Below are 457,210 nucleotides of genomic sequence, written 5' to 3' on the forward strand. Positions count from 1 at the left end.
CATACTTGACACACTCTACTATGCCTGCATGTCAGTTAGCCTTTAAGCGCTCACATATTGCCTCTCCTGACAGTTTATTATTTTAACCATTACAAAGAAAAGCAGCTCAGTTTGTTCTGGGTGATTCCCGACAAAAGAGTAGTGTTACAAAAATGTTGCAAAGTTTGGGCTGGGAAGATTTGGCTGCTTGACTAAGTGGTATGTTACAAATTATTCTCATAATTGTTCCGTATTGAAAGTGACGTTATATCAAGATTATTACATGAATATTTATTGAACCACCTATTCAATACATTCCACAATTTATGTAGTCAGATTTTTACATAGTACTACAGAGTTCTAAGGTACATGTTTTGCCCTTTGTTTAATGGGCATCATCAATCTTACTCGGTCTTAAAACAATTAGTTGTGGAGTCTTATCTATTCTTACAGCGTGATATTAGACTACTAGTGTTGTAACACTGTGGGGTCTTAAAACTAGCAATACATAACATCTAAAAATATAGATAGATACTGAATTTGTTTAAAAGTATTGATAAATAATAATTTAAAATGATCACTTAGTAAGTTTTAAAAACATGTGTGTCTGAAACTAAAAAGGATCTTCATTTTGATAGACTATTAAACTTGTGTGGCCTTCAGTAGCTAGCAGGTCGAATGTTCCCTCAGATATTTCAAACTCCGAGCAACTCGACCAACAGCCTGAGCATGAGGAAAAGCCAGCCCTTCTTATGTTGATGTCAAGAGGGCTACATTTTAAACTCATTTTAACTAATTTTGACGACACAACACATGTGCAATTAAATTTAAATTCAAACACTGATGATGGACCTTGGTGTCTGAAAACCAGTTATGTTTTTAAAAAATGTGTGCTGATACGACTGTATATAATTAATAATAATAAAATCCACAACTAATTGTTTTAAGATTGAGTTAGGCTGATGATGCCCATTAAACAAAGGGCGAAACATGTACCTTAGAACTCTGTAGTACTATGTAAAAATCTGACCACATAAATTGTGGAATGTATTGAATAGGTGGTTCAATAAATATTCCTGTAATAAACTTGATATAAGTGGTATGTTCCGAGCTGTCAGCGAAGAGATGGTGTGGCAGCAGACGAGTAAGTTTGAGTGGTGTCTATAGAAAGATCACAATATGAAGATAAAGCTGGAATTCAAGAGGGCAAATTGGAGCAAATATTTGTTTATAGGTAGAGGAGTTAGGGATTGGAATAACTTACCTTGGGAGATGTTTAATAAATTTCCAATTTCTTTGCAATCATTTAAGAAAAGGCCAGGAAAACAACAGATAGGGAATCTGCCACCTGGACGACTGCCCTAAATGCAGGTCAGTAGTGATTGATTGATCAATAAATTGCAGTACATGTTTCAAGAACCTGTCTTGTTCTCTTCCTCAGCAGTCCAACATTTCACCAAATAATTTTTGGATTTAATATCTAACTTCCTCACAGTACACTTTGAGTTATGATGGAAAAACAAGAAATGTCATCTACATGAAATATTTAAAATTATCTTACTCTAAATGATTTATAATTAAAATACCAGACTTGTCAACTAAATAAAATACTAAAAATGACATAAAAACCAAAATTTTTGTTTCAGCTCCTTCTGTTCAAAAACTTCTTCCAAATGATTAATCTCTTTCTGGTCAGATGTGATTTAGCTTTCTGTGCACTATAAACCAAAAAGAAATTCAAGTCTTATATGCAAGAACCAACAAAGAGATCTATATTTGAATTAAATATTAAAGTTGAATTAATAAAAGACTTAATGAAGTAGGCTGCTTGTGTACTTATTATTTTGTGAATACATGTGTTTGGGCTTTACTCATGGTTTTAGTTACCTTTTTAGAAACATGCAAGCCAGTTTTTAACTTATTCTTGTGTCCTATAAATCCAAAAAACGAAATCAGATCCACAATATGATAAGATGGAAAGAAGTCTTTATTCTAGAACAATGTCAGACTTGTGTGGCTATACCAGACAATGTATCAATATCAGTTGACTCATAATTAGAAACAGGTATGATTTTGTCTCGCTGTAATGGTGGGGAAGGAGAAGAAGGACGAGAAGAGGAAATGTAAACACTTTAATTTAATTTCGTGTGGCTATTTCTAGCTGAGTGCAGCCCTTGTACGGCAGACCCTCCGATGAGGGTGGGCGGCATCTGCCATGTGTAGGTAACTGCGTGTTATTGTGGTGGAGGATAGTGTTATGTGTGGTGTGTGAGTTGCAGGGATGTTGGGGACATCACAAACACCCAGCCCCCGGGCCATTGGAATTAACCAATGAAGGTTAAAATCCCCAACCCAGCCGGGAATCGAACCCAGGACCCTCTGAACCAAAGGACAGTATGCTGACCATTCAGCCAACGAGTCAGACAATGTGAACACTAATGGATGCCGATGACCTGACAATGGGAAGGGAAAAAAGTGGGAAAGGGCTAGAAGACAGGGAGTGGATTAAGACATTGTAACTTTAATTTTCTTCTTTTATTTTATATGTTCTTGCCAATTTAAAAAAAATATTCTCATAATTCAATGGTTCATTTAAATTTAATTATTTTGTTCCTGGCCAAATAAAGCCACAACCCTTCTAAAATATCCATTAATTTAGGACCCTTGTATCTTTTCCTACATCCTGGCAATGTTAATGAAGCAAACAGGCTACCTTTAAACACAGCGTGCTTAGAAGTACAGCAACTAAGTATTCCAACTTTCTACCTTTAGTTGTAATTTACTGAACATACCTACCTTTCTTTCTTAATCCGTTTACTCTCCAGGGTTGGTTTTTCCCTCGGACTTGGTGGGGGATCCCACCTCTACCGCCTCAAAAGCACTATCCTGGAGCATGAGACATTGGGTTGGGAAATACAACTGGGGAGGAGGACCAAAACCTTGCCCAGGTGGCCTCGCCTGCTGTGCTGAACATGGGCCTTGTGGGGGGGATGGGAAGATTGGAAGGGATATAGAAGGCAGAGGGAAGGAAGGAGCCGTGGCCTTAAGTTAGGTATTTGCCTAGAGGAGAAGTGGGAAACCACGGAAAACCACTTCGAGGATGGCTGAGGTGGGAATCGAAGCCCTACCCCCCCCTCCACCCCACCCCCCCTCTATTCAGTTGAACTCGAGGTAGAGTGGACCCCGTTCCAGCTGTCATACCACTTTTCAAAATTTCATGGCAGAGCCGGGATTCGAACCTGGGCCCCCAGGGGTGGCAGTTAATCACACTAACCACTACACCACAGAGGTGGACCTGAGCATACCTAAAAGCAAAAATATACAAAAGCTGAGATAATTAATTAAAAATTTTCCCAATATAAATCTTAGATGAACAAAAATAATTGCTTCATTGCATATTACTCATCATCTCCCTTGTCTTCTAGATTTATTCTGGCTGCTTTACTTCTCTTTCTTGCATTAGCATCCAACATAAATGCCCTGTTACCTTTCATGGTCCCTTTGTGGATCAATGGTATAGTGTTTGCCTCTGGATCCCAAGATAGCGGGTTCAAATCCAGCAGAGGTAGTCGGAATTTTGAAGGGCGAAAAAAACGACCATTCGACACTCCATGTCATATAATGTCTGCATGTAATAGGCGCATGGTTCCAAATTACACCGTTAAAAGTTTCAGTATTAATTTGAGTTTTCCCATGCAAGCACATTTTCAGCCAATCAGGGTGAGCAGGATCTCACTGAATTGACTTCATAAGAAGCATCGCTCCTTCAGGAAGTTCATAGTATTTATTGGTTTCCCTTATTTCTGTTATAGTTACACCATGAACCACACAGATGATTGTGGGATCCGCACATTTGGCATTTGGTAATTTTTGTCCACGATTTCATTCTTGATATGAGCATAGCACTTCTCATATTCATATACTCATCACCTCAATACCTAGCGTTTGCCTGTACAGGAATTATGACTTGAATGTGTAGACAGATTTATTTTGCTGCATAAACCACGCTTAATTGTAGTGATAGGCAACGCTCTCGCTCGAGACTCTCGCGAGAATCTCGAGACCGATCTTCCTGAAGTGCAAGCTGTGCGACGTACCAGTAACTATGACTGTAAACTTGACAGTATATCATGGGCAGTTATAGCGCGAAATAACGTTCTCATTATGAAAACGTGTGAGCCAATACATTTTTCAAAAGCCTGGAAAAGTACTGCATGTTCAACTATGAACCCTTTAATACATTACCGAAAGTGAAAACAAAATGTCATTATCTTAAACTGTTCACGACTTATTTGGAGTGGACGTCTTAGCTCAATAACAATGCATAATTTGTGAATAACTGTAGATAGGATATTCACCTACTTGGCTACTGGAGGCGTGCATTATTTGAACCTGAGACGGGGAAGATGTGTTTTGCTACATATGCAACCCCTATTACACATGAGTGGAACGTGTAATCTAATATGCCCGACTTTGCTCCAATTCTTTCAGCAGATGTGATGGGTAACGCTCTCGAGACCGATTCTCGTGTGCTGCGAGCTGTGCGACGTCCCAGTTACTACAAGTGTAAGCTTGATAGTTATCAGCAGTTCTCATATAGAAACCTGTGTGATGACGAATTTTGTCAAAAGCCTAGGAAAGCACTGCATGTTGAACTATGAGCTCCTTAATAGCATTGACGAAAGTGAAAACAGAATGCCAGTATCTTAAACTGTTCACGAGTTATTTCAGGTGGACTTCTTAGCTGAATAAACTGTATAATTTGTTAATAACTATTATTAGGATGTAAACCTACCTGGATGCCTCGCAATCTTTGGCGGCAGGGTAGCTTCCTGTGATGCAGGCCGGGCCGGAGGTGTTCTGTGACTATTCCTCTTCATTTATAGTATGAGTTTTTAAGTGTCAGATCATCCCAGAAGTATTTCTGCCGACGTATTTGACTTCTTTTGAATAAACAACATAGCGGGCTGTGCTATGTGGCATCTCTTCAAAATAACCGACATCCACGACTTACGTTGCATTTCGGACATCGTCTTCAAGTTGTCGCGTACAACTAGACACAATTACATATTGCACTGTCATATACCGAAGCACCTAATTATTATTAACAAATACATCGCAAATGGGAAATATCCCGGTGGCAATGGTCACTTACAGTAGTGTAATAATAACCAGCATACTGGTGTGGGCAAGTTTTCCTTCGTAAACAGGACCATAAGGGATTGAAATAAATTACCTGCAGCAGTATTTGATAGATTCTCTTCCGGTATCATATCGTTTAAGAAGATGATTAGCACTAGTGTAAAGTGGAAAGTAAAAGCTGTAAACGACGGACACTGAATTGGTGATTTTCAGCTGGACTTAGAGTGTTAGGGTACGGCAGTGGCGGTGCGTTCTATAAGTTCAGTGAACCCCCTAGAAATAGATTAGTCTATGTAAAATGGTGTATTACAGCCTATTCCTTTAATAAGCTCTGTATATCCACGCGCGTAGCGGTATTTTTGACATCAACACTCTGTTGCTCTTCGGAACCAGCCAAGAGGTTCAATTTCAGGACTGTTGGCGCGGGGCCGTGAGACGTAAGGAGGGTGCACGGCTGTGAGGAGCAGGGAAAACATAGCCCAAGAATCGCTGGCGACTGGACCAGCGATAGACACGAGTTACATCAAGCAGTTCCGAACTTAGCCGAAACACTGTCAGCGTGCGGTTAAAGTTTGCCGTACCGGGCGAGTTGGCCGTGCGCGTAGAGGCGCGCGGCTGTGAGCTTGCATCCGGGAGATCGTGGGTTCGATCCCCACTGTCGGCAGCCCTGAAGATGGTTTTCCGTGGTTTCCGATTTTCACACCAGGCAAATGCTGGGGCTGTACCTTAATTAAGGCCACGGCCGCTTCCTTCCAACTCCTAGGCCTTCCCTATCCCATCGTCGCCATAAGACCTATCTGTGTCGGTGCGACGTAAAGCAACTAGCAAAAAAAAAAAAAAAAAAAAAAAAAATAGTTTGCCGTATATGGTAGGTTTTGGAGGGGTTTTAATTTGACGATTTTGCAATTCTGATGTAATTAACCGCAAAGGGCCAGAATATTTTGATAACTACGTTTTGTATAGCATATAACACTAATCATACAGAAAAATGGAAGGGATCCTACACTTCGAAAATGAAGGTATCGGCCAAAGAAAAACAAAGGCCACGAAGGGCGTGAAAATAAAACACTCTCTGGGCCTCGAGTGCTCTAATATCGTCGGGGTCGGAAAAGAACGAGACTTGATCAAGGGAGGTCAGATAGGATAGATTAAAGTGAGGAGGCTGGTGCAAGTAAGTGGAAGCAATGTCAGGACTCAGCTAAGGGCCCCGTGGTCGCCAACTCACACTCCCCCCCAAGTTGAGAGCCCCTGGAGCTTTTCATTAGTAATACGTGTTTTATGAAAAGTAAGCAGCAAAATACGTCAATACATAAACAACAGTAGTCTGCCTAACACGTTCTTGAAGAAGTTATTTGTACGCAAGCAACGTCTCCAAAATCAGAGGAAATTGGATCAGCTTTAAGTAATTGCACCTCATATTCTCTGCCTTTCATCTTCATTGCTTTGGTAACTTCTTCGAGCTGTAGCCGTGACCCTTCAAAGGAAAGTCGCGTTTCTAATCAAGCAATGCCACTATTTTACATCTATGTAAACATCAAGTAACAATAAATCTCAACACGTTATTTTCGACAGCAGTGAACCCCCAGACGCTTTAACCACGCGCCGCCACTGGGGTACGGCCACACTTGCGTGTTTTCCCGCAGCGTGACTGCGGGAAATAACGCGCTAAAAATGCTCAACACTAACTTTAATGGGACTGGCCACACTTGCGGGAAGAAGACGCTGCGGGACAACGGAAAAGGCGCGTCTTCAAGGTCGCTCGCTCGAGAATGGGCCGGGGTCCATTTTCTTTGCGTGCTTCCCGCTCTCCCGCTCAGCAGTGCCTGGCCACACTTGCGGGAAGAAGACGCTGCGGTTTTATTGTGTTCTTGTTCGCGTTTAAAACTTAGGAGAATGTTAGACAGTGAACTGATAATTTTGGAGGTATAAAGGTACACATGCCTTTACGACACCTTAATGTCAATGCGAGTTTTTCTTCCTCAGGAATACATTCCCGCAGCCTTGTGTTTCTTTTGCTGATAGCATTTTTCAACATACAAAAAAGCAGTTCAAATGAGGTCACGGATATTCTGTAATACTCAAAACATTTATCTTGATTGTCTTTAAGTTTATTGTGTAGGAGCACAAATTGTCCATTTGATGACCTATCACTTAATACAGGATGGATCCAATGTTTTCTTTGACGCTGACGACGACGAAGAAGAACAACCAAGCACATAACACAACAACGGAATTATTATTAAAAAATGGAATGCCTTCCATATGAAGAGCAATGGCGATGTTTTGCTACTCACAATATACAACCAAAACCAAACCCCATGGCACTACAGCTCTTGAAGTGCCTTGGCCTACCAAGCGACCGCTGCTCAGCCCAAAGGCCTGCAAATTACGAGGTGTCGTGTGGTCAGTACAACGACTCCTCTCGGCCGTTATTCTGGGCTTTCTAGACCGGGGCCGCTATCTCACCGTCAGATAGCTCCTCAATTCTAATCGCGTAGGCTGACTGGACCTCGAACCAGCCCTCAGGTCCAGGTAAAAATCTCTGACCTGGCCGGGAATCGAACCCGGGGCCTCCAGGTAAGAGGCAGGCACGCTACTCCTACACCACGGGGCCGGCATCAGTAATATAATCACGCCATACAAACACGCAAAAATCCAGCGTGAACAAACCGCAAGTGTGGCCACACCCCTCGCAGGTCGTCCAGCTGCTTAAAAAACACTCAGTAGTAGTAATACTAGTAGTATTTCTTCTAGTATTTTCTCTCCATGGAATTGCTTGTTGTACTCTTGTTGTAGTTGTTGTGTAGTTATGTTTTAACTTTGATACCACCTGTAGTGTTAAGCTAGTAGTAAGTTCAAACTATAGTATTGTAAGCCATATTGTTAAGTAATGGGAATGCGTAAGTTGTGTGTGAATTTGTGTATAATGATGCTGAATTTCTGCAGTCAAACTTCTTGTCATATTTCCTTTCGTTGTTGTTGTCGTCGTTATAGTTGTAGGGTAATGGTGGTTTAAGTTCACTTTATTATCACTTGTAATGTTAAGCTAGTAGAAAGCTCAACCTATAGTATTGTAAGCGGTAGTGTTAAACACTGGAAATACTGAATTTGTGTATGATGATGCTGGATTTAGAATGTTAAATTAGTAGTACTTCTTGTAATATTTCCTTTCCATGGAATTGCTTGTTGTACTCTTGTTGTTGTTGGGTAATTATGCTAACTTTACATATGACGCGAATACTCCATAACATTTTACGGAATTATTTCCTTCGTCACCAAAATATCGGTAAATACAAGCAGTGGTCATATGATATTGAATGTGGGATCTGATAACGATAACCCGTCGAAAGAATTGGAGTAAACTCAAGCCGTCAGTTTCTGTACTTAGCCTATTCATTCGTGTACTTATAAGTAATCGCCACGTAACGAAATACCCCAGAAAGTAAATATCGCCGCCCGATGCTCTTCTTTTCTCTTTTTTGTAATGGCTGATCACTGCTGCCAACCTGCCTAGTTACATATTAAAATCACCAGACATAACCACAACAAACGAACCTCAATGTAAACACCGATAATAAATGTTTCCCTACCCTAGTAAATGATAAAAGTTAAGATGAAATAAATCAAGATATTCATAATTAAGTCGGTTTCCACGCTCAATGAGAAATTAAGGAAATAAACACCCTTTATCACTCAAATTAATGTTACATATATCTGTCTTTATTTTGATATACAGTAGGCGTACTATAACCATATTCTTGAAAAGAGGGGCGTGTTAAACGATGCAATTTATTTAATAAATCTTTGCAGTGTGATTTTAGAAAGTTCCAGACATCCAGTGACTTCCCTTTCTTTTGCGCGAACATTTCCTTCTCTTTTCAATACCGGTAATCAGTAAGGAGTGAGATTGGGCATATTTTCAGCCTGCAGGCTGGTTATATCTTCACGGTTTTCAGGAAACATATAGGAATACTGATGTGCCAAGCTACGTGATCGGAAATTAGGTCAGCTTTCAAGCTCACTGCAGAATTGAATATTAGTTCTACTATCTACTTCTATCGTTTTCACATACACCGAGGTGCCAGTATTTCGTCCCGCAAGAGTTCTTTATGTACCAGTAGATCTAGACATGAGGCTGGCGTATTTGAGCACTTTCAAATACCGCCGAACTCGAATCCGCCAACCTGAGCTAGTCATACATTCTCTCCTTCACTCGCTTAAATTATAAACATTTCCTGCCTTTATTCTGATGTATGCATTACTATGACTGCATTCTTAAAGGAAGGGGGGAGGTAATATAGATTGTATAATCCGTTGCGATTTCTGCAAGTTCAAGGACTCGCCACATAAGACATATGTCCTTCCTTTTAATAATAATGCTAACAGCTTTACATCCCACTAAGAACTTTTACGGTTTTCGGCATTTGGCATTTTAAACATATTTTCAGCTTACAAGTTGGTGTATCTCAAGCTTTCAACATTACAGAAACCAATGTACAGGAGCACTATGAGTCAAACAACATTACCAGATTTTTACATATATATTGGCTTAAATCACATGAAGACAGGTTGTGTGGCAAGAATTGGATAGGAAAGAGGGCTAAGATTTAAAATGTAAATAAGCGTACAGACACAGCACTAGCCTGAAATGAAAATGACGGGCAAAAAAAAAACTTCAGACCTGCCGACTGTGGGGTTTGAATCCATCACCATCTCCTGAAACCAAGCTCACAGCAATGTGATCAAACTGCACAGCCAGTTCACTCAGTTTCCTGTGACGCGTAATAGGCCTACCACATGGGCGACCCACTTACCTGTATATGGATCTTCAATTCAATTATACATGTATGCAAAAACATTATGCACCTTAGTAAGAGGTACTTCCCGAGTTGGTTCTCTGATTGGTGCACGTATAACAAATATGTTTGGGAAGAAATACTTTTATTTTATATTTATTTATATCATAAAGGAGTCATGTTGTCATAGCAAAACGAATATGCAACGAAGAAATGAATCCGAAGAGATAAGCATTATTTACTGCATTAAATATTAGTTTATTTACATGTTAAGCGATATGTAGTAGTAATAATAATAACAACAACAAGCGTGTGCAATAAGGAAAAAGGAAATAAATACAAGTAAATATAAATATAATTTACAACATTTAGAGCCATTCCATGGTCATTGAATTACAAAGCAGGGGTATGAATAAACAAACATAATAAACACGAATACTAATATCTAAAAAGCAAACAGCAAAGTCATCTCCGTACAAACCATGAAAGCCATTGGAAGGGTGGAGGGTGAAGGCTTCCACTATCCATAACGTTGGCACTTGGTGGGGTGGAGTGGTTAGCTCTACGCATGACCGCCTTTGCCCCAATAGTTAACCTGGTACTCATTTATCATACGCAAAACATTCCTTCCAAATTACGTTAAACCCCTGTCACTCATTATTATTATTATTATTATTATTATTATTATTATTATTATTATTATTATTATTATTATTATTATTATTATTATTATTATTATTATTAATAAAGTATTAATAAATTGCAAATGGGAAATATCCCGATGGCAACGGTCACTTACAGTAATGTGATAATAAAGTTAACATAATTACCCAACTACAACAAACAAAAAAAACAAACAAACAAACAAACAACAAGAGTACAAGAAGCAGATATATGGAAGGAAAATATAACAAGAATTACTGCTAGTTTAATATTCTAAATCGAGCAACATCATATACAAATTCACACACAACTTAAGCATTTACAGTGCTTAACAATATGGCTTACAATATTATAGGTTGACCTTACTACTAGCTTAACATTATAAGTGATAATAAAGTGAAGTTAAACCGTAATTACCCTACAACAACAACATTACAACAAGCAAGAAATACTACTAATTTAACTTTCTAAATCCAGTGTCATTATATACATATTCACACACAACTTAAGTATTTCCAGTACTTAACACTACAAATTACAATACTATAGATTGAACTTACTACTACTAGCTTAACACTACAAGTGATAATAAAGTTAAAACATACTACCCAACAACTACAACTCGAGTACAAAAAGGAATTCCATGGAAAAAAATATTACAAGAAATACTACTAGTCATCTAAATCCAGCATCATGTACAGTTTCATACACAATTTAATTATTTCCAATACTTGCCACTATGGCTTACAAAACTATAGATTGAGCTTACTACTAGCTTAATGTTACAAGTGATAATAAAATAAAGTTAAAAACATTGTTAATTAACCAAGAACAACAACAATTACAAAAACATGAGTACAGCAAGCACTTCCCTGGAAAGAGAATACCACAAGAAAAAGCCTCCCAGTTTCACAATCGAAACCAAGCAGAAAATCACAAATTCAGTGCCCGTAATTTACAACTTATACTTTTCATTTTACACAAATGGTCTTCTTAAATGACTTGATACCAGAAGGGAATCTATCAAAGACTCCCGCAGGTAATTTATTCCAATCCCTTATGATCCTGTTGACGAAGGAAAACTTGCCCACATCCGTATGCTGGTTTCTGGCCCTAATTTTTCGCTTATGATAATTTCTCGATAAGTATGAGGGAGGTTCTAACCTATTCCTAATACAACTCCAAGCAGCCATTCCCGTATAGCTCTTATAAAGACCACACAGGCGAGCTCTAGTTCTTCTAGATTCAAGACTTTCCCAATTAATGGTATTCCTTCTATTCCCAGTTACGAAACGCATCGCTCTTCTTTGAACGTTCTCTAGAGAATTTATTAAACCCATCCTGTACGCATCCCAACATGCAGATCCATGTTCGAGAATGGGTCTTACAAAGTATTTATAAGGTATATTTAAACCTACTAGGGTGGTGAACACACGAATAAGAATTCCAATGAAAGTATTTTCCTTCTGGACCTTCATGCCAGACAGATGTTGTTTTTTTAAACAATTTTTTTTTCACTATAATATGATTTATCTATAGAGCAAAACCGCTATGCAGTGTGCGTCTCATAGCAATCGAGATGTAATTGGTAATGTACTATGTATCTGTAGAGCCTATATATGACTTTTTACAATTACCTCTAAAGTGAATTTCAGCTGTGCGACAACGCTAAAAAGACTATGGACTTTGAGATTGGCATTCCTGAAGAGGGTTTTATTCTTCCTATATAAAGGAGACCATGTAGCTAATCCACCTTCATTTCAGCCACATAAATGTTCAGCAAAAATTGAAAAATCACATTAGAGGACAAATACAATTTTTTAAGTAGAAATAGTCTGGAACATAGATTAGTGAGGTTGGACATCCTGCCCGTCATCATTCAGGAGTCGCTGTTGAACATACTGTACTTGTCAAAACTAGTAAGTTTCTATTTTACACAATAATAGTGAAATGTTGATGAAGACGACATACACCCAGCCCCCGTGCCAGAGAAATTAACCAACGGTGGTTCAAATTCCCCACCCTCTCGGGAATCAAACCCACACCCTGTGACCAAAGGCCAGCACGCTAACCATTTAGCAATGGGGCCAGACAATAATAGTGAAAAAGCATGTTCACTGCAGCTATTGTTGACTGGATATTTCTTCCCTTTAAAGAACAGTGAGTACCACGAATTAATATCCTGTTTTGTTGATTCCTGTAAACTTTGTATGTACGGTTTTGGTTCGCCAGTTCCTAGTGTATCTACTGAATGAAAACTTTGTAGACCAATGGATTCAGTTTTATGTTTATTGCCTTCAGTCGTCACGACATTGCTTTCAATGACAACAGTCGCTCAATTACAAATCCTGTCGAACCTAACCTAACCCTGCGACAATCAGTGGTTTTCGATGGATCACTACCTAACCGGTCATTATAATTTGTTTTCGGTGGATCACAACCAAACCTGTCCCTATCAGTGGTTTTCGGAAGAATACAGTGGTTTTGTCACAAGCCAATACAGACTCTTGATTGGGTATCGTGGAAATTAAACTCAATTTTGGTTTCATATACATTACAGTTTCTCTAAGATATATTGATAGTAATTCAGTCATGTACGACGACGATGTATTTCATGGTAAAGACAGCTGCCTCTGTGGATCAGTGGTAGAGTGACGGCCTCCGAATCCTAAGATAGCGGGTTCAAACCCGGCAGAGGTAGTCAGATTTTTGAAGGGTAGAAAAAAGTCCATTCGACACTTCATGTCGTACGATGTCGGCATGTAAAAGATCTCTGGTGACACATTTGGGGTTTACCCGACAAAATTAATTAAATCTCAGCCACAGACGCCCAAGAGAGTTTCGGTTTACTCGGTCTGCCATCTAGTGGGCCTAGAGTATAACGGAACGTCAAAATTGACGAGCAGACAACCAGATGGCGTCAACTTGAAATGTCTGCATACGGTAGCTGAGGCCATACGATTATTATTATTATTATTATTATGGTAAAGACGAATTACTCTGCAATGCTATCTACCTTAATGGTAATGTACTATGTACCTGTACTAGTGTAGGCTACTGAGTGCATGATTCGAAGCAGTGTATCGATTCATTCAAGTGTCCGAGTGAATCGATTCACAGGAACGGCAAGCTCACGGCACACAAATCATGCACAATCACGGCTCAGTGAGCCACGCGACACACACGGCTCCTTATCGGCACACTGGACACTGGCGGGGAGCCGAGCTTTCGCTGCAGCGAGACACAGTGAATCATGGCACACTGAAAGAATCGTACGCAGTCACGGATCAGTGAGACACAACACACACACGGTTCATTATCGGTACACTGGACTTCGGCGGGGAGCCAAACTTCCTCTGAAGCAATACATAGAGAGTCATGGTACACTGAAAAAATCGTATGCTATAATGGACTCTCGAACTCAGCTCATTCGAAAATAATACATACTCGCATTCACTGTCCTCTTCTTACAGGGAGTTTATACAATACATGGATTTATTTGCAGTGTTAAAATGATAGAACACAATTCCAAAGTACCTAGGTTGTAAGTAGGTAGGCAATTAGGTTATTCTAATTACTGTATTAGTTTAACCAATCAGTATCTTTATAACTAGTTGACGTTCGACAATTACTTAAACTCAGCTCTCTAGCCTCCACGCCTGGCTGAGTGGCTCAGACGGTCGAGGCGCTGGCCTTCTGAACCCAACTTGGCAGGGCCGAGCTCAGTGCGGTGGTATTTGAAGGTGCTCAGCCTCGTGTCAGTAGATTTACTGACACATAAAAGAGCTCCTGCAGGACTAAATTCCAGCACCTCGACGTCTCAAAAAAACCCTAAAAGTTGATAGTGGGACATAAAGCCAATAACATTATTATTTAGCCTACCCTATGACTATGAGTCATGCTCATGACCACTCGAAATTGTCTGTTTTATATTTGGAAGAACCACTCGGTATTCTCTTAGTTTGTATGTCGCATCATTGCACAATTCTTCAATAATCGAATTACGAGGTTACCGATGTACGTGGACAGTGAGTATGTAAGTAGACTGATGCAATAGCTTAAATAAACAGCCAACTAACTCGGTCATCTTTGAAAATGTGTTTTTCTATCAGCAGAGGCTTTTTTAAAATCGTCATATTTTGTATAGGCTACAGGAGATGTACAGTAGCCCACTGGTTTTCTGATTAAACATTTTTTTTTGCTAGTTGTTTAACGTCGCACCGACACGGATAGGTCTTATGGCGACGATGGGACAGGAAATAGCTAGGAGTGGGAAGGAAGCGGCCGTGGCCTTAATTAAGGTACAGCACCAGCATTTGCCTGGTGTGAAAATGGGAAACCACGGAAAACCATTTTCACACCAGGCAAATGCTGGTGCTGTACCTTAATTAAGGCCACGGCCGCTTCCTTCCCACTCCTAGCTATTTCCTGTCCCATCGTCGCCATAAGACCTATCTGTGTCGGTGCGACGTTAAGCAACTAGCAAAAAAAAAAGATGTTTAATCAGAAAACCAGTGGGCTACTGTACATCTCCTGTAGCCTATACAAAATATGACGATTTTAAAAAAGCCTCTGCTGATAGAAAAAGACATTTTCAAAGATGACCGAGTTAGTTGGCCGTGCGTTTAGGGTCGCGTAGCTATGAGCTTGCATTCGGGGAATGGTGGGTTCAAATCCTACCGTCGGCAGCCGTTAAAATGGTTTTCGGTGGTTTCCCATTTTCACACCAAACACATGCGTGTGCTGTACCTTAATTAAGACCACGGCCGCTTCCTTCCCACTTCTAGCCCTTTCCTATCTCTTCTATCCTCTTTGTCGCCCATAAGACCTATCTGTGTTGGTGCGACGTAAAGCAAATTTATTTATATTTAATATGTGGGCTACTTATTGTGGACACAGGTATTTTTATATGTAATTCTCTCTATATATATACAGTATGTATGTGAGTTGTGACTTTCAGAGAACTGTGGAAAACCATTAGATAGTGTATAAAATTTGAGTTATGTCAGTATTTTAACAGGCGTACAATGTTTACATCGTGTATTGGTGACAGAGTGCTGTCTCCCTCTCTCTCCCCCCCCCCCCCTCGCCCGCTCCTCCTCACATTGCGCCACAGCAGTTCTAGATAATTTCACTCCGATTGGACACTGATCCCCACCTGCACATCTATACCGCCCTGTAACTTGTAGATACACAATTCCCACAATTTTGAAATGTAACTTCGTTATATCTGAAAGGACGGGGCAATCAGAAATGTATTATTTCCGAGCAAAGTTATAACATTCTTAATCTCATGGAATGGCTCTTACAATGGTACAGCTAACTCCTCGGCTTCTCTTCTTTCTTCTTCTTTATCTTTTTCATCTTCCTCCTCTGATTCACTGCTTCCATGATGAATGACTAGTTCCTCCACTTCAGGAAGACCTCTCACCTCATTATTGTATAACTCGACAATCTTCTTCTCAGTGTGTTTCACTTCATTTCTCCACATCTCTGCTGTCACCTATAATATATATTGAAGTATCACAACCTGACAAGTATATTATAAACTCCACTTGCCTATATCCAGTAAATAACATTTCCACTTGGCCTACCTGATCAAGAGATTCTTTCCACACATCTGTAGCTCTGTCCAATCCGTGACCAGGTCTTGAAGCCACTGTTTTGTTATAATACTGTTTTGCCACAGACTATACAAATTCGATGGCATTGAAAAATGAGTGGTATGGAGGAAGTCGTAAGACAGTATGGTCTTCACTGTGCAGCATCTCATCAACAATGTACCTGGTTTTAAAGAAACAGAGAAATATTGTTATGCATTCATGAAGTCAAATACACGAGTGTAAACAACATTATCTAAACTTATGTTTACGTGCTTCTGTACCTCTTTAAGTGACTTCGATTCATATTACACAACCTTTGCAGCTCATCTTTTGTAGCATTTTCTGGTGGAGAAACTCCATTCTGCCTTAACCATGACTGTAAATTAAAGGAAAAATAAAAATTAATTTCTGTAACATCATTAAACATCATTCAGTAGAAGGAAATATTCAATGAAGTATAATTATCACTAATTGATCCTTCCTCCATTTCGTTGTTGGTTGATGCTCAACAAGCTTACAGTGATATGGTGCATTATCCATTACAATAACACAGGGTCCTATATTTCTTAATCCTATGATTAATTGCATTTTCACCCACATCTGAAATTTCTCGCTGTTCATAGCACCATGGTAATCCTGATTTCTTTTCAAGTTTGTAGCAAATATCAAATCAGCACCTGTAAGAATTTTAAGTTTTAGTATGAAGTTATTTCTTCTAAAAAAAAGTATCCCTAAAAATATGAGATCACCCCTGTTCAAGGATAGGCCTATTAATTGATAAAAAATGTGATTTCTGTTGAACGATACAAAAAGCTGTCTGATTTTAAATTAAACCAACTACTATGTAGCAAAGTCACCTGATGATGAAGTCAATGAATTACTACTTACACTACTTTATCGTAACATCTCTCATGAATGTATCTCCATTAGTAGGCCTATTAGAAGTCCACGATCACTTCCATTAAAGATATAAGTATAAACACCCATTTCAATACCTTAGAACAAATGCAATTGCTGCGAACACTGAACCTATATCAGGCAGTAAGAAATAAGAAGCTTGGAAGGTGTTTAACAGTCAGGTATCAAGCACTGATTCAGGTGGAGATTGTCGAATGCAGAATAAACATAATAAATAGGCCTACAATACAAGTAATTTACTGATACAAATATCCAGTAATATTATATGAAAATACACTGGGTAAGTTTTGATTGAAGTACCTCTCTAAGGTTAATCATTGGCCTAAAGTGAATACCTGCAAGTCTTTAATAACCAAGAGATCCCTTAACAGTGGAGAAGTCAAAATCAAAAACCACATACAGAGCTCAATGAGCGGTAAGTTATAATGGCACTTCCGATCTAGTACCAGTCAATTTCAATCAATCAGTAACCATTGATCTTCACTTAGGACAGTCGCCCAGGTGGAAGATGTAGTTTCAGGGATAGGCCTAGTATTTTCTTCAATAACTGCAAAGAATTTGGAAATTTATTGAACATCTCCCTTGGTAAATTACTCCAATCCCTAACTCCCTTCTTAAAAAAAACAAATATTTGCCCCACTTTTCATCAACTTTATCACTGTACAGTGATCTTACCTACTTTTAAAATACCACTGAAACGTATTCGTCTACCAATGTCATTCCACACCACCTATCCACCGACAGCTCGGAACATACCACTTAGTCCAGCAACTCGTCTCCTTTCACCCAAGTCTTCCCAGCCCTAACCCGACAAAATTGTTGTAACGCTACTCTTTTGTCAGAAATCACCCACAACAAATCGTGCTTCTGTCTTTTGAACTTTTCCAGTTCTCAAATCAAGTAATCCTAGTGAGGGTCTCATACACAGAAACTGTACTTAAGTTGGGGTCTTATCAGAGACTTATGTGCCCCCCCCCCCACTACATCTGTACTACAAACCCTAAATACCCTCATAACTATGTAAAGAGAGATCACCTCACTATAATAAAATGAAGTAAAATAAAGTAAGAACATACCAGGTACAAAGCCATCTTTCGTTCCAGCATGAACAATAACCAGTCTTCCTCCCTCACACAGGTCGACGAATTACTCCTTGAACATCATGTCCAGATTTGTGTGGTTTATTCCAGGAGTATGTGGGTGACCCTGAAAGAGAAATGCACAACTGAAACCAAAGACACTTGATGAAGATAAATTATTCCAAGATTTTTTTATATAAAATGTAATATATACCATATATATTCACCATTCATAAAAATCCAAGTCTCATCAAAGAAAACAACAGGTTTTGGTTCCTCACTGTCCTTATTACGCATGTATTCCCTCAGAAAACAGGATCTCTTAAAACAAATGTCTTCATTTTCTCTAACATACGCATAGGGATCACCTTTACTCCACACAAACCCCATGGCCTTCAAAATTCTTCTTAATGATGTTTCGGAGCCCTTGTACAAATAAGTGTCATAATTTGCTTTCATGTGGTCGAAAACCTTTCTTACAGTTACGACTTCTCCTGTGGGAAGAAAAAAGAGAGTTACAAGGGACTCAAAAGAGCTGTATGACAATACATGCACAAAACATTTCTGGGAGCTTATCTGACCTGCGTGCCAATTTCTATAAATAATGTTGCAATAGATTCCTTATGAAATCACCTTACCTTTATGTAATTTATCATAAATAAACCTTGCTATCGCTTCCTTAGAAAAACTGTCTATGCCGGTCACTGGATGTTCACACTTCCGGCGTTTACCTGGTGTAGAAAACTCAACTCCCTTCTTGAAATTTCCTATTACTTTTCGGACTAAACCGAAACTACACTGTAAGAATACACACACAGAAATATATTACATACACGTCAACAGGAGTACACAAAGGTTAAGTCTACAAACCGTATCGAAGTCGACACAAGGCATGGTATAGGCCTAGGCCTACATGATCAGGTTAGGTTAGGTTCAGAATGAAATACTGCTCCATTTCAACTGATTGTCATTATGCCAGAAACTTATCATAGAAACAAGATAAAAACGAACACTTACCCCAGTTAATAATACAACTCTTGCCATTAGCTTCGTATCACTACAACTGATACCTTCTTCGTCGTCTTCGTGTTTCAATTGCTCGTAGCAATGTACAAGCATTTCTTGATCTGATGCTTGTAAAGGACGTAACCTTGGTTTCCTTTTCGGAGGAGTTCTTGCAGATTTTTCTTCCTTCTTAGACATCCCAATCGAATTCTGTTCGTATAAGTATGGGACGAAATAGGAACGTAATTAGGCTAATAAAATGATGTGCTCATCATTTCACACAAACTATGTTATTAAATGCATTATCCGAACATGCCACAATTCTACTTACCTGGTATTAGCCAGATAGATTTACAATCCCACAGAAAAAGAAAATATACTTTAAATATTCTCGCAAATGTATCGCTAGTGACTTTAAAGGCAATGCGGTGGCAACACGCAATTCACGCTAGAACAGATACTGAACGTTGCCAACGTGCCAGATTAACGGTAACAGTAAGACGTCGTATCGGCAAGTAGGGTCCCTAAACTGTATGGTTACCGACACTGAAAAAGACCCAACAGCAAGAAAAGTCACTATAAATCAATACCTTAATATTACAGGGGAGAAAGGGTAAGGTTGCACCCTTAGGGTACGTCCTTACACAATGCCACTGCATACAATGTCAGAATGTGTAACCTTTATACTTAAGTTATACTGCGTCAAAATAGACTTGGATAGAAATGAGAGAAATGAACACCCTAGTCGCTTGTTGACACGTATTTACGAAATGGATTAGGTCCGTGGTTGGCTATTCGCATACTCGGCACAAACGACATTCAGCTCCGACTATCTGTAGGCCGACGACACGCTGCTCGCCGCACAACGCTCTCGAGATCTCTCGAAATTTCTCGCGAGAAATAGTGCCTGCATTAGTCTCGAGATATCCCGAGAAATCTTGTCTTAGACTGCCCATCACTACTTAATTGAATCATGGCCCTCTTAAACCCAAATAGTAACTACCATTCAGAATGAGAAGAGCATGTAGGCCTACCTATTACTTAGTTGAATGAGTCCAGTATAATGCTGACAATGGTGTACGCTATGCATTTGTCCACAGTCAATGTTTACGTGGCGATATTCATTATGTTTACAATATTTATTATAATTCTGTTAAAAGGATAGCCTATCTGAGACTTCACAAAAGTCGAATATTCATACAGGATGCCTACTCGAGTTCACAATGCAAATTTTAAAAATGCATGATTGAAGGAGGGTTTTGAGAAGTCAGCTTCTACCTTACATAACTCCACGTCATAGGTTATGAATTTCATTATGGTCCGTATTGACAACTGATCACTATGAAAGGGTAGAGAAGGGTCCACCTATTCAATACCATTAGCTTGTATAGTGTCATATAATTCGGACTAGTTTCGACCCCATATACACTGGGTCATCTTCAGCTATGATCCAATTGGAAAAACATATGCTCACATACAATGCATAATAAATTAAACAATCTGGTATGTCTCAATTTACAATCCAAATTTTAAAACATCGATGAAGTCCGAACACATCCAAAATTGAAATCAAATGACACTCAAAACTGTTGCTGAACTATGTATTTAATAGTCACTCCTACAGCGACCAAATGTTCTTGAGTTGATCTGGGCATTGATCTGCAGATGGGGAATGCCAACTTCCAGACCAACTCAGGAACATTTGGTCGCTGTAGGAGTGACTACATAGTTCAGCACCAACTGCAGCCGTTTTAGACGTTGTTTTGAAAGCATATGATCATAGGTTTGATGTCGTAATTTTAACAGAAAGTTGGTCACTGAGTAATGTTAATATAAGTAAACATGCCTTGTATAAATCCTATTACAATGAGGGTTCAGTTAACAAATGTGATGGTGTTGTATTAATGGTAAAAATGGTTTGGAGCACGAAATGGAAATTATTGAGTATGATGACTTTAAATTTCTCAGAGTAGTAATTAACTATAACAACAAGAAAGTAGCTATTACAGGAGTATATCGGTCACATGAATATCACAAACAGCGGTTTCTCAGTGCGTTAGATCAATATATCCAAGATAGATGCCATGTTGGAACCGAACTGATAATAGGGGACACAAATATAGACCTTTTAAATGAACACGACTGTGACGAATATCTCAACATGGTACAAGAAAGTAATTTTCAGTCCTTAATAAACAATCCTACTAGAGTATCTGGTACAAGTAAATCCTGTATTGATCATGCTTTGATTAAAAGTAGGTTGAGAAATGACGACATTCTGTCTATCATCTCTCAAAGTAAAATTTCAGATCATTATCCTATAATAGTAAGTCTCAACATTCAAAATGCCTCGGTCCCTAATAATATACCAAATTTTCGACGTAACTGTTTTAAAATAGATCATTTTGAGCTCAAAAATCATTTAAGTAAAATAAACTGGGGAGACATCTTAAACAGCAGTGATTTAGATATCAAACTTGATAAATTCGTGAATACAATTAAAAGCTGCATGAGCCTGTCCACTGTTAAATTGAAATCAAAGGAAGTCAAAAGAACAGAATGGATTTCTTACGGTTTGGTAAAATCTATTCACACAAGAGACCGACTTTATCAACAATATTTAAAAAATAAGGATAACTTGGAAATTAAAGAACAGTACAGGAAATATAGGAACAAACTAAATGATCTAATTATGAAAACGAAAACTGAGTACTATAGGAATCTGATCAATCGCAATTCAAATAACCGGGGTAAGGTCTGGGGCATAGTCAATGAAATAACACAAAGGTCAGTTAAAAAAGAAGAGATCAAGGAAATCAGATATAAAGGCGAAATCTGGAAAGATGACATTAATATTTCTAATAAATTTAACAATTATTTCATTAACGAAACCACTAAGAAAGCAAAGCATCACAGACAGATTTCCGACTCCACATTAAATATCGCTCGCAACCCTCATACTTGCTTCCTTGCACCGGTAACAGAATACGATCTGAAGAGATCTTTGAGTGAAGTACATGAAAACAAAGCTGTAGGAATAGACAATATTTCGGCTCGAATTATTAAAGAAAATATAGAGTCATTAAAGGAACCGTTGCTGAATATTATCAATGATTCCTTCACCTTAGGTTACTTTCCAAAACAGCTTAAAACAACAGTAGTAAAACCTCTTCATAAGTCTGGAAATATTTATGATATTAGAAATTACAGACCCATTTCGATAACTACAACAATATCAAAAATATTCGAGAAATGCTTAAAGAACAATATTTACCAATTTTTAGAAAAACACCAAATACTTTCACCCAGACAGTTTGGATTCATTAAAAATATCGCAACGACTGATGCTATATCCGCCTTAACAAAGAGAATATACGGAAATCTTAATTCTTCTCTGCTCTCCACAGGGATATTTCTCGACCTTGAAAAGGCATTCGATAGTGTGTCACACGGCTTGCTCCTCCAGAAATTGGAAAAATACGGTTTTAGGGGTAATGTGCTGGATTTGCTTGAGAGTTACTTGACAGATCGAGTACAGTATGTCAAAATTAATCAACATCTAAGCACACCGATGAGGATAATAAAGGGTATCCCACAAGGCACAGTATTAGGTCCTTTATTGTTTATTATATTTATTGATGATCTAGAGAAAACAATAGCAATTGCCGAACATACGCACATCGTAACATATGCAGATGATACAGTCATTTATGTTGAGGGTGATAGCTGGAATCTCGTCAGACAGAGAGCAACTCGAGCACTGCTTAAAGTTAGAATAGATGAGAGATGTTACATGTATTCTTCGTACAAGTCATGTTATACATTTAAATTATACCTTCAATCATTCATCATCTTCACTTGGAAAGTGAGTTTTAAATGTTACATCAAGTATTTTTTTTCTGTTAGCGTAATATGAGAAGTATAAAAATCGTGACTTAAAACAAGCTCTCCAGAAGTGAACACTGTGGAATCGTCTTGAAGTTGAAGCAACTCGTACATGAGTTTATTAAAATTAGTTCTTATGCCAATATTGACGCTATTGTTGTGCAACTCTTCACACAAACTTTTAGTTACAGATTCAGACTCTGTTTTCAGCTCTGCTCTATAATCATTTCAGTCCAAAGCAAATTATCTGTATCTGTTTTCCCTTGTTCATCGATGGTAATAACAGCACCCTTGTCAGTTCTCGCCCTCTTCTTGGGAAACAGATCTTCAGCCTTCTTCCCTTTCACATATTTTACGGACTCTAGAAGATATAAAATTTACACTGTATATATTATATTATGAGCACTTAAATTTATAACATAATTAACAGTGATAATATTATATACCAGCTGTTTTCAAATTTGGCTTCCCCCATTCTTGCGGCAAATTGTCTTACTAAATCCTGAATCAGAATTGCAGCATTGTATAATGGCACATACGTGTTTACAGCGCCCTCCGGCACCAGCCACACAGTCACAGTGTAATTCAACACAGTTTCGCCGATTGTCAAGCTGTAACAGAAAATAAAAGTATTGCAGACTTCACTGAATCACATAAAATTTTAAATATAATACTGTATGTTTAACAATAATGAACTAACATAATTACCTCAATTGGGAACATGCATCATTTTCAAAAATATTTTTTTTGAAAAGTACACCAATGAAATAGTACGTAAACGTATTACATTGTGGTATGTTGCCTTGTTTTCTACCATTAAAAAAATATTTAATAGTGCCTTTCCGCAAGGCGAGTGAAACGGCCTCTGACGTAAGCGGCGCGCTGTGACGTCACGATCCAGTACCGCATGGAGCTCTACCAGCCGTTGTGCATCAGTCGTTGTTAAAAGCCGATTGTTTATTATTCATGATCGCGAATAACTTCAAAATGACAGAAGAAAGGTTCAAAACAGCACAATCAGACAATCTATCATGTGTAAATGCCATCATTCTTGAAAAATAGTGACTTTTGTGGCCGCAGAAATTCGCGGATAACAAGCAAGTTTGTAAGTGGCGTCTTTTATATACGTGCAATGTACTGTAACCCATAGTATTAGGATAACAACGAACCTGGATAGATATCACATCACTTTCAACATTTCCTTCTAGACTGATTCCCCTATTAAAGAATAACATTACATTTTCGGGCTTTCAGCATTAGTAAAGTAAGAAATCGGATTTCAGCACTAACATAAACATATAGGTAGCATTATAGTACTCGTCCGCTTCTGTGGTATAGTGGTTAATGTGTGCCACTCCCGGAGGCCCGGTTTCGATTCCCAGCTCTGCCATGAAAGTTGAAAACAAATAGTACGAGGGCTAGAACGGGGTCTACTCAGCCTCGGGAGGTCAACTGTGTAGAAGGGTTTCGAATCTCACCTCAGCCATCCTCGAAGTGGTTTTTCGTATTTTCCTACTTCTCCTCCAGGCACCTAAGTCTACGGCCGTTTCCTTCCCTCTTCCTAGTCTATCCCTTCCGATCCTCCCATCCTCCAACAAGGCCCCTGTTGAGCATAACAGGTGAGGCCGCCTGGGCGAGGTAATGGCCCTCCTCACCAGTTTCATCACCATACTCAAAGTCTCACGTTCCAGGACACTGCCCTTGAAGTGGTAGAGGTGAAATCCCTCGCTGAGTCCGAGAGAAAACCAACCCTGAAGGATAAACTGATTAAGAAAGAAAGAAGGAAAGAAAGAAAGATCATAGTACTATAGGGCTATAATCTATCATTCCCAAAAAAATATATATTTATGGTTGGGACAACTGGCCTACCCACTTCCGGGCCCCATGAAAGAGAATTAAATATCTTTGTGGAGTGAAAAAGTTAAACATGATGAAGATAAATATGACTTCATCTAGTTTTCACAAGTCGGGCTGAGTGGTTCAGACTGTTGAGGTGCTGGCCTTCTGACCCCAACTTGGCAGGTTCGATCCTGGTTCAGTCCGGTGGTAGTTGAAGGTGCTCAAATACGTCAGCCTCGTGTCGGTAGATTTACTGGCACGTAAAATAACTCCTGCAGGACTAAATTCCTGCACATCGGGGTCTCCGAAAATCGTAGAAGTAGTTAGCGGGGCGTGAAGCCAGTAACATTAATTACATTTGGCTTTTAACAAGCTGAGCATATCAGGAAAGAAAAGTGTCCTGGTGACATTTTAGTCGCTCAATACAGGAATGTCTTTGGGTGCTGTGACTTTTACTTTTTTTTTTTTTTTGCTGTTTGCTTTACGTCACACCGTCACATATAGGTCTTATGGCGACGATGGAACAGGAAAGGCCTAGGAATGGGAACAAAGCGGCCGTGGCCTTAGGTACAGCCTAAGCATTTGCCTGGTGTGAAAATGGGAAACCACGGAAAATCATCTTCAAGGCTGCCGGCAGTGGGGTTCAAAACCCACTATCTCCCGGGTGCGAGCACACAGCTGCGCGCTCCTAACCGCACAGCCAACTCGCGCGGTATTTTCACCCTTCGGTTTATTGACTTGGCTTGTATAACCTAAAACTTAGGCTAAGTTGGATAATATTTTAAACACCTACATCACTATTTTCACCTGTGTGCAATTATGTTATTTATTTCATTAATATTATGATAATTATTATAATTGAGCATTGTTAACTTATAAGACCCCAACAGACAAGCATTGGTTTTGTGTAGAGGTATACATTTGTTAAATTCACGTTGTTTCCTTTCATGATGTACACGCCTATTCTTTGTTACATTATAGAGTATTTAGATATAGCCTAAATTTCTTTACCAATTAAGCTCTTCAATAAAGACATACATAACTGTCCCATGCCAAGATATATTGGTAGAATTAGAGCTGTCAAAATGGTTCATAACCCCTTTGATTTATTATCTTGACATGGATCACCCAAAACATAGGTTAGGTTTGGAGAATACTTTAATAATCAGCATTATTTAATGCACTGTTTATTACTTTCATATTCCAAGATGTAATTGAAGCATTTAAATAAAGCATCATACATTAAAATTTAAAGTTTTACCACTAGAACAGCTGACATGGAAAAGTGATTTGAAAATTCAAACAAATTCATCTTACGTTAAAATCTTCAAAAAAATAAACTGTAGACTTTTCCGATATATCACCAGCATTTCTCCAGCTCGCCAAAATCCATTTTCCCTAGTTTTAGCGTCTTTGGAACGTTTATAAACAATTTGTTTGGTATGGTATGCGATGTACTATTGCACATCGGAACTCTATACCATTTATAAGTTTTCTGCCTCACTGCGCAGGATTCATTTTAAGTCTAAAATATACCACTCAGATTATTATCCAATGTATAGACCACGAATTTAACCATACTAGACACTAACGTAAAGTAGAAATACGCGAAGTGTATCCTGCTTCTCACAGCACACTATGTGTTATTTCGTCTGCTAATTCAGTCAACCGGTACGATGACGTCAGGCCAATGAGATCGCGTACTTGCGTGACGTAACATTTTCGTAGATTTTTATCATGTTTGGAGTTATTATTTGTACATTCTGATCACATTTTTGAATTCTGCATGCAATTTTGAATCAGATTAGCATATTTTTAATTAAAACCCCGGATCATGCATGTTCCCTATTGTAACCTTGTACGGACTTTTGCTAACACTTGTGTGTCTTATGACGAAGCTGGTAAGTGTACAACTGGAAACAGTTCGTCTATCTTCAATTTATAACATATGGCCACTGTCAACCAGTTTCTGCGCTTTATTCACTGTTGACTTGCGACAATTTTGGAAGTGTATGTACTCAAACCCATATTGTATTACAACTTCCATACCACTACTTCATATCTTGACGATAAGATGCAACGATATTTTCTGCCGTAACTATGATGCAAGTCTTCACTTCAGCGGAACACACTCTCACCGTATTAATTCTCGGAACTCTGCCAAAGCGCTCTGTTACTAGTACCGTGCACACTCCCCAAACAACAAAGTTTAGTATTGTTGTTGATTGTTTTAAAGGCAATATTGACATTACGTTTCTTAAGAATATTAGTGATTTCGTAAATGTTTTTATTGGTGTAAGTGAACGTGGCGTAGTTATCCGTTTCCTTTTTTGTCTCTCTGAGCAGAGTTGAGGTGGATTTGTTGACAATTTTACTGACTATCTGTCTATGAAATGTCTGCTAAAACTTTTTTTTAGTCGCAATAAAGTAGACGGTCATTTTTTTATATATATATATTTTTTTATTCACGTCAGATTAAGGGACGTTAAAAGCTCTATAAATTAAGCTGTAAAAGGTTGCTCTTTTTTGAGAATCCGGGTGCATAGAATCATGATGAATGGTTTTTATGATTTGGGTGGGCTTTCTAAAGATAATATAAGAAAATTTGTTCAAGCTGCTGTTAAGAGTGAGATCTTCAAAGTTTAAAGAATTATCGATTTCAACTTCGGAAGTAAACTTGATCCATGGATCAACCGCATTTAGCTGTTCAAGGATGATATTGCCGTTGGTGATTCTATGATCTATTAGGGCAAATGTATCGTCCATAAAACAGATACTTCCATAAGACCCATGATTAACTATAGGAAGAGCCCGACTTACAAGACTTCCAAATTTATTCACAACTTTGAAAGAAAATTACAAGTTTGAGAACCCCAGCTTTATTAGAAATTAAATAGAATTTTGTAATTTGACAAAAACCTAGTGTTACAACCACAACAAAGAATGTACTCTTTTGACATAAATAACATGTATTCTACTATACCGGTCAAGAAAACTTTAAAGATAATCAAGGACAATTTTTGAAAATATAGTAAATATACAACATATTGTGGAGAATGATAGTAAAGACACTTTTGATATTCCTGATTATGTATAGTAGGTCTACTGTGTAATCTTGCAAAAAACATACTGAAAAAGTATACAGAACTGAAAGCTCTTGGTTGTAATGATAAGTTTATAATCTTAATATTTTACTGACAGAACCACTTTGTGTACTGTATAGTCACTTTAAATTCATATTAAAACTTGTAAAAGAACTATTAGGATGAAAATACGATTCATTACATTATATTTATTCAAATAACTTTTTTCTTTTGCATGTACAAATACAAAATAGCAGTGCAACAGTGGTCCAACCAAGAAAAAGAGTTGCAGGTTCCTCATAAAAAATGCAATATTTCTAAAACTACTTAACAAAAGACTTTATAACATTGTGGTTAAATTAACAAGACATCATGGAATACACCACTACCAAAAAAGTGGGTTTTCTAAATTCCAAGAAAACCACAATTGTATAATTTTGACTCGCTGTTTCTCTAGTTTTTTTTAAGTGGCTTAGACCACTGTTGCACTGACCCCCTCAATTGCTTTAAACCCATCCCAGTGACTGTTTACATTTTTATTTACTGCTTCCACCAATCAGTTACTTTTTTAAAACTCTCTCATGCCTGTTTTATCAGCCATATGGTACTGCCTAATAGTCCTAATTTTAATACCTTCCTTTATCACACTTATTTTTAACTAAGACAAAAACAGCTTTGTGATCATTAATATCATCTATAACTTCAGTTTCTCTATAGAGCTCATCTGATTTTATCAGCACCACATCCAGAATATTCTTCCCTTTATTTGGTTCCATCACTTTCTGAATTGGCTGCCCTTCCTATATTAACTTATTTGCCATTTGTTGGTCACGCTTCCTGTCATTCACATTATCTTCCCAATTGATATTCGGTTCATTGAGATTACCCGCTACAATCACTTTCCTTTCCATATCATTTCCCACATAGCTGATTATCTTATCAAATAATTCTGAATCAATGTCAGCACTACCCTTTCCTGGTCTGTACAAACCAAAGACATCAAGTTGTCTACTATCTTTAGAGATGAGCCTTAAACCCGGAATTTCATGTTTGTCATCTTTAACATTTTCGTACCTTACAAATTCTTCTTTCACCAGAATGAATACTCCCCCTCCTACCATTCCTATCCTATCTCTACGATACACACTCCAGTTCCATGAAAATATTTCTGCATCCATTATATCATTTTTCAGCCATGATTCAACTGTTACAATATCTGGTAAGTGTATAATTTATTAAATTCTATTCCTTTCTTTACAATACTTGTACAGTTCAGCACTAACATTTTTATGTCATCCCTACTTTACTTCCAGATCCCTGTACCCTTATCACTGTTCCCTAGACCACCCCATTTCCATGAATGTACTTACTTTTTTGGGAGAATTTGTTATACCATGAATTTACTGAGAGGTGTATAATTAATTACTGGATTAAATACCCTGTTTGCAATTATGTAAGTATTTTTATATTCTGTAGTCAGTTGCATTATCTCTTGAGCTTATTAATCTTCTCTCTCATAGTCCGTGAAAGAACATTTTCATTCCTTTGTTTTTTAAATATAGTGTTCTTGCCTGCACTTTACTCCCTCCCCCACTTTTTGCACTCGTAGGTGTTGACGGCTTTTCCACCTTTCTTTGGTTTCTTCTCTCGTAAACATTTGTATATGGATTTCCTATTCTTCTCTAGTGGTTTATAAGAACCAATCCATTTTTGTGATATTTATGATATTTTGCTAACGTTCTAGTCTTCTCTACAATTTTGTATCATACTGGTCATTGTAAATAGGTCAAAGAATCATTTTCCAGAATCCTAATCCTGTTGAGTTAACCTTTTTTTAAAGGAGTGTATTCAATGTACTAAAAAAATAAAAATAAAATGGCAAATTAAAGAACAATTTGTTATTTATTCATGGTTTGGTAGCATAAAATATTTGAATGATAATGTAAACTTTTATATGCAAATTATTTTGGTATATGTATATTGGGTCCTTGAATATTATATTTTTTTCCCATTTGAAGGAGGTGTAACTGGAACCTTCTTATTCCATTTTTTTAAATGCCATTTATTCGGGGCGTCGACCTAAGATCTCTACTTTGCACCATATGTTGTGAACCTGCGTGTACTTGGAAATGGCGGAAGTGTAAAGTGGAAGTGTATGAGGAAAGGAACATTAAGGATGATACAAACACCCAGACCCCAGGCCAGGGGTGTTAATCATTTACAATTAAAAACCCCTGACCTGGCCGGGAATCGACCCGGGGCCGCCGGATGATAGGCGATTAGAAATATAAATGTTTACTGTGTAGTACACAATAAGCTCGCATATCAAACACAGCTGAGCCACACCAATAACAATAATATAACATCACTGCACAGCTACAAATGGGAAAGGAGCCACTACTTTGAACCCAATGTCACCCAAATTTTATGGACGTCACAGGACAACATATTCGATTTTAACATAAAGCAACAAGATTCAACACACAGCAGAGCTGAACATATTTTAGCCCAATTCTATCCATATGTCTGACACCTTTTTTAAAAATTGGAAAGTGTTTTATTCTTTGTATATACATAAAGACAAAATCTTTTATTCATACAACATGACAATTTTACAAGCAAATCATATCATTTAAACTCCAGGAATAGCAACCAAGTGTACAACTATGTAAATAAGACTTGAACACAGAAGTCAACCGATGTGCATGAAGTGTTCCTATATATATACTGTATTCATCTTTTATATGTATATATATAAAAGTTATGTGTTTTATTAACAAATTTTAAGTCCTAAAACATATCATTTTAGACATTCAATTGCATTGTTGCACATAGTGACATACACGCCAGATCCCGTTTCGACATGCCCCATTTGGATGTGACCAAATGTTTGTCATATGGCATTCCTTAGACAATGTAATCTTAATCATAGCTTCATGACATAGATATGAATGTATGGTTCCGCTGAAGATGATCCTATGTAAGGGGTCAAAACTGGTCCTGTAGCATAATAAGTGCAATAAATAAGTATTGATAAGTGGAAATCCTTTCCTATTTCTAATTGTGTAATTCGTCAATACGGAAATGAAGATTATAGATTAGGATGACAGGCGGACGTGCTGCCCCCTACACTGCGGGGCCGGACTTATTCCAATTATTCTTTCCCCCGTTTTTCTTGTCATGTACCATCCACTAGCCTCTACATGGCCCAAGCAATTGATTGCAATTGTTCCCACTACATTTCCAACTAGATGTCATCAATATTGTATAATACCTGTTTGATGTCGTCATGGCTAGAAACGGGAATTTGCTTATTTCCCCATTTTATTCCTGTGTTCAGAAACGTAGGCTTTTGAGATATAAATCCGTTTTAGGTTCCCTTAAGCTAGATTTAGTCGGTTTTATTATGCCTATAAATGCCTATTTCAGGGGTTTGTGCCTATTTGGAATATAATTGCCTATTTGATGACTTTTTAATCTATTTTAAAGAAGCCGATTTTCTTCCAGTGCATTATATTGTACCTGATGTACTCGACAGTATTATCTTCATTTCTCAAGATCTGTTTACCCCACGAACAAAAATGGGAATTCTTGGAAGTCACCAGAAATAGTTCTTGGGAAATTTCCGTCAGGAGAAACCAGGAACAATTTGACCTCGAAGCCGTCAACCCCTCCAACCTTTTAATCAATCAACGTCGAACCCTTATACCTCATTCTCAATGTGAATTGTTGTACACGTACGCTTTGTCTTCAGAACGTGTTGTGATTTATTGTGAAGAAGGGTGTCTGTGGCGATGCCCGAAGAAAAATCATCAGGCAAGTTGGATGTGTGCTTAGGGGTGCGTAGCTGTGAGCTTGCATCCGGGAGATAGTGGGTTCGTGCCCCACTGTCGGCAGCCCTGAAGACAGTTTTCTGTGGGTTCCCATTTTCAAACCAGGCAAATGCTGGGGCTGTACCTTAATTAAGGCCACTGTCGCTTCCTTCCCACTCCTAGGCCTTTCCCATCCCATTGTCCCCATAAGACCTATCTGTATTGGCGTGACGAAAAAAATTTAATTGCAAAGAAAAATCGTCGAAGTCCTACTGGCTGAAGCGGTGGATCAAAGGGGACCCCAGTTTCACTACGGATCGAAAGGTAGTCTTCTGCCAAGCTTGGCAAATTCGTTTGTTCCTTTTATCTTTTTTTGTGACTGAACTACGATCGCATTTCATTGTAGAAACATATAGGCCTATAATTAACATATTGTGGAAAGTTATTTTGTCGCAATGCTGTATTAGTCGCGAACCTTCAATAATTTATATTGCTAAAATGTAAATAATCATTTTATTACTGAACGAGGAGTTAGAACGCCGATGGTCTCTTGTCACAGAATGGAGGAAAATTAAAAATCGGTAACTTGAACTCTGATCCAATTCCCGCGAAAATAGTGATTTACAACTGAAATATTTTCTTTCTGTCTTTCTTTCTTAAGCTGTTTACCCTCCAGGGTAGGTTTTCTCTCGGACTCAGCGAAGGATCCCACCTCTAACGTGTCAAGGGCAGTGTCCTGGAGCGTGAGACTTTGAGTCGGGGAATACAACCGGGAGGAGGACTAGTACCTGTCCCAGATAGCCTCACCTTTTATGCTGAACAAGAGCCTTGTGAAGGCATGGGAAGATTGGAAGGGGCAGGTAAAGAAGAGGGAAGGAAGTGGCCGCGTCTTTAAGTTAGGTAGCATCCCGGCATTTTTCTGAGGAGAAGTGGGAAACCACAGAAAACCACTTCGAGGATGGATGAGGTGGGAATTTTTTTGCTAGCGGCTTTACGTCGCACCGACACAGATAGGTCTTATGGCGGCGATGGGAAAGGAAAGGTCTAGGATTTGGAAGGAAGCAGCCGGGGCCTTAATTAAGGTACAGCCCCAGCATTTGCCTGGTGTGAAAATGGGAAACCACGAAAAACCATCTTCAGGGCTGCCGACAGTGGGATTCGAACCCACTATCTCCCGGATGCAATCTTACAGCTACGTGCCCCTAACCGCACGGCCAACTCGACCGGTGATGTGGGAATCGAACCCGCCTCTACTCAGTTGACCTCCCAAGGCTTAGTGGACCCCGTTCCAGCCCTCGTGCCACTTTTCAAATTTCATGGCAGAGCCGAGAATCGAACCCGGGCCTACGTTGGTGGCGGATAATCACGCTAACTACTACACCACAGAAGCGGACTACAATTGAATTGTAATTTTTAAAAATCTTGAGTAACTTTCACCAGCGCTATGTGTAGGCTCTAATGAACTCTATTACGCTTCTGCTATGCCTTCGCGAAACATACAGTAGTTTGAAGATCGAATGTGGTGCAGCTAGGACGATGTCACAGAGGCTAGACGTACAAGATGGCATGGCTTGAACGATGTCACAGCGTGTTTAACAAGGCTACAAAGACTATCTTTACAAGACCAGGCCAGTGGAAAGACCGTTCGTCTGGATTGGTGAGGTCCGGTTAGTTGGTACCCGTTGTGCTGGGGGGGTGGGGGGGCAAGCCAAGATAATCTGGGGTGCGTAAGCTCTAGCATTCCATCTAGAGTTTTGCTAAATTGTGACAAAAAGTAAGTTTATGGGTGCATGCCACGACAATTTCAAATCGCGCGGTTTTCTAATTTTTAACGAGGGTGACAGCCTTGTGGGCACACATGATGCAGTATCTAGTTGTAGGCAACAGAAAATAGTCTTCATGACACCTGACCTGGCTGACCAAAGCCGGTGAATAGCACCATAAAAAATGTTCAAAAATCTGAGATTTATAGTGTTTCCGTTTTAAATCTATATAAGTAAGAATACTGCTAGAGGCAACTTGGTGAGTTTCTGGCAAGCATATAGGAAGGTTCTCTCCTCTACGCTACTCAGGTATCGTTTCGCGTCATTTTCATGATTTTTTTTCACCCGGCGAACTCTACAGGAAACTGCCAGATTATAACTGAACATTTTTGAGGACATATTTTCATGTAAATTACGAATGCGTACTTCTAGAAACATCACCTCTAATAGTCGTTCTCTTTTTTAATGAAACAAATGCATGTTTATACTGTCCGACTCGTTTGCTGAATGGTCAGCGTACTGGCCTTCGGTTCACAGGGTCCCAGGTTCGATTCCCGGTCGGGTAGGGGATTTTAACCTTAATTGGTTAATTCCAATGGCTCAGGGGCTGGGTGTGTGTGGCGTTTTCCGCATTAGAAATCATCCTAGGTAAGGCCCTCATTTTCACAGACATGCAGGTCGCCTAACAGGCCTTCTACGAGAAAAAGACCTGCACCAGGCCTCTCCGGAGGCCATACGCCATTATTATGTTTATATAAGCATTATTGCCAACTAGCCCAGCTGTAGGAATGTAAGAACATTGTAATTTAAGTAAATTTTATTATTTTTCAGATCAAATGTGAAAAAATACGATATGGATCAACACAGAAATACTGCGATACATTTGAGACGAGTACAGGAAGCGTTGTCATCGCAGCTTTTCTACCAGTCCACTTTGAACAGCGGCCAACAACAATTTTCTATAGACCTGTGCACTGCAATGATGGGAGCTAATATCCCTCCCTGCAGAGTTCTGCAGCAGAATCCAGGATGGAATACGACGGTAAAAGTAGCCAGGGTACTATGAGGTGAGGTAGATGAAGCAGTTGAACTAAAACCAGATGAAGTGGCTTCATTGTTTTATCCAATCACTTCCTGTAATGTTGAAAGATTTCTCTCAGTACAAAACATTCTGCCCGACTGGAGAACAAGATTGTTACCGCAAAACATTGAAACGTTGCTTGTTGTAAATTCCTTTTATAGTAATTGAGCATGTTATTGATTTATAAGTATTTTTCATGCCTATTCTTGCCTATTTTACACGTTAGTGCCTATTTACATGCCTATTTTGGCTAATTTAAGAGCCTATATGCCTGCCTATTTTAACTGTTTTTAGTGCCTATAATTCTCGTCTCTAGTAATGGCAGTTGGGGCTTACAATACTAAAGCCTTAACTCCGCTGAACTCTATGGATGTAGAGAAAAGAAGCAAAATCATCAGAACTTGATCATCACATAAGTTTCGCTAGCAGATTTGCGTAATTTTTGGGACGCCTTGAAATTTGCCTGTTGTTCAAATGATGACATTCTCAAGTTCCACCAATAACATTCAACTACCCTTCACGACAGAGACCATCGTTCTATTTATACTGTATGCACGCAACTGCCTCTTGCTGAAACTAGTGAAGAACTGTCACGGCAACATCCTGCAGTGCAAACTCTCCACTGTAGTGCACCACAGCGACACTAGAGGGCCAGTCCACGAACTTTATAACTCTGCTACATAGTGATGGATACCAATGGAAGCATTCTCTATGAAAATAACTAAAATATAGAATGGAAAGATTTCTTCTTGGAGTTCTTTAACAAGGAAAATAAGAGAGATAACCATCAAGAAATGGCTAAAGTGACAGGACTTGAACTTATTATTATTATTATTAATTATTATTATTATTATTATTATTATTATTATTATTATTATTATTATTATTATTATTATTAGCATATGATGTGTACATGATAATAAAAGTATATAAAAATAATACAAAACATACAAATATACAAGTTGGTGACAGCATCAGGACTTCACTTTTATATTTTAATGTCTAAATTTTTTATCCACATGATCACTTCTGGTGTTACTTCATAGAATTCCTCCATGGAACCAGGAAATGCAAGCAGGGGACACTCTAGAACTATTTGCTTCATTGTCTGCACTTGAGCACCACAGTCACAGCAGGGAGAATCTACCCATCCCCATAGATGTAAGGCTGCGCCAGTCCTACCAACACAACATCGGATCCTGTACAGGGTTGACCAGACAGCATGGGGCATTCGCGGATGATCTTGCGATACTGGCAAATGGTTTCAAAGAGGCTAAAGTTCAATTGGAAGAACTTGCAAATGTAGCGAAAAATTTGGATTGCAAATTTCGTATGATAAAACAAAAATAATGCCTACTTTCAGAACTTTAAATTCAGAGCTATTATTAAATAATAAAAAACGAATTGAAATTGTAAGTACATTTAAATAATTGGGTGAAAATCTCACTTGGAATTGCAATGAAAAACCATCAATAGAGAGCAGAATATATAAACTGAAGCAGGCACAACGGATAACTTGGCCTACATACAAAAAGAAATGTCTTTCGATTAATGCTAAATTTAGGCATTATAACTGTTATTAAACCAGAAGCAACTTATGCTTGTGAAACATTATTTTAACTCAATACTAGATCAACAACAGAACGCTTACGAGTTGATCGAAGGGTACTCAGGACGATCATAAACAAGAAACATCAGGTGGATGGACAGTGGAGATTGTTGCCGAATGAGGTTATCTATCGGGAAAGTGAATCCATCACAGACACGATGAGAAAAAGAAGAATTGCCTTTTTTTGTCATATATTTCGACTAAGTGATAACAGAGTTTTAAAACAATTATTTAATTACTTTTGGAATAGTAAATCAAAAAACAATTGGTTTAAAGAAGTCCAAAGTGATTTGGAGGAGTTGAATATTACCATGCAAACCATAGAAAACAGAGGCGAGAAAAGTATTTTGAAAAATAAATGCATCGGGCTTTCTCTGACCACTGTACAGAGGAAACAATATGTTATAACGGATGCGAAGAGGGCAGCCAGGTCAACCAGACTCAAGACTTTTTAGGAGAAAAAAGGAAGACAAATTTGTTGTAGTCTGATTTAAGTGCTCCAATGTGGGCGTAAACTCAGTAAATAAATAAATAAAAATTATTATTAGCATATGATGTGTACATGATAATAAAAATATATAAAAATAATACAAATATACAAGTTGGTGACAGCATCAGGACTTCACTTTTATATTTTAATGTCCAAATTTTTTATCCACATAATCACTTCTGGTGTTACTTCATAGAACTCCTCCATGGAACCAGGAAGTGCAAGCAGGGGACACTCTAGAACTATTTGCTTCATTGTCTGCACTTGAGCACCAGAGTCACAACAGGGAGAATCTACCCATCCCCATAGATGTAAGGCTGTGCCAGTCCTACCAATACAACATCGGATCCTGTACAGGGTTGACCAGACAGCATGGGGCAAACTGAAGCCAGCCAGTTTTATCCTGGGGTCGGAGATGTCATATTAGCCATGGGGAGAAGACATCCTCCACTCTCTTCTCCAGGCATTGAACCAAAGACAAGACAGCTCCAAAGCTGTCTTCTGTGCTGGTTTTCTTGATTTCTGCCTAGTTGTAGTGTGCTGCTTTATATCTTGATGTATATGAAGGGCCTCATACTTTACTATTCTGTACCTGCTTGTTGTCTCCTTACATGAGGAGGAGAGATATTATAAAGGACACTGGAGTTGAGTACAACGTGCCAGATACTGTATGCATTGCATGGCGAAGTTGGATATCAATTAGGTTGCAGTGAGAGCTATTTAACCATATTCCGGCACAGTACTCAGCTGCAGAGTACACCATGGCCAAGGCAGTAGCTCGCAAAGTATTAACATCAGCTCCCCATGAAGTTTCAGCCCAACTTGCTCAGCGGGTTATTCTGGGTCTTAAGTTTGGGAGCTGTTTTTCTATGTGGCTACGATATGTCAGTGATCTGTCTGATGTTACACCTAGGTATTTTGGAGTACTATTGTATTTCATAAGTTGATTCCTGAACCATATCCTAGTTGGTAATAAGCCTCTGACTTGTTGAGATGTAATGCGACAACTTCTGTATTCGAAGGACTTTGTTGAAGTCTCCATTTCCTAAAGTATTCATCCATCACCTGTAGATATTCAGACAGTATATCCTCTGCTTCCTTGAAAGTAAATCTCTGTACTGTTAGGTTTATATCATCAACATAAATGAATTTCCGTGCTGTAGTTTCTGGAATATCATGGATGTAGAAATTGAACAGTATAGGGGCTAAGACTGAACCCTGCAGCAAGCTGTTATTCAGTTCGTGAAATCTACTCCTGGAATTTTCAGAGAATATCTGGAATAATCGGTTACTCAATACATTAATACCAATATAGTTGGTCCGTTATTGGACATTATAAATTTTCCGGCTAACTCGTTCCTGGTTGCCAGCGTTTCACCCCAGTGTGCTAAATTGGGCTCATCAGTTGGTAAATAGTACACCTACCAAGATGCATGACTAGTGCATATTTCAGGTTCCCTGTGAGAATCTACATCTATATCATACTCAATACATTATTGATGAGAGTAACCACCTTAAGACAAGGTACAATATTGATGAGCTTCAGGAGGAGCCCTTCTCTCCAGACAATGTCACAGGCTGTTGACAGATCAAGGTAGACAGAAACATTTTAAAATTTCTTCTCAAAACCAATCTCCAGATATGATGTTAGGGCAAGGATATGGTCACTACAGTCTTGCTTGGGGCAGAACCCAGCTTGCTCTGTTGGGATAACGTGTTCAATTGCAAGAGCTATCCTGTTCAGAATTAGCCTTTCCATTAGTTTATATGTAACACACAGTAGTGAAATTGGCCTGTAGCTCTGGGGTAGAGAAGGATACTTTCCTGGCTTCAGTATCGAGATGATTTTGGTTCTCTTGAATACTGGGAGTACACGACCAGACTGCAGTATACTGCTAAAGAAGAATGCCAGCCAGCGTACAGTTGCGGGGCCACAGTTCTTCAGTAGCTCTGGATATACACCATCAAACCCAGCTGCTTTACCATTCTGGAGGGACTGTACTTCCTCTGGGGGAAATGGTCAAGAGGAGATGGTATGAGGTTCAGCTTCTTGTTTTAACTGCTTGAGCTCAGATCAGGTTTTTTCTGCTGTATTTCTTATCTTACATGAGCCTGGATGAGGAAATAAGGTAGTTGGCAATGTTCTCTAAATTTATAGATGATTGTTTTCATGCTGGCTTGTTTGATGAGTTCAATTTTCAGATAATTGACCAAGCTTTCCAGCTTGAGTGAGTAAAGCTGAGCCTTTCAACAGTTCTGTTGCTTTCTCATGACTTGTCTTGTTCGTACTCTTCGCATGTACAGCTAGTTTCCTCACTCCACCCAGGTACAGATTAGTCCCACAAAATGATCGTAGTTCTGGAGATGGTTTTACCCATCTTATATTAGCATCAGTGTACATGGAGTACAGTTTCCAGTCACCTTTCTGAAAATTCCATCAAACTTTAGGTGTTTATCTAATTATTGGGATTTGTAGACCAATATTGTAGATTATGGGCATGTGTTGGCTTGCCTTTGGATTTGTGAAGATTGAGTCATTAGACCATGTGAGATAAAACACAAGTCTGGACAATAATCATGATCCCATCGTGCTGAGTGGAATGTACCTTTGTCCTTGGTGTCATACACCAGTGTCTATCCAGTGAAATAGTCTACCACCATTCTCATCACTTTTCTTATAACCCCATAATGTATGATGGATGTTAAAGTCACCTAGGATAACACTATTTTTGGTGGGTTTTAGCATGATAGGGTCTGGCCAATTTGCCATTGATGGTTTGTAAACGTTCATGATAGTAATATTTTGAACCTTGGCAGATGTGAAGATATTATGGCTGGAGTCTGGTGGCAAAACTTCACAGTTGTCAGTATTGTTCTCCATATAGATGGTGATGCCATATTTAGGGTGGTTAAGTCAGGTAGTTAGTTTGTACCCAGGTATTTTTGCCATGGTAACCAGTTATCATCTTCACAATGAATTTCCTCTAGCGCCAGAATATCAACAGAATGATCCAAAGTATCTTGGATAAGTATTCACTTTTGGCTCTACTAATACCCTCAATGTTTAGTTGACAGATGATTGAGGACCTAGTGTCCATTTGTAGGATGCTACATCCTGAAAAGAGCTAACTCTTCGATTGTCATTGCCAAGAGGTCAGTGAGGACAGAACGGCAGCATCTAGTCTGAAATAACTCGTAATTATGGAGTAGATTGGGTCCATGATATTCTGCAGGCAATATAGTTATAAAGATGCCCAATAAATGGAAATCCAGGATATTGATACCTATATTGCGCCGTTCCCGCGTCCAGGCATGGACGCAAGAGATCCAGACTAGCTCTAAGTACAACTTTGATTCGATGGCTAAGATCTATGGGTTATGAGTTCCGTAAGAGAAAAACGCTCTGGTCAGTTAATGGCAGATTCTAACCAACGTTGGAAGACGTCTCTTACCCGTTACCAGTCAGATACCATATCCATATTAGTCATTAGAGAAATCGTTGTAGACTTAAGATAGTACGGTCTTACATCTAACACTTATTCTAGGAAGACATAGAAAGAGTAATGAGGTTCTAATACCCCACATTTATTAAATTATTAAGTCAGACAATAAAGGAAAATTCATCTTAAATTAAATCGAATGAACATTTCTTGAAGTAAATAATTCTGTATTATTCTTAAAGTCTGTGTTCATCACCAATGTTCCAGAAAGTCATGTCATCTGACCTCTACTGAATCATTAATTCACAGTACAGTGTCGTGTCCTCGTTATATCAAAGGTAAGAATGGTTGAACCTACGAAGTTACCGTAATATAAACGCATTCTAGGGCTCCATCACTCCATTTTATAAGTCCTTTGGTCCCTCAAAACCGTAGAATATTAGAAGCAAAGTATTGTACAACATTAGGGAATTATTTATAAAATTAATGGTTTCATTCATATGCAATTCACCTAATAAGTTTGGTAATATTGAATTAAATTAATATAAATGAAATTAAAACATTCGAGTGAATGGTATTGACAAGAAATGAACATTAAAATCAATAACTTTAAAAGTGTTGCATGCATCCAATAAAATAAGGAATAAAGAATTATATCAGTTACTATTTACAATGTCTCCGATTAAACTTTCTTGAGAAAAATAAAGAACGCATTTGGAATCGTCAAGTACCGTAAGTATTCAGATAAGGATTGGAGTCTATGTTGCCTAGTGATGGGCAACGCTCGATCTCGAGACTCTCGTGAGAATCTCTAAACCGATCCTCCTGTAGCGCAAGCTGTGCGACGTACCAGTAACTACGACTGTAAACTTGATAGTATATCATTGGCAGTTATTGCGTAAAATAACGTTATCATATGAAAACGTGTGAGCCAATACATTTTGTCAAAAGCCTGGAAAAGTACTGATGGGCAACGCTCTCGCTCGAGACTCTCGAGACTGACGTCACAAATCTCGAGGCCGATTCTCCTGTATTGCGAGCTGTGCGTCGTCGCAGTAACTACGAGTGTAAGCTTGATATTATATCATCAGCAGTTCTCATATGGAAATACGTGTGCCAATAATTGTTACTAAAAGCCTGGGAGAGTACTGCGTTTTGAACTGTGAGTCCCTTAATACCATTAACAAAAGTGAAAATTGACTGTCAGTACTATATCTTAAATTGTTCACAACTTATTTGAGGTGGACATCCTAGCTGAATAACCCTGTATAATTTGTGAATAACTGTAGATAGGATGTACACCTACTTGGATACTAAAGGCTTGCATTATTCGAATTGGAGACGAGGAAAGATATGCTTTGCTACATATACAACCACCATTACACATGAGTGGAACGTGTAATCTAAAATGCCTGAGTATGCTTCAATTCTTTCGAGAGGGGTGATGGGCATCGCTCTCGAGACCGATTCCCCTATGCTGCAAGTTTTGTGACGTCACAGTAACTACGAGTGTAAGCTTGATAGTATATCACCAGTTTGCATATGGAAACGTGTGTGCCAATACATTTTGTCAATAGCCTAGGGAAGCACTGCATGTTTAACTATGAGCTCCTTAATACCATTAACGAAAGTGAAAACAGAATGTCAGTTGTTCACGACCGATTTCAGGTGGACTTCTTAGCTGAATAACCCGTGTAATTTGTTAATAGCTGTATATAGGATGTACACCTACCTGGATACCTCGCAGTTGTTGTCGTCGACTGGGTAGCTTCTTGTGATGCAGACCGGCCCGGGGGTGTTTTGTGACGATTCCTCTTCAGCGATAGTATGAGGGCTGTGTTATGTGACATCTCTTCAAAATAACCGACATTCACGACTTACGTTGCGTTTCGGACATAGGTTTCAAGCTGTCGCGTACAACTGGATACAATTACACATTGCACCGCCATATACCGAAATACCTAATTATGACGCGAATACTATATAACATTGTAAGGAATTATTTCTTTCGTCACCAAAATATCGGTAAACACAAGCATCGGTCATATGATATTGAATGTAGGGTCTGATAACGATGCACACCTACCTGTCGAAAGAATTGGAGCATACTCAAGCATTTTAGATTACACTCGTGCGTAATGGTGGTTGCATGTGCAGCAAGGCCCATATTGCCTCGTCTCGTGTTCGAATATGCACGCCTCTAGTATCCAGGTAAGTGTACCTACAGTACCCGTCAGTTTCTGTTCTTAGCCTATTCATTCGCGTACTTGCGCTGCATGTAATGAGATAATTAGTGACGGGCAACGCTCTCGCTCGAGACTCTCGAGAATGACGTCACGGATCTCGAGACCGACCCTCCTGTAGTGCAAGCTGTGCGACGTACCAGTAACTACGGCTGTAAACTTGATAGTATATCATTGGCAGTTATTGCGTGAAATAACGTTCTCATATGAAAACGTGTGAGTCAATACATTTTTTCAGAAGCTTAGAAAAGTACTGCATGTTCAACTCTGAACCTCTTAATACTATTAACGAAAGTGAAAAACGAATGCCAGTATCTTAAACTGTTCACGACATATTTGGAGTGGCCATCTTAGCTGAATAACCCTGCACAATTTGTGAATAACTGTAGATAGGATACTAGAGGCGTGCAATGTTCGAACTTGAGATGGGGAAGATGTGCTTTGCTACATATGAGTGGGACGTGTAATCTAAGATGCCCGATTTTGCTCCAATTCTTTCAGCAGGGGTGATGGACAACGCTCTCGAGACCGATTCTCGTGTGCTGCGAGCTGTGCAACGTCCAGTAACTACGAGTGTAAGCTAGATAGTTATCATTAGCAGTTCTCATATGGAAACGTGTGTGACGATAAATTTTGTCAAAAGCCTAGGAAAGCACTGCATGTTGAACTATGAGCTACTTAATACCATTTACGAAAGTGAAGACAGAATGCCAGTATCTTAAACTGTTCACGTGTTATGTCAGGTGGACTTTTTAGCTGGATTTGTTAATAACTGTTATTAGGATGTAAACCTACCTGGATGCCTCACAATCGTCGGCAGGGTACCGGTACCTTCTTGTGATTCAGACCAGGCCAGAGGTGTTCTGTGACTATTCCTCCTCGTGTGTTTTTAAGTGTCGGACCATCCCAGAAGTTTTTCTGCAGACGTATTTAACTTCTTTTGAATAAAGAATACAGCGGACTGTGCTATGTGGCATCTCTTCAAAATAACCGACATCCACGACTTACGTTGCATTTGGGACATCGTCTTCAATTTGTCGCGTACAACTAGACACAATTAAACATTGCACTGTCATATACCGAAGTACCTAATTATTATTATTATTAATAACAAATGCATCGCAAATGGGCCATATCCCGGTGGCAATTGTAACGAACAGTAGTAGTAGTAGTAGTAGTAGTAGTAGTAGTAGTATTTAATTCATTCATCATGTCGTTTACATATTTACAGGACTCTGTTTTATATATACATAACTCTTCTAATAACATTCTTACTTGAGAAATATTAATCTTGTAACTAAACCACATATATTACAAAAGTAGTAGTATTATTATTAACATATTAATACTTAAAATAATTTGAAATTGTAACTATCTCTTGCACACATTAAATTATTATTATTATTATTATTATTATTATACAAAATTACACCAACCTCAACAGAGTCGAGTACATAGCAGTAAAATACCACGTAAGGTGAAACCTTGTGTGTGGTAATTTAGAATATTAATTACATAGAGAGAAATATATTTTAAAATGATGCCTGAAGTACGAGTATGGGTATGAGTGAATTACAGATATGATCAACAGCACATGGTGGAGCACTGAATAGAAATTGGATATGGTGACGTGATATTCTCATTTAGTTATTTCTTCCATAACAGTTTTATTATCCCTGACAAAGGATTTAAGACACTTCAGAGTCATTTTCTGACCTAATGAAGTAGTTTGTAAAGAACCGGGAAGGACATTAAAGAATTGTGGAATGAAGCACAAGAAATTGCGCTTTGTTATGCTAAGTTTGGGTTTGTATAACATACAACGGTGGTTCATCTTACTGCGTGTTGAATATTCATCTTTAATGTTCTCAATTATACTTTTGTTTTTGTTAATATATTTGTATATTTCAAGGGCATAGAGCTGTTTTACATTAAATATATTTGCTTCAGCATATAATTGACTACTTGGGTATAATCTTCCTTTCTGGTACATTATTCGTAATATAAGGTTTTGAACAACCTGTATTTTATTGATTACATTTTTGTAGGCTCCTCCCCATGCCAAAATTCCGTAGCTAAGAATAAACTGAACTAAGGCGCAATAAAACTCTCTTAATAATTTAATACTGGATATGTATTTTAAATTATGAAATATATAAACAGTTCTTCTGATTTTCTTTCTTAAATCGGTGATGTGACTTTTCCATTTCATGTTCGAATCAATTAATAATCCCAAATACTTAACATTACTTACTTTATAAATTTTGTAGCAGTTACAATTAAATTTACAGTGATGTTGTGTACAATTAATTCATTAAAATCGTTTCGTGTATCTGTTACAGAAAAATTCCATACATACATCGGGCATTCCTTCATACGCACACTTTACACTTATATTAGCTTCTCTTTACAGATAACAACCACAACACAAACATAGACGAGAGAGGTGTCGCCACCAACAGCTCCTAATTAAAATTTAAACTCAAGTCTTGCAGTTTATCACAAAAAAACTTTCTGAAGTACATCAACAATTGGATTACATAGTACAAAAAAAAAACTTTTCATGACAAGGTTTCTTACCACGTATCAATATGACACATATCAACCATAGAAGAATCTCGAAGATTGCCTCATATAACTAAAACAGCATGATACAGAAGCACAGGAACCACAAGGAAGATTGAAGAATAAAATCCACGCAACACAAACTGAAATTTTAATAAGCGTTTTAAACACACACACACACACACACACACACACACACACACACACACACACACCATATTTTAGTGTGTTCAACTTCTTAAGTGTTTTATACTGTGGCCTATGTATTTTAATATGTTTAATGTACTCATGTCTAATGTACACTCAATAGGTTTTAGTTTAATGTAACCTTTACCACCACCTTTGATCATAGTTATTTTAATTTCACACTACTGCAATATATTTCATTTCCATACCCATTAGACATCCGGATAATGTAACATAACGTCTTTGTGATTTTGTCTAATGGCTATAATATAATTATATATTAGCTGATGATGGCCATGAAAGGCCGAAACCAGTACTAATGTAAATCCATTTACAATAAGTATTGATCGGTGGAACACTTTTTTTTAATCTATACACAGATAACCACAGCGGCCGAGTGCTTTCGACTTGCCACCACTGGCAGGATGTCCCATGAACCATGCTAGTTAGACACCGACGAGCAATGAACCGACAGCGTGGGCCACAAATCCAACTACGAGCTTCTTAACCGCAACAACTTTAATATATGCTATTGGAGCTGGAATTACTACAGCTCCTGGCACCAGACTTGCCCTCCAATGGATAAACACTATAAATTTGAGGATAATTATGTCCACCTTTTCAATACAAATACAATGTGACGTCATTAACACATCACGAATTTATTACCTTTCAAAAAATTGGGACCGGTTTTGGCATTATTTGTATGCCATCATCAGCCATAGGAAACTTTGTGACAAGGCTGCTTTTTTTTTGCGTCGCACCGACACAGATAGGTCTTATGGCGACGATGGGACAGGAAAAGGCTAGGAGTGGAAAGGAAGTGGCCGTGGCCTTAATTAAGGTACAACCCCAGCATTTTCCTGGTGTGAAAATGGGAAACCACGGAAAACCATTTTCAGGGCTGCCGACAGTGGGATTCGAACCTACTATCTCCCAAATACTGGATACTGGCCGCACTTAAGCGACTGCAGCTATCGAGCTCGGTGAGACAAGGCTTAAGTACAATATTAACAAAACATACAACATAAATATTATATAAAAATTGACCATATTCTTACATAACTAATAAAAATTTTGGTGTAGTCCTTAAAAACACTTAAGATTAAAATTGGTAGCATATTATATGCAACATATGACTTATTACTTCTATACAATTTTTGACTAAAGTTAAAGCTTTGTCAGGTTCTTTAAATATTACAAAATGCTGATTTAGCATCCAGTTAAAAAAAATGTCAATCTTTTGAAAATTTTTATAACTACTAGGCGTTTAAAGGTAATTGTGCATTTTGGTCAAAAATACCTAAAAATGACATGTAATAAAATGGGTTCACCTATTAACAAATTAGAACCAGTAACCTATTTGTACTAGGTGTAGAGATATGTTACAGTATAAGTCTTTGGTAACTCAATATCTTGCGTTAATACAGTTTGGTTATTTAACAGCAAATCGAGTAAAATGGTAAGTTCGGCTGATATTATTTTAGACTTTAAAACATTATTTGTCCATTATAGAGGTCCCTTGAGTAAAGATTTTTTAATGGGCAAAACAGTTCCTTATTAGAATTGATTACAGGTTCACTCTGTTTTGCAGTTTGAATAGAATGAAATTCTTATTTCATTATATAATGTTGTGCAATATTCATATACATAATGTTCCGTCTTTGCTAGTGTTCTTAAAATATAGACCGACTTAATAGGAGTGGACTAGTGAACCAGAATTTCTTGGAGCATTACATTCAAGGTCTTTGAGGTTCTAGAAATATCTCGATCCAAGACGGACCTAGGAGAAAGATATATATACTGCGATTAGCATAAGAATAACAAAGTTTGAGAAGGCACTATTTTTATTTAAATAGAAACTCACCCCAAGCACTACGTTGTCGAGAATAAAGCTAGAGAGGAACTGTCTACTGGAAAGGCAGATAACAGACTACGAGTACTAGAAGAGGGACGGAGCATATGATGTAGGGGAAGGGGGATTGCGGTAATGCAATTACTTCACATTCGACAAAGAGATATACAAACAAAATGGGTTGGCTTTGGGGTCACCAGCATCTGGCATTTTGGCTAATATATATATGGATATCCTTGAACATACTAGAATAGAGAATGATAAAAAATTTAATAACATTCTCCTGTGGGCCAGATTTGTTGATGATACGTTTATAGTTATGGACCAGCACATTTCAGACGCACCCACCACCCTGGTACACCTTAATAATATTGATCCAGATATTAAGTTTACAATAGAATCCGAGGATAACAGAGTCCTTAACTTCTTAGATTTAACCATCACTCGGCTCCCGCATTCCTTTAAATACAGGATCTATAGAAAACAAACACATACCGCCACAACCATTCATAATGACTCCATACACCCCCCCAGCCAAAAGCGGGCAACCTATAATAGTACGATACGATATGTAGCATTGCAGTCCATAACGGCTATAATCGTAGTTTCATAGAACGAATAATTTATAAGTTCAACCACAGACTGAAATCAAACCTACAAAAACAAAAAGAAATAACTAGACCAAAAGTCTATTCAACATTCATATATAATCCTAACATATATAGAATTACAAAAATATTCAAGAAAAATATCAACATTTCTTTTAAAACCAACAACAGAAATCTTGACATATTTCATAACGCTAAACTAGTCAACGCACCAAACCCATATGATAAATCGGGCGTATACAGATTTCACTGTAACAGCTGCGATAGTACATACATTGGACAAACAGGGAGATCCTTTAAGGTTAGATATAATGAGCACGTCAACGCCATTAAATATAGGAGATTTTCAGCTATAGGACAACACATAAATGACTATAAACATAGTTTTCATGACATCAATCATGACATTGACGTCGTAGAAATATTGGGAAAAGGGCCCTTACTTGATATAACTGAACAATGTTTCATATCATTGGACCAGTATTTTAACCCTAATTATAATCTGAATGAGGTATCCGAAAAACCCACGATATTGTTTGACACGCTCATTTCAGTGATCAACAATCTAAAAAGACCAATAAATCAACCAGTACACAAAATGGTGCGCAATATGCTCATCTACCATTCCCTCCGTAATCCACGCCCTCCCGACCAATAACCTCGCATTACCGCGATCCCCCTTACCCTACATCATATGCTCAGCCCCTCTTCTAGTACTCGTAGTCTGTTATCTGCCTTTCCAGTAGACAGTTCCTCTCTGGCTTTATTCTCGACAACGTAGTGCTTGGGGTGAGTTTCTATTTAAATAGAAATAGTGCCTTCTCAAACTTTGTTATTCTTATGCTAATCGCAGTATATATATCTTTCTCCTAGGTCCGTCTTGGATCGAGATATTTCTAGAACCTCAAAGACCTTGAATGTAATGCTCCAAGAAATTCCGGTTCACCAGTCCACTCCTATTAAGTTGATCTATATTTTAAGAACACTAGCAAAGACGGAACATTATGTATATGAATATTGCACAACATTATATAATGAAATAAGAATTTCATTCTATTCAAACCGCAAAACAGAGTGAACCTGTAATCAATTCTAATAAGGAACTGTTTTGCCCATTAAAAAATCTTTACTCAAGGGACCTCTATAATGGACAAATAATGTTTTAAAGTCTAAAATAATATCAGCCGAACTTATCATTTTACTCGATTTGCTGTTAAATAACCAAACTGTATTAACGCAAGATATTGAGTTACCAAAGACTTATACTGTAACATATCTCTACACCTAGTACAAATAGGTTACTGGTTCCAATTTGTTAATAGGTGAACCCATTTTAATACATGTCATTTTTAGGTATTTTTGACCAAAATGCACAATTACCTTTAAACGCCTAATAGTTATAAAAATTTTCAAAGACTGAAATTTTTTTAACTGGATGCTAAATCAGCATTTTGTAATATTTAAAGAACCTGACAAAGCTTTAACTTTAGTCAAAAATTGTATAGAAGTAATAAGTCATAATATGTTGCATATAATATGCTACCAATTTTAATCTTAAGATTTTTAAGGACTACACCAAAATTTTTATTAGTTATGTAAGAATATGGTCAATTTTTATATAATATTTATGTTGTATGTTATGTTAATATTGTACTTAAGCCTTGTCACAAAGTTTCCTATGGCTGATGATGGCATACAAATAATGCCGAAACCGGTCCCAATTTTTTGAAAGGTAATAAATTCGTGATGTGTTAATGACGTCACATTGTATTTGTATTGAAAAGGTGGACATAATTATCCTCAAATTTATAGTGTAAATCTAGATTCAATACGGACCAAAATGAAGTTCTTAACTTGAAAAAAAAAGAAAGAAAAAAAAGAAACACCTCCAATGGATACTCGTTAAAGGATTTAAAGTGTACTCATTCCATTTACGGGGCCTCGGATGAGTCCTGTATCGTTATTTTTCGTCACTACCTCCCCGTGCCGGGAGTGGGTAATTTGCACACCTGCTGCTTTCCTTGGATGTGGTAGCCATTCCTCAGGCTCCCTCTCCGGAATCGAACCCTGATTCCCCATTACAACCATGATAGGCGCAGAACCTACCATCAACAGTTGATAAGGCATATAGACCAAAAATGCAATCCTGCTTACAATTTAAATGAAATTTCAGAAACTGTGAATGTACTTTCTGAAGCATTACTCAAAAGTTCCTATTTGAACAAGCCTTGCAAAGAAACTCTACGCACTCGCTCTCCGCCTATTGGTTCCAGCCTTCCCGTACTCTCGCTTCAAACTAGCTTCCATCACATACGGCCTCCAAAGTCCATCTCCAGTCAGCCATAAACATCAGAACACGCTTGAGCTAACCATTCTTGAACAGGCAGGGATGTAAGTAATCAGATGTGTTGCATTTTAATAATAATAATAATAATAATAATGTTATTTGCTTTACGTACCACCAACTACTTTTACGGTCTTCGGAGACGCCAAAGTGCCGGAATTTAGTCCCATAGGAGTTCTTTTATGTGCCTGTAAATCTACCGACACAAGGCTGTCGTATTTGAGCACCTTCAAATACCACCGGACTGAGCCAGGATCAAACCTGCCAAGTTGGGGTCAGAAGGCCAGCACCTCAACCGGCTGAGCCACTCAGCCTGGCATGTCGCATTTTATTTCATTCTTTTGTGTTATAAGATGCTTCCTAACTTGCCTACTTTTAACATTAATAATAGCCTTCATTCTCGTTCTAGGGCATTCTACTGCACCTTCTTCCACCTATGAAATTAGATATCCCGCCTACTTTATTACCAAGAATTCTTAACATCATCCCGCCAACAAGATGAAATCAGTATTATTTTACTGGAACCATCACTTACGTTTAACGTACGTTCAATATTTTTATCTTCATTCTACTAGAACTAAACATTGTGCTCCCTATCACCAAGTTTCAATTGACGCATTCGGCAAACTGTATTTCAACACATCATCACGTCAAGAAGGACTCCAGTTCTTCTGAACTATCTCATGTGTTCAATATCTTTTTTAACAGTATTATTAAACATTGTGCTCAGAACATTTCAGCATAACTTTTCAACATTTTAACTGACGCATTTGGTACTCCGAATTAGTTTAATGTATTTTTCTCCTTGTTCTTAATCTTAAAACTCTTCAGCTGATGATGTCTACAGGATAGATGAAACATATTCTGCTATTTTTAAATGTCATTTAAATAAATTTAAAAAAAATTAGTATTGTGAAGTTGGAATATTTGACCATACGTTTTAGATTAAGTATCCAAATTTTATATTCCCCTCTTATTATTATTCCAGTTGTTTATTTGTGATTTCTTGTATTATTTTGTTCGATGCTCAAGTTATTACTATTATTTTTCTTGTGTTTTCTGTGGATATGGTATTCAACGCCCTCATTCTTTTGGGTTTTTATTTTGGTCCTTCCGTTGTGGTTTGTTAATTATTTTGTTATCTTTTGATTCCGTAAAATTGCCTCATGTTGACCTCGTGCACTGAGAAAATCACCATTTGCTTCCTTTCTCTTCTTTAAGTTTAAAATTTATTATCATTATTACACTTGGTAAATTTTTATTTCTCTTGGATGTTTTAAAACCCTTCATTTGTTTTAGAAGTATTATCGCTTACTAATTATTAGCATTCTTATACATACGCCATTTAAAAGAAAATTTCTCATTATTTTTTAATTCTTGGGATGTCTTAAATATTAAAACATTGTAAAAATTTGAAACCTATACTTGAACTGTAACATTCAAAGGGTGATACTTTCCTTAAAGCTTACAATTACGTGGGAATTTATGGTGTTTCTAGTGGAGTGTTTCAAGCGTTTAAATGCTTTCTTTAATATTGCATTGTTGTGTTGTCTCTCCCTCCATTTTGCTTAGTGACATAATTATGTCATTGTTACCAGACCTTATCTTCTTTTAATTCTCGCGTGGGGACGCTGATTTGTTTGTGTTTACCTTGGGATTGGTTGATGTTGATATTAAGTGTATGGATGAATATGTAACCGAGTCTGGGATTATTAAAAATTATTTCTTTGTCCGTGTGATTTGATTTAGCTTGTTTAGTGATCCTTCTGATTTTATTCTGGATTTTGGTTTGTTTGACCTGTGAATGAATTTTTTAAAGTTTGGGGCTCTGTTTTCGTGTGGTAAAATATTCTTCTGGGTGGTCCTTACGCTCTTATTATATTGGTCTGGTTAATTTGATCTCTTTGCGTTTAGGCCATCTGTGGACCACGGTGCTTGTGTTCTAGCTGTGCTTTTGTCTTCGTCTGCCCCTTTTAGCATACTGGATTGTGTACTTAGTGGCCTCTTGAGCCTTCCTGTTGGCCCAGTATTCCTTCATTTTCTCGCTGAATTCTTTCCTGCGCTCCTCTGACCAATTCCCGGCTCCTTTGTGGCTAGCTGATGTAAGGGATGTTAGGAAAGGTTTAGTTTTGACCATTAAACGGTATGCATTTCTGTCAGTAATGGCGGCTTGATTAATATTAAGCTCTGCAAGATCTTTGTCCACTTGTTTGGTCCAGGGGAATCCAGTAGCTTTGCCTTTGTTAGCAACCTTGAAGATCTTATGGGATAATCTATTAGGATCCATTCTGTATAGGTGTCCATAGAAAGTCAGACGTTTTCTCCTGATGGCATCTATGAGGTTTTCTTGATGCTGGTAGAGCTCATTGTTGGGTTTGTACCATCGCCTTCCATCTGGTAGGATCCTTGGCCCTATTATTCTTCTCAGGAATTTCCGTTCTTGCACTTCCAGGGCTCTCAGTGGGTTTTTTTTAAGTTAGGGATAGGCATTCTGCTGCATAGAGGACTGATGGTCTGACTACTGCATTATAGTGTCTCAGTTTTACATTCTTTGATAAATGCTTTGAGGCATACAGTTTTCTGCAGGCACGGTAGGCCTTGTCTAATTTGATTCTCCTTTGTTCAAGAGCTATCATTTCACTTAGGTCCTCCGATACCCACTCTCCAAGGTACTTCACATTTTTAGCTCTCTTGATGTGTTTTGTATCACTGACTCCCATTGTTGTAGGGGCATCTTTGATGTTGGTCATAAACTCGGTCTTTCCAATGTTGATCATGAGGCCCGCTTTAGCTGCAATAGAGTGCAGTGTTTGAAGCTGCATAGTGGCCTCATGCATGTCATTTGCTAATAAAGTAAGGTCATCAGCAAAGGCCAGGCATGGAATCCTCAGGTTGTCTGATTTAAACCCCATTCTTAATCCGGTGTTCTCAGGTAATGACCTGGTCCATTCTCTTATGATCTTTTCCAGGACACAGTTAAATAATATGCATGAGATACCATCTCCTTGCCTCACCCCTGTTTTGATTGTGAAGCTCTCTGATAATTGACCTCTAAACTTAACTTTGGAAGTGGTGTTGTGCAGGGTGGCTTGCACCAACCTATTAATTTTTTCGTTTAGTCCCAGTTCTCTTAAGGTGTTGAAGACTGTGATCCTATCCACGGAGTCGTATGCCTTCTGGAAGTCGACAAAGATAGCTACTCACTGTCGGCATCTTTTCTTGCTATATTGAAGGATGGTCTTCAGATTTTGTATCTGTTCAGCACAAGACCTTGCAGTTCTGAACCCTGCTTGATATTCTCCTAATTCTTTATCCAGCTGTCTTGTTATGTGCTGTTCCAGAATCTTGGAAAAGACTTTATACGATACTGAAAGGAGTGATATTCCTCTATAGTTGCTGGGATCTGTTTTGCTTCCCTTCTTGTGGACTGGATGGATAACAGCTGATGTCCAATCATCTGGGAGCCTTTCCTTAGCCCATATGTCCAGGATTACTTTGTGTATGTGCCTGAATGTTTGCTCACCAGCTTGTTTCAACATTTCTGCCACTATTCCGTCTTCTCCAGGAGCTTTGTTGTTCTTGAGAAGTTGAATGGTCTCTCTTACTTCTTCATAGGTGGGAGGAGGGATGTCTTTGGTGTCCGGGTTAGCTGGTTATGTTTTTGTTTCTTGTGTGTTATCCCTCCACTGGAATTTGCATAAATCTTCACAATAATTCACTCTACATTTTTGAGACTTCAAACTTATAAAATTTACAGAGATTCATGTATTCCAAAATTTATGGAATTAATTAAAGTTAGTTGGTGCACCAATTTATTTCTTGTTAATTTAGTAATTTATTTTAAAATTACTATATTTTATTTGTTCAAAGATCTTATTTTACAAAGGTATTCTTATATTTTCTCAAATTGATTGATTTTTTGGTGGGTAATCTGTTCCTTAGATTAATTACAATTTTAATTTAAAGTAGATAGATAGATAGATAAAGCCTTTATTTTCTGTGGCGAAGTTAGGGCTCTTGGCCCTTTCTTACACTTAACCACACACATATTATTATTATTATTCCATACAATGACACTGATTAACTTAAAATACTAAGAACTACAAATAACACTAATTTTTAAGACAAAAATATGAATATATACATGCAAAGAAGAATGAAAGAAAAAGTAACTGCCTACATAATACAGGTTTGAGGAAAAAAAAAATCAATACACAACAAAAGAAATAAGAATGTAAAAATACTAGTAAGCTTAATAAAAATACTAAATTAAAATTTAACTAATTGTATCCTTGCAAGACTAGATCTAAGTTAAATACTGTACTTACTACTAGCTATTTTTAGACTACTTCTACTTCGTAAATACAATATGGATGTTTTTAATTTAATTTAAATTATTATATTAAACCAATATTTAATTTATTGTGCAATAATCTCATATCATTTTCACACACAATCACTCGTTTCACTCATGCAGGTACTGTACCTTGCTGGAAGCACTTAACGAGGAACTGCTGGTAGGAGGTTTTAAATATACTTTTTGATGCAGCATCCTTGATGTCTTTGGGAAGAGCATTCCACCATCCCGAAGCGGTGATAGTAAATGATCGATGGTATGTGGTTGTTTGGTGGACAGGTATTTCTAGGAGGGACACTGAGCGAGTATCATGGAGATGTAAAGAACCAAGGTGACGAAAATTGCTGGAGAGATAAGCAGGGATGTCTTCCGAAATTACCTGGTACATAAGAGTATTTGCATGTAGTTTACGCCTGTCGTCTAGTCGTAACCAAGATAATTCTTTATAGTAGGGAGAAACTCGAGCGTCATACCGTAAATCGATAGCATATCTAAGACAAGCATTTTGAGTGCGTTGTAGTTTCAAGCTTAATTCTTTTGTTATATCCGTAAGAATTACATCACAGTAGTCAAAAATGGGAAATAATAATGACCGAACAAGTTGAATTTTTAGTGATCGAGGGAATACATTTCTGAAACGTTTTAAGGGGTGCAAGCCACAATAAACCTTTTTGCAGATATTCTTAACTTGCGCTGACCAGTTTAGAGTTTCCGTTATAATACCACCAAGGTTAGAAACTGATTCACAATAAGGTATAACAGTATTATTTAAAGTTATGGGAGGATTGCAATTTTGTTTTAAAATGTGAAGATTCTTTGATGTACCGATGATAATGGCTTGCGTTTTATGGGGATTTAATTTAAGGTTGTTTTTAATTGCATAGCTATTAATTTGCTCAAGGTCAGCGTTTACATTACATATTGCTTGTTGTATATTATTAGTTCTAGTGTGGTAATAAATTTGCAGATCATCAGCATAAAGATGGTACTTGCAGTGCTTAATTGATCTGGTGATATCATTTATATATAAAGTGAATAGGAGAAAGCGTAGGACTGACTCTTGTGGAACACCAATATTTTTTGTTCGCCACGTTGATTTATTATTATTTGCAACCACACACTCCCGGCGGTTTGTGAGGTAAGAATAAAAAAATTCCAGCACTTTCTGGCTAAAGTTTAAGGACTGTAATTTGGAAAGAAGCAACCTAGGATCGACAGTATCAAATGCGCTACTGAAATCTAAAAGAGTAAGTATTGTCACTTGTTTGTTGTCCATTGCATATCTAATGTCATCTGTCACTTTCAGCAGAGCTGTCATGGTACTATGTTTTTTCTTAAAGCCTGATTGGTAAGAGTCGAGTAAAGCATATTTATGTAAGTACGTAAGGATTTGCTCATGTACCAGGCGTTTCAGCACTTTGGACAGGGGTGTTAGGATAGAAACTGGTCGGTAATCTGAAGGAATACTGGGTCCATCCTTTTTTGGGATTGGGATGACGAGGGCATCCTTCCACGCCGTAGGGAAAATTCCTTGGGTTAAACAGTAGTTAATAATGTGTGTTACGATCGGCAGGATGGCACCAATGATATATTTGTAGAAAGACAGAGGTATGCCATCGTGTCCAGCAGCATCTGATCTGAGAGAATACATAACTCGTTTTACGTCATTTATACCAACCTCTTTAAACACAAATGTATCTTGAATTGGCATAAAATGATTATTATTATTATTATTACTGTTATAAAAATTATTATTATTACTTGTACAGTTATGAAAATTATTATTATTATTATTATTATTATTATTATTATTATTTGCTCTTACAGTGGATTCGGCCGATGTGAAGTGTAAATTTAAGTCATCAAGGGATACATTCGGCGCCTGCTTTGATAACGTTCGACCTATACCCATCGTTCGTAATTGTTTCCATATTTCTGTCGAGTTCTTGCATTTCGATACTTGACATATGTGTTTATATTTACTGTTTCTGATTAACTGTTTAACCCTGTTGCGGAGAACGCGGTAATTATCAAAGTCATTAGCATTACCCGTTCGTTTAAACCTTCTGTACCATGAGTCACGCTTTGCCATTTCTGATTTAATCGCACTAGTCAGCCACGGAGAAGGTGGTCGATTCACCCGGATCTCTTTCTTGGGAGCAAATCTGTCATACAGTTCTAACACCAGATCAGATAGTTTATTTATTTTTACGTCAATATCATCCATGTGTAAAACATCGTTCCACGGCAGATATGCTTCGTGTCGTATTCTTTCCTTGTCCAGATTTTTTATATCCCTGCGTGTTATATATTTAGTTTCATATTTTGGCATCTTTAATGAATAGCAGACATATATTAGATCATGGGTAGAAATACCTGGCACTGCAAGCTGTCCGTGATTTAAAACTTTCTGTATTGTTAGTTATGATCAAGTCAATCAAAGTATGAGTCGTCCAGTTTACTGTATATAGATGGTATGAGTCCGTATCAATGCTCACTCGTGTTTTACATTAAACGAACAAGTTGTACCATTGTTGTAATTAACACCTTTCGTCCATTGTCACATAGCACAACAATGCGACAGTCCTGGCTCCAGACACGATTTAGGCCAAAGTGATCTCGTGCACGATTTAAAATGTTTTTCCTGGTACCCGTGAGCGATTCCGTCAGGAGAAGGTGCGTGCCTTTTAGCCGACGTTTCAGGTATTATTATTTAGTAGTTTAGGCACAGCATTATCCTGGGGGTCCAGTTACTTTTTTTAACGGGGTGTGTTTTCAGCTTGCTTCCCTAAATGTCTGCTTGTTTCTGGGCAAGTATTTTTCTGAATGTGATACTGGTTTGAATATTTTGGTTCTTCTCCTTCCCCTTCCCCCCCCCCCCCCTTTCTTGTAACCCTATAGCGTTTTTTGAGCATAACATCATTGCCCGTTATGTGGGATTATGTTGCATTGGAATGGTTTGGATATTACACTGACCAACTAAGTGGTGGGTGAAATCAAAAGAACAAGCCTGAAGATCCATCTTGCACCAATGGAAATACAAATTTCTTTAACTGAGAAAAATTAACCTCTTGGTCTTCAAATGGATCAGAAACAGATGGTAATAATGTATTAATTGGAGTATAAATTGCAATGATTCTAAATGGGGCTACCCAATGAGAACAAAGTTGGCTGAAAGTTTGTTTTCAGCCAAACTTTGTGGATGGTGATGCAAAAAAAACCTGTTTCCAATGTTGCTTATCCTAATTTCGTACAGATTCAAGTAATTGAGGTAGATCCCAATTCAAAGATCATGAAGTCTGACAATCTTTTCCCAAGAATAGTTCAGCTGGGGAGGAGGCAGTAGAGCAATTGATAGTAGTATTAAATGCTAACGCAAAGGATGTTAACTCTGAATCTCAAGATTTCTGATTATCTGATTAAAATATAGGAAGAACTACCTTCATATTTCTATGGTATCGTTCAATGATATTGTCTGAGGATGGTAGGGGGATGTAAATATTTTCTTCACACTGTGACGAAAAACACATATCATGAAAGGTATCATGAAAGGCTTTGGGAGGAAAGATACTAGTATTGTTTGAGATTATATGAGGGAAAATTTGGTAACGTAGTAAGTTGATAAATATTTGAAGACAACTTGCGCAAAGGATGAAGGATTAAAAATTTAGAAAAACCATCTAATAATGTAAAAGTGGGTACATGAAAGGAGCCTCCCTGAAGATGATGATGATTCATAACCAATGAAATATGTTAAGTTTAAAGGTTCCACCTTTTCACTACAATACAATTCTGTTGCACAAAACTATGTCACAACATATTTATTATGGTACTGGCTTTGACACATTCTTAGTGTTATCATCAGCCAAGCTGATAAAGTGAGCAAGAAAACAAAATAAATACGACAAAAAACACACACACAGTACAAGAACATATATCAAGTATTCCACTTAAAAAATTTCTACATTAAAAAAAAAAAAAAAAATACAAAGTTTTAAAACATGAAACTTCTAGTTGTATTGGGTTAACAACGTAATAGTCCGCCTCTGTAGCATAACGGTTAGTACTATTAGCTGCCATCCTCGGGGACCCGGGTTCGATTCCTGGTATGTCAGAAATTTAAGATTGGCAGGAGGGCTGGTAAGTGGTTAAAATGGTACATGCAGTTCACCTCCCTTGGGGGTGTGCCTGAAAAGAGCTGCACCACCTCAGGATGAAGACACGAACAACATAATATTCTTGATTAATCTTTATGTGAAGATAAAAGTCACTCATTCTAATGCAGAGTTTTTGATTAAGTGTAAGTTAAAAAATAGAATAACATGTTAAAATCTTAATTACCTTGTTATAAAATACATTTCAAAGGAGAGAAGGAACTGTATAGTGTTTGTTGTTTAGCAGAGCCTTCTGAACTTTTGTTGTTCCGGCACATCAAGAGGTGGAAAGATATATACATGAAGGTCCTTTTGATACTGTATAGGACCAAGGTTCCTCAGTTCGAAGCGGAGTGTGAAGCCTAAAGAAAGAAGAAAGACCAACTACGCAAAATGCGTAAAGAGGCAAGAAAAAGAGGAAAAGAAAGACAGAAGGACTTAATATGATATGAGGCTTACCTTGTTCTGTGTGCCGTGAAGCTTGACGTATGGAGAGAAACTGAGAGTTGGAGCGTGTGGGTAAGCAAGGATGGGGCTAAGGCAGGAGTAGGGGGAAGAGGAGAGGGAACTAGGGAATAGGGATGAGGGGAAGGTGTTCAAGGTGGATCGGGGAGGGGGCGCTGCGGTGGGGGCAAATAGCATGAGAAGGTATTGTGTATGGATGAAAGATCAGAAGCAAGTTATTATTATTATTATTATTATTGGATTGTTCACTACCATTGCCAACAATATTCAAATCCAAATTCTGACTTCAAGGCGAGTGGAGCTATGGTTACTGCTAGTAAGATATAGTCATTTTATTGAAGAGGTTGCTTGGAATTTACTTCATATTCCTAAAACTGTATCACTTTATATCCAAGAAAATTTCTTAAAAGTCTTAATTTTTGCACTAGAGGTCACTGTAGTACCTTTTTCAAAACCATAATGTTGCTTCATTCGTCAATTAATCATCTGCATTTAGGGCTGTCACCCAGATGGCAGTTTCTCCATCAGTTGCTTACCTAGCCTTTTCTTAAAGATCCTCAAAGAACTTGGAAATTTATCGAACATTTCAATTCAAATTATTCTAATCCGTTACTCCTCGTTCTATAAATGAATATTTGCCCCAATTTGTCCTCTTGAATTTCAACTTTTTCTTCATATTATGATTTTTCTTACTTTTGAAAGTTCTGCTCAAGTTTATTCGTCTACTAATTTCTCTCCATGCCATCTTGGAACATACCACTTAGTCGAATACCTTGTCTCCTTTCTCTAAAATTTTTCCAGCCCAGAGTTTGCAACATCTTCGTAACACAACTCTTTCGTCGGAAATCATCCAGAACAAATCGTGCAGCTTCCTTTGGATCTCTTCCATTTCTTGTATTGGGTAGTCCTAGTGTGGCTCCCATCACTGGAATTACACTAATTCATGTCCTACCAAAGACTTAGGCCCTGTACGCCTTCTCCTTTACATCCTTACTACAACCCCCAAATAACATCGACGACTTTTATGGTTTTTGGAGACACCGAGGTGCCGGAATTTAGTCCCACAGTTCTTTTATGTGACTAAATCTACCAACACGAGGCTTACACATTTGAGCTCCTTCAAATACTACCGGACTGAGCTAGGATCGAACCTGCCAAGTTGGGGTCAGAAGGCCAGCGTTGTCTGAACCATTCAGCCCGGCTGTAAACTTTCTCAACAACCACGTTACTATAATTACCCCAATGAAGATCATTTCTCATATTAACACTGAGGCACGTACAGTGATCACCATGAGGTACTATCACCCCATCAAGACTCATTAAAACTGAGAGGCTTTTTGGGTAAACTTACAACCTGATTTTCCATCCCGTTTACCATCATATCACTGTCTAATTCCCCTTGCAATCGTTCACAATCCTGGAAATCATTTACTACTCTATACAGATCATCATCCGCAAATAGCCTTATCTGTGATTACAGTTCTTTACTCAAAAGAAAACAAAGGTCCAATAATACTGCCCTGTGAGACCCTAGCCTAAATCATTACAGGATCAGAAACTTTATCTACTCTAATTCTCAGAGTTGTATTTTCAGAAATTTAGCCACCCTTTTGTCTGGTACAACAGCCCTCATGTTCATCAGTAATCCTCCATGATTTACCCTGGCAAAAGCCTTGGACAGATCAATAGCAATACAGTCCATTTGCCATACTGAATCTAATATATCTTGCTGAAATCCTAGAAGTTGGGTCTCACTGGAATAACCTTCCCTAAACCTGAACTGCCTTCTATCAAACCAGTTAGTAATATTGCAAACATGTCTAATATAATCAGAAAGAATGCTTACACAGAGCTTATAGACAACACTGGTATGTAATTATCCGCTTTATGTTTATTGCCTTTTCACTTGTACACTGGGCTTATTATTGCAAATTTTCATTCATTTCGGGTCACTCATTCATGCAAACAGTAATCAAATATGTACTTGAGATATGGCACTATATCCCAACCCATAGCCTTTAATATATCCCCTAGAAATTGTATCAATCCCAGCTGCTTTTCTAGCTTTCAACTTTTGTATGTTTGTAAATGTATATTATCATATGCATTTCCAGTAATTTGCCAGTATTTGTTGCTTCCTCTGCCTGCACATTATTCTTATTTCCAACTACCTTTACATACTGCTGACTGAATACTTCTGCCTTACGAAGTCCTCACATATAAACTCCCATGGTTCATTAATGATCCCTGGAATGCCCTTCAAGGAACCAGTTTTTGCCTTGAAGTGTCTATACATATCCTTCCAATGCTCCCTAAAATTCATATGGCTATATTATGTTTGCCATCACGTTATCCTTAGCTGACTTTTTTGCTAGATTCAATTTCCTAGAAAGCTCCTTCAATCTCTCCTTATTCCTGCAATCATTCCTAACTCTATTTCTTTATAATCCGCACCTCCTTCTTAATCTATTTCCCTGTTATAATATAATGGGTTCTTACCATTCCTTAGCACTCTTTAAGGTACATACCTGCTTTCACACTCTTCAACAATTGCTTTAAACCCATACGATAAGCTGTTTACATTTTTTACCCTTTTTCATTGATCATAATATTTTAAGGCTTTCTTTGCCTTCTGAGCTATGTATTGTAACTACAGTAGTTAATAGGATTCAGGATTGAATTGATAAGTTTATTAAAACATGAACAATGAATGATATAAAAACCCTTTTATTGAAGTTTTCTTAAGTGATGGGTAAAAAGCTAGTAGTAACAAAATTAGATAACTTTACTGTGCAGAACTGAAACACTCATAGGTGAACTTGAACTTACTCAACATGGTCTGTTTTGTTATCAGTACACTTCTTCCTTCTACAGACAGGAGATAATCTGATCCACTCATCTTCACATACCGATAGCTATATGATGCCACAGCTTTCTTGTGCATATACTGGTACAAGAACATGTAAAATTCATTTTCGCCCATATTTTATGATCTCATTATTTCTATAAGCTGATATTCAAAGAATTCATTTCCCTGCCTGTTCTCATCTATTCTTGCATCCGTAAGAACACTGTATGATTACATAAAAATATCATGTATGCTATCAGCTTCATGGTACCAAAGAGTACATGATGCATGCCTATCATTCTCACAACAAAAATACCTAAAATGAAACATCACCACAAGAAAACTGAGTTGGCTGCCCAGCATGTCACAGTAAATGGACAGTTACATCACCTTTTAAATAGCAAACTCTGGAAGACTGATCTTATCGAGATGTTTAATCAGCCAGTTTCTTTCTTCCTCCCCCTGATTTCATATTATCACTGGCTTGAAATATTTTTATGGAAAGAGCCTTTTATCTCTTTCAGTGACCATTTCTGATCACATTATTGAAATCCCTGGAAGGGGCTCATCAAAAGCTGAGCTTTACCAACACTGCTTGAAACAGTGTGAGTCACAGTTCACTCAATAAGTGATACAGTACGGAGAGCATCCGAGTCATGGATTTCTAGGATGGCTACACTGCCATCATTGAAGTGAAAAGATATACCGCCATCTATAACTAGACCAGCATCAATACAACGGGATTTCACCTGTATGTAAGAGGCATAGCCACGAGGTTCAATACCTTTGGGGTTGGGCCATACATCAGTTGAGATGAGGTCACGGATAGTGTAGTACATCCGTTTGTCTTCTGAAACAATAGCACAAAGAAAAAATTAATAATACAAACTGTGGAAACTAAGCTATCTGAAGCTAACAGGGGAGGCAGAGGATGATGATGATGATGATGATGGTGAATAAGTAGGCTGAGTGAAAGGTGGAGTGGAGAAGAAGTACCTACCACAGAAAAGGGGCAATTTTATCACTCGATGTACGTTATTATGTCACAACATGTACATTACTCTGAATCTCTTAAACCAGACATGGTGCAACAAGAAGATGGGAATAATATATTTTTTTTCTCAGTAGACCTGAGATCACATGTTAACAAGAGGACTATATCATTAAAAATATTTGTTATCACAAGTGTTTTAGGCAATAAGTTTATAATCTAAGACTAATTATAGTTAATTTAGTTTACCTCCCCCCTCTCCTTCAAGGCATAAAAAGCGAAGCTTTTATGGTGTTGTGAATGTTTTAAGACTAATATGAGACGAATATGTTTTTATACTCTTTACTTATGTCACCTAAACATGCTATAGCTGATGATGTTTGGATACTAAACGAAATGGGAAAGAACCCCAGCGCTTCGAAGTGTATAGATCTTGGGTTCACTCCGGACCCAGTTTGAAACTGTCGCCAACCATAATGATTGAACACCGAAGGAGAGGGCCGTATAAGCCCGGCTGAATGCACAAACAACAGAGGCGTTACAAAGCGGCGCCTGGCACTGTGAGGGCGCTCACCAGCAGGCAGCCATCTATTGAATCCAGCTGAAGAAGAGGACACAGTGCGCAGGTGAATTGCTGAAGGAATCTCCCATGGAAGTAGAACAGTTGGCCCACAAGTCACAAGGTGGTTTTCCACCAGAATGACAGGTGGCTACCTACACCTCATCATTTTCATTCACCATTGGTCTGTATTTAAGACTGTCTCCCAGGTGGCAGATTCCCTATCAATTATTTACCTTGTCTTTGCTTAACACATTGGAGACAGACATACAGTATTTAAATGTGCTACCCTCCAGAAATCGCAGGATTTTTAATGGGTTTTGAAATTTCTTCACTGTTACGGTAAGCCATGATTATAACAACTGTTGGAATATTTAGAAAGATCACACTTTCTTCTACACAAATATGAGTTTTAATCATCATAATAATGCAGCAATTTTTAAATATAAATTTATGAAAATAAGTTTTACAAACAACAACAGCAAAAAATCTGATGCAGCTATGGATGCCAGTTTGGCTAATATTTTGAAACCTGTCTAATATTGTGGACACATCTACTGAAACACACTAATACAAATTCTAACCTAATTGGTCAATTGGCACCGGTATCCTTGTTTACAACCAGACATTTGCTTTGCCACTGTTCGTTGTTTGACGACAGGGTTGCATCGAGTTGCTGCAGGTTGTCATCTGTACATGGGAAACACCTACATTTTTAGGAAGCGGTATAAAAAAATATTATAGAACTCACTTCAGGAAGCGGTATAAAACTATGTTACACTTCATACCAATTTGAAATTAGCTCATTATCTACATTTACTTGTCTGAAGCGCCAGAGTCATCATGTTTACTTAGTGTGTAATTGTTATCCTCATTTCCAGAACTTGTGTCTTCCATAAGAACATCCATTATGGATTCGTTGTCGAAATTTCATTCACTTGAATTAGACATGCTACATATTCACAAGAATTACACAAACAAGCCTGCTTCTTGAACACACACACTTCCTGTCCGCACGTACCTTATGTACTTTCCCGCCCATTTCACAGCTGAGTCAACGATGACACAGCCCCAAGTTATGTAAGAACATGGCTGTGTTATAAATGCCTTGAAAGAAGAGCTCCCGACTTATGCTCATTTTATGCTTATAGAAGCATTCAACAGTATCCTAGTGAAGTCACAGCTCGCTGAAACGGCAGCTACTACTTTTTTAGGTATAGTGAAAACGTGCCCGTAGATTCTCCAAGCTCTGCCAGCAGCAATGAAATAGCACACCCATAGTTTCTACGAGCGGCACTTCAAATATGTTAAATGATTTCAAAGAAGTTGAAACAATATTTAACATCCCCTTTGGTAAATTATTCCAATCGATAATCCCCGTTCCTACAAAATATTTGCCTCAATTTGTCCTCTTGAAATCCAACTTTATCTACATCTTTCATAGTTAAAAAACAACTTCATTCAAGATTATTCGCTACTAATGTTATTTTAAGTCATCTCTCCACTGACAATTTACAACAGAGCACTTAGTCCAGCTGCTTGTCTCCTTACTCCTACGTCTTCCCAGCCCATCGACAGGCTTCGCAATGCCAAGGTCTACCACACCTGGTGCTCGTTGGTGAGCATTGCCTTAAGGATGCCATCATCATCGCCCTGAGGATGGAAACGTCAAAGACATGGTCATTGGAGAGGGCATGAGCTGTCCGAGGTGAAGAGAACCTGGAGGTCTGTTTGTCACCACTGGAGAGACGCTTGCTGACACTTGGACACCAAGGCTCCAGAGGAATCATCTGCTGGCAATGTGACGAACAAGGCCATTTGAGGAAAGACTGCTGGTAGGAGGCAACCCCAGGAGCCAACAAGAAGAGGTGATTGTTGGTGCAGTCATTACCATCCCTTCGTTTCCACTAAATGTAATAACTGAGGGGAGCGACGACAGCCTCATCGTGGATGGGTGGGTTGGAGACAAGCCATGCCGCGTCACATTAGACACAGGGAGGCATTTACTGTTGCCAGGCAGGGCATTGCCAAGGGAAGCTAGAGAGGGAGCCGAACCACCTTTATGTGCTCCAGATGGCTTCAGGAGACAACATTCCGGCCCTGAAAGAGGTGCTACTGTTCGCTAAAATTGAGAAGATGTGTGGTTTTTCATTTGATCGAGTATTTCATGTGAAATCATTGCTTTTACTCGCGCCATTCCTACCGACGTCATTGTAGTGACCTATGTTCATTTCAGTTGGGAAAGCCACTAAGACAGTCTTTCTGAGGATGTAAAAAGGCAGGTGGAGAGTGAATGTCTGCCGTTATAATGCAATTCCCCAACCTGATTGTGACTGATGGTAGGCAAATGTGCCTACCATTACAATGAAAATTCCCTAACGCAGTCTTCATATGAGAAAAGAAGTTTGGTGAAAATTTATAATGTCCAATAATTTATAATGTCCAATAACGGACCATTTATACTGGTGATTTCTCCGTCGCGTTTCTATGGTAACGTTAAGAGCTATGCAATTTAATACTGTCTTGCTCACAACGTGTATTCTACCTAACCTACAATTCTGTATACAATGTAGAATACCGGAGCGAAGCACGGGTACATCAGCTAGTACCAAATACTGTTGTACGCAGAACATTTTTTTTGAAATTATCGAGCTCCCGCACTGGCTTCTTCCTCTTAGGGTTTTTCCCTGGCAACCTGCAGCACTGCATTCTTTTTATTTCCGTAGCTAGTTTTATTCTCTGCACTGTTTGCAGGCTGATAGCACACGCGAGTGCTGTCTTCTTTTGACGCGTGGCAACATGGCGTTCCTCACCTTCCCCGCCTCTGAACGCCTGCTGCTGCAAGCTTACAAAATACAAATACACTCTAAATACTATTTCCCTCACCTTTCGATACAATACTTGTCTTTGTGCTCTTCCTGGATCCATCATACACATGCAAATAATTCCCTAAATTCGTTGATTATGATATATACAAATAAAACTCTAAACATTCACTCGTGACCTGCACAAACAGGCACTTCTTACTGAAATTATTCTATTGGCTCTGCGGAAAACACGTCATACTACAAAGCGCGCAAATGTTACTGCGAACCCTCTTCAAACCGCCTTCCCGGCTGCGTTCTACTCTAGAATCCTCTCCTAAATTACTTACAAGTTTGTCACACTCCACGTCTAAAACACTTCTCACAAGGGGTCTCTTTTTACTGGACAGTAACACGACCGGTGGTAGATAATTCTTTTCGTGCAATGTAAACACTTGAAATAGACACACCGGCGAAATCTGATGCTGTTTTGCGATACAGTAAAACTTTGTTAAGTCCTTGTAATACAGAAATTGGACTTCAATTTACGTGATTTCGAATTAACAGCCATCTTGTAATTCAGAAATGCCAACCCACGCCAATTTTTGTGTATTCTGCTTTTCCGCATACTGCCTGCTACGTGATATTGTGGTGCTGCTTAAACCGCTGAATAGAAAAGGATTACGATTTCACTATTTTCAACTACGAAACACACTACAGACACACCGAAGTGAGTGAAAGTGTGGAAAGCTACCCTTGTACGTTCCGGAAGATGCGTTCTATCATGACGCGGAGAAATTTTGAGTTTAAATTACTCTGCAAAATACGGTTCTATTAAAAAAAAAATGTAAAATCAGTTTCGTATAAAAATCTGAATTATTTTCTGTTTAAATATGACATACGGGGACAGTTTTCTTCCACCTATGGTTGCACAAAGCATAACTGTACACTCAGCATCGAAAGCTAGGTGAGCCAGGAGTGTGTTGGCAACCTGGACGCAAATAAAACCCGCATCCCAATTTCGTGCCTCAATTTTTTTAAAAATATGCAGGGATTATTCGCGTAAATACGGTAGTTGGTATTATAAATTTACTCATTCAGAACAAATGTTTCAGGTTCCCTATGGGAATCAACATCTTTATCATCAGTTAATTCAGAAACGAAGGGCAGAATGAATTTTGTGTTTGGCATTCAACATGTACTCAAATCAGGAGCTGACCGAAGTGCACTTCATGTATGGTACGGCTAACGGCAATGCATAAAATTCTTTCAAAAATAAAATTTACTATGTCCACCTATTCTTGAAAGAATTTTACTTATTGTTATCTTCAATACGGAACAGATATAAGTTACTTGTAACGGCAATGCTTCCTTGGCTAGGAGAGGTACCCATAGTGAAGATGTCCAGATCAGAAGACATCTGAAGTCTCCATTGCTGTCTGTGCGCTCTTGGGATGTTTACATCTCCTGGTTTGGATAGGGGGTGACCAAAATCTACAACTGCAGATGTAGAGGAGGAGATTCTGGATTAAGCGCATGTAACTCTGGCTATCAGCACACGAAGGTTAGCGTTGCAAGTGAATGTTCCTCATATGATTATCTGGAGACTGATGCAAGAGCAACAGTTGTATCCTTAACATTTGCAATGTGTACAGGGCCCGTCACCAGCAGATTACCTTGCACAAGTTATGCTCTTCTAGTGGTTCTTGTAACAGTGTGCTACAAATCAGAATTTTTCTGCCTTAGTATTAATTACAGATACAGCACAGTTCACACGAGATCGCATTACAAACTTCCACAATCAGCATGGAATTATTCCATCTTATCACCAAGTGCAGTTCTCCCTCAACATGTGGACCGGTATCATTGGTGATCAGTTAGTTGGATCCCACGTACTTGTAAACAGAATTACAGGGCAGGCGTACACAAACTTCCTGGAAAACACCATATCTAGTACGCCTTTTCAGTGACGCCTAGGCCATTTATGACAGCTGTTGGCAGAGCTGGAGAGGATCAAACCAGCCTTCGGGCTGAATACCCAACATACATAATGTTTATGAAGACACTCCACTGATCATTCATCAACAAGCTCACCTCTTGCATGATGGTGCTCCTGTACACTTCAGTCGTATGGCTTGCCGGTACTTGGATTGAATGTTTTCTGATCAATGGATAAGTGGAGGTGGCCCAAATGCTTGATCTCCCCACTCACCTGATTTTAAACCCTCAAGATTTCTACTTTTGGGGCCATGTAAAATCATTGGTGTATTTATCTACAGAGCCTGACATAAAATCTAATTGTGGCAGGTTGTGAGGAAATAGGCAATACCCCTGGCATTTGGGATTGTGTTTGCAGGGCCATGAGACATCGATGCGAGGCCGGCATTCAAGGAGGAGGTGGACATTTTGAACATCCATCTGAAAATCTACGGCAGGAAATTTTTTTCCAGTGAATATCACTGTTTTGAAGCCTATAACTCAGAAACCAAGCATTTTCCGGACACATGTTGTAATGAACTTATCTTACTGTCTACATATGGGGAATAAATACCTGATATTATGCCCTCTATTTTTGAAGCACCCTGTATACAATTTTGTAGTATTTTCTTACTCTGCCAAATATGGTAACGAAAATAATTACTAACCTGGACTGAAGACCAAACAGTCATTAAAACACTTGGTAATGCGATGTGCTTCAGAGGCATCTAATGTTTTCCCCAACAAGTTTGCTATTTCAGCCACAGTCTGATGTGTGATCTGATTGATGCTTGTATGCCAGGAAGTGGAGCCAGTTCCAGTACAGATACATAATCCTGAACTCTTCACTTTAGAGCGTATCTTACCATCAACATTCAATTCAAAATACGACACACGTGCTGACAAATTCTCACCAATGAACACCTGCAACAACATAGATCAACAAATAAGGAAAATTCTATATGGGTTTAAAGAAATTATGCACTAGTTTTTACAATCTAGAAATGAAACTATATTTGAGGAGTAGTTTAATCCTTTAAGTGTTATCAGTATATACCGTATATACACAAATAATTCCCGCACCATGGTTTTTGGAAAGGAAATTTTGAAAAAAGAAAATAATTGTATAGCTGTGAGCTGTGGATGTGACACCTGGGCTCTAGGCTGCTGTGATATGAAGAAACTAGATTGTTTCCATCATCAGAAGCCCAGATCCGTTACGAACATCAAATAGGACAGAACATAACAGTTCTTGAGAGAGCAAATGTGAACAGTATAGACGCTAGTATCATAGGTCACCAACTCAGGTGGATTGGGCATGTGCACTGTATGAAGAACGAGAAGCTTCCTTGATGAACCCTGTATAGAGAACTTAGTCTGAAGTGCTATAAAAATCAACTCAAGAAGACCTTCAGGAGCACAGACATTAATCCATGTACTTGGTGTGCCATTGCAGAAAATAGTACTCGCTGGCGCACAACCACTTCAGCTGCTGTTGCACATTAGAATGTGAACAACTAAGACAAAAGAGAAACAGATGATGTTAACACTAGCAAGAGTTACAAACAGTGCAAATCTAGAAGGCAGTGGCAGAATCAAGTGATTTTTGTGTCCTGTCTCCTTCACGTACTAAATAATACTGACTTAAAAAGACACTTGATATTATGGAGTGACAATTGCACAGCACAGAATAAAAACAGGATGATGATCTTCCTTTTTGTTTATCTTGTGTCTCTTGCAGTCTTCGACATCACTAAACAGAAGTCTTAGTATCTGGCCACAGCTACTTGCTGTACGATAGGCACTTCACCTTGATTGAAAAGAGGAAGAGGTTGTGCAAGGCATTTGTACCTAAAGACCTACATGATATCATAAGATCTGCTAACAAATTTGAAGTTGTTGACTTAACTGAACAAAATATGTTCATCAATATTCAGTTCACTGCTGATTCCTTGACAACAACAAAACATTTGCAGATCTCAAAGGTAACAATGTTACGCTTCTCAGCATGGAATCCCAGAGTCATAGGAGTGAAATATACCTTTAGTGAATTGGAAACTTGGAAAAATGTTAATGTTCTAAAAAAGGGAGTGAAGGTTTCCGACATCAGAAATGTAATATTCAACGGAACTGAAGGGCAAAGAGTACTTAGCAAAGAAAGAAAAGAAGACTTGTTATCAATGATACCATATTTGGATGAAAACTACAGACCATTCTATGAGAACTTATGTCATACTTATGTGGACTGATTTGTTTCTGAGTTTCTTTCAAGTAACCTTTTGGTACTAAGACTGAAACTACCTTTGGCACTTTGCTGATGTCTTAGTAAAAGAGTAGCTATCTTTAGTATTTCTGATTTTAACAATTTGTACTACTTATGTGACATGCAATATCATTAATTCAACATCAAAATCTAGCTCAAATTGTCCTTGTATTTAGTGTACACTATATTAAATATTAAAATTTGAAAAGAAAACTCCTGGGATATATTTTTTTAAATATAACTCCTAAACAAAGTTTTGGCACTTAGCAGGTTTTTGGGTTACACTCTTCAATGAGAGTATGACCTGGAATAACATACAGTCTACTTACTATAGTACTGTTTCTCGGTGGGCCATGTAGCAAACAAAGTGAAGCAAGTCAGAGAAAAATGTATCTTTGGGAACCTTAAAAGTGGATTTGCTGCTTAAATGGTTAGTTCTATTTTAAAATGAAGCCTACTAGGTGTATTTAAAATTCAATTTCCTATGGAAAAAAGGTCATAATGCATTTTCTTCCTAACAATTTGCCAAAAACACATGCTTGTGTGTTTTGGTGCATGTTTTACTCAATGAAAACCAAAATAATGAGAAAACTGTTAGTCTTGGTAGGAAAGAAGAATAGGTACAGGATTTATAATTATAGTACAATTCCTATAAAAATGTTAATATGAATTTTTTTTGTAACTTTAATTAGGAGGGGGCTGAATGGATAATGAGCCTACCATGCCATACGTTCATAGCGTTATGTATTTTTAGAGTTAATGTAATTCTGCTACAGGATACAAGATTGTATGATGCCTGTTCTGTTTTGTGCGCCAGTACTGTGTTGAACAGATGAATTGTTATTTTCCATTTTTTCACAACACTTATATTTACTTCCTTGTGTAATTGTAATTTAATGGTTTTAATCCGCAATGATTTAACTGTGCTTGAAAAATTGGTATTTAGTACGTCATGAATAGGGACAACTCGATTACCAACAAATGTAAATGTTATAGTTTTCATAGTTCAGAAAAATACATGAACCACACATATACACTACTGAAAATGTTATTAATCTTTCCGAAGTACTGTCCACAAACTCTCCACATAGTGGATTTCATACATTTGTATCCTATCCAGTATGCTCAAATTTCCTTTTTTTGAAAGCTGGAAAAGCTATGACTGCACAAGCAAATTCTTGGGTAGATCTCGGTTATGATATACTAACAATTTGTTGGTTGTTTTGATCCACCTTTTCAATACAAATTAGTTTGTGTTGCTAGGTCGTAATGTTACAACACTAATTTACCGGGACATGTTTCGCTTTATTCACAAGCGTCATCAGCCTATACAATTGTCTCAAGGTTTGTCATATTTGGATTGTTGTTACAAATTTCATTACATTGAATGTAAATCTAATTACAGTGATAACAATATTTAAAACATAGGAATAATATACACATTAAAAATTATGACAATATGATTTGCTATGTTAAAATGGAGTAACTCTTAATTCTAAAACACATTGACGTCCAAAACACAGTTTTTACAATTTGAAAATTTGGCTAAAAATTGTTTGCAATGTTAAAATAAAATTGATTCAACTATAATTTGGCATTAAAATTTGAGTCATAAATATAAGTACTGGATGTTAATATATAGGAGCCATAGTTTCAAAAGTGCATTGGGGTTTCTAGAATACAGTAACATGTCAGTATTGAGAATTTTAGTTAAGAATTGTGCTCTCTAAATAATGTTATTTAAAAAGACTAATTTTGCATCATGCGTGATTACAGTCATGATGATAATCTAGAATTGAAGTCTTGGGTTCATTGGAGAATGGCTTCTAGATTTGATGAGGCTTGCTGCTGCAGTTTGGCAATTTGATCAGAGGAAGTATTGACATATTTAATTCTTGTTTGTAGCGACCAGACTCTCCGTTGGAAGTTGTTTCAATGTAAGTTATGGTTAAAAGGGGCTTCAATCCAAATTTTGAGTATCTGATTTTGTTTTTTTTGAGATATAGAATGGAAGAATCTGGAACAAATGGAAATTAAGTAATATTGTGTGTGTGTGTTGTGCTTGTAATGTGAGTGTTGATGTTGCATTATCACTTACCCCTTTGTCTGCTGCAACAGAATCTTGTAGACCTTACTGTGTTACTGTGACTATTGTCTGTTGTGGTTCTACTCCTTGTGTTGTACGTATGAGAGAGCTGTTGTGAAGGCCGGGTAGGGGGTTGAGTGGAAGAGATGTTGGGCGGGGCGTTAGCTATTGACGTGCTATGTGGTAGGGAATTCTTATCTGTTGTCGAGGTGGGGGTAGAGGACGATCCTGCAGGCGGGGCGTTAAGCTTTGGCGTGTTATGTGGGAGGGATTTTTTTGCGTTGCCGAAATGGTTTCAGTTGTGAGTGTATTTAGATTGAATATTTTAAAGAATTTGCTTTTATCTGATTTGAGGTTTCGTAATAATGTTGGCAACTGCTCTATTAACGGACTTTTTATTTCGACCGCGTCATTCAAGTTTTTTCCTTAATTAAAGTATTGATCCAAATAAATATATATGTTTTCAAACTCTGTCATTAGCTTCCCCTTTTCGATTCTTTTGAATATTGTAACGTCTTTGTCTATTGAGGTGTAATGATGGCCGGTTTCTTTCATACGTTTACTTATTGCGGAGTATTTATTGTGTTTTAAGGCGTTAAAATGTTCCATGTATCTGGTTAGGAAACTGCGTCCAGTTTGGCCAACATATGAAGATTTACACTGTGCGCACGTTAGTCTGTATATTCCGGAGCCTTGAAATTTGTTATTATAGGCATTTACTGTGTTATGGTTAAAAAATAAATTTTTGTTAGTGTTATATGTTTTAAAGGCTATTTGTATATCCTGTTTTTTGAGTGGGTTTGCTATTTGGTGAATCTTTGAACTGGTGTAAGTGAAGGTTGCGTATTTTGATTTTTTAGTCTTTTCCGGTGTGAGGTTTGTGGCTATTTTGAGCTTTACTTTGTTGATGATTCGATTTACTATGTCTGCTTTATATCCATTGGCTAGTGCTAGTTCTTTTATAAAGTTTATTTCTTTTGTAAAATTCGCGGGTGATAAGGGTATTTTGTAGGCTCTGTAGACCATACTGAAAAAGGTTGCTTGTTTGTGGGATTTGGGGTGGAGTGAGTCATTTCTTATTGTTATTGGCGTGTGTGTTGGTTTTCTGTATATATATTAGATTTACATTCAATGTAATGAAATTTGTAACAACAATCCAAATATGACAAACCTTGAGACAATTGTATAGGCTGATGATGCTTGTGAATAAAGCGAAACATGTCCCGGTAAATTAGTGTTGTAACATTACGACCTAGCAACACAAACTAATTTGTATTGAAAAGGTGGATCAGAACAACCAACAAATTGTTAGTATATCATAGCATAGTTCAATACGGGTCTAAACATGAGATTAGTTACATGTAATAAATAGATCTCGGTTGTCGTAACTACCAATCATATTACCATTGGATCGGAAGAAAAATTTATTGGTTGGGATAGTGCACAAATGTATGATAGATATTTTTGCTTGGATGTACACATTCATTATATATGATTATATCTATGTAAAATGAAACAATATCATAAACTGTCATGAAGACAGATTACTCTATTAGCTTTATCAGATATCTACGAGTATATTTTTATCAAGTTTCACAGCTTCAAGTGTCATAAATAACATGATGAATCTGCATGTAGGAAAAATTTACCTCATTCAAGGCAAGAACAGGGAGTACTCTAACATTTGCTTGGGAAACTGAATGGGCTGCCTCAATCTTTTGCTGTTCAGTGATGCAGTCAAAGTACCTATGAGAAAGTATCAGAAGCACTTCATTAGAGGTGTGGGCATAAGTCAGTAACTAAGAAGAGACTCAAATTACATGCAATATACCTGTGTTGTGGCTCCAACAGCTCCTGCTCATGCAGCTCAACAGGTGGGTAAAAAATATCATTACCACAAAGAGTGATCCGGATACGACTTCGGAATTTCCAGTTGAACTCTCCCTGTAACATCACAAGTCTATCTGAAGAGTAACTCAATGAATAATGAACCTACCATTCTACAGATGCAAAATCAAAGTGATTTTATTTATTAATGATTAAAGTCAGGAAGTATACACAAAAAGACAAACATATCTCAGGCCAACAATAATAAAAACAGTGCGTATATGCTTTAATGAAATACATATATTTAGCTATGGAAGAGCAAAAATAATGTAGGCCTCATTTTGGTAATACTGGAAGTAATGCTATGAAGTCCTGTCCCATGGTTGTCTTTGCACACTCCCACTTAACTAATCTGGTGAAAGCCAGCTCACTTTCATTTTATTCATTCATAAACACGGCTGAAATGGATATACATTTAGAGCATGTAATGGATATGCTGAATGGGGGGAAAAAAAACAGGCCCAATGAGGACCCCCAGATGTATGGATTCCTAACAACGGTCAGAATACTAACCTCGCTCTCATGAATGCTCTGCTGATCAAAACTCACGAGTAGGCTACCTTATTTCATGCATAGCAAGCATCACTTCAGAAATCCCCAAGGCTTATGTACTTGTGACTTTTGACAAAGCTGAAAAGCACTGTGTCATTACTGGTGTTAATGACCTCACCAATATCAGCAGTTAGTATTTTATCCTAGAGCAGTAACAGTACAGGCAAACCACACATCTGCCACTCAACCAAGAGCATAAAATAAAGAGTTTGTCCAAATATTTGTTCTTTGGTTTGAAAGTCCATGACCATGTGACATAACATTGTGACGATCATTAGGTGACTAACAGTTTTAAATGGCATTTCTTCTCACTTTGGGTTCAATGTAATTGTAATCAAAAGGTCATGACAGGAATATTTATGCACGTAACATATTGATTTCATTCATATTTTCAAAAAAAATGGCAAGCCAGATTGATCACACAGTTGACAAAATAAGTGCCAGCAGTTAATCTTGCCGTGCCTTATCATAATTCGATAAGAATATAAAAGGCAACGTTTTTACAGCAGTTTTTTGTTCTCTGGAAAGCCTTGCATGTCACATTCCCTCCCCACCAGCAATAGGACTAACTTATGCGTTGTTGGTTGGTTATTGTGGCCTCAACGATAAGGAAATGGGCAGAATCAGCGTGTTCCTTTTGATGGAAAAAAAATTATATTCTGATGAACTGGAAGAATAGCAAATTTCTTCTAATTTGTGCTTCCATTTGAGATCCATTTTGGGCTGCTGAATGTAATTGATGAGACGATTACAGTATATACAAATACTTCAATGGTTTTCACTTCGTGGAATCATAGTACATCTAGCTTTAGTTGAGGTTAAGATTCAATTATTGTAAGTCTTGCTGCGTTTGCTACCAAGTGCCTATGATCTACTGTACTACCTCTCTTTTACACTTTTCAAGGAACCAAAGAAATACTGGTGTAGGGGGAGAAACTGTAAATTGTGGGAAACAACTTTTATGTATATATACGCTCTGGAAAAGAACGTAAACTTTACACAAGTGCATATTATTAACTTATAGAGTATTTTAATCTTGAATGAAATGGCGTATGGCTTTTAGTGCCGGGATTGTCCGAGGATATGTTCGGCTCGTCAGGTGCAGGTCTTTTGATTTGACGCCCATAGGCAATCTGTGCGTCGTGATGAAGATGAAATGATGATGAAGGCAAAACATACACCCAGCCAGGAATCAAACCCGGGATCCCTGCGACCAAAGGCCAGAATGCTAACCATTTAGCCATGGAGCCGGACAATCCTATTACAGTACTTGCCTCAAATAAAGGTCCAGTGTAAATTACCTGGTAGTTAAAATATTGTGTAATACAATATATTATTTTAATCTGGTTATCTTTCTTAGAATGGCTACAGAATTATCTAACACAAAATAAATTTCCTTCCTCTGGCATAATATACGCCTTTTGGGCTTATGCCGTGTTCATAAAATAAGGTGAAATCCTTTATGTTTCGCAGAGAACTTTGCTCCGTGTCTTCAGAAGAAAATCTCAACTGTTCATGAGGAACACTTCTCCAAGAAGTCTTCTGGACAAAGCATAAGCCCAAAAAACTGATTTCATGTCTATAATTACAGGCCGTGAAAGCATCAATGGTAACATTTCTTTCTCCGGATGGAACATTTTAATTACTGCTAATGTATCTATTAACAACATTAACACACACTTATTCTAAATGGAAAACTACACAATCACTGCTTCCTTCCGACATAGTCCAGAATAGATCTCTGTTTACACTTCTTATTTCTAATGTTCTCTATTTGTTTTTCAAGTTCATAAAGGTTAAGAAAATTATTCCCCCCCCCCCCCCTCTCTCAAGATGACAGATATCTACGTAAAGTGTCCACTGCTGCATTTGTCTCAGCACTGGTAGGCATCACTTCACTGTGCTCATCATCTTCCTCATAGTAACTGGTGGGAGACTCAGCTACTGTTTATCCCGCAATCAGCTCTTCCACATTTCTTTCCTTTGTAGTTATCATCCATAGAATCATCCACTCGAAGAAATTTCTCAGTAGTGCAGTTTGACTGCAACATTCTCCATACATCAGGAAGCAGGCATTCGCCTTCTTCTTGTTCTTCTTCTTCTTCTTCTTCCACTGGTAGCCATGAGTCGTGATGATTCTCAGAGAATCCTGCTTTCAAGAAACAATTTGAAATCATAGTCTGCTTCATTCATAGCTTTCCAAAACTTCGCAATAAAGTGAAGTGCATCCAAGATTGAAACTTTAAATGCTGATGGATCCTTTCCAACATCCATAAGGAATAAAATATGCTGCACCAGGGCCTTCCTGTAAAATTACTTAAAGAAGTGTAAAGACAAAGACACCTCCGTACAGGCCATGAAGGCCCTTGGAGGAGTGGAAGGTAAAGTCTTCCACCATTGTTAACCATGTCACACGATGGGGTAGTGTGGTTAGCTCTACGCCCGGCCGCCTTTGTCCCCAGGAATTAACCTGGTACTCATTTTTGGTGTAGGCTGAGTGAACCTCAGGGTCATATGCACCTCCAGAAGTGGAAATCTTGTTTCTTAAATTTTACGATTCCCTGACGGGGATTCGAACCCACATCCTTCCGGGCGAACCGAGCACGCCTTTACCGCCATGGCCAGGCATGTATATAACCTAAATCCAAAGGCTGCAGCTTGCTTGTGCAGTTAGCAGGCAGAAATTCTGACTGCATGTTCCTCATATTAACATTCACAGGATGTGCAGGTCAACGAACGATGAAAAGAAGGATCTTCCTATTTTACGCACCCATTTTTGAATCAAGGGCAGCTAACTCCAGTCGAGAAAGATCTGAGGTCATCCAAGCTTTATGGCTGACATGATAGGCAGTTGGTAATAGTCGCACATTCTTGAAGCAAAGAGGCTTTTTAGATTTCTCTATCACAAAGGGGTGAGCTTCCCAGAGTCATCAGTATTGGCTCCCAAAATCACTGACAGCCTAATTTTGCTGTATTTCTCACCATGGTATTTATTCCCTTCGAATGTCACACAGTAAAAAAAAAGGTAGAGTTTCGTCTAGGTTAAAAATGCTCTCTAGTCCGTACTTGTTGGCCAGCACCTGCAATCTTCCATTGATCCAGTCTCCCACAGTTTCATCACTAACTGCGTTTGATTCCCCACAAACAGTTTCATAGATAATGTTATGTTCTTACCTAAATTAGTCGATACAGCCATTGGATGGGCCGAAATTTTCAATGTCAAGAATATTCGCTACTTTATGAGCATTTTCCAAAAACATGACTTTCCGTCCACCAAAGTGGCATCGATCTTCCATGCATATGACATACACTGGTTGCCTGGTTATGGTGTCGGCTTTTTGTCCAAGCAAAACTGTCTGTGCTAATTTCAGATAGACCCACAGCCCAAAAACATATCCATGTTTATATATATATATATATATTTTTTTTAATTGTTGGGTAGACAACACACTTGTCAGAAATTTCATGCGTTTTGCGTAAATATCCTGAGTAGGCAACCCACTCATGAGTTGTAATGCAGTTTGCGTAGCTTCCCCGGATATTTGTTTTTTTTTTTTGCTAGGGGCTTTACGTCGCACCGACACAGATAGGTCTTATGGCGACGATGGGATAGGAAAGGCCTAGGAGTTAGAAAGAAGCGGCCGTGGCCTTAATTAAGGTACAGCCCCAGCATTTGCCTGGTGTGAAAATGGGAAACCACGGAAAACCATCTTCAGGGCTGCCGATAGTGGGATTCGAACCTACCATCTCCCGGATGCAAGCTCACAGCCGCGCGCCCTGATATTTGTGATTGGCTAGTTTCGCCCATGTGTTGTTGTAAAGTGTGTGCTGTCCAGTGTCGTCATTTTGCCGCGATTACTTGAAACATTATAGGTTAGTTGCGACACCAGTTTACTTTGATTTTTTTCCTGTCCTGGACAGCCCGATGTGGCGTAAATGGCAGGAAGCTTAAAATGTTGCAAATGTAAATTTGAGGATTTTAATACATTGTGAGCATACAGAATCTGAGGGGCAAGAAAAAATGTTGTAAACAACGGGAAAATGTGAAACGCAGGAACGTAAAAGCAGGGTAATACTGTATGTTACTCGGCTAGTCATTATTCCTATTCCTGTTGAGAATTCTGCATTTTGTTCAAAGATGTATAGATATTTTTTCATCCTGCTAATACCAGCAAATATTATTCAGTGGTTTGGTTTTCATATTTAAGTGAAAGGAGATTAGAACTTGACCTCATGATTAGCATCAAACTCGGAATCTCAAGCAGCGCTCTTCTAAAGTCAGTCAGCAGAGAGCCTGGTCTTGCCCTCTAAAGCAGTCTTGATGTATTGAGAGTGCTGGGTAACAGTAACCTAAGTGGTGGGCTTGATCCCGCTCAAGTTTGATGGTATTTGAAGAGGCTTGTATGCGCCAACCTTATACTTTTGTGGCACAGAACTTCAAACTCTTTGGTACCTTTGGAAATCCTCACGTACTTAGTGGGATGTAAAAACAACATATTACACGTAGTCTCAGACACCTTAGATCCAGAATGGCATTCTCTCTGCCAGCTAAACCTGGTCTAGCTATCAGCGTCACTCTCCAAATTTCTCCCCAAGTCTGTCTGCATTCAGTCTGGCCTTATGTACAGAAGCATTCTCAGACCTCCTTTACTTGGACTGGTGCTCTCTGAAAACCAAACCTGACCTTGTGCTGAGAAGTAGTCTCAGGCGTGATGCATAATCTCAAAGCTTTGAACGATAATTTCCCATGACTAGTCTTAGTAAAAAGATACCAACTCTCATAAGTGCCAAAATCTGACTTTAAACTGACTTTCAACTTTAAACCTGACTGACTTTAAACAAATTCCAGTTGACAATATGTTATGCGACTTAATCAGCAAAATCATAGACTGTGAAGGAAATAATGTTCGAAAGAAACAATGCATAATATCACTCAAAGAAAAAGAGTCCAGGTGTTGGGATTTTCACTCTCATACATGTGCGAAAATTTAGGCAGGTAACTGGAAGTTTGAAAATAATTGCAGGCTAGATAAAGCGCATTAGAAATGACTCTCTGCTGCAAACAGTGCACAGTTTGGGTGGTAGCAGTGTCTGCTAAGGGCCAGATGCGAGTGGACAGCTTGAGAGATTGCGCAACACAGTGAATTGAGGGAATAAATGTACAATGGTAGTGTAATAACGTCTTGCACACAGACTGTCGACAATGTCAACAACAAAGAAACGTGAAAAGGAGTGAATTGTAAGCCTAATGATTGCTGCATACCAGGTTCACAGCAGATGTTGAAAAAGTTAACTACGAAGTTCTATGCACAGAGCAACAAGTTTACACGTATTATAACCAATGTTACAATATTGCATGTTGAACTACATGGTAGCAGGGAAGCGAGTACTTAACTTTTTCTCAAATCTCTTAAAAGCAACAACAACTGTAATAATCTCCTTATTTTTTTTACAGTAATTTAAAATAGTAAAAAGTGTATTTCTTCTACAAGATAATATAATATTATAGTATTGAAAAGGAGGATGGACTCTTCTCAATTTGATCTAAATGTTTCAATATGCATGGAGTTCATGAAATTTGTTTTGGGTACTCTTAGTTCTTGAATTACTCTGGAAGTATGCTGGTAAACTGAAGATTTGGTAGCACTTAAAAAAAAAAAAAAGCCAGGACATGACAAATTGGGACTGCACAGTGGCCAGAGACCTTGTGAAATTACCCGCTCCGAATATATAATTAAAAAATTGCATGGAGCGACTAAGTATGATCTGTTGGAAGAATGAGCCCATAATTTCCGTTTCATTTTGTTCCACAATGAACGGTTGTAAGATTACATTTCAGTAAACTTCTTAATCTACCACGCTGTTAAAACATATCAGCCCACTAATTCATGAATGTGAGATTGCCGATCTCTTAAGAATGAAATTGTGTTTCACAAATTCCATGCAGATTTTCAGGTGTTCACAGTCGAGTATTTCGACTATTTATGTAGCCAGTTAACCCTAGAATAGTAGACTACGTAAAAATGACGTGTCTGTCATGAGCAGGCGCATCCCTCCTTTCTCCCACTCAACGTTATCGCTTGTCCGGCCGGAAGTGCATCCGCTAATCAGTTGTGAAACAGAAGTGGCCACGAATGGCACCTGTGCTCCTGCCAGTTTGTCTATAGCTTTTGCCCATTGAAACACTACACATAAGTATGACGTACTCTACCAATGCACGTAAATTTCTGCATGTCTGTTTGACCCAAGGCCCCACACCGCTGGCTGCGCAGAAGCGTGTGACTGGGGAAGATATGTCCATGCGCGTACCGCCATGTTGCGGGCACTCCACAGCTCGCTGTGGAGACCATAGTATGGAATTCATGCATAAACTTACATTTCGCACATATGAAAACACCTGCCCTAGTAAATTAATGACAGCCTACACAGACTATCATGTACATACGCAATAAATATACATAATATCAAGACTGCGGTAAAATTAAAAAATACTTATGTATAAAAACTGAACACATTTTGCATTGTACTGAACAATCTAGACAAATCCTTTGGATAGCGTATAAGTGGCCCACATAAAAGAAAATTTAAAAATAAGAAAACCTTTAGCAGACTAAATATGAAGACTGAAAAATACACCACAAAAAAAAATATGCATAACTCCTATTTGAAATTCAGTCCCCGAAAACAGAAAAAAAGCAGTATATAGGCCTAGCGGTACTTAAACATAATCATGTCGCTCATTTTAATATAAGGGTCATGTTTGTAACTGATATGTTTGAACATTCGGAACAGATACATGTAATTGAAACCTAGGCTCTACACTTTAGCTTTATTGAGAATACGAAGGCATGTTCAAATGACAGCGGTCTACAACTTAAGTACGATTACATATCGCGAGAGAAAAATTGCCCGTCTCTCAGCAGACTGGAGAACACATTAGTTAAATATTTACAAACTCCTGTACCGATAACAATAATTTTCAGTATCAACAAAAAGAAACCTGTGAAATAAAATATTTCTATGAACGGTAGGCCTACATAGATTATAATTCCTCTCTGATAAGTCATTACAGCAAATTTTACTCAAGTCTCTGCACACTTTGTTTAAAAAGCACATAACTGCGAAAATCTTTATAAAATATTAGATACATTTATCATTTTCTGAATATGAAATCCCGGCTCCGCGGTGTAGGGGTAGCGTGCCTACCACTTACCTGGAGGACCCGGGTTCAGTCTCCACCCAGGTTAGAGAATTTTACCTGGATCTTAGGGCTAGTTCGAGGTCCACTCAGCCTACGTGATTGCAATTGTGGAGCTATCTGCGGGTGAGATAGCGTCCCCGGTCTAGAAAGCCAAGAATAAGTCCGAGATGATTCGTCGTGCTGACCACATGACACCTCGTAATGTGCAGGCCTTCAGGCTGAGCAGCTCTCGCTTGGTAGGCCATGGCCTTTAGGTTTGGTTTGGTTTATATATGATATAACGCAATGGTATGAGTAGAACTTAAATGATCATTTCTGTGTGATTTGGATTTAGGAGAACTTAAGATATGTTACGACACCAATAAATCATTTTTCAGATAACTGATGATAATTTGAAGCAATACCTTACCCTAATATTAAAAGGGTTTTATCAAGCTTTATCAGTCATATCTTACGGATTCTAGGCCCAAGTTTATCAAATTTGTAAAACCGGTACACCGTGTGTACGAAAAATATGTGTGCTTTTTCAGAAAAGCTGTTTAGTTCTAAAAGGTTATCCCCGATGAATTGGAAAGAGGCGAAGAGGGAAAAGAAGAAGCCTAAAAATTCTAAATTTAATGTCCATACGTTGTCTGAATCAACCACCTTGTAACCTGTTTAGTTTTCTAATATGGTCATTGAAAGTCATTTTATAACAGTTCAATTTTTACTCACATGTGAAAAGAAATACCAGATCCCTTCTGATAGCGATCTGTTCAAATAAAGGTTGCACACGAATTCACCCTGGTGAATACGGTACCTTTCCATTCCACGCGTAAGGCCTAACTTACTTCCATTTAATATTCCCGAAAAATTTAACTAGCGTGTCGTACAAGTTCTCACATTCCTTGACAATATTAGACAATATAGTATCACTCCGTCACATATAATACTACAACAGATCCACTAACAGACACGATTCAAAACGAAAACATGCAAGGGACAGTAAACATTACCACGTGCTAACCATGCATTCGAAGCTGAAGCGCCCGCAACATGGCGATGCGCGAATGTGTTCAATATTCCGCATAGCATCAGCGCGCTCTGTGAGTCTAGATAAGTAATATTAAAGTCTTTGGTTTGACCTATGTCTACCAATAATGGATCTTCTCTTCGCCTACACTACGTATATGATATATATATATAATTAACACATATATAACAGTACACACACATTTATGTACAATAAGTATTTAATTAATAATAACTATTTCTAATTGCAGAATGGCGAAGTATCTGGATAATAGCAAGACGATAGCTGCGCTTTTAGGAGAGCTGTCAGATGAGTTGGAAGGTGAAGAAGACAATGTGGAGGTGTGCTCTGATTCTGAGGAATATAATTCTGACATTGATGAAGACTATGTGCCAATTGAAGATGATATCATATATGAAGAATTGAGTGAAGTAATACGTGACGTAGACGTGGAAGAACATAGCAACTCCGGAAAGAAGGATCCGGTCTCAAGTGGAGGTAAAAGGAAGAAAATATTACAGAATAGAGGAAAGAGCAGCAAGAAATGGCAAAAGGAGACCTCAAGAATATCTACTCAACGTGGAGCTCCCAGTGGAAGTGCTTCTAATCCTCTAGTTCGGAGTGATAAACTCTGAATGACTGGACGAAATGGATTTCAGTGGAAAACAAAGAAAAGGAAAAATGAAGGGAAAACTCCACAAAGGAATGTTGTACATATTCGTGAACGGGTAAACCTGAATGTTTCGAGCTATTCTGAACCTAGTGCTTGCTTCCGTTCCTTCTTTACTAGGGATATACTCGAAACAATTCTCAAATATACAAATGAGGAAATGGACTGCCAAAGAAGCAACTATAATGAAAAACAAAGGAAGGACCATACTATAAATAGCATAACTATAGACGAACTTTTCGTTTATCTTTGTTTGGTTATACTAGCTGCAGCTCTAAAGAATAATCATCTGGCGGCATCTAAATTGTTTGATGCTACTTTATGTGGTGAGCGTTATCGGGCTACTATGTCAGAAAGAAGATTCAACTTCATCACAAATTGCCTGAGATTTGACGACAAAAGTACTCGTGAGGAGGGGAGAAATGCGAATAGACTTGCTCCTATTTCTGACATTTGGGAAATGTTATTGAAGAATTGCCGAGGAAATTACACTCCAGGTTCTTACATGACAATTGATGAGAGGTTGGTTGGGTTTCGTGGAAAATGCATATTTCGTGTGTACATGCCCGCAAAGCCTGACAAATATGGTCTAAAAATAATCATGATGTGTGATGCAGGAACATATTACATGCAGGATGCCATCCCTTACCTTGGAAAAGGTACCACACCTGCAAACGTGCCGGCAGGTCAGTATTTTGTAGAAAAACTCTCTGATAACATACAAGGAACTAACCGGAATATTACAATGGACAGATAGTTCACAAGTGTACCCCAAATTGAATCCCTGTTGGCACAAGGTATTACAGCTCTTTGAACTATTTGAAAGGACAGACCAGAACTACCATCCGAGTTCAAGGACCCCAAGTTTATGCAAAGGAAAGTTGGATCCAGTTTGTTCATTTTTCACGAAAATGTGACAGCAGTGTCCTACATGCCGAAGAAAAACAAACTTGTGACAGTCATCTCAACAATGCACGATGATGCATCAATCAGTGTGAATGACAACACGCCAGAAATGATCCCTTGTTATAACCAAATGAAATGTTGAGTTGATGTATTTGACCAGGTGTGTTCAAACATGGACTGTGGATGAAAAACTAATGGTGGCCTCTGTGCTTTTTCTTTAATATGATAAATATAGCTTGCATAAATTCATTCATTATATATTCTCACAATTTGTGCAGGCTCCATCGTGGAGAAAAAAAGGCACTTTCAAGGTTGGACTATATGATAGAACTCCACAAGCAACTACCAGCTCAATGGCAATCATAAAGGCTATCCATCCCCACCATGCAAACGAAGGTGAAGACGTTCATAAAGAACTCGCTCGGACAAGATGATGGGCCAAATCCAACGTCAGCTTCAGATTACAAGGGACAGAGGAAGTACTGTGCTTCCTGCCCGTCGAGCATCAAAAGAATGACGACTACATACTGCTCCTGCAAAAGGCCCATATGCGGCGAACATCAAAAGAAGAAATGTCCTGAATGTTCCACTTGATGACAACCTAAGTATCTGATACTCTTCAGGCCGTGCCCTATCGTTTGGCATATTGTACGTCTTAAGTGTGTTCATGCTACCCCATTGTTGAGACAAAACCAGAACTTTGTAATTCACTTCTTATGTGTTATTCGTTTTCAACAGAACATTTAACAGTTTCTGTAGGTTTTGTGCACCGTTCTGTAAAACTAGCTTCTTTTTGTATTGTGACAAGTGAAATTATTTGTTTTTGTAAATATAGATAAATTACACATGGATTTACTTGCTCATTTACCAAAAATTTCTTTGATACGTCATTTTTACGTATGTCTACTAATAACAGGTGGGTGATTATGTCTACCATTCTAGGGTTAAATGAAATCAAGCTTCATTGGTAAAAATTGTTCTGTCTAACACTTCTTTTCCATGATGATTAACAAACCGCTGAAACCACTCACAATAAAACATATTCTTCTCTGCGGGTTCCAACTTCAACTCCTGAACAACAGAAATTTTATACACATAAAGATTTTGCTTCTTTCCTGCTGCTCTATGCGCTGTACGAATTTCTGCATGGATTTAGATGGACTTTTAAGAAACCTGTCGGAAATATCCAAAAGTTTCTCTTCTGTTAAAACTGGTGGTCTACCACTCTCTGGAGCACCATTTGCAAAATATTTTTACTGTGCCCATGCGTTTTTTCACCTTCCTGGTAAACCAACTCCATTAAAAAGATTTGCTCCTCTGTAGTAAGCATCTTAAGTCTCGCAAGCTGCTGAACACCTGCCCTGATCTTTACTTTGACAGCACTGCATCCTGTTCGGATCAGCTGGAGCATTATTAACATATGCAGCAATACCGCCACCCAAACTCACTACAGAGACTCATTTCTAGTGTACTGTATTTGAGGATAGGACAATATGTAAATACCCTGTAGGTGTATTGGAAGTCCCTCACTCAATTCTGATCATATCCGTTACGGATTTTTAAATATTAGTAATGGGAGAAATTTTGGCTCATGGCTGGTTAAGTATTTGGATAAGAAGATGACTGATATTATCACTTCAGCCTAAAGAGGCAAGGCAGAGTCAAAAGAGGCAACCAAGAAATGAAAGCAGAAAACAGAAATAGAGAAGAAAACAAGCAACAATTATAGTAAATGCCAGAAAACAACTTACACTGTGAAATAATGGACTACACTCCATAGTACCATTCAAATATTAACAACTCGAATAGATCAGTTAGCACCAACCATATTCTGCAAGTATCCCACAGAATGACAGCTTTGAAGCTGTTCTTTCCTACTACCCAATGAACAACCACGACTTTAAACGAATGACTATGAACGTGGCATTAACCCACTAACGCCGTGCGTGATCATATGATCACGCATCGCAATGCCTTATATAATAGTGTATATTTTCAAATCCTTCGGGTTTAATCTACTAATTATTGTTTTATTGTCTTTGACGTACATCTGGCAACTCAGCCTGATCGATATATTATGTTATAGTTCTCAATTGGCGGCATTATTGCATTGTGAGTTGGAGTGTGCCTCTGTGAGGATCAACAATGGATGCGTGCTTCAAGTAAGTAATTGTTTTCTAGTCCTGTTCACACATATTAGCCCATGAAACCTGCACCGATATATTTTATATAAATCGTATTGAATGCTGGATAATTTCCAAGAGGAAAAATGTTCTTACTACTATATTATATGCCAAGAATTTTTAGCGTGATCGTACGAACACGCTAGGCTCTAGCGGTGGCTTTCGATTTCATAAAATATCACACATGTAATGAGCTAAGATTTTACGAGAATATTATCAGGGGTCTCTGTTTTAACATTTTAAAAGTTATTTCTCCTACTCCCACTGCTATTATATGTTGTTTTACGGCATATCTGTGCCCTTACCTTCGCTTCTACATCTCAATAACGGTGCTCGAAAACATACCTACGGTAGTTGCGAATGTATCAGACATTTCTATTAGTCCATAATATAGGTAAAAGTACGTTTAGACTGTAAATAGCCTGCTTTCTTTACACATGTCCTGATCTTTTGCAGGGACATAACTCTAAAGGAAGTCCTCAATATTTTGGAGGCTGATGACAGTGAAGAGGAAACGGCGAAGGGAATATTCATCGAACCGCCTGAAGTGAACGTACTATCTGATGAAGATTCAGGTGATGAAGATGGTGGTGGTTTAGTTGACAATCTCACTGGCCGTCAACTATCCAGCAAGGCGGAAATTGTGTATACAAATAATGTACATTTGGGAGGATGTGCAACAGATGATACTGAACAAGCGGACACTTCTGCCAAGAAGAAGAAAACAAACATTTACTCGTGGAATAAGTGTAACGTACTAAATCAAGAGAGTGTTTTACCAGAACCCGACTACACGTTGTTGTTTCATGTTAAATCACCTGTGCAGTGTTTTGAAACTTTCCTTGATGGTATCGTCTCGATACCTTATCAATTTTGATTTTTATCAAGGAAAGAATCAAAAAGGAAACTGAATACAAAACGGCCTACGGTAAATGTGCAGCTCCCATGATGCTAATGTTAGATGAACTGCCAGAGGACATCAAAGTACTGCCATGATGGTGAACTGCTGTTGCAAGAATAAAAAAAAGTACGCACTTTTTAAAAATTCCCCTGATCCTAATTTCTCGCCAGAGGAAATGAAAGTATTTATTGCTATTCTGTTGCTGTCTGGTTACAACCCTGTTCCCAGTAAACGTTCGTACTGGGAAGCAAGTGAGGACTTGCGCAATGAACTAGTTGTCAATGCTATGCGCAGAGACAGGTTCTTAGATATGTGTAAATTTATTCATTGTGCAGATAGCACCCAGCCAGTTCCCAATGACAAGATGTGGAAATTACGCCCCCTTATGGATCTTCTGAAAAAGCGATTCTTTCCATGTTCAGGCCTGAGCACAACCTCGATTTCGACGAGTGCATGGTAAAATACTTTGGCAGGCATGGCTGCAAGCAATTCATAAGGTGGAAACCGATACGTTTCGGTTACAAAGTCTGGTGTTTGAATACATCCTCTAGATACCTTATCAATTTTGATTTTTATCAAGGAAAGAATCCAAAAGGAAACTGAATACGAAACGGCCTACGGTAAATGTGCAGCTCCCATGATGCTGATGTTAGATGAACTGCCAGAGGACATCAAAGTACTGCCGTTCCGCCTTTACTTTGATAACCTGTTCACAAACATGACACTTCTTCAAGAGCTGAAGCGCCGTGGCTACGGAGGGAATGGGACTATCAGAGGGAATCGTGTTCCCAAAGAATGTCCTCTTCCCACAGTAATGGAAATGAAGAAGAAGCCCCGTGGAACATTTGAGATTGCCATGCGTGTGGAAGATGGGATTGGAATTGCAAGATGGGTTGACAATTCCGTCGTAACCATTACACCCACGTGCTACGGCGCAGATCCTGCATCTTCCGTTTCACGTTACTCTCAAACAGAGAAGAAGAGTATGTGTGAGACGTCCCGCTGTTTTTGGGGCATACAATAAGCACATGGGAGGAACGGACAAAATGGATGAGAACGTCTCCTACTACCGCATAGGCATACGGGGGAAGAAGTGGTGGTGGTCCCTATTTACATGGATGCTCGATGTTACAGCACATAATGCCTGGCAGTTTATGAGAAGATCAGGGGCTGACATCCCTCAGCTTGACTTTCGCCGCCACATCGTACAGACACATCTCAAGGCGTACAGGAATCCACCATCTGGGGCAGGACGTCCTATTGGAACGGTTCATCAAGGTCGCACCCCCAATGATATTCGCTTAGATGGCAGAAATCGTCTAGTAGCATCTGGTAATCGTCGCAGATGTGTGGAATTAACTGTTTCAGCACTGTACGTACCCAGTGCTTGAAATGCAACGTTGGACTCTGCATTCCTTGCTTTGTTCCTTACCATACAGTTGAATAACGCTAAGAAAAGACAACCAAATCGGTAAACGGTGATAGAGTGATGAACAAATGCTTTTTCTTATGACTCTCACGTTTTTCATTTCATGGTTTGTTATACCCATATATTTTACACAAGTGTTTTTGTACATTATATGTTGAATTTGTAGAATGTGCTTGTCGCCTATGAAAATAATAATACATTTACAAAGATATTAATGATAAAATGAAATACTCCCACTCCGATTTAAAATACAGTACTAGCTAAAGAGACATTTCAGATATAGTTTACAGATTTTACAGAAAATCAATAGCATATGAGATGACATCATATAATTCTAATACCAATATAAATGGTCCGTTATTGGATATTACAAATTTTCCAGCTAACTCATTCCTGGTTGCCAGCGTTTCGCCCCCGTGTGCTAGGCTGGGCTCATCAGTTGGTACCTAGCACACCTACCAAGATGCTGGATAGTGCATACCGTGGAGGCCACTGCGCAGGCTAATTGTAGCTACCGGCAATGGCAATGCACTATGAGAGACATTGTCTCATTATCAAAAATTGGTGCCTGCTTGGCCTTCAGATGATGTAGATGTTGATTCCCTAGGGAATCAGAAATAATTGTTCCGAAACGCTGGCAACCAGGAATGAGTTAGCTGGAAAATTTGTAATGTCCAATAACGGACCATTTATATTGGTATTATAAATTTACTCATTCGGAACAATTATTTCTGATTCCCTATGGGAATCAACATCTACATCATCATATAATTCTCTCGGTCTTGCTCTAAAACCTCAGCCCATTAAGTAATTTTTAAATTGTTAACATACCAAAACCTGCTCCTCGATGAACAGACTACAAATGATAACTTTGGTAGAAATGCATTCGACAGTTTCTCCGCGATTGTGGGACAGATAGATACAAAAGCTAAAAACCAATGATATGGTCTTGGGATGACGTAAAATGGATAGTTATTTCAAAAAAATTGCAAGATAAATTTAAAGAGAGCAGAATCCCTGCAACTTTATTTAGGGGATAAACACAGTTTTACCTCTTCCAGTAACTGTTAAAATAGGATAAATTTTGTTGTTTGTGTCATCCGTCCATAGACTGGTTTGATGCAGCCCTCCATGCCACCCTATGCTGTGCGAACCTTTTCATTTCTATGAAGTGCTGCATCCTATGTCTGCTCTAATCTACTTGTCATATACATACCTTGGTCTACCCTTACTGTTCTTACTGCCTATACTTCCTTTAAAAACTAACTGCACAATTCCTGTGTGTATTACAATGTGTCCTATCATTCCATCTCTTCTTTTGGTCAAATTTAACCAAATTGACCTCCTCTCACCAATTCGATTCAGTATCTCTTCAATCGTGATTCAATCTATCCATCACACCTTCAGCATTCTTCTGTAACACCACATTTCAAAAGCTTCTATTATTTCTGAGCTAGTTATCATCCATGTCTCACTTCCATAAAACGCCATGCTCCATAGAAAAGTCTTCAGAAACATTTTTATAATTCCGATATTGGTGCTCAAAGTGAGCCAACTTTTGTTCTTAAGAAAGGCCTTCTTTGCTTGTGCTAGTCTGCATTTTATATCCTCCTTACTTCTTCCATCATTAGTTAATTTACTACCCAAGTTTTTTTTTTGCTAGTTGCTTTACGTCGCACTGACACAGATAGGTCTTATGGCGATGAAGGGACAGGGAAGGGCTAGGAGTGGGAAGGAAGCGGCCGTGGCCTTAATTAAGGTACAGCCCCAGCATTTGCCTGGTGTGAAAATGGGAAACCACAGAAAACCATTTTCAGGGCTGCCGACAGTGGGGTTCGAACCTACTATCTCCCGAATACTGGATACTGGCCCCACTTAAGCGACTGCAGCTATCGAGCTCGGTACCACTATATAAGTAACAATATTCATCTACTTTTAAACATTCCCTAATCTAATATTTCCTGCATCAACTGACTTCGTTCGTTTGTTTTGGACTTATTTCCATCTTGTACTCCTTATCCAAGACTGTGTCCATACCATTTAGCAATTCCTCCAGATCTTCTGCAGTCTCAGATAAAACAACAATATCACCAGCAAACCACAGGGTTTTGATTTACTCTACTTGGATTGCGATTCCCTTCTCAAATTCCTCTTTGATTTCTTTTACTGCCTGTTCTATATAAACAATGAAAAGAAGGGGGGACAAACTGCAACCTTGACTCACTCCTTTCTGGATTGCTGTTTCTTTTTCAAAGCCATCAATTCTTATCACAACAGACCGATTTTTATACAGATTATAGATAATTCTTCGTTCTCGGTATCTGATCCCAATCACCTTCAGAATCTCAAACAGTTTGATCCAATAAACATTATCAAATGCCTTTTCAAGATCTATGAACATCATGAATGTGGGCTTGTCCTCCTTAATTCGATCCTTTAAGATCAGAAGTAAATTCAGGATTGCTTCATGTGCTCCTACATTTCTTCTGAAGCCAAATTGGTCTTCTCCCAACTCAGTTTCAACTTGTCTTTCCATTCTTCTGTAAATAATAAGTGTTAAAATTTTGCACGCATGAGATACTAAACTAATGATGCGATAGTTTTCACACTTGTCAGCACTAGCTCTCTTGGGAATAGGTTTGACATCCTGACGAAAATCGGATGGCACTTCTCCTCTCTTGTACATCTTACATACTAAATGTCATGCTGGTATCTTAAGTTATGAATTTCATTACGATACGTATTGACAATTGATCACTATCAAAGTGTAGAGAAGGGTCCACCTATTCAATACCAATTATTATAATGGTATTGAATAGGTGCACCATTCTCTACCCTTTGATAATGCTGGTATCTCCTAAGGTAGTCAGTAAGTTAGAGGGAATGTCATCAATTCCAGGTGTCTTGTTCCTATTTAGGACTCACCAAGCTCTGTCAAATTCTGACCTCAAAATTGGGTCTCCCATTTCATCTGCACCAACACCCTCTTCTTGTTCCAGAACCATATTATCTACGTCTACCTTGATACAACTGTGGGATATGTTCCTGCCATCTTTCTGCCTTGTCTACTTTCTCCAGAAGTGATTTTCCATCTGAGCTCTTAATATTCATACACCTAGTTTTCCTTTCTCCAAAGGTTTCCTTGATTTTCCTGTATGCAATATCTACCTTTCCTAGGACCATACAACCTTCAACATGTTTGCACTTCTCCTTCAGTCATTCTACCTTAGCTGTCCTGCACTTTCTATCCATTCCATTCTTTAATCACCTGTATTCCTTTCTGACCTCTTCATTTTTTGCATTCTTGTAATTTTGTTACTCATTAATCAGATCTAGTATCTCCTGAGTTATCCACTGATACTTAGTTGATCTTACCTTTCATCCTAACATTTCTTCAGCAGCCCTGAACTCCTCATTCTTCATGACTGCCCATTGTTCTCCTATTGTGTTTCCTTCAGCCTTTTCATTTAGTGCTTGTGCACCATGTTTCATGAAATAGTCTCTCACACTCTTTTCTTTCAACTTGTCTAGATTCCATCTCCTTGCATTCCTTCCTTCCTTCCATCAATTTCTTCAACTTCAGATGAGATTTCATGACCAACAAGTTGTGATCAGAATCCATATCTGCTCCTGGAAAAGTTTTGTAATACAACACTTGGTTTCTGAAGTTCTGCCTAATCATAATGAAGTCTGTTTGATACCTTCCACGTCTTCAGGTCTCGTCCATGTATACAGCCGTTGTTTGTGGTGTTTGAACCAAGTATTAGCAAGGACTAAATTATCATCGGTGCAGAATTCAACTAGCCGACTTCCTCTTTTATTTCCTTGTCCCAATTGGAATTCTCCGTGTAGTACCTTTTTTTCTTGGCCTACCACTGCATTCCAATCTCCCATCACAATTAGATCCTCGTTACCTTTTACACATTGTATTAAATCTCTCTCTTCGTATATTCTTTTGATTTCTTCATCATCTGCTGAACTAGTGGGCAAATAGACTTGCACTATTGTGGTGGGCATAGGTTTGGTGTCCATCTTAACAATATAACCCTTTCACTATGCTGGTCATAGTAGCTTACCTGTTGCTCTATTTTCTTATTCGTTATTTTTTTTTTTTTGCTAGGGGCTTTACGTCGCACCGACACAGATAGGTCTTATGGCAATGATGGGATCGGAAAGGCCTAGGAGTTGGAAAGAAGCGGCCATGGCCTCAATTAAGGTACAGCCCCAGCATTTGCCTGGTGTGAAAATGGGAAACCATGTATACAGCTGTTGTTTGTGGTGTTTGAACCAAGTATTAGCAAGGACTAAATTATCATCGGTGCAGAATTCAACTAGCCAACTTCCTCTTCATTGATGAACAGACTTCCCACTTTATCGATGTGGGATTCGAACCCACTATCTCCCGGATGCAAGCTCACAGCCGCACGCCTCTAACTGCATGACAAACTCATCCGGTTTATTCATTATTAACCTGCGAGTGGTCGCTATATGAGATTTTCTCTCACATTATTTTTTATTGTACCACTTCACAGTGATAAAAGGGAGGTGACTGTTCACTCTTCTAGCTGAGTTTATAACTGTTGTGAGTAGAGCGATTCACATTTGAAGGGTAAGCACCTCCTCCCCTAGTCAGAACAAAGGTTCCTATATGTCCGTGCGCGCTGCGTGAGAGTTTCTCTCATCATGCGACTAATGCCGCTGGTGTTATGTTGAAGAGGAGCGGGAATCTTACTCCTTTTGTACGCGTTAGTATTTGTATTATGAGCACTTTTTGTTTTTAAAAATGTTATTGTGTTCAGACACCTTGCTTTGTACGTAAATATTACTAGATATAATGCATGTGTGAGATTTTATTTTTTTCAACTTCCGGATGGAAGTTATTTTTATATGTACACTGCATATGTTATATTAAGTAGTAATTCGTGTCTTTAATAAACAGCTAATCATTTCATTTTTATCTAAAATATAAGGTAGAACATTTATCTTAATGTGAGAGAAAGTCTCACGCGTGACCACTCACGTTACAATTCAGCTACATCTAACTTTATCGATCTCCCTTTTCAGATTCTCTAACCAACCACAATGATTCAAACTTCTAAAATTCCACACTCCGACTCACAGAATGTCAGTATCCATCATCCTGACGACTACCCCTCTCATGTAGTCCCCACCTGGAGATCTGAATGGGGGACTATTTTACCTACAGAATATTTTACCCAGGAGGAAGCCAACATCAGTACATCATTCATACATAGTGAGCTGCATGTCATCAAGAGTTTCTTACGGCTGTAGTTCCCGTTGCTTTCAGCCGTGTAGCAGTATCAACACACCTAAGTCATGTTGAGTATTATCACAAGGCCATATCACTCAATCATCCAGACTGCTGGCCTTGCAACATCTGAAAGACTGCTACTCCCCTTTTGATGAACCATTCGTTAGTCTGGTCTGAATCTATTAAGGAAACTATTTAAAATGGTTTATGTTGGGTCCACCTTGTCAATACATTTCAAATGATTGAAATTATTTATTTTATCATACGTTTCAGGAAAAATATCCATTCCCTTCATCAGTAATGTCAACTGACATGACAACATCGCACCTGCAGCTCGGCTATCTACTTCATTGGGACATGCAAGCCTCCTCACTGCTGCAAGGTCACATGTCAATTGACATCACTGATGCACACACAGCTCGGCTACCTGCTTCAATGGGACACGCAAGCCTCCTCACTGCGGCAAGGTCACATGTCAATTCACATCACTTGCAGACCAAAAACAGAAAATATCTTGAGGGAAACTAAGGCTCACTTCCAGTAAAGGTTCCTGGCTAGGGTTAGAGGTGAAACCTGGTCAATGATCTCAAAGGCAGAGGAGGAATTTCAATTCCCAATAGCAAAGAGATCTGAAGAAACTGACTAGAGTGGTCCAATGTAGGCCATAAATGTAAAATAAAAATAAAATTATTATATGGTAAATATTTTCTTTATTATTTGACATAGCTGATTTCCTATAACTTTTCTTATGCAACACTTAATGACCTACGATTTTGGGGGAATCCTGCCATCTGCACTACAGACGAGTTGGAGCATCTTGAAACACCTTCGTAACTTAAAACGAAATACTTCACTGGTACATAAATGTCAACTCACTCCTCAGAGTCAGAAAACAGGAAGAATTTGAAAGGCTTGGACAAACACCAAACACTAGAGGATATTCAAAGGAAAGCCAGCAGTAAAAATAATGGCTAACAGGTCCCTACCTTGGGATCACTTCTACATAAAAAAGAAGAAACAATGTCACAGAGTTCAGGTAAAGTAAATTTGTATCCTTGTCCCAATGCGGTGCAGCTCTTTTCAAGCACACTCCCGATTGGAATTGAGCTCCATGAACCATTTTAAGCATACATCAGCCCTACTGCCATTCTTATATTTCTGGTGGTACCAGGAATTGAATCCAGGCTCCTGAGGACAGTGTCAGCGCTAACCATTACGATATGGAGCTGGACAGACTTCATGTCATAATCTGAAAGACTTGTCCCTACTGACGATTAAGTGCAAGAATAAGATGTACATTTTCATCAGCTGCCACGCCCCCATCAATAAAGCCGCTAAGACAAAGCAATACAATATAAAACATATTTGAGTTTTGCAGAACATATTTATAATAGTAACCACAACTTTCAGGGCATTGAAAAAGATATTGAGCTAATCTATAACAGTAATTATGGTTTAGAATCAAATATTCATGAGAACATGAAAAAGGACCACAGAGAAAGGATTCAGATACAATTTTAAATGAAACTACTACAGACAATGTACTATTCACTACCCTGAGGTGATGTAGTGTCACGTGCAACTCACTCGCCAGGAATACACGTGGTGGATGTGGCTCAGTACTCTTGTAACTACTGATGCAACATGTTCGGTCATTCTTGTTAAATAGGTATGTTTTAATTGTAACACTCATTCGGATTTATGTCTGGTCATGTTTGTCCTGCTACAGAATGGAGTAGACTGTACAGCCAGCAACTCCACGTCAAGTGTCAGGCGACAGAAATTAACCTGACCCACTACAAGGGCCAGCGGCTTTGGGCGGTGAGACTTTATAGGAGGGAATACAGCCAACAACTACCCGCTGAGTGTTGGGTGGCAGAAAATAGCCTGACCCCTTACAAGCTTCGGATGGATGAGACCTTGTACGAGGGCAATGGGCCCTCTGTAGAGGTAATGCTATTGAAATACCATTACTCAACGATTTAATCGGTGGAGAAGATGGGCTTTGGCACGGCGAAGAAGCGGAAAAGAAATTGTCAGGTGGACTGGTTATGAAGGTGCCACTCAATTTTTATCAAGTCAGCAGCAGTCCATTGCAGTTTTGGTATTTGACACCACGTGTCTCATATATATGTGCCATGGTGAACAATTCCCGTCAAGACAAAAAATGTAGAGCAAGAAAGGGCAACATTAGAGAAAGTAAATCACAGAATTAGCCGAGAAACCACTGGTTTGAGAAAAAGGTAAGACAAAAGTGGTTTGATGACAACAAAGAGATACTCAACAACTATTTCTCTTGTTTCGGGCAGCACTATGAGCCAAGATGCGTAAAATATAGTGCTGTTGTGAGTAGAACCTGGCCATCTTGTTACTATATCTCTTATCATAAGGTTCAAATCACTCAGGGTGCATATCAAAGAGAAGAAACCTTTCCAGTTTCAAATACCTCCCTATTTTCACATCCGGGATAATATTCTCAAATGAGTGCAGTCCAGGGCACCCAATACACCAAGGAACCCAGCTATTCTGTGAAAGTGTTCCATAACCTCTCTTTGTTCCTGTTCTTTAAGAGAAAGTTTGATGAACTGTGGGAATAAGGTTGATTCTCCATGGGCAGGTAAAACGCCGCTGTTCGCCCGCTACAAACCCGCTTGTGGAACAGAACCATGAGGTATCTGTAGAGTTGTCTATACGGGTGGTTTGCACGCCGCGGGTGGACGCGTCCTTGAGCGGGCAGGCGGGTCTAACGCCAACAGAGGCGTCATTCCCGCTAGCGGTAGAACAGCAAATCATACTCCACGTGGCGGCAGTGAGCAGTTCACCCGCCTCTGTCGCACGATAGGAACTGCCAGAAGTGTAGTATATTCTTTACTAACTGATGTACCCGTGCTTCGCTCCGGAATTCTACATTGTGTACAGAATTCTAGGTTAGGTAGTGTACACGTTGTAAGCAAGATTGTATTAAATTCCATAGCTCCTAACGTTACCCTAGAAACGCGACGGGGAAGTCACCAGACGTCCTTTCTCATATGAAGACTAGGTTAGGGAATATTCATTGTAACGATAGGCCCACTTGCCTACCATCGGTCACAATCAGGTTGGGGAGTTTAGATTATAATGGCAGACAATCTCCACCTGCCTTTTTACATCCTCAGAAAGACTGTTTTAGTCACTTTTCCAACTGAAATGAACATAGGTCATTACAATGATGTCAGTAGGAATGACATGATTAAAAGCAATGTTTTCATATGAAATACTCGATCAAATGAAAAACCACGCATTTTAACGGACAGTACTACACTTCCGATCAAACAATCCAAATTTTCAGAGCTGGAATGACCAACCCGCAGACAGCCGTGATCAGTGAACACTCTTCGTCTTTTTTCGGTGGGGAGGAGGGGTTGAATAGTGGAGAGTCCCACGGCAAAAACTATGCCCTTTTACTAATCTGTTTCCTAGGAATACACAATGAATCGGAAAATCTCAATTCACTACACTGGCAGGAGAAGAAACCATCTGACTTGGAGGCAAATTCTTCCTCAAAGCCACAGGAGAAAGCCCCTTTTCACTGCTAATTTGGAATAAAATAAATATAGATATAATAAAAGTGAAGCGGAAGAAGCTTTTCTTACGAAACGGCTCTTTTCAGGGTTGAATTTTGAATTATTTAGTGAATTGTGGTGCTATAATTTGGAGTAGCCCTAAATTGTAATTCTAGACCAGGTCATACTACTACTACACTGCTCATTCAAAACAGCCTGTCAGAGTTGGGATCCAACAGCTGGAATACTATGATGAACCAGTGTGTTACATACCAGCAGTATCAGGAAATGTGTCCGGCTCCATGCCAAGTTGTTAGCGTGCTGGCCTTTGGTCACAGGGATCCCGGGTTCGATTCCCGGCAGGGTCAGGAATTTAACCATAATTGGTTAATTTTACTGACACGGGGACTGGGTGTATGTGTCGCCTTCATCATCATTTCATCCTCATCATGATGCGCAGGTGGCATACGGCCGTCAAATCAAAAGACCTGCATCTGGCGAGCCGAACTTGTCCTCGGACACTCCCGGCACTAAAAGTCATACGCCATTTCATTTCATTTTGTTTCATCAGGAAATGTATGAACCAGAGGAATGGAATGCTAAAGAAGAAAATTTTCTAACTTCCAAGCTATTTCCCGCCAATATTCAGTCAGGCTGTTATACTCGGTACGCAGCAGTAATCCCATCTATCGGAGTAGAGTGGCAGCATAAGAGACAAAGAACATCACAACAAGCAATGGTCAATATAATGTTATTGTTGATGAATGTTATGCGCTTTTGATATTGTAGACCTTCACATTTAGTTTTCCTCCGACTCTGAAATACCACTCGTCATAGTCGGTACGGTAAAACTGAATAAAACATAAAGGTAAGGGTGTATTTTCCCAAAGGCAGGTCCGAACCTCCACAGAGGTGCGCCTGAGCCGGAGTTTATCTGCGGTAGGGTGGCCAGTTCCTTTCCACTCCTCCATTCCCTTATAATAATAATAATAATAATAATAATAATAATAATAATAATAATAATAATAATAATAATAATAATGGCGTATGGCCTCTGAAGAGGAGTGGTGCAGATCTTTTTCTGGTAGACGGCCTATTAGGCGACCTGCATGTCTGTGAAAATGAGGGTCCTACCTAGGATGATTTCTAATGTTGAATACACCACACACACCCAGCCCCCGAGCTATTGGAATTAAGGTTAAAATCCCCTACCCGGCCGGGAATCGAACCCGTAACCCTCTGGACCGAAGGCCAGTACGCCGACCATTCAGCCATCGAGTCGGACTCTATTCCCTTACCCCTCACCAACAGCATGTAGCAACCCATAAAAATCTTGACCACACCCAATGTTGCTTAACTTCGGAGATCTCAAGGGATCCGGTGTTTCAACATGGCTACGGCCGTTGGCAATAAAACATAAATGATCGAAAATTGTATTCTCTCTAACTTTTGTTAAGTAGTATGTTTCGATAGGACCAATAACTTATTGTAGGTATTTACAAAATAAATTTTAGGTGTCTTCCCCTAAACTGCAATTTCATCCAGGGTGAATAACATTGTTAAAGCTTAGACTGTCGTTTCTTATTCCCCGAATCTATATACTGATTTTCATTATATTCTGTTAACCCATTTTCTCCTGCTTCGGCGTTGATATGGACTTAGCAACAAAAATACAAATTCATGAATGTCTCTGTTATCATAGCCGGTATGGTAAACATGTATGAGACATAAATGATTGGAAATTTAATTCTATATAACTTTAGTTATGTAATATTTATCGATAAGACCACTAATAATATTAATATTTGAGAATTAAATTTCAGGCATTCCCCTAAACTACCATTTCACTCGTTTAGTAATATGCACCTTAATAAAGAATGAAGCAACTGACATTCTATAATATTGGAAAAACATTTCCGGATAGCTCCTTTGTTCGCAAAACGTTAAATGAAACTGTCCAGTGGTGAGCCAATTCGATAATGCAGGGCGAGTTCACCAACATCTTTTCTTACCAGGTTTCTTTTTCAATATTGCTAATAACTGTAGTTGAACAGCTCCGACAACAAGACCTATTTGTACGACATCCATCATTATAGTGTGGCAGGTTTATCGCTGGTGGAGAATAGCTGCGCGTGTCGCCGGCGTTTTTGGCGCTGTTTACAGGCATCAATTCAACCGCTCGTGTAGAATAGGCAAAAAGGTTTGAGCGGTCAGGCGGGTGAACAGCAGCGTTCTACCTGCTCGTGGAGAATCAGTCTAACAAAGGACCTACATCTGAAACCTTAGTATGATGTGGCATGCTGTTGTTATTAACATGGACATCACCGATCACTCCTTGAAATATTCCAGTTCCAAAGAACAGCAGTGCTATTAGAAGGCAATTTCTAGGTGATTTTGGATAGTTTCTCCCAGTAGGGAATTCTAGTTGTTCACCAATTATATCTAAAATATAACTTACTGTGTTTCCTTTTGTAATAAAAAATTTTCTCTGGAATATAGCATCACTTAGTTCTTCAAATAAATCCCGCCTCTCTTCTACAACTCACCATTTATTGCGTTACTATTTATTAAGATACTGGAGATATAATCTCTAATTGTTAAGCTCCAGTTTGGAATTTTTACTGCAGTTTTTTCCAGATAATCGCTCCATCATGGGTACTTAACATTATACGGTGGTAAAAAGTTGGTAAACTTGAAACTGAATTTGCTACAACAGGAACATGATCTTACCCTGGTAACTTATAAAATTTACCGTGGTATTCTCTTTATTGAGGTTAATGCACTCTGGTATTAGTGTCGACTTTTGTTCTCTCTTCTTTCGGCTTCCTCTGGAATGCAATTCAGGAATGGATAGCTGCACGGTTAAGATGTTACGAAAGCATCCATACGTCTTAAGATCCATTGGTATCAGCTCTCCTGTTTAAAGTGCCATGGTGGTTGTGTTGAGTCACTTAAAAATGTCCATCTTCAATCATGAACATCCACTGCCAAAACATGGTGAGAAGTTCCAAGTCTCGTTCCAATGTAACGATGGTTAATGTAGATTTCCAATTAGTCAAGAAACCTGAAATCTATGAAGTAGAAATCAGACAAGCGCTTCACTACCCTCCAGCATGTGTAGCAATTATATATAATTCAACTTAAGTTGAAGATGATCCAGCAGGTAGTAAGACGAAGTATCTCTCAAGATGATCTAGTAATAAGTAAGGCCTGAGCACTATGAACACCACACTTTTATTCAATTACCAAAGTCATAGCTGGAATATAACTCAACTGAAGTTTTTAAATTCACTTGTATTATTTTAGATATAAAAAAAGTTGGCCTTTTGGAATTCCATTTCTTTTAAATTTAAAGAAATATTACTGATTACACTTTATCCACCAATGAACAATTCACAACGTAACAAAAATTGTTTATTTCTTCGTGTTTATTATATGAAAGCAACGTGATGAAAGCGAATGTGCCATTTGTTTCTTCTTTCAGATATCAATACTTTGATATTTTAACAGTTTTTGAATAATTATACATATACTGCTTTCTCAAAGCAATCACCAGTAGATGGCTCTAATGTGATGTTCCAACTTTTATATATCTTATATATACAAAGCCACAAGGCTAATTGACTGACTCACTGACTGACTGACTGACATTAATGTTTGCCCACTTCGAAGTGAGCTAGGAACTTGAAATTCGGCAATCTGATAACTATTAGGCTGCAACCCAAGGAAAAATTCAAAAAAGTTGAAATTTTTCATATTTAGCCCCCCTTCCGCCCAATCAAAATATCGGGCTGAAATTTCGTGTTAGACCCTGGCAGATGAGCTAGGAACTTGAAATGTGGCAATCTGATAGCTATTAGGGTGTGTCCCAGGGGAAAATTCCAAAAAGTTCAAATTTTTTGTATTTAGCCTCCCCTTCGCCGAAACACTGAAATTTCGTGTTACACCCTTGCAGATGCGCTAGGAACTTGAAATTCAGAGGACAAATAGCTATTAGGCTGCAAACCAAGGAAAAATTCCGAAAAGTTGAAATTTTTCATATTTAGCCCCCTTCCGCCCAATCAAAATATCGGACTGAAATTTCGTGTTAGACCCTTCCATATGATCTAGGAACTTGAAATTCGGCTGCCTGATAGCTATTTGGCTGTAACCCAAGGAAGAATTCCAAAAAGTTCAAAATTTTCATATTTAGCCTCCACCGAATCGAAATATCGGACTCAAATTTCGGGTAAGACCCTTCAGTTCCAGATGAGCTAGAAACTTGGAATTCGGTAATCTGATAGCTATTAAGCTGCAACCGTGGGAAAAATTCTAAAAAGTTGAAATGTTTCATATTTAGCCGCTTTTCCGTCCAATCAAATTATCGGACTAAAATTTCGCGTTAGACCCTTCCAGATGAGCTAGGAACTTGAAATTTGGCAATGTGATATAAATTAGGCTGCAACTCAAAGGAAAATTCCAAAAAGCTCAAATTTTTCATATTTATCCCCCCACCGAATCAAAATATGGGACTCAAATTTCGGTTTAGAACCTTCCGTTCCAGATGCGCTAGAATATTGGAATTCAGCAATCTGATAGCTATTAGGCTGAAACCCAAGGAAAATGCCAAAAAGTTAAAATTTTTCATATTTAATTCCCCCCGCCCAATCAATATATCGGGCTCAAATTTCGTGTTAGAGCCTTCCAGATGATCTACGATCTTGAGATTCGGCGATGTGATGGCTATTAGGTTGCAACCCAAGGAAAAATTCAAATTTAGTTCAATTTTTTCATACTTAGCCCCCTTCCCGCCCAATCAAATTATTAGACTCAAATTTTGTGTTAGGCCCATCCAGACGAACCAGGAATTGAAATTAATCAATATGATAGAAATTGGGCTGTAAGCCAAGAAAAAATTCCAAAACATTCCATTTTCTCATATTTACCCCTCCACCACCCAATCAAAATCCACTGCACCCCTCCCCCCAAACAAAATGGCGGACGCCATGATGCAGTGCCCTACAAAATTAATATTTGGCAATGCTCTAGATCAAGCCTGTAACCGACGAAGAAATCGCAACAAGTTCAAATTTTGAATAATTAACCCACTGAAAAATCGAAATATGAAGCAAAATTTAATGACGATGCGGACTTTCGTTTAGAGCTATTTTGTGGCTGAACGGTAATTGCTATCAATGAACCGATTGCACTTTCGTGTCCTAAAATTAAGATGTCTACAATTTTGGTCGTATGACTTTTTTTCGTATCTCGACCCCTTCTACCTTAGACTGACCTTCATTTCCCCGGTTTTTATCAATTTTGTTAAATTCCCATACATTTTTTACTGATTAATACACTCATAAGACAGATAGACACTAAATTCAGCACGCTCCCTGACACGACCATTGGCCATATGTAGACCGACTTTGATTATTCTACTGCTATGAATGTATGGGAAACTGAAGGAATAACTTACCAAGAAACACTACCTTAATTTCAGCATAATGTATGTACCGTAATCAATTTATGGTGAAGACCATGGAGATACGGCAAAACCTCAAACAACCAAAATTGTAGGTCGTTATATTGTCGTCCAGCGTGCTAAGTTTCAAGAGTGTAGGCGTCTGCTAAGTTGGCAAAATAGTTTTTCAACTTGTTTAAAGCGGTCGTAATTTGACATGGATCGATATGTTCACCTCCTTCCTTGGTATAAATACGCAAGATACTAGAAAAGGCCTAAGACAGTAATGTAGAAGACTAAAGGGGTCGTCTGATGGCGCAATCCATACTTTGATACGACGTACCGTTTTTCCGCAATAAATTTCCTAACCAAAGTCTGCACTATTTAGCGTGCACATTGCCTGGCTCTATATTATATATATAAAACTGTTTGGCTCACTGGCTGGCATAAATGTTTACCCCACTTCGGCATGAGCTAGAAACTTAAAATTTGACAATATGATAGCAAATAGGCTGTATTGTGGAAAAGTTCCATATGTTGATTTTGTGTTATTTTTACTTCCCTTGCCTTAAACTAAATTTTGGACGATATGTTGCAGTGCGCCAAAGAATTAAAATTTGCCGCAGTTACATCTTTGGCCTGCAACCGACGGAGAACTTCGAAGGAGTTGAAATGTTTAACGTTTTCATCTCCAGAAGTTATCAAAATCTGGAAGCAAATTTCATTATGGTGCTAAGTAAGGTTTCGAGAATTTTGGTGGCTAAACTGTAACTCGTACCGCCAAATGGACAAGACGTTCGGATCCCATCATGAAGGGTTCTACAACTTCGGTCCCGGGAATTTTAGTCGTATCATGATCCCTTATGCCTTGGATAGAACTCCATTTTTCAGATTTAACGTCAATTTTTTACATTTTCCGTAATTAATTTACTGTTTTACACACTTATAAGACTGATAGAATCATGAAATTTGGCAGGCTCATTGGAACGTTTGTGGGCCACAAGTGACCAAATGCATGATTCTAGCACCCTGTAAACATGGAAAAACGAAAGTAATACGTAAACCCTGTACTCCTAATCCAAGGTTCTAAACCAATCTACGGTCAACTCGAACAGATACGACAAAACATCAAATAACGGAAATATAGAGCGTTTCAACCACAATAAACCTGCCAAGTTTCAAGATTATAGCTCCCCGTTACGTTAGGAAAATAATTTCTTATGTGAGAATCGTACGTAATTTTCACCACGTCGGAACGTTTAACGCTACCTCGTCTATAAATCGTGAATATACGGTACGAGAAAATATTAGAGGACCAAATATGTACGCGAATATATGTGCCGTCTGGTGGCGAATCCGTTCTTCGTAACGAAGTACCTTTTCGTCACAGTAGTTTTCCATGTGAGCATTTGAAATATAGAGGAATTGGGGGTTACATACTTCTTTAACAAGCCAATAGTACGGAGGAAGTCCTGCAGATTACGAGGTGTCATGTAGTTGGCACGACAAATCGTCTTGGTAGTTTCTTGGCTTTCTAGACCGGGGTATTACATGAAATGAACATCAATATATATCAATGTTTTTCACAAAATGTCTTCCTGTCGTTTGTGAATGTAGATGCAGTTCAATGGTTACAAGTAAAGTTGATTCTTGTCATTTAGAATAAAATGTCAACATTCAGAAGTTTTAAATTGCCAGCAGAAGTGTTTTGTTATGCTTGTGAACTTTACATTAGATTTAACAAAAGAAAACATAAAATTGTGCTCGGGACAAAGTTCTGTGAGGTGTACTGTACTTGTCTTGGTGTGCATGTTCACGACCAAAATGTCATATGGGGTCTGCATGCGACTTGTAGCAACTCACAGTCTACTTTAGAGGGCTGGCTGTGTGAAACAAGAAAATGTACACCATTTGCAAATTCCCCAGATATGGTGATAAACCTACAAATCATCAAGACAATATATATACATTTTTATGATGGGTATTACACATTACAAAAGTATCTAAGAGCAGAAAAAATAATGCATATCCTAGCATAAAGACATCTACTGCTCCAGCACCACATAGTGAGTACTGCAAATTCCATCGCTGCCAAAACACACTGCTGTACTTGTGAAAAGGAAATAAGAGATTAATTCATATGGCCAGAGTGATTTCAGGTTTAGCCAGGAGAGCAGTTTGGATCCACAGCTCTGTACTCAACAGAAATTGGATGCCCATGTGAGGAAGTTGCAGCTAAGCAAATAAAAGGCTCAATTCCTTGCAACCTGTCTTACAGAATATAACTTCTCAATAAATCCCACAAACTAACAAAACCTGGGGCCAGACATGAGGATTTTGTTTGCTTCTACCAAATGTGGAAAATGTTTTTTAAGTGATATTAATTGTGTCTCTGAACACATTAAGATTTCTCATGAACCAGACCAATTGCATCTGTTTACATATAGCTCAAGCAGAAGTCTCAAAGATGTAATGCATAATGGGAACAAGTTTCCTTCCATACCAGAAGCTCATTCTGCAGAACTTAAAGGGACATGAAAATAACAAGCTGCTCTTGGAAAAACTAAAATATGTATGTTACAAATGGGATGTTTGTGGTATTTTAAGATCTCCAACAGGGATTGCTGATGCTTCACTACACTAGACTTATAAGAGGTCCTCAATAAGTTCCAAGTTCCAAATTTCAAGTATTTAAGGATTACACAGAATTTAAACATAAATGTTTATACATTTTCCAATGCGATTTGATAGAACCTGATGATGTTCATTCAAGAACGAAACATGTCATTCTATTTTTAGCTGTTCCTATTTCAGGTATAATACTGTTGTGTGTTCTTTACTGAGTAGTTTACACATTTATTCATTCACAGATTAGTTTTCACAAAGTGAAGAGCCTAACAGTTATAAGCTGACTGAGTCGAGACCAAAAGGAGACTGCTTTCAATATCACAATATACACATCTTCCTTGTTTTCCTTTTACCATACCTTCTGTTGCCCCTCGTGATAAGGAAACATGTTGTAGATTAAGCCCTATCCAATTTTGCATTCTTTTTGGAATCGCAGCTAAAGGCTTATACCACTCCATACAGCATTTCCATGTTCATTACCCTATCTTCCCAGCTTACTCCTCCAAATCCACATCTTGAATGCCTCTAATCTTCTCTGCTCTTCTTTTCTCATGATCTATGTTCCTGCACCACATAGAGCTATCCTCTACACAACACCGTACTAGTATCTTCCTCAGATCTTTCTCTAGCTGGCAACAATACAGGTTTTCCTTCTTGTTGAAGCTTCCCTTAAGTATGGCAATTCAGTCTCTTATAACGGTTACTAGCTGTAGTACCCGTAGTGGACGGGACAATTATATAGCACATGCAAAGTTATTTAACTCCCAAGCTACTTTCTGCCAATATTCGACGATGATGCTTGTTGTTTAAAGGGGCCTAACATCTAGGTCATTGGCCCCTAAATGGCACGAAATGAGATGAAATGTATAGACAATTAAAAATCCACAATTCTCCAATGACCAAAATTCAAAACGTGAGAACGAAGAATGAATGGATGGATATGAAGTTAAAACAATCAGTGGATCCGACCCGCATTGGCCTACATTTCCAGAAACCGGCAGTAAACAATAGTATTACTGACTGAGGGACTGCTTCTAAAGAACAATACTGAATCAATGATGCTTGTAGTCTAAAAAGGTCCAAAATCCAGATCATCAGCCCCTCATTATGGTACTTATCACTAGGAAAGTAGAACCATGGTATTTTTCATGTTGCGGTACTAATCAAAAGTAGCATACACTCGCGGTATTCCACACACAGGTAATGCAATGTGCACATGTAACACATACATATGGTGTTTCACACATTGTGTCACTATTTACAGGCAATGCAAACCTATGGTGTTCTTCACATAAGTGGACTAACCACAGGGACTCGCACTATCTTGTGGTGTTCCTCACGTAGTGGATACTAATCATAGGAAAGGCGGAATCTTGGTGTCGCTCATATAGTGGTACGAATCACAGGTACTGTAAAATCCATCCTGAGCACACACTGTCGCTACTAATCACAAAATTATTTTGTAGCCAACGTAGTGGGACTATGCGAAAGTAAAAGCGACTCATGGTGTTCCCTGCATGATGGTACTAATTACAAGTAGTATCATGGTTATAATTTGATCATCCCTTGGTCGCCTCTTATGACAGGCAGGGGATACTGTGGGTGTATTCTTCGCCTGTGTCCCCCACGATAGGGGGTTGTGTGTTTGTTCCGCGAGAGATATTTTATTTCCCTCAAGTCCTCCAGCAAGCTGGTCAGGACCCCCCACCTGCCACCTAGGACGCGCCACGTGGGAGTATCACCTCTCCCCCTGCCAATATTCAGGCAGACTGTTTTACTCGGGACGCAGCAGTAATCCCATCTATCAGAAATGAGTGGCCGCAGAAGGGACAAATCACATGACAACAATGGTCAATGTAATGTTATTGATTACACTGTCCTGCGATGGTTTCATTGTCGCCATCCTGTATTGCTTTTCAGAATGACTTTGGACTCCTGAATCAGCATCAGATTTTAATTTTTTCCCATCACATCATATTTTCTCAAAAATCCTATATTTCATTTATATCACGTGCACTAATGCACTTCTTATGCTGTTAGGAAGAATGTTGCTTTAATTTAGATCTCCATATTCTTTTATTACTTAATTTTATTATTTTATTAATTCAACATCCTCTAGCCATCTCGTAGTCCTGTACTATCACGCTCAGAGTGTAGAGCTGGCAACTATATACACAATAGCCGGCAACGCGCGGTTTTGGCTGAGCGGCGTCATTCTCTCGTGCCTCATCCATGACAGTCTGAGTTGTGTTTCGCTTGCTAGTGAAAAGAGATTTTTGTCTTCATAAGCGTTCTATATGTAAGTGACGTACTGTGTTAATATTTATATTGAACTTACATATATCAACCTGCCATGACATGGCTGCAAGAACAATCCAGATACATTCTGTTATGTACACTGATTGACAGAGCAAATGCAACACCAAGAAGGAGTGGTCAGAACTTTATGCCAATTGCAGGGTAGACTGACGTCACTGAGGTATGCTCATGATGTGAAATGCGCCGCTGTGCTGCGCACGTAGCGAACGATAAATGGGACACGGCGTTGGCGAATGGCCCACTTCGTACCGTGATTTCTCAGCTGACAGTCATTGTAGAACGTGTTGTCGTGTGCCACAGGACACGTGTATAGCTAAGAATGCCAGGCCGCCGTCAACGAGGCATTTCCAGCAGACGGACGACTTTACGAGGGGTATGGTGATCGGGCTGAGAAGGGCAGGTTGGTCGCTTCGTCAAATCGCAGCCGATACCCATAGGGATGTGTCCACGGTGCAGCGCCTGTGGCGAAGATGGTTGGCGCAGGGACATGTGGCACGTGCGAGGGGTCCAGGCGCAGCCCGAGCGACGTCAGCATGCGAGGATCGTCGCATCCGCCGTCAAGCGGTGGCAGCCCCGCACGCCACGTCAACCGCCATTCTTCAGCATGTGCAAGACACCCTGGCTGTTCCAATATCGACCAGAACAATTTCCCGTCGATTGGTTGAAGGAGGCCTGCACTCCCGGCGTCCGCTCAGAAGACTACCATTGACTCCACAGCATAGACGTGCACGCCTGGCATGGTGCCGGGCTAGAGCGACTTGGATGAGGGAATGGCGGAACGTCGTGTTCTCCGATGAGTCATGCTTCTGTTCTGTCAGTGATAGTCACCGCAGACGAGTGTGGCGTCGGCGTGGAGAAAGGTCAAATCCGGCAGTAACTGTGGAGCGCCCTACCGCTAGACAACGCGGCATCATGGTTTGGGGCGCTATTGCGTATGATTCCACGTCACCTCTAGTGCGTATTCAAGGCACGTTAAATGCCCACCGCTACGTGCAGCATGTGCTGCGGCCGGTGGCACTCCCGTACCTTCAGGGGCTGCCCAATGCTCTGTTTCAGCAGGATAATGCCCGCCCACACACTGCTCGCATCTCCCAACAGGCTCTACGAGGTGTACAGATGCTTCCGTGGCCAGCGTACTCTCCGGATCTCTCACCAATCGAACACGTGTGGGATCTCATTGGACGCTGTTTGCAAACTCTGCCCCAGCCTCGTACGGACGACCAACTGTGGCAAATGGTTGACAGAGAATGGAGAACCATCCCTCAGGACACCATCCGCACTCTTATTGACTCTGTACCTCGACGTGTTTCTGCGTGCATCGCCGCTCGCGGTGGTCCTACATCCTACTGAGTCGATGCCGTGCGCATTGTGTAACCTGCATATCGGTTTGAAATAAACATCAATTATTCTTCCGTGCCGACTCTGTTTTTTCCCCAACTTTCATCCCTTTCGAACCACTCCTCCTTGGTGTTGCATTGTCACTGTCAGTCAGTGTATGTGGAAGTGTTGTGCCGATGAGACAGCGGCGCAATATAACCGAGTTCATGAGAAAGGCCTACTATGCATTTTTGGCTTGAAACTTGGAGACCATCATTGCCATAAGACCTATTTGTGTCGATGCGACGTAAAGCAAATAGCGAAAAAGAACTTGGAGACCAAGACAAGCCGTGGGCACCACATAAGGCTTGTAGAACCTGTATAGAGCAGTTACGGCAATGGGTGAATGGTAAGCCAACTGTATTGCCATTCAGTATTCCAATGGTTTGGCGAGAACCCCCAGACCCACTACTCACTGTTACTCCTGTTCTGTGAATGTGAAGGGATTTAATAGTAGCAACAAAGGTAACATTGTGTATCCAAGCAATATTCGATCTGCAATTTTACCCGTTCTTCATGGCCCTGATAAACCAGTACCACAGCGTCCAGAACATTTACAGGATTGTCCCTCTTCTGAATCTGACGCAGAAATGGCGGGCACTAACTCTGACTGTGATTTCTCCCCTGAATGTGTTGAAAAAGAACCAAGACTGTTTGAGTAAAGTGCAGTAAATGACTGAGATCTTGGCCTTACAAAGGAATCTGCCAAGTTACTCGAGTCTAGATTGCATGAGAGGAACATATTGGTACCAGGGACAATGTACTATTGGTACAAACATCGCGAACAAGAATTGACACCCTTCTTTTCTGAAGAGGGAGCCTTGGTTTACTGCAACAACATTCCGGAGGTTATCTTAAACCTAGGAGTACCACAGTATGACCCTATTGACTGGAGACTTTATATCGACGCCTTCAAGCGTAGTTTGAAGTGTCTCCTTCTTCACAATGAAAACAAACTTGCATCCATTCCCAATGCTCATTCAGTTATTATGCGAGAAACATATGGAAATCTCGAAATGCTGTTGTGTAAACTGAAGTACCAGGAACACCAGTGGCAAGTGTGTGGTGATTTCAGTGTGATAGGTATTCTGTTATGTTTACAAGGAGGTTCAACAAAGCAGCCCTACTTTCTGTGTGAGTGGGACAGTCGAGCAAGGTTACATTACTGATCGAAACAGACTTTCAACGTATTAGGTCGTGTTACGTACATGTAGTACGTGTTGAAGAGATGTTAAGTACAGAACAAAAATGGCCAGCCGGACACCAGTGGGATCCGAACCCACAACATCCCGATTTCGCGTCGGTTGCTCTACCAATTGAGCTATGGTGGCCTAGGCCATCTTTGTTCTGTTTGAAAGGATCTGAGCTACAGGTCTGGCACTGCTGCTAGCATACTGTAGAGTGCGTTTAAGTCGCCCGTTTTGTTCTGTACTTAACATCTCTTCAACACGTAGTATATGTACGTAACACGACCTAATACGTTGAAAGTCTGCTTTGATTACAATGCGGTCGTGAAAATTCAATATTCACCGACATGCCCCACAACGGGCGACTTAAACGCACTCTACAGTGTGCTAGCAGCAGTGCCAGACCTGTAGCTCAGATCCTTTCAAACAGAACAAAGATGGCCTAGGCCACCATAGCTCAATTGGTAGAGCAACCGACGCAAAATCGGGAGGTTGTGGATTCGGATCCCACTGGTGTTTGGCTGGCCATTTTTGTTCTGTACGTAACATCTCTTCAACATGTACTACATGTACGTAACACGACCTAATACGTTGAAAGTCTGTTTAGATTACAATGCGGTCGTGAAAATTCAATATTCATTTACATTAATGAATTAAAAAAGAATGGCCACGTAGACAATGGATTATAGGGTCGAAAAACAAAACAAGAAACTCTTGTTCACAAGAACAAAATACTGTTACCTCCGCTTCCAAGGCCTTAAACAATGAAGGTGAATGAATACTGAATTTTTACGACTGCTTTGTAATCAAAACCGACTTTCAACCTAGTAGGTCATGTTACGCACATTTAGTACGAGTGGAAGAGATGTTAAGTACAGAACAAAAAAGGCCAACCGGACACCAGTGGGATCCGAACCCACAACCTCCCTATTTCGCGTTGGTTGCTCTACCAACTGAGCTATGGTGGCCTAGCCATCTTTGTTCTGTTAGAAAGGATCTAAGCTACAGGTCTGGCACTACTGCCATCACACTGTAGAGTGCGTTTAAGTCGCCCGTTGAGGGTCAAGTCAATGAATATTGAATTTTCACGACTGCATTGTAATCAAAACAGACTTTCAACCTATTAGATCGTGTTACGTACATTCAGTACGTGTTGGAATAGATGTTAAGTACAGGACAAAAATGGCCAACCAGACACCAGTGGACCCCAGCATTTTTGATACAGATTTTCATTGAATTCTCTTCAGTTATTTTCTTGTGATGCGCGTACATACAGACAGAGATGACGAAGTAAAAAGTGCATTTCCTTGTTACTGTGGACATGACTGATACAGAAATACTATTCTTTTTAAATTCTGAGCAATGTACAGACAAAACTCTTCACCTGTTCGATACTTTATCTTGATTGTCGCTTTTTCACTTTTACCTCCAAGTACTTTTCTAGGTAGTACCTTTCTCCTACACCTCTCAGTAAACCTATGGCGCCCCTTGTGCCTATACCATGTTGAAATCTATGTTCCTCTTGTGCAGTGTAATTCTCCATTCGTCCATAAAGCCTTCTGTTAATTCTCTTTATAGTATTTTGGCCACATGAGATACTAAGGTTAGTGGTCTTATGTTAATGTTTTTCCCCTTTTCCATTGGTATTATTATAGTTTCAAGAAAGGCTTTCAGTCATTTTCCTTTTAAGTAAATTTCTTGAAAAAGTTTTACAAATACTTCCTTTCTCTTATTGTGCAGGACCTTGAGTAGTTCAACTGGGATTTCATCAACACCAACTGCCTTTCCATTCCTCATTTTCTTGAAGGTAGCCTTTATTTTCTCTTCTAGTATACTGAAATGAATCTGATCTCCATTAATTTCATTTCCTTTCTTCAGATTTATACTACTCTCAATCTAGTCTGCTACTCCATTCGTATAACCGTTCTATGTACTCTTTCAATCTAACTTCTTCAGGTTCACTTACTATCCGCCCGTCTGACCTCTCAAACTCAGTCATTCTGCTTCCTTTCCTTCTTTCCTTGAATGTCAGCTCCATAGTTTCTTTGCACATCAGGTCAATTTTACTTTCTCTTCCCAGCTGTTCTATTTTGCTACAGGTTTCTCTGATCCATTTTTCTTTGGCAGTTCAGTCTCTCTCTTCTTAGTTCATTATTTAATTTTCTATACATTTTTCTTCCTTCCTTCCTTCCTTCCTTCCTCAATGTTAGCCTTTTTTGCCATTTCCTCCTTTCTCCCACTTTGTTCCGCTAAAACCAAAGTTGCTATAACAAAGTTCTATTGTACTGGGAAAACTTGCATTCTTTAATGTGCTATAGTAGTAGGAGCTCTAACAGATAGATGTAACAAAAGCAATATATTTCAATGTCAGGATAATTTTCGCCGACCGTTCTTTCCAATTCATCCCATAAATGCTCAATGGGATTTAGATCCGGACTACAAGCAGACCACACCATAACATGAATCCCAAGTATTGTTACAATGGGTAACATGTGAACGAACAGTCATGCATTAGCATGAAACCATCACAGTTGAATGGAGCAAAATGCAAAACATTCTTCTGAAGGATTTCATCCACATATTGATGTGCTGTAATGGTCACATGCTCCACAAAGATCAGATCCATCCTCAGCTCTCAAACTTATTCCCTACCCACACCATCACATCTAACCGAAAAGCTTTCCTGGGTAAAAACATGTAGAGGGAATATCTTTCCCGATTCCATCTCCTCAATTCTTTTTTTCGTCCACAAAATCAAAACTTCTCAGTGAGCAACACTTACCCACACTCTTGCATTATTCAGTCACAGTGTTGTCGCATAACATAGTCAATGATATAGATGTTGATTCCTATAGGGAATCTGAAATATTTGTCCTGAATGAGTAAATTTATAATACCAATATAAATGGTCCATTATTGGACATTATAAATTTTCCAGCTAACTCATTCCTGGTTGCCAGCGTTTCGCCCCCATGTGCTAGGTTGGGCTCATCAGTTGGTACCTAGCATACCTACCAAGACGTTGGCTAGTGCATACTGTGGAGGCCACTGCGTAGGCTACTTAGAGCCACCGGCAGTGCCAATGCACTATGAGAAACTTTGTCTCATTACCAAAAATTGATGCCTACTTGGCCATCAGATGACATAGATGTTCATTTCCATAGGGGGCAAAATGCTGGCAACCAGGAAGGAGTTCGCTGGAAAATGTATAATGTCCAATAACGGACCATTTATATTGGAATTAACATAGTCAAGCTCCATGTGATGCTCTCGGGCGAGTTCGGGAATGGATACAGGGGTCTTGATATCTTCTTTGGACAGTTCCCTTGCTGATGTTCACCCTTCGGACTTGCAGAATCTATTTCAGATTTCAATGGCAGTAGTATGACGGTCATGGAGAACTTGTAAGCATAGGAAATTATCATCCCTAACTGATGAGGCTCTTTTCGGCCCTGATCCTTGTCTCCTAGAATGACGATGATGATGCTTGTTGTTAAAAGGGGCCTAACATCGAGGTCATCGGCCCCTAATGGTACCAAATGAAATGACAATTTAAAAGTTCAAAATCATCCACTGACCAAAATAAAAAATGTCATGAAGAATGAATGGATGGATAAGAATTTAAAACAATCAGTGGATTTGACTAAAAAATGATCATAAATAATAGTATTACTGACCAAGGGACCATTTCTAAAGCACAATCCTGAATCGAGGATGCTTGATGTCTAAAGGGGTCCAAAATCCAGGTCAAAGGCCCCTCATAATGGTACTTATCACTAGTAAAGTAGAACCATGGTATTTGTCATGTTCGGGTACTAATCAAAAGTAACGGAGACTCACGGCGTTCCACATATGATGGTACTACTCACAAGTATTGTACGTTGTACAGGTAATGCAGACCTATGGTGTTTCCCACACAATGGCGCCACTCATAGCCAACGCAAACTGATGGGGTTCCTTACCTACGTGTACTAATCACGGGCACCGGTATTCCTGTGGTGTTCCTCACATAGTGGGTACTAATCACAGACAACGCAGACCCACAGTGTCACTCATATAGTGGTACTAATCACAGGCAACATCCAGACCTGTGGTGTTGCTCACAAGGATACGACTCATGGGTACTTGGAACTCACAGTGACCCACTCTCTGCTGCTACTAAGCACAAACCTATTGTGTACCTAATATAGTGGTACTACGCGAAAGTTAAAGCAACCCAGGTGTTCCCCGCGTGATGGTACTAATCAAAAGTAGTTTCATGGTTCTAAGACAATCATCCCTTGGTCGCCCCTTTTAGTCACCTCTCACAACAGGCAGGGGATACCGTTGGTGTATTCGTCTCTGCGTCCCTCACCCACAGCAGGCAGAGAGAGAAAAAAAAGAAAAGGAAGAGATCCGTCGCCTCAAAAGATGAAGTAACGGATGAAGAAAGGCAAGGGCCACGAAGAGCGTGAAAATGAAAGACTCCCTAGGCCTCGAATGCTCCAGTAACGTCGGGGTCGGAAAAGAACAAGCCTTGACCAAGGGAGGTTGGATAGGATAGATGAAAGTGAAGAGCCTGGCACAAGTAAGTGGAAGCAATGCCAGGAGACTCAGCTAAGGGCTCCGTGGTCGCCAATCCACACTCCCAATTTGGGAGCCCATTGGGCCCCTTTTAGTTGCCTCTTACGACAGGCAGAGGATACCGCGGGTGTATTCTACATGTGCGTTCCCCACCTGTATGGGGTTGTGTGTTTGGTCCGCGAGAGGTATTTTATTTCCCTCAAGTCCACCGGTAAGCTGGTTAGGACCCCCCTATCCACCTGGGACGCGCCACGTAAGAGTATCACCTCTCGCCCTGCTACGCCAGCATAGTAGGTTTGTGGTCTCCTAGAATGTAATGTTCTGTTTCCCCATTTCTTCATACTGCTGTGGAAATTACTGAAGCTATAGTACACAGCATTCGTACTACATAATGCCTGTTACAACATAGTCTACCCTGCATACAGTAGCTGAGGCCATGCAATATTTGTTTTTTATTATAGTAGTGTTAGAAGTATTTATATAATAAAATACAATGACTGGCAAAATTGATAGATCACTTCACTTGAATTTTCAAAGGAAAAAGCATGTTAAATTGTGAAACATTCATTTTAATGTTTACATCAATTATTTTCATGAAAAGTTATCTAAGTAAGGCACACCTGCCAACATCAAAAAGAGAAATCCAGAATATCCTTACGCAGAAAATTTTTAACACCACGCGCATGCGTAACAGTCTTGAGACAGAATGAAAAAGGACAGGGGTGGTGGTGGTGGATTATATACAATACTGATACAAGTCAAATACAGTCGTTTTCCCGTATTCATCACTGAATTTATTTGGTCTCAAAAATGTTCCATATAAACCAATGTTAAATTTTCCTGCATCTATAATTTCTCGAACTATCGTTTTATCGCATCGATCGTTGAAAAATTATTTGCGATTCGGAGTTGTTGGTCGTGAACAAGGATCTTGTAGGCTGGAGTGCTGTGTGCAGGTTATTCACGCGCAACCTCACTACGAGCCTCCTGGTGCCAACGCTTCTCGGCCCACTCACCGACACCTAGAAGTGTTCTTATTTACAAGAATTTAGAGACTGATAAAAATAACTTCAAGGTATATGTTAGTTTTAGATTCAATTAAAAAACATGCGAGCTCATATTAACTTCTTATATAATTTGATATCTCAGGATGGTAAAATTTCAGCTATCAACTAATCTCTTCAAGCGTAACAGAGTTCTTGGGAAGGATGCCAATTATCCTTCTGCCTAACAGATCAACTGGTCACAAGAACTTTCAACAAAGAAAGTCTAATGAGGGAGAAGGAAAATATGAGAGAGCACAAAAAGGATATGAAATCATAATAGAAATGTTCCTCTGAAAAAGAAACTTTGAACACACAACTGAACAAACCATCACACTACAAAAGGAGCATTAAGGCAGAACTTCACGGCTGAGATGTTTATATGAATATACAGTGGGTGCATCCTGGGTTTACTTTACCTATGAGTTACACAATAGTATGGAAAGAATGTCAGCTACTTGAAACAAAATGAGCACAATAAAGATCAAGACTGAAAGTAAAATAGATCTAGATGGTGTCATTTAAGTAAATGGGCAACTAAGAACCAGAGGAAAATAACAATTAAAATAAACAAATACCTTTTTGAGTTTCTCAATAGCTTCCAAGTAGTTTTCAGAATATTTTTTAGGCAAGCATAAATGTCCTTCTGATCGGCTTGGGTCTGAGTTGAAACCAATAACGGGTTTGGCATTTCCTGCAATACGACTAGCAGCCAGAAGGAAGGTTCCATCACCTCCAGCAACAATTATAACATCAGCCCACTCAATACTCTCTTCTGTATATGTGAACCTGAAATGTAAATACACAGTTACTTCTTGCGACAGAAACCTGTAAAATATCTAAAATCTAGAATAAAGAAAGAGGGGAAACCCTTGAAGACGCACACAGAAATTGGCTTCTAAATTTAAAAAAACGAATAGACTACAGAAATCTTAGGGCTGCCACTCAGTATAGACTACAAAATTTGAAAAAGTAACTTTTTTAAAGTACAGCCTAACAAAAAAAACGTAACACATTGCATACCTATATGTCCAAGATGGCGCGCGCTGTACAACGCGAGTAAACGTGCTCCGAAATTCACCTGCCATATCAGCCAGATAATTATTTTAATATTCGTGGGTATGCTAGTGCTTTATTTAAGTGTGAACTACAATAGCCGTGAAGTACTATGACGCTGAAGGCCGTAAATGAACCTCTCTCGAAGTTCGAGAAGCGAATGGCAGAATTCCAAGCGCGCTTGGAGGAAGCCATGGCTGCTGGCGCGGCCAGTGCTGCCAACCCAGGCGACACACTAACCGGCCTCGCTTTAGAGATCGGAAAATAATTTCAGAGGAATTAAGTGAAATGAAGAAGGAGGTAAGCCATCTACAGGAACGTCTCGACCAGCGGGACATCCTGATTGACGAGGCAGAGCAATATAGCAGAAGGAACTGCCTACTCCTTCATGGTGTCTGTGAGACCCCCAACGAGGACACGTACGCTGTGTCACTGGGTATGTTAAAACGCAGTCTGAACATCGAATTGTCTATAGACAGCATAGATCGATGTCATAGACTCGGCCGTATGAAGAGGAAAGCAGATGAGGCGGTGTCCGCAGGTAATAAGCCGATCATCATTAAATTCCTCAGGTACCATGAAAGAGACCGCATCTGGCGCGCCAAGCGAGCTCTTAAAGGTACCAAATTATTAATAACCGAATCTCTGACATCCACAAGGAAAGAAGTACTGCGTAAAGCTCGGGACTTCTGGGGTATGCGGCGAGTTTCGACGCAGGGCGGTCGCATTATCGTTCATTTGGAAGACGGGAAAAAGCTCCACATTAGCTCACCTAATGAACTGTACTTACATATGAGGCGGTTAGGAGGATTATCGGAGTGATATGACAATTGTGATGTGCCTAGTAAATGTTGTTGTTGTTGTTGTTATTATTATTATTATTATTATTTAGATTTACGTGTGTGACTGTGTGTGTGTGGTTCCTTAACCAGTCAGCAGTCCATTTCTTCAGGAAATCCAGGTAAGATTTTTTTGTCTCAGTTAAAGTATGCCCATTAGTCAGGTAGCTACGGTATTTCCTCATGATAATGACCTCTAAGAATAGCACACCCCTCACTCCTTCACAGAACATAGATGCCGGTAACCTTTTGAAACAAGAACTTTCACTATATCTGCATACTCTCCAGTGTTGTCACTTGAACAGCCTAAGCTTGCCCACACACATTGAAGAAATTCAGGCTATATTTAACAAAAATAGCATCCATTTGATAGGTATTAGTGAAAGCTGGTTATCGCCATCAGTTCCAAACAACATGGTTCGTCTTGACAGCTATAACTTCTACCGCCATGATCGAACAAATAAGAGGGGCGGAGGTATTGTTCTCTACTGTAGAGATGACCTGAAAAGCCATGTCATTTGTACCTCATCGACAGGTGAATTGCCGAGGACGGAGTTTATGTTCGTTGAAGTAGTTGCTAGTGGACAGAAAATACTTGTTGGAGTGGTTTACCGACCACCTAAAGTATCTTACTTGACCGAGTTTGAAACGCACCTACTTAACTTGCTACCAGCCTATCAACATATTATATTAGGCGACTTCAATACAAATCTACTTACAAAGAAATACGATACTAAGAAACTAGAAGACTTGTTTTCCTCATGTGACTTGACTATCCTTCCCTCTGACCCTACAAACCATGTACGTACTGCCACCAACATTTCCCACACCTTAATAGATCTCAAAGTAACAAACAACCCTCAGAAAGTGGTAACTCACGGACAAATTTCAGTACCGGCAGTGTCCACCCACGATCTTATATATCTTGCGTACTCACCTCGCGTTCCAAAATATAAACCTAGGTATATAACGTGCAGGAATATGAAAGATATTGACATCTATGAATTAAGACACGATGCCTACAATCTTCCATGGAATAGCATTTTAAATCTGACAGACATTGATGAAAAAATAAATACATTTAATTCGTTAATACACAATCTATACAACAAACATGCACTGAAAAGACAGATCAGAATATCCCGCAAACCTAATCCATGGGTAACCACCGCAGTTAAAAATATGATGTCTCAACGTGATGCTCTTTACCGATTACAAACGTACTCAGGACCCAAATGACTATGAACAGTATAGAATATTTAGGAATAAAACTAAACAAATCATCCGTAATCTTAAATTTAAATATGTTTGCGAATCAGTAAGTAACCTAATACGGCTAGTGCCTGGAGGCATCTCTGAGCCATGGGCATAGGAAAAACACATGAACAGCTTCAGGTACCTGACATTCCACTCGACGATTTAAATGAGTATTTCATGGAAGAGAGAGCTCAGTCTAATCCGCTTAACAGACCACACGTAAATAACGTCCCAGCACCTGTTCCACAAATTTGCCCCTGCTTTGCCTTTCGTATCGTTAGCACAAATGAAGTTAAGAAAGTCTTGTATTATATTACATCCAAAGCAAGCGGTGTCGATGAAATTCCTATTACTTTCATACATAATATTATTGGCGCCATTCTACCCATTCTCATCCATATTTTTAATTACTGTCTCAAAAACGGCACATTACCGACAATTTGGAAGTACGCCAATGTAATTCCACTTCCTAAAAATCCAGGTTCGAAACTCCTATCTGATTACCGCCCCATTTCGATTCTCCTTGCTCTCTCCAAAGCATTAGAACGGTTGGTACATGCGCAAATATTGGAATACCATCAGGCTCACTCTCTTCTTGACCCCCTGCAATCTGGCTTCAAGAGGAGTCATAGCACAGCCACTGCCTTACTCAAAGTGACTGAGGACATCAGACAAGCAGTGGACGAAAGACAAGTGACAAAACTCACACTCCTTGACTTCAGCAGTGCTTTTGACATGATAAACATCCAGACATTGCTGATGAAGCTCAAATCGTTTTTCGGTAATGTTGCTTTAAAACTTTTCACCACATATCTTACAGATCGTATGCAACGTGTTACAGTACAAGATACTGCTTCTCAGTGGCGTCTCTGGAAATCAGGAACGCTCCAAGGTTCTGTTCATGGTCACCTTTTGTTTGTCCTCTATACAAATGATATCTCCTCTAAAATAAAGTATAACAGATATCACCTCTTTGCCGACGACCTCCAAATTTACTGCCCCGTTAATATAAACGATATATCGAATGCAATAAGAGATATTAACTCTGACCTTCAACAACTCAGAATGTACGCCAGTGAAAACTCTCTCCACCTCAATCCCAAAAAACTCAAACAATTATTATCGGTTCTCAGAAATTATTAAACATCATGTATAAAAATTATGCTATTCCTCCGGTGACATTAAATGCCACCATAATCCCGTTCAACAAGGAAGTGAAGAACCTAGGTATGACCCTAACAAACTCTTGACTGGTCTGCACACGTAAGAAATACGTGTAGAAAGATGTACGCGACGCTACACCCTCTGAAACGACATAAGGACATTTTACCAAAAGACGTAAAGATAAAACTACTCCAAACTTTGATACTACCAATACTTGACTACTGTGACATTGTCCTCACTGATGCAACCCGTGAACAAACTATGAAACTTCAACGAGCATTGAACTCTGGTCTTAGATTTGTTTTTAACTTAAGTTAGGATGCTTACATAACCCCTAGCTACACATTTCTTTCCTGGCTGAAACCCGAGAGGCGACGGAAATTCCACGTACTTACATTGATATATCGAACTCAGAAGAAAAATCTACCCAAATACATCTCTTCAAAATTCCATTTATTATCCTCATTCCATAATTGTAACACTAGATCTGGCACTTCCCTCGCTATTCCCGTCAACCACTCTTCAATATATAACAGATCCTTCGTTGTGGCTGGGTCACGACTTTGGAATTCACTCCCAGCTGCTGTCAGGAACTCAAACTCAATATCGAAATTTAAAATTGCATGTAGAGATTACCTGTTGAATACCGCTGATTGTATCGTGTGTATGACGACGTATGATAGGTTGTGTGATTGTGATTATTATTATTATTATATATACATAATTCGCTGGGGCCATCAAGGACCACGTTAAGTCTTGTTGCATTTGACACTGAACTTGGCCTTCTTTAGAGCCCAAATTTCCCTCATTCTTTGTGAGTGGGCCTGCTTACGCTCCTCTGTCCAAGGGGCACCGTATCTTCTCTTCGGTTACTCGTCTCGGTTTAGCCCATTCGTCAATATTTTCTCGTGGAAGAGATCTCTGTTAATGGCGTCTTCAGCTGAGATATGTAGCATTTGCAGGTCTTCTTTGGTATTTCTAAACCAGGGAATTGTGGTTTTGGGGTTTGAATCAAAAAAGTGAAAAATTTCTTTAGTTAACTTTCTTCCGTCCATTCTTTTCAGATGACCGTAAAATCGTGCCCGTCTTTTTCTGATTGTGTCGGTAATTTTCTCTATTTTGCTGTAGACTTCCTTGTTGGATCTCTTTTGATGGATTCCATTTCTGTACTTTGATCCCAAGATTCCTCTCACAATTTTGCGTTCTCTTTTCTCCAGTTCTTCAAGGAGTCCTTTGTTGGCATTTAGAGACAGGGTTTCGGCTGCATATAGAACTACTGGCTTCAGAACTGTTTCATAGTGACGTATCATGGTGTTTTGGGAAAGGCATTTTTTGTTGTAGATTGTGCGGGATGTTTGGTAGGCTATTTCCAGTTTGAGTACTCGCTCCTGCAGTGCTTCTTTGTCCAGTCCATTTTTCATGGTGATCTCACCCAGGTATTTGAATTTGTCTACTCGGGTAATGTCCCCGTATTTTGTATGGAGTTTTGGTGGAGCCTCTTTGATGTTAGTTATTACTTCAGTTTTCTCAAACGATATCTGCAGACCAGTTTGTTTGGCAATTTCCTTTAAAATTTCAACTTGAGCTCTAGCGGTTTCTATGTCGTTTGAGAGAACAGCAATATCATCGGCAAATGCTAAGCAGTCTGTTGCGATCCCCTTGGATTTGGTTCCTATTCTCAATGGACTGTAGTTGGTTTCCTTTAATCTCACCCGCCAGGTTCTGATGATCTTTACAAGAACACAGTTGAAGAGTATCGGGGCTAGCCCATCACCTTGTCGGACTCCTGTTTTGATGTCAAAGGAATGCGTGAGACATCTGTGGAACTTCACCTTGGATTTTGTATCGGTCAGGGTGGCTCTAATTAATGCCAGCAGTTTCAAATCAACTTCAAATTCATTTAAGATGTTTAGCAAGACTTCCCGGTCAATGGAGTCGTACGCTTTCTTAAAGTCCACAAAAACAGACACATACTGCTTGGACCTTAGTGTACAATATCTGACGATTGTTTTGAGATTTCGGATCTGTTCGGCTGTTGAGCGGCCTTTTCTGAACTCTCCTTGGTATTCACCTATTTGATGTTCGACTTGTGCTTCCAAACGCTCCAGGATGGCAAGTGATAGAATTTTGTAAGTCAAGGGTAGCAAAGATATTCCTCTGTAGTTGTTGATGTTCTTCATGCTGCCTTTTTTGTGTAATGGATGGATCAAAGCTATTTTCCAATTCTTTGGGTAGGGTCTCCTTGTTCCAAATTTCTTCTATTTGCTTTTGCAAGATATCAAGTGATTGCTCTGGGGCATATTTCCATAGTTCTGCTACTACTGAGTCTTCCCCCGGTGCTTTGTTATTTTTGAGACGGGCAATGTGGCGCTTGATTTCATTTCTGTCGGGTGGTCTGGAATCTGGGTACCTGAGTAAGGGTTCCTTGGTCTCAATGGCGCTTTGCGGTTTAGAGCAATTAAGTAAATTCTTGAAGTAATCTGCCAGAACGCTGCAATTTTCTTCATTTGACGTCGCCAGTGTGCCGTCCTTTCGCTCAAAGCATAGAGATGGTGGTTTATAGCCAGTGAGTTTGCGTTTGAAGGCTCTGTAGTACTCTCTGCTTTCATTCTTCCTAAAGTTTTGTTCTATCTTTTCAATGAGAGATTTTTCGTATTTACGTTTCTCAGTTCTGAACACCCTAGCTGCTTGGGCACGTTGGGTTTTGTAGGTTTCCCAATAATTTTCTGATTTCGTAGAGTAGTACTGTTTCCACGCATTGAGTCTTTCTTGGAGGACTGATTCGCAGGTACCATTCCACCCGGCATGCTTTTTGCTTCTCTTGATTTCTGCAACGTCTTTGGCGGCCTCAACAAGGAGACTTTTGGCGTTGTTAAAGTCACAGTCATTTGGTCTAGCCTTCTCCTGGAACTCCTCGACCCTTTGCCGAAGTTTATCATTGCCCAAGCGTGTGATCTGTTTGGCTGTCTTCCTTGTGTTTGCGGGAATTGGTTTGAATTTGATAAGAGATATATAATGATCTGAGGCCACATTGATGCCTTTCTTTACCTTGACATTCATAATCTCAGGGCTGTTTCTCCTGGAGAGACGGGAGAACGCCAAGTCATTTGCTTTCTGGGTAGATGGCGAAAGTGGGTCGACATGACCTGCAGGTTGTGATTTTCGCAAATGGACACCAGTCTTTTGCCGTTGGGATTGGTTCTTTGGTGAACAGGGTAATTTCCTATAGCTTTCTTGTACTTCTGTTTACGACCTAGTTGGGCATTGAAGTCACCCAAAGGAAGCTTGACATGGTGTTTGGGGATTTTGTTTAATTTTTCATCCAGTAGTTCCCAGAAATTATCAACTTCGTCTGGACCAGACTTGTTCTTATCGTTTGTAGGAGCATGTGCGTTAACTAGGGTGTAGGTTTTGTTTGCGCATTTAATTGTGAGTATAGACAATCTGTCATTCACAGGTTCGAAATTTGCAACTGATTTAAGGATCTTGGTTCTAACAGCAAACGCGGTTCCAAGCATCACAGCTCCATTGAGGATTCCTCTTTGCGCTTTGCTCTTGAAAAATCGGTAGCCTTCGGATTCAAAAATCTCTTTATCTGGGTACCTTGTTTCCTGTAGGGCCATTATGGATATCTGATTTTCGTGAAGACCTTTGGTGAGGGTTTTCAGCTTGCCAGTTGTATAAGGTTTTAGATTTTGGCCTGAGTTTTTGACTCTTCGGGGTACACCGAGACGCTCCGACTCGTCTCTTGCATGAAGTCGAGTCTCCCCCAGAATTCGAACGAGACTCGTGCGCCGTGGCGTTCACACGAGGGATTTATCCGAAGATTTACCCCCTGGGGTATGTTTCTTGAAATGTTGTGCCATCATGCTTTTTGACTTGAATTTGCTTTGCACGGGTACCCATCCTTTTACAACTAGGGTTGTTAGCCTTAGAGGTTGCCTCAAGATGTTTTCTGGCTTCTGGTCCTTTACCAGTCTTCGCCGTAACCCTGGCAACGGACCAGTTTTTTTTTCACGGTGGTATTTTATTTCCCTACTACCCTCTGACTCTGCTGGTTGCAGAGCCAGCGAGCTTCCCCAATTCCAATGGGACCCGCCCGATGGAGGTAACCGGTAAATCCCCCACACGGGTTGTTATTATTATTATTATTATTATTATTATTATTATTATAATAGTGTAATGTACATAATATTTAGCTTCTTACTCATGTACATGGATCACTTCTATGGCCATACTTATACTTCCATTTACTTTATTACTTATAGTGTTCTCTTTATGCATTGCTTATTTTTTGGAGTTTGTATCTTACTTTTTCATTACGACTGTCTCTTTCTCATTATCTATATGCTCCGAATTTTATTCTATTTTATTTGTTGAACTCTGCTTTCTTTCTTCATTATATGTTGTCCGAATCTGTAATTTTTAGCTTTGATTTTATGATAGAATAGTACATTTCTTTTATATATGTATTGTACCCGTCTAAATGGTGCCTCAGTTAATTTAGGAAAGATGGACAAAATTTTATTACGGAATATTGGTTTACGAGACCGCGTGTATCAGCTGTTACCGTGCCGTGCCGATGGGAGCCAGCCGAAAGTTGGTCAACAGCTGTTGAAGGCTGCCAGCGCACGCAGTTACGTCACCTGACACTGACAGACGAGAGGGGAGATTATTCTCGAAAATCCACTCACAGCTGTGAAAGATGAATCACGGCGCATGATGGCCAACAGCCAATGGAAATAAGGGAAGGTGCTAGAAAATCTTAGGATTTTTCTAGAACAAAGTCGTGGAAGAGTCCCTTGTGAAACACCGAACGGTACAGAAGAGTACCTTACGAAACGACGAAGAGAACAAGTTTGAAGAAAGTCGTACAGTCGTATTCTTACGGAGAAGACGAACAGTGCATTCTCTACGGAAAAGAAGAGTATTTGCAGACAACGTTAATACCTGTATAATTCTCGTAAGGCACAACCATTGCTTTGAGTGCCCGTGCAACTTGTTAGCTCCATGCAGTATCTAGTGAGTTTATTACAGCCGCACATTTTCCCGTGTGGAACTTGCTGAACCGCAGACAGTTCGTGTGTTTATTGAAGTCGAGTTTTATAGTAGAAACTCATGGAATGTTCCGTTGGACATTATAAAGGAAAGGCACGACCTTAAGGGAATATTCGAGAAGTAATCTGGCCTTTAAACATCGTAATAACCAATAATATTATTTGTCAGCTTTAAGACGTATCGTAACTAGGTGACTGGGTTTGGAAGTCGAAGCTGGTAGTAAACCTGGAGCTGAAAATACATCGTTGTACCAGTTAAGTGTTGTGAATAATTTAGTGAGTTACAACTAGTGTGGATTCTATTGTTAATACAGAATTTTAGTTTCAGCTATCTCCGTGAAACTTAGCAGCCAAGATGCAACGAACACGAGGAAAAGCTTGGAATTTTCCAGAACTTTGCTGGAGTAATACGACAATGCTGGACGTACCCATAGTCATGATGGATTAGACTCCAGTGTGCACGCCAACACGATGACCTTGTGCACCTGTAAACCATCATAGCTGAGGAAGAGGACATCGACGCCCATAGCAGCATCCCGACGCCACGTATTTTCATCGGAACTATAAGTACCGCTGTAAAATTTCTTCTCTTTTAGTAGATGCCTAGTAGATTGTATTCTTGCTTAGAGGAATGTAGTTTTTTTTTTAGTAATGTACTTAATGGTGATGGTATAGTATTCATTCCTTCGTTGACTTGTGATTTCAATATTGTTCTATCTTTGCATTTTCTTGGAATAATGGTTTCCTTTTTTAGAATTTGGTGATGAGTAATCCCTGTTGCCAGTGAGTTTACAAGGTCAGAAGTAATCACGATCTTCAAAAGGACATTATAAGGGATTAAGACCTAATAATAACGAGAATAATAATAATAAAAATAAAATAAGGTTATAATAATCATGACAAAGAGGATGTGATTAAATAGGAGTAAATTATGATTAAATCGTAATCTTAAAAAGCTGTTAGACATGTATGATGATTGATACTAGAAGGGAAGGTAATCGACGAGTAATAGGAACAACTCATCGAGAGAACGTTCTAGGAGCCATTGTAGGAAATAAAAATAATTTTAATAATAATAATGAAGGTCGGAAAATTTTAACGAGTTGTTGAGAAAATTGAGCGATCATTGTGACAGTAAATTTTGATGAATCGACGATATGGGACTACTAGGGTGCATATCAGTCATAATAATTATAATGGATCACAGTGTTTATATTGAGTGATGATGGTGATAGTGATTTATGATAGTATGAAGAGATTTAGGGACTAATAATAGTTCTTGCTCTTCGCTCAACAACTGATATGAATAATGCACGACTTAATCATTATTGGACTTTCTCGAGGCTCTTAAACGCATATTTCTAATGATGGTGATAATTTTTCATCGAGAAAAATTTTGGTCATCCTATTTCATCTTATAACTACAGTCATGAGGAGTTCTCATTATGATCAGGTAATGTTGTAAGGGTCTTCAACCGAATTCAAGAGGAAGAGAAAGTTATAAAAAATAATAATAATAATAAAAATATTATAGTTCTATTGTGTGATAAATCTACTTTTAAACAGTTGTTAGAATTATGTTATTTTGTGACATTTACCCACATCATTCCAGGAATGCTTATCTTTTGTGTATTTGATGTGATTGATGATGCATTGATATTGTTGTTGTTGATTCCACATAGTGTTGCGTGATACTCTATCCATCTATAGAATACTAGTTAGTTAGGAAACGTTATTAAGAATTCTAAAGGAATACAGTCGAGCGAAGTCTACGAGAGAGGGGAAGTTTGCCAAAGGATTTATCAAAATTTTCAAACATTGTAAGAAATTTCTCGAAGTGGTAAAGAGTTTTCCAAAATTTATAACGACGATCTCAAACATTGTAAGGAGTTTTCCAAAAGTGATTTATACAGAACTTATTAAGAATAAGCTAAAGAATTTCATGATAGTGATAAATGATTTAGAAAGGATTTTTCACAAGTGTGGTAAAGTAAATCTTTAACAATTTTTTTTTTTTATAAATGCAAATTTCGATAGTGAAGTTTCTCAAAGTGGTATTAAAGTAATTTACCTGGGAATTTTCTAAACCTGTGTTGCAATTGAAAATGATAGCATTGCTAATCGCATGATTAATTCAATGTTTCAGAGAAAAATGTTGGAGGGAGTTTCATTGAAGAAGTAATGGAATTAAATGAAACCGAGAAGTATGCAAGAACTCAGTCATTTTATTGGTTCACAAGCAATAATGAATTGAATCACTTTGATGAAATATTGTGTTATGTTTTTTTTTTAATTGTGCATTTGTCCAGGCTGATTTTCATTTATATTTTAATAAACATTGTTGTTATTTTGTCCTGATTTTCATTCAACATTATGTCTCCTATCCAGTCACCAATGGCCCTGTAAAAATAAATGTTCTGTCGGTCGGTCCCGTAACAGCAAGTTGGCCCTGCGAACAGTCCACCCTTTGGGACTCTCGTTCCGCCGACTGAGCGACCCCGGAGAAGGGGACAGTATTATCTGTAGATTAATTATGTGGTTAAGTGTAAGAGAGGGCCACGAGCCCTAACTTCGTCACTGCTAAAGGAAATAAATAAATAAATAAATAAATAAATAAATAAATAAATTTACTAACTGGCCTCATCACCACTTTTAGCCATCTAATCCATCAACTTGCCTTTTATCCTTATCAGGACTAATTATTACTGCTGTAATACAATAACAAAAAAATTACATGAAGATGTTTAAAAGAAGTTTATAACCTACTATTAAATTGTTAATTTTTCTGGAAATTTTTAAAATAAAACATTGAATTACTTCTTTTTTCTTTCTTTCACTTACAAAACAGCCTCCACATAAACCCTGTAAGTCATCTGATTCACCCACATGATCTTAATTTTAAATTTTATATCAGAACTACTTACTACTACCGTACTACAATTATGAAAATATTAAATATTGTAAGAATTGCATGTAATGTTTGTAATAAGTCAAAACTACTAGGCTAATTATCTAAGTTAGTAAATGTAAGACCAGATAGTTTATGTAAGAGCTTTTCTTCTTAATTTAAAAACTACTATTCCTTGAAGCATTACCTGAACAACCTTTTGCAACCCCAAGATCATTTCTTTCCAAGCTTTTTTTAACTTCAACCTTGCTTCTTTAAAAAGCTCGTCACTGGTTGCTCCTTCTTCCTTGATCTTATTTAAGATTCTTCAAATTTTCATGTTCAACATTTAACTTGCATTTTCTATTTTATAATTCACTTTCTTTTTACATGTTGGCACATTTTTCTTCTTCCTCTCTCTTATTTAAGTTCATTTGATGCTCTGTTTCTTTTCTTTTCTAGATGAGTAATGTAGCCAAAACTAAGGAGATTATGCCACTGTCAGTGGTTTTCTTGTGATTGACATAATTTCAGGTTTGTGTTCATAGTTTTTTAAAGCATCTCGAATATTCATTCTTGTATCTAACATTTGTAGCGACATGGATGCCTTGTCATCGGTCAAAATTTGGCCTGACTGACAGCTGGCTCTGTGGGTTCGAATCTTGAATTATAATCTCTCCTAGAGTTTGCCTCCCCAGACCTTATAATGTCATTGTTATGATCTGCTACTTTTCTGGCAAGCAGCTGCATTTAATTAACAAAAGAAGTGAGTGGTACAGCTGTTTTCAGTTCACAGATTCCTCCAGATGACAAGGCTTGTTTAAAAGCATGTAAATACTTTGCAATAAATGAAAATGTAGGAAATCAATTAGAGAAGGATGGTGATCATATGTGAAAGACCGCAAAATTCCAAAGCAGTGTTCTAAAGGATTTTGGTTAAATTTAGATGTTATAATACGAAAGTTGGGGCATAAGTCGTAGCAACTATTCTTTTCCTGACATTTGCATAGTGCTACCATACTATGGTCATAAGTCCTGGAAAACATGACACTCATAGTACATGGACAAAGCATTAGATGGGAGTGTATTGGAGAGGTACCATGCACAGGGTGATGGGACTACAGCAGTGAGTCAGACTCCGTGCAAAATTGAAGTAACGAAGCAAGAACAGCGTGCATACATCAAACTGGCTGTTTGCCAAGGTCACAATGCTAAAGGATGCCATAGAAAGCTTGTGGAAACAGTGGGGAATAATGCTCTTCTGTACCGAACCACTGCGAGTGGGCAGCAGCATTTCAACACGGACATGAGACTCAGGCAGAGATATGGAAGACCTGCTAGCATACCTGCCAACTTTTAGAAACCAAAAATAGGAAGATTTTTTTAATTCTTGGATTTCATCACATACATTCCACCACAGTCTATGTGAAAAAAGGTCAGGATAAAAGGCATACATATCTACAGTTACAATGCGAATTGACCATTAAATTTAAAAACTTCAACTAAGAAAACATAAAAATGGTCAAAAAAATTTACCTAATAACTCTCATTTTTGACACTTACATACGGATAATAATATTTGTCACACTGACACACGCAACAAAATGCATAATACCGTATTTTCTCGCGTAATTAACGCACATTTTTGAAGAAAAATACAGGCGAAAACTTCGGATGCATAAATTATTCAGGGACTTCAGATCTTTACAAATTATTTACAATTCATTTACATTTAAAAGATACATCAAATATAATATAAACACAATTGGTTCAACTCATTTGCGGTTATCGTCATTTGGCGTAAAATTCCGACGTGAGATTTTTTCTGAAAAGTCAAATAGGGTACATCAGGAAAGTTAGACAGGTGGGTATGAAGTACCAATACTAGAAAATATTCTTCTCATCACGAGCTGATAATACGACCTGAATGACATACCGGCAAAAAAAGAAAACTGTCCAACACGAGAAGGGCCGGGCATCGAAGGAGGGACCCTGCTACATTACCCCAAACCGTTCGTATCCAATCTTGTACGAGTTACGTGTCCATCCATCCTTTTTCTTGAATACAGTACAAACGTGGATCACTCGCGGAAATTTAACTTTAAGCATTGTTTTTCATTTTAGAACAATGTAAGGTGCAAGCTTTCTGCCATCAGCTGTTACAGCAAGCATTGCAGTACCAGTACATCGTTGTTTCTTGCTTCCGGAGCGCGCACGATAACACTGCATATTCCTTTCTTTTCGATTGTTCGATTTTGTGGCATATGGAAACTGATTGGAGTCTGACCTGCGGTTCCTATAAGGGAGATCAAATATTCCTTCACTTTACGCTTCTCAATCACAAAGCGATGAAAATGGTTGAAATCATTCGTCATTTTTTGGCATAATGTTGTTCTTCGTCGACGAGAAAGTCCATTTCTCTTCATAAAATTAATCAAGCCTCGACTAACCTTCAAATCCGAGACACTGATTCCATGTGCCGCTGCTATTTCTCATTCTTTAAAAGACAGAATTTCGTGAGAAACGGCTTACCCAATATTGCGTAACAAAATCATATGTTTGAGCAGATACTCTACTTGTGGAAACTTGCCGCTTTTTGGTCCGCGAAATGCTTTGCGAGACTTGTTGGCCGCTTTAAGTGCACTTCTGTTACCGCGGTAGTGCATGTTTGATTTGGACACTGAATACTTGCTGCCCACTGCTCTATTCCCGTATGTTTCGGCGTAACTGACCACCGCGAGTTTGTATGATGCAGTATTACTCCAATACTGTGGACTGACAATTACGAGATCACAGAATGTCCCGTACCCGAAACACTCGTAAAACTAGTGCAGTGGGATTTCCTGACGGCTAATAACAGCACGTTGCCCTGTGTTTGGAATGCCCGCTTTCGCAATAGGAAGCCTGCTACTTGAGTACTGACATCTCTATTTCAAAACGCATCCGGAGCTGAGTGATGGATGTTCGAAGTTGTGGGTGCGTCAAATACGTGGACATTTCTTTTTCTCCACTTTGGACCCAAAAATATTGGGATGCGTAAATTATGCAAGGGCGTTAATTACGCGAGAAAATACGGTAGTTTCCTTATACAGACGGCAAAATAAACGGAAATTTATAGGTATCTCTGAACATTTGGAGATGACGTTTGTTATATTTTTTGGCTATAACGAGAAAAAAATGCCAGAAACTGTCACCGACACAACACCCTTAAAAACATTCAACTCATTAAAATTATGCACTTAAATACGCGAAACTACCACATACAAAACAATTCAGTATGTCCCATACATTATTAACATGCGACTTTGACAGAGGGGGAAAGCACAGAAATGCAAGGGAAAAAAAGTGGCCTACAACTCCAACGAAACTACGCACAGAAACGATGTTAACAGCGCGCGAACAACACAATAACAAACTCATTCTTTCGTCCCGATTAACTGAGTCGTTAGCGCGCGCTAGCATCTTGCTTGCAGGACGATCGCCGCCCCGAATCCCCAGCTGTATCAAGCGCACACGCTGCTGTGGTGAGCGGGAAACACGATACACGAAGGCGCCGGACGAAACACTCACGAAATAAAGTATCAAATAAATAGCTTGAAAATGAGGTTTCGTAAATTACATAAGCGCATAAGAATTTATCCTTTATCCTAGGGGAAGAGTATTGGCCGTACTAGAGGTTATTTTAGTCAAAAATCGGAAGAAGTAAAAATAAATCGGAAAATCGGAAGACAAGTTAAAAACCGGAAAGTTTCCGGGTAAATCGGAAGGGTTGGCAGGTATGTGCTAGTATCCAGACTGACGTGTCACTTGCAGTAATTATACAATGCATGAATGTGGACAGAAATATATACTATTTGAGTTACTGGTACAAGCCAAAACAGGCATTGGAACATGAAGCATTTATAGAATTTTATAGGAAGATCTTCAACTGTGTAAAACTGCATCAGGGTGGGTGCCATGTGCACTCACCAATGTACAAAAATGGATACACTATGCCATATGCTTTGACCACTTATATACTATCAGCAGGAAATGCTAGAGAGAACAGTGACTGTGGATGAATTTTGGGCCAGGGCATCTGAATCAGAGCTCAAATGTTAGACTTTACAATGACTACATGCATAATCACCACAAAGACAGAAGTTATGGCGAAACCCTTCCTCCGTGAAGCCAATGGTGATTGTAGCTCAAGATGTCACTTCGTTCCACATGGCACAATGGTGACAGAAACACCCGAGTACTACAAAATCTTCCTGCATTATTCATACATTCCGCAGCACCTTACGTTCCCCACTCCCACCTGCATATTTCTATTTGTATTGTATGGTAGAACCCACATTTGTGCGAAAAAATAAGCTGCCATGACTTATGTCCCAATTCTTGTATATTTGTACCCTTTGTCAGAGCAATTCACTTAACTCCAAGGTGCTCCGAATAGACTTTGTTAGTGACTCCATGATTCTAGATGATGCTAAACTATTGCTAGTAGTATTCAAAACATGGAGAAAATTACATCGATTTTCATACGAGTTAATCTTCATACACAGCTTAAGACTTCATTTAAACCACTTGCAAATTTTTCTGTTTGCTGTGATCCTAATGTTTATTTCATCAGCAAAATTAAATTTTGCATTCATTCTTTGGGATGAAGGATCTAAACAAGTTTTCATTAGACTGGGACAGACTCTGATGATTCACAAGTATCAATTTCATAAAGCATCCTATAAAAGATAAAATTTATATTTTCATCTTCGTGCTGAAATTCAAACTTAGAGATTTAATTCCTTATACAATTTAAAAACATGCAGAATATCTGAAAATGCCCACATTTCCCTTCTGTCACCTGCTGGATTTAGTGCTAAGTGAACAACAGTGACATAAGGTGATACAATTGAATGACATAATGTATCAAACTTTTGGAAATAATGGTTCTTTCCAGAACCACTCAACAATAGAAATTAAGACCACCAGTCCGTATTTTCCAACTAAATATTGAAGGCTTAAGTCATCCCAAATGTGAATATCTTAGAAAACAGCTGAACAACCTGGTGACCTCAGTATCTTTACCCAGGTGGAATTTTAATCGTGCAAACTGGGATAAATTCTCTAAAGATCTTGATCAGAATCTGTCTGATATAATTCTAGAACCATCTGCTACTAACTATGATGACTTAGTCAGCTTAGTCATTTCAGCTGCCAAATCAAATATTCCGAGAGGTTTCAGAAAATATTATGTGCCCGGTTGGAATCCAGAAAGTGAGGCTCTGTATGAAGAATATCAAACAACAGGTAGCCATGAAGTATGTTCACAGCTTCTACGGGCATTAGACAAGAATAGGAGAGAAAAGTGCGAAGCAACAGTGAAAGACATGGACTTTGCAAAATCAAGCAGAAAAGCCTGGAGAGTCTTAAAATGACTTACTGGAAAACATTATTCTAAACAGCAGTGCACTCACTAACTTGAGCCCAGATGCCACTGCAAATAGAATGGTTGAAGTCACCTGAAACACCATACGAAAAATGTGAAATGTAAGCTCACCGAGCTCAAACATGGAACGCAGAAGAATGAGGAACTGTCTAGGCCAGGGGGGTCAGCGTTTTTTTTGAACAGGGTTGCTTTTATCTTCCTTCCATCTAACATGGATTTTTTCTATTTGACGACGGTTTTATTCACCTTGCTCTTTTCCAATGCTTCGATCATAGAGTCATAGGTTGTCCGAAGGCTCCTACACCTAGAAATGCCGCCAGTGCAATTTTTTTATATTATAGGCTTTCCTCTAGTTTACAAACCAACTGCTGGAGTGCTACTTCAGTGGATCAGCCAGGTCTATATGCAAACTGATTTTCATGTAATGTTGAGTTCAGTTGCACCATTCCTCTGATATGTTTATCCAGAATTTTCTCCATTGCTTTCAGCATGAAGGAGGTTAAACACGATGGTCTATATGCTTTGGCATAATTTGCCCTTCCAGGCTTAAGTATGAATACTGCTTTAGTTTCAGACCATTATTTCGGTACGTACCCTAAAGCTAGATTAGCTCTAAAAAGGTCCGTCAGGGCACTGACAAGTATCTCCCATCCTTCCTGTAGGAGTATCAGAAGTATCTCATCTGACCCGGAGCCTTTACAGGATGAAACCCGTTGATTGCCCATTTTACATGATTATGATTTATTATTTTCTTGGCACAGTTCCAGTCTGCTCTTCGAGCTGCGGTCTCTGTTCCACCTGTTTCTTCTTCTGTCATATCCTCAGCCTCAGGAAAGTAACACACCATTAGCATTTCCAGCGTGTCCCTTCGCGCCTGAGTAAATGACCCATCCGGTTCTCCAGTGTCCCCACTTGATTTTGTATGGGCTGCTTTCAGAACATTCTGGCGCCTTGCGGTTTCAGTGTGTGATTCCACTTTCTCACAGAACAGTCTCCAAGATACTGTATAGGCTTTTGGGCTTATGCCGTGTCAAGAAAATAAGGTGAAATTCTTTACGTTTCGCAGAGAACTGTGCTCTGTGTCATCAAAAGAATATCTCGACAGTCCACGAGAAAGGCTTCTTAACAATGACATTTTTGAAATTTAGACGTTATAATAGAAGTAGAAAGGATACGTTCATTCATCACCAGATAGCTCTCCGGACATGGTACAGAGCTAGCGTTCGAAGTGGAAGCTGACTGAACCATCACAATCAGTCTAAGAGGGTCACATAACATGTGTACGTAACATATGACACTGACAGGTGTATGACATTGACACAAGCCTGGAATGAAACATCTGGTGATGAGGAGCGTACAAATTTGGAAAACACCAAGATGAAATAACAATAGTGAAGGAACAGGGAAGGGAACTACCTACGTAAATCCTTAATGGCTGGCAACCAGGTTACTTAATTGATAGCCAGTGTCCCTGTTGAAATTGTTAGGATTTCTATGTATATCCACAGCTTCCCGTATAATCCTGGACTTTTAGTGTCTAGTGTGGGTAGGAGCTCGAGCATATTGGAACATGACACCATGACCCGACGATAGAGCGTGCTCAGCTATTGCCGATTTGTCAGGCTGGTAGACACGAATATTACGTTCATTATCCTTGAAACGGGTACCAATGGACTGGCATATTTGGCCGTTGTATACCTTACTACAAGTACAGTGAATTTCGTATACCCCAGGATGTAAAAGTGGGGACAATTTGTCCTTGGTTTTACTCAGACTGTGAGCAATTTTAGTGGCAGTGCCGAACATGGTTTTTATATTGTACTTGCGGAGGACCATGGCAATGCGATCTGTGGTGTTGTGAATGTAAGGCATTTCTTCCTTCTGTGAGTTTTGCTTGGTCGTTTCTCTAGGATGCAGGGCTTAGTGAATCTGCAAATTGCTGCAACCATTACCCTTGAACGTGACTGAGCGTGTCCATCTCCACCTGGATATTTGATGGCTCACAAATTTGTCTCGCCCTCTTGGCGAGTGTCGTGAGAATGCCTTGTTTTCGTGCTGGATGGTGGTGAGAATCTGCACGAAGATCACGATTTGTGTGGGTAGGCTTACGATAGACAGTATGTCCTTAAGGAGCCATCCGGTTTCCATCTTACTAGAACATACAAGAAAGGAAGGCATCTGCCCAACTCCATCTCCATAGTGAATTTAATTGAAGGATGTTGCTGATTCAGGTGGTTTAGAAACAGATGAAGTTTCTCAGGACCTTTTGTCCAGACCACAAATGCATCATCAACATACCTCCACCATATCACAGGTTTGACGGGCACCGAAGCAACAGCCTCCTCAAAAAGTAGACTTCCCATAGCCACTCCATGCTATTTATTACCTCAGAACTTCTGAAAAAAGTTGAGCAAACAGATACGCCTGGCTGAAAAACTCAAAGCAGACCCTGAAGATAAGCTCTGTATGGCATTCATGGACAGATGTAATTGAACCAGAAATGTGGGCTTTTCTAGAAGTTATTAATATGGGACATACAGAAATGCCAGACATAAAAGATTAATGGTTGCAAGACTTTACTTGTAAAATTCCACTATTTCAAGATGTTTTCAAACGGTCTAGGTTTTTCCAAATATTTTGGATACTGCACTTGCAGAAACCACCCTCAGACTCTTAGAACAAGAACGCAAAGAGTCTGCTCCTATCTAAGTTTTCTAGACACAAAATTTAGAGAATATTATGTTCTTGAACAGAAACATTTCTACTGATGAATCTGTGAAGTTCTTCAAAGGAAGAATACGTTTTATTACTTACAACCTCAAGAAGCCTAGTAAGTGGGGAATCCGATTGTATGTCCTTGCTGGTTCTAAGACTAACTATGTCTATACATTTTTTCGATAATTTGGCCACCTATCTACTCAATTTTTAGTGAAGCCAGGTTTGTCCTTCACTGCAAGAATAGTCCTTCATATGTATGAAAAACTGCACCAGTCAGTCCAAGGTGCTGAACGGTATCACATTTATAGCGATCAATTTTACACAAGTCCAGTCCTTGCAAAAGAACTTCTTCATGTGAAATGCCATCTAACAGGCACAATAATGTCTAACAGACAGAATTTGCCACCCTGCATAAAGAGGCCAAAACTCGAGCAGGGAGAGCATATTGCATTCCACAACAATGAGATGTTAGTGCTCGCCTGGCGAGACAGGCGTGTTATCACAATGCTTGCCACCAATAATTCGGCAGGCTTAGTACCAATTAACAGGAAAGTGAGGGGTGGGGGTGACGAAACAATTGAAAACCTTGAGTCGCTGACAACTATACCTAACTTATGGGAGGAGTGGACAAAGTAGACCCTTATCTGCATCCTACTGTTTTCTTAGAAAAACTCTGAAATGGATGCAGAAACTTTTCTTCAGGGGCATGGAGGTCAGCATTATAAATAGCTACCACTTTACAATGAGACTGCATCCAGAAAGAGCGAGAAAGTGATGAAACAATCAGTTTCGCCGGAGCCTTGTGATAGACTTGGTTGGAAATCATCGGAATAGGAAGGAGTCCAAGAGAGGCAGACCATCATCTGCAGACAAGGAAAAACGCTTGGACAGCAAACTTCACATCTTCATTCCACATCCTGAGGGAAAGCATAAGGACTGTGAAGTGTGCTCTAACAGAAATATACAGGGCGGGAGGCATGAAAGTAGGTATACTTGTGAAACGTGACCGAAGCCAGCATTTCATGCGGGTGAATGCTTCAAGAAATACCATACCCTACTCAACTATAAGTCATAAAAGACAAAAACATGCACTCATCGACTAAATTTTACACTCTTTTCAGCATATTACATTCACTTTTATTTGGAATAAATCCATTATGCTGTAATAGAGAAAATTATCTGACGAAAGCGTTGAAATAAATCTGAGTAGGCTAGAAGCAATACTGAAAATAAATCAGAGTGCAAAAGGTTACATATGAGTGTAGCAATTTTTTTTGAACTAACAGGTGTAGTTTCTGGTTTGGTTTCAATTTTATTAACAAAACTCTTATTATATCCATTATCATAGGATATGGTGTATATAGCGTTCCGTTCTCCTTTATAATTTCTTTTTGACAGCAGAATATTAATTGATCTATAGGCTTTCTCATATGATAGGAAGGTTCAATAAATTTCAAAGTTCTTTGAAATCATTTAAGAATGGACCAGGTAAACAACTGATAGAAATCTATTACAAGATATTACTATTATTACTCCATCTAATGATGGAGATGTGTGTGTACTGAATAGCAGGACATATTAAATTTCTTTTGTAAAGTGATAGAAATCTGCCACCTGGACGACAGCCCTAAATTCAGATCAATGATGACTGAGTCAAACTGCATATGCGACAGCTCTGTGTATTCACTACACCTTTCAGAGTAAAACGTGCCTAGTCATTCCACAGAATATTCCCCGACCATGTTTTCCACTTCCAGGCTTTCTAAAAACTGAAGGGTTAACTTACAGCGTAGGGATACCTGTGTAAAATGCTCCCCAGAATCTTGTGAATTGTTAAACAGCGGAGAAACAATTCATGCGACACAGCTTGAGCACTACTTGCAGAATATGAGGCATGTGCTGCACGATCGGCTACAGCCACAGCAGTACCATGAATGTATTCTATGACTCGACACACAGGGGAGACTATTTACAGGTCACCAATGGATTGGGTAGTCCAAGCTGACCATAAAGAGGGTAACCACTCAAAATTTACCCATGATGCTCACTTCTATTCCATAGTCACTGGTTTTTAGACTTTCAGGACCATTTACCAGGTTACTCAACTGATGTCTACAGTTGGCAAACTCCGGCATACCTGCAAGAATCCACAAATCATTTAATATAATAGTGTATTCAAGTGGAAGAAAAATTACCAATTGCAGATCTTTTCATGGAATTGCAGGGTCCTTCATAGTAAACATGTGAAATACCTTATTAAAAAGTAATTAAAAAAAAAAAACACCACCGCTATGACTGTACGAGTTAAGAGGGAACTGAAATTCTTAAAAAGTTATGATCAAACTAAAAATACAAAACAACTGTTGGATACACTGCAATGACAGATCAGTACTTTCTGCCAGATGACTTCACAAATGAAATCCAGGTGGAGGGGTATGTTTTTAGCACAGTGACTTAGCTGCTGGCTTTCCACCCGGACAGCCAAAGTCAGAATCCCAGGTTGGAATTTTCACTTGGAAAATCAAGTGGTGTCAGGAAACGCAGCCTTAAAACCCTGGTCAAAACCAAAATTGAGCCAAGATGGCACCAGCGACTCCACGAACTTGCGACAAGCTGAAGAAAGTAGTTGATTTCACAGTGTTTTTTAACCCATTAACCACCAAATTTTTTAAATCAATATTTTAGTATATTCTGGGTACTATGATCAATTCTAGGATTGAAAAATGATTTAAAAAAAGTAAAACCTTTAGAGTAATCAATATATTTATATTTATGTTGATCCCCAATTGGGGATCATGGTTGATAACACTTAAGTTTACACTTCATGATACTTTGTTTCATACAGTCCTTCAATTACACACGCAACATTGATTATATAAATTTATCTTGCCGACTACATGCTTTTTGTCTCTTCATGTTCGTATGTTCAATCGTATAGCCATTCCCGGAGATCTATGTTTTGATTGGCAGATGTCACTGCGTGTTTCACATCTTCAGTTCTTGTGCCAAGTAGCAAAGCATACAACGTGCAGTCCCACATTGCACACACAACAGTGCTTCCTTACATTCTTCTTGCACACACCACATTTTCTTTGCTTGCCCATGTGCATACGTTCGATCATGTGCCCCCTCCCGGAGCTTCTGATGTCTATTGGAACACGTGACGTAGATGGCTTAGAGCAGGGATGGTGAACCTATGACACGAGTGCTACTAGGTGACACGCGAACACGACTTCAGTGGCACATAAGGTAACATACTAACATATTTTAATGTTTCTAACGTGTATAAAATAGGTCGAAAATCGAGCAACATAGCATATTTTAATATTACGCTCTAATGAAAAAGTACGTCCCAGTTCTATGGCCACACTTTTTAAATTTTTTATTAGGTTAAAGCAACATTCAGTCGAATGGATTTATATGTAACTAGCTGATGTACCCGTGCTTCGCTACGGGATCCTCAGAAAGACCGACTTTGTGGTTTTCCTAACTGAAGTCAATATAGGTAATTACAAAAACGTCAGTAGGAATGTAGCGATTAAAAGCAATGTTATCGTATAAAATACTTGATCAAATGAAATGCACATTTTCTCACTTTTAACGAACAGTACTACGGTGTCGATCTATCAGTTCGAAGTGCCAGAGCTGGAATGATCAGGCCGCAGACAGCCGTGAACACTTCTCTGCCATTATTCCATTAAATATGCACACTTCTCATTCCAATCAGTGCCTCAGAGTAGGGATTGAATAGCTCGAATGCTATGATGAACCAGTGCGTAACGTACCAGTAGTATCGGAAAATTTATGGAACAGAGGAATGGCGTGGTAAAGAAGAAAGTTGCCTAACTCCCCAGCTACTTCCCGTCAATATTTAGGCAGACTGTTTACACTCGTACAACTGGGAGAGTTGGCCGTGTGGTTAGGGGCGCGCAGCTGTGAGCTTGAATCCGGGAGATAGTGGATTCGAAGCCCACTGTTGGCAGCCTTGAAGATGTTATTCCACGGATTCCCATTTTCACACCAGACAAATGCTGGGGCTATACTTAAGGTCAAGGCCACTTCCTTCACACTCATAGCCCTTTCCTATCCCATCGTCGCCATAAGACCTAACTGTGTCAGTGCGACGTAAGGCAAATTTAAAAATAATACTCGGTACGCAACAGTAATCCTATCTATCGGAGATGAGTGGCAACAGAAGACAAAGCAGATCACAACAAACAATGGTCAATGTAATGTTATTGTTGATCATTTTTATGAGCTTTTTATATTGTAGGCCTTCACATTTTTTTCTTTCGACTCTGTGATCTTAGGGCGTCTTTTAAAATTATTTATAGTGTAGACTGTAGTTCCTAATTCTCTGACTTCACATACCAATTTGCATTAAATCCTGTCTACCCATTTTCTCGTGAGTCGACACTGATAAGGACTTAGTAACAAAAATCCAAATTCATGAATATCTCTGATCATAGCCGGTATGGTAACAATGTATAAGATATACATGATCGGAAATATAATACTATGTATCTTTAGATATGTAGTATTTATCGATACGAGCACTAATTACAATTATTTGGGAATTAAATTTTAGGACTACCCCTAAACTACCATATCATTCAGCGTGAATAAAATTAGTTATGTCCTAGATTATAGCGACTTATTCCCCGACTTTGCATACCAATTTTCATTAAGATAGGACCACTAATAACATAAATATTTGAGAATTCCATTGTAGGCCTTCCCCTGAACTACCATTTTACTCAACGTTAGTAAAATTAATTATGGCCTAGATTATAGCGACTTATTCCCCGACTTTGTATACCTATTTTAATTAAGATATGACCGCTAACATTATAAATATTTGAGAATTAAATTTTAGGCCTTCCCCTAAACTACCATTTTACTCAACGTGAGTAAAATTATTTATAGCCTAAATAATAGCGACTTATTCCCCGACTTTGTATACCTATTTTCAGTAAGATTTGACCGCTAACAACATAAATATTTGAGAATTAAATTTTAGGCCTTCCCTGAAACTACCATTTCAGTCAGCATGAATAATATTATTTATGGCCTAGATTGTAGAGACTTTTTACCCGACTTTGTATACCGATATTCATTAAATTCTCCTCAGCTGTTTTCTCGTGATGCGTGTACATGCATACAGACAGGCAGACAGACAGAAATTACGGCAAAGTAAAAATGGCATTTCCTTGTTACTGTGGGCATGACTGATACAGAAATACCATCCTTTTTAAATTCTGAGCAATGTACAGACAAAACTCTAATTTTATATATATAGATGAAGTCAAATGAGGTCTGCCTCTGTGGTGTAGTGGTTAGTGTGATTAGCTGCCACCCCCGGAGGCCCAGGTTCGATTCCTGGCTCTGCCACGAAATTTGAAAAGTAGTATGAGGGCTGGAACGTGGTTCACTCAGCCTCGAGAGGTCAAATGAGTAGAAGTGGGTTCGATTCCCACCTCAGCCATTCTGGAAGTGGTTTTCTGTGGTTTCCCCACTTCTCCTCCAGGCAAATGCTGGGATGGTACCTAACATAAGGCCACGGATGCTTTCTTTCCTCTTCCTTGCCTATCCCTTCCAATATTCCCATCCCCCCACACGGCCCCTCTTCAGCATAGCAGGTGAGGCCGCCTCGGTGAGGTACAGGTCATTCTCCCCAGTTGTATCCCCCGACCCAGAGTCTGAAGCTCCAGGACACTGCCCTTGAGGCAGTAGAGGTTGGATCCCTCGCTGAGTCCGAGAGAAAAACCGACCCTGGAGGGTAAACAAATAAAGAAGAGGAAGAAGTCAAATGAGAGGTTTCACGACGATTTTAAAGAAAATTAACCGGTGCACACTAGACAACGTGCAGTCCCACATTGCACACACACAACAGTGCTTCCTTACATTCTTCTTGCAGACACATTTTCTTTGCTTGCCCATGTCCGTACGTTCGATCATGTGTCCCCTCCCAGAGCTTCTGATGTCTATTGGAACACGTGACCCAGATGGCTTAGGGCAGGGATGGCGAACCTATGACACGAGTGCCACTAGGTGACACGCGAAGTAATAAATAAGACCTTAATTGACACACTTGTCGGTAAAGGTTTGCCATCCCTGGCTTAGGGTATGACGGACGACCAGCCCACTTCGAATCTGAAATGGCCGATGACTAAGCTAGATATGATCTTGCCACCATCCTTCTGAACTGAAGCAATGAGATATGCCCATTTGTAAGACAGTAAATTACGTGGGCATTGACTAATGCCACATCAAGTGCATTAGTTAGTAATGGAAAATACCATTTCTTCCCACGTATTTCTGTACATTCCAATCCAGTTTAACGACGCCCCCCATTGTTTGTTGTACTTTCCACCCAGGTTGGGTTGAGCGACTTATTTTTTTCTTCTGGCCCTTGCTCCATCTTTTGACAAAGTTTATTATTTGTATTTTCTCATGGTTTTAAATAAGTTATCAAAATAGACTTTGTGAACCTTTAGAGATTGTAGTATGGAAATCATTTTCAGTATCACTGAAGCATTAAGTCCTAGAAGTGATACATCATTTGTATCATTAGTTTCTCCTTCGTACACAGACATCTGATAACAGTATCCTATTTGGGAACAGCACATGGCCCATTGATTGAAACCGAATCGCACTGGCTTCCCACGGATAAATTACCCATAGTATCGTATCATTTGCTTATCGATACTCAGGCTTTCAGAGAAAACGCCAAATTTCATGAAATTCTTATTTTGCAAATACAATAAGGGACGAATTTTGAAAAGTTTGTCTCTCTCAGATCCCGGGATGCTATCCAGAAGTGAATATTGTCGTTGAAGTGAAGGTGGCGTTTGATTTCAAGATATCGGTTGCGACTCATACATTTCTGCACAATTAATACGTCAAAAGCCTCATCTTCATTCCAATACAGCTGCTCGAGGGAGGGCGTGATATCCAGTGAATAGCAGAATTCCTATGAACGTTTTGATACATTCTGGCGATAGCTGGAAGCTGTGATTACTGTTCTGGGAGGCACAACAAATGCTTTCACTAACAATCAATCTCTGTACTGTTTCATCAAAGAATTCTTCGAAACATCCAACAGGGGCCTTTTCTTTTAGAGCTGGTGTCAGAATGACCTTCCGCTGCTCAATTTCTCGAGTCAGGATATGATTTATTGTATGTTGCATCTTCCCTTATCCACTTAGAAGTGATATTAGACCTAAATTTTTTTCTTGTGGAGTTTGCATCTTCCACTTCAGGTTGCACAGTTCCTTCAGTCCTGTTCTTGGCAAGTATGCACTTCCAATCTTCCCGTAACATCAGTTGGGACCGTATCTTCTAGTTCAGTTTCGTCAATGTCCTCACAGTCAGAAATATTGTCTACGTGATCCACTGGCTAAACAATATCAATAGTATCATTCACATCACAGTCATTTTCATGGACATCACGAACCATTAAGTTTGGATCATTGACTATTTCCTTGATTTCTCTACGACAAACTGCAGTATAGCGACTCATTACGATCTGAAGAAAATATAAAAACTTACATGGTATCTGCCAATGAGCCCCAAATGAGGATCAAACATTCAGAAGCCTCTAATGCTATATGAAAATAACCATGAAGGTGAAAGGGTGTTCTATATCTTCTGAAAGCATTAGACATTAAATTCAGTTGATTGGAATTTGGAAATAACATTATAACATGACTTACTGTTATTTGAAAATTCGCAAGGGTTGAAACTTCTGAATACCATGCCTCTTAACAGAAATCACGCACTACAACTTACAGCCTTGGCAACAATGAACAAACACTTCAACCACAAGCTTGACCTGGTAAATGCAGCACGGATGAAGTTTAAGGAAGCGGAGATTGTTATCAGTGGAATACTCTGTAGGAGGGATACAGACTGCAAGGTGATTGGGAATTTAAATGAGGCTATGGACTGGGTATGTGGGAAACTGGGAGTGAGATTTCTAGATCCTAATGGTTGGGTAGGAGACAGGGATCTGCGCCGAGATGGCCTTCACTTAAACCGCAGTGGTACATATAAGTTAGGAAACTTGTTTAGAAGGCTTATAGGCAGGTACATTTAGGGAAACGGGGTGGCCTAGGGAGCAGTGTTAAGCGAACAGGGAACTGGAAATCAAGTAGGGATGACATAAAAATGTTAGTGGTCAACAGTAGAAGCATTGTAAACAAAGGAATCAAATTAATTTAATAGATATATACTTAGGCCTACCAGATATTGTAATAGGAGTTGAATCATGGCTGAGAAATGATATAATGGATGCAGAGATATTCTCACGGAACTGGTGTATTGTAGATATTAGGATAGGAATGGTAGGAGGGGGAGTATTCATTCTAGTGAAAGAAGAATTTGTAAGCTATGAAAAAGTTCAGGATTAAAAACATGAAATTCTGGGTGTAAGCCTCTTCTCTAAAGATAATAGGCAACTTGATGTCTTTGGAGTGTACAGACCAGGAAAGGTAGCACTGACGCTGATTCAGAATTATTTGATAAGATAATCAGCTATGTTGGAAATGATATGGAAAGGAATGTGATAGTAGCAGGTAATCATTTACCAAATGTCAATTGGGAAGGTAATGCGGACGACAGGAAGCATGACCAACAAATGGCAAATAAGTTAGTATGGGAAGGGCACCTGATTCAGAAAGTGATGGAGCCAACTAGAGGGAAGACTATTTTGGATGTGGTGCTGATAAAACCAGATGAGCTCTATAGAGAAACCGAAGTAATAGATGGTATTAGTGATCATGAAGCTGTTTTTGTCATAGTTAAAAATAAATGTGAAAGAAAGGAAGGTATTAAAATTAGGACTATTATGCAGTACCATATGGCTGATAAAACAGGCATGACGGAGTTCAAAAAGAATAATTATGATCGCTGGAAAATGGTAAATAAAAATGTAAACAGACACTGGGATGGGTTTAAAGCAATTGTTGAGGAATGTGAAAATAGGTTTGTTCCTTTAAAGGTGGTAAGAATTCACTATATTATAACAGAGAAGTAAAGAGACTAAGAAGGAGGTGCAGACTGGAAAGAAATAGAGTTAGAAATGGTTATGGAACTAAGAAGAAATTGAAGGAACTTACTAGGAAATTGAATCTAGCAAAGAAGTCAGCTAAGGATAACATGATGGCAAGCATAATTGGTGGTCATACAAATTTTAGTGAAAAATTGAAGAGTATGTACAGGTATTTTAAGACAGAAACAGGTTCAAAGAAGGACATTCCAGGAATCATTAATGAAAAAGGGGAGAGTGTATGCGAGGATCTTCAAAAGGCAGAAGTATTCAGTCAGCAGTATGTAGAGATTGCTGGTAACAAGGATAATGTCCAGATAGGGGATGTGAGTAATACTAAAGAAGTATTAAAATTTACATATGATAACAATGACATTTACAGTAAGATACAAAAGTTGAAAACTAGAAAAGCAGCTGGAATTGATAAGATTTCTGGGGATACACTAAAGGCAATGGGATGGGATATAGTATCATATCTGAAATACTTATTTGATTAGTGTTTGGTTGAAGGAGCTATACCAAATGAATGGAGAGTTGCTATAGTAGCTCCTGTGTATAAAGGAAAGGGTGATAGACATAAAGCAGAAAATTACAGGCCAGTCGGTTTGACATGCATTGTTTGTAAGCTTTGGGAAAGCATTCTTTCTGATTATATTAGACATTTTGCAAAATTAATAACTGGTTTGATAGAAGGCAGTTTGGGTTTAGGAAAGTTTATTCGACTGAAGCTCAGCTTGTAGGATGCTAAAAGGTTTGTTTTGTCACCTATAAATTTTACAATTTAGGAATTTATTATTGATTCCACTTGAGACATGTTTCGCCCTTCATTGAGGGCATCATCAGTCAAATTACCTCCTCAAGGCAAAAATCAGGTACCATATTAGTAATTAAATTGTAAACATTAAAGTACATTACAATAGGAAAAAATTAAGCAATCTAGAAAAACCTATTCACTGGTGATACAGTTATACAATATAAGTTTATAGACATAGTAGTCGGCACCAATGCATAAAATCACTGGGTATTTTAGCAGAGTCCAGCAGTGGTGTTCCGAAGAAGAATTGACGCACTCATTAGAAAATCATAGGAAATTACAAAGTTTATACAAATATTTACATTGAAACAGTCAGGGGAGAAAGGGTATAAAGTATCTGGCGTCAATGTTCGTAACATTAATTACTGCTGTTGGTTGAACGATTACAGGATGACAGGGTAACTATACAGTAAATTTACAATATCCAATTGAACAGTTGAGAAATTACAGTTTATATACATATGTACAAGAGAGCAGCTTGGTGAGAAAGGATATAAAGATGTCTAGCATCAAGCGCGTCCCGTTGTTTTATTCGTTGGATGACGATTGCAGCATTAACACATCAGTAATATGGAGAGCGGTCCAACCTTAGTTTATAATCACAGGGGGCAGGGAAAAATATTCCATAGTTTTATTTTTTTATTTTTAGAATGTCAAATGAGGTTCTATAAGCGTAGTCAAACTGAAAGATGTCTGGTTGAAGTCCCAGGTTCAGTACGGTGAATTTGGTCGGCGTGGACAGAGACTCATTGGGTGTCACTGAGCACACGGTGCATTTGAATGGCAACAATGATGGCAGTTATTTGTTGATAATTGTATTTATTGGGAATATGTTGCGGGTTGGAATCCTTCGCTTTTTAGTTTAGTTAACTTCATATAGCTTTGAATATTATGTGAAAAACATCAGTGTGAGATCCTAGCGAGACTTTAAATTGATATTATTCCGTAAATGAAAACATGAAGGACCTCGGGACGAAGTTATTGTTTTGTGTTGCTGGCCTGGTGAAACGGAATGGAGTTGCTTAAGGTATAAACCGCAGTGGAGAGATTAGAATGTATTACTACAGAGTCAGAGCATCGTAGCTGGGACGAGGCATCTTCATTTTCTGTTTGTGGAGAGGAGCCGTAGTGGCGCGCCATGTTCGTGCTGCATTGTTGTTAACCCTTGAGGACTGGCGCGAAAAAATGTAACGCGAAGACTGGCGTATGAGTGTATTTGACTCGGAATTTTAAGTTTTATTTTTAGCCACTGTTCACTATGTATGAAATGAATTGTGCCTAGACTGTTCTAATAAACTATTCTAAATCGTTTAATGTGATTAAAAAAAAAAATTATTCTATATAACATGCAAAATAAATACAATTATTTCATGAAGAGTAAACCTTAATAACGGCAGGGAAGTATTTATCTAAATTTCAGTCACTTAGGATGAACAATTTAAGAAATATTCACATTAATATATAGCACAAGTCTCAATAAGCGTTCCCAGTTACTCACAAATCGTTACCAGTATATCTCAAGAATTCATGGCTGTCCAAAATGTGTCCTTTTATTCACGCTGGCTGGTAACGATACTCGCACACTGGAGACACATGGGAGCGGTGTGTTGACCACAGATCATTATTTTACAATTGCTGCACTCAGTTTTCGTCTTCCTGTCAGCACTGGAAGGGCAATACCCACATCTTGTTCGGCCTTTTTTTAGCTGGAGGTCCTGTCATCGGAGTTTCAATGCTTACATATCCAGCTATCTTCGACCTCAGGGAACGAGGAAGGTTCTCCATTACGGCTCTGCTTTTCATGTGTTCGTGGACCATTTCCTGAGACAGTTGCTTGAGGAAAGCTCGTCTATCTTATCAGGTTTCTTTTATTGGTAGATAGAGTATTTATGCCGGCTACATTCAGCATGGCATAAAATACAGCTAGTGGCCAGCGGTTATTCACACGTCCAACGTTGTATGTTGCACAAAGCTCGTCAACAACATCAACGCCAGACTTTGTGCAGTTGTAAAGTGTGTTCATCTCCGGCTTCTGTTTGTCACAGGTTTCTCCATTAATGGCTGCGTCATGGTGCACTGTTGCTAGGAGCAGCACGGTCTTTCCTTTCCTCGGAACGTGTGATACCAGAGTCACTTGATTATCAAATGCAAATTTACTTGAATACTGTGGTCTGTTTTTGTGTTGTACAAAACTAGGAGGAATTTCTTTTTTATTCTTACATATCGTTCCGACTAAAGTAAGCCGATGATTGTTCAGCAGATCTTTTGCTAAAGGCACGCTCGTGAACCAACTGTCGCACGTTATATTGCGACCGGTGCCACTAATTGGAACAATTAACCTTTTCACTACAGCCATGGCGCAGTTATCGACTTGTTAACCCTCAAATGGTTAAACGACGATGCATCGCCCTTTTTGTACACGTTGTTGTGGTCGACGATACATCGACTGTTTTGCAGCCGTTCATTAGACACGCTCTCGTTATGCGTAGTAACACACAAGTGTGTTCTATGTAGTATCATTTTAAACAGAAGATTACAGTATCTCTTTTTACTCTAGTTGCTAGGTTGTAGACTGCCGTTTAAATGTACTGCACAGTCTTAAAATTCAGTCATCAGGCTCGTTACCTTAACTGTGCAGTACAATATGGCGCCTTGCAGCATCACGGTGTCGTTCTGTTGTACGCGCTGTTTTTATCAGTGTTTTGCGGAAATGGCGAGTAATTTAGTTTCACATCCCAAGAAATTTAGGTTCAAGTCCCATTCGGAAGATGTTGGATGAAATAATGACAGACGCGAGTGATATGAGTGATAATGACAGTGACATTTACAGACTTCCTGGAAAGCTGGAACGTTTATGCGTAATCTTTGGACCAACAAAAATAGGGGAAGGACCCAGTATTTGTGCCCTAGTTGTAACTGTGCAGTTCACAGGGGGTGTTACCACAATTTACAGCACTTTTGGAGGCCTGAAAGGAGAGGAAGAAAAAGGAGAGAGCAGTCTAGTTCTGGTAGCTCCTCTGAGTAACTTTGCGGGGGCCTTGTAGTGCTTGTGTATATTTGTATATACATCTTTATTTGTGTATATAACATCTAAAGTGTTTATATTTTTTTGAAGTGCATAAAATTGTGCACAACATTGTGATTTGACTTTCTCGGGTAAGTCGAGTATTTTAGTGTCTGGTATGGGCGCAAACATTTTGATAATATAATTATGAAACACTTTTTTGGAAACTCAGGATGGCTGTAAAGATATAATGAAAGGTACAAAACAAAAATATATTTATTTCAATGGCCTATGTTATTACAATTTAATAAAATGTATTACACTGCATGATTTCCTTTTAAAACCTATTTTTAGGAATTTTTAGTGAAAGTATACAAAAATCTTGAAAATTGTGTGACCGTAACAGTCGTATACATAGACCATTTGAGGGATAAGGGCCTTCTGGTTGCTTTCCGGCATAAATTTCAAGATTTGACGTGTAAAAAGTTTTTGCATCAACAAGTGCGAAAATCTTGATTCCGTATTTGGCAGGTTTTGATGGCAAGAATTGCTTAAATTTGCACTTTCCACAGAGAGGTTCAAGTTTCTCATCCATCGTTACATATTCACCAACACAATAATTCGTCCTACAGTTCACAACAAATTCTTCAAATAAATCTCGAATTGGTGCAAGGTTATCTATACGTTTCCTTTCGCTCCTAGTTTCAGTGTCATCAAACTGGAGACATCTCAAGAAGAACTGGAATCTGTACATGGACATTGTTGCGGGGAATCTATCCATTCCTGTACTGTCAGTATTCCACAGATCCCTGCAGTTCAAGTGAGACGATCGCAACACTCCGGCAAGAAACAATAATCCGAGCAAAGCGTTCATTTCGATAGGGTTTGTGAGAGAAGCATTCCTTTGTCTTTCAAAATTAGGCTGTATTTTAGTTATATATAAATTTGTATATTTCGTTATAGATCTAATCATGTCCTCAGTGAAGAAACAGTAAAATATATCAGAGAATTGACATGTTTTCCCTTACCTTTCACTCCAGGCAAGTGAATCACAATATTCACCACCCTTGTACGTACATTTGGTGGTTGACATGGTGTATCTTTCCATTTTGTAGTTTTATCCTTGCCTAAAATTACGTTACCACTCAATTCATCAGTAATTTCACTTTCACTATCACACGACTCAGCACTTGCCTCACTATCAGTGTTATGCCCACTTTCTGACACACAGTCTTCTTCACTTTCACTTGCCTGTCCTCCGATTTCTTCCTCCTCTTCCTCTTCTTGAAATACTTCATCAATTAGTAGTTTTAAACGTTCTTGTTCCTTATTCCACTCCATCGCCACAGCTATCAAGATAAGCACTGACTTGACCGAGCACGAGGCGGAGGGAACGAAGAATGCTTGCTCAACAAAGAACAGTCACGTGAGGACTGGTGCCTTGGGTAAATCCAAAGCCTACTAGATACTAGAAGGCCTGGACAGAAAGCCAATTTCTTGCATTAAAAGCGGGGTAATAGTTTTTCTCTTTTCCACCGCTAGGTTCGGGTTTATGTTCTGTTGTTTGGCGTGAATTCTATGATGATGTGTGTTACTGCAGCATGATTTATGAGAAGAAATAATATATTCAACTTTATTTTATACGGTAATGCCTTATTTAATGTGAAATATGAAGAGTTTTGTCGTTTTTTTAATTTATTTGGTCTCATGATTTGCAATATATGGATGGTTGCTGAGATGCATTTACAGTAACATTTGTTTAGTTATGTGCTTCCAAATTATCGTCAAGGTGGTGGTGGTGATTATTGTTTTAAGAGGAAGTACAACTAGGCAACCATTCTCTATATAACACTAATCAGAGAGAAAAATGGAAGAAGTCCGACACTTTGAAAAATGAAAGTATCGGCCAAAGGAAGACAAGGGCCACGAAGGGCGTGAAAATAAAAGACTCCCTAGCCCTCAGAAACCTAACAGCGTAGGGGTCGGCAAAGAACTAGAGTTGACCAAGGAAGGTCGGATAGGGTAGATGAAAGTAAGGAGCGTGGCACAAGTAAATGGAAGAAATGCCAGGACTCAGTTAAGGGCCCCGTGGTTGCCAATACACGATCAAAATTTCAGAGCCCCTGGGGCCAATTACCGTCAAGTTTCTCTTTCCATTCTGTAGGTTAAGATGGTTTATTGCCGGACTGAGTGAGTCAGATGGTTGACGCGCTGGCCTTCCGACCCCAACTTGGCAGGTTCGATCCTGGCTCAATCCGGTGGTATTTGAAGGTGCTCAAATACGTCAGCCTCCTGCTGGTAGATTCACTGGCACGTAAAAGAACTCCTGCGGGACAAAATTCCGGCACCTCGGCGTCTCCGAAAACCGAAAAAGTAGTTAGTGGGACGTAAAGCCAATAACATCATTATTACGGTTAATTTTGCGTGCCTAACTGCACATCTGACACAGCGAAGAAATATACACAAATATAAATTTTCATCTTTTTCCTAAAGATCCGAGTTTACGGGAGAAATGGAGGTCTGCTATTTCTGGACAGGGCAGCAGAAAAGTATCTCTTCCGGCTCCTAATGATAACTGCAGAATATGTAGCTTGCACTTTGTTGAATCAGATTACGGTGTAAGTACTGTGAGGGGAATTCTGCCTCCCCGACAAAGTGCCGATGCAAATTCTTCTTATTAAAAATGTATTAATATTTACAATGCAGGCGTTAGGATATCTCGGAAAATGTAAACTTGTCCGAAAGCTGAAATTCCTTACCGCTCCAAAGTTTAAAGAGACGTTTCAGTGCCGCGACTGTGATCAAGCACACATCACATACGTTATACTTACAACATTTTTCAGGCCTGTTCTTGATAATAATGCAAAGAAAGTGACTAATGACTGTGATTTATTAAACAAATTCAACAGCAAGCCTCTGAGCAGAAAAGTGTTGAAATTATAGAATTAGGGAAAAATCGGGTCAGTACTTCTATTTAGGCCCATTTCCCTATTCTTTACTCCTTTGTGATAAACAAGTGCAAAATGAAAGAACTCTATGAAGTGTAGTGTGTTCTAAGTTGTTTTGTATATTTATATCTCATTCACACCGGACATAATGATAATTAAAATGTATTATTTTGCATTATAATATGAATCTTAAATATAAGGATATAGACAGAACATAAGAACAACAGAACATAAACGCGATCCAAGCGGCCATTGCCTGAACTACTTTGTTCGCTCAGAAATGTGTCGGCTTGTCCAGGCCTTCTATTATAGCGTAGGCAACGGTAAATCTGACCCGCCGGAGAGTAACACACTAATAACTCGGGTGATGACAAAGCTATAACATGTCAACTTTCTCAGGATTTACTTCAAGGTCAGGAAGGAAGGTACTGAAGGCGGCAGGAAACGAGGGCTGACCAAATCAGAATTATAGGCTAATATTTAAGCCTCGGGTCAAAAACACCCACGCGCCAGTCCTCGCGGGTTAAAAGTTGTGTTGTATGAAGTGGAAGTTATCTGTAATCGAGATGTTAATATTATTAATTGGTGTGTAAAGAAAAGGTCATGGTAAGCAATGAAGAGTAAATGTTGTGTTACATACCTGATTTGTCCTGAGAAGCTATTTGTTGGTGAGTGTTGGTTGACTATAAAGGAGGCTCAGTCGGTAATACGCACCAACAAATAGCTTCTCAGGAAACATCAGGTACGTAACACAAAATTTACTCTTCATTACTTATCATGATCTTTTCTTTGCACACCAATTAATAATATTAACATCTCGATTACAGATAAATTCCACTTCATACAACACAACTTTTAACAACACGCTAGAATGCAGCGCACACCGGCACGAATATGGTGCGCCACTACAGCTTCTCTCCACAAACAGAAAATGAAGATGCCTCGTCCCAGCTACGATGCTCTGACTCTGTAGTAATACATTCTAATCTCTCCACTGCGGTTTATACCTTAAGCAACTCCATTCTGTTTCACCAGGCCAGCAGCACAAAACAATAACTTCATCCCGAGGTCCTTTGCCCCCTGTGATTATAAACTACGGTGGGACCGCTCTCCATATTACTGATGTGTTAATGCTGCAATCGTCATCCAACGACTAAAACAACGGGACGCACTTGATGCTAGACATCTTTATATCCTTTCTCACCAAACTGCTCTCTTGTAAATATGTATATAAACTGTAATTTCTCAACTGTTCAATTGGATATTGTAAATTTACTGTATAGTTACCCTGTTAACTTGTAATTGTTCAACCAACAGCAGTAATTAATGTTACGAACAATGACACCAGATACTTTATACCCTTTCTCCCCTGACTGTTTCAATGTAAATATTTGTATAAACTTTATAATTTCCTATGATTTTCTAATGAGTGCGTCAAATATTCTTTGGAACACCAATGCTGGACTCTGCTAAAATACCCAGTGTTTTTACGCATTGGTGCCGACTACCATGTCTATACAGAGCTCGATAGCTGCAGTCGCTTAAGTGCGGCCAGTATCCAGTAATCGGGAGATAGTGGGTTCGAGCCCCACTGTCGGCAGCCCTGAAGATGGTTTTCCAGGGTTTCCCATTTTCACACCAGGCAAATGCCGGGGCTGTACCTTAATTAAGGCCACGGCCGCTTCCTTCCACTTCCTAGGCCGTTCCTATCCCATCGTCGCCATAAGACTTATCTGTGTCGGTGCGACGTAAAGCAAGTAGCAAAAAAAACTATGTCTATAAACTTATATTGTATAACTGTATCACCAGTGAACAAGTTTTTCTTGATTGCTTAATTTTTTCCCATTGTAATGTATTTTAATGTTTACAATTTAATTACTAATCTGGTACCTGATTTTTGGCTTCAGGAGGTAATTTGATGATGCCCTCAATGAAGGGTGAAACAAGTCTCAAATGGAATTAATAATAAATTCCTAAAGGTTTAAAAATTTATATGTATTGAATAGGTGACACAATAAACCCTTTAGCATCCAACATTCAGTATCTTCAATAGGATAACAATGATTTTTATCACTTTAAATGGTATGTTCCGAGCTGTCAGAGGAGAGATGGCGTGGGAGGACATCAGTAGACGAATGTTTGAGTGGTGTCTTTAAGAGGAGGAAAGATCACAATATGAAGATAAAGTTGGAATTCAAGAGGACAAATTGGGGCAAATATTTGTTTACAGGAAGGGGAGTTAGGGATTGGAATAACTTACCAAGGGAAATGTTCAATAATTTTCCAATTTTTTTGCGATCATTTAAGAAAAGGCTAGGAAAACAACAGATAGGGAATCTGACACCTGGGTGACTGCCATAAATGCAGATCAGTAGTGACTGATTGATATCCCCAATTGGGGATCATGGCAGTTAATGGCTTCTGAGATGAAGGCGAGCCAGTTATGTACATTGTATCATCCATTTTAGGAGTAAAAAGTTTTATTTATTAGGAGTAACTGGCAATGTAGACCAAACTCCAGTGATCTGCAATACGACTTTTAATTTTACAAGGCTTAAAGAACAATCCTGGTATGTTGCCATTGTTGATAACGAGCACATAAAAAGATACGACTTACTTGCTTTGTGAAGACTTTAATCCACCTCACGTTCCTACAAACTCTTCGGGAGATTCAGTGAATACAGAAGTACGTAAAAAGTCCACAGTACCTAAAAAACGATTATTTGATTTTGCACTTTCAGCTAATGTTATACCACTTGCATTGAAGGAGTCAAAACGTTACTGAGCCATCTTTAAACAAATGTGATTTGAAAATTATGTTGTACCAATATATTATTTTTTTGCTAGCTGTTTTACGTCGCACCGACACAGATAGGTCTTACGGCGACGATGGGACAGGAAAGGGCTAGGAGTGGGAAGGAAGCAGCCGTGGCCTTAATTAAGGTACAGCCCCAGCATTTGCCTGGTGTGAAAATGGGAAACCACGGAAAACCAATTTCAGGGCTGCCGACAGTGGGGTTCGAACCTACTATCTCCCGAATACTGGATACTGGCCGCACTTAAGCGACTGCAGCTATCGAGCTCGGTACCAATATATTAAATCATCATCATCTGCAGTTTCCAGCTGCTGGCCAGGTCTGCTTGGAACATAAGCCTCTCCATCTCCTCTTCCCACCACTTCTCCCTAGTCACTCTTGCCCAGTTCTCTCCTCTTCTCTGTACACACACTTCCACTCCGTTTATCCACCTGTCTCTTGGTCTTCCTCTAGATTGTTTACCTGTTATCTCCATTTCGTGAATTAAATTTCTTCATAAATTAAAATAATGAACCAAGGTGGTGTTCTGCTCATTTTACAAATTTTTTATTATATAAAAATAAACAAAATGAATACAGTGGATGGCTAAAACAGGAATTGAGCAGTAAACACACACAAATATGTTTTTAATGAATGTTGTCCTGTATTCTTTTCCTAAAACAGGGCTATAGAAAGAAAACATGTTCTATCATGCAACAGAAAACACTGATTTGCACTGAAAACGTTATTTCACTTCAAAGAATTTACCACAAATTAAAATATAGTTCTATTTATAATATGTTACAGCTCATAAAAAAATTTCAATACCAGGATTTAGCTTGTGTCATGCAGGGTCCTTCTGTGATTGAACTACACAGAAGTCCTATTGTCCTTCAGAGGCATTAATGTAAAAATGTTTAAAAAATGTTCAATATCTTTCAAATATATGAACAAGGCTTACTTATAAAAATGTCCTGATAACTAAAATCCTTTTACTACAGTTAGAGCATACAATTAATTTTACTAACCTATTTACAACTTTTGTTTCAATTCCACTCCTTTCAAGGGCATTTTCAATCTTTTTCTCAAAATCCTTGTGTAGGCGATGATGTTTGATGACTATATCAAAATCAGAACCTCGTTTCCTTAAGAGTGCCTCCAACTGGTCTTCACTTAGATTTGGATTACGATACTGTTCAAACTCATAGCGTGATAACTTTGAAACTACCAAGGCATGGTTCATATTAAGTGAAGGTTTTGCAGATGAAGAGTAGTGTTGACCAACACTACATCCTTTTGAAGAAGCTAACACAAAATTGCAAATAAATACACTTGCTGTGAAATGAAAATTAATTGCTGAACAAAGCTACTCAAGCAAAAATATTAAAGGGATGAAGTGGCAGTAAGATAGTAATATGGAAGACTTAAATGGTACGCCCAAGTGGCAATTAAGCACTGATTCACAAATTATGAGGCACTGACAAGACTGAAAAGAGGAAATAAAGTACAGCAGTTAGATGAATTTAAAGTGGCAATCAAATGATAGTGGTCTAATAGTCACAAAGAGACAACTTAGCATTGAATGTCCATATAAGTGACACTTAAAGAGGCAAGACAGTGAATGCATAAAGATAAAATTACTAGGCTACAACTTACAAAATGGCAATTTAGAGGTATTATAGTAACAGGCTTTAAGGATCAGAAAATGCAGAGCATATGGGCGAGTAGCTTACTGATAAGGAGTTGTTGCTCTTGTAAGAGGCTGGAAACATTTTAGCCACGAGACTTATCTTGTTAGAGTATAGTAACAATTATAATATTATTGGTTTTACATCCCACTAACTATGTTAAAGTTTAACTGATTTTGGTTATAATATGGTGCCTTAGTCCTTTTAAATAAAAGTAACAGAACTAAAAAAATATTCCTTGAGATGAAGGATTAGGAGCTTTATACGTCTGTCCTTAATTTTTCAAAACAGCCTGTAGAAGACATTGAATACAACATTAATAGAGGAATATGCAGAGGGACAGATAATCTTATTGTTTTACCCCTTAAAACAGCACTCACTATCACCACTACTCTAATGATCCCACCGAATCTTCTTCAGGTATTTCATTTAGTGTGCTATCTGCAGTGACCTCTTCCACTGGAAAATACTAAAGGACATAGTAACACCAATGCTAAGGCTGGAAAAGAGAGGAGGGGAAGAGTGAGACTCTACAACACGATGGCCAAAATCTCAATGACAAGGTAGCCTATGTGAGTTTAAAGACATTTCATCTGATGAAAGTATTGTTTTGAAAATACTGTAACATTCATAAACGCAGCTAAAAGGTATTAAGTTCAAAATAATATTCAAACGACGAAACACAATAAACAAAGTGGTAAACTTTAAACATAAATACCAGCCCATCTTGTAACCAGAGCTTTAGTTAAATCTGGACCAATATGAAGTAAATTCAGTGAAGGCTTATATAAAGTGTTTGTGTCAGCAAACAAACCATTGGCTAAGATTAACAATAAGAAGTTAATTCAATTTCTGGAGGAGTACACGAAACAACCAGTCCCAGATGAATCCACAATTAGGAAGAATTATGTCCCAGAGTTTTTTGTTACATTAGGTAAACTAAGAGAAAAGGCAGATGGAAAATATATTTGAGTCTTGCTAGATGAAATGGATCAAAAATCTGTAATTAACTTCATTTTTGGAATTATAGGAGAGGAAGAAGAGAGAGAGAGAGACAAATCATATCTACCGACTATACAGATGTGTTAGCTAGCAATGAAGTGAATTACTCAACAATTGCTGCATTTATCAAGGATGCACCTACTTCTTGGTGGCCAACATGCATTCTTTACGATCATGTTCTTGTGGTCTGCACTTGCATGTGTGAAGTCACAGAAGGACTTGCAATATTACATCCAAAAAAGATGCACGTCACATATAGCACATGGACTTAATAGAGTAGCAGGTGTAGTCTGGACTTCTTTTCATTAAGTAAATATTTGATCTCAACAATGAAAAGAGTATTCCTGAAGGCTTCACATCGCAAGAATTTCTTTAAAATATACATATGGTAATGTGCTGTGCCTGCCTTCACCACTTTGTACAAGATGCTACTTATTATGCCAACTACTTCGAAGTAGTAAAAAAGAAAAAAAAAAGAAAAAAAAAAAAGGGTAGCTGAAAACCTTGATTTGAAGAAGCTGCTCCTACTGAAGGAGCACAAGTCTTGAGCAAACATGGTGTTTGTGATCAACTTATAATTGTTAATTTGTTCAGCCATCAAGAAATTGCAAGAAAAGAGACTTTCCCTTCAAATCAGTACAGGTAATTGTTGAAGCTGAATAGGCCTAATTCCTGATAAACGTAACAAATAAAGTTTTCTCAGAAAAAATGAAGAGTGTAGTGTTAAAAAACCTCTGGTCTCTACAAATTTAAAAACATTTCTGGTGTTCTCCAAGACAAGGAAAAAAATTGACAGTGTATTGAAACAAGAAGTATTTGATTTCGTTAAGTTGGAGTATGCTCTAATTGTGGCATGTGATGTAGAATGTGTGTTCTTTGAGCACAAAACCATTTTAGGTGAAAATGGGTGCAAGTTTGTGTTTGAGCATGACACTTTTCGGTGCATTTTTGCATCCATATTTCAGCATTTTAAGTGCATAATTATCTGAATCCTGTTTATGACTATACCTGAGATCTTCACTAACTTATCCCTCCTAGAGCCTAGAAGGTGTTTTACATTGGATAGTGTACAATAAAGTTTATTATGGATTTTCTCCACCCAGTTCTGCTCTTCACGAACTCAGGGGTACTTTCCATAAAATTAATTTCAACGCATGCCTGTAAGTTTTAAAATAAATTCTCAAAAGAATACATAGCGTTAAGTCCTGAGGATGCTGCACGAGTTGTAGTGCACTGCACGCAGCCTACTTCTCCAAGACTGTTGCACTAATGCTGATAAAATCCAAAATAGACCCAACAAGTCTAAAGGGTGAACATCAGTGACAGAAGGAGATTAGAAGTCAGTCTCCATTTCTGATACACCTGCTACAATATTGCATTACTCAACTGAGTTATGTGACAGAACATTATGACTGGACAATACAATGTGGGAGCAGGTGTGGTTCACCAATGAATTGCAGAGAAAAAGTATAGAGGAAGATTGGGAAAAGATATTCCTCCTGCACATTTTCATCCAATCATCATAGTCCAATTTGTGGAGGTTCTGTGATGATGTGGGCAGGAATAACTTTGATGGCAAGGACAAACCTTTTGTGGATGAAATCCACGAGGACTATGATAGGTCTTCTGTTCCATTCATGGGTGATAGTTTCAAGCAAGGCTAATACATGACAATACTCACCCACACGTTGCTCATGTGTGCAACAATACCAGAACAAGGAGTCATGTACCGGTTATGATGTGGCCTACTCATGGTCCAGATATGAATCCCACTGAGCAGCATCTTTGGGAAGAAGGGCCGACCTGCATTATCACAGTATTAGATAATAAAATTTGAGTCCCTTGAAATTGATGGGAATTTAAAAATAAATTGTCACTTAAGGAAAAACGTTTGTGTTTTCTGTTGTGACAGTCAGCATAGTTTTGAAATATGTTGATGACTTCATTAACTGAAATTACTGATCCGTTCATGGTGCATGTGCTGAGCAAGGCACATAGAATTACGCTTTATTTAGGCGTAGGAATGAAATTTTTAAGAACATCGGTTAAAAAGAAAAGAAGAGATAGAATTCAAAATATTAAAATCAGAGAAGTGCGAAATATAGGAACCGTTAGTACAGAACATATAGAAAGCAAGACTGAGATGGTTCGGACAAGTAAAAAGAATGGGAAAGGAATGGGTAGCAAGAAGGGAATTGGAAAGAGAAGTAAAGGGAAAGAGACCAGTTGAAAGACCGAGAAGAAGGTGGCTGGGTCAGATTTGGAAGGACATTAGAGAAGCTGGACTGGATGTGGCGGAAGTAATGGAGCAGGAAAAGTGGAAGGACAGAAAGTAGTGGAGGCTTGTTAACCACACCCGGGCGACTGGAGTGAGACACTGTTGATGATGATGATTAGGTGTGTGTTAATTTACTGTTAATTGGTCTCCTTTGGTTAGGATCTGTTGATGGACAGATTTGGTTTACTGGTACCTACTTACCGTATGTGTATTTCTCACGAAAGATCATCTATAATTGGAAGCCATGACAACTTCAGACTGGAAAGCGCCCGACTATGATCTTCGACGTATAACTCATTTCTCAGTACATAGATTCCACTTTCAAGTGTGTAAAACCAAAGCATTCCATGAGCCAGCTTTAGAATGCATCTGTGTGAAGTATGTGGACAAATGTGAACGATATCACACTGAGTGGTGTAATAAGACAGCGGTCTCTTAAGGACTTATGTAGTGAATAACCTTTCATTTTCACTGTAACTGATTTTGATTAATGGCTATTAGCCTAATTATTATTATAATGGGAAGCTTGTTTAGCAGATGAGATGTTCAGCTTGGAAGAAACAGCCCATAATCTCTGCCACAGGAGCGAAGGAAGAAAGGAAGGGAAATATATTTTAACCATTGTTTTCTTTTTTAAACATTTTGAAGTATGGTATGTGATAATTTCATACCTGTATGTTTACAAGCCTGTTAACAAATCTGGTACTTACATCACTCTATTGCCACTAGGTCAACACTAATACAACCCATAATATCACTTGGATGTCCAACTCTTAACCACTGTAAGTGTTATGTTATGTTACTGTACCTTAGAAGATATTTCATACTTTGTCACTTAACAATATAGGCCTACACCAATATAGCCTACCTTCCAATTGCCACTTGAGTTCTCCTCTAGAGTCATGTATGTGCCACATAAATACAATCTTTCACTGAGCCGAATTCCTCTCTTTGGTGTTTTCAAATTACTGAGGAATTATACTTTCCTTCCTCCTTGCACCTACTTGCCTTCTAATATTTTTGCCAGAGAAGTAATTCAACATAGAAATGTATAAGAAACAAGTGACCGTGAAAAATAAAAAGTCAGAGACGAACATACCTTGCATACTTCTGCATTAATGGAAATTTTATATACATAAATTTACATAATCGAGATATACAAGAAATGCATTTTCAAAGTACGCACCATTTTTTTCACTTATAATGCTATCTTTATACAACCGAGCATAAATAAAGACAAAAGAATAAGAAAAATATGACATGCAAAAGGACGAAACGAAAACTTAACCTTAAAATAATTTTAACAGGATTTACATTAGGCTGCATCTCGTTCGATAAGACAGAATATGCTCTGACAAACCCACGGAACTTACCTTTAAAAATGCCTCTCACGAATATACGGAGAGTATGCATCTTGAATTAAATAGCCATGTTTTACTGATCATTGGTGTATAATTGCCACCATGATGAAAATAAGCACAGTAGACACGAGCATATGAACGCAATGTCAGCATGCAGTGGCACTCAGCACCTCAGCAGCCCATCAGACTACTTTCCAAAAACCTTTGCACAGCGAAAACAGTACAGCCAACTCATCTGCTTGCAAATAATAATGAAAATAATGTATAATCCTCATGACCTTCCGAGTGTAAAGGCAAATTATGTTGTCAACACTTAGCGAATTGGATCTTCGAAATTTGGTGTAGTGTATTTTGAACAGAGTTTTCTTCTATGTCTATGGTATTTTGGAGTGTCGGTCGGTGGTAAGTTGTAATCTTTGAAGTAATTTTCCCCAGTCATATGGTATACTTCTTCGAGCATAGAATTGTATACTCGAAGGTATACTTTTTTCAAATTGTCTGTGGTTAAAGTAGGCCCTATCCTTTAAGTCCTTTCCCTATACATTCATTGTAGGTCAATGTTTTGTACAAATTATCTATGGTTCAAGTACCTAGTTACCTAGTGCCGCATGCAGTGAACTTATAATGCAGATTGGAACACGCATTACGACGCAAGTCTACCGGTATCTCGGTGGGTCACTTGTATTAATAAGTAGGCCTGCTTTCCAAACGCTGATTCTTGTTGTACACTTCCTCCTCGTTCTAGCTGGCCGGCTTATATTCCGTCAAGCTTCGGGAATAATGGTTAATTTAAGTTTGCGGGGATCGGCAACCTCATATCCGCAAATATCAGGTTTATCATTTTAACCTGTGTGTCACCCATCTTCAGACCTTCACAAATGCACAATACCTTGGAGGTACTGGGATCACTTTTCGGTTGTGCCTTTGCTTCATTGCAACCGGCAATCACTTTTCCTAGTGCCGGTCTGAGATGGTAGAGCGCTGGCCTTCTGAGCCCAACTTGGTAGGTTCTATCCTGGCTCAGCCCGGTGCCTCGTGTCGATAGATTTACTGGCAAGTAAAAGAACTCCTGCGGAACAAAATTCTGGCACCTCGGAGTCTCCGAAAATCGTAAAATCAGTTAGTGAGACGTAAATACCAATAACAGTATCATTAGGCCCTATTACTTTTCCTAGTTCCTGCTTACCCGTTCACACCAGGCAAATGCTGGGGCTGTACCTAAATTAAGGCCACGGCCGCTTTCTTCCAGTTCCTAGCCCTTTCCTGTCCCCTAGTCGCCATAAGACCTATCTGTGTCGGTGCGACATAAAGCAACTAGCAAGAAGAAGCTTACCCATACTGAGCGAGTTGGCGATTAGGGGTGCGTAGCTGTGAGCTTGCATTCGAGAGATAGTGGGTTAGTTAGAACACCACTGTCGGCAGCTCTGAAGATGATTTTCCGGGTTTCCCCATTCTCACACCAGGCAAATGGCCATGGCCCCTTCCTGATTTTCAGTGACACTAACATGGATGTGAGGTCAGAGAGACCGCTTTGAATGAAATGATAGCGAGAGGAGTAATACCTAATTTTTATTTCATTGACTTTACCTTAAACTACCTAATAAAGCTTTTTTTCATCAGTTTGATAATAGACACTTCCACAGTTCAGTTACTAAAATTCAACATATGCAAAATTTCATATAAATTGGCATATTCTTCACATGAACAAGTAAATTGTGCCCTAACTCGTTAAGATAGTTCACTAAACACTTTTAAAAAAAAAATTAAACTAGCTTAAAAGTGATGTTTTCCTATGATCAGAAATGCCGGCTTTGAACTTGCTTCTACCGAGCTCGATAGCTGCAGTCGCTTAAGTGCGGCCAGTATCCAGTATTCGGGAGATAGTAGGTTCGAACCCCACTGTCGGCAACCCTGAAGATGGTTTTCCATGGTTTCCCATTTTCACACCAGGCAAATGCTGGGGCTGTACCTTAATTAAGGCCATGGCCGCTTCCTTCCCACTCCTAGACCTTTCCTCTCCCATAGTCGCCATAAGACCTATCTGTGTCGGTGCGACGTAAAGCAAAAAAAAAAACAAAAAAAAAAAAAAAAGAACTTGCTTCTTTCCTAGATGCAAAGGACACTTCGCTACTACTCTGCCTGAACACATTCATAGCAGGTTTCCTTAAGTCCACTCTAAATACACTGGTCTCTCATATCTGTTATACAAGTGTTATATTTTCCTCTCAGCTGCTGGATACAGATGACAAGTTTTATGTTTATGTTTGTCCAGCTTCTGTTCTTCATTTTGTATGCATTTGGCAGGGATGTTCAGAATTCTTGAGAGGGTTCCATGTACATCTCTTCTGGTGTTTGACACTCTTCTTACTGAGTAAGTTGAGATGCAAGTTCTTTCAAACAATTGTTATGGTAATATGTCAGGTTCTTTGTAGACTGTCTCGATAGGACTGATTTTAATTAACTGCTGCGATATCAACAGTACCTACAGTAGAAGGCAGCCACTGGCCATTTTCGTGCTCTCCTTCCATTACAGCAGTTGGCATCAGTAGGTAGCGGCGATTGGGAATTAGAAGTAGGGGGACACAAAAATGTACAGACAATAAAAAGTATCCAGATTTGAGGGATGTAGCAGGCGGGGGTACACCAAAATTGAACAAAATAGCTACAAAGTTGTAAGATTTGTAATGCTCTATCAGCAAATTGTCATTCACAGTCTAATAACTTAACTGTAGTAATAATATTTTTTTGAGATTTTGATCCAATCCCATACAATAAATTTTTCACCAAAGAAACAAAAATTACACATGTATTGCAATTAAATAGAAGTACGGTGTGATTATAAAAAAAGAATCATTTAGCATTTGCAGTAGCGGCAGTAAAAGTGGGGGTGGGGAAAAAAAAATAGAGAACAGAAAGTAGCCGGGTTGAGGGATGTAATGGGCGGGGGGGGGGGGGGGGAGGGGGGCTTATGCACATCAAAACTGAGCAAAAAAGCTACAAAATGGTACATTTTTGATGCTCTTTGAGTGAATTTTGACACAGAGGTAAAGTTTGAAATTTTGCTAACTTAAGTGAGGCAATAATAGTTTTTTGAGATTTTGATTCAATACTATATGTTACGGGGTTACCCGTGGAATGCAGAGGTGAAAGAAGGTGCGGGCTGGAATGGGTCCATCCACAATATGAAACCAAAACTTAACCAAAGATTATATTTTCAATAGACAACAAGATTTTACAAATAATCACTAGGTGAAATAACAAAAATCAGGTACATTTTTACAAACTAAAGCACAAGTTCAGGGATCTTAACCAGTTCTGGGCTTCGAGCCCCAATTTACAATCCTTGAGCTACTAGCCCAATTTTACCCAGGCATACATTTGTTCAAAGGGCAGAAAACCCCTTCATTCAAGGAGCACTTGCTCCCAACTTTTAACCTCAAGCCTCCCAGAGGCACTTTTCAAACACAAGAAAGAGCTGACCCGCTCTCAAATTTCTGAGCCTATCAAAGGCAACAACAAACATTACTATCAACTGCCCTCAAGGCACACTTACAAGGAAACAGGGGTATCTTGTACCCAACCTACTGGGCCTTCGTTGAAAAAGAATAGGTTAAGTAAATGGCCCAAAATGCAAAACAGAATGGAGGTGAGTACTTGCACTCCTAAATGAAACCTTTTTAAAACCTAAGAGGCACTAGGCCAAAGAAACAGGGGCTGCTAATCCCAAACTATGGAGGTGACTCATATGAGAAAACTTTAAGACATTACAGAAGGGAAGAAACAGATACAAAACGTAGTCACCTTAAACCAAAAATGAAGGGGAGCTCAAGAGGGTAAAGCACTCTCTATCCCCATTTTACAGTTAAAGATATGTGAAGTTTTACAAAAGCGACGGCAAATTACATGTTTCAAGATAGGTTTCATAGTGAAGATTTCGGACCTTCCCCGCGGTTTAGATTGCTGAGCTAGCGAGAAATAAAGATGTTAAGTGGCCATTACCTTGTTGAAGAGCTGCTGCCGGATGAAAGAGGCGCTTCCCGCCTCCTGCTACACTTCCATACACTAGGCTAGATGTTGTTCGAGTGGCCGAGAGACAAGAAAATCAGCAGTTCTTATACTCTCAGGGAAGTAAGTTATTTTATTTTTAATTTCATTTTTTCCGCAAAGAATGGCTAAGGAGCGCGAGTGTACGAACTTTGGGTGTGGCGAGGTATTGAGGGAGGAGTTGGAAAGTTTGAGGGAGATAATTAGGATTCTCACAGAAGACAGGAAGGAAGATAGGACTCCCTCAAACAACGTACAGGTTACAGTAGGTGTACAAGAGGGAGGGGAAGGAAAGGGGGAGTTGTAGAAGACAGGTGGTCTCTTGTTCTAAGGGGAAGGAGATCGCAGGCTAAGGGCTCTATTCAGGACAGGTGTCTGTGCGAAATCGGTACGAGTCACTCCAGGTAGAACAACAGAGGGAAGATGAGGGACTGGGAACTGTTGGTGAGATGTGTGGAAGTAGGAGGAAGGGAAAAGGTAGGAAAGGGAAATGTAGAGTAGAGGATAGGAAAAGACAGGTGGAACAGGGTCATGGGAAGGAGAAAAGGGAGGAGGAAGTAGCTTCTGCAGCTATCAGGAAAGACAGGGCTGACCAGGAGGGGAGGGGATCAAATGAGGTGGGTAGGGTTGAGGCTCTGGTCATGGGGAATTCCATCGTTAGACACGTGGGGAAAGTGTGTGGAGGAAAGGGAACCAGGGTAGAATGTTATCCAGGAATTAGGTTGAGGCAGATGTTGAGGAAAGTAGAAGAGAGGGAGGAGGGGAAGGAGAAGGTGGTAGTGTTTCACGTTGGTACCAACAACGTAAGGCAAGCTGATATAAGTACCAACATAGTTGGAGATGTGTGGGATCTGGTAAATGCAGCACGGGTGAAGTTTAAGAAAGTGGAGATTGTTATTAGTGGAATACTGTGTAGGAGGGATACTGACTGGAGGGTGATTGGGGATTTAAATGAGACTATGGAGTGGGTATGTGGGAAACTGGGAGTGAAATTTCTAGATCCTAATGGGTGGGTAGGAGATAGGGATCTGCGCTCAGATGGCTTTCATTTAAACTGCAGTGGTACGTATAAGTTAGGAAATTTGTTTGGAAGGGTAATAGGGAGGTACATTCAGGGAAAACGGGATGGCCTAGGGAGCGGTGATAAGGGAACAGGGAACTGGGAATCAAGTAGGGATGACATAAAATTGTTAGTGTTGAACTGTAGAAGTATTGTAAAGAAAGGAATAGAATTAAGTAATTTAATAGATATATATTTACCAGATATTGTAATAGGAGTTGAATCATGGCTGAGAAATGATATAATGGATGCAGAAATTTTCTCACTGCACTGGAGTGTGTATCGTAGAGATAGGATAGGAATGGTGGGGGGGGAGTGTTCATTCTGGTGAAAGAAGAATTTGTAAGCTACGAAAAAGTTAAAGATGAGACACATGAAATTCTAGGTGTAAGGCTCATTTCTAAAGATAATAGGCAACTTGATATATTTGGAGTGTACAGATCGGGAGAGGGTAGCACTGACGCGGATTCGCAATCATTTGATAGGATAGTCAACTATGTGGGAAACGACATGGAAAGAAATGTGATTGTAGCGGGAGATCTGAATTTGCCGATGTCAGTTGGGAAGGAAATGCGAACGACAGGAAGCATGACCAAAAAATGGCAAATAAGTTAATATGGGAAGGACAGCTGATTCAGAAAGTGATGGAACCAACCAGAGGGAAAAATTTCCTGGATGTGGTGCTGATAAAACCAGATGAGCTCTATAGGGAAACTGAAGTAATAGATGGTATTAGTGATCATGAAGCAGTTTTTGTGGTAGTTAAAAAAAAAATGCGATAGAAAGGAAGGTCTTAAAAGTAGGACTATTAGGCAGTACCATATGGCTGATAAAGCAGGCATGAGCCAGTTTCTAAAAAGTAACTATGATCGGTGGAAAACGGTAAATAAAAATGCAAACAGACTCTGGGATGGGTTTAAAGAAATTCCTGAGGAATGCGAAAGCAGGTTTGTACCTTTAAGGGTGGTAAGGCATGGTAAAGACCCACCTTATTATAATAGAGAAATAAAGAGACTAAGAAGGAGGTGCAGACTGGAAAGAAATAGAGTTACAAATAGCTGTGGAAGTAAGGAGAAATTGAAGGAACTTACTAGAAAATTGAATCTAGCAAAGAAGGCAGCTAAGGATAACATGATGGCAAGCATAATTGGCACTCATACAAATTTTAGTGAAAAGTGGAAGAGTATGTATAGGTATTTTAAGGCAGAAACAGGTTCCAAGAAGGACATTCCAGGAATAATTAATGAACAGGGGGAGTGTGTATGTGAGGATCTTCAAAAGGCAAAAGTATTCAGTCAGCAGTATGTAAAGATTGTTGGTTACAAGGATAATGTCGAGATAGAGGAGGAGACTAAGGCCAAAGAAGTAATAAAATTTACATATGATAACAATGACATTTTAGTAAGATACAAAAGTTGAAAACTAGAAAAGCGGCTGGAATTGATCAGATTTCTGGGGATATACTAAAGACAATGGGTTGGGATATAGTACCATATCTGAAGTACTTATTTGATTATTGTTTGGTTGGAGGAGCTATACCAGATGAATGGAGAGTTGCTATTGTAGCCCCTGTGTATAAAGGAAAGGGTGATGGACATAAAGCTGAAAATTACAGGCCAGTAAGTTTGACATGCGTTGTATGTAAGCTTTGGGAAGGCATTCTTTCTGATTATATTAGACATGTTTGTGAAATAACTGGTTCAATAGAAGGCAGTTTTGTTTTAGGGAAGGTTATTCCACTGAAGCTCAACTTGTAGGATTCCAGCAAGATATAGCAGATATCTTGGATTCTGGAGGTCAAATGGACTGTATCGCGATTGACCTGTCTAAAGCATTTGATAGAGTGGATCAAGGGAGACTACTGGCAAAAATGAGTTCAATTGGACTAGACAAAAGAGTGACCAAATGGGTTGCTATATTTCTAGAAAATTGATCTCAGAGAATTAGAGTCGGTGAAGCTTTATCTGACCCTGTAATAATTAAGAGGGGAATTCCTCAAGGCAGTATTATCGGACCTTTATGTTTTCTTATATATATAAATGATATATGTAAAGGAGTGGAATCGGAGGTAAGGCTTTTTGCGGATGATGTTATTCTCTATAGCAGAGCCTATCAAACGCTGAAAATCTCACGCATGCATATCGAGGCCCAGAGACTCCGTGCACTGTGCATCGTTCCGACTCGGCTCAACTCGGCTTGACTCGGATAGCGTAGTGCGCTGAGAGCGATGAAGCGGTCGGTGATATACGGCTTGTTTATCAGTGAAATAGATTAGCGCAAGACAACAACATAATAATGGAGCAACCTGTTTCAAAGAAAGCAAAGACTTCCGAAAGTCCATTTCAATCGAACTGGGAACTTTCGTATTTCTTTGTCAGTCGTGACGATAAAGCCAAATGCTTAATCCGTGGGACAATAATTATGTGATAAGTTAATCAAAAAGATCTATTTTCCAATACAAAGGCTTTGCTCAAATTCTACGAGAATTTTTTCGAAGGGAGATTTTCCTAAGCTGCATCGAGAAGCAGCGAAGATTATTTCTATGTTTGGTTCCACATGCATATATGAAAGGTATTTTTTCCTCCTTTTACTTGTACGAAAACGAAATTGAGTTCGAGTAGGCCTATTTCTGATTGTAATTTAAAGAAGGCTCTCAAATTGCTGTCAGCCGGTCGCTTGTTGCAGGATAACTGGTATCATTGCAAAGATAAAGGAAAAGAAGAGCTAGAGAAGATAAATTTTCTGCTCAAACCAAATTGAAAGAAGAGTGTTTGAACACCGGTAACGTTGTCCCATACAACATTGTCACCGCTCACCCCACATAAACTTTTCGCAGTGAGGCGAGGATCAGCGGGGAAGGTGGAGAAGCCGAAGACAGGCAGAACGGGTGAGACAGGTGTAGGGGAAGTGGAGTGGGAGTTGCACTCTGGTCAACCTAGTGAAGTCGTCTCCTGCACCTTGCGCCCGTGCACTGCACGGCGCATGCACCCTGAGAGGCCCTGCTCTATAGAGTGATAAATAAGTTACAAGATTGTGAGCAACTGCAACGTGACCTTGAAAATGTTGTGAGATGGACAGCAGGAAATGGTATGTTGATAAACAGGATTAAAAGTCAGGTTGTGAGTTTCACAAATAGGAAAAGTCCTCTCAGTTTTAATTACTGCGTTGGTGGGTTGAAAGTTCCTTTTGGGGATCATTGTAGGTATCTGGGTGTTAATATACGGAAAGATCTTCATTGGGGTAATCACATAAATGGGATTGTAAATAAAGAGTACAGATCTCTGCACATGGTTATGAGGGTATTTAGGGGTTGTAGTAAGGATGTAAAGGAGAGGGCATATAAGTCTCTGGTAAGACCCCAACTAGAGTATGGTTCCAGTGTATGGGACCCTCACCAGGATTACCTGATTCAAGAACTGGAAAAAATCCAAAGAAAAGCAGCTCGATTTGTTCTGGGTGATTTCTGAGAAAAGAGTAGCGTTTGGGTTGGGAAGAATTGAGAGAAAGAAGAAGAGCTGCTCGACTAAGTGGTATGTTCCGAGCTGTCAGCGGAGGGATGGCGTGGAATGACATTAGTAGACGAATAAGTTTGAATGGCGTTTATAAAAGTAGGAAAGATCACAATATGAAGATAAAGTTGGAATTCAAGAGGACAAACTGGGGCAAATATTCATTTATAGGAAAGGGAGTTAGGGATTGGAATAACTTACCAAGGGAGACGTTCAATAAATTTCCAGTTTCTTTGAAATCATTTAGGAAAAGTTTAGGAAAGCAATAGATAGGGAATCTGCCACCTGGGCGATTGCCCTAAATGCAGATCAGTATTCATTCATTCATTCATGTGATTCGAGACCTTTCATGAATAAACCAGTCACACCCACAGGCTTTTATTGGCTAGGTAAAAGTTACACATCAAAATTGAAGAAGAAAGACACGATTGGTTAAAAATTAATTACAGAAAAATTTGATTGGCTAACTTCAAAACTGGCGGAAAGACAATCTTAATATTGCCAACCCACAAATGAAAGAATGAAATTTAGTTATAGGAAAACTGATGAGTACAAAATATCTTCAAGAAAAGTTCCTTCACTTCGCACCTGGGTGCATGATCATAGTTTTTTAGTAGAGACATCTATAAGAGAATGTCCACACTTCTTGATCAATGGAAAACAAAACAAGTTGAAATCCACACAGTATTGACAACTTCGTAATCACAAAATTTATGGTAGTGACATCTTCTGAGAAAACTTATGAGTTGATACAATTGTTAAAGTTCAGAATTTCTCCTGTAGAGGAGTACTTAAAGGCGGAAAATTCAAATGTGCGGCGTATAGGTGTACCAGCTGGTACACTATACAATACAACTTTCACCAAAGAAACAATATTACACACGTATTACAATTAAATAGAAGTACGGCATGATTATAAAATTAAAAAATCATTTAGTACTTGACTACACTCTAAGAAACTAACAGACAATATTAAAGAGACTGCCAGACTGACGAATGCACGCGGCAAGCATGTGAATCGTACCTCAGTGTCCATGACCTTAGCAAAAAAATAAAAACCCTGTTTCCCTTCCTCATAGCATTCGTGAAGTCTCCGCCACTTGATGTGGCGCTGTACAAATCTGTTAGCTGTTACGAACGACATGTGCATGTTTTCGATAATAATTTTGTTAATAATTAAAAATTTGCACAAATTTTTTTGTAATACTTCCCAGTTTCAGCTGACTAAAATGGAATAAAAATGTAATGTTTTCTCTACAAAGTGGTGAGGGGGGCGACTGCCCCCCTTAGTCGCTTTTCTAGATTTTCTGTTGTGAAACTACACCGCTTGTCTGACAACGCTAGCTTGTAGGCTGAGAAAGTACACTCAATATCAACAGAGGTTACAGGGCTGTATTTGAATTTTGGCACAAGACGTGGGGAGATGTTACATTCAACATTAGTTTTGCCAATCAAAACATCAGCCACCGCACGAAGCTTTGACAGTCCTGGGTTCTTCTGTAGTACTTTATTAAGCTTGTCCCAAATTCTATCCCCAGCGGGGCGTGGAGCTAAGCTGATTTTTTCTTTCACCTCTTCTAACAAATCCAATTATTCGTAAACGGATTTCCCGGAAGACTCAAGTGCAGAAATAACAGGGACCAAAAAAGTATAAAGGAACCTGATGTAGGCAATTTCTTGAGAAATGGTTACATCCTTTAGAACATTTTTGGCTGAAGTGATTCATATGGCATCTTCATTTAGGGCGAGAACAAAACTGATTGCATCAAAATGTTCGCTGTAGTACACAATGGCCTGAAGCCAAGTCCCCCAGCGCATTAGGATGGGTTCTAGTGGCAGTGGAAGATCAGGTAATTCATTGCGGAACAACTGGATTCGTGTGGGAGCCTTAACAAAAATGTTCTTAGTGGAGGAGATCATCTTGTTGACTCGAGAAAATCTGCTCAGCCACACGATTCATAGTATGAGCAAGACAAGTGACGTGAATCACAGCAGGGTAAAATACTTTCACCATCTTAACAACAGCAATCATGTAGGTGGCTGCATCAGTAAATATAAGAAACACCTTATTTTCGTCCATGTTATTGGGGAAAAGCACCTTAAGCACCTTGAGACCTTTATTTACAAACTGAGCAACTGTCTCCTGATTGGTTTTAGTTAACTGTCTGCTGTAGATCAAATATGGTGAACACGGCATGTCAGGATCTAATTTTCCGACTATCAAGTGGGCAATATAACGACCTAGAGTGTCAGTAGTCTCATCGACAGAGATCCAGATGTATGAGTCTCCTATATCTTCCCTTATCCACCTGACTGTGTCTTCGTAAAGAGTGTCCAGGTAGTTTTTTCTTAAAGTTGATTCTGATGGAATGTTCCGATGACAATATTTTTGTAAAAAGCTTTTGAAAGAAGTATTTTCAAGCGAGTTGAAGGGAATATTTGCCGACACAAGAGCTCTGCATAAGTCCGCATGGAATTAGTCTTTGCTTCCTTTAGTTAGCGATTCCGTTGTTAATCTTTGTTTAAGATTTGATTTTCTTTGCAGATTTTCCTGATGTTTAATCCCCTGGACATGTTGACTAAGATGCGATCACCTTTCACTGGACACCTAGAAACAACAACTATAAATAGTCGCAAATATTGTGTAAACCGTACAAATATATAGGCCAGATGAAAATATGCACAGAAGACTATTCAAATTCATAGGGCCTTCTAGTGCTTCCCGATCCCTCCAACGGACATGCACCCTAGACCTTTAAGTGATGCAGTAGAGGTAATAATTCCATGTGACTATTCCTATCCTGGTCCAGCCTTTGTAAGACAGACCCTCCAACGAGGGTGGGTGACATCGGCCGTGTACAGGAAACTGCGTGCTTTTGTAGTGGACGATAGTATTGTGTGCGAGTTTCAGGAATGTTTCGGACAGTACAAATGCACAGTCCCCGAGCCAGGGGAAATAACCATTTAAGGATTAAATCTCCAATCCGGCTGGGAATCGAACCCGGGGCCCTCTGAACCAAAGGCGACTATGCTGACCATTCACCCAAGGAGCTGATCACAGTAGAGGTGAATTTAATTCATTTCTTTTCCTGTTTTGTTATGTTCAGTTAGATTATGTTGGCCAAAATTTTTGTTACTACCGGTAGTAGTAGCTGAATTCTGTTTTTTCCTCCCTACATTTACTGTATGCTTATAAATAAAAATCATTGCTATATATATTTACATTGTGTATAATCTGTCATACACTTCCTACAATTGATAAGAGTGCATATCTAATTTTCTTACAATTACCACCTCGTATTTTTAGGTTTCCCACGGCAGCATGATAGTTTCATTTTTCAGTATGTTTGTACTGTTATTCCTCTTCTAAAACCTGCTTGAAAATTTGCCTTTCTCCGAAATGAGTAGACCTTACAGTACCACACAAACATGCCAGTTTTTAACGATTCTATAAACAAAAAATCGAGGGGTCGGGATGCACTACAATCCCCAATTCATATTTACTGTTATACTTCATTTAGTGTACGTACGCTGAATTGATGTATAAAGTGTATAAAATGTAATACAATAGAAAGATAGAACGCCTTCGTATTAAGTACGACTCACACCAAAGTACATAGTTCTGAGTGAAGTATAAAACAAATTTCACTTACCTCTTTGCTGCAAACGTCGCAGAATATAATTTTTCCATCCGACGTGAAATGGAGAAACTCCTGCAACCACTGTTTAATTAAGGATGTCTTGGAATCTGCCACTTTTGGCATAATGCACACACTGAGCAAACGGACGCACTGAAAGTTTCTCACAGAATGGAATGAAGAGTTTCGTTTCCAGCAGGTCAGTGGACACTGTCCCCCACGTTGTGACACACAAACTAAGAAACAAAGAGAGTATTCTCAGCAGGAGGTTCTTAAGGACTTCTGGGGTGGTAATTGGTTGACAGCTTCACATTTTGTCTGAAATAGAATTTCAAGAAAATACTGTTCAAGATAATGAAAACAAGTCGGCAAATATTTAAGTTTCTGCGACTAAATTAAAAGTGTTTTTAATTGATTTAGGGGTAAAATATAGCAATTATAGGAATATAGGCAAAAATAGGTTCTAAAATCAACTTAGGCATTTTTAGGCACTATAGGACCACCGTTTCAATCCTTATAAATACATGAAACATGTAAATATAACTTCACTTTAAGTTATCTCTTAAGGAACAAAATAGGTTTTTCCCTAAAATCCGAGGTCGAGTTATAAGTAACCAAGCTATAAATGATTCAAATTGGGTACAGTTGTTGAATATTCGTGGAGGTTATAACCTTTTGATGACTACCCATAAATAAAATCATGAATAATATATAAATGAAAATTTGGATTATATAATTCCACCTTTACAATACTGCAAGTGTCTTTATTAAAAAGACTACATTAAATTACATTCATGATACATGTTTCGTCCTCTTATGGGACATCTTCAGTCACAAATACAAAACATTAAAAATAAGGCGAGGACACGTTGAATTGAGTAGATAAAAAGTCTTAGTATCATGTGACGCGGCGTGGTGGCGTCTTGTCAATCATCAATATTAAAATAGTGAGGGGTGAACATGATGTGAAACATGAAGTCCAATAAAATCATAAGTTAAAAATGTTATTCAAAACATCGAATTGTCAAATGTAAAACACAGTAAGTGGCTGTGCGAATAAAATTATGTGTCTATTGTACAAAAATATTGTTGAGGTGATGCCACATTACAACAGCTTTCTTGATCAGGAGGTGGAGTTATACTGGTGATACAAGTTGAAACTGATAGTGTGTTGACAATAGGGGCCTAAAAAGAAAAAGATATATGAATGAAACTAAAGAAATAAAATTCAATTGAAATGTGAACTAAGTGCCCATCCAATCACTCACCTCCTTGCCCGTCCTACATCGACCACTCCACCTCAAGTGCTAAAGCTAACTGAGTGACGTCCTTGAAGGTCGTTGAGGACTGACCGTGAGGAGAGGTTGAGGGGAGTTTGATGTAAGGGGAGAGGCGTGAGGTAAAGCATTACTCACGCGCCTTCGTGAAAAGAATTTCTTGATTAACTCCTCGACAAGTATATTAATGTCCTCCGATATCTCATTAAGATTATAAATCGGGTTGCATTTTTGATCAATATTTATAAAAATGTTCTCTAAAATATTCAATAGATTACCTTTCTTACATAAATGGAGAATTTGAAGGTCTTGTTGTATGCCCGTGAATGAATGATTAGTATCGTCCATATGAGAACCGAATGCTGAGAATCTGCCGTACTTTGACGCATTAACATGTTCACCGTACCTTATATTAAAATTGCGGCCTGTTTGCCCGATATAACTGGCGGAACACTGCTGGCACTTTAATTTGTAAACACCTGATTTCTGAAATTTGCTACTGCCGCTGTTGATAGTGTGTTGATTGAAGAAAAGATGAGCGTTGTTATTGGTTGTTTTAAAAGAAACTTTCATATTAAGTTTCTTGAAAACATTCGTGATATCGTATATTTTATTGTGACTATAGGTAAAAAGGGCGTAACTATCTTCTTTCTTTTTGGTATCCTTAGTTAATGTGGAAAATGATTTTTTCTCAATTTTGCTAATAATTTTATCCACAAATTGCCTGTTGAACCCGTTTCTTTTTGCTATAAAATAAATAGTATCCAACTCATTTTTACGATCTGCTTCTGACATGGGTATATTATAAGCTCTATAAATCATACTGTAAAAGGAAGCCCTCTTACGTGCTGCAGGGTGTACGGAATTTTGTCTAATTACGTTTGCTGTTTGAGTGGGTTTCCTGAATATTTTAAACCTAAGATTATTAGAGTCGTTAATAATTGTTATGTCAAGAAAATTTAATGCTTTATTATTTTCACTTTCAAAAGTAAATTTAATCTGCGAGTCCATATTGTTTAATTGTTCTAATACCTCCTGTCCATTAGTAATGCTATGGTCTATTATAGCAAACGTATCATCCACGTATCTCAACCAGCTTATTATACCTTTAATGTTGTTAATTTTGCTCTTTTCAAGAAAATCCATATAAATTTCCGCCATAATTCCCGAAGCTGGGGCTCCCATAGGAAGACCTTCCTGTTTATATATTTGGCCGTTGAAAGTAAAGTAATTATTAGCGACGACGAACTCCAAAATATTAATGAAATCGGCTATCTCTTGCCTACTCAAATTACTATATTTAAGTAGATTATTCTTTACAAGAGTTATTGTTTTTGATACTGGAATATTCGAGAACATATTTTTGACGTCAAATGAATACATCTTATAGTTTGATTGCATGTTTAAATCTTTAATACGATCGCAAAATTCTTTGGAATTCTTAATAGACCTATTACCCTCAAATTTATAATGTTTTTTTAGAAAATTGTGTATAAATCTAGACGTCTTATATATAGGGCTATTTCTGAAATTAATGATGGGTCTTATAGGTATATTATCTTTATGCACCTTCGGTAGTGCCCTAGCCGTCGGAATACTCGGGTTCATATTAATAAGCTTTTGAGACTCCCTTTCATTAAGGATGAAAGAGGATTGTTTAAGAAGTTTCTTTAAGTTTCTCTGGATGATATTCGTCGGATCTTTTTTCATAATTTTGAATGAATTCTCTACGAAAAAGGTTTCGGTTTTCTGTATATATGATTCTTTATTCATAATGACCGTCGCATTCCCCTTGTCTGCCTTAGTCACAATCAAACCATTCTCCTTAATTTTCTGTTTCAGTGAAACTATTGTTTGGTTATGATGTTTAGAAAATCTATCTTTATTATTATTTATTAAATTAGAAAGTTTTTTCTTTATATTAAATCTCGTCTCTGTTTGGTTCTCTATCGGTAACTTTTGTATTGCACTTTCGGCTTCCGCCGTGATCGTGATCGCGTCTTTAAGTTTAAACTGAACGGGCCAATTGAATTTGGGACCTTTCTCCATAACACTTATTTCGGTCTTATCAAAACAAGTCTCTGAGAGATTAATAACAGGCTCCTGAAATACAGGAATGGTTGAATGAGTCTGATTGTTATCATCCTTAAACGAAGGAGAATCAGTCTCAGTTCTCTTACTATTGCGCCTAAGCGTGTCAGTTTTGTTGATTAACTTGTTCTGTTTATCTACAAGTACATGTGCGATTTTATCATTTACATAATTTTGAAACGAACTCCATTCTAATGGGGCAATGGAGGCAGACGCGATGAGATGGGCCTCGTATAACTGAGTGTTATGTAATGCTTTTTTCCTATAAAGAAATTTAATCTCGTTCCTAATCCATAGAATGTTGGATTTATGTTGTGTCTTTCTATGCCAATAGGACAATACATTCTTGTTTTGAACAGATTTCAAAAAATTGGGGACGAGTCCCTCCTTGAGACAGTTTTTCAGGAATATAATGTCCTTGCCTATTTTCGCAATTTTGGTCTTAAGATTTAAATATTTGTTAGCTCTACCTGCCTGGTTGGCATCAACATTACACGTAATAAACTTCATATTGGAGCCCGTATTGTCAAAGTATCAACTTGTGAAAATTTGGATTATATAATTCCACCTTTACAATACTGCAAGTGTCTTTATTAAAAAGACTACATTAAATTACATTCATGATACATGTTTCGTCCTCTTATGGGACATCTTCAGTCACAAATACAAAACATTAAAAATAAGGCGAGGACACGTTGAATTGAGTAGATAAAAAGTCTTAGTATCATGTGACGCGGCGTGGTGGCGTCTTGTCAATCATCAATATTAAAATAGTGAGGGGTGAACATGATGTGAAACATGAAGTCCAATAAAATCATAAGTTAAAAATGTTATTCAAAACATCGAATTGTCAAATGTAAAACACAGTAAGTGGCTGTGCGAATAAAATTATGTGTCTATTGTACAAAAATATTGTTGAGGTGATGCCACATTACAACAGCTTTCTTGATCAGGAGGTGGAGTTATACTGGTGATACAAGTTGAAACTGATAGTGTGTTGACAATAGGGGCCTAAAAAGAAAAAGATATATGAATGAAACTAAAGAAATAAAATTCAATTGAAATGTGAACTAAGTGCCCATCCAATCACTCACCTCCTTGCCCGTCCTACATCGACCACTCCACCTCAAGTGCTAAAGCTAACTGAGTGACGTCCTTGAAGGTCGTTGAGGACTGACCGTGAGGAGAGGTTGAGGGGAGTTTGATGTAAGGGGAGAGGCGTGAGGTAAAGCATTACTCACGCGCCTTCGTGAAAAGAATTTCTTGATTAACTCCTCGACAAGTATATTAATGTCCTCCGATATCTCATTAAGATTATAAATCGGGTTGCATTTTTGATCAATATTTATAAAAATGTTCTCTAAAATATTCAATAGATTACCTTTCTTACATAAATGGAGAATTTGAAGGTCTTGTTGTATGCCCGTGAATGAATGATTAGTATCGTCCATATGAGAACCGAATGCTGAGAATCTGCCGTACTTTGACGCATTAACATGTTCACCGTACCTTATATTAAAATTGCGGCCTGTTTGCCCGATATAACTGGCGGAACACTGCTGGCACTTTAATTTGTAAACACCTGATTTCTGAAATTTGCTACTGCCGCTGTTGATAGTGTGTTGATTGAAGAAAAGATGAGCGTTGTTATTGGTTGTTTTAAAAGAAACTTTCATATTAAGTTTCTTGAAAACATTCGTGATATCGTATATTTTATTGTGACTATAGGTAAAAAGGGCGTAACTATCTTCTTTCTTTTTGGTATCCTTAGTTAATGTGGAAAATGATTTTTTCTCAATTTTGCTAATAATTTTATCCACAAATTGCCTGTTGAACCCGTTTCTTTTTGCTATAAAATAAATAGTATCCAACTCATTTTTACGATCTGCTTCTGACATGGGTATATTATAAGCTCTATAAATCATACTGTAAAAGGAAGCCCTCTTATGTGCTGCAGGGTGTACGGAATTTTGTCTAATTACGTTTGCTGTTTGAGTGGGTTTCCTGAATATTTTAAACCTAAGATTATTAGAGTCGTTAATAATTGTTATGTCAAGAAAATTTAATGCTTTATTATTTTCACTTTCAAAAGTAAATTTAATCTGCGAGTCCATATTGTTTAATTGTTCTAATACCTCCTGTCCATTAGTAATGCTATGGTCTATTATAGCAAACGTATCATCCACGTATCTCAACCAGCTTATTATACCTTTAATGTTGTTAATTTTGCTCTTTTCAAGAAAATCCATATAAATTTCCGCCATAATTCCCGAAGCTGGGGCTCCCATAGGAAGACCTTCCTGTTTATATATTTGGCCGTTGAAAGTAAAGTAATTATTAGCGACGACGAACTCCAAAATATTAATGAAATCGGCTATCTCTTGCCTACTCAAATTACTATATTTAAGTAGATTATTCTTTACAAGAGTTATTGTTTTTGATACTGGAATATTCGAGAACATATTTTTGACGTCAAATGAATACATCTTATAGTTTGATTGCATGTTTAAATCTTTAATACGATCGCAAAATTCTTTGGAATTCTTAATAGACCTATTACCCTCAAATTTATAATGTTTTTTTAGAAAATTGTGTATAAATCTAGACGTCTTATATATAGGGCTATTTCTGAAATTAATGATGGGTCTTATAGGTATATTATCTTTATGCACCTTCGGTAGTGCCCTAGCCGTCGGAATACTCGGGTTCATATTAATAAGCTTTTGAGACTCCCTTTCATTAAGGATGAAAGAGGATTGTTTAAGAAGTTTCTTTAAGTTTCATATATATAAATGAAAATATGTAAATAAATAACATTACTCAAAAGCTTCATAAAATACTTGAAATAAATTAATAAAATATTTAATCGAAATATCCGTAGTATGGGCGCCAGAGTTCACCAGAATGGATCCCTTGAATTTTGATAGAGCATGATAAACTTTATATCCCAGGACGTGTACATAATGCTGCGTACTGGTACATCTGCTGCAGGCCTTACCTAACCTCCTGAAAACGATTAAATAGGTAGGAACTGCACTTAGGTTCATCAATAACTCCACTGATTCTAAAATAGCCTACTATATTCTTAACAAAATCCGTGCATGAGCACCTCATCAACACACAAAATTATACATATAATACACACACAAAACATTGCTGGAAGACTCCATATTTACAACAACAACAAGAATGAAAACAGTGGGAAAAAGAAAGTGAGAACTAAGCTACCATTTGTAGATAGTCCGATGAACAATGTACATATATGTAGATAAATACCCTTCACTGTCTCTGTATCAATACCACTTGCCAATTCTCATAATCAGCACTTCTAACATCACACAGATACTGTATCTCGTAATACTGTGTTCACAGATTTTAACACTTATTGTAAAGATATATACATTTAAGTAACGCACGCTTATCGATCCTGAACATAAATTATGGAAAGTCTGAGATAGCTTTCACCAACATATAATGCCAGGCCGCCACAAGTGCTACAATACCTAATGCGCAAGCACTCCACAATCCGTTGATCAGCCATTTTCCACACACATAACAAGACTACGCTCCACGAACGTTTGAAGTCCTGTCCATTGCAGCCGTGTCACTCCAGTACCGTGTATCAGCACCACTTCCTTCCCGTACAGTGTGTCAGTTGTGGTTCTCTTCCGTAGTGATTCTCTGGTTCCCGCCGTTTGATCAACCTTTATAGACATCAGCATTCCCCTTCCTCTCAGATAATATGTCTGGATTGGTCCTTGCCAGCCAATCATGAGTGATGCTGTCGTCAAGGCCATGCCCTGAACTCATACTTGGTCCCAAGAAATAAACAAACGCTGGGGTATATTACATGAGTCATCAAACTTTCCTAGTACCACAACAAGCTCATCTCCTCAGACTGGGATATATATTATCTGCGCACTTTTTAGTGATAGATTTACACCCTAGTGCTGAAGTGGTCGACATCGGTTATCTTCGAGATTCGTATTGGCAACCTTTGAAACACAAACTAAGAATCGCTTATCATCGCTGTGCGACATCTGGCGTACACTTTACGTACTCGTACTGTTGTTGTTTACACAGCAAAGCCAAACTATTGAATTCATGTTAGGAACACGTTTCGCAACGGAAAATGTTATATAGTATTGTATATTGTGTGTGTGACACAGTTGTTTGCTTAAAATAATAAAGGTTTATAAAAGTCATATCGATCGATCATATTATCGATTCAATTCAGATTTCATTTCCATTCAGTTGGCAGTATTAACGGAACCCTTCTTACTTCTCCAACGAGTACAAAAATCTATCACTAAAAAGTGCGCAGATAATACATGACTCATAGAACTTCCCGTCAACAAGTACATCTCAACAAATGGGATGTCCGCATGAGTCATACAAATTACCAGAGTCCAAGATAGCAATGTTTTCCCACTCGTACAAAAACAAATTACAAATACTACATATATGGTTACCTTCCAGCTTACAAAGATTAATAACAAAATATACGAATGAAATACTGATAATAATAATAATAATAATAATAATAATAATAATAATAATAATAATAATAATAATAAATCGAATACTGAAAATATCTTTCACTTCTACATACAGTGCGAGGGTGTGATATATGTACTATCACAAGGTGATGGACATTGTAAATATCTCTAGATTCATGCTGTCTGTTCTTACCATATCACATAGTAATGCAGAGTGTGAACAAATTTTTAGCTTGATTAAGAAGAACAGGACAGTTCAGGTCATTGATGTCCAATGGAACTCTGGAACCCATTTCCATTTTGAAGACCAGAATTTCTAAAGCATGTTATACAAACATGTGTTCTATTGACTTTCTGAAGAAAGCAAAGCAAGCCACAACTTTAGCTGTTAAATCAGAATGAAGATGTGTGTGTGATGGTGTAAATAATTTGGGTGCATATAATTATGTGCAGCAACATACTCTTTTCTTAAAAGTTTTAATTAGTCGCTTGTGATGGCATAAATAATGTAAATAATTTGGGTGTATTATTATGTGCAGCAACATACTCTTTACTTCAAAGTTTTAATTAGTCGTGTGCATAAACAAATTACATTGTGTAAGTAGTTTTCACTGATACGTTTTAAAGATATTTGTGTTAGTTTAACTGAGGTGAAATATTTTGTTCCTTATAATGTCATTGGTTGCATGTAGTGTTTTACGTTAATGCTGTTGAACTCGTAATTATCTGAAGCGGAGAAAATACACGAATTTTGTCATGTTTTTCCGCATTTTGGTGCACTGGGTTCCTGCATTTTGGAAAATTGGCAGATATAATATAAGCTTACTCATCGGAATTTGAAGAAGCTTCAGAGTCCGATAAACTGGTATGAGTTGAAGATAGTGGAATTTCTGGTCATGAGGAACGGGTCTCATCGCCGACTTTAAATTCAGGTACACAATACTGTCCTTGATTTTCTTATTAAATCCAGATACTTTACAAAGACAAAAGTAATAGTGTCTGGTATGGTCCCAAGGCTCACACCAAACCATTCCTATCCCAAGTGGAAGGGCTTTACATTTACCGTGTACCGAGCTCGATAGCTGCAGTCGCTTAAGTGCGGCCAGTATCCAGTATTTGGAAGATTGTGGGTTCGAGCCCCACTGTCGGCAGCCCTGAAGATGGTTTTCCATGGTTTCCCATTGGCACACCAGGCAAATGCTGGGGCTGTATCTTAAATAAGGCCACAACCGCTTCCTTCCCACTCCTAGGCCTTTGCTATCCCATCATTGCCATAAGACTTATCTGTGTTGATGTGATGTAAAGCAACTTGCAAAAAAAAAAAAAAAAAAAAAAAAAAAAAAAAAAAAAAAAAAAAAAAAAAAAAAAAAAATACTGTGGCTCCTCTGTAGTGAGTTTTTCAGACATGTTTTACAAATTATGTGGAGAGACAACACCTTGTCCAAGTCTCCTAATTTTACTTTCAAATATGCATAATATAAAGGTTTGATCACTGCAGTTATTGGCCTACTCTGCTCCTTCATTATATAACACCCACACATGTAACAGAATGAGTTTGGCTTATTCACACATCTTTTTCTAATTCCTGACACACTCAACATTTTCATAACACAGCACAATAAAAACAACAAGCTAGATTTTCACTACTCTCACGATGCAGCTGACTGCCACAGGACTAGACCGCAACTCTGCATTTCAGGCAGTAACAATTCTAAAAATAAACTCTGATATCGGACGAGTTCAATGGAGGAGACAAATTTGATGGAAGGGTGTGGAGGGTGGATTGATAAAAATGCACAACAATAACAGAACAAACCATGGCCAGGCTAACAACAACAACAAGGGTTATAAATTTCATGTTGTTGGTCCGCATTGAACTATGATTACATATAAATTATAAACATAAAAAGTTTTCCGCCTATTCAATACATAGTTTTATTTACACTGCGTGTATTTACATTGCATGGGACTAGTTTCAACCCTACTTGGGGTCATCATCAGCCATATTTAAACAGTAACACAATATTTGACGAAATCCTAAAACAAGTTTCTAATGAGCAGTAAGAACAGTATGAAACAAATACTCTATATAATTAACACTACGATGTGTGGTTGAATTAGGCGAAGTGCTATGGTGCTAAAAATGTTGCATATGAAAGTGAATTATTACGTGTGATAATAGGTGAGCAGTATATAATACAAGTACACAAATACGTTAAAAAGTCTGGGTAATAGAAGTACAAATGTGATGCTCTATGTTGTGGATCAACTTGAATCGAAATTTTAGACACATGGTGACATGGTGTTTCAGATAGAATTCAGTAGGTCCTGGCAATACATTACGATTGTGGACCGAGGGTTATAGTACTAAGACTGAACACAATATAACGTGACACTTAAAATTAAAGTATACAAAAATGTACAAATGTTTGAGTAACAAATGTGTACATGATTCTCTCTAGAGCAATCTGTGAGGAGTTGATTATACACTGTATCAGCGTAAGCAGAAATTCTGATATTGGTGTATTAGGTAACTAAGTTATGTTGATAGGAATGCAGGATTGATTTTTGAAACTGAGCAGACTGAATATGAAATTTTTAATTCTTCTGGAGTTGTAGGTAGACACTGTGCATGGTGATATAAATGGGTGGAACTCTCAGATCATAGCAGAACAAGTGGGACCTATTAAAATAAGAAAAAGCCAGTGAAAACGCAAAGTACGCAGAAAGAAGAATAGATAACAACGATGCGAATGGACATTCACCTTGCGCGGCAGTATGTGCAGCTTAGCTGGTAGTGTGCAACTGGTGGCGGAAGGAGATATATGGGAGGAGAGGAAAATGAGGGGCAGGTGCATGCGGGTTAGGTAGAGTGGTAGTGGCTTGGATGGGGATTGGGAGGAGGAGGGGAATTTAAGGCGGAGCTGAAGGTTGTGGGAGATAGGGTAATTGTTTTAGAAAAGTACCTTTAATTAAACTTAGGGTCGAATTGTGGTTAGCTGAATTATTGTTTCTGAGAAAAGCGATAAATAAATCATAAAGGATGTTGGGTTTCTTAGAGATTTCATTAAGATTGTAATTGGCGTTAAAATATTGGTCTAAGTGTATGTAGTAATTTTCCATTATGTTGAGTAAAGGGCCCTTATTTGCTAATTCAAGAATGTCCATATCTTGTTCGATGTTGGTGAAATTATGGTTATAATCTTGCATGTGTTGGCCGATAGCTGAAAAATTATATTTTGTTATGTTAGTGTGCTCGGGGTATCTTGTATTGAAGTTTCTTCTGGTCTGCCCAACGTAGGAGTTGTTACAGGTATTGCATTAGATTCTGTAAACTCCTGATTTTAAAAAACTTTTGATCTTGTTGATATATGACATATTGTGTAAAATGTTCATGTTCTTATTGTTGGTTTTGAAAGCTATTTTAATGCCTTGTTTCTTAAAAGTATTAGTTATCTTGTAAATATCATTTTTGAATGTGAAGGTGGAAAATGTTAAGAGGTTTAGTTACTTCTTTTTTGAGAGTAGTTTTAGGGTGATGTTTGTGTTTATTGATTATCCTTTCTATAACATGATTGCTGAATCCGTTGGATTTTGCAATTCCACGGATTGTGTTTAGTTCATTCTTTAGATCCTTCTTGGACATAGATATGCTGAAAGCTCGATGAACTAGGTTATTGTATGTAGCTTGTTTGTGGGACTGGGGGTGCATTGAATCTTGGCGAATAGTGGAAGCTCTTTGAGTAGGTTTCCTGCATATTTTATAACCTAGAGAATCTGAGTGTCTAGTGATAAATAAATCTACAAAGTTTATTTTTTGATCTAATTCAGTTTCTAGTGTGAATTTCATATGAGGATCAGTATTGTTGAGTCTTAGGAGGGTGATGGAAGCGTTAATTGATTTTTCATCCATAATTACAAATACATCGTGAACATACCTGACCCAGAAGTGAGTGTTATCAAATTTATTGTCATTTTTGTTGTATTCGAGGAAATCCAGGTATTTCTCTGCCAAGATGCCTGAGGCTGATAATCCCATTGCCAAACCATCCTGCTGGTATATGACATTGTCGAAAGTGAAAAAGTTATTGTTTACAACTAGATTTTATACAGTAATGAAATCTTGTATCTCTGGTTTGCTCAAGTTTGCTCAACTTCTAACATTTTCCACCTTCATGTTCAACAATGATATTTTCAGGATAACTAATATTTTAAAGATATTTTCAGGATAACTAATATTTTTAAGAAACAAAGCATTAATATAGCTTTCAAAACCAACAGTAAGAACTTGAACATATTACACAATACGTCACATATCTACAAGATCATATGTTTTTTAAAATGAGGAGTTTATAGGATCTAACGCAATACCTGTAACAAGTCCTATGTTGGGGAGACCGGAAGAAACTTCAATATAAGATATCACGAGCACAATAATACAATAAAATATAATTTTTCAGCTATCGGCCAACACATGTAAGGTAATAACCATAATTTCACCAATATCGAACAAGATATAGACATTCTTGAATTAGCAAATAAGGGTCCTTTACTCACATAATGAAAAATTACTACATATACCTAGACCAATATTTTAACGCCAAGTACAATCTTAATGAAATCTCAGAGAAACCCAACATCTTTTTATGATTTATTTATAACTTTTCTCAGAAACAATAATTCAGCTAACCACAATTTGATCCTAAGTTTAATTAAAGGTACCTTTCTAAAACATTTACCCTTTCTCCCACACCCTTCAGCTCCACCTTAAATTCCCCCCCTCGCCCCCCCATCCACTCCCAAGCCACTACAACTCTGCCCAACCCGCATGCGCCTGCCCCTCATCTTCTTCCCCTCCCATATATCTCCTTCCGCCATCAGCTTCACACTACCAGCTAAGCTGCACATACTGCTGCGCAAGGTGAGTGTCCATTCACTTCTTTGTTATCTATTCTTCTTTCAGCATACTTTGCATTTTCACTGACTTTTTCTCATTTTAACAGGTCCCATTAGTTCCGCTATGATCTGAGAGTTCCACCCATTCATATCACCACGCGCATTGTCTACTTACAACTCCAGAAGAATTTTTTTTTTTGCTAGTTGTTTTACGTCTCACCGACACAGATAGGTCTTACGGCGACGATGGGACAGGAAAGGGCTACGAGTGGGAAGGAAGTGGCCGTGGCCTTAATTAAGGTACAGCCCCATCATTTGCCTGGTGTGAAAATGGGAAACCACGGAAAACCATTTTCAGGGCTGCCGACAGTGGGGTTCGAACCTACTATCTCCCGAATACTGGATACTGGCCGCACTTAAGCGACTGCAGCTATCGAGCTCGGTCCAGAAGAATTAAAAAACTTCATATTCAGTCTGCACAGTTCCAACAATCAATCCTGCATTCATATCAACATAGCTTTGTTATCTCATACACCAATATCAGAATTTCTGCTTAAGCTGATACACTGTATAATCAACTCCTCACAGATTCTTCTAGAGAGAATCATGTATACATTTGTTACTCTTGTACATACTTGTATACTTTAATTATAAGTGTCACGTTATATTGTGTTCAGTCTTAGTACCATAACACTCGGTCCACAATCGTAATGTATTGCCAGGACCTACTGAATTCTATCTGAAACACCATGTCACCATGTGTCTAAAAAATTCGATTCAAGTTGATCCACAACATAGAGCACCTCATTTGTACTTCTATACCCAGACTTTTTAACGTATTTGTGTACTTGTATTATATACTGCTCACCTATTATCACACGTAATATTTCACTTTCATGTGCAACATTTTTAGCACCATAGCACTTCGCCTAATTCAACCACACATCATAGTGTTAATTTTATACAGTATTTGTTTCATACTGTTCTTACTGCTCATTAGAAACATGTTTTAGGATTTCGTCAAATATTGTGTTACTGTTTAAATATGGCTGATGATGACCCCGAATAGGGTTGGAACTAGTCCCTTGTAATGTAAATACATGCAGTGTAAATAAAACTATGTATTGAATAGGTGAAAATTTATATGTAGGCTAAGAACAGCTGATTTGCTGTTTTTGCAAAGCAGCACCGAGCAACAGTGTCACATTTTCAGACAGTAAATGGCGATTAACACTAAAACTAGATGTGATGCAAACATGATGGTTCTTAAATCAGGAGACTTTATTTAGTTAAAATTATTTATCAGGTATTTTGCTACAAAAATCCTGCTGGGTAGTGTAATCCCATGGAGAAAGGTAGCACAATGTTTCATGAGACCTTAATACTGCTTAGGAATATGGAACCAAAATATCAATATCATCAGTGGATCAGTAGTTATTTTGATGTAACATCTTAGGTGAATAACTCTGTGTTTTAACTGAAGGTACGAACTGTAACTTGCCAAGGTTGAGCTTGATCTTTCAAGTAATTTTTAAGAAAGAAAGACAGAATGACAAACAGACCAACATTCATTTTTTATATATTACAGTAATAAACATGTACAGTATGTATGTATGTGTTATTGGTATACAACATTATGCATAGCGTCAATTTTTGATATAATTTGGTTACCATGGAACTTTTTTATTTATTTTCAGTTTTGATTGATTTTCATTCTGTGAAGAAAATGAGTACTGTGACATGGGATGATAGTGATGATGAAAATAATGAGGATGAAGAGAATAGTTCTGAGTGGGGAGGGCGAGATGGTGTTATATTTCTCATTGATGCCACCAGAGCAATGTTCACTGATGAAGATGGTGATATTCCTTTCAGAACTTGTATAGAGGTAAGTCTGTAAAAATCATCTTATTTGGTCTCGTGTTTGTGATAACTGGTTTGTAAATGTTCCATGTAAAAAACACAATGTTACATAGTTTACATATTTCTTTCATGTGTGTGGAAAAATAGATGCCGGTGAAGTGACGAGTCCGTTACACTGTGACGCTTACACTGAACTTCATTAGCTTGGATTTTATGATTTAAATGACTCGACTGTGTTCACAATACCCTAAAAGATTATGAATGTGAGTATCCTTTCTCCCTTTGTATTCCCCTAATTGTTCTTTTTTTTTGTTCTCATTTTCTATTTACTATGTTATGTCAATAAATCTTATTTTATCCTCCTAATCATTCTGTGTTGGGTACATGCCTTTTTTACTGCTATTCTTTAGTTTAAGAGGCCTGAATTCAGTTCCTGACAGTCTCTAGCCAGTTTCAACTGGTCCACGAGGGTTTGTTACTTAGTTTGGTGGGTTGAACACAAAAAATAATTCTGTAGGTACATTATTTTAAAGATACCTGTCACGTGGTTCGTATTCTATGTTGGAAATCAGGACCATGACCCTGACACAGCTCCTTCCAATTTATTGTGTTCTGGGTCTGAGGTTTTCTCATTCATGAGTTTGCAAATAGAAATTAACAAGGTATCAGACTACTGTTGAAAAAAGGATAGGGAGGAATATTACTGAAAAATAAAGTAAAGAGGAATAAAAGAAAGATAAAAAAGATGGAAAGGAGTAGAATAAAGGTGTGATGAGGAAAGGAAGTGTCTAAAATTATTGGGGAGGCAGAAAATATGGGAAGAAAATAAAGAAGGTTCAAGAGACAAAAGGAAAAAGAAGAAAATTAAAAAATGGGTGCACTTAGATAATGCAAATACTTCGCAGTGAAAGAGCCATTGAGTAATCAGAAGATTGAAAACTGAAATGGTTCATTTATTTATCTTCTTTCTTCTCTAATCTCTTTAACCTTCTTTATATCCTTTCTATCTTTATAGTGTCTCCTCTGACCCATTTTAGACTTTACTGTACTTCTCTCTTCAACCCAAACTCAACTCTCTTTTATTGCTTTTGATTTTCTTTTCCTTTAATATTCTCCCCTACCTTTTAATAATTCAATGGAATTGTTTCTATTTTCTAACTCACAGACGAGAAAACTTCAGTCTTGGAGCAAAAATGGTGACATGAATTTCTTCTCTGTGAGCCATTTGGTGATGAAAATTAATTAAATCTCAACCATAGACGCCCAAGAGAGATCCGGTTTACTCTGTCTGCCATCTAGTGGACCTAGAGTAAAACGGAACGTCGAAATTGACAAGCAGACAGCCAGATGGCATCAAATCGAAATGTCTGCACACGGTAGCTGAGGCCATACAATTATTATTATTATTATTATTATTATTATTATTATTATTATTATTATTATTATTATTATTATTATTATTATTATTATTATTTCATCAATAGAGTGATAGTCAATTGAATTCAAACCATCTAGTGTTATTAGAACAGTCAGAGGAGAGAGAAACTCAGCTGTAACGGGCCAGTTATTGCAAGCCAAATTTCTCACCAGAAATCTTCTACATATTGACATTGTATAACATGGGGAGTGGAGTGACCTTTTTCTCTGTCATCAAAAATCCTACTACCTCTGCTAAGTTTGAACCTGTGATCTTGGGATCTGGAGGCCAACACACTACCACTGACCCCCAGAGTGAGCTATGATTCTTAATAAGTAACATGCTGTTTAGATATGTTTTCTTTAGGGCTATTATATGTTGAAGATAGGGATCAAACCTAAATATATGATAATGTTCTGAAAGCGTGAAGAGGTCTTCATACATACCGAATTTCATGGAAGAAAACAAATTAAATTTACACTCTCATCACTCCAAAGCACGCGAGACCTGTGTTGACTGTCCCAGTCTTTATGTGTTGTGGCAAAGGCATTACATGCCTTCCAATTCTTCGGTGATATGAATGGTTTTTTGCTGTGGAAATTAGTGCAAATTATACTGTCTGAGGATCGATTTTATGCTACTTTTGGATATGTTGACATTGTGGTATTATGTCTACAGCAGTCCTTCTCAGATCAACTATTGACAATCTTCGAATGAAATTTTTGACTTAGGGCAGTAGTATAATAGGCGCGTTCTGCGGCCGCCTCCGCCTCAGGGCTCTCAGAGGCCCCCTCCGCCTCCGCCTCACGGGTGGCCCTCCCAGAGGCCTCCTCCGCCTCCCGAGAGGCCTTCCCAGAGGCCTCCTCCGCCTCCCGCGGGAAATTTGAATTGGTAAACAAAGCCACGTGCTTTTTGACAGCTGTCATTGACAACAATGCATCGCTAACCTCACTGCTGCCATCTTGACGGGCCTAAACCTCAGTGGTACCAACTTAACCTAACTAGCGGGAGATATGAATAGGTAAACAAATCCACGTGTTTTCTGACAGCCACGTGCTTTTTGACAGACAACAACGCATCGCCAACCTCAGTACTGCCATCTTGACGGGCCTAAACCTCAGTAGTACCAACTTAACCTCACAAGCGCGAGATAAACAAAGCCACGTGCTTTTTGTCAGCTGTCATCCGCCATCTTTAAACTACAGAGCACCGTGCTACCCTCTTTATCGCAGTAGCTAAATTCGTCACCTGTCATCGGCAGTGCTGCCATCTTGGCAGGCCTAAACCTTAGTGCTACCAACTTAACCTCACTAGCGCGAGATAAACAAATCCACGTGCTTTTTGACAGCTGACATCCACCATCTTTTATCAACAGAGCACAGTGCTGCCCTCTTTAGCTACTTACCTTTGAAATGTGGTGGCGGATAATTTGAAAAATGCTTTTTGACAGCAGCCATCTTGCATCGCAAACCTCAATGCTGCCCTCTTTAGCTAGATACCTTTGAAATGTGGTGGCAGACAATTCCACGTGACAGCAGCCATCTTTGAGCACAGTGCTGCCTTCTTCGTGGTGGCAGCAAATTCCACGTACTCTACAAACTCACGTGCTTTTTTCTGACAGCTGTCATCTGCCATCTTGCATCACAAACCTCAGTGCTGCACTCTTTAGCTAGATACCTTTGAAATGTGGTGGCGGCAATTTGAAAAATTCTACATTCCCTTGTTTGGAAACAAACCTATGCGCTGTCATCCACCATCTTTAAACCACAGAACACCGTGCTGCCCTCTTGCGTCAGCTGTCATCCGCCATCTTTAAACTACAGAGAACCGTGCCGCCCTCTTGCGTCAGCTGTCATCCACCATCATTAAACTACAGAGCACCGTACCGCACTCTTGCGGGCAATTCCGTCAGCTGTCATCCGCCATCTTTAATCAAGAGAGCGCAGTGCCGCACTCTATGTGGTGGTGACAAATTCCACATTCGCCATCTTTAATCTACAGAGCGCTGCGCTGCACTCTGTGGTGGCGGACAATTTGAAAAGCTGCCAAGAGAGCATCGTGTTGGCATCTTTATTCTTTGACATGTGGTGGCGGCAAATTCCACATCCGCCATCTGAGAGCACCGTGCTGCGCTCTTGATCATAGTAGGGGACAATTTAAAAAGAACATGTCAAGGAATACCTTTGTTCTAAAAGAAAACAAGACTACAGTTCTGAACGGCTTGCATAAGATGGCGATTGTTATAACCTCCTTTGCCCTGCTCTGTTAAGGCATAGCTTTATCGAATACTTGAAGATTATATTACAAAAGAAGTGATTAAGAATATAATCGATACAACATATGATCAGAACATTGAATGATGTGTTTGGAGTGCACCTTCGTTCTAAGAGAATCGAACCTGAGACTGCCGGGTGAGAGGCAAGCACACTAAACCAAACCGTAGGAGCCGGCAATTCTCTTTCTATATAATAATTTTGTGTGGCTATTTCTAGCCAAGTGCAGTCTAAAAATAAATCCTAGTCTTGTTGCATCAGGAAGGTTAACTGGCTAAATCCTGGTCTTTCAGCGTCAGGAAGGACAATCCCAACAGATTCTTGCGATTTAAACTCTTGCATCAGGAGGGGGCACTCGGTTGTAAAACATAGTTTTAATCCCAAGAGAATCGAACCCGAGACTGCCGGGTGAGAGGCAAGCACACTAAACCAAACCGTAGGAGCCGGCAATTCTCTTTCTATATAATAATTTTGTGTGGCTATTTCTAGCCAAGTGCAGACTAAAAATAAATCCTAGTCTTGTTACATCAGGAAGGGTAACTGGCTAAATCCTGGTCTTTCAGCGTCAGGAAGGGCAATCGGCTGTAAAACAGATTCTTGCGATTTAAACTCTTGCGTCAGGAGGGGGCACTCGGCTGTAAAACATATTTTTAATCCCAAGAGAATCGAACCCGAGACTGCCGGGTGAGAGGCAAGCACACTAAACCAAACTGTAAGAGCTGGCAATTCTCTTTCTATATAATAATTTCGTGTAGCTATTTCTAGCTAAGTGCAGTCTAAAAATAAATCCTAGTCTTGTTACATCAGGAAGGGTAACTGGCTAAATTCTGGTCTTTCAGCGTCAGGAAGGGCAACCGGCCGTAAAGCAGATTCTTGCAATTTAAAATCTCATGTTAGGAAGGGGCACTCGGCTGTAAAACATATTTTTAATCCCGGCCCTGTTACGTTAGGAACCATATCTAGCTATAAAAAAGGAGTTCCATACATTTACAGTGTTAAGCTTTAGTAGCAGGCTATGTGCTCACACCGGGTTACATTTTTTGTTCCACTGCTTTTTTGTTCCACAGTCTTTGAAGTTGTATCGGCGCAGTCAGTCAGAGCGATGTGAGGAATGCACGCGTTGACTGAAATTGCACACTCGGCTTCCAGCTGTAGTAACCTTGAACGAGGACACTGCGTGCTGATAAGCCACTTGTAACTCACAGAACGTTTTCTTAGCCGTGTAGCATTTAGCTGGTGTAAGTTCCTAACATAAAATATTATGATTGTATGGAGAGGTTAAAACACAGTGCCAGCACATAGCCTACCCCTATCGAAAGAGCCTGCACGGCGCCGGCATATAGGCTACTCCTGTTGAAGGAGTCTGTGCAAGGTTTAACACCCCCATCAACAGCCCTTACTTAATGCCGGCTTTTTGCGCACCCCCGAAACTGCCTAAGAATGTAATATACTACAGTAGGGAGAGGGTAAAACCCGGTGCCGGCACATAGCCTACTCCTACCGAAGAAGCCTGCACACAGTTTATCACCTCCATCCGACAGATGAATCACCATCAACATCTTATACTCACAATCATTTTTGAAGGAGTCTGCACAAGGTTTAACGCCCCCATCAACAGCCCTTACTTAATGCTGGCTTTTTGCACGCCCTCGAAACTACCTAAGAATGTAATATACTACAGTAGGGAGAGGGTAAAACCCAGTGTCGGCACATAGCCTACTCCTACCGATGAAGCCTGCATACAGCTTATCGCCTCCATCCGACAGATGAATCGCCATCAACATCTTGTACTCACAATCATTTTCGAAGGAGTCTGCACAAGGTTTAACGTCCCCATCAACAGCCCTTACTTAATGCTGGCTTTTTGCATGCCCTCGAAACTACCTAAGAATGTAATATACAACAGTAGGGAGAGGGTAAAACCCAGTGCCGGTACATAGCCTACTCCTACCGATGAAGCCTGCACACAGCCTTATCGCCTCCATCCGACAGATGAATCGCCATCAATACTCATAATCATTTACGAAGGAGCCTGTACAAGGTTTGACGTCCCCATCAACAGCCCTTACTTAATGCTGGCTTTTTGCACGCCCTCGAAACTACCTAAGAATGTAATATACTACAGTAGGGAGAGGGTAAAACCCGGTGCCGGCACATAGCCTCCATCCGACAAATGAATCACCCTCAACACTCGTGTGCCCGCAATCATTCTCGCTACTTCGGGAGATAGCGGGTTCGAACCCCTACAGTCGGAAGTTGTAAAAAAGCAAATGCTAGGCGAGGGACCTGCACGATCGTCATAACGTGTAATTACATGATCTAGCTAGATGCGGTTTTAGCTCAATACCTTTAAGTGCCTACAGGTAAGGAATATCGCGGATGTCGGCTTCTTGCTTAGCTTAGTATCCTCCCGTTTAAGTCCAGAGGTCGAGGATCGCGCGCTAACTTTCCAAGGCTCAATCTGCTGCAGAACTCTTAAATTCTGACACCTCGGCATCAACAGCAGGTTCGATCCCGGCTTAAATACGTCAGCCTGCAGAACTCAGCGTAAGACCCTCAGGAGAGCTCTTGTTGCATAATCATTTCATTCCAACTGTACTGCAAACATCTGCAATTCTTGATATCCGCTTGGTAACAAGGAGCATATTTACTCGCTGCAGGCTGCGTGAAGCGCTCACAGTTCTTTGTGTGTGTTTATTACATGCACATCTCCCATCTAAGTACTGTCTGCTGTGAATATTATTCTTCAGCCTTCAACTTAAGGTAAGCCTGAACTGTTAGTTACTGTTTGCAAAGCAACTTCTACGCTAGGTAATAAACATCTACATTCATATATTTTCTTTTCTTTTTTAGGTACAACTAGAATATTATCATTCGAGTTACAGGCTTGAAAGTACGCATTTAATTCATCCGATTAACAGTCTGCAGCGCGAACATTTTAAGGTATGTTTCGAACTTTGAGTTGTAAAGATAGCTAGGCTAGCTGATGTACCCTACACTACATTCATATATGTTTGTTCTTTTTAGGTACGACCAGAATATTATCATTCGAGTTACAGGCTTGAAAGTACGCATTTTATTCATCCGAGTAACAGTCTGCAGCACGTACAATTTTAAGGTATGTTTCGATCTTTGTGTTGTAAAGATAGCTAGGCTAGCTGACGTACCCTACACTACATTCATGTATGTTCGTTCTTTTTAGGTACGACCAGAATATTATCATTCAAGTTTCAGGCTTGAACGCACGCATTTTATTCATCCGAGTAACAGTTTGCAGCGCGAAGATTTTAAGGTATGTCTGACCTCTATACGTTGAAACTTGGTTTCTTCCGAACATCGTAACTTTAGTCTATTGATAAATAGCTGTTCTCTTTCAATCCTCATGCTATAGAAGAGGTTAATCTTATAATTTCAAACTCACAGCCATGTCTGACCTCTATAGGTTGAAACTTGTTTTCTTCCGAACATCGCAACTTTAGTCTATTGATAAATAGTTGTTCTCTTCAATCCACATGCTGTAGAATAGGTTAATCTTATAATTTTAAACTCACAGCCATGTCCGACCTCTATACGTTGAAACTTGGTTTCTTTTGAACATCGCAACTTTAGTCTATTGATAAATAGTTGTTCTCTTCAATCTACATGCTGTAGAAGAGGTTAATCTTATAATTTCAAACTCACAACCATGTCTGACCTCTATAGGTTGAAACTTGGTTTCTTCCGAACATCGCAACTTTAGTCTATTGATAAATAGTTGTTCTCTTTAATCCTCATGCTATTGAAGAGGTTAATCTTACAATTTCAAACTTACAGCCATGTCCGACCTCTATACGTTGAACATCGCAACTTTAGGCTAATCTCTATTGGTTGTTCTCTTTTCAGATGTTTCCCTGCTCGCAGTGCAACGAAACGTTCAGAAGACGTGACATCCTCACATGTCATGTAAAATCGAAACATCGTGATGCGTCTGATACGTTTCCCCGCGGGCAGTGCAACGTTACGTTCACAAGGCGAGATAACTTTATGCGCCATATAAAATCAAAACACCCTAGCATAACATCTGCTTTATGTGAAGTTTGTGGTGTGTATTTTGCTAACGTAGAGCGATACGAGGCTCACTTAGTAGAAGCACATCAGGTATCTACTTGCCCTCAGGTAACAGGAGAAAAGCGTAATAAAACGGATGTAGCTGTAGAAAGTACTAGTAGTAAAAAACCTAGAAAAAATCATGAACTTCAAACTATTCACTGCGAGCACTGTAACACTGATGTACCATCTTCACATTTTCAGGGACACTTACGGAGTAATGAGCATAAAAATAATGCGTGTAGAAGTGGTAGTAACGCAAACATCGAGGAAATTAATACAGCATTTAAAAGTAGGATTTCTAGTTACAGAATTCGCACCAGTCAAAAGTTTCAGAGCACTTCAAACTTTTTAAATTGTGTTCAACTGGATGTACAACAGCTTCTTGCTAAATCTTTGTCCAATCATAATTTATTTAAAGTTAATTTTGAACTTTTCGCCTTGTACATTAAAAGCACGGATGAATCCGAAATAACGGACATTAAATCATTTAATACGAAGAATTTTGTCATAAGTCAGTCAACTAATTTTGGTGATGTACTTAGGGATGTCTCTAACATTATTTCAACTAAGAGCGAGGAATTTCAGGAAAAGGAATCAGGGTGGGCTGTAGTTGAAATAATGTATCTAGAAGTTAACATCAATAAGTACAATCCTATGCGTGGATCTTCGCATATCGAGCTGCCGACATGGATTCAGCAAAGAAAAGCTGTTGTAAACATCCAAAACAATGACGAAGCATGTTTTGCATGGGCGGTGATGTCGGCTGTAAATCTTGCTAAATCAGACGTAGCTAAGAGAACATCATCGTATCCACACTATTCAGCGCAACTAAATTTCGATAGTATAGAATTTCCTATGCAGTTAAAAGATATTAAGTGCTTTGAGGAACTAAATAACATTAGCATTAATGTGTATGGTGTAGAGAAAAAGTCTGTAGTAGGTCCTCTGTATTATACATGTCATAAGAAGAATACTCATGTTAACTTACTCTATATCGAAAACAGTGAAAATAGCCACTTTTGCTGGATTAAAAATCTGAGTAGACTTGTTGGTAGTCAGTTGTCAAATGATAGGTGTAAAAAGTGGCTATGTGATGGATGTTTGCAGTATTTTAGAACTGAAGATCAGTTAACGAAGCATTCCAAGAATGACTGCAATCATGTACGTACAGAGATACCTACTATGGGCAGTAATGTTTTAAAATTTACAAATTTTCACAAGCAGATGTGGGTACCTTTCGTGATTTATGCAGACTTTGAAGCCATCCTCAAGCCATGCAGCACATGCTCACCTAATCCTGACAACTCTTTCACTAATACTACGCACATGCATGTCCCGTATAGCTTCGCGTATTACATCAAGTGTAGTTATGATAGTACGCTTAACAAGTTAGAGCTGTATCGAGGACCTGATGCTGCTAAAGTATTTTTAGAAAGACTTGAAAGTGATGCAGTACGTCTTGGTCGTATTCTAAATAGTAATATTCCTATGAAGCCACTCACCGAAATTCATTTAAATGATCATGAACGTACTACAAAGTGTAGCATTTGTGATGGGGAATTTTCCGAAAATGACCCTAAAGTTTTTGATCATGATCATTTAACTGGTTTCTACAGATGTGCCGCTCATTATAGCTGTAATCTTAAGTACAGAGTTCCTAAATTTATCCCTGTAATTTTTCATAACTTATCTGGTTACGACTCACATTTCATCATTTCACAATTTGGAGCTTCAGATGAAAAAGTAGATATAATCCCTTAGAATAAAGAGCGGTACATTGCGTTTGCAAAGTCTGTAAACGTAAATGCGGAGCATTCTGTAAAACTGAGATTCTTTGACTCGTTTCGCTTTATGGCGAGTAGCCTTGATAAACTTTCTAGTCATTTACAGCCAGAACAATTTATGGAAATTCGACGCATTTTTCCTGAAGAAGCGCAGTTTAATTTACTTCGGCGTAAGGGTGTTTTTTGTTATGAATATCTTGACTGCTTAGAACGCCTCGAAGAACGTGCCTTACCATCGAAACAATCCTTTTACAGCTCGCTGAATTCAGCGGATATTAGCGATGATGACTATTTACACGCACAACATATCTGAGAGCAGTTCCACATTCAAACGCTAGGTGAATACTCCGACTTATATTTAAAGACGGATGTACTTTTGTTAGCTGATGTTTTTGAAAATTTTCGCTGTGTTTGCAAGAAAACCTACAGCCTTGACCCATGTCAGTATTTTACAGCGCCTGGGTTAAGTTGGGATGCGATGTTAAAATACACGCAGGTGAATTTGGAACTGCTAACCGATATTGATATGGTGCACTTTATAAAATCGTCTATTCGAGGCGGTCTAAGTCAGTGCAGTGGGCGGTATTCTAAGGCAAATAATAAGTACATGCTGAGTTTCGATTCTAGTCAGGAATCTCAGTATATCGTTTATCTCGATGCTAATAATCAGTATGGGTGGGCGATGAGTCAGCATCTACCGGTGAGTGGTTTCCGCTGGCTAACGCAGTGCGAAATTGATGCTTTACAGCTGCACGCCCTAGGCGATGAAGCTGATAAAGGCTATTTCCTCGAAGTTGACTTACAGTATCCTAAAGAGTTACACACTTCTCATAATGACTTACCGTTCTGCCCTGAAAATGTGAAGCCCCCGTACATTGCATCAACGACGAAAATGCTAATTGCTAATGTGTGTGATAAATCTAAGTATATCATTCATTACCGAAATTTAAAACAGTGTTTGCAGCATGGTTTGAAGTTATCCAAAATTCATCGCGTACTAGAATTTAATCAGTCACCGTGGCTAAAGCCATATATCGATCTGAACAATAATTTAAGAACGAATGCGGTTAACGAGTTTGAAAAAGACTTCTACAAGCTCATGAATAACAGTGTGTTTGGTAAGACTATGGAAAATGTTGACAAACGCGTTGATGTAAAATTGATTATAAACTGGGAAAATATTAAGAAAAGGTATGGTGCTAACTATTTAATAAGTAAACCAAATTTCCACAGCTGCACCATCATACATGAGAATTTAGTTATTATACAGATGAATCGTGTTAAGGTTAAGTACGACAAACCTACCTACGTCGGCTTTGCAGTACTTGAATTGGCTAAAACACTCATGTATGAATTCCATTACGATTATATGATGAAGAAGTATGCGCATAATGCGCAATTGCTCTACACAGATACCGATTCGTTTATTTATCAAATGAAAACTGATGACTATTACAATGATATAAAGCCAGACTTGGGTAGGTTTGATACAAGTAACTATCCTGCAAATAATCAATATCATCTACCGCTAGTGAACAAAAAGGTTCTAGGTAAAATGAAAGATGAATGTGCTAGAAATATTATCGATTCATTTGTAGGTACTAAATCCAAGTCATATTGCATAAAACTCTTAAATGAACTACAAATAAAGAGATTGAAGGGGGTTAAAAAGAATGTCGTTATGAATCAGCTAAGTTTTGAAAACTATAACAATTGCATTAAAAGTAATCCACCTGTTTTGCATAAGCAAATGTCTGTCATTAGAAGCAAGAAGCACCAGTTGTACACTCATTTAATTAGTAAGGTAGTCCTTAATAATGATGATTGCAAACGGTTTGTCATTCCAAATTCTACCAACACTCTAGCCTGGGGGCATAGTAGTATTGATAGGTACTACTTTACATAAAGCGAATGTTTGGAAACATTATGCTAGAGGTTGTGTACTTTGTAAAATATATACGTTAAGCTGTCTTACATCACAATTCACTGTACATATTGTATAAAGATAGGGAGAGGTACGCTGAGAGCGTAGTACGGCAAGTTTAAACTTGTACATTCAAGAATTGTGTCGAGAATGGGAGAAGTACGTAAACATCACTACGGTAAAATGATTTGAGATAAAACTTGTACATACAAGATGTAAATAAATAATGTAGAATTGGCATATTCTTTTATTTTAGGTTAGGTATTACCTTCCTCCCGCTCCTTATTTGCAAGATAGTTTTGTTTATTACTCAAAGAAGAAAAGCAAGAGAAAAGGTGATGAGCAGATTCGTAAGTATGTTATTGTCTAGCTCATGTTGAGAAGAGAATTTTTTCTTTTTCTAAACAGTGTTTGATTGCAATGCAGTGTTCAACAACATCGAACTATAAACGGTAGTATGTGTTCAAGTCTAAACTTGCACACTCTTGCTTTTGCAATGCATGTTCGATAGAGATGTAGCTTGATAGAGGAGGAAGAGCAGCTTAGTAAGTATGTTGAGAAGATAATTATTATTTTTTCTTTCTAAACAGTGCTCGATTCTAGTCATGCAATGCAGTGTTCAACAACGTCGAACTATAAGCAGTATTATGTGTTCAAGTCTAAACTTGCAGGTACGCGATATGCATGCTGTCTTATGTGTAAGACCGCGTTGTATGTTTGATAAAGCTATACCTTAACAGAGCAGGGAAAAGGAGGTTAACACAATCGCTTAGGCAAGCCGTTCAGAACTGTAGTCTTTTCTTCTCCTAGAACAAAGGTATTCCTTGACATGTTCTTTTTAAATTATCCGCTACTACGATCAAGAGCGCAGCACGGTGCTCTCAGATGGTGGATGTGGAATTTGCCGCCACCACACGTCAAAGAATAAAGATGCCAACACGATGCTTTCTTGGCAGCTTTTCAAATTGTCCGCCACCACAGAGTGCAGCGCAGCGCTCTGTAGATTAAAGATGGCGAATGTGGAATTTGTCACCACCACATAGAGTGCGGCACTGTGCTCTCTTGATTAAAGATAGCGGATGACAGCTGACGGAATTGCCTGCAAGAGTGCGGTACGGTGCTCTGTAGTTTAATGATGGTGGATGACAGCTGACGCAAGAGTGCGGCACGGTGCTCTGTAGTTTAAAGATGGCGGATGATCATTATCAATTTTTTTCAGTAAAACATGTGATGACTGCAGTTCAGGGTTGTCCATAACCACTTGCAGTATTTGCAAAACAGTATAATTTAAATAAGTTCCACATTTGGTACCTATCCATTATTTACAAAATAAGCAAGAAATATTTTTGTTGGAAATGTAGCAGGCTGAACATTTTCATGCATAATTTCCAGAGAAGGTTCAATTCTAAAGGCTTTTAGCCCCAATGTATGTATCTCATGTAGAATTTTCAACAAAATGTGACTATAGCAAGATGAGTTCAAACATGTCCCTTGCCATTGTTTGAGGGAGTGCAGAAGATTCTCAAAAGTCATCCCTGGTGAAATAGCTCCTCAGAACAGGTTTCCGCATTATCCCTATCAACATTATAAGCCCCAAGAACACACAAATTTCCTTCTCTGTCAGTGACTCCCACTTCCTGGTGCGCTACCTTGGTATCAAGGGGCCACCAAGTATACATTCTGCTGCATACCTATTTGTCTGTCAAACAATTAGGTCAATCACTTTGTCACCAAAAAACAGTAGTAAAGCATCTAAAACAGACTCGATATGCCTTCAGTACCCAACAAACCTGTCAAGGTAATCTTTTGTGTACTCGTGACAAAATCTATCTCTTGCCTCACATGACCCCACCACCAAAGCCAGTTTATGCATACAGTTTCATGCATCGAGTTCATTCCTAACTTAGCTTTAATCTCCTCATTATGATTACCCTCCTGCCATTGTTCCCACCTATTTGTACCAGCAATCATTCTCACTACTTTCATGTCTGTTACTTCTAACTACAGATATGATCTACTTCTAACAACAGATATGATTTTCTGTGCTAGACAACTCCAGGAAAAAGTGCAGAGAGCAACAGCAGTCTCTGTATTTAGTTTTCTATGATATGAAAAAAGCCTTTAATTCAGTACCAAGATCTGCTATGTGGGAAGTATTGAGACATTTTGAATGTCCTGAACATTATGTGGAATGATGGCATGACTGGACAAGTTCTTCATGGTAACTCAGTATCAGATTCGTTCCCAATCACTCATGGATTGAAACAAGGCTGTGTGCTTCCTCCTACACTCTTTGCACTGTACATGGCTACCATGCTACATGAATCATCTGCAGATAACTTTGGCCTGGAGATTAAATTTCATTTTGATAGAGGCCTTTTCAATCTGGCAAGACTTTGCTCACAAATACGTACTCTGGTTACCCAGGTGACAGAACTGCAGTATGCCGATGACACTGCATCTCCTGCTCTAACACCTGCAGAACTACAACTGTCAGTCAACTGCTTTAAAACTGCATGTGATTGCTTTGGTCTTGCCATTAATGCAAAAAATACTAAGGTACTCTTCCTGAGTTCAGTATCTCCATCTTAGACATAACACTGGAACAGGTTGATCACTTTTCATATCTTGGAAGCATCTTGTCTAAATGGTGTTCCTGTGAACAAGCTGTTGACAAAAGAATTGGGGCTGCTCATGCAGCATTTGGACAGTTAATGCACAGCCTTCATGAATAATGACCTAAAACTGCGTACCAAACTCATGGTGTACAAAGCCGTTGTCATTTCCACGCTGCTGTATGGCTGAAAAACTTGGACACACTATATCCGTGATATTAAAAAACTTGAGCACTTCCACCAACAGAAAATGAGATACATCTTGTATATTAAGCGGGAGGACTATGTGACCAACACGGCAGTTCTCGACAAAGCGCAGCTGGGAGGCAACAGTCATTGCTCATCAACTGAGATGGTTAGGCCATGTTTACCGCATGGGTGATACCAGGCGTCCCTGCCAAATTCTTTATGGTGAACTTTGCTCTGGTAGTAGACCTCATGGAGCCCCTCTTAAGCGTTTTAAGGACCAGCTGAAACACATCATGAAGACAGCTGGTATAGATATACAGGCATGTGAAGAATGTGCTGTGGACCATTCACTGTGGCAGAACATTACATCGACCTCTGTCAACTTGTTTGAAAGAGAATGCTGCAGACATCAAGAGGCCAAGTGACAAGCAAGAAAACTCTGTCAATTACAACCCTACCCTCCTCCATCCATTCAGTGTGATTTGTGTGGGTGCATGTTTTATGCGAGGATTGGTCTGTTTATTCATTGCAAACACATCCATAAACTGAGTTGAACTGGTCAATGTATGCAGGAAGAAGCTATATATACTCGGATTGAGTTACACCGCCGCCGCCGACTTCTAACTTATGAATAAAATGTCCTGAGGCCACTCAGCTTTCACTCCCGTAAAGCAGTGTTGGTCTGAAAGCAGACAGATGTAAAGACAGTTTTGTCCAGGAGCTGACTTCTTTCTTACAGAATACTGTTGATCGCAACTGCGAGCTCACTGTATTAGCTTTACTACACCTTGATTCAATCTCACTTACTGTATTACCATCCTGGGAGAACACACAACCTAAATACTTGAAATTATCTACCTGTTCCATCTTTGTATCGCCAATCTGACATTCAGTTCTGTTGAATTTCTTACCTACTGACATCAGTTTAGTCTTCGAAAAGCTAATTTTCATACCATGCTCATTGCACCTATTTTCATGTTCCAAGATATTAGACTGCAAGCTTTCGGCACAATCTGCCATTAAGACCAAGTCGTCAGCATAGGCCAGACTGCTTACTACATTTCCACCTACCTGAATCCCTGCCTGCCACTTTATACCTTTCAGAAGATGATCCATGTAACCTACGAACAGCAAAGGTGAAAGATGACAGCCTTGTCTAACCCCTTTAAATACCCTGAACCAAGAACTCATTCTACCAAAGGAAAAAATTACCTCGAAGTAATTCCCCTTTATAGCCTAAGTGGTAAGAATTTTCAAGTTAAATATAGTTCACAAAGTGTTCTTGAGATGGCTGGAAAGGATGTTCAGGCCCAGACCAGAATGGGTTAATAGTAATAATAACATTGTACATCCAGTGGACTATACTCATTCAGCCGATTTGACGTACCACAAACTGCCGGTGCAACTTCCTTGAAATGCAACCGAGCGCATTTCATGTTCTCCCCCTGATCGATATGAATCAATATATATTGATCAATTTCGTATTATAATTGATAATTTTAACTATAATGCTTAATAGTAAATTGATCCATTTTGACAACCAATATATGTATATATATGTTTTGTTTTGTTTATTCTTCTCTACTGTTATGTAAAATGGTATTACCGTTAATAAAGTATTATTATTATTATTATTATTATTATTATTATTATTATTATTATTATTATTATTATTATTATTATCACATTAAAAGGTCAATTAAAAATGAATGTCTATCTTGTTAACACTAATATGAAATTTATTACAATTTTAATATACTAAACATGTTTCAAGAACAAAAGTTCTCTTCTTCAGTGGCTTAAACTACCATTACAAATCTCAGAACCTATTATAATGTGATACTGTTTTGTATTAGTTCTAATCATGAAACAAAGATGGCAGGAAAGTGCACAACTTCTTGATTCATAAGGTGAAAAAAGATCCCGAAAAACAGCATTGATGCGTTTGTAATAGGTATTCTAACTTCCGCCTGCATGGGCAGTTTGTGGTACGTCAAATCGGCTGAATGAGTATAGTCCACTGGATGTACAATGTTATTATTGCTATTAACCCATTCCAGTCTGGGCCTGAACATCCCTAACAAACATTCTGGACTGGGCATTTCTATGGATTTGAAAAATATTATATCTCTGTACCAGTAGGAGATATTTGCATGATTCTTTTTCCTTTGTGCTTGTTTGAGCATCTAGTGTTTAAAAATGTTATTTGTTTCACATCAGCTGTCACTTGAGATTTTAAAATTGTTTATATATTATACCATATTTTGCAAATGAAAGAAAAGTCTGATGGATTTTTAAGCAAGTACATTTATTCTGAAATACTGTTATATTTTCCTTAAATTGATCATGTAAAATGTGCATTGCAATTGCAAAACAACAATAATAATGAAAATGATATAAAAATAATAACTGTTCAGTAATAAGAACAACAAAAATGGGAGCTCTTATGAAATTTTATATATTTTTATGTGACGATACTGGCTCGGAAGGTGATGTTAGCGAAGATGATATTGAAGGTACGTTATTGTAATTTTATTCACAAATGGAAATATTGACATCCAAATAGGAATTCGAAACAACATTGTGATAGTACATATATCACACCCTCGCACTGTATGTAGAAGTGAGAGATATTTTCAGTATTCAATTTATTATTATACTTATTATACATATTTTTATTGATTATATTTATTATTATCATCAAATAGTTACACTTGGCTTCCCAACTTGTAGCTGAATGATTGGTACATCTGTTAGGCTTATAAGCGTAGGTGCACTTGTCAGGTGTGGATGGAATTCTGAAAACTATGTCAGTGAAGTGTTTTATATGTACGTGATTTGTATGTTGGAGTATGAAGAAATGTTGTAGCGAGTTGAGTATTATAAAATTGAGAAGTAGAGAGGTTGTTAAAGTTGCTGGTACTATGAATCAGGATAAGAGAAGTCAAAATAATTCCACCACATTGAGTTTATCTAATTTAAGTGAGAATAGCGAAATGACTGATAGTAGGAAAGATCTATTGGCAACGATAGGTGAGGAACCGCGTAACCACTCTCAAACTCAGAATGTAGGGAATCAAGGCGAGTCTTCAATGCTTAGTATGCTTAAATCGCTACTTAGTGAGTTTAAGAGTGAATTGTCCAGTAAAATCGATAATATGTATGTTGGATTGTCCAGTAAGATCGACGAGCGGGGTAAAGTGTTAAGGGAGGCATTTGATAAAGTAGGGAGTGAAATCGTTTATCAGAGAGATTTTCAGAATAGGGGGCGGGATGAAAGTAAGGAAGATGTGTTTGTGCTAGTGGTGATGGTAATAGCGGTGTTGCGATCAATAATCTTGTGGAAGTTTCTGAATTTGAAAGTGAAGTTTTTTGTGAAGTTGATGAAGGTTGTTTTGTGAGTGAAGAGTGTTTACGGAGTATTTATCATGAGGATGTTTTTGTTGATTTAAGTGTACATGAGGAGAGTAAAGTTAGGTCCATTATGTGTGAAAATGGTGACTTTGAGATTAATGAAACTTCTGGTAAGAGAGTCGAGAGTAGCAGTGTTGTTGCCATGAAAGTGGTGCGAGTAGGAGCCGGTATGAAATGTGGTGAAGATGGTTTGATTGTTGGGGCATTAAGTGGTAATGATGGTGATCTCGTAGTGAATTATGGTGATGATTTCAGTAATAGAGTGAGCGTGAATGAAAGTACGTGTGCTAAGTGTGGTGTGAATGAGTTTGAGATAATTGAAGTACGTATGTTCGATAAGTGTGAGTTAACTATGACCGTTGTTCATGAAGGGTTGTTTGAAGCAGATTGTAAGTCAAGTTTTGTGCTTAAGGGGATTCATCGGAAGGGTGGAAAATTGTACGGTGATCCAGGGTTTGAAGATTTTGTGTTAAATTTTTGTGTCAGAGAACATGTGAGTGTGTTGGGAAGGTTTAAGGAAAGTGAGAACGTAAGTGTGCGTGAGATGAAAGAAAGTCTTTTCAAGGGAGTGTGTAATGTTTTATTTAATGCTGGGAGTTGTGTGAATGATTTGAATGACTTGCTGAATGATATTGATGTGGAATGTGTGAAAAAGTATGTGATCTGTTTGCTTGCATTAATTATGGGTTTGTGGAAGAGGCAACATAGTGAGATTCCCACGCATTTCAGAAATAGGGATTTCTTTGTTATGAATGTTCCAAATGAAAGTTTGTATAATTCTTGTGTGACTGCATGGAATGAATGTTTGTGTGTGAGATAAAGTGGATTCTTGATGTATTTGGATTTTATTACGGTACTCATTCTCATCAATCGATGCCAATGTTAAGTTTATATATAGTTTTTTCAATTATATTAGAAAGGAATGGGTAACTGAAGAAATGTTGGACAAAATGGAAGAAAGGAGAAAATGGAAAAATGTAAACACTCAAGAAGGAAGAAAGGTGTACAGAAAATTAAATAATGAATTAAGAAGGGAGACTGAACAAGCTAAAGAAAAGTGGATCAGAGAAACTTGCAGCAAAATAGAACGGTTGGAAAGTGAAGGTAAATATGACATGATGTACAAAGAAGCTATGGAATTAACATTCAAGGATAAAAGGAATGGGAGTGGAATGACTGAGATTAAAACATTGGATGGGCAGTTAGTAAGTGAGCCTGAAAAAGTCAAGGAACGATGGAAAGAGTACATAGAATGGTTATATGATTGGAACAGCAGGCCAGACGAGAGTAGTATAAATTTGGAGAAGGAAAATGAAATAAATGAAGATCAGATTGGGTTCAGTATATTAGAAGAGGAAATTGAGGCAACTATTAGGGAAATGAAGAATGGTAAAGCAGTTGGTGTAGATGAAATACCAGTTGAACTACTCAAAGTACTGCAGGGGAAAGGAAAAGATATATTTGTAAAACTTTGTCAAGAAATATACTTAAAAGGGAAATGGCCAAAAGATTTTCTGGAAAATATAATAATACCAATAGAAAAAAGGAAAAATAGTAAGAAATGTGAAGAACACAGGACACTAAGTTTAATTTCTCATGCAGCTAAAATATTGTTAAGTGCAATAAACAGAAGGATTTACAGACGAATGGAGAATTATATTAGTGAAGAACAATATGGGTTTAGGCATGGAGTAGGCACAAGGGATGCCATTGGTCTACTGAAAATCATAGGTGAAAGGTACATAGAGAAGAATAGAAAAGTATACACAGTCTTCGTAGACTTAGAGAAGGCATTTGACAAAGTGAGGTGGGATAAACTCTTGGAGATACTTACAAAACATGGGGTGGAATGGAGAGAGAGAGAAGATTGATCAAGGAATTATATTACAACCAAACAGCAAGAGTGAGAATACGAGGAGAATTAACAGAAGAAATCAGACTGGGAAAAGGTGTTAGACAGGGTTGCTGCTTATCACCAACTTTGTTTAATATTTACTTGGAGGAAATTATTTGTGAATGCTTGGATGGTAAAAGAGGTGTCAACGTTGGAGGTAAGAGAATTGAATGTATAAGATTTGCTGATGATATGGCAGTAATAGCTGAAAATGTGAAGGACCTCTGCAAAATGCTGAGAGAATTAAACAAAAAGTGTGAAGAGTATGGAATGAGCATAAACAAAAAGAAAACCAAATTCATGATACTTGGAGGTAAAGGTGAAAAAGCAACAATGAAGATAGGGGGAGAATTTATTGAACATGTGAATAAGTTTAAGTATCTTGGAAGTATTGTGAGTGAAGACCTTCACTCTATAACAGACATAAAAGTGCGAATTGCCTTAGCCAAGGAAAGCTTCAACAAGAAGGAAAAACTGCTTTGTGGCCCACTAGAGAAAGATCTGAGGAAGAGACTTGCAAGGTGTTACATATGGAGTATAGCTCTATATGGCACTGAAACATGGACATTAAGGAAGGAAGAACAGAGAAGAATAGAGGCATTTGAGATGTGGATTTGGCGAAGAATTTAAGGAGTAAAGTGGGAAGATAAAATATCAAATGAGGAAGTTCCGAAAAGAGTGGGAGAAGTGAGGAGCATGATATCCGTAATCCAAAATAGGAAGAAAAATTGGATAGGGCATAATCTAAGACACAACACTTTACTACGAGTAGCAATTGAAGGGATGATAAAAGGAAAACGAGGAAGGGGAAGGAGACGATACCAGTTATTAGACAGCATTAGAAAAAGAAAGGAAGATTATGCAGAAGTGAAGAAAAGGGCACAAGATCGAGAGATATGGAGGTCACAGCCATGACAGGACCTGCCGGATGGCAGAACAACCTATGATGATGATGTATACTGTGTATACTAGGCAAGTGTGCTTATAGGCTCCTAACCGCTGACAACAAGGTCCTTGGAACAATTAATATCTATAGCCTTCGCAGATATAAGAGATAGGATCTGCACCTTGGATGTATATATTATCAATTTTGAGTTAAGTGTTCAGCAGTAAGAAGGGATTGTGTTCAATGGTATGTGAAACAATCGGAGTTGTGTGTATATAGCCGTATTATTATTTGGACAAATTGTATTTTGTGTGTGCGAATACAATGCAGCAGACGCAACGTATATATCTTTATCTCTGTAAATTAAGTGTTCAGTTATGTCATTATAAGGTTATGTATGAAGTTCTGTTTTATGGTGAATCATAATATGTGATATCATCGATTCACCAAGGGGGCGTTATGTGATAGTACATATATCACACCCTCGCACTGTATGTAGAAGTGAGAGAGATTTTCAGTATTCGATTTATTATTATACTTATTATTATTATTATTATTATTATTATTATTATTATTATTATTATTATTATTATTATTATTATTATTATCAGTATTTCATTTGTATATTTTGTTATTAATCTTTGTAAGCTGGAAGGTAACCATATATGTAGTATGAGTAATTTGTTTTTGCACGAGTGGGAAAACATTGCTATCTTGGACTCTGGTAATTCGGCTGACTCATGCTGATACCCAAGTGTTTGTTGAGATATACTTGTTGTTGGGAAGTTCTACGAGTCATGTATATATCCCAGTCTGATGAGATGAGCTTGTTGTGGTACTAGGAAAGTTCGATGACTCATGTGATATACCCCAGCATTTGTTTATGTCCTGGCACCAAGGGGAAGTTTAGGACATGGTCTTGTTAAAAGGATCACTCATGATTGGCTGGCAAGGACCAATCCAGATGTATTATCTGAGAGGAAGGGGAATGCTGATGTCTATAAAGTTTGATCAAACGGTGGGAACCAGACAATCACTACGGAAGAGAACCACAACTGACACACTGTACGGGAAGGAAGTGGTGCTGATACATGGTACTGGAGTGACACGGCTGCAATGGACTGGACTTCAAACATTCTTGGAGCGTAGTCTTGTTATGTTCGTGGAAAGTGGCTGATTGTGGAGTGCTTGTGCATTAAGTATTGTAGCACTTGTGGCGGCCTGATATTATATGTTGGTGAAAGCTACCTCAGACTTTTCATAATTTATGTTCAAGATCGATAAGCGTGTGTTACTTAAATGTATATATCTTTACAATAAGTGTTAAAGTCTGTGAACACAGTATTACGAGGTACAGTATCTGTGTGATGTTAGAAGTGCTGATTGTGAGAACTGGCAAGTAGTATTGATACAGAGACAGTGAAGGGTATTTATCTACATATATGTACATTGTTCATCGGACTATCTACAAATGGTAGCTTAGTTCTCGCTTTCGTTTTCCCATGTTTTTCATTATTGTTGTTGTTGTAAATATGGAGTCTTCCAGCAATGTTTTGTGTGTGTATTATATGTATAATTTTGTGTGTTGATGAGGTGCTCATGCACGGATTTTGTTAAGAATATAGTTAGCTATTTTAGAATCAGTGGAGTTATTGATGAACCTAGGTGCAGTTCTACCTATTTAGTTGTTTTCAGGAGGTTAGGTAAGGCCTGCAGCAGATGTACCAGTACGCAGCCTTATGTACACGCCCTGGGATATAGTTTATCATGCTCTATCAAAATTCGAGGGATCCATTCTGGTGAACTCTGGCGCCCGTACTACGGACATTTCGATACATTATTTTGATTAATATTATTTTATTTCAAGTATTTTATGAAGCTTTTGAGTAATGTTGTTTATTTACATATTTTTATTTATGATATATTTTATGATATTCAAGAAATTATTTATTGGTAGTCATCAAAATGTTACAACATCTTGCATTTCATTATGATTGGAAATCATTTTACTGTTTACCGTATGTTCCTACGTGTTTCATAACTGTGCGAATATGTAAGAATATCTACATTAGTAAAGTTTTCTGTTTTTAGATGTGAGGGATTACAATTGCATAAAATATCAAAAATATAACTTCTATCAAACACTTGCGTGCTGCAAAACGCTATGTTTTAGAGCACATCGAGTGAGAACACCGGCGTCACCTACTAATGCACATTCGTCAATTATATGGTAAATTCTCTGACTTAGAGAGATAATACTGCCATCTGTTGAAATACTCTCGTAACTAACACATGAAGAAACATGATGTAATCGACAGAATGTGTGCATAGCTTGTTCTTGATTTTTTGTGAATTGTCTAACCTTAGTACGGGCTATGCTCGCAGAGCAGCGTGAACATAATTTTAGCTGGAAAGAGTTAACAATGTACGTTGAAGCGGATTGAGTGGTTAAGATATTTCATTTTGACAGAATGTCTTATATGAGGTTGACAATGTATTATTAGTATTAGTTAAGATTATGAAGCCTAAGTGTGCTTCATTTCATAACACTTATGAATGAATGCCTTTGCTGGCAGGACCTAGTGTTTACAGTGCACTATGTCTTCCGGTATAGGCTAGAGCAATTTTGTTACTTTCATAGATCTGTCTCTGTCGTATCCTTGGCTTTGACAATATGAAAGTGACTGAGGTATGAACGATGCTAGTAATGCCAATCCTTATGCAGCCAGTCCCTGCTATGAATGGTGTGAAAATGTTGCTCATAGGGTCGGTTGGTGTATGCATTTCAGTAGGCTTGGCAGACTGATATGTAATAGCAACTCTGGCTTGGTGAGGAAAGCAACGGGAAACTACTTCCCTCCTCATTTCCCTAGTACGCCTCTTCAGTGATGCCTAGGCCATCTATGACAGCTGATGGCAGAGCTGTTGAGGATCCCACCAGCAGAATCGCTGACGGACTGAACATACATATGAATGAAACGAATAATAAAAGTATGTTTTTCCTGAAAATCAAGATTATTTTCGGGGGGTTTTCTTACATCCGGGTAAATATGGTAATCATTACTCCATACAGTATAACAGCATCTGCAAAAAGCCATTTAAAAAAAAAATTAACAATTGGCTTTATGTCGCACTGACACAGATAGGTCTTATGGCGAGAATGGGATAAAAAAGGCCTAGGAGTGGGAAGGAAGTGACCGAGGCCTTAATTAAGGTACAGTCTTAGTATTTGCCTGGTGTGAAAATGGGAAACCACGGAAAACCATCTTCAGGGCTTCTGACATTGAGGTTCAAACCCACTATCTTCTGGATGTAAGATCACAGCTGCGCCGCCCCTAACCGCACGGCCAACTTGACCAGTATAAAAGCCTTATTTCTGATTCCATTTCTTTACTCATATAATTTATACATCATAAAGGTCCATTAATACTGTTTTGCAGAACCACTCGACTTAATCATTACAGGATCTGATAATGCAACAACTACTAATTCTCAGGAACGTTAGCCATCCATACCATCACTCGTTTGAGTAATCCAGTAGCCTTAATTTTCATTAGTAGTCTTCCATGATATGTCCTATCAAAAGCCTTGAAAGCTCAATAGCGATTCAGTCGATTTGACCTGCTCAATCTAAAATATTTGCTATATCTTCGTGGAATCCTACAAGTTGAGCCTCGCTTGAATGATCTTTCCTAAACGCGAACTGACGTCTATCAAACCAGTTAGTAATTTTGCAAACATGTCTAATATAAACAGAAAGAATGCTTTCCCCGAGCTTACATTCAACTTTGAGTGAATGGCTCGGTGGTTAGGGTTACATTGAGGAAATTCAGGAGATAGTGGTTTCGAACCCCACTGTTGGCAGCCCTGAAGATGATTTTCTATGGTTTCCCGTTTTCACACCAGGCAAATACTAGATCTACGCCTTAATTAGGAGGCCACGATCGCTTCCTTCCCAGACTTAGCCCTGTCCAACCCATCATTGTCATACAACCTGTTTGTGTCGGTGTGATGTACATTAAAAATAAAATAATAAATCAATTGTTATGGTCTCTTTTGGTTTGAATTGACTTTTAAAATTAATCTCTTCCTTGAAGTAATAAAATTATGTGTAAATTTTATTTATTTATTATTGTGAGGAATTATATACAGTACATAGGATACTTTATTTATAATAAGGAAGAGACAGTTTAAAGACAAATTGTAAAATTTGAGAGCAGTTCTTATTATATGTAGCAACTCAAATTTTATATGTAATCCTGTAGTGTGACCGAGACAGTTTTTAGAAGAAGAACTTTCTTAATTATAAGTTTTAAGAAGAATAAGAATAATAATAATAAGAAGAAATTAGTCATAAGAGTCTTAATAATAATGTAATGTATGATTGTAATCAAGTCATCAAGTCTTTTAGGGAAAGGACTATTTTCTAGAAACATGAACAATTAGAAAAATGTACTGGTAATAAACAGTGTTTTGTTTAAGAGTGTATAGTATTGACAAGGCAGACTCCCATTTAACTCCTGATATTTCATTGTAATGAGATTAATGTAAAAAATGAATTACATTTATCAGATCTCAAGCTAACTTGCCTGTGATTAAATACTGTATCTGCTTTATGTTCATTGCCCTTTCCTTAGTAGAGTGGGGCTGCTATAGCAGTTCTCCGTTCATTCGGTTTAGCTCCTTCATGCACATAGTAATCAAATAAGTAACTCTGATATGGTCAGATATTCCTACCTGTTGCCTTTAGTATTTTCCAAGAAATCTTATCAATTTCAACTGCTTTTAGCTTTCAACTTTTGTATTCGTTTTGTAAATATCTTTATTATCATAGGTAAATTTAAGTATTAGGTGCATCAAATATAAGCTGGAATTGAAAATTAGCGGCTCCACTAGCAAACGGAAATGGGTGGGGCTTTGAGAAGATGTTGGTGGTGATGTCTGGAGTAGGGATCTTGATATGTCGCACACCACAGAGCAACCACCCACTTCAGTACGCCATGAGCGAGCAAGAGGTACACACGTCCGTTGCACAGTGCATCATCATCATCAAGTTTGTGGCGGAAGAAGGCACCAAACCTTCGAAAATTCTGAGAAGGCTCTGTGCACAGTTTGGGAACGCAACTCTTTCAAAGACCCAGGTGTATGAATGACACAAACAATTTTTGACAGGTCGGGAAGAAGTGGAAAATGAGCCCCACCAAAGATGACCACGGACGAGCATCACTGCAGACAACATTTGTGCATCGGCACATAAACATTTCTGAAATTGCTTCACTCGTAGGAATAAGCTTTGGAAATGTTCAAGCCATCATCAGTGGTGAACTCGACCTTCGGAAATTATCTGCCTTGTGGGTTCCTCGTCTCCTCACCCAGGAACACCCAATATTCTGCCAGGATGTTTGTCGGAGGCATCTGAATCACTATGAGGAGAAAGGATATGATTTTTTGCATCGCATTGTGACTTCTGATGAAACTTGCGTTCATCATTACACCCCGGAGTCAAAACAAGCAAGCATGGAGTGGTGAGAACAAGGTACAGCTGGTCCAGTCAAGGCCAAAACACGCCTTTCTGCTGGAAAGGTGCTTGCACCTCTTTTTTAGGGACTATGCGGGCAGGTTGCTTGTTGATTTCTTGCATGAACAAAGGACAGTGAATGCAACCTATTACTGCCGTCTTTTGGTCGAGACAAATGCTGCATATCGCAACAAACGTCGCCGGCAACCAATCCGAGATGTTCTTCTGCACGGCAATGCAAGGCCACACACTGCTATTGTAACACAGGAAGGCTAGAGGAAATGCATTGGACACCTCTGGAACATCCACCTTACAGTCCAAACTTGTCACCTTGTGACTACCACTTGTTTCGGCCACTGAAAGAAGAACTGAGAGGAAACCAATTTCATGATGATGCAACGGTAGAGAAGTATGTGCACAACTGGTTGCACACACATTCTTCTTCTTTTTTCGAGGACGGCATAAAAAAGTTGCCAATTCAGTGGCAAAAAAAAAGTGTCTCAAATTCAGGAGACTATGTAGAAAAATGAGGTGCTTGTTGTGTGTTTGTTGGTGGATTCAAAAAAATTGGAAAAAATAATTCTGGTTTATATTTGATTCACCTAGTACTTTGCTAGTGTTAGTACTTCCTCTATCTGGACATTATCGTTATGCCCAACTATCTAAACATACTGCTGATTAAATACTTCCACTTGATAATTTCTTTCAAATCCCATTCACCCTCCAGTTAGTTTCCTTCTTACTCAATATCCCACTGATAACAATCTATGCTCCCTTAAACTTCTCCTATTCTGTCATAACCAGATCCTACACAGCCCCAACTATGTTGGTACCTATTTCTGCTTGCCTTACGCTGTTGGTACCAATGTGAAAAATTAACCATCTTCTCAGACCCTCCTTCTTCCCTTCTGATTTCCTCAACATCTGCCTTAACCTAATTCTTGGATAACCTTCTACCTTGGCTCCCTTTCCTCCACACACTTTCTCCACTTGCCTAATAGTACAGTCTCTTATGACCAGAGCCTCAGCTGCATCACCCTACTTGCCGTAACCTTCTCCTTGAACTTCTGACAACAAGTTTTTAAACATTGGAGGCTACAAGTGTTAAAATATAATTATAACCACATTCTTGGTATTGCAAATTTACTCATGTACTGATATTTTCAGTGTTGCAAAACAACAATGTTGAACAAGATCATTGGTTCTGCCAAGGATTTGATTGGTGTAGTTCTGTTTGGAACTGACAAATCCGACAGTCCTGACATGAAGCACATTACCGTACTGCAAGAGTTCAGTCAGCCAAGTTCTGAGAAGATTCAACAGTTGGAAAAAATGTTGAAATGTGCGTAACTATATTTTTACATACTCAGTTTCACTTAGATTAAGGCGTTCCGCACAAGAATGGCAAGCCCACCGAGTTTGTATATCCTTAAATCAGGTAAGGGTGACCCTGCCGTGAGAGTACTCCATAAATATTCATGCTGGGTACATTGAGACTTGAACATTTTATGAAAATTTGGAACATGGAGGGTGAGGAATAAAAACAGCCAGTTGCATTTTTTAATGATCACTTGATATTTTATGAATAAAACATTAAGTAGTTATTTGTTTCTATAGGTAATTACTGGAAGAGTAAGCAGTAGTTGGTGGGTCTTGCAAGTCATACAATCCTGCAGAAATTGCTTAAATTTATATGAATAAAGTTTAGAAACTGCAGTTAATAACTGGCATTTGCTTGAAAATTATTAAGGCAGGGTAATAAGAACTTGGAACTGCTGGAATTCAGTTCATTTTATAAAAACATGCCTTCTTCATGTATATTAGCATGAGGAAGACATACAGAATGCATCAAAACAATACTGCAAGAGTTGATTGCAGGTAAATGTAGCATATAGATCTAAAAGAGAAGAGATTGTGGATTGGACAGTACTTCCTAGCAGGGCTTTCTTTTTTCTGCAGGTACATTCTGTTATGTATACTGGTAAACTTTAGATTGTAACAATTGTAGCGAAGATTTGGATTTATTGTTTAAAAATGTGTCTCCGCTTATGTGCTGTTATCATCAGGAAGTGTCAATAGATAACTCTCATCCATAGTTATCAATCGTATCATAAAGTATATGATATCAATCCAATTTGATAGCACTGCTCTTTCGATTGTATGTGCTTTCAGCTTCTTATTTGGGAACTTTCTTTGGGTGAATGTAATCAGCTTCACTTCACTTTCTGTTCACTAAACTTTGTTGCGTTCTGTGCTGTGGTTGCATCTGTTACGCATTCTATACGTGAATTGGTTTGTTTCTTATTGCCTTTCTCAAATGCAATGAACTCAGAAATCACTCAGTTCTTCTCTTCCGCTCCAGCAGGTAAGAAATTGAAACTTTCTGTGAGTGAATCGAGTGAATGTACAGTAGTGTGCTGAAAACAAGTTTGGGGGAAAATGATGCGATGGAAGTTGTAAAAGCTGAACATATGATTGTGGCTACCGAACATGCGGTTGCGAATTAAAACCTTCCTGTTTGTTGGTCTCCACAGGGAAAGAAAAAAGACTGCTTAATCATGAAAAATAAAAGGTTTGGCTGTAAAATATGTCAAGAAGTAATCAATTTGGGCCTCGACAGAAACAAACAAGATATGAAAATTTGTAAGCCATGGGCAGATGTTCAGATTACTTCTTTTGATGAAAATTAAAAAAAGTCAAATGACTTCATTATGAAGAGAGATCCATGATCATGGCTGTCACTAACATATTAACTGCTGGAAAAGAAAAAGAAGTTGGAGGTCTCTTTTACTCAAGCTTTTGAATGTGACAAAGAGATAACCTCTCATATCTTAAGAACAGCCTATACAATTCCCAAGAAAAATCAGACATTCAGTGATTTTGAATCTGAAATTGATCTCCACGAAGTGAATGATAGCGACGTGGGCGGAATTCTTCAGTCGATCAATGCTTGTATCAACATAGTTAAGCAGATTAAAGCTGAAATGAAGAGAAACCCTAATGAAGAAAATAATTGAATCTAATTGCAAGATTTCTTTGCTGATTTACTAGAGCACTACTATTAGGCAATTATCATCTTTAATAATATATGGAAGGACAATGCTTCCTGATATGGACGAACATACAAATCTCTGTATTGATATTGTTGGGTTGCAAAATGTGTCTGCCCAAGGTATTTTCCAGTTTCTGATTAATGGTTTGAATGAATTGGGCTTCTCAAGAATTTTTGAAAGAAAACCTTGCAGTAACATATGATGGAGCCATTGTGATGATAGGGAAAAAGAAAGGCATAATGACTTTGATTAAGGAGCAATGTCCACATGTCTTGTTTTGGCACTGCGCAAACCGTAGACTTGAACTCTCTGTTGGAAATATAGTTACAAATGACTTCTCATCACAGAGTAATCATTATAAGTAATTTTTTGACAAACTTTATACATTATATCACCACAGAGAATTGATAAATATTTCTGATGATCTGGACCAGCAACTGTACCGCATTCAGAGAATTCTAAATACTCATTGGGTAGCTTCAAGTTACAGAAGATTTTCTGCAGTTTAGAGAAACTATGGATTGCTCATGGCATATTTTGAAAGAGCAAAACAGGATGAGAACAGGGATATGAAAGAGTGTCTTGAAATTTATTTAATGAATGTTAATATTGTATTCTTGACCTTGATCTTATGTGTGATACTCTTCATCACACACAGCCTTTTACCATGTGCTGTCAGAATTTCAAATTAAAAGTATCATTACAGGACAAAGATTTCATTCTGTTAAGTGTGGTTCAGGCTATTTTTACACGCGTCTCAATTTCCAAATCCAGCAAACAAGCCACTTAAACTTTCATTCCAGAAGTTGCATAAAAAATGATTTGATGGTTATTATGCTATTTGTAAAGAGAAGCATTTTATATCTAGAATCATTCGTGAGGCGATAGAGATTGCTGAACACCCAAATAATTTTAACAAAGGTGATGGCTGTTTCAAGAGTTGTCAGAACTCAGCATTGAACTACAAGCTAGCGGTATGACTTTTTATAAGGCTCATAATGTAATACGTAAGCAGATTCTTCTGTTTGAAGATAGGAAATTTAATAGTGGTTCGTAACTATTGTGGACCTTGAAGTGCAGCTGAGAATTTGAAATTCAAGGGAGTTTTCCTGAAGAAGAGAGGGAAAGAAGAAAAAAATGTCAAGCTTCCAATGCAAAAAGTTCTCTAGATCCTGAAATGTTCTATGACAGCTTAAGACGACAGATGGAAAATCTTCTGTTAACAAAAGAAGACACTCGGGTATCAGAATGGACAAAAGTACTGTATCCTGAATATTGGCCAGATAATGTTCAGAAGAACATCACTTTTGGTGAGTTTGAAGTACACAATTTGTTAGCCAGTTAAAAATTCAAGACAGGCAAATTCTAAGATGTTATCATGAATTCTTTGTTGAGAAGAAAATGCCAACATCACTAATGCTACTTGTAAACACCATCAACAGCATTCCCATTCCTCTCCCTGAATGTGAATGTGGTTTCTCGTAAATGAACTTAATATTGACACCAACAAGGGATTCTCTACACCTGAAAACTGTGGGTCCATTGATGTTTATCAAGAGAAGAGAGTCCTTCTTTATGATATACGATCTCTACCAAATGTCAACTCCTGGTACCTGAAAGGAAGACATCTTGCAACCGACACAAAGCGCAAAGAACGTACATGTGAAGATGGCACCACCAGCACCATGGGTCTAGTGTGGAAGTTACTGTAATGGAAGAGGACTAATGTCATGTCCTTTTTACTAACATTTTAGTTACTTATGTTGAGATCTGAAAGTTATTGTAAAGATTAGGTTAAGTTGTGTTTTGCCCAATAGATTGGGTTAAACATTATCGTACACTGTGTGTTTTCAATTAATTTTTAATTAATTTTAAATTAATTTACTGCAACCGGGCTATCTGGCAGTATAATATTATTATATGACACCATAGAAACTGTAACCTGCAACTCCAGTATTCTATGTTTGGGATGGGTTGAGTGAGTACCAGTTAACTTAAAAAAAAAAAAAAAAAAAGGCTCTGCTTCCTAGGTGTGAGAGAAGAGAAGTGAAGCACGGTGGTGCACTTTCTTCCAAGGACTGTACGAAAATAATTTTGAAGCATGTATTTGAACCTGACTACCAGAATAGTATTGGAACACAAATAGCCATTCATCAGAGCATGGTGAGGAAGGTCATCAAAGACGGTAAGTTACTGATAAAATATTTGACAAATCAAATAGATGAATTAAATTTCGAACTACTGTAGAGAAATTTAATGAAGCTCAAGAAAGATTATATTTTCCTGGAATTTTATTAAAAATTGGAACATTCTGACAGTCCAGTAGCTCCAGGAACATATTTCCCCATTGTTTATACACTACTTTCTCCTTTCTCTTACATTTGTTGAATTTGTATTTGACTTCCAGTTTCATATTAAACCACTTATTTTCTTCAAAATTTGCTTTGTATTGTACACCTGTCTAAAGTGCTTTTGATATAGTACATTTTCAAAATATTTGTTAAATTAAAAGCTTTTTTTTAGTAGCAAGAAATTGAGATTTGTTAAACATGTTTAACATCATTGCAAACCATCCATTTCATGGTCCGTATCAATAAATCAAGCAGGGAAAATTGTTCCACCTAATCTATACTTTTTGGTTTGCCCTTGGCAAATATATTTACAAGTAGTACATGTTTTTCTTAGATTGACTAAACATCATCAGTTACACTTTTTTGGTTTAGGTAGAAATTCATAAAAGTACAGAGACACATTATTCCATGTGAATTTTAAAGCAATCCCTAACATATTAAAAATTAAGGGTTAAACCTTTGAAAATGGGGGATGATGTTAGTCACGTCTCCAGCATACCTTAAGCTGTACGTGTGCCCTGAATGGTGCTAAATGAGTAACAATTTTGGTAAAAAACGCTCCAGAATATTGAAACTTTAGTAAACAAATGCAAACAAATAAAACCTCTTTTCAGAGCAAAACAACAAAAAGTAAGAATACTGCAACTGGTCTTTCAACAAAAGAAAACATACAATATTTAAAGATTCAAGGGTATACCATCTACACTCTCTTCAAAACAAGACAAGTAGTTAAGAATATTTGTAGCAATGAAGAACAATATCATGTCAAAATTCAGAATTGTAAAAGAAATGAACTCAACAGATACATCTGAAATTATCGAACTTATCATATGGGTCAACAACAAGAAAATAACAATCTTTTGTGTTTACAGTCCTCCAAAAAATAAAAATCTGAATCTCTACCTTTTAGAGATCAAAACAGCTACTATTTTTATAGGGGACTTCAATGCAGCTTCTTCAGTCTTGGGTTACAACTACACAAATACAGCTGGGAAAGAAGACCTTGTAGAGAGCAGCTCTTTAGAACTGCTATACAATAACAAAGATCCAGGAACATTCATTCACCACTCCGGTTCCACAACTAACTCAGACCTCATATTAGTGCCAACAGATCTTGCAAACCACAGTCATCGATCAGTACTTGAAAATCCAGGCAGTGGACATAGAATTGTCCCTCCTTACTGTTACATCATACAGTGAACCTGCTCAATGTGCAGACCAGAAGATCTGGTGGAACTTGAAGAAGGCAGACTGGGAAACATCCAGAAACAACCTGGAAATTAAAATGTCGGAAATTGATCTTGATGCACCTCCTAGTATCATCCTGAATAAATTCACTACAGTCATAAAAGACATAACCAAACTGTGCATACCTGGAGGTACTCAAACAAAATATAAACATTTCTGGTCAGATAAATTGAACAATCTTAGGTCCGACAGAGATAAAGCAAGAAAAACAGCTGAACTTACTCAGGATCAAAATGATGTACGGAAATGGCTACAAGCAACAGCAAAATTAAAACAAACCATAAATATATCAAAAACGGAATCTAGGAACACATTCTTAACAACAGTTGACTATAGGATAGACAGCAATAAATCTCACAAACTTATCAATTCTCTAAACAAACATGTTGTAACCGTAAAAGTTTGTTTCGATGGCTAGTTGAACACAAGACTCGGCCCAGGGATGACCGTTTCTTATCTGAATTGTTACAGAGGGGAGGGAAGTAAGATAAGTATAATGGAACACTAATTATTTTAAAAAGTTTATTCATGAAATAAAGTCAGAATTTAACATCACCTCAGCACAGCAGTTACAATGAGTACTTCTCCCTGGGGTTGAACTGGTCCTGATACACTGTGGGGTCGCAATGTTTGCTCATGGTGCCACCATCTTCTGAGCCGGTCTTGGATATCTGGAAGGTCTCGAATATCTCGGAGGTCTGGATGGTCTAGGAGCACTCATAGTCTTAGTTGTAACATGGCACTGGGGTATGAAATGGATTCAAAGTAATTGGTAGAACACAGTCATTGCTGATGTATTAAATTGAACTCAAAATTGAACTTGTGATGTATTAATCACGTAAAACAAAGGTCACCTTCTTAAAGTTAAGTATGGAAATATTGTTCAATTAACGATGTAGAAAACAAGGAATTTCATTTTAATACTTCACACAACATCAAATGAAAAGAATAGGTTCTGTGAATTTAGTCCCGTTCACTATCAAAATGGAAAAGAAAACACTGTCCTTCCTGGAACCGTCCTGGGTTCGACACAAGTCTTATCGGGATATTTATGGAATGTTAAGTTTAAATACTGTACTGAGTTTATGCTCATTTAAGAATCTGGACACTTGTAAAAGAGAATCAAAGTTCAACAACACTGTTAAATATGATTAATTATATCAGTCGTTCATAACATTGACGTACAGTTTGAAAAATGTTCCAACACCTTTGATAGAACAACTATGCACTATGATGCTTCACTGCCGTAAATTCAATAACCTGAACAGTCTGAAGGTATTGGATTATATTCCACTACTAGCACAGTTTATTATTTGTCAAGATCAAATATAAAATCATGGACAGTTTGACGTCTCGCTGACGATCACGTTTCAACACTTTCAGTATTCAATGTAAAGTTAATCACTTTCATTCAAATACGAACATCAAATTATGTTAATGTAATATCGTATTGGTGAAAAATGTAAGTTTCCGTCACACTGTTCTTATAAATGATAACACTCCTCAACTGTTCACATTTCCTTTAAGACACAGTTTCTGTCACCATACACACCGGCACTGAAAATATTCTAAGTCTTGTAGTGCGTCGTAATACGTGGACTTAAACTTTCACAGAGAGTCGAACTGACGACTTACATTGTGACCACAGAACACCCAACAGCTAGCCGTCCGATCCCGGCTGTGGTACAAGGTGAAATGGCTTGACAAGCGAAATCCCTGCCTATTTATTCCGTATCCCCAAGAAATTGTAATGGCTAATATCTTCTGTAATTTTCAACAGATCTCATTGAAACTTGGGAATCATGATTATAAAAAATTAGGCTACACAGTGATGTAGTTCATTTCTTCATATCTTAATTCGTTTAGAAGAAATTACTGATGGAAAAGAATAGAACATTCCGTCGTCTGACGTAATACAACCTTGACCAAGTTCTCCAGTTATGACGTCTCACTTCCCTACTGCTCGCAGGGGAAGCGTGCTCGGCGGGTAACATAACTCCACACATATCCGGGGACTTTAACTTTGAATCCTATTATGATAAATGATAAGGAAATCACAAATTGTCACAAAATAGCAAACCACTTCTGTAAACATTACATTTCAAATAGGTTATCAAGACAGGAGAAGAAAGAAGACAAGACTCTCAAACAAATAGTGAGAAAATTCATGAATAATAATGCAGAAGACATCTTTAATAGTGAATTTTCCATAGAAGAGTTAATGTTAGCAATAAAGAACACATAAGTCCGAAAACAACCAGGGCCGATAATATATTCCCAGAATTCATAAAATACCTTGGACCATCTGCTCTTAACATACTGCTGCACATCATCATCATCATCATCATCATCAATGTCCCACTCCAGTCGCCTGGGTGTAGTTAACAAGCCTCCTCCACTCCTTTCTGTCCTTCCATTTTTCCTGCTCCATTACTTCCACCGCATCCAGTCCAGCTTCTCTAATGTCCTTCCAAATCTGGTCCATCTACCTTCTTCTCGGTCTTCCAACTGGTCTCTTTCCCTTAACTTCTCTTTCCAATTCCCTTCTTCCCACCCGTTCCTTTCCCATTCTCTTTACATGTCCGAACCATCTCAGTCCTGCTTTCTGTATGTTCTCTACTAATGGTTCTATATTTAGCTCTTCTCTGATTTTAATATTTTGAATTCTATCTCTTCTTGTCTTTTTAACCGATGTTCTTAAAATTTTCATTTCTACTGCTTGGATCTTTCTATCTTCTTAGTTACCAGCGTTTCTAGTCCGTATGTTACAATTGGTATGAAATACTGTTTATATAATGTTAATTGCGTTCTCTTGAGTACTTTGTCATCCCATGAAAGCTCTCTGACTTGATGATAAAATGTTGTACCTTTACTTAGCCTGTTATTAATTTCAGGTTTAATTTCATTACTTCCATTAATAATGCTACCCAGAGATGTAAACTGTTTACATTCTCTGACCGTTCTCCGTCTATGTTCACTTGTCTTCTCTTTTTCTCTTTTCCACAGTGCATGACTACAGTTTTCTTTTTACTAATTACCATTCCAAACTCCTTCAGATTTTCATTCCAAATGTCCAATCTCCTTTGTACTTCCTTTTCTTCCTTTCCTTAAATCACCACATCATCTGAAAATACCAAAGCATTCACTTCATCACTACTGATACTCTGTTTTACACGTTTTATGATTTCATCCATCAATATGATAAACAATAATGGTGACAGTGCACTTCCTTGCTTGAGGCCTTTTTTTGTATAAAATGTTTTAGAGTCACCACTCCCCACTTGTACACTACTTTTACTCTCATAATACAACATTTTTATCTTGTTAATTAATGATTTTGGTACATTCCTTTTCAGTAGGCATTCCCATATATGTTTTCTCTTCACTGTATCATAAGCTTTTTCCAAATCCAAAAACACCTCTGATATGTTTTTTGCTTTTCCGTATCCATTTCTTTCTTAACGTTGTTCCTGTCTTTTATTTCTTTTTTTTTATTTTGCCTGTCCACCACCGTGTCTCCTTTCCCTTAAACTTTGCTTTTGTTTTCCCACATACCTCAATTGCTGCTTCCAGAAATGTCTGTCTTAAATAGTCCCACTCTTCTTCTCCACTTCGTATTTCCATGTTAGGCAACTTCCTTTTTATACAATCTTGGAATGCCATTCTTTTATCCTCCTCCTCCAATTCCTAAATTTGATCTTTGGTGTATTCTTCAAAACAATTCTAGGGATTTTTACTTGTTTTAATTCCACAATTAATAATCTATGGGTATGATCACCTTCCATACTTTCACTGGGGTTTATCTTCGTATTCATGACATATCTTCCCCATTCTCGGTCTGTTATATAAATCGACGAATGTTTCATACTATCCATCCCAACTATATCGGCTATTCCTCTTCATAAACCATATGTTCTTTAGTATCAGGTTATTTCTGATAAAAAAAGTCCAACAGTTTCTCTCCATCTTCATTTCTATTGCCAAACCCATGTGGGCCCAGAACATTCTCATATCCCATTCTATCAGTTCCCACATGAGCATTCAGATCTCCCATTATCATGTTCCCATCTCCAGCAATATGTGTTTCCAGTTCATTGAGGAACTCTTCTTTTTCATCCATGCTACATCGTGACTGTGGAGCATAAACCTGTATTATCGTCAGTAGTTCCTTGTTTTCATGTATGTGCATTGTTATAATTCTTTCATTTACGTACTCGACTTCAGCTTTTGGTTCACATATGCATATATGCAACAAATTTTGGACATCAGATGGACACCTACCAAACGATTGGACAAAAGCAACTATCATTCCAATTCTAAAATCGGGCAAGCCAAAAAACCAAGTCCCCTCGTACTGACTTGTAGCACTTACCTCCATTCTGGTAAAAATTCTAGAAAAGATGATTACAGATAGACTCAATTGGTACTTGGAAACAAAATCTCTCCTATCAGAAGAAGCAGGATTCAGCCAAAACAGGCCCACTTACCATAAAATAATGAGATTTACACAAGCTGTGAAGGAAGCCTTTAACAAAAGGGAAAGTTTTCTTGCAATTTTCATTGATTTTAAAGGAGACTGTGATACTGTATGGCAAAACATGCTGTTAAGGGAGCTTATCAGATTCAAAGTAAATGGAGGCATGTTAAAGTGGTTTTCAAGATTCCTTTCCCAAAGAATGATCATTGTCGTTACAGCAACAAAACTTCAGGGTGCAGGCAATCAAAACTAGGCCTCCCACAAGGGGCTGTATCAAGCACAACATTACTTAATGTGTACATCAATGATCTTCCAACAACAATAAAAGATGTGAATATCAGCATGTTTGCAGATGATGTTATCATTTGGACCACAACATGTAACAGCCCAAATCACCGAATGCTTCTTGAATACAGAATAAACGAGGCACTTTTAAAACTTAAAAACTGGACTGAAAATAACAGTAAGGAATTCAATACTACTAAAAGAGTATATCAGTTTTTCTCCCTGAGACATCACAGTCCTACTTTCAGTCTAAAATTCTGTGATCGGGAACTTCCAAAAAGTGAAAGCACCAAGTACCTAGGTATCATCATGGACAAGAAGCTGAACCGGGCCAAACACATACAACATGTGGAGGAGAAAGTAAGCAAATGGATGAAATTGCTGAAGAGACTAGCAGGAGCTACTTGGGGAAGCACTCAAGACACACTCAACAGAACCTATAACACGTACATCAAATCTATTATAAAATATGGCAGTGAAGTACTTGCTACAGCACCGCAATTTAAACATTGATCACGCCTGTAACCGACAGTTGTATACCCACAACTTACCAATAGAAGAGGAGATGAAACAACAAACAGCCAACACATATCTCAGCCTACAAAGACTACCCCAAATGACCTGGGGCAGAGAAACAGTTACTAGCCCCAATCTTAACACCCAAAAAGATCCTTTGAGTCTTGCCAAAGTATATATTAATAAGAGCAATCTGCAAATAAAACTTGAACCACTCTGTATGCCAGTCAACCCCATTGAATACTTGCAAGTGACTGCAGATCTTACTTTGCCAGAAAAGGCCTGCAAGAAAGACTGTTCACCAAATGATCTAAAACAGCTGGCCCTGTGTACAGTAGGAGAAAGATATCCATCTAATCAATGGCTAAAAATGTATACAGATGGCTTACAGGACAAGGATAACAAAACTGGAGCAGGAATACATTCGTCTCTCTTCTCACTCCACTTCCCAGTAGGCCAAAACAAAACAAATTTTGATGCAGAGATAAAAGCAACTTCCCATGCACTTCAACACTTATTAGGCAGAAACAATTATCCCAAAATTTGTTATCCTTACAGGTTCAAAAGTAGTCATCCAAGCTACCTTGTCAAATAATGTCTTAAAATAAAAATCTGAAAGAAACCCTCCAAAGACTCCACAAACAGATTTCATTTCAGTTGATTCCTTCTCATGTTGGAATAACAGGTATTGAAGAGGCAGACAGATTAGCCAAAAAAAAGGTACCACACTACAACAAACTGCCAGTCAGACATTTTTGGTCAGCAAAAAGGATTCTGAAAAATACTATTAAAAACAGGCATGAAGAAATGGCAAAGAAAACAGCAGAAGCCTAATTATGGAAGGATATTGATGCTAAATGGTAACAGTATAAAATAAAACCAAGAAGAGAAGAAGCTGTAGCCTTCTTCACACTTAACACTGGCCACGACTATCTTGCAGCTCACCTGAAACATCAACATCCTGAGATCAGAAAAATGCACACTTTGCATGACCTTGGAAGCAAAATGAATAAGGAACACCTGCTACATTGCAACAAACTTGATATGACAGCGAGAACTTCAGGAAATCTCACTCATCTATACTGGAATGCAAGAAAGCTGATGGGATTGGAATCCGGGCTAGCCATAAGGTACAACAACAACAACTTTGAAAATGTGGGAGTAGGGGGAGGGGAGGTTAAGAACTTAGCTATTTTGGTTAAAATTTATGGCTAATATACATTTCTAAAACATCTTATAATTGATGACTAGAAATGTCTGTTCTTTTTGTATTCCCATAACATGGAACGTAGAAATGTAAGCTGTCTTCTTGCGCCATGTTTAAACTGGAAATTCCTAATTGTGCCATGTATGTCGAGGCTAATGATATTTGTGGTGGAATTTAAGAGTGTAAGTCTCAACATGCTTTTTTTTTTTGGTGATATCTGAAGCTATTTCTTTTCATTTTCAACTCAGTTAATTTATAATTGTTAGGTTCTTTGTTCTGCTGAAACAAATTTTGAAGACTTTAACAGCTGTCACACGTCCTGGGGCTACCCAAACAATGATGAAAATGGAGAAAAACTGGCTATGTGGTGTGATAGCCAAGACCTGTATCTCAGTTTTGATGCTAAAGCAGAGAAAACATTCCACTCTGCTAGATGGCAATCCGACACCAACTCTGATCTGGTTATTGTTTCCACAGATGAAAGAAAACTCCCCCTAGACCACACAAGAAAAGTCCTTCAACATTTTCCAACAAGCCAACACAGACCCACTCTTATCAGTATAGGTCTTGAAATACCAGTTTTCAGATCCATGCATAAACCAAGATGGAACTTCAATAAGGCAAACTGGGACCAGTACAGATCAGAAGTAGATAGTAATCTGAGATGGATTCCCCCGAAGGCAGAAAATTACGAGAGGTTTCCAGGCGTTGTCATCGGTGCAGCTAAGCGAAATATCCCCCGTTGATTCAGGAAGCAGTATATTCCTTGTTGGGATAAAACTACCCAAGAAATGTATGATAGTTATCAGAAAACTGGAGATCCTGAAATGGGAAAAGAGGATATTAGAAGATCTGAGTAAAGGAAGAAAAGAGAAATGGAGAGATCTACTTCTCAGCTGAGCTTTACTCACTCTAGCAGAAAAGCATGGACCCTCCTTAGGAAACTTGGCGCTGCTTCAAACATACGCAAAGAGGAGCCAGGAATAACACCAAATGAAATGGCACTACATATCAAATCAAGAGCTGACAAAATTCTAATATACCCCACTATGAAGACATACATTGGGAGAGAGATGAAGAAATTGGACAATAGCCTCCAAAATGACTCTACTCTTGCTAATTCATTCAGCCAAGAAGAAATTGAGAAAGCCATCAACATGCTAAAAATGAGGAAGGCCGCAGGTTCAGATGGTATTTTCCCTGAATTCATAAGATATCTTGGGAAGCATGGGAAAATATGGCTCAAGAACTTCTTCAGTGACATATTAGAGACTGGAATCATTCTCCTGGAGTTCAAGATGGCGCACACCATGGCAATCCTCAAACCAGGAAAACCAGCAGATGACCCCTCTAGCTACCATCCTATTGCACTACTGAGTGTCTGCTACAAATTGTTGGAACGCCTTATCCTCAACTGAATCCAGGAAATAATAAATGACATAACACCAACATACCAGGCGGGTTTCAGAACCAAACAAAGCTGCTGTGAACAAGTATTAGCATTAACATCATATATCGAGTTAGGATTCCAGAAGAAGCTAAAGACATCTGTCGCTTTTGTTGACCTGACTGGATGGCTGGATGGACTACTGTTCAAAATTGAAAAGCATACACGCTGCCGAAAACTTCTGAAGAATATGCTGACAAATCGTTACTTCAAAGTCATCATAGGGCAAAAGACAAGCAAGTCTTTTACAGTAAAAAATGGACTACCTCAAGGGTCTGTATTAGCCCCACTACATTTCATCTTGCACCTGGAAAATACAAGTCAGAAACTTAAGTCAAAACACAACATCATGAAGAAACTAGCTGGTACAATGTGTGGAGGTGATGCATCCACACTACGCACTACTGCCCTCACCATAGGTTATCCAGTGGCTGAATATTGTGCTCCGGTGTGGCAACGTAGCGCTCATACTATGAAGATCGACGTCCATTTGATCGAATGTATGAGAACCATAACAGGCACACTAAAATCCACCCCAATCCCGTGGCTACATTTTATCAGTAACATACCCCCTTAGGAACTGAGGCGACTGGAAGCAACTATACGCGAGTGGAAAAAGTTTCACCATCCTGATCATCCACCGAATCTCCCAGTCCATGAGGTCCTTACTGAACTACCTCCTTCTCGTTTTAAATCAAGGAACCCAGTATGGCATAACATAACTGGCTTCAATATCCAGGAAAAATGGCATCAAAGCTGGAGCTCTGCATGTGTGAAACACCAAAACATCATGAAGCCCTCCAAGGCTCACAACCTTGGTAGTATTTTGGTCAGTGCGAAATGTCACTGACCCCCAATCTACAGTTTTTCAGCTGTCCAAAGCATGGAGGAAAGTTCAGGAGGTGGTAACCAATCCACCTTCACCTCGAGTGAAGCATGCAGGCCTTCGGATTCTGGGGAGCCTGCGCCGACATGCATGGACGTTATGATAAATGTAAGAAATTTATTTCCCTTCCACTTATTCAATACAACTCAATATGTTAAAGCTAGAGTTAAATCCTCATTAAAATAAGAAATGGGACATGTTTCGCCCTTTCATATGGGTCATCATCAGCCACATCATTACCTCAAACCATATCAGGTATCTGGTTAAAACTGATCTAAAATCTACTACAAAATTGAATACAATAAAAAACTTCACTTAAAAAAGCCATCATTATATGAGTAACTTGATTTAGGTACAAGTGAAAATTAACAATATTGATGACCTTGAGTCATGGTCAATGTTGAATATAAATGAAAGTTTAAAAATATTGTTACAAAATGATGAAAGTGAGTATAGAACAATGCAAATGCTTATATACAAAATAATACGAAAATTCTTTCAAACACTGTGCCATTTTTCATAATATTGGACCTTGGCATGTGTACTTGATATAGTCTTATTCAAAAGTAGCGAATAAGTTCTAATTTTTTAGTTTGTAACTAGCCGAGAAGGATGTTATATTTATGTTGTAGTTCTACTTGAGCACCTATGTTGAACAATTTATTAGAGAACAACTTAATGAGGCTGTTGAAATGTCATTAGACCATCTTCTTCCGTATAAATGTTTATATAAAAAAACTAATAAGAAAGTGCATTCCAACACTGTGCCATTTTTCGTAATATTGGACCTTGGCATGTGTACTTGATATAGTCTTATCCAAAAGATTAAGTTCTAATTTCTTTTGTTTGTAACTAGCCCAGAAAGACGTATTTATGTTGTAGTTCTACATGAGCACCTATGTTGAACAATTTATTAGAGACCAACTTAATGAGGCTGTTGAAATCTCATTTGACCATGTTCTTCCGTTGAGCAATATTCTGTATTAATAGTGTGCCTAGCACAGAAAAACGTTGCTTTCATGTTCTAATTCTACTCGAGAACCTATGTTGAATAGTTAGTTAACAAGTTAATGAGGACTGCTGAAGTGTCATTGATTATCTTCTTCTGTTGAACAAGATTCTATGTGGATGGTATGCTTTTGTTCTTAGAGTGTTCAGATGTTGTTTTACTAGTTGAAAGGGGCTGTCAAACTGTGGTGTCCCAACTCCTCTGCGAACCATGTGACCTTGCCGCGGTGGGGAGGCTTGCGTGTCCCAATGATGTAGATAGCCGAACCGCAGGTGCAACCATATCGGATGGGTATCTGTTGAGAGACCAGACTAACGAATGGTTCATCGAAAGGGGGGTAGCAGCCTTTCGGTAGTTGCAAGGGTAGCAGTCTAGATGATTGACTGATGCGGCCTTGTAATAATACTCAACATGGCTTAGCTGTGTTGATACTGCTACACAGCTGAAAGCAACAGGAAACTACAGTCGTAACTAACTCCCGAGGACATGCAGCTCTCTCTGTATGAATGATGTACTGATGATGGCTTCCTCCCGGGTAAAATATTCCGGAGGTAAACTAGTTCCCCATTCGGATCTCCGGGTGGGGACTACACAAGAGGGGGCGATCATCAGGAAGATGGATACTGACATTCTGTGAGTCGGAGCGTGGAATGTTAGAAGTTTGAATTGTTGTGGTAGGTTAGAGAATCTGAAAAGGGAGATGGATAGGCTAAAGTTAGATGTAGTTGGTATAAGTGAAGTACGTTGGCAGGAAGAACAGGATTTTTGGTCAGGTGACTACTGAATTATCAACACGAAATCAAACAGGGGAAATGCAGGAGTTGGTTTAATAATGAATAAGAACATAGGGCAGCGGGTAAGCTACTACGACCAGCATAGTGAAAGAATTATTGTCGTCAAGATAGACACCAAATCAATGCCCACCACAATAGTGCAGGTCTATATGCTTACTAGTTCAGCGGATGATGAAGAAATTGAAGGAATATATGAGGAGATAGAAGATTTAATACAATATGTAAAAGGTGACGAGAATCTAATTGTGATGGGAGACTGGAATGCAGTGGTAGGCCAAGGAAGAGAAGGTAGTACAGTAGGAGAATTTGGATTGGGACAAAGGAACGAAAGAGGAAGTCGGTTGGTTGAATTCTGCATTGATCATAATTTAGTCCTTGCCAATACTTGGTTCAAACACCACAAACGTATACGTGGACGAGACCTGGAGACGGTGAAAGGTATCAAATAGACTTTATTATGATTAGGCAGAGATTCAGAAACCAGGTGTTGGATTGCAAAACTTTCCCAGGAGCAGACGTGGACTCTGACCACAACTTGTTGGTCATGAAATGCCATCTGAAGTTGAAGAAATTGAAGAAAGGAAAGAATGCAAAAAGATGGGATCTAGACAAGTTAAAAGAAAAGAGTGTGAGGGATTGTTTCAAGGAACATGTTGCACAAGGACTAAATGAAAAGACTGAAGGAAACACTATAGAGGAAGAGTGGAGAGTCATGAAAATTGAAGTCAGTAGGGCTGCTGAAGAAATGTTGGGAAGGAAGAAAAGATCAACTTAGAATCAGTGGATAACTGAGGAGATACTAGACCTGATTGATGAACGACGAAAATACAAGAATGCTAGAAATGGAGAGGGCAGAAAAGAATACAGGCGATTAAAGAATGAAGTGGATAGAAAGTGCAAGGTAGCTAAGGAAGAATGGCTGAAGGAGAAGTGCAAGGATGTCGAAGGCTGTATGGTCCTGAGAAAGGTAGATGCTGCATACAGCAAAATCAAGGAAACCTTTGGAGAAAGGAAATCTAGGTGCATGAATATTAAGAGCTCAGATAGAAAGCCACTTCTAGGGAAAGAAGACAAAGCAGAAAGATGGCAGGAGCATATCCAACAGTTGTATCAAGGTAAAGATGTAGATAATTTGGTTCTGGAACATGAAGAGGCTGTTGATGCTGATGAAATGGGAGACCCAATTTTGAGGTCAGAGTTTGACAGAGCAGTGAGTGACCTCAATAGGAACAAGGCACCTGGATTGATGATATTCCCTCTGAATTACTGACTGCCTTAGGAGAAACCAGCATGGTAAGGTTATTTCATTTAGTGTGCAAGATGTATGAGACAGGAGAAGTCCCATCTGATTTTCGGCAAAATGTTGTTATACCTATTCCCAAGCAAGCCGGTGCTGACAGGTGTGAAAACTACCACACCATTAGTTTAGTATCTCATGCCTGCAAAATTTTAACACGTATTATTTACAGAAGAATGGAAAAACAAGTTGAAGCTGAGTTGGGAGAAGATCAATTTGGCTTCAGAAGAAATGTAGGAACACGTGAAGCAATCCTGACTTTACGTCTGATCTTAGAGGATCGAATCAAGAAGGACAAGCCCATGTACATGGCATTCGTAGATCTAGAAAAGGCATTCGATAATGTTGATTGGACCAAGCTATTTATGATATTGAAGATGATAGGGATCAGATACCGAGAACGAAGAATTATCTACAATCTGTATAAAAATCAGTCTACAGTGATAAGAATCAAGGGCTTTGAAAAAGAAGCATCAATCCAGAAAGGAGTGAGGCAAGGCTGCAGTTTGTCCCCCCTCCTTTTCAATGTTTACATAGAACAGGCAGTAAAGGAAATCAAAGAGAAATTTGGAAAGGGAATCACAGTCCAAGGAGAGGAAATCAAAACCTTGAGATTTGCCGATGATATTGTTATCTGAGACTGCAGAAGATCTCGAGAAGTTGCTGAATGGTATGGATGAAGTCTTGGGTAAGGAGTACAAGATAAAAATAAATAAGTCCAAAACAAAAGTAATGAAGTGCAGTCGAATGAAGGCAGGTGATGTAGGAAATATTAGATTAGGAAACGAAGTCTTAAAGGAAGTAGATGAATATTGTTACTTGGGTAGTAAAATAACTAACGATGGCAGCAGTAAGGAGGACATAAAATGCAGACTAGCACAAGCAAGGAAGAGCTTTCTTAAGAAAAGAAATTTGCTCACTTCAAACATTGATATCGGAATTAGAAAGATGTTTTTGAAGACTTTCATGTGGAGCGTGGCATTGTATGGAAGTGAAACATGGACGATAACTAGCTCAGAAAGAAAGAAAATAGAAGCTTTAAAAATGTGGTGTTTCAGAAGAATGCTGAAGGTGATTGAAATAATAACATTAAGTTATTTATTAGACCACCTAATCAATACAAAATCGTCTTGGATGATTTACATAAATTTGTTAGCTATGTAAATCATCCAAGACGATTTTGTATTGATTAGGTGGTCTAATAAATAACTTAATGTTATTATTTCAATCTACATCATCAATACGGACCAAAAATGATATTTATTACATGTAATGCTGAAGGTGAGATGGATAGATCGAATCACGAATGAAGAGATACTGAATCGAATTGGTGAGAGGAGATCGATTTGGCTAAATTTGACGAGAAGAAGAGATAGAATGGTAGGACATATCTTAAGACACCGAGGACTTGTTCAGTTGGTTTTTGAAGGAAGTGTAGGTGGTAAGAACGGTAGGGGTAGACCAAGGTATGAATATGACAAGCAGATTAGAGCAAATGTAGGATGCAATAGTTACGTAGAAATGAAAAGGTTAGCACAGGATAGGGTGGCATGGAGAGCTGCATCAAACCAGTCTATGGACTGATGACTCAAACAACAATAATTCACTTATACCTAAATTAATTTACTCATATAACAATGGCTTTTTTAAGTGAAGTTTTTTATTGTATTCAGTTTTGTAGTAGATTTTAAATCAATTTTAACCAGGTACCTGATATGGCTTGGAAGTTTTTTTAATGTATTCAATTTCATAGTAGATTTTAGATCATTTTTAACCAGGTACCTGATATGGTTTGAGGTAATGATGCGGCTGATGATGTCCCATAGGAAAAGGTGAAACATGTCCCATTTCTTATTTTAATGAGGATTTAACTCTAACATATTGAGTTGTATTGAATAGGTGGAAGAGAAATAAATTTCTTACATTTATCGTAAGATTACTGTCAATACGGATTCACAATGATTTTAATTACTTGTAATGCATGGAGGTATTGGAGACTCCAGGAAAGATCAGACACAAACGCCAGAACATTTTTGCTACTCTCAATGCAAACTCCCTTCTGAAGACTGGCAAACTGAAACAGGTAACTGATGCATTGTCCCGATATCAGATATTGATCGCTGCAATTCAGGAAACAAGATTCATTGATGAACATTGCTTCGAGTCACAAGGTTATGGAATCTTCAAGGGCAAGACTGGTAAACAAGTAGTAAAAACCATCCCAAACTTAGGCACAGGATTTATTGTCAACAGCAAGATTTTGGGTTCGATTGTGGACTTCACCTCCCCTAACAGCTGAGCCTATACTCTTCCTCTTTGGTGTACAAATAGAGTTTACACAATGGTGAACGTACATGCGCCGATCAATCAGGCGAATAAGAAGGACTCAGAACCAATGCATTCTGGGAGGAACTAGAAGATATCCTCTCAAAGGTACCTGACAAAGATGCCTTTTTTCTACTTGGGAATTTCAGTGCCCAGCTTGGCAAAGAATGACAATATCAGAAGGTTATTGGAAAATACCCAGCTCACAGGAGAACCAATCATAATGGAGAGAGGCTTGTGGAGTTATGCAGAGCATTCAATCTAGTCCTAAAGTCAACTGCGTTCAAACACCTGCCCAGAAAACAGAAGACTTGGATTTCTCCAAAATCCAACCCTGGTGAATTCCAAATTGACCATGTAGCCATTGTACAGAAAGCGCAACGAGAGATCCAGAACGTAAAGGTTCTGAGAAATGCCAACTTAGACTCGGATCACTATGTTTCGAAGATCAAAGTTAGGCTAATTCTAAGAAATACCAAGAAGATTACTCCAAGAAAAACTGATAAGTTTGACAGAGACAAGCTAAAGAGCAACCAAGAATTCACCCACAAGTTGGAAACTTTAAATCCCAAGAATTGGCAACAATTGCAGGAGGCTATAGTCAGAACAGTTAAGGAGACTGTCCCACTCACAAAATCAAGAAAGCATGCTTGGTGGGATAATTAATGCGATGCAGCAGTACAGCTAAGACAGGTTGCATGGCAGAAATGAAATAGCCACGAAAATGAAGCGAACAGGATCAACTTCCTAAATACGAGAAAATATGCATTAAAAACCATCCGTGGTGTGAAACATATGTTTAACAAGAAAGAGTTGGTACAGATTGAGCAAGACTTCCAGAAAAATAACGCACTTAACTTCCACATTCGTTTATGAAAAAAATCCAAACCTCCACCCAGATTCGTCCCCACCTATGAAGGCAGAAATCAGAAATATCATCCAAGAGCTGAAAGACAACAAGGCACTGGGTGAAGATTTGGTAATTGCTGAACTGTGGGTGCATGCAATTATTCAAGAGATCTGGGAAAGCAAAAAACTCCCAAGTGGATGGACCTCTGCCATAATTCATCCACTACATATGAAAGGGGAGATAACAGATGTGAACAATTACTGTGGCATCTCTCTTCTGTCAATAACTTACAAGATTCTCTCAAATGCTCTACAGAATAGCTTTTACATTAAGAAATATGTGGTTCCACCTATTCAATACTACAAAATTATGAAGTTATTAATACGTCACATGTATTTGATCTCATTATAGGGACCGATTTTGTCAACTTTGCTTGCCATCATCAGCCCAAGAAAATTGTTACAAGGCATTTAGAAAACTAGGCTAACATAATTAAAAAAAATTGGTATGTACAATTTGAACTATTGTTCTTAAACTAAGTTTTCGTACTGGGTGTACACCATAAAAATTGTATATTTAATATACAAAGACTTAGAATAATTCTTATGAGATACAATTCAAGTCATAAATATTATACAATCTTTTGAATATAAAAATAGTAAATGACATTGTCAAATTGCTTGTAGATGTTATAAAAGGTTGATTACAGCATTGAGTTTTTGTAAAAAAAAATTCATAAAGTATAACTTGATTGGACATTAGGGTATTCAGTTGGCCCTATCGAATTTAATACATCTTTAAATTACATTTGCAGTTAAAATTGAAATAATAAATAAAGAGGTTCAACCTATTCAATACAAAAGAATAAGAAATGCAGTGATTACATTATTTAACCCATGAATGTCCAGCATTGCATATGTGCAACGGCGTGCCAGTGCTCTTTTCTTTCAATGTATGAAGTTGTTTTGCAGTAAACGAATGAAAATTGCGCATGTATTCGGTAAAGGAAAGTGTTGTGCTTTGTTACGAGTCGGTTAATCAATAGTCACCACTTTATTGTTGACGAGGTGTATGTTTGAATTTCTCAGTGTGTTCCAACTATCACAATGGCATACCGTAAGAGGTAAGATTCGCCATATAATTTTATGATTTAGAAATAATTAACCTCTTTTAGGAAATCCAGGAAGTAAATTCATCAGAGTTTGAATGTAGCACGATTCCTTTTACAATTAATAACTCGTGGGCGAGTGAGATCCACATATTCCCGGCGTTGCATATTTGCAACGCTAGGCGGATCCGTTGTCAAATCACTTCTTTATGTACCATATTGTATTGAAGGGTTTGTTATTGACGTAACAACCGTTCGTTGCTGTGCATGCAATTCAAACTCGTATACCAGTTTTGTGATGCATTTTATTATTATTATTATTATTATTATTATTATTATTATTATTATTATTATTATTATTATTATTATTATTATTATTATTGTTACGGAGATATCCGTGGTAGTTAGAGGTGAAAGAAGGTGTGGGCTGGAATAGGTCTCAACTACAGAAGTTTGAAAGATGAATTAAAATTTCAACAAGGTGATATTTTCAAAACTTAACAATGGTAACATAGAATTTGAAAACTTAACAAGTCAACAACAAGCCAAAAATCAAATACAGAAAAAATACAAATGTTAGAGGATTATTACAAGGTCTGGGCTTCGAGCCCCACAATCACAATCCTTGAGCTATTAGCCCAACTTTACCAAAGTACAGAATTAAACAAAGGGGCAGAAAAACCCATCATGCCAAGGAGCACCTGCTCCTAACTACAATGTTAAGCCTCCTAGAGGCACACAGAAATCAAATTTAGGAAAGAGCAGACCCGCTCTCAAAGTTCAAGCCTATCAAAGGCCACAACGAATTTTACTTCTATCTGCCCTCAAGGCACACAAGGAAACAGGGGTATTTAATACCCAACCTACAGGGCCTTCGTAATGAAAATAAAACAACAGGTTAAGTTATTGGCCCAAAGTACAGAGAGGACTGGAGGTGTGAACTTGCACTCCAAATACACTTTTAAAACCTAAGTGGCTCTAGGCCGATACACAGGGGCTAGTCCTAAGCTAGAGAGGTGACCTGTATGAGAAAACTTTAATACATTAAGGAAGAGAGGAAACGGTTATGAAAACAATGTCACCTCAATTTCAAAATTGAAGGGGAGCTCGAGAGGGTACAGCACTCTCTATCCCCGCTTTACAGTAGAAGAGATTTGTAGTTTTACATAGACCGAAGAGGAATTATTTTAAAGTGGTAGGTTACATATTAAAAGGTTTTCAACCCTCCCCGAGAGTTAAACTGCTGAACAAGCGAGAAATAAAGATGTTAACAGGCTATTACCTTGTTGAAGAGCTGCTGCTTGAAGAAAGAGGCGCGCTTCCCGCCCCCTGCTACATATCCATACACTAAGTTAGATGTTACTGAAGTGGCCCCGAGACAAGAAAATCAGCAGTTTTTATACCCTCGTGGAAAATTCGAGACCTTTCAAGAATGAATAGACACACCCCCTCAACTTTATTGGATAGCTTAGAGTTACATATCCATATCGAAGAAGACATACACTATTGGTCAAAAATTAATTACAAAAATTAGTGATTGGTTAAATTCAAAACAGGCAGAAAGAAAGGATAACTGTTGCCAACCCACAAACCACAGAACAAAATTTAGTAAAAACAAAACTTAGGAATACAAAATTTCTTCAGGAGAGTACATTCCATTACACCAGAGTGTATTACCATAGTTTTTGGTAGAGACATCTGTTAGAGAATGTCCACACTTCTTGATCCATGAAAAACAAAAGCAAATCAAAAACACCCAGTGACCTCTTCTGATAACTAGTAGAGTTAGTTCAGTGGTAAAGTTCCGGGTTTCTCCAGTAGAGGAGTTTCAATTGGCGCAAGATTTGAACTTGCGTCGCGTAGAGGTGTACCGCCCGGTATTATTATTATTATTATTATTATTATTATTATTATTATTATTATTATTATTATTATTATTATTATTGAACCTCCAGAGCCTACACCCCTTTTTGGATGGAGACTCGGCAGATGAGGACGAGGGAGAGATTATTGACAACCTGAGTCGTAGGCAGCTTGCTGCGGGAGCTGAAGTTGTTCTTTCCAACCAAGAAAGACTGGTGGAAGATTGCAATGATGAGTGTGATATTGTCCCGCCTAATGATAGTGCTTCTGCAGCTGCTCATTGTGTTTTTAATCGAAATCCGTTCATACCTCAAGTTGCACTAAACTGGACTGTAAAAGACTTTTCACCACCTTTCGGTATCTTTCCTGATAGTGACTTTGCGAAGCATAGTGTGTGTAAAGTGTGACGTTGGGCTCTGCATAAGTTGTTTCATTCCGTTCCACACACAGGGACATTCAGATCACTGAGTCTTCAGAGAAACCCACAGCAAATGATCACACCAGTAAACTGAAGAACTCTGAATACCCTGTCAGTTTTCAATATCATTTTCCAATAAATATATTTACTTTGATTAGTGTATATATACAGTATATATGTATAATAGGTACTGTAAATATTGTATATAAACTATTTTATTTTGTCTCTTAGTAAATAGTAAACTCAACAATAACTTATATCTTCTCCACTCTCATTGTTCTCTTATTTTCATTATTTTCTCAAAGAAAACAACATATAAGTTGGTACCTTGCAGACTACTACTTAAGCGCCTAGCATTGCATATATGCAACACCCTATATTTCCGAAACTAAACATGTTTGCTTCAAAATAATGGATCTTCCTTGAATAATACCCTATCCTACGAATGTTTATTAAGAAAAATTGTACATTTCAAAAGATAAAAAATTCGGGTGTTCAAGGGTTAATAATAAGTAGAAGTGGTACCGGTTTCGACCCTAGTCCAGGTCATCATCAGCCGATTAAAACATGAAAAACAATGCATAGGAAAAATAAAATAAAAGATCAAGTTCACTCTGGATCAGTAGAAGAGGCGATATAAAAATGGCAGGGGTAGACACTGTAAAATTCAGAAGAAGTAAAATGTAAGTCACTTAAAAGAAACAGTGCGTAATTTTCTGAACGGCAGTATGGCACATGCAGTGTTAGGCAAAGTCTTATAATGTTTATGAAAAGCAGAGAACGGTTAAATGAGCTAGCTTGTATACACTGTCAGGCACAAAGTCATAACACAATCGAACACATATGAAGATCCATAATCGTGCTGAATCTGAAGATGAGTAGATCAATTGAAGTAACTTGCCAGTTCCCGATGATCAGCGCGATATATTCAACATCAGGCACTGTGGTTTCAAACGCCAACGTAAAATGAAGAATAGCTTAATGATCCAGTATTTGCTTCGGTTGTGGGAATGTAAGTATATATAGATACATATAATATAATTCAATACAATTGAATAAGTAATTGTGATCCTGTAGAATTTTTGGAACAGTTGACGTGAAAAAAACAATTGTGAAGAGAAAAAAATATAGTAAAAAGCGCAATACCGGAAACAAATGAAAACATATATACACAGTGCACTATTTTTTAAAATGTAAAAAATTCAGGTCGTGATTGAAGTAGTCGAAGTCGGCGCAAGGCAAGAGTTAAATTTGAATGAGAAGAACCGAAATGAAGTGGGAATTTTTTTTTTGAGGTGAAAAGAAAAGATAGGATAAATTAATAGAGGATGAGGAATAGTGAAATAAGAGAATAAAAGAGATTGAAGTTAAACGGTGTTGAGGAAGGATAAGATAGGGAGATGAAGGAGGGCTGATGATGACCTGGACTAGGGTCGAAACCGGTACCACTTCTACTTATCATTAAATAAGAATGTAATCACTGTATTTCTTATTCTTTTGTATTGAATAGGTTGAACCTCTTTATTTATTATTTCAATTTTAACTGTGATACTTTTCAATACGGAACAATGAAATTTTTATCTTTAAATACAGTAAAATTGGCTGATTTCATTTTAGAATATTAAAAGTCATTATACATGCAGAGACAGTCAGATTGAAGCAACCAATTTTTTTGTAAAAACAGTTTCTCATAGAATATATGTTAATGAACTGTATAGAATGTTCCAGTTTGCTTTGATAGTATCTAAAGTTTAGTGACATGTATCTTGTGTGGATACAGTAAATTTAATTATATTGGTATATGTGTCACGTAATATTGATCTTATATTTTGATTGTTGTATCCATAAATATGCATAGATTTGAGAATTATAGACTGATGAACGAGATTTCTTGAAAAAATAATATGTTCCAAAGGATTTTGGAGGATCTAGAAAGATCTCGAACCAAGATGGACCTAAAAGAAGAAAATATATTGCGTATTAGCGTGACGGAAGCAGAGACAAAGAGAATTCTTTTTGTAAATAGAAACTCACCTCGAGCACCAAGTTGACGAAAGTAAAGTTGAAGAGGAACTGCCTTGCAAAATGACAGGTAACAGACTGTGAGCCCTAGCGGAGAGGTGGAGCGTGTAATGTAGGGTTAGGGGTGGTGGCGGTAGCTAGAGGGCATTGGTCAGGAGGGCGTTGATTACATTGGGGTAGTAGGCTCGTGTGTTACGTATTATTTTGTATATTGATTGATCTTTTGGTATTTTTAGATTATTAAATACTGAAATAAGTTTATCAAATAAAATTGTAGGTTTTTCGGACAAGTCGCTATGTTTATAGTCATTTATATGCTGTTCTATTGCCGAAAATCTCCTGTATTTAATAGCATTGACATGCTCATTGTACCTGATCTTAAAGGATCTTCCTGTTTGTCCAATATATGTGCTGGCACAGTTGTTACAGTGAAATCTGTATACACCTGACTTATCAAAAGGTTAGAAACATTAACTAGGCTAGAATTATGAAATATGTCGAGATTTCTATTTTTGGTTCTATAGGAAATATTGATATTTTTCTTCTTAAATATGTTGGTTAATCTGTAAATGTCAGAATTAAATGTAAAGGTTGAATAAGTTTTTGATCTAGTTGTTTCTTTTTGTAAATTGGATTTCGGTCGGTGCCTAAACTTATATATTATGCTATAGATGTTGATTCCCATAGGGAATATGAAATATTTGTCCCGAGTGAGTAAATTTATAATACCAATATAAATGGTCCAATATTGGACAAGTAGCCTACGCAGTGGCCTCCATGGTATGCACTATATATGCGTTTTGGTAGGTGTGCTAGGTACCAACTGATGAGCCCAACCTAGTACACGGGGGGGCAAAACGCTGGCAACCAGGAATGAGCTGGAAAATTTATAATGTCCAATAACGGACCATTTATATTGGTATTATAAATTTACTCATTCGGGACAAATATTTCAGATTCCCTATGGGAATCAACATCTATATCATCTGATGGCCAAGCAGTCATCAATTTTTAGTAAGAGACAATGTCTCGTATTGCATTGGTACTGCTGGTGGCTCCAAGTAGCCTACGCAGTGGCCTCCACTGTATGCACTAGCCATGTGTCTTGGTAGGTGTGCTAGGTATCAACTGATGAGCCCAGCCTAGCACACGGGGGCGAAACGCTGGCAACCAGGAATGATAGCTGGAAAATTTATAATATCCATTGACGGACCATTTATATTGGTATTATGTTTTATGCGTTCTATAAAACGATGATTGTAGCCATCGTGGAATGCAATGCTGCGTATAGCATTAAGTTCTTTATTTAAATCTGATTTTGACATGCGAACGTTAAAGGCTCAGTGTATTAAACTATTATAGGTAGCATGCTTTTGGTTAGGTGGGGTGTACGGAGTCTTGTTTAATGTTTGTAGCAGTGCGTGTTGGATTTTTATGAATTTTGTATTTAAAGGAAAACAGTAGCCTAGTAATGGTTAAATCTAAAAAAATGAAGGGCCTCGTTAACTTCAGATTCTAATTGTGAACTTGATGTCTGGATCGATATTATTAAGGTGTGCCAGGGTGGTAGATGCGTCAGTAATACGTTGGTCCATAATAATAAACGTATCATCTACAAATCTGGACTACAGGATTATGTTGTTAAATTTCTTGTCTTTCCCTATTTTTGTATATTCTAGGAAATCTAAGTATATATTGGCTAAAATGCCAGATGCTGGTGAACCCAAGGCTAGTCCATCTTGTTTGTATATTACCTTGTTGAATGTGAAGTAGTTACTATTGGTTAGAAGTTTCAGGATGGTCATAAAGTCATCTATTTCGAGTTGGCTAAGTTGGCTATGATTACGTAGGTTTTTTTAGAATGATTGGTAAAACGCTTTCGGGTTTTATATTTGTATACGTATTGGTGATATTGAATGAATGCAGTGTATGATGTTGTTGCAGTTTAAAGCTGTCTAATTGTTTGATTTGTTGTTGTTTTTAACGGATTTGTTTGCTTGAAATGTGTATTGTTTACTCAGCAATTGATGAATAAATTGCGATGTTTTATAAAGGGGGCTCAGTCTAAAATATTTACTATAGGATGTATAGGAACTCCATCTTAAGGACTTTGGGTTGCGCTTTGACAGTCAGTAGTCCTGGGTTCATATTGATAATCTTGTTTTTTTCACTATCAGTTAGCAAAAAGGTTGTGTTTTTGAGTATCCGTTTTAATTGTTTTTGAATGGATTGGGTTGGATCTTTATCAGTTATTGTGAAGGAACAATCTGTAAAATAGTTTTTTGTTTTGGCGATATAATCTGTTTGGTCCATTATAACAGTAGTGTTCCCTTTGTTTGTTTTGTAATAATTGTTTTTGTGTTTTTGATCTTGTTTTTGAGTTGAAAAATGTTTTTTCTTTCTGCAAGTTGCGTTCTAGATATGCTGTTAGGCGGGCATGGCCTCTCAGTTCAATGCAACCCTCTACGGCTGTGTACTAGTAGTAGCACTAGTAGTGCTGCAGTCGTCACGTGAAGTACACAGCCGTAGAGGGTTGTATTGAACTGAGAGGCCATGCCCACCTAACAACTTTAGGGCAAATCAAATCACAGTTCCAACCATTATATATACAGCAAAAAAACTACATTCCTACAAATTAGCAAAGCTAAGAAGACAGCACAGTTTAACAATTGTATTGTACACAACAAGTTTTTATCTACAAAATGGCCATCACTGTATATAGGAAATGAACATTTTAACATTAAAGGACTGTATTCAACTTTAACTCCTCAATTTTAAGATCGTATTTGAATCCGACGTTACGAGTGTACAGAATTATAGCCATTACGGAATTTGAAGACAACTCATCACCCAGATGAGATTTTTTCATATTTGTGACATCACAAGATTTTTTCTTGCTGTAAAGCTGTTTCTTTGGGGGGCAAACACTGATAGTTCCATATTTTGAAGGTGAATTTAAGGAGTCAAGTTCAGCAATATGTTGTTGTTTATTGTTTATATCGCCAAGTTGTTTTTCACTCACTATACAGCTGATGATGATGTCAAAATGAAACACGTTCTGTAATAAAATAATGTTGTAAATACCATCCAACAACATTTTATTTTGTATTGAAAAGGTGGAACCTGCTAGATTTTAATTCAACAGAGGCTCTGTATGTGGCAGAAACTCTTACAGTGAACGAGAAAGGTTTAATGGAGAAACTAGAGACTAAGGAAGATTTTGAGAGAAATCCTGGGTCCCATCAAAGAAAACAGCGAGTACAGAAGGCGTCACAACCGTGAATTATACAAGCACATGGAGAAGATAAGTGACATGATTCGAAAAAGAAGGATTGCCTTTTATAGCCACATGACATGAATGAGGCCAGCCAGGATATCTAAACAGATATTAACGTACTTTCAAGATAAGAAAACTAAAGGGCCACAGTTCACAGAAGTTGAGAAATGGAAATTTCTTTTAAAGATATCCAGGAGCGTGTTCCGCTTAAGGAAAACTACTTACGTACAAAGGTTTCCAGGATAAGCCAAAGCTGAAGACAGGGAAGGCACGGACCCAAGAGAGAAAAGAACAACACTGGAGACAAATGCAGGAGCATTGGGTGGCAGTTAAGGCTTGAAAAAGGAGACAGTTGAACTGATGTGGTCCCTAGTTGGCCGAAACAAAGAAAAAATAAAATGATGATGATGATGATGATGATGATGATGATGATGATGATGATGATGATGATGATGATGATGATGATGATGATGATGATAGCAGCCCTAAAAATAAAATATAGTATATCATTGACCTAGCCACGATGGGGAGTGCAGCACGGTGGAAGGTCAATGGACTGACTAGCGAGCTGGAGTTGCGCCAACAACAGAGGAACGTTTTTGCAACAACTTGCATCTGTGCTAGAATGGAGAGAAGAGAGGACTTCAGTAAGATAAGTTCCAGATTTCAGTTTTTTGAGGATTTAAGCAGAAATAAACATAAATGTTTGTACATTTCTAAATATTTTGAGTGAGATATGACAGAGTATAATAATGTTTTTTCAAGAACGAAACGTGTTATTCTATTTTAATTAAGTTGTTTCTTTTTCAGGTAGTTTATAAATCTATTTATTCAAAATTAGTTTCGGCAGACTGAAGAATGTAACGGTTGTAAAGGAAACCTTGTTCTAGAAGCAGGAATGCTAATAGTTTATTACACTGTCTTCTTTATGTTCTTTGGGGGGCAAACACTGATAGTTCCATATTTTGAAGGTGAATATTTTGTCCAGAAACTCGTGTTGTGAGGTTGCGCATGGAAGAGAAGAGCTGTGGGGGTCTTCACTTTCTCATCTGTGAGCTTTATTACTGTGGCATACTTCTGACATTTCCTTGAATAACCAGGCTGATTAGAACACCCTTTGTTGTTCTTAATTGGATAGTAATATGTCTCTACATGTTCATAATACCCCATTATAGTTTCACTTTCATGTATGTTTATAACATAACAGGGACAAAGACTGGCAATGGCTTGTTTGCCCTTCTTTTGAGCAGCACTATAGGCTTAATTTCAACCAGCCATAGGTGCCATGTTGTTGCAATCTTCAAAACAATATGGTTACTTTCTACATTTGGGAGATGGTGGGTTCAAATCCCACCGTTGACAACCCTGAAGATAGTTTTCTGTGGTTTCCCATTTTTACACCAAGCAAATGCCTGTCCACAGCCGCTACCTCCGAACCCTAGCCCTTTCCCATCCTTGCGTTGCTGAAAACCTTTGATGTGTTGGTGCAACATTAAACCACTAGCAAAAGAAGAAAAAAGAAGTTGACTGGTGAGGCACTCGTCTTTCTCTTATGAAATGCCTCATTTATAGTGATAAGATCTGATAGTGCATTGTATTCCTTTTATCATTGCACTCCTTTACAGTTCATGATGCAGTAATCGAGAATATTATTCAACTCATCTTATCATCTTCAGATCTTGATGCTTTATTGCTGAAAATATTTTGTCTCTTTGCAGCGGATATTGCAAAATACTGTGCGGAAGAGTATGGCCATTCCGATGATTTTTCTCTGTCAGATGCTCTCTGGCAATGTCAAAGGCTGTTTTCAAACTGGTAAGAAGATATTCATTTAACAGAGACCTTTTCTTTTTAGTGTAATGTTATTTTTATTACTATAAGGAAGTCATGTTGGATATTTTTACCTGTAAGGAAAATCAAAATTGCTGTTATTCATCCCTTTGTTCATCAGTTACTGAGTGGCTGATTAAGGTACTTTGTGTTCAAGCAGAGCCGTGCTATGGATTTAGGTGATAGATGAGATTGAATTTTTTGTTGACCAATCTTGAAACAGGCTGGTAAAGATGAAAAACTTTCATACTTTCTTGTGCAATAAGTAGAGGTGTTTAAAAATGATTTTGGTTTTATTCACAAAGTGTTGATTCAGAATGTAAACTGTGATAGTTTGTGTTTTTATTGCAAAATCAGTTAACATAATCACTTTTGCAAACTTACTTTTTCATCCATTTGTGATTGGCTATATGATTAATTTTCTGAACTGGAATATTTGCTTTATCGAATGTTTCTATAGTTTCCAGGATGAATGCATCTTTTAAAGATTTTTGCTGTTTGCTTATATCAAGGGTTTCTTTCTAGGATGGGATTCACTGTCTACCTGGTTGGTTTAATGAATGTATTTTTTCTTTAAGTGTGCTTTTCCGACAAACAGTGTTTATTAAGCGCATCTTTTCACATAACGTTAAAGCAACACTTGCAATACTTGCACATCAGTATATTTCTTGATACAATAAAACCTCCTTGTTTGAATTCATATGCCCTGTCTGATATAGAAACCCATACTTTCTTTTTCATTCCTTTGTCCCATTCCGAATTTTGCTATGGCATTACCTTCTCTTCCTTCTACTACCACTGCATTCCAGTCTCCCATCACAATGAGATTCTTGTCTCCTTTTACATATTGTATTAAATCTTCTATTTCTTCGTATATTTTTTAGATTTCTTCCTCCTCTGCTGAACAAATACACATATAAACCTGCACTATTGTTATGGGCATTGGCTTGGTGTCTATCTTGACAAGAATAATTTGTTCATATGCTGGTTTTAATAGCTTACCCACTACCCTATTTTTAAATTTATTTTTAAACCAACTTCTGCATTTCCCATAGTTTGATTATGTGTTGATAATTCTATAGTTGCCTGGCCAAAAATCCTGCCCGTCTTTTACTTTGAGTGTGCTTTTCCCTTCCTGCCAACATACATCACTTATACCAACAACGTAATTTTAATCTATCCATTTCCATTTTAAATTCTGTAACTGACCACATTGATACAAAATTCTAACATTCCACACTCTGACTTGCAGAATGTCAGTATTCATCATCCTGATGATTGTCCCCTCTCGTGTATTCTCCACCCAAAGATCTGAATGGGGGACTATTTTACCTCTGGAATATTTTACCCAGCAGGAAGCCATCATCATTACATCATTCATTTATTCATTCATTCATTCATTCATTCATTCATTCATTCATTCATTCATTCATTCATTCACAGAGAGAGGTGCATGTCCTCTGGAATTAGTTACAGCTGTTGTTTCCCATTGCTTTCAGCCATATAGCAGTATCAATGCAGCTAAGCCATGTTAAATATTATTTCACGGCCCTAACAGTCATTCATCATGACTGCAGCACTTGCGGCTTCTGAAAGCCTGCTATCCCGCTTTCAGCGAACCATTTGTTAGTCTGGTCTCTCGAAAGATACCCATCCGATATGTTTGTATCTACGGTTCATCTGTCTGCTTCATTGGAACGTGCAAGCCTCCCCTCCTCCACTAGGTCACATAGTTCACAGGGGAAGATTATTATTATAATTGTAATTAATTAGTGAGAGATAAAAGCAATAACATTATTATTAATCATAATTAAATACTAAATTTTAAAAGATGTTAGACAATTCAAATAGTTCAGAGGGTTCACATAACGTTGCTAACATCACACTATTCAAACTGTAATACTACAGTAGTAAACACATTCTGCTGCAGAAAACACACCTTTATTGATGCTTTTTTTTTTTTTTTTTTCCATAGAAATCTGTTACAGCAAGAATTTACAATGGTGAAAAATTTACTCGCTATAGCGGAATGTCGTCATACCCAATTTCCCCTAAATTTCAGAAAAGATACGCAGAAAACCGAATACCTTTATTGATGCTTTTTTTTTTTTTTCCGTAGAAATCTGTTACAGCAAGAATTTACAATGGTGAAAAATTTACTCGCTATAGCGGAATGTCGTCATACCCGATTTCCCCTAAATTTCAGAAAAGATACGCAGAAAACCAAATACTTCACCATGCATGTATCATGGAAACATATTGTAAGTCCTGGCAAAATAATACCGGGCAAGTTGGCCGTGCGGTTAGGGTCACGCAGCTGGGAGCTTGCATCCGGGAGATAGTGGGTTCGAAACCCACTGTCAGCAGCCCTGAAGATGGTTTTCCGTGGTTTCTCATTTTCACACCAGGCACCTTAATTAAGGCCATGGCCGCTTCCTTCCCACTAGGCCTTTCCTATCCTACCATCACCATAAGGCCTATCTGTATCGGTGCGGCATAAAGCAAATAGCAAAATAATGATAATAATAATAATAATAATAATAATAATAATAATATTTTTGCTGTAAATTTGTGAGTGAACAGCCTCTCTGAAATTTAACCCGGTGTGGTATTAAACTAACCTCTGAAATCAGTGATGATGTGTCTTGAGATGAATAACATTTTTATTTATTTACTGTACTTAGTACTAAAATCAACTGCCGGGCTGAGTGGCTCAGACGGTTGAGGCACTGGCCTTCTGACACCAACTTTGTAGGTTTGATCCTGGCTCAGTCCGGTGGTATTTGATGGTTCTGAAATACGTTTTCAATCAGTTCAATTCATTCACTACTGATCTGCGTTTGGGGCAGTCGCCCAGGTGGCAGATACCCTATCTGTTGTTTTCCTAGCTGTTTTTTTAATGATTACAAAGAAATTGGAATTTATTGAACATCTCCCTTGGCAAGTTATTCCAATCCCGAACTCCCCTTCCTATAAATAAATATTAGCCCCAATTTATCCTCTTGAATTCCATCTTCATGTTGTGATCTTTCCTACTTTTAAAGATACCACTCAAACTTATTTGTCTACTGATGTCATTCCACGCCATCTCTCCACTGACAGCTCGGATCTACATACCACTTAGTCAAGCAGCTCATCTCCTTTCTCCCAAGTCTTTCCAACCCAATCTTTGCAACATTTTTGTAACACTACTCTTTTGTCGGAAATCACCCAGAACAAATCGAGCTGCTTTTCTTGGATATTTTCTAGTCAGCCTTGTGTCTGTAGATTTAATAGTAAATTATGTAAAAGAACTCCTGCAGGACTTAATTTCGGCACCTCAACATCTCCGAAAACCGGTAAAAGTAGTTAGTGGTACTTTAGGCCAATTACATAGTTATTACTGAAATCAGTTGTTTATTTCAGCCTTTATTTTGACCGAGCTAATGAAAGCTATCTGTCACGTTATTTATGCACTTACGAAGAAGAATTACAAAGGCATGTTCTCTCTTGTTTCGAACTTGAATATTTGTTTGTCACCAGTCAACAGGGATTAACAATCGGCAGCGCGAGATAGCTCACTAGTGCAGGTACTGGATGTAGTGAGAAATCTGTATGGATGATCGATTGTGTTCAATTTAAATCTAGTGTTCAGAAACACACAACTAAAAATTCCTGTTGTACACCATCACATTTTACTTTCAGTTCAATACTTCACAAGAAAAATTTCAAATTTTGTCAAAGACTGTTCAACATTGCTGAAGGTTTGACAAGATTTGAAAAGATTTGGCAAGGTTTGATAGAATTTTGTTTTAATGTGAAGGAAAGTTAACCAGCAGTTGTGGTTCTTGGACTAGCAGTGTGATATATTCTTAATTAAAAGGAAGAGAAACATGCAGTAAGGCATAAATTACATGGAAAAATGATTATGATATTGTAATGGTTATAGCATCCTCCATGCCAACTGGCAGTGGGCCCGGCTCGGCACCGTATAGGCCCATCCCTTACGCTTCAACTGCACCAATCATGAGCAGCACGTAAGTGCTAGGCCAGGCCCACTTGCTTCCGCCCGCAGCCCCGTAACAGAGGAGTATGGAAATGACTCCACGATTAATCTGCAGTGTTCCATCTCGCGAGATTCCTGGATCCATCCAGCATCCGGACTATTCTCGAAGGGCCAGCGCATATATATAAGAGAGGAACGGGGTTCGACAGATTGAGTGAACAATGGATACTATCCCGACCTGCGGGACTGACGTGTAGGCTGTGGACCGTGACAGCACTAACGGGTGTGACTGAGTGGCTGAGAGAGTGTAGTGTAAATAATCGATGACTGTGTGTGTGTGTGTGTGTGTCATTGTAGATGGAATATGAGAAGCTAAGAGAGAGAGCGCGAACCGTGTAAGTGTGTAACCGTGTACTTGTAAGTTGTAGGCTCGGCTTTCGTCTGTGTGTGTGTGTAAATCTGTAATTGTAGTGCTTAGTTAATAAATCTTAGAAATAGGATGCTGCCAGGTTCTGAACTCATTTATTTACCCCGCCAACACGTTTGTTATGTATTTACTGCCTTAACATCATTTGCAGAGGTTATGTTATATTGCATTTATGCACATGATTTGAATAAAAACTGATAGCAATGCAGTGGAAATTCCTGTCTTATGGCATATTAGGAATTCAATAAAATATCGATCATGTTATTTGCTTAACGTCTCCCAATATTGGGAGAATTCGCTACTAATAATAATATGCAAAGATCATCATAACTTGAACATTGCGGATGGTGTTTACTTATAGGTTATTGTACAGTAATAAATATAAAAGCTGTCCACTTCCTTGAGAAATTTCTCATTTGATTGGTACTCTACGGTGATTCCTGAATAAAGGCAGAAATGTGCTTCATACTTTAGCATTACACACATAAAATCCCCTGGTCATGAAGCCATTTTCATTGTTTACATTCCTAACAATCCCAGCATGCCTGGTGACTTAGCGTGCACCGTTAATACTTGAATTACAGTGGTCCATTGTGTCAAAATCTTTGATCGACAGGACATGAATTAAATTTCAACATCAACTTTTTATAATACAAAATAAAATACACCAGCATAATTCAAACAAGGGACCAGTTACCAAAACTGGCAAAAAGTGCAGCGATTAAAAATGTTTCACTGTTCAAAATCAAAGTTAACACTATTCTAGGCTATATTACATTTGCATTTAAAGTTTCCTTTCACACCATTAAATTTGACTACCGTGGTTACCTTACAGAGCCTTCAGGAAGGAGGCATAAGTTGCTTGCTTCAGTTTTGTGCCGGCAATGGTGTTCCTTATCACAAAATTCTTCACTCGCTGGATAGCCATCAAATCGTCTAGTGATGTGTCATTTACTGTATAAAATGTTTTTAAAACATCTAAAGCACTCATGACTGCAGACTGCGTTAGTACGTCTGTGATGTCCCCGTCCTCCACACTCTCATCGTAAGTTAGTAGGCTTAACAAGTTCAAGTATTTCACTCTCATTCAGATCCCCGTACACAGGCACACCTTTGTCAGATTTTATATAATCATCAAATTGACAGGTGACATCCAGCTGAGAAGAGACATGATTCCAGCTATCTGGTACTTCGAGATGAGGAAGTTCCTCGTCAATAATTTCCCTTTCTGTTTCACTTCGTCAGAATCAAGTGTGTCTGAAACATGCAGAAATTGCAATGGGAAATATGGCTTCCCATGACACTGCAATACCTCGGATAGTTTCCAGTACATTCCATTTCAGTACTCATTTTACCTCAAGCGTGCGCATCAATGAGTTGACCAGTATGCTACAAAAGCGGTGTTTAAGGAGTTTTATATATGCCCTGATCAAGTGGTTGTTGCATGCTGGTACAGTTTGGTGGTAGGAATGCCAATTCAATCTTCTTTTAAGTCACAGCAGAATGAAGTGGATTTGTTTTATTTATGATACTGTTTTCAAAAGGAATGAAGACACCCAAACACAACTTAGAAACAGCTGACAGTTTGAACTATGCTGTTCACGGAACCAAAAACTGAAGACAAACAGAAATTTAAATTAACATTTCACAGTACAGTCAGTTTGCTTTTAATATCACTAATAGGGCCTACACAACTTCTTTGCATGTTACAGAAAGAAACTCAATCTTTTAAATAAACAATAGCACAGTCTGTTCACATCTCACACAGAAAGCAATTTTAGACACGCACACTAAGGAAATCACAACTTAAGCAACACAAGAAGTGGTTTTACTCTGCGTATGACGGCAATAAATAAAAGCATCAAATTCAGTCACACCACGAGGAACGACAGTTTTCGACAGCCATAATAGCAGCTCGATAAATAACTCTTTATTGCGACAGTGCATAGCCATAACAGGTTGACCAACCCAACAAATTTGTGACTTCCGAAAGAACTACCGCTTCATGTGAATTCTTGATACGAACAAGAGTATAATGATGCCAATAAAATCCATTGCAAGAGACCCGCTGCTGCAATGTTTGTCGATCTTTTCATAGAAGGTTTTGTAATCTAATTGTGTAAAACAATCAAAGTAATATACAAATATTTACCTACTTTAGTGGTGAAATATTGAGAGTTACGCGGAAAAAAAATATCAATAGTTTTTTGCTCGATTTTTACGCTGAAGTGTATAAATACCAATAACAGAAAATAAAACATGTTAAAATCTCTCGTAATAACGGATGACTCGGTGAAAGGGTTCTCATTGTAACTGAAGGCTGTTGTACAGGACATAAAACACCTGTCGTTACGACAGGATTCTCGCTATAACGGACTTCTACTGTATTATCACTTGGAACACCTTTAATAATGTTGAAATAACAACACTGGGTACCAAATCATCATGAAAACAAAACTCTTGCCTCCACATCAAAACACCAGGATGGTGACGTCGTCCCTGTGGAAATGTCACGTGTAGACGACCAGATCTACCTATCTAGTTGGCCATGGATAAACGCAGTTCTTGAAAGTCATCTTGCCAGTGACATTCATAAGAGAAGTATTTGCACTGCGGCCACTTATTCTATCACAAGATTTTTTTGAAGTAATCTACATTTGACCAGTAGGGTTGTATAATTGTAGGATTTGCATGTGAATTCTTGGATTAAAGTAAAGTATGCATTGCAATAAGATGTTCTGTTACTAGATGATTACTATTCATTTTTTTTTCTTTTGAGGTTGAACCATGTTGTTGTTTTAAATGTACCTTACAAACAGGTTGCTGATGTTTCAAATGCATTGTAGTATTCTTTGTCAATGTGACTGCTGTACCCCTACTCAATGGTTTCTATTCTGGCTTGCTTTACCTTGTTGTTACTAATGTGAAAAATGACCACCTCTTCCTTACCCTCCTCCTTCCCTTTCACTTTCCTCAATATCTAACTTGATTCGTGGATAACACACCTTGGTTCCCTTTTCCCATCCATCTCATTTTATCTCATTCACCCTGGTCTCTGTTATCTCCTCCCATGGCAGCAGAATCTACTTCCTCTCCTTCTCTCCCTCTCATGACTATGTTCTCCTCCTTCTTCTAATCCTGTATTCTGTGTTTCCCTTTCCTCTTACTTCCCTTCTCCTCTGTAACACTTACCCGTTCCCAAACTTCCCTCTGCTGTTCTACCAGCTATGACTCATCATGGTTCTTCAGCAATTTGTTTCCTGAATTTCCCCTCTGACCCCTGAACCCTCAATATTTTTCCCCTTAAATCTTTAGACACAAGTCTTCCATAATTTTCCCCCTTCCTTTCCCTCCCTCTTGTCCATCTATCATACCCTGTATATATTGTTCGAGTGAAACCTACCTTCAATCCTGTCCTTCATTAGAAGCTCAATTATCGCCTTCAAACTCTCTTTAACTCTTCTCTCATATGCATTAATGCCTGCTTAAACCCTCAGCCCTATGCCTGCATTGCTCATACATTCTTTACTCTTCCACAGAAATATGGAATAATATGAACATGTCAAAAAGAATATAACATGCAGTATTCTGTGAATAAAAGAAGGAGAAAAAGTTATCGAAGAAAATATATACTACACAAGTATTACACGACAACGAAGGTTATTTGGGGATATTAATTTCAGCTATGCATATTGGTTACGAGTGTCAAGTGCAGAGAAGATTGTGAATTTGCTAGGTACATGTACTTACAAGAGAAGGTTTAATCAGTCAGACCAAGCTATGCCACTGGTATACGTGACAAATTGAATCATCACCGGTATTTAAAATATTCAGATAATCAAGATCCATGCTATAATTATAAAAGTTAGTGATTTATAAAGTTTACATTAACCTACTGTAATTTTTTGAGGTTCTTCTGTTGGGATAATTTTAATAGGCCTACTTCTTTTTCTCCCTTCCTATAGCTGGTACTTTTCTTGTTTGAAGTATTGGAACTGTCTTCTTCTAGATCAGTGTGAGGAGGAAGGGATGATAATCATATTTTTCTCTTTAAAACATTGATCACCATTAGCCCTAAAAAAAATTGAAGAGACAATGCAGTCGAACTGTGGGAAGTAGATTGATTCGAAAAATGGGATCTTCATTTTGATTTGGTTGCGAGTGTCAAATGCAGTGAAGGTTGTGAATTTGCTAGATATGTATGCTTACAACAGATGGTTTAATCGCTCAGACCAATCTATGCCACTGGTGATCATCTATTTGGGAATCATGCTTGAAAATACATAGTCCTACTGGCCACTGTGACCATAATATTAAACTGTTCTGCATTGTCTAATATCCTTTCATGGACAACTTGCAGAAATAGTTATTTATTCAGAATCCTTTCTGATAATATCTACCTTTAACTCTGCATTATGGCGGAGTTGGTTGAATACACCCATGGTATCCCCTGCCTGTCGTAAGGGGTGACTGAAAGTGGTGCCTGGGGTTTTGAATTTCGAAGTGTAGGTTGGCGACTGCAGTTCCCCTAGCTGAATCTGGCATTACTTGTACTAGGGTTCTTAGTTACCTCTCTTGGTCAATTTTTGTTCTATCTCGATCCCGACAGTATTAGGTTAGCGAGGCCTAGGGATTCTTTCATTATCACGCTCATTGTGGCCTTTCCCTGTCCTTTGTGGATATCTTCCTTCCTTCTGATTAGTGTCAAGAGAGGATGGTTGCCTAGTTGTAATTCTCTTAAAACCGCCGCCACCACCTTATTAGAATTTTTTTCTGTCATGATGTCATGCTTAGGAAACATATGTGGCCACTGAATGATAAAATTATCAGTAGTAATTGTAGACATGATATTAAGCTTTTGGGCTTTTGCCATGAAAGAAAACCAGGTGAAATTCTTTGTTTTGCAGAGAACGTTGCTTCGTGTCTTCAGAAGAAAATCTTGTTTGTTCACAAGCAAGACTTCTCTAATAATGAAGTTTTGAATTTAAGAATGCTTTACAGTTGGTCTGTAGTAAGTTGTACTTCCATTCGTCACTAGTTGGCTCACTTTGAGCTAGCCTTTCGAGCTCTAGTTAAGATGCTTTCATTGTACGTGCATTTGAAGTGAACAGCAAGGTCATCAGATGAATCGGGGTTGAATGTGGTAGAAGAAATAATAAATAGAAATAAAATGAAATGAAAAAATAAAATAAAGTGCAAAGAAAGACTAACATGATAGAAGAATAGAATAGAGCTGAAGATGGAAAGAAAAGTGTGTAGCAGAAAAACGAGAAAATTGAGTGCGTGTCAGACGGGGAGAGGTGTACTACGAGATTGAAGACACAGGAGTGAAAAGAAGTAATAATAATACAGTAACAGGTGTATACAGGTTATGAAAGTATGACCCATAGCACATAGCCTAGAATTAACCATCTATTGATGAGGAGAGTACTAATTTGGAAAACACCAAAATTAAAAAACAGTAGTTTATTTATTCGTATCAGAAGTATACATATTTTACATAGCATAATGGTACTGAATGACATACATATCAAGTAGTGTTTACCCAGAATTTTGCCGAATCACGGGCATTAGGTGTCGCAGCCATCAAGTCCTGTATTGTGCAATTTAAAGGTCACTACAGTTCATGAAATGGGCTGTGGTTTGGTATTCAACACATTCACATTGCCTGGATGTGCCAGGAACACCCCACTTTACTATATTGATCCTTGATCTACCAACTCCAGTGTAAAGTCTGTTCAATGATTTCCATGTAGACCAATGTTCCTCGTGTCCTGGAGGGAGATGTTCAATTGGTAGCATCCAATCAGCAAGTTGAGGATTTCTAGTTCTCCCTAATCTCAACCTTGTGGATTGAGCAGATTCATTTAAATCTTCGGTTGTATTCAGGAAACTCCTCCTAGACCTCAATCTTCAGTGGGCAGGTTCATATCCATACAATGGGTGTGCACATGAGGCAAGTGCTTTAGTTCTGTCATTCATGGATGCAATTTCTCTTCTTATATCTGGTGGGGCAATTCCAGCCAAACAATAGATTCTATCACATGGAGTTGGTCTCAAACAGCCAGTGATAAGTCGACATGTTTCATTTAGAGAAATGTCAGCTTGTTTAGCATGACTGAATCTGTACCAAACAGGGTAAGCGTACTCTGCAGTGGAGTAACACAGAGCCAGGGCTGTAGTTCTCAACGTCTTCGGATGTGTACCCTAATTGGTTCCAGACAACTTGCGAAGGATGTTGTTTCTAGCCGACACTTTCTGCTTGATGTTCATGCAGTGTTGCTTGTAGGTGAGAGCACGATCCAATGTTACACCTAGATATTTAGGTGTTGGGCAGTGATCTAGTCGAGTATCTTTCCATACTACCTGCAATTTCCTTGATGCCTGTCTGTTCTTTGAAACTTTTGTATCCACCTGTTCAATAGATTAAAATTTAATGTATTGAATAGGTGGATACAATTAACCCAGAAAAAGAACTAAATAATTCTACACACCATGGAAACTTCACTTCTAAGATACAAAACCTTTACAGGGAAGATATTCTCAAAGCTACTAGGCAACAACCTTCATGATTGCTACCTGTGAGACTAATTACCTCAGATCAGTGAGTAAATACCTGGCTCGCCTTACTTTTCTGAAACGCTGCAGGGACAACATCATTAGTAGGGGTATTTCAGTCACCTCGACAAAGAATACTGCAGTATATTTGAAACGTCTGCAAACTTTACAGGATGTACAGAAAACAACAACATGGTTCAACCCAGAAAAAGAACTAAATAGTAAGCAAGTAAGTATTTCAGATATGGCACTATATTCTAACCCATTGCCTTTAATATACCCCAGATATCTTATCCATCCCAGCTGCTTTTCTGGCTTAACTTTTGTATCTTTTTGTAAATGTCTTTATTATCTTAGGTAAATTTCAATAATTTGCCAGTATTAGTTGCCTCATCTATCTGGACATTTTCCTTATATTCAAATACCTTTACATACTGCTGACCGAATACCTCTACCTTCTGTAAGTCCTCGTGCATACACTTCCCCTGTTCATTAATGATCCCAGTATTCATGTTGGGAACAAGCCGAGATGGTGTTTGTGTACGGCTAAGCCAATGGAAACGGCTATACCAAAACAAGTACCCTCACAGACACCAACCACATCACACAACGTTTCAAGCCATTTTTGGGCGTTTGTGTGATCATGGGTCCTTTCAGACAGATGAACATGCAGGGAGGTGGTGGACTGTGCGTACACCAGATCTGGAGGAACAGGTTCTACAGAACATTGAGACGAACCCTAGTACAAGCTCCAGGCAAGTGGCCCGCCAACGTGGTGTAAGCCAGACTACGATTATGTGTATCCTGCATGACAACCGCTATTATCCCTATCTCCTGCAACGAGTGCAAGAATTGTCAGCAGCGGATTTCCCTCTACGGGAAGGATTTTGTCGATGGTTTTTGCACCAGGCCATCACAGTTATGGGATTTCTGTCATCAGTCCTCTTTACCGATGGAGCAGCCTTTACCAGAAATGGCATTGTCAATCTTCATAATCGTCATCTGTGGGCTACAGAAAATCCCCGAGGAATGGTTGAAGCGTCTCATCAGCGTCGGTTCAGTATCAATGTTTGGGCAGGGATTCTTGGTGGCCACATACTTGGACCAGTTATTATTCCACAACGCCTCAACGGAGGAACGTACCTGGACTTCCTGCAGAATACTTTTGATGGATTGCTTGAGAATGTGCCTTTGGCAATAAGACAGGTTATGTGGTTTCTGCATGATGGAGCACCACCCCACTTCCGCATTACAGTTCGCCAACTCCTCAACAACATCTTCCTTAGGCACCGGATAGGACGCGGAGGCCCTGTTGCATGGCCTCCTAGATCACCGGACTTAATCCCCCTGGATTTTTACCTCTGGGGACATCTGAAAAGCGTTGTTTATGCTGCACCAGTTCCTGATGTGCAGATCCTTCAACAGCGTGTTCATGACGTCTGTGACGCTATTTGGTGAAAAGCTGGAATGTGCAAAAGAGTGAGGTAATCCATGATACGACGTCTGAATGCATGCATTGCAGCCCATGGAGGCCACTTTGAAAATCTGCTGTGACGTGAATGTGATTCAGCATTGTACTGTGTTCCGGGACTATTTGTTGTCATTGCACGCACACCGTCCATTTCCAGACACATGTTCGTAGGACTTTTTCCCTCCGTTTCCAGTCACAAATCAGTCCCTGCTGTTTGTCGGTTTTATTAAAGCACCCTGTATATGTGCCAAAGTCAGAAGAGTCATATTATGCAATATAAACATCCAAATATTTTCTATTATATCCAAAATCTTAAAAAATATGTAGTATGCATGAATTTTCTTCCGAAAAGGCCAAAACATGCAAACATGCACAGAAAAAGGACAGTTATTTGGAATCATTAAATCATAAAACGTGTATTTGCGAAGCTTGAGAAGTGTAACCATTGTATTTACTAACATACATTTTCATGGAAATATGGAGTGATAATGATGGTAACAACAACAACAACAACAACAACAACAACGACGACGACGACGACAATAATAATAATAATAATAATAATAATAATAATAATAATAATAATAATAATAATAATTTTATGGCCTCAGATACCATTTGCAGGCATTTTAATTTGGTACTATTTAGGTTGCCTGTGTGTAAAACTCATTGTTCCCTTTTACTCTACCTGGTGGGAGAGGAACAGGAGCTCTATTTGTGAATCTTTTGTTGAGAATTTATTTTGTCTGCTAAACACCAGATATGTCACCAGAGATTTTTCACATGCCAACATCATATGAGGTGGACTGCAAAGGGGTCTTTATTTTTCGCCCTTCAATAATCCGGCGGCCTCTACTGGAATAAGAGGCGCAACTCACAAACTCTATGAAAACCATAGCAAAAACAGGAAAATAACAGTTGATATAAACAACACAATCAGCAAAACATTAGATATTTATCAGGGAACTAACTTATGCAATACATATATTGTTAATTATATGGACAAAACATAATAAAACTTTTCTCCTTCTTCTTCTTCTTCTTCTTCTTCTTCTTCTTCTTCTTCTTTCTGGCCTTTTACCAATTATTTGGGGTTGGTGTGACGTGCACTTAGCCTAGTTTTATGGCCAGATGCCCTTTCTTGTGCCAACCCTTTGTCAATGGTTGTATTCACTTTTGCATGTTTCTGTGGTGGTTGGTAGTGTGATGTGTTCTGTGTATTGAAACAATACAAACAGCCAGTCCCTGAGTTAGAGGAATTATCAGTCATGGCTTAAATCCCTAGGTTCCTCTGAACATAATATAATATTATCATACATACTGAATGTGAAATCAGTAATCAATTACATCTATGATTACCAAGAAAACTGGAAACGCCATGTTCAAAGGATGGAATCTGGAAGACTACCAAAGGAGATTCTACGCTATCAACCAAGAGGACAGAGATCTATAGGACGTCCTATGAAGCGATGGAAAGAAAATGCAAGACCGTAACAGGCCACATGGCCCAGTACTTGGAAGGATGATAATGATGATTATGACATAACCTCTCCTGCCCAAAGGCCAACCTCACCTTCCTGAGATGAAAAAACCTGCTCCCAGCCCTGTTGACAGAGTCACGGCGGTATAACCGTTACATCCATTATGGAGGAAATGCTGTGATTTCAGCTAGTCCATTAGCTGAGAGGTGGCAGCCCCACCAATGGTCTTACTTCCTTCAGGCTAGCAACCCGTCGGAAGGACATTTGATTGCTTTCAAGTCTTGCAAAAAGTAAAATGCAAGACCGTAACGGGTCACATGGCCCAATACTTGGAACGAAGATGATGATGATGATCATACATAAAAATACAAATATAGCATTGGAGACATTATGACAGAATTTCAATAATTCAACCAGATGTCTTCATAATAACACACAAATAAATCTAGAATTTGATTTGATTTTGATTTGATTTGATTTGATTTGATTTGATTTGATTTGATTTGATTTGATTTGATTTGATTTGATTTGATTTGATTTGATTATTTATCATCAATAGAGCTATTAATTCTCCAATTACATATGATATAAGGAGTTGAAAACTTTTGGGAAGAACTTGATTACATACGGTATTATTGAAGATCCTTGATGAGCATATAAAAATCTTACTTGGAGATTTCAATGCTAAAATAGGCAGAGAAAAGAAGTATCGCTCAGTTGTAGGAAAATGGCCAGCTCATAAATTAACGAACAAAAATGGCCAAAGATTAATTGAACTTTGTGCAGATCATGGACTCATTTTGGAAACCACCAGATTCATGAGGCGACCACATAAACTTATGAACTGGAAATGCCCTATCGTAAAATTGGGAGAGTTTCAGATTGATCATGTTGCTATGGATAAAGATTATCATAAAGAAATTTATAATTTCAGAGTCCTCCGTGGAGTAGACATTGACTCGGATCATTATATCTCAAAAATAAAAATCAAGTTAACACCAAAAAGGAAACACAAACGTAATCATCACAAAGCAAGGAGAAATTATGATCCCAGTTACTTTATAAATAATAAAATATATTTAGAGAGATCCAAAACACCTTTAAATGACAAATTAGAGACAATGATCAACAACCTTAAAACCATAGCTGAAGAAATCGCTCCAATTAAAAGGAGAAAGAAACATGCGTGGTGGAACGGGGAATGTGATAAAGCAATTCAAGCAAGGCACAAGGCATGGTTAAACGATCAACAGAGGAAAACAGAAAAATCTTGAAAAGAACTAATTAATGCCAGAAGACAAACAGCTAAAGAAATTAGGACAATTAAAAGAAATTATCAAAAGGAAATGCTTAGCACTATAGAAGAAACATTCAATCAGCATAAAACAAGAGACTGTTACAAAACATTCAAGCAATATCAGTCTAAGTTTAGCCCTCCCACACTTATGTTAAGAAAAAAAAAAAATTGGAAAAATAGCACACAATAATCAAGATAATGCTAACATCCTTGCAGAATACTTTAAAGAGTTACTTAATTGTGAGGATCCTGTGGAACATTTAGAATTTGACCCTAACCCAAAAAATAAAACTCCATTACAAAAGATTATACCACCAGTTTACAGTGAAGTGAAAACAGTAAGTAATGCACTTAAAAACTACAAAGCAGCAGGAGAGAATCAAATAGTAGCAGAAATATGGAAGAATGCTAATGATCAGACTATTCAAAACCTACATAAGTACATCATTGATATTTGGAACACGGAGAAGCTTCCAGAGGAATGGAATACAGCGATAATCCACCCGCTGCATAAGAAAGGTGATCGCTCCGATCCAAATAATTATCGGGGGATATCCTTGCTTGATATTACATACAAGATTTTATCCAAGATTATATACACAAGAATCCAAGAACAACTCGACCAAGAACTTGGAGAATATCAGGGAGGATTTCGACCAGATAGAAGCTGTCCAAATCAAATCATTAGTTTAAAATGGATAATGAAGCGCCAAAGAGTTCAAAGTAAGGGTCTAGTCATCACGTTTGTAAATTTAAAAAAAGCATATGACAGTATTAATCGTGACTCATTATTAAAAAGCCTTAAAGAATTTGGATTACACCAAAAACTTGTTAACCTCATTAGTATGACTTTTAAAAATACAAAGACAAAAGATAAATTTAGAGGTGAATTATCAGAATCATTCACTATAAGAACTGGACTTCGACAAGGAGATGGACTTTCACCATTGTTATTTAATTGTGCATTGGAGAAGGTTATGCGTGAATGGAACAAGAAATACCAACCAACTATCAAGATCGGTAGAAGTATTAAACTCAACTGCCTTGCTTTTGCGGACGATTTAGCATTACTTGCAAATACAATAGAAGAGGCTAAATTTCAAATTGAACAGCTAGAAATTATAGCCAAAAAAATGGGATTACAAATTTCATTTGAAAAAACAGAAATGATGCCAACTTTTAAAGTTGATTTACCAGTTATTCAACTGAACAGTAATAAAGAGATTAAAATTGTTCAGAAATTCAAATATCTTGGGGAAATAATAACATGGAACACAAATGAAAAAGAAGCAATAGAACACAGAACAACTAAATTTAAACAAGCACAAAGACTTACCTGGCCAGCCTATAAAAAAAAATCTCTTTCGATAAACGCTAAGCTGAAACACTATAATTCCATAGTTAAACCAGAGGTAACGTATGCTAGTGAAACTTTATTCAAATTAAATGTAAAATCTACAACAGACAAATTACAGAAAACTGATAGAAGAATTCTTAGAGCAATTATTAATAAAAAACACCAAGTTGATGGACAGTGGAGATTGTTGCCTAACAACATTGTCTGTCGTGAATGTGAATCAATAATATCTACAATGCGTAAAAGAAGAATTTCCTTTTTCTGTTACATATTAAGATTACCAGACACCAGGATATTGAAACAACTATTTGATTACTTTTTGAAAAATAAAATCAATAATAATTGGTTCAAAGAAGTTCAGGATGATTTGGAAGAATTGGGTATAACTCGGCAACAAATCAAAGACAGAAAAAAGAAGAAGATTTTGAAGAACAAAAGCATTAGTCTCAAACTAAAAACAGTTGAACGGAAACAATCTACTATATCGGACACACAAAAGGCTTCCAGGTCGGAGAGGATGAGAAAGTTCTGGGAGAAGAAAAAGAAGAAATTAACTCAAATGTATTGATTTAAGTGCTCCAATGTGGGTGTAAAATATGTAAATAAATAATAATACATTCAAATAATAACAATATTAACAGCACTTACTACTACTACTGTACTACTAATTATAACTAAGCAATATATACATATTTACAAAACACATAAGGAAGAAAAGAAAACATGAAAACAGAAAAGTGTTTAACATTTGCAATGACCGAAGGAAGTATAACTCTCAGTTACCAAATGCACAGAACAAGTTACAAGGAACAACACACTGTCTATGAAGCATCCATAAGATGTCTGCGAATTTCACTAGCTGATGAGTGAAATATATCCACCATCCCGTTAATTTTGTTCAGGGATTTTAGGGCCTGCATAAACCAAGAGTTTTTGTGATTCTGTACTGCACCTGGATAATTGAAAGGTGACAGCCTGTCAGGTGTTGCGGGAAGGAATATGAATTGGTAGCAACCGGATTAAATTGGGACAGTCAAGAAAATTACCGATACATTTGTGTATGAAATGTGCGTTGACATACCTGCGCCTAGTTCTAAGAGACTCAATACACATGTTTGTACAAAATAAGTCATAATCTATCAATGACAGCTTGATACTCAAACACTCTTTACTGATCCATTTTGAGAATCTGATCTGTACTCGCTCTAAGGCATTAACTAAGTATTGCTGTGAGGGGATCCGCACTTCAGAGCAGTACCCTAGACTAGATCGTATAAGTGAGAAATACAGGGTTTTCAAAGGGACAACAGATTTAAAACCCTTGCAATTTTTTTTGAGGAAACCTAACATTTTAAATGCCTTGTTAACGATATTTAACAAATGCTCATTGAAAGATAGACCATTATGATTACTAGAAATAACACCAAGGTCGTTAATTTTATTAACACACTTCACTTCTCAATCTTTTATATGATAATTGAATACACTGACTTGCGATTTGCTTGTGAAGGATATTGCACTGCACTTTGAAATATTTAGGGGTAAATGCCACTTTTTGCACCAATCACTAATATTATTTATATCAGACTGTAAGCTTAATGTTACTACCACAAATGTAAATTATTCATATAGTTGTAAGTATAATACTGTAAGTGTAATTATGTAGTGTGGTATCATTTGAATTCTAAAACGTGTATACATCATTTGTATGAGTTTCTAATTATTGGATTTGTATCCAACAGAAACACAATAAATAAATAAATAAATAAGTAAATAAATAAATAAATAAATAAATAAAATAATGTACATTCCAGTAATGCAACCTCTATCTTGAATTTACAAACTGCTCCCGTTTATCACAGTGTGACAAGTCTTCACCAAAATATTCCTGATGACTTATTTGTAATAAGTACATAAAAAACACACGCTCTTAAAATCTTGGACTACTAATTATAGAACTTTTTAACATGAATTAGCATACTATAAATATAATAGAAATCTAAGAGTCTATAGACACTTTCTATAATCTCAAATTTTACATTAATGATAAAAGATGCATAACTATGTACCAAGCTCTAGTTGAATCTGCTCTTAGATACCAATGTGAAGAAGTCAAAACTTACAATTCATAAGAAAGCAAAAGAAATTTGGAACAGATTCTTCAAGTTTAACAAAGCAGTTTTCTACTTAACAATCAAAGTTTTGATATATTTTATCAGTTCTGCACATCTACAAAACTGAAACATAAAGTACAAACAAAATGTGAGCACGTTAATGTATAACTCTTAAAGTACATGATAAATGCTTGCATTAACAACTGTGGAAGGTGTATTTTCAATTTTAACTGAACCTCCTACAAAAGTATCTAAAACACTGGTAGCAGCTTGTGACATGATCACATATGCTCAGCCTAAGAAATTTGATTTTTTTATGCAGAAATTATTATGGAAACAGTCAAAAATAATTTCTGGGAATTTAAAACTGCCGCTATTTGTCAGGAAGCCACCAATGAGGTTTCTTGCATAGCAAATATAGTATGATATACTGACGGCATTTCCAACATTTGCAATGGACTGTGGATGAGGATGGATGAGGTACTTGCAGGGGAGGAAATGTTTGTGTTAATGTTGTGCTAAGCCGAATGCACCTGGACAGGATACACACGCCAGTAACATAAAGTAACTCTGGCAAGACCATAAATAACTGTGCAAAACCTATGATAATTAGTGAAGCTGAAAGGTGTTTCGCAGCATTAAAGAGTGTGGATGGGGAAAGACAGACAATTGGACAGTTTTGGCAATGTTGTCTGTTGAGCAATAACTTGTTATGGACATGGTCAACTTCAAGGAGAAAGTTGTAGACATATTGTGTATTTTAGTTAGAAAATTATATTGCTTATCATGCCAAATTTGCATACATTTCTGTAAACACATATAGTTGTATTTGCTAGAGATGGGAGTTACATATCGTAACATGATAATGTATCCTATTCCATCAGAGTAAGCTGTTCCAGAAATATTATGATCTGCCCGAGACCGAAATACAAAAGTAACTGCCTGAGCGAAACAAAGGGAGGGGTAGGAAGTTTCTGATTGGCTAACGGATGTTGGGAAGCATAGCAGCTTGCTTTAAGCGTGCCTCCTGTGCAGGATCACAAACTTTAAACCTCCTGCGCAGACGCGAGCAGTAATTTTGTAACAGTTTAGAGGCAGTGCTGATATTCGTACCCTGCTACTTGCTGGCCGGTTACTTAGTTATTCGAAGTGCTCAGTATTAGGCTTACTGTTTGTAATACATACACAAGCGTAGTTCCTTGAAACTGTTACGTGTGGTCTTCCCACTTTGAATCTTGTTTCTTGTGTTGTGGACAATGAGCAAAAGATCTGATACGATTTAAGTGGACAAAAATTCAATAATTGGGAAATAGTTTCTTAGAAACTCGTAAGAAGATACCAAATGATAATAATATTACAATTTTAAAAATTCAACCAGTTCATGTAGTTCTCATTAATATACATGGTACTAAAGTATCAGGACATGAAAAGCCATCACAAGAGCCATCATGTGTATCTGTCCCTCCTGAAACTACATCATCGACTGCAACTTGCTGTGATCATAATTTTTAAAAATACAAAGGTAAAGGAGTGATACAGAGAAAAAAATGCTAGACAAGCCACTTACACAGTTATTTACCGCACATTCCCAACCTTCTTGCTAAGGCGGAAGACAAAGATTTTGGAGATTTTTTATACTGGATTTTCTGAGCGAGTTGGCTACACATTTCGGGTCACGGTGAACTAACCCCACTGTCAGCAGCCCTGAAGATGGTTTTCGGTAGTTTCCCAAGCAAATGCTAGGACTGTTCCTTAGTTGAGGCCACGGTTGCTTCCGTCCTAGTCCTGTCCTATCCTATCCCATTGTTATCATAATATCAGTCTTTGTTGGTGAGACGTAAAAATACATAAAAAGAAAGAAAGGAAGAAAGAAATTATTACTGCATTAAACTCTGCTTATTGCACCCGCCCCTACCCTAAAAAGGCACTGGCATGAGATCTACAGGGTCGCACACGGGTCTGAGAAATTATAAATAAATAGGCTCTGAATTAAAGTAATCCTTATAGGCATACTGGGTAGGAAATATGGGTCATACCTTACTAAAATGAGAACACATTCGGATTAAATTTTAGCTAACAAGATCGGTTTATTTAACCTTGATGGTAATGAGAATGGCGCATTAAGATACACTGATGAACTACATTAATGTTTATAAGTGGTGTTGTGAATTATTCTGTGGACGTCTGTCCGTTATGCGTGATAGAAATGAGTGAGTTTATCGCGAAGCGATATATCGTGACATGACGTGAATGGAAAATTTTACCATAACACTGAGGCTATATCATATCACTAACACATAAAACTAACATGCACACAACAACATGTCTGAGTGATCCCTACTCTAATGAAAACCTAGATTTCCCAATGAAATGACGTAAAAGAAAAACACACAAATATGAAACGACTCCTGGGTTCGAACCAACCCTCGCTAGTATAGACATTGCCGGGCCAATGGACAGAACCATCGCCGACCCTATTTACAATCAAAGCATGACACATAGAACACACAAAAATCATACATGATATGCAGCAAATACATGAGGCACTCCAATCTTCTTTTTGGCACTGTAGGCTTCCAATGCCTATGTTGAGCATTGAACTGACAACCCCTTGCGATGAAGACGTAGTCCTGTAATCCCTATCTATATTATATTCAAACAATTAACAATGATTCGCTGGCAAACATTAGCATTATCAGCCGGGTCACTTGTTAATAAATACACTACTCTGGCGTATTGAATAAATCACATATTTAGCCGTTGAGACAGGCCAACTTCCCTTTGACTTAATGTCCCTCTTTCCTCAGTTACGGGACACTCGCACAAAAAAAAAAGCACAACTGGGAGAAAGGTCGAACGGCCACGTCCCTCACCCCGGGGGTCGATAGCCCTACAAACAGGCGTAACATTCCCTTTTAAAAGGAAACAAAAACACTTCACACTGAAGTACATCCACAAAATAATCTAAGAGCTCATTCCTCATAACTTGCGCAAATCACCTTGAATTCAACACACATTTTCTCAACAGTATCACGTCACTTTTACAACGCGACACCGGTATTACAATGCTAATATTTGTGTGACTATTATTATTATTATTATTATTATTATTATTATTATTATTATTTTCATCCTTAGACTGTCATTCAACAAGACTTACCTGGTGCTTAACACGTCATCACACGCCCCCTTATTTTTACATGACAGCACGCCCCACGGCAATTTGCTCACACATGTTATATATTGTTGCTCTGATTTTGAAACGAAGAAACCAATCCTCAAACGTTAACAACATTGTAAGAAAGAGAATTTACTTACCAAAACATCATATTTAGGATTGTAAATCATTATTAGTAATTTAAAATATTTTACAACACGAGAACACGCTATGTTAGCAAACTGCCGCAATTCCAAGGCTGTGACCTGACATCAAAGCACGCCCCGTTAGCAAATTGCCGCATACTATATTTTAGGCATTTTCACATAAGTTGCATTAACACAAGTCCAGTTGAATTAGTAAAATATGAAATATAAACAAATATGATTGATTTAAGAAACATCGTAAGCATATTACTTCTGTCCAACAATCAGCCAGTCTAGTCATTTTCAGCTGGATCCTCCTGTTGGGTTGAGCATCTCGAACACGTTGGCACTGTATGTTCTCGGCAGATGGGAATGTCACATGCGCAACAAATAACCATTGTTCTGCTATTTTTCCTTCTAGGGCAGATACCACACATAGCATATTGACCTGGTTGCAGGGGCCTCTCATGTGGTTGTAGCTGTCTCACTTTAAGAACAGGCTCATGACGTTCAGGTTCTTGCTGAGGGCCTACTGAAAGGTTCAGTGCCTCTTCGTTGGGCGGTGGGGTGTGGTGTTCGTTACCAAGCTCACACGGTTGTATTATTTCTTCTGCAACACTCTCTTCTGAGTCACTATTAACATGCTCTAAAATATCTGTTTCATCAACGTCACTATAACCAGAAGTATCTTCACCTAATTTACTTGAATGACATTCTGGAACACTGTCCACTAAATCTCTCACTTTAGCTTGTTGTACGTCGTACGGATCCATTTCCAGGTAATGGCGCGAACAATAAAACAGAAATATTGCAACTGTATCATATTAAATATACGCGAGAACTCGCCCGTTAGCAATATGCTCACTAATGTTTGTACGCGACAGCACGCACGTTGGCAATCTGCTCACACAACGTAACACCACCAACAGAAATGTGAACTGACGTAGAGAGGAGACAGCGACGAACTGGATTAGGCTACGGTCGTTATCCATAGATGTGGGGGGAGGAATATCTGACTGCCCGCCCATTCTTGGAGACAACAAAGGAAGATATTAGGATTATTGTTCAAACGCGGCAAACTGCCGCGGGAGCGTGTGATGACGTGTTAAATCATACCGGTCTTTCGTGCTGAATCTACTTTGCAGTTACAATACAATTATGTACTCAAACGGCAATTAACACCTAATTCATAACTTCTAATTAATTGATGGTTAGCACTTCGTTACTTCATCGTCACACGGCAATACAACAATCAACTCAATATTCACGCGATATTTATCTCACACTCAAATTGTAATTAAATCCTGACAAATTTAATCAAATAATCAATTTAAATTATAACGCTCTCTATCTAAATATTTCAGGGGAGGCCTTGGGGTATCAGTTCTGCCGGCGATTCTTGTAGCTCCGTGACTTCACACAATATAGTACTTACCATTTTTTACCTGTCATGCACTTATCAAATTAGAATAATTACACTCTAACTGCAATTCCCTAAACTCATTATTACTGGTCTTCTGACGCAAATAATCAAACAAAAATCTCTCAAGATAAAATAACTGAATAAATCTCTACCACATGCAGAACTAATGTATTATATTCCCTAAATTATTTACAATCAATCACTCAGACCTGTCGCCGACTTTATAAACTAAGAATTAACAACTACATGCCCATTTCGGCACTTTATATTCCACTAGACTACATCTTTAACCTTTTATAGCGTCAGCTTATGATAAACCTTTCCCATCCCTTCTAGACATGCCACATATTAAGATTAATACTCATCTCTATCACGATGACGACATCTTTGTCAGGTCAGGAGATCCATCCTGGGTTTATTCCCGCTCCATGGATACCACGGTAATCAGTTGCAGCTCCACCACCGCTTCAGGCTTGAGGTCTATTGTTCCTCACTGATGAAACCACTGGTAGTACTCCTGTGCACAGATATGTCACTATTTAAATTTTACACTTCAATTAATCAGCATTCAACATGAACGTTCGAGCACTACTTTGAATGCTATGCCGTCCCTCGTGGTTCAGTACCGAATTCCGTCTATCGCAGCTACTTTAGCCTTTGTTGCTCGTTGGCATTGCCGTGCTACAGTAATAATAATAATAATAATAATAATAATAATAATAATAATGTTATTACGTTCTGCACTGTAAGTTCGCGATACGACACTGCTCATTAAATATTCATGTAGATGTCACGGAGAATAACTTTGTTCATTTTTTTAAGATGAATTATTTGACTTCACTTGAAAATTTAAGTTTAAGTCACTAGAACAAAGAACTAGTGCAAGCGTAGCGAATATAGCTCAACCCTCACCAAGCTGAAAATCCCGAGTGAGAGACTGCGCCCTAGGCAGTGGTTTATACAAAGGGATCATGTCTCCCACCCCTAATCTGCATATGGCCTATTCATGGCATATTTGACGTGTAATAGTACGACGATCGGGTGACCAGCAACCGTCTGATGTGATCGAGACATAACCGCCCAATTATCCTTCATTAGATTTCCTTTAATTAATTAAAGTCTGTCCAGCTTCCCCCTCTCTGCTCTGGTGAACTCCCGTCTGAAGGGTGAACGGTGACGATAACCAGATGGCCCTTGGTAACTTTCCACTCATAACTGAGGCCGTATTCTTTCTTGTATGAAAAGTTAGCATGTAATATGACATTAGAGACTCTAAATAAATGGCTCAATCATAGTTGTCTCTTTTAAAGTGAAGAACGACTCCAGAATTCAGATTTGAACAAATTTTATCTCGTAGAGAATTAAGTTGGCTAGTCCGAAATAAAGATGGCTCTGGTATTCCGCTTCGGAAAAATCTGTTCCCCCTCATTCTCTCTGTCGTGAGAAAGGGATGTCTTCTCTCGAGTGATGTCATGGGAAATCCCCATTCATAACCCCTCCTGAGTGTAGGTAGGCTTGGCTTCTGCCGCGAGTTCCAGCTACACAAAAGGCAATATTGCGCAATAGGTCACAAACAAAGAAATCCTGTACTCAATTTATATATCGTACTGATGCGGATGTTGATTAATTTCGATGTCCCTTTTCTCAGATAGCATTGCGTTGGTAATTTGGAAGGTCAGTATTAGCCAAAGGTCCTTAGATCATGCCCCTGTCGAGTTCATTATGTCTTGCCTGATAGAAGGACTGTTTCCATATCTCATCCCTGCAATATCGGAAGTGTATATGACACTCTTTTATCAACATATTTTATAATTTTGGGACCAAGTGTCTGTTTAATTACAGATCCTTGGGCATCTAGGAATACACAGAACTACCTAGCAATCACAGCAATTTTTATAAACAAAGGTTTTGAAGTATTAGTTTTCAGAGTGTATATGCATCATTGCAAACATTTTCTAGGAATAGTCAAGAATGTGAGTGACGAGCTGGTGAAAGGGAGAGAGGGAGAGAAGAAAGCGAGATGAAGATATAGTATTGTTATTTATTTGTTATTTATTTTATAATATTTGCCAATATTAGTTATTTTTATACAGCATTTACAATTATTACAATCAGGGTAAAAGATGTTTAGAGAATGTAATAAGCCGAACAAACATTCCCCTCATGCTGGGTAATAGCCGCAGTTAAGTTACATTTCAGTTACTGCAGAATTTACCATACTGTAGATTCAACCTCGTCCTCCCCTATTATAATGAGAGAAATTTAGATAACAGTGACACTATGAGCAACATGGTAAATATTAATTGTTAATTTTGTCTACAACTGGAGTATTTATACAGTTGTAAGTTGGTAGTCCTTTGTAGGTATCACGGCATCCAATCTCGCAGCTTTCTTCAAACATGCTGTGAATATTGATATGTACAATATTATTAACATTAATATTATAAAATTAAATATTATTAACTCATGTTGCTGTGGAATACTTTTACGTATCTCAGAGAGTACCACTTGACTTTTTGCTAAAAAGTCAGCAGTGGTTAAAATAATTAAGTGTAGAAAGAGGAAGTACTGTGGTAATTACCAAATAACAGGGTATTACCGAAATGAGAATAATTGGTAAGATGGTGGGGATGATTCTGAATCTGTCTTTGAATATTTCCACTATATATTACTTGATTTGAACCAGCAGTTGTACTTTCTTCCATCATGTTATCTTGCTGAAAAGTACAGATTCAAATTTGTTTTCATTTTCTTGTTCAGAAACACCTGTGACTCTTTCCTCCTCAGCACAAGATGAAATAAATGTAATTTTTCCCATTTCTGTTATCACTTTTCTCAGAGGTGATTCAGTAATCTTAGCAGTAGCTTTAGATTTTCTGAATGGTGTTAATTTTTCCTAATGGTTTCATTCTTCTGAGACACTGCTGGTGTAGTGGTGGGAGAACCACTTCAAGTTTCTTCTCATCAGCTTCTTAAATTGCTCCAATGATAGGCCAAAAATATGACTAGGCAATAGACAGTTCCATGATAAACAGATATGTGTGAGCAGCATGTTGATTATATGGCACATTGATACAACCAATGAATAACATCTGGTGCTCTTCCAAGACTGATATTGTAGCTAGGGCAAGAACACTGGATGACATCATAAAGAAATGAATACATGGCTTCAAGTACATGAAAGTATGCTACAACAAATGTGAATTTTACTTGTTCCTGGATGTTACATGATTGTGACCACTATACTGTAACATTCTCTCTCTCTCTCTCTCTCTCTCTCTGTCTTTTTTTTTTTTCAACTTAATTTTCATTTCTGTGTGTTAGGACATCCAAGGCTGATGAATGTTTGTATTTCTAGTGCTTATCACCAACAAATATAAAGAACTTGTGGTCTTATGGAGAGGCATAAGCTCAAGATATTGGGGTTGAGGGAGACAAAAACGAAAGGATATGGGAAGAAGTCTTTGAGAAATGGATATGAGCTGTATTGGAGGGGGAACAATAATGAATCCAAAAATGTAGTTGGCTTCCTCCTTCATAAAGATATAGACATACAGACAGATGTCAAATATGTGAGTGATAGGATCATCCAGATGAGACTAAGTACTGGTAATGCAAGTATATGCACCGCAGACAAGATGTACCACCGAAGAGAAAGAGCAATTCCTTATCGAACTTGAGGAACAAATAACAGAGGAGAACACAATCATTATGGGTGATCCGAATGCCGAAGTTGGTAAAGAAAGACTAGGCTGTGAAAACATTGTTGGCCCCCATGGCTATGGTAACAGAAACTCTGAAGGAGAGAACCTGATTGATTTCTGTATGTGAAACAACCATACAGAACACATGTTATCAGAAGAGGGAGAGTCATAAAATAACGAGATACAGCTGGGATTGAAAGCTCAAGACTATGATCGACTTTATCATCACTGATAGAAAAGCGGGTCAGTATGTTACAGATGTTAAAGTCATACCCAACTAGTGCCTAGATAGCGACCATCGGCTATTAATTGCTGACCTCAAAGGTGTCCATGTGCACAAAATTTTGTGCACTTTGCCAAATGAATGGAGAGTTGCTACAGTAGCCCCTGTATACAAAGGAAAGGGTGATAAACATAAAGCTGAAAATTACAGGCCAGTCAGTTTGACATGCATTGTATGTAAGCTTTGGGAAAGCATTCTTTCTGATTATATTAGACATGTTTGCAAAATTAATAACTGGTTTGATAGAAGGCAGTTTGGGTTTAAGAAAGGTTATTCCACTGAAGCCCAACTTATAGGATCCCAGCAAGATATAGCAGATATCCTGGATTCAGGAGGTCAAATGGACTGTATTGCGATTGACTTATCTAAGGCATTTGATAGGGTAGATCATGGGAGACTACTGGCAAAAATGAGTGCAATTGGACTAGAAAAAAGAGTGACTGAATGGGTGGCTCTGTTTCTAGAAAACAGAACTCAGAGAATTAGAGTAGGTGAAGCTTTATCTGTCCCTGTAAAAATTAAGAGGGGAATTCCTCAAGGCAGTATTATTGGACCTTTATGTTTTCTTATATATATCAATGATATGTGTAAAGAAGTGGAATCAGAGATAAGGCTTTTCGCAGATGATGTTATTCTGTACAGAGTAATAAATAAGTTACAAGATTGTGAGTAACTGCAAAATGACCTCGATAATGTTATGAGATGGACAGTAGGCAATGGTATGATGATAAATGGGGATAAAAGTCAGGTTGTGAGTTTCACAAACAGGAAAAATCCCCTCAGTTTTAATTACTGCGTTGATGGGGTGAAAGTTCCCTTTGGGGATCATCGTAAATACATAGTATTAATATAAGGAAAGATCTTCATTGGGGTAATCACATAAATATGATTGTAAATAAAGGGTACAGATCTCTGCACATGGTTATGAGAGTATTTAGGGGTTGTAGTAAGGATGTAAAGGAGAGAGCATATTTGTCTCTAGTGAGACCCCAGCTAGAGTATGGTTCCAGTGTATGGGACCCTTACCAGGATTACTTGATTCAGGAACTGGAAAAAATCCAAAGAAAAGCAGCTCAATTTGTTCTGGGCAATTTCCGACAAAAGGGTAGCGTTACAAAAATGTTGCAAAGTTTGGGCTGGGAAGACTTGGGAGAAAGGAGACGAGCTGCTCGACTAAGTGGTATGTTGATATAGATGTTGATTCCCATAGGGAATCTGAAATATTTGTCCCGAATAAGTAAATTTATAATACCAATATAAATGGTCCGTTATTGGACATTATAAATTTTCCAGCTAACTCATTCCTGGTTGCCAGCATTTTGCCCTCATGTGCTAGGTTGGGCTCATCAGTTGGTACCTAGCACACCTACCAAGACGCTGGCTAGTGCATACTGTGGAGGCTACTGTGTAGGCTACTTGGAGCCACCGGCAGTGCCAATGCACTATGAGAGACTTTGTCTCACCACCAAAAATTGATGCCTGCAGATGATGATGGCCAAGCAGGCGTAAATTTTTGGTGGTGAGACAAAGTCTCTCATAGTGCATTGGCACTGCCGGTGGCTCCAAGTAGCCTACACAGTGGCCTCCACGGTATGCACTAGCCAGCGTCTTGGTAGGTGTGCTAGGTACCAACTGATGAGCCCAACCTAGCACATGAGGGCGAAACGCTGGCAACCAGGAATGAGTTAGCTAGAAAATTTATAATGTCCAATAACGGACCATTTATATTGGTATTAAGTGGTATGTTCCGAGCTGTCAGTTGAGAGATGGCGTGGGAGGACATCAGTAGACGAATAAGTTTGGATGGTGTCTTAAAAAGTAAGAAAGATCACAATATGAAGATAAAGTTTGAATTCAAGAGGACAAATTAGGACAAATATTCGTTTATAGGAAGGGGAGTTAGGGATTGGAATAACTTACCAAGGGAGATGTTCAATAAATTTCCAATTTCTTTGCAATCATTTAAGAAAAGGCTAGGAAAAGAACAGATAGGGAATATGCCACCTGGGCGACTGGCCTAAATGCAGATCAGTAGTGATTGATTGATAAAAGAAAATGCCAAAGATTAAGACATGGCTGTTGAAGGACATGGAAAAGAAAGGAAACTATGAAGCGAGGATAACAGCCAAATTACCCAAAACTGAGAAAGGGGAGTAAAGAAGAATGGTCCTCATTCAAAGAAACCCTTGGAAAAGAAGTCACAGAAATTTGCAGGAAAACAAGTGCCACACCAAAAGAGAAGGAAACACCTTGGTGGAATGACCAAGTGAAGACAGCAGTAAAAGATAGAAATATACTGAAAAAAAAATTAGACCTATCTAGCACAGGAATACCGGAAAAAGAAACTGGCTGTAAAAAGACTGATCCAGGAAGAAAAGGAAAAGTGCTGGGTTGACTTTACTATAAGGATAGACAAAGACTATACAAAATAGTAAACAGTAAAAGAAATGAATATATAAACATCCTTGCACTGAAAACGGATGATGGTAGCTCACAAACAGAGGAAGGGATCAGGGATGAAATGAAGAAGTACTCAACATGCTATTAAATGGAGATGGGGGCAACACCACTACCAATGACTGTAGTGTAGATGAAGTCAAAAACAACAAATACCCATTAACATAGCTTGAGATAGAAACAGCACTAAAAAGCATGCAAAATTGGAAGTCCCCAGGCTTTGATGATCACAGCTCAAACATGATAAATGCAGCTGGAATACCAGGCTTGAATTGGCTATATAGAGCATTATCAGTGATTTAGGAAAGAAACAAAATCCCAAAAGATTGGAGTAAAGGAGTCATCATCCCACTGTTCAAAAAGGGCAACCAATGGAAGTGTGGAAATAACAGGGGCATTGAGCTGTTGAAGCTGCTGGAAAGATCATAGAAATGAGACTTAGGATGATAGTGGAACCTTTGCTTGAGGAAGAACAACATCGGTTCAGGAATTACTGTGGATTTTATCTTTGCAGTAAAAATGCTAACAGAAAAGTACTGGGAATATGGAAGATATCTTGTGATTGCATTTGTGGACATTGAAAAAGCACATGATAGTGTTTCTTGAAACAAAATATGGGAATGTCTGGAAGACCTAAAGGTGCCAAAGTACTTAATTGACAAAGTCAGAATACTATACCTAAAGTGCTACAGCTGTGTCCAGATAGGCAACGGATGATCAGAATGGTTTGAAACAAAGAGAGGTGTCCAACAAGGAAGTGCCCAGTCTCCATTCCTGTTTGTAATAGTAATGGACAGGGTTGTAAAATCTATCAAGAAAATGGACAGTGAACCAAACGCCCTGGTATTTGCTGATGATATGCTTTTATGGGGAGAGACAGAAGCTGAAGTTCAGAAGAAACTTAATGAATGGAACAATACATTCAAAAGTCTTGGACTGAAGATGAGAAAAACAGTGGAAATGACCATCAACAGGGAAGAAACGAGCTCAAATATATTTCTGGAAGAAGTAAAAATCGGATCAGCTTTCCACTTCAAGTACCTCGGAAGTACAATCTCAAAAGATAACACTGTTAGACATGAAATATTCTGCAGGACACAGAAAGCATCAAACTTCTACAGTCAACTCAGAAACTTCTCTGGGACTGCAAAATATCACAAAAAGCAAAAACAATCATGCACTACACTTACTTCATACCAAACCTCCCGTACGGTTTAGAGACATGTATCACCGGGTGAGTTGGCCATGCGGTTAGGAGCGTGCGGCTCTGAGCTTGCATCCAGGAGATAGTGGGTTTGAACCCCACTGTCGGCAGCCCTGAAGATGTTTTTCCGTGGTTTACCATTTTCACACCAGGCAAATGCTGGGGTTCTACCTTAATTAAGGCCACGGCCACTTCCTTCCCAAAACTAGGCCTTTCCTATCCCTTCATTGCCATAAGACCTATCTGTGTCGGTGCGACATACAGCCAATTGCAAAAAAGCCATGTACCCTACTAAACGAAGACTTCAGTAGAATCCAAGCAACTGAAATGTGATTCATTAGAACCATGAACCAAACTACCAGAAAGGACAAGATCAGAAATGAAGTGAATAGGAAAGTAGCTGGTATTGAGGTTCCTATTACCAGTGTCACAAAGAAACGCAGACTTCGGTGGTATGGGCACATAATGAGAATGAACAGGGAAAGATCTGCCAGAAAATTTTTGACCTTAATCTCATAGGAAGAAGATCAGAGGGAAGACCAAGAAAATGCTGGATAGAGACTGTAAGATCAGATGTGGAGAGAGGACACAAATGGGAGGCTGTACTGGAACAGAAGATGTATGGAGACAGAAGGAGATGGCAAATGCTTGTACACCACACCTGGGAAACTGGAGTTGGGAAATGATGGTGATGATGATGATGATGATGATGATGATGATGATGATGATGATGATCACAGTTGTAGTTTTTAATCTTATATTTCTGAGAACAATGTTGTAGAGAAGAAATAGTTCTTGTTACTTGTTTACATATTTTTTTACTAATGTGGTAATTTTTAAAATGTTGATAAATTTTGTGGTGTGATTTGTTTGATCTTCAGTACTTTGAAGCTTGCCTCTCAGCGCATCTTCCTCTTCACCTGCAATGACAACCCTCACGCTGATGATCCTCATCGACAGCGCCAGGCACTGGATCGGGCCAGGACTTTGGGTCAGAGTGGGATAGATCTTGAGCTCCTACACATGGGAAAGAATTTTGATGTAACACTTTTTTATCAGGTAGATATTATAAGAATTCAAAGAGACCCCTTAATATTCAGTTTGCATGTTGAGTTCATTATGAAGATGAACTGAATGGGAGTAAAGAAGTTTCTTTTTATTGTTACAAAAAATGTACATCGTTTTTTTTTTATATTGGGGATATTTGTGAAATACAAGAGAGGCAGAATCATTCAGGTTACTAAAACAGGCAAAGGACTGCAGTTTACTGGGCTAAAACCTTATTGAACCAAGATTTCATTGCCAAAAGCCTACTTTATTAGCAACAGTGAGATTTTTACTCTCTTTGTTGCTGAACTGTTTGACGTGCATATTTCCTTCAATGTCATATGAAGTCTCTTCTACATCTTTTTCTTCTTCCACTGCTTTTCCCACACCTGTAGGGTTGCAGGTGCGAACTGTGTCACACATATGGGGATTTTGCCCTGTTTTACAGCCGGATGCCCTTCCTGATGCATACCCTATGTGGAGGAATATAATTACTATTGCATGTTTCTGTGGTGGTTGATAGTGTGGTATGTTGGCTGAATTTGAAGAGGAGAGTGTTGGGGTAATCACAAATACTCAGTCCCTGAGCCAGGAAAATTAATCAGATACGATTAAAATCCCCAGCCTGGCTGGGAATCGAACCCAGGACCCTCTGAACCGAAGGCCTCAATGATAACCATTCAGCCTAGGAGTCGGGCATATAAAGTCTCTTCTACATAATTGATTAAATTTGACAATTGTCAATGTGGCGCATATAAATAACATACAAATAATGCACAGTAGAGTTTTCCACCTATTCAATACTAAGTTGTATTTACAGTATTTACATTACAAAACCAAATTTCCTTGATTTAACAGTCGAAAGGAAAGAACAAAAGTTATCCTTTACAATCTTTAGAAAACTGACTCAAACTATAAATACCATACGAAAAGTTTCATACCATCCTGAGGCACATAAAAGGAGCTCTCTTTATCTGGTAACATTCCCTTGTCCAAAAACGATATCCAAAAAGAAATTAATCTCATTTACAAAATAGCAATAAGCAATGGATACATAAAACACTACATAGATAGATTAATGAATAAAATGAAGAATAAACCTCAAACGCAGGTGGTAAAAGAACATAAAAAGAAAAACTTTGCCACTTTTACTTATAACAATGGGAATATTTACCAGATTACTAATATTTTTAAGAAAATTTTAAAATTGCTTTTCACACCAATAACAACAATCAACGTTTAATTTTCAAGCACCAATGCATTGCAAGTAATAACAAATATTCAAATTTGGGGATACATATAGGCTTAATGCTCAAATTGTGCCAATTCATACATTGGGCAAACAGGCTGTAATTTCTTAGTAAGATATCAAGAACATATTAATGCTGAAAAACATAGGAAGTACTTGGCCATGAGTCTTCATATGATCGAATATAAGCACAATTTTACATCAATAGAAAGGGACTTGACCATTCGACGAACATTAAACAAAGGCAAATTAATTAATATTTTTGAAAATATCTATATTGAGATTGATCAGAAATGAAATCCCAGCTAGAATATTAACGAAATCACGGAAAACGTATATATATATTATTAGAAGAGGCTACCAAATTAGACTCATCTAGAAAAACCATCAAAAAGGATCCCAAAAAAAATAACCATCACACCTCCTTCCAATTAGCTCCACCCTACATAATATTCCCCCTACTTTTCCTTCCATTTCCCCTACCCTATCACAGCGCCACTCCTCAGTTAGCTCCACCCTACACAACATTTCACCCTCTTTTCTCACTTCACCTACCTCTCCTTCTGATATTCCCTGCCCACCGCAAGTGCCTCACACACGTACACAGAACTCAGTCAGTTGACGACACGGCGTAACGGAGGACGTCAGGTACGACAGGATTGACTATTAGGTAATCAACTCCATTATCCTTTTATTCTCACGAACATACATTTTTACAAGGTTTTCTCCTTTAAAATATTCTCCTTTTTACTCATTTTCTTCTCGTCCCAGACTCATTTTAACAGTCCAACTGCAACTCAACTTCAATTGCAGTTGTTTTATGAAGAGTTCCCCCGATAACTATACGTTAAGAAAATCTTGTATATCTGTAATTTTATCTCCAAGATTAACAAATATACACGTCTCCAAACACAAAGAAGAACCTTATCGCCAATTTTACTTCGTCATTTGGACACTGATTTGTTGAAATTTTAACCAACATGAAAGGACATTTTATTTTATCATCATAACTCTAATATGTGTTTTCATTTTTATGCCATTTTGTCAAATCTTTCAGCTATTGTATTATCATAACTATCACAAGTGTTTTAATTGACTTGCCATTTTGTCAAATCTTTTATCTGAAGATGTTCCATAATCGGAACAAAACATATCCTAGAGATTAAGCTGGTTTATATTATGTAATTAATAAAACTATTATATAGAAATTGATAATTATTGGAAGGTGGGAACCTACTTATAACTTAACCTTAGTCATTCCATATATGTGGTGTTGCAGTTTGGTATGTAGAACTCCTGTTCTCCACATGGCTTCTCACAGTGCATTGATGTTCAGGAAAGGTTCACAACAGCAGACCTCGTTGAACGCTGCTCAGCCGTCTGACAGACTCATTCTCAACAAATGTTTGGTCACGGATTTACGACCGTGCTGTACTGCTCACTTTCATTCACGATTGTTGCTCACAAGTCTGACTCATTTGAGACTGCCTCCATACTGATTGGCATATACCAGTTGAGAATAGACTGGCAGAAGACTCTGGTAGTTTCCAATTCCACATCATTCTGGGCACCTGGTCCATTGTTAATCAGCTTCCAGCTTCTTTTAAGAGCCCCTTCATCATTTACCAGTGCTATTGTTTTGATCACTGCTGGCCTCATCCACATTGTTGGCCATTGCACCAAAATTGTTATTCCTTTCTGGCGTTATTGCTGGCCTCCTCGCTCTCGGTCTTCATTGCCACAGTAAGATGAAAATACATTCACAATTCCAACTATTCATAACTATGTTTAAATAAACAAATAAGTAAATAAATTTTTTCTAATGAACACATAAATAATAAAAATTTATACTGTTAATTTATTCACTAGCTCATTTTAACATACTTGTCAAAAATAGCAAGTTATTGTAATTTCCTATGTATGTTAGAGCTACAAAGTTTGGTATACAATAAAGTTTTGAGTGAGTGAGTGAGTGAGTGAGTGAGTGAGTGAGTGAGTGAGTGAGTGAGTGAGTGAGTGAGTGAGTGAGTGAGTGAGTGAGTGAGTGAGTGAGTGAGTGAGTGAGTGAGTGAGTGAGTGAGTGAGTGAGTGAGTGAGTGAGTGAGTGAGTGAGTGAGTGAGTGAGTGAGTGAGTGAGTGAGTGAGTGAGTGAGTGAGTGAGTGAGTGAGTGAGTGAGTGAGTGAGTGAGTGAGTGAGTGAGTGAGTGAGTGAGTGAGTGAGTGAGTGAGTGAGTGAGTGAGTGAGTGAGTGAGTGAGTGAGTGAGTGAGTGAGTGAGTGAGTGAGTGAGTGAGTGAGTGAGTGAGTGAGTGAGTGAGTGAGTGAGTGAGTGAGTGAGTGAGTGAGTGAGTGAGTGAGTGAGTGAGTGAGTGAGTGAGTGAGTGAGTGAGTGAGTGAGTGAGTGAGTGAGTGAGTGAGTGAGTGAGTGAGTGAGTGAGTGAGTGAGTGAGTGAGTGAGTGAGTGAGTGAGTGAGTGAGTGAGTGAGTGAGTGAGTGAGTGAGTGAGTGAGTGAGTGAGTGAGTGAGTGAGTGAGTGAGTGAGTGAGTGAGTGAGTGAGTGAGTGAGTGAGTGAGTGAGTGAGTGAGTGAGTGAGTGAGTGAGTGAGTGAGTGAGTGAGTGAGTGAGTGAGTGAGTGAGTGAGTGAGTGAGTGAGTGAGTGAGTGAGTGAGTGAGTGAGTGAGTGAGTGAGTGAGTGAGTGAGTGAGTGAGTGAGTGAGTGAGTGAGTGAGTGAGTGAGTGAGTGAGTGAGTGAGTGAGTGAGTGAGTGAGTGAGTGAGTGAGTGAGTGAGTGAGTGAGTGAGTGAGTGAGTGAGTGAGTGAGTGAGTGAGTGAGTGAGTGAGTGAGTGAGTGAGTGAGTGAGTGAGTGAGTGAGTGAGTGAGTGAGTGAGTGAGTGAGTGAGTGAGTGAGTGAGTGAGTGAGTGAGTGAGTGAGTGAGTGAGTGAGTGAGTGAGTGAGTGAGTGAGTGAGTGAGTGAGTGAGTGTGAGTGAGTGAGTGAGTGAGTGAGTGAGTGAGTGAGTGAGTGAGTGAGTGAGTGAGTGAGTGAGTGAGTGAGTGAGTGAGTGAGTGAGTGAGTGAGTGAGTGAGTGAGTGAGTGAGTGAGTGAGTGAGTGAGTGAGTGAGTGAGTGAGTGAGTGAGTGAGTGAGTGAGTGAGTGAGTGAGTGAGTGAGTGAGTGAGTGAGTGAGTGAGTGAGTGAGTGAGTGAGTGAGTGAGTGAGTGAGTGAGTGAGTGAGTGAGTGAGTGAGTGAGTGAGTGAGTGAGTGAGTGAGTGAGTGAGTGAGTGAGTGAGTGAGTGAGTGAGTGAGTGAGTGAGTGAGTGAGTGAGTGAGTGAGTGAGTGAGTGAGTGAGTGAGTGAGTGAGTGAGTGAGTGAGTGAGTGAGTGAGTGAGTGAGTGAGTGAGTGAGTGAGTGAGTGAGTGAGTGAGTGAGTGAGTGAGTGAGTGAGTGAGTGAGTGAGTGAGTGAGTGAGTGAGTGAGTGAGTGAGTGTGTGAGTGAGTGAGTGAGTGAGTGAGTGAGTGAGTGAGTGAGTGAGTGAGTGAGTGTGAGTGAGTGAGTGAGTGAGTGAGTGAGTGAGTGAGTGAGTGAGTGAGTGAGTGAGTGTGTGAGTGAGTGAGTGAGTGAGTGAGTGAGTGAGTGAGTGAGTGAGTGAGTGAGTGAGTGAGTGAGTGAGTGAGTGAGTGAGTGAGTGAGTGAGTGAGTGAGTGAGTGAGTGAGTGTGAGTGAGTGAGTGAGTGAGTGAGTGAGTGAGTGAGTGAGTGAGTGAGTGAGTGAGTGAGTGAGTGAGTGAGTGAGTGAGTGAGTGATGTGAGTGAGTGAGTGAGTGAGTGAGTGAGTGAGTGAGTGAGTGAGTGAGTGAGTGAGTGAGTGAGTGAGTGAGTGAGTGAGTGAGTGAGTGAGTGAGTGAGTGAGTGTGTGAGTGAGTGAGTGAGTGAGTGAGTGAGTGAGTGAGTGAGTGAGTGAGTGAGTGAGTGAGTGAGTGAGTGAGTGAGTGTGTGAGTGAGTGAGTGTAGTGAGTGAGTGTAGTGAGTGAGTGAGTGAGTGAGTGAGTGAGTGAGTGAGTGAGTGAGTGAGTGAGTGAGTGAGTGAGTGAGTGAGTGAGTGAGTGAGTGAGTGAGTGAGTGAGTGAGTGAGTGAGTGAGTGATGTGAGTGAGTGAGTGAGTGAGTGAGTGAGTGAGTGAGTGTGAGTGAGTGAGTGAGTGAGTGAGTGAGTGAGTGAGTGAGTGAGTGAGTGAGTGAGTGAGTGAGTGAGTGAGTGAGTGAGTGAGTGAGTGAGTGAGTGAGTGGTGAGTGAGTGAGTGAGTGAGTGAGTGTGAGTGAGTGAGTGAGTGAGTGAGTGAGTGAGTGTGTGAGTGGTGAGTGAGTGAGTGAGTGAGTGTGTGAGTGAGTGAGTGAGTGAGTGAGTGAGTGAGTGAGTGAGTGAGTGAGTGAGTGAGTGAGTGAGTGATGTGAGTGAGTGAGTGAGTGAGTGAGTGAGTGTGTGAGTGAGTGAGTGAGTGAGTGAGTGAGTGAGTGAGTGAGTGAGTGAGTGAGTGTGTGAGTGAGTGAGTGAGTGAGTGTGAGTGAGTGTGTGAGTGAGTGAGTGAGTGAGTGAGTGAGTGAGTGAGTGTGAGTGAGTGAGTGAGTGAGTGAGTGAGTGGAGTGAGTGAGTGAGTGAGTGAGTGAGTGAGTGAGTGAGTGAGTGAGTGAGTGAGTGAGTGAGTGTGTGAGTGAGTGAGTGAGTGAGTGAGTGAGTGAGTGAGTGAGTGAGTGAGTGGTGAGTGAGTGAGTGAGTGAGTGAGTGAGTGAGTGAGTGAGTGAGTGAGTGAGTGAGTGAGTGAGTGAGTGAGTGAGTGAGTGAGTGAGTGAGTGAGTGAGTGAGTGAGTGAGTGAGTGAGTGAGTGAGTGAGTGAGTGAGTGAGTGTTGAACACTTTGAGGCACATCTTTCTCTTCCATCTCCTCTGGGGCAATGATTAATGAATGACAGATGAAATGAAATGATATGGGAGAGTGTTGCTGGAATGAAATATGGCGGGGAAAACCGGAGTATCCAGAGAAAAACCTGTCCCGCCTCCGCTTTATGCAGCACCTGGTAGATGTGGATTATTATATGTGTGCGTTGGATTCGGTAGGTTGTGAATTCGAATCTCATTGTCCTGAAAACAGTTTTCCTCGTCTTCCATTTTCACCACCAGGCAAATGTTGGGACGGTACCGTAATAAAAGACCAAGGCCGATTTCCTTCCCAAACCTTTCCCCTCAACCCCATCCTTAAGCAAAAGTTGCCAAATCAGAGCGCACCCCTTAAAACAAACAGCAAATATATATTGATTATTATTGTATCCTCACTAAAATGGAGCACCTCTGTCGTTCAAAAAATTTGCGTTATCGTCGACTTGAACCACTATGCTGCCGATACTCAGACGTCTTCTGCTCCAGCCTTTAACCGATTCAGGCACAAAGTCAGCATACATGATGCTTGCTAGAGTCTTAATACTTTCGTACGGCCATTCCACCTTGAAAGTTAACATAGCTGTCAAAGTCTTCAGTGAAGATTTACATTGTTCATTTAAATTCCTTATGTTACAGAGCATGTGGCACAACCTATTAATTCAATCGTATTATGGGTACCTGTGTTACTTCAAGGTACAATAAATCACATGTTTGCAGAATGGTCCTTAGTATTTGGCGCGGAATTGTTCATAGTAGTTTTTCCTTTGCTAGGTCCATGGATCAATATACAGTGATAACACACTGGTAGGGGAGAGCCTTATTGACCATAAGGAGAAATTTCAAGTTATTTAGTGTTCATAAAACTAAATTATAAGGATCTTTAGGTTATACGCATTGTTTGGGTTGCCTGTCTCGGAAAAAATAAGGCTCAGTGAACCACCCGGTATATATATATGACCATGTGAAGAAGAAACTTGGACAGCAGTTCATCTTCTCATCCAATGCTAACAGCTAGTTGTAAATAGGCCCACATACCTTCTACAGCCAAGTGTTCATCTGTGCAGACTGATTTCTGATCACAAATTAATACATAAAATGTACCCGGCCCTAAATCAATGAGGTATTCCCAACTCTATCTCAACAATTGTAATAGTATGTATATTCTCAGTATTAAATATCCTGCGATAAACCCAAAGGGTGAAACGTGGGTTGCAATTGTAGTTTAAATTTAAAATGAAAAAGAAGGGAAAAAAAAAAAAACCAAAACCCTGTTGGTCTCCTAGTGTTTAGTCAGCATCAGTTTAGAACTGTTTATTTGCAGGAATTGGTACAAGAAGCACTGGGAGAGGATTCAGCTGATTTCACACTCCCAGTCCCTTCAACCAAGTTGGATGAACTATTGACAAGAGTTTGCCGGCAAAATCACAAGAAGCGCAGTGTGGGTCGTCTCATCTTTAAGCTGGGTCCTCAAGTTGAGATAAGTGTTGCTGTTTACAATCTTGTGCGGTTAGTATTGGTACACATATAATGTGTATGATCGTAACAAACATTAGAGTTATTCAGGGTGGCGCATGAATAACTGGCCTGTCATGAGCAGATACAAAGAATAAATAAAATAAGAAATAAGCTAATGCTAAGGTATTTACTTACTGAAATTATGTTGTCTTTTGCAGTAGGTGCTGAAAATGACCTCTTTGTTCTTCATTGCACTGTTGTGCACAACTTAACATGTAATCACACACTTTGTGCACTCTGAGGTGTCAGTTCTCAAAATTTCCTTACAACTGTTGTCCTTGAAGTTGTTTAATGTCCTTGGATTATTTGTGTACACTTTTCCCTTCAGACTGTCCTACAGAAGAAAAGTCACAGTGGCCGCAATCTTTTGCTGGCAGAAACGGTTGACTCATGTGAAGTGTGACAGGTTGCTCCATCCTGTTGAAAGCAATTTACGAGTATTCATGTGGTATCAGCTAAGTTTCATGGCTTTTATGCTAGCAGTGGTAAAGTACGCATAGTTGAACAGTTTTGGAACAATAGGTTACAATAGGCAATAACAATTACAGTGAGGCAGCTTCAATCTGTACACAGGCTGGTTTTTTGGTGCACCACTCTGTAAAATCTCCTTTGTCATTTTTAGTATTATTTCTTTCTTTTGTTGCCAACGGCCGTAGCCGTGTTGAAACACCGGATCCTGTGAGATCTCCGAAGTTAAGCAACATTGGGCGTGGTCATGATTTGGATGGGTTGCCATGCGCTGTTGGTGGGGTGGGGGTAAGGGAATGGAGGAGCAGAAAGGAACTGGCCACCCTACCGTACATAAACTCCGGCTCAGGCACACTTCTGCGGAGGTTCGGACCTGCCTTCAGGCAGAATACACCCTTCCCTTTTCTTTCTTTTGTTCAGCTTGAAAGCCAAAGTTGAATGTTTTAAATTAACACTGCAACAAATTTCAATGGCTCTTGGCAAAATTGTTTATCCCCAAGTGCTTCAATCACATCAAGAAATCATACATAGACTATTGATAAAGTAAAGTGTGTTTTCCCAATGAACTGTGCAGCTGTGTCTTGCAGTTGTTGAACGTTGTGATTTTCTAGACCCATATTAAAAACTTGTCAACTGTGAAATTTTATCAGTTATCCAGGTTTTGAATGCTGAAAATGTTAGATCTGCAGTATTGACATTCATCAGTGAAGGAGGTCAGTATTAGGAAACAGTGCTTGATGCAAATGTAATGGACTAGTATAACATGGAAACAATTCTCTAACCCATGGGTAAATAATGAAAATATCTAGCTTGATTATTATTATTATTATTATTATTATTATTATTATTATTATTATTATTATTATTATTATTATTATTATTATTATTTATCGATACGACCACCTGTGGGCCACATTTACACAATCTTCCTTCTGTCACGCAGACTGATACCCTTTTCTTTGCACTCTCATCAAAGATTCTTGAGTCTTCGACTTCTTCTTGCTCGCTCTGCCACCGAGATGTTCTGTGACTTTGCATGTTGCCCTTCAGACGCATCCCTCATTCCCACAACCTTCTTCTTAAATGATGTCCTTTCTTTTATATCCTCCTCTTTGATACCTATTTCTGCCAAGTCATTGTGCACCTGTGTAAACCATCCCGGTTGTTTTTCCACTTTTCCTGTAGAAGAAGTATCCCGTTGGCCAATCTACAATATAATTATTAAATTAATGTTGTAATGGTCCACCTTTCAATACTATAATATGCAATAGGGTATTCTAACTTACATTAATTAGGGACTAGTTTTGGCCAGCGCTGGCCATTTTCAGCTTTAATGTAAAACATCTAATACCGGTAACTAAACAAATGTACATGCACACAATTGACATAAAACAAATGGAACAAATGTATACAAATTGACATTAAAAACTGGGATGAAATTATGAGTAAATTTGAAAATAACTAGGTTCTAAATTCGTGCATCTTGAGTATGCTAATCATTACTAATTCAGTTGTAAACGGAAACTGGTAAATGTTGATCCCGTAATTCATCACCAAAACTATTTGAGTGGTGTTGGCCGTATGCAAGTCATTGGACATCGCTGTAAATAACCACCGGCTGACAGAGAACTGCTAGATGTTTCAACATCAATCAAAGTAATAAAATGAGATGCTCTCGTGGTGCTTGTTAAATCATGCTGAAATGTTGTTGGACATGGTCAGGACGGTACGTGAAGTTGTGGTTAAAACAGATACATTGTTTCTGGTATAAAATTTGCAATTCATTGCAGTGCCCAGGAAGTTAACCTGAATAAATTAGATAAAATTAAATTAATGAATTGAATGAGAGAGTGTGTTAGTTAGATGGCATAGGTTATATGAGACTTAGCTCTCAATATGGCATGTGGTGTATGGCCTATTGTTGTGTGAGCTTCAGACTAACTTTTGTGAGATTCAAATGAAAAGGAAGGGGCAGGCAAGGAGGGAAAGGCAGAGCAAGGCGTGAGGTCGTGGAGGAAAGGGGAGGGGAAGGTCGAGACGGAGAGGGGAAGGGGGAGAATTAAAGCGGGGCTGAAGGATGTGGGAAAAAGGATGGCTGCTGAGGAAAGGTGCTGTGAATATTATGAAAAACTGAATTATGACTTGTTGGTTTGACGTTTCTGAAAATGGGAATTAGGTCAAAAAGGATATTTGGCTTTTCTGAAATTTCATTAAGATTATGATTTGGGTTGAAATATTGATCTAATTGTATGAAGCAGCTTTCGGTAATGTGAAGGAGAGGTCCTTTGTTGATGATTTTGAGAATTTCTATATCTTGTTTTATGTCTGTCAATTTGTGATTATAGTCATGCATATGCTGTCCTACAGCTGAACATTTATTGTATTTCAGGGCTTTGACATGTTCCGAGTACCTTATATTAAAATTTCCCCCGGTCTGTCTGACGTAAGAAGAATTACAACTGTTGCAAATGATCCTGTGTACTCCTGATTTTGAATAACTGTTAAACTTGTTTATGGATGTGGTATTATATACGACTTCTGCATATTAAGGCTGAAGATGGCCAGCCCCAGCTGAAACTAGTCCCTAATTAATGTCGCTAATGATATGAGTAAACAAGTGGAATCAGAGGTAAGGCTTTTTGCAGATGATGTTATTCTGTATAGAGTAATAAATAAGTTAAAAGATTGTGAGCAACTGCAATGTGACCTCGATAATGTTGTGAGATGGACAGTAGGCAATGGTATGTTGATAAATGGGGTTAAAAGTCAGGTTGTGAGTTTTACAAATAGGAAAAGTCCTCTCAGTTTTAATTACTGTGTTGGTGGGGTGGAAGTTCCTTTTGGGGATCATTGTAAGAATCTAGGTGTTAATATAGGGAAAGATCTTCATTGGGGTAATCACATAAATGGGATTATAAATAAAGGGTACAGATCTCTGCATGTGGTTATGAGGTTGTTTAGGGGTTGCAGTAGGGATGTAAAGGAGAGGGCATATAAATCTCTGGTAAGACCCCAACTAGAGTATGGTTCCAGTGTATGGGACCCTCACCAGGATTACCTGATTCAAGAACTGGAAAAAATCCAAAGAAAAGCAGCTTGGTTTGTTCTGGGTGATTTCCGACAAAAGAGTAGCATTACAAAAATGTTGCAATGTTTGGGCTGGGAAGAATTGGGAGAAAGAAGACGAGCTGCTCGACTAAGTGATATGTGATTCAGATGTTGATTCCCATAGGGAATCTGAAATATTTGTTCTGAATGAATAAATTTATATTATAAACAATCACTCCTACTTATTTCTTTGCCTCACCTCCTCCACTCCAGTGTAAGATGTACCCTCTACTCATCCTCTTCACTCACTTTCCCTTCCGCTTGACTTTACTCAGTCCCATCATTGCAACATTCTCTTTCTTCATAAATTCAATCAACTCTTCTGATTTTTCTATCAGGGTCTTACCATTTTATTATTCCCACCTTCATCATCATCATCAGTTTTCCACTCCAGTTGCCCGGGTGTGGTTTACGAGCACTCTCCACTTCTGTCTGTCCATGTACCACTCTTCTCTCAAGACGACATCCCAGCTGATTCCTCTTGTTCCTATGTCCTCTTTCACTTGGTCCAGCCACCTCTTCCTAGGTCTTCCTACCGGTCGTTTTCCGGCCACGACTCTGTGTAGCCATTGTTTTGCTGTCCTTCCATCGTCCATTCGTTTGACATGGCCAAACCATTTCAAACGGGCCCTTGTCACTTTTTCATTCAGGGATGGGTACACACCAGCTTGCTCCCTTATTCTTTCATTCCTTACCCTGTCCCTTTTTGTCTTCTGTACCATAGTTCGTAGGAACTTCATTTCTGCGGCTTGTAGTTTGCTGTCCACTTGTTGGGTTGTTGTGCAGGTTTCTAGGCCATATATTATTATGGGGGTGAAGTATGATTAGAATAGAATCTGCTTTGATCTTAAGGGAACTTGTTCGTTCCAGAGGAGGTTCCGAACTTGATGGTAAAACTGAGCTGATTTTTTGAATGCGGTTGTTAATCTCATGCTGTATTCTATTATCACTTGAAATGATTCACCCAAGATATTTATATTGGTCTACTGTTTCCAGTTGTGCACCTTCCAGCATTATTTTTCCTTTCTTCTTCTGCCTGTTGACAGACATAATAACAGTTTTCGATTTATTTATTGTTAATCCATGTGCTTTCAAATGTTCATTCCAGGTGTTCAGCCTCTCTTGGACTTCCTTCTCTGTATTTCCCCAAATTACTACATCATCTGCAAATGCAAATGCATTGATGTCCATATTGTTCTTCTGCTTAATTTCTTTCATGACTTCATCTATGACAGTGATAAAAAGTAATGGTGAAAGGGTACTGCCTTGTTGCACTCCTTTAGTGGTTTGGAACCAATCAGAATTACCGTTTCCTATCTGTACGCAACTGCAGCAGTCTTTGTAAAGCATTTTAACTTTCTGGATAAGCCCTTTGGGTACATTCTTCTTTCTTAAACATTCCCATATAGTCTTCCTTGGAACACTATCAAATGCTTTTTCAAGATCCAAAAACACTAGTGTTAACCCGTAGAGCGGGGCTTGCGCCTCCATCCGCGCTTCAAACTCTGCGCTAGGGTGGGCGATGCGGCTCCAGACGCGGGACTGTTTTTATTTTTTTCTTATCTTCAATATTAGGCGCGAGCCTTGAAACTTTACTCACATGCTTTGGAAGGTGCTGCCATCTTGACGATTTTTTCGAACTACGTAGTAAGAACGGTATTGCGACAGGGAATCCCCTTTCTGTTTCGTTCGTATTTGTTCAGTGCAAAAATCGCTTAAGCGCCGCATCACATTCAGCCCGTGCATTCGTCAGTAGGCCGCATGACTGGCCCTGCGCTGTACTAAGTTCACGATAAATAGAAGCTTCAGTGTGTTCCTTTTGCGTTTTTGAAATGTTTATTTTGTTTTATATCATAATACAGTATGTTTAAAAGGGCAGGGGATATTCCAAGTGATTGTACTATTCGTGATATCCTTGAAAATAGCGAAGATGAAAGTTGTAGTGACTTCAGCTCGGAAAGTGACGATGAATCTCCGTTATTAGTAAATATTCCAGGAAGTAGCTTTTCTAGTAGTGTTCCAAGACCGGTTCAATCGGTGCGGAGTTCGAGTTCCAGTGAAAGCAGTGAAACTGAAATTGCGAATGACGGTAATCCTGCTGCTGTACAGGGTGAATGGGATGTGCGGGGTTGTAAGCGAGCAAGATTTCCAACAAATTACAATGCTGGAATTCAGGGTGAACTTTTGGATAAGAAACAGCCCGAAGAAATTTACGAATTTTTTATAGATGACGGACTTTGTGATCTTATTGCACAGCAAACAAATCTGTATGCTCAGCAAATAATTACCTCAAATTCGTTGATGGCAAAAGTGAAAAGAAGAAGTCGTGAGAGAGACTGGGTACCCACTAACAAAAATGAAATAAAACTCTTTTTAGGAATCTTATTACTGCAGGGTATTGTTCAGAAGCCGAAATTAGTCCATTACTTTTCTCGTAATAAACTGTTAGCTACTCCTGTATTTTATGAAATTATGTCTGAGAAACGATTTTTCCTTTTGCTTAAATTTTTGCATTTTGCGGACAATGAAGCATATAATAGACAGGTTCACCCCAAATTGTATAAAGTGAAGCCAGTTCTAGACGACCTATTATCAAAATTCAGAACTTCATATACTCCAGACGATCGCCTATCTATCGATGAGAGCCTGTTATTGTGGAAAGGTAGACTAAGATGGAAGGTATACATACCGAAGAAACGGTCGCGCTTTGGTATGGAATCTTATAAGTTATGTGAAGCTAAATCTGGGTATGTGTGGAACCTCCTATGGTATACGGGGAAGGAAACTGATCTGGTAAACGAAGTTTGTGGAATAGATATTTCTGAGTACACTAAGCCTTCCAAAGTTGTATTTACACTGGCCGAAGGTCTGCTGAATAAAGGTTATCTAATAGCTGTGGATAATTACTACAGTAGTCCGGAGCTATTTGACCTGCTCAATGACCTTCAGACAGATGCTGTAGGCACCGTAAGACCGAACAGGAAAAATCTCCCAAAAGATGTTATGGGGAAGAAACTAAACAAGGGGGAAGTTGCGTTTGCTTATCGTAACAAACTCATTGCTCTCAAGTGGAGAGACAAGAGGGATGTGTGTATGCTAAGTAGCATACATGATGCCGAAATGCATACTGTGAAAAACAGGAAAGGGGACACAGTAGAAAAGCCTGTCATGTGTATAGATTACAATGACTCAATGGGTGGGGTCGATTTATCTGATCAGTGTATTGTCCCGTACAGTACAGCCCGAAAGCGAATCAAGAAATTCTACCAAAAGATTTTCAGGCACTTGTTGGACATAACAATGTTCAATTCCTTCATTATTTATCAAAAACATGGAGGAAAATTCACTCACTTACAATTTCGTATGCACGTTATCCAGAAGCTTTTTGACAAGTATGATAAATCAATCCCTGCTGAAGCCCAGCCAGTCAGATCAGTAGTGTCACTGTCAAATGACCCTTCGGATCGATTCTCGGGAAGGCACTTCCCGGATTTCAATGCCCCTTCAAAGACGAAACCCATTGCAAGCAAGAGATGTGTTGTTTGCAATGCAAATAATAAAAGAAAGGAGACACAGCACTGCTGCAAAATCTGCGATGTAGCACTGTGCCCGGCTCCTTGTTTCGGAGTGTACCACACAGCTAAAATGTGAACTGAGAGGCGTCCATTGAACGTGTATTGTGAATAGTGTCCCTAATTGTGTAAACTCGTGTGTGTGCGTGCGTGTAGACAGTGACGGCGACTAGCGGATAAAGAAATTAGAAACAAAAGGGTAGGACCTACATTTGAACTGCGAATTTAATTTCTTTTTTTTATACGGCTAAAATGCAATAAAAATGTTATTTTTCCCCAAAATGTGGAGGAGCACTACCCCTAACCGCTAACCCCCTCCCCCCCCCATTGTCACCGCCACTGCGTGTGTGGATATATAGACTAGTTAAAATCTATGAGTGAAATTAGTGACTCGGCAGTTTCATATCCAGAACAAGAGGAGAAAGTAGATATTCGGTGAGTACATTTTTCTCTGATCATTTTTATATTCTTCAATAGTGTAATAATAGTAAAGTATAACAATATATTATAGTGCTTGTGGGACTACAATGACAGTTTGATTCGTAAATGTTTACTGCTTATGTACAAGTTTCAGAAAGTAATTATTACAGTGCCCATAAGAGAAAAAACGGGAAATACGAGACTTATGCCTTTGTTGCACTAAAAAACGTAGTGCTTAAAAATCATTCTTTATCGTGAATATGCGGTGCAGTATCGAAATTAATGTGTCTTATTGTCACAATATACAAGTAATATTAGATAGATACATGTCGGGTTGCATAAATCCAAGTATTAAAAAAAAAATAATGATGAAAACACCTCCCCACCGTAGTGTGTAAAGAGGAAGAGCTCGCTCCCCACTTAACGGGTTAAGTCTTTGCCCTTCTCCCAATGCTTTTCTAACAGTATTCTAAGTGCAAATATGAGATCGGTAGTTGATCGGTGTTCCCACCTTCATAATATTAATTGCTGGTTGCCCACTTATCACAGCTCCCCCAGTGCAAGACCTGAATGCCACTTTTAGCAGGCTATGCCCTAACCACTCAATATATGCTATTGTTACAGGGGATTCGCCACCCCCAAGGGCATTTTAGAGCTACTGCCAGCAATTATTCAGGCTGCCTCTTACATGGGGAATAGACGCCATTGCAGCCGCCCCTAACATGGGAAACAAATGCTGCTGATGAATAGTGTATTCGTACCATTTCCCAAGAACTGGACAGCCTCTTCCACAATCTCCAACATTCCGAAGTTCATCTTCTCCGCTGTAGATTCCGTTGAGGTCTTCGCTCATAACCCTTAGCTGGGAACCTTACCAGATGCTACACACTGGGTCAGTGTGCTTTCGGACTCACATAAGCAGGGTGCCACTCCCTGGACAGGGCTGCCTGTGAACAGTTGAGATACCAGCTCTTGATATAATCTTATAAAATAATCACTATACCAAGAATGGAATGCTTAGTGATTGGAACCGTTACCAACAAGCTTTAGGATATTAGCATGAACAATTTTTCACTCAGAAGAAGATCAGAAAATATATTTTAGACTGTAACAAGAAACAGAACTGTTGGCATTTCAATGTAGATATTCATGTAGGCAATTTATTTTAATGTGAATGTTTGTTTTGACGTTATTATGTGTTGTAGATTTATGTTCTTCTGAGAGATTTTCAGATTTTATTAGTCACTGAAGAAGGAGAAGAGAATATATTTGTTTTTGAAAACTATGCCAGATTAGGATGTAGTAAATGAGTGAACATATAGTATTGTATATTAATTGTATTGATAGGCAGACCATACCTTAGCCCTATTTCAGGATGTAATTGAAAATATTTTTTATTTTGTGCCAATTGTCGCTATTATGTTCTGTTCTGAATAAACTGTGTATGACTTGTTCAAAGATTTTATATTGTGGGAATACTCCTGAATTAAAGAGATTATTTCAGATAGACTTTCCACATAGGTCGTGTTGGTAATTCCTGAATAAAAGAGATTTCTTCAGATAGACTTTCCACATAGAACATGTTGATTTCATATAATGTATACCAGATAGATTTTAAGTACAGAACAAAAGTGGTCAACCAGACACGGATGGGAACTGAACCCTCACTCAGCCTTTGTATTTAGTCTTGTATACCAATGAGCTATGGCTGCCTGGTCTGTCAATAATAATAATAATAATAATAATAATAATAATAATAATAATAATAATAATAATATTATTGGCTTTTCGTCCCAATGTCTATTTCTGTGGTTTTCGGAGATACTGAGGTGCTAAAATTTTGTTCTGCAGGAGTTCTTTTAAGTGCCAATAAATCTACCAACACAAGGATGTTGTATTTGAGCACCTTCAAATACCACCGGACTGAGCCAGGATTGAGCCTGCCAAGTAGGAGTCAGAAGGCCAGCACCTCAACCGTCTGAGCCACTCAGCCTGGCCGGAACCTTATATTTTGGATAGGATCTCGGGAACAGGTTTGGCATTCGTCAGCTGTAACTCGATCCAAGTATATATAACTTCTTCCTGCATACATTGACCAGTTCAACTCAGTTTATGGATGTTTTTACGATGACTAAACAGACCAATCCGGGCTTTACAAGGTTTACTGCTGGAGCAAAGTTCACCATAAAGAATTTCGCGGGGAAGCCTGATATCATCCATGCTGTGAACAAGGCCTAACAATCTCAGTTGATGAGCGATGATTGTTGTCTCAGTGCTGTTTAGCTGCGCTTTGTTGAGAACTGCCATGTTGGTCACATAGTCCTCCCACTTAATATTCAAGATGAATCTCATTTTCTGTTGGTGGAAGCGCTCAAGTTTTTTGATATCACGGCGGTAGAGTGTCCAAGTTTCACAGCCATACAGCAGCGTGGAAATGACAACAGCTTTGTACACCATGAGTTTGGTACGCAGTTTCAGGTCATTATTCATGAAGTCTCTGTTCATTAACTGTTCAAATGCTGGATAAGCTGCCCCAATTCTTTAATCAAAATCTTGTTTGCAGGTACACCGTTTAGACAAGATGCTTCCAAGATATGAAAAGTGTTCAACCTGTTCCAGTGTTATGTCTTAGATGGAGATACTGAACTCAGGAAGAGTTAATCCTGGGGCAGATTGCGCAAGTACCTTTGTTTTTTTCACAATTATGGCAAGATCAAAGTGATCACATGCAGTTTTAAAGCAGTTGACGTACTGTTGTAGTTCTGCAGGAACAGGAGATACGGTGTCATCGGCATACTGCAGTTCTGTCACTCGGGTAACCAGAGTATGTCTTTGTGAATGAAGTTTTTCCAGATTGAAAAGGCCTCCATCAAAACGAAATTTAATCTCCATGCCTAAGTTGTTTGCAGATGATTCATTCAGCATGGCAGCCATGTACAGTGCAAAGAGTGTAGGAGCAAACAGACAGCCTTGTTTCAATCCATGAGTGATTGGGAACGAATCTGATACTGAGTTACCATGAAGAACTTGTCCAGACATGCCATCATGAAGAGCTTGAACCAGTTCCACATTACGTTCAGGACATCCAAAATTTCTCAATACTTTCCACATAGCAGATCTTGGTACAGAATCAAAGGCTTATTCCAGATCATAGAAATCTAAATACAGAGGCTGCTGTTGCTTCCTGCATATTTTCTGGAGTTGTCTAGCACAGAAGATGACATCTGTTGTGCCTCTCGAGGTTTGGAAACCACATTGAGACTTAAGCAAAATCCTCTCTGAGATAACTTGGAGCCAGTTTAATAGAATTCTTGCGAGAATTTTACCTGCAGTTGTCAAAAGCGATATACCATGGTAGTTCCCACATACACTATGATCACCTTTCTTGAAGATGGGTTTGGCAGTATGACCAGCATAACTTTAGTGTGTATTAGTCGTCTGCTGTGGGGCATTCATGATTGTATTTAGATTTCGTTAATGCTACTATGCCCTCTCTTATTGGTTTGCATAAGTGATCAGTAGCATTGTGAGTGATATGGCAGTAATTTTTAGTACTAATAATGATTTCTGTCCAGTATTAACCATTTGGCCTATCATTACTTGTGAAAGGAAATATTCCCTTACATACCATTTATTTTCCAGTCACTTTAGCATAAATTTGACTAATCACATACCAGTACATAAGAATATTCAGAGCAAAGTGAGCTTTTAGCTCGTGTATAGTAACAGGAAACCAATGTTTTTATTCGTATTACTGGTTTCAGGGGAAGCAGATAAATTAACAAGAAACGTAGGGACGTAGGCATTGGTTTCCTTAGTATTGTGATCCCAGAGCTGTAGGGTTAGAAATTCATTCACTACGTCCGTTTCTTTTGGATTATTCCTCAACCTCCTCCTCACTACATAGTGAATTTCAGAAACTGGTTTGCATGTTACAGAAACAGGCTTATTGTCATCAAGATACCAATTCCAAGTATCATTACTAGGGTTCTCACCCGCTCTTGTTGCATTCTGGTTTTGTCCCGTAGTTTCAATTAGCACTATCACCTGGGAACTGAAATCGGAATCACTGTCATCACTGTCAGTTGAAGAAGAAGTATTTTCACTCTCCAGAGAATCATTTCCACTTTCAACATCACTATTTTCAAGCCACTTACAAGCTGCGCTTGGAAGCCACCATGATTGTTTACAATGAGCGGCATTCTGAGGTGCTTTTTATATTCTGTATTTCAGCTCAGAGTTACTATTTACACAGATAAAATGGGTTCAGGTATCATCTGACATCAATTGAATAGGCTGCAAAACAAACAGAATAAATCTCTCTGACCAGCTAACCACGAAAATGAACTTATAAATGTTCCGTGCACCAGGACGGAAGAGTCCCTCAAACTATGTTACCACCTTACGATCACAGGACGGAAGGTTCCATCAAAGTATGGTAATGGGTTAATACACAAACGTTTGGTATAAGATGTTTGTATTTCCTTCATATGGTTCTGTCTTTATCTCTTAACATCTCTTTATCTATTTTAATGGTTGTTGTTTCCTCCTTCTGTTTATGAAAATTTTCTTCTTACAGGCGTACCCCAGCACCTAAGAAAGTTTGGCTTGATCGGAGAGACAATGAGACCCTCCATCCACTACGGCAGTCATACGATGGGGTACGTTCATCGTTCTTTTCCTTATGTCATTCATCCATTCATCAAATTCATAGAATTTTACAGAAGAAATAATTTATACTCTATACCTTTCAGGAAGGATACATAATTAGAATGGCATTATTTATCCATTTCATTTTTATTTCAGTCAACTGGAGATATCATACTGCCCATGGATGTTGACAAGTTTCAAGTTTATGGTGGAGAGAGGATAATATTCCAACCAGTAAGTGACTAAATTGTAATTTATTTGACCTACTCATTGTTGGCTACTAATGTTGTATGTTCGTTAAGTGTCAGATAATTTTTTTGTTTTGTTTTTTCATGTGCAAAAAAAAAAATTATTTTTCATAGTTTTTCTCGGTCTTTCTCCAATTTATTGGTGTCAGCACTTAGTGTGGATTTGCTCCAGCTTTATGGCCAGATGTCAATCATATGTGGAGGGATGTATTCAGTATTGTGTGGTTCTGTAGTGGTTGGAAGTGTGATGTGTTGTATGTAAATGAAGAGATGTGTGTTAAAACGAATACAAACACCCAGTCTGAAGCCAGAGAAACTTACCATATGCAGTTGAAATCCTCGACCTGGCCAAGAATCGAGCCTGGGACCCTCTGAACTACGGGTATCAATCAATCAGTCAATCAATGATTGAAGGCCACATTGACCATTCAGCCATGGAGCTAGATATTTTTTACAACAATTTATAAGCAGTAATTAATTCAGCATGCCTTCAGTGAAATAACAAGAATACTGTGGTTGCTATTTTTGGAATATCATTGTTCACAGCCATAATATCCCTCTAACAGAGAGAAGTCAGCCATGGTGGAACTACATCATCATGCACCAACATTATAAAAACAGTCAAACTGCCATATAATAATATTTTTGGACTGAAGCATATCGTATTGTGTTATTATTATTATTAAAATTTTTTTTTTGCTAGTGGCTTTACGCCGCACTGATATTGTTTTATTGGGAGAATATAAAATTGTATGCAGAATACTGTTTGACATACGGGTTAATTCAAGGTAACTTGCAAAGAGGCGTAATGTAAAAAATCACAAATATGTGCTCACATACTGAAGCATTTATCTAGTTTAATTGCATAATATTTTTTTAAATGCAGTACTCATTAGTACCAAAACAAATTGTTGCTGCACTTACTTATGTATTTTGGAAGGAAATCAGTCATTTTTAATTTATTTTTTTGCCCTTGATTCTTCAACCCTTATGCTGTGAAATTCAACTGATTTTTTATCCTTTGACTGCTATATTCTACTTAAGTCTACTTCTGAGGAAATATTTTATAGTTTGCTATATTACTATACTTTACTCCCTGAACCAGAAAAAAAAAAAGAAAAAACAGTATTTTGACAGCACAGTGTTGCAAGCTCACTTGCTAGAGAAGTTTGATTGACTAATAAGCCTGCGCATTCCCTCTACTGTAATAACGTATTTATTTACCATCTTTAAATCAACACACAAAATGCCGGGCTGAGTGGCTCAGACGGTTAAGGCGCTGGCCTTCTAAGCCCAACTTGGCAGGTTCGATCCTGGCTCAGTCCGGTGGTATTTGAAGGTGTCGGTAGATTTACTGGCACGTAAAAGAACTCCTGTGGGACTAAATCCCGGCACCTCGGCGTCTCCGAAGACCATAAATGTAGTTAGTGGGACGTAAAACAAATAACATTTTTTTTTTTTGCTAAGGGCTTTACGTCGCACCGACACAGAATAACATTATTATTATTATTATTATTATTATTATTATTATTATTATTATTATTATTAACACACAAAATAGTTATTTAAATCTATACTTTATTTATTGCAAAAAGTGATATTATCCCATTTAATCAGTTTGTATCAGCCCCTTCCTGCATCACAGCCGCAAGGTGCTGCACGTAGTTCAAGGCTGCATGGCGTTGCAGTATTGTCATTCAGCAGCTGCCAGAAATAAGAAATATTTGGTTCTAACCGGCTTATTTTTATGAAATATTTTAATGTAACTCCTAAAAATTCATTCCTTCTTACTTATTGTCTCTCTGGTTATTCCTATAACGAATCATACACGGCTGCATTTTGTATTCATGACTTGCTGCTCTAACTCCATTTTCTGCAGCATGGGATCCAGACAAGTTGAAAGAAAAGAACGTGAAGGATTGTTCCGAGGAACTCGTTGCATAAGGACTAAATTAAAAGAATGAAGGAAACATAATAGATGAAGGATGGACAGTTGTAAAGTATGAAATCAGTAGGGCTGTTGAAGAAGGGTTAGGAAGAAAGGAATGGACCATTAAGAATCAGTGGATAACTCAGGAGATACTAGACCTAGTTAAAGAACAGCAAAACTACAAGAATGCAGATAATGAGAACAAAAAAGAATACAGGCGATTAACACATTGGAGACTGAGCCCGAGTGTGTATCGGGATGGGGTAACAGCGCAGACTGACCGCGCTCGAGGCTAACTCGGGCCTGCGTATTTGTTAATTTGTCAACGCAGCCAGGACGAGAATCGGGCGAAAACTATACATACCACTTTAAAGAACTTTTACAACAGCTATACCGTACGTTCGTGTCTTCTGTCATTGTTTTCTCGAACTTACAGCAGCTTATTTTTGCTCGAGTTAACTGCTACACTCCATGCTTCCAGCCTTTCAGAGTTTTGTTTACGTCGTGCAAAGTGTTTGGGTTGTTTTGTTTATGCTATCATGATTGGATCATTGAATGAAAATGGAATTTTAGAGGTTTTAGAAGAGATTTTTGATGACAGTGATTCAGAAGAAGAGGTAGAACTTCATGTTAGTGATGAAGGTACTTATAACCTATTTTATCATATTCCACCCAGGTATGATTTTGCACTTTGTATTTTATTTAGCTAATGTTTCATGATCTTCATATGACTGAAGATTCATTTAGAATGAAGTGACGCAAGCGATGATGATTCAAAGGCAGGGACTGATTCACATTCACCGGTTACTTTTGGTGATTTGGGTGCACTTGCAGAGCCTGTGCAGATAAAGGAAACACGGAAAATGGGAAAGTAACGAGAAAAGAGACATGCTGGTGGTATCCAATATGTTCTGTAGCACTTTGTGTCCCTGAATGCTTGAAACTATTCCACACTCAAGCTCATTATGTGTAAGACTTTGTTGTCAGACATTTTTTGTTGTTGCAAAAGGCATATTGTTGGAAAATGTGTAATGTGAAAATTATTCAATAGATCTTAATGCAACTTTTTACTTTTAATACTTTGATGATATATACATGTTACAATTGCAACCTACCTACTATTTTCTACAATTTTTTTAAAAACCTTCAAAATATGGCAGTCTGCCTGCCTATATGCCACCTTAAGACAGGGTCTCCAATGTGTTAAAGATTGAAGGAGATAGAAACTGCAGGAGAGCTAAGGAAGAATGGCTGAAAGAGAAATGCAAGGATGTTGAAAGGTAGATGCTGCATACAGGAAAATCAAGGAAACCTTTGGAGAAAAGAAAACTAGTGTGCCCCTGTGCTACTAGGTAGATAAATATGGTATGTGCTTGTGCTAGACCAGCCTACGTTATTCTTCTTGTATGCCCACGGCAGGGTTGGACACAATGAGCACCGAGGAATAAATAACAGGAAAACACAACACATACACAGGCAGAAAGGAATAAAAAAAATCAAGAAAAGCAGTAGAAGCGCCAATCAACCAGAGGTAATGGGGAATAAATAAATACTTACCTATTATAGTGTGCACAGACCTGGTAAAAAATGACCAAAAGAAACGTCATGAACTGAACTCGAGCCTATTAATTCAAAAGAATAAGATTTAAAAGGCTACCGGTCCTACTCCTTCACTAATAATGCCGAGTAGGAAACATAGCATTTATTAAATAAACATAAGGACACCGAAATAATATCACTGGCCATATGAAAATCAGAAACGAATAAAATAATGAAAACAGGTCTCATGAAAACAATACATGTAAAACTTTTCACTACCATCATAGTGTCGTGTTTACTCATAATAGGATCCAGTCAACAGGTTCAACCCTCATAATTACAAATATTCAGAACATAGGAAAAAAATTGTTACCTTAGAACAAAATATCTTTGTTGCATTACGCAGCCCTCGGCCCAAAGCTATATATCATTTTGATATTCATTTCAACAGGACGAGTATTTACCGAGCATGACACACGGTCATAAAATACAACCCACAACAATGGTTTCCAACAAACTTCACAAGGGTGAAGGCAGAAAAGTTAAAGATGGCCAAAGATTAAGAGAAAGTGAGGGTCTTGCACAAGTATGGCGCCCGGGATCAGGGATAAACAAGGAGTTGCTAAGAAAATAGAATGATGATATAGATGTTGATTCTCATAGGGAATCTGAAATATTTGTTCCGAATGAGTAAATTTATAATACCAATATAAAAGGTCCGTTCTTGGACATTATACATTTTCCAGCTAACTCATTCCTGGTTGTCAGCGTTTCGCCCCCGTGTGCTTAGGTTGGGCTCAACGGTTGGTACCTAGCACACCTACCAAGACGTATGGCTAGTGCATACCGTGGAGGCCACTGCGTAGGCTAATTGTAGCCACCGGCAGTGCCAATGCACTATGAGGCACTTTGTCTCATTACCAAAAATTGATGCCTGCTTGGCCATCAGATGATATAGATGTTGATTCCCATAGGGAAACTGAAATATTTGTTCCAAATGAGTAAATTTATAATACCAACCAGGAATGAGTTAGCTGGAAAATTTATAATGTCCAGTAATGGACCATTTATATTGGTATTATAAATTTACTAATTTGGAACAAATATTTCAGATTCCCTATGGGAATCAACATCTACATCATCTGATGGCCAAGCAGGCATCAGTTTTTGGTAATGAGACAAAGTCTCTCATAGTGCATTGGCACTACTGGTGACTACAATTAGCCTACGCCGTGGCCTCCACGGTATGCACAAGCCATGCATCTTGGTAGGTGTGCTAGGTACCAACTGATGAGGCCAACCTAGCATACGGGGGCAAAACGCTGGCAACCAGGAATGAGTTAGCTGGAAAATGTATAATGTCCAATAACGGACCATTTATATTGGTATTAAGGAAATTGACACAGATGTAGAATAATATATTGGAAGTGGAAAGAGTTTGTAGAAGATTTTACTTGTAAGTCTTTTTAGTAGTACTTACTGTATGATCTGGAGTGTTGTGCTACAATATCTTATTCCATTCTGGTACCTAACCTGTACAGTGTAAATATTTTGGTAACATATTGTATTTGTAAATAGTAGATTTCATTTCTATATTTACTGGAACTGTCCAGAAAGTTTTGACATGAATTTTTGAACAAGATGTGTTGGCCTTTGTTAGTTATGTATTCTAGAAAGTATGTTCTGACTATTCTGGAAATGGAAGATTCGCGATCGTATGTATTCGAGAAAGTATTTAAACATCGCAACTGAAGAAAATGTTGTGATTGGTCAATCTGGGCAAGCTCCTGTGTTTTGATTGGCTACTCCAAGGCCAGGTTCCCTTTAAAGGGGCTAGGCAGCATTTCGTGAGAGGTCTGAGGTCTTAAGTCTCTGAGCCGTGTTGGTTTTGGCCTGCCGAGCCTCCGGAAGTTTCTGACGTCGTGAACGTCTCCTCAGTACCAGCATGGGTTGCCTAAGGGTAAGCGCTGTTGCTTCCTGCCCGATTTTAAGTCCCATTTAGTTTTCGTTGGTGTATCACAGGAGTTTGCCCTAATCGCCACTCTTTTGATCAGATGTGAAAAGGTAGTTTTGATTTCACTCTAAAACGTAATAGTGTTTCGTGCTTCCTCTTACCTTCAATATTGTATTTGTGGAGTTTGATTTGTACTGAGATGTACTTGTTTAACTCTTTGAACTTGTAGGAAGCTCTCGTCAAAGAATATATAACTTATGTGTCTCTAAGAACATGTACTGTATCTTATGAAAGGTGTATCGGTATTTTCCACATTGACTGAAACTGTTTGTAATTTATTTATTTTGTAAAGTCCATTTTGTAAATAATGTTTTGAAAATCAAAGATCACTGTTAATTTTTCCGAACCGCAACCTAGACATATCCATGCCGCTGGTAGGTTGCCAGTTACGTCCCACGTTCCTTGTTTGTTATCGTTAAGTTGCCCTCACTGATATTTACTTCTGCTGTTTTCGCCACAGTACATTACATGATTACGGTGTGTATAGTGTTTAGGTACCTTGTAATTTGATTTACTTTCCTCCCTTTACTGTGTTTGTGTAACCGCTGAAGTACGAGTCAATGGTGTGCTGCTTAAGTGCATTTCTGTAAGTTGTCGAAGGAAAACCTAATACATCCATTTCATTCACAACATTTTCTGGGTCATTGCTGGTAGAGATGACACTGTCCAGATAAGGCTGTCATTGTGTCTTTAGACGGTGGGCGCGTGAGAAGAGACTCTGTTTCCGATGTTTCGTCTGCCTGTGATTCTACTTCCGTTAGCTCACACAGGTCAGTTGCATCACAAGAGATACCATCTGTTACTGGTACTTGATTGTCAGTGTTCATAAAGTCTTCGAAAGTTTCTTCCAACTCCAAATGCAGTTGTAAATCAGTCCAGTACCAGTTATCGGCATCGGCCACGGTTACGGCTGTTTCTTCTGTATCATTCACAAAGAACCTGCACTTCAGGAAGGAGTTCTTTATAACAGATGTTGTTTCAGTGTCCCAAGCCACAGCTACTGTCCGTATAGCATCCATGACATCCATGACATTCCACTTCCTGATATCAGAGAAGGGCACATTTCTTGATACATCTCTTACTAAAATACGAACAAGCTGCTTCCGATATGTACGTTTCACACAATAAATAATCCCTTGATCCAATGGTTGCATGTGGCAGGTAGTGTTTGCCGACAAGTACAGGAGATGGATAATTTTAAGTTCCAGTCCATCATGTTTCTGGGCAGCGCATCGAGCCAGAATAAGAGGAATATTGCAATCTTTACACGCCATCTGTCTTTCCAAACAGAGCAATCATTCACAGAACAAATTTCCTGTCATCCAAGCATTTTTAGAACATCTATAATCACATGCAAAATTCTTCATACCCTTAAAACAACAGGGCTGTATGAACTTACCTATAACAAGAGGGCATATTTTCTCACTGCTATCTGCATTACAGCGCAGCATCACTGTAACTCTGTGCCGTGATAAGCCTGTCCTTTCACAGCGAGAGTTCTCTTTGGTTGGGCATTACAAAAGAGAGCTGTCTCGTCCATATTGAACACGTCCTTGGGTGCATATTTCGCTAAAATTGTGCCACTCGTTCTCACCATTCGTTAATACTTTCTGTGTTAACACTTGCACTTTCGCCACTCATTGCCTGCTAAGAGACATTATGCCATTCTTTGAAACATTGCAGCCAGCCATTCAAACACTGGAAGTCCAGTCTACACTTCAGTGCCATTTTGTTGGCCTTTTCTTTTATCAGTGGACCATCCACCAGAATATTATTTAAACAGGCTTGATGAAACCACTCTATTAACTCATGTTATACCTCTGTGTGCCTTGGTCCTCGAATTTGCCTCCATTGATCAATCTTCTTATCTTCAATCGCCTGTTGTTCAATCTCTTCTCAATTTTTAAGAACGCTGGATGTGTCAATAGCGGTATTCCACACGTTTTGTTTATTTCACTTTTAGATTTTTCTTCTTGTCGGCTTCCTTGATGATCCTCAATTTATCTGCTATCGTCTTTGCAGAATATGTTTCTTTTCGGTCATTATAACAAATTTAGGCTCTATGAAACTTGAACAAAAATAACTCCACGATCGTATCGTATGTGTACCTCATGACAGTAGTAAGGCTTGTTGACAATGCAATAAAAAAGTAACAAAGAAGCAGCTATATAAGCTTTAACACGTTCACTACCAGCTCCACAGTGGGTGATTTAAACCTCCAGCTTAGCCTTTTTAAAATCGCCTCAACTCTATAGTGCACTATGTTACATTAAATGTTACTATATGAAAACAATCGTAGGTACAGTATTAAAAATTTCAACATACCTTGAGGATGATTACTAGTAGTACCTGAGGCTATGGTACCGGGTTTGACATTTTACTGGATGGGGAGGCACACCACACTTTCCACAGAACCACCTGGTTTCACGCTGGACGTTGCTTTTTGCGCACACTCTGCACCGTCTAGTTGGAAAATTGTTCGATTTAATGGCTGGGAATTTATGAAGTACATGCTCTTTTATTTTCCCATCAAGTCAAAATGGTGGACCATTAGCTGGAGTTCGCTTAGGGGATTGCACCAATGGACTACACATAGATACTGATAAGCTTACTGGAGATTGAGATGGGACCGGCGACACAGAAATGTTCGCGACTCTTTATGGTTCTCCATGTTCACTGTTTTGTAAGAAGTTTTTACATGAAAGTCAGGAAAGTTATTTTTGAGTTATTGGTTTATTGGATTTTCAGAAAAGCCTGAATGCATTAAGAAATGTACACTGCAAATTGTAGAAAAAAATTTTTTTGGTCACTTCACTGTTGTTCGCATGAATGGATACATTGCCAAATACTGGTCGGCTGTATCCACTCCATGCATAAACTGATTATAATCAATGATGTTTACAGGTTTCATTTTTATTTTACCAAACCTGATCAGAACTTCAGCTATTGCTGCGGAATGTACAGTTGAAACCATGGTAATTACTTCTTTGTCTTTCCATGAACATAGCAGTACTTCATTTTCCCTATAGAAAATAATTTCCCCTGTTTTCAACTTCTTCTGCCTTTCACTGAATTCCTTGAAAAGTCCCCTATTCTACCTTATTGCCCCACATGCAGCCATTTCTTGTTCACGCAGTTCCTTGGCTAAACCTATACTGTTGTAAAAATTGTCCATGTATACTGTATACCCCTGGCCAACGTAGGGACCTAATAAGTCAAATATAGTGTCTCGGATGTTCACGTCACTTGCATCATAGATTTTCAACTTACATATGTACCCTGTAGGGGGTTCACACACCATCCTTACCAAAATTCCAAACTTGGTAATTTTTCCTGCATTGTAAACTCAGAAACGCAAGTGCCCCCTCCAAGCTAACATTCCTTCACCCAGGGCGATTTTCCTATCCGGAGTGTACACAACTGAAAACTGGTCGCTGAGCCTTTTGAGAATCGGCCTAATTTTGTGTAGCCTATCAGGATTCCCCTCATAATAATTGCTGTCGTGAAAGTGTAAGAACGACAATATGTTTTCAAACCGGGTTCGTGCCATGGTTTTCGAAAAAATCGGTGAGGCGAAAATAGTGTTCCTGTCCAGTACATTTTCAGATCTGGTTTTTTAATTATTCCTGTTACAAACATTAGTGCTAAAAACCTTTTCATCTCATTTACATCTTACAAAATTGTACAAAACTATTTTAATCCTCCTAGTCAATACAATATATTTTTTTCGTGCAATTAAGACAAAATAAATAGACATGTTTTGACCTGGCATTGGATCATCCTCAGTAAGACATGTAAAATGAATTATAAACATAGAAAACACACAAAATGAAATGTTAGTTTAAAAGTTTTTAAAAAGTATGATGAAAGTTAAAAAATGGTGAATTGTTGATCGTTAAAACAGTCTTGAGCTGGAGGTCTTTCTGTTTCAATGTTTTTGTTGTCCTTTGGTGTGGTTCAGCTGGTATCTGTATACTCTTGGCTTAGCTGTTGTGTTCCTACATGGGCTGTTATACATAAGCATTATAGAAGATGAACCGTCTGATTTTGTAGGTACTAAGTTGTCAGTCTCCAGGTGGTCCTCATCTTCTCCAGGGCTCATGTCATCATCAGAACCACTCTCTTCTTCATCCATGTTCATGATTTTTTTCTGAAAAATCAGGGTCACCGCCTTGTAGAATGTTCATCTGTAATAGTATTAATTAATCATGCAAATAGTTATGTAGGATACATTTACTAACTTGGAGTATTGCGGAATTCTCCCTGTATAGAACGTTGCCTTTTCGCTTCTTGCATACGTACTCACAAACCTTCGTAAAATTTACAACGTGATAGTTATTTACTCACAATTAAACTAGCACATTCTGACAATGAACATCCTCTAACAAACCTCAATGGCAATTTAGGAAGGTACTGAAAATGAAATCAATTTGGCACAACAGTGTAAAGAGATACTCCAGTGTTGCCAAAAGAGCATCGTAAAAATGAAGACGGTTTGTGTTCCAGGGTTAATTGGGGCAAGCACAAGGTAGACTCTGACTCATACAGATAACTCCCTACTATTAAGTTTCATATCCACCAGGCTGGCCAACTGAAGAATTCCTAAAAATGTAGACAGGCGACTCACACTGGAAGAGAAAAACAAAGAGTGAAGAAATCTGTCCTCTTTGAAAGAAATACAGCTGTTGATATTCATCAGAGATGGCAACCCATACTGGATAGGAACTGGCTGGGACATTTTGCACAAATACAGTACTTTCCCTTATAATTTCAGACGTCTGATGACCATAGTTAGCTCTGGTTCTTTTACGATATGTTTTCATTTTTAAAAATCATCTCTCCTTTCTTTTTCCACACCATCCAGTCATTGGTTTATCATTTCTGTATATTCCTGTTCTCTTTCCTAAGTTACTGCCATTCATGTATGATCCTTTAGATTTTTTGTGATCTGTGTTATAATTTTGGGGATTGATGGTACTTCGTTTACCCTGATGTATGTACAGTACATGACTTTTTTTTGTTTCCTCCAGGAAGAAGTAAAGAATGTACGTCAGCTGATGGACCAAGGGATATATCTTATGGGTTTTAAGCCTGAAAATCGTATTAAGCTGCATCATCATTACAAGCCTGCAGCTTTCATCTATCCTGATGATACTAAGATCAGAGGTATGATGACCACATTTTTCATTATTTCTGAAAAAGAATACATTTTTTATAACTTGAGGTACCGGTAGTAGAAGAATCCTCAATTCTCTTTCTCCTGTATATGTTTTCTAACGACTGAAGATCATCACCGTCTTCTATGCTTATAACGTTTCCTGACTTCAGCCGGAATCCTGTACACACAATAGTGTTATAATCCTCCGCTGCTCACCTTAGAGCTCTGCAAGGATGTCCCTCGTTGTCTTCCCGTCATATGCAGGCAGCTTAAACTCTTAACATATTCCAACTTAAAGGTTTTCAATTTAGGTACTTAACATATTCATATTGTTCTGTTGTTTCACAAGTGTTTTTTTTTTTTTCAAGAACGATTGTTGCTATTTTACAAATCAGCTTACTTAACTGCTGACTATATCTGCTGTCAGAAGATGAGGTTCACATTAGCAAAGGGGATTTTATCAGTACAGACAGAACAATTTAATTCGAAGTTTATACTCTGGTAGATACAAAATTTGCAACTTCGCACATAAAGTGGAAAATTATGATCATTAGCCACACTAATTCTTCAGTTGGATAATTCAGCTTATCTGTAGTGTCTGTGAGGGAAATCAAATCTGTTAGTGGGCTCATACAGCTAAGATCCTTGAAAGAATCTTGTTTAAACGAATAAGAGACAGAGTAGAGGGAAAATTGGCAAAACACCAGTATGGATTCAGAAGAGGCAAGTCCACATTTGACCCAATATTTACATTGCGTCAAATGATGGAAAGGACATGGTGGTAATGTTTCTAGATATTGAAAAGCCATATGACAGTGTCCCAAGGAATTTGGTATGGAAAACATTGACAGAGGCACAGATTGAGAATGAAACAATGCAGATGGTAATAGCTGTGTATCAAAATTGCAAAAGCTGTGTTAGAACCAAAGTGGGTCAAACTGAACGGTTCAGAGTTGAGACAGGCTTAACCCCTAGAGTGGGACTCGCTTCAGGTGATGTGGCCGGAGCGAGCCCGCTGGTGGGCGCACGTCATGTGAAGTGCGGAAAGTTTTTATTTTTTAGCTCCGTTATGAAAGAAACGGTAGGTTTGAAACTTTCTCCGTATGTTCCGAGAGGTGCTGCCATCTGACAGAAATTTTTTCACCTTCGTGTATCTAAGCAGTTCTTGTCTGGGAATCCCCTTGTTATCTGCTACATAGCTGAGTAGTGCAAGAGCAATTTATGTGGCGCTTAGCGAGAAGCTCAGTCAGTGTGCTTTGTGGAGCGTAGTATTGCGTGTCTCGGTGTGAATGTTTTCAGCTCTCATAATTTGTTTGGTTGGTATATAAATATCTCTTGTGATTTATTGTTTTAATTCTACATGTAGCATTTCCTGTTTGTTGTGAACATGTCCAAAAGAACTGTAGATCTTCCAAGTGATGATATACGGGATATTCTCTAACTCAGTGAGGAAGATAGTTGCAGTGATTCTAATTTAGACAGTAATGGTGAAACTATCCTGCTATTAGATGCTCCAAGCACGAGAACTCCCGTCGGAGTAGGCCTGCTGCCTAGATGCCGTGGACAAGTGTCGAGTTTGAGCTCCGATGAGAGTAGCGAGTCAGAAAGTGAGAGCGATTTGCCTCCTACTCCGCCTAGTGACTGGGATGTATGGGGATGTAGGAGATCCCAATTTCCATCTACCTACCAAAGTGGAATTCAGGGCAAACTTTTAAATAAAAAAGAACCGGATGAAATATATGAGCATTTCATTGACGATGCACTGTGGGAACTTATTGCAGAGCAAACTAATCTGTACGCTCAGCAGTCAATACAAGCTAGTATAGGAACAGCTTAAATGAAAAGAAGGATCAGGGAGAGGCATTGGGTTCCAAGTTTGGGATCTTTTTTCTTCAGGGTATAATTCCAAATCCTAAGCTTTCTCATAATTTTTCATGTAATAGATTGTTTGCTATGCCTGTGTTTTACAAGACTATTTCCGAGAAATGTTTCTTCCTTCTTCTGAAATTTTTACATTTCTCAGATTGAGGCTTACGATTGGCAAGTACCCCCAAAACTCTACAAAGTGAAGCCAGTTTTAGACATTCTTGTATCAAAATTTAAAATTTCCTATTTGCCAGATGATCATCTATCGATTGACGAAAGTTTACTCCTTTGGAAAGGTCGCTTGGGGTGGAAAATGTACATTCCGAAGAAGAAAGCTCGTTTCGGGATGGAATCTTTTAAATTATGGGAGACTAAAACAGGATATGTGTGGAATATCCTGTGGTACATGGGCAAGGAAACTGAGCTAGTAAATGAGGTTTGTGGGGTAAATATTTCTCAGTGTACCAAGCCCTCGAAAGTTGTGTTTGCTCTAGCCGAACCTCTTCTAAATAAGCTCTAGATAATTATTACAGTAGCCCCGAACTCTTCGATCAGCTCAATGAATTTCAGAGAGATGATGTCGGTACTGTAAAATCTAACAGAAAAAATCTTCCCAAGGACGTTACGGGAAAAAAGTTGAAGAAAGGGGGAGGTGGCTTTTGCCTATAAAAACAAACTCATGGCCTTGAAGTGGAAAGACAAGAGAGATGTCTACATGCTGAGTAGTATTCATGACGCCGAAATGCACACTGTTCTAAACAAGAAAGGAGAACCCAAAGAGAAGCCGGTCGTATGTATTGAGTACGACGACTCAATGGGAGGGGTGAACTTATCGGACCAATGTATCGTGTCATACAGTACGGCGAGAAAAAGAATGAAGAAATATTACCACAAGATTTTTAGACACCTACTGGACATAACCATGTTCAATGCTTTCGTGATATACAAGAAACACTGCAGTAAATTCACTCAGCTGGAGTTTCATATTCAAATTGTGCAGAAACTATTTCAGAAGTATGCGAACGCTACCCCTAACGCAGCCTTGTCAATTCGATCAGTGAGACCGCACCCGTTGACTTGTCAGCTCGATTCTCAGGAAGGCATTTTCCAGATTTCAATCCAGCCTCAAATTCAAGACTGCATGGCGAAATGCCAGTGGCGGGACACTCAGTATTGTTGTGTAGTATGCAATGTCGCTTTGTGCCCCTTTCCTTGATTCAGGCTATACCATACAGCTGAAGTATGAGCATTGCAAATTTGCCAGTGAGTCTCAGGTTCCATGCTCGGGGAATTTGAGAAGCTCGTAGTCTACACTCGGTGACCGCTGTACAATCTGTGTGCCGGCAACTATCAGTGACCATCCTGAAATAGGTTTTTTTAAAATTTTTTCTTCAGTCATTTGTTATAGCTATTGAGTGTAAATAATTAGTGTAAATAATGTTGAACAGTATAGTGTAATTTTGTGTAATGTGGTGACAAAATTGTAATGAATGAACTCATGGATTACTCGCTTCTCTCTACAATGACAAGTTACAGGCCTACATGGATAGTACATTTTTCTATTTTATTTCAGGAAAATCTGATATTTGAGTGAATGTGTACCTATTATTAGGAGTTTTTGATAACTTTTCATTTGTGTTTTGTGCATTTCAACAATAAATTGATATCAGCAACATAAATAATACTCCACATCGGAGTAAATATGAAAAGGCACAAATGCAATTTTTGCACTGACACTGGATGAATTGAAGGATCGTTTTAATTGTAAATAATAATGCAATTTACATTGCAACATGTAATTTTATGCTAAGTTTAACATAATATAATATATAAGCGGGTGTAGGTTGGCAAAAATTCTTTCTTTAAATAAAATTTTACTGAAAATGATTCTGCACTATGCAGGAATTTCTCGTTTATGACCTCCCCACTTAACGGGTTAAGACAGGGAAGTGTATTGTCTCCCTTACTCTTCATTATCATCATTGATAGAATTCTACATAATATCAAGGAGAAGATGATGGGCGAGCAAGTAAAGTCTATGCTCTTAGCTGATGACATTGTAGTTTGGGGAGATAATGGAGAGGAAGTACAGACACAAGTTGATTTATGAAATGAGGAGATAAGAAATTTTAGAATGAAGATTAGTACTGGGAAAGCAAGGCTTTGATCATGACGAGAGGTAACAGAAAATCCAGGGGAGTGATAAAAATAGGAAATGAACCTCTTGAACATACATACATACATACATACATACATACATACATACATACATACATACATACATACATACATACATACATACATACATACATTATCATTATAGACTATTATGCCTTTCACCGTTCAGTCTGCAAGCCTCTGTGAATTTACTAAACGTCGCCACAATCCTCGATTTGCAACTAGTGTTGTGGCCTCATTTAGTTCTATACTTCTTATCTTTAAATCGTTAGAAACCGAGTCTAACCATCATTGTCTTGGTCTCCCTCTACTTCTCTTACCCTCCATAGCAGAGTCCATTATTCTCCTAGGTAACCTATCCTCCTCCATTCACCTCACATGACCCCACCACCGAAGCCGGTTTATGCGTACAGCTTCATCCATCGAGTTCATTCCTAACTTAGCCTTTACCTGCTCATTCCGAGTACCCTCCTGCCATTGTTCCCACCTGTTTGTACCAGCAATCATTCTTGCTACTTCCATGTCTGTTACTTCTAACTTATGAATAAGATATCCTGAGTCCACCCAGCTTTCGCTCACGTAAAGCAAAGTTGGTCTGAAAACAGACCGATGTAAAGATAGTTTCGTCTGGGAGCTGACTTCCTTCTTACAGAATACTGCTGATTGCAACTGCGAGCTCACTGCATTAGCTTTACTACACCTTGATACAATCTCACTTACTATATTACCACCCTGGGAGAACACACAACCTAAATACTTGAAATTATCGACCTGTTCTAGCTTTGTATCACCAATCTGACATTCGATTCTGTTGAATTTCTTACCTACTGACATCAATTTAGTCTTCGAGAGGCTAATTTTCATACCATACTCATTGCACCTATTTTCAAGTTGCAAGATATTAGACTGCAGGCTTTCGACACAGTCTGCTTTTAAGACCAAGTCGTCAGCATAGGCCAAACTGCTTATTACATTTCCACCTAACTGAATCCCTCCCTGCCATTTTATACCTTTCAGCAGATGATCCATGTAAACTACGAACGGCAAAGGTGAAAGATTACAGCCTTGTCTAACCACTGTAAGTACCCTGAACCAAGAACTCATTCTACCATCAATTCTCACTGAAGCCCAATTGTCAACATACATGCCTTTGATTGGTTTTAATAATCTACATTTAATTCCATAGTCCCCCAGTATAGTGAACACCTTTTTCCTCGGTACCCTGTCATATGCTTTCTCTAGATCTTCGAAACATAAACACAACTGCCTATTCCTCTCGTAGCATTTTTTCAGTTACCTGGCGCATACTGAAAATCTGATCCTGACAGCCTCTCTGTAGTCTGAAACCACACTGGTTTTCATCCAACTTCCTCTCAACGACTGATCACACCCTCCCTTCCAAGATTGACAACATTAAAACATACAAAAATCTCAAGAGAAAATATATAAATTATTTCTACAATTGAAAGCAGTCGTCAAGGAAACACTTGTACAATATTCCATAGAGAATATGTCCTAATGAATATTCTTTTCTTAATAATTCATACCAGGCAAGTTGGCCGTGCTCGTAGAGGCGCGCGGCTGTGAGCTTGCATCCGGGAGATAGTAGGTTCGAATCCCACTATCGGCAGCCCTGAAGATGGTTTTCCGTGGTTTCCCATTTTCACACCAGGCTGTACCTTAATTAAGGCCACGGCCGCTTCCTTCCAACTCCTAGGCCTTTCCTATCCTATCGTCGCCATAAGACCTATCTGTGTCGGTGCGACGTAAAGCCCCTAGCAAAAAAAAAATTAATAATTCATGAAAAAATTAATTTAAAAATAATAAATTATACAATTTATAAGTAATTGTCAAAATGAAGAAATCCAGTTATCACAATGTGGCTCTTATTATTAATGCAGATGAAAATGTTACTAATTCCTAGTTGTCAATTTACTTTGTCAATTTATGTATTTGTCATCTAAACAGTGTTATGTGGCTGAAGATGTTGATAATATACGAAACATGTACCACTTTTAACCATTAAATTGCCTTTGGCAATCATTGTATCGACTAGGTGGAAAATAAATAAATACTAAGTTGTGAATTCACCTGAATTACTCAAAACACTGTTCATTTCCTTTTTCCCTCCCTTCCTAAGATTCTTTAGTACTGTCCAGAAAGGTTTCCCTGCTGCTTGACCTAGCCTTTCCTGGCTATTACCAAAATCTTCCCATGACTTCTTTTTGGATTCAACAACTATTTGTTTCGCTCTTTTTCTTTCATCCTCGTACAAATCCCTGTCTGCCTCAGCCCTTGTTTGGAGCCATTTCTGATAAGCTTTCGTTTTACGTTTACAGGCTGCTCTCACTTCATCATTCCACCAAGATGTTCGCCTCACATGACCCCACCACCGAAGCCAGTTTATGCGTTACATGTAATTTTCCCATCTTTACACACAGTTGTTCCTAGGCATTCCTTTGCTGTTTCTACTACAGCATCCCTGTACGCCACCCATTCACTTTCTATATCCTGAACCTGCTTACTGTCTACTGTTCGAAACTTCTCACTAATCATATCCATGTACTTCTGTCTAATTTCCTTGTCCTGGAGATTTTCTACCCTTATTCGTTTGCAGACAGATTTCACTTTCTTTACCCTAGGCCTAGAGATACTTAGTTCACTACAGATCAGATAGTGGCCTGTATCATCGAAAAATCCGCAAAAAGCTCGTACATTCCTAACAGATTTCCTGAATTCAAAGTGTGTTAAGGTATAGTCTATTATGGGTCTGGTACCCCTCGCCTCCCATGTGTAGCGGTGAATAGCCTTATGCTTGAAGAATGTATTCGCAACAGCTAAACCCATACTAGCACAGAAGTCCAGCAAACGCTTCCCATTCCCATTAGCTTCCATATCTTCCCCACATTTACCAATGACCCTTTCGTATCCTTCAGTTCTATTCCCAACTCTCGCATTGAAATCACCCATTAGCACTATTCTATCCTTGCTGTTGACCCTGACCACGATGTCACACTGTGCTTCATAAAACTTGTCAACTTCATCCTCATCTGCACCCTCACATGGTGAATACACGGACACAATTCTTCTCCTAATTCCTCCAACTGACAGATCTACCCACATAATTCGCTCATTTACGTGCCTAGCAGAAACTATGTTCCGTGCAATGGTATTCCTGATAAAGAGCCCTCCCTACCCCAGACTCTGCCCTTCCCTTTCTAACACCCGTCAAGTACACTTTATAATCTCCTATCTCTTCCTCGTTATCTCCCCTTACCCAAAGATCACTTACTCCTAGCACATCCAGATGCATCCTCTTTGCTGACTCAGCCAGTTCTGCCTTCTTTCTTCCATAAGCCCCATTAATATTGATAGCTCCCCATCGAATTCCATTTCGTTCGCGAAGTTGTTTCCAAGAAGTCCTTCGCCTGTCAAATGGGAGTGGGACTCCATAACTCCCATAGGTCCGAGGCTTGCTTAAAATGTTCTGAACTCGGTAAATTCATGAAGCAGGATGCTACCCTACTTGCACATAGTCCAAGTGAGGATCTCTCCTCTAACGGGTTATGGACCACTGGTGAATTATATAGTCCTAGCTGCCTGAGCACAAGGAGGGCCATGACTCAGAATATGTCCAAGATGCCCACTCCCATTCCATAGCAACTTGTATTCCAACTATCAGGACCACTTACTAGGCCACTCAGCTCGTGAAGTAGTGAAAAAAATTTAATATGAAGGCATTTTTTTTCAACCTCTGATCGCGCAGGTAAAGAACCACACAAGCTGTGGGAACTGTTCGCGCATGGAAGGTGACTGTGCAAGTCCTCCCCTCTACCCGTGGTCACAGCCAAACTCCTCACACCAGTATGAGGCGAGGTATTGGCAGGGAAACATGGCCACTACTATTGACGCTCCCGCCAAATGTGAGGTGCATAATGTGATACGTTTCCTTCAAGCAGAAGGGAATAGTGCAGCTGACATTCATTGACGAATGAGTCGAGTATACGGTCCAAACGTTATGAGTGATGGTGTTGTGCGTGAATGGTGCAGGAAGTTCAAAGAAGGCCGGACCGATGTTCACGATGAAGGGGGGCAAGGACACAAGTCTGTCGCTACAGATGACATTGTTCACGAAATTGATCAAGAGGTTCGCAAGAACCGAAGGTTTACCATAAGTGAGTTGTGTGAGAAATTTCCTGCAGTTTCAAGGTCATCTGTTTACAAGATCCTAACGGAACACCTACGCTACAGGAAATTGTGCGCCCGATAGATTCCGAAGAAATTGTCTGGTGACCACAAAAGTCGCCGGATGGCAGCAGCGTTGATGTTTCTTACCCATAATGAGGCTGAAGGTGGCGATATGTTGAAGAAAATTGTGACTGGCGATGAGACTTGGGTTTCGTACGTCACCACCGAAACAAAACAACAATCATGTCAATGGATGCATACGCACTCACCAAACAAACCGAAGAAGTTTAAGCAAACCTTCAATGAAAGGAAGATGATGGCTACAGTCTTTTGGGTCCAAAATGGTGTGTTGCTTGTTGAGTTCATGGAACGGGGGTCTACGATCAATGCAGCTGTTTATTGCCAGACTTTACGACAACTGCGGAAGGCCATACAGAACAAACGATGAGGCATGCTGACGTCTGGAATCCTCTTCATTCATGACAACGCACGCCCTCACAGGGCTCGTGTCACCCAACAACTTCTGCAGGAGGAATTTCGGTGGGACGTTTTTGACCACCAACCGTACTGTCTCGATTTAGCGCCGAGTGACTTCCGCCTCTTCCCGGGACTGAAAACGTGGCTGGGAGGGCAGAGGTTCCAGGAGGATGAAGATTTTCAAACCAACGTTCGGGCCTATCTGAACTCACTGGCGGCAACATACTGTGCAGAGGGGATCGATAAGCTTGTCTACAGGTATGACAAATGCCTCAACCTTCATGCTGATTATGTTGAAAAGTAACCACATTTGTACCTAACATTTGGATACGTATGCTTGTCTTTGATTTATGACCCTCCGGAGGTTGGAAAAAATAAACACCCTCGTATATGGGCAACATGATGTCACAAGATGGAAATTTGGATGGAGAAATTGATTTAAGAATACAGCAGTCTGCAAGTTTCTACCAGTGTGTGAGAGACATTGTATGGAACAAAGATGTGCTATTGAAGTGCAAGAAGGTTTTATATTCATCTTATTATAAACTTATGCTTACCTATGCTTTATTAGCCTGGATGTTGCCTAAACAGAACCAAAGTAAGATACAAGCAGCTGAAATGAGGTTCTTGAGGAGCATACGGAGAATGACAAGACGAGATAGAATATGAAATGAGGAAATAAGGAGAAGCATGGGAGTGTGTAAACTTCAAGAAGAGATTGATATAGAAAAGCTAAAATGGTTTGGACACATGATGAGAATGCCAGGAGAAAGAATACCAAAGATAACATTCATGGATACAGAGATTGGAAAGAGGCCTAGGGGACGGCCTAGATTGTGATGGAGGAGTTCTGTTGTGGACTGTATTGCAAATAGAGGAGTCGATAGCTGTAAGTACTAGAAGAGGAATGGTGGAAAGATTGAGTAAGGTTGGAGGGCTTTGGTACACTACCCTGCCCAGAGAGAATCTGGAAAAGGGAATGGTAGTAGTAGTAAAAAAAAAAAAAAGTTAACACGTGTCCTCCTCCCGAGGTGGTGCAGCTCTTTTTAGGAACACCCCCAGTGGAGGTGAGCTGCATGTACCATTTTAACCACATACCAGCCCTCCTGGCATGCTTAAATTTCTGGCAGTACCAGGAATCGAACCCGGACCCCGATGACAGCAGCTAATAGTGCTAACCGTTGCGCTACGGAGGCGGACAAGTAAATTCGTGTCCTTGCCCTGATGTGGTGCAGCTCTCTTCAGGCACACCCCCAATGGAGGTGAGCTGCATGTACCATTTTAACCACATACCAGCCTTCCTGCCATTCTTAAATTTCTGGCAGTACCGGGAATCAAACCCGGGGCCCTAAGGATGGCAGCTAATAACACTAACCATTACGCTACAGAGGCGGACAATAGTAGTAGTAGACAGTTTACACTGAGTTTCCTTCTGTACGTGGTGTACTATAAAACCTACAGTGTACATCATCAGTGGTTGTAGTCCATAGTAATGAATCCAAGACCTGAAATTTAGATAAACGATGAGTGCACGTCTTCTGGCACATGTTTTTGCTTTTATATGCACTTTAGCAACCTGTACACAAATCGTAGTCCAACAGGTCCAGGCAGCCTTTATCATTTTCACACTAATTTCATCCATACCTGGTGCCTTCCCCATTTTCATTTTACAGACCACCTGGAGATATACAACAGAGTACCTACAGGCACGAAAAATTGTTGTGTAGATATTCTGGCTCAAAATATTGTTACAAGCAGTGGTGCAGAATCTGTTGGACTTGCGTTTGGATTCAGATTGTTCAAGTTGGAATTTAAGATAGGAAACTGGGACAAATATTAATTTATAGGAAGAGGAAGTTGGGACTGGAATAATTTACCCCAAGGGATATATTCGATATAGTTCCAACTTCTTGGAAATCATTTAAGAAAAGACTAGCAGTTTCCCGTGGGCTCCGCCCACAATGTACAAAGTATGGTGTTGTTCGTTACTATCCTTACGGATGTGTTTGCAAAGTTTCGAGTTAATGAAATAAAGCACATGATCTGCTGTGGTAATAGAATGTAATATTATGTCAACAAAACACTTGAAAATACATCACACAAAGAAATGGAATTAAACGTTCTTTGGAACAACACTACACGCCTAACTGTTAATAAGTCCTTCAAAGATCTTCACCATGGAGACAAATGTACTCATAACTTTTCTCAGAATCTACCAATTTAAGTAGTTATTACCTCAAAAGAAAGCGCTTGATCCACTGAGTGTTTTTAGACCAAACTGAACTGCGTACCTCAATTAGAATGAATGATATGATTGCTTCAATGAGAAAAAATGTTGAAGAAATGAGACATCAAATTGAATGTGCACTCATAACTTTCCTCAGAATCAACCCATTTGATTAGTTACAAGCTGAAATGAAAGAGCTTGATCTACTGAGTGTTCTTAGGCCAAAACAAACTCTGTACCTCAATTAGAACCAAATATATTGCTTCAGAGAGACAAAAAATTGAAGAAAAAAAATTTGAGGAAGGCGGAAGTTAAGTGATTTATAGTACCTGATGACAAATCTGTGCATCAATACCTTTCAGTTAAAAAGAAATGAAGGAATTCGACAGGATAGAATGGCCGGACTGACTTTAGTTTTCATAATTTTTTTAAATATATAGACTAGGTAAACAACTGGTAGGAAATCTGCCTCCTGGGCAAGTCCTAAATGCAGACCAGTGGTACATGGTGAATGAAAATGGAAGGAAGTAATTTATTTTCACTTTATTGCTGACTTTATTTTAAAAATTGCATAGATTGTTGCTGAACAAGAATATAAGATAGATACTTGTAGGAATCTGAAGTTCATTTTAAAAATTATTTTAATAAATTGATAGTTGTACGTCCAGCTTCTTAGCTGAATAGCCAGCACAGCGGCCTTTGGTTCAGTGGACCCTGGGTTCGATTCTCAGCCAGGCTGGGGATTTTAACCACATCTAGTTCATTTTTGTTGCTTGGAGACTTGGTATTTGTCTGTTGCTGACCCCAAGTAAATGGGAAAATGCCAAGAAGAAGAAGAAGAAGAAATGGCTAGTTTTACCTGTTAGTATAATGTGATAACAGTCATTTTAAGGAAAAAATAATATATTTAAACGTAAACAGTGCTTGTCTTCATGGTGTCGTAACTACAAAGACGCACACAGGAGACGCTGTCAATTGTGTACACTGTTTTATTTACTGTACAATTTATACACGTTATACACACACATTAATGAACTGCTATCTTGAAGAAAATACTGCTGCGGTTAAGAAAAAGAAGAAGAAGATGACTCCCACATTAGCATGTCAACCAATTACTAACATAACAAAACCACAACATGTGTTCACACACTTGACTATCAACTTTCACTAGCAACTCTACAGCATCTCTTTATATACCTTGCCTAGCCAGGCTTCTAGAAAAGCATGATGCAGCATGTTTTTCTTGAATTTTCTTGAGTCTCCAATAACTTATTTACAAATGAATAGAACATTCTATACAGCTCTAGTGACAAGATGCATTGTTCTTGGTCTATTACTCTGTGTTGCACATTACATTGAATTTATATATCATATTTACAGGTAATAATAAATTATATACTATTAATATACATACAGCAGATGTATCATGACATAACCTCACATTTTTGTGTCACAAGGCAGATCATACAACACACAAATAATAAATGTTACGACCACGATTTATACCAAATAAAGTCTGTACATAACTAAGTAAATAATTGTAGTGTTGTTTAAAGCGTGTTGATATGAGACAATGTGTACACAATAATAATAATAATAATAATAATAATAATAATAATAATAATAATAATAATAATAATAATAATAATAATAATAATAAATAGAATAATAATAAAAATAATAAATGTTGACATAAAATATGAATAAAGAAATAGTAAAATAACGCAGTGGTGGTGAATACACATCAGAGCATGAAAACGTGATGGATAACTTTAAATACGCGTAATTAAATCATACACAAGTGAAAACTTACAGGCCTGATAATGACAACTAAGACAGGATTATGGAACGTGCGGGGCCCTATGAGGTCCATGGGAACGTATGACGTTATGGGAATAATACACCCAACAGACAAATAATTATTGAGAAAATGAACATACAATTATAAATGAACAAATAAATGAACTGCGGATTAACTGATATATGAGACACAAAACAAAGATGTGTAAGGGAAACAATTAAGCTCTTCAGTCACGAACAAACTTTGACATAGGGGTTCACATTAAAGTTAAGTTTACAGAATGAAAGGAGGCAACCTCGAAGGAATCAAGAAAGAGTGTTACAGTTACTTACAATTACAAGTAGAGTTAGAAAAGAAGGTCTGCCTCCGAAAACAACACGTTGCGGACTAGCATAATAGCTAAGTCATACAAATGTTCTATTTTGGAAAATGTGGAAAACTAGAGGAAACTCCGGCATACAAGATGATATTCTACATAATTACATTAAGTGGGAATAGTATGAAACACAAGAATGCATTTTAATAACATAAGGCAATAGCATAGCACTTACCTTGGCCGGCTGAAGACCCATTGCGGGACAGACGCAAAACACGTCTGCCCGCTGTAGTGATCCAAAATGAAATACGCAGACAAATTAACTCGCACACGCGAGGAGCCACAAACAGGAAATAGAGTGATTACAAATAACCAATAGCAACACTCCAGTTTGCCACATTCACCAATTAAAAATCCTAATATACTGGCCAATAAAAACACTTGTATATGATCTAGAATAATCCTTTCTGCTTAATTCGCATATTAGTGGATATTACAAAACGACAGGAAAGGGCCACTTACACGTGGCACACCCTGCCTCACAAGTCATGTATAAAAATGCACATCCCTTTATATAATTTGCCGAATAATATACAATTTAAAATAGGAAATTTCACTGTTTACCTAGGGGTTTAGAGAATTGTTTCCAAGTTATACTAGTCCAATACACTTGCATCAATGGTGCAATGAGGTATCTTTCGACTCATTTTAATGACTGTGCAGTCATTAAAATGTAGCCTTGTGAGTAATATCAATATGTCATCTCCAGAAATTGAGTGGTATTAATTTTATCCTATGACCTAGTATTAGTTATGAAGCAGGTAGTCAAAGTATTCAGAGTATTCAAAATAAGACATACATGTATTGTTGATTAATACAGTTTGCATTCAATGACATACATTTTGTTGTAAAATTTTTCAAAGAGATTGTCTTATTTGCAGGGAGCCGTAAGTTGTTTGCTGCACTACTGGAAAGATGCATTGCTAGGAAGGTAGTCCCTATCTGCTGGCTCTCAACACGTTTGAATTCTCCTCCTCAGTTGGTAGCACTTGTGCCTCAACAAGAAAAGTTTGATGATTCTAAAGTTCAAATCCTTCCTCCTGGATTTCATGTGGTATACCTTCCTTTTGCTGGTAAGCTCTCATAGACTTCCTTAATAATGTACAAGATTAAGGAACTTAACTGTAGAGGATAAGAGAAGCAGAGTAAGGTTTAGAAGACTATGGATAAAGATCGGAATGTAATGGTTTCAAGGTTCGGGGCAAAAGAGCAGGTGAGGCTTCAGTACTAGCTTCAAGGAATTTATGGAGGCTATTCATTCATGGATTGAATGCTGGAAGGCATAGTAGTCTGTAATGAAAATGAATAGTATGAATTTTTGGGGTGGGGATGCCAAGGTCATTTATATTTAAACAGCATTGTGCAGCTGGAGCTGCAAATCAAATTATTATGAAAAATATCATACATCACTGTGTTATTTGCATTATAAAACAACATATGAGGCATTCTAGACAAGAAGGGCTAACCTGCCATCAGGCAACATAGAATAGAGGCCGGGCTGAGTGGCTCAGTCGGTTAAGGCGTTGGCCTTCTGACCCCAACTTGGCAGGTTCGATCCTGGCTCAGTCCGGTGGTATTTGAAGGTGCTCAAATACGTCAGCCTTGTGTCGGTAGATTTATTGGCACGTAAAAGATCTCCTGCGGGACTAAATTCCGGCACCTCGGCATCTCCGAAAACCGTAAAAGAGTAGTTAGTGGGACGTAAAGCAAATAACATTATTATTTATTAACATAGAATAGAAAAACACTATATTAATTATTTCCTTTAAACACACTCCTGGATGCTGGGGCTATAAGATACCCACATCCATAATTTGAAATACCCTGTTAAACCAAAACTTAACTAAATATTGCATGCTCTAAGAGCCTCAAATCAAGCTAGAATTTTATACTAAGTTGGTAATGCCAAAATTTTCAAATGCTGTCATTGTTCAAGTGGCAGATACATATCAGTGAAACACTCAGGGACAGAGTAGATTGTTCAAATTATCCTTGGTGCCAACGGACAGAAGTATGCTAAAGAATCTGAAGAAAAGACCAAATTTTTGCGATTCCGTATTAGATGTATTTGTTGAAAAGAAATTGCCAATTAAACTGATGTACAAGTAGGCAGAAACTTTCTTAGTGCCATTTAGTTTTTATGAAACTTTTTAGCTTATCATATTATTTTATAAATGGCTGATACAAGTTCTGAAATAAATATAAAACTGATAATAAATCTCAAAAGTTTACGCCACGCCACCAATTTGTGGCATATTTAAAAAGCGTGTGTGAACCATGCTAGCAAAACAGACGCAAAGTTGTACTCTCCAAGCTGACCAGAGTGGAAATGGAAAACATACACTTACAGTCAGTGCTGAAAGGAAACAATCTGTTCACACTCATATAAATACCTAGTTTGCCTAAAATGTCCAGCCACTACAGTTGTGCTGAAAGCCCTCATAGATACTACCTCCCTAATGGCTTAAACATGAATTTCCTCTATTTGTTGCAATGTGATTGGATGAAGGGACACCATAGAGACATGGAGCCGGTGCATACATTGCATACATTGACCAGTTCAACTTAGTTTATGGATGTGTTTGCAATGACTACACAGACCAATCCTGGCATAAAACATACACCCACACAAATCACACTGAATGGTTGGAGGAGGGCGGGGTTGTAATTGATGGAGTTTTCATGCTTGTCACTTGGCCCCTTGATGTCTGCAGCGTTCTCTTTGAAACAAGTTTACAGCGGTGGATGTAGTGTTCCGCCACAGTGAACAGTCCACAGCACATACTTCCCATGTCTGTATATCTATACCAGTTGTCTTCATGATGTGTTTCAGCTGGTCCTTAAAACGCTTAAGAGGGGCTCCATGAGGTCTACTGTCGGAGCAAAGTTCACCATAAAGAATTTGGTGGAAGCCTGGTATCACCCATGTGGTGAACATGGCCTAACCATCTCAGTTGGTGAGCGATGATTGTTGCCTCAATGCTATTTAGCTGTGCTTTATCGAGAACTGCTGTGTGAATAGGAGGTATTACAGGGCTATATTTAATAATGATTTCAATTTGGATTTTAAACCACTGACGAGTGATGTGTGCTTATTGTGATCAGGTGATAAATGAAATTAATATTAACTGAAGCAGCTGATGATGACAAAATAAGAAAATTACAAACAAAAAGAGCACATTCAGATGTAATCAGGACCCTTGTGTGGCCATATGTTTCTGTATACAACAAACTTTACTGACACCAAAGACAACAACAGGTATGCAGTTTACAAAAGAATGATTTGAAGCGTGATTCAGCTGTCATGCATGTTTTGAATGAGAGTGTAGTGAGGCATGGCTCAGTTGAAATTGTTAGCTGCGTTGTACTTTATTCTGGACGAAGCAACAAAATTGATAATGTTAAGTGACAATTGCTGCAGCCAAAAGAAGAGTATGAATATGGCTCTTGCATGTCTTCATAAAATTCATGAAGGGAGATTTAATGATATAGAGCAATATTTTATGATGCCTGGTCATTACTATTTACCGTGCGAACAAGAGTATGGTCACATGGAAAAGAAAGTTAAAGATGTGGAGTGGAAGTACACTCCGATGAGCAGCAGACTTGCTAAGCTATTCAAAGCAGTCAAATGCAGGAATAACATGTTTCTTGACTATGGTGTCCTGCAGAAGCCCATTTTGAAGACAAAACCAAAAGAGACCAAGTTTAAGGACGGCAGAGTCTTTGTCTACTTTGGTGAATGCAAACAAGGCTGTGCTTGTGAACTGGGGATCCCTGTTGAAGTCCAGCTGCAGAAAGGCAGGCCCAGAACATATTATCAGTCAGTCTCTGACCTCTCTAGATGGTTCTGCCCCAGCAATAATGCTCACTGACATGAAAGGGGAGGACCTCGAAGCTCTACTCATCTATGTGCCACATCACCACAAGACATTTCTTGATGATGTTTTCTTCAAACGAAACTTGAATATAACAGTGATAAAATCTGAAGAACATCTTGAAGAAGGTGATGTAATGGAATATTAATGCCTCTGTTCCCAGAACAGTCAAGACCACTTTTGATCACAGGACTATAGGGTGACAGGTAGCTGCATAATTTGTGTTTATTTCATACCTGCCGACACTTAGCAAGTGTCAATATCACAATGAGATTTTTCCCCATTATTCAATTCATTCTATGCCTTTATTTGCTCTAATTTATGGTATTAAAATTACTGTCCTAATGATATCTTAATTACGTAGTCCGTGATCAATAATTAAATGTTTTCATATCTCAGTTGATGGAGTATGATTATTTTAAAGTGATGTCCTTGGAAGGTTTATAGTTATTGTCAGTTTCAGTGGCATTCTCATTATATAATATTGCTTGAAATCTAGTAGCATCCATTAGAACATGTTTTATGCTGTTTTAACTATGAAGTGAAATGGCTCACTATGCAACAAAACATGTTCTGAAGACTGGTGTTTTACAACTTTTTAATTCGATATTGTATGTTCAAAATGTCTTCTGTACAACTTCCAAGTCTTTTGGCCCAAACCATAAAATGTAGCCTACATAGCAAAATATTCTGTTTCGTTGAGCAAACACAGATACTCAAGGAAACCTGTCATACCAGAAAGTGTGAAAATGCAATTTTTTTAACAACCTCTTTATTGATAAATTTGGCTAACACACATCGCTGTTCATATAAAAAACTATACAAAGGTGTTGTCATTAAAAAAATGATATTTGAGTGTAGCAAAAAGCTTTCATGGAGAAAGAGTGTAGAGTTTCACCTAATGACCTGTTTTCTTCTTTAGCAATCCTGTTAGATGATCTGCTACTAGTAAGTAGCATCTTGGAAAGGAATACCAGTTCAACTGAAAAGCCCAAATGGCACAACTGGGGTGAAAATACGCTTGCATACAAGCGGGCTTTGCTACCGAGTAGATCCCACCTATTGTACATGCACTAGTGTATTCTTGTCCTGTATTGGCCTACACGATTGTATACAAGCAGTCCAGGCATTTGGTAAATAAAAATAATGGGAAGAAACAGTGGACTAAGACCAGAAGTGGAGCATTGTAGGTTCATGGAAATAAAATAACTATAGTAATGTCATATAACTTGCTCACATATAAAATTATTGTTTCATTGTTGGTTTATGAAGTCAGATTTTGTACATATTGAAATCAGGGAATGCTGAGCATTTGAGCATTCTATAACACAGTACCATTGTTGTATGTACATACATACAATACTTGAAGGAATATGTTTTAAGGTACCAAACACATAATCGTTTGATTGTCAATAAAAGTCTTTATTTAAAAAACAAAATATTGCTGTTATACAGTCAGCTTGAAGTATTTTATGCTGTGCAATTCAAACTTTTCAAGATTATCTTCTTTTTTTAAAAAACTTGTTGTTAGTCAGTTAATCCTGATTTTTAATGAAAGTATCTTTAAGCATTTTTAAAAATTTTACCATTTTTGCAGAAAACATCCGTACTCTAGAAGTGCCAGAAATTGAACAAGCAACTCCTGAACAGTTGAATTTAATGAAGAAAATTGTTAGCAAGTTGAGATTTAACTACAGTCCCCATTCGTTCGATAATCCTAAGCTGCAGACACTATGGAGTAACATCGAAGCTCTGGCTATGGGTTATGAGTCTCCAAGGGAAGTCATTGATTACACAGGTAAGTATGAAAGTTGATTTCTGTCTCGATGATAGTCTCATTGTAAGGATTAAAATATATGGTGGCATTGAACTGTTAGATCATGATCCTAAATTTTGGACCTCATCTTTCATTTTCATTTTGCATTCTCTTTAAGGTGCCTCAATCATAATTACAGTAGAAGTCCACTATAACGAGTACGGCATATAACAAGAACCCTGTTATAATGACAGTTTTGTCTGTCCCTTCAAAATTCCTATATTAAACTGTGTATTATCCTTTGGTTACAGCAAGCGCCCTGTCACTGATGCATCCGTTATTATGAGCGATTAAGCTTGCACAATTTTTTTCCATTACCGACATTAATGCAGCCAGTGATTAAATTGCATGCAATCGATCATCTTTGGTGTCGTTTCCTCGCTGTGTCCACTAGCGAGCTCTCTCGTCGACATTGTAAGGCGATGTCGGAGTCGATTAGTAATACCCGTCGACTGTTGTTCCTAAAAAATAAATGGCAATGAAAGAGGAAAATATGTATTCATAATAAATGCGTCAATAACGTGTCCGATAGCAGTTGTTAACTCTTAAAAAAAATAAAAGCTGAAGTAAACGATTGCTTAATTTTAATGCTAAATACTGCAATTAAGTAAGAATGGGATATACCTCCAGATTTGGCAGAGCGCTTCACTGATTTCTGAGGTTAGATTATATTTTCTCGTGTCTGATTAAATTTCGGTAAACCAGGCGAGTTGGCCGTGTGGTTAGGGGCGCGCAGCTGTGAGCTTGCATCTGGGAGTTAGTGGGTTCGAACCCCACTGTTGGCAGCCCTGAAGATGGTTTTCCGTGGTTTCCCATTTTCACACCAGGCAAATGCTGGGGCTGTACCTTAATTAAGGTACTCCTAGCCGTTTCCTATCCCATCGTCGTCATAAGACGTATCTGTGTTGGCGTGGTGTAAAGCCAGTAGCAAAACAAGATCGGTAATCGGTAACTTTTTAGCGAGAAGGTTATCACTTTTCTACTGGTGCTTGATATATGTTTCTGTGGTACATACGGGGTTACCGGTACGTTAGGTTGGATGATACTGTTTGAATAAGAAAACTCAAGCATTTGCCGCAAAATGCGACCTTCGGCATCGTTTTCTTGCTATGCGCACTTGCAAGCTCTCTAGTTGACATTTGAAGGCGATGTTGGAGTCGATTCGTAATATCCGTCAACTGCTGTTCTGTAATGAAAATTAGAAAAATGAAAGAAGAGAACATGTTTTCATAACAAATACCTAAATAACATTGTTGATAGCCATTGTTATCTCGTTAGAAGTAAAGCTTAAGTAAATGATCGCTTAATTTTAATGTTCTTCACTGAAATTAAGTAAGAATGTGATACACCTCAAGACATGGCAGAGCACATCACTGATTTCAGAGGTTAGTTTATATTTTCTCAAGTCTGATTACATTTCGGAGAGGCTATTCCCATGTAAATTTATAGCGAGAATTTTGTAATTTCTCTACTAGCGCTTGGAACATGTTTTCATGATGCATATAGTATGGTTAACAGTCTAGAAAGCCAAGAATAACAGCCTAAAGCATTCGTCGTGCTGACCATACGACACGTCGTAATCTGCAGGCCTTCGGGCTGAGCAGCGGTCGCTTGGTAGGCCAAGGCCCTTCAAGGGCTGTCGTGCCATGGGGTTATATAGTACAGTTAAGTTAGGTTAGGTGACGCTGTTTGAATAAGAAAACTGAAACATTTGCCACAAAATGCTATATGTCATCTTTGGTACGGTATCGATTTCGCGCTATGTTCACTTGCAAGTTCTGTCCTCGACATTCGAAGGTGATGTCGAAGTCAATTAGTAATGCCCATAGACTGCTGTTCTCTAAAAGATAATTCAAAATGAAAGAGAATAACATGTTTTCATAATAAATTCGTAAATAACGTGGCTGATGGCAGTTTTTGACTCGTTAGAAATAAAGGCTGAAGTAAACGACTGCTTAATTTTTAATGTTATATACTGAAATTAAGTAAGAGTGGGATACACCTCAAGATATGGCAGAGTACATCACTGATTCAGAGGATAGTTTATATTTTCTTGCATCTAGTTAAATTTCAGAAAGGCTGTTCCCATGTAAATTTGTAGCGAGGAGGTTATCATTTTTCTACATGTGCTTGAAATATGTTTTCATGATACATATACGGTTAGGTTAGGTGATACTGTTTGAGGAAATAACTTGAACGTTTGCCACAGAGGCCTCTGGAGTGATACTATAATTTTTTCAGGATGATATTAAACATACACTTTCAGGTAGTATCAGATTTTGAAAAATAACAAACGAGCTAGCCGTTATGTGGATATCATCTGTGAAAACGCAAATTTTGAAGAAACTGATTGTCGTTTCATACCAATTTTAAGGTGTACAGGTTTTTTCCTGACTTACGAAAAATCGGATATAACGAGTAAATTTTTCGCCATTATGAATTCGCGCTATAACGGGCTTCTACTGTGTTTATCTATTTAAAATTGGATATTTTTAGTGTTTTCTAAATATGAAGACAATTTTACCCTGTATGCTGGGCAAAAGTAGCTAAATTAATCCAAAAGTTCCAACGTTGAGTTCAGATTAATATACTTTGTAATATTACTGGTGTAAATATAGCAAGTCCTTGATCAGTTATCAGTCCCTATTAGTTAAGTGAACCAGTGATGTAAGTGACCTTTCGACTACTGCAACACAGTGGCAACAGAGTTCAGTAAGGTTCAATAGTGCTTGTGTTGAAGTGTATGTTCTGTACCTTAAGACATTCATTGTGTGCAAGGAATGAGAAGCAATGCTGTACAGCTAAATGGCAAATTACCCAACAAAATAAACTTGTAGATGTGTTGCACAGCCGGCCCCGTGGTGTAGGGGTAGCGTGCCTGCCTCTTACTTGGAGGCCCAGGGTTCGATTCCCGGCCAGGTCAGGGATTTTTACCTGAATCTGAGGGCTGTTTCGAGGTCCACTCAGCCTACGTGATAAGAATTGAGGAGCTCTCTGACGGTGAGATAGCGGCCCCGGTCTAGAAAGCCAAGAATAACGGCCGAGAGAATTCGTCGTGCTGACCACATGACACCTCATAATCTGCAGGCCTTCGGGCTGAGCAGCGGTCACTTGGTAGGCCAAGGCCCTTCAAGGGCTGTAGTGCCATGTGGTTTGATTTTTTTGTTTTTTGTTTTAGATACCGTATTTCACGGCATAATCGTCGCCACCGCGTAATCGTCGCATCCTTTATTTTCAATACAAAAATCGGACTTTAAACCTTTAATTACATAATCGTCGCACGTCCAAATTTTGTTCACTAATCTGGTTAAAAGGTAAATGGAACTGCAACGTAAGTTGCACATGAATGCGCAATTTAAATACGTGTATGGTTTATGGGCAATTTGGCAACACAGTCACGTTTGCGACATGTTGCACAACGTAGGATGTTAAAAGGTTTGTTTTTTTCACCTATTCAATACATATAAATTTTATGATTTAGGAATTTATTGTAGATTCCACTTGAGACATGTTTCGCCCTTCATTGAGGGCATCATCAGTCAAAATATCACCTCAAGGTAAAAAATCAGGTAACTGGTTAGTAGTAGACATGTACAAATTAATACATATTATTAACAACATACAAAAATTAAGTATGTATGTATGTATTTGTATGTTGTTAATAATATGTATTAATTTGTACATGTCTACTACTAACCAGTTACCTGATTTTTTACCTTGAGGTGATATTTTGACTGATGATGCCCTCAATGAAGAGCGAAACATGTCTCAAGTGGAATCTACAATAAATTCCTAAATCATAAAATTTATATGTATTGAATAGGTGAAAAAAACAAACCTTTTAACATCCTACATTCAGTATCTTCAATACGGATAACAATGATTTTTATCACTTGCAATGTTGCACAACGTATAAATAAATAATACCGGTATATGTACGACGCATGGCTTACTGGTAGACTATCGGCAGTTTGACAACGTGGTCGCGAGACAGTGTACTATTTATTCACCACCTACATATTATGAGTTCCCATTTGAAATACGTAAGGCTGTAAGTTATCGCTTATCGGCAACGTCGCCAGGAAATACCGGCTAGGTAGGTTGAATGGACCTCGAACCAGCCCTCAGATACAGGTAAAATTCCCCGACCCGGCCGTGAATTGAACCCGAGGCCTCCGTGTAAGAGGCAAGCACGCTACCCCTACACCATGGGGCCGGCTCCTGTGTTATTGCGCACGAAGTGAAATCCAAGACGATAACGCAGATTTCCACGGAATTATTCAGCCGAATTATTTACGATGTCTCAGTTGTCATCGCTAGACTCTTATCTTACTACTACGTCATAAGTGTCCGGGCATAGGATGAAAACTTTTATCCAAGCAGTCAAGATAATTATTATCCAATGCTATTAAAGTTTTATTTTATAAACTCGTCAGTAATGTAATGTAAAATCATCAATAACTGGGAAGAAATATTAACCTAATTACCGTATGTTTAAAAGAAGTTGAAAAAAATGAATGTTTGTTACTGACGTCTCGGAATACAGTCAACTATACAGTAGATCTACACCGCGCTAGCTAGAGCTCCGGTTTGCGAGCTTTGCGCAAGCGCAGTAGTGTGTCGCAACCAACGAGCTAAACTGATAAATTGTTGCATGCTTCCTTGCTGCCTAACAGTATTGGCTGCTCTGGAATGGACAGATCACAGATGCATTTATTTGTTTCAGATTTACGTGATTACCGGTAGTGAACAATTACGGAAAGTCATTTATATCGCAAAACATTAACGTGTGAAGCATTTATAAGCGATTATGGGTAAATATAGAAACTATTCTGCGGGCTTCAAGCTAAGCGTAATTGCCTTCGCTGAACAGCACGGGAACAGAGCTGCAGAAAGAAAATTTTCTGTGAGTGAAAAGTTGGTGCGTGACTGGCGGAAAGTAAAAAACAAGCTTAAAAGCACAAACCCTTCTAGACGCGCGTTTAGAGGTTCTAAAACAGGGAAGTTTCCTATAATTGACGAAGAAGTGTTTAGGTACGTCAGTGAAATACGTAACAATGGCTGCAGTGTATCATATGAAATATTACAAATTAAGCGACAGGAGGTAGCGCGCAAACACAACATACCGGTAACTCAGTTTAAGGCGACTCGTGGGTGGATTAAGGGGTTCATGCGACGACACAATCTGTCAGTGCGAAGGAGAACAACACTAAGCCAAAAGTTGCCTGCTGATTACACGGACAAGATTGTAAATTTTCACCGATTTGTCATACGTTTGCGCAAAGAAACTTCGTACTTGCTTTCTCAAATCGGTAATGCCGATCAGACTCCAATCTTTTTTGATATGCCTCGCAACAGCACTATTGCGCTAAAAGGATCACGGAGTGTATTAATGAAAACCAGCGGTAGTGAGAAGTTGCGATGCACGGCAATGCTAGCCATTACAGCTGACGGGAGAAAGTTCCCGCCTTACATCATTTTCAAGAGGAAAACGACGCCTAAGAATATACAGTTTCCCTGTGGAATTCATCGACGAGTGCAACCAAAGGGTTGGATGGACGTAGAACTCATGCTGGACAGGGTTAAAACTGTGTGGAATAGAAGACCTTTTGCAGCCACTAGACGTATGTGTTAATAAACCCTTTAAAGACCACTTACGTCGATTTTACAACGAGTGGATGATGAGCGGCGATCAGCAATTGACGCCCGCCGGAAATATCAGGCGTCCACCCTTGGACTTGTTATGCTCGTGGGTGAAGAAGAGTTGGGATCTTATACCACCTGAACTAGTCTCCAAGAGCTTCAAAAGGACTGGGATTTTGAATGCACTAGACGGTTCCGAAGATGACTCAGTGTGGCAGGGAGACGAAGAATCTGATACTGGTATTAACAGAGGCGAGGATGGCGCATCAGATAGCGAAACCTGCGATAGCGACACCGAAGATTTGGAATAAATTGCGTACCGGTAAGTCCGCATTTCACAACAAAGCGATAATTTTTTGCAAGTGTAATATTTTAACTTTAATACTCAAATTAATGACAAATTAACTTAATACGTTCATTTTTATTTTCAGGTTGGAAAAACGTTCGCCGAATTGTTGCGAAAAATTATGAATTTTGTTTTAGACTATTTTAATTATTTTGATGTATAAACGCGAGTATTACGTGCATCTTAAATTTGTATCAAATACAATTTAGTTATAAATACATTCTTTGAGTAATACAAATACTGGTATTAAATATTCATCGTATAATGGTCGCACCCTACAATTTTTTTCGAAAATTTTGGTATAAAAAGTGCGACGATTATGCCGTGAAATACGGTATGTTGCTCATGTATGTCTGTACAAATGAAAGTAGTGTGGAGACCAGGGATCTGTAAGGGGATGTGTAACATAACATTTCATATCAGATTCTACAGCGATCATCTGTATATTGTTCATCACAGGGCTACCTGTGTAAGGAATGTTGCTGCCATTGCTCACTCTTCAGTCACTTTCATACATACATACATACATACATACATACATACATACATATATACCTACATACATACATACATACATACATACATACATACATACATACATACATACATACATACATACATACATACATTATCATTATAGACTGTTATGCCTTTCACTGCTCAGTCTGCAAGCCTCTGTGAATTTACTAAACATCGCCACAATCCTCGATTTACAACTAGTGTTGTGGCCTCATTTAGTTCTACACCTCTTATCTTTAAATCGTTAGAAACCGAGTCTAACCATCGTCGTCTTGGTCTCCCTCTACTTCTCTTACCCTCCATAGCAGAATCCATTATTCTCCTAGGTAACCTATCCTCCTCCATTCGCCTCCCAAGACTCCACCACCGAAGCCGGTTTATGCGTACAGCTTCATCCATCGAGTTCATTCCTAAATTAGCCTTTATCTCCCCATTCCGAGTACCCACCTGCGATTGTTCCCACCTGTTTGTACCAGCAATCATTCTTGCTACTTTCATGTCTGTTACTTTTAACTTATGAATAAGATATCCTGAATCCACCCAGCTTTCGCTCCCGTAAAGCAAAGTTGGTCTGAAAACAGACCGATGTAAAGATAGTTTCGTCTGGGAGCTGACTTCCTTCTTACAGAATACTGCTGATCGCAACTGCGAGCTCACTGCATTAGCTTTACTACACCTTGATTCAATCTTACTTACTATATTACCATCCTGGGAGAACACACAACCTAAATATTTGAAATTATCGACCTGTTCTAGCTTTATATCACCAATCTGACATTCAATTCTGTTGAATTTCTTACCTACTGACATCAATTTAGTCTTCGAGAGGCTAATTTTCATACCATACTCATTGCTCCTATTTTCAAGTTCCAAGATATTAGACTGCTGGCTTTCGGCACAGTCTGCCGTTAAGACCAAGTCGTCAGCATAGGCCAAACTACTTACTACATTTCCACCTAACTGAATCCCTCCCTGCCATTTTATACGTTTCAGCAGATGATCCATGTAAACTATGAACAGCAAAGGTGAAAGATTACAGCCTTGTCTAACCCCTGTAAGTACCCTGAACCAAGAACTCATTCTACCACCAATTCTCACTGAAGCCCTATTGTCAACATAAATGCCTTTGATAATTTTAGTAATCTACCTTTAATTCCATAGTCCCCCAGTATAGTGAACATCTTTTCCCTCGGTACCCTGTCATATGCTTTCTCTAGATCTACGAAACATAAAAACAACTGCCTATTCCTCTCGTAGCATTTTTCAATTACCTGGCACATACTGAAAATCTGATCCTGACAGCCTCTCTGTGGTCTGAAACCACACTGGTTTTCATCCAACTTCCTCTCAACAACTGATTGCACCCTCCCTTCCAAGATGCCAGTGATTACTTTGCATGGTATACTAATCAATGAGATAACTCGATAGTTGTTGCCATTCCTCCTGTTCCCTTGCTAATAGATAGGTGCAATCCAATCTGAAGGTACCTTACCAACACTCCACGCTAATTTTACTACTCTATGAAGCCATTTCATCCCTGCCTTCCCACTATACTTCACCATTTCAGGTCTAATTTCATCTATTTCTCCTGCCTTATGACAATGGAGTTTATTTACCATCCTGTCCACTTCCTGAAGCATACGTCCATACCATCTCAGTCGCTGCACTGTTATTTTGTCCTGCAGTCTTACAACTTGAGTCTGCTTGCGGATTTCCTCATTACGGACTCTGTCCCTCCGTGTTTTGCCGATCATGCTACGGACAAATTTCATTTCTGCTGCCTGGATTCTACTAACATCTTTGTTTCTCATGGTCCATATTTCGCAACCATAGGTCAGGATTGGTACGTAATAAGTTTCATATATGACTCTCTTACATTTTTTTGGTATTTTCTTGTTCCATATTATGTCTAACTATTTTGTAAAAGTTGCTACAATACAATCCGTTTGTCGATATGATGTATCGTTAAGCAGCAGTTAATCTGTAAATAAAGGTTTGCAATGTTGTAAACTTGCATATACTTCGTATGTCGATATATATACTGTATATTCATTGAAGTCGATTTGTAGCGATATAGAAATGGTGTGTTTGCCATTATAATTAATATTTGACATTGATAGTGACTCTCAGTAGGAGGGAGCCTGCTATTGTAATCATTACTCTCCGCATCGACTTTGACTGGCAGTAGAAATGGGATCTTTCTCCAACTCCTTTGTTACTTGTATTAGTAAGGAGTGGCTACCATTGTAATAATTAATAATTCCCTTCTAGATTTGACTTGGTAGAAGTCAAGGGGGCATGCAGTTTTCTTCAAAACTCCCCTAACCTATTGTGTTTGGGAGTAGGTATGTGTGCCCGCCATTATAAACAAATTTACCCGAAAATGTGACTGGTATTAGGCATAGTGGCCTTGCTATTATAAGGCAAACTCACCATCTTGGTGTGACTGTCATTAAGAAAAGGAGCCTGTTATTTATAATGATAACAGCACAACTCAGTTTTGACTGGCAGAAGGGAAGGTGCTTGCTATTATAATAAAAACTCCTCAACTTTAATCTGTCTGGAAGTAGGAAAGGGTGCCTGCCATTGTAACGAAAACTCCCCAAAATTGATTGTGACCACGCATTAAGTAATGGGGCCTCCCATTATAATGAAAATTTACCTACTCGATTGAGAATGGTAGTAGGCAAGTGAGCTTGCCGTTATCATCACAACTCCGTAACTTGCACTTTACATTGGAAACAACGTATGGGAACCTTCCCCTGCTGTTTCTGGATAATGCTGAGAGAAATGCAATTTATAAAACCTTATTCACTGCATGTACAGTAATTTACTTGATATCTATATACAATGTAGAATACCGTAGCGAAGCACGGGTACATTTGTTAGTTTGAAAATATAAGTTTATAGCATCTGCATGGCAGCTCATTATCGGTTTACTCCCTTCAAGTAATTACATTGTGCTAAGTGCCCATAGCTCTTATCTTGCCATTGCCTGATCTTTTGTTTGTGTTTAGTATTGATAATTTTTAAAAATGATTTACATTCTCTTTTTAGAACCAGACTGTGAAATGATGTCCGAAAAGCTTGGTGATTTGGCTGCCAAGTTTCAGAAAATGTTTTACCCTCCAGGCTTTGACCCTGAGGCTAAAGGAAGAGCAAGGTCATCTGCAGTTAAGAGGGCAGCACCTGCTTCTGGTTCAGCAAAAGTAGCCAAAGCTGTAAAGACAGAGAATTTTAATATGGCGGACCTAGCTGCTCAGGGAAAAGTAAGTCATTGTTCTTGTAGAAATAGAAAATTTACTTTTCTACTTCATGGGAAAGAATTCATCTTTACATACTTCACCATATTATACTTTTACCATTCAGTAATAAAAGATATAACCCTGAAGAGTCAATAAATATAAGGATAATTATCAATGAAATCCTTTTCCAGGTGGAGAAATGTAAAGTTGATGAACTGAAGGACTACCTCATTGGCGAGAATGTAAGGGTAACCGGCAAGAAGAAGGCTGACTTGGTGTCCATGGTTTATGAGCACTTGGGTATATATCCACCCAAATAAGTGATTTCCTGCAGTATGGAATGTGCTTTGTGTTGATATAGAATTAAGGATCATTATTGATAATTTCTCGGAAGAAGTTTGTCTTAAGGTACTGTCCTATAAGAATCCTGCTTGGACATTCTTTGCACAGTTGACTGTTTTATATATTCAACCGTTTATTTTAAATTCATGATAACTTGAGTCTGAGTTTATTGTTCAGTGATTACATTCATAACATTTTCACTCTATGTTATGTAGGATGTTTCAGTATGGATTTCCAAGTTTAAAGAGTGGGTTTTCTTAGTTTATTCTGTATTAATTTAAGCCATTATGCTCCTGTCTGAAGTTGAATTAACACAGATTTGCAGTTGGGATAGCTCAAGTGTTTTATGAGTTTATTTAATGAATGTTAGAATAGTGAATGTAATAGAATTTTTAAAATCAAATTCTTAACAATTTTCAGGTACAAAAACACTAAAACATTTATTATTATCTGTATATATTTTATATCTATTTTTTACTGTTGTATGGTACTGTATTGCTCATGGTTTACTGAGAAATCTATCAGTCCCTTGAAATTTCTAAACTGCATCCCATTTTTTAATTATTTAGCATTGTACAATTGTTTTAGTTGTGCAAGAAAAAACTTAAAACTCTCACTCCTTGAAACAGGAATATTTTTGTTGAATTTTTTATATAATATCAGAGAGATCTTTAAGCATGAATATTTCATATGTAATATTTGAATAAAATTTTAAAAATAAAGGTTGCCATTATAATTAAATATGAAGTTCCTGAGAAAAATATCCACTAATATTTAATTTGTGAAATAAAGTTCCTTTCTTGCTTACCTTAAACCTTTTGTTTTTACTTCCATAGAGGCTTATGACATGTGAGACATAGGTAGATGATAAGCACTTATCTCTTGAGTATGGCTTGAAGTTATTTCTGCTTAATTTTACAAGGGTCTTCCTTGTTAACATCTTCCTTTCTTGCACCCTACACATTATTATTAGATTTCAAGGAAGAGATGTTATTAGTTAATTATACCTTTCGTGAGCTTTTATATTTTCTACCCTGAGACTCTAATGGAAGAGATGTTATTAGTTAATTATACCTTTCGTGAGCTTTTATATTTTCTACCCTGAGACTCTAATGGTCTGGGAATCTGTGATATTTTTCTCCTCTTTTATTAATGGACCATGCAATTTTCTTATTATGGTCATCCAGTCAGCCAATTAATCAGTATTTTATTTAGTCACCGTGATTTGAATCTGAGTCATAGCAGTGAAATGCCAACATCTGATTCTAGGATGTTGCAGTTTTCATAAGGTGGCAATATAAATTACAGTTCTGTTTCAAGTAATATGTATTTGAAACCTATTTAAGTCTATAATCATGTTATTGTATTCTGTACCTCTTGATGAAATAAACTAGAAGCCTGGAAAGCTCCAGATGCATTTATGACATTTAAAAATCCCTCCTTTATTATTTTCTTGTTTAATATGGTCTTCTGATTGGACACAAAACAAGAAGCATTCTTTCAAGTTAAAAAAAAGATATTTATTAACTTAATGGCATGTACTCTTCATATACAGTACAAATTGTACTGAAATGTGGTATTGGCTGTCTCTTAACACTTGTGACTAAATGGCATACAAAGGATGTACTGTATCCAAAACAGATTGGCAAATGCTAAGCAGCATTCCTTGAACAAAACAGAAACAGAAATCGGTGTTTCATATAGGTTTCTCTTTTGCTAGTGGTCTAACATCACACTAACTTATGTTTTTGGTGACAATAGAAAAGGGCTAGGACAGGAAAAACAATGGCTTTGGTTTAAGTAAGGCACAGCCCCAGTATTTGCCTTGTTTGAAAATGGGAAACTATGGAAAGCCATCTTCAGGGCTGCTGATGGTGGGGTTCAAACACGTCATCACCTGAATGCAAGTTCATGACTGTGTGGCCCATACCATACAGCTGACTCATTCCCATGCAATCAATTTTATGCCATTATAGAAAGTCATGACTGTGGCTCTTTTCATCTCATTCAGACCCAATGCCCACCATAATGTACACCACTTTATGCATTTCCTTCTAATGTGAATCAAGGAAATTAATTGAAATATGCCTTACCAATATTAAACATACTATAATAAAATTATGTTTATTTCATAATATGTGCTCCATCATATGTGTTTCGAGAATCTTATCATCTTATTAAGTTTGCATTGTAATCAAGTCATTAGATGAAGAAGAGAATGTTGGATTCTCGAAACATGTACAATGGGACAAATACAACAAAATAAACATGGTGTTTATTTTATTATGGTATGGGAACTCCCGAGAACAGATAAGAGAACTGAGTATCAGAACCAGATAAAAACCCTGTTAACAAGAGATGAAAGGAAAAAATGGAGAGGCAGAATGGACCAGACTAAGGGACACATTGGTTAAGGAAGCAACTGAAGACAAGTATGAAAACAAGGGAGAAGGAAACACCTTGGTGGAATGAAAGAGTGAGAGCTACAATCAGGGAAAGAACTCTCTTGCGGAAAGAAAGGAATCGGGAGAAAAATAAACCGGATCTTACTAGAGACGAGGCAAAGATCAGAAACCTCGAACAATTATACCAAAACAAGAAACTGGACGTTAAAAGAACAGTTACAGAAGAAAAGACCAAGGCATGGAATATACCGTATAATCCTGAACACCAACCGCACTTTTTTCCCCAAAATATTGGTTCTAAATCTTAAGTGCGGGTCGTATTCAAGCCGTTCATTCTCGTAAATATTTACTACGTTTACATGGAGTATTGAAATAGATTTGAATACGGTTACTGTACTCAATATACCACATGTAAAAGGGCATTCAGGTCTTATTGCAGTTTAGTTGCGTTCAAGAAAACAAGATAGATTTTTTTCTCAGTACGGTTACAGTGGCATGTAAGCACGAAATGTAAGTTAATGAAACATGATAAATAAAAGAATATGGGTAAATATGCGGTAAATATGAAAGTCGCTGCTGCGGATGCTCGATCGTCATTTGTTTCAGAAGTGTTTCTAGCATGCTGGGTGCACGAATAGCTGATCTCGCGGGATATCGTACTTTGTGAGAGTCGAGACTGTTGGTTATGGAAGTCTACCTCATTCACATTCGAGTTCCATATGCATCCTGTGAAAGTGCTGTCTTGATAGTAAGCGATGGATTCAAAACGGCATCTGTGGTCATTTACTGTGCGTGAGAAACTTAAAATTGTAAGCCAAGCTGAAATATATGGAAATTGTGCCGTTGGCAGAAAGTACGATATTGATGAATCATGTATTTGTGATTGGTGGAAGAAGAAGGAAAATCTTCTAAAAAGTAACGGCGATCGCAGAGCGTTCTGCAGGCGGAGTGCAGTGTTTCCGGAAATTGAAGAACGAGTCCACAAATATGTGATAGAAAAACTTGAGTTAGGATATGGTGTTTCTAGTTAATATGTCAATTGAAAGCACTAGAGATCTCAAAAGAACTCAAAACGCAGAGTTTTACTGCAAGCTGAGGATGGATCTGAAACTTTTATCGGAGAAAGGGAGTGTGCATTTGGAGATGTTCGTCTATTTCACAACGTCTCCCTGGGGTGTTTGAAGAAAAATTAACGGCCTTTCAGTGTCACATTATTCATTTGAGGAAGCAAAATTCTTATTTGCTGTCGCAAATTGGGTATGCTGACCAGGCACCTGTCTATTTTGAAATGCCGTTGGAAAATACAGTGGGTACGAAGGGTTCTAAAAGTGTAACCATAAGAACGGCTGGTAACGAAAAGTCGTAACAATGCACGGTAATGTGCGTATTAGTGGATGGAACCAAACTCCCTACATATGTGGTTCTGAAAAGGAAAAAACTTCCGAAAGGAAACCTGCTGTCCGGTGTTATTGTTAGAACACATGAGTCCGGTTGGATGGACAGTGCATTAGTTGAGGACTGGGTAAAGTGCGTTTGGCAATGTCGCCCAGGAGCTTTGTTACAAAAATGAAACATGCATGTGTTGGACAGTTACCAAGGACATACAACTGACGCCATAAAATATATGATGACGAAAGGAAAACCGATCTTGCGATAATTCCCGGAATACTCGTTTCTATTCTACAGCCGTTGGATGTGTACATGAACCGGCCTTTCAAAACTGCAATGAAACAGTTGTACATCAAATGGATGTCTGATGGTGATCACACCTTAACACCAACCAGATGAGTGAAGAGGCCTGAAGTGGGACTAATATGCAGCTGGATCAAGACTGCATGGGCGCGCATTCCCAACGATCTAGTGTCCAAAAGCTTTAAGAAATGTGGAATTTCAAATTCAGTGGATGGTAGTGAGGACGACTATTTGTGGAAAGCCAGTGATGAAAGTTTCTATGGTGAAACTTCAGATGATGACGGTGAATTGTGAATGATCTGAGTATTGGACTGATTTTATTTATGATATTTGTGATGAATTTATTAATTGTAAGCTGTTTGAATTTATATTTGTGGTATATTTGAAGAAAATTAAATAGGTATGCAAGTTATTTGATTTTTATTATTTTCCATATTTTGCCGTCTCAAATTTAGGTTGCAGGGTCTTATTCGGTGGCGGGTGGTATTCAGGATTATGCAGTATTCACTCAGAAACTGTAGGAAGACAGCAGAGGCAATAAGCAACTACTGTATAGTGTTATCAGAGGTGAAAGGGATCCAATAAATAACATAAAGGCACTTTAAGATGAAAATGGAAATATGGTTAGGACAGAAGGTGACATGAGAGAAGTCCTGAAGAACAATTTCGACCACCTACTGAATAGACCAGTTCAAGAACAAAATACAGAACCAGAAATCCAAGCCTACAATGAGAAACCTCCCATCACCTGGACAGAAACTGAAACAGCCTTAAAATCTATGCCTAAAGGAAAATCTTCAGCTGCAGATGAAGTAAATGCGGACATGATAAAGGCAGCAGGCATCCAGGGTATACAATGGCTGCACAGAGTACTATATGCCATATGGATAGACAACAAAATACATGCAGATTGGAGCAAGGGCGTTATAATTCCCTTGTTTAAGAAAGGCAGCAGACAGAAACCCACCAACTATAGAGGAATAACACTGCTGTCTCATAGGCTAAAAATTCTAGAGATTATCATAGAAAGGAGATAGATAACCATCATTGAACCTCAGTTAGAGGAGTAATATGGATTCAGAAGTAGCAGATCAACAATGGATCTAAGTTTTAGCACCCGCATGCTGATGGAAAAGTATTGAAAGAAAGGCAAGAACCTGGTCATTGTATTCCTGCATATAGAAAAGGCCTATGGTAGTATTATAAGAGATAAGATCTGGGAGTGCCTGAGGAAAAGAAATGTGCCTGAAGGACTGGTAAGGAAGATTCAGATGTTGTACAAAGACTATACTGGCTGTGTACAAATTGGGAAAGGCCGATCATCATGGTTTGAGACCAAGAGTGGAGTTCAGCAAGGAGGTGCACTGTCCCCACTACTCTTCATCACTGTTATGGACAATATAATGAAGAACGTCAAGGAAAACTTAGGTGAACTGAATGCAATGGCCTTTGCTAATGATATCATGATTTGGGATGAAACAGAAGAGGAAGTACAGAGTAGACTCAACATACGGAAATCCCAGTTCCAGGCATATAACCTCATCAGCGAGACCAAGACAGTGGTAAAATGAAATGAAATGGCGTATGGCTTTTAGTGCCGAGAGTGTACGAGGACAAGTTCGGCTTGCCAGATGCAGGTCTTTTGATTTGACTCCCGTAGGCAACCTGCGCGTCGTGATGAGGATGTAATGATGATGAAGACGATACATACACCCAGCCCCCGTGCCAGCAAAATTAACCAATTATGGTTAAAATTCCCGACCCTTCCGGGAATTGAACCTGGGACCACTGTGACCAAAGGCCAGCATGCTAACTATTTAGCCATGGAGCTGGACAAGACAGTGGTGATGGCAGTCAACAGAGAAGGGTGTCTAGCAAGTGTAAAACTATAAGACCACCAGCTAGAGTGTGTGGATAGTCTTCCTTACATTGGAAATGTAATCTCCAGTGATAACTTGGTCAGAAAGGAAATTACAAACAGAGTGGAAAAGGGATCAGAATTCTACCAACAAGTAAGAACTCTTTTATGGGATGACATGATTGCAAAACCAGCCAAACTGATGATTTTTAAGAGCTCTTTCATACCAATATTGACCTATGGTATTGAAGCGTACACCCTCACAAAAAGAGATTCATCAAGACTGCAAGCATCAGAGATGAAATTTCTTAGATCTACCATCCAAAAGACCAAGATAGACAAGTTAAAAAATGAGGAGGTGAGGAAAGAAGTCGGGAATAAAGACATCCCTATTAGACCGGATCGGCACATCCAGACTACGGTGGTACGGGCATGTGATGAGGATGGAGCCTACAAGAACAGCCAGAATAAATTTGGAAAGACAGGTGGAGTGGACAAGACCTGCAGGAAGACCTAAAACCTGATGGATGGACATGATCAAGATTGATCTAGTTGCCAGAGGATGGACAGTGTATGTTGTTCTCCATACAAGTTGTATATGGACAGGAAGAAGTGGAAGAGGCTCATTAACAGTACCCGGGAAACTGGAACTGTACAATGATGATGATGTTTAATATCGTTAAGTGAACCTGTAAGATGTTCCTGACTCCTTTACTGTATTTACAAACATATAAAACTGCTTTTAAATTGAAAAATTTGGAATTCTGCATTTAAAATGGAAATTATGAAAATTAACATTCATTAAATAAAATACACAATCGTCGAACCCTGGACTCACACTTACTTCTTACCTGCTTACTTACACATACATTATTTGAAGGGCGCCAGCTACCACTCAGTGCAGTAATAATAGAATGAGAATCTTGACTATCTCTAGGGTTTGGGGTAATAAGCTTACTCTTGACAACATACCATATAAGTTCTGGGAAAAGGAGATTGGCGTTCGGTTTCCCCATTAATTTTGAGGTTAAGATATTTTACTGTCATAGAAATAAAACTATAAATTCATTTGATAGAACAAAATATATTCTTTAAATAATATATAAGAAACAGTGAGTCTTGTTGCGATAAAACAGATGAGAATATGAAATTATGACATTGCAACTGAAAGAAACTAGGCATGAATTTGAATTCTTCTTGACCGGACATTTAACAATTTATACAAAATATATCCCTCACTGTTTCACTTGACTGTACCTTCAACACTTTGAGTGTAATTACGACGTATTCCTTAAGTCTGGTGTTTACTGTAGATGTGTCACGCTTAATTTGGTAATGTATCCATGTGACTGCTTTTTCTCCATATCATATGATCTCTTTGTAAGTCTGTATGGTATCACTTCTTTGCAAGTGTGTCCCTCTGTGACTCCATGGTAAGCCTTTGCGTCTGTATCATCAACTAGGTGACCGACCAACTTTGGCCTCACTCTCTCAATGACCAACAACTAATGGCTCATTGAGTCTTCTTCATCTCGTTCACACAATGACCAACTGTGGCCTCTGCTTCCAGTAGAATAATGACTGTCCACTTATCCATTTGACTTCTTCACTGTTCAGCTTCCGTTTAACTAATGACTCCCATTGACTGACTGAGGCACTCCATCTTCGTTCACTCTCCGACCAACTGTGGTCTCTGCTTCCGTTTAACTAATGACTCTCGTTGACTGACTGAGGCCACTCCATCTTCGTTCACTCTCCGACCAACTGTGGTCTCTGCTTCCGTTTAACTAATGACTGACGCTATAATATGCAGCCACCTTTTATAGACGTTGCATGGCACACCTACGTAACCTCCAGAAATAACAATGACCTACTCCCACAACGCGACAGATATTACATGTAATGGTGAAATGCCCTGGGGCTCCCTAAGAAAATCAAAGGAACAGAGCTCAGTGCTAAGTGAGCACGATGACGTAGCCGTGACGTGGCGATGACTTGACAGAAATGTCAGCAGTATTGCACAATATAACAATTTCACACTCAACATCTGATATATATATATATATATTCTCACTGTACATATCTTGAGTGTTATTCTACACATACGTATATGTGCATACATCTAAGTACAATCCTGCAAGCGACAAGCATTGCAAAATTGAATTGAATAAGAATGATAATTACAATAATAGTAATAATATCACAGATAAAATAATAATAATACTGACATAATAATAATAATAATAATAATAATAATAATAATAATAATAATAATAATAATAATAATAAAAATACAGATATCATCTTGTAACAGGATTTGAACCGTTACAAACCGTATCACCTGTGTGCTTTCCAGTAAATCTACATATTATAAAGCAACATATTCTATTCTCAATTTATTCATCTCTTCAACCATCCAGCATTTTGAATATAGCACGAAGCGGAAACTGAACTCCATGATTTAGGGAGAACCGCCCACGCATAAGCAGGATATCGACCATGAGAAGGGGTGTGTAGGCCCAGATGTTACAGTGAACGTTGAGTCCAAATTATTTGAACCGAGCTGGGTAGAGAGAGAAGTGTAACGCAAAATGCAATGGAGCACTTTGAAAGTTGTGACTTGGAGGGGAGTTTGCCAACCCTACGCGCGCAAACTTGAGCGGTTCAGGCCTGACGGACTGTCATTTGTTCTAGTTTTTTTATTCACAAGAGCCAAACACAAGGTCTATCTGACCATATTATGAGTGTATACAATTTATGATGTTGATGTCATATTACTGTGATGTCATTCAAATCGATCAGATACACAAATTCAAACTGCGGTTGAAAAGCTACGACCACATCACAAAGGAGATTTGAAGAGGTCTAGGGGAGTCCCCGAGGCTGGCGTCTATTGCCACATCTTATAAACAGAAGGGAGCCGCCCGGCTCATGTTCATTCTGTTATTCGCTTTTGCCGATCGTACGTGATCAGTCATCCCGTGATTATATTCTTTCTTTGTGTGATATACTCAGAGTACCGTACGTACTGTTTGCAGAATGCGAGACCACGTGCCTTTGTACAACAGTTTGAGATGAACACTTAATTCAGACCTTTCGAGAATGTAATCCATTTACTCAAATCTAGACTATGATTTATCAATCTATTACCAGACTGTGAGGAGCTCACCTGAACTGTATTGCTAGCTCAAGCTATAAGGAAGGTCATGCTCATGGAATCTTAATATGGTTCGCACATACCTAGATGCCTTCATAAACTAGTCTGTAATCAATTATATTTTAATCAATGTGGGCACTACGTTTGACAGACTACCTCAAAGTAGGAGATTTAGTACAATAATCCTGTCTTGATCATAGCTCATAAGGCATTTGTATAGCAGAGTGTTTGTGTTCCAGCCAGCAGTTCCAGTATACATATATGCTCCAGAAAGAAGATTTTCCCCCGGACGAGTTGGCCGTGTGTTTAGGGGCGCACGGCTGTGAGCTTGCATCCGGGAGATAGTGGGCTCGAATCCCACTATCGGCAGCCCTGAAGATGGTTTTCCGTGGTTTCCCATTTTCACACCAGGCTGTACCTTAATTAAGGCCACGGCCGCTTCCTTCCAACTCCTAGGCCTTTCCTATCCCATCTTCGCCATAAGACCTATGTGTGTCGGTGCGACGTAAAGCCATTAGCAAAAAAAAAAAAAAAGAGTGAGATTTTCCTTTTCCAGTATTAGGTCAAGCAAGAAGATCACCATGCCAGAAGCCGTCCAGGGGATCGAAGCCCAGCATTCCAGACCTGACATCCCGAGCGTCATGATGGGTTAAGCAGACTACGAGTCCCGGCTTGGAGGCCGGAGGCGATGATACGGAGAGTCAGATGAGTTGATCTGTAGTGAACGGCGGCTCACGACGCGCCTTCCGCGTATTAACGAGAGAGCGAACGGGTTCGAATGGGATTCGAATCCGCGAACTCCAGGGTAGAAAGCCTGTGATTTAAAAGTAGCAGGCATATGAACGCATGTATATATGAAGGGAAATCATAGGAGAGTTTGTGTATATTCATAACTCATAATTCATAAATGACAGTAATAATAATAAGAGAAATAACAGAATATTTCAAAGAAGGATTTAGAATATTCGATGTTGCTTTGGGAGCTTGTAAGCCAAGAGCTTGTGTCTCAATATTATGAAACATTGTGTAAGTTAAAATACGCACTTCTTTTGGGTTGGAAATATACAGAGTCACGTGTAAGAGTCGTAGAAACAGTTTCCAAAGTGTTCTGGAACAATGTGTGTAATGCAACGTGACAGGGTGGTTCCGTGCGCAACAACCAATCGGAGAACAGTGCAGTTGTGACGTGAACTAGTGACTTGTGGTGGTGGTATATGAATCAGTAGGATTATTCGAGAAAGAATAGAAGAAACTATAAGACTTGGTAACTTGTCAACAACGGGGCTTTTTGACTCACGACACTCGAAGAAGGCTTTTGGACTAGTAGACCTCAAAGGAGGCTTTTCGACGGTAGGCAGTATCGCGCAGAAGAGTGAATAGTTAATTAGGGAGAACTGTTGGAGTACTGGTAGACTTAGCATTCAGTCCCCGACGCAGTAAAGTGATAGTAAGATAGATGGGTATCAGGCTCTTGAACTGAGTGTGACTTGTTGCTGAACAATCACAAAGTTTCTCCACACCGATTGTCAAAGTAGGTGTTGGAATATCAGCTTATAGACTAGCAGCTTAATTGTAATTGGGAAAATTCACGTCGCCGCGAAGATTAACGAGTTCCAGGGATACCTACGCAGAAGAGGAGAAGACAAGAAGAGAAGAGTGAAGACGTCAGCTGTACAAGAATCAGCTATACTCCGTAGTTAAGTATTCAACAGTAAATATATGCATTATTAGTATTCTTGTGTGTGCAAGGAACAAGACTTAAAGACATTCTCATAGATCTGAAGTTGAGAAGGGATTGAGAGTAAATGGTGTCAAGGATTTTATATTGTATGTATTATTGTATATATTGATGTGTGAATATCCTGGGTGTAGAATATAATTAGTGTTTAAACTTTGCCAATCTGACTATACGCTCCCAGAACTCCGAACCCAAGTCCTCAGCCTGTTGTACATCCCTTAGGGTCACGACAGGTGGACTTAAAATAATTGGTGTGCAGATGAGGGGTAACAACTAATTTACGGGAAATTAATAGAACATTCGGGTGTTAATTTGTTGTGAATATATATAAGTATAATTACGATCACTTTAAGCGCTGCTTAGTGATCGGGAATAAAGGTGAATAAATTTGTAATTGTATTTGATCACTGTTTCAGGTACATTAAGAGGAAGGCAACGGGAAAGGAATTCAAGTCGTTCGAATCGCTTGGAGGCAGAAAGCAGACAGTAGCAGTTATTCGGGAACAGTCAATCCAGCTCGGAGTCAAGTGAATTAACCAGAGAGGGTGAGTCAAAAGCCAACTCATAATGGAGGGTTCAGATAGAAATGCTAGTCCTACCCCTAGTAATGCAGAAATAATGCATGATGCAAGTGGAGTGTTGCATGCCCACTTTTTAACAGTAACAGAGGCTTTAAAACTCATAGGGGCTGAATTTGATGGCTTGCACAAAGAAAGATTGCAAGAATTTTGTGAAAATGTTGAAATGGCAATAGGGTTAGTTAAGCCAGAAGAGCGCGAATTATTTGACAAATTAATACTCACTAAAATCACGAAAGATGCGCGTAGCAAACTACTGGTGAGGGCCGATATTGAAACGTGGAACGATATAAAGGGAGCTTTACACGAATACTATTCCGAGAGACGAACTGTAGACTTCTATGCATGTCAGTTGTTTGCCGCCAGACAGGGTAAGAACGAGAGTATCGCAGAGTGGGCCCATCGAGTTGACCGCATGGGAACCGAACTCCGGAACGCAATGGTCCAGGGTGAACCATTAGTTGCCAGAGAATACCAAATACGGGCGGTATGTAAGTTAGTAAAGGCTAGCTTTGTACAGGGTATCAGAGACGAGAGAATACAATCTCTCATTAAGAGCCGGGACGCACAAACATTAGAACAGGCGGTCAACATTGCCACAGAAGAGGAAACAGCGATAGTTTCCGCTCAGGCTAAGCAACAGCTCATGGGTCAGATAAGGAAACCCGCCGAAACGAGAGTGAAAGCACACACGTACTCAGACAGACAGTCACCGCGAATGACCGGGCAAACACCCCGTAAATTAAGAAATAAGAGGGCGAACGTTAGAGTGATATGCTATAATTGTAATTGTGAGGGGCATATAGCTAGGGACTGTAGAAAACAGAAAGCCACCAAGAAAGGTCCACCTACCTGCCAGTATTGTCAGAAGGTAGGCCATATGGGAAAAGACTGTAGAAAGAAAACTAGGGAAAAAGATGAGGATAAGTTACGAGAAATACACATTTGTGCAATAATCCGATGTTATAATTGTGGCAGGACGGGACACAAACAGTCCCATTGCCGCGAAAGGCCAAAGCAACTCAGGGAAAGAAAATGTTTCATTTGCAGACGAAAGGGTCATTTACAAAGAGTCTGTCGGTTCAAAGACCAAAAAGAGAATAGTGCAAAATCCAAACCTCGTGAGTACGCGAGAAGGGGACATGAAAGGGATAAACAGTACGTAGACGGGCCGAAACAGTATGCGAAAGGAAAGAGTCTCCATAATAAAGATTTAAACTAAACAGGGACCACCACAACGGGCCTGAGGATGAGTCCCAGCAAAGCAAAGGCCCATGTAGGAGCGCAACTCAGAAATGCGCAGATAAGTCGCGCAATTCCCCGCGACAGATTAGTAGAAACCAGTCCACTACAGAAAGGGATCAATCACGCAGGGAACATGATAGATCAGGTTCGATACTCGTGCACGCTAAAGAACGGGATAGACCTTTCAAATTTTTGATAGATACAGGGGCTGACATTAGCCTAATCCGGGAAAAGAGTATACCAAAGAAAGAGATTCACTATCGTAAACCGGTAGTAGAGCTCTCAGGCATAACTGGGAAGACTTCACGCACTCGGGGATGTGTTATACTGCACATAGGGGATTCTTCCCCTGAATTTCATGTTGTCGGAGATGAATTTCGACTTTCGTCAGATGGCCTCATAGGGAGAGACCTTTTACAACAGAGTATAATTAATTACAGAGATGGATATGTAGAAATTTTCGATCGAAGATACCCAATTGGTTTAAGTGTACATGAAATATGCCAAATAAGTGTCACCAACCGGGATAATTTGAGTGCATTAGAAGGCACAGTCGAGATTGGAATACGAGGTCAGGAGAACCTGCTTCGATTCTTGTTAGATACTGGGAGTGAAGTATCCCTTATAAAGAGACAGGTAGTGCCAAGGAAAGTCATGATCGCTAGGGAACCTGCCTCTAAATTAAAAGACGTAGATTCAGAGAGAATCCGAACCAAGGGCACCGTACGACTTCCAATAGGGGAGTCAAACGCAGATTTTCATATAGTGGATGATGACAACGTACAGCTCAAATATGACGGGATTATAGGCAGAAACATACTCAAAGATAGTATAATAAATTTCAGAGAAGGTTATGTCATATTAAAGGGTGAGCAACATCACATAACGATGAAAACTGCTCAGCTCCACACAATCTGTCTCAGGCCTAGAACAGAGACGATTATTGAAGTGAGAACGGACAAAAAAGTAGCAGAAGGTGTGATTGACAAAAAGGAAATTTTGCCAGGAGTATACATAGCGAGTTGCTTAACAAAGGCACGCAATCACAAAGCAATAGTGAGTGTGCTTAATACGAGGGAAACCGAAGTAAACTTCGAAAGCCCCATACTCCCTATACAAGAGCTTGAACCTATGACAATCTCAGAATGTATCGAACAAAAGAGAGTGAACCAGGTAACACAAGTAGAACAGGGAAACACGAAATCTCGAGAACAGAGAGTGATAGAACAATTAAGGGTCGACCATTTGGCACCTAAAGACCGAGAAGAGTTGTATGCTATCTGTGCAGCATATAATGATATTTTTCATTTAGAAGGGGATAAACTAACGTACACCGATCTGTTACAACACGAGATTAGAGTCAGGGAAAACCAACCTCCAATTAACGTGAGACCTTACAGGTTACCTGAGGCTCAAAAGGAGGAAATTCAAAGGCAAATTGACGACATGTTGGCGAATGAAATAATCGTACCTAGTAAAAGTGCATGGTCAGCGCCATTACTTCTCGTCCCCAAGAAATTGGACGCTTCAGGGAAACAGAAATACAGGGTGTGCATTGATTTTCGTGCTTTAAACAAGGTGACAATAGGGACAGTGTTCCCAATACCTCTCATATCAGAGCTCTTAGATGCTTTAGGGAAAGCACGGTATTTTTCTACCATGGATCTGGCGTCAGGGTATCATCAGGTGCTAATAAGGCCAGAGGACCGTGAGAAGACGGCATTCTCAGCTTTAGGGAAACATTACGAGTATTTACGTTTGCCCATGGGATTGAAGGATTCGCCGAGTACTTTTATGAGGCTCATGACAACCGCCATGATGGGCCTAAATGGTGTTAAATGTCTCATTTATATGGACGACATTTTGGTCTATGCTAGTTCCATAGAAGACCATAATCAGAGACTACGAGAAGTATTTCAAAGACTCAGGGAACACAGGCTAAAATTACAGCCAGATAAGTGCGAATTTTTGCGAACGGAGGTAGCATTCCTAGGTCATATCATTACCGAACATGGAGTGCAACCAGATGAGCGAAAGATTGAGGCGGTAAAGAATTTTCCTAGGCCTCAAACCACAAAACAATTGAAGGGATTTCTAGGCTTAAGCGGGTACTATCGGAGATTTATTCCTGAATACAATAAAATCGCAAAACCTCTGTACGAACTCTTGAAGAATGATGTCCCTTATGTATGGAGAGACAAGCAGGAGGCAGCTTTCAATATTTTGAAGCAGAAGTTAACGGAGAAACCCATATTACAGTACCCAGATTTTGAGAAGCCATTCATTCTCACTACGGATGCAAGTGGCGAAGCCTTAGGCGTTATATTATCACAGGGAGAACTAGGGAAAGATTTACCAGTGGCATATGCAAGCAGAACTCTGAATAAAGCTGAGAGAAACTACTCAGTCACTGAGAAAGAATTACTTGCAATTGTATGGGGTGTAAAGTATTTCAGGCCATACTTATTCGGGAAACACTTCACAGTAGTAACAGATCACAAGCCACTGAAGTGGGTATTTAATGTGCAAGACCCATCATCCAGGTTAATAAAATTCAGATTAAAGTTAGCCGAATATGATTTCACGATAGTGTACAAGACGGGCAAAACGAATAAGAATGCTGATGCATTGAGTAGAATTCCCGCTGTACCTGAAAGAACGGTACAAGTGGTGAGTTCAGAGGGAACTACTCCCCAAGGGATAAGTGAAACAGGTGAAACCGAAAGAGTAGATATTGAACGGAATGGTCTCGCGGACGCGAAAGCAGAGAGGTCAGGAAAAGAGGTACGGATCGAAGACTCCCACTCCGAGGACGCAATAGCAGAGGAGAGTGAGTCCGAAGATGAAGGCGAAACACCTGTTAAAGAGCGAAAAGACTTAACTGAGGAGGAAAAGTTAGCAATATTGCGTGATGCCCATACTTCCCTTGTAGGCGGACACCAAGGGATCACAAGAACACTAGCACGTATTAAAGATGTTATACGGTGGCCAAATATGAAGAAAGATGTAGAAACATTTGTACGCTCTTGTCCTTCGTGTCAGAAAAACAAAATTACGGGTCCAGAGCTTAGAATGCCCATGATTTTAACAGACACACCGAGTCAAGTATTTGAGAAAGTAGCAATCGACGTCGTAGGACCCCTGCCGGTTACAGAGAGACAACACAAATATATACTTACCTGTCAAGACCAGCTGTCAAAATATTTAATTGCCAGTCCAATGGTCAATCAAGAAGCTGAGACGGTAGCAAAAACACTAGTAATGCATGTAATTGCCATATTCGGGATTCCAAGTAAAATTCTGACAGACATGGGAAGTAATTTCATGAGTCAAACTTTTAAGAGGTTATGTAAAATTTTGAGAATCGAAAAGATCCATACAACGGCATTCACGCCGCAATCGAACGGGAGTATTGAGCGATCACACCGCGTGATCATAGAATATTTGCGTCATTACGTATGTAAAGAGCAGAATGACTGGGATGATTATCTACCAACAGCTACTTTTGTGTATAACACTTCTAAACACAGTAACACAGGGTTCACACCATATGAATTGATATTCGGGCGAAAGGCTAATATACCGGGAATTTTGCAGAGAAAACCAGAGCCTACTTATAATGAGTATCAGAATGTAATCGAAGGCCTAACCCATAGATTACAGGAAAACCATGAGATCGCACGCAAAACTCTGATTCAGAGCAAGGAGCGGGAGAAACAAAATTATGACAGAAAACAACGGTAAATAGATTTTCAGGTAGGCGATAAGGTATTATTAAGAGATGAAACCTTGAGACGAGGGAGGTCATAAAAATTTGAACCACCATACAGAGGATCTTACGAAATAGAGCGAATTGATGGTGTAAACTGCTTGTTGAAAATCAACAAGAAAGGTAAGCTAATCAGAATACACAAAAACCGCCTAAAACTTTATGTGTAGAGGGTCGAAGCACAGACCACAGGATGGAGGATCGCCCCGATTTAGGCCGTGGTAAGATGACACTTCTCCTTACTCCGACGGCGCTTTGGAAGTATCGATGATTGCTGGTAGGATTAGTTTGAAATATCCTGCCAAATCACGTCCTAAATTTCATGAGAAGTTCTTTAGAGATTCAAACCTAGATTACCCAGGGGCTAAGAAATAATTGGTGGAGCGGAACACATTGTGTGTTATCGTGAAACCCTTCAGAAAGGTTATGGTCCGTGAGAGTCTAACCTAGTTGTCATCTCACACATCGGGATTCGAACCGAGAGTCCGATCTTATAGAGTGACGTTAGAGATAAACGAGGAGATATATTGATATAATATGTGCATGCGACAACGTGAACAGAGAGATCCAGTTTAACTAAAAGTGAAAAGTGTAACAATAATAATAATAATAATAATAATAATAATAACAGAATACAGTGTTGAGTAGAGCGAAGGGATGTTTGGACTTGACCAGCTCAAGCTTTCTTCACGGCACTCATCAGATAACAAAGCACTTAGCAAGGGACACTGTTAGGAACATGGCAGCCAGGCCGCTACGGATAACAGGAAAGTGAGTCTAATGAACCTTGAGCGAAAGTGTCCTTCAGTAGTTGCATATACGGAAGTAAAAATGATCTAATAACTAAACAGGGGTACACAAATTGGGAGAGCTATACGAAATATGGTGGTGGCTACACTTAACAAAACTACATACGGGATACGAACTCCAACACGGGAAACATTCATTAGGGTGATACCATGTGCATACCACATGACATGATGAACATAACTTGCATTAGAAATGAGTTACGATGAATTATTATAACAGTGTTTGAAACATTTGTAATTGCAAATTTTTGCATAAATATAGTACTCCTACAGTACAGTACAACAAAGACTTTTCTTTGCAGGTCACCCGTAAGGAAACAAGAAGACACACACTACATTCAAGATGTATTGGATAATTTATGTAGTGCTTGTAGTATACTTTCAGGGAAAAGTAGTTGGAAATGGGATAGATTTTCAGATAACTCCGTATGAGAAAACCCCAGGGATATATTTTAAAGATGAAGGAAACGTACAATTGTCTACTACAGAATGGAGATTGATCACTTATGTCAATTTAAGTAAATTAGCAGAGGCATACACAGTAATTAGGAAGAACATACAGAAAACACAAGTGTTATGTTATCAATTACAGAGTGAATTGAATTTTACCTGCCAACACGAAGTGCAGATGGAGATTAATCGCTTACAGAGAGTACAGGAATTAAGGGACACTTTGAAACAATTTACTAAGAATACAGTGAAACGTGAAAAAAGAGGTTTATTTAATTTTATAGGCACATTATCGAAAACATTGTTTGGAACACTTGATAGCGATGATGCTGAGATGTACCAGAATAAAATTTCAGAATTAGAGAAAGAACAGCTTTCAACACTTAAACTTGCGAAGGAACAACTTACGGTCACACGATCTACATTACAATCATTGAACAATACTTTATATGATGTAACAGCTAATGAGCTAAAATTAAACAAGAATTTAGAACAGATAAAAGAGTTTTTGGGAAATGAAACAAGTCTATTAAAACGCGAGTTCACTCAATTAGATATTGAGATTGCCATTAACCGACATTTGATAGAGATAGAGGACCTCATTTCACAGGTGTATGATCAATATAAGGTAATATCAGATGGAATAATGTATGCACAATTAGGGATTATTAATATGCAAATTTTGAGCCCTTCTGAGATTTTAAAAGCTTATAGGAAATCCCAAGATCAGTTTCCACAAGGGATGACCCTCCCTTTAGAGTTGGATATGGCTCGAGATTATTTAATTTACAGGATTGCAACTGTAAATGCATTCATAAATAAGAATATGTTGGTGTATGTAATTGAAATGCCTCTAAGTGACAAGAAAAACTTTCAGTTATATAAGATAATTCCTTTCCCTACGCTAATGAAAGACAGTGATGATAATGCAAATCATGATAATGTAAATATTGTAAAAGAATATGTTCATATCAGGGTAGAAAAAGACTTTGTTATTATTGATTCAGAGCAGCAGTTATATACATATTTAAGTAAAGAACAAGTGAAAGACTGCAAACAAGTAGATGAAATTCACAGAGTGTGTACATCTAGTATTGTGTTAAAATTGGTACATGGACAGAAAGACTGCATTTTAACTTTATTGAAAGGGACAACAATAATGCCAAGTGAGTGTAATAAAAACATAATCAAAGTTAGTCAGCTTGTATGGTTACCTGTAAGTGACAATAAATATTTATATTTGACTCCATCACTTACAAGGATAACAGTAATTTGTGAGGAAACACATAATGTAAATTTAGTAAATGTGGGTATAATTACAATGTATCAACCTTGTACAATTTACGGACCAGATAGTAAGATACGGTCCACAGGTAGTGTTAACACAACTTATACGAAGGATATAATTCCTGACATTTTATTAGAATATGAATGTTGTGAATATCTTAATAGTGATATAAAACTAAATGACTTACCTGAGTTAAGAGAAGTACCATTACACAGTCTACTAAAACATATAGACGATGTTAAAAATTCAGGAGTAAAAATTGAAGATGTGGAAAATTTAATATTGGAAAAGGAAAAAGAGTTGTATACAAAGCAATTACATGCTGATATCAATGTGTATAAAATCATAGTGTGGACGATAATGGCTATTGTGGCTCTAGTACTTTTGTTAACATGTTGCAAGTGTTGTCCTTGCTTTTCGGGAGTTTTTAATAAAAAGCACTGGGATCATGCTACTGCTTGCTGCACTCAAATTTGCTTTAAGCAGAAAATCGTTAATGAGAATAGGGTTAAAGAGAGGTCATCAGATGATGACTTAGTGGTCCATTTTGAGAGACCAAGGTTAGCGAGTAGTCGCGCCAGTATACATGATTCAGAAGTCAATGTAGTTGCAATTGAAGACACAGCAACAGTAAAAACACCCAGTAGCTTGAGATGTAAAGAGAAAGGTAGAGTTTAAAGATAATAATGCCACACAGGGGAGATATTCCACATCCAGGGAAATTGTAAGCAAACACGATTGTCTGACAGAAGTGTTTGCGTCAAGAGGACGCAAAGCACTTCTTCCCAGGCGGGGGAGGTGTCGTGAACGGCGGCTCACGACGCGCCTTCCGCGTATTAACGAGAGAGCGAACGGGTTCGAATGGGATTCGAATCCGTGAACTCCAGGGTAGAAAGCCTGTGATTTAAAAGTAGCAGGCATATGAACGCATGTATATATGAAGGGAAATGATAGGAGAGTTTGTGTATATTCATAACTCATAATTCATAAATGACAGTAATAATAATAAGAGAAATAACAGAATATTTCAAAGAAGGATTTAGAATATTCGATGTTGCTTTGGGAGCTCGTAAGCCAAGAGCTTGTGTCTCAATATTATGAAACATTGTGTAAGTTAAAATACGCACTTCTTTTGGGTTGGAAATATACAGAGTCACGTGTAAGAGTCGTAGAAACAGTTTCCAAAGTGTTCTGGAACAATGTGTGTAATGCAACGTGACAGGGTGGTTCCGTGCGCAACAACCAATCGGAGAACAGTGCAGTTGTGACGTGAACTAGTGACTTGTGGTGGTGGTATATGAATCAGTAGGATTATTCGAGAAAGAATAGAAGAAACTATAAGACTTGGTAACTTGTCAACAACGGGGCTTTTTGACTCACGACACTCGAAGAAGGCTTTTGGACTAGTAGACCTCAAAGGAGGCTTTTCGACGGTAGGCAGTATCGCGCAGAAGAGTGAATAGTTAATTAGGGAGAACTGTTGGAGTACTGGTAGACTTAGCATTCAGTCCCCGACGCAGTAAAGTGATAGTAAGATAGGGGGGTATCAGGCTCTTGAACTGAGTGTGACTTGTTGCTGAACAATCACAAAGTTTCTCCACACCGATTGTCAAAGTAGGTTTTGGAATATCAGCTTATAGACTAGCAGCTTAATTGTAATTGGGAAAATTCACGTCGCCGCGAAGATTAACGAGTTCCAGGGATACCTACGCAGAAGAGGAGAAGACAAGAAGAGAAGAGTGAAGACGTCAGCTGTACAAGAATCAGCTATACTCCGTAGTTAAGTATTCAACAGTAAATATATGCATTATTAGTATTCTTGTGTGTGCTAGGAACAAGACTTAAAGACATTCTCATAGATCTGAAGTTGAGAAGGGATTGAGAGTAAATGGTGTCAGGGATTTTATATTGTATGTATTATTGTATATATTGATGTGTGAATATCCTGAGTGTAGAATATAATTAGTGTTTAAACTTTGCCAATCTGACTATACGCTCCCAGAACTCCGAACCCAAGTCCTCAGCCTGTTGTACATCCCTTAGGGTCACGACAGATCTACATTTTAAGCATGATAAACAATAAGTTCAGATTGAGTCCTCTTTTTAAGCTCAACTTGTAAATATTAATTTTTTTTGCCTTTCATTCATATGCCTTATGCATATTTAATTTTTCTTGTAATTTAATACTTGGGACTGACAATTCATTTGTGTATTTATTTAGATTTTTATTAGATTTGGTTTGAGGGTATTGTAGTTTAGAAAGTTATTGTGCTGTGTTAAGTTATCTCAGTGGCACTGTTCTGGTGGTGAAATTTCAGTGACGCCAAGATCATTTAAATATTGGGAGGCAACTCGACCTCATATATTATTTAATAAAAATTTCATTGTTCCGTATTGAAATTATTGATGTTAAAAATTAAATAATTGAAAAGGAGGTTCAACCTATTCAATACTTAAAAGAAAGAAATGTAGTAATTACATTCTTATTTAAATGGGACCGGTTTCGACCTTAGTCCAGGTCATCATCAGCCGTAAAAACATGTACAATGTTTATGAATATTGGAGGTCAGTTTCACACTCTGATAGGCACAAAGACACGACACCACATTCTGTCATGCACAAAGTCACAACACTATCAACTAATATGCGAAGATCAAAAATAACTTGAAGTCGCAGACGAATAGATTTGTAGTAGAAAGCCGCCAGCTCCTGGTGATCAGCGCGGCACATTCAAGGTCATGCGCTGCGGTCGAACGCCAAAGTAGAGTGGAGAATGTTTTGAAGGTCCAGAATTTGTCACAGTTGCGGGAAGTTAAGTACGTATATAAAAATATACGACGCAAATCAGTATAATTGAATGAGTACTTGTACTCCTGCTAAGTTTTTGGAAAACAGTTGACTTGAAAAAACAATTGTAGAGAGAAGAAAAAAAAATGTAGTAAAAAGCGCAATATCGGAAAACAAATGAAAACTTATATGCACAGTGCGCTATTTTTAAAAATGAAAAAATTTTTAGGTTATGATTGAAGTAGTCGAAGTTGGCGCAAGACAAGAGTTTAAATTTGAAAGAGGAGAACCGAAATGAAGGTCGTGGTTTTTTTTTTAAAATAGAGAAGGAAGAATAAATTAAACGAGGAAGAGTGATAGTGAAATAAGAGAAAGAATAAAAGAAATTGAAGTTGGATGGTAATGAGGAAGGATAAGATAGGGAAAGGAAGGAGGGGTAGTTTAGGGTGGGTTGGGAGGGAGGGTTATTGGATGTAGAAAATGTGGGTGGGAACTATGTAAGGCATGGAAAATAGAATTGGGGTTTTGGAATTTGGAATTTTTGAGAAGAAGAATTAGGAAGTCAAAAAGGATATTGGGTTTTTCAGAAATGTCGTTTACATTGAAATTAGGGTTGAAGTACTGGTCAAGGTGGATAAAGCAATTTTCAGTAATGTTTAAGAGGGGGCCTTTGTTAATGATTTTAAGTATATTTATGTCATTGTCAATACTGGTGAAACTATGCTTGGAGTCTTGTATGTGCTGTCCTATGGCAGAGAATCTGTTGTATTTAATGGCGTTGACATGTTCAGAGTACCTGATATTGAAGTTTTGGCCAGTTTGTCCGACGTAGGAGGAATTGCAGTTGTTGCATTTAAATCTGTATACACCAGATTTAGAAAAAGCATTAGACTTATTTAGAGATTTAGAGTTGTGTAAGATGTCAAGACTTCTATTGTTAGTTCTAAAAGAAATTTTCATATTATGTTTTTAAAAAATATTAGTTATTTTATAAGCATCCTGAGTGAAAGTGAAGGTGGAAAAAGCAGTTGGTTTTATTGTGTCTTTAGATAAAGTGGTTTTTGGACGGTGTTTGAATTTGTTGATGATGCGGTTAATGAAAGAGTTGTTAAAGCCATTAAATTTAGCAATGTTGCGGATGGTGTTTAATTCATTATTTAAATCTTTTTTGGACATAGGGGTGTTGAAGGCACGAAAAATTAAGCTGTTATAAGTAGCACGTTTATGAGCTTGGGGGTGCGAAAAATCTTGTCTTATTGTAGTTCTTCTTTATCTTACCAAATTTTCAGAAAACCAACCCAAACAGCAACTACAATAAGACAAGATTCTTCGCACCCCCAAGCTCATAAACGTGCTACTTATAACAGCTTAATTTTTCGTGCCTTCAACACCCCTATGTCCAAAAAAGATTTAAATAATGAATTAAACACCATCCGCAACATTGCTAAATTTAATAGCTTTAACAACTCTTTCATTAACCGCATCATCAACAAATTCAAACACCGTCCAAAAACCACTTTATCTAAAGACACAATAAAACCAACTGCTTTTTCCACCTTCACTTTCACTCAGGATGCTTATAAAATAACTAATATTTTTAAAAAACATAATATGAAAATTTCTTTTAGAACTAACAATAGAAGTCTTGACATCTTACACAACTCTAAATCTCTAAATAAGTCTAATGCTTTTTCTAAATCTGGTGTATACAGATTTAAATGCAACAACTGCAATTCCTCCTACGTCGGACAAACTGGCCGCAACTTCAATATCAGGTACTCTGAACATGTCAACGCCATTAAATACAACAGATTCTCTGCCATAGGACAGCACATACAAGACTCCAAGCATAGTTTCACCAGTATTGACAATGACATAAATATACTTAAAATCATTAACAAAGGCCCCCTCTTAAACATTACTGAAAATTGCTTTATCCACCTTGACCCGTACTTCAACCCTAATTTCAATTTAAACGACATTTCTGAAAAACCCAATATCCTTTTTGATTTCCTAATTCTTCTTCTCGAAAATTCCAAATTCCAAAACCCCAATTCTATTTTCCATGCCTTACATAGTTCCCACCCACATTTTCTACATCCAATAACCCTCCCTCCCAACCCACCCTAAACTACCCCTCCTTCCTTTCCCTATCTTATCCTTCCTCATTACCATCCAACTTCAATTTCTTTTATTCTTTCTCTTATTTCACTATCACTCTTCCTCGTTTAATTTATTCTTCCTTCTCTATTAAAAAAAAAACCACGACCTTCATTTCGGTTCTCCTCTTTCAAATTTAAACTCTTGTCTTGCGCCAACTTCGACTACTTCAATCATAACCTAAAAATTTTTTCATTTTTAAAAATAGCGCACTGTGCATATAAGTTTTCATTTGTTTTCCGATATTGCGCTTTCTACTACATTTTTTTTTCTTCTCTCTACAATTGTTTTTTCAAGTCAACTGTTTTCCAAAAACTTAGCAGGAGTACAAGTACTCATTCAATTATACTGATTTGCGTCGTATATTTTTATATACGTACTTAACTTCCCGCAACTGTGACAAATTCTGGACCTTCAAAACATTCTCCACTCTACTTTGGCGTTCGACCGCAGCGCATGACCTTGAATGTGCCGCGCTGATCACCAGGAGCTGGCGGCTTTCTACTACAAATCTATTCGTCTGCGACTTCAAGTTATTTTTGATCTTCGTATATTAGTTGATAGTGTTGTGACTTTGTGCATGACAGAATGTGGTGTCGTGTCTTTGTGCCTATCAGAGTGTGAAACTGACCTCCAATATTCATAAACATTGTACATGTTTTTACGGCTGATGATGACCTGGACTAAGGTCGAAACCGGTCCCATTTAAATAAGAATGTAATTACTACATTTCTTTCTTTTAAGTATTGAATAGGTTGAACCTCCTTTTCAATTATTTAACTCATATATTATGCGGGCAATATGAATAGATCAGAATATAGTTAAAGGTAGGAGGGATTTGTTGCATGTATTACAGCTTGGAGCCGAAGCAGCGTGACCACGAGTTATTTACCACCGTTGTGGCAAGTTCTTTTAAAACGATTAAACGACAGACCGAACCGTAGCTGGGGATGTGAGACGTACTTAGTTGGGATATATATAGAAGGCCGAGATGTGCCTAATGTGATAGCACTGCCGCTGATAAATATGTATTGAGTTGCGTGGCAATTTGAGAGGCTGAGCCTGCCTGAGTTACGAACCTGCACACTGTTTGTTGAAAAGCCATTGAACGCTGATGAATGTTGGTGTTAGCCATGAGTGCTAACGTGATTTAAGTGAAGTAGAGATGCCCTGAGATGGCTAATTATGTTGCAAGAGATAAAAATTGTGAGGAAGTTTCTGTATGTGTCTGCTTCTGTTAGTTAGCAGTGAAGCTGGTGTTATTGTCAGCTAAGGAGGCTTGCTTTGTGCTATGTTGTACTGCAGGATAGAGAAAGAGATGTGAGGCCAGTGTGCTGGAATGTTGGCCCAGTTACGATGTCTCAAGCAAAGGGGAGGTTCTGCCAGCTGTTTTCATTTTTGTTTTTTGCTAGGGGCTTTACGTCGCACCGACACAGATAGGTCTTATGGTGACGATGGGATAGGAAAGAGCTAGGAGTTGAAAGGAAGCGGCCATGGCCTTAATTAAGGTACAGCCCTAGCATTTGCCTGGTGTGAAAATGGGAAACCACGGAAAACCATTTTCAGGGCTGCCGATAGTGGGATTCGAACCTAATATCTCACGGATGCAAGCTGTTTTCACTTGTATTTTCATCGCCCATTCATTTCCGCTCGCCAGCTGGAGGCCTTGGCCTTGCCTGCCTAAGTTACGCCAGGTGGGCGTGACCCCACACATGTGACGTCCCAGAAGTGTTATAGAATATCGTGCCATATGATATTCATGTGTGTATTTATGTGTATTCTGTTCCAGGTTATATGTGTCTATGTTGTGTATGTTCATCTTGTTTGTTGTTGCCATGTTTGTGTGTTTGTTTCAACATTGTTTTGTCTGGCTCTGTGGCTAAATGGTTAGTGTGCTGGCCTTTGGTCACAGGAGTCCCGGGTTCGATTTCCGGCAGGGTCGGGAATTTTAACCATCATTGGTTAATTTCTTTGGCATGGGGGCTGGGTGTATGTGTTGTCTTCATCATCATTTCATCCTCATCAAGACGTGCAGGACGTATACGGGAGACAAATTTATAGACCTGCACCTGGCGAGCCGAACTTGTCCTCGGACACTCCCAGCACTAAAAGCCATATGCCATTTCATTTCAACGTTGTTTTAATTTGTGTTGGACAGCACGGACTGTCTTGTTATGGCTGGAAGTTCTGACTTCTCATTTGCGTACGGACCGTATCTGTATTATAATATCAGTGCTTTTGGAGAGTAGTCACGTCAGTCCCAAGACTGCATTGTTTATTTGTGTTTGCCCGACTTGTTTGGATTTTTATATATGTAAATAGTTGGGCGTCGCAATGCAAATCTTATATTGTTTATCATGATATCTGTGTTTAACTTTTCTTAAGGCTTTATGCCTCCCGTAGATCAATTCAACCAATTTAACTCCGCACACAAACATACGAGTCGGCCACTTAAAATGACTTTTGCTTTGGGTCTTCAACCCCACCGAAGGGTCACACTTCATGACGCCGTGTTGTATTTAATGTACAGTTATGTAATTTCAGTGTAGTTATTGACACATTTCGCTAATGCAAATTTTTATTATTAAAGTTTTGCGTTATCCTTAATCTACGACTTCTCATTTAAATGCAATGTGTATGCTTAGACCAGTCCTCTCCTGCTATATAAAGTCTTATTAAGGTAGTTAGATTTTGCACACATATTTTTATATCTGACCTTGCACGCGCTTCTCTGCTGAGCTAGGTCTTAGGCACATAGACGAGAGGGTAAGGTACACGAGGTAGATGCCATTTAATTTCCTTAATTCTATGCAAGTAGTCAATACGGACCAATATAGGCCATAAATCATCATCATCATCATCATTGTACAGTTCTGGTTTCCCGGGTACTGTTAATGAGCCTCTTCCACTTCTTCCTGTCCATATACAATTTGCCATGGAGAACATCATCCACTGTCCATCCTCTGGTAACTAGATCAACCTTGATCATGTCCATCCATCGGGTTTTAGGTATTCCTGCAGGTATTTTCTCCTCCACCTGTCTTTCCAAATTTATTCTAGCTGTTCTTGTAGGCTCCATCCTCATCACATGCCCGTATCACCGTAGTCTGGATGTGCCGATTCGGTCTAATAGGGATGTCTTTATTCCGACTTCTTTCCTCACCTCCTCATTTCTTAACTTGTCCATTTTGGTCTTCTTGATGGTAGATCTAAGAAATTTTGTCTCTGATGCTTGCAGTCTTGATGAATCTCTTTTTGTGAGGGTGCACGCTTCAATACCATAGGTCAATATTGGTATGAAATAGCTGTTAAATATCATCAGTTTGGCCGGTTTTGCAATCATGTCATCCCATAAAAGAGTTCTTACTTGTTAGTAGAATTCTGATCCCTTTTTCACTCTGTTTGTAATTTCCTTTCTGCCAAATTATCACTGGAGATTACACTTCCAACTTCCTACGGGAGTCAAATTTAAAGACCTGCACCTGGCGAGCCGAACTTGTCCTCGGACACTCCCAGCACTAAAAGCCATACGCCTTTTCATTTCTACGTTGTTTTAATTTGTTTGGGACAGCGCGGACTGTCTTGTTATGGCTGGAAGTTCTGACTTCTCATTTGCGTATGGACCGTATCCATATTATAGCATCAGTGCTTTTGGAGGGTAGTCACGTCAGTCCCAAAACTGCATTGTATATTTGTGTTTTCCCAACTTGTTCAGATTTTTATATATGTGAACAGTTGGGTGTCGCAATGCAAATCTTATATTGTTTATCATCATTTCTGACATACTCTAGCTGGTGGTCTCCTACTGGACGCCCTTCTCTGTTGACTGCCATCACCACTGTCTTGGTCTTGCTGATGTTGAGGTTATATTCTTGAAACTGGGATTTCCAGACATTGAGTCTGGTCTGTACTTCCTCTTCTGTTTCACCCCAAATCATGATATCATCAGTGAAGGCCACTGCATTCAGTTCACCTAATTTTTCCTTGATGTTCATTAAATTGTCCATAACAGTGATGAACAGTAGTGGGGTCAGTGCACTTTCTTGATGAACTCCACTCTTGGTCTCAAATCATGATGATCGACTTTCCGCAATTTGTACACAGCTAGTACAGTCCTTGTACAACATTTGAATTTTCCTTACCAGTCCTTAAGGCACATTTCTTTTCCTCAGGTACTCCCAGATCTTATCTCTTATAACATTATCATAGGCCTTTTCTATATCCAGGAATACATTGACCAGGTCCTTGCCTTTCTCCGAATACTTTTCCATCATCAGCGAAGGCCACTGTATTCAGTTCACCTAATTTTTTCTTTTGCTAAAAATTAGATCCATTGTTGATCTGTTACTTCTGAATCCATATTGCTCCTCCTCTAACTGTGGTTCAATGACGGTTCTCAATCTCATTTCTATGATCTTCTCTAGAATTTTTAGCCCATGAGATTGCAATGTTATTTCTCTGTAGTTGGTGGGTTTCTGTCTGCTGCCTTTCTTAAATAGGGGAATTATAATGCCCTTGCTCCAATCTGCAGATATTTTGTTGTCTATCCATACGGCATATAGTACTCTGTACAGCCATTGTATACCCTGGATGTCTGCTGCCTTTATCATGTCCGCATTCACTTCATCTGCAGCTGAAGATTTTCCTTTAGGCATAGATATTAAGGCTGTCTCAGTTTCTGTCCAGGTGATGGGAGGTTCTTCATTGTAGCCTTGGATTTCTGGTACAATACAGTGCAATGACTGTAAAAAGTGGAACCCCCCAATATGTCACAAAAATAGTTCATTCTGTGGAGATGTATCGAACGGTACTCAGTCTTGTACTTTGGAGACTGTTGTTAACCCTCTTAGTGCCACACCTGTTTACAGTGGGTATGCTAAGAATGCCACCTGCTTTATGACCAAATTGCAAGGCTGAATAAGATGAACCATAATTTCTAAATTCTCCAAATTCTAACTCCAGATAATTGTGACTTGTTTCCAAATTGCTCAGAAAGGATGACTATATTGATATTGGTAGTGAATAGTACGAACTAAGGGCACTCTTCTGTTATGACACATGGTGTGAATAGTCAATTACAGATTGTGTCTTTGCTTATATATTGTGATCTTTTTATGGCTGATGATGACATTATATATGTCGAAACCGGTCCCAAAGTTGAATAAAAGGTATTTATAACATAAACACGTACCTAATTAGTATTGAAAAGGTTGAACCTAATAGATATCTTATCGTTAAATTAACATGGAACAGACTATATTTTTCATGTTCAGACCTATATGAGTTATCTGAAATATTTCGGTACTCGCCTAGCAATTGTGTGGCAAGATGTCTTATGATGTGTATTTGTAGTCAGATATAAAAAGAATCCAGGATTTTCTGCCTGAATTTATTGACATTTTTTACATATTTATACTTCTTCACTTGCTACCACTTTTACTACTTGTGGACCCCGAAACGTAATGGATGGAGTCCTTGGCCACACTGTATATGGGATCCGTTTACTGGTCCACCATCTTTATTGCTACACATGGTGCAACATTTCAGGTTATGTCCTGGAAGTTTTTCCAGGAGTGCTCCAGGAGGACTTTGATCTGTCAGATGTCGTGGTGGAGATTCTAACCGATCACCACCCTCTAGGGCCCCGGTAACACCCTAGCGGTGATGAGGTTAATAACCTTACCCACCAGTTGAGGGAAAAGAAGGAGATAGGAAAAGAGAGAGAGAGAGGGAGAGAAAAAGAGAGAAAAAGAGAGAGAGAGAGAGAGAGAGAGAGAGAGAGAGAGAGACTGGTGAGAAGGTTGCTATTGTGTCCGCCCCATAAGGGTAGATTAAGCGAACACAAGAGAGAACAAGGGCGAAAAAGAAGCAACAAGTAACAGTACATCAAAAAATTCCAAGGATAAAAACGGCACCAGCCAACAACATGATACTAAAATTACCCAAAAGGAAGAAAAGAGAGACACTTACCCAAAACGTGGAGGAAATGCGACTTAAGGTCCGTGGACAACCAAACAAAGAAATAGTTGCAGCGCTGCACCAAATGTGGCAAATGAAAACCAACTTTCAAGTGATATGAAAGAAAACTTTAATAGACATTTAAATGAGAGGTAACATTTCAAGATAATATCAGGAGTGGAGCTAGGTTCATTATTAATTCAGATAACACCTTGAACCATATTGTTCAAAAGAAAGTAAATACTCGATTAACAATAATTGGATTAACCTGCAAGAAATTAATGTGATTAATAAATAAATACCCAATGAGGCAGCTTTAAATAAGAAAATGCAGACTTCATTTAACAAAATAAAGGAACTAAATCGTAAAAATCAACAAGAAAAAAAAACAACAGTGACCTCCATACCGTCAAACAAGATAATTAAATATTGATTTAAATGTGATCGATCACGCGTTTAAGAGAAAAAAAACAAATACCATGTTTAGAAACAAACCGTAGTTCCATGACCTTTAGGCCGGTTGCCTTTTAACTTTACCACAATTCGTTCCAATTTCTACCAAGGGCAATTTCCAAGGGCACACGAAAATAAAGGAAGAAGTTACACATTTCGCCCAGCCAAAAAACGAGACGAAACGACCAAAGGTAGGCCGAAATAAATCACTTATATGAAAGAAATGCCAACGATACCAGGGAACAAAAATATATTCATCCCACAAGAACACACCAACCAACAACAATCACGGTAAAACAAAGCCACCCCCATTACCCAAACACACGTTGCCATAGTAACGGACAAGCAAGCACGGTCTACAAATGAGAAGTAAAACCAACGGTTTTAAGTCAAAAATAAAACAGAGATCCCAGAAACAATGCAAAAAGAACAAAAGGAGAAATAAATCCCAGAAGGCAAGGAACCCGAAGGAAAGCTAACCCCGCTACCTTGGAAACTGCGCCTTGGTTCACACCTTATTGTACAATCAAGTGCAAAAAAAACTTTTACAGAATTTTACGATAATCATACTAATTTTTTCCACCGTGCGAACTGCATTCTAAAATGATTAATTGCCGAAACCGTTTCCTAAGGTTCACAGACGCACACGATATCCAGCACAATTTTCGAAGAGGAAGTCTTAATCCAAATATTATTATTATTATCATCGTTACAGTTATCTTGAAGTACGCCGAAACACATAAATCTTCTTGCTTCCCCAGAATTACTTTAATCCAAAACAGTTACATACCTTGAGTCCAGAAAAATTGAGAAGTTCAAACTTTGGCCATTGTTATTGAAGACCGGCAACCACGAGGCCGTGAACTAAAGTTGTTCACCAAGGATCCTGGAGGATTATCGTAGCAAAAACATAATCCAATGAAACAGTAGGAGGCCAGCAACTAATAGAATATGGGATAATCCCTCTTAAGTTGGTTTCATGGGGGTTTCAGCACTACCACCCGCCGCATAGCGGAACACTCACATACACGTCTATCCATGGCGGCTACAGCACGCCGACTCCCTCGGAAGTAGTTGCTAGGGGTCAAGACTAGACTCGCCTCACCACTCGCTCACGCGCAGTAGGCGCAGACCAAAACTCCGTTCAACAGCGCGCGGCATATCATAACAAAGGAGATATTGGCGAAAGCCGATTGACATAGAATTTCCAAATGGCAACACACATGCCAGTTCGAAAAGGTTATGGGGGGGGGTCACAAACTACTTAATACTGTCTCAGTCCTCCCGCCCCGAACGACGACAAATCTGAAGCATAACACGATGATGATGTGGTGGTCACATATATACTAAATTTGGGCGAAGTAGTCCAACAGGAAACGACCACCAAGATTAACTAATTTTAGTTAGGAGTTCACATGACCAGGTTAATAGTCCAATACACAGTTCCATATCACATAGTTTTTAGAAATAATTGGCGGGCTGCGATCAACATCAGTGTCCAGAAACGTTAACCGAGCACACGGAAAGCCACCAGAGTAAAGTTTGTCATCAAATAGAGAGCACAATGACCAGAGTTCGCCAAATATTCAGTTTCACCCAATACACATTGTTTCAATGCATCAGACAATGATATGGTTTATGACACATGACGCAGTTCACCTTGAGGTTCGGCAACTCTCACACTAATCACAGATGTACTGACCAAAATTAAACAAAAACCACATGATTATAAGTCCACGCATCCAGGTTATTTTCTCAAGCACGGTGGTAAATTAATTTTTAATGCATGAATACCTTTACAAGTCTCCTTTGATATTAAGGAAATGCATGATCTCGTGTTGCAAAAGGTTACAACAGGGGAAATGAAACGCACCGGAAAACCCGAATGGGGGCAAAACCACAAGAAGAGGGAGGAACAAAAAACAAATCAGGAAATTAAAGTAGGTGAGTATTCAGTTACAGGATCCATAGATCCGCCAATTAACTTTACATAGGCTAGTTACCAACAAACTAGCTGAAGCCCAGAGCTCTCCACTTGGTCCAATATAGTACAGAAGGAAAAGGAGGTCCCATTCAACAACAATTAAGAAATCAAAGGGAAACTACGTAAAATATACCATGTTACTCAGCCAACGAAGGACACTTAGCCATGACACGAAGAGAAACAATTAACCAGAACACATAGACACATAGGGTACGATCCAACACATAATACCAACTAGGACTAAGACAGATATCCCTAAGGATCAAGAACATAACGGAAGGGTAAGCAGAAATATTATTCAAGCACAAATCACCCACAAGAAAAAAATATATAAGTAAAGGTACAGGACCACACCAAAGAATAGACGTCCTTGGAACATATGGTTTAGAATAGCAGGAGTTAAACTAAGAGGACACATGAAAGACCAATCAAATTACACTTTTAGATATTGGAGTGACACACACACAACCACAGAGTGGCGAACTCGTCAATCGGTCCAAGGGTCAAGAACGAGGGGTTGAGCGAAATACAACCCACACTGGGATCGGCAACTTATCCTAGTTCACCAACAAACACAGGTAAGGACACAAGCATAGAAAACTAATTTTGAACAGACCAACGGAAAACCATCAGAGAGAAGGGACGCAGAAACCACACGAGTTACAGATAGGTAAGACACGCAACAGTAGCATCGACGGGCAATCAGGAGACTCCTATAGGTTACCAGATGGAAAAATCGCGATCAGTCAGTCATCCATAACGGCCACATCAAGGTACAACTACCAAAAATAAATGCCCGGGGCAACGTGGTACAGAATAGTAACCACAAACCTAATCCTGCGAGAGGAAGAACAAGTCGAAAATCCCAGAGCCAACAGATAACTAAGAATTGCCCACCCGAAGGTGTACTTCCTCGGAGTAGTGGATACCAAACCAACAGCCAGATCTACCGCGACACAGAGGAAAATTAAAGGAGAAATCACATCCCAACCAAGGTGTCTTGACAGCCAAACAACGTAATCCAAAACACGATTACCTAAATAATGACAAGGTAGCAGCACGGGTTATTCATAGAGAGATAAAGGATAGCTATCCTCAACGCGTGCTCACAGACTACAACCCAACAGCACAATACAAAGCAGAAATTACAACAGCAAACCAGGTACAGATTAAGGACTAGGTCCATCCCACAGAAGCACCAAAGGAGAAATATCCTCAGGAAGGAAGTCCGACCGTACCACCGAAACTCCACACGCCAACCGGTAGATAAGGAAAATTACACTACGTTACCAACCGTCCACAATTCAAAAGGGTCCAAACAACCCACAACATCATTACCAAGTTACAACACAGGAGATACAACCATAATGCTGGCAGGAGTGCACCAACCGAACGCCCACAGAAAAAAAATCGCAGACAGATTTTCTACATAACCCCCGAAACGACCCCCCAAATCAAAGGTTAGGAAGATAAATTCAGCCCAAAAACCCATTACAGGAAAAATAATATAGAGGGTTCACGCATAGAAAACCACTTTTAGAACAGCCGCGAAGGGTGCCCAAAAGGAGGAGTGTCAGATCACTCGATCATGGATGAATACAAACATCAGTATCCGGAAAAGGAACACCTTTAAGACACGCGGTCCATGCAGAAGGCAAGCAGGGAACCTTTCCGACACCAATAGATCGAAACACACCACAATCAGAAATCGTACAATACTAAAATGGCACAAATAGTAACCCAATCATGACTAAGCACCACACATCTTCAAACACCCGCACACAATGAAAGGATGACAAAATGGTAAACGCTCAGGCACCAGACACACTCCCTTACATTCCATCCCAAGCACACCATAGCTCAGCAATGATTAAGTCACAAGATGATCGAAGGGTTCAGCGGAAGGAATCCTATGCGGAGCTACAGAAGAAACAAGTCTTTGAAATTACATAAGCCTAGAGAAAACAGAGGGACAACAAAGCACAATTTAAGTTAGATGTCATCAGATTTCCCCAATGGAACTTCGGTAGCGCACCACATAAGCATAAGGCTATATAACGAGGATATCTATTCCAAGGTATTAATACCACCATCACAAGACAATTAAGGAAAGACAATTTCTAACTACGAGGATCCACACCTAGAAACGGTACCATACAAGAGGTACTAAATTAGAATCACCAACACGAGGCACAGAAAGGACCAGATTGACTCGCTCGCCATCCCACAGTATGTGTGCTAAATTCACTAACGATACAGATCAGCTACCAAAGGTGCATCCATCCAGCGGAAGATGCGGTACAATTTGCCAGATCAACCGGGTTTAATTTGAGAAACATGAACGCGCCTAATACGCTTTGCTACAGGGTCACTTACCAAAATAGAAACGGGAGACAAGAACTCCAACACCGTGCACGGGCCTTGGTACCTAGGGGCAAGTTTTGCCGAAAACTTATTCACAGCCTTACTCATTGGGTAGCACTTAACATACACGAGATCACCAACATTGAATTTTGACGGTTTCCTACCTTTATTGTACTGCCTTTTGACCTTTTCGTATGACACAGCTAGATTCCTTTTTGCTTCGTTCCAGATCTTTTGAACATCATTAGGTCTAGATAGGTCTGGGAGAAGATCCTCAATACATAGCAGGTTAGACATAGGGGAGTACGGAGTATAGCCAAACATTAAAGACATAGGCGTCTTACCATGGGACTCATGAGTAGCGGAATTGAAAGCATGGGCCAACCAATGCAGACAGGAGTCCCATTTGGACTGGTTGCCATGATGATACGCTATCAACGCAGATTTTAAGTTCCGATTCAACCTCTCTGCATAAGAAGGATTTGGATAGTATGGAATAGTGGTGACATGTGAAATGCCCAACTCAAACAGATACCTTTTGAAGGAGTTACTGGTGAAAGAACTAGCGTTGTCAGATACTAAGAACTTAGGTGGGCCAAAGGATGCAAAGATGGAATTTAGACAGGAGATAGAGGTACGTGAATTAGTGGACCTGGTGGGAAAGATCCAACAGAACCGGGAGAAGGCATCAATACAGACAAAAATGTGGGTGTTTCCCAAGGAAGATCGGGGGAGGGGTCCTACGAAATCTATGAACAGTCGTTCCATGGGGCGCGAAGCTTGTGATGAAGACAATAATCCTACCCGGTTATTCAAATTAGGTTTGCTGATGGCGCAAGATTTACAAGATTTGACCATGTTCCTGATATCACTATCCATTTTCTTCCAAACAAAGAATTGCCTGATTTTCAACCGAGTTTTGAAATTTCCTAGATGACCGCCAAGGGGTGAACAGTGGTAATACTTGAAAATGACAGGTACCAAAACCTTAGGAACGACAATTTTGGAATTATGGTCCTTGCGACCCTTACAACAGAGAACACCCTTAGATAAGGAGTAAGGTTTCACTTCGATCCCGCTACTGATTGTATCAATGATCCTTTTCAGATCCGGATCAGTTTTTTGATGATCTCCAATTTCTTGATACAGCAATGGGGAGTCGGTGAGGATGGCACTAACTCCAACCGTATTGACAGCAAGCTCATCGACACATGGGTTGGCTTCCGCACAAGGATGACCTTCAAACATCCTGCTCAAGCCATCGGCAATGACGTTCTCAGACCCACGAATGTGGCGAACATTGAAATTATAGGATGAGATCCGTAATGCCCATCTAGTTATCCTACCGGTCCTTTTGGGTCGGTTCAACACCCAAGAAAGAGCCTGATTATCCGTTTCCAGATCGAAGTTGACGTGTTCAATGAAAGATCGAAATTTCTCCAGTGCAAACAGCACGGCTAGACACTCTAGTTCATAAATGGAGTACTTAGACTCCAGATCATTGAGGACCCTGGATACGTAGGCCACGGGCCTACGCCCATCTTCATGTTCTTGTAACAGAACGCCAGCAATAGCACGCCCGGAGGCATCAGTTTGGACAATGAAACGTTTCTCGAAATCAGGAATAGCTAACAAAGGTGCATTAATCAGTGCGACCTTCAATGAATTGAAAGCTTCCTCCTGGGCTTTACCCCAAGTAAATTTTACATTCTTTTTCCTAAGGTCGTTCAACGGGGCAGCCACTTCAGCAAAGTTAGGGATGAATTTTCTAAAGAAATTGACCATACCAATGAATCGAGCAACGCCCTTGACATCTTTGGGAGGTGGAAAATCCCTAATGGCTTGAGTTCTGGAATGATCTATGGAAACGCCTTCAGAAGAAACTACATGTCCCAAGAAAGACATGCTGGGTCTGGCGAAAGCTACCTTTGATAACTTCACTGTAAGGCCGGCTTTCCTTAACCGTAGCAATACTTCCCTAACGTGCACCATATGTTCCTCGAAGGTATTCGAATAAATTAATAAATCGTCCAGGTAATTAAAGACATAGCTGAACTTAATGTCAGAGAGAATGGAATTTAACAACCTCGACAACACAGCTGCTCCACAGCTGAGTCCGAACGGAAGTCTGAGGAACTCATACAAGTTCCAGTCGGTGATGAAGGCAGTGAGGGGAATTGATCTCTTCGATAAAGGCACTTGGTAATAAGCCTGGTTCAAATCCAGGACAGTGAAAAATTTCGCACCTGAGAACCATCCAAAACAGGTATGAAGGTCGGGTAGAGGAATAGATTGGAGTACAATCTTACTATTTAGGGCCCTATAGTCAATCACAGCACGATAACCACCAGAAGGTTTGGGTACCAAGAACACAGGGGACGCATACGGGGAAGTCGAAGGTCTGATCACTCCGTCTCTTTCCATTTGCTCAATGATTTTCTTTAATTCCAACATACGGGGTGGGGAAAGGCGATAAGGAGGGGATCGAACAGGCTGCAGGTCAGACAACTCAATGTCATACTCGAGTACGTTGGTCAAGCCTAACTTGCTAGTGAACACATCGGGAAATTCCCTGCAAAGATCACGAACTTGCCGTGCTTCGGCATCTCCTAAATGATTCAGGTCAAGCCGATCGATGTCACTAGACTCATCTGGCTCAGGGTAACCCGCACACAAAACTTGAGGCATTTTCAAGGGAACGTTAATCAATTCAAATTTCAGGTCAGGAGAAAATTTAAAAAAGAAATTTCGACACTGAGGATCCAAAACGACACCAGCCCAAGATAGAAAATTGGTACCCAGAATGATGTTACATGATAAATTGGATGTCACCAGGCACTTGACCTTCCAAGTGAAATTCCCAATCCTCAACTTGACCTTCACAGTCCCCAAAATATTTAAAAACTGACAATTAGCCGAAACGCATCTTAGATTAGTGGGTTTTATTTCCGGAAGTTTACACGAGGATTTCTTTTGACAATACCAGGCATAATTCATCAAGCATACTACGCTTCCAGTATCAAGAAGGGCATCTACAGGTTCATTGTTGACCTCGACAAAAGTGCACGTGCCAGAGGAGGGGGCATGAGCAGAAATACTATTGCACCTTGGGGGACACACCGGTTTCTTACGAGATTCAGGGTTTACAACCTTAGAATTGGCAGACTTTGCCCTTTCCCTTTCTAGTCATTGAGTACCATTTCTGTCTACCAAGGGGCAATTTCTTTTAACATGCTGTCTAGAGCCACAGGAATAGCAAGCGCCTGGACCACGTCTAACGTCAGGGCAGGAATTTCTTAGATGACTTCGGGACCCACAGTTGTAACATTTACGGGCATTCACTACTTTAGGTGTTGACGGAAGGACGGGACAATTGGTAGTAGTAGGGGGAGGGAAATTCACAGGTCTGGAGGCATCCCCATGTTTGACATCTTCAGCAAAGGAACAGGCCTCTTCCAATTCTTGAAAGGTAGTAGGGCAACGGGTTAAGGAAAGATAGGAGCGGTACGCAGGAGATATTCCTTTTAAAATTCTAGAGACCATTTCACATTCTGGCACAGAAATTCTAAAAACCTTGCAAAAGAATCGCAGATCCAGCACATAAGTTAGCAAGTTCTCATGCAGGAACTGGGTCCGAAAACAGTGTTGGGGCACAAGACTTTGGAGAGCAAGAGAGGGAACAAATTTGGAAAGGACAAGTTCATGAAAGGTACTAATCGATAAATTTTTCGAGATAGCTTCAGAAATTTCTCTCTTTAGAATCCCTTCACAATGAGGGAAGAGGGCGCGGAAGATCCCCAAATCATCGACTGAGTACACATTACCAGTCTCGGTCAACTCCACCAAAAACCGTAGGAACCGAATACACTCATCTATAGAATTTACAGAAAAGGACTTCACTCCCCGAAAAACTTCCTTTAAACAGTTAGGCGATGACGCCGAATTTAGCTTAGAGACTAAGGTTTCCAGTAAAGGAGCAGTCACACAACACGGACCTTGGGCATGGGTCGAGGACGCAATTAGGTGGGAAGAGACACTCTGGGTAGGTACAGAAGGGTTAAGTGCAGTCGCAATAGAACAATTCTCCATATCTCTGTTAATCAACAGCAAATCTAAATCAGAGGTGATGCCAGAAACCACCGTTAACAATCTAGCACATTCTGACACAAAAACAGAATCAGGCTTAATAGATAATAAATCCAGAATTCGACCCGAGTAGTGGTCAGCTCTGGCCCTCAGCCGGTTTACTTGGGCTTTGGACGGAGGCAATTCAATAAACTCTTCGCGAATAATATTAATTTCGTTAAGATTGTCACAGATCAGGTTAAGGTACTCACCCACTCGACTCCTGTCAATAGAAAATACATTAATGGGGACCTGGGAGTTGGCTGATAGCAAGGCAGCGCACTCAGCAACAGTACGGGCAGGTTCAAGGCCACGAATGGATAACTCGTACTCCAATTCGGCACGACGCAGGAAGGAGGGGTTCGTAACGGCACGCGCCATGGTAGCAAACATGGAACAAAATAATCAAAAAATTACACAAGATCCTTGCACTCCCTTTTACAATAGTTATTGACAACAACACTTTTAGTTTTTTTAATTTTTGATTTCCATCCGCCAACATTCGCCACAGCACTGCACCGAGCAAGGGTAGGAGGGGAGGAAAGTTAGGCTGCACAAGGCAGAAACAACAGAGATTAGGCAGCAGAGCAACAACAGTGGAACAACAAACAACCACCGCTCTGATACCACTCTCACCGATCACCACCCTCTAGGGCCCCGGTAACACCCTAGCGGTGATGAGGTTAATAACCTTACCCACCAGTTGAGGGAAAAGAAGGAGATAGGAAAAGAGAGAGAGAGAGGGAGAGAAAAAGAGAGAGAGAGAGAGAGAGAGAGAGAGAGACTGGTGAGAAGGTTGCTATTGTGTCCGCCCCATAAGGGTAGATTAAGCGAACACAAGAGAGAACAAGGGCGAAAAAGAAGCAACAAGTAACAGTACATCAAAAAATTCCAAGGATAAAAACGGCACCAGCCAACAACATGATACTAAAATTACCCAAAAGGAAGAAAAGAGAGACACTTACCCAAAACGTGGAGGAAATGCGACTTAAGGTCCGTGGACAACCAAACAAAGAAATAGTTGCAGCGCTGCACCAAATGTGGCAAATGAAAACCAACTTTCAAGTGATATGAAAGAAAACTTTAATAGACATTTAAATGAGAGGTAACATTTCAAGATAATATCAGGAGTGGAGCTAGGTTCATTATTAATTCAGATAACACCTTGAACCATATTGTTTAAAAGAAAGTAAATACTCGATTAACAATAATTGGATTAACCTGCAAGAAATTAATGTGATTAATAAATAAATACCCAATGAGGCAGCTTTAAATAAGAAAATGCAGACTTCATTTAACAAAATAAAGGAACTAAATCGTAAAAATCAACAAGAAAAAAAAACAACAGTGACCTCCATACCGTCAAACAAGATAATTAAATATTGATTTAAATGTGATCGATCACGCGTTTAAGAGAAAAAAAACAAATACCATGTTTAGAAACAAACCGTAGTTCCATGACCTTTAGGCCGGTTGCCTTTTAACTTTACCACAATTCGTTCCAATTTCTACCAAGGGCAATTTCCAAGGGCACACGAAAATAAAGGAAGAAGTTACACATTTCGCCCAGCCAAAAAACGAGACGAAACGACCAAAGGTAGGCCGAAATAAATCACTTATATGAAAGAAATGCCAACGATACCAGGGAACAAAAATATATTCATCCCACAAGAACACACCAACCAACAACAATCACGGTAAAACAAAGCCACCCCCATTACCCAAACACACGTTGCCATAGTAACGGACAAGCAAGCACGGTCTACAAATGAGAAGTAAAACCAACGGTTTTAAGTCAAAAATAAAACAGAGATCCCAGAAACAATGCAAAAAGAACAAAAGGAGAAATAAATCCCAGAAGGCAAGGAACCCGAAGGAAAGCTAACCCCGCTACCTTGGAAACTGCGCCTTGGTTCACACCTTATTGTACAATCAAGTGCAAAAAAAACTTTTACAGAATTTTACGATAATCATACTAATTTTTTCCACCGTGCGAACTGCATTCTAAAATGATTAATTGCCGAAACCGTTTCCTAAGGTTCACAGACGCACACGATATCCAGCACAATTTTCGAAGAGGAAGTCTTAATCCAAATATTATTATTATTATCATCGTTACAGTTATCTTGAAGTACGCCGAAACACATAAATCTTCTTGCTTCCCCAGAATTACTTTAATCCAAAACAGTTACATACCTTGAGTCCAGAAAAATTGAGAAGTTCAAACCTTGGCCATTGTTATTGAAGACCGGCAACCACGAGGCCGTGAACTAAAGTTGTTCACCAAGGATCCTGGAGGATTATCGTAGCAAAAACATAATCCAATGAAACAGTAGGAGGCCAGCAACTAATAGAATATGGGATAATCCCTCTTAAGTTGGTTTCATGGGGGTTTCAGCACTACCACCCGCCGCATAGCGGAACACTCACATACACGTCTATCCATGGCGGCTACAGCACGCCGACTCCCTCGGAAGTAGTTGCTAGGGGTCAAGACTAGACTCGCCTCACCACTCGCTCACGCGCAGTAGGCGCAGACCAAAACTCCGTTCAACAGCGCGCGGCATATCATAACAAAGGAGATATTGGCGAAAGCCGATTGACATAGAATTTCCAAATGGCAACACACATGCCAGTTCGAAAAGGTTATGGGGGGGGGTCACAAACTACTTAATACTGTCTCAAGATAAAAGTTCTTTTCTGACATCCACTCATTTTCAAGTTCATAAATAATGGAAGATATAAATTTTAACCTTGTCCTTCCCTTGGTAGCAGAATTTCCTCTGTAGATAATATATGCATTCAGGACTATTCATGCAAAAATTGAAAAGACAACCTTCTTCCAGGACTTGAGTGTCCAGCACCCATCTAGTATATTTATAGCATCATATCTGAACCATCAGCACCCATATAAATTTGTTGTACTGATGGTTTTGCTACCTCCTTAGGGGGTCTGTTCTTTCTGCATTCAGTGGTAGGCTGCTTTCGGCAATGGAATACGTAGACAGTGACAAAAATGGATGTTGTTTAAATTTTTTCTACTGGAGTTTCGAGACTTACGTATGATGAATAAATAAAGTTCATAAACTGAAAGTGTATTGACAAGGTGGATTTAACCAGAATACTGTTTTAAATAGTTTTTAAAGAGAAGAGTACCTGTGAAGAATGTGTGCTTAAAAAACAAATGCTGGGCCACACTAATCGTAGTAAAGAAATTGTCCATTACCACGCGATAACCCTTCATTAGGTAGTTGCATAGCACCAGTGATTTAGTCTCGACATTCCGTGTTTCTGTAGATTTTTCCTATCGACATTGCTCTTTGCTCCAAGGTAGCAGAAGAAATCTAAACATTAACATGATATTGAATTGTACAGTGTTCAGAATTTTATCCCTTATTTGCAAAATTTTTTGTGGAAGATACTGCAACAAAGAGTAATAACATTAAGTTTTCACAAGTGACTCGTCTATGCTAAGGTGTTGGCGGGGAGTGTAATGGTGTCTGAACAAATTGTTGGTGTGACCCACAAGAGGACTGAGCTCCATTGCCCAGTTGAGACGTTTTAGCACAATAATTGAATAAGATTGTTGATTGTGACAGTCACAACAGTCCACCAATATGAATTTGGAAATGTCGAAACCTGGAACTCTGCACAGTTTTGTATGCAGTCCATTTGTCCTCATGTTTTCATCACATTTCTGTTGCCTCAGTAACGGGTATTACCACCTCTAGCCGCAGTTACATCTGTGATTTGATTGGGCATGCTCAGGATGCAATCTTGAATGTTCTCTAGTGGTATGAACTCCTATTCTGCCTGGGGCGCAATCCAGAGTTGAGCCAGTGTGTCAGGGGATGTTTCCTAGCATGTCTCCCAAGCATATTCCAGACATGCTCTATTGGGTTTAGGTCGGGACTACAAGCAGGCCACCCCATGCTCTCAATTCTGACTTTATCCAGGTACTCAGCTACACAAACGACAGTTTGTGAACGAGCAAGCATTGTCATGCAGCAGGATAAAGTTCTTTCCAATGACAAATGCAAAAGGCACCACATGATCCACTAAAATCTCCTCAATGTATCGGTGGGCTGTCAAACTTCCATCCTCAATGAACACAAGCTCCATGTGCGCAACAGTAGTAATCCCAGCCCAGACCATAACAGAGCCTCCGTTGAAGTGTGTCCTTGCAGAAAAAGTACAGGGTGAATAACATTCCCCATACCTTCTCCATGCTCTCCTCCTTTCCATCCGATGCCTTCAAACAGAATCTAGATTCATCTGTGAACAACATCCCATGGTTCTCAAAGATGTTCTCAAGGAAGAGATTCGAGCTAATTCTGAAATTTGTAAATAATGTTTCATTGTTTCCACCAGGCCGTGAGAAATATGACCCATGTGTTCGCTTCAGTCCTCTTGGTGAATTGCATCCGAGAGGCGCAGTGCTCACGTGTAAGCAGAGGTCCTGTGGCGGACTTCTTGGACTTTAAATCCACTTCATACAACCTCCTTCTTACTGTCCTTTCGTGGATGTTCATGCACCGTACTTGATGCAAACCATTTCTGGCCTCAATAGCTACTGTGCGTCGATCACAAAGAACTTTACCTTACGAGAAAGCTATCATTACGCTCAGCAGTGCTTCTCCCATGACCAGAACTGGGCCTCCTGTTGTAGATATTTTCCTCTCTGTACCTTTTAGCTGTTCTATAAGCATTAGAACAAGACGTCTATAACATCTGCTACATAGCGTATACTGCGCCCATCCTTCACTCATGCTACAGCCCTTGCTGCATTTTTAGGTGAAAGAGCCATTATGACCTGACTTAGAAGCGAGGCTGACTGTTGTAGATGAGCCGTAATGTCCACAAAAATAAGTGTCATGAAAATTCACAGCTGTTTGTGGTTATTCTTGTGAAAAGGTGGGAAACGGCAGTATTGGTGGTGTGATTGTCACGATCAGTGGCTAATTAACTTATAATACATTGCCATATTGTTGTAATGTCATAACATTTAATTTTTACCAGGTTTCAGATGGACTAACATTAATATTTTTTTTAAATACGTAGTGTTCTACTTTTTTTTTGCCGGTGAGTGTAGGCCTATATCTGTGCAGAAAGTGACAACAGGTCACAACCTTCTAAGCTCTATTATCTTACAAAATTTCACAAGAAGAACAAATTTTGGTCGTCAGGAGGTAGACTGTACTGTGGTCGCCAAGCAGCAGGGTGCTAGACAAACGTATGGTGGTGAGTTTATCACAGTTTGACGTTTTAAAACAAGTTTGCAATGAGCGTGAAATTGACAGGGAATCTGCCACCTTGGAAACAATTTCAAATGGAGATCAGTGATGATTTATTGAGTTTATATCGACTGAACTATGCACTTACTATTGCTAAATGCATCATTCCTCCCCTGAAGCAGAAGGTTGGTAATCTTTGCTTAGAGTCTTTCTGTGATGGAATTTTATTTTTCAATGATGGTATGTTGTCTGGCCATAGACACCAGTGGCAGTATTGCATACTGGTACATACCATCTCACTTCCCACACTGGTCTTCACCATTGGTTTCTTATTGGCTGATGAACATCTGGTCTGATTTTGGTATAATTGACATGGTTGTTATTTCCATTTGCCCATCACTACTGTTTAAGTGCTTAGGTTAGGGATGTCCTTAGAAAATAGAATGGCAGATATTTACTTACTCTGCTAAAATTTCATTGTTAACTCGGCTTGGGAACAGTTGAACTCCACCTAAATTATTCAAAAGATGTACACTTGACAGATCGTTTGAAAGAAATAGAGAAGCTAATCCATTTATGATACCCACTTCCTTGAAAAGAAATCCCTATAGCAGGCTGGCCCTCAGAAAGTGATATAGATGAATTCTTTTCCCATAACATGTCAAGCAAGCTGGTCAGGAAGTTGACCGTATGACCCTCAGTTGACCACTGACCCTTGGTCGCCAAACAGCAGAGTGCTAGACAAACGCATGGGGTGAGTATATCAGTTTGATGTTTTAAAACAGATTTTCCATGAGCTTGAAATATATTTTGTTTACTTTTACTGCTGATACAAAATCAATCAATGTAAGTCTTGAAACAAACAAAATTATGTTACAAAATTCTGGGATGGTATTGTGGCTATTAAAAAGTAGCAGGATGGTTTTAATCTATTTTAAGAAATAATAGGATTCCATTCCATTCCACCTTAAGCACTAAGTATAGAAGAACTGGAATTGATGAGGTGAAAGTAAATAAAAAGGAAGAAGGAAAGGAAAATGAAATAACACTACTTTCACAGAAACTTATATAAATTTTATTCAATATATGAAATAATTATGTATGATCAGTGGTGAAGAGCAAAAAATGTTGACACATTTCATACAGAATCTCTAAAATAAAACATTTAATGTCACATTATTAATCAGTTCTTCAGATAACATTACTGATTTATATTCATCCATTATTTGCTTCTCACCTAGGCCATAGATGTTTTAACATTGGACAAAGAGTATTTTTATAAAATACAATCCATATAAATATTTTAACAAGGATGTAATTCTATGAAAATTGTTGATTGTATAATATGGATTTGTATTTAGGTGTGATCACTCCCCCACTTTTGGTGGATTTTAAATTTATAATGGTTTACACTTATGAATAGAAAAATTATCATTTTCAAATATAGAAAATATTATCACATGATGAATGTAAGAGCTTATATATTAACTATATTAAAGCAGCATAATACCTTGTAATTCCATTGAAATTTTATTTTAAACAATTTTCCTTCAAACTTTAAATAGCTTGTTGGACTTGCTTAATGAATCTATGGTCCTGAATATCTTCTTTCTCCAATTATTGTGTTATTGCAGAGGCAAATTGATAATGTCTCTTATTTTTCATACATACATACATACATACATACATACATACATACATACATACATACATATATACTGTGTTACGTCTTTCAGCATTCAGTCTGCAAGCCTCTGTGAATTTACTAACCACCACCACAATCTTCTATTTGTAACTAGTTCTGTGGGCTCGTTTAGTACTACACCTCCTATTCTTAGATCATTAGAAACTGAGTTTAACCATCGTCATCTTGGTCTCCCACTACTTCTCTTACCCTCCATAAGAGGGTCCATTTTTCTCCTAGGTAACCTATCCTTCTCCATTTGCTCTTATTTTTCAATGAAAATAAATTTGCTCTACATGCCTTTTTAGTTTCAAGTACACTCCATGGTGAAAGAAATCATGCACAAAGGAAGGAGTTGTCGAAATCATGAAATTTGATATGGATGATTTTAATGTTGATATAAGTGAGAGATTACAACATCAGAACAAAAGGATAGTTTATTGCATAAAACTTAATACTTGCAGGGAGACTCTAGTACCCTGTGTATCTGTCTCTGGCTTGGATACAAGATGTGATACGAGTGGGCATAGAGGCATACAGGTTTCACATAGTATCTTATGCCATATCTGTGTATATTTGCTACAAGTAGTCCTCTAGATTTCATTCCAATTTTCAAGAAAGGTGATAATAAAGTATTGAAGAACTACAGGGGAATTACTCTAATATCCCATGTTGCTAAGATAATGAAGAGGATACTGGAAAGTAGGATAAGGTTGAGGGTTGAAAATCAGATACAGGAAAATCAGTTTGGTTTCAGAAGTGGAAGGTCAACAATAGAGCCCATTTTCATTATGAGACAACTAATGGAAAAGCAATAGGAGTACGGGAATGATATGGTGATGACATTTATTGACATTGAAAAGGCATATGACAGTGTCCCCAGGACTAAAGTTTGGGACAGTCTGATGCAAAAAGGAATTGGACAGGGATTAATCAAAATGATCATGGCAATGTACAAGGAATGTTGTAGTTGCGTGCAAACACTAGTTGGCGGGACAAGTTGGTTCAAAATAACTAGTGGGCTGAGACAGGGAGGTGTTCTATCGCCAATCCTGTTTATAATAGTTGGGCTGGGAAGACTAAGTGGTATGTTTCGAGCTGTCAGTGGAGAGATGGCATGGGAGGACATCAGTAGACGAATAAGTTTGAGTGGTGTCTTTAAAATTAGGAAAGATCACAATATGAAGATAAAGTTGGAATTCAAGAGGAGAAACTGGGGCAAATATTCATTTATAGGAAGGGGAGTTAGGGATTGGAATAACTTACCAAGGGAGATGTTCAATACATTTCCAGTTTCTTTGCAATCATTTAAGAAAAGGCTAGGAAATGAACAGATAGGGAATCTGCCACCTGGACGACTGCCCTAAATGCAGATCAGTAGTGACTGACTGATTGATTGACCATTTAGAACTTAGATATTGCCAGAATTTCCGTGGATTGAAAGTATTACTTTGTTCACAGTTGGAAACATAGTTTGTATAGCAAGATTTGGATTCAGACTTGCATTCATTTCTTAATTTCGAGAAATGCTGATAATCACTATTGAGACCTGATATTTTGTACCGCTTGTGTGCTTTCTTCTTTTCAATAATCAGTGACATCAGTTTATGATTATACCACTTTGGGAATTTGGGAGTCTTAAAATTCCATATAAGGATGTAAAATTCCATGCCATAATGTTGTACTGAATAGAAGGTTTCTACTGCTTTATCAACTGATACATTTTGAAACGTCACCTTCCAGCTGAACTGTGACAGGTAATAATTTAGTCCATTATAGTTACCATTTAAAAAGTCAAAGTCAGCAGGTAAGGAATTGTATAGCTCATTTATAGATAAAGAAATCTCTAATGCAGGGTGGTGTCTATCAAGGAGGACAATACTTTTATTACTAGATTTTACTTCAATGGAACTGGAGTTACTGAAAACCAAATCAAGAAAGTGATTCAGAAAATTTGGGATACCATTAAACTGATTTAAACAGAGATAAGAAAATATGTCTATTAACTAACTACAATTTCTAACAAAAGTTTAAGAAACAAATATGGTTGACATATTTAATATTGTATAGAACATAAAAAAATTACCTATTTCTCCATCAGTCCATGCCAGAATGCTGACTACAGTAATGTTCTAGAACAAAATACTTTAATTTGTTTAAATTTATTTCTGCTACAGTAGTTTGTCATAAGACAAAGAAAACTACTTGCAGTTGATTGATTGATTGATTGATTGATTGATTGATTAAAAATAGTTATAATTAGAGCCCAAATTTCCATGCAAATGCATGTTTTTAAATAGACTGGTTACACTTCTCAAATTTTGCAAATATTTGTTTTATGTCTTAATGACTCTAAATAATCGTTTTTCCCTGCATGTTTGCATGTTTTGGTCTTTTTAGGAGAAGATTAATGCATAATGCATATTTTGAAGATTTTGGACTTAATAGCGAATATCTGAACATTTATATTGCATAATCTGATTTTTCTTCTGACTTTGGTGCATGTATAATGTTAACTTGCATGATAGTGCCTTTTATGAATGTTAGTGTGCAGAATTTGGGATTGCTTTCCCAGGTTATATTGTATGTCTATTATTGAGAGACGGAGGGGATGTATTCCTGGCATAATATCTGACAGCCAAAGTTAGTACATATGGTAGAGGTCCTATAAACCAATTAACCAATCACTTTCTTATCTGTTGCTTGAGTAAACATTGACTTCTATATTAAGCGAACAAAACCAAACGTATCATACTCCTGTGATGCTGCATTACTGAGATAGCACCTTATAAACCTTGCTTTTGCACTGAACCATCTTCCAATGTTATCCTGGAATTTCCTACCCGGAACTCTCACTCGTCACACGTCTTTGTTATCTTTAGTAGTTGTTGAAGACATCATCATCTGCAATCATCGCACGAAGAAGAAGCTGCAGCAGCTAGAGATAAGGTGAGCAAAGTGATCCATTCAAATCCTGATTTTGAGTTCGTCAAGCTTATAAAAGATGTATTTTGGTGAAATTACAAAGATGTACAATTTGACCTCACTTCATCCTAAATGCTTTTATTTAGTAATGCAACTGTCACTTCTTGCAATGTAAAAAGGTAATTTTCTGTACTTAAGAATGCATTGACAGATAAACGGTTGAGCTTAAATCAAGACAATTTGGAGTTTGGAGAAATTAATTGTTGTACAAGGTTTCTAAAGGAAATTAATTTTGATAGTACATATTTTCTAGTTTATTGGGCATGTTTTGCCATATGATAGTGCATGAATGCACGCATATTTTGAGATTTGATAGTGCATGGAAATCTGGGCTCTGGTTATAATATATATGTTCAACTGTTAGATAAATTGTGTTTCTATATCTACACATAGTTATTCATAATTTGTTTTGTTTGTTTGTTTGTTTGTTTGTTTGTTTGTTTGTTTGTTTGTTTGTTTGTTTGTTTGTTTGTTTGTTTGTCCAACCCTTGTCCTGTTTTTCTACGGGGTCGTGTATGAGGTGAGATGAATTTGTTGTGGCGGGCTTATATGACTGGATGCCCTTCCTGACATCAACCTCATTAGAGGAGTTAATGAGATGAAATGAATGATGTGATGTATGATAGTAGGAAGGAAGAGGGTGAATCCTGGTGCTGGCACATAGCCTACTCCTGTCGAATAGCACCAAAGGGTCTGCTCAAGGCTTAACGTCCCCATCCGATGGACGAATCCCCATCAACAGCATCATATGCCCTCACTCCATATGAGCACTGCAGAGAGGTTTGGAATTTAATCCAGGCTTTTAGAACTCAATCAAGTGATTAGAAATTGTATTCCACCACCTCTCCTAACTTGCCGGCCAAAATTCTGATGGTGAAACTTTTTTCAACCAATGGGATTCGAACCGGCTAACCACGGTGTCAGATCGTTTATTCTTTTGTGACCTGTGTGTCATCAAGAAAGGGCAGCAGAATTTTATATTGGTTTTAAAAAAATTCCGGAAAATGAAGAAATATTGACTCTGGACTCTGCAGGAATTTTTTTAAAATGTAACTAGAAGAAAATTGTTTGATAAGAAAATGTTAATTAGAATGTGTTTTGAATATTATTGTAATATTTTTTTATGCAATTTAGGGAAACTTCAAGAATAGAATTTGGGACTTATGAACTTTTGAAAATAATCAATTACAGAATTTTTTTAAAATATGTTGTTTTACCGTGTTATTTTTTGGAACAGATCAAGAAATGATTTACCTATGATTTGGAACTGTGAATGGAAAGTTTTTTTGTTTATTGTATGAATAATTACTGACCTGAATTGTATTATCATTGTATATTCTGTACATCAAAAATTGTAACTTATTGTGCTTTGGCAAAATGTGTGCAGTACATAACTTTTGGAACAATAGGTACTGCACGTGGAGAGATTAGGTATCTGGCCATATATGGTCATGCAATTGGATTGGTCAGAATAATGACTTTTCCAATTGGCGAAAAATGGGAATCTAAATTCGATGTCCTATTGGTTACTTGCGATCTGTCCTTTTCCAGCCTTCTGCCGGCTTTGTGTGTGTGATGCGTGTCGTCCGCGTCTTTTCCATCTGACTGTCCTCGTGAGCACTTGCGCTCGAGGACTTCCTCTCGGGGAAATTCAGCCTATCTTGGTACGTGCTATTTCTATGTTTTTTCTATTATGTTGATTTTATTTCATTCCTTGTAGTGTGTCAGTATTTTCTCGTTTAATGTAACTTTCAATGATTTAAATTCAACGTGTCGGATTTTGCCCTAGATTCCCGTCGTCACTAATTTCACTTTTCTGAATGACTTTGTTTTTGACAGACAGTCACCTGCATTTTGTTATTGACAATATATTGTAATTCTGTATAATCTTACTATGTTAAACTTTGTGTTTTACAAATTTACTTAAGTACCTTGATTACCGTATGTCTTTATTTTGATTTTATATCTTTTGTTAATTTTAATATATTTGAGCTAGAGGGTGATTCTCATGAACCTTTTCTTCCCCATAATGGCATAATTTCCCATGGACCTCAATAGGGCTTACTTCCATCTTCCACAATCCTTTCTCTAGTTGTCGTTGTAAGGCCTGTAACTTATGATTACCTTGCGTATGTTTTGATTTTGCATGTTTGATAAGTTAACCATATTATTTCCAAAGCTTAGGTGTGAAATGCCGCTACTGTGATATTTTCCTGTTTTGCCTATTTCCCCTATTATTATTATTATTATTATTATTATTATTATTATTATTATTATTATTATTATTATTATTATTGTTATTATTATTATTATTATTATTATTATTATTATTATTATTATTATTATTATTATTATTATTATTATTATTATTATTATTATAAGTGTTCATGCTCATATTTCCCAATTCATATTATTATAATTTTTCTAATTCATTCTTTATTTTTATGTAGCTGCTTTCGGTATGTACTCCTAAATAATATTAAAATGAATGAAATACAAAGTAGAGTAATAATAATAATAATAATAATAATAATAATAATAATAATAATAATAATAATAATAATAAAGAATAAATAAGAAAAATGATAATAATAATATGAATTAGGAAATATGAGCGTGAACACTTAATAATAATAATAATAATAATAAAAAAATATGGGGAAATAGGCAAAATAAGAAAATATCGCAGTAGCGGCGTTTCACATCTAAGCTTTGGAAATAATTTTATTTATTTATTAATGCCTTTTTTTCAGTGGTGAAGTTAGGGCTCGAGGCCCTCTCCTCCACTTAACCTCATACTAATCAAATTCTTAAATAAAATACTGAGATACTTAAAATAGTGAAAAGTACAAAAATTAATAGAATTGAGAATAAATTTAAATAAATTACTAAGTTGATACTAAAACTAATTAATATTAAAAACTCTTAATAATGACTAATCCTCAGGCACGCACACAAGACGGTTAAATTATCAAACACGCAAAATCAAAACATATGCAAGTTAATCATAACTTACAGGCCTAACAACGACAACTATAGAAAGGATTGTGGAAGGTGGAAGGAAGCCCTATTGAGGTCCATGGGGAATTGTGCCGTTATGGGAAAGAAAAGGTTCACAAGAATCATCTTCTAGCTCAAATATATTAAAATTAACAAAAGATACAAAATCAAAATAAAGACATACCGGTAATCAAAGTACTTAAGTAAATTTGTAAAACACAAGGTTTAACATAGTAAGATTATACAGAATTACAATATATTGTCAACAACAAAATGCAGGTGACTGTCTGTCGAAAACACAGTCATTCAGAAAAGTGAAATTAGTGACGATGGGAATCTAGGGCAAACTCCGACACGTCGAATTTAAATCATTGAAGTTGCATTAAACGAGAAAATACTGACACACTACAAGGAATGAAATAAAATCAACATAGTAGAGAAAGTGTAGAAATAGCACTTACCAAGAAAGGCTGAATTTCCCCGAGGGGACGTTCTCGAGCGCAAGTGCTCACGAGGACAGTCAGATGGAAAAGGTGCGGATGACACGCATCACACACACGAAGCCGGCAGAAGGCCGGAAAAGGACAGATCGCAAGTAACCAATAGGACATCGAATTTCTCTAGATTCCCGTTTTTTGCCAATTGGAAAGGTCGTTATTCTGGCCAATTCAATTGCATGACCATATATGGCCAGATTCTAAACCGCTGATGCAAGTGGAATTGCATCACCTAATCTCTCCACGTGCAGTACCTACTGTTCCAAAAGTTATGTACTGCACACGTTTCACCAAAGCACAATATTACAATTTTTGATGTACAGAATATAAAATGATAATACAATTCAGTTGAGTAATTCTTCTTCATACAACAAATAAAAAAAATAACTTTCCATTTACAGTTCCAAATCATAGGTAAATCATTTCTTGATCTGTTCCAAAAAATAAAATGGTAAAACAACATATTTAAAAAAATTCTATAATTGATTATTTTCAAAAGTTCATAAGTCCCAAATTCTATTGTTGAGGTTTCCCTAAATTGCATAAAAAGAAATATTACAATAATATTCAAAACACATTCTAATTAACATTTTCTCATCAAACAATTTTTCTACCAGTTACATTTAAAAAAATTCCTGCAGAGTCCAGAGTCGATATTTCTTCATTTTTCAGAATAAGTAAAATATGTTAATTTTTTTAAACCAAAATAAAATAATGCTGTCCTCTCTTGATGACACATAGGTCACAACTTCAACGCCTTAACGATCATGGCCATCATGCGGGCTACATAGGTATTCTTCATAAACTATATAAATGATTTTGAAGAATTTGTATTGAACTTTTCAATGCAAGAACAGCTTAATTGCTTAGAAATAAAAAATAACTTCTGGAAATTTAAGAATATCTTTGGAATAGTTCCATGTTTGCCAATCATTATGCCAAAGACAGACACTTTCAAGTGTAGCAAAATAGGAGTCAGTGTAGCTTATTTGAGTTAAACTAAGCCACATACGAGCATCAATAAATTTTGAAGTGCCAATAACTATTATAGTATGTTGACGGAAACTGTTATCACTCTAAAATCTACTGTTCTTTATAAGAACTCAGAACTGAAGTTAGTAATCCCATACAATGATTTTATAAAAAAATATCCAGCATAGAAAATATTGATCTAAATAACCAGAGCTCAGAAATTTACTCATATAATCTAGAATCAAATTTTGTAATTTTGGGAATTATCCTTTAATTACAACTGCACTGTTAATTCTATAATTAGCTGGTCTATTTTTAATTTTCAAAGTCTACCCTGTGGAAGGAAATTTTGGACTTACAGACTTACTTACAGTCAAAAGCAGCTGTAAAATTGTAAAATGGGGATAATTCCATGTAATCAATACTGCTTATTATTGCATTACTGTGTAAGTAATCATTGGACATTGCTGTGTAAGTAAAATGCTAAAATTTTACAATTACAGCACTTGTAAAAACTGTATTTTTTATTTCAATGGAATTACAAATGTTCAGTTTCCATTCTTACAACCACTATTATAAGAGCTCTTCAAACCTTGATTAGTTTTTACTAATTTTCCATTGATTTATTTTAAAGCTGAAAAATGCTTGAAAGGTATATGTGCAGTAATTCACCAGGAGCATTATAGTTTGTGGAAAGCTCTGTGGAGAGAGAACATGAGAAAACCATAAATAAAGGAACCAAATATCAGGAATTGTTTGAAGAGAAACAAACTCTCTAAGAACACCCAGGCTTATTGCTTATTCAGGATAATTAATACTAGCTATTTTTTTAAAATATAAGTTTATTCTAAGACATCAGAGTATTTATACAGTTTTTATCACCTCTGCTAGACAGTAATTAGAAGGATAGGTAGAGTTTGTGCTATATCTAATAATGTTTTTAATGTGATACACATTTTCAGAACTCTAGCTTAGTCTTAATTGTCTTTTTTTTTTTCTTTTCTTAGAATGACCGTAAGTTTAAATGAAGAAGCTGTAGCCTCGTAGAAATCTGACTTTTTTCCTGATGAATGATTCAGATATGATTATTTGTCTGTTTGAGTTACTTGATGATATGATTGCAAAATGGGGATAATTCCATCTGATAAATACTGCTTATTAAAAGTACAATGTATTTATGCTTAAAAACACACTATTTGCAGTACCAGTTTCGATCTGTATCGATCATCCTCAGTTGCATTAAGAACATGAGATAACATGTACAAATCATTGGACATTAATGATTACTTACACAGCAATGTCCGATGATTACTTACACAGTAATGCAATAATAAGCAGTATTGATTACATGGAATTATCCCCATTTTACAATTGTGAACTTTATCAGTATGGACATGAAAATAATAAACTTTTACTTTATGATAGTTTGAACAGCTCCTTCTTTTTATAAATCTATTTGTTATTCTCTATTTTTCTTTCTATATTGCCAGTTTATTTTTCCTATTTATTCAGTACACTCTTTCTTTCCAGGAGATTATTTACATTCATGAATTTACAGTATATAACCTTCATTTATTACTCTGGAAAGTCAGTAAAAGAAAGTAGGACACTAAGTTCAGTCATGATTTTTAAGATGTACCTTAAAAATGCAAGAGGACCTTTAATATGTTACTTACAAAAAAATAATGACACATTGTGATAATATGATGTCATTAAAATGGAATATTGATTTAAAATTTTATTTATGCAGTGGAAAATGGAATATAATTTTTAAAGACTTGTATCAGGAAGTATTTCTTCAGGCAATGCTACTACCATCTTATTACAGAATTTAGAGATGTTCAGTCCTTTGTTTTCAATTAATAATACATGTAAGTGACACATTTTATTCTATCCCAGTTCATATTAACACATCAGATTAATTGATTATATCAAGTGATCAGCACAGATTTATACACTTATTGACATAAAATGATGCATCATAAGAAATGTTCGTTTGCAATGAAACAGGCCATGCATGTGAAATCTCTGGCAGATATGTAAATGCTTACAGTTCTGGTATTATTGGAATCAGTCCTGCTACTAGAATGTGTCAAGGACATCTCCTGTTGCCAAGTAAGAAGCCTTGCAGAGACTACATATCTCTCAATAATTAATTAATGTTATTTGATTTACGTCCCACTAACTACTTTTACGGTCTTCGGAGAAGCCGAGGTGCCGGAATTTAGTCCCGCAGGAGTTCTTTAACGTGCCTGTAAATCTACCGACACGAGGCTGTCGTATTTGAGCACCTTCAAATACCGCCGAACTGAGCCAGGATCGAACCTGCCAAGTTGGGGTTAGAAGGCCAGCGTCTTAACCGTCTGAGCCACTCAGCTCGGCTACATATCTCTAATTGACCTGTTGTAGAGGGATCATTGACTGCTAGACATGCCTCTACAATGCACATTGACCATCTGCCAGTTAATGATCTTGGAGGCACATTATTGGACTGCAAAATGCTGGATGAATTGGGTGCTATCTGGGCCATTCACACCCAAGCGTCAAGTGGTGTTGGGAGCAGTGGACAAACGAGGGAATGCATACAAGATAATTAAATACTGGATGGCCAACAGGAGTGAGGACTATTTTTGTACCAAACAAGCATGAACAACAGCCATAGTATTGTTGTCCAGCCTTTCTTATGACTTCTGCCCCTTCTCGGACCATTTCCGCAATCTCAACAGAATTAAATCTGGTATCACATCATCCATTACATGTGCTACTTATGATTGCTTGCTACCATCATTGTTGTTGTGAATGAGAGACCTAGAATCCTGCAAACTGGAACTGTATCAACTTTTGCAACAAATTCAAGTTCTGTGTAGATGGTGTTGACAGTTATATTTGAGGTCAAAGCTTCAATCCTGCCTTTGCTGTGGCATGACATATTGCTCTAACTGCTGATCTGATGGTCTGGAGAGCCAGTTCCAACTCAGCAATATGTGCCAGATATCTGGTGCCTACATGTATTGTCACTCATGATAGGGCTTCCAAAAGGCATTTTCCAGCAGGATAATTTTCACCTCTCATGACGAGGTTTGTCCAGAAATGCCTCCACCAGGTTTCCACATCTCCTTGCCTTGTCTAGACAACCAGATATCGCTGATTGAGAATTTATGGGACATCAGCTGGATAAGGATGATCTTAACAGAGAATATATCTGAGATCTCTACTCCTATTTTGCGACAACTAATAATATGTAATAATAATAATAATAATAAAGTCCAAGTATCCCAATATTCAGGATACCATATGGCACCTGTATACCTCCCTTCCCATGGTATCTCATCTTGTGCCCAAGCTAGTGCAGCCCAACTGGGTACTAGTGCTGCGTTTGATGTGTACCATTCACCCTACAAACATTAATCTTTCCTTGTTGTAGTGTAATCACTTATGTATCTCATCCTTATATTCACACATGTAAAGTTTCATTGATTTTCAACAGCTCTTACTTGGCGAGTTATTTTATTTATTGGTGGTTGTATGATCTAGTATTTCTATTTTTGAGGCATTGGTTGCAGTGTTTTGGGAACTTCAACTTGTTTTCTATTTTGACATTGATTTTTGTTTAAACATAAATTTCATCAAATTTTCAATTACTTGCTATGAAACAAGACAACTACAGTTACTTTTTAAAAAAAAATCTTTCCCTAGAACTTAACTGACAAGATTAACCTTTAAAATGTTCTTTGGCCCAAGGCCTACTCTCCGAGAGTAGGGACATGCATTATTTACTGAAAAGACTCATTCTTGCAGAAATGTTTCATTTTATCAAAGTGATTTTTAAATTTCCTTTGTTGCAGATATCATTAATATCATAGTTTATTAATTGAAAAATGTTGAAATACTACACCATATCTTTGACAGAATCAGGCAACATTGAATAAATTGTCTTATTATTTCTTCATCTGGAGGTTCACTGTTAATTGTCCTTGAAATGAACTAGAGAAGATATTCTATGTCATGACTCCACTGAAAGTTGAAACCAATGAATGGCTGGGATCTACCAAAGCAAATGAAGCACGAAGATTATAATGTCAATAGAGGAAAGGAAATTCAAAGTTTTTATATGATACATGATAAGCTCTCTTCAAAATTGGAGAAATTGAACAGTCTGTTGTTATGTGCAAATGTAAAAACAGGCATTCAAACAAAGCATAACACTTGGATTTTTGGTGTAATGCAAATTTAATGTGATAAAATCATACTCAGAATCTTCATAATTTTTTAGGGTATCATTCAGTACACCTTTGTTGAGGCAATAAGGTTAATATGTACAAAATAAAGAATGGAAATCATACGTTGTGTCCTTTTGATGCTAGTTTTTACACGGGAGCTTTATGTTATTTTAATGTTCTTATTGTTTCTTTTTGTTGAGCTCATATTTGACAGTCTTCGAACATATTCCTTGAACTTTGCATTTAGTGTTTCATGAGGTTCTATGATTGAAAGTTGCTTTCGAGATGTCCGAGACTGGAAGATGCTGCAAGAGCTGTAGCACTAATTGATGAAGGACGCAGCTTCTGTTATGTTGCAAGCTCCCTATTTCGGAGAAAACTTTGATTTAATGCACGACAGCACCTGTCCTGAAGCTACTTAGTATGTGTAAGCATTCCTACAAGCAGCAGAAATCATCACTTTGGACTGGCCAGCACGGAGCCCTGACCTAAATCCCATTGAACTTGTGTGTAGTGATGGGCAATGCTGTCGCTCAAGATGCTCGAAACTGACGTCACAGATTCAAAGATATGAGTTTCATTGTTGTTTCCGTATTGAATAAATGTTGTGAATAACATCTATACAACACGTAATTAGTATTGAATAGGTTGAACCTTATAGATAACTCATCTCTGTGACGTCACAGATCTCGAGACCGATTCTCCTGTGCTGCGATCTGTGCGCCGTCCCAGTAACTACGAGCATAAGCTTGATAGTATACCATCAGCAGTTATTGCATGAAATAATGTTCTCATATGGAAACATGTGTGCTGATACCTTTTATCAAAAGCCTGAAAAAGCACTGCATGTTCAACTATAACCTCTTAATACCATTAACAAAAGTGAAAGCAGAATGTTAGTATCTTGATCCGTTCACGAGTTATTCGAGGTGGACAATTTAGCTGAATAACCCTGTATAATTTGTTGAAATGAAATGGTGTATGGCTTTTAGTGCCGGGAGTGTCCGAGGTCATGTTCAGCTGGCCGTGCAGGTCTTTTGATTTGACTCCCGTAGGTGACCTGCGCGTCGTGAAGAGGATGAAATGATGATGAAGACGACACATACACCCGGCCCCCATGCCAGTGAAATTAACCAATGATAGTTAAAATTCACGACCCTGCTGGGAATCGAACCCGGGACCCCTGTGACCAAAGGCCAGCATGCTAACCATTTAGCCATGGAGCCAGACTATAAATTGTTAATAACTGTAGATAGGATGTACACCTACCTGGATACCTAAGAATTGTTGACAGGGTAGCTTCTTGTGATAGAGACTATGCCGGAGGTGTTCCCAATTCCCCTTCAGTGATATGTGTTTTTAAGCGCCAGATCATCTCAGAAGTATTTTACTTCTTTCAAACACACAACTCAGCAGGCTGTGCTATATGACATCTCTTCAAAATAATCCCACGACTTACATTGCATTTCAGACATCGTCTTAAAGTTGTTGCACACAATTAGGCACAATTGTACATTGCACCATCATATACCGAAGTACCTAATTATGATGTAAAAACTCTGTAATATTAAAGGGAATTATTTCCTTTGTCACCATAATGTCGGTAAATGTAAGCACTAGTCAAATGGATAGACTGTTGAATGTAGGGTCTGGAAAGTTATGAGTAGCCGTCAGTTTCTGTACTTAGCCTACTCATTTGCGTACTTGCCGTAGCATACGAGGCCAGAATATGTATCCTTTATAATTATGTTATACTGCATCAATAATAGACCTCGATAGAAATGAACAGCCTAGTTGCTTTTTGACACACATTTACAGAATGAAGAAGAACTGTGGTTGGTTATTTACATATTCGGCATTAAAAACACTCGGCTCCATCTGCCTGTAGCCCTACGACATGCTGCTCACTGCACAATGCAGGGACAACTCTCTCAAGATCTCTCGACATTTCTTGTGAGAAACAGGTGCTTGTGTTAGTCTCTAGAAATCTCGAGACTCCATCTCAGACTACCCATCACCACTTGTGTGGGACCAGCTCATACATTAAGTTGGTTAACAAGATTTTCATACCCTGGCCAAGCTGCGGCAGTTCTTCTTCAGTAATGGGACACTATACCACAAAATGACCTTGCCACCTTAACTACCAGCATGCTGAATAGGATGTGAGCTGTTATTGCTTCAAATGGTGGCAGTACCCGTTTTTAAAGAGTCCACAGCCATTTTCTAGAGGTTGTGCACTTTGTTAGTGGCCAGGGGTGTGTTAAAGTGGCATTGGAGGAGGGTAAATTTCATACACTGCGAAAGGAGAAGTTTGTGTGACTTCTGTTCACTCCATGTCCTTTATGGGTTTATTTTAAATAAAGGTGTAATGAGAGACTAGTGGACCGGTGCTGCTCCGCATCATTCCTTATAAATAGGTCAGACAACTCGTCTTGATATGCCTGTCGTAGTTATATTGTTTTGCCTGCCCTCTTCAATAGTTTTATGAACATTTAATACTGGTAATATAGTTTATGACACTTCCTTTCATACAATATTCTCTGTGCTTCGACTATTTGGCCGTATCTTGATCGTAACATTTTCAAATGATCTTGCCCAAGATAGTGCAACATACAGTTGGCCATGGCTGAATACTGGTTTGGGAAAGTAGACTACCCACTTTTTCAAGAGTTTGTCCCTGCGCTTTATTGATGGTCATACAGAAGGCTAGTCGACTTGTTACCTTCCCGTCTGTACGTACATAGACTGTTATCTCTGAACAGCATGTAGGTTACTAGGAACATGCTGCCACCCGTTGAGTATATTCATAAGCTGGAGAAGGTCAGGAAATCAAAGAGTATCTAGCAGAGAATAGTATTCTTCCATCATCAGAGGAAGTGTATACTCTCTGGCTTCACAGGTAGTAATAAAACATGGCTGCATGCAATGATATTACTAAGGATGAAAATCACATATATTAGAATATTAATGAAAGTGTTGGTCGCTTAGCAACCTGCTAAGTACAGAATGTATTGCAGATTATGGTAAGCCTTCTCCTGCAATTATTGGAGTGGTCATTTAATGATGTGATTTTATGATTACTCAAAGTTGGCTAAACTCAGAGGCTTGTCAATGTCTTGTGATTCACTGGCAGGTAATTCTGGAGAGAATAAAACAGAAATGAAGCACATTGGTCCAGTAGAATGGACGAACGGATTTGCCAAAGCTGTTTTTAGTAAACTCTTAATATATAGATTGCTCAATAATTTATGAAGATATTTTGTATTCCAACTATCATTTTAATACATTAAATCATATCTTGAGCTCATAAATGCTTCTGGAGTGCTGATGTTCAGTTCAGTAATGGAAATTGGATTCTAACTACCTTAGCAGGGGCACCACAGGCAGGAATCAGCTTCACAGCAAGCAAAGTCATCTCCGTACATGCCATGAAGGCCCTTGGAAGGGTGGAAGGTAAAGGCTTCCACCATTCGTAACCTTGGCACGTGATGGGGTAGAGTGGTTAGCTCTACGCCCGGCCGCCTTTTCCCCCCAGGAATTAACCTGGTACTCATTTTTGGTGTAGGCTGAGTGAACCTCAGGTCCATATGCACCTCTGGAAGTGGAAATCTAGTTTCTTAAATTTTACGACTTCCTGACGGGGATTCAAACCCACATCCTTCTGGGCAAACCGAGCATGCCTATACCGCCTCAGCCAGGCAGCCCCTAGCTTTGCAGAGTCGCTGCTATATGAATGTGGCGAAGTGTGCAGACATCTTCCCACCTGCTCCAACATAGTCAGTGTCCAACATCATGTACTCTGGAAGACCTGATTTGTGCTACACAAATGCAACCGATGTAGCTAACTTCTGGGCGGCAATAGTGTAAATAAACTGTCAATTCAATGTTATATTGATCATGTACATATTGTGCATTTTTACTATATTAACTTCAATCATCGTAAGTGGTTCTGACATGAATAATTAAAGTACATTAAATGTGCATTTCTCCAAAAAATCAAAATGTTACACTTCTTTTTTGCTTGAGGATACAAAGCACACTTGAAGAAGGTCTGACATAAGGGTAATTTTTGCATTTGAAACCTAGATATTATTATATCTCTTGAAGAGATTTCATTTTTGCTAATAAATATTCTAAAGAATAACACTCAGCAAACAATAACACTTTTAGCTGAAATGTAACCTCCGTTTTGCATGTTTATCCATGAGGAAATGAAAAGGTTAGGAAACTTTACAAAATGACTTACACATCTAGAATATAGGAAATATTAATGAACTTACAACTGGCAAACAGAAATTAATTTATATAACAAATATATTCTGTTCACTGTATACAATTATATTTCATTTGCAGAAAAGACAAAAAGTACTGTGATATTTATGTGCTTGGAAAATAATTACTACATTTTTATTTTCATGCTACAGCTCAGAACCATAAATAACGAGCAGTGTTACTTTAGCAATATTGCATAGACATAAGTTATGATAACTGAACTGTAAGACTTATTGTTTCAATTCTTTTGTTTACAACATTTAACATGTAATGAAATTAATGACACCTTCAATTAAAAAGAAAGAAAATATTTCAGCAGTTTAGAAAGCTGTCATCTTAAGCACAAGTCATACCATATTTGTGGAAAACTGCTTGAACTCAATTTGAAAGTATTTGGATATTTCATAATTGCCTGGCCTCAGAATTAGAAAAAGAATAATGACATTCAAACATTCCTAGTGTCTCGCTGGTATAGGTTTTTTCTTACAGCTTTTCCAGAGGTACATTACAGAATAAGGAAGTAAACTGTAATACTCTATGATTGATTGATTGATTGATTGATTTGGTTAAATTGCTTAATTGCCTAGATCTCCTTTACAGCTTATGAGTACAGTGCTATATTACTCATATTGAGTATAGCAGATTTTTATAATAGAAATACTTTATAGTACTGTGTAACTGTAAAACAGGCTGATAATTAAAGAAATAATCTTTGTAATTAAGATGCACAACGTAATGTTAAATCTTTCATATTTAGAGGTTGATCACATTTATTCAGTCACAGGGATGTCTTCGTTCACAGTAAATAACTAATTATTATAAATCCTGCTACCTGGACTCAGTTTATCTGGTGACATTTTTTCCCTCCCCCATATTGCCCTTGTTTGCATTATGCTATGCATTTATAGAACCACAGTTTTACTACATGTGTAAATTACATGGAAAATGTTCTTTGAAGTAAAACATAGCTTATAGAGATAATCAAAAAAAGATCAAAATGTCTCGTAAAATTGTAATTTATTAACATCATTTAATCTTTCCTTATTCAACATGATTAATTTTTTCATTAATGTCATATGTCTATGCAAAATTACTAAATAAGAAAGAAAATATTAAAAAGATATATGTAAATTTCTCCGCTACTCGGAAAAGCATAGAATCGTGGATATGTTTTTGGGCTTGAGAGAGCAAGTACAGATTCTTTGGTTGTTACCCTCTTAATAGCCTTGTACGATATGCAAGGGGTACAGATAATACATCCTTCCACTCCACTCATAAAGGAGATAAAGCGTTCTGATAAATTGAAAGAAATATGTAGCATCATGATGTACATCCAACAATATGGCAGGTGATCCAGCACGCAACATTCCCATTCCATGTCACAAGATATCCCCCACCGATCAAGAAGTACTTGCAGCAAAATGGTCGCTGATTTAACACACAATTTTATGGCCATAAATATTCACAAGATATGTATTATGACAACATTTTTCCTGCCTTCAGTAACGTTACCTTGTGTAAGGGGCTTAACTGTCACCTAGATGAATGCCAGTCAAAGACAGAGGAAACTCGTTTAAAACATGATTCCATTTGTACCTACTGTATATAGAAAACAGAGTTCTGGTACACAGTAATAACGTGAGGAAGAAGATGAAGGAGATTTAGTATAGATAGAGGGCGAACACTGGTTGCCTGGTTACCATGGTGTTGGTTTTCTGTCCATGCAAAATTGATGATGGTAATTCCAGATAGACCCCCAGCCCAAAAACATATCCATTTTGGAAGGAAACCAAAGATAGTTCTTGCACATGTGTGTCAGAACAGCCTTGTGAATTGAAAAGGTGCAAAACAAACATTGATAGATATTTCTAATAATAATAATAATAATAATAATATTAAAACAACAACAACATAATCAACATTGAAATGACACAGAAGGCAACAACACTGATAACAACATATATTATAAGAATGAAGGAATCTATGCATTATTTTATGACTATTGGTATTTTTGGTTGTACTCTCAGTTTTATCAAATATCTCAAATGAAAGCAACCTTGTGCTAATCAAAGGATATTTGAAGGGGAAAATATTTTGCCTTGAGATCTGGCACAAGAAATTTTAAATTTTCTTTCCATTTCACTGGCTTACTTTTATTTGCTCAATGCCTGTTTAAAGTTATATGTTGGTTCATACTTAATTCTATATCACTACACTGGAAATGTATAGAAATTGAACGAAACCTTTTAATGTGGCTTTGACATTTTACACAAACAGATGTGATGAAATACTGTATTAAGAAAATGGAAGAATGAAGCCATTCTTGAAAACAATATATTAAAAATAGACCCTAGCTTTTAGAATGGAGGATGATTTAAAATCTTTCCTTTCATGAATTTTGTAATGCTAAAAGAAATGTGTGTATTAAGATTATCGTAAAAGACATTTAGCACCTGAGAAATTGTAAGTCTCTGCCAATACAGTGCATTTTTGCTAATAACAATGCCATAATATTTGTGACAGTTTTAGAAACCAGCTCTTTCTTAATTCATTATCAGTGGTTTTCAATATCCTCCCTTCAGCATCATGATAAGGGAGTTTTTACAGTAAAGAATTCAGAAAATGTATTAATTGAGCTAAAAGTAATAGATCTTGGGCATATGAACTGACATTTAAACTATATTTGTTTCAAGCAACAATATGCACTGGTACCTTTTGACAAATTTGCTATTACTGTATTACTTTACTTATTGGAAGACTCTTCTTCCTATTTTATTCACACATAAGTTCCTTCTTTCTTATGCAACACTTAATCACAGTATAAAGCTTGATTCTGATTGAAATAAAAAATAAGATGATATTAATTAAGCTCTTTATGAAATAGATGAATAATTAGGGCTGACATGATTTATATGATTGAAGAAGTGAGCTAATGACTTAGGGACTGTCCATTCTTTAAGTTCCAGAGGTTCTATCATCAGAAGAGATTTAAGATACCTATACATTTTGATGAATTAATCAAAATATGCATGGATTAAATATGAGTGACAATTTAAAAATATGTTTACTTCTACATTCCATATACAGCATTAATATATTGGATTTTCCCTGAATTTATTTAATTGGGTTTTTCAAAATTTTCTTACTGAGTAGAAGCAATCCAATGGACAGTCTCTTTTCTATGAGGATCTTATTGTTAAGAAGAGAATATGTGAACAAGCAATGAAGCTTAATTCTGAATTTGCCCATTGTTATATTTTTCTGTTTGTAATTTGAATATGATATCATATAGAAAACAAATCATATATGATGGCAATAAATTGAGCAGGATAAGGAAAATATAGGCCTAGAGAGGAAGAACATCTTGTCTAGGCAAGGATATGAAAACCGCAAATATAGTAGATTGGAATAATACATACATCTTCATTATAGACTTTCAGCATTCAGTTTGCAAGCATCTGGGAATGTCCTGAATGCCTTCACAATCCTCTATTTGTAACTAGTTCTGTGGCCTTATCTTACCTTGGTTTCTCTCTACTTCTCTTACCCTCCATAACTGAGTCCATTATTCCCCTAGATAACCTATCCTTCTCCATTGGCCTCACATGACGCCACCACCAAGGCTGGTTTATACGTACCACTTCATACATCAAGTTTATTCCTAATATACTAATGAATAATACAAGAAATACATATTTCAGTATAATGTATTCTGTCACTGATGAAGAAGAGTCCTGTGTGAAAGGATAGATTAAAACTTCAGTTAGAGGGAAGAGAAGCTTTTCTCAAATGTTTTGATGGGGAGGGGGATGAAATGTTAGATGTTAGCACAATTATATTTAACTTCATATCAAAATAAAGGTAATAATACTAGTGAGTCTTGTCGCACTTTGTCTATATATCCCCCAATTAAGCTATCATACTTAATCTTGTGGTTTTCTTTGTTTCATTCTCATTCACATTTGTCCCCGCCATTGTTGGAATTTCTACCCGATGAGAAGTAGGCCTATTACTGGACACTTAAAACTCTGATAAAACATTCTGTTCTTTTACTCTTCTTTTTTTTTTAATCACAAATTGATCTATTTTGATGTCACCATTTTAGGCCATCTCCAGAGGAATTTCTGTTAAATACAACAATTTCTTTATAAATTGATGAAAATGAAATAGCGTATGGCTTTTAGTGCCAGGAGTGTCCGAGGACAAGTTGGGCTCGCCAGATGCAGATCTTTTTGATTTGACGTCCGTAGGCGACCTGAACTTCATGATGAGGATATGATGATGAAGATGACACATACACCCAGACCCCGTGCCAGTGTAATTAACCAATTATGGTTAAAATTCCTGATCCTGCTGGAATCGAATCCGGGACCCCTGTGACCAAAGGACAGCATGCTAACCATTTAGTCATGGAGCCAGACTTTATAAATTGATGACCTTGACCTTCTATAAAAAGGATCATAACCCCTCTTACATCTATAACAAGGTATGACTACAACAACAATGTGTTTCAAAGCAGGCTCACTGAGACTAGCACACATTTAAATTCAGAGATCATACTCGTATGTGCTTAGGTTAAGCATTTAAGGACACAAAGCAGTAATGCGAACCATATAAAAAGCTAAAAAAACATTATTTCCATTGTTGCATATTGGTCACATGCTTAGGGTAGAAACATTCGTTACCGCACATATTTTATACTGCAATATATAATTGCATTATGCAGGCAATTCATTTGAGAAGCAATTAATGTTTAAACATTAATAATTCACAAAATATGCAAATATTTTTCTCTTGCAGTGAGAGAGGTGGGGGAGGGGGGTATACTTCCTATCCTGCCAATTATTTGAACTCTGGAAATGACCAATTTCTTTTATTATGATCTGCTAGACAACTATCAAATTCACCTCACTTCATGGTCATAAAATCAGCCCCATTTAAGGTCATAATGACTGTTTCACCAATATTGTTATTTGATAATTCTAGTTAAGTGACTGTTCTACTTATTATCCTGACAGTATGTGAGGTCCTCATTCTTTGATTTCCAAGACAATACTGCTCTTACTAGAAGGTAGAATTGCAAGAGAGAGAGTTTACAGAAGGGATTTGGGAGGAAGAGGCCAAGGGGAAAAATTGAGATAGAAATGAGAGGGCCAGATTAACGGGGACATTGGAAGATGATATGTGGAAAAGAGCAGTGACAAAGGAGGATAAAATGTAGTCAACATAGGAGGTCCCTGGACAGGGATAATTTGATGAAGAGGAAGAAGACTCTTCGTACTGAAACTCATAAGCTGTAAGCGGGTATCACCTTTGAGTTCAATGTTTTGAATTGTAAATTGGAAATTGAACTGCTGATGATCCATTTGATGACAGTGGGATAGAATAAATTAGTTTGACCATAGAAATTGTACGTGATACATCACAACTGTAACATAACTAACCCAAGAAGCTCTCTGGTGGCTGACAGGGAGTATATCGAGAGTCAAAATATGGTATGACTTAACTAACTTATGAAAGTATCCTGAATATTACACATGATAGTCATTTGCTAAGTGATATTCTTTAAGGTGATAAATAATTCATATTTAAAAAACCCTTACTAATAGATTTCTAACCCTAGAGACCCTCTGAATTGCTTACATGATCTTCCTACCTTTCCCAAGAATAAATCTATAGATGTGTGCCCATCCTTGTCATGCACAAACAGCCATTGAACATTAACCCTCCGTTACTACTACTAAAATGTTTTCATTCCTCCCCTGAAAGGAGAGGAGGGCCTCTTAGACGGTGACGCCGTCTCTCAGGCCATGAGATTTGTTATGGTGAAGGAGAGCTTGGAGAAGGTGAGGGGGTTGGCGACCGTGGCCTATACTAGGAACTGTCCTGGCATTCACCTTAGTGCAGGAGAATGGAAAACCACCGGAGGTTGGGGCCAGCTGTGAGGTTCAGCCCTGTCCCGTCTCCTGAATGCAGAGGTGTAGAGCCGTGGCCACCCCTCCTCTGCTCGGTTGGCCAGTCAGAGTGCAGAGCTGTTGGACCACGGACTAGCTGTGGCAACTTGTGGACCGAGACCCACTCCGTGTCCACCGTCACTTCGTTGGGCGCAATAGGTTTTGTTATACGAAGGGGCGCAATGCACCTATGAGATGTAAAATTTGATAAAGCTTGTGTAACATCCTGTTTCAAATTTTGTTTTGTCTTCTGTTATGTTTTTTATTACTGATAAATTTACATAATTTATTCACATCTAAAAAGTGCCCGTTTGGTGGCCATGATCATTAAAGAGTGATGTCTATATAGTCTGATACCATGGTTAGTAGGTTTGAGTCCCATTAGTCAAAAACATTTTCACCATCAGAATGTTGGCCAGCAGTGTAAGAGAGATGGTGGTATACAATTTCTAATCACTAGATTGCGTACCAAAATTTCCAAATCTCTCTGCAGTGCTCCTATGGAATGAGGGCATATGATGCTGCTGTTGGTGATTCGTCTGTTGGATGGGATGTAAAAGCTTTGAGCAGACCCCTTGGTGCTATTTGACAAGTTAGCTATGTGCCGGCACTGGGTTTCACCCTCTCCCTTCATATATTTAAAAATAAGAATTTCATAGGGTTCCATATTGAACTGAGTTCACAATTAAATTGAACTAAGATATATAATGGTTCAACCTTTTCAATACAAGAAGATAGAAATGTAATGTTACATTCCTAGTTGATTACAAGTGGTACCGGTTTCGACCACTGTTCCGGGTCATCATCAGCTGATCACTTAAAATATAAAAAACAATGTACAGGGAAACAATAGTTGGTGTATGAAACTTTCACCAGTTGCAGTTCATGAAGCACTACAACACTTTAGGGATTAGCACTGTGTGTTGAAAGTTCTCAAAATACTGAAGAAGTCAAGGATCAATCACACAAATGAAGTCAGAAGCAAGTTCTTGGAGAGCCGCAAAACACATGTGCTAACCGGCACTGTGCTTCCAAATATTTATGAAACTCAACGAAAAATAGTTCAAGGATCACGCTTGCAAACGCTGCTAAGCATGAAATCGTACAATACAGTTTAATATACTTGATGATAGAAATATATATTAATGTTCATAGAATCCCGTATGTCAGATTCAGATCAACTATTGTTTTCCTGTGCATTGTTTTTTATATTTTAAGTGATCGGCTGATGATGACCCAGAACAGTGGTAGAAACCGGTACCGCTTGTAATCAACTAGGAATGTAAGATTACATTTCTAATTCTTCTTGTATTGAAAAGAAAGATTGAACCATTATATATCTTATTTCAATTTAATTGAGTACTATCATTTATCATGTCATTCATTTCATCTCATTAATTCCTCCAATAAGGGTGACGTCAGGAAGGGCATCTGGTTGTTAGAACGTGCTATGAAGATTCATTTCGCTTCATACCTGAGCCCAGCCGGGCTGAGTGGCTCAGACGGTTGAAGCGCTGGCTTTTTCTGACCTCAACTTGGCAGGTTCGATCCTGGCTCAGTCCGGTGGTATTTGAAGGTGCTCAAATACGTCAGCCTTGTGTCGGTAGATTTACTGGCACGTAAAAGAACTCCTGCGGGACTAAATTCCAGCACCTTGGCATCTCCAAAAACCGTAAAAGTAGTTAGTGGGACGTAAAGCAAATAACATTATTATTATTATTATTATTATTATTATTATTATTATTATTATTATTATTATTATTATTATTATTATTATTATTATTATTATTATTATTATACCTGAGCCCGTAGAGAAACGAGACAAGGGTTGGACATACATTCACATTTAAAACAAATATAATCTTCATCAGAGCTTTACAGATAATTACAAAATATTGTGAAAGTCCTACACATTTTATATAATTTTCTTAAAATTTACTAAATGTGAACATTTACCATACTGTGACCCCAGTGAAATACCAATTGAAATATTAAATCATACACTGATCAGTCTAATCCAAAAACATTAAAAAAAATTTATTTCAGTTCAACAGTGTCTGTTGCCTTGGTATCTCATACATGACTATAATTGCCCTTTATAATTTCAATGTACTAATTTGGATTATCAGCCAATTTCCTACATTTCTTCACTTGAACTTTCATGTGTTCCCACGTTGATAAAACAGTTATTGCAGATCATTACCGCATGCTGTAAACAGAAGTGCTTGTTGTACTTTCTGCACGAGTATTTACTGTACCTCCATTTCTTTTCTTCAGTTTGGCACGCAATAGAACTTGTAGAGGTGGGACTTTTCTGTAATTTAACTAATTAAGGTTGACAATACAAACCAAATATGTTTATAACTTGTAACACAATACACAGTTTACGTTTGTCGCTTGTAGATGGTTACGGAATTTCTTTGCCTATCACCATTGGTCTGAATTTCTCCAAAGATTGCTTTGATGGAAGAGGCATTCATACATGTTTTTCACTTTTTTGTGCAAGTTCTTCTTGGGTCAGCTCATGCAAGAGTTCCTTCAGAGATATCCTCCTGCTTTTCACTTTCTGTTGTTTACTAATGAATATAATCTGGGCACTGATGACAGCTACATTCAGAAGCGCATACCAAATTGCTGTTGGCTGATGTCTTGTGTTTCTAGCAACATTGAAGTTTGCACTCATGTTGTCGACTATGTCAAATTCTGACTTGGTTCTGTTATACATATTTATCATTACAGGTTTGTTCTCATCCCCAATTTCTTCATCAATTTCATCGTCAAAATGTATACTGGAAATTACGATTACATTCTTGTACTTCTTCAGTACATAAGACACTAAAGTAGCGTCTTTTCCAAAGGCAATCATGCTAGAATTTCTGGGTTGTTCTTTCAGTGTCAACAACACTGGAGGTATCTGTTACTTGTTCTTTTTTAAGGTCCCTATGAACAATAACTATTTTGTTTATAATTCAGTACCTACAGAAAACCAATTATCTGTACTAACATTCCATCCAGTGTTGTAAATTGGTTCAGTCATTCTCTTGAAGACATACACTTTGAGTTTATATGTATAAAACATTCTTGCCTCCACCATGGCATACATTTTCACACTATACTTCGCAGATTTTGAGGGAATATATTGCCTTAAACTGCAGTGACCTTGAGTTTTTGTCAACTGTTACGTATGGCCCGGGGGGAATAATTCCTTTTGCAGTTTTCCACAAAACATTGAAAGAGGTCCCTAATTGCAGCAAGATGATTGATATGCTTCCTTCTTCCCTGGTTGCACCATCATCAAATCTTATACAACAGAGTAAAAATTTGAAGTGTTTCAAATTCACAACAAGTCTAAATCTTTCACCCCCATCTCCATCTGAACCCCAAAGTTCCTCCAGATTTTGCCTGTTACCATGAAGGTCTAGGTAACATTTCATATGTACACGGGAGATCATCCTTTTTCTCTATACCTTCCATATTTATGAACAGAATTGTGGTAAATAAGTAATACTAAGAATACTAATACACCAGCTAAATACAAAAGTCCCATAAATGCTTTCACTTTGATAGCAACTTGCATTGGCATCTTGTACACGACCGTACTTGCCTTTTATAATTTCAGTGTACTGATTTGTACACCAAATAATCATATCAATTACATTTTCTATAAACAAAACTCTCCATACCTCCAAAGGTATTCTAGTTAAGCAGGCATTGCCAATAACACCAAGTAAATGGGATGTCTTTCCATCTCTTTCAATATATATGAGACAGCTGTGAGTTTCAATTTCTACATCTGTATCCTATTCAGCTATGTCAGAATTGTTGTTACAATCCTCAACTCCATGTCACTCTCATCAGGGAATTCTTCATCTTGTCCATCAAGGTCAAAAAGTAACATTTGCTGAACTTGCACAATAACTCTTGGGTCATTCAAGTGTAAAACAGACTTACAACTCACCATACCAGGTGTATGCATAAGTCTTTTCTGGTTTCACTAAGAGATGGTGCCAGCGAACAGTACGCAGCATATGAATTTGACACATACATCAGTTTGTTCATCTGACATTAACCTACTAACAACACAAATTAAGTCTGCCAAACTCTAGTGTCTGTGTCGTATCGTTCAGTGATCATGTCAACATTTGTGCCTGAAAAAGAACATTTGTATTGCTTTTCTTATTTAATCAAAAGGAAAAAAGTGTGTAAAGTCATCATTTGCTGGTAGAAACATATGGTGAATATGCTCCATCAATTAGAACATGTGAGACTTGGTTTTGACAATTTAAACATGGTGATTTCAACGTGAAAGACAGTGCGCACTCTGGTAGACCACGAAAGTGCGAAGACAAGCAATTGCAGGTGTTGTTGAATGATGATCCAACTCAAACTCAACAGCAATTTGCACAAGCATTAAATGTGTCACAATCAACAGACATTTACAAGCAATGGGGAAGATCAGTAAACTTAGTGAATGGATCCCATATGATTTGAATGAACGGCAAATGGAAAACCGCAAAGTGACTTGTGAAATATTGCTTCAACGCTATGAAAGAAAATCATTTCTGTGATGGGTGACGAAAAATTGATTTATTTTGAAAACCTGAAGCGGAGAAAATCATGGCTGTCACCTGGCGAAGCTGGTCCTTCAACACCAAGGCCAAATCGATTTGGCAAGAAGACCATGCTTTGTGTCTGGTGGGACCAGAGCGGTATTGTGTATTATGAACTCTTGAAGCCCGGCAAAACCGTTCATGCACAACACTGTCACCAACAAATTAATAATTTAAATCATGCATTGATCGAAAGATGACCAGAATGGGCCAGAAGACATGGCGATGTGATTTTATTACACGACAATGAGCCGTCTTGCACAACAAAACCAGTGAAAGACACCTTGAAATCACTTGGATGGGGCATCCTTCCACACCCGCCGCACTGCCCCGATGCGGTGCCATTTGACTATCACATCTTCACATCAATGGGGCATGCACTCAAAGAGCAGCACTTCAGCAATTTCGAGGAAGTTGAAAAATGGGTCAACGAATGGTTTGCTGCAAAAGACAAGCAGTTCTTCTGGCATGGTATTCATAACTTACCTGAAAGATGGGCGAAGTGTGTAGAAGTCGATGGCCAATATTTTGAATAAACCAAAAATGTATTTCCCTTGTAAATTATGTGTTTACCAAAAAAACTGGCAAAAACTTATGCATACAACTGGTACTTATAGAACCATGCCCGATCTCAGCTAGCAACACGTTGAGTGAAAAGGAGGAGGGGTATATGAAGATACAAGGGTGACTGGCTCCACCAGTTCCCCCACCTCCAAGCAGTAAAACAAATCACTACTTGTTCATTTGTCACATGTGATGTACCTGATGGAAGGTTAAACACACTCAGTTTAAAAAATTTCATCTAATTTATGTTCCCAATAATAATTATGACTTTAGGGATTTATACCCTCTATATATCCTATATCATATACAGTATATCCATATATCCTAAATATTGATCATCTTCACGCCAAAAAATCTTGAGGAAATATGTTTCTTGTTTCATTCTTTATTAGATACACATGTTCCTTAGAAAAAGAGAACAATAATAACGTCTAGAATAGACTAAGTTAATGCGAACTACAAATTCCAACACTACCAATTCTGTAATTTGTTTATAACATCATACTTTAATATGCATATTGAAGCTTTTTGGTCTAGAGTGTACCCTTCTTTGCTTAATCTGTTCTTTATTTAATTTTTATTATATACGGTATATACGTACACATCTCGCAGTTATGCTGTACATACAATAGGTATGAATTTATGAATTAGTTATTTTTTTTTAGAGATTAAATATAATTATCCATTGATTTCTCAGATAAATGTGCAAAAACTGTATTACTTAGTTCAGTGCAGTAATGAAAATATATGGGGTAAAAGAAAGAAAAAAGAGTAAAGGGATTTAGGATATCCATCTCTCAGGACAGCCTGCTCAATTTACTGAATGAATTGTGTTATGTATAACTCAACTACTTACTTTCTCACATTTCTAAGCCAGAGAAGAGTTGTGCATTGTTGAGTAATGAACCAAGTAGAGAACTTGGATGAAGATGCACTATTCCATAGCCACTCAGAAGCAAATATATGCTGAGTGTCCAAAGTATTTTATCTTTGTCTGGTTTGCTTTCTTTGCAGGTAACATATAAAAACAGCCAGCACAATGCAGCAAGCATCTTTAGTTCATAACAACTGTAATGACATAATTGTGGTGACTGTTGTTGTAAGAAGCTAAACAACATAATAATTGCAACATATAATTGTATTTTGAGTAAAGTAAATAATTCTCCATGGAAACACTGATAACCTGATTGGATCTAATGTATGATCATTAAATAAGGAGGTAGTATACAGGTACTGGCAATGTTCTATAGACCGAAACATTTCTTGAGAAGTTTGAAACAATGGGCATATTCACTTGTTAATGACACTTCGGACATGCAGCAGAGAAAAGTGATTCTCAATGAGAATCAAGCTGAAAGGAAGGAAAGTATAGAAATGAAAACTTTCTATGTGGCTTATGGTATCACATGAGCATAATTTTGTCAAGCTTCTCAAACTTTTATTATTTCATAGGATACAATATTTTTTTCAAAAATGTATATTAATTAATTCAAAACAAGGAATTCATCATTAAAAAAGAGGAAGCTAAAGTTTTTAAAAAACATTTTCATTTTTTGAGTAACAAAAGCTATATGCGTATGTCAAATTCCATCATTTCTTAGTGCATTAGATTAAAACCTGCTTCTAATTTGCTGTGATATGAACCGCATAATATAATAATATAAATTTACCTCATGCTATAGTAGTAAAAATATGACTATGCAGAAATAGGAATTGCTCTGTTGTCTGTATGAACTGCTTCAGTTTAGAAATTTTATAGCAGTTGAAAACAAAATTTCTCAGCTGCATTTTTTTTTTTGTGGAGGGTAATGTTTAGCATTTTATTTTAAAATACTTTGCCTTTTTATAGCTTTGGAAGATAATATACTTATTAAAGATTAATAAACTTAATGAAATGCATGCTTAACACTTAAATGTAGTGGGGTACAGTGGGATACCAGTAGGTACATTCTTTGGACGGGAAATGTTGGCTGAAGGTAAGATACTGTTGAAAATCTGTACATAAACAGTTATATAACCACTAATTTGTTGTCTGAAAATTATAAAATCATACGTTCTCACTGAGATAAGATTTAGTGGACATTTAGCTTCCTCCATAAAATAGCTGCAAGTTTGCGAAAATATTGTGATACATTATAACATTGGTGAAAGTTAAATTTGCTGCCATGTTTGAAGATTTATTTCAAATCATTCCAGTCAGGCTATTGAATGGCATATGAATGAAGAAAATACTGAGTTGATTGGTGTGCATGATTGTTTTAAAATATTTTCTCCAGAAAGAAGAAAAAACAATATCAAAGCATAATATAGAAACTCTTCAGATCACAATGAAATATGATCGCACATTTGCAGATATATTAAGATCCTGTATTCATGATTTTGTTTTCTTAAACTTTTTCACTCTGTTACTGATAAGAATCTTGATGTGGTTGAAATACTTTTCATTGTTTCTTAAAGTTTATCATTGTCTATCTTGCAATTATTTTCACAGTGAGATGACGAATGCGATGTAGAAAGTAGTATGGACGACAGGCCACATGGTGCACAAGTCTCTTTCCCACAGTCGCTCTCCAAATATTATTTTGTTCACTATGGGATTACGGGAAGACTCACCACCATAAATCATTTTTGTAAGCTACTGTTTTTAGGTTACCGGTACCTCTTCTGTATAGATGGTGTATGTATCCAAATATCTCATTTATTTGTGTGGTATTTATACTTGTTGAAATCATCAATTGTAGAGAAATAGATTGTTTAATGTGCATTTTAAAATTTCTTTTGCCAAAGAAGCTCTAACGATTTATATGTGCTAAAGTAAGAGAAATTATCCTCTTACCAACTCTATTGGAAAGCAGAACTACAAGCTTCTGGCATTTGTTATGCAAACTTACTATGCATTTGAGCACTGTATTAACATTTAATGCTTTTGAAGCAGTATTTAATGTGTTATATATACATTGGTGTGGGTAATAAATACAGACTATAATGGGTTCTTTGTCCAGTATACAATATTTAATTTTTTTGTAATGTTGAAAACATATTGATGAGTTATATTAAAAAGCTTTTTTTTGTTCAATCAGACCATAGTGTTGTTGTTTTTCAGTGTGTGATCTTAAACTACTAGTAATATTTAATTTACAGGATAAGAGCTAGATTTTATTAGATTCCCTTATTAATATTAATATAGAACATATTTCTAGATCTACTTTATTTAGTGGTTAATTATATGGTTTCTTCAAGTAAAGTACCAGTAACAAAGATATCTGGTTCAGTTTTTTGAAGGTGGGTATTCACTCATTTCCCCTATGTATGGTGGTTGTATTTGCTGTGTCTAATTAGCACCGTTATTTAAACAAAAAACAGAAAACAATTTATGGTGGTCAGTCCTGGAACTAACTAAGGGAGAAACTAAACCAAAATACTCTACGACTTGTATTTTGAACAAATTACTCAGAGGCGACGTTGGAAAGATGAAAATGTGCACTGACTCGTGACGAATATTTAAGTAATATCTTTCTTAACACGCCTTGCGATATTTCTTAGTAATGATTAATCTTTAAAATAAAATAAAAATGTTTTGAGATATATACAGGGATACAGTTGCAAAGAGTTAGCTCTTGCTATTGCTTGTCAAAGTCATTCCCAAGAAAAGAATTACAGTTATGACCTAAATATTTATATGTTAATTACATTTCTTCGACTACTTTTATCATAGATTATTATTTTTATTGATATAAACAAGACTGCTGCATTTAGGTCATAACTGCAGGTGGCGTTTGCGTGCCAAATCACTGTGCTTTTAATTAAGGCCAACCCAGCAAAGAACTTTTAACTGCAAAACTTATGTCCCTATTAATCTCATGATCAAGATCAAATAAATATTTTAAAATAAAAGCAATTATTCAGGATGACTTTCAGTATGTAACTTGTTATTTTATTAATGTAGAAATATAAGTTTTGCTGTTAAAATTGATCAAAAGTTGTAAAGTCAAAAAAATGTTAGTTGCCATTCAAAATGTATTAATTCTCCTTTCTTGTTCAAACTGCATTCCTTGTGTAAAGCCGTGCCTTTGTTAAAAATTAGCACAAACTTGAAGTATAACGCTGAGTATGTGTACGGAAGTAAACGGAATGGATAACTTATGATGCAAAGTTAGTAACAAACTAAAGATATCCAAGCAAGTCCAAGGTCACTAATTGCTTCTCATTCAACATCCAAGATAAAGAAAAGGGGTACTGATAGTAAAGTGTATATGGCTTTGTAAGAAAGAGGAAAGAGAAGAACAAAGCAATTAGACAAGTGCTGCTATGTAGAATTATTAAAGAATGAAACAGATCGTGTAACAGCATCAAGTTCCATAGCATGAATGTGAAGTAGCAATTGAAATTAACTATTTATTATAAAAGGGTATATTAATATTAAAATAATGCTGTGATATCAATTCAGTTTAATTCTATTATATTTGAGGATATTTGTAAATGATTTTGAACACAATATTCTGATATTAAATGTTTGATATTGTAAAACTTAATTTGATATCATTGACTTATAAAGCTGCTGATGATGCAATATCATTATAATTACATAAAATATGATATTCCATATCCAGAATGCATTTTAATATTAATATTTTATTATAGAACTACTGATACACATATCAATATTTACTGATATTGATATAGTAATCATGGAATTACTACTAAATAAATAGTTTGTCTACTCATGCAGTTTGATGGTAAGATTAATTTTTGTGTATGATCTGGATATTATGTTATCATGAATGGAAAGGAATATAACTCTATTTATATCCTTGCATTCACTGTTTGATATTTTTTCAGTAATTTATTTATACTGTTAGGTTTTTATTTCCATATTTGGTGCAAGATTTACTTTTTATATACAGGCAGATTTACTTCAATGATGTTTTGAAACCAGATGACATACAAATCCTTTTGTATCTAGAATAAATTGCTTTCAAAAGTAAAATAAATAAAACATAATGAAAGCACTAGTGGCATGACAAACCAAATGATATCAATTGAGGATGCTATCTTTGGCAGTTCATTGCAGGGGTACAATACATGCAGTTTGGGGTTGGGTATGAATGCTAACTTCAAAACAGCATTCAAAAAGATTTGCTTTCTGTCATATGGTTATCCCAGTGAAGACTTATTGTACAGCAATCATTCAAATGATTGATACCTGTGATTGCAGTAAATTAGGAAGTTAAATACACTGGGTCCAATCTTAATTGTAGAGTAAATATTCTTGTAGAAATGATGTTTAGAAATGCACTTCTATGAACAAATGCTGAATTTAAATATTAATGTATAATTAATTAAAAGACTAACATTTCATAATAAATCACAATTAAAAACTGTTAATCAAAATTTTCAGAAATTAATCATTAATTTATCTGGAGGAGTTCTTTCATAGATGTTTTATCCATTTTGATTTTCTTATTAAGGGAAATTGAGGGTAAGATAGCAAGTATTTCCAACATGCAATACTGATATTGATCATACATGGCCAGGATTATTGGTTAACTGTTCATGAGTAAAGTCTACTGTACTTCTACAAGGGCTGCCAGTTAAACCTTGTTATTTGCATATCCTTGCATTGGACATATAATAGCTTTATTACTTCTTAAATGATAATTGTAAGAGTTTCATGCCTGGCATATTTCTTTGGAAGATTGGTTTGTTCTAAGGAGCTTCCCACTGTAATAAAAAGCAAATTAGCTGCAATTGCTAATAGCAATTATTATGATTGACATCAGATTTGTTTTGAAATTACAAATATATGAATATTTATTTATTTATTTATTTATTTTGTATATCTTCCTAGAAATATTTTACAAATTGTGGCAAGGAGAAAGCTTATTTCCATTAAAAGAACAAGGTTATACTGTCTAGATAGTCATGCCTTGATAAAATATCATTTTTTGTAAATACTGTACCGGTAATATAAATAATATAGGCCAATGCTATATGTGTTCCTGGCTGATCATTGTGAGTGTTTTCTTCTTTGTTGTTGAATAAGTTTTAATTATTATGGCCTACATTTGTTGACCAGTTTAAGAACATTATTGTTTTAAAATAAACCTATGGGTATTTCATCATTATTAGATTTTTCCATTCTTTTTATGAAAAAAAAAAATCAAATAAACAACTTATTCTTACCAAAGTACCTACTATGCAATAAACAATGCATGTTCCATTGATCAACAAAGCTATAGGTCAGTAGAATATTGCTTTAATCTGTTCTCAAAAGTAATCTGCATAGCTCGTCCTCTTTTGGGGTAATATATCTGTCATCCTACTCCAAAATTAATTTAACTACCATGTCATAAAGTTGTTCTGGAAATGACTGTACATTCACTAGCTCTGTAGGCTGTATACAACATTTTGCTGTTATATGATGCTTGGTATGCGTGTGAGCAGTTGAACCTGCTATGCATCTGTCTACTGTCTATATACACTAGATATACATACATTGAGAAATTATTTTTGGATTTAATTGTCATATTATTTGTACTAGGTTTGTATCAAATTATTTTAAATTTTCCAACAACTATTGATTACTGTATATTTTTACTAACAAGAAAACACATAGGGTAACAATGATGACAACATGATAGTTAAATGTGATGAAGCATTTTCAGGTTACTGTTACATTATTAGCTAATGTTTATTAAAGTTGCACACAAAATTACTCAACTTTAATACACTCTGTGTACTTAAGACGATGCCATTATTTACAAATTTATTATTGAATTTGCTTGGCTTTTGATTATGCATCTGTAATTATTATCATTATTTATATATTCATAAAGATGCATAGCTTTTTTACAGTAGCTAGTTATTGTATTGCTTGTCTTTTTTTTGTTTGTGAGAGTACTGTATGTTCATCAGTGATTCTCTTTCTATTTTTCTATTGACCGTGTTTGGATATACTATTCTGAACTGTTTGTTGAATTCGTTGTATAAAAGAATGAAGGCTACAAAAAATGATCTTTAGACATAAGCCTTTTCTTTATCAAGACATGATTAATGAATTATCATTCCCCAATAGTAAAAGACCAATTCTAATTTCTACTTGTGTGGCTTGTGTGGGTCCTTTTTTGTTGTTAATTATTTGTTTTAAAATGTTTCAAAGAGAGAAAAAGAGTAATAAAGGAGGGAACAGTTTCTATTAAACTACAGCACAACCATCTGTCTATGACTGCAATAATAATAATAATAATAATAATAATAATAATAATAATAATAATAATAATAATAATAATAATAATAATAATAATAATAATAATAATAATAATAATAATAATAATAACAACAACAACAACAACAACAACAACGGGACAGGTGGGATACAGGAGAGGTTCAGGATAATATAACAGCAGCAGTAAAAGTATTCTATCTGTGCACCATGCAAACTAGTGCCACAACTAGCAACAGGAGGAATAGCTTGGACACATGGTGGGGAAGGAGAAAGGGGACAGCGCTATTACACATGTCCTCTTCGCAGAAGCACATGTGACCCGTGCCGCTACTTTCCATCATGCACACGTGATCCACCATGAATAAGTTGATCTGCAGTTGAGATGTACATGTCCGACGTATACTTTCGTATCCTGGAACAAAAAAAGCGAAGCACTTTTAAAGATTAGATTAAGTACAACATAAATTTCTTCATTTATGTTCATTTAGAGCAGGGCTTTCCTGCCTTAGAACAGTAATTAAATCTACATAATTTACCACAATGTTGTGAAATTCTTGATACAGTTGATGAAACTGTCAAAAATAATGAGTTGTCATTAAGGTGTGGTACTTGAAAGTGTTATGATGGGGAAATTAGAGAAAATTAAGGAACAATAGAAATAATATGGAGAGAGATATTCTATGACAAGGGGTGGTAATATCATAGAATGTTAATGTAAGTAATTGAAAGGAACAAACAAGTGTTGAATCACTGTTCCATTTCAGCTAGTGGTTTAACGTCGCACTAACACTTTCAAGGTTTTCAGCAATGCAAGGATGGGAAAGGACTAGGATTGGGAAAGAAGCAGCAATGGTCTTAAATAAGGTACAGCCCCAGCATTTGCTTGATGTGAAAATGGGAAACCATGGAAAATCATCTTAAGGGATTTGAACCCACCATCTCCTGAATGTGAGCTCACAGCTACATGACCCTAACTGCACAGCCAACTTGTTCAGTAGTGTCAAATCAAGTCATATATACCAAGAGATAGGAAGGTAAAAAGAAACATGATGTGATAAACATAATGACGGGTCAGTGTGGGAAGAGGGAGTGATAGAAAGAGAAGACAAGGACAAACATTAAAATAAAAAAGAACAAGGATAATCTTCACAATTTCATATGCTGACATCTTCAAATGGATGAACTCTCTCCTAATCTATCCCAGTTTTCTACATCCATTTCTTTTCAGTTACTGACAATTTAATTCCTGCTTACCAGCTTCAGTCAATCAATGATGATAATCAATCAATCAATGATGATGATCAATCAATCAATCAATCAATCAATCAATCAATCAATCAATCAATCAATCAATCAATCAATCAATTTGCATTTAAGGCTGTCACCCACATGGCAGATTCATTATAAGTTGTCTTTTTTGCATGTTTTTTTACTATTTTCAGAGAACTTGGTAATTTACAAGTAACTTAAGATTGTTATTAGGCTGAAGATGCCCAAAACTAGGGCAAAACACGTTCCTAATTAGTATATGTAATTCATGTAGGATTTAATCACTACAGAATATAATTGTATTGAATAGGTGGACACAACTTGGGAATTTATCAAACATTTCCCTTGATAAATTACTCCAATCCTTTACTCTCCATCCTATAAATGAATATTTGCCCCAATTTGTCCTCTTGAATTCCAACTTTATTTTCAGTTTATGATCTTTCCTATTTTTAATGCTCCGCTCAAGCTTATTTGTTCTCTAATGTCATTCCTGCCATCTCTCCACTGACAGCTCTGAACATACCACTTAGTCGAGCATCTCATCAGGAATAGTAAGATAGTTTGAGGGAGGTAATTATACCTCCAATAGAGGGCAGGAATGAAGTTAGGTCTCACTCAAACAATGTACAGAGTACAGCAGGTAGATAATTATTATTGCAAGATATTAGAATCATTCCGTATTGACGGTTTTCATCATATGATGTATTGCATAGGAGGATACTTTCATTTTTCGCCATTGTAAAGCAGGTAGATAACACGAAGTAGAAGGAAGACAAATGGGCTAATATTTTAAGGGAAAGGATATCAAGGGCTAAGGAGTGTTGTCTGGGGAAGAGTTCTGGTGAGGAATTAGTATGAGTCACTGAGGAACATCTAAGTGTCACAGAGGAGGGGGGGAGGTAAGAGGAAAGGGAAAGGTAGGTAGGAGAAGCACAGAGTAGATGATAGGAAGAGGGAGATGGAACAGTGTCATTTATAATATGCAATAACAGACCCATTATATTGGTAGTATAACATCATCCGCAAAGAAAACTTATATCTGATTCCAGTTCTTTACCCATATCATTTATATATATATAGGAAAATAAAGGTCCAAGAATTCTACTTTGAAGAATTTCCATTTTAATGAATACATGATGATCATGCTTCTACTCTAAGTCTCTGAGTTCTATTTTCTAGAAATATAGCCACCCTTTCAGTTACTCTTTTGTCTAGTCCTTGCACTCATTTTTTCCAGTAGTCTCCCATGATCTACCCTATCAAGTGCCTTAGATAATTCAATCAGATGCAGTCCATTTGACCTTCCAACTCTAAGATATCTGCTATATCTTGCTGGAATCCGACAAGTTGAGCTTCAGTGGGATAACCTTTCCTAAGCCCGAACTGCCTTCTATTGAACCAGTGAGTAATTCTGCAAACATGTCTAATATGTGGCATATCCAGGAAGTAAGTTCCGTTTGGTAATAAAAAAATTGAAAAAGAGTACATATACAGACAAACTATTTATTGCAAAACAAACTTCAATTCGTACACTATCTTTCCACATAGCTCTTGCCACTTTGGAGGCACTTGTCATAGCATGGCACAAGTTTTTGCATGCCTTCTTCGTAAAACGTTGCCGCCTGTCTTGTCAACCATGTGGTAACATGTCCTTTGAGCTAACTCATTCCTGTTGCCAGCGTTTCACCCCAGTGTGCTAATTTGGGCTCGTCAGTTGGTAAATAGCACACCTACCAAGACGCATGGCTAGTGCATACCGTGGAGGCCACTCTGTAGGCTATTTGAAGCTACCGGCAGTGCCAATATACTATGAGTGACTTTATCTCTTTTGCAAAAGTTGAAGCTTACCAGGCTATCAGACTATAAATTTACTCATTTGGGATAAATAATTCAGGTTGTCTAAGAGAATCTATATCCATATCATTATGTTATACTGTATAGAGAAATACGTTACAAGATTGTGTGCAACTGCAAAAAGACCTTGACAATGTTGTGAGATGGACAGCAGGCAATGGTATGATGAAAAACATGGTTAAATGTCAGGTTGTGAGTTTCACTGATAGAAAAAGTCCTCTCATTTTTAATTACTGTGTTGATGGGATGACAATTCCTTATGGGGATCACGTGTTAATATAAAGCAAGATCTTCATTGGAGTAATCTCATAAACAGGATTGTAAACAAAGGGTACATATCTCTGCACATTGTTATGAAGGTATTTAGAGGTTGTAGTAAGGATATAAAGGAGAGGGCACATATATCTCTGGTAAGACCCCAAACTAGAGTATGGTTCCAGTGTATGGGACCCCTCACCAGGATTACTTGATTCAAGAACTGGAAAAAATCCAAAGAAAAGCAGCTCGATTTGTTCTGGGTGATTTCCGACAAAAGAGTAGTGTTACGAAAATGTTACCAAGTTTGGGGTGGGAGGACTTGAGAGAAAGAAGATGAGTTGCTCGACTAAATGGTATGATCTGAGCTGTCAGTGGAGAAATGGCATGGAATGACATTAGTAGACGAATAGGTTTGACTGGTAATGATAGTGTTTTTAAAAGTAGGAAAGCCATGCTGAGTGGCTCAGACAGTTGAGGCGCTGGCCTTCTGACCCCAACTTGGCAGGTTTGATCCTGGCTCAGTCCGGTGGTATTTGAAGGTGCTCAAATACGTCAGTCTCATGTTGGTAGATTTACTGGCATGTAAAAGAACTCCTGCAGGACTAAATTCCGGCACCTCGGCGGCTCCGAAAATCGTAAAAGAGTAGTTAGTAGCACGTAAAGCCAATAACATTAAAAAGGTAGGAAAGATCACAATATGAAGATAAAGGTGAAATTCAAAAGGACAAATTGTGGCAAATATTCATTTACAGGAAGAGGTGTTAGGGTTTGGAATAATTTACCAAGGGAGATGGTCAATAAATGTACAAATTCTTTGCACTTATTTAAGAAAAGACTAGGTAAACAACAGATAGAGAATCTCGGTCGGTCGGTTCTCAATCAGTTAGTGCACTCACCCATTCATACACAGTTATGCTTACAGTTGGTATGACTGGTACTCTTCTCCAGAAATTATTCTTTATATTACAGAAAAGGAATAAAAGTATTGATTTAAAGAAGCTTTCTCCCCATTTGTGGAAGACAGTTGTTTGATGCTGTTAGATTCCTGGACTACTTATAGTGATAAAAGTTGTCTTGAAGACATTCCTCCAGGCAACAGTATAGAAATTCTCCAGATTCTTCCTGGCACTACAGGTAGAATACAGCCCTTGGATAAGTTTTTCTTCCAGCAATGGAAGGCTTTCTATTGCTGTTTGACAGACATTGTGCTGGCTTGTAATGACTTTCAGTTTGATATTTATTAGAGAAACAGCATGCAATCCTTCAATCGTTTTCAATTTTCTTCCCCACAGTTCAAGGATATGTCATGATTAATATTCATGGTTTGCAACCAATTACCTAATAGAGAGACCTCCCAAGTTCAAAGTGCCTGCAAAATATATCCTTCACACAAGTAAGGAAGTAAGGAAAAACTGTGAAGAACAATTTGGCCTTAAATTGCATATTTGTTGTAGTGGTGCCAAAAATACTTGTACTTGTGTTTTTATCATACAATTAATGCACCTCATTTATATTTCACATTCATTCTCTCACCACCTTGGCGTGTGTTAACCTGCCAGTTCTTTCCCTCTCTCACCAACACAACTGCTACTCCATTCTGATGTGCACCATGCCAGCCAGCAATATGAGAGTAGCTGCATTGTCACACCATACTTTGAATCAGGATTTTGACATCTTCTGGTTCAAAACAGCAGCTAAATTTTTGTACATCACTATTTTATGGTCTCTTCATCATTTCAGAAAAAATTGCATTGTTGGTTTCAATATTAACTTATTGACAGTTCCCTTGTCAGATATAAAAATTACTACCATATTCAACACACAAATAAGGAGACTTCTAATAGATATTTGCTGAGAATTACTGTAACAGAACTGTTAGCTTATACTGGACTTGCAGTTACCTTCAGCTTCGCTTGTGTGGATTTCGTAATTTCATAAAAGTAATCGTTCCTCAGCATTGTACTAAGACATTATCTGAAAATACTTAAAGTATAAAAACTCACTGAGAACTGAGTTTCACTTGCCACAGAAACTCTTTGTAAACCACGTTTGTGGTATTACCTTTTGGAACTAAGATGACCATGCGACATAGAACTGTACATGTGAGAAACAGTCTTCTCTCAAGTTGAAAAATTAAATACATATTTATTTATTTTTAAAGGAGATTCCAAATACCTATTTTCACATCTGTAACATCTTCATTTTTTTAAGATATAAGTATCCCCATAAAAAGAATTCAACCCCTTTATTAGTCCTTCCCCCAACCCCAAATCCATCTAAGTAGATTTTCTGAAAAAAAAAAAAAAATACACGTTTCTTCATTTTTAAAGGAGATTCCAAGAACCAATTTTCACGTCTGTAACATTCTCAGTTTTGAGATATAAGGATCCTCTTAAAAATAATTCAACTCTTTTTTCACTTCTTTTCATCTCATTTTAAAAATTCACTACCTTTTTCAATTCTTTTCAGCCCCTTAAGTGGATTTTCTGAAAAATAAAAAATATGTTTCATTATTTTTAAAGGAGATTCAAAATACCAGTTTTCACATCTGTAACACCTGTAACACCTTCAGTTTTTGAGATATATGTATCCTCGTAAAAATAATTCAACTTTTTCTTCACTTCTTTCCAACCCCCCCCCCCCCTTAAGTGGACTTTCAAAAAACAAAAAAAATATGTGTTTCTTTATTTTTAAAGGAAATTTCAAATACCAATTATCACATCTGTAACATCTTCAGTTTTTGAGATATAACTATCCCCATAAAAAGAATTCAACTCCTTCAACCCAAAAGTGCGTATTTCTTTATTTTCAAAGGAGATTCCAAATACCAATTTTCATGCCTGTAAACTTCAATTTTTGAGATGTTTCTCCATAAAAAGTTAAATTTTTTCACCTTCTTTCAAACTCCACCCCTAAGTGAATTTTCCAAAAACAAAAAGTATGTGTTTTTTATTTATAAAGGAGCTTTCAAATACCAATTATCATGACAATAACATCTTCACAATTTTTGAGATATATGTATCCTCTTAAAATGAATTTAACTCCTTTTACACCACCCCCCTCCACCAGTTTATCTTCCCCCCGAAAAGCATTTTTCTGTATTTTTTATGGAGATCCCAAATACCAATGTTTACGTCTTTTAACATCTTTTATTTTTGAGATGTAAGTATCCTCATATACAAAGAATTCAACTAATTTTTCAATTCATTCACCCCCCCCCCCCAAGTAGATTTTCCAAAGACAATAGAATACGTTTTTTTTTTTGAAAGAAGACTCCAAATACAAATTTTTATATCTGTAACATCTTCAGGTTTTGAGATATAAGTATCTTCATAAAAGGAATTCAACTCCTTTTTCACCTCGTCCCCACCCGTTAAGTTGATTTTGCCCGTACCCAAAAAATGTGTGCTTCTTTATTTTTAAAGGAGATTTCAAATACCAATTTTCACGTCTTTATCCTTAAGTTTTTGAGATATACTGTAAGTTTCTCCATAATTTTTTTTTTCACTTTCTTTCACACTCTCCCCTTTAGTGAGTTTTACAAAAACAAAAAAGTGTGTATTTACGTATAAAGGAGCTTCCAAATACCAGTTATCATGACTGTAACATTTTCAGTTTTTGAGATATATGTATTCTTGTAAAAAAAATTCAACTCTTGTTTTCATCTCCCAATCCCACCAAGTTGATTTCCCCCCAAAATGCGTGTTTCTTTATTATTTAAAGGAGATTCCAAATACCAATTTTCTTGTTTGTAATATCTTTAATTTTCATAGATATAAGTATTCTTGTTCAAATAATTCACCTAATTTTTCAATTCTCACCCCCCTCCCAATCTTAAGCGGATTTTCTGAAAACAAAAAAATACGCATTTCTTTATTTTTAAAAGAGATTCAAAATACCAATTTTCCTTCTGTAACATGTTACATTCATGAGATATACTGTCGATATGCTCATTTTAAAAAAAATGTTAAAAATTCACCCGCTTTTCCAGTTCCCCTTAAGTGGATTTTCCAAAAAACAAATTATCTATGTTTCTTTACTTTTACAGGAGATTCCGAATACCAATTTCCAAGTCTGTAAAAATATTACATGTCTGAGCTAATTTGCAGATAAAATCCTTTTAAAAATTCACCCTGTTTGTCACTCCTGTTCACCCCCTATTCATTGGATTTTCAAAAAACCCAAAAATACGTTTTTCTTTGTTTTCAAAGGAGATTCCAAATACCGACTTTCATGTCTGTAACATCTTCAGTTTTTGAGATATAAGTATCTTCATAAAAGGTATTCAACCCTTTTCCCCCTTTTTTCACCCCTTAATGGGATTTTCCAAAAACAAAAAGTACGTGTTTCTTTATTTTTAAAGGAGACTCCAAATAGCAATTTTTATGGTTGAAAACTTTTAAGTTTTTGAGATATAGAAATCCTCATTTAAAATATTCACCCCTCTTTTCACCCCTTTAGCGATGGAATATCCAAAAATCCTCCCTTAGTAAGCACCTACACCCTAATATAAATGTATCCCCAAAATTTCATTTCTTTATATCCACTAGTTTTGGCTCAGCGATGATGAATCAGTCAGTCAGTCAGTCAGTCAGTCAGTCAGTCAGTCAGTCAGTCAGTCAGTCAGTCAGTCAGTCAGTCAGTCAGTCAGTCAGTCAGTCAGTCAGTCAGTCAGTCAGTCAGTCAGTCAGTCAGTCAGTCAGTCAGTCAGTCAGTCAGTCAGTCAGTCAGTCAGTCAGTCAGTCAGTCAGTCAGTCAGTCAGTCAGTCAGTCAGTCAGTCAGTCAGTCAGTCAGTCAGTCAGTCAGTCAGTCAGTCAGTCAGTCAGTCAGTCAGTCAGTCAGTCAGTCAGTCAGTCAGTCAGTCAGTCAGTCAGTCAGTCAGTCAGTCAGTCAGTCAGTCAGTCAGTCAGTCAGTCAGTCAGTCAGTCAGTCAGTCAGTCAGTCAGTCAGTCAGTCAGTCAGTCAGTCAGTCAGTCAGTCAGTCAGTCAGTCAGTCAGTCAGTCAGTCAGTCAGTCAGTCAGTCAGTCAGTCAGTCAGTCAGTCAGTCAGTCAGTCAGTCAGTCAGTCAGTCAGTCAGTCAGTCAGTCAGTCAGTCAGTCAGTCAGTCAGTCAGTCAGTCAGTCAGTCAGTCAGTCAGTCAGTCAGTCAGTCAGTCAGTCAGTCAGTCAGTCAGTCAGTCAGTCAGTCAGTCAGTCAGTCAGTCAGTCAGTCAGTCAGTCAGTCAGTCAGTCAGTCAGTCAGTCAGTCAGTCAGTCAGTCAGTCAGTCAGTCAGTCAGTCAGTCAGTCAGTCAGTCAGTCAGTCAGTCAGTCAGTCAGTCAGTCAGTCAGTCAGTCAGTCAGTCAGTCAGTCAGTCAGTCAGTCAGTCAGTCAGTCAGTCAGTCAGTCAGTCAGTCAGTCAGTCAGTCAGTCAGTCAGTCAGTCAGTCAGTCAGTCAGTCAGTCAGTCAGTCAGTCAGTCAGTCAGTCAGTCAGTCAGTCAGTCAGTCAGTCAGTCAGTCAGTCAGTCAGTCAGTCAGTCAGTCAGTCAGTCAGTCAGTCAGTCAGTCAGTCAGTCAGTCAGTCAGTCAGTCAGTCAGTCAGTCAGTCAGTCAGTCAGTCAGTCAGTCAGTCAGTCAGTCAGTCAGTCAGTCAGTCAGTCAGTCAGTCAGTCAGTCAGTCAGTCAGTCAGTCAGTCAGTCAGTCAGTCAGTCAGTCAGTCAGTCAGTCAGTCAGTCAGTCAGTCAGTCAGTCAGTCAGTCAGTCAGTCAGTCAGTCAGTCAGTCAGTCAGTCAGTCAGTCAGTCAGTCAGTCAGTCAGTCAGTCAGTCAGTCAGTCAGTCAGTCAGTCAGTCAGTCAGTCAGTCAGTCAGTCAGTCAGTCAGTCAGTCAGTCAGTCAGTCAGTCAGTCAGTCAGTCAGTCAGTCAGTCAGTCAGTCAGTCAGGACATATTATTTTATATATAGTCCGACTCGTTGGCTGAATGGTCAGCATACTGGCATTCGGATCAGAGGGTCCCAGGTTCGATTCCCGGCTGGGTCGGGGATTTTAACCTTCATTGGTTAATTCCAATGGCCCGGGAGCTGGGTGTCTGTGCTGTCCCCAACATCCCTGCAACTCACACACCACACATAACACTATCCTCCACCACAATACCACGCAGTTACCTACACATGGCAGATGCCGCCCACCCTCATCGGAGGGTCTGCCTTACAAGGGCTGGATGCAGGATTCGAGACTTCTGAAACAACTAGTACAACACAATCTCGTCTCAAAAAATACAACAACAGGATGTAAATGGATCAGAGAAGTAAGAGAGGATCTGAAAGAAATAGGCCTTACAACAGAAGACACCACAAATAAGATAAAATTGAATACAAAACTCAAGAATACAAACCTCCGCTTTACCCTTACACAAAGAAACCAACAACACGCACATTTTCAACTGAGGAAAGGGCACGAAGATCGGAGCGTCTGAAGAAGTACTGGGAGGACCGCAAAGCCCGAACAATCCCTTCAAAGAGACCTGAACGACTGACTGACTAAAGTGATCCTATGTGGTCATAAAAGAAGAAGAAGAAGAAGAAGATATATATAGATTACTTATTTTTATGGGTGCCAATACATGCAATAAAGATGATTATCACGATATGTGGTCAGGTCTTCATAATCACCCTGTTTACTCTAGTACTGTGAACCATGGCAGATTTCAGGAAATCACTCTGATTTTATGATAAATCAACTAGAGGAGAGCAAAGAGTTGACTGATAAATATGCAGCTCTGGAAATGAATATCTCTATAAGTATTATACAGTTGAAATCAGTGGGGGTAAGGGGTTGCAGTCGCCTCTCCAAATTTGTGGAGAAAAATAATTTTTAATTCCATTTTAGCTGCCTAAAACTTGAAATTATTAAAACAATTTATACAAACCCTGTTGATTTTTATCACCTAATTCTTTCCTTTAATTTCTTTATTATTAAAAAGTACTTGGCAGAAATATGCACAATATGTCATCCTTGGCAGCTAACTGATTTGTTCACGCAACAGCATGTAGCATGTGCTGTGAGGAAAGGTATATTTTTGTCAAGGTTATGGAGATAGGTATGATTCATGCAATTTAAAAAGCTTTTCAATCTGTCAAACACACAAGTTCAGTACAAATATTACACTATAATATGCCTGTAAAAATCACACTATTAAACAAGGGATAAAAATACACATTAAAAAATTTAAATTGTAAACCACCATAAATGGCTCATGGTGTGGGTTACTGTTGTTGCGTCCTAGTTTGTGAACCATGGGCAATGGCTGAGTGGCCTAGTAAGTGGTCCTGAGGATCGGGATACCAGTTGCTATGGAATGGGAGTGGGCATCTCAGACATCTCAGAGTCATGGCCCTCCTTGTGCTCAGGTGGCTAGGACTATACAGTCCACTGGTGGTTCCTAACCCATTAGAGGGGAGATCCTCATTGGAACTATGTGTAAGTAAGGGCAGCATCCTGCTTCACAGAATTTTCACTGAGCACACTCAGATTGTTTTAAGCAAGCCTCAAACCTGTGGGAGTAAGAGAGTCCCACTCCCATTTGAAAGACAAGGGACTCCTTGGAAACAACTTGGTGAGCGAAATGGAATTCGATGGGGAGCTGTCAATATTAATGAGGCAAACGGAAGAAAGAAAGTAGAACCGACTGAGTCAGCAAAGAGGATGCATCTGGATGTGTTAGGAGTTAACGATATTCAGGTGAGGGGAGATGAAGAGGAAGAGATAGTAGATTATAAATTGTACTTGACGGGTGTTAAAAAGGGAAGGTCAGAGTGTGAGGTAGGGCTGTTCATCAGGAATACTATTGCACACAACATTGTTTATGTTAGGCATGTAATGGACTCTGTTATGGAGGGTAAGAGAAGTAGAGGGAGACCAAGATGATGATGATTAGACTCAGTTTCTAACAATTTAAAAATATGAGGCCACAGAACTAGTTACAAATAGAGGATTGTGGTGGCATTTAGTAAATACACAGAGTTTGCAGACTGAATGCTGAAAGGTATAACGGTTTATAATGAAAATATATGTATGTATGTATGTATGTATGTATGTATGTATGTATGTATGTATGTATGTATGTATTATCCGCACACTTTATCTTGGTGCACTTGTGTACGGGGGTGAGGAGTAAGGAGGGAGCTGTCCCGGTATCGATAGTGCTGCCTAGTGCTGCCAACTGAATGAAAATGAAATCTGAATTGAATCGAGAATATGATCGATTGATATGAAATTTCTAAACCGTTATCATCTTAAGCCAACAACTATGTCACATACACATTATATAACATTATAAAACATTTCTCGATGCGAATCTTGTTCCTAGCATGAATTCTATACTTTGGCTTTGTTGTGTAAACAACAACAGTACTAGTACGTAAAGTGTTCGCCAGATGTCGCACAATGATGCTTAAGCGATTCATAGTTTGTGTTTCAAAGGTTGCCAGTAAGAATCTCGAAGATCGCCGAGGTTGACCGATTCAGCACTAGGGTGTAAATGAACCAAGATAAAGTGTACGGATAATATGTATGTATGTATGTATGTATGTATGTATGTATGTATGTATGTAATGTATGTATGTATGTATGTATGTATGTATGTATGTATGTATGTATGTATGTATGTATGTATGTATGTATGTATGTATGTAACTGCCATAAAATATCTTAGTATATTTCTTTATTTGATTTCTTAGATTTATTTTTTGTTGGTTCATAATGGAATAATATCTTTGTCTTCAAAAATTATCTGCTACAGCCATTTCAAAACCTACCTTATGCTACTCTATGTATCCTAGTTTAGTTATACTCACTTGACCGGGCATTGCGCACCATCTTGACACAACAGCCATTACACGTCATGAGAGGAGGCTGATCTCGCGGTAGTGCTGTATAGTTGAAAGGATCCTTGCAGCGAGCGTCCGTCCAACTGTCGCATTCGTAACAGTAGATGGAGCGGGCTGAAAGAACAAATAATATGTCTATAATATTTATGTTTGCAGCTCAACAGTACCTTATAATTATTCCAACAGATACTGAAAATACTTTTTAACTCTGGATCTCTACATGACAACTTTGTACTTAAAATTATGCAAGATAGAAAGATAGTGTACAGAAAAGATAATCAGATGATGTATAACCTATAGAGAAAGTGACCATCACATAAACTGTTTTACCATTGAAGTGAAATGGCGTATGGTTTTTAGTGCCGGGAGTGTCCGAGGACAAGTTTGGCTCACCAAGTGCAGGTCTTTCGATTTGACTCCCGTAGGCGACCTGCGCGTCGTGATGAGGATGAAATGATGATGAAGACGACACATACACCCAGCCCCCATGCCAGAGAAATTAACTAATGATGGTTAAAATTCACGACCCTGCCGGGAGTCAAACCTGGGACCTCTGTGACCAAAGGCCAGCACGCTAACCATTTAGCCATGGAGCCGGACACCATTGAAGTAAAATTATGCTATTCAAATAGAGGTTTGGAGAGAAGAATAAGTACATTTGTTACAGTGTAGACTAATACCAGTAACCAACATTGATGGTAACTAATTGCACCTACTGTAATTTTGTACCACAAATGTCAAATTTATGTTTCACTTTATATTAATATAATGGATAATTATTTGTTTATGTTTTATTTTTTAAATAAATAAATTTTTCATTTTTGGTTGTTGTAGAATATGTACAAAATATCAATAATGCAAAATATTGACATACTTAGAAGCGTGAATATAGTGAGTAAAGCAAAAAGTTAGTAACGACAGTTTAAAAGTAAAGTGAGCATAAAGATACTACTTACGTTCATTGGTGTAACAAATCTCATCAGTGGGACTGTTATCCAGTACAGGCTATAAGTATAACTATAAGTAAATACTGGCTTAAATCTACTGCTTGAATTGATTCTGCGAGGTCAGCCATATTTGTTATTAATTCACTTTCCAAGAGTACATCGATCTGTTGGCACCAAGGAATATCGAGCTTTTATTCGGATAGTGAGCACCATTGTGGGTCCAGATTCCTGAAAGATAGGATTCACATAGGGAGGTAACTGCCAGCCCACCACAACTGCGAGTGATCTTTCTCCAACCAGCAAATATCTTGCGATACGAAATACACCAGTAGGGGAAAATCTGGCACAAAGGTTCTCCTACAGAACGTCATACAGCAGACGATACACTCGGATCACATTGAGAAACCCATAATGGAGCACAAGAAAAACAAAATTATCACGTGCACAAAATGTGCCAAGGACATCCCAAAAGAAGAAATCACAGTCAGCTGCGATGGAAGATGTAACAGCTGTTTTCACAAAGAGTGTACCCCAATGACAATAATAACAGAGTTTAACGCTCTGCACTCAAAAAAGAGATCGCTCCTGTGGATGTGTGATACCTGCAAAATACATCTGCAAACGAATGGTCTTATCCCTACGGTGACAACAAACCAAGAGGTAGGCCAACAAGTCAAAGATCTAGCCATGGAAAACAAACAATCCTGTGAAGTTAAAAAAAGAAACTCGAAGAAGTTTCCAATACCCTAATAAAAAAAAATGACTTATTCTGGAGATATAACTACACCAGGCAGATCTAATAGCAGAAAAGCAAACTCAGAAAAACACCAAACCACAAGGCAATGTAGAAATATCAGAAGCAGCAAAACTGAACAGACCACCAATCAACTCCACTGAAAAATTAACAGGACACAGTGGCGACCAACTAATGGATGCAACATAGACACAATCAAACAAAGGCTGGCCCAGTCCTACCCATAAAGAGGATCAACCATGATATCCCAACACGTGCAGAATCGAGAAAATATGACGAAATGCAGAAGAGACCCCTGCAACATGGCACCGAAGGCCCCGAGATAGGAAAGCTGAGAGCAGCACCGCAGACTGCTTGGATATTTGTTGGGAGACTAGACTCTGACACAACGGAAGAGGACATAAAAGAACACCTAACACCAAACAGAATCACCAAGATCATTGGATGCGAACAACTACCCTCATGGGGCACAAGCAAGGCCTTCAAAATTGGTATACCGATGGAAGAAAGAAATTTAATTATGCATGCTGATCTCTCGCCAGACAGGGTAATCTACCGTACCTTTCGATTTCGAAGGCAATAATTACATAGAAAAATCTACCCAGGAGGGTAAGTCTGATAAAACTCTAGACATCCTACTGTGGAACGTAGAAGGCCTAAAAAGCACATGTAACAAAGCACCTGCAGACATCTGGTCAGAGAGTGACATCATAGTAACCACTGAAACTTTCTTGACAGAACCACTCAGTCTTGTGAACCACTACTCAATCCACTCACTTGCAAAACCAAAGCTAAGAGGCAGACCAGAGGGAGGGGTCTCCATATTCTACAAATCTTCACTTGGATCAGTCAATAAAATATTTAAGAAAGACAACTCAGTAATAATGAAAATTTCAAAATGAACAATAATAGGATTATGTATAATGTATGGCTCCTACTTAGAAGACACTATAGAGATAATAGCTGAGACCATTGCCCGAACAAAGTCAGACAAGAACATCATCCTGGGGGGAGATTTCAATTGTAGAATTGACAAGCCCAGCAATAAAACGAGGACCATGCTGAATATGCTATACGAAGAAGGATACACCCTGATCAACAAACCAAATGAAATAACCTACGCCGCTCATAACGGCACAAGTGTGATCAATCTAGTTTTTTACATAGGGAACATCTCCATAAGGAATCAAAGTGGTCTTTGGACAGCATCCACTATACCACTTACCAAACATATACCCATCAGGACGACCATCACACTCAAAGAACCCAAAGATAATGCGCCGAACAAAATAACCAAAAGAACTTCCAGAAAGATAAAAGTCAATTCCTTAAACAACAACACCAGAGCAATATAGAAAGCTAATCAGCATCTAAAAGCCAACAACATAAACTGTGCTTTGGTTACAATACAAGAAGCCCTAAAAACTGCAACTATTCCAGTCATACAAAGGACAGCAAAACCATGGTTCGATACAGGATACTATCTGCTGCGAAATTAAGTTTTGCAAGCACTACATGACGCCAAACTACATAAAGAAAGGACCGTTCTGGAAAAACACGCAGTCAGACGTAAAGAGTACAAAGCCATGCTGAAAGCAAAAAAAGCACTATACAGTGGAACCTTGGATTGCGAGCATAATTCGTTTCGGCAACATGCTTGTAATCCAAAGCGCTCGTATATCAAAGAATGTTTTCCCATAAGAAGCTATTGAAATGCGGTTGATTCGTCCACAACACAAAAATATTTATTCACATACCATTTCTAAAACAAAATATAACATAAAACAAATTAAAGTGCACTTTTCCTTTCTGTTGTTGGTGTGAGGGAGACAAGAGATCACATGAGAAGAGTTACTGTGTAGCACGAATTTCACTAATGGAATCTCTGCTATCTGTTGGCTCACTGGAATTTTGTTCTTTTCGTGCAACTTTAACGAGGAACATGTTCAATGACTGTTGTATTTGCCTCTTTTTGAGGATTTTACGAAAATGTGACATTGCATTGTTATTGAACTGATTCATCGCTCGCACTGCTACAGCCTTATTTGGGTGGTGTTTTTCTAAAAAAATTTGCACCGTTTCCCAAATTTTGCACTTCTCCCGAATATCAGTTGAAGTGAGAGATTCCATTGACTTTTCCTCCTCTTCTTCCCCGGACGAGATCTCCATAACCTCCTCCTGTTGTTCGTGATGCAGGTCCATCAGTTCGTTGGTGGTCAGTTCCTGGCTATCTTGTTCCACCAGCTCTTGAATGTCCACGTAATTCACCCCCAGCCCCATAGTCTTCCCTAAGGACACAATTTCTTAGACAATCGGCGGCTCATTTTCACCAACAATCGCCTCAAAGTCACGTCCAAGAATATAGTCAGGCCACAGCTTCCCCCCAAGCGGAAGTGAGAGTTCTCTTGGTGACTCCATCCCAGGCTTTATCGATGATCTTCAGGCAGTTCACATTGGAGAAATGATTCCTCCTGAACTCTCGGAGGGTAAGGTTTGTTCCTTCGGTCACTTCGAGCATCGCTGAAATAATGCTTTGGTGTATAGATTCTTGAAGTTTGAAATGACTTGCTGATCCATAGGCTGGAGTAGTGGAGTAGTATTCAGAGGAAGCAACTTAACCTTAACGAACTTGAATTCCTCCAGTAAGTCGTCCTCAAGGCCTCAAGGCCTGGAGAATGAGCAGGAGCATTGTCCATAACCAGCAAGACTTTGAGCGGCAGATTATTTTCTGAAAGGTATTTCTTTACTCCAGGACCAAAGACCTCATTCATCCATTCAACAAACGAAGAGGTGAGGGGAAAACGTAGGCACACGTGACGCTCGTATTGCGTAACTTCACTCACTTATCAAGTTACAATTTATTTAAAATGTTCGCTTGTCTTGCGAAACACTCGTAGACCAAGTTACTCGCATTCCGAGGTTTCACTGTATATATATAGAAAATCAAGCCCTTAGGGAGGCAGAAGAAGCACTTAAAGATGCTTGTGTAGTCACCAGGAGAAAGTCCAATAGAAAACAAGTGGAAATCCAAATGGAAGTATGGGTAAAGCACTTCTCACAGATCCTGAGCCTAGCACAATCACAAACTGCATACAACACTACCCACCACACAGGAACTAGCCCAGTCTCACAATTCACAACAGAGGAAGTGAGAGCAGCAATAAAGGAGACAAAAGACAGAAAGGCGACCGGCCCAGATGGGATCTACAATGAGATGCTAAAAGACTCGGCAGATACACTAAGTGAGATATGGACAGACCTGTTTAATATATGCCTATCATCAGGGGAAATACCAGATGAATGGAGGAAATCCACGATAAAAGTCATCTACAAAGGTAAAGGCGAAAGCAACGACCCAAACTCATACCGTGGTATTGCCCTGGAGAACAACATTTTCAAAGTCTTTACAAACCTAATCCTCAAGAGACTCACTCCGGCACTAGATCCAATGATCCCTGAACAGCAATTCGGATTCAGGAAACAGTATTTGTAGACTTCACAAAGGCTTTCGACTTATTGACCAGATCAAAGATTGTTTAGAAACTAGAACATATGTTAACGGAGGACCACGGATTCACACGAGTAATAAGGAACATTTTGGCCTACAACAAAGTGGAAGTATGTGATGGAATATCGACCTCAAAAGAAAGTATCCAGATAAATGGAGTTCTGCAAGGGGACCCACTGAGTCCCACCCTGTTTAATGTCGCGACAGCAGACGTCGCAATGATTCTAGAGGAAACAACTTCAGTTTCTCTCTATGTTTACGCAGACGACACGGTCTTAGGTTCCCCAAACCGGCAAGAGCTACAGAAAGTACTAAACCACCTTCACAATTGGGCAGTTGATAACGATCTCAGCATAAACCAGAGAAAGACAGTGTACATGGCTTTCCGAAAAGGGGGAAAACTATCAGTGGAAAACAAAATAACCTTCAGCGAAGAAGAACTCACATTGGTCAATACCTACAAATACCTCGGCATCACCCTGCAAACAATGTGCCGTTCTTTCAGACACCACATAAAGGAACGAGCAACAGCTGCCATCAGAGGAATATATGATCTGAGGAACATAACCAAACTCTCACTACGAACAGCAATGACACTCTTCCATGACAAAATAACTCCCACTATCTCATACGGCCTAAAGCTAATATGGGAAAGGCTAACCATAACAGACATCACCACGATAGAAAAAGTGAAAGCACGATTCCTTAAGAGAGCACTGGGCATGGCAAGAACATCACCATCCAGACTAATCTATGAATTAGCAAGGGAACCTTTCTATATCGAAGACCTCCGATTCAAACTACACCTGCCATCTACCCTGCAAGTGGAGAAGGTACTTGAGCAGAAGCATCTGAAGCAACAGGACATACCACTGGATTTTTATGTAATGGAAGCAATGACCGATAGACGATGGACACGGAAAAATCAGGAACTAAGGAACGTAGTCACAAGACTCGCCGTTCACGGCTTCCATCACAAAATTTGCAAAAACATAAAATATCATGAACCGAACAAAGAATGTATATGTTCTCTGTGAGAGAAGCCAGGCAACAAATACCACATAACACTTTGTAGTAACAGGGAAAAGAGCATAGTTGACTATAGCAAAGACTAAACCAGCTCGAGCATCTGTAAATCACAGTATTTTGTGTGACAGTATTTCATGTTTACTTTGTAACCTTGAAATATATTGTTGTATTCCATTATATGGCCATCTGGCTGCAATAAATTCTTAATAAAATATTATTTACATGTCTAAATCAAGTGAAAATCTTTCTTTTATGGTTTCACTGAAGAGGTATACTATTGTTAATTAACCTGCCTCCTCTGCTCAAGGTTGTAGAATAAAATCCGGGCCTAGTCAGTTGGCATTTAAGCATAAGTAGTGTGTCTGACCTGTATCAGTACACTAATGAGCACATTGCTTACCTTTCAGCATCTCTTAAGTCTGATTATAGTTGAAGTTATGTATATGACATTATTGTATTACCTCACTCCTCAGTTCCCTGGAATCCCTCCTGAGTGAGACCTAGGCTATCTATGACAGCTGATGGAGGATCTGTTGAGCATCCAATGGCAGTAGCTGTGACTAAGGGGGGCGAGGGGGGCAGTCGTCCCCCCACTTTGTAGAGAAAACATTACATTGTTATTCAATTTTAGCCGGCTGAAACTAGGTATTATAGGAATTATTTTAAAAAATTGTGCAAATTTTTAATTGTTAACAAAATTATTATAAAAAATACGCACAAAATGTCGTTCGTTGCGGCTAACCGATTTGTATAGCACCACAGCAAGTAGTGGAGAATTCGCAAATGCTATGAGGAAGGGTAAGAGGGGTATGTTTTTTGCCAAGGTCGTGGTCACTGAGGTATGATTCACCTGCTTGCCGCGTGCATTCATCAGTCTGGCAGTCTCTTTAATATTGTCTGTTAGTTTCTTAGAGTGTAGTCAAATACTAAATGAATTTTTAAATTTTATAATCACGCCGTACTTCTATTTAATTGTAATACGTGTGTAATATTGTTTATTTGGTGAAAGTTGTATTGTATAGTATTGAATCAAAATCTCAAAAAACTATTATTACCGCACTTAAGTTAGCAAACTGTCAACCTTTACCGAAGCAAATACTGGATCATTAAGCTATTCTTCATTTTACGTTGGTGTTTGAAACCACAGTACCTGATGTTGAATATATCGCGCTGATCACCGGGAGCTGGCAAGTTACTTCAGTTGATCTACTCATCTCCTGCTTCAGCATGATTATGGATCTTCATATGTGTTCGATTGTGTTATGACTTTGTGCCTGACAGTGTATACAAGCTAGCTCATTTAACCGTTCTCCGCTTTTCATAAACATTATAAGACTTTGCCTAACACTGTGTGTGCCATACTGCCGTTCAGAAAATTACGCACTGTTTCTTTTAAGTGACTTACATTTTACTTCTGAATTTTACAGTGTCTACCCCTGTCATTTTTATATTGCCTCTTCTACTGATCCGGAGTGACCTTGATCTTTTATTTTTTCCTATGCATTGTTTTTCATGTTTTAATCGGCTGATGATGACCTGGACTAGGGTCGAAACCAGTACCACTTCTACTTATTATTAAATAAGAATGTAATCACTGCATTTCTCATTCTTTTGTAATGAATAGGTTGAACCTCTTTATTTATTATTTTAACTGCTTTACCTCTCTGTCGAAATTTGCTCAAAGAGCATCAAACATTTCCATTTTGTAGCTTTTTTGTTCAGTTTTGATGTGTATAACCCGCCTCCACCCCCTATATCCCTCAAACCGGCTATTTTCTTGTTTGTATATTCCCCCCCCTCTTCCCCACCCACTTCTAATTCCCAGTTGCCGCTACTGTCCAACCGGCCTTTGGGCTGGGTCTTAAAAATGTATTATCCGAATTAATCATTAGCATCTTGTACTAGGCTTATCTGCCTGTTGTTATCTCTTGATGGATACAGTATTTTTATTCAATAAGACTTCAATACATTATGAAAATAATGCTTTTGTTCCGGAAGTATGTCTGCTGATTCATTGTAGTGATAAAATGTTATCTTTACTTTTACTTCCAAAATTAAGGCTGATGATTTAGCAAGGGATAAATTGTTCTGTTTTAATGTTTACCAATTACATAGGGAGTTGGCAATCCCATTGCCTGGCCATCTAGGGGTTCTCTTTCCCTTTGACTTGGAAAGTCTACCAAGTGATTTACACAATGAGTTACCTCTCATCAATTGCCAACAGCTTCATATGAGGTCAGATGAGTAGGTGGAGGTCAGGGCACTCTCTTGTCCTTGGGGAGAGAAATGTACCGGTACCCTAAAGGCTAAATGATGGAAAGGCGTGCTCTAGGAAAATAATCTGGATGTAAAATGGTCTCCCATTCGGATCTCCAGGTGAGAACTGCTCAAGATTTTGCTTCAAGAGAAACCTACAAAACAATGAAGGAGAATCGGATTATGGAATGTCCATACACTGCTACAAACCTGGTAAACCTTAAACTTGAAACGATCAAAATGAGACTGGTCCTCTTTGGTATATGCAAAACTAGATTGCTTGACAATGGTGACTTCTGGAATGGAGACCATGGGATAATCCATACGGGAACTATAGAGGGGGCAGGCCTAGTCAGGGTGGAATTGGAGTGGTACTGAACAAGGAGAGTGAAGGGATATGTACAGTATAGCAGACGAATGATGCTAGTCAAGCTTGATACTAAACTTAATGAAACAGATTATATGAGGAGGTGGAAGTGGTGTATGCCGAGCTGGATGAGGCCGTAATAGGAATCAAAGGTAAATTTGTTTATCAGGGACGATTGGAATTCTGTCGTAAGAGAGGGAGCTGATGGGAGTATGGTGGGTCCTTTCAGGCTTGGAACAAAGAACAAAAACAAGCTTGGAGACAATTTAGTGGACCAGCTGGTAGTGGCCTCCACCTGCTTCTTACAATATCAAAGAAGATGACACACCTGGAAAGCCCTGGGTTATCTCAGACATTACCAGATAGACTGTAGTTTTACCAAAAGTGGATTTAAAAATCAAATTAAGGACTGTAGGGCCTACTCAGTGTGGTGCTGAGCGAGTGGCATCTTAAATTTAAGAAACTTCACAGGATGAAGTAAAAAAATTGGGAATTGGACAAACTAAAAGATATGGAGACAAGAACGCTGTTTGCAGAGGCAACATAAGAGAAAGTGATTGGTGTGGATGGTACAGAAATAGAGGAGAAATGGTTAAGGATAAAAAGTGGACTTGGCCAGGCAGCAGAAGAGGTTTTGGGGCTTCAGAAGAATGTTAAGGAGTGGATGTTGATTAGAGCCAATAAAGATGATCGAGCATAGAAGAGAACTAAACATTTCTGAGGGAGAGGAAGGAAGAAAGCAGTATAGAAAAATAAGGAATGCCATAAACTGGAAAGCAAAGGAATGCAAGGAAAATTCACTGCAGGGTAGCTGCAAGGAAGTCCAGGAGCTAATACTGTGGCTGGCAATCTGGAACTGGCCTACAAGAAGGTGAAAGGTTTCTTTGAAAACAAGCGAGTTGCATCTAAAGGCCTTCTGAAAGATGACTACACTACACCTTAGAATATGAACAGAACACAGTCATGGTTGTATGGAAACACTACCTGGAAAAGCTGTATGGTGGTAGAGGAACCACAGGAGTAGTCGATACTGAAAATGAGGGTCTTATTGATCCAGATGACCTAGGAGACAACATCTTACATGGAGAATTCGACCAAGCAGTTCAATCGATGAAGTACTAAAAGAAGGTGGGAATTGATGGACTTCCAGCTGAGTTGATCAATGCTGCATGGGATGGAGTGATGAACACCCTATTCAACTTGTGTGCCATCTATGAAACTGAATGGCTGTAGTTAGACTAAATATCTTATAAAGAACTCAAAGGTGTCAATACAGATCAGATCATGAAGTTAATCACTTGTAATCGGATGGCTACTCAAGGCTTCATGAGGGGTGATCAATATGGCACTCTCAATCTAGTATCACATGCCTCAAAAATCCTAACAACAACTGTCATAAAGCAGATGGAACAGAAAATTAGGGAGATGCTCTCTGAGGACCAATTTGGCTTCAGGAAGGGAAGAACATCATGTGAGGCAATCATGGTATTGAGGCTGACACTACAGAAGCGAGTTCAGAAAGACAAGGATACCTATATTGCTTTCATTGACTTTGAAAGAGCATTTGACAAGAGTGGAGGGACCCCAGTTATTTCAGGTGCTGAGGACCAGCAGGAGTGAAATTTAAGAATAGGAGTTAATTTGACACTTCTACAAAGATGAAGTGACTGTCATCAGATGTGGTGAACATCAAGAAGAACAAAGCAGGCGCTAAGACAGGGCTGCTCACCATCCCCCTCTGCTGTTCAATGTGTACATCCAACAAGCTCTGGATGAAGTAAAAGAGAAGTGGGGAGGAGTGGGTGGAGTATAAGTACCTACAGGATGAACAGATGGACACATTGTGCTTTGCAGAAGATGTAATGTACCAGTCCTGGCTGAAAGTGAGGAGCAGTTAATATCAAAGCTGAATGATTTAAGAAGCCATATTCCATACTGGATACAACATGATCATAAACAAGCACAAGACCAAGACCTTTGTGGTGAGCAGGCACAGGACAGAGGCCACTATGGTCCTGGGTGGGCACAGATTAAAGATGATTTTACCTATCTAGGAAGTATGATAACATCTGACAACTGAAGGATGACAGATATTGTAAACTAGAATGATCAGGCCAAGGCAGCCTTTTAAAACAAGAAAAAACTCTTCACTTTCAACAGCACCAACATGGAAGCAGCTCCTCAAAACATTTGTTTAGTGTGTGTTGCTCTACAGCACTGAAATGTGGACTCTTGTTTCAGCAGAAAGGAGAAGAATTGACACCTTCAAGATGTACTGCTACAGTACCTGAGGGTCCTCAAAATATCTTGGGTAGACAAGGTTACCAATAAGAGTAGGCTGCCTCAGAAAAAAAACTGGCTACTATATATATTCTATAGTGTGTATCTGCATCTGAAGTTCACTGGTTCTTGATTTTCCTATTTTTGATTTTATTCTGTTATTCCAGTGAGTGTTTTCTTCTGACAGGCAACAAATTACACATATGTCTCTCTGTACTGCAAAACTAATACTTTTTCCTTTGTTCAATATTTTTTTAGCTATGATGTGAATAAAAAGTGATATTCCATATTCTTACAATAAACCATGCTAAAATTTTTAACATTGTTATTGTACTTCTCCAACTATGATGCCCCGATCGGCTACTGCTCATTTTGAAAGCACCGTCATGACGATCTCTTGATTCGCATCTTCTTTGGCAACAGCCACTTCTACACCCTCCTCCTGAAAGGCATCACAAGGAAGAGTTATAAGGCGTCTCTTGCTGTTCCCATTGCCCAATACATGCTCTTGAGTAATTTGGATTACTGTGGATTCATCGAACGTCAGTTCGTAGCTGGAATGAGCTGCGTAGCGCTGGAGTTGTTCCGCTGTTTTGGTGGTTTTTTTTGGTAGTATCTTCGGTGTAGCTGTCAGAAACGATGGAGACATTCTTCCCAAAGTGGTTACGGACGTAGGTGGTATTACGTGCTAAAAGTGCTCGAACTGTGCTCTTCCACTGCTACACGACCTTTTGCAAGAGGTAGCCACCATCCAAAATGACATGAGTGCTGGCATCTATCGGCGTGTGTCTGGAAAGAGGAGTGAAGGCATAGTACAGAGTGGATTTTGTGTCCTTGTGCATCGAACAGACACATCGGGAACGGTTCCAACTCATACTTGAAGCCATCCTTTAAATCCTCAGGACCTGTCAGAAAACCACTACTGATAGAAAGCAAACTCTCAGTTTTGGGAAATGGAGGGTGGAGAGCAAACTAGTTTTTGAGTTTTTCCATATCACTGTTATCTCGGACGATTATAGAATGTCTCATGTCTACATGCTGCTCCCCAGTAGGATATGAGTTGCTGCAAAAACTTTCGAGCTCTTCACATAGCCTATGTTCACCATAAACACCATTCCTGATGTCCATCTTGCCAGCACACTGTCTTCATAGATCGCATCATCTTCTGTTCATTTGTTAGGTCTGACCACAAACCAGACCAAATCTTGTCAGACCGGCGAATGGTGAATGAACCTTTTCTGAACATGTATTCACTTTTATCCATCCGATCTTGTAGAGCCATCATATCCTGAAGGTAGAGGTGCGCGCTCTTAGCGTACAAAATAATGTCCAGCTACGTATACAAAAGGGAGCATCTTGTGGACAGTGTACAAATGAAGGTTCTAATAAATAAAAATAAAACAACAAAACCATAAAAAGATGTGAGAACAGTTTATTTGGAATTCCCCCCAAAACCCACTTATGACTGTTTTTTTGTTATTTGCCGTTTTTGAGAGAATCGCTAGGCCTGGTCTGAAATAAAAGCTAATTAAATTTACTACAACTTCATTTCATATAATATTTGACGTGGGATGCGTATTTTAGAAGATATTTCACAAAATAAGTGACCATTTAAAAAAAAATCTCTTTTTGGAAAAAAATGCCTGTTTTTGAAGAACTGTATCTTGGGAACCAATGGCTGTATAGAGCTCGGCCTGGTCTCAAATTGTAGCACATTTAGTCTACTTTAAAAGTACATAGAGTGACCATACCGGTTAGACCCTTGCTTCACTGAGATATTGCGCAAAACCCGAAAAAAGTCCGAAAATGTCATGGTTTTTTGGGTACACCGCCGCTTGCACAGCACTTTTGAAATTGCAAATCTAGTTTTTTAATATTGGTTTAGGTCCTAACAATATATAAAAAATTCAAAACGACCGGACCTTTTGCAAGCATGACCCCTTTTTCATGTTTAACTTGACTGGACTAATTCAGTTCTCTTGGGTTTCTTGACATTAATTTTAATCTTAGAAAGGCTAACTTTCATATCATACTCACTGCTCCTATTTTCAAATTCCAAGATATTAGACTACAGATTTTTGGCACAATTTGCCATTAAGACCAAGTTGTCAGCATGGGCCAGACTGCTTATTACATTTTCACCTAACTAAATCCCTCCCTACCACTTAATATCTTTCAGCAGGTGATCCATGTAAACTATGAGCAACAAAGGTGAAAGATTACAGTCTTGTCTAACCCCTGTAAGTACCTTGAACCAAGAACTCATTCTACCATCAATTCTCACTGCAGCACAACTGTCAATATACATGACAAACATCTTTTCCCTCTAGATCTACGGAACATGAACATAACTGTCTATTCCTCTTATAGAATTTTTCAGCTACCTGGCGCATATTGAAAATCCTGACATCCCCTCTGTGGTCTGAAATCACACTGGTTTCCATCCAACTTCCTCTCAACCACTGATCACTCCCTCCCTTGCATGATGCCAGTGAACACCTTGCCTGGTATACTTATCAATGAGATACCTTGATAGTTGTTGCAATCCTTCTTGTTCCGTTGCTTATAAATACAGTAGGTGTAATGACTGTTTTGTCAAATCTGAAGGTGCCTTACTAACACTCCTTGCAAGATAGATAATATTCAGTAATTATGATTTTATGTTAAGTATACTCTTGGCCATATCATCTTGGAGTTTTTACTTACATTTATGTTTATATATTGGTGAGAAAAGGTCCCATGAGCCTCTGGGTCGTGATAGAGACAGTGCAGTACATATTTCTGTTAAGGTGGCACAATAATTACATTTTATATCCTACAGCTTTCAATCAATCAATCAATCAATCAATCAATCAATCAATCAATCAATCAATCAATCAATCAATCAATCAATCAATCAATCAATCAATCAATCAATCAATCAATCAATCAATCCTGATCTGCATTTAGGACAGTTGCCCAGGTGACATATTTCCTATCTGTTGTTTTCCTAACCTTTTCTTAAATGATTTAAAAGAAATTGGATATTTATTGAACATCTCCTTTGGTAAGTTGTTCCAATCCCTAACTCCCCTTCCTATAAACGAATGTTTGCCCCAATTTGCCCTCTTGAATTCCAACTTTATCTTCATATTGTGATCTTTCCTACTTTTAAAGACACCACTCAAACTTATTCGTCTACTAATGTCATTCCATGCCATCTTTCCACTGACAGCTCGGAACATACCACATGCAAGTGATGAAAATCATTTTTTGTCCGTATTGAAAGTTTTGTAAAATATATAGGAAAATATGTAAAATTTATTTCCACCTATTCAATACAATATAAGATGTTGACATTTAAGTCAAAACATTTTTCATATATGAGACATGTTTCGCCTCTTACTGTGAGGCATCTTCAGTCAGTAATCAAAACCTTATTACTTTTGTCAGACAACATTTCAAACATTCTACAGCTATTATAAAAATGTTCATAAATAAATTTTAAATATTTTCCTATATATTTTACATACCACATAGACGAGCAGCTTGTCTGCTTTCTCCCAAGGCTTCCCATCCCAAACTTTGCAACATTTTTGTTACAAGTACATTGTTGGGTAACTAAGAGATAGTTTTTTAACATGTTAGCACCATGGTTTTTTAGAATTATATTCAGATATTGCATGGCTGTAAGATATTAAATATGGACAATATATTAATGTATTAATTAAAGTAAGTTGTACAGAGGTTATATTAAGATATCTGTATATCAGTAATACTCCTTCAGTTTTTTCTTAAGACATTCAACTGATTTACAGTTCTTCATACCAGGAGACAATACATTATATTCCCTAAACATTGATGATTCTATGCCTTTCACTCCATACTTTACTGAATTGGAGTGAGAGGGATCCTCTAGTCCCATATCTATGAATTTCACTAAAATGGGGGACGTTAACAGTAGAGTGGGTTAATTTCATGCCTAGATTATACATAAAGACTGATGATGAAAATGCAATTTGCTTATGGAATGGCAGAATATTTGACTCTGAAAAACCTTATGTGACAGTTTGAGGAATGGGAATCCATACATGATTTTTATGGCTCTGTTTTGTAGGACTTCCAAATTATTAACATAATTTTTCCTACATCTTCCCCAAATGAAGCTAAAGTATGTTAGATGTGGGTGTACCATTGCATAATAAATACTCTTCAATTGCCAGTGAGAGAAATGACTGTATCTTACTCTGTGTATTAACCTATCAAAGGCATAATTTTGCTAATTACATAATCAATATGGTTTTTCCAGGAAAGTGTAGTCTAATACTATTTTAAGGTACATAGCTGAGTTGACTCTTTCTATTACTTGGTTCTGTGGGGTAACAGTGTTAGCCGCTGTGATCTTTTGGGCTGTTTTATGAAAGATTAAGTATTTTCTTTTAGTCACATTTATGATCATTTCTTGAAGTAAAGACCAGTCCGATAGCTTGTTCAAGTCACAATTTATATCTTCCATAATTTGTGTTTTGCTTAGTCCTTTATAAGTTATTAAGATATCATCGGCAAATAATTTACATTTACCCTTTAGTGTTAAAGATTGTCTGTCATTAATACAAATTAAAAAAAAAAATAGAACAGGACCTACTACCAAGCCCTGCTGTACTCCTACTTTAGTTCAAAATCAAAATCAAAATCTCTTTATTTGCAAATGAGGTGTTTACCTCGGTGGCAAATGGTACACTAAAATACATTATTGTCAAGCACTAAATATTAAATTAACAAGAGAATAAAATTTTCCTATAATACAATATTATATCATTTATTCTAACGATTTTTTCTATTAAACACACAGCTCATCCTTAATAAATTTACATTGTTTACAAAATTCTACTTATAATATCTCCTGTACTACATACAAATATAGTCATCTGATATACAGTATGTGGAATTACTTCAAATGATACTGTACAACTGGTATAAGATTAAAATTGACATTGCATTTATTTACTTTTTCTTTTCTTTACCCATTCTGGAACCTAAGTAGCATGACCTGCTGCGTCTTAACCAGAGCCCCTTTTACCACCACTTTTCAGAGTTCCTGAAGGGCCTTCACAGCTACCGTAGCAGTCCCAGGGCCCTCGAAGTCCCCACTGTACTTCACCCCTACAGGCAGTCCCCTACTTTGGCTGTCCAAACTCCTTAGACCAGGGGATGGAATTAATTAATTTACACACATTTTTAATTTACAATAACCTGCACTGGTCGAATGCCCTCTAACACTTCATTTATTTTCTCTGTTGCTGTTTATTCTCTTTTTGAATATCTGTACAGATTTTGGAAAAGGATCAAACGCTACCCCGGGTAAACTGTTCCACTCCTTCACACCCTTCCCAATGAATGAAAATTTACCCCAATCGCTTCTGCTAAAATTCCTTCTAATTTTATATTTGTGGTCAGTCCTGCCGATATAATTATTTTCCAACTGAAGCCTCTCACGGATATCTCCCCATGCTTAGAGTTTTTAATATCATTAATCATCACATACAGTACTGTGTTCGGTTTGATAAATAATTTTGGAACCATTCATGTGCTAAACCCCTAATTCCTGCTATTTTTAACTTGTTCAGAAATATTTTGTGGTCAACCAGGTCAAATGTCCTGCTGCTAATTTATTTTCATCCAAGGTCTTTCGAACATCTATCACTGTATCAAGTGCCCGGCTTCATGGCTAAATGGTTAGCATACTGGCCTTTGGTAACAGGGGTCCTGGGTTCGATTCCCGCTAGGGTCGGGAATTTCAACCATAATTGGTTAATTCCACTGACATGGGAACTGGGTGTATGCGCTGTCTTCATCATCATTTCATCCTCATCATGACGCGCAGGTTGCCTACGCTCGTCAAATCCAAAGACCTGCACCTGTCCTCGGACACCTCCCGGCACTAAAAGCCATACACCATTTCATTTACTGTATCAAATATGGCATTATCAGTTCCTCCATTTGGGAGAAACCCATATTGATTATCGGAAAAGTAATTAGTTTTGCATAGAAAATTTACCAATCTCATTTTTACTACCATTTCTATGAGTTCTCCAATTGCAGATAATATACTAATTGGCCTGTAATTGGATGGATCAGTATTATCTCCTGATTTAAAGATAGGTACAATTCTGGCACATTTTAGTAATTGGGGTATTTCTCCACTGAGAATTGTATGGTTAATAATTTCCAAGATATATGACACTAAACTTTCAACACAGGTTTTTAACATGACATTGGTTATTTTATCTTCTGTTATCTTTCCCATGGATCTCTGATAATAAGGTTCAGCAGACCCCTGTAATGAATACAATGGACATCCTGGCATTGAAAAAATTCTGTGTGCTATAAATCCTCTTGGTGCATTTGTTCCTGAGGTTGGATTTTCTTTTTATGTTTTCTTTTCTCTTTGGAATGCATATTATTGATAGTTGACAGTCAGAATGATATGGATGCGCTGTAAGACATATTATGTCATTATAGAGGACTAACTGGAGTACATTCTGCAGGGATAGATAATCATAAATTACATACACGAATCTGACTATCAGTGTTTGCTGTGTAGGATGTGGTGAATTTAGCATATGTTGCTTCAGGATCGTACTTTGAACAGTTCCTTGATTACTCTCTTCTGTTGTGGTTTGACACAGTTCTTCAAAAATGTGTTGCTGCCAGATCACTATTGCCATACTTCTTGTAGTGTAGAAGTATTTCATCCAACATGTGTGGCAAAATTCATCAATCTACTCTCACATAAGCTAATGAGTGCTTTCCCGAATTAGTCACCTTTCGAGCATTTGATCAGACTTGTTCGAAGTGATCCTTCAAAGTTAAGTAAACCTAATAATTTTATGAATACCAAATATAAATCAGGCAAGAATATTATTGTAAAACATATGAGTATGTTGGCAACATAAGACATTTAATAGCTCAAACATCACATCATTGGTTAATTCCAGTGACTCGGGGCCTGGGTGCTTGTGCTGTCCCCAATATCCCTGCAACTCACAAATCACACATAATACTATCCTCCACCACAATAACACGCAGTTACCTACTTATGGCAGATGCCGCCCACCCTCATAGTAGGGTCTGCCTTACAAGGGCTGCACTTGGATAGAAATAGCCACACAAAATTAATGATCATATCATTACCTGCTGTCCATTTCACAATATTGTCGAGGTCTTTGTATACAGAATAACATCATCCGCAAAAAGCCTTATGTCTCATTACAGTTCTTTAGTCATATCATTAATATATATATATAAGAAAACAAAAAGATCCAATAATACTGCCTTGAGGAATTCCCCTTTTAATAATTTCAGGATCAGATAAAGCTTCACCTACTCTAATTCTCTGAGTTCTGTTTCCTAGAAATATAGCTACCCATTCAGTCACTCTTTTGTCTAGTCCCATAGCCCTCATTTTTTGCCATTAGTCTCCCATGATTTACCCTATCAAATGCCTTAGATAGATCAATCGTGATACATTCCATTTGACCTGCTGAATCCAAGATATCTGCTATATCTTGCTGGAATCCTACAAGTTGAGGTTCAGTGGAACAACTTTTCCTAAACCCAAACTGTCCTGTATCAAACCAGTTATTAATTTCACAAACATGTCCAAATGCTTTTCTAGTTTCCACTTTTGTATGTTATTGTAAATGTCATTATCAGAATTTGCAATCAATGAAATTAAATTATGATTTCCTTCTAGGAACCTTATTTTTGATGTCTAATATAATATAATCAGCCGGCCCCATGGTGTAGGGGTAGCGTGCCTGCCTCTTACCCGGAGGCCCCGGGTTCGATTCCCGGCCAGGCCAGGGATTTTTACCTGGACCTGAGGGCTGGTTCGAGGTCCACTCAGCCTATGTGATTAGAATTGAGGAGCTATCTGACGGTGAGATAGCGGCCCCGGTCTAGAAAGCCAAGAATAACGGCCGAGAGGTTCCGTCGTGCTGACCACATGACACCTCGTAATCTACAGGCATTCGGGCTGAGCAGCGGTCGCTTGGTAGGCCAAGGCCCTTCAAGGGCTGTAGTGCCATGGGGTTTGGTTTTGGTTTGGTTTGGAATATAATATAATCAGAGAGAATGCTTTCCCAAAGTTTACATGCAACGCATGTCAAACTTATTGGCCTGTAATTTTCAGCATTATGTGTATCACCTTTTTGTTTATACATAGGGGCTACTATAGAAACTGTCCACTCATTTTGTTTAGCTCCTTCATGCAGACAATAGTCAAATTAGTACTTCGGTTATGGTACTACCGGTATATCCCAACCCATTGTCTTTGGTGTATACACAGAAATCTTATCAATTCCAGCTGCTTTTCTAGTCTTCAACTTTTGTATCTTATTGTAAATATCATTGTCAGAATTAAAATCCGTGAACTGGCTGGAAGTTGAGTCCAGAGCCACTGGATAAGAGGCAGGCACACTACCCCTACATCATTTACTTTATTGTACATACAGATGAGAAAATTGCTCAGCTTCCTTGAATGGATCTGCTGTGTTTTGAATCAATTGGCCTCATGAACCTGAGTGAGCCCCAATCGAGCACTTTATTCAGAATTTTTGGTTTAAGTGCATGGTATCCAAGGAATTGAAGGAAAATGAAATTTTGTAACATATATAAGGCAGATTGCTCTTTAGGTGTATGAAATTTAAAGAGGCTACATACCTCCAATGACTTTATCTTAAAATTACCTCTTTCATCCTCAAGTATATTTTCCCAATTTACTTTTCATTCTCTTGTAATAATAGAGTTTAGTCTTTTTAGTCTTTTGTTGCACACTTACAGTTCATTGAAAAATCAGTTTAATACCTGCTTGTAATTTCCTTCTCATCATCATAGTTTGGTGTGTTGAGTTTTGTTTTAAAAAAAATACAAATATAGGTTAATGATATTAGGATTGAGGTAATTGAGAATAATGAAGTGTCAGGGACGGGCGTGGCCTAAAGTAGGTGAAATTAGGATAAATGAAGTTTAGATAAGAAATCATATTGAGAAGCTTTGAGACACACCCAATGACACGCATGGCAATGTTAAGTTTAGACTTTTAGGCAAGTCACTCTATCCTTCTGAATGCGTGTTTGATAATTTGAAAGCCATTTATTGTCATTACATCTCGATAATTTTGTGAAAGGACATTTTTGCAGTTCTTCATATCATAATTTTCTTATGTGTACCTACTCTAATTTTTTCGTCGTATACTTGTAAAACTCTCCGACATGTATCAAACACCTCAAACTTTGTACTACAACGCTGGAGTCCAGAACTCTACGGTACTAATTGTTAGCCGCGCGGTGCGGCGATTTAGCACCGAAAGATGGCGGCGCTATTGGATCACCCGATGACGTCACACAGCGGTCAGACTCTCGGTCCTTCTTTACAATGAGGTATTGAACACTGCTGTCGCACGTAGTGTCTACGAATTATTTTGATTTTAAAACGTTCATGTTTTTGTAACGCTCAACGGTCCAAGTATTGCTCCGAAACTGAAGACGTATTCTACGTCAATAATGTCCTCGTATGTGCGGGCTAATTTCGAGAATCACTGAACCGATTTTGGCACGTTTTTCACCACTTTATATAGCATTTATCCTGGAAGTTTAGCAACCAAAGGAATCCGAATAATGGCAATTTTAGTGAAGAAAGTAAAAGAAAAACTCGATCATCCGAGTGCTTGGCTTACGCTGCCTGAGACGCCTGCCAAGTAACTAACAGCGTTTAATCTTCGGTAAGTTCTGATACACTGAAGATGGAATTTATTTCCTTGCTTACTGAAGCATGGGTGGATTGATCTGGCGTGCAGCCGACGCTCCAGTCAAGTTCATCCCAAAGATGTTCATTGGGGGTTAAGGTCGAGGCTTTCAGCAGGCCAGTCAGGGCATCCATCTGATTTTCTTCGAGCCACGATGCAATGGTCCTTACTTTCTGTACAGGAGCATTATCATGCTGATACAGAAAATGTCAGATTCCAAACTGTTGCCCACGAACCTACTACGCTGGCGTAGCAGGGGGAGAGGTGATACTCCCACGTGGCGCGTCCCAGGTGGCGGATAGGGGGATCCTAACCAGCTTACCAGCGGATTTGAGGGAAATAAAATACCTCTCGCGGACCAAACACACTACCCCCTGCGGGTGGGGGACGCACATGTAGAGAACACCCGCGGTATCTCCTGTCTGTCGAATTGGCGACTAAAAGGGGCGACCAAGGGATGATCAAACTAGAACCATGAGAATTTCTTGTAATTAGTGCCATCACGCAGGGAACACCATGGGTCGCATTTACTTGCGCGTAGTACCACTATGTTAGGTACGCGATAGGTTTGTGATTAGTAGCGACAGTGTGTGAATCAGGATGAGGGTCTTACAGTACCTGTGATTCGTATCCCTATATGAGCAACACCATGGGAATAGTGACACCATGGTTCTGCCTTGCCTCTGCTTAGTTCCCACTATGTGAGGAATACCACGGGATAGTTCGGGTCCCTGTGGTTATTCCACTTATGTGAGGGACGCCATAGGTTTGTGTTGCCTGTAAATAGCGCCGCAATGTACGAAACAAAATAGGTCTGTGTTACATGTGCACATTACACTACCTTACATTACTACATTACACAGATCTCTGCACATGGTTATGAGGGTGTTTAAAGGGTTGTAGTAAGGATGTAAAGGAGAGGGCATATACGTCTCTGGTAAGACCCCAACTAGAGTATGGTTCCTGTGTATGGGACCCTCACCAGGATTACCTGATTCAAGAACTGGAAAAATCCAAAGAAAAGCAGCTCGATTTGTTCTGGGTTATTTCCGAAAAAAGAGTAGCGTTACAAATATGTTGCAAAGTTTGGGTTGGGAGGAATTGAGAGAAAGAAGAAGGGCTGCTCGAGTAAGTGGTATGTTCCGAGCCGTCAACGGAGAGATGGCGTGGAATGACATTAGTAGACGAATAAGTTTGAATGGCGTTTATAAAAATAGGTAAAGATCACAATATGAAGATAAAGTTGGAATTCAAGAGGACAAATTGGGGCAAATATTCATTTATAGGAAGGGGAGTTAGGGATTGGAATAACATAAAAAGGGAGACGTTCAATAAATTTCTAATTTCTTTGAAATCGTTTCGGAAAAGGCTAGAAAAACAACAGATAGGGAATCTGCCACCTGGGCGACTGCCCTAAATGCAGATCAGTATTGATTGATTGTGAATAGTACCATAATGTGTGGAATACCGCGAGTCTACGCTACTTTGATTAGTACCGCCAAATGACAAATAGCATGGTTCTGCTTTCCTAGCGATAAGTACCATTATCAGGAGCCGATGACTTGGATTTAGGACCCGTTTCGACTACAAGCATAATCGATTCAGCATCGTGCTATAGAAGCAGTCCCTTGGTCAGTAATACTATGGTTTTGTGCCAGCCTCTGTGCACGTGAGGCACTGTGGGTCAGATCCATCCATCCATCCATCCATCCATCCATCCATCCATCCATCCATCCATCCATCCATCCATCCATCCATCCATCCATCCATCCATCCATCCATCCATCCATCCATCCATCCATCCATCCATCCATCCATCCATCCATCCATCCATCCATCCATCCATCCATCCATCCATCCATCCATCCATCCATCCATCCATCCATCCATCCATCCATCCATCCATCCATCCATCCATCCATCCATCCATCCATCCATCCATCCATCCATCCATCCATCCATCCATCCATCCATCCATCCATCCATCCATCCATCCATCCATCCATCCATCCATCCATCCATCCATCCATCCATCCATCCATCCATCCATCCATCCATCCATCCATCCATCCATCCATCCATCCATCCATCCATCCATCCATCCATCCATCCATCCATCCATCCATCCATCCATCCATCCATCCATCCATCCATCCATCCATCCATCCATCCATCCATCCATCCATCCATCCATCCATCCATCCATCCATCCATCCATCCATCCATCCATCCATCCATCCATCCATCCATCCATCCATCCATCCATCCATCCATCCATCCATCCATCCATCCATCCATCCATCCATCCATCCATCCATCCATCCATCCATCCATCCATCCATCCATCCATCCATCCATCCATCCATCCATCCATCCATCCATCCATCCATCCATCCATCCATCCATCCATCCATCCATCCATCCATCCATCCATCCATCCATCCATCCATCCATCCATCCATCCATCCATCCATCCATCCATCCATCCATCCATCCATCCATCCATCCATCCATCCATCCATCCATCCATCCATCCATCCATCCATCCATCCATCCATCCATCCATCCATCCATCCATCCATCCATCCATCCATCCATCCATCCATCCATCCATCCATCCATCCATCCATCCATCCATCCATCCATCCATCCATCCATCCATCCATCCATCCATCCATCCATCCATCCATCCATCCATCCATCCATCCATCCATCCATCCATCCATCCATCCATCCATCCATCCATCCATCCATCCATCCATCCATCCATCCATCCATCCATCCATCCATCCATCCATCCATCCATCCATCCATCCATCCATCCATCCATCCATCCATCCATCCATCCATCCATCCATCCATCCATCCATCCATCCATCCATCCATCCATCCATCCATCCATCCATCCATCCATCCATCCATCCATCCATCCATCCATCCATCCATCCATCCATCCATCCATCCATCCATCCATCCATCCATCCATCCATCCATCCATCCATCCATCCATCCATCCATCCATCCATCCATCCATCCATCCATCCATCCATCCATCCATCCATCCATCCATCCATCCATCCATCCATCCATCCATCCATCCATCCATCCATCCATCCATCCATCCATCCATCCATCCATCCATCCATCCATCCATCCATCCATCCATCCATCCATCCATCCATCCATCCATCCATCCATCCATCCATCCATCCATCCATCCATCCATCCATCCATCCATCCATCCATCCATCCATCCATCCATCCATCCATCCATCCATCCATCCATCCATCCATCCATCCATCCATCCATCCATCCATCCATCCATCCATCCATCCATCCATCCATCCATCCATCCATCCATCCATCCATCCATCCATCCATCCATCCATCCATCCATCCATCCATCCATCCATCCATCCATCCATCCATCCATCCATCCATCCATCCATCCATCCATCCATCCATCCATCCATCCATCCATCCATCCATCCATCCATCCATCCATCCATCCATCCATCCATCCATCCATCCATCCATCCATCCATCCATCCATCCATCCATCCATCCATCCATCCATCCATCCATCCATCCATCCATCCATCCATCCATCCATCCATCCATCCATCCATCCATCCATCCATCCATCCATCCATCCATCCATCCATCCATCCATCCATCCATCCATCCATCCATCCATCCATCCATCCATCCATCCATCCATCCATCCATCCATCCATCCATCCATCCATCCATCCATCCATCCATCCATCCATCCATCCATCCATCCATCCATCCATCCATCCATCCATCCATCCATCCATCCATCCATCCATCCATCCATCCATCCATCCATCCATCCATCCATCCATCCATCCATCCATCCATCCATCCATCCATCCATCCATCCATCCATCCATCCATCCATCCATCCATCCATCCATCCATCCATCCATCCATCCATCCATCCATCCATCCATCCATCCATCCATCCATCCATCCATCCATCCATCCATCCATCCATCCATCCATCCATCCATCCATCCATCCATCCATCCATCCATCCATCCATCCATCCATCCATCCATCCATCCATCCATCCATCCATCCATCCATCCATCCATCCATCCATCCATCCATCCATCCATCCATCCATCCATCCATCCATCCATCCATCCATCCATCCATCCATCCATCCATCCATCCATCCATCCATCCATCCATCCATCCATCCATCCATCCATCCATCCATCCATCCATCCATCCATCCATCCATCCATCCATCCATCCATCCATCCATCCATCCATCCATCCATCCATCCATCCATCCATCCATCCATCCATCCATCCATCCATCCATCCATCCATCCATCCATCCATCCATCCATCCATCCATCCATCCATCCATCCATCCATCCATCCATCCATCCATCCATCCATCCATCCATCCATCCATCCATCCATCCATCCATCCATCCATCCATCCATCCATCCATCCATCCATCCATCCATCCATCCATCCATCCATCCATCCATCCATCCATCCATCCATCCATCCATCCATCCATCCATCCATCCATCCATCCATCCATCCATCCATCCATCCATCCATCCATCCATCCATCCATCCATCCATCCATCCATCCATCCATCCATCCATCCATCCATCCATCCATCCATCCATCCATCCATCCATCCATCCATCCATCCATCCATCCATCCATCCATCCATCCATCCATCCATCCATCCATCCATCCATCCATCCATCCATCCATCCATCCATCCATCCATCCATCCATCCATCCATCCATCCATCCATCCATCCATCCATCCATCCATCCATCCATCCATCCATCCATCCATCCATCCATCCATCCATCCATCCATCCATCCATCCATCCATCCATCCATCCATCCATCCATCCATCCATCCATCCATCCATCCATCCATCCATCCATCCATCCATCCATCCATCCATCCATCCATCCATCCATCCATCCATCCATCCATCCATCCATCCATCCATCCATCCATCCATCCATCCATCCATCCATCCATCCATCCATCCATCCATCCATCCATC

At 38.4% G+C, this 457,210-nt stretch overlaps 3 protein-coding genes across 7 annotated transcripts in view; 1 reads left to right on the top strand and 2 right to left on the bottom strand.

Annotated features, from left to right (window-relative positions):
- Positions 1-61,671: 61,671 nt before the first annotated feature.
- Nadk2 (NAD kinase 2, mitochondrial) lies at positions 61,672-162,131 on the bottom strand. The gene is made up of 7 exons (XM_067147595.2): positions 161,962-162,131; positions 156,649-156,925; positions 117,183-117,393; positions 74,324-74,436; positions 74,142-74,238; positions 68,812-69,067; positions 61,672-62,662 (listed from the first exon to the last, which is right to left on the bottom strand). The coding sequence occupies exons 1-7, from the start codon at positions 161,999-162,001 to the stop codon at positions 62,430-62,432; spliced, it is 1,227 nt and encodes a 408-aa protein (XP_067003696.1). The 5' UTR covers positions 162,002-162,131; the 3' UTR covers positions 61,672-62,429.
- A 93-nt stretch (positions 162,132-162,224) lies between these two features.
- Positions 162,225-340,312, top strand: Irbp (Inverted repeat-binding protein). Of its 2 annotated transcripts, XM_067147594.2 has the most exons (14): positions 162,225-162,351; positions 173,108-173,628; positions 188,661-188,851; positions 215,997-216,171; positions 246,981-247,077; positions 279,038-279,215; positions 286,707-286,891; positions 299,048-299,129; positions 299,275-299,352; positions 309,880-310,015; positions 324,002-324,193; positions 328,596-328,796; positions 338,380-338,591; positions 338,759-340,312. In XM_067147594.2, the coding sequence occupies exons 3-14, from the start codon at positions 188,690-188,692 to the stop codon at positions 338,885-338,887; spliced, it is 1,827 nt and encodes a 608-aa protein (XP_067003695.2). In that variant the 5' UTR covers positions 162,225-162,351; positions 173,108-173,628; positions 188,661-188,689; the 3' UTR covers positions 338,888-340,312. The 2 variants fall into 2 exon arrangements, with proteins under 2 accessions (XP_067003695.2, XP_067003694.2); XM_067147593.2 differs by lacking the exon at positions 173,108-173,628 and having other exon boundaries at positions 162,260-162,351.
- A 72,803-nt stretch (positions 340,313-413,115) lies between these two features.
- Positions 413,116-457,210, bottom strand: part of LOC136874071 (UPAR/Ly6 domain-containing protein qvr) — a 695,631-nt gene continuing 651,536 nt past the window's right edge. For all 4 annotated transcript variants that reach the window (XM_067147597.2, XM_068227649.1, XM_067147598.2 and 1 more), the window contains 2 exons: positions 431,167-431,313; positions 413,116-419,358 (listed from right to left, as the gene is read on the bottom strand). In XM_067147597.2, the coding sequence (XP_067003698.1) occupies positions 419,141-419,358; positions 431,167-431,313 (365 nt within the window). In that variant the 3' untranslated portion in view covers positions 413,116-419,140. The remainder of the gene's footprint in view (positions 419,359-431,166; positions 431,314-457,210) is intronic.

The sequence above is a fragment of the Anabrus simplex genome, chromosome 5 (assembly GCF_040414725.1).
Source record: "Anabrus simplex isolate iqAnaSimp1 chromosome 5, ASM4041472v1, whole genome shotgun sequence".
In the NCBI taxonomy this organism is placed as follows: domain Eukaryota; kingdom Metazoa; phylum Arthropoda; class Insecta; order Orthoptera; family Tettigoniidae; genus Anabrus; species Anabrus simplex.

Excerpts from the sequence above, each read along its gene's own strand:
- Nadk2 (XM_067147595.2), bottom strand. The coding sequence starts at position 162,001 with ATGCATACTCTCCGTATATTCGTGAGAGGCATTTTTAAAG. Across the intron at positions 156,926-161,961 it reads CGTGAGAGGCATTTTTAAAG|CTTCTTCAAAAGGATGTAGT; the intron begins GTAAGTTCCGTG and ends ATTTTGTGTTAG. Across the intron at positions 74,239-74,323 it reads CTGTTGGAGCCACAACACAG|GTACTTTGACTGCATCACTG; the intron begins GTATATTGCATG and ends ACTTTCTCATAG.
- Irbp (XM_067147594.2), top strand. The coding sequence starts at position 188,690 with ATGAGTACTGTGACATGGGATGATAGTGATGATGAAAATAATGAGGAT. Across the intron at positions 299,353-309,879 it reads AGAGGATAATATTCCAACCA|GAAGAAGTAAAGAATGTACG; the intron begins GTAAGTGACTAA and ends TGTTTCCTCCAG. Across the intron at positions 328,797-338,379 it reads GGAAGTCATTGATTACACAG|AACCAGACTGTGAAATGATG; the intron begins GTAAGTATGAAA and ends TTCTCTTTTTAG.